At 41.7% G+C, this 462,500-nt stretch overlaps 15 protein-coding genes across 29 annotated transcripts in view; 7 read left to right on the top strand and 8 right to left on the bottom strand.

Annotated features, from left to right (window-relative positions):
- Positions 1-64,981, top strand: part of col6a4a (collagen, type VI, alpha 4a) — a 74,914-nt gene extending 9,933 nt beyond the window's left edge. The window contains exons 4-45 of the mRNA XM_073485512.1: positions 7,307-7,352; positions 22,634-22,738; positions 24,840-25,448; positions 27,384-27,971; positions 30,876-31,445; positions 32,588-33,208; positions 33,363-33,914; positions 35,750-36,307; positions 37,968-38,546; positions 39,703-40,281; positions 40,381-40,733; positions 40,920-40,998; positions 41,187-41,332; positions 42,645-42,737; positions 43,492-43,545; positions 43,687-43,758; positions 43,875-43,901; positions 44,078-44,122; positions 45,582-45,635; positions 46,297-46,359; positions 46,912-46,977; positions 47,301-47,354; positions 47,732-47,767; positions 47,910-47,972; positions 48,142-48,204; positions 51,321-51,383; positions 52,031-52,093; positions 52,193-52,243; positions 52,326-52,361; positions 53,100-53,162; positions 53,250-53,312; positions 53,661-53,696; positions 53,784-53,820; positions 53,916-53,927; positions 56,127-56,620; positions 58,478-58,565; positions 59,674-60,327; positions 60,557-60,647; positions 61,188-61,354; positions 62,236-62,406; positions 62,747-62,791; positions 63,285-64,981. Of these exons, the coding sequence (XP_073341613.1) occupies positions 22,663-22,738; positions 24,840-25,448; positions 27,384-27,971; positions 30,876-31,445; positions 32,588-33,208; positions 33,363-33,914; positions 35,750-36,307; positions 37,968-38,546; positions 39,703-40,281; positions 40,381-40,733; positions 40,920-40,998; positions 41,187-41,332; positions 42,645-42,737; positions 43,492-43,545; positions 43,687-43,758; positions 43,875-43,901; positions 44,078-44,122; positions 45,582-45,635; positions 46,297-46,359; positions 46,912-46,977; positions 47,301-47,354; positions 47,732-47,767; positions 47,910-47,972; positions 48,142-48,204; positions 51,321-51,383; positions 52,031-52,093; positions 52,193-52,243; positions 52,326-52,361; positions 53,100-53,162; positions 53,250-53,312; positions 53,661-53,696; positions 53,784-53,820; positions 53,916-53,927; positions 56,127-56,620; positions 58,478-58,565; positions 59,674-60,327; positions 60,557-60,647; positions 61,188-61,354; positions 62,236-62,406; positions 62,747-62,791; positions 63,285-63,460 (8,310 nt within the window). The 5' untranslated portion in view covers positions 7,307-7,352; positions 22,634-22,662 and the 3' untranslated portion in view covers positions 63,461-64,981. The remainder of the gene's footprint in view (positions 1-7,306; positions 7,353-22,633; positions 22,739-24,839; positions 25,449-27,383; positions 27,972-30,875; positions 31,446-32,587; positions 33,209-33,362; positions 33,915-35,749; positions 36,308-37,967; positions 38,547-39,702; positions 40,282-40,380; positions 40,734-40,919; positions 40,999-41,186; positions 41,333-42,644; positions 42,738-43,491; positions 43,546-43,686; positions 43,759-43,874; positions 43,902-44,077; positions 44,123-45,581; positions 45,636-46,296; positions 46,360-46,911; positions 46,978-47,300; positions 47,355-47,731; positions 47,768-47,909; positions 47,973-48,141; positions 48,205-51,320; positions 51,384-52,030; positions 52,094-52,192; positions 52,244-52,325; positions 52,362-53,099; positions 53,163-53,249; positions 53,313-53,660; positions 53,697-53,783; positions 53,821-53,915; positions 53,928-56,126; positions 56,621-58,477; positions 58,566-59,673; positions 60,328-60,556; positions 60,648-61,187; positions 61,355-62,235; positions 62,407-62,746; positions 62,792-63,284) is intronic.
- Positions 64,982-65,142: 161 nt separating this feature from the next.
- pik3r4 (phosphoinositide-3-kinase, regulatory subunit 4) lies at positions 65,143-88,103 on the bottom strand. The gene is made up of 21 exons (XM_073485362.1): positions 88,014-88,103; positions 85,815-86,552; positions 85,405-85,538; positions 84,953-85,163; positions 84,472-84,867; positions 84,120-84,254; positions 83,816-84,037; positions 83,448-83,621; positions 83,093-83,238; positions 82,780-82,983; positions 77,715-77,916; positions 73,484-73,575; positions 71,451-71,673; positions 71,013-71,178; positions 70,346-70,510; positions 70,055-70,266; positions 68,864-68,995; positions 68,614-68,714; positions 68,262-68,350; positions 66,974-67,094; positions 65,143-66,772 (listed from the first exon to the last, which is right to left on the bottom strand). Exons 2-21 carry the CDS (start codon positions 86,530-86,532, stop codon positions 66,602-66,604), a joined length of 4,014 nt encoding a protein of 1,337 aa, XP_073341463.1. The 5' UTR covers positions 86,533-86,552; positions 88,014-88,103; the 3' UTR covers positions 65,143-66,601.
- Positions 88,104-90,872: 2,769 nt separating this feature from the next.
- atp2c1 (ATPase secretory pathway Ca2+ transporting 1) lies at positions 90,873-143,129 on the top strand. Of its 2 annotated transcripts, none has more exons than XM_073485363.1 (27): positions 90,873-90,940; positions 115,347-115,451; positions 116,407-116,523; positions 123,279-123,368; positions 124,858-124,893; positions 125,141-125,202; positions 126,611-126,719; positions 128,115-128,270; positions 128,658-128,726; positions 129,032-129,107; positions 129,207-129,273; positions 130,207-130,331; positions 130,796-130,893; positions 132,837-132,932; positions 133,165-133,254; positions 135,702-135,806; positions 137,603-137,759; positions 137,883-138,053; positions 138,541-138,638; positions 139,349-139,399; positions 139,677-139,843; positions 139,922-139,990; positions 140,084-140,200; positions 140,394-140,541; positions 140,711-140,806; positions 141,274-141,415; positions 142,495-143,129. In XM_073485363.1, exons 1-27 carry the CDS (start codon positions 90,917-90,919, stop codon positions 142,614-142,616), a joined length of 2,763 nt encoding a protein of 920 aa, XP_073341464.1. In that variant the 5' UTR covers positions 90,873-90,916; the 3' UTR covers positions 142,617-143,129. The 2 variants fall into 2 exon arrangements, with proteins under 2 accessions (XP_073341464.1, XP_073341465.1); XM_073485364.1 differs by lacking the exon at positions 90,873-90,940 and adding an exon at positions 101,231-101,305 and having other exon boundaries at positions 142,495-142,698.
- Positions 143,130-149,713: 6,584 nt separating this feature from the next.
- Positions 149,714-155,485, bottom strand: aste1a (asteroid homolog 1a). Its single transcript, XM_073484574.1, has 6 exons — positions 155,312-155,485; positions 152,359-153,176; positions 151,784-152,083; positions 151,390-151,594; positions 151,155-151,290; positions 149,714-150,786 (listed from the first exon to the last, which is right to left on the bottom strand). The coding sequence occupies exons 1-6, from the start codon at positions 155,436-155,438 to the stop codon at positions 150,372-150,374; spliced, it is 2,001 nt and encodes a 666-aa protein (XP_073340675.1). The 5' UTR covers positions 155,439-155,485; the 3' UTR covers positions 149,714-150,371.
- A 2,890-nt stretch (positions 155,486-158,375) lies between these two features.
- aldh5a1 (aldehyde dehydrogenase 5 family, member A1 (succinate-semialdehyde dehydrogenase)) lies at positions 158,376-167,689 on the top strand. The gene is made up of 10 exons (XM_073484575.1): positions 158,376-158,715; positions 160,712-160,795; positions 161,481-161,651; positions 161,938-162,054; positions 162,139-162,282; positions 162,461-162,604; positions 162,686-162,844; positions 163,838-164,001; positions 164,447-164,505; positions 165,063-167,689. Exons 1-10 carry the CDS (start codon positions 158,431-158,433, stop codon positions 165,272-165,274), a joined length of 1,539 nt encoding a protein of 512 aa, XP_073340676.1. The 5' UTR covers positions 158,376-158,430; the 3' UTR covers positions 165,275-167,689.
- A 285-nt stretch (positions 167,690-167,974) lies between these two features.
- Positions 167,975-190,036, bottom strand: kiaa0319 (KIAA0319 ortholog). Its single transcript, XM_073484698.1, has 18 exons — positions 189,885-190,036; positions 189,744-189,783; positions 188,947-189,091; positions 188,649-188,696; positions 187,135-187,802; positions 186,314-186,464; positions 185,686-185,772; positions 184,673-184,828; positions 184,166-184,313; positions 183,923-184,071; positions 183,539-183,690; positions 177,017-177,155; positions 176,741-176,900; positions 176,061-176,197; positions 175,046-175,168; positions 174,648-174,738; positions 174,436-174,527; positions 167,975-168,634 (listed from the first exon to the last, which is right to left on the bottom strand). Exons 1-18 carry the CDS (start codon positions 190,034-190,036, stop codon positions 168,477-168,479), a joined length of 2,796 nt encoding a protein of 931 aa, XP_073340799.1. The 3' UTR covers positions 167,975-168,476.
- Positions 190,037-191,871: 1,835 nt separating this feature from the next.
- dennd4b (DENN/MADD domain containing 4B) lies at positions 191,872-233,477 on the bottom strand. 2 transcript variants are annotated; one of them, XM_073485312.1, is made up of 29 exons: positions 233,368-233,477; positions 214,752-215,114; positions 212,709-212,964; positions 212,008-212,077; positions 211,343-211,512; positions 211,011-211,252; positions 210,616-210,682; positions 208,969-209,027; positions 207,984-208,128; positions 207,711-207,886; positions 207,072-207,172; positions 206,704-206,919; positions 206,218-206,363; positions 205,665-205,798; positions 205,468-205,582; positions 203,492-203,698; positions 203,063-203,191; positions 202,014-202,158; positions 201,409-201,564; positions 200,532-200,763; positions 199,681-199,966; positions 198,762-198,866; positions 198,464-198,639; positions 197,989-198,145; positions 197,644-197,883; positions 197,377-197,473; positions 197,108-197,273; positions 195,864-195,922; positions 191,872-195,502 (listed from the first exon to the last, which is right to left on the bottom strand). In XM_073485312.1, the coding sequence occupies exons 2-29, from the start codon at positions 215,093-215,095 to the stop codon at positions 195,357-195,359; spliced, it is 4,542 nt and encodes a 1,513-aa protein (XP_073341413.1). In that variant the 5' UTR covers positions 215,096-215,114; positions 233,368-233,477; the 3' UTR covers positions 191,872-195,356. The 2 variants fall into 2 exon arrangements, with proteins under 2 accessions (XP_073341413.1, XP_073341412.1); XM_073485311.1 differs by lacking the exon at positions 233,368-233,477 and adding an exon at positions 233,243-233,356.
- Positions 233,478-236,041: 2,564 nt separating this feature from the next.
- LOC141011822 (CREB-regulated transcription coactivator 2) lies at positions 236,042-279,067 on the bottom strand. 2 transcript variants are annotated; one of them, XM_073485122.1, is made up of 16 exons: positions 278,858-279,067; positions 268,553-268,654; positions 266,816-266,932; positions 263,033-263,094; positions 259,684-259,752; positions 258,739-258,845; positions 257,286-257,312; positions 255,756-255,835; positions 255,031-255,080; positions 254,313-254,578; positions 250,974-251,443; positions 250,282-250,716; positions 249,957-250,142; positions 247,607-247,678; positions 245,194-245,398; positions 236,042-244,141 (listed from the first exon to the last, which is right to left on the bottom strand). In XM_073485122.1, the coding sequence occupies exons 1-16, from the start codon at positions 279,029-279,031 to the stop codon at positions 243,951-243,953; spliced, it is 2,613 nt and encodes an 870-aa protein (XP_073341223.1). In that variant the 5' UTR covers positions 279,032-279,067; the 3' UTR covers positions 236,042-243,950. The 2 variants fall into 2 exon arrangements, with proteins under 2 accessions (XP_073341223.1, XP_073341224.1); XM_073485123.1 differs by having other exon boundaries at positions 249,957-250,139.
- Positions 279,068-282,371: 3,304 nt separating this feature from the next.
- LOC141011425 (zinc transporter ZIP1-like) lies at positions 282,372-288,908 on the bottom strand. Its single transcript, XM_073484579.1, has 4 exons — positions 288,785-288,908; positions 287,497-287,787; positions 286,727-286,857; positions 282,372-283,995 (listed from the first exon to the last, which is right to left on the bottom strand). The coding sequence occupies exons 2-4, from the start codon at positions 287,696-287,698 to the stop codon at positions 283,267-283,269; spliced, it is 1,062 nt and encodes a 353-aa protein (XP_073340680.1). The 5' UTR covers positions 287,699-287,787; positions 288,785-288,908; the 3' UTR covers positions 282,372-283,266.
- A 3,385-nt stretch (positions 288,909-292,293) lies between these two features.
- LOC141012622 (cyclic AMP-responsive element-binding protein 3-like protein 4) lies at positions 292,294-301,379 on the top strand. Its single transcript, XM_073486147.1, has 10 exons — positions 292,294-292,503; positions 295,694-295,840; positions 295,917-296,190; positions 296,465-296,589; positions 296,680-296,769; positions 296,909-297,015; positions 297,263-297,331; positions 297,919-298,003; positions 298,466-298,562; positions 298,711-301,379. The coding sequence occupies exons 2-10, from the start codon at positions 295,697-295,699 to the stop codon at positions 299,064-299,066; spliced, it is 1,347 nt and encodes a 448-aa protein (XP_073342248.1). The 5' UTR covers positions 292,294-292,503; positions 295,694-295,696; the 3' UTR covers positions 299,067-301,379.
- A 7,486-nt stretch (positions 301,380-308,865) lies between these two features.
- On the top strand, positions 308,866-380,714 carry LOC141011619 (atrial natriuretic peptide receptor 1-like). Of its 3 annotated transcripts, XM_073484827.1 has the most exons (24): positions 308,866-309,130; positions 309,316-309,462; positions 311,769-312,581; positions 339,129-339,316; positions 343,086-343,199; positions 349,003-349,138; positions 364,250-364,344; positions 366,446-366,581; positions 366,778-366,862; positions 369,130-369,247; positions 369,421-369,495; positions 370,828-370,905; positions 371,591-371,695; positions 371,816-371,887; positions 372,056-372,218; positions 372,740-372,895; positions 374,169-374,337; positions 375,357-375,503; positions 376,725-376,848; positions 376,947-377,015; positions 377,291-377,465; positions 377,920-378,018; positions 378,417-378,666; positions 378,706-380,714. In XM_073484827.1, exons 3-23 carry the CDS (start codon positions 311,825-311,827, stop codon positions 378,560-378,562), a joined length of 3,207 nt encoding a protein of 1,068 aa, XP_073340928.1. In that variant the 5' UTR covers positions 308,866-309,130; positions 309,316-309,462; positions 311,769-311,824; the 3' UTR covers positions 378,563-378,666; positions 378,706-380,714. The 3 variants fall into 3 exon arrangements, with proteins under 3 accessions (XP_073340928.1, XP_073340930.1, XP_073340931.1); XM_073484829.1 differs by lacking the exon at positions 309,316-309,462; XM_073484830.1 differs by lacking the exons at positions 308,866-309,130; positions 309,316-309,462; positions 311,769-312,581 and adding an exon at positions 337,996-338,201.
- An 809-nt stretch (positions 380,715-381,523) lies between these two features.
- On the bottom strand, positions 381,524-412,049 carry LOC141011617 (NLR family CARD domain-containing protein 3-like). 10 transcript variants are annotated; one of them, XM_073484818.1, is made up of 14 exons: positions 411,975-412,049; positions 411,433-411,522; positions 411,090-411,215; positions 410,668-410,811; positions 409,961-410,092; positions 409,647-409,790; positions 408,376-408,421; positions 407,771-407,996; positions 387,714-389,496; positions 387,432-387,605; positions 386,379-386,552; positions 386,114-386,287; positions 385,979-386,025; positions 381,524-384,931 (listed from the first exon to the last, which is right to left on the bottom strand). In XM_073484818.1, the coding sequence occupies exons 3-14, from the start codon at positions 411,194-411,196 to the stop codon at positions 384,390-384,392; spliced, it is 3,693 nt and encodes a 1,230-aa protein (XP_073340919.1). In that variant the 5' UTR covers positions 411,197-411,215; positions 411,433-411,522; positions 411,975-412,049; the 3' UTR covers positions 381,524-384,389. The 10 variants fall into 10 exon arrangements, with proteins under 10 accessions (XP_073340919.1, XP_073340920.1, XP_073340921.1 ...); XM_073484819.1 differs by lacking the exons at positions 407,771-407,996; positions 408,376-408,421 and adding exons at positions 391,261-391,486; positions 391,852-391,897; XM_073484817.1 differs by lacking the exons at positions 381,524-384,931; positions 385,979-386,025; positions 386,114-386,287; ... (1 more) ...; positions 387,432-387,605; positions 387,714-389,496 and adding exons at positions 399,658-402,022; positions 403,042-403,088; positions 403,177-403,350; ... (1 more) ...; positions 404,452-404,625; positions 404,722-406,510.
- Positions 412,050-414,075: 2,026 nt separating this feature from the next.
- dek (DEK proto-oncogene) lies at positions 414,076-422,669 on the bottom strand. Its single transcript, XM_073484831.1, has 12 exons — positions 422,582-422,669; positions 421,118-421,279; positions 420,776-420,874; positions 420,562-420,671; positions 420,142-420,236; positions 418,698-418,827; positions 417,640-417,960; positions 417,117-417,278; positions 416,827-416,911; positions 415,959-416,101; positions 415,691-415,759; positions 414,076-414,591 (listed from the first exon to the last, which is right to left on the bottom strand). The coding sequence occupies exons 2-12, from the start codon at positions 421,239-421,241 to the stop codon at positions 414,580-414,582; spliced, it is 1,350 nt and encodes a 449-aa protein (XP_073340932.1). The 5' UTR covers positions 421,242-421,279; positions 422,582-422,669; the 3' UTR covers positions 414,076-414,579.
- On the top strand, positions 422,053-441,514 carry LOC141011532 (NACHT, LRR and PYD domains-containing protein 12-like). Its single transcript, XM_073484697.1, has 18 exons — positions 422,053-422,108; positions 427,801-427,927; positions 428,372-428,483; positions 430,004-431,804; positions 432,711-432,884; positions 434,052-434,225; positions 435,033-435,206; positions 436,258-436,359; positions 436,462-436,704; positions 437,010-437,204; positions 437,533-437,570; positions 437,732-437,787; positions 438,150-438,205; positions 438,466-438,680; positions 438,961-439,226; positions 439,589-439,705; positions 439,836-439,977; positions 441,144-441,514. Exons 1-18 carry the CDS (start codon positions 422,053-422,055, stop codon positions 441,512-441,514), a joined length of 4,419 nt encoding a protein of 1,472 aa, XP_073340798.1.
- A 6,348-nt stretch (positions 441,515-447,862) lies between these two features.
- On the top strand, positions 447,863-455,236 carry kcnv1 (potassium voltage-gated channel modifier subfamily V member 1). The gene is made up of 3 exons (XM_073485012.1): positions 447,863-448,158; positions 449,903-450,570; positions 453,066-455,236. Exons 1-3 carry the CDS (start codon positions 447,869-447,871, stop codon positions 453,581-453,583), a joined length of 1,476 nt encoding a protein of 491 aa, XP_073341113.1. The 5' UTR covers positions 447,863-447,868; the 3' UTR covers positions 453,584-455,236.
- The last annotated feature ends 7,264 nt before the right edge of the window (positions 455,237-462,500 follow it).

Raw genomic sequence — 462,500 nt, 5'->3', positions numbered from 1 at the left:
AGTCTGCCGTTACTAACGCAAGAAAATATACATTTAGGATCAAATTCATTCAAAGTCACTTCTAAATGCACATTTCAGCCTTTCCCTCTGTTATAATAATTTTTTTAAGGCTGAAAAATGTGTGAAAGTTAATGTTGTCATGCATGTATTATTTTAATTTGTCCAGGCTGTTGGTGCGGCTTTAATGATAATGTTGTCAGTTGTCATATTTCAAACATATTCATGCACATTTTAAGATCTTATGATATGTTTTGCATGTGAACTCTTGTGACAGAAGCCAACGGATTAAAAGTACTTAAGTGAAAGTTTGAAGTATGGACGGAAATCCTCAGCAAAGTACTCAAATCTGTAATTAAGTACAGTAAGTTAGTTTATTTTAATAAAATATATTTTTAGGCTTAAAAGAAGTGTAAATCTATGATTTTATTAACTTTTATGAACTTTTTCACATCCTGGTGATGTTTAACTATAAAAAGTCACTGACACTCTCTTTTGCTGTTTCACTTTGAATGAGCATCACTGAGACTAAACTGTGTCGGTGCGGCTGTTGGAGTTATTTAACGGCTCTCCTTTCAGTTTTTATCCGTCACCATAATGAAAGTCTGTCAAATGGTTTCTGTTACTGTACTGGAGCTTTAGGACCTGACCTGCTGTCTTTAAATGAGTAAAACTCTTGGTCAGGAACCATCTGAGCTAAAGGATCATTCTGCTCTTTTTCCAGAAGCCATTTCCATGTACGCCTGCAGCAGTTGATTATTTTTAGTATCGGTTAATCAAAGGTTAATTGTTTCATACAGAAAATGTCAAAAACAGTGAATAATGACCCTCACGACTTCCCCGAACTCAAGGTGAAATTTTTAATGTTTAGTTTTGTTCAACCAAAAGTTCCCAAAACTCAAATATATTCAGTTTACTGTCACAAATAAACGAGCAAAAGCAGGAAATCATCTCATTTGAGAAGCAGGACGCAGCACATTTTTGTCATTTTTGCTTAAAAAATTAACTTAATGATGAATTGATGATTAAAATAACTGCAGATTGATTTTGTTCATCATCTGAGATTCTGTCCTTTTTTCCAGATGGTACCATGGTAGTGTTTTAGTTGTTTTTGAGTATATTTTTCCTTTGCGCTTTACTTTGCTCCTTTAAACAGGAAACGGCAACAGTTTGATGTCCCTCGCCCTTTTGATTTGCAAATTCTCCGTTTTAAATCTGTCTCCTCTGTCTTCAGTGCACAGTAGGAGTCTTTCACATCAGGCTTCAGTACACGACCGTGAATGTGAAACACATGCAGACTCATCACGCATGTCAGACTCTTTTGAACAGTGCTGCTCTGAGCTGTGGCTCCTCTCCTCTTGTTTTACCTTAAAGCAGCCCCAGTTTTGTGTTGCATGATTAATGCTGCTGAGAAACATTTCCAGGAGTAAAGTCAGTGCCGGACTGTATGGAAGTTCATCCATGACAAAATGTTTCGCAAAACAATTTCAAGCTGTAATCTGAAGGTTCATGTTTGAGAGCTCGCAGGGACGATTCACAAGTTTACACCTGTAATGATTAAATAGATACATCAGTAATTAATTTGCCTCATATACATTTTCCATAAACACACTGTGTGATGTGTTTCTGATCATCGTCACGCACCTTTAAGTTCTGCTGGTCATTTTAATCTTGTGAAAACTCCCCGTTGTTTCGACTTTAGAAAGAAGATGCGTCAGAAAGAGATTCATTTTCCATCGAGTTTTCCCTCGTCTGAAAAAATCAGATGTTTCTGACAGAATTTAGTGAAATGTAAGAAATTTTAAAACGCACATGCACCACCTGTACAAAATGATGTTCTCACATGCAAAATGTCCGAAAAGTACATGTGCTTATTTATGAATTTATCACATGTGTAATCAGAGTGAACGTTAACTTTTTTTTTTTTTTTGATGGTCAACTTGATCGTTAACTACAGAATTGTGGCCATTTATAAAATATATATTTTACCTGTCTGAAAATGACTCGTGCCTACAGGTGAATTTTCAGCTTTGAAATTGTCTTAATGTGTGAAAGAATCACTTTTCTCTTGTGTGTGAGGTCGTGATCCTCCTGAATTAAGTTTGACAGTTTCTTCTGTTTTCTACATTAAAGCTTCTTACTGTCGATTATTTAACTTCTGCAAAATACGATTTATTATTTAATTTTTTTTGTCTATAAAATGCAAAAAAAAATGGCCAAAGTTACGTGCATCTACTGGTCCAAAACCCAAAGACGCTTCATTTACCGTCAGAAAGAAAAGCAGAAAATCCTCAAATTTAAGAAGCTGGGACCAGAAAATGTTTGACATTTGTGTTTGAAACGATTCTTTGATTGTCAAAATAGTTGTGATAAACTTTCATTTTAGGTCTCCTTCAAACCTGTTCTCAAAAAACGGCTTGAAATCTGGAAACCATGCATGAAAAATGTTGCGGATTCAAAATGTTGCTCCATATTTTGTCATGAATGAACTTCCGTACTTGAGGTGCTCTGTTCAGTGTAACTGAAAGATCTACTCCAGCCTTCAGGGACTCCAGAGACTGAATTCACTGTACACCCCCAGACCCCCAGACCTCCACCCCCAAACCACCCCAAACACCCCCTCCATGTGCAGCTCATCTGTTTCTTATTCAACTGTTTTAAACACCATCTGTGCTTCTCAGAAGTGAATTCATTTGAATTAGTATTTCACCAGAATAAATGACTGAGTGTCAGTGCTGCCTTCCAGGGAGGTCCAGGTTCATACAGTAAAAGAACAATCCAAACACTAATGAGTTCAAGTGAACACTGAGTTGATGAGTTCAGTTTGAACTTTGTCAGTTTATTACAATCTTATGTTTCCTCGTGCAGCGTTCCTCTTTTTATTAACTCCCCCAAGAAGATTATGATTTCACCTGTGGCTGTCGGTTGGTTGGTTGGTTGGTTGGTTGGTTGGTTGGTTGGTTGGTTGGATTGTTGGTTGGTTGGATTGTTGGTTGGTTGGATTGTTAGTTGGTTGGTTTGTCAGCAGAATTACACAAAAACTACTAAACAGACATCCACAGAACTTGGATGGAGGATGAGTCTTGGTGCAGAATAGACCCCATTAACTTTCAGTACAGTGATCCAGATAAAGAAACGGATCCAGGAAAGTTTCCTCACTGTCGTTAACATTGTGAGAGAGGGCGTTTTCAACATTTTGGTTTATTTGGCAGAGAATAATCCATGGATCTGGGGTATTTAGGTGGCTGGTGTCTATGAGTGAGTACAAAAGGGGAGTGTGGGGCCTTGGTGGAGGTATGCGCTCTACTGAGTGTCATTCTTGTTTTACTGTTTAATTGCTGCAAAGATCTCGCAGCCTCTGATGATAACTGGTGAGTCAACATTATACTCAGTACTATTCTATTGTTTCTGTCATCTTCACTGTGATATTCCTGTAATGTTGATCAGTTTCATCACACAGGTTATTAAAGCGTCTGTGGATCAGAACAGTGAGTCTGCAGCGATGTGGTGTTTGTTTCTCTGTACGTTGAGTCTTTATGTTTTTGTTCATTGAAGAATGCTGTTATGATGTATTGTTTTCTTCATCTGCACAACATCTGATGTCTGTAAAGAAACCTGCCAGAGCTCATTCAGCCTGTCACTGATACCTCTCTATCTCTACATCTGATCACTAGCTATTGTGTTAAAGGAGCAGTTCACCCAAAAATGAAAATGTAGTCATTATCTCCTCACCCCCAATTTAAAAAGACGTTAATTACACCCGTCGACGTTAAACTTAGCAGCTGCAGTGAAGATTTCAGCTTAATAAAGAGTGTAAATACATTTCGCCCCGGAATCAAATTTTTTTTTTTACAAAAATCTATATTGACGAGGTTAAACATTAAATATATGGTCTTTGTACAATAATAATGTTATATGAATGTATTCTTCATCAGTTTAATTTATATTATTATTTCTACATGTAGAAACACATCACAATCTGTCTTTTATCTTTACCTTCAGCTGTCGGCTCACAAAGATCAGCTCAGGTCAGAGGTCAACAGATGTGAACGTTCAGCTGCAGGCAGCGCATACCAAACATACATCAGCACAACGTATACACAATAAAGAGGGAGACGCACAAAAGCTCTTTATCTCTGATAATGTGAACACAGCTTAACTGACTTGGTTATTTCACGGCTTAAATTCCTCTTCATCAGATGTTTACATTATTATTCTCCTCTCTCTCTCTCTCTCTCTCTCTCTCTCTGTCTGTGTGTGTCTGTGTGTGTCTGTGTGTGTGTGTGTGTGTGTGTGTGTGAGAGAGAGAGAGAGACAGACGACAGGGAGAGAGAGGGAGAGAGAGAGAGAGAGTGAAGCCTTTTTTGGTCAGAGTTTATGTTTCTAAATGTACAATCATTAGCGAGGAGAGTCTGTGGAGGCCGGAGCCAATCAGAGGATCAGATTAGGATCTGGACTGTTTCAGGAAGTAGGTCACTCCCTCAGATACTTCTACACACTGTGAAGACTCTGTGTGTTGTCGTGTACTTCTTCACAACCTGCAGAGAAGGAACCCGTCACTGGTTTCTAAGTGTTGTATCAGATTTCAGGATCTTTGCGTCTCTTCAGATGTTCTTGATGTGACGTCACAGACTACCTGTTGGACCCAGGCCGCTCAGAGCTTGATGTCTTTTACAACAGGTGTGATGTCATCAGTAAGGATGACCTATGACCCAAATCCTGGAACAAGAAAGTGAACAAACGTGGCATGTAAGATTCCTCTATGGTTGAAGAGCGCTCTGAGCTCCTGTTGGTCACCAAACACGAAGTGGACTATGTCAGTTCGTAGAGAGAAGACAGAAAAGTTCTGACCCGCTCGTCTTTCTGTCAGAATGTCCTGAGGCGTCCAGATGAGATGTGATTCACCTCACAGGACAAATCCATCCATTGTTGCACCTGGTGGCCATTTTAGTTCCCAACACCATCCTGTGTCTGCAGGACAGGTTTCTTTTCATTCATTTCCAACTGACAGTAGTGCAGTTACAGTTTGTTCCAAGACATCAGACAAAGCAAAAGTTAGCAAATTAATAGTTTAAGATGAAATAAAATACCTTTCAGGACGACAACAAACGAAAGAAAATAGTTGATTGCAGATAATAAAGAAGATTTGTATCTGACTTAATGTAGAGCCACAGTGAACAGTCATGTCTTCGGCCCTGGTTTCAATGAGCTGACGGTCGTAGTAGACCTCAGGTGTTCAGGAAGCTTGTTACACAGCTGGAGAGCATAGACACTAAATGCTGCTATAGCTTCTATGCTAAAGTTTTTTTTTATGCAGGGCTTCATTTATCGTGTCTTTATCTTCGCCTTCTTCTTCGCCTTCTTCTTCTTCTTCTTCTTCATCTTCTTCGGCTTCTTTGTTGTCTTCTACTGGTTTTGTTGTTTAGTAGCAGTTAGAAAACAGCTTTTAGGACGTTAGCGCCTGGCAACAAGACAACAAATATGACATATTTGGAAATGACGCTCCTTCCATGTATCTGACAATCAATCAGACAGGAGAGCAGCTGAGCAGGTGTGATGGTGGGACTGTAAACTGAACAAACCAAATGTTGAGTCTGTTAAGAGAACGAATGTAAACAGGAGACCACACACACACACACACACACACACACACAGATGCTGGTCGGGGTCTCATCTGGCTGATAGCTGATGTATTATTTCCTGTTTATCTGGTCTCTGGGTGGAACGTGGTCTCAGATCAGGAAGTCACTTTGGTTCTGTATACACATCTCAAACTGATGAAGGGTAAAAAAAAACTCCAGAAAACTCAGAAACTGCCTTCAGAGTCGACAAAATATTCAGTTTAATTGTCTGTTGATCGTCAGTAATAGAAGAATCAGGAAAACAGATATTAGTGTGTGTACTAACACAAACACAAGAGGTATTAGTAGTGATAGCTGTAGTATCAGAAGTAGGAACAGTAATTGTCTTAATGAATGAAAGCTATACTTTAGTAGCTGTAGTAGAAGCAGCATTAGTCAAATATTAGACGTTTAAGTAGTAATGTTTGTACTGTAGCAGCAGCTGAAGTAGAGGTAAGAGTATTAGTAGCTGCAGTAGTAGTACTTGCAGTAGTATCAGTTATAGTAGTGGTTTTTGTAGTAGTAGTAGAAGTAGATGTCATGTAGTGGTTAGGGGTTAGGGTAAGTAGCAGTATTAATAGAAGTAACAGTAGTAGCAGTACCATGGTGACAGTACTAGTAATAACATTTGTAGTAGCAGAACTGGCTGAAGCAGCAATGGTAGTAATATTTCTACTAGTTGTAACAGCAGAATTTGTAGTACTGATGCAGTAGTAGTAGTTACAGTAGTAGTAAAAGCAGTACTGTTGGTAGTTGTAGAAGCAACAGTGGATGTAGCATTAATAGCTAATCAGAGTCTTTTATAAGGATTAGTAGCTGTAAGAGTAGAAGCACTGGTCAGCAGAGGTACAACACCAGGGTCACAAAACCAAACAGTTTAGTCTTTTATGTTACAGAACAGAAAAAAGAAACAGAATCTGTTTTCGACAAAGGAGTGATGAGTTCAGGAGTCTCACAGCCTGAGGAGCGAAGCTGCTCTGTAGCCTGAGGAGCGAAGCTGCTCTGTAGCCTGAGGAGCGAAGCTGCTCTGTAGTCTGAGGAGCGAAGCTGCTCTGTAGCCTGAGGAGCGAAGCTGCTCTGTAGCCTGAGGAGCGAAGCTGCTCTGTAGCCTGAGGAGCGAAGCTGCTCTGTAGTCTGCTGTTACAGCAGCAGATACTTCTGCACCTGTTGTCAGATGGCAGCAGGTGAACAGACTGTGGCTGGGTGGGTGTAGTCTTTTAGTATCTTTGGGCTCTGTGCAGACATCTCACTTCAAAGATCTCACTGATGCTCTGTAGATGGTACCAGTGATGTTCTGGTGGTTTGAATCACCTGCTGTAGAGCCGTCCTGTCCTGGGCCGTGATGAACCATGGCAGCTTGTGATGTTTCCAGTCAGGTTGCTTTGTGTTGCTCCTCTGTGAAAGCTGACCAGAATCTTTCTCCAGAATTTAGCCTTGTTCTCTGTGCACCACTCTGCATGATTGTTGATCTCCTCCTGGTATGAACTCTCATCATTAGTTGTAAAAGTACAAGTATGGTTAAGGAGGTGATGGTAGTATCAGTTACAGAAGGAGTAAAAGCAGCACAGTAGTTGTGTTAATAGCTCAGACACAGCAGGATTAATATTTACAGTACTGGTACAGTAGTGTTAGTGTGAGTGTGTTGAGCTCTCTGTGCTTCATGGCGTCGTTCTTCTTCTCTCCTCCAGGATCTTCAGACTGTCGGGGAGTCTTGCTGAAGTGAATCTGTGCCAGGTATCACATTATCGCCTCCGTCCATCACTAACACTCTGACACTCACAGCTGTGGGACACTCATTCACCGCTGAGGCCTGAACCCAGTGACAGATGTTTGGTTTCTCTCTCCACCTCTGGGGCTCAGTGCAGTTATTGCTTGGCAAATTCATCACCACAACAGGCTTTCACTGTATAACAAAACATGCATCCGACACTTGAAATCAGCCATAAAACCTCCTGTGTTTGATGAAAGTGTCACTTCAGGCACTTGGATATTACTTTTCTTGTTCTCCTGTGCTTTAATCTGTCCTGGGAGGATCGAACCTCCTCGTGTTACGGCCTCTCTGATGAGTTTTGTGGGTTTTTAACGCTTACCAGTGGAATCTAATTTGTAACTGAAGCTGATGTTGGTGGTCTCTCAACACAAAGTGAAGCTTTAGTCAGAGGTTTTTTCATGGAAAGTGTGTGGATTTGTGGTTCAGCAGAGAGCTGTTTGGTTCCAGCCGCGGCCGTAATTACAAAATTAGCTCTGACTTTCTCCAGGATGTTTCTGCTTTCTTGATCTGTTGAGGAAATCCTTGATGAGGAATTTCCTACAGATACAATCAGACTTAAGAGTCTCAATTCTTTTAAAAAAGTAGCCCCCCCAAAAAAATAAAGAAAATTCAGTAATTGTAGTAATTGTTTTAAAACGGAAAAACAACTGAAAAAACATCAAATGGCTCCACACAGCTCGCCCACACGAACCTGTGTCTACCCCATCAGAAGTGGGTGCACGAGCTCGACCCGCACGTAGAGGGTGTAAAAAACGTCTTTTCAAATCAGTTTGGGATCCGGGATCAGCTATTTCTCATCACTCTCTCGTAGGGAAACGTTTCTACATTTATCCTAAATTTTCCTCTCGTGTTAGCTCGGCAGCACTCCTGTTCTTCATTTTCTTCAGACTTGATCCAGAAATCACAGAACAGAAAAAAAAAGCTGCAGATCAACAACATACAGTCAGAATGGCACCAAATCAAATAAATGGCACGAAAAAAACCAATGTTTTGCACGTCAAGGACCACATTCCTGTTTTTATTATCAGGTTCACAGTGTTCAAACTGACTGAATCCAGACTAAACAAATCAAACAGAGCTTGAGGTTGATTCTGACAGAAGTTCACATTATCATCATGAGGAGGGATCAGAACATAACTGGTTCTTTGACCCACTTCATAGACATACTGTAGGATCACATGAGACCGTGAGCAGGACAAAACAGTTCAGGCCTACAGCACAACTTCTCTTTTGTATTATGCAGTTTCGCCCACTGGGAGCAAATGAAGTATTTCTGATTCTGATTAAGGCCTGAAGTGGTGAAAATTGCAGGAGGGTTTTCCACATTAAAAAAGGAGAACTGTGGAAAAATAAACATCATTTTGTGCAATGGAAAGATTTTTTTCTCCTAATCAACTTGTTGACCCCGCAGTTGTCTAGAGAGGCCACAGAGGATCAAATCTGAATATCAGTGTTCAGAGTGTGTAATCATTTAATCAGACTTTTTTTTATAAATGCAACCAGTGAAAAAGCAGACGGAGGTACTTCATGATGTCTTCTACAAAAGTGGCCTGAGCTGATTAAAACCCAGAAATCCAAAAAGTTTCCTGCAATTAGAATAAATGTTTTTCACAAGGCGTAGTTTCAGTTGATAATCCATAGTTTTATCACGTTGCAGCAGGTTTCAGTTTAATTTAGGGCTGCATGTCAGTTATTTTATAGTTCACAATTAATCTTAAAATGAATCTCCAACAGTCCAAAACTAAAGGACACTCAGCTCACTGTGAGGTGTGAATCTGCACTGCCTCATGATTTGATCCGATTACCATTCACCTGTCAACCATTCTTGATGTGTGTCATCCTCAGTCAGAACTCTTTTTATTTAGAAAGTCCTTTAAAAATCAGACTCCGACGCACAGTCATGACTCAGCTGCACACGTCTCTCGATGGTAGTGTTGACTGTGTGTCCTCCATTCATACCTGATTTCTTGGGCTCGCTGTATTTTTATTGCTGCAAACGTTCACTTCAGGTAAAACGGCTAACGTGGCACCTCAAACTTATTGTATTCTAAAAGTGTTTAATTTGCTTTATAGGCTGATTTTACACACATTGATGTCTTGTCCAGTTTGTGCTTTACAGCAGGTTCATAAAATCCGAAAAGGTCTGCTCTTAAAAGTCTGGGTGCTTTATTTCTTTTTCCCTCCACCACACCGCCCAATTAAAGTAATCTTGGCCTAATGTCCACCCACAGTTCAATGCAAGGGAGCAGCGCTGCAACGTGACTTTACAACATTATTGTACAGCCAAGACCAGAAAATCAACAATCAGCTTAGGCTGCAAACTCCTGGTCATGTTCCGTCTCTGCATCGACGCAGACTCTTCCACGTCGGCACCACGATGCATCTTTGAATCAAGACATTTCAACACCTCTAATAGGAAACAGAGAAAACAGCGAATAAGACACTGACGCCTCCACCGCATTTTGGATCAGGTCTCTTAAAGATGCATCTGCATTTAATGAATTGAACCACTGAGACCTGAAATGAGAGTCCTCAGACGTGTGACCTCCTGTTATTAAAACATTTAGTGTGTGTATGGAGAATGAGTTGTTGAATAGTGCTGATGTGTTTTTCTTCTAGTTGCTAACATTGTGCTGCTCTCTGAACTTGAATCATCTTTACCTTGGAAGCAAAATGAAACAGACTCTCAGTGTGATGGGAGTCTGGACCGAGCAGCGACACTTTTCTAAACAGATTCAGATATGTTGACACCCTGCTGGTGTTTCTGCCCCTCCTCTCTGCTCTTACTGTATCCAGAGGGTTTGTCCACCTTCAGCCTGCACTGCATTAACAGCAGACCATTAAATATTTCACTAGTTGTGTGTGGAGACGAACATTATTTTACTGAAACCCCGGAGGTGCTCGCTGCTAACTCTGAGAAACCACAAGTATTCTCAATCAGCGGAGCTCCGGTTTCTTCGTCTGCACGGCTGAATGAGCAGATAATGTTGCAGAGAGAACAAGCTAACGAGAGGTCGAACAGTCCACTGCTTCGTTTCACTCATTGAATCTGTTTAGAGGAGAGACTGTCAGGGGTTTGAGCAGATAATTGTTGTTCTGTGTAGTTTCTAGTCTTTTTAAAAACCGTCCCTGTTTCTTTTCACTCCATAAATATTCCTTCTCTGTTTTAAAACAGCTCAAGCGCAGTAAAGTTGAATTAATGTGGTTAGCCTCAGCATTTTAACAGGACAGAGCTGCCAGACACTTGAACTGGCTGGAGGTTGGATCTCTGATGGTTTTCATGTGCGCTGGCAGCCATGTTGGCAGTCGTGTGTGAACAGTTGTGAATTTGTGTCTCTGAACTAATCACCTCTCAGTCTCACTGTAATGACCGCTTGTCTATCTGGATGTCAACGTGTCGGCTAACTAATGCGTCAGCTCAGCTAACCCTCACCATCTGGCTGTGAGCGCACATGATCAGCACACCAGCTCACGTATCAAGTGGAATAATCTTAAATATCAGTGTATTTTCTAAATGATTTAAAGGATTAGATTCCTTCAGTGACTCTAACTCTCCCCCTGATTCCCGTCTGTTACCTGGCGTGTGCAACAATAACTCGAAGTATGTGTCGATATAAGTCGACTGATATTTACAAGGCCGATGCTGATTGGTAGAAATCGAGACAGAAAAATGATATTCATTTGCAGTAAAAATTAAAATCATTGTCCAAATTTATAAAAAAGTTATTTAAGTACAGTTTAGTATGATATGAAGTGCTGCTCTGTCTCTTCATACTTCCTCTCCACTGCATTTATTTTACAAAGCAACTAGTTACTTTGCAGATTCAGATTATTTAATTGTTTATAGACTATTAACTGTGACGTGTTACCAATCAGATCGTGTCGTTGGCGGGACGTTGTGTGAGAGGATGTTGCATCAGAGCCAAAGTTTTTTTTTTTTTTTTTATTAGTTTATTTTATCGGCAATTGGATGGAAAAGTCATCGATAGCGATCATCGTCCACCTCAGTAATAAGTTGCTTTCAGAGTCGACCTGTGTGGGCTGAGAGTCTAACACCAGCACACAGACGGAGCAGTATTTACAGACACATCATCCACAACGTAACGTATGTAATATAAACCATAGCAATAGGCCTAGCTAAACAAAAAACAGCTACACATATGAGCATCATACCTTGGTAGTAGTTATACATCTACACACTGAGAGGCGTCTGTGGCTCCGGCGCTGTGTCTGATGCAGAAACATTTAGTTTTTTAGCCGTGGCTGTTTTCTATCAGCGCTGCTCCAAACATGGACTCTATATGTAAAAATAACAAGTTCCTCTGTTTAGATTAACCCGAGCACAAACATCTGCCTTTCAAACAGTGCAATCACCAACTGTAAATCACGGGGGAGGGAAAAATATCCACAGCGCTGGTGTTTTGTAATGTAAGGCACCGGGGGCCTCATCCGGGGGCCCCGGGGGAGCCTGGGTGTCCTTGGTGTTTGACGTTGCAGCATACAGCTGAGATTTATGGACCTTCAAAAGCTGCAGAACCAACACATGTTAGTGTTTTCAGCTGAGTGCAGACTTACATCAGACTGATTATCACAGTTTCTGCACTCTGACCGACCTCCATGTTGCTGCTGTCAGATCAGTGAACCTTCACCTTGTCCTTCAAGTTAGGCAGCGACATACTGAAGAATAAGAAGAGACCACAGCTCCGTGTCACGCTGGAGAAACTTCTGGCTGCACCTATCCTCATTCTGGGATCGGGGGGAAAATGCTGTGGCTGGTCGTATGTCTGTAGACCAATAACAGTTAGCTTAGGTGGTGCTCCATCCAGGATACAGTGATCGTACCCCTGCAAGATGGTGTCAGGGTGAACTCGGTAGAGGTTTGATTGTAAGATGCATCGCGATGCAAACATGGAAGATTCTGCATCGCTGCAGAGACACAGCAGCACCGAGAGTCTGCAGCTTGTGTTGATAAGCTAAGTTACGTCTTTGTGGGTGTTGTGGGTGGACATTAGGTTAACGTTACTTATGTAGGAGGGATGTCGGAGGGAGGCAGAGATCATCTATGAGTGATTAAAAAGAAACTTGGGCACATGTTGGATTTTATGAACTTGCTGAGAAGCACGAACTGGACGAGACTTCTGCCTCACAACAATTATTAATCACGTCTGCAGCCATTTATAATAACTGTTACAGCAGCCCAGCTAATCAGCCAAGATCTGAGGAGGCGCTGTCAACTTTGCCGTCCAGCTCTGAGAGAGGTGTGAGCAGCAGAGTCAATAGATGTCTTATCTTAAAGCTGCCATGTGAAAACTATATTATTGTAGATTACAACAAACGTGTCAGACACTGCAGATGGATACGTGTTTTGTTTTTGTAATGTTCATGTATTGAAAAGATGCAGCTTTTATTTTGTAGACTGCTGTAGTCTGATTGTTGGAAGGACTTTTTGAATAAAAGGGGAATTTAAATGATGAAAAGTGGCCGTGTGTAGTGATATAGATCACTGAGGAAGCCGTACACTGAGGTTTTGCATTCGAATCGTTGGCGGCTGAATCGTAATCGAATCGTGAGACCAGTGAAGATTCACACCTCTAGAACTTGGTAGGCGAGCTGTGGCAAAGAAAAGGTACCAGCTGCCATCTTGTTTACATCCGTGCCGTACCTGGCTCGTGTCAGAGTTACTTACCAGTTTCAGTGTGTAAGCTGCCGGCTCGGAGGTCGACGTGTCGTTTCACGTAGCGATGGGGATTTTGAGAACAGTCCACGCAGTGTGACCCGTGTGGGCTGACGACGGTGTTTCAGTTGATCCAAAAGGTGGAGGGTGGGGTTGAGATCAGGACTCTGTGCAGCTCAGTCAAAGTATTCTACAGCAAACTGTGAAAAAGAAATCATAGCACGGGCACTGTCCTGTTGAGACAGGAAGGAGACGAACGTGAACGGTCGACACAGACTGAAGAAACAGGAACCGTCACATGTTCCTTATTGCAAATCCCCAATAGTTAAATACGTGGCTGTGGTCCCTCTGATGGGCTAGTGTTCGTCGCTTGGTTAGGTTTAGAGAGGGTTCGGGAGTCGGCGCCAATCTGAGACAGACTAGGAATACGAGTAAAATAAATTATGCAGGGAATCAGAACAATGACACGACATCAGACGAACACTTTCACTGGAACTGAGAGGTCCAAACCAGGAAAACCATTTGATCAGCATGTGGCTAACACTCCTGGAATATGTTGGTGTGAAACAGCTGAAGAGTTCAGCTCTTCAGATGAGGGATCAAGTGAAAAAACTGTTTCAGAATCAACTTTAATCACAATTTGTCTGAAGTCATGAGAGGAGCAACATGTTGACAGCAGTCTCCAAAGATTCAGCCTCTTCAGACACATGAATGCAATCAGAGGTGCTCAGATGTGCGAGCGTGAAGTCGAGACGAAACACACGACTGTTCAAACATGTGCTCACAAGATGTGAATCTAACAGTCGAGGTCGCAGTAATCTGGGCCTCGTCCAGGGTCGGGCCTAATTGCAGAGCCGGGGGCAGATCTGCCTTCTTGGTGGGTCCTTGAACAGATTACAGTGCCGACAGCTGATGAGAGCAGCTGTGAGCTCCGATTGTTATTGGCTCTTTTATAGGTTTTTTTGTTTGTGAAATTTTTGAACAGCATGATTGTTGTGGTCTTTTGGGGACCTCGCTCAGAGCTCATAGTAAAGCGTATCATTCCAGCTGTGAAGTTAATCCTGAAGCAGCGATCTGAAACTCCGAGCTCCTCCGCTGCTCCTCCTCTGCTCCTCCTCTGCTCCTCCGCTGCTCCTCCTCTGCTCCTCCTCTGGCCCGATCAGTCTTGATTGCTCACAGCTTTTGGAAGATTGATGCTATAAAACATATTTGGATGTGGGTGGTGGGTGGGTAGAGTATTTTGAAACCATAATAATTGGAGGACCTGATTTTAATTTTGTATCTTAGTCACATTTCAGTCATGCGATGGTTTAGTTTTATTCCAGTCAACAAAAACTTTGCAATAAATTTTAGTGTACTTTTCATCATTGTTGATTATTTGTATTTTTCTTCTAGCAGACGTGTGCAGACGTCTCTTTCTCTGATTCCCAGCCTTCATGGCTCCTGATCTCTGGATCTGTTTGTGATTCCTTGTCATGCATATGTCCACCGGCTACGACCAGTTTAATCAAAAACTGATCTCCTTGTTTCTTTGTCTCGTTTGAAGAATTTCACGAGAAAAATGCAAAGAGTAGAGGAAGGAAAAACAAAAACAGAAGTATGTTTGATATTATAAATGCTAAATGGCTAATACAGTCACCAGAATAAATGTTAGCTCAGTATCAAAATCACAGATAAAATGAAAACTGGACGTTTCTTTATATACTTTTGTTTAGGTTGAATTTTCTATTTCTCTCTTGTCACGACGCTGTTCTGATGCTCTGGTTTAAAATATGTCAAAGTGTTTCAGTGGAGATGGTCTGACGTCTCGTGTAAAACTGCTGGTTTTGGTCGCCACAAAAACAGTTGGTTGCCCTCAGTTTACCTTAAAAATATCAGTGGTGTGACTCTGCGGTCGGACGTCTGGCAGCCTTGTTATTCTTGGAATGAAGATTTGGACCGAGTAAAGTTTTTCTCTCATCTGAATCTAGTTTTTGAATCTTCATTGAATCCATTTGTTTTCAGCTTTCAACACTTGGATAAAGTACAAAATGACTAAAGCCCAAAGACTGAACGGAGCCCTGTAGTTTTTGTTGGATAGTAAACAAAGCTTTGGGTGGCAGCATCATTAATAAATGATCTTATAGTCAGTGTGTAGTCAGGACCTGGACGATCCTCCTGCACTTCCTGGCTGGTTCGGTAGTTTCTGAAACTGAGGAGGAAAATGCACTTAAGAACAGTTGAGTCACGACCCTGACAAACATGTTGAGTGAAGTCCCACAAATATGTAACGTCCTGTTTATGAGAGAGTAAAAACTTCACCTGCTGACCCGTCTAAAAGATCAAACAGACCCACTGATGCTCAGCTGGTTCGACAGACGAACAACACTGAGGATGAAGGAAGACGGAACAGAAAGAACAAGAAGGTGCATCTGGTCGGGGCAGCAACACGATGATGATGATAATTTGGTAAAGTTTGACATCTGGGAAACACTGTGACTGTGTGAGCCCCAAGCATCGATGTGATAAATACAGAGTCCACCTCTCCTCATCCAGCTGTCGTCCTGCTCTCTGCCGGCTCAGAACACGGTCCGATCCGAGATGTTGTGGTGGAGACGGGTCTCTGTGGGCACAACAGTCTCTGATAACACGTTGTTTTTCAGCCAGAGTCCCATTTCCCTTTTCCTGTGACCAGACATTAGCTGGGAGCAGCTTTAAACCGAGCTGGATTAGCTGGTTCTTATTCTGACTCTCTTCCTCCCTGGGGCGGTCCGAACGGTCAGGTTGGCTGGTTGAGAGTCCGTTGCTCTCAATCCAAAACAGCTGCTTCCTTCTCAAGTGAAGAAGACAGATGACAGTGACATGTTTCAGCAGAGCCCAAAAAATGATGGTCAAAACAGCCAAAAATGCGTTGCCATAGCAATTATCGAAGGGAAAACTGATTTTGTTAATCTCTGAATTCAGAGATCTGTCAGAACCAGGAGACGGGTTATCAAATGAATATGGACTGTTTACGTTCTGTTGGAGAGATGAGTCCCAGTTTATCTTCCAGCTCCTCATTCAAACTATTTACCAAACAAATAATTACTGCAGACACACAGAGAACTCTGACCTCACAGATCAGATCTCCTCTCAGAACAAGTTCTGACCCGAGGGATCCATCGTGTTAGAAAAGCTGCTGAACAAAGTGAAACATTCCTTTCAAAGGTGTTTGTCACACTGGTGGACGGCCAGGAAAATCGACTGCAGTGTTGTGATCCGGCTGGGCGTCCTCGGCGGCTCACACTGGATCGAAAATGCAGTGATTCATGTTTCATGAGTTGGACTTTTTATCGTGGGTCACCTGACTTCTGAAGGAAAACTTCTCCCAGAGCATCTTAAAGATCTGTCATGTCGGTGTCCTTGTGCATAGGTTTGAAAACAAATATACATATTTTAGGAAAACTAAGGCTGAGACGGTCACAGAGCTTTCTGAAGTGTGTCTTTCTACATCCTTCAAAATGTCTCCCATCCGGGTTAATTACCACGTTTTTCGGGAGTTCGCTCACCAGCTGCAACAGCTCATCAATAACTGCATGAAGTCAATGAGCTTCTGATTCCAGCTGGTCTGCATGAAGGAGAGTTTATCTCTTTGTGATCGCTGCATCAGTCAATTCATCACATGTAAGAATGTGAGACAGTAATGCCAGAGGCAGGAGTGTGAAGAATGTGGACAAACAGAGCTCTGCCCATCTTCACATCTGTCAGTCTCTCTTTCAGAGATCCTTTATTGATTTGTTTGTGAAGAGGGTTCACTCTGGACAGATTTGAGGAACTGAACTTTGTAACAAACTGAATTTCTCTCTTTGATGGTTAAAGTTGAATCACTGAAGGCTTCTGTTTTTTGTTGAACTCTGGAATCTTTATTTTTGGTGAATCTGTTTTGAACTTCCACCAGGACCAGTGAGTTACGGCCTCGATATGGTTGATGATCTATTTTTGACGGGTAGACAGCGTCAATCTGCACAGAGCAGATGAGTCGGACAGGAAGTAAGACAGCAGAGCAGTATAGTGCATCTGGTCAGTTTTCAAAATAAAACTCTGTGTGCTCTACAGCACAACAAAGTCAGAAATGTTAACAATAAACACACTTAAAACGGGCAAATAACGTAAAGGTTTAACTACGTAGCTACTCAGCCACAGTGGAAACACGACTTCAGGCAGGACGCTCTTCTTCTGAAACACTCCCAGTGGGATATGAAGTCGCGTTGAGGACGGCAACAGACACGTCATGGGTTACCTGCAGAAAGCCTCCAGGGTGAAGTCAAGCTGTTGTTGTAAAATAAAATTGTTTTAAAGAGTCTGTCAGGACATAAAACCGATGCTCTGTTGATCTTTACTGATCCAGATCTGATAGTCCAACAACAGCAGAACCGTCAGTGCAGGAAAATCATGTTAAAATCAAATCGTAGATTTATAAAATCATGGCACCCGTCGTCAGGATGGTCACTTTCATAAAGTTATCAACATTAGGTGATGCAGACCTCCAGAGAAGAGCTCCGTCCTGTAAGCCCGACTTCAGTTTGGACCGACGCTCTACAAAGAGGCCCCTCGTCGTTTAACGTCTAACACTTCATATACGGCTGAACCGGACGGAGCCGCTCAAACTCTGACCAAATAAATACACTTGTGGGGAAGTGCGGAGGTCCATGTAAATAGATCTGGATGAGTGAACGGTGCAGCGACCCTCCTCTCAATCAGCCCGTCACCGGAGCGCTCGGCTCTGATTACCTTCACATGCTTCACATTAAAGTGAAGCCCATTTCCCTCCGCTCGCTGGGCCTCAGCCATTTGGCAGGTGATTAAACACAGGCCTGAAACATGTTTGTGGGGGCGGGGTGGTCGTGCACACGCATTCATACATATACACACAGTGACACAGCTTTAAGGCCTCGTGCACACACACACACAAGTGCTGGTTAATGTCACTTTTACTGAGCTGCTTCCACACTCGGAGGCCTGAAGGGGAGACGGCGGTTTCGTTTTTCAAGAAATCCCCTCAAACAGAATCCCATGCACCTTAAAAAAGAATTATAGTTCTTTAGTAGTTGGTATGAAACCAGCAGAGACGTGCTGGAAGCTTAAAACTGGAAACATCTGCTTCCAAATCTGTTGTATTTCCATTCAGCCTGGCTGGAGGACGGCATTTCAACAGAGTCATGGTACATTATGAGAAATACTGAACATCAGCTTCAGTGAAGTGCAGAGAGGAGAAGGAGTGGGAGAGTTTCAGGAATGAAGAAGAAGAAAACAAACACTGAAGCATGGAGATGGAGAGTTTGTTCCAACACAAACAGAACAGTTCACCCAGAGGGAAGAGTTTACAGTAAAACTTAAGAATTAGATTTCTGGATTTTGACTTACAGCATGTGAATTTACCAACTGAATACATCAAAGATCACAGCACATGAATAGATACCTGTCGACAGCACGGTGGAGGCCGACAGTCCACTCCGGCCAGCGTTACTTCTGCGTTTTCTTCTCGGGTCTGGTGAATAGTCGGACTTAATCCATTTCCATCGCAACCAGATTGTCATTCAAGCAAGATCGACTTTCATTAGCATGAATACAAATAGCACGGATCTTAGCAGTGACGGTGATAGCAGTCACTCTAACGTGACTTCTTCTTGGGTATTGAGGAGCTACAGAGTTTGTTCGTGTCCAACTGTAACCTGAACTTCACGTTTACCGCCACTAGAAAACAGATATCGTATCAGCGTTTATGTTTCCGAAATCAGGGAGTAAATAATTCTGGTATTGATAAATCAGCTGATACATAAACATTGTTTTGCAGCGATCCTTCAGATGATGTTATCATTTAAAGGTCTAGTCACTGATCCCTCCATCCCCCAAATTCATGGGTGTACATCCCCATGACGACGACACCTGGGCTAGTTGCTGACCCAAAAATTACAACATGACAAACCAATACGGGCCTTTAGGTTCTGTGAAGCATTAAGACACTGAAATGACCCGCGAGCCGAGCATAAACGCAACAACCTCTGTCTGTCTTCAGCCCGTTCTGCTCTCCACCTTTGAAAAGCCCCGCTGATGTTGACGCGGGTCTACGCCCTCGCCTTCAGAACCACACAGCTCCTCCTCCCACCGTCTCATACATGAGCACGAACCAGTAGTGGACCACAAGAGGATATATGTCCAATTTGACCAAAAGTGTATTGGATTAGCATTAATGACTATACCTTTAACAAAAATATGTAACAGAGGCAGATATTTCACAGTTTAATGATAAACCTTATTGTCTAAAATGATATCAGTGAACTGAAACAGGAAACTTCCTTTGAAATTTGATAATTATAAATCACTGATACGTCATCATCAGATTTATGTCTTTAAGTGTTGGTATCTGCCTCATAAATCATTTTTCTCTGGACCCTCTAAATGACGTTAGTCTGCTGGTGAGCGTGCAACATCTGTGTCCCTGTGTTTAGTTGAAGGCAGATGTTTTTCTCACACACCAATATATGAAATGGTAATTTGTCTTTGAATGTAATTCCCCGGCTCTTCTTCATCCCTCTGTGATTATCTGAGTCCAGGAAGGGAGTGAGCGAGCGACAGGTGGTAACAAGCACGGTGAAGCTCGTGCGTCCGAACATCAGAGAGACGACACGGCGAGCAGCAGCATCAGTGAACTCGCATGATGTTTAAAATACTTTGTCATTCTTCCAACCTGTGATGTGGTCAGACTGTCTGCTGCCCACGGATGGCAGGAAATGGCACTATTAGGCGGTAAGCAGAGCCAGCTGGTGTGGATGGGACGGCTTTGGTTCCTCTGGCTGTTGTTCTGCTGAAATGGTTTGAATTGATTTGGTTCCTGGAGCGGTCGGGTTCTCTGGAACTGCAGATGAAGCCAGGAAGGGACGAGAGGGAACGTTAGCACATTGAATGAGTTATGAAGTTTGGCACAGATGCAGAAAGGATTTGTTTCCAATCAGTCGTCTCTGAACAGACCAGTCCAGGACACATGACGGAGTGTGAGGAGTCTGCGGGAGGAATCTCCCCTTTTACATCTGCAAATCTCCCTTTTATTAGTTTGTTTTACATATATGAGAATGAACCAGATAAACAGGAAGTGGCAGCTGCACTGCTGCGTGAAAACACTATGAAGTGACCGGGAAGAAAACATCTTTTTCTCTTTGAAAAATTCAAAGTCAGCACATTTCTTTTGACAGATTCTCATTTTATTTGAATGTTTCTGTGGTGAATCAGGACTCCAGACTGACTTTATCACTGAAGTTCACCAAATAAAACATTTTTATTTATTTTTGAACACATTAAGTACAACATTTTTTTATTCATTTTTTTATTAGAGATGCTAAATTTCAGGAGCGCCGGAGCGACAAATGAAAATAGCCGGAAAAGCAGTCGCACCCTGGAGCTGGATTAAGAGTATAATCACACTTAAAGAGCTGTGTTTGAGTCTTCATTCAAACCTTTATTTAAAGGAGCAGTCTGTAGTTTTGTTGAAGAAATGTTAATGAGCAGAGAAAGATCCTCATTGGCTGATTTTTTTTTTCTGCCTAAACAAACTAAATAAAAAACTCTCTTTGTTTTCATGAATAAACTGAACAAACAAACTGACCTTAAAGGACAACACACTTTATACTGTTTTACTTTGTTTATATGTGGCGGACCCTGCCACCTCTCTAGCTTCCAGCAGTGTTCTGGGACCTTATTTTCCTCTGAGAACAGCTTGTTCATTCACTGATAGAAAAAAATTGTGTCATTACTTCATTAATATTGTGAATATTAAAATTCTGAGCTACATAATGCTCCTTTAAAGGTAGAATCAGTAGTATTTGTCCTACTAGATAGTTAATTGTTTGAAGTCTCATTTTGGGTTGGTAAAGCAATACCTACAAATCTACTTGAGTACAGTAAGTATTGTACTTAGTTACTTCCCACCTCTGTGTTTGAGACTTAGTATGATTTTTATCACTTGTTTTCACAGCCCGTCTACCCCAATGTTTAATATCTCCTCTTATCTGACTGACCCCCTCGATACCTCCCAAATTGTTGTAATAGAATAACAAGTTTTTATTTTCCTGTCAATGACGCACACACACACACACACACACACACACACAGTCAGGATTGGCAGCCTCACACCGTTGACATGATGATTTATTCAGTTCGATCCCTCTGCTGCAGTTATGGTCTCCTGTCGCTGTGAGGAAACAAACTCATGGCAGCGTCACATCATTTCAGTAATGACACTGACATTACAGAGAACGCACACGTTACACACTCCTCATTCATCAGATGTGACACAGCTGCCAGATCGTGACTGTCAGCTTTGGAAATCACCGGGCGGGTCCGATTTTTGTCAGAGTAAGTTTATTTACATCCATGTCAACTTGAGACCATCCCTTCAGTTTAAGAATTTATTGATTCAAAGTTTGGTTTTCATAATGCGTGATCGATTTTAAGAGGTTTGTACGAGGGGTCAACGGCTTTTTCAGGGCCGATACCGATTAGAAGAAATCAAGGAGACTGAAAACTGACAGTGGAACCGATATTCATTTACAGTAAAAGTCGAAAACCTTAACGTCGGCTTTACTCGATCTCTGGTTGTTCTAAATTCAAAGTATAATTTACTCAAGTAGAAAGAAGGAAGCACTTTACTTGAGTATTTTCTTTTTTTCTGCTACATTTAGATGATTAAATGAGTTTATTTTAAACTACAATCTGATAATTGGAAAAAAGCTGAATATTGGCCCCGATAATCGACCAGGCTGATAATCGATATATCCCCGATGTTGTTCCCCTTTAAAAACTCTTAATATATTATATTCCATTCAAGTATTGATTCAATAGAGGATGAGTTCTGACCTTCATGGAAAAAATCAGATTAGGAGATATCTGTAATGTGCTCTTAGATGCAGAAAGCCTATTAAAAAACACAAAAATACAAAGAAAGTGATAAACATTGTGTTATACATTCATTTGCAGCTGGAAATATTTTTAAATTATTTGTCTAAAAGTTTGAATTAATGTGTAAATTAAGGGGAAAGACGTGTCTCTTAAAATCTACTATAATTTATGATCCATGAAATGAAGATGTTATGAGGGGTCAGGACTCCTGAATTACTGACATTGACATTACTGTCATGGTCTCAGATGAAGAGTCGATACTGTTGTTGTCGACAGGTTTTTTCTAAAAGATTAAAAAATGTGTGAATTGAGCAGAACTTTCCACTGTAATGGAGTATTTTCTAGACTGAGGCGTTACAGTAACTCCTCTCCCTCCACATGCTGTGGTGTATCTCCATTAGCCAGACATGCTAATGTTAAGCTAATGCTTTGGTAAACACATGAAAGTTTTTGGTAAATTTCTCTAATCCAGTCACATTCCCCAAAACGTCAGCGTGGTTTGCTGGTTGTTTTTATTCTTGGGAAGAACCAAACGTGTTGAAGCTAAAAGCTGCAGAGTCGCGGCTGCCGTCCTGTTTTTCTGTCTGTAATGTTGCAGAGACTGTTGGTGCCGTCCTGATGGGAAACAGATTTAATTTATGGCCGTTCTTTGTGTTGTAGGAAGAGAGAAACCCGAGAGCCAGTCCAGCATGGAGGGGAGGCGGGGTCTTCTCCTCAGCCTCATCATGGCAGCCTGTTTCTATGGCAGCGCCGCTCAGAAGACAGGTGGGTATGATTACACCGACCATGACTTAACTTCCTGCATACCAGCACATAAAGGATCACGGCAAACGTGCCTCTACTTCAACATTACATCAACTCTAACATCTGTAAAACCAATTTATACAATCTGTGCATGTATAGATACACACACACACACACACACACACAGTGTACATGCCAACATACACACACACACGATACAGAGCAGATGTGTTTTGCAGTATTGTTCATTATCATCACATAAAGAGCGCTGTTACTAACCCTGCACACGAATGTGTTTGCTGCTGAGCATGTGGATACGATGCACTCATTAGTTCACAACAGCACAGAATCACAGGCTACACTGCTTTGATCACCAGAAAACATCTGTATGATCTGTATTTTCCAACCCTGCTGCCAGACTGAACGCTGATGTTGATGATGATTCTGCAAAAAAATCTGGATTATGTCCAACATGTTTTTAAATGTATCTACGTGAAGGCTCAGGAGAGGAGGAGATTGTGAAACGGTGACGGATCAAAGGGGAGACGCCGCAGGTGGAAACAAGGCTCAATGACATTTTATGTTTAAAGGTGTAATATGTAAGAATTGGACACCTGTTGAATTCATACTCCAAACAATTAGAGGGCTGCACATCACCAGAGTAACCGCTAGCTGCTGCTAACTGTAGCTGCTCTTAGCTGTTAGCTCAGTTAACCACGCAGCTAGCAGTTGTGTTAGCTGTCTCTGCCCGGACAGGGGAGCTCGCAGCATCAGGCTGGAGAGTTGTTTGTTTTTCACCTCTTGAGGTACAAACTGGCTACATGCTAGCTCATTACCATGTTAACTTTAAAGAATAGCTCTTCAACACGATACAAAGACATCAGAAGTGTTATTTCTTCATCTTCTGTTGATCATATTGCACCTTTAAATATGCTAATTATACATCAACTAACTAAACTTTGCTATTTTTAAAACATTTCCAGGACAGAAATCACAAGTTTTCTGATGTTTTATGTTTTCTAATATGCTAATGAGGCTATCTCTATAGCCGCTATTCTGCTAATTTAAATATCAAGAACAGAAATCTGAACCAAAATAAACACCTAAATGTGGATGTTTTCTAGGAAGCAGACATGTTGTGGAAGCAAAATCCTCAAATCTCAAAGTTTTACCAGCTAATAAACGTTGGTTTTCACCTGAAGTGTCTCCCCCAGCAAATAAATTATGGTTAAGATTCGTCAAAAGAAACAAACGCTTGGTCAAGGAAATTAATTGAAGGTCTGTCATGGGATGGAAAATCTCTTCTCTTGCATGAAAGCAGAACATTTTCACTGGAGACCCTGAATCTCTGTTGAAAATATATTCCATAACAGTAGGAACTAGGGATGCAACGGTAGAGTTTTCCCACAGTTTGGTACGCATCACGGTTTTTGGGCCACGGTAACGGTACGGTTTCGATATCTTAATATAAAACTACTCACACTAGCAAAGGCAATATTGCATGTAAAAATAATTAAGATAGTCAAACCACAAACCTTATTATAAAAATTTAACACTTATCTTAATTGCCTACCATAAAAAACATATGCAGTATCCAATCAAGTTAAACAGCAAACATTATTGTAGTATTGTATTTTACTGTATTGTATTGTATTGTTTGCCTTTGTGTATTGAACCTAACAGGGCGTATTGAACGGTTCGATAAAATATTGAATATTGTTGCATCCCTAGTAGGAACCCAGATCTGAATCTGTTAAAAACACATGAATGTAAAGGTTTAAATCTGGTAGTGAACTGATGTTGAACACTTGATGTTGATCAGCAGCTGTAAGCCACAAAGCTTTGTTTCACTTTCCTCACGTTTGCATCCACCTGAAGGTAAGTGCTGTCAGAGCGCTTCTGTCCAGAAACTGTCCACAACCTGGCAACAAGCTGCTCATTTCATTTTCTTCTGGCTTGCACCCAACACAAGCTACCCACCACTTCTTTCTGTAAATCATCACGCTGCCACTTTCCACCTCTGGCTGGCTCGCTCTCTGAGACCCGAGAACTGCTCGAGTAGTAAGAGCTTTCCTCGCAGCACCCTGTGACCTCCCCATGACTTCACAACCTTCCTCCTCAGTCTGCACTCAAGAGGCTGTCGCAGACATCGTCTTCCTGGTCGACGGGTCGTGGAGCATCGGCAATGAGAACTTCGAGCAGATCCGTCGGTTTCTGTACACGCTGGTCAACAGCTTCGACGTCGGGCCCGATCATGTCCGCATCGGGCTGGTCCAGTACAGCACCACTCCACGCACCGAGTTCCTGCTCAGCACCCATCAGAACAAGAAGGACATCCTCCAGTACATCAACAGATTGCCTTACATGGGGGGCGGCACCCACACGGGCCAAGGCTTGGACTTCATGCTGAACGAGCACTTTGTGGAGAAGGCGGGAAGCCGGGCTCGCCAGAATGTGCCGCAGATCGCTGTGGTGATCACCGATGGAAAATCTCAAGACAACGTGGAGTCCCACGCCCAGGATCTGAAGAGGAAGGGAATTGTTCTGTATGCAATCGGTATCAAAGATGCAGATGAAGCGGAGCTGAAAGAGATTGCAAATGCGCCGCACACTCAGCACGTCTACAGTGTGTCTAACTTCGCAGCGCTGCAAGGAATTTCTCAGAGCATCGTCCAGACGCTTTGCACAACTGTAGAGGAAGTCAAACGGCAACTCCTGCAGTTGTCTCAAGGTAATGTGGGTCATACCACCCACCACACAGTCAGTGGTGATTTAGTGATCTGACTTCAGTATTACTTATATTCAAGTAATGATAGAGCCAGTTTTTTTGTTTTCCAGAAATTTAACTATCCATCAGATTTCTCTCTGATGTTGTCTGACTGTCTGAAAAATCTCTTTCTTTACTCATTCTTGAGAATTTAGAAACGGTGCACAAAATAAATGTACGACACAATCTGACCTCTGTTTAAATCATATCAAATAAAGCGTGCCCAGTTTCATCGTATTGCAACTCAAATTTCCATTTTCCTGAACACTTTATGGATACGTTGTCTTTGTTGGCTTCGGAGTTCCCATGAAACAGCTAGTGGAGAGCTATTTCCTTCAGCATAGTTACGTGTTTCCTGTAAAAATGGGCAGCTGGGGAGGGACTTGTTGCAGATATTGATTGGCATTTACAGAAACCAATATTGTTGAATGTGCTGTAGACTCACCACCATAGAGCACCTGGAGCTGACAGGAAATACACTCGAGGAGGTTTACTTGCCAGGTTTGGCTCCTGGCAGCCTGAGGATGAATCAGCAGATTAGGGATGACGTATTTTGTTTAGGCCAACCTGAAAGTCAGCATCGCCCTGGTTCCCTCCACTAAGAGCCTATGGGATTATTGAATTGGATTTTGGAATATCGTTGAGTCTCCGTGTTCGCTGTGAGGACGTTTAATGTCTCCGACAACCTCTGTAGTCTCATTTAGACACTTGTTAGCAAGTATAATTAAACTGTGGACATTTAATGATGGAGTTTATGTTGGAGAACAAAACGTGTAAATAAGTTCAGCCTGTGGTAACCACACACCTTATTGCACACATTTAACTGAAACACATTCAACACACTCAGACTTTGAGATGAGGGAACAGGACGTGCTAACATGCTAACATGCTAACTGATGGGGTTTAGGACTGCAGATTACACCTCTCTATTGGGACACTTATATTAATTGAGCCGACAAATTGAGCCAATAATATGAAACAAATTATTTTCATTGACGAACAAGTCAAGGGTAACACGTGCAGCATCTACACACTTGGATACAGTAGGTGGCAGTATTCCCCCATGAAGTTGGTTTGCAATCCGTCAATAAACACAGAAGAAGAAGTGCAGCAGGCTCATGATGTCAAACAGCTACACCTGTCTGTGTGGACGACTGTGACAGTTTCACAGAAAAACAACTTGATTGCAATTTGTGCCGCAAGTGTCAAATATCAAAGCATTCGTTTTGGCCTTTCTTACGCTTAAGTGTGCAAAAACTACAGATTAGGAACTTTTTAACACATTTTAAAATGTGAAATTATCAGTTTCTTATTGTTCGCTGTATTGCCTGAAAACTTTCATATCGTGCATCAGTAATTTTGACTTCATGGGAACTTAAAAGATGAGCAGCAAAGTTAGTTTGTGAAATTGGAAACAGCAGCAACAGTTTCCAATCTGAACTCAAGTTCTGTATTTTTCAGTGAAGAACAACTTGTAAAGCTTTAATTTGTCAGTGAGGTGTTACTTCAGCTCGTTCAGCGCTTTCAGTCTAACCGTCTCAAGTGTTCCTGTTATTTTGTCCACCATGCGCATACAAGCCCACATGCACCTGGTACAAACTGATCCAGTTCCACACATTCACACTAAAGGTGACCATTTAAACCACAGTCCTCTGTTGGCAGCAGCTCTGCAGACGCTGGTAGGTGCCCGTTGACTTTACTATTACTGCGACTCTGATGCTCAAAGGTGTTTTGAAAAAGTTCATGTCACTCCTGTTATTGTTCTTTGGGTCATACTTATGCTCTAAATACTATGTTTTTTTTAGCCTGTATTTGTTGGCTCCATTAAAAGTTGTCTTTATTTATTAGGTTCCTCAGCTTGTTGCTCCACACACTCACTTTTGTCTCCCTCCTGTCCAGAATGTGCCAAAGCCACGGTGGCCGACATCGTCTTCCTGGTCGACGGCTCCTCCAGCATCGGCATCAGTAACTTTCAGTCGGCCCGGGACTTTCTCAAAAGCGTCGTCACAGGCCTCGACATCGGCTCCGACAAAGTTCGGATCGGCTTGGCTCAGTACAGCGATGAACCTCACCAGGAGTTCCTGCTGAAGGATCACATGGACAAGAATTCCCTGCTGACTGCGTTGGATGAATTTCCCTACCGAACAGGGAACACAGCTACGGGCAAGGCCATGGACTTCCTTGTGACGCGGTACTTCACCGAAGAGGCAGGTAGCCGAGCCAAGGAGCGTGTGCCTCAGATCGCCGTGGTCATCACAGATGGAGACTCTGGTGATGATGTTGTAGCACCTGCCAAGCACCTGAGGCAACACGGAGTCATAGTGTTTGGCATCGGGGTAGGACAAGCCAACCTGACAGAGCTCAAGGCCATCGCCAACCCGCCATCAGAGCGCTTCCTCTTAACCATCGATAGCTACCAGGCTCTGCAGAGGCTGACGGAGGGTCTGCTGCAAACTGTGTGCATCTCTGTGGAGGATCAGAGGCAAGGTGAGGCAAAGGACTTCAGGACACATCCATATACAGTGATTTATCTTTTCATTGAATATAAGAACCAGAGGAAAGCGAGGAAACAAACATCTATTTGTTGAAATGTACTAAAAACTAACCTAAAGATCACCTCAACTCCAGCTCAAAGTCTTGACTTACTTGCTGTTGTGCTCCAGTTCAACGACTTCCCAGGGTGTTGTCACTGCACCATAACAGGTGTGATTACAGGTTTAACAGACGCACTGCATCAGTATTGATTCTGTGTCACCAGAGCTGCAAAACACTTAGTACCAGAAGATTGAGATGAGCGAGTACTATCTGTATCCGACCAACCAACTAAATGATCTGTATCCGTATCCGTATGTGCCATGGACGGGACTTAAAACTCACCGGAGGTTTTGGATTTAAGACAGAAATTGGTATGTTTTGATCAGAGGTTGCTGTATTTATTATTTATTTCAGAACCTCAGAATTGAGCTTCAGATCGATGTTGTTGATCACAAGAGTAAGGACCCGGTCACACAGAGACCCGGCGCTACAGGCATGGTCACTTAAAATACACCTCAGAAAGCTTGTAAGCAAGTTATTTGATGAGGTGGGAATGAGCGGGCTGGCGGAGGTTACTACAGGTAAAAGGGCCTGATGTAGCTTTAACATACGGACATGGAGGACTTAGTTTCTAAGAAGAACGCTAGCTCACGAGTTTGTCAATAATATAACTGTGGATATAGCTCAAGCCTACAAGATGATTCCACCTGTTCAGCTGTCGGTACTTGTGTGCTAAATGAAAAAAAAAACAGGAAATCTATAAAAACTGGAACCAAAGAGCTTCAGTTACTCTTTGAAGTGGGAACTCCAGAAATGTAGAAGAGGCTGAGAAACGGCGAGCCACAGAAAACATGCTGTTTTTACAGGCTGAGTTCTCCACATGGCTGACTATCAGCAATTGTTGAGTATTTAAAAAAAATGTTCCATTTCCTTCATCAGCATATCTTAAGCTGTGTGACATCTCAAGTGCTTTGAGCCTGCAGACACAACACAGGGAGTCTCTGTACTGATTAATGCAACACGCCCTGGTTCCAGTGATGTTTGAGGTCAGCCAGCAGCAATGAAGTGTCGGCCAAAGCATGCAACATTAAGAGCAAGAAGTTGTTGTGAAACGGGATAAACAGGGTGAACTGAACTTGCTGTCGTGACAGTTCAGCGTGGGAACTTTAGTTTTCCACAGAAATGCTTCATTTGCCAGGCTGAGATCTCGCTGCAGCCTCCTTTGAACTGTCGACTTTAAAAAAGTTCAGTCGTCGACTTTAAAAAAGTTCAGTCGTAGGCATCCACATAAGGATTAGTCTGGATTACTGTTTGCTTTTGGCATGATGCTTGTTCATTTTTTATTATTCGTGTCATTGAGTCTTTTGCTGTCCAAAACAAAAGTTGGTTAATTGGACATTTACCAGCCTTTGCAGCCTGAAAGAAAACAAAATATATTTGACCTACTGATAACTGCAGAAGTCCACTCCTGCAAAGACAGAAAAGCATGTGAGAGCTAGAGGTTGTAAATCAAAAATAACAGGTGTAACAGACGCACTGCACCAGTATGACTCTCACCAGAGCTGCAAAACACAAAAAGATTGAGATGAGCCAGTTCACCACTATCTGGATCTGACCAACCAACGAGATTATCTGCATCCATATGTGCCGTGGGACTTAAACCAGAAGTGGGTGGCGCTTAAACTCACTGGAAATTTATGATTTAAGCCAGAAATTGATGTTCTGATCAGAGGTTGCTGTATTTATTATTTATGTCAGAACTGAGCTTGAAGAAGAGTTTGAAAATGTGATGACAGGACATAAGACCAATGATCTGTTGATCTTTACCAATCCAGATGTGACAGTCCATAAATGGCAGAGCCGTCAGTGCTGAAAAAAAAAAGTTTAAATTGAAAATTTAAACAAATCTGAGATTTGGAGAATCATGACTGCTCTATTATTTAGTAAAAAAATAAGAAACTTAAACTTATAAAAATTCTCTATAACTGAGACAGATCAGAGACTTAAATTAAAGACGACCACTGATGGAGCCTTGAGGAACTCCAGATGTCATGTTTCTCTGCATGGATGCATAGTTGTGACAAAATGGCTCCTGTCCTGGAGATGAGACTTGGACCATGTTAGGACTGTGTCTGAGACTCCAACCCAGTTGTCTAGTATGTTTTAGTCACATTTATAATAGCTATACCGTAGTTGTCACGATTTTGATTCTAAATCTAAAATCTATTGAACTCAGCTTTCAGTTTCGATCATTGAAATCAAAAACAGGATCAGCAAGTTTCCCAATATTTTTTTCCTTTTTCAACCCGTAACTAAAAAAAACCCTTCAAGGACGACACAGTTAGCTTAGTGTGAGCCTGCGGCTATCTTAGTGTTAGCCTGCAGCTAGCTTAGCGTTAGCCTGCAGCATCACTTCTAGACTCTTCTCTGGTGTGATGAAAACGATCAGCTGACTGGTACCAGAGGAAACTCTGACAGCGTAGGACTTGTTGGTTTATTGTCTTTTTCAGAGATCCTTTATTGATTTGTTTGTGAAGAGGGTTCACTCTGGACAGATTAGGGAAACTGAACTTTGTAACTAACTGAATTTCTCTCATTGTTGAATCACTGAAGGCTGCTGTTTGTTGTCAAGTCGAGCTGTTGTTGTAAAATAATAATAATTATCTTTTTAAAGAAAAGAGATTGAAATGTAAAGGACAGTTGTCAGGTCACCTGTGATCTGTTGATCTTTACTAATCCAGATGTGACAGTCTAACAATGTCAAGCTTCATCATTTCTGATGGCTTTTTTGTTTTGAAGTGGTTCAACCATCACAGTAGCTTTTTTCACTGTTCTTTTTGGTTTGTTTTCTTTCAGCCTTGGAAGAGAAGTTTGCAGACATTGTCTTCCTGGTGGACAGTGGTGTGAGTACACAAGAGTTCCTGCAGATCAGGACCCTCCTCACCCGACTCGTCAATCAAATGAAGTTTGGAGCGTCTGCCTACCGTCTGGGTTTGGCCCAGTATGGTCGAGATGTCAAGGCAGAATTTCTCCTTAAAACTCACCAAACCAAAGAGGACTACGGGAGAGCCATCAAGTCCTTTCGCCAGCGCAGACTGCAACCCAACGAGCCTCGTAACCTGGGCAGTGCGTTGGAGTACGTCTATGCTAACTTTTTCACCAGTGAGGCAGGAAGCCGGGCAGACCAAGGCTACCAACAGCATCTGGTTGTTGTGTCTGGGAAAGATTCAGATGATCTTGTGTATAGGGCGTCACGTCTCCTCAAATCATCAGGAATAAATGTGGTGGCGATGAGTGCTGGTGCTTCAGTGCATGAATTGCGTATCATAGCTAATCCACTCTACATATTCACAAATATCATCACCACTGTTCCCACACTGAAGGCTATTTTCGAAGCAGAGGAAGTTGAGACGACTCAAACTGGAGGTAAGACTCTTATTGGTATTTATCACTTGGTGTGTATCTTAAAAATGTATTCAATAACTGTTTATTCACAGTCACCTCTCTAAAGTTTACTGTTGAGTAAAGTCTCAGATGTTGATATATGTGAGTTGCTTCTTACCGACAGATGAGTAAAGCACTTTGAATGCCGTGTTGGCTTCAGCTGTAGCTCGATCATCTTCCATGGACGCTTCATAAGTGAACACAGGCGCCGGAGCGGACGAGACAACAAGACTTTCTGTCTCTCCACTTTCAGGTGTTAGGGTACAAAGTGGGGATGTCTAAACCAGGTATTACGGTCATTGTACGTTGGCGATAACGTCTAATCTTGTGCTGTCTAACATGCATTTAGTTACACTGGCTGAGCCTGCCTTTAAAGAGAGAATTTCAGTATTTTTAAACCCGGGTCTATACTTACCAAAAGTTCTGGAATCGGTCTAGTAGATCACCTCAGCTGGCTGCAATGTAATTCTTTGGGGCAACCGTGACCGTCAAAGTAACGTCCACTAAAGGTGTTGTTCTAAGAGTCTCGCAACATTACAGAAACTATTCCTACAGAGCGAGAACTTTTTGTTAAATAATTACATGCTTTATATAACAAGAAACACGTCTCATTAAAGGAGACATCGTGGGTGAGGTGAGCAGTTACAGTTGTTGCCTCAGTTTGTCAAAATCAGTCCAATATTCAGACTTCCGTCATCCTGCAACAACTCACCTCCCATGAGATTACAGACCAGACCTCGCCTCGAACCAGACTTGTGTTTCTGGTGTGCGGCATCTTCCAGCATTCTTCATGGCAGAGTTGTTCGCGTTGAGCTGAATTAATTTACAATAGCCCCATGAGTCATCCAACTGGCTTCATTCAAATGACTGAGGGGGCTGTGTTTGTGTGAGTTACAAATATGAGGGATGATGGTTGAGTTCATGGCCGAAGTCAACTTTGAACTAGACGTAGAATTTATCAATCATCCCTCGTACACTCATCTGTCGGCAAGAAATTGTTTACAAAGCAGTTTACAGATTGTATGAAGAAAGGGGTATTCCTCATCTCAGTCTGTCCGTCAACTTGAAAAGTATCTGAATGGTTAAGTAGCTCACATGACTTTCTGATAATACTCCTTTCACAGACTGCAAAGCAGCCAACGTGGCCGACATTGTGTTCATCGTTGACGAGTCAGGAAGCATTGGAACGTCCAATTTCCAGATGGTGCGCACTTTCCTGCGCTCGATTGTGAGCAGCCTAGAGGTCAGTCGGGCCAAAGTCCGAGTGGGCATCGTGATGTACAACGATGGGCCCTCAGCACAGGTCTACCTCGACAGCTTCAACGACGAGAGTGAATTGCTGAATTTCATCAAAATCCTGCCTTATCGTGGAGGTGGTACGAACACTGGAGCTGCCCTTAACTATGCCAGGGAGAGTGTTTTCATCAAGGCAAGAGGAAGCAGGAAAGATCAGGGTGTCCAGCAGGTGGCGGTGGTGATCACAGATGGTGAATCCCAGGATGATGTGAGCACACCAGCAGCTGATCTCCGTCGGGCTGGTGTCATCGTTTACGCTGTAGGAGTCAAAGACGCCAACAAGGAACAGCTACACCAGATGGCGTCCTATCCCAACAATAAGCATGTGTTTGATGTGGACAACTTTGAAAAGCTGAAAGGGTTGGAGCTGAGCCTGCAGAAGAGTCTGTGCCAAAACATCATTCGGCAGGCGATTTCAGTCAGTACAAGAAGATCTGGCATCAAAGAAGGTCTGGTCTAGTTTTATTTACATACTTTGCTTTGTTTGCCTGAATATCAACCTTATACATCAATGAATATACGTTTTAAATCAAAGTTTAAAGAGTAGAACAATGAATTAATGTAAAGGGAGAAAACAAGACAATTTTGCTTTTCATTTTCCAGGCTGCGTCCAAACAGAGGAAGCAGACATCTTCTTCCTGATTGATCACTCGGGAAGCATCTACCCCGCCGACTTCCAGGACATGAAGAAGTTCATCATTGAGTTTATACATACCTTCCATATTAGTCCACAGCATGTCCGCATTGGGGTCGTAAAATACGCAGATTCACCACAGTTAGAATTTAATCTGGCACAATATTCAGATACCAAGTCACTGGAGAAAGCCATAGAGGATATTAAACAAATAGGAGGAGGGACGGAGACAGGAAGGGCACTGGAATACATGGGCCCGCTCTTTGATAGAACTCCTGATCACAAAGTCCCGGAGTACCTGGTGGTCATCACTGATGGGAAGTCCTCTGACCAGGTCAAGGTTCCTGCAGAAAAACTGAGGGCACGAGGAATCATTGTCTATGCCATCGGGGTGAAGAGTGCAGATCGACAAGAACTGGAAGAGATTTCCGGCAACCCCAAGAGGACTTTCTTAGTCAATAATTTTGACGCTCTGAGGCCCATCAAGGATGACATCATCACAGACATCTGTTCTCAAGATAGTAAGGAAAAGAAAATGCACATCTCTTATATCCTGTATGTGACAGTGAAGGGCAACACACACCAGCAACACAGCTGATAGTCGAGAGGTGAATGTGAGAGAGTTGGGGAACGACCTGCAACAAAGTCTAGTCAGTTTTATCTAAATAGTGCAGAAACACAGCAAAAGTTTCCCTTTTCAATTAGAGCAGGTTGAGACTCTTAAATTCAAGGAGACCCAACGAAGCACTTGGCAACAGTGGTAAGAAAAAACTGTGATCTGGGGACGTTCGTGGTTTGTTTGTGGTTCATGGTCCATGTCTTAAAGCCTTCAGGCAGTTTTTTGTCCCGTCTAACGGTCGACGTTCTCTCTGAAACAGAGAATGGAGGCATGGTTAATAGTCATACATAGCTATTACCATCTCAACCACACTGCCGCTCTCAAAGGATCAACATCACTAGCTTAGATGGTGTTAGCATGGATAAACAATAGCATGAATATTAGCATGGATAGTGATAGTTGTCACTACAACAGCAGTTCTTCTTGTGAATCGAGGAGCTACAGAGTTTATAAATGGTCAGACTGTGACCTGACCTTTACATTTACTGCTAAACTTTCCTCTCTGCTCCGACCGTTAACACCGTTCTGCTCCAAGTGCAGCTACCGTCGCTCTCTCACCTCGCTCTACCCAAGGACGTTACATTAAATCTGGGCACAGAGTTGGAGACGGAGCCCCGTTGATTCCAATGAAAGCTGCTCAGTGGCATTTTGAAGCCAAAAAGCTCGACTTCCCGGGTATGAAAATATTTGGATCTTCCGGTTCTGCCGCCCATAAAGCGTCCGACGAGAGACTTCCGCTGACCGAGCCGGTTAACTTGAATAGAGGCAAAATAATTTAATCGTGCGGCTATACTAGACTTTCCAAATTTTATTGGACCTAATGGATCAAATTCTGACAGTCAGACAAGTCATTTTGTTGGGTTGTGACGCTCAAAATAAGTTATCCTCCGTTTTACACACAATTTAAGCTTATGGGAGAAAGTCTTTTGGGCCCCAGTGTGTCACTCATGCCTTACATACTGTCCTATTTGGACAGTATGTAAGGCATGAGTAAGCCGAGCTTGGAGCATCACGTGTGACTCCCAGATTCCACGATAGTAATTCGTCATTACTCCTTTTTAGAACCAGTTTAAGATTTTTAAACTTTGAGCAAAAAATTAAGTTATTTGTCAAAAAGATAATGGCGAAATGTGTGGCTTAACTGTGTAGGCCCCCTCCCATTGTTTTCTACGTTAGGGCCCAGACACACCAAACCCACATCAAAGAACTAGGAGCAGTGTAGGTTGACTGTGTCTTGGCCAAAAAGCAACTAGCTTGTATCTTCTGTGCCTGCGTAAGAGGAAATAACTCTCCATACCACCAGGTGGCAGTAGTCTATAATTGTTATGATCCTAGCCCACGGGTGACGATTGGCCTGGTGTGTCAGGGCTGCCAGACCTCACACTGATTGCGTATTGACCAGGTCATCACAGGCATGTTAGTGCATCAGAATACATCATTGTCCTATTTCCCAGCATCATCAGAGATCCAGAAAAACAGCTTTTATTGTATATGTTTGGCATCACAGCTACCATACATCAGCTATCCGCATTTAGTGTGTGTTACATCAATTAATAATGAATTGTTCAATGCGAGTCTCCATATTGTCGTCGGTGTGTGTTGCCCTTTACTTACAACTGAAAGGATTTTGCTGTTATGGATACATTTTGTTTTGAAAATGGCAAGAAAAGAGCGACAAGGTAAGAAAGCCGGAAAAACAGGAACCACACTGACATGTTTGTGTTGTTGTGTCCACAGTTTGCAAAGACATACCAGGCGACCTCCTCTTCTTAGTTGACAGCTCTGGGAGTATCTTCCCCAAAGACTACACGACGATGAAGGACTTCATTAAATCTGTGATCAGCAGGTCCATGATCGCGCAGGACGACGTGCACGTTGGTGTCATGCAGTTCAGCGACAAGCAGCAACTCGAGTTTGCGTTAAACCGCTACTACAGCAAAGATGAAATGTCGAGAGCCATCGATGACATGACACAGTTTGGTGGAGGCACACTGACAGGCGCAGCCATCACAGAGGTGTCACGGTATTTTGATGCAGGCGAAGGAGGACGTCCTGGCTTGAGGCAGAGGCTGGTTGTGATAACAGATGGCGAAGCCCAAGACGAGGTCAGGGGTCCTGCTGCAGCTCTCAGGGCAAAGGGAGTGTTGGTCTACGCCATCGGAGTGATGGAGGCCAACACCACCCAGCTGCTGGAGATCAGCGGCTCACCAGAACGGATGTATAATGAGAGGGACTTTGATGCTCTGAAGGATTTGGAGAGTCGTGTGGCCATGGAGCTCTGTGATCCAGAGAGAGGTAAGGGCAGAATGGACCTATCAGAAAGTAGAACTCAGTAGAGCGCATACCTCCGGCAAGGCACAACAGTCCCCTTTAATCCAATCAAGCCTTATCCTGTATCAAATTATGGAGCATTCAGACCAAACGCAGTCTAGTTACTCATGCATCGAGATTACAGCAGTAGCCCCGATCGATCCGAACTCCACTCAGGAAACAAACATTTTAACAGTCGCTTGCTTGTCGTCTGGCCAAAAGACCTGGTGAAGCATGAGTTCAGGCTTTCTACAAGGCGGCATTATGATCCATTTATTGCGTCAGATCACAGAGAAGTCTCTTTGTTTTGGGTTCATACCGATGTGGTAAAACAGATTAATTCAGTTTACGTCTACTTGCTGGTCACAGTTACTATTATTGAACACCTATTGAGAAACTGCCGCTCAGCAGAGACAGACGGACATCGAATAACACCAATAAAAGCCATTAAACCTGTGATCAAACTCACGTGTGTAACGTGAGGTGAATATTCTCTTCACGTTTGGTCTAAACGCACCATTAGACATATTTAAATCTGCTAGATCCAGACGTTATTTGGATCCACATCAATTTTTACTCACTCATAGATTCTCATAGGCTTAAGAACCATTCCCCCAGAAATTAACAACAATGTTGAAAAAATTTCACAATGTTACAGAAAGTGTGACGAAATTCCTGCATCCGTCCCTAAATCTGGATCCACGCCAAAAGTTAGACCTAAGGGGTCTACTCTTGGCCGTGACACGGCCTCGATCCGAGTTCGGTGGAAAACCGTTCTGTAGTGTTTGTGAAATACTGCCGACCAACCAACCAACCAACCAGCAAAAGGACAAAGCATAACTGTAATTCTCAGATTTCCTTTAATTTTTCTAGAACTCTGACTCACATTTAGCAGCAAAAAAAAAAGTCGTCTTTTTCAGAATAGATATTATATTGTTATTTTAGGAATCAAAATCACTTTGAAGAATTGCATTGGAAAAATAAATAATTGTTGCTAATATTTGCAACACCAATAATATCGCTGGACAATATTATTCATCAAAAACTCGATTTATAGAAACAGAATCCCAAAACATAAAGTTAAATTGTAACATGCTGCATTAAAATGTCTAAAAAAGACGATCTTTGCTATATATTTGTAGTTATATATTTGTAAGTTGTGTACATACATACATTTTTGTTCAAACCAGAGAAATCCTCCAGTGTCCTCGAGGTAACGGTGAGTTTCATCTGGTTGTCTGTTGCTGTAACTTCAGGAGTGAGTCAGAGAGGAAGGAAGTCTGAGAACGAGACCAAACATAATGAGAAGTAAACTTTAACACAGTTCGTCTGTCAACAGACGATGAAGACAACAACTCCCATGATCCCACGCTACTTATGTCTTTTATGTTTGTAACGTCTTTACTCTCAACAAAACCCAGCTGGTTCTTGGATGGATCGGTTAGTAGTGTGTTGACTGACAATATTAACATAATATAATACAGCTTTGAAGTTTTTAGAAGGTGAGTTTGGTATCGAACGAACATGATAAATGTTGAGGTGCTCCCTTTCGTTAGTGATTCATTATAATGTCATTGGTTCTTGAACTTTCCTGCCACTCTTCCCTCTGACCCCTTTTCTTCCCCGTCTTTTTATTTCCAACCAGACTGTAAGAAGACAGAAAAAGCTGACTTCATCTTCCTGGTGGACGGCTCCACAAGTATCACGCTGGAAAAGTTCAGAAGCATGCAGAAGTTTATGAAGTCAGTGGTGAACGAAACCACAGTCGGCAAGGAACTGACCCGCTTTGGGGTCATCCTCTACTCCACCAACCCCAAATCTATTTTTACTCTGAAACAGTATGACTCCAAACGAGAAGTTCTCAAAGCGATAGACGCACTGAAGTCGCCGTTCGGAGACACCTACACTGGCAGGGCTCTGGCCTACACTTTAGACTTCTTTAATCAGGATAATGGAGGTCGGGCGGCTCTCAAGGTGCCACAGATTCTCATGGTGATCACAGATGGCGACGCGACCGACCGCAACAGTCTGGTTGCTCCATCTGTGGCACTGCGGGAAAATGGGATCAACGTCTTCAGTATTGGAGTCGAAGGAGCCAACAAGACACAGCTGGAGATCATGGCTGGTGGCGACAAATCCAAAGTTTTCTATGTAGACAATTTCGAGGCCCTGGAAACTCTGTACAAGGATATATCTCATGTTCTCTGCAAATCCACCAAGCCAGGTAAGAGGCTCCATCTTGACGGACGATATGTAACAATTTATAGCGTCTTAAATCTAACTTACTTCTTCTGGATTCAGGTTTTGTTCGATGATTTAGAGAGTCGGTTTACCCAAGCCAGGAAAAAATGTAGTCATTTGAGCCGGGGGGGGGGTATGTTGCCATGTAGACATTTCTACCAGTAGAATTTAACTTGTGTATAACCTTTATTTAACTAGGAACTACATTGAGATTAACATCTCTTGTAAAAGTGAGACTTAGCAAAGACAGGACATGACAAGACAACAACATCAAATCAAATCATGATAGCAGCAGTGAGTATAAAAATACTTTTCATTATACATCATTTGTAGTGCTCAAAGAATTGGAAAAATTAAAAAAAGGAAACAGCAACAGCAGCGTGTCTTTCCAGCCTTTCTTTCTCGTCACACTAGACGAGAGGTGCCCAAAACTTAACTTAATGGTGCACTGATCGAATCCCAAATTCGCTTAATTGATACCGAATTGCCTCAATATTATCTCCTATTGAAAAATTTCACATCATTTGATACCGAATTTCAATACCTGAGGAGTTAATTTCGTCAGTGTTAGAGAGCCAGTAAGCAGCCTACCAAAGTCAGTGCAGAGCCTGAAGTTTGAGATAACTGAATATTTAGGGCAGTAAAATGATTGGAGGGTTAAACTCTGACATTGCATGAAACATTCACATGCTACAGTTTCTTCAGCAAGGGATAGAAATGTTGCACCAGTTAGAAAGACTTAATAATCTAGTTAAGTAATTTGATTTAATAATTTAGAATAATTTAGGATGTCGTCTGGGTCCGGACTGCCTTCCCCCTGTTAGTGACCTCAGGGGGGATGGAGAGGGATGGCAGGTTAACGAGGGCGATGACGTCCCTCCCCGTCCCTCAAATCTCCTGCTGACAAGACTGATATACCTGTGACGAGCAAATATCAGCATGTAGTGTCATCACCGCAGGATATCCATTTGTATGGGAGTGTATTATTTACTGAAGTGATACTTTCAGATGGTGATCCAGTGGCGTTATCAATCATGTTCTGGAGAAGCCTCCACCCACAGAAAACTAGAGGGTTGAAAACTATCACTAAGTAAATGGCACATGTTTATTATTAATGTGGATCCTTTTAACTTCTGCAGTTTGTGAAAAACAGCAGGCTGACCTGGTCTTCCTCATGGATCAGTCCAGTAGCATCGCACGGGGGGACTACGCCACCATGAAGAATTTTACAACCAACCTAATAAAATCCTTCGAAGTCGGCAAAGATTTAGTGCGTGTGGGAGTCGCCCAGTTCAGCACCACGTTTCAGAACGAGTTTCACCTCAACAAGTTCTTCACAGAGCAAGAAGTCAGCAAGTACATCATGGGTATGCGGCAGCTCGGTGGAGACACCTACATCGGATTGGCCCTGAAGCACATCAAGGATTATTTTGAGGCGTCGCAGGGCGGCCGCAGATCTGAAGGGATCTCCCAGAATCTGGTGCTGATCACAGACGGCGAGTCGCACGATGAAGTAGAGGAAGCGGGGGACAGTCTCAGGAGTCTGGGGATCGAGGTGTTTGCCATCGGCATCGGAGACGTCCACGATCTCCAGCTCTTGCAGATCACTGGCACCCCGGAGAGGCTGTTTAATGTGCAGAACTTTGACAGCTTGGGAAAGATCAAGCAGAAGGTGGTTGATACAATTTGCAAATCCAAGCCAGTGGGGATTCAGGCAGGTGAGTTGATAAGTGTGACTCTGTTGTATCCCCTCTCTTCCCCAATATTCCTCTGTGTCCTTTACTTCCAGACGTAAAGAATGATTCCCTTTGCTACAGGCTGCAGCATCGATGTCGCCATTGGATTCGATATAACTCAAAGATCTGGTGTTTCTGGTGAGACTCTGGTCAGCGGCCACAACCAGCTCCGGACTTTACTGCCAGAGATCGCCCATTATGTTTCCTCCAAACCGGGCCTGTGCTGCGTCGTCCCCGCGCTAATCAAGACCAACATCGGCTTCCGAGTGGTGAGTCGGGATGGACGTTCCCTGTACGACACAAACTTCGAGGGCTACAGCGACAGCGTGGTGAGGAAAGTCACCACGTTGAATTTGCCACAGCCCACTTACTTCAACAGCGCCCTGCTGAAGTCCTTCGGGGAGAAGTTGAAGGCGTCCGGAGCCGGTGTCAAGGTGAGTCTGAGACGCAGCATACTGACACAAAAACAAACCTTTTCTCAGTTGAAGACACTTTGTGGTACTGTTCTCCATCAGCATGGAGGGAGGAGATGATGACTTTTCATCTGTGAGTGAACTTATCGTTTAAGAACTTTAACAGTAAAAGCAGCAGGAGTTAATGTGACCGACCTCGTCCACCAGGTGCTGGTGATCTTCTCAGACGGACTCGATGAAGACGTGATGACACTGGAGCAAGAATCCGAGCTGCTGCGACAGTCTGGTAAGACCTGAGAGAGGCAGAGGAAATCAGACCTCAGTTTGTAATTTTGTGGTTTTAAATGCATGATTATATTTAAATGATCAGGTAGATGATGTGAATCCAACATGTCAGTGTTTGAGGTGCAGTATGGTGGCAGTCAATGCAGCCGTTTGTAGAGAAATGTCTTTTTTTGTGTGTTTTCTCTGCAGGTGTCAGCGCTCTGCTGACTGTGGCTCTGGAGGGAGTGCATGACCCGGCCCAGCTGCAGATGGTGGAGTTTGGACGAGGATTCGGATACAAGCTTCCTCTCAGCATCGGCATGCCGAGTGTTGGCAGCACCCTCCTCAAACAAATTGTAAGTCAGTCATGTCACTAAACAGAAACAAAACTGGAAAACACTTCATCGCTCAACAAAAGAGTCTGTCGGTTGTTGAGTGATAAACTTCTTTTTTACATTTAAGTTAAATTCAGAAAGAAAGATGAGATGAGAAGATGAGTTATGTTTTCTTTATTTTTGTTTCACATTTAATGGCGCTAGGCTAGCAGGTTCCCCCTGCTTGCAGTCTTTGTGCTAAGCTAAGCTAAACACATCCTCTGCAATGGACAGAGATGAAACGGAGACCGATCTTCTCGTCTGACTCTAACAACCAAAATGTGTTTTTTCCATGCTTTTATTCTGGATGTTCGTCAGTTACTGGTCTTGCAGGTGACTGTAACACTGAGATGTTCAGGATCCGTTTTAATGCCAGTTACTGTGGAGACACCACACTGCAGCTGATGCAGTCACAAGAATCTTAACAAGACCGACAATAAACATGTTTGTGTGTAAGAACAGATCTGTTACTTTCCCTTGAAATAGAAAATATTTTTGCAGTTTTTTTCTGATTTATCACTTTATTGTCAGTTTAGCAAAATTAAGAATAAAGTGACTTAGAGACGCATTTCTCAGTGTGATGAGAATTTCCGAAGCTCATCTGTTCAGAAATGTTTTCCTGTCCTGGCGCGTCCGTTTGCAGGAATGGAAAAAGAAAAAGCCTCGGTGCTGGTTGAAGGAAATATGTAAATTACTCACCATGTTAAGGAAAAGCCATTAGCAAAGAAAAAACCAAGAATCCTGTAAACATTAGTGGGTTTAGTGGAATGCTCGTTCCAGCCTTTGATAACAGATCTGTCCCTGGAGGAGAGTGTGACTTTTCTTTTAACTAACGTCAAAAAATAAAAACATGCTTTTTTGTTTAAACTCAACTTGTTACTTGAAAAACAATCTGTTTACTTATTTTAATGATTAGGATCTTATTGAAAGTTTGAACAAGGGAATGAAGAGAACAAAAAAACGTGTCACTTAACAAGAGACTCATCAGACAGTACATACATTTACAAAAGACAAAGAACAAACTACACACACACACACAGACACACACACACACACTGGCTTTAGTGTCTCAGCAGTATTTTATTAAACCTTCATTGAAGTGAAAGTCAAATATCAACCCAGCATGAAACAGACCTCTACAGGAGACTCCAGAGGTAAATGTGTATCTGATCGGTTTAAGTCAGCAGAAATCTTTTAACTGTAAAACGTTTCTGATTCTTCAGGCCGAAAACTGTTTTTATAAATAAAGTTAATCAAAATTAAATTCTTGTTGTTGCTGTTGTTTTCTCTGCAGGACGCCGTGTCGGACAGGGAGTGCTGTAACGTCATGTGCAAATGTTCGGGGCACGAAGGCGTCCGTGGCTCTCGGGGCCCCTCGGGGTCAAAGGTGACTGGAAACACACACCTTTAACTTTAAACACGATTTTGAGAATGTTTGGGAAACGAGCGAGCAGACGCAGGCAGGTCATCGAGGCAGCGACAGGCCTGCTTCAACACTTCGTGCTTCAGGTCCTGTTCTGTACACAGTCCACGGTCAATGTGAAGTGCACACTGATACAGAGGAGAACAGGAAACACCTCGTTTTCTCAGGGCTGACAGGAACAAGTCCTCACTCAGCCGAGGAGCAAGTACTCTGTTATTTACTTCTGTAAAAGTATCAGTAAAGAAATGAAAAAATACTTCATTATCAGTAAACATCCTGCATTCAAAACCCTGCTTAAAGAGAAAAATGTAGTTACTGCAAGTGTCAACGGTAAAAGTACTGTAGTACTGTCAGCTTCATGTAGAGAAGTACTGTAGTACAGTCAGCTTCATGCAGTAAAAGTACTGTAGTAATGTCAGCTTCATGTAGTAAAAGTACTGTAGTACTGTCAGCTTCATGCAGTAAAAGTACTGTAGTACTGTCAGCCTCATGTAGTAAAAGTACTGTAGTACTGTCAGCCTCATGTAGTATATTTAAATATAACAGGAAGTTAATTTATTCTCAGGAGTTGTTTGCAGTATAAAATGCAGGATTTTTGTTTGTTGCCAAACGTTATCAATTTTTGACCTTTTTAATATTTCAGTATATTAATCAATATTTCATCTGTGTGTGTGTGTGTGTGTGTGTGTGTGTGTGTGTGTGTGTGTGTTATAAACAGGGTGGGTCTGGACAGAAGGGTTACCCAGGATTCCCCGGAGAGGAGGGCGTTGCTGTAAGTGCCTCTTCATCCACTTGAACTTTTTCTCCTCTGTCATCTTGAAGCGTGAAGTGTCTGGCAGCTTGTTCCACAGTAGCGTCCCGTCACCGGACTCCTCTGCTCTCCGTCACGCCTCGCTGTGTTTGTGTGTTGCAGGGGGATCGGGGGTATCCTGGACCCAGTGGACCTCAGGGTTTACAGGGTTGTTCTGGGCCCAGAGGACCGAAGGTAAAGCGTTCCTGATCACTACTTATTCTACCAGTGCTGAGTAATTTTGATGGAAGCAGCTGTGATTCACCAGATGTTGATGATGTGCGTCCGACTCCTGCTGTTTGTGTCCGCAGGGCTACCGAGGCCTCCGGGGAAACAGGGTGAGTGACTCAGAGCTGCTGGAATGTAATAAAGGCAGTTTAGACGAGGAGGTCATGTGACGAGCTGAATGTACTGAGGAATGTTTGGACAAACATTCGAGTGGAGATGGAGTCTAATGACCCGAGAAGAAGAAACCTGCGTCTCTGTAACACTCGGTTCTCTTTCAACGTTGCAGGGCGAAGACGGAGAAGACGGGCTGGACGGAGTTAACGGAGAACAGGTACGAACTTCAGCGGCTGTTGTCTCTCCTGTGTTGTGTGGTGAATGAGGCACAAACGTCAATTTTTGGCTTCAACCGGTTGTTTCTTCTGTTGAGAATAGATTGATATCAGGTCTCTCACAGCTTATTTTGTAGTTACACAGAGAGAACAAATTCTGCTGTCGGTGAGCAAGTTACACCACAGAGGTTTCAACATGTCAGTAAACGACTCTGAAACAAACCTCATCATCAGAAAAGTGTTTTATATTGAATTCAGAAGCCCTCAGGAATAACACCAACAAAACAAACTGATTAAAGTTTCTAAGCAGAGCTTTTTACAAAACAAAATGGCTGCTGCTCACACAACGTTAGCACACTGTCAGGAAGTGGCCACTACAACTACCTGGTTAGGAAAAGCTCCTGGTTCTGTCACCACTAACGGAGCCTGAAAATGTCCCAACGTCTCGTTATAAATATCCACTGGTTTCATGCTAACAAGTTCTGAAACGGCGTCTCTAACAGTCGTCTCTGGTTTGGCGGCCGTCTCGTCCTCAAACACAAGTTTCTGATCCGTCCAGGTTCTGTTCATCCAGATAATCTCCACAGATGAACTCCACTCTGATGTTTGAAGGTAAATTAAATGTGTAGCAGTAAAAAGCTAATGCTAGGCTACAAACAGACGACATCACGGTCACGTGACTTAAACGTCTCCACCACTGAGCGTCTTACTGCACAATTACTATCCAGGTTTTCTATAAACTGATCAATGTACGAGTTGTAAAGTCAGAGTCAGAACAGTGTGTAACTAAAGTGGCCTGTAAAGACGGACTAGTGAGCAGATGAGTCTCCGTGTTCGCTGTGAGGACGTTTAATGTCCCCGACAACCTCTGTAGTCTCATTCAGACACTTGTTAGCAACCACTAACAGTTTTTAACACATGAAGAGCTTTATAATTAAACTGTGGACATTTAATGATGAGTTTATGTTGGAGAACAAGATAAATGTGTTCAGCCTGTAACACACCTTATTACACTCATTTAACTGAAAACACATTCAACACTCAGACTTTGAGACAAGGGGACAGGAAGTGCTAACATGCTAACATGCTAACTGATCTCTGGGTTTTAGGACTACAGACTGCACCACTTTATGGAAACTGTAGTTCTTAATCTAAGAGCATGATTTTATATAACTATGACGTCACATTGAGATTAAAGAAGACGAGGTCAGAATCGCAGAATCAAGGACAAAACAACATCACATTTTTTGTTATTGAGACGATAATTCAACACGTCCATGTTTTATATTTGTAATAAAGTCCCAGCAGAAGATCAGATGATGCTGCTTGTTGAAGCTGAGACAGTAAATCTGTTTGTTTGTTCTCATCATGGAGGAAATGAGTGGGCGTGTTCATGAAAACAGCTGATGGGAGGATTTTCGGGCTCTGTGTGATGAAGCTGTTTGTGGTTTTGCTTTTCAGGGACTGACGGGACAAGATGGAGGTCGAGGAGAGAGAGGACACTCAGGAAACCCAGTAAAACAAAAACTCTTGTCTTCTCTCGCAGTGTGACCGTCCTGTCTGTCTGTGTATTCATCACATCTGTTCACTCTCGTCAGCATCACAGCCAGTCTCTTAATTAAAACATCAAATCAGCAGAAAAAGATTTTTTATTAATTATATTTAATTTAATGACTAAATTAGAGACTTTGTAGTTTGACTGTGGTAATTAATATTAATTATTGTTGTCTATTTTTTTTAAATGGATCTTTTAAAATATTTTTAAAACTACACCATCAAAGGTCATTTCAATTAACTCAGTGATGAAGATTTATGAATCATTTACTAATTACATTGTGTGTTGTTATTAGTAGTGCTGCCTTCTATAAATACTTAATAATCACATTTTATTCATTTACATTCACTTATTGATTTGATCTTATTCATGATGCTAAAAGAGATTTACGATATCGCTCATGATGCCAGTATATTTATATCACGTCGACCATTCACACTTTTCACTGTTATTTTTGTAATTATTTGTCAGTAATTTATTTTATTGAGTGTTTTTAAGTGTCGCTGCAGTTTAGTGTAATTTAACCGTCACGACCATCAGATGATGACAGAGTGAAGCCCGGGGGGGCGTTGACCTCTGACCTCTGGCTGGTTGACTGACAGGTTGAACTTTCGTCCTCAGGGTATCCCGGGTATCAGAGGGGAGGCGGGGCTTAAAGGACAGCGAGGACTGAGAGGAGATCCGGTAAGTGCCAACATTTTCTCTCTCTCTCTCTCTCTCTCTCTCTCTCTCTCTCTCTCTCTGGATTGGTGGATTATAAATCTAAATCACAAATATTTGTAAAATAATCGCACAGATGTTCTGTGCAATGACCTGTTTTCCATTTTATGTCTCACAAAAGACCGAAGTCAGAACAAACTGGTAACTGAACGGTGTAAAAGATTTAATGCTGCTCTACAGTACGAAACTATAGTTTCAGTCAAAACATACAAACGCTGAACTTTTAAATGTCTGTTTTTTGAGGTTTGCTCTATTTGAGAGGAAAGTGATGTGAAAATTGCAGTAACTAAATAATCCAACCATATATGCAGTAAATGTAGCTGCTGCAGTTACAGTTATCACAGCGCCACACAAGGTTGTTAGTAAATGGGAAAATATGAGCTCTGTGTGTTGTCAGAAAGCGATACAGCCAAACACAGCTGTTCAACATCTGGAAGCTCCACTTAAGAAAAGTAAACAGTGTGCAGAGTTTATCCTTCAGGACTGACGGAGTGTCCTTTGTGTTTGGATTGACAGGGTGAACCAGGCGCTGATAACACCGCCCCAGGAGCCAAAGGAGACCCCGGGAACCCAGGTTTACCGGTAAGAGACATCACACACTGGACTTGGGTTGAGTTGAAGAGCAGCTAAAGGTTAAATCAGGTAATCAGGTAAAAGTCCTGATGTTGTCAGGTGAAGTTGGATCATTGGAGTTGATGTTGGAGTTTGTAGACGTTGGAGAGATTTGACTCAGTTTACTTGAGGATCGGATCAGAAACACTGGTGCTGATGTGTCTGGTTACAAGCGTTTTTACACAATTTGCTTTTTCTTTAGAATTTCAGTCCGAATGTAGAAAGAGTCCTGAATCTTATTTTGTCACAGTTATGAATCACTTTGCTGAGATGTGATGTGTTTAAATCCACAGGGTGCACCTGGACCTGACGGGCAACCCGGTGAGAGCGGGATCGAAGGAAACCCGGTGAGATTTTGTATCTTTTCTCATCTGTATGCAGTGATGACGCCTCTGTACCACACGTCACTTTATCCATCACTTCAGTTTCACTGTACAACCCTGACGCTGTCAATCCTTTTCCACCTGTAATCGATGGATAACGGTACAAAGATGCTTGATGCTGAAACTGATAATAATTATAATATATGTGTATATTTTCTTCCTCTGTGTTCAATGGCTGCAACACTGTGACAGCAGCATGTTCACACGTCTGCTTTGTCTGAATGTGACTCTGTCAAAACGTCTTTTATATAAAAAATGAATAGTCTGATACTGACATCATGCTGACGAACACGTGAATCATTAAACGTCTCTAAATGTTTGTTTGTGTTCCTGCTGTTCAGGGTCCAGATGGAAGAAGAGGACCGCTCGGTGAGAAGGTAGGAGAGGAGCTCAGAGCTCATTAGTCCTGGTTCATACACCAGTCAACACTCAGACACCCTGTTTAAACTGTGTGTGTGTGTGTGTGTGTGTGTGTGTGTGTGTGTGTGTGTGTGTGTGTGTGTGTGTGTGTTCGTGCAGGGTGCATCTGGAGAGCTAGGAGGTCCAGGACTCTCAGGCAGCCCAGGTGCTTCAGGTCCACAGGTGAGAGATCAGCAGGACAACAGATGATAAACATTGTGGACATTCTGTAGAATCGTCACCACAGATACATGAGGACCGTTTAGAGACCAGATGAAAGACGGATCCCTCCAGTCCAAAGTTCTGTCCCCATACTGGACTCACTGCATTTGAATCCATGTTGTCCCTGCAGGGTCCCAGAGGGGTCAGAGGTCAACCAGGATCAAGAGGAATCCCTGGACTTCCTGGACCTCAGGTCAGTACATTTATATACAGTGCAGTCTGATATATGTTGTTAATGTGGGTCGTAGAGAGACACTGACAACAATAAGACCAGTATTAGCAAAAACACTGGGCCGCTGTGGGACCCCGACCCCGGGAACCCACTGGTCCTCACTTCTGGAGCAACAGAATTTTCTTCAGGGTGAATAAAGTCTTTTCTTTTCTTTTCTTTTTAAGAGTCAATAAAAACAGGAACATGATCTTGTTACACAAGAGGCGACAAGATTCAGAGGATTATAAGTAGATAAAATTCTCAGCTGGATGAAAGAAAACAGATTTTACAGGTTCGTTAATGCAAAACAATTTGTTTTAGTTTCCTGAGAGTGGGAGAAATTAGGAGGTAGTGTTCTGTTAGTGCACTGAATTAATCCAAGCAAACAAACCGAACAGCGTCGACAGACAAGTGAACAATTCAACATTCGTGTACGATATGAAGAATTAATATTTACTCGGCTTTTGAAAGAAATTCTTTTGAGGAAATGGAAATAAAAAACAGTTTTAACCGCCTCAGAACTTTGTCCATGTTCCCCTTTAATTCAAACCAAATGACAAAGTTCAGTGAAGGAAACTTTAGAGAGTAAGTCATTAAAATAAATCAGAGATTCTCCATAATTACCATTTTTCTACAGAATGAATAAAGCATTTTTTGTTAAACCCAGTATGTCCACATAGTCCTGAAGTTTTACTGACATTTCCTGTTTGTGCAGCTTCATTTGCAACATGCAGTATTAAACATTTACACAGACAGAACTGAATTATATCTCAGATATGAAAATGTACAGACGTCGAGTCCTTCATCTGAAAACTTTAGTAAATATTGATGCATAGTTCTGGTGTCTGGACTCCTGAGAACCAGCAGGACGTCTCCTCTCTTCTTATCTCATCGTACATGTTATCTTGTTGGATGCTATTTGGCCAAAAGTATGCGGACAGCGCTCCTGCAGATCCCTGCAGACTGCTTCTTAAATCTGATGGGAAGCGTGAAACCGAGGAGTCGAGGCTGTTTCTTGTTTCTCCAAAACCTTCTCTTCTGTCTCTCGTGAGGCTCTCAGTGCTCTGAATGTTCTACAACAACAGTCTGTACTTAACGAGCGCAGGAAGTGTTCTTCATTTTGGGGTTGTCGTATTTGACACTTTAATCACTGTGAGTCACAAATCCTGACGACTCTGACAGATGATGTCGCCTGGGACTCATCTGGTCTCTGGTTCCAGTTAGGAGGCAAGAAGTCGGCCATGTTCCTTCAGTTATTGTTCTTTAAACAATCTGATCAGTGGAACAAAGATAAATCATTTCTGTTCGATTGTTATTGAGAATATTTGTAGTATTGTGTCTTTATGGATCTGACCCGCCTCACATTATCTGTATGTATGAGCCTGCATGACGAACGTCAAACTGATCAGGAACAGTATTTATCGCCGCCTCAGTATGAAGGTGTTGCACTGAGCAAACAACGTCCTGGTGATTTATCCTGGTGTTGAACCCTGTAGTGTCCGAATGACTTTAAATCAGAGGACGTGAGCGGAGTGGAGCGCTGAGAATCTCCACTCACGTTATTTTCACCCTTTTTTTAACTTAAAAATCCTGAACTCGACTGCACGTCGAGGGTGTAAACTTCTCCTCAGATCAGGTTGATCTCTGTGATCACAGCAGACGAGCTGCGTGGAGACACCTGATGTTTAAATCATCTCCAGCTGCTTCAGCTGTTCAGCAGAATGCTGCAACTCTGTTTCACTGTGAAGCTCCAGAAATGTTCTGTGGACTACGAGACTTCACCTGACTTTATATCATCAGGAGGAGATGATGGCTGAGCCTGACTTTATATCATCAGGAGGAGATGATGGCTGAGCCTGACTTTATATCATCAGGAGGAGATGATGGCTGAGCCTGACTTTATATCATCAGGAGGAGATGATGGCTGAGCCTGACTTTATATCATCAGGAGGAGATGATGGCTGGATTTTACTTTTTGGGTGAACTGCTCCTTTAAAATCTAAAGCTTTATGTTGTCGGGTGCAGAGAGTTCATGTTATCAGCTCTGTGGTTGTTGAGATATTTCTGCTTTGAAGTGACGGAGTGAACAAACATCTTTAAGCTGTTAAAGTGAAGAAATGCTTCATTAACAGTACCAGTAATCACACGGGTCGTCCAGAGCTCAGCTGGGAAGGAAACAAGTTATATTTCCACATTTAGTTTTGTGCTCGCAGTCAACTTTTTGTTTCTGTCTTTAAAATGACTTCTGCTTGTTGTTTCTACAGTTGTGTTCTTTGGTTCTGATCTCATGTTGGATCAGTGCTGCTGTTCTGTTCTGTTCTGGTCCACTGATGATTGCAGTGAGGCGGTTTCAAACTCTACAGTTTTATTTGTGAGAACACGCTGAGATTAAATCAGTTTGTGATGAGTCCAGTTTGTTCAGGAAGCTTCCAGAGCGACTCGGTTACAAGTTCAAACATCTGTTTTACAGTCTGCCATCAAAGAATAATGAACTCTAGATGAAGATTAATGAGCTGGTTTGATATATTTTATCCACCACAGTTAATATTTAGTCACCTTTACAGATTTTTCTTTCTCAAAGCTTCATTAGAGAAGCAGTGATTTTATATTGGCTCCTCGTAAACACCCAGAGAGCAGCTGCTCCTGTGGGATGTTTTTAATGATATTTGCCTCCAATAAATGTCAAGTTTATAGATCAACACAGAGTTCAGATTTATCACGCAGCTGATTTAAAGCTCCCGGCTGCTGTTTCACTGTCAGTTTCCTTCAGACGTGAAACGAACCAAGACAGCCACGAGGAGGACGGATGCACCGACACTCGTCCAGAGTCTGAACTGAAGAACTGAAAACTGAACTGTTTGAAGTAGCTCAGTCGTTCATTACATCATCTAGAAATACTGTTTAACATAAACTAGAAACCTTTTACGGTTTTAATGTTTCATAACTTTATTTCTTTTAACACAAACATGAAACTGAAAATGGCTCCGACAGTCAGTGTCCTTTTTCAAACCATTTTTTTTAAGTGATGCATTCAAGGTCACCCGTACGTTAGAGAACAGTCATCTCTTCCTGCTCTGACTCTGTTGGTGTTCCTGCAGGGTGGACCGGGACCAGCCGGAAACCCGGGAGTAGCCGGACGCCGCGGAGCGAACGGACAGAAGGTGTGTGACATCAGTTCATCTCATCGCCTCCTCTGTGATCCAGCGAACACGTCACCTTTGCAGCACTAGACACAATCTGAGCAGGTTCACAGGAAGTTGGTTATTCAGACCAAAGACTCCAGCTGCTTAAAGTCTTCTTCTATTTTCTTCTTCTGCTTCTGTTCAAGTTATTTGAGATGTTGCATATGAATGATATTATCAAGTATAACAAAGTACAAACAAAGTTATAATGTGTAGTTTTACAGTGATTAAGTCGATTTATTGATTAGTGGATCATCAGAAAATTAATCTGCAACTTTTTAAATCGAATTGTTTTTGTAATTTTTCAAGCAGAAATGATTTTGTTCCCACTGTGTGTGAGGATTTTCTTTATCTATCTGCTTTACATCTTTCAAACTGAGTATCTTTGTGTTTTGAACCGTTGGTCGGACAGAACGAGACGTCACCTCCGACTCTGATGGACTACGATGTGCATTATTTGGCTTTTTTTTTTATTGACAAAAATGAAACAATTCACTGAGAAAATAATCTGCAGATTATTCAGTGATGATCATTATTGTATTTTTTGATTTTTGATAAATTGCAGTCTGTCGGGAGACAAATGTTCTGCATGACGGTGAAATAAAAACAAACTGTTGTTGTTGAAGGGCCAACCAGGAGATCCAGGTGATAAAGGTGTTCCAGGATCACTGGGACCCAGAGGAATGCCGGTAAGGAGCTGAAATAAGCTTTGCATTATTACTGTTTAATATGAAATTAGGTATCTTATGTATTTCTGGGTGTGTGTGTGTGTGTGTGCTGCGTTTCAGGGTCAGGATGGCCGAGACGGTTACGGACCTGCAGGACCCAACGGTGCCAAGGTAGAGGAGAAGTCAAACATACTGAATACAGTTCATGTTTATATGACTAGAAACATGAATTCTCATCTTCTTCTTGTTACAGGGAGATCCTGGTTTCCCTGGTTACCCCGGTCTACTGGTGAGTACATATTAAACAGAGGACATCGTCAGGGGCCCCATCAGTCTGGACGGTGACCCAGTTTGAGACTGTGAGCTGAATCACAGCTCATCATGTTTCACAAACTGTTAGATGTGAACATTCACTGATGAGCGAAGAAATCTAAAATATGACACTTTTTAAAGGACTTTCTGTACGATCCAGACTCCATTCAAAGCCGTCTCTTTATAGATGCCTGTGCCTGATCAGCCCACGTACAGTGTGTCAGCAGATTAGACGCTTCATGTCTAAAGCGTGTAAACACACATCATATCACCACTGTCTTCCTGTGAACGGTGAAGTTTGAATCTCTAATCAGAATAATTTCGATCAGGTTAAAGAAATATCGTCCGTGTGACCGCAGCTCGTGATTCACGTCTTCACGGACTCTTGTTTAAGGTCGAGGAGCTGCGTCACATGTTTGTACAGTACGAGGAGTTGTCACTGACACACTGAATTTATGTTGTGTATGCTGGCGTTGGTCCAAATGGTTCTGGAGCCCCTGAGACGAGCGACTGTACTAAACAACATATTTTTATTAATTCTTTCAGTGATTCATGAGTCGGGGGAAACACTGAGGGATAAAGTGACTGTTTGTCGTCAGGATAAATGTGTTTGGATATTCAAAGAGAATCCAGAGTCTAAATATGAGAAACAGGAAGCAGCAGGCTGAAGTCCAAACACTTGTGAGTTGAGTGTGTGTGTGTTTGTTGTGTTCAGGGTGAGGACGGCCTGCAGGGAACCAAAGGACATCCAGGACCTAAAGGGAACCGAGGTCGAGCTGTGAGTGTTCACAAAACTCTGGTTTCAGTTTTTCTCTCAGAGTTTTTGCTCCATCGCTGACTTTTGTTTCTGATCTGAATCATCCAGGGAAGCTCGGGCAGGCCCGGAGAATCAGGCTTGAGTGGAGATCCAGGATACCCAGGACACAATGTGAGTGTTATCATCATCATCATCATCATCATCATCATCATCATCATCATCATCATCATCATCATCATCCTCATCCTTAAAAAGCCAGTGACTCCTGACCACACTGACTCTACGTACCATCCTTAACTGTGACAGTCCACTGCACTTTCATTGTGAAGATCAGCAGAGAGGAAGGAAGTCTGAGAACGAGACGAAACATAACGTGAAGAAACGTTAAAACGTCACCTCGTCTGAGTCGCAGAGACATTTTCATCAGCAGTGGCGGTTGTTAAACGGCGCCTCCTCTGGAGGATGTTTGGGCTGGAAACAGAGAAAGGGTTAATAATGTTCCTCTTCTTCTCCTCTCAGGGTCCCAGAGGTCCTCCTGGAGTCAAAAGCATGACTGTAAGTCCACCTGAAAATTCACGTATACAATTACACAATATGAAACCTTTTTCTGTGTTTAAATATAATTTGTTCTGTTTTTTGTAGGAGTGTCAGCTGATCACCTACGTCAGAGACAACTGTGGTAAGTGTCAGAAACGTCTCAGGCTTTCTCACAGACTTTATTCACGTATCCGTAACTGCAGTTCACCTCTAATGATCTTCTCCTTCCTCCACCAGCTTGTTCCATCGGTACGTATCTCCATGTTAATGATGTCATCAGCACGGTGAGTACAGGACTGAACCTGCTGTAGAGTGACATCATCACCGAGCACAACCTTCATTTCAACCTCTTCAGGTTGTTTGGTATCATCGCTTGTTGATGCTGGATGAAGGTCGGCAGTTACATGATGTTCTCCCACAGTTTATATGTTTCTATACAAGTGGCATGACTCAATGAACTGTCTGTCTGTCTGTCTGTCTGTGTGTGTGTGTGTCTGTCTGTCTGTGTCTGTCTGTGTGTCTGTCTGTGTGTCTGTCTGTCTGTCTGTGTGTGTGTGTGTCTGTCTGTCTGTCTGTCTGTCTGTCTGTGTGTGTGTCTGTCTGTCTGTCTGTCTGTCTGTCTGTGTGTGTGTCTGTCTGTCTGTCTGTCTGTCTGTCTGTCTGTCTGTGTGTGTGTGTGTCTGTGTGTCTGTCTGTCTGTCTGTCTGTCTGTCTGTCTGTGTGTGTGTGTGTGTGTCTGTGTGTGTGTCTGTCTGTCTGTGTCTGTCTGTGTGTCTGTCTGTGTGTGTGTCTGTGTGTCTGTGTGTGTGTCTGTCTGTCTGTCTGTCTGTCTGTCTGTGTGTGTGTGTGTCTGTCTGTCTGTCTGTCTGTCTGTCTGTCTGTGTGTGTGTGTGTCTGTCTGTCTGTCTGTCTGTCTGTCTGTGTGTGTGTGTGTGTGTGTGTCTGTGTGTGTGTCTGTCTGTCTGTGTCTGTCTGTGTGTCTGTCTGTGTGTCTGTCTGTGTGTCTGTCTGTCTGTCTGTGTGTGTGTGTGTGTGTGTCTGTCTGTCTGTGTCTGTGTGTCTGTCTGTGTGTGTGTCTGTCTGTCTGTCTGTCTGTCTGTCTGTCTGTCTGTGTGTGTGTGTGTCTGTCTGTCTGTCTGTCTGTCTGTCTGTCTGTCTGTGTGTGTGTGTGTGTGTGTGTGTGTGTGTCTGTCTGTCTGTCTGTCTGTCTGTCTGTGTGTGTGTCTGTCTGTCTGCGTACTGATAATCAGCTGATGTTAGCATGCTAGGTGCGGAGCCTCGGGCTGAGAAAGCGTTCACACTGGCACATTCCATAGTGGACTGACCCGACTTCCGCCGTGGGCTCGTTGGCTTCTTTCTGGTTATCTCCAGAAAATCAGCTAAGCTCGGGGCTGAGACTGTGACATGGGGTTAAAGATGAAAGGAGTCGGGGCTCGTGTCCACACAGCATTTTTTTTCCTGAGCACAAGTGGAGTGGGTGTCTGCGAGCGCTCCATCTTTGATATTCCCACATGGACGTTTCGGGCAAGACGCCTTTCTTCAGCATGTGTTCAGGCAAATTCACAATCAATCTACAACCCAGCGGATTGTGTAGATTGATTGTGAATTTGCAAAGATGTTGTAATACCGCCGAAGGACGGTTCAACACAGCTGACAGGAGAGCTTCAGCACTTTGTACTCTACAGTCATCACTGTGAAGAGAGTTTGGACTCGACAGCATGAACTAACATGTCAGCTAACATGACCCTGACTGAAGCCACTCAACACTCATCCATCAGCGTGGCTCGTTTAAAGAAACACAAACAAGCCTGAGTGTTTTTTCCTCTACCAGAATAATAAACTGGTGCAGCCGGACGTTTCTCCAGCGCTGTGCAGACAGATAGGTCTGAGCATGTTGGACTGACGGAGGTGCTGATCATGGCAGTGACAAGTATTGAAGATACGTCTGCAAACACTAAGCTCAGTGATTTTAAAGACCGATGTGTCTGACCCTCGTTAATAAAATCAGTTTTCTTCTCTTTGTTGAATGGTGTGACCCGGCTCTCTGAAGATGCTCAGACAGCCGTCTCAAATCCATTTTTTGACATTTCCAGATTTAATGAAGTCTGGACTGCAAGAAAAACCAAAACACACATGGAATACCAACTTTGTAAATTGGATCCAAACCACATGTAGAGGTGGGTTTTACAGCTGATCTCCGTCCAGATGTTCTGGCAGCTCATCCTGGTGTTGGAAAACCCGTCACCAGAGAACGGAGTTACTGACGCCTACGTTGTTACCATAGCAACCCTTGCAGATCGGTCGGTTGTGGTCTGGATGCAAAAATCTGATCTGATCGCTTGTTCATAACAGTGTGGACGGTCTGTGTGAGAGATCCGATTTATCTGCAGTCTGAACAAGTTTAGTTCTACTTTCTACTCACATGAACTCTTCTTCGTTGGTTTCCAGGTCACTCAGAGTGCCCGGCCTTCCCCACCGAGCTGGTGTTCGGTCTGGACATGTCCGAGGACGTGACTCCGGCAGCCTTCGAAAGGCAGCGCTCCGCCCTCCTCTCCCTGCTGGAGGACCTCGCCATCACTGAGAGCAACTGTCCGACGGGCGCTCGCGTCGCCGTGGTGGGATACAGCGGCTACACCAAGTATCTGATCCGCTTCCAGGACTACCGCCGCAAGAGTCAGCTGATCGACCTCGTGAAGAACATCGCCCTGGAGAGGACGGCCAGCCGGCGCCAGCTGGGGGCTGCCATGCGCTTTGTGGGTCAGAACGTCTTCAAGCGTGTCCGAGCAGGGGTGATGATGAGGAAGGTGGCCGTCTTCCTGTCCAACGGGCCTTCACAGGATGTTAGTGACATTGTCACCGCCATGATGGAGTACCGAGGCCTCAACATCGTCCCAGCAGTCATCGCTCTGAAGAACGCTCCTGCTCTTGCTCGAGCAATGGAGGTAAGTCTGATCTGTCAGCTCATCAGCTGGAAGCCTTTTTAGTTATTTAGGAGAATCTAAAGCCGACACGTCGCTTCAGTTCTTCACAGCGATCGATCACTTCAGACTAAGAGGACGACCGTCAGTCAGTAGATCAGGTGTCAGTTACCTGCAGGTTGCAACAGGTTGGGACGTTCCTTTGGAGGACATGAGTCTGTCGAACCTCAGACAGGCTGAAGGGATTCATGGAGATCCTACCAGAGGTCAAGATCCTTCTTCAGACCTGGTATTACCATCCGTCCTCAGTGATCTAATCTCATGTGGACCGCTCTAAGTACAGGTGTGAATGAGACACAGTGAGGACACATTTGAGTTCTGATCACTCACACACGTCCAGTAAACACATATAAATGACATGTTTGTGCTCTGTTAACCTGCCAGTGTGAGCAGCAGATGTTTGTGAGCACACTGTCTGTTTCAACTGATCCAACCGCTGAACCAGTAACCACAACATCACCAGACTCCCTTAACAAATGTTCTGATTTTAAGAGTTGTTCCATGACCAGAAACTTAACAAACGTAGTGAAACTCCGTCTCTGACAGATTCTGAATCATTGTCTCCTTCTTGTAAATTCAGCATTAAATGAAAACAGTAAGTTGTGTGTTTCCTTGTAGAAAGTGTCAGTTTGTGGCAGCATGGCTGCACCAGCCTGTCTGCTTCTGTGTCTAAAGTGCTAAAGTCTGACCTGCCAACATTTAGCAGCTGTTTGAACACACTGTTTACACTGATTTCACCATTTACACTCAATTTATGAAAGAAGAAACATTTTATTGATCTAAACATGTCACATTTTACAGATACACTAAACAGTAACCAGTATAGGCGACTTCTTTGTCCCCAGACTCCCTTAACAAATGTGTCAGTTTAGTGAGTTGTTGAGTTGGAGACACTTTATAAACTGTGTGAAACTCTGTCTCTGACTGATTCTGACTTATTTGTTCCTTCTTGTAAATTCAGCAAATGTTCTACATGAACTTCTTTCTGTCTTTGAGTAGAAACATGGAGTCTGTTTGTCCCAGTGATGGACGGGTTTGTTTCATATCATCATGACATCAGATCAGGACACATGTTAATGTCAGCTGACGGACTGAGAGCTGAACTCTGGGATCAGATCACTCACTGCTCAAACTTTACGACAATATTTAATCTTTCCACCTGGACTTGAACCAACCTACCTCAGATACCTCAGACACCAGCTGAGTGAAGGGAGGCGGATGATCGTACCTCACAGCTTCATCTCCGTTTGATTCAATCAGTTCAAGTAATAAACTCACTGCATGCTTGAACTCTCTGACACCGAAGGTCAATCTGCTGCTGCGATCATCATTTATTTCGAGTGAGATTCGACTGCGATGATCTAAATCTGTGAGACGGTGAAACTAAGCGCTGCTCTTCAGGCCTCCTCTCTGACTGACAAACAGACGAGGAGCAGATTATCATTAAAGCTTCAACGCTGCAAACAATCCCAGTGTTTGTTCATCCAGCGAGCGGGACACAATGAACATCTGAGCTACTCGTGTTGCTGCCAACGAGGAGGTTTTCTTGTTTGGCTCTGAAACGCGTGGCTTCGTTCCAGCTCCCTTTGCACATCGTCTCCCTTTTGGTTAAGATAACATTCACTCCTGCTGCCAGAAATTTGTCTGCAGCGTTTAGAAACTGCAGCTGTGCCTGAAAAGTGATACTGAAGCTCTCAGACACGTCACCGCAGTTTCATTAGAAGATAGACGGCGATTAATGAGATCTATTTGTAGTTTTCTTTAATCTTGTGGTTCACTCACAGTTCTCAGATCTGTGATTAACAACATGTTTCTTCTCAGGCCGACGACTCAGGAAAATCCATCTTCACAGTGCTGAGCAGAGACATGGCTGAGCTGAGGAAGGTCAAGAACTGTGCCGTCTGTTACGGTAAGCTGATCGTTCTCATCAGGCCGTAATACTTGTTTTGTAACTTGTGCTGACAAAGTTTAAAATCAGGGATTTATTCACTCAATAAAAATCACAAGTTAAATGTAATTATATCATCTTTCAAAATATTCTGATGAGTTAGGTGTTTGTTGGTTAGAAGTGACGGCGTGCTGACCGTCCAGCTGAAGAAGGAAAGGATGAAACCTTCAGTCTGTTTATTCACTGTAACATTAGTTCATGAGAACCACATTAGCTTCAAACTCAGCGTTCAAACTTCTCAGAGCGACTCGGAGAGTTTCATCCTAACGAGGAGGTTTACCTTGTTTCTCGGTGTGACACATTCTTTTAAAAGCTGTGATTGGTTGATTTAAAAAAAAAAAAGGAAATAAAAATGCACTTTTGATAATAACGGACAGGACATGGATGCTGAAACTGACCGGCTTCATCGCAACATTTTGCTCTCTATGAAGACATGATGTAATAATCAGACACATCAGAAATCCACAGCTGTGTAGAGCCACGCAACGTAGACCAGAGCCACATATGTCGTCACGTGTGTGCACGTCTTTTTTACGAAAACACAACACGAGGGAAGATGTCTGATCACAGCAGGAATAGCAAATAAAACATCTTTGCTCGCTACATTGTAGCCTTTCTTACACTCACTAATTATTGGTTATCGTATCGGCTGAAAAATCCATTTTGTGCATCCTCAGTTTACAGCGGTCGTATACGATTGAATATTTAGACACTGAAAAGCTTAAACCACAAACCAGCTCACGTTTCATGCACAACTCAGAGCTTCTGGCGTCGCTGCGTGACATGAGCACTCTCTCTTCCTCTTTTTAAAATCAGATTTAAAATGCAAAAATTGTGAAATAAAAGAAGGACAGGACAGATAACATTAAACATTATACAACATTTATTTGATAGTGATGAAGAAGGTGCAGGATCCTGTCAGATCGGTGCCGGTGAGGTAATGATGAATGTTGTTTTGTGTAACAGTTTGACAGGAGCTCAGCAGGGAGGAGTGTTGTATAAGACGAGGATACACTCAGATCAGACTGATGACAGGGTTCAGGATGATAACTGCTTCTTGTTTCTTCAGACCCCTGTAGGCCTTTGGAGGAGTGCGCCTCCATCCAGGAGGTCCCGCAGCCTCAGGAGGTGGACATGGACCTGGTCTTGGTGCTGGACAGCTCCAGGGAGGTGCAGGCTGATGAGTATGCTGGCGTCCAGCAGCTGTTGGGCTCTGTGGTGGAACAGCTGGCTGTGAGCTCGCAGCCCAACAGGGCCGGGAACCAGGCCCGAGTGGCTGTAGTCCAGCAGAGCGGTACCCACATCACCAAGCCGGAGTTTGGCCTGCAGGCCTACCAGAACCACGACCTGATGAAGACCCACCTGATCCAGACCATGAGGCAGCAGGGCGGCTCCTCGGCGCTGGGACACACGCTGGAGTTCACCCTGAAGGAGGTGCTGCTGAAGGCCAGCCAGCCCCGGAGGAGGAGGGCGATGCTGACGGTGGTGGGCACCCAGACGGCTTACGAGGACCGAGCCCGGCTGCACTACTTCTCCCAGAAGGCCAAGTGTGAGGGGGTGGCGATGTTTGTGGTGACGGTCGGCCAGCGCTTCAACCAGACGCAGGTGGAGGAGCTGGCCAGTCTGCCTGTCGGGCAGCACCTGATCCACGTCAGCAGACTGAAGGCCGACGAGCAGGGCTACGCCCAGCGCTTCTTCAGAGTCTTCCTCTCCGCCCTCAACAGTAAGAACCAGACTGAGACACACGGCAGAGACTTCAGATCAGATTAGACTTCAGCTTCACTGTTATTCAGAAGGAATGATTGAACTTTAAACGTTTGATAGGTCCAGTTACGACTGTTAAAGCTGAAGTCAGCCTGAACACCAGGATCGCTTCACTAGTAGTGAAGTATTTTTACTCTGTAGCTTTACTGAGTTCAGTCTCTGATGTTTCTGTGCTGTTTTCATTTCAGAGGGAATGAACTCGTATCCTCCTCCTTCTTTGAGACAGACATGTGACCGGCTGAGGGAGTCTGGAGGACAAGGACCAGTTATTTTTAACGGGTAACTCACACTGCCTGCAGAAGTAAATACTGCCATGACTATAGGGACCGACGAGTTAATTCATCGCTCAGGGGCCACGTAGTGTTGTTTTCTGAGCACTGTGTCAGCAGCAGGCGCCTACAGAACAACAAACAGATAGTCAGCCACAGAGGGACGGTGTCCACACAGCGCTCCTGACGCTGTGTGGACACCGTCGACCGACAGAAACATTATTGGCAGCGTTCTTTAAGCTTCCATGTGAATATTTGCTGTTTTCTCTGAGAGCACATTTTAAATCTGTGGGTCTGAGGCTGTTGACGTCACTGTCAGCTCTGGGAAACTGGCAGGAATATTACTGTGTTTTCCAACATTTTTATGAGCAGAGAGGTAATTACGGATTTATTATGAGTTGCAGCCCTGGACTCAGTTTTAGCAGACTCAGACACTGCTGGCTGCTCTGAGGACAGAACAGCTGAGCGGAAATACTCAAACAGGACTGTGACTAATCTGATATAATATAAGTGATGGTAAATCTGTGGACTTTGGTTGCTGTGTGTCCAGTCAGGGGCCGGTGGTGCTGGTGGAGGAGGAGCCCGAGGAGGAGGAGGAGGTGGAGGAGGTTTTTGATGAGCTGACGGGAGGACAGACTCAGACCGGCCAGCTGGACGTCATCGAGACTCTGATCAGAGGAGACGGCCAGAAATTTGTCTCGGGAACAAAATTCAACGGTAGACCACACACACACACACACACACACTCACACACACACAAACACTTGTACTTCTATACTTATGAGTACCCTCATTGGCGTAATGCTTTTGCAGACCTGAACCCTGAACCTTTTATACTGACCTGAACATTAACAGCCAAAAGGTCCTCACTTTGAAAAATGGTCCTCAGTCTGTGGGTGAAACTCAAGGTCCTCACTATGTAGAAAGACTAGGATTCACAGGCACACACACACGTGTACTTGCATAGTTATGAGGACACAGGATGACGTAATGTGTTCCCCAAACTGAACCTGAGTCTAGTCCAAGTCTTAATCTTTCAACAGCCTGTTGAAAGTTGTGACAACCAGCAAAAATGTCCTCACTTTGAAAAAAGGTCCCCACTCTGTGGTTCAAACTCACGGTCCTCACTATTTCTCTCACACACACACACACACCGTTGTATTTCTGTAGACCATATTCACACAGCGGCCATCGTCCTCTGACGTGGAGCTCAGGGTGGAGTCCTGATGCTGTTACCTGCAGCTCGTCGTCTCACTGAGCGTCAGCTGAACGCATGCTGTTTATTTCTGTCTGTTTTCTGTCGTTTGTCACCTTTTTATTTTATTAACACTTGGCGGGACACACACACACTCTGATGACCTGGGATCTGTTTGTCTGGAATGATTCATACGTCTTCATTTAGTTCCAGTTGTTTCTCATCAGACTGCATGTTGTCCTCCAGGAGCCGCGGCTCTCAGCTCTCAAATGAATACGAAACATTTTTAAAGATGCTGATTGACGTTACGAGCAGACGATGCGGTGTGAGCTGGAGCTGAAGAGCCGCTGCCCTGCAGGACGGTTGTCGGTGTTTGTAGTAAATGTGTGTGTTCTGCTTTCAGCCCAGTGTCAGCTCAGGGCTGATGCTGGTATCCAGTGTGCCGACTATGTCCAAGCGTGGTTCTTTGACAAAGACATCGGTGCATGCTCTCCCTTCTGGTACGGTGGTTGCGCCGGTAACGCCAACCGCTTTAACACAGAGAATGAATGTTTCCGGACATGTGGCAGCCACAGTAAGTCCTGACTGTACATCAGACCACAAACCAGCCGAGTCGCTGTCCACTAACACCAGAGTTCATCTCTTTTAACCGAGTCACGTCTCTTATTAACGTCTCGTCTTCTTTATGTTGTCTTCTAACTTTTTATGTTCGTCTCTCTGTCTCTGTCTGTCTTCATCGTATCATCAGTGACGATGGAAACAAAAACAACGCTGGACGTTAGAAAGTCGATTCTTTAACCTCAGAATTTAAACTTTTTTAAGAAACGTGTTTTTAAAGCACAAACAGCAGCTCAGCATGAACACAGTCAGTCTGTAGTGATGCTGCTTCGGTCTGACTCTGTCGTCTCTCACAGATCCGGACATCCTGCCGAGGCCGGAGCTCGCCAGCTTCTCCAGAGGTGAAACCCACAACAACCTGATCACGTCTCACTCTGCTGCTTCTACCTGTTTATCTCACAGTGTTTGTGACAATCCTGCTGAGTTCATTATAACTCATGAATTGGACAATATGTACAAACGGTTTTGTTGAATACACTCAGAAATGATCTGAAATGATCAACACAACAGTTTTGATGTAATGAGGTGTATGTGTTGTATTGCAGGGTAGCTACTGATGTTAGCATGCTTACCAGCTAGCCAAGAACCACTAGATGCGCAAGTAACTAGCTAACAGCAGCTACAGTTAGCGGTTGTGATACGCTGTTTGTTTTGAGTAGGAGTTCAACAGATTTTTACATATTGCACCTTTACAGACGTGTTGTAGTGACGCAGCTGGTTGAAAATGTTCAAACTTTCCTTTAATCAGCTGGAAATCATCAGTAACTGAGTGTCTTTCAGATCTGAGTGATATTTACTATAAAACTGTCGTCTCTCTGTCCCGTCTCCTTCCAGACGCCTGCTTCCTCAGCCAGGACCAGGGCGGCTGCCAGAACTACACCATGGTGTGGTTCTATGACACCAAACAGAACGAGTGTTCTCGCTTCTGGTACGGCGGCTGCGGCGGCAACGAAAACCGCTTCACAACGCAGGAAGAGTGTGAGCACCTGTGTGTGACGAAGAGCCGATGAGGAGGAGGAGGAGAGAATCACCGCTGTACACCGAACACGTATCAGCAGAACCTTCAAAAACACGCATCTTCAAGGAAAAATACAAGATTTCTGTGTGATTTAAATCCTTTATCGACAGCTGAGTCTGTTCTGGGACGGTTCAACTGTTCACGAGTTTTTACTAAAACGCCTTCAGGGAAACTGAAACTGTTCCAGAACTCAGCAGCTGCTGGTTAAAGGCATTTTGTCTGTTTCTTTCTTGAACATGCGTGTTTAGTTTCCTCACAGCGCCTTCGTTCTGCGAGTCCCTTTTTAAACAAACCTTCAACATTTCACAATAAAAACTCTGAGCTGCTGGACGTGGATCAAACTCGACAACAGAGAAGCTGTTCAGCACCTTCAGGTTCATATCAGGTGCGACTCTGAAGCCGGTGGGAGCTGAATGAATGAATGAATGAATGTTTGAAGGATTCACATCAGAACAAAAAGTGTGTTCATGTAGACGAGCTTTTTTTTTATTTGACTCACATTCAGCAAACAGTGACAGCCTGAAGGTTTCAGGTAGAGATCGTTCTTAAATTTAGGATTTCAGTTTTTTTCCCTGTTTTCCAAAGATAGTGATATAATTATAAAGTTCTCTGATCATCTGCTCCAGTATTCACCGATAACTTGTTTGTCCCTCAGACGCTCTTTAGACGACACAGCTTCAGGACATCCCAACACACACAAGTCAAAATATCTGAGTCTTTCTTTCAGAGCTTTGGTCCTAAATCTGTCATGAGGATGTTTCAATGTATGTTTCACAAAAGGTTTCGGTCTTCTCCACGGAAACCAGATGTTACGACGCAGTCACATTTTATCTGCAACTTAACAGGATTCTTCAGGTGACATGAAGGGAAAGAAAACTTCTGTCGAGTGAAGATTAGTGTCCGACACTTTCTCTAACTTTTCACGCAAACAACCCTCATTTTTAACAGTCGTGGTTCTCCTGTCTCTTTGTGCTCTTTGGTCAAATAAAGACAAAAATAATCAAAAATATTTTCATAAAAAGTTTTTGCAAGTTTTTTTTAAATTGTTGGATATAAACTGTAAAACTTCCTGAATTCCTCAAACAAACACTGAAGATCTGAACTCAGAGTCTCTTGTTTATCTGCAGAAAGAAGCAAATCAATAAAATGTCATTTTGTTTATTTCACCTGACGGACCAAACTTTGAAAATAAGACTCAGAAGCTCTTTTGTAATAATCGTGTTAAAGGATCAAACTGAAGCGGAGCTGCTGCTGTCACACGGAGGCTCCTGACGCCGGCTCCTGTTGGACTCGTTCCACAGATGTAAACACATTCCTGACGTGTTGAACTGCAGCTCCAGACTCACTTTGAGCCTTAAAAGGTCTGAAACGTGTCTCTCTGCACTGAGCGACCAGGTTTCAGCCTGTGTCACCGTCCGTCCGTCTGTCTGGACGTGGAAATCTGTGGTTTATCAAACTGACCAATGGTGCTTCGTGTAAAAATAAAACAATAAAGAATAAAGAAAACTTTGGAGTTCTTGTTCAGTTTGTTGATTTGAAGGAGGCGAACAGTTTGTGTGTGTCTGTGTGATCGTTCAGAGATGAAACCTGCAGGAAACTTCAACACATCAACTTACGTCTTACTGTTCATCATCTGACTGAATCAGATCAATAACACGAACACGAGGAGTCGACTTCTGATCAAACAACAGATTTTATTAACACTGAAAGCTCACACGGTTCATCTGCAGATTGTTACATTTGATATTTTGTACAAGTTTCAAATCAAACTTTATATTACTCAGATTTAAAATAACGTATGTACAAAGAAGAAAGAAAAACAGTATTTCTGTGTTCGTGTGTTCAAACATTCAGGAAAATCTGAATCAAGTCCAGGATCAGGTCCTCGTTCGTTTATCGTCTACAGAAGGAGGTGATGACCTCATGTGGACACCAGGTGACTCAGTGTAAACACATGATGACACTGAATTAAGTTTTAACATGGTGCTTTTTTAATTTCAGGGTTTTTGGTCTCTGACAAACCAGAAAAAGGACACAAGTGTGTTTCTGTTGAAATGAGTAAATGTGAAGCTGCTGCTGTGATAATGAAAATATAGACTGTGTGTAAATCATGTTCTGAAGTGAAAAGTCCAATAAACAACCGGGTTCTCGTCACAATAAGGAGTTTAAAGGAAAAGTTCACAGAAAAAATGTAAATGCAGTCATCAACTGAAGCAGCTGGAGGCATCAGAGCTCCGAACAGCTCGTCAGCTGCAGACGGCCGTCAACACACAGAACGATATAAACACCTATAAATAGATTACTTAATTGATAAACTCAAGAGTCCACAGCATGACAGTGATCACCTTCAGAGTGATTTAATGAACTATAGAAACACCGACAGCCAATCAGAACACAGCTGAAATCACAGGCTCGTCAGTCAGTTTGATAATATATAATGAATATAATGTTGGTTTGTAACTGCAGCCGACCTCTTTATGTGAACGAACTGATGGCGCCAACAAATCAGTCAGATATTTATACTATGAGGCTGAAAATTACACAGAAGAAAACTCCTGACGGAGAGCTGGAGGCTCTGAGCTCTTCATCTTTGGAGGATTTTGTGAAGCCAAATCTTTCTGGCTGATTAACAGTTCATTAAAACACATTTTGCTGAGCTGCCGACCCAGCTGGAGCGAGCAGTACGTGCTCAGCGCTGCTGTTTACAGAACGTTATCGTTCATCAGTGTGGACGCTCGCCTCGTTATCATTATAGTGATCGTTGTTGGTGTGGACGGCTCTTAATCAAAGTCTCTGGACGCTCCAAGAGAAATCATTGATTTGAAAAAAATGTATTTCTTCAGACAGCGAGACAGCGAGGCTGAAGGGTGATCAGGACTGAATTTACATTTTTGGATGAACTGTTCCTTTAAGGATCTGATCTGATGACACCTGTGGGACTGCTGGGTAACAGGAAGTCATGTGACTGTAACAAGTATGTGGAGGAGGCTGCTCACTTCCTGTGTCAAACCATCAGGACATGAACGTGTGTGACAAACACAAAGAAGGAGCTCCATGAACACATCGTGTGTGTGTGTGTGTGTGTGTGTGTGTGTGTGTGTGTGTGTGTGTGAGATGTCGGCGCCGCTCGTCCTCACTTCCACACTTTGACGATGCCGTCCCTGGACGAGGTGACGATGAAGCCCTGTGTGGTCTGAAAGGTGGCGATGTCAGTGATGATGTCATGGTGTCCCACAGGGAGGGATTCTGGGCCGCGGCGAGGAGAGTCCTCCACCACGCCGCTCTTCTGTTTACTGTGGATCTCCTGCAGAGACACCAGACCGCTTTAACCTCACTGACACTGACAGAGAGGCATGATGGGAAATAACACGCCGACCAAAACATCAACACGGCTTCACTGTGACAAATTCATATTAATAATGTAAACTGATGATCACATCTGGAGCTCCAGTGTGAAAACCAGGTGTGTGTGTGTGTGTGTGTGTGTGTGTGTGTGTGTTCCCACCTGTACGACTTCCGTCCCCTCGATGATCTTCCTGCTGTACAGAACAGACGGGCAGTGCAGCGAGTCGTTGGCTCCTCCCGCCACAATGTACGACCTCTCAGGATACGCCAAGTCCCAGAACCTGAACGCAACAACCAATCATCAATCAGTTTGATCTAAACATGTGATCCATGTTCTCAGTCAGCCTGAGAGGGAGGAAACTGGAGGCCAAACTGTGTAACTCCATCGTCACGTGACGCACTGCGGCCCAAAAAGACTTTTTCTCAGCGTCTGTAAAACTGTGGATCGTTTATTTTTGCTTCAAAACCCGAGAAAGTCGTCTGTCAGAATTTGAGCCATTCGGTCCGATAACATTTGCAAAGTCTGGAAGAACCACGCGACTGAATTATTTATTTCTATTCAAGTTAGCCGACTCGGTGGAGGTCATAGAGTGAACGGGGCTCCGCCTCCAACGCTGCGTCCAGGTTTAATGTAACATCGTTGCCGTGACGTCACAGTTTCCACAGGATGTGCGGACAGATCGCACAGCGACAGTCGGGTGGCGTTTTCAAAAGATTACACTCTGGAACCGGGTCTGTAAAGTTTGTGTTTTCAGGCTGTTTTCTGTTGACAGTGTTTCAGTGTGAACAGCCTCTGAGTTCTTAATCTGAACAGTAACACACTCAGATTAAATGAATAATATCCGGCTGTACTTCCTATAAATACAAACTAACCAGGACAATGTTCTGTTTTTACAATCATCTGTACACATGTGGACTCTCGTGTTTTTATTTGTGTGTTGAGGAGAATTTCTCCTGAATGTCTCTGAGCAGCAGATGTCCTCAGACATCTTCTCTGGTCCGTCACGTACTGTCTCAGACTTCAGGCGGCTGTTTTCACTCAAAGCAGCCGTGATGTTTGTTTACTGTCCGTTTGTCTGACGGTGCAGAACACAGAACCTCAAAGACTGTGCTCACACATGACCACTGACTGTTTACTGGTGTGTCTCATGAACCACACACAGGTTTGAATATAAAACTAAAGATCTGACACTGAAACGTTCAGCAGCTTCATCAGCGCCTGCTGCCCACAAACAGGAAGTCCGTCAGTCTCCAACCAGACCCAGTTCAAATTTTAACATATTTCCAGAGAAGACAACGGGAGATGTTTCCATGACTGTTCTTCATTCATGTTCTCCGTGTGTGTGAAAGCAGGTGGACGTGAACACAGTGAGTAACACACTGATGGTTGTGTGTTGCTGTGAGGTTTGTGTGCAGGTTGTGTGTCGTCGTGTTTGTGTGTTTCAGACCTGATCCTCATGTCAGAACCGGCCGTCAGCAGCAGAGGGTTCCCGTCAGCAGGACTGCAGTAGATCCCATGAACACTATGAGGAGACGGCTGCACGCACACACGTACACGCACACGCACACACACACACACACACAATGTAATAAGTACATTTACTCAAGTACAGTTCTTAAAGTACGATGTTGAGCTACTTGTATTTGCTTCAGTTTGCAGGTTACATGCTGCATCAGAGCCACAGTGGAGGATGACAACAACTCTTATCAATGAAAATGATGTGATTTTTATGTGAGGGAGGAGATGACTGGATTTACAGTTTTGGGTGAACTGTTCCTTTAAATGTGCAGGACTCCTACCTGCATCTCAGAGAGTGGAGGTGCAGAGCTCGCCCACAGGGTGAACTTACGATCTCCGGTCTCCATGTCCCACATAGACACTTCATTATTGCCCTGGACAGCTGCACACACACACACGCGCACACACACACACACACACACACACACACACACAGATGATCAGTTTGATCCGTCCAGCTGTCTCATCCTGATTTGTCGGTTGCTTCTGAACATATTAAATATGCAGATGATTCAGCTCTCGTCCTCTCACCTGCGATCACAGACGATTGGTAGAGCGGATGCATCAGCAGCCGCCTGATTCGTGCTCGGGCTGGGTGGGAGTGGTTTGAGATGGGGAGCTGGAACCGCATATCCCAGCATGCCATGGTGCCGCTGCTCGTACCTACAGGCCGTGTTGTACAGAGTACAGCAAGATATCGTGTTAAAATATCACTTTGGTAAAAGCGAGAGTTTCCTTCATAAATGTGTAAAAGTACTTCAGTACATTTTCTATGAGATAGAAAGATGATGATGGTGAAACAAAGTAAAGTTTGTTTTAGTGTTGAACCATCAGACTACAGAGCAGCTCCTGTCCTCAAGTCATCCTCAGAACTCCAACATAAAAAATAGTTTAAAAAGAGGTTTAATGACGGATCCGACCCGGATAATTCAGAACCTGACCCGGTGACGGACCCTCAGAATTCATATCAGAACTATTTAAAAAGCCAACTTCTCTCCAATTGTCTCACTTGAGTCTGTTGGTCATTTAGAGACGTCAAAATCTTAGTAAATTATACAAATATTTACATGTATGAATGTTTATATATTTTTTTTATTATCAAAATCACTGTTTTTTATCTGATTGATGATAAAATAATTTAAAAAATAAATACTCTACTGTGGCTCTGAAGCAGCATGTAATCTGTAATCTGTAAAGTAACTACCAACTAAAGTTATCAAATAAATGTAGTGGAGCACAAAGTACAATACTCAAGTAAAGTACAGTAGTAATAATGTAAAACGTCTCATCACCTCTAAACTGGAATAAAGTCAAATCTAATAAGTCATGTGACGTAATAAATCATATAAACATCAATAAACAGTCAAATGTTTAAACTTCTCAGCTCTGAAACTCTTTGTCTCAGTTTAACCTAAAAGTAACATCATTTTTATAAATATGAGTAGCTGTGTTTATGTTACAGGCAGATTTTGTATCTTTTCCATCTAATTTTTAAATATTTGTGTGTTTTCAGAATAAATATAAAATCTCACGTTTAAAACAATAAACACGAACTTCACTGTGTTGTTTCTGCGGTTACAGCATGAAGATTTTTATAAACTGAACGATTATAAACACATTTTCTCTTCTCGTGATGATCCTCACGGTCACACACACACACACACACACACACACACACACACACACACACACACACACACACACACACACACACACACACACCGAGGCAGAGCCAGCACTGGTGCATGTCGACAGTGAAGGAGGTGATGAGTCCGAGGCGGAGGTCGTGGCGGAGCGTCCAGGCGTTGGAGTTGGAGCGAAGGTCCCAGCCGACCAGCGAGCCGTTGACGGTGGCGTACGCCAACACCGACTGGGCTCCCGAGTTAAAATGGTGGATGTCGACCGCACAGCCGTCTTCCTGCAGGTCCAGACACCTGAGAGGACGGACACATAGGATGGATGAGACACGTCCTCCATCGGGACAGAGTTTACCTGTGGGTGTGTCCCTGGTACCTCGTCTGGAACGGCTGAACTTTGGGGGATTTTGGTGGTTTGTTCGCTTCGACCGCCAGCAGCTGGATGGATCCGTTATCTGAGGCCACCGCCAAGTAATGTGAGCCCTGACAGAAGGTCAACGTCTTCACATGACCGCCGATACGAGAATACGTCAGCACCGACCTGCGGGGACACAGTGCAGACGCATCAGTGCTGTTAATGTAGAGTCGCTGCTGAGATGTTTCCACAGATCTCAGCCTGGAGCAGCAAGATGAGACGTTAAACCACCAGAGGTCAGCAAAGACAAGATTCACAGGAAGTCTTCAGTTACTGGAGCGTTAGCGTTCACAGACTCAGCACAAACCTCTGAACTCAAACACATGACAAAATGTTGACCTAACATACGGCCCTGTTCAGACCTGGTATCAACATCTGTCCTGAGGGACTGGATCACAGGTGGACAGCCTGAAGTACAGGTGTGAATGAGACACATTGAGATCGGATCACTCAGAACACATTCAGAGAAGGAGAAGGACACACACTGTCTGTTTCAACTGATCCAACCACTGAACTAGTAACCACACTATCACCAGACTCCTTTAACAAATGTAGTGATTTTTAGAGTTGTTGAGTCGTTCCAGGTCTCTGGAGGTCTCCGGTCTCGTTGGTGGTTTTAAAGACTCACCTGGTGGTCGTGGTCTTTCCCTCCATCTTCTGACTGTCCCAGACTTTAACGGTGCCGTCATTGGACGCCGTAGCAAAGATGGAGTGTTCGTCTGAGACTCGGATGCGGTTCACAGCAGCTTTGTGTTCGTGGAGGTGGGCGACCAGCAGCCCTTTAGGGTGCCACCCTGAAAACACAGCAACAGCCTGAATGAGACAAAACTGATGTATTGAACAGTTTCTGGGGGAAACTTCTGCTGCTTCAGTCGCTGTGGAGTAAAACTGAAACATCTTTCAATCTGGGAACAGAACAGATTCAGATAAAGGGACGAGGCCAGAAATGTTTTGAGCGATGGGAAGTTTGTTTGACAGTTTCGTTTCCTGCTGCGGCGATCACCGACATGAAGACGTTATAACTCAGATTAAAGAGACTGTGTGTGTGTGTGTGTGTGTGTGTTACCAGGTGGAGGAGGTCGACTCTCCCACTCGGCGCTCTCCATCATCTGTTTGGCCATGCGCTCGGCGCTGCACTGCTCCCTCTTCTGCTGCACCAGCTGCTGGAGCTCCGCCTTGCAGGTGTTGATGCGGCGCTGGTAGGCGGGGCCGCTCGCCACCGACTGCAGCACGGGCAACGCCGGCGTCACGGTGCTCTTCCTGATCTGAGTCGTCGGCCCGTCTGCAGCCTGTAGACACATCACTTCCTTATTGTGCTGACAGGTCACGTCATTAAAGGGCAACTTCACCAGTTTACACATTAAAGTGTTTCCAGGTGTTTAAAGCCTTTTGTGGCTCCAGAGGAAGCTGCATGTAATCTGATAGGCTGCTTTCTGTGATGTCACTCTGTGGCTGAGTTGCATTGTGGGTAATGTAGGCGGCAGGCTTTACTCTCTAAGACCTCTAAACACACTTTAATGTATAAAATTAGTGGAGTTACCCTTTAACATCATTTCCTCAGAGCGAAGTGACGCTGTGATGGATGAAAGTCAGACGGAGTTCATCAGCAGCTCATCGTTTATCAGACGTGATTTGGTTTGAAACATCTAAAATCCAATTCAGAGCTCTGGTTCTTTAAAAGTTTCCTGTTTATTAATATTTATATTATTATTACCACTGGCCGACCCGCTTCAATCTGTTTCATCTAAACAGACGTTCACACTGAAAGATCGATCTACACGTTCAGCTTAGAAACATGAACCCTAAATTATATTTGTTTTAAAATGTGACAGCGATACCGTGAATGATACTTCAGATCAGATGTTATAAGTGCAAAAACTCTTGAAATGAAGCCAATAAAGACGAAACAGATCATGTTTAAACTTTCAGATCTGACTGTGAGCCAAACTGAACAATGATGTAATAAAACTGAACTCATAATGAGGCTCGAGTCCATATAAAAGCAGATCTTGGCGCACTCAGAGCCACAGTGTGGAAACCTGCCAGGATTCAGAGTACAGTTCGGTCTTTGACGTGTCTGATGGCGAGTAAAAGCTGCAGAGTGTGGCAGGAAATAACATCCACATGTTTCTGTTTCTGAGCTCTCGGCCAAAGAGATAAAACCCTGTTTAATGACGAGGGGTCGCAAACAAGAGCCAAACTCACACTGCTGCCCAAAAACAGATCCCATTAATGATAAAGAACATAAACAGCGGTGCCGTGTTACTAAGTGCATGTAATCAGAGAAGTTCTGTGCTGAAAGGTCCAGTGTGGAGGATTTAGTGACACCTAGTGGTGATGTTTCAGACTGAACCCCTCCTCGTCTCATCCTCCTCTACAGTGGCCAGTGACAACGAGACAAATGTCCCCTTCTAGAGTGTTTGGTTTGTCCCTTCTGGGCTACTGTAGAAAAGTGGCTGACTCTGTGGACGAGGAGCGAAACTTTCCCTCCTCTCCACATCTGTGACTTTCACACAGACGGCGAGGCCAAGTATCGGCGCCTGATTCCCGCATTGAAAGGGCCGAACCAGAGGTGACTGTGGAGACAAACCAACACAGTTCTGGTGCCTGTGACTCAGTTTGTGTCCAGTTTGAATGAAGCGTGTTTGACGATGAAGCTCGTCTGAGTTCAGTCACAGAGACAAACTTGAGTTCAGACGGTGGACGGTTGTATTTTTCTGTTAATCGTTGGAATCAGTTTAAAGCAAATCTGCCAAAAATCTCTCGTTTCTGCTTCTACCACGTGAGGACTTATTAGTTTTATATAATTGTAGCGTTCTGGGCTGTTGGATAAAGTTCAAACTACAAAGACATCACCTGGTTTTTTATAGAAGAAAATCTAAAATGATTTATGGTTCAACAGTTTATTATATCACCTGGATAACCAGGATTTGTCTTTGAGCATGTGCCTTAAAAACACCTATTAACACGTTCAGAGTAATAAACTGTATTGTTGGTGTGAATGAGCCTCTGGCTGTGCAGCACCAGACCCAGACATACCTGCATACAGTGAACATCAATAAAGCCCAACAGGAAGCAGAGCTACAGTGGAGGTGTTACCGTGGCGGTCTGGGCGGAGGGCGGCTCCTGAGATCCAAACATGCTCTTCCACTCCTCGTTCATCGTCGAGTCCTGCTTCGTGTGCTTCCTCGCTGCAGGAGAAAAAAACAACAGGTTCACAAACAGGAAGTCAGACATTTCTCAGGCCACAATTAACTAACGAGTCTATAAATATTTAGCTGAATGTCTTCGAGGACTCCACCACGCGCTCCACAGATGTTGTCACTTTCACGACTGGTTATATGTATACACTGCAAAATATGTTTATCTGGAGGAGAAAATAATCTCGTTTCCAATTAAAAAACTCTGAGAGTCGTGATGTGTTTATTTAGAGGAAGAGAGAAATAATAAACGAGCACCAACATCTGTTCAACATGTTCAAACCAAAGGATTTCACTTAAAATCACCTCATTCTAACATTTGAACAAAAGTACAGTTTCAGGAGCGACGGCCTCCAGTCAGATGGACATGTTTTGCAGTGAGACTCTGAGGACTGACAGAGTGATTAATGTGAGAGATTAGCAAGGGGAGTTTCCTTGAGACTCTTTCACTTTCAGATGTTTGGCTGCAGACGGCAGTAATTAACTGAGAGAAAAACATCTGGAGCAGAGTTGATCTGACCGTGGAGGCTCTGCTGCAGCCGCAGGTTCGTGTCTTGGCTGTTGTCTTTATACAGTCTGTCCAGTGCGTCGCTTCAGTTCCTGCTGGACGGTGTTTGTTTCAGTGCACCTGGCTCGTCCTCTCTCTCACTCTGTCGTTGCACCGCATGATTTCTTTTGTTTGGTTTCTGTAGTTACTTACTTGATTTATTTTACACCATACAACACTAAAATTTAATTCGTCCACTCACTAAGGGCCCTGACACACCAAAATATGGCCGGCCAAGTTTGGGCCGACAGTGAACATCTGTGTTCTAGTTTTTGGCACCAGTCGGCTCTCGTCAGCAGAGGAGGCAACAGTCCACATATTGTTTCCTCCAGTAGAAGTTCAGAAACTTGTGTACAAACAGACTCTGGTAAAAGTAGAAGTACTGATTCAGCTTCTTTACTCCAGTAAAAGTAACAGAGTACAGGCTCTGACATGTACTCAGAGTATCAGAGTAAAAAGTCTCCCTCTGAAGGACATTTGTGGTCAAAGCTAACTGAAGCTCACGTCATATTAATATAATTCAAAGACTATTAAAGTTAAAGGTAGAGTCAGTAGGATTTGTCCCAGCTGTTCCTGAACGCACCACAAAGATAGTTGATAGTTGAGTCTCATTCCCAGGACGTCAAACAGCCACATGTTGGGTTGGTAAAGCGTCCCGAGCAGCAACAAAGTGAGAAAATAAGAAACTCTCTGCAGATACGAGACACTAACACGCCTTTTCTCCCCATTCCAGCCTCCCTCTCTGTCTGTTCACGTCTTCTTACGTCTTTGTTTCGTCTCGCTGCGTCTGCCATGCGTGATGTGCTCTGATAGGTCGACATCAGTCTGGTGATGTTGGGAAATAACAATAATCCATAATTCACCTCAAACGCATCAAACTAAAGTAACGAGGCTGTTTTGAAGCTGTGAGGAGGAGAAAGTTCAGATGTTTGTGTTCAGATGTAGAGAGGGAAAGTCTCAGAGATACTCAGGTACAGTACAGACACCTGAAACATGTACTGGTAATGAAGTATTTGTACTTTGATACTTCTCGACTCTGCTTGTCTGCAGCTTTTCTGCCAACTGAGCAAATCAACTGATCGGCTGTTGAGCTCAGTGATTCAGTGTTTGAGAGGAGACGCAGAAAAAGAAGGAAAAGCCTCTTGAAGCGATCGTATCCATGATTTCAACAACCAAGACACAAACTGACAATCGACTGACGACAGCAGGGACATTTACAGACATGTCCTCTGTTAGAAGTGACTGTTTATCAATGAGAGTGGTGTCAAAAATCTCCTCTTTATCGTATTTAATTGTATTTATATCTGCAGTCTCGAGTCTTCAGGTTTCCCTTTTTGAATGTCAAATTTAGACCACCGCCACCTGCTAGTCAGGAGAGTTATTTCCTCTCTCGCTGCAGTCCCTGGTGTTTGCGATGTGTTCAAGTGCAGCTTTTTGCCAACGTGAGGTGACGCAGGTCAAACAGTAAGATAAAGTTAGAGGTTCAGAAAATAGCTCACACCATCAGGATGCAGCTGTTAGCACTTTGATTAAGTTGACGCTGGTATTTGTAGTTTGTTAGACTTTAAAAAGGTCCCATGAAACAAGTCTGAGGTCAGAACTTTCTCTTTAGTTTGAAGCTCGATGAATATAAAACCGACTGGATGAGACTTTTTTTTAAATGAACTCAAGATAATAATATAATAATAATCAAAGAAGAATAGATTTGATTTAAAAAAGATTAGATTTGTAATTTGCTGACAGGATTTGGGCACAAGATAAATCAGCAGATCAGGAAACGGGAACATGAGGTTACAACGTGGAAGACGTATTTTTAATTTCGTGGGACCTTCAACAGTTTGTTATTTTAACAGCACGCATGCGTATCACTTCACACTGAAGCACAGAAACAAAAGTACCAGATGTTGCAGCGATGGACTCTGTGAAATGAATAAAAACAACATTTAACATGAAACAGATGAAGCAGATCGACGAGACGAACGCAGCAGATTCTGCTTCAACTCAACGTTTAAATGTTTGGTTTTATAATATACATGAAGGTTAATCTACAAAATATCTTTAAATAACTTATTTAATCAAATCTTTTTCTCTGAGCAACAAAATAACAATAAGGTTAAAAGGGATTTTTGTTATTTTATTGATTACCAGATACATTCTGGGATTAATTATCAAACTGAATTCAAAATCAAAGTATGACGGAAGGAAACACTGTCAACAAACAATGAATCATCATCAACAATAAATCAAAATAAATCTGAGTTTACTTTATTGTTTCAAACCCTGTAAAACATTTAATATAAATTAAATTGAATCTGGTGAGTTTTGAGTATATTAGAAGCAAGAAAAACTGAACTTTATCTTCTCGTATTGTAACGAACAGTCAGTTTATGATGCTCATGTGATGTCAGTCTAATATTACAGGTGTCTTTCTACAGACAATGAGGTGAGATTTTAATGACTCTACCACATCAGGATGAACATGAAACCAAACAGTTTATCTTCCTTTAAAAAACTGAAATATTGTTTCCCAAAAACAACACATGAACTTTGTTTTTTACTTTTCAGTCTGAAGCGTTTGTGCTCAGTGATGTGTTCAATGACCCTGATGGTCGATTTTAAAACGGTTCTTCGCTGCTCACTAACATCCTTCTTACAGACGTTCAGTTTCTCTCCGCAGTGAAGCTTCAGAATTAGAATCTAAATCAAAGTAACAAAAATGTCTTTTTAATGACTTTATTTACGAATCAAGAGGTTGAGTCTAATTAACTCACTTTAAACTGCGGTTATATAAAGTTGAACATTTGTGCAGGATGTTAGTGGACCAGCAGGTTCTGCGTGACCCGAGCAGCAGTCTGACTTCCTGTTTCCAGATATCGTGTCTCAGGATGAGATTAATCCTGTGGAAAAGATCCTTCAGATCTCTGAACTCTTTAAAACCGTGAACTCAAACCTGTTAGTCGTTTATCTTTTGGCCTCATTCTTATTTTCTGCTTGAAGATTTTTTCACTGAGTTTGTTGTGTAGATCAAAGAGAGAAAAACTCAAGAAGCACAAATGTGTTTTTAATGTTAATAATCTGTTTAACTGGGACGTTTCTTTAAATCCTGTCTGATGGTTTGTCTGTTCAGACGGCTCAGCCAGGAGCTGAAGACAATCATTAAAAATAATCAAGGGTGCAATTAACTTTTATTTTTCTTCTCCGCTCGTTCGTCAAATCACAGAAAACGTTTGTTCTCAGATTCCTTCAGTGCTGTTTGTCCAGGCAGATAGTTTTGGTTTCATTTGTCCAGGTTTCCAGACAATGGAGGAGAGACGACTTTAGTTTGTCTCTTTCTAGCAGCAGTGTCCTGGTTAGTCTTGATAATCCACAAACACTGTAAAGAGCTTTTATTACTTTCTACTGAAGAAAAAGCCCATAAAACGTTTTTAAGAGAAAACACTCGATGTGAAGAGGGAAGATGTATTTTGGTAAAGTTAAATGAACCTTGTAAAAAACCCTCTGATCGCCTCAGAAATCATGACAACACACAGAGGCGTCATTGTTCTAACAGTTTGTGTAAATGCTGCGTCAGAGCGTCGATTACCTCTCTTGTCCTCTGCCTCAGCTTTGGGTTTCACCAGGTCCACCTGACGGCCGGTGATGCCGAGCGTGGCCAGGTCGATGACGCCGGTCTGGACCGCCTCTCCCAGGTGACTCTGCTCGCCCATGTTGGCTTTGGCCTTGTTGGATTTCAGCATGAAGTCTTTGAGCGCCAGCAGCTTGTCCTCCTCTGCCTCGGTCATCCCCTGAGAGGACACCAAACAGGACAGAGTGGACACAGAGGCCGGAGACGACACGTTTTCATACACAGATGACAGCTGAGTCCATCAACGCTGTAACCAACACGGTTTATATCGTCAAAGTTAAAAGTTGTGACAATATGAGCTGAACATTTCTTCTTGTCAGTGTTAAACAAATCCCATGTGAGACAGTGAACGTGTCTCCTAACAAGTATTGTATCATGTGTGTATCATAATTACAGGAAGGAGACAATGATTCAGAATCTGTCAGAGACAGAGTTTCACTACGTTATAAAGTTTGTTTTAACTCAGCAACTAAAATCACTACATCTGTTAAAGGAGTCTGGTGATGTCGTGGTTTCTGGTTCAGTGGTTGGATCAGTTAAAACAGACAGTGTGGCTCATGGTTGGCACAAGACTGAAGATGAGGTGATCGGTGTCGAGGCAAAGTTCTGAAAAGGTTGTAATATTTAGGCTTTTAACCTCCGGTCGTGATCAGAGGAGAAAATCTAGTGTTTGGATGTTGTAACAAATATGAAGAGTGAATCTTCACTGCTGGCCTCTTTCTCATTTCCTGCGTCTGCCTTCCTGTTCTCCATCAGTGGAAGAGCTTTTCTTTGATGCTGTTAACAAATATCGATGTCAAACTTTGAATCCAGGATTATATGTAAAGCCAAGAAGTCAGAGAGCGAGAGTTTACAGCTGTTTCCCTCAGACACAGTTGTGCTTTGTTTTGTGTGTTGGCCTGATGACAGGTGGGGACTGAAGAGTAAGACCGAAACAGATCCAGGATGAAGTAAGATGAGAGACACTGACCTTCTCACACTGTGTGTCACGATTAAAGTGTTTAAATCAGTATCTATAAATGAACACAATGTGGGCTTCATGTGAGTAACGCTGTTTCCTCACAGAGGAGGTCTGTGAAAGCAGTTTGTGTGAAATGTGGGATTTCCCCAGAACATTAAGACAAAAACCACTGTGTGTGTGTGTGTGTGTGTGTGTGTGTGTGTGTGTGTGTGTGTGTGAGAGAGAGCTGCTCTGGTTGCCAGATGGAGCGTTTATAAAAACCGTTGCCTCGCTCTCACAGCTCTGCCTCAGTGTGACCGACTGTGTTTTATCTGGACTCAGTGTGTGTTTATGAAATATTACAGTTCATCCTCCTGCAGGACTCAGAAGTTTTGTGGACGTGTCTTCAGAGCCTCTGAATGTTTTTGCAGAAGTTCTTCAGAAACTCTGATTCAGTTCTGAAGAAGCCTCTGGAAACATTAAATATAAGTGATGCTGAGGAAACGTGTGGGAGTCTGAGCCGGTGTGTGTGTTTTTAACACAGAGTTTAACTTTGTGGTCTGATGATCGGGATCATCTGCTCTCCCTTCTCCTTCTCTTCTGTCTCTTTGTTGGGAAACATCAGCAGGATTCAGATTAACTGACCCTCAGAGGTGCTAACGGTCGACACCATATAACCATATTAACAAATCTTGAGGCCTGATGCATAAAACATGGGGATTAAAGTCCAACACCTGACTTGAATGAAACTAACAAATCAGTCGGAGCTGAAGTGTTTCCACAGTCAGACTAATTCAACACAGGTTCAACTGTGTGAGCGCGATGTTCAGCCCGAGAGGTCGGACACAGATCAGACCGATCCAACAGGGCAAAAAGCATTATTAAAGAGCGAGCAGCAGTTACTTCAGAGAAAAAGGAAGGATTTACACATCTAATCACAACAAAGGTAACACAGCCACGTGAATACAATCAGAGAGAAAGTCAGTAGCAGCTCCGGTCTGTTCTTCGGTCGGTCGATCAACCTGTTCTGTGGTCAGCTGCTCTTTCTGTTTTTCGGTTGGTGTGACTGCATCAGTCGGTGTGTATTTCAGTGGGTCGGGCTGTTTTTCAGGCATCTTCATATTATTAATCAGATATTTAAGTCAATATCATTTAATTTATTACTGTATACTTTATTTTTTTATTACTTAAGTAAAATGTCTATAAACTTCAAATCATCACTTTTCTGTAGATTCAGCTTTGTGTTGAAAATAACACCCTCAAACAGAATAAAAGTTATAATCTAGGAAAGCGTTTAGACAAAGTTCGGTCCGGCCCGGCGTCGTCTCTGTTCTGTTCTCAGCAGCTCCGACAGCGAGCAGCATCTCGCAGCATCTCCCTGCCTCTCTGATCTCTCTGCAACATCTCTCAACGGTCTGTCTTTGTCTCTGCGGTCCTGAAGACGCACTTTCTCCTCAGAGACATTAATGTTGTTGCACCTGAAAGCTCACCTACTTTCACACCTCCACAAACCCGACCAATCAGCATAAAGTGGGCAAAACTTCAGAGAATCTGAGCTCGACCTGCAGCTCGTGACTTTTCTGGACTGAAACATTTTCTGTCACATCCATTAAAAAACTGGTCAAATGAGCAATTTTAAAATGTTCTATTCATACAAACCCAAATTAATTCAGTCAAATATATTAAAATCAACATCTAATTCCAGTTTTGCATGTTGGACTACAGACGCTTAATAATACTCTTCATCAAACACAATAACTGTAAACCTGACTCATGTTTCTTTATCACAAGTTTCCATCATTAATCTCGTACCAGAAACCACAAGCAGGACAGAAACATGAATAACTAATAGATAAAGTTCTCCCTGTTGCAGACTCCCACTCCTCACATTCCTGCCTTCATGTTTTCTCTGGCTGCAGCTTTTGATCGACAAACTTCTGCAACTAAATGTTTCTTGCAAAGAGCTCTCACGTCTGTTTCTGATCTTATTTATTGTGTACGTTTTGTTTTGCTAGAAGTACCAATAATGCCACAGATTTCCTCAGAACTTGAGTTTTAAACTTCAAACAGAATCTGGGAATAATCTGAGGATTACAGGGAATTATCCTCAATTACGTACAGAGCAAATAAAATGAACGAGACGTTCAGACCGGATGCTTTCTGTTGCTCTGAGGTTTGTTCTTACAGCGCTGTCGCCTGATGACAAACAGATGAACCAAAACGACATGGACATGGACACACACACACACACACACACACACACACACACACACACCAAGACAGACACCCCCCACCGACAGACAGACTTTCATCAGGCCATGTGGAGTCATCTCAGGTGACTCAAGACAAGTTCAAAGCAGAATGTGGGAGATCTGTGGCACAGACTCACTGAAGTGTGTGTGAGAGAGTGAATATGTTGATGTCTGTTTTAACTTTGATCTACAGGCTAACGCAGTGTTTCACTGCCCCCTCTGGTCAAAATGATAGAGTTTGCTTATATGTAAGTTACAGTTTATATCATTTTGTACTCTAATAACCTTTTATTGGCCTGCTTACTGTCTCTGTCTCATCCAAGGTCGCTTCATCCTGTATCTTGTGTTCTGAGGAGGTGGGGGCTGCGCACCCACTTGCGAAACAGTTTTTAAGAACTCAACCACAGAGAAGCAAAGCACCTGTTGTCTGTGTTTTGATCCTTGTATGGTGTTATGTTTTACACTCACATTTTGTTATCACTTTGATGCACACAGCTGTTAACCGTCAGGAAGCAATTCCCATGTAACTAAGAAACACCCATGCTTTAATAAAAAGAGAGGAGGCGAACAAGTGTGCTCAGAGCGGTGTGGAGATTTGTAACTGTGCACATCTCTGTCCGTTCTCCTCGCGAGTAAGAAATTGAACGCCTTGTCTGACTCTCTTTGTGTGTGTTTCTAATAATGTTTCAGGTGATTAAACCTGACACAAAACACCCCGAGTGCACACTCAGGTCACTCAGGTCACTCTGGAGACACTCAGGAGACACTCAGGTCACTCAGGACACTCTGGAGACACTCAGGACACTCTGGAGACACTCAGGAGACACTCAGGACACTCTGGAGACACTCAGGACACTCAGGACACTCAGGAGACACTCAGGTCACACTGGAGACACTGGAGACACTCTAAACTGTGCTGTAGAGCCTGAGTTGAACTGGTTGTTTTATTTTGAAAATTAACTGGCTGCACTATGCTGCTCTGGCTTCCTGTCTGGCTCGTTCTGCTGAGGATCAAACAAAGAGCTGCACCACACGGTGATGTGAGGCCTCCATGTTGGCTTTAGTCCAACTGAAACTTAATTTGAAAGTCAGATCAGGAAAGAGATCTGTCATCAGTTGAGCTCAGACGTTAAAACTTCTGAACGTGATTTTTGGATTTAGTTTCTGAACCCTGCCACATTTTTCTGTTTATGTTCTCTGACAGGCTCGTTTCATATTCTCATTCTTCTCTTTGCTGCTGATTAACATCAATGAAACCTGATTAAATTAATATAATTACTGTTTGTGCTGATCTGTGTCTGTCAGCAGATTTCCTGTGATGCTGGAACAATAACTGTTGTTATGACCTGAACAGCATCCGTCACTTGACTGATTACAGGATGACAACATTCAAACAATCGACTTCAGTGAGCTAAAAATAACCAAAACCGTCTGACAGAACGTAAATAAAATGGGGAAACACTCTTTAAGGGAGAATTCACACTTTTCCGTGACTTAAACATCCGTAAGGAGCCGCGTCCACATGACTTTATTGTCGGGCAGAACAGCGCTGGCTGTGGATGTTTGTTTTCTATTTTTATTCTTATCACGAGCTTGCCCTCATACTTTGAGCTCAGTAACGCTGATGTCCCTGCTGTCACGGCTCCAGCTATCAGCTACAGAGAGAGGAGGACGTGGGTTCATGACGCGATCCGACAAAATTACATAAAATATGAATGCCTGGTTCGGGAGATGCAAGAGAAAAAAGACGCTGGTGCTCAGAACAAAAACTCTACATGGACACGAGCCCCAACATGTCATAAATAACCTGAGTGAGCGATGTTGTTCTGACCTGTGACAGCAGCTTCTTGAGGAGCTGTGCGATGGCCGGGTCTTCGGGAGTGGGGCATTCTGGGATAGATCCTGCGCGCTTCTTCTGTCGAAGCAGCAGGTGGCGGAAGAGGCTGGCGATGTCTTTGGAGCGCAGGGCGTAGTCGAAGATGGAGCGACTGACCGGCTCCTTCAGCACGCTGAGCAGCACCAGCTCCTTATCGATCTGAGGACGGGACATAGAGGGATGAAGAGGACGGCGTGCAGTGATGATGATGATGATGATGATGATGATGATGATGAGGAGGAGGAGGAGGAGGAGGAGGAGGACTCACCTGGATGATGGGCTGGGTGATGAAGGGGTTGAGGTGAGGCATCAGTTTGCAGTACACGTCGGCCACGTTCAGGTGCTGTGCGATGACGGTGATGAAGCCCACCGCCCCGTAACGGATCCACAGGTTGGGGTGACACAAGAACGGAGCTACAGCAAGCCAGAGAGGACAAAATATACAGGCCAGTTTACTGAAGGAACACACTAATTTACACGATATCAGTTTTTACTGGTGCTCTGAACTCTGAAATCTAGGATATGAGGATATCAGCGCCGACAGGACGTCACGGTGTGTGGCTGCATTCTGAGGCTGGTTCAGTAGATGCAATATGATCCAGTGTTTCACTCTCTGAGCTCACCGATGTCACTGACGAACTCGTAGATATGAGGTTTCTGCAGCAGACCCAGCTGACACATACAGGTGAGAGCGTTGAGAGCTTTATAGATGACGAACTCCTCGGTGTCGCTCAGACCCTGCTGCAGGAGAGGCTTCAGGATGGAGGAGCTCTGCCAGCCGACATACGCCGCCACGCCTTCGATACGACAGGAGAGGGAGGGAAAACACACAAACCGTTGTTTACCAGTGAATTTATTTTATTATCTGCAGTGAAATAAAATCATTGTTTAGCTAGAAGTTATTTTTCTTCCACAGAACACATCAGAGAAACTTCCACATGCAGCTTCTTTCTAAAACCACCTGAATTTTCCTCATTTTGTGGTTTCATACCGACGATGCTGTCGAAGAAGGCTCCTCGCAGGTGCCAGTCGTTCTTGTCGTTGAGGAAGGTGATCATGTGGGACAGCAGCACGTCGTTGGCTTTCTGCCGGCCGAAGAAGACGCAGAGGCGCGTGATGCCGTTCTCCATCAGCGACTGCTTGACGATGTTCTCCGAGTCGCTGAGCAGCGTCACCACCTTCTGCTGCACCATCTCGTGCAGCGCCTGCAGCTCTGAACGTCAAACATGCGGCACGTTTGTCAGACACATCAACTCCTCTGACAGCGTGTCCGCTCTGTGTTTGTGTTTCTGTACCTGAGTCGTAGTTCTCGTTGGGGTGGAGAGTTTCCTCCGTGTCCTCTCCGCTCAGGTCCTGCTCTGTGTTCACGTTGTTTTCCTGAACCAGCTCCAGGAAACGCAGCGCGCTCTCTGCCAGGTGAGCTATGTTCTCTGAACATCAGCAGAGAGGAATAAAGACAAGGAACTAAATGTGTTACAGTCCGACTGATGCTGAATTTTAAAGGCAGATAAAAACGTCTGTGGTTATAATCTGATAACGACAATGATAACCTATAATAATAGGATCTGTTTGATGTATTGAAATCTTCACCAGAACCTGAAAAACATGTATTTAGTGTGAGCAGTTCAAACCCTCAAAGCCTCTGACCTGCGTACGCCAGCCTGACGATGGTGGCGTCGTCCTGGGCGAGGTGTGCGATGCCCGGCAGGATGTACTCTGGGTAGATGTTGACGTCGTTCCTCGGCACCTCCTTCACCAGAGCCAGCACTTTGGCCAGAGTGCGCACGGCCTGAGCGCGCACTCGAGGCACGGGGTCGTTGCAGAAGTGCAGCAGGTACGGCGTGATGCGGTCGAGCAGGATGTCGACGCCGAGCCGCGGGGCCAGGTGCAGGATGAGCTCCAGCGCTGCCAGCTTGGAGTCGCAGGAGTGCAGCGTCTGCAGGCAGGAAGTGATGACAGACACCAGCACGATGAGGCCCTGCTCCTCCCTGGAGCTCAGCACGACATCGCTGCCGTCCTGAGACGAAGACGAGGAAGAGGAGCCTGGAGAGGAAACAGATTGCAAACAGTGAGGAGCAGTTTTAGGTGTGTAACCATCAGAACGTCTGACAGCTCAGATCCCTCTCACCTCCTCGCAGGTTGTGCAGGATGTTGTCGAGGTCTTTGCGGATGACGAGGACTCGCTCGTCGGCGGACTGGAAGGTCTCTTTGGCAAACTGAGCCATGTACGGCTGCAGGAAGGTGTAGAAGATGTCGGGGAAGGCTTTCCCTCTCTGCTGCTTCAGATACTCTTCAGCTGTCAGACGCTTCTCCGGCTCCCTCTGCACCATCTGAGCCACCTGACGGAGAAAATCAACACAGAACGAGTTAAATAAAGTCAAAGAGGAAGATGTGTAACTACAAACTAACTACAGCTCGTCTATCACTCATACACAGTGTGCAACTGCAGACGTTTCAAATGGCCACTCTTACAGATCTATCTGAATATAAAAGGGGAACCTCAGCAGTATAAAGCAGTGAAGCCCTTTTCGACAAACTGACTTGACTTCTAAGAACCAATCAGGCGACAGCGATCATTACCAGCTCCCGGATGCTCCGGTCCTCGATCTTCAGGAGGACCTGCTCAGTCTGGAAGTGTCCTTTACGATACGCCAGCAGCTGGGACAGATCAAAGAGAGGGACGCCCTCCGTGAAGAGCTCGGCTATCACACAGCCTGAAGACACAGCGACAAAAAGAAAATCTGAATTCTTTGATTTCTGTTTCTTTCCTCTTCTGCGACAGTAAACTGAATGTCTTCAGGTTGTGGACAAAACAAGATGATTCACGATTTTCTGACATTTTATGAACCAAACAACTAATCGATTAATCAAGAAAATAACCAACAGTGACAATAATCGTTAGTTGCAGCCCAGATTATCTATTTGCATCATCTGAAATCTGATACTTTGGAAAACATTGAATTATTTGTGCTGTGTTTTCAGTTTTCTACCTGCAGAGAAGATGTCCATGGCCTGTTTGAGCTCCCCTCGGCTCCTCTGGTTGTTATTGGTCAGGTCCACCAGCGGCGTGTTCTGGTCGCTCTCTGTGGTGAACATGCTGCCGTCCACGAACCTCTCTGGAGCGATGTAGCACGTCCTCCGCCTGGACGTGTCAAAGAAGTAGTTGAAGTCGGCGGGGTTGTCCTCCGGCAGGTACGTGGGCTTGAAGCTGGCGAAGTCGGTGAGCAGCACCCAGTTCCAGCTGGTCACCATCACGTTCTCCGTCTTGATGTCGCCGTGGCGGACGCCGGCTTTGTGCGCCTGATCCACGGCGTTGAGGATCTGGAAAGCCAACCAGCGCTTCTCCACGTTGTTGAGGAAGGGCCGGGTGCTGATGCGGTCGTACAGGTTGTCCCGGACGTACTGACGGAACAAGATGGCGGCTTTCTCCGTCAGGGACGTTTTCTGGAAGGGCAGGCAGTTCTGGCAGGAGTGCAGTCGGATCTTCAGCTCCTCCAGCTCCTGTTTGTAGCTGGTCAGAGGCAGCGATGGGTCCTGGATGGCGAAGACTTTGACCACCACCAGGCCCTCCCGGTGTTTAGCCCGGGCCACCTTGAAGAAGCGGGTGCTGCCCAGACTCTTATCATACTCATGGTCATGGATGTCTGAGAAGTAGCTGTCCACAGACAGGATCTGTGAGGGGGCGATCCCCGCCAGCTGGTTCCCCATCACGCCTCAAAACACCTCGTCTGTGGGAACGTTACAGGACAGATCGGTTTAAGGTCACAGAGCAGAGTTTCAAACCAACATATAGATGATTATTTAACTTTTTCACTACAGGAACTCAACAACATGTCGTCCATAGTCTCTGGTTCTGTTTTTGTTTCCGCTGTTCTCCACCTCGGCTCTGCTCAGGAGATGAAACTTAATGTTCCAGGTACTTTTAGGATCACCAGCAGTGTTCAACAAACACAAAACAGTCGCCATGATTTTACCACTGCATCTGTCACATCTAGAACCAAACAACAACAGAAGAACCACACGGAGCGCTCGTTCTAACCAACATGTCCAGGACAGTCGGTGAGTCGGCAACACCAATATCCAATATCCACTACCTCACTCACCAACCAAACAAACAGACCAAAAAAATCACAGTTGCAGTTCGATGACAAAGAACAGCTGGTCATATTCTTCTGTATCCTTTTTAGTGAACCATATTTCAAAAGTCTTGGTTTGTAAAATACACTGAAAACAAGAAGAAAAACCTTCAACCAAAGTCTCAAATACTTTAAAACAAAGGAACCAGGTTCCAGGTTGGATCAGTTACTTTGTGTAATCTATTACCTTGAGCTGGAGGAACTTCTGGTACCTTAAGTGTCCGTTTATCCTGTTTTAACAAAGATGGAAGACGACCGCTGTCTGAAATATAAGTATTAATATTCCTGCTTCAAAAACAGACACACACCAAAAGTACACACCAGTATGTTCCCAGGTCTGTCCGCTTACTTTTGGCCATGTAGTTTAAAGGAGCATTCTGTAGTTTGGGTGAAGAAATGTTAATGATCCTCAGTGGCTGATTTTTTTCTGCCTAAATAAACTAAATGAACAAACTCTCTTTGTTTTCACGACTGAATAAACTGAATAAACAAACTGACCTTAAAGGACAACACACTTTATACTGTTTCACTTTGTTTATATGTGGCGGACCCTGCCACCTTTCTAGCTTCAAACAGTGTTCTGGGACCTTATTTTCCAACTATTATTATTACCTCATTAATATTGTGAATATTAAAATTCTGAGTTTGTATTTCTTCTTTAAAACTACAGAGTGTTCCTTTAAAACATGTGACTACACGAAGCAACAGGAGCAGGTTTAGCTCCTCTGGTTTTCTGCTTCACAGCAATGACTTAACTTTCATTTCTCTGTAATGTCCTTTAATGTGGCCAAACATCTGGACTTCACAGCTGGATAACCTTCATTACACTGAACAAATAAAGCAGCTGCGGAGCAAACATGGACGAACTACAGCCTCAACCCTGCAGCTCAGTTAACGCCGCTGCAGGAGGAGCAGTCATGTGATGCAGCTACACAGTTAGCATGCTAGCTAACTGTTATTAGCTTCCTTAAGTAAAACCATTCATATTAGCATCACCCGAAACATTAATGTCCGTGTCAAGACACTTAAACGAAGCTGCGTGTTTCTGGTTACCGGAGGTTCGTGTGGTCTCTGCTGCTGTTGACAGGACCGCTGCTGCTGCTGCTGTTGTTGTTGTTGTTGTTGTTGTTGTTGTTGTTTATGTGTGTGTGCTTTAGCAGGCGAGCAGTAACCGACGTCCCTCCGCTTCCAGTGACGCTGCCAGCGGTACAAACTTCAGCCTGAACGCAGAGTAACCGTCTTCATGTCGTCTCTCGGTGGGTTAGCTACGATAGCAGCCCCGCCAGCGTCCCGCCCTGCCGCCGCTGACACGTCCCGCGGCGGTAAACGGACCGGAACCGTAAATAATAAACACAAGTAGCCGCCTGAGTCACTTAGCTAGCTCACTAGCTGGTTAGCTGCTTCAAGCTGTTGTTGTGAATCCGGGTCGGAGCGGAAACGGGAAACTCGCGAGCGCCCCTATTGGTCAGGTTCACTTAATGCAAAGATGGTATATGAAAAGGAGGAACCACTACCACACACAAAAATTGTGACATTTCTGTTCAGAATTTACCTGTAGAGTGATCTTCACTCACAGGTGTGCTTATACTGGAGCGTGTGTTTCACATTGCATGTTTCACCAAACTGGAACTGTATATTAAATCTTTTTAGAAATAAGTCTTTACTTTTCATGAATATTTGACCAGTAGCTACTGATATCTTTCTCCAGACCACAGTGTTGCTCAGACAGACAGAAAGATCAATTTTGACACGTTGTATGTAGAAAGACATTAAAGGATCATTTCCACATATGTTTACAAGGATTTTGCTGAAAGACACTGAAGAAAGAATCTTATTCCTGCCTGCCTGAGGACCTGCAGAGCGTCTGATCTACTGTACCTGAGGACCTGCAGAGCGTCTGATCTACTGTACCTGAGGAGCTGCAGAGCGTCTGATCTACTGTACCTGAGGACCTGCAGAGCTTCTGATCTACTGTACCTGAGGACCTGCAGAGCGTCTGATCTACTGTACCTGAGGACCTGCAGAGCGTCTGATCTGCTGTACCTGAGGAGCTGCAGAGCATCTGATCTACTGTACCTGAGGACCTGCAGAGCGTCTGATCTACTGTACCTGAGGAGCTGCAGAGCGTCTGATCTACTGTACCTGAGGAGCTGCAGAGCGTCTGATCTACTGTACCTGAGGAGCTGCAGAGCGTCTGATCTACTGTACCTGAGGAGCTGCAGAGCGTCTGATCTACTGTACCTGAGGACCTGCAGAGCGTCTGATCTACCGTACCTGAGGAGCTGCAGCAGTATGCAGCACTCTGGCACCAAAGAGAATCATCTTATTTTTCAAGAGAGACATATTTGATATTCGGTGAGAATGAAATGAAAACCAGATCAGAATTCTTTCCCCGAAAATCCATTAAAAAATGTATTTATCTTACATTTAGAAATTCAATACATAAAATAATCAAATATGATGATAATGTTCCATTAAAAGCTTAATTGATTAAAAAAAGAAAAGTTAAAATTTATACATTTGTTAATTGAGGACTGAAAAATCAGTATTAGTCTGGCTGACTGCTGACTGGACGTGGTCACTTCTTCCTCATCGAGTGAGTCATCTTGTTTTGTGACACGATCTTTTCTTGGAGAAAAGGAAGTTTCTGGCATCGAGCCGCGGTCCGTCTGTCAAGTTGTCCGGAAGACAACAGGAAGCTGGAAGGTTTGGGTTTCAAATTAAAAGCGTAGAATTTGTGATTTAAAACGTGATCGTTTTCGTCACCGGCCCAGAAAATCGTCGTTTTTAAACAATCCCGACTCAAACTCCACTTATTCTCCACTTAATCAGAGATTTCCGTCATCAAGCTGGTAAATTACCCTTTTAGTTGGGATTGTTATCTTTGTCATTGAAAAATGTGTCGACTGGATGCAATTTGATGTTGTCGTTCGATTACAATTTCTAAATTGATTTATTTATTCCATTTTTTTCACAAGCCACGATTTATTGATTTTACACTTGAACCTAAGATTTTACATTTATGATTTTAAGTTTTATTTACCTTGGGCTCAGGGATCACATTAGATTTCTGTTGAAATTAAAACAGTTGTTGATTTCAACAGTAACTGTAGCTGCAGTTTGACTGATTGAAATGTTTATTTTGAATGGAGAGTTCAAAAACAAATAACAAAAAAAGACAACCTGAAGCAGAGTGGACAGACAGAAGACTTACTGACGATGAAAAACTTAAAGCAAAAGAAATGATCAAACACTGGAGGACTTTGTTTATGTGTTGAAAAGGAGCCAGCAGAAGTATAAACTTATTTAATCCTCCTCTTCTCCATAAATCACTGAATGATAATAAACCAGCTTCCTTATTGGTCGAAACCTTTACTCTGAATAATTTTCCTAAACTTGTCTAAATATACTATTGATCACTTTTTATCTTTGTCCAAAATATAAATTCATTATTTTCATATTTTTTCATTCATATTTATCTCAATCATATCGCCCAGTTATGAGTATATGGATTATATATAATATACAGTTTATATGTAATATAAGGTACAATATCTGATTATGCAAATAAAATGCAATTAATACTATACATTATGATGTTTTCATCTTATTTTTATACACATAGAATAGAATAAATATAAGAAGGAAAAAATAAGAATAAAAATGAAGGAACCAAATAAATAAATAAACAGTCAGAGTTGAAGAGATCACTCAATGAAATCCAGCCAAACAAATACAACTAAGCTACTTCTTCTACAAGTGCTAGTTATTAGTATCACTATAAAATATGTACAATTATAAAAGAAAAACAATAAAAGATGTTACAGAGCGGATTATTTCCGGCACACCCCGGTTTACGCTGCCTTTATTTTGAAAGCGTCCCCGGACGCGCCGCGCTGGCTGCCGTCAGCGGGTTGACGCGGCGGACTGCGCTCCGCGGTGGGATTTCACGGAAGATGCTGAAGAAACGGGAGCTGCTGGTAAGTTTCACATTTACTCACTTTTCCCGGAGAATTACGAGTCGCTATCGGACAGAAACCGCCTCGCTGCTCGTGAAACAAACACATGTTAAACAGCGGAGCCTCCGGAGCGAGGCAGCCCGCCGCGGTGCGAGGCAGGCGGCGGGTTTGTGCGGTTAGTTCGCCTCCCGGAGCGGAGCTCCGCGAGCCGCCGCTAGCCCGCTGCTGTCACCGGGGGACGCTAACGTTAGCTCGCGGGTGACATTGCTGCGTGTTGACACGGTGCTGGGCGGGTGCGGGGCAGCGGGCTCTGGTGCTGTTGGCCGGGTTCAGATGTTCACTGCCGGCCACTTCGCTGCCCGTCCTCGTTGTGTCGTACCGAACCTGGTAGCAGGCAGCTAACCGCCGGCGCTGCTAGCTAGCAGGCTAACCGAGGCTAACGTGAACATAACCGTCCCATGAGTGTGTGTGTGTGTGTGTGTGTGTGTGTGTGTGTGTGTGTGTGTGTGTGTGTGTGATGCTGCAGGTGGACCCGTGTGGTTCTGGTGGACCCGTGTGGTTCTGGTGGACCCGTGTGGTTCTGGTGGACCCGGTGTGTGACACTGAAGGTTATTATCAGTTCAAATCACTTCACTGAATGCAGGTGAATTTAAAGAGCTTATAGTCACAAATATCGCGATATCTTTAGTCCATGTCACGATATACGATATATACCTCATTCATTTTGAACCCCCTCTTTTAAAGCTCCTCATAAGCGTTCGGACCGAGTTAACAAAATGAAAACATCACTATATTTTATAATGTAGATGCTGTGAGAACATTACGGGGACGAGATTATTGATAAATAATCAAAGTTGTTTGGATATAATGAGTAAGTATGAGGAGAAATGAAATAGTTTGATTGGTTCAGAAAATTACACTTTACTGCAGCAATAAAAGCAAAATATATATAACTTATGTCGCGATAATAATATAAAATGTTCCCCGGCTCTAATCAGCGATAATATTTCTTTACAATGCTATCAAAGGTTTACGATACAGTTTTGCTACAGTGTGTTTAAAATGAAACAATATCTGTAGTGCCGAAGGTTTTAAAAGATTTACAATCAGATTTTCAGCCTTCTAACTGTTCACATTATTCTGAATGTGTTGGTTTGTGTCCGCTGACTCTCGCTGTACGTTTTCCTCAGACTTTCTGTCATTAAACCGATCGCAGACGTCTGTGGAGGTTTAACGTTTAACACAGGATGCAGCAGAATATTAGACTTGTTCGAGATCAGTCAGTTCTGTGCAGAACCGATTTGCGTCCGACTTGATCCCGACTTGCGCTGACGTCATGAACACGTGTGCTGCTGTAATCTGACGGGATCCAGTTGTTCTCCACTGACCTGATCTAACAGCTGATCGGTTTAGATGTTGACTCAACTTTCTAACATTTTGTAGAAACTTTTTATTTTTGCTGAAATGGAGAGATTTTGATCTGATTCGTCTGATTCTGCAGGTTCGGGCTCTTCTGTGAGCAGATCTGCTGTGTGGAGACTAAAGATTTCACATTCATATTATAAACTGCACACAATAAATAATTGTTGTCTTTATTTACAAGTCAGCCTGTAAAAGTATTTAAACGACAGTAAAACTTGTGGTCAGTGGGATGTGAGGCATGAAAACCTATCGCATCAATAATGAAAACTATTGTCTTGTATTTCTTTCCTTTGTGTTTGACTTTTAATGTATTGAATTTATGAATGAGCCTGAGAGGGGCAGATCTGCTCAGATGATTTATAAACAGCAGCAAACTAATGTCAAACTGATTTACATGAGAATTCATGTGAAATGGAGGCTGATCCATGAACAGAAGTCACAGATGTGTGTTGAGTTTTAATAGACTGTGGTGTCTTAATTAATAACAACTGAAGACTGTACAGACTGATCAATGAGTCCGATCACATTTAAATCAATCAGAATCAGATCTGACAGGATGTGAGTGTTGCTGTGACTTCCTGCACAGACTGAAGGCTGCTGCTGAACCCGGGCAATAAAATCTCTGCTAAAAGTGAAGTCAGCAGCAGCGAGCTGGTTGCACTTGTACCGCTGGCGAGCGGGTTGGTGTGAGTGACTTCCAGTTTCAGTGTGTCGGCTGCTTGTAGCTTGTAGGCTGTTGTTGTTTCATGTAGTGAAGTGATGGAGGTTTTGAAATCAGTACAGGAGGTAACAGACGACAGGTGAGCAGTCTCCATCCTGTCAGTCAGACTACGTTCAGGTTCATTCGTACATGCAGGAGTTCAAACTGAAAGTCGGTCATCAGATAATGAATCGATTAAAATGTGTTATAAATAAATTACAATTATAAATGTTAAATGTATTTGTTTATCAGGTAATAATTGAAAAAGTATTTCAGCTGCTCTGATGTGAACGTTTCACTTCTGTGTGTTTGATTTGACTGTTACACTTTCACACATCACTTTGATTTGATGGCTTCCAATGAGCGTTTGTTATTATTCTGACATATTAAATACTAAATAATGCACGACGTCATCGAGCAGCAGATAAAAACAGCACTCAGCCTCAGCGTGGAGGTCAGAGCCGTTAGCAGAAGTCTGATAGTGGAGAGTAATGAGCAGCGTGTTGACTAATGATAGTGAGAGCACTGCAGCTGAAGATGATTATTGTTTTATAACTGAGCTGTACGCTGGAAAACACTGTAAAAGTCCAGTATGCAGCAGATAATTATAGCTTTTATTGTGTGTGTGTTTGTGTGTGTGTACTGGCTCTGTCGCCGTGCTAACATGTTGTGTATTCCTGATGCGTGGGACACAAAGACACCTATAAGCAGCTTATCCTGAATAATAAGACCATAACCAGGATGTGAGGCGGCGTTCAGGATATGAATCACATAAAAAAATGGTGTCATTTAATCCTGAGACGGAGCGCCGGGCCCAGCGTGGTGTGTTTGCTCTTGTTGTGTACCTGCCAAAGAGAGGAAGAGGAGGGGGAGGAGTGTGAGGACAGATGTGTGTCGGAGCGGTGTGAAGGTGCTGGAGTTAAACACACTCCTCATGATAACCTATTTGTGGGAGCAGCATCCTCTCAGCTTCTCGTTCACACTCTGCTGCTTCCCTCCGCTGAAGTCTGGTCGGGTCACGGTGAAGAACGGCCTCCACAGCAGCCTGTTGGTCTGTTGGCAGCGGCTGACGTCTGCCAACATCGTCTCACTGCTTCCCTGCAATCCTGCCGGACCTTCCTCTGAACCGTTCACTGTAAACAAGAGCGACGGGTCGCTGCTCAGCAGGGCTGTGGACGGATTACTCATCAACAAGTTTGATCATTAGCTCATCTTTTGACTCATTAATAAAGCAAAAAGACCAAACATGCTCTGTTTTCCACCAGGGGTGCAACTAATGATTATTTTCATGATTAATTAATTAATTGTTAAATCTATTGAATTGTAGAACAGAGCCAAAACCCAAAGACTTCATTTACTGCCTTAAATGACAAATACCACTTTTACAGGCACCATTAGTGTGTATGCGCAGGTTTTTTTAACGCGCTAATAAAACTCCTTCACATCTCCAGTGGACGAGTTTGCCAACTCTCCCAAAATCCAGAACTTTCCCAGTTCATGTCACAGATTTTCTTAAAAACTAAATTTATGTTGATCGTGCGTGCAAAGGAGCGTAAATTAGCGGTTCACCCGGGTGTTGTGTTGAAGAAAACACCATGTGGAGAGTTTGTGTCTTAGTGATTGTTGAAGCGGTCAGTATGGACTGTGTTGTTTTATGACCGACTTTGCCTCAGTCTGGTTTTTCACTCTAGCCTTCGTTAAATCAGAGGAGTGAGTTAGAGATCATCGACCTCATGAACGTTTGGACCAGAGCTCAGCTGATATCCACGTCGTATCTGCTAATAAACGAGGCACTCATGACCTTCCTGCTGGTCGCTTTGGAGGAGAAATGGACACCAGCAGGGAGCCGAGCGTGTCTTTAACAGCCGTTGTGGCAGGAGGCCAACCGTTATCTTGAGTTTAACTTAATTCTATAGATCTCGTTGCCTCTGAAAGGTTGAAACTGGAGCTGTGCCGCTCTGATGGCCCACGGTACCGTACAGAACAGAACAGAACAGTCACTGCTGTGGTTTCTACACATGATGTGCATCAAGGCTGCGCTTCACTTGAACTACTTTGTTAGAATAAGATGTGAGCTTCCCATAAATAAATACATAAAAACTAATATATGACCTGCTTACAAGAGCCCGAAAAATATATCAGTTTGCCCGTATTATTGTCTGATATTGGCCCGTCACAGATATATTGGTATCAGCGTATATGTTGTCCGACATGCACCATAGAAAAAACTTCTTCTGGAGTTTATAATGCAGAAAAAGATGATTTAAGTAATTTATGATAATTAAATTCCCAGAGAAGTTTACTGTCTCAATGCATTAATGTCACTTTAAACAATAAAGTTTATTGTTAAACTGTAAAATATTATATACACACACACATATACACATATAACATGATTCCCTGAGTAACTGACAAAGATGTGGAATAATACTCCGGATCCGTCCCTTTATCTGGATCCTCACCTGTTCTGGGCGGAGACGCATCAACTGTCCAGTTGTTGTGGAAATGTGTTGAGGAGTTTTTGTGTAATCGTGCTGATGAACAACCAGCAGACACGGGTGGAAACAACCTCCCTGGCAGAGGTAATAATCATGACTTCAAACTGTATTGATTCATCATTTATTCAACAGCTACTGTATAAACTCCTTTCAGGCGCTGACGGCTCTGTGCTGTAGCTAACGTCAGCTTCACCTGCCGGCAGCTTCAGTCGGTGAACTCAGCTTTGTTTAAACATGATAAGATAAATGAGGCTTACAGCGCTGTGGTTTGAGAAGCTGGACTCAAATCTCAGCTTTGATTAGAGGACGTTTTAAAGCTCGTTTCTGTGTATGAACGTGTTTCTTTACTGTGTGTGTGTGTGTGTGTGTGTGTGTGTGTGTGTGTGTGTGTGTGTGTGTGTGTGTGTGTATGTGGCAGGAAGTTCCTTACATAGAAGTTGGCATGCAGTCCAGCAGGTCAGGAGCTGAAGGCGTGGTGAAGCCTCGGGCTCACTGTTTATGTTTACCTGGTTCGTCCAGTCAGCTGACAGTCTCACAGACTGACTGCTGAGTCAGCTCTTAGTTTGGGCGCCATGATGTATGAAGGATGTGGTTCTGTCTGTAGCTTGCAAAAAACAAAAAAAGCCACCTGCACTGTAGATTTTAATCAGACAGCGTTAAAATGAAGTAGTTGAAGTAGTGTGGTGCTGCAGAGATGCTCTGACCTACAAATCCTGTTCACACCTGCCAACATCAGGCTGTGAGAACGAGGCCGAGTCCACACGTTTAGGGTATTTCTTCAAACAAAGCTTTTTCTATGCATTTTGGCCCATACACACTTAACATCATTACAGGCCACTGAAAACAGAAGTCCTTCCAGGGTGAAGACACTCAGAAACTGTGTTTTCAGTTTTTACGTCTGGACGGACAGAAACTGAGAGTTCTGGAAACGATGATGCAGACACACACGTCTATCAGTGTTTGTAGCATCGTTGGCTAATGTGAACTCAGAGTGTTATTATATTGGAGTATTAGAGATTGTATGTTGATGGAGTGGAAATTTTATTATTTAATTTTCTATTTAGGAAGACAAACAGATGGAAAAAACATGGATAATACAATGATGGGAAAAAACGGCTGCTTGCAATATGTTGATGAAGGTTCATCCAGGTCATGGTACGATGTAGCACTCATGCTCCTTGCTGAGAAGTTATTACAGTCGCGCGCGTTGACGAGATCTGTGTTTTCAGGTGTGTGGACGCCGATTATTTCTGAAACAGCGCTGAAACGTTCGTGTGGACGGAGATATTTCTTTTCTAAAACCCTGTTTCCAAAACCACCCACAGCTGATGATTAAGAGAACAAATAAATGTGTGTGACGGTTGAATGACTTCTTGTTAGTCTTAAGTCCATAGCTTCCAGTAAAATAAATAAAAAAAATGAACAAAACAAACAATATCCTAAAGTGCAAATATTGTAAGAGAGGGTGTGTTGAGGAGCCATCATTGCCAGGAGGAAGGACGTAGTGATAGAGGACTGCAGTCTGCAGAGAGAGGACAAGAGAACGGTCCACGGAAAATCTTTTGACTGAAACCTGGACGTGTATTTCTTCTTTTTTGGAGCCATTTCATCCATTTTCAGCTGCAAACTGAGCGCAGCGAGCGCAGTAAAGAGACGCACATCAAGCCGGGTTGTTTGGTTCCGCTCACCGCTGCCTTTGGGTCGGGTTTCCAGCAGGGCTGCACAATATATCGTTTCAGCATCAACAGCACAATGTGCACAGTAGTCACATCGCAGGATGAGCAACGTGAGGTAGGACAAATAAACTCCGCTCTGTCACATTTTATGTGATTTTTTATTATTTTTTTTTTTTTGTATTTTCGTGGGATTCAAGCTGAACATTAACGTTGCAGCACCACGTTCAGTACGAAGCAATGTCGTCTCTCTGCCACTCAGTGGTTGTAACCAAGGTGACTACCGCCAATGGCATCGTGTACATAGGCTCCATGGAGTTATTCATGTTATCTGGTGATAACAATCATTTTTCCATATTTTTTAAATGTATATCGCAGAAAACCAAATGTCAGTTTTTTTCCAGCGTCATGCAGCCCTAGTTGAGATAACATGACACGTATCCCACACGAAACTGAGACACTCCTGAGAAACTGCCAATCAGGAGAAAGTGTTAAAAATAGGGAGACTCTCATGAAAGTGGGAAGTGTTGGCAGGTTTGATCTTATTCTCCAGATGTAAGAAAATATGTTTGTTTGATTCAAATCCCAACAAATTTTCACGTTATCAGGATTTTAATAGTTTGTTCACTAAAAATTAAATCATTCTAACTAATCATGAACCAGAATATATATAAAAAACAATCACAATATGATTATTTTACCACATCCTGCAGCACGATTAGCATCTCAAAATGAACTTAATGCAAAAGCTTCACACATATTGGCTCCAGCTGTCAAAGTATTGATACTGTTTTTTCAACACTTTGTTGAGCCCTAAAACAGATTTACAGTCAGATTTCAATCAATTTATTGCTTAAGTCATTTTTCAATCCATGATACCAAACATTGTGTTTCCAGCTTCTACAGTGTGAGAGATTTGGTGCCTTTCTCTGTTTTACACCACAGTAAACTGAATATCTGAAGGTTTCAGACCAACAACACATTTGAAGACGACACTTTTGGGTCTGGTAAATTGCGTTGGACTGTTTTATAATATTAAATAGACCAAACAGAATTAATTGATTAATTACACTGAACCACAAATTGTCTCTTTTGAATATGATTTAGTAAAAAATTTAAGTTGTTTTTGTTTAAAAACTGTCACATTCATGTAATGTTATTTACTTCAAAGTGAGCTGACGGATCACAGTGTGCATGCTGGAGTGCCTGAAGCTAACATTAGCATGTCAAACTCTACGTGTGTCTTGCACAAACACTTCACCTCTGAGGAGTCCACGGAGCCATAAAGTCACGGTCGCTGCTCGTTGTCTGGATCCGGGAGATAAAGCCGTTACTCTGTGTCCATGTTTAAAGTTCACGTCCTGTCTGCTGCTGCTCACCTCTCACTCTCATGCTTTATAGCACTGATGTGTTTGAGTGCAGCACTCGAGGACAAACGAGCGTCTCTGCAGGGATCTGGCACTCGGCCCACACTGACTCTCGGCCCGTTAATAGAGTTTGACCTGGATCTAATTGGAACTGCTGGGAAATGATGATAAAGGCTGCAGATTGTAATGAGGACAGGTTGAAGAGACCTGTCCAAGGACTCAATTTGTTTTTTCCGTCTGTTTGTTTCTCTCTGTTTTGCATGACGTCCGCAGTCAAATGAGGCTGCAGTGTGTCTGGACCATCAGCCAGTCACCTGTAAACACCTGCTCAGTTCTAGAGTCAGAGTTATTCTCGTCTCTCAGTACAAGTCGGCAGTGGAGCGCGAACGATACTCGATTTTTGGTGTCAGGACCAAAACCGATATGAGGGAGTAAAAAAACCCGGCTGATAAACACACATTTTTGCCATGAACACTTGTAACAGAGATATTTAACAGAGGCAGCATGTTTTACAGGTTAACAATAAACTTTATCATCTAGAATGACCTGAGTGCACTGAAGCAGTCAACTTCGCTGGGAATTTAATAATTATGAATCGCTCAAAGCTTCCAGCTTTTTATTCAGCTAACAGTCTGATGGTGATCTGTGCAGCGGCAGACGGTGTTGGACAGCTGTTTCAATGAAAACAAAACAACGACTTCCACAAAGTTATCGCTGACCTCTCTGCCATATCGCTACACTGAATTAGCTCACTACGCATGCACACTGACACAACTGTAGGTTTACCTTCAGCAGCCACCTGCTGAGCAGCAGGACACAAACACACACAGAGCTAATTATATTTTATTTTTGTGGTGACAAAAAGGAAAAGACAGCAATTCTTTCCACTAATGGATTACTTTTACGAAAAACTAACTCTGTCTGTCTGTCGGTCACTCCATTTTGATCCAGACTGAAATATCTCAACATGTACATGATGGATCAGCCATCATCAAGTCAACATTTTAATGTGTCCAATACTTTAATTTAATTAAATACCTGCAGATCTGATGACCTTCACATCAACACCGGCATGTGACAGACTTTATTAGATTAGGACCCGTCAGAGGGTCGATACATAAATCTGCTAAATGATTAACAGAAAAGACGAAACAATCATTTACAATCTAAATTTGACTTTTGGATTCAACAGGACAATAAGTATCTTCTGCTCTTGAGGACAATAAATCAGTGTGGTGTGTATTTGTTGGGTGGATGACGCTGTCGGCTCAACGTTAGCTTGCCCTGATGCTGAACTTTGTTTTAACAGGCGCTGGGTGACAGAAAGCTCCTGTGATATTCAGTTCAACACTGAGCTCTTCTTTCTGACATATTGCAGTCAGTTGTTGTTGTCTGGTTTGTTTGTCTCGCTCGTACGCTCAGACAAGACGTCTACATCATGAAGGAATTTACTAATTATCAAGAAAACAACTGCTGTAAAAACAAGTCAGAAGGGTTTCTTCCGGGAAGTGATCAGCCGTGTGATCAGCTGTTCATGTTTACTTCACCTTTTACAACCTACAAACGACGCGATGCTCTAATTAAAAACCACAAAGGAAACGTACGATGTGACCAAACGGTCTCTGTCATTTCCTGAACAGACTGACACATCAGATCACATGATCAGTTTAATTACTATATGACTGTCATATAGTGTATATCTGACATAAACAATCACAGTATAGATTAATTTGTTAATTATTAATCAACTGATAAATTCAGCATTCATCTAAACCTTTGCCTCATTTGTTAAAAACAGGGTCTTTACTTCTGCTTTATTCTTCATGAAGGTTGATTTAGTGAATAAAAGTGTTGTAGTTCTGCTGATGTTTGCAGACGACGGCCTCGTGTGTTAATGTGAAGGGAAGCTCGTAGAAACTGGATCTGATTCATGTCAAGTTCTGTGACAGTCTTAAACTCTGAGATTACAGTAAAGATTACTAATAATAATTATCAGTATCAACCCTGAAAATACACAAAACAAATAATCACTTAACAGCAGGAACTGAGGGATGTTTAATACAAGAACAATGAGCAAAACAATATTCAGTTACCTTTTTAATTTACTAATAATTTCATCTTAAACACAGTTTGGCTACATGAAGGATTTAAAATCTACAAATTTTTGATTTTTGTCTCAAGTGATTCTCAACCCACAAATATTGTTTTTATGATCTGGAGACTTGAAACATCAGATTTGTATTTTTGTCAGTCTGTTTGTTGTAACTGACGTCATCAGTTGTGTTTGCTGGTTAAACTTCCATCCAGTGTTGAACTGTTTGACTGCAGCCGTCCTCCCGTCCTGCAGGGGGCGCAGCAGGTGTCAGTCGATCCTCCTTTGACCTCCAGTCAATCTTAATCAGAAACAATCCTCTCAGCCTCTCATCTCACCTCACCAGGCTGCATCACTGCTCACTGCTCTCCAGGAAGCTTTATAAATCTGAGGACGGACGTTTGCTCAAAGGCACCGAGGCAGCAGAGGACATAGATGCTGCTTTTGTTTTTATTTGGTTAACAAAAGTTTATCCGATGTGCACAGATGGGAGTAGTTCCTGGATTCTACCTGTGTTTCAGCTAATGCTAACTGAGTCTGGCTAATGCTTGGCTGGATTATTGTCTTGTAATGGAGGCGAAGAGAGCTGAGGGGAGGGGGGAAGAAGCCACATGACACGTCGCCCCGACCACAGGTGACCCACATAAAAATATGTGTGTGTGTATGTATGTGTATGTATGTGTGTATATATATATATATATATATATATATATATATATATATATATATATATATATATATATAAATTAAATAATAATATGAAACCTGTGGGAAAAGTTGGTCAAAAGAAATATGTTTTTCTCTACAACATGTGTTTGTTAGTTGTGTTTCTGCACTCTGCCGTTAGCTCCTGGCTAATTTAATTTAGCAGAGCAAAGTTTGGGTCAAACACAGATTGTTGTTTGATCCAGCACCAGTAAGATGTTTTTGGATGTTTTTGGATGTTATTCCCAGTTTTGGTCATGATGAGATTTTAGTTGTCAGTTAGATTGCTGCCATCTGGAGACGACAACCACACAGTCAGACTGAAACTATATTTTCTTGAGTCAGCTGTGATGTGGTCCTGAGTGAACTCATGTGGGTCTGACGAGGGCAGGGTCCAGGTGGAAAACGGTGATGTCATGTTCTTTATTAATTAATTTAGCAATATTTGAACCACAATGTGGAGACAGTTGTGGGGTTTGGTCCTGTTACCAGGTTTTTTTCAGGTTTACTCGACGGTTGTTGCATATTTAATCAGTCATAAATTGTCCATAATAAATTTAATCTTAATATAGTCTGTAATTTCACTTCATGTTGGGCCGTTATTATTATCATATCTGTGTACAAAACATTTGACAGCTCGAGCTCATGATAAATGAACAACAACCAAAAAGCTCAGAGACAAAAACTGTCTAAAGGAGTCATTGAGTAGCTTTGATACTCTCTACACTGATTTTACATTCACTCAGCTGAGGTGCTGCCCAAAACTGCTCCGGTGCTGAACCTAAGGCTCATAATGGAAGAGAAAACTGAGATTAATTACTAAATAAGAAGCGTTTTCAGCCGTCTGAACTTCTTTGATCAGTTCTCGGCTCGTCTTCAGAGATGAGACGACGTTTGTTCTCCCACTGAACTCGTTTTCTACACACTAATGTTGTTTTCTCTGCCGCAGTTTGCAGTTTTATTTTTAAGGGGAAATCCGTCTTGATAGTTGACAGTTTAAGCTGTGAAAACAGTTTTAGGTTTGCACCTGCAGTCAGGTTGTGTCTGTTCAGGTGTTGTGTGGCAGCAGCATGAACCTGCAGGCCGGAGCAGCTCAGGTTATCATATTAACGCCGTGACATCTGTCATTACCGTCACTGCTGACCTCTTTCCTTTGCTGCTGATTCACTCTGTTTGTTTATCACATTTAGCTGCTGCGTGTCTCCTAAAATCCACCAGATGAAAACTCGTCAGTTTCACAGTTTCTCCTCTTCAGACTCGGACTGTAAAAACATTGAAAGTAGATGAGAAATACCTGAAATTCACTCACCTCTGTAGCTACAGGACAGATACAGGTTCGTTCTCACACTGCTCACATGGAGATTTATTCGCTGAGTCCAGGGATCAAAACATCTGATGATCTGAAGCCCACCCTCAGACATCCTGCTGTTCGATAAAAGATTCGGTCTTTGTGTCTCAAAGAGAAATACTTGTTGAGCTGCAGAGGAAGGAGAAACATCCTGGCAGGTAGATTTTTATCGTCGTCACCCAACAATGAGGACTGAACAGGTCACGATATTTTAAAATGTACCAAAGAGTCATTTGAGTTTAGCTCAGAGCTGTTACACTGAGTAACAGTTCAGTTTGGAGAGCGTTATGAGGAAAATGTGATGTGCGATAACACTGATCGATGTTGAGACGACGATATGACCTGTGATAAGTCAACACGTACTGAAGTGTGCATATCAGCTGAACAGCTCACGTGGTTCTGCCTCAGGTACGCTGCTAACACAGAGCCTGAACACTGTCGAATCACCGCTGCAGTGACTCTGTGGACCCCCTGCAGAAGACCTTCAACCAAACACAGGTTGAGTTTAGGTAGTTTGTTTGCTGTTGGTGTTTTAGAGTCAGCTTTTCCTGAGACGCTTGAGAAAACAAAGCTTAAAACACACGTTTCCAAATTTGTAAAGAATTTGATTTGTTGAAGTCGCGGTTTGATTTTATTTGACGTGAGGTCCTAACAAGCTGTCGCAGCTGCTCAGCGGTTTGTTTTCTGTGGGAAAAGGACAGCAATGGTTGAACTGTGCAAACTTTCTTTTCAGACAAAATTAGACCAACTTTAAAAGATGTTCGGATCGGTTGAATTTGCAGTAATTCCTGAAATTGTGAGACGACACAGACTCACAGCAGTTGGGAGTGAAATCACAGTTTTGTAAGATGGAGGAAGAGGGAGCTGTGATAAGAGTGTGATGAAGTAAACTCACTGTAATGTTTTTAAATAACTCTTCATAGTGACGTGAAACATGAGCTGACAAAGTAGTGAAAGTTTTTTCCTCTTCATCGAGAGGAAAAGTGAAAAGCGTCTTTGTTCTGTGTCTGAACCCTGAGGGGTTTTTGACGGCGCTGCGGTCCTTTTGTTTCCTGCTGTCTTTAAACGCTGCCAGGATGCCGTCAGCTTCCTCTGCCTCCTCTTCCTCTCTGGACCTAAAGTCTTTGGTCTTCTTCTTCTTCTTCTGCCCGCTGGAAGGAAATAATCATCTTCATTTATGACAATAAGCATCTCAAATCTGCCAGTGTACCAGTGTTCAGTTCAGGTTTGAAGATGTTTGACGGCACCACAGACCGTAAATGAAAACGCTCACAGCAACTTCAGCAGTGACTGAATAGTAGTGTTCTCACTATACAATAATACAATCGAGTAGATATTCAATCACATGGGGAGAAATTGACAATAAGGGAAAGAAAATTTTAGATTTTTTATTAGAAGATAAATATAACATGACTTTAACAGCAACGAGATACATCTTCTGTTCTTGGCAAGTAGCAGAGAAACAGAGCAGCAGTAATAGTAATCATTCAATTTCACACTTTTTAAGAAATATTCAATTTATTCTCTTTTGATTGGGCTTTTAAAAATAATGTGTGTCGGTCAACTCGCTGTCAGAAAGAAGAGAGGGCGAGAACGTCCAGCCAGTATTGGTGTATTGATGTGATAGAAAGTTAGGATTTAAATGGTTTCATATTCAAAATCGATTAGATCAATTTGTTTCGGTGTATATGTTGTCCAATACACTCAAATACTTTTTTTAGATGATAATGCAGAAAAAGATGCTTCGGATCATTTAGAATTATTAAATTCCCAGTAAGTTGACTCTTTCAGTGCACTGATGTCATTTTAGACATTAAGTTTATTGTTAAACTGTAAAATATCCTGCTTCTGTTATTTATCTTTCCACGTTTGAGGAATCATTGCAAAAAAAATGTTATTTTGGTGGATATCGATATCCCAAATCTTACTTTCTAATAAAATCGATTATCAGCCTCTAAACGCGATCAAGAAATCAATATTTTTGACATCACTTGTCCCAGTCAGGTATTTTTCTCTTGAAACCGACATGATGCGATCAGCTAGACAAAAGATGTCTCACTCTGTTGGAGATGTTGGGACCAGAAAAACACTCGGGTGCTTCTTTTACTCATAAACAATCTTTGGCAGATTACAGAGCAGAGCACTCAAAGCCGACAACAGCCAAGTCTTATTTTGGCCTCCCATCAGTTTACTCACTCACTGCTGCCACCGTTTGTCTTGTCAATCTGTGAAAGTGACGAGCAGCGCCGGTTAAACATGAGAAGCTTCTTCCTGAATGTTGTCTTTACTGAGAGAGAGAGGGGGAGAGAGGGGGGGGGGGGAGAGAGAGAGAGAGAGAGAGAGGGGGGGGGGAGAGAGAATAACCAGACACGAGTCCAATCAATAATTTCTCACATTAACACTCTCCCTCTCAGTGAGTGAGATGTTTCTGCTGTGGCTTCAGTGAAGAAAGGATCAGATTTATTTTCGCTGATTCGATCCATTAAATTGTGTCCAGATCAGCTCTGATGCGGAGCCTCAGGTTCGGCTCGGGACGTCTCCGCTGTGAACTCCCTGCTCTCCCGGCTCAAGATGTGGATTCTTTGAATATTTCTCAGTTTATTAACGTCACTTAACGCAGTTGACCTACAGCCGCATGGATGAATCGATTACCTGTCAGCTTAAATTAATTGCCAACCATTTTGATAATCGATAATCAGTTTGAGTCGATTTTATATGAAAGAAAAAGTCAGAATTTTCTGATTGCAGCTTCTTAAATGGGAATAATTTCTGGTTTCACACTTAAGAAGCTGCAATCAGAGAATTTTGACTTTAAAACCGATTCATTGATCATCAAGTAGTTGACAACTTATTGATAAACTGTAGCTCTCCAGCTGTGGCACAGGAAACACAGGCAGGTCCACAGCAGAACTCTTGTACTGAACCAACACGTGAAATACCTGAAATATTTCCTGTTCTTTCCCAGCAGCGATCAGTCTGAAGTAATTAGACTCTCTTAATCTGAAGGTGGGCTCAGTGGCTGCTGTTGTAAAGCCCTGTTTGTGGGGATTGCTGTGTTATGTTTTACTGTGATAATTCTGCAGGCAGAGGTGGATTATGTTGTTTAATTTTGACTTGTGTTATTAACAGCGTTCAGTCACAGAAGTCCGTATAAAGTTCACTTGGTGCTGAATCAGTCGAGGCTGCAGGCCGGCAGCTGTGAGCTGTGAACCAGGAGTGACCGATGAGAAGAGATCACACCACGAGAGAACCCAGCTCTTTATTATCTGTTGGTCTTTTGAGCGACATTAAGGCCGGCGTTGTCACCTCGTTGAGGACGTTATGATTTGTTGGTATGTTTGTTTGTCGGCAGTGTAGGAGCCATTTTTTATGTTGTGCAGGTATTTGTTTTTCCACTAGGGGAAGTATATTTCAGTTACTTTCTTTTACCCCAAACCTTGCCCCAGCTGTTGTTGATCAGAAGTGTTGATTAGTTTGAGTGGAGTGGTGGTGGAAGACACACACAGTTTTTACACGGCAGCCAGAGAAACAGTAGAATCTCTTTTTGTTCTGTCAATTTACCTTATCCTTTTTGTTCAAATAAACGGGAACCTCACCCAAAGATATTACTTTTACAAACTTTTCTTTTTTATTCGCTCTGGAGTCGAGTCAAGAACGAACCATCCCAAACCACCACAGGTGACAAGTTTTGTTTTTTGAATAGTCACCACACAAGTAAAAACTGTTTGCCCTGGATGGAGGACAAGTAAAGAGCTTTGCCCTGGATGAAGGAAACAGCATTGTTGGAAAGAGGCTGCTGCTGCTTGGATCAAGAGGAGGCCATGGAGCTTGCAACCCCTCCCTCCTGTTCATCAGACAGAGCCAGAGGAGAAAGGTAAAGGACGCAGCAGACAATAAAACTGCATGATTGAAGAAACTGAGCCTGTTTGAGTGATTTAATGGAACTGGACAGTCTTGATGCATTGGATTGTGGAACTGGATGTCATGGATGTTGATGAAATGAAAGTTAATTGGAAAAAGGAGGAAATAATCAGCACCTGTGAATGACTGCAATTGTTCTGCTGCTGACGTCACAAGTTGACATATTTACAGTGTGGAAATGGATGAAAATGCTGATGTTGAAAATGTTCTTGAGGAGCGTGTTGCAAAAAGTGATGTTCCAACTGCTAAAGGTGATGTTGCAAAAATTGAGGAGCGTGCTGTAAAAAGTGATGTTGAAAAAAGAGAAAGAAAATTAACTGCAAAAGGTGTTTCACTGCTAATTGAAAACCTGCAAAGGAACCGGAAGTTAACCTTGAATCAAGCATCCAAAATCAAGTTGCAGATCAATAATCTGTTATGTGACAAAATAACAAGTGATACTTTGTGCAGTGTTGAAACCCTTTTAAATGAGTTTAACAAACTGTGTGAAGCTGCTGCTGAAACTCATGGTGCATTGATGGAAATGCCACTGCCTGAAGAAGAATACAAAAGGCAGCAAACATGGTTTGAACAGAAGTTTAAAGCAAATGAGAAATTCATGTGTGATGTGTATAAATGGTTGAAGGATGCACCAGAACATTGTGACAAACAGTCTGTAATACAGGAGGATGAGATTCAATTAAATGCTGACCAGGAGGATGAGATTCAACCCAATGACAGTATTTCAAATGTTCTCCCCCCTGGAAAAACACGGGTCTCATCTAAGTCTAAATCTTCATCCAAATCTTCCATCACAAGTTCTGCATGCTTACGAGCAAAGGCTGAAAAGGCAGCATTGATCCAACACATGGCTGCTTTGGAGAAAAAACATGCACTGGAGGCTCAGGAGGAGAAACTGCATGCAGAACAGGAACGATTAAAAAGACAAAAGGAACAACTGGAAATGGAAACCCAACTAGCTGCTGCTACAGCTAAAATAGCCATACTGGAAAGCAGTATGGTGGGAAGTGGCTCTACACCATCTGATGGAATGAATTCATATTTCGATAAAGCCACAAAATCAAAAATGGAAATGTCACAGAGGTCAAAGTTTGAAACAGTGCAACAACCACTCTCACAGCAACCACCTTCACACCTTCAGGATGCACGCCCTAAAGAAAGAAAGTATGTACAAACACAGCCTACAGAAACCTTCACTTCAATACAACCTATGCAATTCCTACCAAGAGCACCAGGAGGCAACACAACTGTCTTCAACTCACTGCAAGGTCACAGGTCAAGCAATGTTTGTACCACGCCACAAATGAACACAAATGAAAATAAAATACAGGACATTGGCAACATTATGCAGCGACAAACAGAAATCACTGCTCAGCTGGTTCAACAACAACACTCAGCATCTCTTCCACCTCGAGCAATACCCATATTTGATGGTGACCCTCTACAGTATGGATCTTTTATCATGGCATTTGAACAGGGAGTTGAAAGAAAAGTCAATAATCTCCAGGACTGCTTGTACTACCTGGAACAACACACCAGGGGGCAACCTAGAGAATTGATCAGAAGCTGCTATCACATGTCAAATGATCAAGGCTATCACAGAGCCAAATACTTGTTAAAGGAACACTTTGGCAATGAAATGAAGATTGGGGCTGCTTACATGGAAAAGGCTTTAAGTTGGCCACCAATAAAAGCTGAAGATGTTGGTTCTCTTCAAACATACATGTTGTTTTTGAGAGGATGTTGTAACATGATGGAAAGTCTACAGTATATGGCAGAAATGAATGTACCATCAAACCTGAAACAGCTTGTGATGAAACTGCCCTACAAATTAAGAGAAAGATGGAGAGCAGCTGTTTGTGACCTACAGGAGAGACGTGGAAGTAGAGTTTTGTTCTCTGATTTGGTCAACTTTCTGGAACATCAGATCAAAATTCTCTCTGATCCTGTCTTTGGTAACTTGCAAGACACACAAACTGCTACATTTAAAGGAAAAGCTCCCACAAGATTTTCACCCAGGAATAAAAATCCAGCAACTGTGGCAGCTGTAAGCACTTCAGCAGGTATAAAGTCTGCACAAACACCGCTCATCCATGCCTTGTCTCTATCAAAAAGCAAGACCACATCATGTTGCATATGTAAAGAGGATCACGCAATAGAAGATTGTGTACATCTTAAGAACAAAGTGCATCGTGAGAAACTTGATCTTTTAAGGCAAAGTGGTGTTTGTTTTGGTTGTCTAAAACCAGGTCATATCAGCAAAAGCTGCAAGAAACGTCTAACGTGTGATGTATGTAACTTCAGACATCCCACAATGCTTCACAACCCAGCTAAATTCAGAGCATTTGAGCAATCAAGCAACACGGTTGTCCCTCAGCAGACCTGTGCTCGCACTGGGGCCGGTACGCAGAAATGTGTTCTCTCAATTGTACCTGTACAAGTAAAGGCTAAGAATGGAGACCAAATTTTGACCACTTACGCTTTTCTTGACCCAGGAAGCTCAGCTACCTTTTGTACAGAACGCCTGATGAGACAGCTGAACATGGACAGCATCCAAACACACATCTTCCTGCGAACAATGGGACAAGCACATACTGTAAAGACTCATGTTCTGACTGGACTGGAAGTAGCTGGTTATGATGAGAACAGGTTTCTAGACCTACCTGAGGTTTACACTCAGCAAACCATGCCGGTTACAAGACACAATATTGTAACAGAAAAGGATCTGAGAAAATGGCCTTACCTGGAAAAGATTAAAGTTCCCGAGCTTGAAGTTGGAGTGGATTTGTTGATTGGCACAAATGCCTCAAAGCTTTTGGAACCGTGGGAAATTATTAACAGCTGTAATGACGGACCCTATGCTGTTCGGACCCTATTGGGGTGGGTGGTGAACGGCCCACTTAAAGGAAGTGGAAGTGATGCAGGGAAGAATGGCTGCCCTACTGTCACTGTCAATAAGATCTCCATTGATAAAGTGGAACAGTTGTTAATCACGCAATACAACCAGGACTTCAATGAAAGGTCATGTGATGACGCTTTAATATCAAGAGAAGACATGAGATTTCTTCACATAATGGAAAAAACAATTCGCCTTGAAAACAACCACTATTGTGTTGATTTACCCTTTAAAGTTGATAATGTCATAATGCCAAACAATCGATGCATTGCTGAACAGCGAGTCATGAGTTTGAAAAGAAAGTTTCAGAGGAACACAGAATATCATCAGGAGTATGTGCACTTCCTAAATGATGTCATCAAAAATGGTTATGCGGAGCAGGTGCCTCAACAGCAACTGAATGGAACTGAAGGTAAAATCTGGTACATACCACATCATGGGGTTTATCATCCCAAAAAGAAAACATTGAGAGTTGTATTTGACTGTGGAGCAAGTTTCAAGGGCACATCTTTGAACAGCCAGCTGTTGCAAGGTCCTGATCTCACAAATTCCCTTTTTGGCGTTCTTCTCAGATTTAGACACGAAGCAGTTGCCATCATGACCGATGTGCAGGCTATGTTTCACCAGGTTCATGTGTCTCAGAAACACGTTGATTTCCTTCGATTTTTGTGGTGGCATAATGGAGATGTGACACAACCTGTGGTGGACTTCAGAATGAAGGTTCATATTTTTGGAGCAACTTCATCACCGAGCTGCGCCAATTATGCCTTGAAAAGAGTTGCTGATGACAACACGGCTCAGTACAGTGACGAAGTATTAAAGACCATCAAGCAAAACTTTTACGTGGACGATTGTTTAAAGTCTGTGTCATCAGAAGAGGAAGCTTTGCAAATGGTACAAGATCTCACTGCTGCATGTGCCAAAGGAGGCTTTCGGCTCTCAAAGTGGATGAGCAACAGTCGAGCAGTTATTGCAAGCATCCCTGAAGAAAATCGTTCCAAAGCAACCAAAGAACTCAATTTGGATAAAGACAATTTACCTGTTGAAAGAGCTCTTGGATTGCACTGGTGTGCGGAATCAGACATGTTCATGTTCAAGATTGCACTGGAAAGTCGTCCATGTACCCGCCGTGGAATCTTGTCAGTGGTTAATTCTATCTATGACCCTCTTGGTTTCTTGTCACCGTTCACACTGCCTCCCAAGCTGATGCTGCAAGAGCTGTGCAAAAGAAAAATTGGTTGGGATGACACAATACCACCAACCTTTCTGCAGAAGTGGACACAGTGGCTGATAAATCTGCACAAATTGTCACTGTTAAAGGTGGAACGGTGCATCAAGCCAAAGAACTTTGGAAAGGTAAGCAATGCACAGCTGCATCACTTCTCAGATGCTAGTGAACACGGATATGGCGCTGTTTCTTATCTGAGATTGAAAGGCATCTCTGATGAAGTTAACATTGCTTTCATGATTGGAAAATCCAGAGTCACTCCCATGAAACAAACCACAATACCAAGGCTTGAACTCACTGCTGCTGTATTAGCTGTCAGACTGGATAAGATGATTACAAAGGAGCTGCAACTGGAATTGGACCAGTCAGTGTTCTGGACCGATAGCACGACTGTGCTTAATTACATTTCAAGTGAAACAAAGAGATTCCACACATTTGTGGCGAACAGAGTGGCTGTCATAAGAGAAGCCACAGAGGTGGCCCAGTGGAGGTACATTGGCTCTAAGCAGAACCCCGCTGATGAGGCTTCAAGAGGACTGTCAGCTGATGATTTTCTGAAATGTGAACGATGGCTCAAAGGACCAGAGTTTCTGCTGACTGAGGAAAGAACATGGCCAAAACAGGAGGTAAACAAACCTGCCGTCACCTTGGATGACCCTGAGGTTAAACAAGACCTCACAGTTAATGCTTGTGTTGTTGATGATGCATCCAATACCATGAACAAGCTTCTGACCTACTTTTCAGACTGGGAAAAACTCAAAACTTCAGTCGCCTGGTTTTTGAAGTTTAAAGATCTGCTTCAACAGCTAAGGAAAAACGGTAAAGCATGCAATAAAGGACATCAGCAACACAAAGCAAATATGAATGTTCAATCATTGACACGGGATGACTTACATACTGCAGAACTGGAAATTGCACGCCTCTGCCAACAGCAAAGATTTCACAGGGAAATCTCTCTCTTGGAGAAAGGCGCATCATCTGTGCCAACCAACAGTGACATCTACAGGTTGGATCCCATACTCCAAGATGGGCTGTTGAGAGTAGGAGGTCGTCTGAGAAAAGCATCCATGCCTGAGACAGTAAAACATCCAATAATTCTGTCTAAAGATCAACACATATCCAAACTTATCTTACAACACATTCACAAGCAAGTGGGTCACGCTGGACGCAATCACATGATATCTACACTTCGAAAAACCTACTGGATAACAAATGCAAACTCAGCCTGCAGAAAAATCATTGCTGATTGTGTTACCTGTCGTCGTCTTCAAGGCAGAGTTGGAGAACAAAAAATGTCTGACCTTCCAGCTGAAAGACTCCTGCCAGATTTACCACCATTTACTAATGCAGGTGTGGATTATTTCGGCCCTATTGACATCAAAAGAGGTCGCAGCATGGTCAAAAAGTATGGTGTAATCTTCACATGCATGACTAGTCGGGCAGTACACCTTGAAGCAGCCCACTCACTAACAACAGATTCATGCATAAATGCCATCCGACGGTTCATGTGTCGACGTGGGCAAGTCTACAACCTCAGGTCAGACAACGGCACCAATTTTGTTGGAGCTGAAAGAGAGTTAAGGGAAGCTCTTAAAGCCCTGGATCACAACAAAATTCAAAGTGCTTTGGCAAAAAGAGGAATAGCATGGACATTCAACCCTCCTGCTGCATCTCACTATGGCGGAACATGGGAGCGGATTATTCGCCTCATAAGAAAGGTGCTGTATTCCATTGTCAAACAGCAAACTATGGATGATGAAAGCTTTTGCACTATCCTTTGTGAAATTGAAGCCATTCTCAACAGTCGCCCAATAACCAAACTATCCGATGACCCTAATGACCTGGAAACACTTACACCCAACCACATTCTTCTGCTGAAGGCCAAACCTCTTCTTCCTCCTGGACTGTTTGATGATAGTGATGTATACATCAAACGAAGATGGAGACAGGTACAGTACCTGTCAGACTTATTTTGGAAGCGGTGGGTAAGAGAGTACCTTCCACTGCTCCAAGAAAGACAAAAGTGGACAAAGCCACGAAGGAATTTTTCTGTGGACGACATTGTTATTATCATGGACCCTTCTGCTCCAAGAAGTTCATGGCTAATGGGTAAAGTGACCAAAACCTTTCCAGACAGGAGAGGTGTTGTCCGGTCAGTTCAGCTGAAGACCAAGACAGGCTTTCTGGAGAGACCTGTCACAAAACTCTGCATGCTGTTGGAGACATAAAGATTGTTATTAAAGACTGAAATATGGATTGACTTCTAAAGAAAGAAGATTTGATTTATGGACATTTACTTCTAAAGAAAGAAGAAGAAGATTTGCACACACATACACATCCTTTTTGGCTCCTTTTTGAAATATGTTTATATAATTGTAAGTGCACACCAACACAATTATGGGGCCGGTGTGTAGGAGCCATTTTTTATGTTGTGCAGGTATTTGTTTTTCCACTAGGGGAAGTATATTTCAGTTACTTTCTTTTACCCCAAACCTTGCCCCAGCTGTTGTTGATCAGAAGTGTTGATTAGTTTGAGTGGAGTGGTGGTGGAAGACACACACAGTTTTTACACGGCAGCCAGAGAAACAGTAGAATCTCTTTTTGTTCTGTCAATTTACCTTATCCTTTTTGTTCAAATAAACGGGAACCTCACCCAAAGATATTACTTTTACAAACTTTTCTTTTTTATTCGCTCTGGAGTCGAGTCAAGAACGAACCATCCCAAACCACCACAGGTGACAAGTTTTGTTTTTTGAATAGTCACCACAGGCAGGATTACACAAAAAACTACTGAACAGATTTCCACCAAACTTGGATGGAGGATGAGTCTCAGCCCAGAAGAGACCACACTAACTTTTAGGTTTGGGACGGATCCAGGAATTATTTTTTCACTTTGTTAACGTTGAGAGATAGACCGTATTTTGGTATTTTCGTTAATTTCTCGGGGAATAATGTTTGGATCTTGGATCAGGCATATTTAGGTGGTATTTATGAGTGAGTATAAAAGGAGACTGTTGGGCATTGGTGGAGGTATGCGCTCTACTGTGTGCCATTCTAGTGTTCATAATGGATCTTCAAACAAACTAGCAGCCTGAATCTATGAATGAATGTCTTTTAATCGACTAAGATATCTCAACAACTATGTGATGGGTTGCTGTGAAATTCTGTACAGACATTCATGATCCACAGAGGATGAATCCTGTCAACTTTGAAATTTTACTCTAGCGCCACCACGAGGTGAACATTTGTAGTTTTTGAGTGAAATATCGCAATGCTATTGGAGAATTAGTATAAAATTCCTGACGTTCGTGTTCCCCTCAGGATGAATTTTAGTAACCTTGGTGATCAGCGCCATCCTCAGGTCAACATTTTAACATGTCCAGTACTTTGGTTTTGGGCTGCAACTAGCGAGAACTTTCAATATCAATTAATCCGGCAATTATTTGATTATCATTGAGTCTAAAATGTGAAAAAAATTTGAAAAGTGTCCAAAACCTCAAGACTCTTCATACACGACAAAGACAAGCAACAAATTCTCACATTTAAGAAGCTGGAACCAGAAATTGTTTGATATTTTTTGCCTAAAAAATGATCTTTTATCAAAATGTTGGTGATTAATTTCCTTCCGATTGATTGCAGCTCTGCTTTGGTTTAAATTTAAATACCTGCAGAACTAATGTCATTCCCATCAGCCTAAGTTTTGCTTTGTGTTTACTGCTTTCTAGCTAATTTTAGCATGCTAACACACTCAAGTGAGATTGTAAACATGTTAAACATTATACCTGCTAAACATCAGCATGTTGACATCGTCACTAGGAGCATGTTAGCATGCTGACATTAGCATTTAGCCCAAAGCACCGCTGTGAGCTGCTAGCATGGCTGTAGACGTTTTTGCATTGATGAGATAAAGTGATCTGTCAGGTGTCTCATGCTGGATTCATTTTTATCAATAAATAGTTTAACATTTGATTCCCTCTGATAAGTGTACCGTATGCTGATACATATCTTTATTCTGATTATAAAATTACAATGAAGGAGAAAGAATCTCACTGTCGCTTTGCTGTAAACCAAATCTACACATCCTCACTCATGAGGCTGATTTTGAATCTACCTTTTGTTGGTTTTCTGGTACAACTGTGTGTACTTTGATTTATAAAACATATCTGCCAGTAAATAATTACATAAACTGATTCTGGATCAGAATCATCTTTTCTCACACGACTGAAGTTGCTGTGTTTTCTGTTGCATTTCATTTTTCTCAACCTCTTTGAGGCGTAAAGCCGTCAGTTTGAACCCTTGGACTTTTAATGAAAACAAGTTGTTGTTGTTGTTGTTGTGCTGCTGAGCTCCAGGCTGCTGTCTCCAGTATCAGACTGTGCTTGGCTCATCTCGACTGTAAATGTGTGGAAGTGAACGCAGGTCAGCTGAAAGAGTTCAGCTAATGTTCCCTGAATGTCGAGACTGACTCGTCCAGTTCCTCCAACCTCCCCCACAGATAAATGTCCTGGAGCTCAGTGAAGAAGAATCTCTTCCTTCTTGTGTGAAGTTAAGTTTTTCTCTCTATCTTTGTGTTGCAGCTTTCCGAGAGACAACCCTCCAGTGAAGATGAGACCATGGTCCCGGTACTAACCTCCAGAAAAGCCAGCGAACTCCCCGTCAACGAAGTAGCGTGTGTCCTGCAGGTACGGTGTCGTCAGACCGGGATACACAGCTGTACCTTAACTGTTCTTCAGTCTGGAGCATTTTTACAGCATAATGCCTCATTGTGCAGATGATTTATTATTGTTTAGTAACTTTAAAGCTGCAACATGGCAGCCTTTTGATTTCATGCTCTAAACAAATAGGTGGAGCATATCTCCAGAGTAACTGCAAATTGCTGCGTAACTGTAGCTGCTGTTAGTTAGTTAGCTCAATTAGCCTTGCAAGGACTGGGGGAGTGATGGCACTCAAACTGCTAGCATAGTTGTTTGGACCGGGATGGGGCAGAGCTAGCTGGCTAACTAATACACAGACATCATAATGACTGTTACTGTTATTTCTTCACATCCTGTGGATAATTTTTGTCATTTTTTTTGTTTTCAACAAAAATTCTTACATATTGCACCTTTTAAGTTATGTTGCATTGAGACAACAATTTTGATTTTGTTCATAGCACTTTACACCAGTCCTAAGTCCAAAGTGATCATTTTGACCAAATTATAATTAAAAATAGTCTTGAAAGTAAAGAACCGTCACTGTTTTGTTTAAACGCTCTGAGCGATAAAATGCAAAACAACTTCTTTTGTCGTTCATGTTGCAACATTACACACATGAACACACCGAAGTTGGTACATCGACTTCCCAACTCGGGAAGTGAGACAATCTAAGAAGTACATGAACTCACTGTTGGGTGACTCACACACACACACACACACACACACACACACACAGCTGTGTGGAAATGAGGTGTTATATTTGGTGTCAGGAAAAAAAATCAATATCCTCATTCATCATTGATCCCTACATTGGCATTGAACTGCCTCCTGTTTATTCAGTAAAGGGTGCTCTACAGTAAATCTGTGGCAGGGCCAGTTAACACCTGCAAGGCCAGCTTGTGTCGGAGACTTGGCAGTGAAGTTGTTGTGTTGCTGCTGACAGGCCGACCTGCAGTTGGGTCTGACCCAGGAGGAGGTGAGCAGGAGGCGAGCCTACCACGGCTGGAACGAGTTCGACATCAATGAAGAGGAGCCGCTATGGAAGAAATACATCTCACAGGTAACGGATCACATTTATAAGATCCTGTTAATGTGTGCAGACAAAATAAAACAAGGCTGGAACTGATCACAAGGAGGAAAACTGTGAAAAAAGTCATATAAAGCCTTGTGACGCTCCAGAGGAAGCTGCATGTAATCTGATAAATTGTCTCCAGTGATGTCACTCAGTGACTCAGTTGCATGGTGGGTAATGTAGGCTCCAGGTTTTGAAAAAGAAAGAGAATGTGTAGAGTAAATAAGGTGATATCTCTGGCTCTTCTAAATCGGTTTTGATCATTCGTTTATCACAGTGTTAAAGGAGTGAGATGCTTTTCAAAACTTGGTGCCTACATTACCCACAATGCAACTTCACCAGATCACTGGAGGCACTTTATCGATTGAGTTACCCTTCAAATGTGACCGGTGGCCCAAAAGATTTCACAGTTATCGATTATTTGTTTTTCACACCGCATGAAGCCGACGGTCTGACAGCGAGCTGTGTGGTCTCACTGCTGTCGGGACTGGAAACGAGTACTGGTTTACAAAGTGTCCAGTCCGTCACAGTCGTTGCCTTCAGGCTTATCAATTCCTTTAATCGAGGTATGTTTTTCTGACAGTGATGCAATGATGTCAAACTCATGTCTCTACACTGCTGGAAACTTGCAAACAGAAGGAGTCATGGCTTCGTTTGAGGAAAAAACATTTAATGTCTGTAAAATGATAATTACAAGTCAGAGTGGAAGCAGCAGCAAAATGCTAAAACGTCTCTCTTTTTTCAACAAGAAGGAGCTACGAGAGAGGAGAGGAAGCAAAGCTCCAAAACATGACTTCATTTCTAAAAAGATGACAACAGAACTAGTTGTAACGTCTGTAAAGCAGACAGCAGCAATATGCTGAAACATCTTTCTACACATCACGGCCTTAACTATCAGGAATATTTGACTTTCTACGCACCAGTGCTGCTGTTTCCCAGCCGATCAGCACGACCGTTACTGAGAGTAAATATCCTGTATTATTAGAGCGTCAGAGCCCTGCAGGCAGCCTGAGCCGGTTTCTGCTTTGACTAAGAAACCTAAACTAAATTTGTGCAAATATTTTCTCTACACATTTAACATATTGAGAACCGGTTTAACAGTTTGCACACAGTCACAGACATGTCTTTTCTTTTCTTTTTTATCCGTTTCTTCAGAAATAGGTGTCTTTAACACTGGGGACGCTGAGGACATGTCCCCAACACTTTTTGAAATGGCTGATTTTGTCCCCATCACTTTTAAAGGCATAATTTAAAAAAAAAAATGTCCTGGAAAAAAGCATCTCTTGCACCAAGAAATCTTAACTAACACATGAGAATACATGAATTTTGAATGTGTTATTATGTACACATTGAAGACTGTTTAAAACACTTTTTTTTTTACATCTAAGCTCTTAAACATGGCATTGATACTAAAAACCTGTATAGGCCTAAATTTTATTTCCCCACGAAAACCCAATTATAAATCAGTAAGAGAATCAAAACTATAAATCAGATTCAGTAACATATCGACTCCAGTTTGTCTTCACACTCTAATCTGACAGTTTTCACGTTGCTGCTGATTAAACAGACGAGTCTCAGGAAGCTTTGACACATCCAGCAGCAGCAGCAGCAGCTCCAGGATGAAGCTAACATACTATTTTTATCTTGAGCCTGATAACTTGTCTGCAGGCTCGTCATGCTCCACAGTGTCATTGTTTGCTCATGGAAACACAATGTCAACTCACTCAGTGTTCAGAGGAAACTGTAAGTGTAATTACCAGAGCGGTTCTGTCTGTTTTATATAGTGCATCATGTTCATATCTCATACGTTTTTATATTTAATATGAATAAGTGAGTGATACGTTTTGTGTGTGTCAGCTCAAATGTATGTAGACTACACATTAAGACAACAACATGAAGCTGCCAGTGCGACATGTGTTTTATTGAAAATTGGGTGAATTGAGGGAAATATACACAACAGTTACAGAAGATTAAACACATTTTTAACCCACTCACACTGATTTTTGCAGAGTGCCTTAACTTTTACCTCTTCGTGTGTGATTTCCTTGAAATTAAATATGAATCACCTCCTAAATTTGAAGGTTAGAATATGAAAGTACTAAACGGTATCAGGCTCCTCAAGGGCCCTTTAAAGTCGAGCTCAAATGAAAAATGCCTTTAACCATCTAAGATCACGATTTAACATAAATGCCTGAAAATCTACCAAAAAATTTATCCATTTGTACTTTTCATTTTCATTTAGTCGTCCTTTTATCTGCCATCAGAAATGCAGAAGTAAATCACACTCTGCTTTGTTTTCGTAGTCCACAAATCATTTCTGGAGCTTCACAGTAAAACAGAGTTGCAGCATTCTGCTAAACAACTGAAGCAGCTGGAGATGATTTAAAACAGAGAAACAACCAGAAATAACAGATCATGGTATGAAAGACAGTATGTTGCAAAACTTATTTTGGTTGCTGTATCTTTTGGCTCACTAAACTTCAACATCGTGTTTCCTTATGTAATGACTAAAGACGTAGACACATTCAATCAGATTTAATAAGTATGTAACAGTGCAGAAAAACAGGACGAAGCAGACGAGAGGGAGACGTGGCCGATGTTTTCTCTCACATGTGTTCATGTTTGTATTACACCTCTGTAATGATAGCAGTAGTAGTTGTCATCATCACAATAATAATAATGGTAATAGTTAAAACCAGAGTTACAAGGTGCTGTACAAAGAAAACATGGACAGAAAAACTGAGTGAAAGCACGCAGATGGTTTTATTCATTAGGAAGAATGACTAGTGGAAACGTTATACCAGGAGAGGTGAACGTTATACCAGGAGAGGTGAACGTTATACCAGGAGAGACGAACGTTATACCAGGAGAGGTGAACGTTATACCAGGAGAGGTGAACGTTATACCAGGAGAGGTGAACGTTATACCAGGAGAGGTGAACGTTATACCAGGAGAGGTGAACGTTATACCAGGAGAGGTGAACGTTATACCAGGAGAGGTGAACGTTATACCAGGAGCGATGAACGTTATACCAGGAGAGGTGAACATGGACTCAGTCAGACTGGAGCAGTGAAATAATGGAAGCAGCCGGAGGGAAGTTTTTTGTTGCTGGTCTGTTTTGTCCACATGAACTCTGACAAGGACAGAAACTGCTGCTGTTGAGCCGAGCAGCCGGAGGAGGGGAGGGGAGGAGAGGAGAGGAGAGGAGAGGAGAGGAGAGGAGAGGAGAGGAGAGGAGAGGAGAGGAGAAGAGAGGAGGGGATGAGGGAGGGAGGAGAGGAGGAGGAGGGGGGAGAGGTAGGAGAGGGGAGGAGGAGGAGAGGCGAGGCCGCTGTGAGCAGCAACAACTCAGAGGTTAAATATAGAAAGGCAGCAGGAGAGGAGGAGGGAAAGGAAGAATACGGAGGACACAAGGAAAGGAAGTGAGGATGAGACTGAAGGTTTGTTTCTTGTCACCATCAGCTACAATCTGTCAGGTTTCCATGTAGAAACCGTTCACACTTGACCTGACAGGCCTGAGAGCGACTTGTTTTCACTCGTGTCTGTCTGTTTGTTTGTTTGTCAGCAGGATTAAACAAAAACTACAGAACGGATTTCCAGGAAACGAGGATGAAACTCAGGCCAGAATAAACACCATGAACTTTGGTGCTGGTCCTGGTAAAGGGACAGGTCCACACATATTTTTTCACTTTCTTTAACATTGCGAGAGAGCGTCTTTTTTTCACATTACATTTGTGTTCATGTCTCAGTGAGTAACACATGGATCATAATGAAAAATACCAGATATATTAAGATGGCCGCTATCTATGAGTTTACTGCAGATCCTGGACCTGGTCCGATAGTGTTGTGGCCGGGACATTGAGCCAGACCACAGAGCGGTGTTGACAGACAGAATATACATCAGAGCTAAAGTGGCACATTTTTAAATTCATTTATTTTGTCAGCGATTGGACTCAAAAAACACTGATGCAGGTAACTGATGCACTGTACATCATTAATCTACTCACTAAGACTGTTTGTTTTTATTGACACACCAACATTTACAAAAGGAGACACCTTTTTAATATTTTGAGGTTTTCGAGTATTTATGCACAAATTTCAAAAGGCTCAGAAAGTGGATTGACTCTGGCAGCTGTGAAGGAGGCAGTAATGAGTCTGAGCTCAGAGGAGTCTCTTATAACAGTTTGATTCGTAGAGCTGCTTCTTTATTAAACATTAAACAGACCAGATTAGAGGAATTCGTTGTCACGTGTCATAAAATCTTGTTGCGTGTCTCCACTTCTATGAAACATCTTTGTAGCTGCACGGACCTGCGACCCTGTAACTTGGTTTAAAGTTGGTCTCTGTCACATCACGTTGAGATGGATGAATCCTGCTCTCTGTGGATTAAACGGTGAAGAGTTAAACTTTTTTGCTGCTGCTGCGTTCAGTCGTGTCGTTGACGTGGAAACCGGGTCATTTGGATGCTGGAGCTGAAAATAGAGCTGGGACTGTTGGCCCGCTTCACTCAACGATCTCCGCCTTTTCGCTACGGATGACTGACACTTGTTTCAGCCGGTCCATACATCATAGCAAACACACACGCATGTATATCTGTCTTTGTGAGGACATAACTCGTACTCGAGACCCCTGATAGAAATATGATACTGAAACTAAACATCCCAGTAAGTTTCAAAATGTCCTCACTGGGAAAGTGTTCCCACTTTCTAAACCTGTCCTCCCTTCATGCCCTCATCTCCCAAAGGAATTACAGAATTTCCCAAACTGTCTTCTCTTTCCTCAAATCCCAGAATGAGCTCAGTGTCGAGCAGTAAAACTCAAATCAGTCCTCACAGACGTCCTCGCCGGCTGCCCAAAGTAAGGTTCAGTTTGGATCATTTTTAATGTCATTTTAATTATGAATATTTTTGAGCACGACGGGCGAGTGACACTGGAGGTCAGACTCTTCAATCTTCAACTGCTCACAACTACAAAATACACTGTGCTCAAAACTACTATTTCTCTCTATATCATTGTTTCTCTGCTCCCCTCCCCCTGCGAGACTTATCCTCCTGTTACACAGGGTTCCCGCGGGGTCTTAAAAAGTCTTAAAAGCATTGAATTTATGAATTTGGAAATAATACCTTTAAAAGACTTGAAAAAGTCTTGAATTTTGATATCTGGGTCTTAAATTTTGTGCTGTATGCATGGATTAAAGTTCTCCGTCGCTACGACGGATTTCCGTCATTCAAACTTAACAGAGGCGACTTATGAGATCAATGTAGATCGGAGGAGAACTGTTGGCTGATTTTTATTGACAGATTGTCACACTCTACAGCCAATGGTGTCGTTAACAGCGTGTGCGCGCCTGACCAATGACAGTGTAGTGACCCACACAGGGCGGGATCTCAACACGGAGCGGCGCTAAAGTTTAGCTGCTTAGCTAGCAAGGACTCGTCGCGCTGCTACGTTATCAACTGAGTTTAGTCAGCACGTGAGAACTCGTCTGACACGGAGAGTCTCCTGTTGTGTGCTACATGTGTGAAATAACAACTATAGTCTGGACTTTGTCTGCAGTGTATCTGTGTAAACGGCTTCATTCAGCTTCTCTCCCTCCCCTCTGGCACCGTGAGTTACCATGGTTACAGGAACGCCCTGAAACTTTATAATGATGATCAATAAGAAGTTTTTGGTTAGTTTGGCTGAACAATATCATGAATGTTGCCTGATTGTAGCTCAATGCTGAAATCTTGTATTATAACATATAGAACAAAGCCTCAGAGCTTCTTTGACTATTAACAGTGTGTTAGTGATGACAGAAAGGTGATAACTCGCCATCAGACTGACAAGGCTGCAAAAGTTGCTGTTTGTATGATGTATTTTTCTATTAAACGATAAGAGGCTCCCTTTACACAATATTATTAATAATAATAATTAATGATGAGATGATGAGAAGAAGTAGAAAAATAGCTTACTGAAAAGTTCTATAGATGGTTGATTATTTGAAAGAGTAAAACTTGGCGACAGCTAATGGGGGGCAAGGTGACACCACCTCATCCCTTACATACCCACAGATTTCTGTATTTCTTTATTTATTTTATTTAACCAGTAAATCACATTAAGACATGTCTTTTGAGTACTGTGGACGTCTTTTGTTTGTTGAATAAATGAACACTCTGAAATTCAAGGATTTCATTCTTCTTTGCCGGTAGGGCCATGAAATAGGCAGAGAAATAGGTATTAATTTTTGATATGAATGGTCTTAAAAAGGTCTTAAATTTAACTTGAAGAAACCTGTAGGAACCCTGGTTACAGTCACTTGACTGCTGCTCTTACTCTAATAGTTTTAGTTTAGATTGATTCAAACAGGATCATGTGATCAACAATCTCCCATCGCCGCCTGCAGGAGGTCTGTTTTCAAAGGTTTAAGGGAACTTTGGATCCAAGAACCTTTTTGCACCTTAACAATACAATACAATACAATACAATATGTCCATTTGGTTTGTTTTTGCCCTACAAGGGAAAAAGTCACCTGATTCTAACCTAACCCTCAAAACTAAGTCTTAACTGTCAAACAGCCCTATGAAGACGTGAGGACACAGACAGGATGTCCTCACTTTGTTGGATAAAAACCTCACTATATAGTAAATACAAGTGTATACACACACACACACACACGCACAGTTGTCAGAATACAGGTCGTTGTAGTTTATTTGCCTCTAACCCAGTTCACTGATGTCTCACCTCTCTCTCTCTCTCTGCAGTTCAAAGATCCTCTCATCCTGCTGCTGTTGGCGTCGGCCGTCATCAGCATTCTCATGCACCAGTTTGATGACGCCATCAGCATCACTGTGGTACGTTACTCCTCACACTACAGCCGCACACTCCAGTCGTTCATCGCTTCTGTTTTCTTCCCCCGAGAGCTTTTTGTACAGTTTTGAGTAGAAGCAGCAGTTTATGGCAGCATCGTCAGTGGAGGAGATGAAGATCCATGCTGGAAAATCTCAGTTGGAGCCTGTTAGATGTTAGAATATAACACGGGGAGTGTTGTTGCAGCAGTTCATCATAACATTGATAATGTGAAGGATAAGAGAAGCACAGAGGAAAACATTAAAGTTGCACAGTAGTAGCTGCTTTAAGAAGATAAGAGGAATATATAAGTTGAACTACACTGTGTGCGTTACAAAGACATCTCCCTGCGTGACATCGCAGGCTGAATGATCCTTTCAAAATAAAAGCACCGGCCATAGAAAACAACTATTAGCATTACAAATTAGCATGCGAGACAAAAGAAGACTTGTAGGCTGCAGAGATGATAAAAATGAAGCTGTGATATCTTCAGAGAGACTTGCATCATTATACTGTTTGTATATGAGTTGTGTGCATGAAGATTGTTGTAGATGGTTTTTTGTTTAAGAGTCGTTTAAACCATTTCATCTGTTTAATTAAAACCTGTTGTAGTCTTGCGATCTGTCACTTTGAGAAACTATTGCAACAACTATACATTGTGGCTTCTCTCTGTTCTTAATATGGAGTCAGTCGTGGCTTTTATTGTTCAGGTCTTGGTTGGTTTTTAGCACCTTCTTGCCTCTTTCACATACACTGCCAAGAAAAACACCACTGTCCTTGAAGTTTTCATGTTTTATTGTTTAACAACAGTGATTCAAAGTAGATTTAATGTGAATTTAATGTGTCGATCACACGAAAAGGCCCTTTAAGGTAGGTAAAAACAGATCTCTACTGACAGGATTTGGAAGAAAGTTGTCATAGTTGTAAAGACAAAATATTATAAAAGAAAAGGAGAATAAAGATGAAATATTATGAGGAAAAATACGTTTTCTCAGAAACAAATATTCGTATCTCATTAATAAAATCAATATATTATTAGAAAAGCAAAAAAGTCATTATTTTGATGAAAGAAATTTAAGAAAAAGTATTTATATTTAGTTTGGGCGGAAAGTTGTATTTTTTGAGAAAAAGGTACAATAAGAAAGTCAAAGTATTTTCAGATACAATTTTTAACATGTCATTAATAAAATGAAAATATGAGAAAAGTCTCAATATTTTGAGAATGAAGTAAAATATAATATCATAAAAGTTTTTTGTATATTAAAAAATCACAACTTTATGTTAATAAAGTCAAAATATTACCAGAACAATGTTGAGGATTAACAGAATATGAAGCAGCAGGTGAATCTGTCAGTGCTCAGATTTCAAACCAGATGTTTCTCAGCAGCAGAAGATTCAGTCAGCTTCAGGTGCTCTGCTGGTGTCGGTGGTGATGTTGAAGTTTAACCAGCTGCTTCTCTGTTTCTCCTCTGTCTGTCTTTGTTTCGTTCTCAGGCCATTATTATAGTCGTGACAGTTGCTTTTGTGCAGGTGAGACCATGATGATAAATGTTTCTGATAAATGTGAAAGACTTCATGAGACGACAAACAGTGAACAGATGCTTGCTGTGTGTGTGTGTGTGTGTGTGTGTGTGTGTGTGTGTGTGTGTGTGTGTGTGTGTGTGTGTGTGTGTGTGTGTGTGTGGGATATCTTTCTATGTGTACATTCATGAATTTTGCACGGCTCCAGCTGTTTGTTTGTCTGTCTAACTCTGCGTTGTGTGTCGTCTGTGTGTAGGAGTACCGCTCAGAGAAGTCCTTAGAAGAACTGGGGAAGCTGGTGCCTCCAGAATGTCACTGGTGAGAGCTGAATCCATCCTCCTCCTCCTCTTCTTCTTCTGCGGTTACAGCACGTTAATCTGGTTGAGCTTCAGTTCCTAAAAGAAATATAATACATGCTTAAGAAGAAAAAGAAAAAAGCAGCAGATCTTTGGAAAATGTTCTTTTTGTTTCACAGATGACATAAACATAAAAATTACCAGATTCATTTACGTTGCTCTACATACAAACAGGCTGCGACCATTTCTGAAGACAAAACTGGTCAGGAGCTCCTGCGCGACCAGCAATTAATTCCCCCTGTAACTTTGTTTTTTAACCCTGTGAGCTCTGAATACAAATGGTCCACCAGTGCCGACATCGATATCTTTATATCTTATCTTATATCGATCTTCTTTATTTCTTGGAATATCTTAAAATGCTTCACATCCCTGAAATCTGTACAACCTGAGCTTAAAGGTCATGTAAGTCAATAAATAATAATTAACGATAAAAGTATTGACATTATGTCATAAATTAAAAAGTTATAAAATTCTGTCCTTTTTTCAGGATTCTACTAAATAAAAACACAAAACATATTGATCCAAAATATTTCTTAATGTAGAAACATGAACAAAATGTTTCTGAACACTCTTCAACTTATTTGAACTATATAATTATTTTAGTTTTTGAGATATGTTAATTTTTATGAGCAGAGTACGAAGACGTTTTGATAGTTTCGTCTACAACAGAAAAACAGTGCTTACATGTGTATTATTTTCTGAAACATATCTCCTTCTTCATCACAATAAGACTTTAATAAGACTCATCGTCTGTGTCCATAAAATACAACAAAATAAAATGACACTTGAGTTTTCTTAGACATCCGCCTGAACGTTGACGTTTGTCTTCAAACTAACTCCTCGATTTACACTTCAAATAACAGCTGGCAGAAGGAACAGCTGCTCCTTCACCTGGCAGAGCACACACACACACACACACACACACACACACACACACACACACACACACACACACACACACACAGATCAAACTGAGCTGAACCTGTGACAGCAGGCCTGTAAGCTGAGAAGATCTCGTGGTTGAACAATCAGCAGCAGATCAGCCTTGTTTGTTTTTCTTCACATCCTCCCTCCATCTCTCTCTCTGTCTCTCTCTCTCTCTCTCTCTCTCTCTCTTTCTTTCTTTAAGTAGCTTTAAAGGTATTTTATGACCTTCCTCTCATCAATAATATCAATATATCAATAAATATAGAGCTCAGTTACAACAAATAAACCTCTTATCGTCTCCTGTTGTTGGTCGTGTGTTTGGAAAGTTTCTCTCCTGTTTCTTGGGTTTTGATTTACTTTGAATTGTTGTGAAATGTGAGTTCATTTTGTTTTTCTGGTGGATGCTGGTTTGATAAAAGAAAAATTAAATGTGTGTCTCTCAGTGTCAGGGAGGGGAACCTGGAGCACCTGCTGGCCAGAGAGCTGGTTCCTGGAGACACCGTCTGTCTGTCGGTGGGAGAGAGAGTCCCGGCAGACCTCCGCCTCTTCGAGGTACACAGTAACACACACACACACACAGTAACACACACACACACACACACACACACAGTAACACACACACATGTAAGGCACACCAGTGTTTAAACATCAGCCCTCTGGCGGTTGTTGTGATGGTTTTTCCACTGGGTTTCCTTTATTCATGAAGTCCAGATTTATTGAGCATGAATATACATTTTTCCAGGAACACACCGTTTACACACGTTCTGTCACCTGAAGGCTGCTCAGCACAACCACGGTACTGAGCTTTAATTCACAGCTTCCACTTCCTATAACTGTCCAGAAAGGAACTGATCTGAGAGTGAAATACTAAAGCAAGAAAAAAAACTGCCCGTAATAGATAATGAGTTGATACAGTTTAGTCCTGTTCAGCTGATGAACTTCTGGTTAATTAATTCCAACTAGTATAACCTCGGCCTTGTTCAGACCTGGTGATTCGATCACAGGGGGACAGCTCTGAGTCGAGGCGTGAATGAGACGCCACATTCAGAGGTTGTCTGGACCACATTGAAGGACCACCTACTCAACTGACGTCCTCTGTGGAGGAAGAAGAAAAAAGAGCCACAGCAACTGACACACTGTCTGATCTGCTTCACTGTGATGTAGATGACATGTTTGTGCTCTCTAACCTGCCAGTGTGAGCAGCAGATGTTGTCTGTTTCAACTGATCCAACCACTGAACCAGTAACCACAACATCACCAGACTCCCTTAACAAATGTAGTGATTTAAGAGTTGTTGAGTTAAAACAAACTTTATAACGTAGTGAAACTCTGTCTCTGACAGATTCTGAATCATTGTCTCCTTCTTGTAAATTCAGCATTAAATGAAAACAGTAAGTTGTGTGTTTCCTTGTAAAAAGTGTCAGTTTGTGGCAGCATGGCTGCACCAGCCTGTCTGCTTCTGTGTCTAAAGTGCTAAAGTCTGACCTGCCAACATTTAGCAGCTGTTTGAACACACTGTTTACACTGATTTCACCATTTACACTCAATTTATGAAAGAAGAAACATTTTATTGATGCTAAACATGTCACATTTTACAGATACACTAAACAGTAACCAGTATAGGCTACTTCTTTGTCCCCAGACTCCCTTAACAAATGTGTCAGTTTAGTGAGTTGTTGAGTTGGAGACACTTTATAAACTTTGTGAAACTCTGTCTCTGACTAATTCTTCATTATTTGTTCCTTCTTGTAAATTCAGCAACTGAATTTACAAGAAGATCTGATCACAAGTGTTAATACCAGGTCTGCTCAATGTGCAGAACTGTTGAAAAATGAACTCAACAATAACTACCAGCCTGAAGCAGAAGGACATATCTGAATATAAAGACTCAGTGAAGTCCTTCTTTCTGTGTTTATTGACCTGAGTGTCTCTCCTCCACCCTCTCAGTCCACCGACTTGTCTGTGGATGAGTCCAGTCTGACGGGGGAGACCACCCCCTGCTCCAAGTACACCTACCACCAGCTACCCTCCACCAACGGAGACATCGCCTCCCGCAGCAACATCGCCTTCATGGGGACGCTGGTGCGCTGCGGCAAAGCCAAGGTACCAGCTGGATTATTATTAAATATCCTTTCTTTAAAGTATATTTCTAGTTTATATTTGGTTCCTTGTTTAATATTTCCAGTTTGTGGTAATTTCAGGTTTTAATCATCTTCTATCAGACTCTCTGAAAGATACAAATCAAAAGACAGAAGGAAACAGAAGTTCATGTTAAGAGTTTCAGAGTTTTTGAGAACTTAAGTGTCCTGTTTACTTGTTCTTGGTTTGGTTTTATTCTTTTATAAATGCACACAAATATTCACAAATTTTCCCCAAACAAAAAAAGACACAGATTCAACATTGGTCCTGGAGATGCAGAATTAAACAGTATAAAAATAAAATAAGATTAATATCACGTGACACAAACATGGTGCTGTGCTTGTTCCTCAGGGCATCGTCATCGGAACCGGAGAGAACTCAGAGTTCGGGGAGGTCTTCAAGATGATGCAAGCAGAAGAGGTACGTTCTCCTGCAGGTTATCTGAATGTACATTTACCTTTGACTCCATGACTTACAGTTGCTCAGACCAAAATGTTTAAACCACTGAATGAATATGATAAAAAGAGGTAAAGAAAGTTCAAAGCACCGCAGTTAAAAACAGACAGAAAACAAAATTTCCAATTATATATTTCAAGCAGATGTGTTTCAGGCTGTGTTTCTCTGGCTCCTGGCTCAGACCGCAGTCAGTCAGTGATCGATGTAATTATCACATCCACTCATGAAAACGTTTGATTCAACAATCCGTCTCCTGTTCGTGTCGTCAGGCTCCTAAAACACCGTTACAGAAGAGCATGGACCTGCTGGGGAAGCAACTCTCGCTCTACTCCTTCGGCATCATAGGTTTGTTGCTTTGATTTCACTCATCCGTCGTCTATCAGCCTTCATCCTCATCGTCTCCACATCATGTGTTCACTCTGTGTTTCCTGTGCTGTGTCTCAGGAGTCATCATGCTGGTGGGCTGGCTGCAGGGGAAGAGGATCCTGGACATGTTCACCATCGGTGTCAGGTAGCCCGAAATCCACTCGACTGATGTTTTCTCATGTGTGTTTGGTAAATGATTAAACTCAGGTCGCCTCTCTTATCAGATTATAACTGACTGACCTTTGTCATGGCGGACATTTTGACCCTTCACATGTAGGTGTTTTTTTTTAAATGCTGCATTTCCTTCAGGTGTCGCAGACGTAGGGACCTGGTTTATTTTTTCAGGAAGCTGCACTGACTGTCGTTTCCTCTGAAACACAAACGTGTTTTTGCATTTCTGTTTGTGTACGGATGGAAAAACTTTCCCTCTGCTTCTAGTCTTGATGTTAAGTTAAGCTAAGTTAATCAAGTCCTGATACCAGCTATTATTTACCACCCACATGAGAATAAAATCCATCTGAACATCTCACTCTCAGAAGACTACGAAACTTCACCTGATTTTCCATCAGCATGAGGGCGGAGATGATGACTAGATTTTACTTTCTGGGTGAATTGTTGCTTTAATACTGTCTCTGTGTGACTCATTGATTCCTACTGAAGATATAAACCTTTAAAAACTCCCCACAAACAGAGTTTAATCTGTAAAAAGGTTCAGTATCATCAAACGGTTCAGAAATATAAAAACACAGTTTGTGGTTTCGGAGGAAACAACAGTGCAGCTTCCTGAAGTCTGTCATCAGGTTTGGCACCATCGTGCCAGTAAATACAGCTACTTAACGGGGCTCGAGATATAAAATATATAAATGCAGACCGTGCAGTTGAAATAAACAAACAACACTGACAACTTCAATTAGTAATCCTACGTATCATTATTTACTTTTGATGTGGACCCAGTTGTGACGGATCTCATATTAATCTAATAAAACAATATGATGTCTCAACTTAACTTGTGTGCCTGCAGTGATGTGTGAACAGTTGTATTGATAACTGATCACCGATCACCTCTCCTCTCCTTCAGCCTGGCAGTAGCCGCCATCCCAGAGGGTTTACCCATCGTGGTGACGGTGACGCTGGCGCTCGGCGTGATGCGCATGGTGCAGAAACGAGCCATCGTCAAGAAGCTTCCCATCGTAGAAACTCTGGGTGGGTTCATCACAAAACACTGTTTTACATCACAAATACAACACAGCAGATTCAATTTAATGTGTGACTGATGGACATGATCACAGCTGGATGTTATTGCCACCACAAGAGCAGGTTTCTGACTCATGAAGAGCATTTAAAGATTCAGTTTTTAACAGAAATGAAGTGAGAGAACTCACTCACGAACCTGAAAACTACTGTTTATTTGGCTCCTCAGTCAGTAAATATTCCTAAAACAACACAACAGATGAAAGTCAACAGATTATACAAGCAGATATGCTTCAGTCAGTTTCATCAGATGCTTCTTTTCTTCTAGTTGTTGATGTTTAGTCCAAGTTGTGTGTGTGTCTGTGTGTGTGTCTGTGTGTGTGTCCGTGTGTGTGTGTGTCTGTGTGTGTGTCCGTGTGTGTGTGTGAATGTGAGTGACTTCCTGTTAACATTCCTGCTGTGCTTTGCTCCGTCAGGCTGCTGTAACGTGATCTGTTCAGACAAGACGGGAACTCTGACCAAGAACGAGATGACCGTCACTCAGCTGTTCACGTCAGACGGACTCCACGCTGAGGTCTGAACCCCCCTTCATCATCATCATCATCATCATCACTCATCATCATCATCGTCATTCAATCAGCACTGGAGTTTAGATTTGAACCAGTTCTAAGTTTAATTTCTAAACTAGAGCCTCCACCAAGGCACAACAGTCCCCTTTGATTCAATCAAGAATAATCCAACATTGAATAAAACATTGAAATCCACTAGACCTGGGTTTACGATCCATACTCACTTATAGATACCAGCCACATGAATACACCTGATTTTTTTTCATCAAGATCCATGAATTACTGTCAAAAAACATCCTATATCACAATGTTTAAGAAAGCGGGAAAACATTCCTGGATCCACACCAAAAGTTAATGTGGTCTGTTCTGGGCTCTTATGGAAATCCCTCCCGTAGTTGTGGTGTGATCCTGCTGTCAAACAAACAAACAAACAAACAAACAAACAAACAAACACAACCTCCTGGACGGAAGTAAAAATGTGACAGTTAATATGATACAACGCAGAGGTTACATGTGTTTCTTGATCATTTTAATCACCTGTAACTGCAAATCTTTCCCATTTTAATTTCCATACGTTTAACAATCGCAGTTCTAGTCGAGGCAAGTTTATTTATGTTGTCTCATTCAGACAGAAGTTAATTCAAAGTGCTTAAGGAGCCTAGAAAAAGATGAAAATAAGACATTAAGAAAATCTTTAAAAAAAAAATGTTAAAGGCTGTTTAAAACAAAGAAAACATTAGCAAAGAAACTGTTAAAGAAATTTCAGATTTTTCATAGACTAAACAGGCCAACGACCAGCTGTCTGTATGAGGGAAATGTTCTGGTGACACAGAACATGTGAGTCTGACGCATCAGAGGTAATAACTGTTTGTGGTGTTAAAGTCAGTTTGATGTTGGCGCTGTGGGAGAAGAAGTTAGTTCTGGATCAGAGATGTAACGATCCGGGTTTTAGGATTATAATGCACTAATTTATGTTGTTATGTTTTGTTGCATTTTGTCCACACAACATTTCTGTGTTGGCTTTTGCTTCAAACAGTTTAAATGATACAAAACAAAATCATAAATAAAAATAAACAAGACGTCAAGTTAAAGTTTAGTTTTTAGAAAAAAGTAAAGAAATAAATTCAGAGCATCTCTTGAGGGGATTTTATGTCATAATTGATAAATGATGTAATGTTTCCTTTCCTGTTTTGTTTCCGCTGGTTGACTTTGTACTGAGAGCCTCTTAACTCGCCACCACCATGTTCTGAGAGTGGGAACAGAAACACTCGGTGTTGATGAGCCTTTATGGTGACAAAGCTTTGACTTTAATCTGTTAATCACTGAACCTCTGAAGTGTTTCTGTCTCTTAGATTCCTCATCTTTCTTACACATGCTCAGATTAACAGAAAGCTCTCTGCAGCTTGGAGAACGTACCAAATGTTTAAAAAATTTAGGATTATATTTGATCCTTTTTGCTAGATGTGAGTAATTACTAACATTAATAGCTGTGGCTCGATATGGAGACACTCTGAGAAATGAGATTGCTGCTGTACTGTGGCGTCTGTACCTTCAGAGACCGGACCGACCCACTTCCTTCCTCCCAGAATCCCAGCTGCCATACTGGAAAACTGGGTCAGGTGACTGAGGACCAGGAGACATGCCTGGTTTTAATTTGATGGCTCCTTAATGACACAATAATGTGACCTGTTAGATCAGTGTTTTATGACCGACGTGGTGCTGCACAAAGGCTGTGTAATAAATTAAACACTAATGTGCATCAAAGTAGAAGAAGATGGCGATTAACACACCTGTCACCTGGTTCTGTCTTTCATGTGAAGAGGAACATAAACCAGCTTTTAAAATCTGCAGTGGTTCAGATGATTTTGTTATTAGCAGACAGATTCATTAGAAGATAAGTTTTACCGACTTGCTCATTTACTCGTTTACCTGTGATGTCGTGTTACAGGTGACGGGTGTCGGCTACAACGGAGCGGGAGAGGTTTTACTGGACGGAGAGATCGTCCACGGCTTCTCCTGCCCTTCAGTCAGTAAGATCGTGGAGGTGAGTGAACAAACATCTGAAATAATTGATGTTTAAAAAAATTCCTTACAGGGTCAGAATCCACCACGACAGTATTTCATGTTCCATCACACTGAACAGGTGATTAGAAACACAAAATAACAGAGGAAATATATTGATTAATTGTGTGTGTGTGTGTGTGTGTGTGTGTGTGTGTGTGTGTGTGTGTGTGTGTGTGTGTGTGTGTGTGTGTGTGTGTGTGTGTGTGTGTTAGGTTGGCTGTGTGTGTAACGACTCAGTCATCAGGAATCACGCTCTGCTGGGACGACCGACGGAGGGAGCGCTCATCGCCCTCGCCATGAAGGTAAAGACTCAGCTTTAACTTTATTTTGTGTTGCGCTGGTCTTTTTGTGTAATACTGCTTGTATAACATCAACCTTGTAATGCACAATCAAGGTATATACATAATAATAAACATAATAATTAAATGGCCATATCAAATCTGTTCAATCGCCCAGAGCACTATAATTGTCATTTCATTGTTTATGGTTGGATAGAGAATTTATTAACCTTAATAAAACATCGTTCTCACTTTAGATCCAGAAGCTGCTAATAAAAACATCGTAAAATATGTATTAATTTTAATAAAGTAACAAAAATAGTTGAGTAAGATGACATCACAGGTTTGCAATGCTGTTATAAACAATTCCAAGAAACTCAGAGGGCCTTTATTTACCTTTTTTTTAAGCCGTCTGCTGTAAACAAGTTTCCTGTACGTGCTTCTAAAAGTTTGAAAGCGTTTCTGAAAACTTGTGTGTGGACTCTCTCCAGCCAGCTGGCACCTTGTTAAGGTTTCTGTAGTAAAAGGAGGCAGTCATGAAGAGATAACTTCTGTCTAAACTTCCTGAATCAACCGTTCCTCGTCCGTCCGTGCAGCACTTTCAACACAACCGACAGGAGTAAATAGAAACAGGCCTGTAGACATGCTGGCTGCACAGCACTGCCTCAGAAACACAGTCGACGCAAATATCTAACACCTGGCCCAGCTGACACAAACACCTGTCCCCAGCATGTACTTAATGTGCACTCTAACACACAGGTGCAGGTAACAAACATCCGTCCTCAAAGGGACAATAAAGATCCAATCAGAACGTTTCCATGACTGCAGCAGCAAACTAACATGGAGTCTGTGAGGGACGAGAATAAGAAATGGACAAGGAGAGAAGAGACGAGCAGAGCGGCCGCAGGCTGCAGCGCTCAGACTGCAGCTCACACTTGTGCTGCTGTACTATTTCCAGGTGACACAGTCCAGAACGCAACAATGCGTGAAATGGATCTTGTGTAGCTTGAAGCGTCTCCATCACAATCGTGTTTGCGTGCTTGCATGTACCACATTTCTGCCCAGAGGTTATTCCAGTGAAACTCACTGCAATCGAGCTGATTTTGTTACTGACGGTTGCGATCAATGTGCTCAGTTCAGACACGGTGCAGCATTTCCTGCAGCAGGTGTGAGAGTGCGGCTCTTTGATGTCTTCTCTCATTATGTTGTGGTCAGATTGGATGTTCAACAGGAAGGAAAGAGACTCATTCAACTCAGAGCCTGGAAATGTTCAGATGTTTCTTTACCTGTATATTCATGTAGTCAAGAAAAACCTCATCAGAAAAACTTGATCATTATGATGAATTATTTTGCTGCTGTGTTTTTGTTTTTTATTCGATACCCACTGGCTTGTTGCAGAGCCCTTAACTAGTTTGGTTCGTTTTCCTCGTTAAATTCAGTCGTGCGACAGAAGTGTTTAAGTATTTTTGCCTTTAGTAAACAGGAACTAGTCAAGTCTTCATGAAACAAAGATCCCCCAGTGGATTCAGACCAGTTTCATCCGAACAGAAACAGTCTGGAGTCAAGAAAGAAAGTAGTTCAGCTACAGAAAGCAAAGTTTTCTATCTACTTTTTAAAACTTCACATCAGGAGGGTGACTGCGGTCTCACATACACACACACACACACACTTCCTTCCATGTGAAAATCTTGTTAGCGGGTCAAAGAGAACAGTGTCCACCATGTTGCATCATCTCATTCTGAAGATTAATCTGAGTCTGAAGGATGAAGAAGACTCGAACAGACATCATCTTCATCCTCTTCTTCTTCTCGTTTCTTAGCGCCCGAGGCAGAGCGCCCGTCCTCCGCCTGCCCTTTACTGGTGTAACTGGGGAGATGAGTCAGACAGCTTTATGTATGACCATGAATAAATGAGCTCAGCACACATTAAAGCACGCTGAGCTTTAATTTTTAATTTAATATTTTAAGTTTTGATTGCTGCGGATGGATCAGTGCACTCAGGGGACGAACGATCTCTTCTGTGCATCACATTTTCATATTTTAACGTCTCAAACTGGTTTTACTTTAATGTGAAGTGATTGTCGGGAGCTCAGTGAGTCGTCCACCGAGGACCAGGCGGCACTGAGTCACTGAGAAATTACACAGTACAGAAGAAAGTACTGTTTGTTCCTCATCAGTGTTTGGCTTCAAGCTGCAGTTATTTACTGGAGGTGCACCGATCGATCAGGCCATGACCGGTGATCAGTCAGTGTCAGATTACTAAAAGAAAGAAAGAGAATATTTCATGTCGTTAACCTGCGTAATGTCACATCTGTGTTAACCTTCTTTGACTGACAGGATCATTAATGCACATGTGCAGAACGGATCGGGTACTGACGAGCCTGTTAGCATGCTGATGTTAGCATTTAGCTGAAAGCACAGTTGTGTCTGATCCAGCTGTGCGTCTGATCCAGCTGTGCTCGTGTCTTCCAGATGGGGCTGGAGAGCCTCCAGCAGGAGTACGTCCGCCTGGAGGAGCATCCGTTCACCTCGGAGCAGAAGTGGATGGCTGTTCGATGTGTTCACCGAACGCTGCAGGTCAGCATGTTCTCCACCTGTCATCACTAACGCAGAGAGAGACTAATGTTTGTTCTTAGATAAACTCCAAACTCAGACGGACAGTGAACACTGATATTCAAATCCTCTGAAACTTTCTTTCTCTCGGCCAGCTTCGATCTGATTCAACGCTGTTTTGAAGAGTCATTTCTCCCTTTGGAGGAAAATTGTAAACAAATTTATGACTTGATTCAACCAAAAAACCATTTGTGTAATTGGTCCAGTAGTTTTATTCCTTCACTGACGAATCAATCAAGACGTTACAAAACCACAGAGTATTTTTACATTAGTGATGAGAAGTCAGAGATGTTTCCAGTAATGACTAATTACTAATAGCTCTGATAATGACCATAAAAAATAAAACTTAAAACCAATTAGTTGACTAATGGCCTGAGAGGAAGCAGCTCCACCAGAGGTCACAGCTAATAAATAAATGATCTGCAAGTGAAATTGTTTTTGTTTTGTTTTCAGTTTGTACGTACGTCCTGTTCTTATGAACGTGATTTCTCAAGAACGACTTGAGGGAATTTCTTCAAATTTGGAACAAACGTCCACAAGGACTCAAGGATCAGCTGCTAAATATGATAATTAAGACGACATTTCACACAGACGTCTAGGATACATAAAACATAATGACATGATGACATGGTCAACTTTACTGTGACATTATAAAGTTCTACAAAAAAACACTTATGTAGCCATAATTCAGGTACAGAACGACAGATTGTGACCAGATATTGAATCTGTGTTCACCTTCAAACTGTGCTGATTGTGGAGTTTTACATTGTGTAGCTTTTACAAACGAACAAAATAAATCTCAGAGTAAAAATTACCAGTAAAAAGTAAAAAGTTGTTACTTTCTAATTAAACTCAAAGATGGAGAGCTTCATGTGACACTTGGGAATATCAGTGAAATACATAAAGAAGTTAAGGAACTTTTTTTTTTGTTATTTTTAATTTTTTTGGATTCTTGTGTCTTTAACTTTAACATGTTTGCAACTGAATGAAGCTAAACCGCAGTAAGCAATTTAAATGATTTTAATTTTTTTACCCCATTATCATCTCCCTCCCTGGATTTAAATAGTTTAATTCTGTCTTTTTTCCACAGCTATCCCTTTAAAATGATGAGAGAGAAACTATGAATCAGTTAAATTCCTGTTTTGTTGTTTTGGTTTGTTTTTATTGTGAAGGTTTTAGTTTTAACAGCAGCTCTCGGGGTGTCACGAATTCAAATCAATTGAAACGAGCAATAAATTTCGACAATCGAACTCAAATGTAGTATTGACGATGTGATCAGCTGTCAGGGCATAAAAGTGAGTCTAATAATAGTTTAGCTGTCGGTGCTGAAACTCTTTCAATCGAATCAAATCGAGACATTAAAACTGAAAATCAAATTTGGAGAATCGTGACCTGGTTAGAAAAGAAGAGACGTAACAGACACACAAACAACAGCAGTGCCGCTCGCACAGCGTTATAAACAGAATAAATAAATAAATGATTGTTTAAGGGAGAGCGGCAGTGATGCATGAGACTAAGAGGCAGACAACACGGAAATAACAGTTCACCTGAAAGAAGGAATGAATCAATCTGAACGAAAATCAAGCTGAGAGACAATTTTTGGTACAAAACTTAATTATTTCCTTCTTGTCTCTGAAAACGTTCCTTTGTTTCCCTCATTTCACTGCCAGCTGATGTAATAATGTGTTTCAAGATAAGATTTGTATCGTCTCATTACGTCCTCTGCTCCGTTCTTCACGTCTCTGTCGTCTCTCCGTCAGGACAAACCTGGAGTTTACTTCATGAAGGGAGCGTACGAGCAGGTGATCCGACTCTGCAGCTCCTACAACAGCAGAGGAAGCACACTGTCACTCAACCACCAGCAGAGGGAGCTCTACCAGCAGCAGATCAGCTACATGGGCAGCGCCGGTCTCAGAGGTAAACACCCGTCTGCACACAGGAGGGAGGCTGATGTGCTTCTTTCAGCTCATGAACACACTGAACACACTGAAACACACTGAAACACACTGAAACACACTGAGACGCCGTCTCTCTCTCTAGTTCTGGCGTTTGCGTCCGGTGCTGAGATGGGGAACTTGACCTTCCTGGGTCTGGTGGGCATCATCGACCCGCCCAGGTCCGGGGTCAAAGAAGCCGTGGGGACGCTCATCAGCTCCGGGGTCGCCATCAAGATGATCACTGGAGACTCGCAGGAGACCGCCGTGTCTATAGGTACACACAGACACACACAGACACACACACAAACATCACACAGATATCACACAGACACACACAGATATCACACAGACATCACACAGACACACACAGACACACACAGACATCACACAGACACACAGACACACAGACACACACAGACACACACAGACATCACACAGACACACAAACATCACACAGACACACACAGATATCACACAGACACACACAGACATCACAAAGACGCCACACAGACACACACAGACACACACATACACACACAGACATTAATACGTCTTTAATTTTAACCATTGGGCTGAATTGTGTCTGAAACTGGAGTCCAGGAAGCAGAAAGTCGACATTCAAGGAGAAACTCGTCTCCTCAAAACTCTCGACTCTTTTAATCATTTGTTTCCAGGAGGAGACAGAAATGTTGCAGTTTGATTTGTCTTCATTAAAATAAATCTCAGTGTTTTAATGATATGAAATGTTTCTCTGTCTGCAGCCAGTCGTCTGGGTCTCTACTCTAAAGGCTGTCAGTGTTTGTCCGGAGACGAGGTGGATCGTCTCGACCTGCAGCAGCTTTCAAACATCGTCTCCAGGGTGAGAAACACACACACACACACACACACACACACACGCACACTCATGAAATGTTCCTCTGATCAGACTAAAACTTTCTCAGATGAGACGCTCGGTGTGAGCAGAGAAATGTAAAGACAGATTCAGTTTTTCTTCCGGCTCAGAAATCGTCCCGTGTTTAAAAATGGCAGAAAATGAACAGAGTTTGGTGCTGAAAATAAACTGCAGGTGAGATTCTGTCAGCGTCTCACCTGAACCAGATCGCCCGGCGTTTAAATGAGGCTCTGCACAGAGTTACTGGTCCATCTTGCTGTCAGTCAACACTATCCGTGATGCTTTAATGACCTTTTTTCATTCTAGTCGTTGACACGTGACCTCATGAAGTCAGACTGGGTGGTGACATATTTGTAAATCTTTGCTGTTTGACTTTAGCTTTGATCTCCTGTTGTTCATCAGTTATGAGGCTGTTGTGAGCTCATAGTTGTGTTTCTGTTCTGTCATCAGAAATCACATCTGACACCTGCACAATTCTAGTTCAATGCATTTTAATCCTGCGTGTTTATATAATCCATCCATCTTGAATTCAGCTCTTGTCTGCATGTCTGTTTTTTGAAGCTAATCAGAATCTGTGAGTGGCTGATGACTGGGAGAAGTAAAGTAACAGAAGTTACGTTTTCAGTTCTTTATAGTTTCAGTCTTTGTCGTGATCGCTGTTTCTTCTGTCTCCACAGATAGCCGTGTTTTATCGAGCCAGTCCCAGACACAAGCTGAAGATCGTCAAGGTGAGCAGGAGGAACAAAACTGACTGTAGAGCAGTTTATTGAATATAATATCACTTTATTTATTACAGCAGGTCTTATGAAGTCTGGTGACCTCACACAGTGAAACCTCAGTTTTTTCTCATCATTTGTTTAAATGTTTCAGTTAACAGGTCAGAGAGGAAAATGTTTCCGATCATTTTGTTTTATTTTTATTTTTGCCCTGTGTTGTTACTGTTGGTGCCGCTGTCCCAGAGACAGCGTGAGCAACATGGCTACCACTAAATGATTCTCTCTGCAGTCCCTCCAGAACATCGGCGCCGTCGTCGCCATGACGGGCGACGGGGTGAACGACGCCGTGGCTCTGAAGGCCGCAGACATCGGCGTGGCGATGGGCCAGACGGGCACCGACGTCTGCAAGGAGGCGGCCGACATGATCCTGGTGGACGACGACTTCCAGACCATCATGTGAGCGGACGACAGGAAACATTCGACCTGCGGGAAACGTTTGAAACTGCAGAACTGAACTTTGTTCTCTGCTTCCAGGTCGGCCATCGAGGAAGGAAAAGGAATTTACAACAACATTAAAAACTTTGTCCGCTTCCAGCTGAGCACGTGAGTGAAACCTGCTCGTGTTCTTCTGCCATTGTTCTTTTCATGTAAGAAGTTACTAACAGTGTCGGCGTGTCCGTCACCGCTGCTCTGCAGGAGCATCGCCGCTCTGACGCTCATCTCCCTGGCAACGCTCATGAACTTCCCCAACCCGCTGAATGCCATGCAGATCCTGTGGATCAACATCATCATGGACGGACCGCCTGCTCAGAGGTACAGGGGCAGTGTGTACTTGTTGTGTATCAGCAGTGTGTTGTTGTCGTTGTTGTTGTGTATCAGGAGTGTGTTGTTGTTGTTGTTGTTGTTGTTGTGTATCAGGAGTGTGTTGTTGTTGTTGTTGTGTATCAGGAGTGTGTTGTTGTTGTTGTTGTGTATCAGGAGTGTGTTGTTGTTGTGTTGTTGTCAGTTTGGGGGTGGAGCCTGTGGACCGTGACGTGATCCGGCAGCCTCCTCGTAACGTCAGAGACAGCATCATCACTCGCAGTCTGCTCATCAAAGTTCTGGTGTCGGCGCTCGTCATCGTGTGCGGGACGCTGTTCGTCTTCTGGAGGGAGGTGAGCAGAGTCCGAGCTTCTGTCTCCTCTGGTGATAAATAATAAAATAACCCGTCTGTCACGTCAGGTTAACACAAAAATACAAGATCAATACAAACGACCGTGTTTGCAGTCGGCTGACGTTGAGGTCGTCCAGCAGATTATTCACTGTTTGTCTTTTTGTTTTCAGTTGCAGGACAACGTGATCACTCCTCGAGACACCACCATGACCTTCACCTGCTTCGTCTTCTTCGACATGTTCAACGCTCTGAGCTCTCGTTCACAGGTAACTGCAGAAACACCTGAGAGAGCCGAGCTCAGTGAAAAGTCTCCACTCAGCGTGTTTTACTTTCCTGATGAATCGTTTCCTGCAGAGAAAATTACCTGCTCTGGTTTTTAAACGGAGTCGACTGAAAGGTTTCTGCTTTCAGCTTCTTAAATGTGAAGATTTGCTGCTTTTCTTCATCATTTCTGACAGTAAACGAAGAGTCTTCCTCTCTTTTTGACATTTTGTAGACAAAAGGATGAATCAATTAATCTTAAGATTATTAGATAATGAAACTAATAGTCGGCTGCAGGTGTCTGTGACATGTGTCTTCATAGTTTAAACAGAGTTGGACTGATGTATATTTGAATGCTGTTTGATCCTGATGCTCTTCTGACATGAACGACTTTAACACTGAATGAAAAGCAGCGAGATGATGATAATAATAATAATAATAACGTGAACGCTCTGATGTGCCTGCTCCTCAGACCCGTATGGTCCACGAGATGGGTCTGTGCAGCAACAGGACGTTCTGTTACGCCGTCCTGGCCTCCATCATGGGTCAGCTCCTCGTCATCTACTTCCCTCCTCTGCAGAACGTCTTCCAGACGGAGAGCCTCAGCATCTTCGGTAGGATTCACCTCAAACATCTGATGAAGCATGAAACCAGAAGCTCTCAGACTTATTAATCAAAGATCTGCATCTGATTTGAAGTCCAGCTCAGTCTGGACGGATTGTGACAACAAAACAACACTGAATCAGTTAAATAACGTCTGCAGTATTTAATTATTAAAAAAGCTTCAGTACAACAACTTAAACAGTCGGAGATCAGCTGTTTATCAAAGAATGTTTGAGTTTGCTGATAACAATTTTATAACATTATTTTGATAGATTGTATTAAAATCTGCCGATGCAGAAACAAAACAGATGTTGTTATAATTTAGCCTCTTTTTATTAAAAGTGCTGTAAGTTAAAGAACAAGAAAGTGATGACAGATGAGGGTCGAAAGAAGGAAAAAATAGAAGCTTTCATGTTTTAACAACTTTTGTGGCCATTCAAGTAAAGATTTCCGAGTTTACGAGGTGAACTTGAACGCAACATGACGTCCAAAATACTGTCACGATGTTTGGTGTTGTCAATATTACAATTTATTTAGATTTGTATAAGACTAGACGAAGGGAAAAAAGTTTAAATTAGGCTTTTTTGGTTATCACATTTTTACATTCATTTTGTCAAACGAGTGTAAAATGTGATTTGTTGTCAGTTTTTATTTTTAAGTGATTTGGTTTTAATGTTGGCGTTCACTCTGCTCACGCTCCGTTACAGGACGGATACTTTGTGAAACGTTTCCACTCGAGCGTCGACACCAAAACATTTTATTTATTTATTTTTATTCCTTAATTTGAGAAGAGTAAAATCTTACTGGCAGGTCTGTTATTCAAAAAGTCCAAAAAGGAAAATATTCATATAATGAATTTCATTTTTTTATTTAAATTTTGTCAGACGTTTGTTTTCAGTTTGTTAAATCTTGTTTCGTTTCAGTGATTTGATTTGAATGTTGGCCGTCTCAGGCTTCCGTACTCAGCGACTGGTCACCGGTCACGTGTTGATCAGAGAGTCAGTAGACAGCAGCAGCTGTTGACGGACTGAGGTCCGGACTTTGAGGTTCTGTTCAGTGAGTTAACTTTGTATTTCTGATCCTCCTGCAGACCTGCTGCTCCTGGTGACGCTCACCTCCTCGGTGTGTGTGGTGTCTGAAGCCATCAAGATGATGGAGAGGTGGAGGGGCGTGGAGAAGAGCCCGCCCGCCGACTGCTTCCACGAGGTATGACCTCCCCCGACCGACCACAGACTCTGAGGTTTGGAGGAAGACGAGGAGGACGAGTGCGATGGGTTTATTATCTCACAACCGATGGCACTGACTAATTAAGACTGCAAGGACTTATGGGATTTTCCTGTGAGCTCCTCAGGAGGGAGGAGAAACTCTGGTCTGCGACTGGAGGAAGCTCCCGGTCTCGGGGGGGACGGAGGGAGACGACTGGACTCTGATTATACTGGGAGGACAAGATGGCTGCTGGGAGATCCGACCCTGTCCGAGGGCCGAACCGCAGCAGCAGAAGCTTCGGTGAAAGCGGCTCCAGTCTGCTCCTCGTTGTTTAGGACGTCCTCTGAGAAAACCCTCTGAAGAGTAGAGACGTGTAGAGTCTTTTTAATCTGTCGTGTAGAAGGTGTTGACCACTGCTCAGCTTGCTTTTCATGGTTGGATGCGGTAACTTGTTTTGATTCCTTGTGGATGGTGGAGGTGTAACGGTACAAAAGTGTTGGTTTGTTATAAACACGAGTTTAAAGCACAGCGGGGAAACTAAATGTTTGATTTCTTCAATTAAAGTAAACGGTTAACGAGGCTCACAGGTCCTAACGTCTGCTGCAGACACGAAGAACTGAAACGTTTACATGAAGTCAGTCATTTAAAGAAACTGAGGCGATACGTGTCGGCGTGGCTTCATGACTTTACACTTTACTGAAGCATTTAGAGAATATAAAGCTTTAATCTTTTCTACTACGGGAGTCTGTGGCTGCCAATATTACAGTCAAATCATTTAATCAAATAAAAAATTTCCATTTGTGAATGTTAAAGTTTCTTTTTCATGCTCAGTTTCATCAAAATGGACAGATGTCACAAAGAGTATTCTGACGGCGCTTTAATCAAAAACACCGTTAGAACATTTAATCTGAAGGTTTGAGGACTGAAATACAAACCAGGGTGTAATTCATATTAAAGGTGCACATGTAAGAACTAACAGGGGGGCAGCATATCGCTAGAGTGACCGCCAACTGCTGCAAACTGTAGCTGTGTTAGCTAGCTAGCTCAGTTAGCCGTGCAGCTAGCAGACTGGACTGAGAGTTTGGAGAAACATCTTTGACGTGACATGAAAATTGTTGTTTCTTTATAATCTGTTGATTCTAATTGATTCTTACATAAAGTAGCTTTAAAGTTTGATTTCAAAAGTTCAGTTTGCATTTTAACTTTTTTAGTTCAGTTGAACTGAAAACGTTGATTTCACATTAAATTTCAGCGTTCTTGTTTTCAGTTTTGGGTCGAAGGAAAGTCTCGTGTTTGGTTTCAGTGTCGGCAGCAACAGACTTCTGTACTCGACGCCTGCGACCGACCGGATCTTGTGTTAAACTTTTTCCACATGAGTGTCGAAACCAAAACACTTTGTCTGATTCTTAACTTCAAGAAAAATAAACTTTACTTTTACTTTTTACCTTTAATTAAATCAGGAACCATCTGATCAGAGGTCATTAATCTGACAGCAGGCTCTTCCTGCTCTGCCTTTTTATTTCTGTTTAATAAACCGGTGACGCTAACGTTAGCCTTTAGCTGTGCTACCCTGACTAGCACGATTTAACTCACACAGTGAAACTGGCAGTTTTTGTTTGGTAGCTTTCAGTTCAGGTGACCTGTTGTTTTCTCCTGACATCATTTGTAACATTATAATTATCATTATTTGAAAACTTTATTGATCTCCAGACGTTCAGTTTGAGCACAAAACGGACCTAAAAGGAAACGATGGATCTTTTTCTTTATTCTGGACCAACTGAACCAAACCACCAAACCACAGGTGTGAAAGTTACTGAAACATTTGATCCGAATTGAAACGAGTCCCGTTTTGATTTGAGCAGTTCAGGAGGAATAAATGTGCCGTTACACCTCCACTGTCCGGGCGTGTTCCTGTGCTCCATGTGTTAGTTTCATGCTTCTTCCTACAAACACTGGTTTATTTAAATTAAAAGGAACTTTTGATTTGTACAGCTGATGACATCATATTTAAGCTCCTTCACATTCGCCACCTTGTACAGAAAAACACGTCTTCGGTGGCGAGTGGGAAATAAACCCCGCCCACCACCGAGTCGCACGTCCCGATGCTGAACGTGGAATTAGGCCTCAGAAACCACCGACGTTAACACAACAGTGCCGACAGACGCGGTCGCTTCAGGGTAACGACGCAGAAACTTTAGTGACGACGCTTTTCATCCTGTGCCTTAGAGAAGTCATGGATATTTAGATTTTCTCCACCTCAGTGGACAGAAGCCCTTTACTGGCGGACGGCTCTTCTGTTGAGCAGCTTCAGCACTTAAACCATTTGAATATTAACGTCATTGTTTCTGTTGATTTTCTCGCCCTCATTTAATCATTGAACAGACGTCATGGTGCTTTCTGGGAAACGTAGTTGATTTGGTGATCTCGTTGTTGAAAGTTTATTTGTAGATGTTGTTTTTCTTCTTTCCCAAAAGGATCCGTCTCTCACAGGAAGAGGAAGAGACTCTGTTCTCTCTGCTGTCCTGTTTCCTCAAAGTCAATATTTTTTACTTCATATTGTGACCGAGAACATAACGTTTGATCTCAATATGAAATAAAAGACGATTGATCTCGTGGAAAAACAGCAGCGAGTTCATGGTTTCTTTGATTTGTCAGTGGCAGTCTGTGCTGATGTCAGCAAAAAGCTTTAACGGTGAAACAGTCGGATTTTATTTCTGAATGAGCGAAACGACAAGAAAAGTTATTAAAGGAGATTTTCTGTTTGTACAACCTGAGTCTTATTTCTGTAGATTTTCCATCATTTCCTGTTCTGATTCTGACATCTGGGGTCATTTCACCTCAGACTCGCACACAGAATCGTGTCTCATTGAATTTGTCCAAACTCAGCAAATAAAGACAAATATTTAACACTAACGTTTTAAATGAGACGAGATTCATTAAAAACTAGAAGTGTGAGGAAGCAGCCTGAGCAGTCAGTCACTGATCGAGCTGATCGGGCTGATCGAAGGTTCATCAGGTAACAAAACTCGAACAGGATTTTTAGAAATCAGATATTTCTCTAAAGCCTGAAAGAAAAACGGACTGAGAGCTGTTCTCTCTTTGTCCTCACCTTGTTTACAGGTGAAGAGCATTCTGGGATCTTATTGGTCAACGTCACAGATCAGTGTGAACAGACTAAAATCATTGATCTGACGTAGAGACGATGACGAGTGTGAGGATGAGTTGAAATCAGTGAACTGCTGCTGGTTGTGTTAAAACTACAAACTTCATCAAGACTTTATTTTTGTTCTTCAGGAGTAAAAAGTAACTTCACAATATTTTTCAGTCTGGACTCCAAAGGACCAGAGATTCACCGGGTTCAAATAAAAACTGCAGACGAGAAACAAATCAAACTGAAACTACAGTTTAAAAACTGAAGCAGACGACTGAAACTGCCAAAATCAAATCAAATAAAATACATAAATGTCTCAGTAAAGAAGTAAACATGTCATTTAATGCAGCAGTAAAAGTAATAATACCAAAAATACATTTATATTAATTTAACTGTTAATTTATAGAATGTGACTTAAACTGATTTATGATTTAATTTGCTTCTTTATTTATTTCTTTGTTTTATTCCGCCTGTTTTTCGTGTCCTGCTGTTTTAAATTTCTCATCTTTATTGTTTAATCATAAATATTAAAATCATCTGTTTTTATGTGAAGCACTTTGTGAATGAATTGTGCGATATAAATAAAGTTTGTTATTATTATTATTATGTAGTTTCTTTTCCCATTTGTTTTATTTATTCATTTTTAAGGTTTTTTCTGTCTATTTATATATTATCTATATTTATACATTTAAAAATAAATAAACATAAATCCTAAATGTGAAATCAAAAAATTAATATATAGAATGGAAAATTAACTGGGAAAGTAAAAAATAAGGGAACTAATACAAAGATAAATAAACATAGAAGTGATTTATGACGATTGTAGAAATTAATTAATGCCTCCATTTATTTTTAATATAATTTTTTTACCATTTAGCTCCATTTCATTTTCATTTATTTATTACATTTATTTATTTTGTATTTAGTTCTGTATTCTTTTCCCCTTTAGCAAGATAATACATAAATAAATATTAAATACATTTTAAAAAATGAATAAATTATTCAATTAAAGAATAAAACAAATGGGAAAGTTAAATTAGTTAAATTAAAAATTTATTTATTTAAGGGGAAATTAATACTGAAGCAATTTAAAAAAGAAATATAAATGTGTTTAAATTATATTTGTTCAGTTTATTTAATTAATCATATTTTTGGTGCATTAAATGATATTTACTGATTTATTGAGACATTTATTTAATTATTTGTTTGTTTTTGATTGTGTCAGTTTCAGTCCTCCGTAGTTTTACAGTCGATTAGATGATGAGAACAAAATCTTTTAGTTTAACTTAAATAAAAATGTTTTAAATATGATTACTGAACATGTTTTTTCTGTCCGGCTGCTCCTGTTTTGATTTCTTTGACTCCAGATCAGAGTTTAGATTCAGAAGTTGTTAAACTCAGGTTGTAGAAAACAGCTGATGTTTGATTCTGGATCACATGACGTCCACGTTGTCCTGCGTCCCCCGTCTGTCCCCCCGCCTGCAGCCAGATGTGCTTCACACCGAGCTGCCGTCCTGTCGTCAGCCATCACCCTGCTGTCTGTCTGTCTGTCTGTCTGTCTGTCTCTCTGCCTGTCTGTCTGTCTGTCTGTCTCTCTGTCTGTCTGTCTGTCTGTCTGTCTGTCTCTCTGCCTGTCTGTCTGTCTGCCTGTCTGTCTGCCTGTCTGTCTGTCTGTCTGTCTGTCTGTCTGCCTGTCTGTGTGGACTTGTACATTTTACACTGTAAAAAACAATAAGTGAGTTTTTCTCTGGTCTTAACAACATTCATTCGCTCTTGTTGTATAAATTGTGCTTTCAGTGTCTCTGCTGTGTGTCGGTGGTCGTCAGCTGTTCGTCTCCGTCCGACTCCTTAAAACTCTGGTTCAGACGTCTGATTCCCAGAAGTTGAGCTGAAACAATCAGTGGATCAACAGGAAGTTAATGAGAAACGTTTTCACAAAAACAAAATGTGAAGAAAATGTTCTCAGTTTTGGGAGTAAAGTTACATTTCTGGACTTTTTATTGGAACAAACAAATTATTTATTAAGAAAATATCGTCAGATTAACGAGTGATGAAGCTCTGCTCTAAACTAAAGCTGTTACATTAAAACACAACTTGGTAAAGTTTTATTTTATTTGAATTGGATCAACAGAAAATAATCAGTTATTTTCTCCGGAGAAACCAGAAATTAAAAAAAGAGAAGAAGAATTCAAAACTAAAACCAGAAAGTTTTATTACAGGAAACATTTTCATACATCTTTAAAATAAAGTGAATTTAATGTCTGTGGGAGAAAAAACCTGAACTGGAATATTAAATAAATAAATATTTTTCATCAGAGACTTCAGCTCTTTGTCAAATCCTGTTTTTAAAGCTTCTGTCTCGACGTCTGAAAACTAAAATCATGTGAGCGAACGAGCTGCTGCACCGTCACACCACCGACTCTCTCTCCTCTGTTTATTTATGGTGTGTGTGTGTGTGTGTGTGTGTGTGTGTGGATGAGAATAAAATGTATATTAAAATTTTCTAAATCTTTTAAAGAGTTTCACTTTGTTTTCATTCCTACTGGAGTTTATTCACACGTCCTTAAAACAGATTTAAAGAGATTTCCTGTTTTTATCTTCCTGAGATCAAATACATTTAAGAATCAAACTGGTGAATATTTTTTATTTGATATGAGACAAAAATAACAGGAAATATAAACTTAAAGCCATCAGTTAGTGACTAAACATTGGTTCATCTGTTAATAAATCATCAGACCAGCAGAGGAGCAAAATCAAATGTCGGCACATCAGAGAACGAACATTCAATCCAACATTTTTACACTGAATTTCACTGATTTTCATCCAGAATGAAGCAGAAACAGTTTCTGTTGATTCACAGCTGCTAAACTTTGACTTTGAATCTTCATGAGATATAAAATATGGAAAAGAAAACTTGTGTCGCTCCAGTTTCAGCGGCCGAGGAAGAAATATTCAGAAACTTTCACACATTAAAAGTAGAAAAACAAAAATGTCAGATTATGAAATCTTTAACTAAAACTGAATGTGACAGTTTATTATCAGTGAATTAAACATGAAGAAGAAGAAGGCAGCTCACTGTGATCATTTATCATAACTTTATAAACTGTTCAGTAGTTTAAACTATAAAGAGTTATTATCTTTGATAAACTGAATCTGTTGTGTGTAAACGCAGTGTTTCCCGGTTCACGTCCATGTCCAGGACACTTCATGTCAAAACGTCTTCAACTAAAGAGACATTATGTAGAAATCTGTGTTATCTGTGAGATGTGGCGCCCCCCACTGTTTGAGTGCAACACCACTCTTTGTAAATACAAATCTAACGCCGTTCTTCCGTCACGTGTTGGCCCGGCCCGACTCGGTTTGACTCGACGCTGCAGGGGTTTACATTTCCATCAGAACTGGACTTCCTGCTTGAAGGACACTCTCGTCTCGATCCCCACGGTACCATCGAAGTAACTGAACAAACAGTCAACAGTCGAGCCGAACAAAGACGACTGTCTGAGGAGAAGTTAATACAAGAAGGTGCTGTAAATAAGAACATTTCTACAGATGTGCAATATTTCCGTATTCTCCGATTATTAATCATTAACTGGTTCTGGTTGCTCGGCCGTCTGATGCAGTCGCTCCTTCTCGAAAAGAAATATCAAATTATAGAGATTATAAGAAGATATAAATAGAGAACGATAATAAATAAGAGTAAGTAAGAATAAAATATCTGAAGTACTTAAATGTGAAAAGAATATTTGCATTAAAACGCAGATATAAACATCTCCTTTAATATCATCGATGCACAGATGGTTCTGCCTCTTATTACTGTTGGTTCTGACTTCACTTCAGTAAAACAAGATCCTCGATCCGATTCTGATGAGGAACCAGCACCACAGTTATCACAGAGTCTGCTCTGAAGTTTAACCGTCCTGACGTCATCGACAATCATTTTTATCCACACAGGTTTTATCAGCACAACAAAGTTTATTACTCACACACCCTTCATATAAAACAACCGATGAATAACATTTGTTTCACAATAAAACAAATTCACAGAGATTTAAAGTTTCCTAACTCGTTTTCCTCGATTCTTACATTCCTTGAACAAAACACACGAAATTCATTGCAAGAGTTAATTTTTTTTTTACACAGATAAATAAATACAAAGTTGGTAAAAAGTTCTGAGAGATTTATAAAAACATGAAAACCAGACGAGAGTTGGTTCAGATGTTCAAACATCATCAGACCAACAGGAAGACAATTAAAATGTCACCACAGATCAGAGGACAAACTTTTTTAACTGAATTTCACTTTTTCACTCCAGATTGAAGCACAAACAGTTTCTACAGCAGGAAGTTGATTCACACTCAGCAGTTGGTGGAGACCAAAACAGAGCTAAAAGAGGCTGAATGTTGAGTTTAAAAACGCGTTAGCAAACAGCTGTAAACTGTATCAGCTGCTGTGTTTACAGCCTGTTTCACTGCCCTCTAGTGGCCAAAAATCAATCAGCACAACTTTAAAGGGATTCATTGAGGAAGTAATGAAAATATAAACACATGTGGACTGGAGTCAGAACTGAGGGTCATTGTCCATAAATCGAGCCCTGAGCTGGACGGCTCGGCTCACAGGATGTCCCCCCCCCTGCGCTCCTTCTTCAGGACCAGGTCCGGGTTCTTGCCGGAGTGGACTCTCTCTCTGGCTCTGTAACGAGTCCTCACCGACAGCAGGTCGTCCAGATTTTGGTCCTGCAGCGCTCTGACCACGCTGTAGGCTTCGGTCACGGCCTCCTCGTCGTCCTCGTACCGGAGGAACAGCTGATGCAGGCTGGCGGTCAGGTCGTCCACCTGCTGCCGGCGTGGAGACGGCGGTGTCGTCTGAGTGACTGGAGGTTTTGTTGCCTCCCGACTAAGAGACTGGTGGACGACGGACAGCATGGCTCTGTACTGTTTCACACTCGAGGGGTTGTACTTCAGGCGCTTCATTTTTCTTGTCCTCATCAGGTGGACAAGGTTGTGGACCAACGTCCCCTCATAGAACCTGGACAACAACAGAAGGACAAGATCAGGGACAAGGACGTCACCTGGATGAGTCAATATTTCATCATTTTGTGAGGAATGAAGCATAAAGCCCTGTGGACAACAGCAGTATGAGCACCACCATCTCCAGTCATAAAGATCTTGATCTGGCCAGCAGCTGCGTTTTTTGTGAAAGCGACTGAAGGAAAGTTTCTCTCACTTTCTTAAAAACACAGCGATACGGTGATTTATCTGTGTGACCATGTCAGATTAAGTACAAGTAAAGCGAAATGTGCTTTTAGTATGAAAAGTGAAAGGACTGTAAACTGTTTCCTGTCCGTGTTTTCACATCATATCTGATGTTTCTGGATTAATATTGCTGTCGCTCACCTGGCGATCTGTGGTTCAGGTAAGGGGAAGCCGAGCAGCTGGTTCAGGTGGATGCTGTCCTTCATGCACGCCTGCCATTGGCTGAAGGCGTGAGCCACGCCCACATCTGGCTTATGCTGATTCTGAATCTGCAGATCTGCCACACACACACACACACACACACACGCACGTCAGTGATTGATCAGATAAGGTGATGACAGGAAGTAACCAGGTATCAGTCACCTGTGAGTTTTACCTGCTCTGCCTCTCAGCGCGTCCCCGTTGGTGGCTCCCAGCAGCAGCGCCTTCAGCAGCGCGTCGCCCGGAGGAGGCTGAGCTCTCTGCATCCAGTAGCAGGTGACGGCCACCAGGAGGCGCAGCGGAGGCGGCAGGCGGCTCAGAGACGCCTCCGTCACCCCCAGAGCCTCCAGCAGCACCTGCAGGCGCTGAGCGGGCTCCGCCTGGCGACACACGGAGGATCAGGGTCAATGTGGAGCTCAATGCAACTTTATTTACACTCAATATGACAGACAGCACAGTGACGTCACAACAACAAGTATTCAGCTCATAAGAATTAAAGATGAAACTGTTGCAGCGCCTGTCACCTGTCAAACAGGTTTCATGACGCACTTCCTGTCAGAAAGCTTCACCTTGTCCAGGGAGCTGAGCAGCAGCTGCCTGGCGACCCCCCTGGAGGCCGGCTGGACCGGGATGAACGTCAGCTGGAGTCCGTCTCTGTCTCTCTCCAGAACCGGCCTCCCTCTGCCCAGCAGCAGCCCGTACATCACCTGGCGGACCGGCCGGGACGTCAGGTACGCGCTGGGCCTGTCGGCGCGGGCCACGGGGCAGCCGAGGTTCATCCTCTGCAGCCGCAGCACGTCCAGGATGTCTGAGGGCAGCCGGTCCTGCGTGAACGGCAGCCGGATCCAGTCCGGGACGAGACCCGCCGCCTGCAGGAGACAGAGCAGAACCAGTGAGCTTCAGACACATCTTCACCAGAGGCTCACTCAGCTAACCGATTCTTCATGTGTTGATTAAATGTCTTTGACCTCCCTGCAGACAGACCCGGTCCAGTGGACCCGGTCCTGCGGCCTCTCTGCAGGTGCTGGTTCGTTTCAACTATGTACTGAATGAAGATGCACAGGTGAGCTGAACTCTCTGGTGAAACTGGGCCTCAACTAAATAAAATGTTCCCCTAAAACTTTAAAGTAACGGATGTTGTCACCTCGTCCTCCGCTGGGAGTGGCGGTGCCGTCCCGTGGAGGAAGAACCTCTGCAGGGAGCAGGCGGGGAGCCGGTACTCCTCCATGCCCAGGTACAGGCCCTGCAGAACCTCCGCCTTCCTCTTCTCGCTCAGCGGCCCGATCAGCTCCAGCGCCGCCTCGAAGGCCTCCTGCGGCTCCCGGAAGCTCCTCAGCCAGCAGAGCAGCCCCTCCAGGCGGCTCGGTTTCCCGGAACCAGCGGGGCAGAACTGGGACCAGCGGATGTATTCCGTCCTCTGCAGCTTCACGTAGTCGTTCCCAGCCAAGGCGGCGAATGCGGGCAGGAGCGGCGGCTCGATGCCGAAGCGGACGCAGATGTTGGAGGTCTTGTAGTTCCGGCAGGGGACGCAGCTCCGCTCCGCCGCCGCCCAGCGGAAGTGAGCGAGCGGCAGCAGCCCCGCGGACAGCGCGAAGATGTAGAAGTCGCTGTCGCTGGACAGAACCGGACAGTCCCACGCGTTGGCGAGAGCAGCGATCTCCTGGTCGGCCTCCCCGTAGCACTTCGCCGACGGGACCTCCAGCCGGGCCAGCGTCTGTCTGAACACCACCTTGACCAGCGACGGCACGATGTTCTCCCGGCTGCCGTCCGACGCCGCTCGGTGGGCTCTCAGGATCCGGTCCTCGGCTCTTTGCGTCACCGTCTCGAGCTTCTTGTCGCTGGGATCCGTGCCTCCGTCCAGAACCACGTACGGTTGGATCTCACAGGCTCGGAGGGCTGCGACGAACCTCTCCACCAGCGCCTCAAACGCAGCATACTCCCCGCCGTGGTTCTGGTCCAGACCTGACGGATCCAAAGCAAAGGAACCAGAACAAACAGTTACTAACAAACATCTGATTTCAGCTTGTTACCGAACCATGACTTCATGACTGAGCAGAGGCGCTGCACGAGCAGACTGACCGGAACCTGGGTCAGGACTTGTTATTGTGGGTTTGCTTCACCAACAAATGTGAATGTTTTTTTTTTTTAAAGAATCTTGATCAGATGAGTCCAAAGAAAATATCACAATAAACAGAATCATAATTATTATAATGGCAACATGTGTTCTTGTTATTCTGATCAGTTTAATTATAAAGCTCTTCATGTGTTAAAAACAGTTAGCGGTTGCTAACAAGTGTCTGAATGAGACTAGTCCGTCTTTACAGGCCACTTTAGTTACACACTGTTCTGACTCTGACTTTACAACTCGTACATTGATCAGTTTATAGAAAACCTGGAGAGTAATTGTGCAGTAAGACCCGGTGGTGACGTTTAAGTTTAGCATTAGCTTGTTACTGCTACACATTTAATTTACGCTTCAAACATCAGAGTGGAGTTCATCTGTGGAGATTATCTGGATGAACAGAACCTGGACGGATCAGAACCTTCAGATTAGTTTCTGTAATAATCCAGAATCCAGTTCAATAATCCTACAGATTTTTCGCAGACACCGGAAGGCGCCGCTCAGTGTGACTTCCGGTCCGGCCTGGTGGCCACTCGCGGTGTTGCAACTAAAAAGTCCCCCGCAGCCCAGAAATCATTTCCCCTCAGACCGCCATTATGAAAGAGACGTCTGTGAAACTCTTATTACTATTATTATTATTATTATTATTAATAATAAAACTTTCAATAAACTGTGAAAAGCGATTTTAAAATCCGTGACGTCATCACAACGCGTCTACGAGCATATTCAATGGGCCGCATAACCAGGAAGTAAACGCAGAAGATGGGAAACAGAAGCGACCACGCCCCCTTTGAAAACAAACGCTAGTGTTGGCGCGGGACTGAGAACAGCTCGTAGCGACATGTTTTAGAGCCAAAGAACAATAAATCCAGAAGCTTATGATCGTATTTACTTCTTCAAAGACCGAAGGACAGTGAGAGAACAGACCTGTGGCTCCAGGTCGTCCCGTGAGACCCGACCGGTCACATACGTCCGTCTGTGTCAAACACCTCGTCACAGGTGAGTTAATGAAATCACTGAGTGAATGACATGTGTGCCGATTGTGTCTGTAGATCGTAGTGAATCAAAAAAGAGCCTTTGTAAAGTTGTAACTGCAGTTTTTACCGTGAAAAAATAAGGCCCGACCTTAAAACTCCTGCTTTTACAATGGAGTTTGGTTGCGTAGCCTCTCCACCCGAAAGACCGCCAGGAGAGGAGCAGAGGCTGCTTTAATGTTAACAACACACAAACTGAGTAACGCAACAAGTGGAGCTAAACCCACCGGTTTTATTAAAACAGAGACAGCGTCATTACAGCGATGTGAAGACAGAAAAGATGATGGATGGACGTAATAAAGTAGTTGCGTGTGTCAGATGCGGACCGAACCTCATCCACTGTTTCTTTATTTTATTTATATATAATGACGCCGAACGTAGATCAACTACAATACAACACGATTGTTTGCCTCTGGCCATCAGATCTGGGCTCTTAAAAGCTAAAAATTCACACGAGAATCTTATTTTATGCCAGTAAATTGGCAGAGACCCAAAATCTACATTTAGCGCCAGTCGGACTGTTGACACTTAAAGGGGGCGGGGCTTGACACAGGGACAAAGTACCCGGATGTCACCAGTGTTGATGCGATGCACTGATAAACACACTGGAGGTTCACAGCTGTTTATTACATGTACATATTCAGCTTATATCATTCACTTCTGTGTTCAAGGCACCAACGATCAGCTTATAAAATATGATGCACTGTTACTGATTAAACTTCCCAACACTTTTATAAAGTAGATCAAATGAACTACAACACCTCACAAAAAATACCTGATAATCAAATTAGAGTTTAAATTAATTAAGCTATTTAAACAATGAATCTGCAGACCAGCTGTCAGATAAGAGTAATCAAAGTAAAAGTTAATATATCTGACCTGGAGTACCTGTGGAGGACCTGTGGAGTACAGCACCACAGTCACAATACTTTCTGTCCTACCTGAGTCAAAGTACAGCAAGTGGAGCAGGTTGCAGCCGTCGATCACCAGCCGGCTCATCCGGAACCGGACGTCCCGGTAGATCTGCTGGTGACTCTCTAAGAATGTGGTCAGGCCCTGAACACCCATCCTCTCTGATTCTGTCCTGGAAGTTTCATCTCTGCTGCTCTTATACCAGAGTCTGAGACTTTCCTTAAGTTTCACTTTCCTGACATCATCACTGTTTATTACATCAGATTACAAAACATAACACAGTCAACATCAAAGTCAACATCATCAACAGAGGGGAGGAGGACACAGAGTCTTTATATAGTCTTTATTGGGACACTTCATAAACAGTTTCACAGTAAAGAACAGAAATAATACACCCAGGTTACTGTGCAGATATAACAAGAGACTTTTCACATTATATCAATATAAATATTACACTGTTCTAACAAGAACTGTTTCTTGTTATAATGTGATGAGTTTGCGTGTCGTGATAACGTGAACATATTTTGATATAATGTGAGAATTTTCTTGTTGCATTTTCCTTGCGAGCAATTACTGTCACAGTAAAATATCAGCAGTACACAAAGTATTCTTCGCTTCATGTACTTCATTTAACCCATAAATACATTTTACTAACCATATGTTTACTTTTGCTTACATAATATTTAATAGATCAAAAGTAAAAGTACTCCTGCAAACTGGACCCATTTTATTATTCAGATATTATTGGAATATATCAGTGATGCAATAAGATGCCAGAAGCATTTCACTCGTCAAGTTTGAGTTTATTTTACATCCTCAGACACTGTCAGGTTCCTCTCTGTGACAATGCATCATGTTTTATAATGTAATTAGATGATATTAAGTATAAACTAATGTTTTTATAAGTAAAATATTAACCTGAAAAGTAACTAGTAACTAAAAACGTTAAAGAAGTACAAAATGTGTCCCTCAGAAATGTAGCAGAGCAGAACAGTACTTGATTAAATGCACTTCCTCCACAGCACCAGAATAACATCATATAAACAGTAACAGGAGCTCAGAAGCAGCTCGACTGGCAGCTGAACTGGTTTGAGTTTGGAAAGGGAAAATAAAACCTTCAGCAGCACCAGAGGAGGAGGAGGAGCAACTACAGCTCTGAACACAGCGACAACATTTACAACACAGTCAGCTGAGAAACAGAAACCAGCTGCACAGACCAGCTCTGTTTCACTTCAGGAGAAACACAACTCAACATGACGAACCCATTACTACCTATTACTACCACACCCATTATACAAACCATCAGTCATAACCTCTCATAGTCATGACTACAGCCAGAATAAACAATGCAAATGTTAAAATGTTTTACAAGCTAACCCTCACAATTATTAAAGATATCATAGCTTGACTGTATTTTCTTAAAATGTGAGATATGAGAAACTCATACTGAGCAAAAGTTAAGATGTGGTGATTCACACACCTGCATAATACTTGAGTAAAAGTTTTAAAGTATGTGATATTAAATGTACTTAAGTATCAAAAGTGCAATTAAAAAGTACATTTTACATAACTTGATATCATGTAACTGTAAATTGACCCCAATATTCAGCATTTTTCTGATTATTGTTACTGTTTTTATCAATAAAATGAATTCATTTAAAAATGTGATACTGTGGCTCTGATGCTGATGTGATCTGAAAAGTAACTAGTAACTAAAGTTATCAGATAAATGTAGTGGAGTGGAAGAATACAGTAGCAGAAAATGGAAATACTCAAGTAAAGTACAAGTAGCTCAAAATTGTACTTAAGTACAGAACATGAGGAATCATGAGTGCATCCTGTGTCACACAAGCACCAGAACAACATCATATAAACAGTAACAGGCTGAACTGGTCTGAGTTTGGAAAGGGAAAATAAACTGGAGCCCCAGAGGAGGACGGAGCAACTGCAGCTCTGAACACAGCCGACAGTGAATGAACTTCCCCATTCAGCATTTTTCTGATTTTTGGGATTATTTTTTTTTCCCCAATAAAATGAATTAATTTAAAAATGTTATATTTTGGCTCTGATGCAGCGTGTAATCTGTAAAGTAACTAGTAACTATATACAGTAAATAAGACAATATTTTCCTCTAAAGTGCAGTGGAGTGGAAGTGTGAAGTAACAGGAAATGGAAATACTCAAGTAAAGTACAAGTACTCTACTTAAGTACAGTACTTGAGTAGATGTTCTGAGTTACATTCCATCACTGCTTTCTTAACTCCAACATGTGATCAAGATTTTTTTAATATGCTAAATCAAATCTGTGAGATAAAAACTTAATGTTTTACTTACTAAATCAAAATTAAGAAATTACACAAGTGCAACAAAGTACATTTACACAAGTACAATCTTGAAGTACTTGTACCTCAAGTATTTCCGTTTTCTGTTACTTTATACTTCCACTTAACTACACTTTGGAACCAAATATTGTACTTTTTACTCCATTACATTTATTGATGAATCTAGTTACTTTACAGATTACATACTGCATCAGAGCCGAAGTAGCACATTTTTAAATTAATGTATTTTATTGACAAAACCAGTTCTCCCAGTATACAGAGACATGCTGACCGGGTTCATCATCAGTCACACTACAGTGAATACATATGTAAATATATGCAAAATGTACTTTTTACCTGTACTTTTGATACTTAAGTACATTTTGTATCAGATGGTGAAAGTATTGTTCATATTCAGGTGCCATATCATACCATATATTTCTAAGTGACATTTTAACATGATATCTTTACTCAAGTGTAACTGTTGAGTACAACACTGATATTATGTCATAATTTTTAATCTAGTACCTCATAATTTAGACTTTTTATTTATTTATTTTTGTACATTTGTGATGACTTAATGTGGCTTTTGTCGTGGTGGAAACTGGCTGTTGTCTGTTGGACATTGAACGCATCAGTGCTGTGGAGCAGAAGAGGACCCTGAAGGCCTCTCCGGTTGTGTTTGTGCGCTGTCACGTGACGCACGCGGTCTCCTCAGGACCGGCTGAAACCGACAGAAAGCTGCTGCAGGTCTGACTGAGCTGCAGACACACACACACACACACACACACACACACACACACACACACACTCACACTCGGCCCCGGTATGTCCGCTCTCTGTGTGCTGAGGACCCGCTGCTTCCCCCGGCAGGTCTCCGGCCTGCCCGCCGCCATGCAGAGACACTACAGCCTGGACGTCTCCGCCCCGCTGCTGCGGACGCAGGGCTACATAGACGGCCGCTGGGTCTCCGCAGCCTCGGTGTTCCCGGTGCTGGACCCGGCCACAGGGAAGGAGATAACCCGGGTGTCAGACTTTGGCCCGGCTGAGGCCAAGCAGGCTGTGGACGCTGCGTACAAGGCGTTTCACTCCTGGAAGCAGTGCACTGCTAAGGTACGTCTTCCGCTCTCAACCAAACTCCATTTAAAAATGTGTCAATTTAAGGCAAATGTTGCACATTTGCCTTAAAAACACGAGAAAACACTGCAACACTTTGTATTTTGTCAACTAAAAGGATCCAGACTTCAATTCGGCTTGCTCACAATTCACCAGAAAACACAGTGTTTTGATAAAATCTCATGTTTCATTTTAGAGTCTCGTTGCCTGCTGCCGCCCTCGTTTTTGCAGGAAGATACATGAACCAAAAAATAACGAACGACCTGCAGAGGTTTACATGTCAGAGAGAAGAGAGTCTCTCAATGGTTATGAATGCATATATAAAAACATAAACATTCGCCAATTAACATTTACATTAAATTGCGAAATTTCTGAATGGAGTTCTGCATGAGGACATTGTGGCAGGTGTAATTGTGCAGCTCATAAACGAACTGAGGCTTATTGTGTGAGTGAAGAGGTTTATGAGTGTTTAAACATTGACTGATTATCTGTGATTTATCAAACATTTATTAGTCCACATCATAAACGAGGCTGGTTTCTAATAGTTGTAAAACAATGCAAAGTCTAATAACAGCAGCAGGGGAGGAAGAAGTACTCAGATCTTTGAAGTCAGTAAAAGTATTAGCATTAAAAAGTAAAAGTACTTATTATGCAGAGTGGTCCATGTCAGAGTAACTCACATGGATTATAAATACTGATGCATAAAGTAAAATGTTCATGTTGCAGCTGGTAAAGACTCGGCTGCTTTCAGCTGATCACTGAGCAGTTTAGAGTACAAGTTAAGTGTAATTACATCCAAATTATACTACAGTACTTGAGTACATGTACTTAGTTACATTCCAGCACTGAACAGCAGTAAGACCAAACAACGCTGCAGAGTAAACGGCTTGTTTCTGTGTTTGGGAGACGGGAAGAACGTTAACTTCACATGCAGAGATGAAGTCTGTGCTGGTCATTTCAACCTTGACCTGATCCCAGTGTCACAGCAGAAGAAGGACAAAGTCCAACGTGTGTGTCGTTGGTAACACAACATACCTTCTTATTAAAAACCACAAACTCAATTCAAACATTTTAATGTCCACGTCTTTCATACATCATGAGATTATTCAAATGTTCAGTCTCATTCGTACCAATAATTCTTTCTCATTTCTCAGCTACTTCACTCCTGCAGCGTCGTCATGCAGATTCAGGCTGACGTATACAGTTACACTATATTATATTTTATCTACTCATTCAGACTTTTTGTCAAACTCAATTCAAACATCGTGGCACACATTTAAAAAAAAAAATCTCTTCTTGGCTTTATTGAAATAACAGGTGAAGAGTGACAGGAAACAGGGAGATAGAGAGAAGGAGTGGCCACGGGTCGGACCAGAACCCCGGGCCGGTGCAGCGAGGACACAGCCTCTGCACACGGGGCACGCTCCGCCAACTGAGCCACCAGAATGTTCCTCATTTTTTATACACCGAAATGCCAGTTTAGCTTCCAGTTTATAGTATATTTTCCACTTTTCAACTGTTCATATATTCAGCTGCGTCTTTATACAAATTAAAGACAGCAGTTCATCAATACTTTTGGAGAACAGGTTTAAAATCCTGTTTAGTCATTGTGGGATACTGAGTATAAGACTTCAGCAGAGTCAAATGTGAAAAAGGTGAATGGGTCTGAATATTTGTGTGGAGCTGTTTCAAGATGCACTAGAAGAAATGTGAACCTATTCTTTAATAGCAGCTGCTCATAAAGACCCGACAGAACAGTGTGTTCAGCTGTTGTTACACTTTGCACTCTGTTTAATATTAATCCAACTCATTCACACTTCACTATCAGTGAGGAAACATAATGGTCTCATGAAGCTGCTGTTATCTTTGCCAAGTTTTTTAAAATATTAACTTGAATAAAAACATGATGGTGAAACAACAAGTATCTGCGGAGACGATGGCGGCAGTGAGTCCGAACGTCACTCCTGATGTGATCTGATTGGTTGTCCTGCAGGAGAGGAGCATCCTGCTGAGGAAGTGGTTCGACCTGCTGACGCTGCACAAAGAAGACTTGGCCAAACTGGTCACATTCGAGAGTGTGAGTATCGTGGAGATAATTACACACAGCCGTCGTGTAATGTGCGTCAGTATCATCATGTTGAGACAAACAACAGCCGTAACGCAACATGAATATGAGTGGATGGAAAAGAACACAACATTGATTTGATGCAAACATTTATATTAATTTCTTCCAGGATTTTCCCTGATTTTTATTTTTTCATTGAATACTGAACAGTTTGACCTCCTCAAGCTTCTGATGAGGAGAAAATGTGATGTTTCAGCTGGAGACTAGTTTGATTTATAACCACATCATAATTTATAACTCTTCATATGTTCGTGTGTTTTGTAAAGTAACTAGTAACGAAAGCTGTCTGATAAATGTAGTGAAGTAAAAGGTACAATATTTCCCTCCGAGATGTCGTCGAGTAGAAGTTAAAAAGTGTCATGAATGGAAAATACTGAAGCAACATTATCAAGTAAACCTCTGACACACTCACTGTAAATAATCCACAGAGAAACCGTCACAACAGATTTCACCCGAACTACTTTCTGATGAAGAAATAGTCCCAGTGTTGACACTGAGGTCTGTGGATTATTTACACTGACAGGTACACCAGGCTGAAAACATGTGTAACATTAGTCTGTGTGTGTGTGTGTGTGTGTGTCTGTGTCTGTGTGTGTGTGTCTGTGTGTGTGTGTCTGTGTGTGTGTGTGTGTTGCAGGGGAAGCCCATGCGGGAGGCTCTCGGGGAGATCACGTACGCCGCCTCCTTCCTGGAGTGGTTTTCGGAGGAGGCCCGGCGAGTGTACGGCGACATCGTCCCGTCACCCGCCAAAGACCGAAAGATCCTCCTCCTCAAGCAGCCTGTGGGCGTCGCCTCCATCATCACACCGGTGAGCAGCCAATGAGAAAGGTTTTCAGTAGAGCCCAACTGATACTGTCCAATCACAAACACGTATATCAGTATCGGTGTTTATGTTGTCGATATTTTTAGGCATTACGATGCAGAAGAAGATGCCTGAGGTGATTTAGAAATATTAAATTCACAGTGAAGTTGCTGTTTCAGTGCAATGAAGATGTTATTTCCACCCTCGACGTGCACTCACTTCAGACGGAGTGCACGCTAATGCTCTTAGCTTAGCGCTTGAGCAGTTTTGTAACTGTTGTGTTGCTCCACAGTGGAACTTCCCGAGCGCGATGATCACCAGGAAGGTCGGAGCCGCTCTGGCAGCCGGCTGCACCGTGGTGGTCAAACCAGCCGAGGACACGCCGCTGTCGGCGCTCGCTCTGGCTGAGGTCGGCACTCTGAACATTTAACGCTCTACGTTAGTCAGTTTTCTGTTTCTTCTCTAAATGACATGATTCTGTGGTGTGTTGCAGCTGGCAGAGCAGGCCGGGATCCCTGCGGGGGTGTTTAACGTGGTTCCTTGTTCCAGAGAGAAGACTCCTTCCGTCGGGGAGGTTCTCTGCACCGACCCTCTGGTGGCCAAAATCTCCTTCACTGGCTCCACCGCCACCGGCAAGGTCAGACCGTCAGACTGCTGCCTGCAGTTATTACAGATAATGTTTGTCACCATGTTGGATAAGTCATAAAATTAAAATTATTTTAACGACTGAGTGCTGAGAATGAAGTGAGCTACAGGAGACATTCTTCATTCTTCAACGAAGTAAAACAGTAAAACATTTGAAATCATTGTTTCAGGTGCTGCTGAAAATGGCTGCCGACACAGTGAAGAAGGCGTCCATGGAGCTGGGAGGCCACGCCCCCTTCATCGTGTTCGACAGCGCTGATGTCGACAAGGCGGTGGCCGGAGCCATGGGCTCCAAATTCAGGAACTCTGGACAGGTATGAAGTGACCGTGCTGTGTGTCAGCGCGATGTCAGCTGCTGTGGTTTAATGTTTTCTGTCCTCTTCCTCTTCCCGTAGACGTGCGTGTGCTCCAACCGCTTCCTGGTGCAGAGCGGCATCCACGACCGCTTCATGGAGAAACTGGGCCAAGCGATGGACTCCGAGCTCCGCGTGGGTCACGGCTCAGAGCCCGAAACTACCCAGGGGCCGCTCATCAACGCCAGAGCTGCAGAGAAGGTAAACGTGAAGCTAAAGCCTGTTCGAGGGCAAAAACAAGCTACAGCGAGGAGATACTATATATATATATATATATACATACATATATAAAAATTATACTTATACTGTATGACGACTTTTTAAAGTGGAAACTCTTCAACTCTTTATACACAAGAATACACGACATGTAATGAGCAGACTTTAGAGGAGGAGTGGTGAGTAAAATGAAATATAAAATATTAATATCAATAAAGATAAAATGACAACATGCAACACTTTTTGTAAGTAGTTTGTTAAAATAACCGACATTTGGAGAGTTAAGAGAACAAAAAGTTCATGTTGGAAAAATGAAGTGTATTTATATTTAAATGTTTAAAATTGATTTCTGATTTATTTTCTTGCTTTAAAGTTCCAATTTATAAGAAAGTAAATTTTTTAAGCTTGTTTTTTTTTTTGGATGGCGGCCGACCCGACCTTCAAACCCAAAGCGTCGAATGAGACTTAAAAAATTAACTTTAACTACAAATCTATTGATATTTGAGTGTCATGTAGTGCTGCAGCTAACAATTGTCTTCATTGTTGATTAATCTGTTGATTATTTTTAAGATTAATCGATTAGTTGATTGGTCATAAAATGGTGAAAATGGTCGATCAGTGTTTCGTTCTCAAATCAGAGTTATTCAGTTAAATTCAGTTAACGGTCACAGGAGGAAAGACAACGAGCCGGTACACTGACTGAAGTTTGGCATCAAAAATAAAAGAAAGTTTAGCGCAGAAACATCTGTGTTAAAGTTACATTGATAAATAAAACACATTAAAAATTATTCGTATAAAATCTTGTCACTGAAAAAATTGACACATTTTTAAAAACTGATTTTATTTTGGAGCCACAGTTCACCGCCACTGTTCTGACTCCACAGAGAGAAACCAGAAATATTCACATTTAAGAAGCTGAAACTATATTTTTTAAGGGATCTATGTCAGAACTGTTCTCGTCTTCCCGTCTGTCTGCAGGTGGCCCACCAGGTGTCAGACGCAGTGTCCAGAGGAGCGAAGGTGTTGAAGGGCGGGAAGCGTCTGGACGGGTCCTTCATGGAGCCCACGCTGCTCGCCAACGTCTCCACAGAGATGCTCTGCATGAAGGAGGAAACGTTCGGCCCGCTGCTGCCCGTCATCAGGTCCGTACGCCGCTCACGCCGAGCGGTTTGTACTGAGTGAACGAGTGTGTTCACATCTGGAGTTCATGTGTTTTTCTGACTCACATCTCGCTGATCACACACGTTTAAAGTAACTTCAGAATATAAACTTTACACCAGTTTCAACGTGAATGTGAAAAATATTGAAACTGTTTTAGTTTTAAAAATAATTTGGTCAAACTGATGTTTCAGAAACACGACATCAGCTTCGTTGGAATAAAACTGGAGACATTTGATTTCTTTGTTTATGATAAAAGTTGTCAGTAATGTTCGTCTTTCTGTGCACGTCCACGCTGACTGTGGAGGAAATACGACATGTTGAACTGGAGGAACAGGCGGTTCTGCATGAAAAGCTGCTGTCAGCGTGGTGTGTTCAGGTGCTGCAGATGTTTGTCGACCAATCAGAAGATTTGTTTCTGATTTGCAGGTTCGACACGGAGGAGGAGGCTCTGGCTATCGCTAACGCATCTAATGTTGGGCTGGCAAGTGAGTTCATCCCTCTGCGTGTTAACAACTGTGTGTGAAATCACAAGTTTGAGTGTTTGTGTGAAGTCTGAGGTGTTTAGATCCATCGAGTGTTAATCAGAGCTGCTGAACCGCTGAACTGCTGCTGTTTACTTTGAGTAAGTGCTGCAGCCGCCCTTATAAAGTACAAACTGATGCATTCAGTATGTTTAACTGCTTCGTCATGAAGTACAAAGAACGTAGGACTCACCACAAAGACTGACGGCACATTCAGTCGTTCTCATTCTGTCCAGTGTTTGTGCTCTCAGCTTTGTTTCTATTTATACATCTGTGAAAACGCAAATAATTTGGATTTTTTTTCATGCGTGAAACCGAGTGGAAAAGAAAAGTTCCAGGAGAATTTTCTTTTTCAGGAGGAAAAAAAAAAGTTTTTGTGAAACAGACTTTTTTTGCGGTCGAGTTTGTGCACGCACTCCAGACGTGGTGCACGCTAACACAGTTAGCTGAGCAGCTACAGTGAGAGGGCTGTCAATCTCTGCTGGTTTTAAACTCTGACCTGCTCTCACGTTCGTCCTCAGGTTACTGCTACTCGCAGGATGTGAGTCAGATCTGGCGGGTGGCGGAGGCGTTGGAGGCGGGGATCGTCGGAATCAACGAGGGGCTCCTGTCCACCCCGGAGGCGTCGTTCGGCGGCGTCAAACAGTCCGGTCTGGGCTGCGAAGGCTCCAAGCACGGCATCAAAGAGTATCTGGAGGTCAAGTACGTGTGCTTCGGAGGGCTAAAACCCTGAAACAGGGCGGAGCGACAGCGCCGCTCCGGTGGTACGACACACTTATACATGCAGGAATCATTAAAGTGGTCATAACTGAACAGATCTGAGGTTTTAATTGATTTAATTTAACTGGAACAACACAAATACATTATAGTCGCGGCTGACCAACCTTAAACTGAAGACACAGTTTGGAGTCAGAGGTCTTGTAGGAAAGTAGTTGAGTAACTTTTCACAAAATATGAAATATTTTTATTGACCCACCGGACGTCCTCAGTAAACTGACTCAGTCCTCTTATTTCTCCTCTGTTGCCTTTTGTCAGACAAAAACTGTTGGTGTTTAGAAAAAGACAAAAATCTTTCAGCAATAAATAATAATTATCTTTTATGTTTGACGACATCAGTTCGGACTTTAATCTTTGTGTTTATTAACATCCAAGTTAAATACTCGCTTCTGATTGGCCAGTTACAGCATCGCCACCAATCAAATTAAAGAGTCACTGTTGCTGCAATAACTCAGAAGATTTAACATCAAAATTGTATTTTTAAAAACAATATAGATCCTGATAGAAGACGGACGTGGACGACGGCAGCTTTTTATTTTTAACTAGAAAATTTTCAGATTTAACAACTGTTGCTGTAGGAGTTGATCAGAAACTGTCTTAAAGAAACAGTTCACCCAAAAATGATAATTCAGTCGGTGCTTGATCAGTGTCTGGTCTGACCAATCAGAGCTCTCCAAGTTTATTAATTACAATAACCCAGATATGACGTGAACGCAGCATTATATTGATTTCATTCTCCAGCAGCACAAAGAGTTTGGTTTCAAAGTAAGAAGGGAGATTTACTGTGATTAAACATTAAAAAGCACAAAGATAATCTTTTTTTGTAGAATCATGTTTGTATTAAACCTCCTGTAGAACGTCGTCAGTGTGAAAACTGTATTTTTTTATTATTAAAATACTTCTATATGCCGACGTTTGAACCAATAAGGACACGTGCACATGTTTCAAGCATCACAATTTAATTTTGAATAATTTAAGGCAGGTGCCATTTATACAAAACCTAACAGGGAATCTGTCGTCGAGTCTTTACACACATTTCAATAATATCTGTTCGAGCTCAGCGTCGCTAAAACGTGTTCATAAATACATAAATCAATGTTGGCCCGATGCATGCAGCGGAGTCTAAATGTTATCAACAGATTTCTGTATGAAGATAAAAGAATAAACCCTTAAAAGATTCATTAATTATTGTCGTGAAGTCGTTTTTTTATTGTGTAGATTTTAATCCGACAGAAGCTGAAACACACAAAGCTTTTTTCTTACCTGAAAGTAAAGTGCCATAAAATCTTACAGTGTTGAACAACAGTGTTATTACATTAAAACACCCTGAAGACCTTGGTTGGTTTAACTTCTCACCTGTGTGCAGTGACATCACTGAGGGGGCGTGGTCACAGGTGCAGCAGAGTCTTTTCTGACTGGTCATCAGTGCTTCATTCGTCCGTTAGCTTGATTTGACTCATCAGACATGAGCCGGGATTTAAGGTTTTAAAGCTGGTTTAAAATGAGCGGTGGTTATCCTGAATATTATAACGATGACGTAATTAACAGTACAACGATAAAAATCTTGTACTTAACGTTCCCATGAAGCAGCTCGTGGAGCGCTGCCTGCTTCTCCTCGGTGCTGCATCCGGGGTCCGTCGTTCTCAAAAGCAGTAGTTAGCGGTAACTTTAGCAACAAGTAAAGCTAACTGTCCAGAGCTGAGGCTTAAAATATGATCCAGTTTCACCACATCAGTGAATAAAGTTGTGTTTTGTACAGTAACCTGTGAGGCCCCGCCCCCAGAAACATAACAATAAAGAAAGTGTGTGGATGCAGAATCAGTTTCCACGCCTCGAGTGCAGGACGACTCATCAACAGGATACAAAACCACCTTTTGCCATTGTTGGGCCTGAAACTTGAGTACAGGTGAAATACAGAGCACGACGTGTGATAATCAAACACTTTCACATCAGTTATGACTTCATGGGGACTTTAAGAGAAAATGTATCCTGTTCAGATATTTTAAACCAGCTTCATAAAACTGAAAAATACTTCGTGCTTTTATCCAGTTAACTCCCAAATCAAGCTAACTGTGTTGTGTACGTATGAAGACCATGAGTCATTTCTCCTCCTGCAGCAGCCTGATGAAACAGAAGTTTCTATATTTGAGCCAATACAAATAAATAGTGAAGTAATCGATTACTACCGTCCACTGTTGTTGAGTACTGAGAGTTTCTGTTGAGTTTGTACAGCAGATTGTTTCTGATGTAAAGTGAAATTTGTCTTAATTGTAATATAATGTTGTCGTCATAGTTAATGTAAAGAAATATACATTTTGTATTCCTGACTGTAGATGCTAATGAAAAATAAAGAGGAAGTTGTAATATTAAATCTTGTGACGAGTTTTTTTTTTTGTTCACACAAGAAAATAACTTTGGTGTTCAGGATATTAAAAATGTCTTTTGGGTATTAAGGAGTTCTGGAGTTTTACTAAACCATCACAGAAGATGATGATGAATCAGATTTACATGTTGTATCCCCGTTAGTTCACAGTCAAGTGACTTTTGTTGACAAGTAGCTTCACTGCTAACTGCTGCTAAAACCAGAATGTCTCCTTTCAAAATTTCTATTGTTAAATAAGCACAATATAACATGCTAATCCGACTGCTAACAAGATACAGCATGTAAATCAGACAGACTTGGAGTTTTTGGAAGGTGGATTTTTGTTTTCTTTTGTTGGGCCGAGGCTAGCAGTTTCCCTTTGCTTCAAGTCTTTGTGCTAAGCTAAGCTAATCCCATCCTGGATCGTTGTCTGTACTAGACGCACAGTGATGCTTTGTCCATCTTCTCATCCGGCTGTGGGGAAGATGATTTCCCAAAATGTCTGATGCTTTAAATCCTTTCTTAGACGTCTGTATTCAGTCCTGAATCTGCCATCTCAGGTCCTCCAGGTTGTCCTGATGTCCCAACATTATCCTGTGTAAGGAGTCGCAGATTTGTGAGGGTTTTAAATCCTTCGAGGGAGTTTGACCCTGAAATGGGGCACTGGTTCATTTACTGACCTAACATCACAGGATTTCTGGGTAATGAAGTCCTTTAAAGAAGTTAATCTCTCGCTGCCATAGAGCAAACGTCCCGGATGAGTCCCGTCTTTGTCGGCAGGAGGCGAGGTGTCCAATCATCCGAAGGCGTTTCCGTTGCGGACGGCCTGGGTGCTGAGCCGGTTCCTGCTGCGGACGGGTCGGTCCCGACTGAAGATGGTGTCCTGGTCGCTGTCCAGCTCGGACTCTGACATCATCAGGCTGGAGTTGTGCTCCGTGCTGCGGTGTTTGATACCTGCAGAGAGGAAAGTGTTTGAGTGTGAGCTTCCTTTATATCTGCTGCCATTTCCTACACTCTCATTTTAAATAATGTTACAAACATTTGATTTTTCTCGCTGTGATTTTATTTTTTCATGTTTCACAGAAGAAACATAGAAAGATTTTCCCTCAGAGCTGTGGTCATGACCTGAGAGGCGAGTTTCTTTTTCATGTGTGAAACTGATTTTTACCTTCTTTTTTTTTTAAATCAAGTGTAAAACCCAATGGAAAACAATCAGGAGAATTTCTTTAGTCATGTGTGACACTGAGTTTTGGCAGGAGATGCTAAATAAAGTAACTAACCTGCTAACACACAACAGATGTATCTTGTGTTCAGTGTGCAGAGAAATTAAAACTCTGAGAGAAATCATGACGCTTTCAGTTCTGTTACAACATGAGGTGGTGGAGCACTTCAGCCTCTGGTGGTCAAAATGAGTATTACAGAAACAAACACTCAAAATTGAGCTTTACAAAAAATGTGTAGACATTTTTCCCCTCTCGATTTCACACATGACAAAAAACTCTTTCACGTATGGAAAGAGCTCAATCTTTTTCATGTGTGAAACCCAGAGGGGGAAAATAGTAGTTTTCTTTTCCTGAGTAAAACTGAGAGGAGGGTTTTTTTCCTGTAATACTCATTTTGACCACCAGAGGCTGAAGTGCTCCACCACCTCATGTTGTAAATAGACTAAAACTTTCACATGAAAAAACACTTTTTTTTGTTTTCCTCTGCACATTTTCACAGATGGGAAAAAATATTTATATAAAATATAAATAAATTTAGGAAATGTTTTCCGGGCGAAACTTTTTTCACCAGTTCTCACGTCATAAACAGTTTTGCTGTGATAATCTTTCTTCGTTTCTTCTGTGAAACACGCGAGAAAAAAAAAGGATAAAATAGTCCCGGCGAGAAAAAACAATGTTAACATCATTTAGCACTTAGAAAGATGAGCCGTACAGAAAAACATTCTTCTGGAAAAAAAAAAATTCACTTGGAAAAATGAGAGAAATCACTCAGTTCACACAGGATTTTTTCTTTTCACTCAGTTTCACAAATGAAAAAAAAAAGTCTTGTCCTGTTTTTCACAGATTGGAGAAGATAAATTAAGGAACTCAAAGATTATCCGGGCAAAACTTTTTTTGTGTCATAAACACAGTTTTGCTGTGATAATATTTCAGAGTTTCTGCTGTGAAAATGTGAAAAAAAAAAAAAAAAAAAATCCAGGTGGAAAAAAAAAGTTCATGTGTGAAACTGAGAACAAAACTTTTTTTCTGAGCTTTTGCAGAAGATTTTTGTTGAAACAGTGAAAAAACATTTTATTTGTGAGACTCCTCATGAAGTGAAGTGATGACAGTTTATATCCAAAAGTTCAAAGGTCAATCTATGGAAGCCCTGAGGGGCCAGTGAGGATTTTTTTTTCTTGTGATCTATTTTCTAATTCTGATCTAAATTATTTTCTCTTCTGTGTTTATGGCTTGAGAACTGCTGGAAAAAAGGTTTTGCAGTAAAATCTTCTAATCTTTCTATTTAAGGTCCTTCATTTTTCTAATTTGTGAAAACACATGAAAAAAAGAATTCAGGAGAATATTACAATTTTTTACATTTTCCCCAAAATGTAAGGAGAAAAAAAATGCATGTGTGAAACCAAGTGAAAAGGAAAAAAATCCTGCAAGAAAGGAAAAAAAAGTTTGTCATGTTTGAAACATTGACAGGAAAACAGCAAACAAATTCAAATATTCTTTTTTTTTTAAATAGATTTTCTTTTCATGTGTGAAACTGGTACTGAGTGGGAAAAAAATCTGGAAGAAAAATTATTCTGATTTTTTTTTTCTAGGAGGAAAAAAAACAAAACATTTTTTGCCTTAAAATTCAGATTTGTTCTTGTTCTAGCCTGAGTAGCTCAGTGTGTAGAGACGCTGCCTCCAGGATCTGAGCTCACGGGATTGATCCCTGATTCGATCTGGTTCAGGAAGCTGATCTGGTTTGAATTTTAAGGCTGATGTCCGGAAGAAAGAGTGAAAAGCTCTGAGAGACAGAGTTCAGCAGTCTGATCAGACAGCTCAGGCTGATAGACGGCTGCTCTGAACTTCTGAGGTCGACGGTTCAATTCTTATGAGACTCAGTGAATTTTAAAGTCCAACACCCAAAGTGAGAGTGAAAAGCGCCCAGAGAAGAGCTCACAGAGTGAAGAGGACTTGGTGGCGCAGTGGGTTTGTTCTCTGGTAGTAACCAGAGGACCTTGCGCCGGTTCGAGTCCAGCAGACTGCTGGTACGAAGATCCTCAGTTGTGGGAGATGGTGATTTCTCAGAGATGGAAGCAGGGAGGTTTGGGACGTGTAAGCAGCTGTTTGAAACACAACATTAAAGAAATGTTTTTATATTTCCAGCAGCAGTGAAATGTTGCCATGTTAATGTGTGAAGACCTGGTCAAATGTCTGAGCTGAAAGTTAAAGTAGCACGACTTGATATGGGAAACTCAGGACAACATCTCTGTCTCATAGTCCACTGCTTCCATCTATGAGAAACCACAGGAGGGGGACACCTGACAACTGAGGCTCCAGGTGCCAGCAGGCAGCAGGATTCGAACCTGCGTTACTACCATTCTGGTTACTACCAGCCAAGAACTAACCCACCATGCCACCAAGTCCTCTTCACACTGTGAGCTCTTCTCTGGGCGCTTTTCACTCTCACTTTGGGTGTTGGACTTTAAAATTCACTGAGTCTCCTAAGAATTGAACCGTCGACCACAGAAGTTCAGAGCAGTCATCTATCAGCCTGAGCTGTCTGATCAGACTGCTGAACTCTGTCTCTCAGAGCTTTTCACTCTTTCTTCCGGACATCAGCCTTCAAAATTCAACACAGATCAGCTTCCTGAACCGGCGCGACTCAAGGATCAAACCCACGACCTCAAATCTTGGAGGCAGCGTCTCTACACACTGAGCTACGCAGTCAGAGACATCTACAGGTTGTTTCTTGGAGGTTTTGACTCAGATTTTTTATTTATGGGAGGGAAAAAATCTGGAAGAAAATGGAGAAGAGAGAGGAGAAATTGTCTTTTTTCAAAATTTCAGGGGGATTTTTTTTTCTCAAAAATTTCAGGTTCGGGTTTTTTTTTTCTTTTTTTAAATGTTGGGGGGGATTTTTTCACCAAAATGTAAGGAGAACCCCCCCCCCCCCCCCCCCCCCCAAAGAAAATCCCATAAAACCAAGTGAGGTGAAATTTCCTGCAAGAAAGAAAAGTTTTTCACATTTGAAACTGGGTGAAAAGGAATTTTCTTTTTTCCTGAAATATCAGGAGAAAGAAAAAGGTTTTTACAGAGCCCCTTAAAAGACAAAAAAATAAAAACTTGAAAGTTTCTTGTGAAATATCAGGAAAAATGTTTGATTTTTTTTTACAAGTTTTAGGGGGAAATTATTTTTCTGAAATTTCAAGGGGAATTTTTCCCCCAAACATGTCGGATTTTTTTTGTTTTTCCAAAATGTTGTTTGTTTTTTTCTAAATTTAATTTGCTTTAATTTGCTTCCCAAAAAAAAACGGACAATTTTTCAAAAGAAAAGTCGGGGGTTTTCTTTTGAAAAATTGTCCGTTTTTTTTTTTTGTCCGTTTCTTTTCCTTTTTTCCAAAATTTCAGGTTTTCTTTGGTTATTTTTTTTTTTACGAAAATTTTAGTTTTTGTTTGTTTTTGTCAAAAATGTCTGTTCTTTTTTTCCCCTTTTTTTGAGAGACGTTCATTTTTTTTCTTTTTCCGAAAAAGGAGGCATCTTTTTTTCCAAAAAAAACCATCAAAAATTTCAGGTGGGGATTTTTTTTTTTTCAAATATTTCAGGGTTTTTTAACTTTTATTTCGGGAAACATTTATTTTGCTTGTTTTATCCAAAAATGTTGTTTGTTTGTTTTTCAGGGGGATTTTTGTTTTTTACAAAAATTTCAGTTTTAGGTTTTTTCTCTAATTTTGGGAGACATTTTTCCCCCAAAAAAATGTCCAGGGGGATTTGTTTTTTTACAAGTTTTAGGGGGAAATTATTTTTCTGAAATTTCAAGGGGACTGACAAAAATGTCTTTTTTTTTTGTTATACGAAAATTGAAGTTTTTGTTTGTCTTTGTCAAAAGTTTTGGGGGAGTTTTTGTTTTTCTAATTTTGGGAAATGTTTTTTTCCCCATAAAAAAGTCAGAATTTCTTCCCCAAAAAAATTTCATTTCAAAAATTCATTTGTCAAAAATTTCGTGTTTTTTTAAATTTTTTTTTTTTTTACCTTTTTATTTTGAGATACATTTCTTTTTTCCCCCAAAAAAAGTTTGTTCTTGTCAAAAAAAATTTTTATTTTCTTTTGGGAGCCATTTTCTTTTGCCCAACGTTTTTTCAAAAAATGTCTTCTTTTTTTTGTTTTTTTCCCCTAAAATTTCAGTGGGGATTTATTTATTTTTTCAAGCATTTCTGTTTTTAAAAATGTCAGTTTTTCCCAAAAATTTCCATGGGGACTTTTTTTTCCCCACATGAATGTGTGAAAACAAGTGAAAAAAGGGTGAAAAGAGGAAAATCAGTAAATATCGGGAGAAATTTTATTTTTTCAGAATTTCAGGGGGATTTTTTGTTCCAAATTTGAGGAGACTTTTTTTCCCCAGAAATTTCAGTTTGTTTTCTTTTAAAAAAAAAAAAATCAGGTTCTTTTTTTTTTTTTTAATTGTCAGGGGGGATTTTCCCCCAAAAAATGTCAGGAGGAAAAAAACAACCCAAAAAATCATGTGTAAAACCTGTTTCGGGGGATTCTTTTTCCAGAATTTTAGGAGACTTTTTAAAAAAATTTTTTATGAGTTTTAGGGAATTTTTTTTCCGCCCGAAATCTTAGAAGAAATGTTTTCTTTCAGGGGGATTTTTTTTCTAAAATTTAAGGGAAAAAAATCACGTGTGAAACCAGGTAAAAAAAAACATTTCCTGCAAGAAAGAAAACAAACGTTTTTTTTTTGAGTGTATCTCCTGGAGAAATGTTCTTATTTCACAAATGTTTCAGAATTTTAGGAGACATTCTTTTCCAAAATTTCATGGGAATTTTTTATTTTTTTTATTTTAGGAGAAATGTTTTTTTCAAACTTTCAGGGGGATTCTCTTTTCTAAAATTTAAGGTGAAACCCGGTGAAAAAAGAAAATTAGGATTTGTTTTTCTCCTGAAATATCAGGAGAAATTTTCTTATTTCAAACTTGAAATTGTATTTATTATATTATTATTATTAATTTATATATTAGGAGAAACTTTTTTCAGGATCCCCTGAAATCCTGAAAAAAGTTTTTTTTCCCCCAAATTTTAGTAGAATTATTTTTTTTGTCTGTTTGTTCTTCAAATTTCTTAAAAAATGTCAGGGGGGACTCTTTTCCCCAAAATGTAAAGAAAAAAAAGGTGTGAAACCAAGTGAGAAAAAAAATTGATTTTTCAGGAGAAACGTGATTTTCAGACTTTCAGGGGGAATTTTTTTTTACACGTGTTTTCACAGATGAAAAAGATGAAGGAACTTTGAAAGATTATCCTGGCAAAAATATTTTTTTCTACCAGTTCTCAAGTCATAAACACTTTTCAAGTCATCTCAAACGTCTTCACTGGCCCCTCAGGGCTTCCGTAGTTGACCTTTGAACTTTTGGATATAAAATGTCATCACTTCACTTCATGATGAGCCAAAAAAAAAAAAGAAGTTCTTTCACTGTTTCAACAAAATTCTCCTGCCAAAGCCCAGAAAAAAGTGTTGTCCTCAGTTTCACACATGAACATGATTTAAAGTGACTCACTGAATTTGGGCCGGAGCTCCACCCTCTCCTGTTCATCCATGTTGTCCAGGATGGTGTACTTGGTTTTCTTCCTCACCTTCGTCTGTCTCCTCCTGAACACAGTCAAACGAACAGATTCATATATATGTTCAGGTTCACAGTAACACTGTCGGCTTCATCACAGTTTGAAGTGAAGTCTGGGATCGGTGTATCGCCTGGAGACGTGTGTTCACCTCTTGCAGCAGCAGATGACGGTCCAGCTGACGGACAGGATGAAGACCATGAGCATGAAGCTGGTCAGGATGACGTACAGCACCCTCCACTCTGAAACATCAAACCAGCTGCACTTAATAAAACTATATATGAACAAAAACGAGTCACTTGTGTTGTTGAAAACTTTTACTGACAGAACAGATTAATTTAGTGAAATATCAAATGACATTACAAAGTTTGTATTTTTAATAGTGAAGTCAATTTATTGACGACATATTTTGTGTTTTCATCAGACAGTTTTTAGCGTTTAAGTAATTCTGACACTGATTTCAAGATTTCTTCAGAAAACAAATGGAAGTTATCAGCTTTGTTATTGTAACTGTGCCCAGTAGGACCAATAATTAGAGCTCCTAATTACCACAGTTGCTCTCTCCGTCGCCAAGGTAACGACGAATCAGGTTCTCCGTCCAGAAGGGGTCGCAGGTGCACTCCTTGCTGATTGGATCACACTGGCCACGCCCCGAACAGCGGAGCAGGCACACTGAAAGAAGACATGGAAACAAAATATGATGACGAGAGTTGATCGTTATAAAATGAGAAGAATAAAGTAATTGATTCACTTTAAATATTTTCTACACACCAAGATCGACGGCTAGCATTACTGTTAGCTTAGCATACATCTGCTTCTCATGTGTTCACATTCAGAATTAAAATGCTTAATATCTTTACATAAATGTGGAAATAAACTTTGTTTTTGATTGGTGTTTTGCTCTTCAGTGTCTAAATTACTTTATATATTGTGAGAAAGAAAATAAAACCATTATTTTTTGTGTGTGTTTTTTTTTTTTTACGAGGTTTGAAACATCCATAGCTTCTTCTTTTCTATTAAAACCATTTTAGGCCAAAGTGATAAAATTATAACTTGCTGTAAACGATAAATGTCACGTGGGTTTTGAGAATGATAAATTAAAGACAGCAGACATCAACACAACCCAAATGATTCACAGTGTGACGTTCATCAAATCAGTCGACAATTTATCACTAATTTTCATTTCATAAACATTTTATCACTTTCATTATTCATATTTAAGCATTTTCATCACTTTCTGTCAGCTACTTTTTTGTTTCTCACCCTTGCAACTTTCTTCAATGATAATTTAAGGATTAAGGATTTAATAATGTATTTTTTAATGATCAGACCAGCAAACAGTTTACAGTGAAATCTCCAGGTGAAATGATGAGGAGACTTAAATAATATTAAAAATTAAACCGACAGTAAACTATTGTTTGTTTGGGTTGTTTCAGGCTATCTGAGCCCCACGCCACCAGTTCAAAGTTCAACAATGATTAAAACGTATAAAACAGAACCAGACGAACTCGCAGCTTCATGAATCTGATGAAAACAAAGCATCTGATTGGCTGTTTGAACTCACAGACAGTGTCGACTCTCAGGACTCTGAACAGCAGGTAGTCGCTCTTCTCTCTGAGCAGCTGGTTTCTCAGCAGACCCACCAGCCTGGAGCCGAAAACCGGCCCCGAGGGGCCTCGCACCGAGAACCGCAACACTGTGCTACACACACACAAATAAAACACAAGCAGAAAAAACTATTCAGGCACATGATTTCACCATCTTAATGATGTTAAAACACAGATTTCCTGTGTTCAAATCAGATTTCTCTCATTGTTTTTGTGTTTGAGGAACCATGCGGCTGCTTTAGTTAAAGGGACACTGTGTAGTTTTGGAGAAAAAATTCAAACTTGGAATTTTAATATTTACAATATTAATTAAGTATTTTTTCCATCAGTGAATAAACAAGCTGTTCTCAGAGAAAAATAAGGTTCCAGAACACTGTTTGAAGCTAGAAAGGTGGCAGGGTCCGCCACATATAAACAAAGTAAAACAGTATAAACTGTGTTGTCCTTTAAGGTCAGTTTGTTTATTCAGTTTATTCAGTCATGAAAACAAAGAGAGATTGTTTATTTAGTTTGTTTAGGCAGAAAATAATCAGCCAATGAGGATCTTTCTCCGCTCATTAACATTTCTTCAATAAAACTACAGGCTGCTCCTTTAAAGTGTAGTTTATATATAAATGATAATAACTACACCTGGTACCTGAGGTGCGAGTGGCCCTGCAGTGCTCGGACCTGGATGTCGCTGTCGAGGACGTGGAGCAGAGCGGCGAGCTGTCGGACCACCGTGTCCCTCTGAGCCACACTGACCTGAGACACCGACACCAACATCTCCAGCTCCACCTCCTCTCCACCACCAGGCTCTACGGAGACACAACAGGGACAAACTTCACTGCTCTCACAACAAGTAACACAGACTGAAAGAAGTCACATTTTGATAAGAAGGATCCTTCGGCCCACAGCATCGTTGCTGTCCTACCTGGTCGGACCTCCACGGTGGCCGTGGCGCTGCTAGAGCGGCCCTGAGCGTCGGTCACCCGCAGCTGGAACAGGTAGGTGCCCTCAACCAGGTTGGCCAGGTACAGAGAGGCCTGAGTGTCTGAGCCGTACAGCACGTCCTGCAAACAGGAAGTAATCACATGATCAATGAAAATTTCTGGTTATTGTGACAGACATGTTACATTAACAAATTTGCAAATTCATAAATTTTGTTCAAAAATTAAAAAAAAAAATTTAATGACGCGAAAAGTTCAGGGGGGGCGGGGGGGTTAAAAAAAAATTTAAATGAAATTTCAATTTTTGTTTGTTTTCGTTAAGAATTTCAGGGCAGTTTTTGTTTTAATTTTAGGAGACCGTTTTAAAATCCAGGAGGATTTTTTTTCTCAAAAATTTCAGGGGGGGGGGGGGCAGGTTAAAAAATGTCTGTTTTTTTTTTCCAAAATTTCATTTGTTTTTCAGGGTTTTTACTTTCCAGGGCTTTTTTTTTTTTTATCAAGAATTTCAGTTTTTTATTTTTTTTTAAATTTCATTTCTTGTTTCTTGTTTCTTGTTTCAAAAAAAGGTTAATTCCCCCCGCCCCCCAAAAAAAGTCGGCATTTTTCCTTTTTCAAAAATTCCTGTGGGGAAAAAAAACAAATGTTTTAAATGAAATTTCAGTTTTTGTTTGTTTTCATTAAGAATTTCAGGGGAATTGTTGTTTTAATTTTAGGAGACAGTTTTTCCCCAAAAAATTCAGGGAGGACTTTTTTTCTAAAAAAAAAAGTTTATTTTTTTTCTAAAAAAGTTTTTTTTTTTTTCCTCAAAATTTTTTTTTTTTTCTCAATTTTTTTTTTATTTTTTTCTCAAAAAAGTTTTTTTGGCAAAAAAAATTTTTTTTTCTCAGAATTTTTCCCCTCAAAATTTTTTTCCCCTGAGAATTTTTTTCCTCAGAAAAGTTTCTTTTTTTTTCTAAAAAAAAAACAAGTTTCTTTTTTTTCAAAAAAGATTTTTTTATTATTATTATTTTAGGAGACAGTTCCTCTCCCCCCCCAGAAATGCAGGGAGAAAAAGTCAAGGAAGTCAGCACTTTTTTCCTCCCCCAAAGAAATCACCTTTTTTCCTCTAAAAAAAATCACTTTTTTCTCAAACAAGTGTGTACTTTTTTCTCAAACAAGTGTGTACTTTTTCTCAAACAAGTGTGTACTTTTTTCTCAAATAAGTGTGTACTTTTTTCTCTCAAACTAGTAAATAATAACAACTATATTTACCATACTTTTTTCTCAAAGTTTGCGCTTTTTTTCTCAAAGGTTTGCACTTTTTTTCTCAAAAAAGTTTGCACTTTTTTCCTCAAATAAGTATTTTTTTCTCGCCTACTTCTTTCTGACAGAGGACATTTTGAGTAGTAAATAATAACAACTATATTTACCATACTTTTTTCTCAAAGTTGGCACTTTTTTTCGAGAAAGTGTGCACTTTTTTCCCCAAAAAATCACATTATTCCTAAAAACATATTTTTTTTCCTTCTAAAAAATTCATTTTTTTCCTCAAAAAAAGTGTGTACTTCTTTCTCTCCAAAAAGTTTGCACTTTTTTTCTCGAGAAAGTTGTACTTTTTTTCCCAAGAAAGTTTGCACTTTTTTTCTCGAGAAAGTTTGCACTTTTTTCCTCCTAAAAAAATCACTTTTTTTCTCAAAAAGTGTTTATTTTTTTCCTCGCCTACTCCTTTCTGACAGAGGACATTTTGACTAGTAAATAATAACAACTATATTTTCCATACTTTTTTCTCTAAGTTTGCACTTTTTTTCAAAAAAGTTGGCACTTTTTTTTTCAAAAAAGTTGGCACTTTTTTTTCTCAAAAAAAGTTGGCACTTTTTTTTCCCCGAGAAAGTGTGCACTTTTTCCCAAAAAAAAAACATTTTTCCTCCTAAACTTTTTTTTTCCTTCTAAAAAATTAATTTTTTTCCTCAAAAAAAAGTGTGTACTTCTTTCTCTCAAAAAAGTTTGCACTTTTATCCTTCTAAAAAAACACCTTTTTCCTCCTAATAAATCACTTTTTTTCTCAAAAAAGTGTGTACTTTTTTCTCAAAAAAGTGTGTACTTTTTTTCTCAAAAAAGTGTGTACTTTTTTTTCTCAAACACGTGTTTTTATTTTTTTCTTGCCTACTCCTTTCATTTTGACTAGTAAATAATAACAACTATATTTAACTTTACTTTTTTCTCGAAGTTTGCACTTTTTTTCTCAAAAAAGTTTGCACTTTTTTTCCTCAAAAATCCATTTTTTCCTCCTAAAAAAATCCTTTTTTCTCAAAAAAGTTTGCACTTTTTTCTCGAGAAAGTCTGCACTTTTTTTCCCAAGAAAGTTTGCACTTTTATCCTCCTAAAAAAATCACCTTTTAAGTTTGCACTTTTTTTTGAGAAAAAGTTGGCACTTTTTTTTCAAAAAAAAATTTGCACTTTTCTCGAGAAAGTTTGCATTTTTTTCCTCCTAAAAAATCACTTTTTTTCTCAAAAAGTGTTTATTTTTTTCCTCGCCTACTCCTTTCTGACAGAGGACATTTTGACTAGTAAATAATAACAACTATATTTCCCATACTTTTTTCTCTAAGTTTGCACTTTTTGAGAAAAAGTTGGCACTTTTTTTTCTCAAAAAAGTTGGCACTTTTTTTTCCCGAGAAAGTGTGCACTTTTTCCCAAAAAAAAACATTTTTCCTCCTAAACTTTTTTTTTCCTTCTAAAAAATTATTTTTTTCCTCAAAAAAAAGTGTGTACTTCTTTCTCTCAAAAAAGTTTGCACTTTTATCCTTCTAAAAAAACACCTTTTTCCTCCTAATAAATCACTTTTTTTCTCAAAAAAGTGTGTACTTTTTTTCTCAAAAAAGTGTGTACTTTTTTTCTCAAAAAAGTGTGTACTTTTTTTCTCAAAAAAGTGTGTACTTTTTTTTCTCAAACACGTGTTTTTATTTTTTTCTTGCCTACTCCTTTCATTTTGACTAGTAAATAATAACAACTATATTTAACTTTACTTTTTTCTCGAAGTTTGTACTTTTTTTCTCAAAAAAGTTTGCACTTTTTTTTCCTCAAAAATCCATTTTTTCCTCCTAAAAAAATCCTTTTTTCTCAAAAAAGTTTGCACTTTTTTCTCAAGAAAGTCTGCACTTTTTTTCTCAATAAAGAGAAAAAAAATAATAACTATATTTAACTTTACTTTTTACTTGAGAAAGTTTGCACTTTTTTCCTAAAAAAATGAATTTTTTCCTCCTAAAAAATGCATTTTTTCCTCCTAAAAAATGCATTTTTTTCCCAAAAAAGTTTGCTTTTTTTTTTTCTCAAAAAAAGTTTGCTCCTTTTTTTTCTCAAAAAAGTTTGCTCCTTTTTTTTTCTCAAAAAAGTTGTACTTTTTTTCCCCGAGAAAGTTGGAGAGGCACCTGGCTGCAGGCCTCCACTGTGAAGTCGCTTCCGGTGCAGGCTCCACTGTCAGGACACCTCCACTGTCAGGACGGGAAGTGACGACATTTAAATCTGGATTTCACCTGCATTTTCATTCGAGAGAGACCAGCGAGTGAGCATGTGTTCCGAGTAGCGGTGAGTTGCTGATTTTTATTATCCACAGAAAGTAAATGCATGGTTTCTTGTGTTCTTCATCAATATAGATGCCGTAAAATAATAACGTTATAGAAGTCATTAATGATGCAAATTAGTTAGATAACGTCAAAGTTAACTTTCACCAATGGCGGTAAGCATCAACACCGTAAATTATCAGGGATTATTAACTGTATAGTGCATAAGGTAAAGTAACTGTTCGCATTTGTTTGTATGTAACGTTATAAAACATTTTTGTAAACTCTCCTTGCATTAGCTGGGCATCGTCACAAAGTTGAAAACGTGTCTTTCTGAACTCACAGACGTGATATGTGAGACAGCCAAGCTGCCAACACGATGCAACACACCACGATGTTTTGCCAGAGGTCGACTAGCTAATTAGTGATATCACCTGTTTAAGTGCACTAGTGGAATCAAAATGTGGCAGTCCTGGTTGAGGCCAACAGACAACTGTTGTCTGCCAAAGTGGACCTGCCTGATGTTCTGTGCTTGGGGAGGAGAAACAGGCTGAGGCTGCTCTGCAATATGGGAGGGTGTGGAAAGAAGAGGTGGATGAGCATGAAAAGGAAACAATCCTGGAGCCCTTCAAGTTCACGTTTTACAATACTGAGGACATGTGGAAATTCTGCAAAGAAATAATGGACAGAAGAAATTATTTGGCCTATTGTGAATGTCACACAGATGAGTGAGTTTGTGTTAGAATAAAGAATAAAGGGCTACAGAACATTTATTCATGTTGTGACTTGGTGTGTTTTTTGTTTTTCTCATGGATCACTTAATAATTCACTTGGATTTCACTGTAGAGATCAAGAGTAAGGGTAGTATTTAGTGGTAGCTACTTGGGTGTTCCAGCAGAACAAGAACATAATTAGCATAGACATAGAACCAAACATGAAATTTATGGTGGTAAAGAATAAAAATACAGAATAATACAACAGTAAAAAAAAAATTGAAAAAATATATAGAAAAAGAGCAGTGCAATAAAGTCAAAGTTAAATGATAAAAAGTCAGTTAAGTACTGTATAGTGCACAATAAAATGTATAGGCCAATGACATCTTATGAGATGTTGGCTTATGAATATGAGTAATAACCTAAAAGACAATTTGTGCACTGAGCAATTTTATTCCTGCCCTCCATTGTTTTCATTTATCAACTATTTGACCTTCTCTTTTCAAGATCCTCAGCTTTGTAGTAGGCTGCAAATAGACTATTGAGCCCCGAGTCATATCACCACCGTTTGTTTTTCGTAATGACTAAGTTGTAAAATTACGCAGTGCAGTGTATATTAGTCGGGCTTTTTGTCCTAGATTTGGACAGAATAAATCAAAATGCCCACGTTGGGGCTCATGCGCAACATAAAAGGAAAACACGGACCAAAAACGACAAACAAAAAATTTTACTGTATAAATACGATATAACGATTTATACTATAGGCAAGGAATTAATAGATTTTACGTCATATTGTTTACTAATTAATGCATTTGTGAGGAAAACGATTCAACCGGAAGTGCATTCGCGATTTTATTTTGAAATGTATCCCGTGCATTTCCTGTCCTGACAGTGGAGGCGGCCTGAGAGTGGAGCATGCGGCGGTAGCGACCTCACAGTGGAGGTCTGCAGCCAGGACCTCTTGGAGAAAGTTTGCACTATTTTCCTCTTAAAAAAATCACCTTTTTCCTCCTAAAAAAACCCCACTTTTTTTCGAGAAAGTTTGCACTTTTTCCCCCCCAAAAAATCTTTTTTTCCTCCTAAAAAAATCCATTTTTAAGTGTGTACTTTCTCGCAAAAAAGTTTGCACTTTTTTCCTCCTAAAATATCACCTTTTTCCTCTTTAATAAAAATAACTTTTTCTCAAAAAAGAGTGTACTTTTTTCTCAAGAAAGTTTGCACTTTTTTCCTCAAAAAAGTTTGCACTTATTTTTCCTAAAAAAAGTTTGCACTTTTTTCCTCAAATAAGTGTTTATTTTTTTCCTCGCCTACTCCTTTCTGACAGAGGACATTTTGACTAGTAAATAATAACAACTATATTTAACTTTACTTTTTTCTCGAAGTTTGCACTTTTTTCTCAATAAAGTTTGCACTTTTTTTCTCAAGAAAGTTTGCACTTTTTTTCCTAAAAAAATTCATCTTTTCCTCCTAAAAAAATCCATTTTTTTTTCTCAAAAAAGTTTGTTTTTCTCCCTCAAAAAAAGTTTGCACTTTTTTCTCAAAAAAGTTTGCACTTTTTTCTCAAAAAAGTTTGCACTTTTTTTCTTGAGAAAGTTTGCACTTTTTCTCAAAAAAGTTTGCACTTTTTTTCTTGAGAAAGTTTGCACTTTTTCCCTAAAAAAATCACTTTTTTCTTCCTAAAAAAAGTTTGCACTTTTTTTCTCAATAAAGTTTTCACTTCAAAAATTTCAAGGGGGTAAAAAAAAAAAAAATCTGTTTTGGGGTTTTTTTTCCCTCAAAAAAGTCAGTTTTCTGTCTGGTATTTTTCCCCAAAATTTCATTTGCTTTTCAGGGTTTTTTCTTTTTTCCAAAATTGTCAGATTTTTTTAATCACAAATTTCTGTTTCTTGTTTTTAAAAAAATTCAGTTTTTTATTTTTCAAAAATTAAAAACCAAAAAAATTCTCCAAAATGTAAAATCAGGATTTTTGTTTTTCATGTTGTTTTTTCACAATTTCAGGGGGATTTTTCCTCAACATTTTAGGAGATTTTTTTTCACAGGATTTTTTTTTTTTTAATTTTAGGAGAATTAGTATTTTCCAAAATCTTAGGAGAAATGTTTTTTCAGACTTTCAGGGGAATTATTTTTCCCCTTCTGTGTTTTCACAGATGAAAAAAATAAAGGTTGTTTTATTGTTATGATTTTCCTCCCTGATCTAACCATAAAATAATCTTAAGTTCAGACCAGACTTCCTGTATCAGTGCTGTGTACCGACCCCAGCAGCAGGACTCTGGCTGTCTCTGACCCACAGGTAGTGGACCTCCGCCTGGTCTCCGTCCGTCACGGAGCCTCGGAGGACCAGAGAGTTGTTGGGCAGAGCGAGAGTGTGGCTGCCGCTGGCGTGAGCGACGGGAGGAAGACTTCTGGCTGCAGGAGGAAGGACGACAGAACGACATTTGTATTAACACAATCGTGACTAGGTCTCTGAATTATAAATAGTGTGACTGGAGTTTAGTTTTGGACTGAATTTCAGGTTCTTTAAGGTTGTAAATAAACAATATTTCATTATTGATTGATTGGTTTGTCTACAGAAAGTCATAACATAGTAAAGAGTGTTTTGTGGAGGTGCAGAAGAGCTGATGAAATGACGCCGCCTCACCTTCCTGGACCCGGACAGTCAGTGCAGCGCTGTCAGTCGCCCCCTCCTGGTCACACACAGTCAGTCTGAAGGTGTAGCGTCCAACCCGAAGACCTGTCGCCGTGGCTACTTCCTGGTCGCCTCCCTCCAGCTTTAACCCCGGAGGACCGCTGGAAAAACAAGTCAGAGAACACACAGGTGAGTCTGAGCTGTGAAGAGCCGAGGATATTTAATTTGAAAATGATCTTCAGGAGCTGTTTGTACCTGACGGCATCCCAGTGATAGCTGACGATGCCGTGGTCATCGGTGCTTCCGCTGCCGTTGAGCAACAAGCTGCTTACAGGGAGAGACAACTTCCTGTCAGGACCCACGACGGCCAGCGGGCCACGGTTTGACCCCCTGACCTCTGATACTGAACGAAGGGAGGGCAGAGACGGAAGAAAAGGACAGTAAAGGTTTCATCTGGTTTAGTTTATTGAACGTTTTTCATATTTTGTCAGATTTGTCTCATAATTCTTTGTTAGTTTATTAAACAGGGACAATCAGGGGAGAAGCAATGCAACAGAGGAAATCCTTCCAGTGTAAGAAAAACTGTATTAACCTAACCTATCCCTATCTAGCACCCCCTGCTGGTCAGAGTGAAACAGTGAAAATTCATTTTACCTTTAAAATAATAAAAATATTTCTGTTCTGTTTAACTGCAGAAAATGTGACATTTATCACATCATATAAACACACGTCAGTTTTTCCCTGTTGTGTTTCTATATTTACCAGACTCTGCAGCGGTCGTAGTGGAGGGCTGGGTGGTTGTTGGAGGGTCGGTGCTGGGAGCTGAGGTGGTGGTGGGGTCAGAGGTCACAGCTCTGGCTGGAGGGTGGCTGGACGTGGGTGGAGCTCCGACTGCTGACTGGAACATCTTCAACATGTCTGTGGAGCATCGAGAGAACACAAATAATGGGGGGAGTCACAACAATCAACTGGCCTCCCAGTGAAGACGTGTGGACAGCAGACTGGGACTGAACTCAGACTCTGAGAGAGACGGAGGTCAGTGTGAAGACAGAGGACACAGTACAGAGGTGATTTACAGCGGCTCTGACCAGGACTTTGACTCTGAGGACGAGAAGACACGGCAGGTGAGGACAGGAGAGGACAGAGAGAGAGAGCCAGAATATTATGAACTGAGGGTTTATCTGGACCGAACCAGACTGTGGAGACAAAGCAACACTGTTCTGGTGACTGTGACTCAGTTTGAATGAAGTGTGTTTGATGAGTTAACGAGGCGATGAAGCTCGTCTGAGTTCAGTCACAGAGACAAACTTGAGTTCAGACGGTGGACGGTTGTATTTTTCTGTTTAGAAGGAAAATATTTCCTTTCTTCACCTTTAGTGAGTTTATTTTGTTGACTTGTTGGACTCAGTAGTGAACTGGCTGCTTTTACATCTCCAGCTGAAGCTACAGGCTGTCAGACTGTCACCTCTGAGCTACACAGTGCTGTTAGGAGGCTAGCTGGTTAGCATGCTAACTTCAGAAGACATCTCTGTAACACAGAACAGAGACGTGTTTGACATCAACACTGTTGTTGCTTCACTCTGTTATGATGTTCGTTTACTTTTTGAATGTTTTAAACTAAAATTCTGCCCTATCCTATATACTACACCTTTAAAAAGAGTCAAATGAATTATAAAATAAGATGCAATTGAATTAAACTGATTTAAAAAAAACAAATAATTGAACAAAGACACTGTGTGTGTGTGTGTGTGTGTCTGTGTGTGTGTGTGCAGTACCAGTTGTAGGTTCAGGAGAAACTGAAGGTTTAACTGTGGGTAGCGTCGGCTCTGCAGGGTTTCCAAGGGACACCGTCAGGGGTCGATCTGCAGGTGAAGGAAGGAAGTGAGCTTCTGTTTTATCAAATCTAGTTTGAATCTTTGGTAGAAAAATATAAATGATTCCATCGTCATACACATTATTTAGATACACAATTTCAGATTGTTTGTAGAAAAAAGTCTTTAAAAAAATTGTGCCGTCTGTTTTGCTTTGTTTTGCTTGTACACTTAATTAATGTCTCGACGATTTTCTGGCTTCATATTAATAAATACACAGTTTTAAAGGTGGTAATTAAAACGACTGCTGTGTAGTTTTTTTTTTAAGAAATTCAAACTCAGAGGGAAAATCAGGTCCCAGAACACTGTTTGAAGCTAAGAAAGGTGGCAGGGTCCACCACATATAAACAAAGTAAAACAGTATAAATTGTGTTGTCCTTTAAGGTCAGTTTGTTTGTTCAGTCATGAAAACAAAGAAAGTTTTATTATTTAGTTTGTTTCAGCCAATGAGGATCTTTCTCTGCTCATTAACATTTCTTCAACAAAACTACAGACTGCTCCTTTAATCATGACATCATACTCTCAGGTCTACCTGGCTGTATCGACGTGCTGATGGGCTGATGAGGCGTGGCAGATGTGGGAAGTAACATCCTTATATGGTTGCGTTGGGTGGAGTCAGTTGTTGGTTTCTGTGGTAGTAACAGTGTCGCTGATGTCGGATCAGCGCTGCTCTCTGTTTCAGTCTGTAAGAAGAATAAAAATACATTTTTGCTGTTAGTTCTCTTGTCAGTGCAGCTCCCTGAAGTGAGATACTGGGCGGATGGATACACTGTTGTTTGTCAAGAAATAGTTCCAGCACATAACTCACCCTAAAACCACCACAGCTAGTGTTCACATCTCTGTTTTTGTATGGGTTAACAAAGAAGCAGTAACTACTTGATCAGCGAGCTTTACAGCTGATGGTTGGTGTATTTCTGAACTGAAAATAGATAGAGCCACGTTAGCCGTTTCCTCCTGCCTCCAGTCTTTATGTTACGCTCGGCTAACCATGTCCTGTACTGAACACACAGACGTGATACTGATCCATCTGACGTTAGAGAGAATAAACACCTGGAGTCTCATCAGCTTCTGATCAGGAGACGTTCACCGACGGGAGGAGAGCTCAGAGATTACTTCTGAACTTGTGGGATTAAAAAGTGGATTTATCTTCACTCCTGTTTATCAACCTGACTGCAGCAGTGATCTGGAGGTGACCTCCACTGTCAACAAACCACTCAGCTCACTTACAACATACAGAACATAGTTGAGTCATTTTTAGACATTTTCATGCAGAAACTGACGTATTATATCGTTGAGGTTTCGCCTCAGTCGCCCTCGCTGTGATCCGTCTTCACTGTATTACTCATCACTCACTGTTTTCTCTGCAGCAGGCGGTTCTGCCGTCGGTCTCCTGGTTTTGTCCTCGTCTCCCTGACTGATGTTCCCCCCAGAGGAGCCTCTATTCTGGGCCATGCTGCTTTCCCTCTCTGGACCGACCTCTGCCTCTGATTGGTTGAACCCGTCTCCTCCTTTCAAGGACGGCTGCTCTGTCGCTTCCACCTCTGAGCCGGGCCCTCCCCTCTCCTCCTGGCTTCCCTCTGAGTACTCCACATCCAGCATGCCTGGGTCAGAGAAGTCCTGCCGGGGCCCGTTGAACAGGGCGAGGTCCTTCAGGGCCTCCAGGTCCCCGGGGGCCTCAGAGGACCTCGAGAGGGGCCTCCAGCGACCACTGTAGGGCTCCCCTCTCACCAGAGACTGCAGTACCAGCGTCTGTGGTGACGCTCTACGCAGGAAGGCGAGGACAGAGTCGGACCCGGGTCGCTCTCGGGGCCGGCAGTTCTCCCTCTGCTGGCAGTTCAGGATGTAGCAGCGGCCCTCGAACAGCCAGGCCAGATCGTAACCCGGCAGGTCGCAGCACGCCGCCACGCACTGCGGCAGAGACGCCACTCCCGGTACCCGCAGGATACCGCTGCTCTCCACCGCCGGAGACACCACCGCCTCGGAGAAGGTCGCCCCCTGCCAGCACTGAGACGCCACTACAGCTGCAACACAACACAATCCTTCAGTTTATTTTGTTTTTGTGAATATTTTATTCTATTTAAGGTTGTTTTTGTGGAGTTTTTCCTTCATTTTATGGAGAAACTAAGAAATATGATTGTTGGATGTCGTAGAGATTAAAAAACAACTGATGTAAAGATTTTAAAAAATAAAAAGATTTATTATTTTGGGCTGCAAATAATCAAACATAGTGATGTTTTTTTTTTTTCCAGTAGCAGCTGATGATAATGTTGAATGTGATCAGGGAATGAAAAAGTTATGCATGTTTGTTGATATTTTATTTTGCATTGTTATTTCTATTATTATTTAGTTCATTTTTTTCTGTATTTTAAGTTTAATTATTAAATTATTTAACTTCTATTAAAAGTTTTACTTTTATTGACTTTTTTTCTGACGTTTCCTTTTTTAAAAGTGCAAATAAATAAAAATAAAACTGAAAAGTCAAACTAGACTGGTAAAAATACACCAAATACTTATTTAGTATGGTCCTACATGTAAACAGCTACATATTTTAAATATTTTATTTTGTTAAAAAAAAAAGGAAGTAAATATTAAAAAAATAATGATAAAAAGTATTTAAATAAAGAAATTACATACATATTAATTAACATTAAATAAATAATAGTAAATGTATATAAAATATATGTAATCACATTTGAAATATTCAAAGTAGACACGTATAATTCTTTCTTTTTTAATAACTTTACTCTCAAAATGAACTTTAAACTTAATGAATCTGTTTCTGACGTCACATTTTTATGTTCACCAAAGAAAATTCAGACACAAAACCTTCAATCTTTAAGTCAAACCAACAGTTTGTAACGTCGCACCTTCAACACTGTGAAGCAGCAGCAGAAACATTTTCTCCCACATGTTTACTCAGTCTGAGGATCTGCAGCCTGAAACAAACAAACAAACAAACAAACATGATGATCTCATAGAATATCATCCAGAAACATGACAGGAAACAGTTTACTGCACTACTTTTACTTTTCCTACTTTAAGTACATTCTGCTGATAAAACATACGTGTACTTAAATGAGGGTTTGAATGCAGGACTGTTAGTTGTAATGGAGTATTTTCACAGTGTGGTATTAGTATTTTTACTTGAGTAAAGGACCTGAATACTTCCTCCAGCACCGTCTCTGCAGCTGAACCCGGACAGTTTCAGCACCACGCGGCCGGACAGCGCCGCCGGAGCCCCGCCCAGCAGCAGAGAGACAACACGCTGCTCGGTGACAGAAAACAAACGCACCTTCCTCCCGCAGATAATCTGATTTATCACAATAACCTCAAATTACAGAGTTTAACTTTACTTCGGTAAAAACAACACGTGACCTTCGTCACGGCTGGTGTACGTCTGTCCACATGATGCGCAGGTCGCTCTCCTAAATACACCGTCATTCCAAACTCCGTTGAAAAATGTATTATTTTAAAGAAATCCTTTCTTATGGAAAAATACATATGATTAATATTATTTTGATAAATACAGGATCTGTATCTATATTCACCACTTTCAAATTCGGCATCAATTCCTTAAACTAATTAGCACGTTTTCCAATAAAACTTCAACTTTTTATGCAGATGTGTTGATGATAACCGGCTGGAGGACCCCACCGATAAACATCAGCAGTGTACGGTGGTTTGAAACGTGGGATTTTGTTGAAATCACCTCCAGCCACGACGAAGAGACGTGTAATAATTCAAATCTCTAAAAAGTGTCCACTATTTCACGGTGGAAACCTTTTTTAAAACGATTTCTGTGTTGCGCATCTTGACTTGGAAGACAACGTAATATTAGAGGATTTTTGAACGGAGTCTGGTGTAAGTGACTCAGGCTAACAGCGGGTGGGAATGTTAAGCTAACACCGACATGTTGTTAATATTGTCCATCATGAGGTCAGAAGGCGACATCACGTCCGAACCTCCGAACCTCCGTCATCCTCCGGGTCGCCGCTGTCGGTTCTAACACCTGAACACCTGCACACCTGAACACCTGCACTGAGCGCCGCGGTCACCCACCTGGTCGAGGCCCGCCGCCTCCGGTCCTCCCAGCGGCTCCTCACTGGCTCTCCATGCTGAGCCCAGTCAGCCCAGTCAGCCCAGTCAGCCACAGGTCACACGCTGGTTCGTCACTGGGGCTCATTGGTTCCACGCTGGTTCTGGATCTGTTCAGAGAAAACACGAGCAGTGTCGAGTCAGCGGAAATACACGACATCCGGCCAGAAATCTTCACAATAAAACTCTGATTTTTTTCTCATAAAAATCTCATAAAATAAAAAAATTATTTAGAAAATAATAATAAAAATAAGATTTTTTCTCATACATATATATATATATATATTATTATTATTATTATTATTATTATTATTATTATTTTCAAAATTATTTAAAAAAAAATTATAATAATAAAAATAAGATTTTTTCTCATATATATATATGAGAAAAAATTTTATTTTTATTATAATCTAATAAATATAATATAATAATATAATAATTATTAAAATCTTATAAAAATAAAAATAAGATTTTTTCTCATGAGAAAAAAATCTTATTTTTATAATTATAAGATTTTTTTAAATAATATTTTTTTAAATAATATTTTTTCTCATATATATATATGAGAAAAAATCTTATTTTTATAATTATTTTCTAAATTATTTTTTACTTGTTCAGGTCAGTGGGTGGGGTGTTAGGATGGGGTGGTTTGTTTCTCTGTTCTGTTACACACCTCAAATAGGGAGTGGGAACATATATTTGTACTGTGTTTTTGACATTTGAAAAAGAAAATTGTTGGTACATGTATTTGTACTTTTTTGTATTTTACATTTTTGCAATACTGGTTTCCAGTAAAAGAAAAAAAAACAAAAAAAAAAACAAAACAGGATAAAACTCAGACCGTGACAGTTTGAGGACTGCAGGATGTCATCAGGGTATTTATTCCTCTTTAGGTGAAGAAAAAATACATTTAGACAAGCTCGTTTTCCTTTTTCATTATTGAAATGAATTTTGAATCATTCTGATTTTTTGTTTTAAAAAGTGTGCAAGTCTGAAACAGTTTCTGAAGCTTGAAAATGTCTGAAATGTACTTATATAAGATTGATGCCTTTAAAATTCTGTAGGATTATAATTAAGATAAATTACATGAAAAAAGACAATATTTGGACATATTGTATGTTTTTAAAAAAAACTCATTTACAATAAATTGTGTTTTGGTGGAAATCAAATCAGGTTAAATGTGTCCACCGGAAGGGGCGTGGCTTCGGGGCTCCATAGAGTCCGGTAGGCCTGTGGCCTGTAAAGACGGACTAGTGAGCAGATGAGTCTCCGTGTTCGCTGTGAGGACGTTTAATGTCCCCGACAACCTCTGTAGTCTCATTCAGACACTTGTTAGCAACCGCTAACTGTTTTTAACACATGAAGAGCTTTATAATTAAACTGTGGACATTTAATGATGAGTTTATGTTGGAGAACAAAATAAATATGTTCAGCCTGTAACACACCTTATTACACACATTTAACTGAAAACTCATTCACCAGCCTTTGGACGGAACCGGAAGTGCTGACATGCTAACATGCTAACTGATTTCCGGATTTTAGGACTACAGACTGCACCTCTGTATGTAAACTGTATTTCTATCGATGTTATATGATGCAAAAAATAAAAATAGAAATAAATTATTTATAAACATGTAAATGATTCCTGTGTAACATCTCACCTGTGTTTTTACCTGCCTGAACTCTCATACAATAAAATATACAGTTAATACAACACACTGGAGAATATAACGACTGAAAATATGTCAAGAACTCTACTTTTATTTTGTAGGCATACTCGTGTGGTTTCCGGTTTAGACTGCACTAACTCTGTGGAGCTTCACAGCCCTGACACTGCAGGATGATGGTGACGTAAACTTACTGGAAACCTGCTCATTATAATAATTACACATAAACTAATAACTCATTTAGTAGTTTGTGTATAATTATTATAATTGGCAGATGATAAATAACATTTATTTTCAGTCCAAAGAAATAAAAAGAAGAAGAAGATCAGACATTTCGGGCTCATCCCTCATTTATTTTTGTGTTTTCTTAAAAAAACAAACATTTACAACTGAAATCACAGCCATATATAAATTACAACAGCAAACACAATTATCTATTTTAAATACGCTCCTCTGCTCGGCGCCGACTCATCATTCAACCAATAAAACGACCTGCAGTCCGGTGCATTCAAATATACAGTGTGGTGTTTCTCTGTGACGCTGAGGGGAAAAGAAACAGCTTCGTCCTCACTCACACAGTCTCCACTCGTCAGCAGACAAAAACTAAACAGTCACGTTAAAAAACAGAAAATCTTTCCAACAGTAAACTTCAGAGTTTGAGTCGATCATTTCACACAAAATCAGTTCACAGATTCAGTATTTTGTTGCTCCAGGGCACCGGACGGCAGCACAGGACGAACCCTGTTATCATAATCGTTTGGTTTCATCAGTGAACCATATGATGATATACAACACACTGATTACCGCTGAAAAACATCCGACACCTCCAGTTTTAATAAGCTTATTGATGAGATGAAATGTGTTCTGATCAGGCATCCACTTCTCTGATTAAACCTGAACTGATTGATCAGTTTGAGGAAGATTTCTCCGATCTATTCTGCACACAGAGAAATAAAAGTGAGACGGTAAATGAGTTATTAAAGAAAAAACTTTTGTTATAACTGTTTGAATTATTTTATCTTGTTTTATATTTTGGATTTTATTTGCTTGAATTATTCGTCTTCGCTGTAAAGTAAAAAGTACTCAGTAACTTTATTTTGAAAGGTGCACGTTTGATTTAGGAAATTGTTTGTATGTCTGGTGGATTTTGAAGCCCTGCTGCTGCCGAGATGCCCTGGAGAGGCAGTTAGTTAGTGGAGCTGCTGCTCAGTGATGGACAGCAGGAGGCTGAACTGGTCAGTGGACATACTGGACGTCTCCCAGTCAGACGCACAGACAGGAAGTGAACGTGCATCAGATCAGGTCAGACTCAACACAAACTGAGAGCATGCTCCACAGGACGCTCAAACACGACGAGTCGCTCTCTGCTGAGCGTCTGGTTCAGGACAACGAGCGAGATTTGTTTAGGAAACCAAACATCCAATAAAAATACTACTAAAAATACTAACCCTATGTTATCAGCCAGTCAGAGCTTCAGGTGAGTTTATTCCAGCAGCCTGATGCATTAAATCAACATATTGACGTTGTTGTGGAGTGAAATTGTTGTAAACTGTTTCCTCCTGATGTTCTGATTGAAGATGAGAGGAAGTGTTTCACGTCATAACATCTGAAGTATCATCAGCCAATAATTTATTGTGCAGCGTTAGTTTTTTATACACAACAAAAAGCAAAGTAAAATACAGTTCTGTATTTGAGCACTGATCACGGTTGACTGTGTACTTTGAAGCACTATTTCTGCTTTTTCACTTCCCTTCAGTTCTCAGAAATCCACATCTGTTAAATTTGAGATTCAAAGACGTTTTTTAGTTTGAATAATACTGAACAGTTTGGTAGCTGAGCGGTCTGAGCGCTGCACAGACACGAGCGCTGCATGTCACACTCCTGTCCATCTCTGTCCTCATCCAGTAAATATAAAATATTCTAAAAATAATCTTTAATTAACATTATTTAACAGATTGACTGGATTAGTTGTTTGGTTTCAACACCTGAAATCCACCAAAGATCTTAACTTTGATGTTTTTGTGATTTTTCTTTTTGTTTTCATGCTCGGATCGATTCCTGCGACCTCCTTTAATCTTAGAAAATAAATCAGTGTATTCATCAAAACTCTGGGCCTGAACCAGACACTTCAGCTGAAAACAACATGCGGTTTTAAAGAGTCAGTACACACATTAATGTCCACTAATCCCTCATTAAGTTCCTTCTCATATTTTCATTTTCTAACTCCCTTCAAATCAAAAACATAAAACTTTTATAAGATGAGCCATAATCTGCGTCCGTTCAGCAGCTGAGAACAACAAACTGCTGCTTGATGTAAAAACCTGCTGATGAAAGAAGGAATCACATTATTACACAAACTGTCGGCTTAATTAAGTCATAAATAACTTTATCTACACTGTTTATAATACAGATTTTACAATATTAGAAAGATGTTATAATTACCAGCAGTAAATGCAATAATGTGACGTTTTTAAACCTTCTTACATTTTAAATTTGAAAAAGGAAATTTCGAAGAGTTGTTACATCAATCAGCAGTTTTAACGTCTCCAGCCGCTAAAAGTCTTTTTACAGTCTGATATCGTTGATTTCTTTCCTCCGTCTGTCTGTTAATCAGCCCTGAAGCCCCTCAACGACTTCCGGTCCAAAACAAGCCAAGATAGCGGCGCCCTTCAAATCCAGACATCGAAAACGAAGATAAAACTCAAATCGGTTCTGTTTGAGATTTTGAGACTTTCGTGAGAGTTCTGGACAAAACAAAACACTGATGAGCTTCTTGTTTGGTTGTTTTTCCTGATCTGAAGGACGACGGCTGCGTCCAAAACGCTAGCTTAAAACATGTCCTAGCTTCTGATTAAACCTGGAAGACGAACAGATGATCTGAAGTTTCAGGGAGTGTAAACGTCTCCGCTTCTTGTCTGGTCTTTCCTCGAGATTCTCAAACTTTGAATGAAAGATGGACTTCCTAAAAAACTGCTTCTTTACTTATGTTTGAGGAGATCTTTGCATTGATCTGCAGGAACACTGTCGGCCTTCGACACGATTCCCAGCAAACAGAGATGATCAGAAGTTTGAGCTTCTCCCTCGACTACCTGCTTTCTGACCTTACTTTCCTTTCAGAAACTGAACCACGCCGCCTCATCATATTTACACCCAGACAAACACACAGACAGACGGAGACATGATCAGAAGTTTCCTGGAGTTTTGGGGCGTGTTCGGAGCGTTTCATGGAGGCTCTGCTCTTCCTTTTTAATCCTCATTTGATGTTTTTCCTCGTTAAATCCTAAAGGGCTTCCTTGGTCACACTGGTAAAAAGGTAAATCTGACGTCCTACAGTTCTCTGGGTAAAACGTTCACACTTTGAGAAGATTTCCAGCTAGTGGAGACGACAAGCTCTTCAGGTCGTGTATTTCAAAAAACAGGGAAAAAACAAAAGTGCACACCGACACAGCTGATCCCTCTGGACATGCACAACCGCGAGTTTTCTTGCCTTCAGATGACGCAGGAATCCACGTTAGACTGATGCATAGACGTCTCTCAGCATGTTTCTCTACGACTCTTCAGAGCAGCTCAGCTCGGCCTTCAGGATCTTTAATGGAGACAAGGAGCTGCTGGATTCACATCGACGAGGCAAACGGAGCTACAGAGGACAGGGAGGAGCGCGTCACTCCGACATCCACCAGGAGGCAGCAGAGAGGTGAAGAATACAAGCAGGTGAAGGCAGCAGGGATCCTGGGTGAACCGTTTCTCCTCTTCGCCCTCAGAGGGACGAACACTGGACGCAGCAGCCGTCAGGGACGCTTGCTTCCTGGATCATCAGCATTCGAGCGGCGGGTGGAAGCTGCGTCTGCAGTCGATGGCTTTGGGGCTGGGAGGCTGAGCTCGCTTCTTCCGGAGCTCCTCACGACCCAGAGTGCTGCTGAGCCGAGAGTACGCCGCCTTGTACTTTTTATCGAACGCAGCTGCAGAGAGAGAAGAGAAGGAAGGGTTATCAAGCAGTTTACATCCTTCTCTACACAATCAAGTTGTTCCTGTATCTGTCCTGCACACGTTTCACTTCTGCATTGATTGATTTGTTAAAAAAGGACGTTTTGATCTCAGAGAAATAACCAACAAAGTGACATAAACTAGAGTGAACCAAGTGAGCAGTGAGCCTGTGCCAGGCAAGACACAGGGGAGTTTTTGTTTTAATTCTTCAGTTCTCGTCCAGATTAAAACGAGACACAGCAGGTTCATCAGTGAGCTTTAGAGCTGCTGGTTAAACAGGTGGGCAAGAATTCTGTGTGTTAAAACAAACGTGTTGCATCCTGAACTCGTTCTTACCGACGTGATCTTTGCCCATAGCTGCCAGCGTGAGGAAGAGGAACTCTCTGTACAAACTCCTGTCAAACACAAAACACACACAACATTCACTGTGAAGGAAATTAAACAAACAGAGGAAAGTTAATCTAACTTGATTAGTATATTCACTGACGCATACAAGTCCAAAGATGACAAACATCTAGTATCACGAATAGATTGAATAGATTATATATTACAAAACTCCAGAAATCATTCTCCTGCTCACGTGAAGCAGAAATGGGAATCAGGCCAGGAGATATCAGAGGATCAGAGGATGACTGGAATTATTCTAGGGGAATCAGGTTGAAACTACAAACGCTGGAGGGAGTCCTGCTGACTCCAAACTTTAGATTTCTACAGCAGAGTCCTCAGGGTCAGGATAAATGTTGGAGGTAAATCAATGACAGACCACTTTCATATATTTTGGGACTTGCTCTCTAATCCAGAGAAATGAGTGAACAGTTCTGGAATAGAAGTTGATCTGGCCTTGTGCTGGCTGTGCGCTCAGGACGATGAGATGAAACGCTGCATGTGCGTCTCTACGACAACAATATGTTGACAGCCGCCGCTGTATGATGGACACTGATCCTCTGAGGTTTACTATCCGTTTGTTTTTTATTTGACATCAGGACATCAGGACATCAGGACATCAGGACAGCGAGAGCCACGGTGACGTCAGCAGCGCCTTTCTGACAAGTCGAGAGATTTTCAACTGGAAGCGTTCGGAGCGGCGCTCTTTTCTGCTGCAGACACTCACTCCTCATTGGGAACAACTGAAAAAAGACGCTGACACTCAGAAACACACTTTGTGGAGACGGGCCATTATACCTGGGCAGAATCCCAAACATTCTCACGGCGAAGATAAATATCTTCCAGAGTCCTTTTGGTTGTGAGCAAGAAATACTTTTTTCCTGAAGTATCTGAAATTCTGTAAAAAAATTGACTTTATACTCTCTGGAACTTAAAACCACTGTGTGTGTTTCTGGACTGAACTGAGGCCAGTATCAACCCACATTTTCTATTTTTTTCTTCTTTTGTTTGAACCTGAAAACACCAATAAAAAAAAAACATTCACTGTGATTTAAAATCACTTATATAAACTTTGAATTATACGTCACACTTGACTCATTTACACTCTGGTAACTTTTTACAATCATCATGATCACACATGCTTTCTGCTCTCTGCAGCCTACAAACAGAAACGTGTATATGAGCAGCGCCCACACCTCTGCGTCCAGGCGGAGCCCGGCTGTTTGGCCAGCGTGTCCAGGAAGAGGGTGACGGCTTTGTGCACCTCGTTCATGCCGACCCACCGCAGCACCTCCTCCAGGAAGGACAGGGTGAACGGGTGGTTGTGTCTCCGCCAGCTGTAGCTTCTCATCGGGACGCCACCTGGTAGAGGAACAGCCACAGAGGATGTGAGTGTGCATGGGCGGACTCTCGTTACAAACAGTTGAGCTTCTTGTTCCAGTTTCTCAGTGTGTCTCTGTCTTACTGTGGATCCTCCAGAGGATGTAGAGGGGGGGCCACTGGTCTGTGTCGGGGGTCAGGGTGTCCCAGAGGAGCCTCACCCTCACTGCAGTGTTCTCCGACTGGGAAACACACAAGACGAGAGACAGAGAAAGACTATCGTCAGACCTGCTGTCAATGTCCGTCACTCAAGCTGTTAAGACTTAACTGAACTTTCTGAATTTATCTAAACTGCCCGCCAAAGTAAGTAAATGTTCAAATGTTCGAAAGTCCATTCAGTCCGTGTGTTTACCTGTGTGAACTGGCTGACCAGTGGCGAGGCTCGGACCAGCTGCAGCAGGTTACTGGGCAGGCCGAGGCGCTGGAAGTACCACACCAGGTTCCAGTAGATGATGGAGTGGTTCTCCAGGAACTGAGGCTGAGCCAGGACCGCCTCGCCCTCGTTCTCCAGCAGACTCTCCAGCTCCTTCCTCAGAACCAGCGGGCTCAGGTAGGCCACCGTCACCTGGGGAGCTCCGCCCACTGAGGAGCCCTGAGGAGGAGGAGGAGGAGGAGGAGGAGGAGGAGGAGGGGAGTGTCAGCGAGGACGACAGGAAACAACACAAACTATGAATGAACCGTAACAAATGTGTGTTACTGTGGTCGTCCTGCTGTTCTCGGAGTAGCTGCTCGTCTCAGAGCTCGAGTCTTCACTCAGTCCGTTACACTGGTGTCGCTGGGACGCCTCCTGACCACTGGGGGGCCTCACTGCGCTCTCCACCTCGTCCTCGATGTTCCAGTTGCTGCGCTCGCCACTGAGAGAAAAAGATGGAGAGGAAGAGAAAAACACTTCTGTCACCTTTTCTCCAGTTTCACTCAGCTGAAGTCTGATTTTATTTATTATTTTGATGTTAAACTTTAGAAAAAGAAGAAGAAGAAGTCATGGGCTCTCGTTTTGTCTGGTGCGACATCGTCTTATTTCAAAACAGAAAGTTTCTAACTCAGTCCGACCCGATCGAATACTGATCCTGACGTCTTAACGATGGCCGCAGCTTCAAATTATTCCAGAATTGAAAGGGGACGTCACAGCCGGAGGTGTTACAGCAGATCTGGTCTCTGATGAAAGTCTGTACCTGCTGATGGGTCCGAGGTCACAGATCTCAGCGTTCAGGAAGGGCACGAAGGAGGCGAGGCAGAACGGGCAGGACGAGTTCAGGTTGGAGTCGTCTGACGTCCAGCCGGCCATGATCTCCTCGTCATAGACCAGCGAGTTACAGCTGCGACACAGAGAGCAGCTGGACATCAACACCTGGACACAGACAGGAGGGAGGGGTCAGAGTCAACACCCAGGGGAGGGGGGTGGTAACGTTAAGACAGACCGATGAAACCATGCTCGCTGCTGCAGTTACTTCCTGTTGATGTTCTGTTTACCTCGAGTCCCGTCCCCTCCTGATTGGCGTCCCAGGACCGGCGCAGAGGATAGGCTGGACTGGGCGTGTCCGTCAAATCGAGGTCGCTACCTACAGACAACGAACTCTGAGGACAGACAACATGGAAACAGATCAGAAGAAAGACGACGACATGATCCTGATTTACAAACATCAGGGATCACAGAAGAATCACAACTTCGTTCGGAATTCCTCAAATGATTTCAGAAACAGATGCAACCTGTTCGTTCTGTGCAACAACAGGAAACTTTTGTTTTTATTGACGTTTTTAACTGGGCTGCTGTTTTCTCTCAGTTACTGACATTTGCTTTTCACACATTTCTGAATATTACTATTTTTCAAACAATTTAATTTAACCACTTTATTTTGTGACCTTCATCAAGAGCAACTAGCTTAAAGGAGCAGTTCATCCAACAACTAAAACTCAGTCATCATCTCCTCCCTCCATGCTGATGGAAAGCCAGGTGAAGTTTCGTAGTCACCTTGAGGATTTCTCTTGTTTGAACACTTCTGGAAACATTGTATTTATTGTATTTAGACCTTCATCAGGTCAGATAACCTGATGGTTCCTTAGACCTAACCTGGTCTAAGTACCGAAACGTTGTTGTCATTAAACTTAATTGCCAGTGAAGTGGGCGGAGTGTGCGGCAGTTTTGTTTCCTGAGTTTGTCGGCCCTTGGTCTCCTCCTACGCACCTGTTGATCTTAAGTTGTGCGAAAGCTGCACTCTGTGACAGCAGAAATGTTACATATTATATGTTTAACTGTTCAGTGGATGCAAGTAGATGGTTTGGTAAACACTGCTGTGAAGAGACTAAAAAGAGAGGCACTGAAACTTCTATCCTTTTAAATAAAAATCTCTAAGAGTTGAGGTTCTGACAAATGAGAGTAAAACAGTCAAACCTCTGAGGTAGCGCTGACCAGCCTGTCCTTGGCTTTCAGCAGAGTTTCAGCCACTTGGGCTTTCCTGGACTGCCTCTGTTCAGAAACCCTCCGTCCTATCCCTCCTCCTCCTCCTGGACGCCGGTCGTCCACGCTGGCGGCTCGTCGTACGGACACTCGGTGTCTGGTCGGAGTCAGAAGCTGCTGGAGTTTCCCTGCCAGCCCTCCTCTGCTCGGGGAGGAGACGTTGTTGTAGTTCTCGTCTACGACTTTATTTCTGCCGGCTGAGTCCCGCGTTGCTGCAGGTCTGAGGGTCAAAGGTCAGGGGTCAGGGGTCAGGGGTCAGATCGTACAGTGCCTAAGTGTTAAATGAATCGGCAACCATTTTGATAATCGATTAATCTGAGTAAGTTTTGAAGAAAAAAAGTCAAAATTCTCTCATTTCAGGCCGTCATCTGACATCTTTCAGCATTTTCTGACATTTTAAAGAACAACTGATCAATTAATTAAGAAAATAATTGACCGATTAGATAACTATAATAACGTCTTTATTCCTGCTTGGAAATTAAAACACAAGCTTTAACACGAGTCTTGTGACGTTTCTCGAGCAGACATTTTCTTTCATTTGAGGTTTGAATCACACAGTGTGTTCAGCCCATTGTCCTCCTTCAGCTGAGGCAACTTTCTTTTTGAAGTGTTTCAGCATTTTTAAATATGCTACAGCTTTCAAAGCAAAACCAAAGCAGATTACAAAAGATGAAAGATAAAACAACTTAAAACATCTAAGATTGACATCGAAGAATGAAAAGAGATGCAATCCAGGTCGAGTTATTAAAGAGTGTTGATGTGATTGTTCTGTGTCGGTGTCTGACCTGCCGTCTCTCTCTGCCGGCTGGCAGCTGCAGTCCGGCTCCGAGTCGGCCGACTCTGCATACTCTTTGTAGAAGGTGGAGAGGCAGACCTGACTCCGGCGAACCAGAACACCACCGGGGGGCGCTGGAGGCGGCGTGGAGGTGTCTCTGCGTCCCATCGGAGGTTTGCGGGAGACGGCGTCACCGTTGGTACCGGCGTTATGGAGGATGGTCTTCTTACAGAGCTTCACCTCTGTGGACGGAACGAGACACAATACAAACTCACGAGAGGAAACAAACTGGTGAAATAACAAATATATAAAGAAAACAAGACGAAGAGCAACAAAATCTTCCTCATTTAAAATGTATCCTCGGCCCTGTTCAGACCCGGTATTAACATCGGTCCTGGGTGACTATTTTTTGATGGGATCTCACTTTTTCACTCTATGTGCAAATAAACACGTCCATCTCTGCACACAAAGAGAGAAAGAAGTTCATGTAGAACATTTGCTGAATTTACAAGAAACTCACTAAACTGAGTGATTTTTTAAGGGAGTCTGGGGACTGACTTAAAACTAGAATCACCACCAGGTTTCTGTTCCTGAGCTGTGGGTTTGAAAACTTTGAAAACATTTGCAGAATATTATGACGCCACAGTGCATTTAACCATAAAAAGCTCCAGAAATGTTTTGTGGACTACGAGACTTCAGCTGACTTTATATCATCAGGAGGAGGAGATGATGACTGAGTTTTCAGTTTTGGGTGAACTGTTCCTTTAGGTTAAGAGTCCCTGACGTCCATTGACTGGTCGTATCAACAAAAGACACTTTGACAGACGGATAGAAAATGCGAGAGTGTCAGATGAAGGTGAGGAAGAGGAGGCAGCTTCGTCTCTTACTGTCAGTCGGCGTCTTCATGCTGTTCAGACTGTTGCTCTTCACCAGCGGACCCGTCAGAGACTCGTGACTGGAGCTCTCAGACAGACCGCTCCAACTGGACTGACGAATCAGATTGGAGTGGGGGCGGGGCCTCTGATCAGGGTCCACCATCGCTTCTTATAAAGAAAACAAAACAGAAAAACGCACATTTTTTTTATCTGAGATATCTGAGTTACAGCCTGTTTTCAGCTGTGTGATGATGCGTTTTCCAGCTGATCCAAGATGTTTTGTTTTGTTTGAGAGTTTCATCCTTCATTCACCAGTTTGTCACAAACATTAAACACAACACATCTGGAGATTGAGGGTTTTCACTGGGCACTGAAAGTAACTAGTAACTAAAGCTGTCAGACAAATGTGGTCCCTCTCAGATGTTGTGGAAAGGAATTATAAAGAAGCATAAGATGGAAAAACTCAAGTACAAGTACCTAGAATTTGTACTTAAGTACAGTACTTGAGTAAATGTACTTGGCAACATTCCACAACTTGAATGATCTCCTTTCTACCATGTTTGTTATGAACTCCTGACAGACGTCCTGTTAGAAATATTAACTGAATACTTTCTGACCTCCTCGTGACCCCACTGAGCCGCTCTTCTGACGTCGTTTGATTGGCTGTCTGAACTGGGCCACAGCCAATAGGACGTTCCTCAGCTTGGCCCAGCGGAGACGTCCTCCCTGACTGGTGGACGGCCACTTGCTCTCGAGCACGGCCTGAGGACAGAAGACAGAGGACATCACGTTCAACCACATGAATTTATGAAGTCAGTGTTTTTTACACTAAAACTCTGATCAGGCTCGGAGCCCCAAAACTGTCAAAAAGCAATAAAAGATTAAAAGGAAAAAAATACAACTAAACTCATCAATAAATGATCAGTTGAATAATTAATGGATGGAGCGTAAAAGAAAGAAAATCCTCATATTTTCTCTGCTCGTTAAATGAATTTTTAATTAAAGTCTCGATGATGAACCTCTATTATCTTTATTCCATTCATGATGTGAGTTTTAGGCTTTTGATCTCTTTTTTCTACACTGTGAGTTATTAATCTAAAAATAATTAAAAGTCTTTCTGCTTTCACATCCTTGTATTTAGACGACTAATCCGTGTTGCAGGGTGAGAAGAGGGAAGATAACTAGAGATTTACTGGAGATGTTCCGATACCATTTTTTCCCTCCCGATACCGATACTTATGCTGTGGGTATCGGCCGATACCGAGTAACGATACCGATACCAGTGTGTTATGAAAAAAAAAAAAAATCATACTACGCCTGCACGACTGTGATATGATTATCATTGTGGTAAGGCCTGGCTCAGGTTAAACCCTTTGTAAATCATGAATGAATACAGCAAATGAAAGACATTTATTTTTAAATACAACAGTATAAAATAGTAGTGCAACTTAACTAAATAAATCTAGGAATAATTATTTTTTTAAAAATTAAAGTGCAGCCACAATCAGCTCCTTGTCTGCAGGTGTCAGGTGATCAATTCTTCTTCACACCTCTAAAACAGCAGCTGGTATCGGAATCGGAACAATTCTACCATTTACCATTTTTTCTGTGTGTGTGTGTGTGTGTGTGTGTGTGTGTGTGTGTGTGTGTGTGTGTGTGTGTGGACCTTGTTGTAGTATCCGTAGGTGATGGTGTTGGGTGTGATTCCGGCCTTCTTCATCTCCAGCAGGACTCGAACGGCGAGGACGGGCTGACCGTACTGACCGCACAGCTGCATCAGGATCCTGTAACACACCTGAAACACAAACACACAGACACACACACACACACACACACACACACACACACACACACACGCACGCACACACACACACACTTCAGACACAGAGTAACATGGATCCACTTGTTCTCTCGTGTTGTGTGTCTTGTTTCCTTCCTGTGAACTTTTCTCTAAATTCTGCTTCTGCTTTTTTCTGAAAAAAAATGACAAACTGCTAAAACTCAGTCCAATAATTCAGCTATTTATGAGTCATGTCACTTCAAAACTCTAAACCCAGATCACCCAGAACAGCCTTCGACCTGGTCGGTGTCTCACCTCATCCGGCAGCACCACCTTGCGGTTCTCCATGTGTTTGAGGACGTCGTACGCCGTGTGCAGCGCGCGCACCTTGGCGCTCTCCGCCCGAACAAAGGTGGGCAGATAGATGAACCAGAGGCCGTAACAGTGACCCAGCAGGCACTTGGACCACATGTCCGGCACCGCTGCGTACTTCTGAGCTCGCTTCTGGGCCAACTTGATCTCCTAGGACATGAAAGACGAAATAAAGGTGCAACACGTAAGATTTGGCCACCTGTTGAATTCATTCTCTCAACAAAATAAATATTACAGTATAAAAACAGATACACATAATCGCTGTACAACAACTTCAACAACAGGATTTCAGAACATTAAAACATGACGACAATAACAACCAGAGTTCATGAGATTTAATGTTTGTGTTCATGTGTGATGAGAACATGAATGAGCTGATTTTAGTCATGATTTCATCTTAGACTTAAAATCAGTGAAGCTGCATCACTCCCTGATGTTCAGGGATGTTTCCCCCTTTTATTTTACATGATATGTTTTTAGCTAATTGACATTAATTTGTAGAAATCTGTTTTCATTTTGACATTAAAGAGGTTTTTTTTTGTGAGTTCTTGTCAAAAAAGCTGAATTATATTGACCATGATTCCATTTATAAAAGCAATAAAAGGGGACCGAGCTCCAGAAACCGGTCGCTCTAACTGTACGTACTGAACCTTTAAATAATCTGGTCAAACTGGTCTAATGGACGTCTTTATCGTCAGTTTCACAAATCTGAAAATAACTTCTATAGTCGTCGTCTTTGCCCCGAACACAGCCTGTGACTTCTGAATATTGGATGAGCAGTGAAATATTGATAATGAGCAGTGAGACTGAACGAGGATCCTCCTCAGCTCTTTGTTCAGGAGGAAACTGGGTCAGAATATAAAACCAGAGTCCGATCAGACTCCTCCTGATTCAGACGTTATTCTATTTTATACTTTGTTTTATTCATATTCATCTATTTTATTCACTCTACAGCATGTTTATCCTCTATTATTAGAAATAAAACATTATTGTTTTTGTTGTTAACTGTTGTAAATGGTGTGACCTCCTCAGTGGTTTTTAAGGATTCATTAGTTCTGGTCATCTCGATGCTCATCAACATCAGCCCTGTCTGGACCTGAGGGTCTGAATGTATTGATCAAGTCCAGGAGCTCTGTGTTGCGTCAGGTTTGATGCAGCTGATACCCGCCTATCAAAGAAAGTGCCTCATCAGCCCTGACGCTGCACCGACTCTCTGCCCAGCTGTCCACTGTCATCACGTTTCCCCGAGACAAAGAGAGACTGACTTCAGGTCTGTTGATGTCGGTGATAATACAGCTGACACTGCAGACCGGGCCGGGTTCAGGCTGATGTTAATCCATCACAAAGGCCTGAAACTGCTTCAATTCAATTTAAAAGTCAAACTTAACTGAGTCAACTGTCGAAAGAGGAGTTATTATCCAAAGCACGAGATCATTCAGTATGACCCACTTTATCACTTTAAAGGATCAGTTCACCTGTTTACATGTAGTTGTATTTATCCATACAGATGGTTCTGGTGTGAGTTGCAGAGTTAACGGCCGTAGAGGAAGTATTTTCTTTCTGTGTCAGCGTGAGGAAGGAGGCGTTCATCTGCTCTGCAACTCACACCAAAACAATCTAGATGGCTAAATAACACTACAGGTAAGAGGAAGGATGTGTGCTTTCGGGCGCTGTGGCTAAATGTGACATTAAGGCATTTCATTCAGGCTCCTCCCTGATGGACCGCGGCCCCCTGGGAACCTCTCTCTCTCTCGTGGCTCCTGCTGCCTCACAGATTGATGGATCTGGATCATCACACCCTGGGCTCCCACGGATCATTGATCCGTTTTACTATCTTCTTATATCTGTAGTCTGTTCATTGTTTTTTTCTTGTATGGCCTGTCCTCTTCAGGGTCACCACATGCAGTTTGTTGTCATACCTGTTTGGTGCGTCGAGGGGCGGGGCTACTGGGGGCGCTGCCCTTAGTCGGGACCCTCAGCTGGTCCTGGGGCCGGTCGAAGAGCTCCGGCCTCAGTGTGGGGAAGGTTTCGTAACTGGACACATGAAAGTAAAACTCTCATCAGCTCAGATGATCTTAAACGGACACTCAGTTTAAGAAGCTCAGTGACTCAGTACCTGTAGAGGGCGGGACATTCGGACCCGTCCGGTTCCTGAGGCTCTTCAGGAGGCATGATGAAGACTGTGTGTTCTCCACTGTGAGTCTCATCCAGGTCGATCAGCCTCACCTCCTCCGGCTTCTCCACGTCCACCTGATGACAAACAATTAACACGCTCATTATACATTTATTCATCGTGTTAAACATTATTCAGATTTTCTTTTTGTCATTTTTTATTTGATTTTCTTTATTCACCACAAAATTCTCGACCTTGGAAACTTTAGTTTGATGAAATTATCTCAATAAGATCAAACAGCTTTTCCAGGAGTTTCAACCACATCCAGCGACCTTCACTGGCAGAGAGAGTTTTGCTGATGAAGGCAGTGAGATGCAGCAGAAAGCTCCACAAAATAAAAAAAAGAAAAACGAAATCCAAGCCAGATGTTTTTCGACCACTGATGACGATTTGAACCGAGTCTCATCCAGACACAGTAAAACACATTTTGGCTTTTACTTTGAAAAACCCTGCAGGAAGATGTGAGCAAGAATCAGTGAGATGATGATGTTCTGACCTTTTGGACGCACTCGTCGAAGAACTCGAGGCAGGCGTGCCGGTCGCTGACGAAGGAACACTCCTCGATGAACTGAGTGAACATCTGAGTCCTCGTCAGCTGATTGTAGAACTTCTGCTGCGTTCGGTCGCGAGACTTCAGGAAACCTGCAGGAAGAAGACGAGGAGGAGGAGTTCATCGATCGAAGTCACAGTCAGGGTTTGTGATTCATCTTCCACTGTACTAAACTTAATACATAATGAAATGACTGACTGATTGTCCTGTTCCTGTAAACAGATCTGTCTCCAGAGCACAAAGGGTTTTTTACTCTTCTGATCTGTTTTTGATTTTAAACACCCTCTGATTTGACTATTTTTGCTTTAACTTTCTCCCACAAACTCACTGTGCACAGGGTTAGGGTTACAGCTGCTTGAAAATCATTAATTATTGCGGGGTCATGATTATAGACCAGTTGATTTTTGGTCGTCTTGGTGCGTCACAGCTCACCCTGCAGGTTGAACAGGGAGCTGCAGTCGGTGGTGGTGTCTGACGGCGCCTGGGTGATGGGCAGCAGGAAGGTCCGGTATCCTCGCAGCAGGCAGCTCATGAAGCGGAGGAACGCCTCCTGGATCTCCAGCTCCAGCTGCTTCTGGCTCCTGTAGATCTGATCGTAGTCCGTCAACAGGAACTCCAACGTCGCCTCCTCCTGACCGGGAGTACAAACTGCAGCGACAAGAAGGACGGTGAGCAAAGTGTCGCCTTGATTTTTAATCATGAGATCTAGAAACAGCCGGTCTTTATTTAATTCATAAAAAGGCTGTTGATGTGTTTTATTTTCTTTCACTGTTGCCTCTGTGTTCGGAGCGGTCACTCACTCTGCTCCAGGGTCTTGTGGAGGTTGGTGAGGGTGTTGAACAAAGTCTTGCCGTGCTTTCTGGGTAACGATCGCCATGACAACGGCTTCTTGTCCTCTGACCTGAGAAATCAGAGATCAGTTTTAGGGACTGATGGTTTGTTGCAGATGACGATGAACTTGTTTCACTTCACTTCAGGTTTGTCGTTTTTGATTCTGATTCAGCAAAAATATCAAATATAAAAGGAACAAAACCCTAAAACGACAGGTTCTGTTTATACATGTGGTTCAGCCCAATAAAACAGATCATCTATGGAGCAAGAAGTTGGTTTAGTTCAGGATATTTCTGTTACAATACCAACACTGCTTTGATATGAAAGAGATTCTGACAGAACTAATACTGTAAATCGTACGAGAAACCCTCTAAAATAATAAAGTTTACATTAGTTGAATCAAAAGTACATTATATCCTATATTTTTTGTTTATATTTTAGTATCTTATTATTAAAACTGCTCCAGTGAAGATGATATATATATATTATATATATATATATACACCCAGTTTTGGCGCTTCAGACGCAGACAAGCATCCACAGGAAAAAGCGTATATTCAAAGATCAATATCGGATCATTGAAATGGAGGTCGAGATGATGGACTCACTGAAAGATGGTGTTGGTGTCCAGGTCGACACACACCACGTCGGTGGGGGGGTCGTACAGGTCGAAGTAGCTGGAGTGGACGCCCACGATGAACGGCATCGGAGCCAGCAGCACGTCGGCCATCTGCAGCGGACACAGAGGGATGTAGGGGCAGAGCCACCGCAGCGGGAAGCTCATCTGATGGACACACAGACAGAGTGTATCATTATACAGACCATAATAATACTGTCAGTGTGTGTGTGTGTGTGTGTGTGTGTGTGTGTTGTAGTCTCACAGAGACGAGGGCCTCGCTGACGGAGGTGAGGACGTCGGGGCGGAGCGAGTGCAGCAGCAGTTTGTGTTCAGTGAGGACGGCGAGCAGCAGCGTGCAGGCGTTCTCTGGACCCAGGTTCTGCAGCAGCTTCAGGAAGCTCGCACCGCTGTCACACACACACACACACACACACACACACACACACACACACACACACACACACACACACACACACACACACGGAAACTATTTAACTGAGTGAATTAGACCATTGTGGACAATGTTCCTGATCAATGAGCCGGACTGATTATGAGTTTCCAAGTAATATGATCAAATACTTTGATTTGTCAGATATTTTATTTTCTTGATCAGCCTCGTGATAAATGTTTGAAACAACCAAAATGTGATAATTTCCTGAAAACGTAATGACATTTGCCCTCAACTTGATTGAAAATTGCAAATTTTATGACATTTTCAGGAAATTATCATTATATGTCATTATCAGGTAACAGTGTTTGATCAATTTCATGCAAAACCATATCTCTCAAACTTAAAATAAAATAAAAACATAATAATAATAATAATAATGACGACTTTTAAAAAAGTCAATTGAGAAAATTGACACTGAGAAGTGCCAAAAAAGATGAAAAAACACAAAATATTAAACATAATAAATATTTACTATAATAAAATTATTATTTTGATGATTATTTCATTATTAATAATTATTAATAGAAATAAATAAAACAAGAGATTATAATTTGCACGAGCTCTCTCATCAGCTTTTTCCTCTCGATGAATTTGTTTACCTTATGGATATTTGGACGTCATATTTTGTCTTCCATATGTCAAGAAATACAAAATCAAAAAAAGCAGCAGACAAATCAAAAAGTCTGTCTCAGTTCTGAGCCGACCCGTCTGGACCTTGTTCAGTTAACTTATTCTGAGTGATTCTAAACAACCTGATTGTTTAACGATCGCGTTCAAACTGCAGCAGCCGACTGACCTGAGTGGGAGCGGAGAGGAGACCGGCTGGCAGAGCAGCAGGTTGTCATACGGAGAGAGCTGCAAGAAACAACCAGCGTTAGACAAATACACACAGACACAGACACACACAGACACACACAGACACACAGACACACACAGACACAAGGATGATTCTGGCTTTGGTGCGTGAAGTAATTTATGATGTAATTAACAACACAGAACTTGTTTTCATTGTTTGACTATCGTTCGTTCAGTCGTGGGAACATTTTACTCGCCAACTTTACTCCTGGAAGATGAAAATGAAACAAAGAAGTGACCAGTCAGACAGGTTTGAAACAGTTTATCTGAACCGCTGATCAGGTACGAAAACAGAAAGTAAACTCAGATGTTTGTTATCTGGAAGACCTTCAGGACAGTTAAGGTTTAACTGCTACTTTGTGAGATCTGTTCACCCGTAGTTTCACTGTCTCAACAACTGATTTGATACCTGAATGAAAGTGAATTTGAAATCTTTCACTGTTTCACTGATGGATCCAGCTGTTGTAAAGCTGAAGTTGGTGAGTAAAAAGTTGCTGTAACTGACCTGAACGATGACCAGACGTAAAAATTCAGATTTTATTGGCTCCAACTGACAGTTTCATTCTAAAAACACTTAGAGGAAATATTCACACAAGAAACCCACAAAATGATCAACAATTGTCGCCCCTGTTGTGACCACATCATCAATGCAGTCGAGTTAAATCACATCTGAACACGATCGATCATCAGGGAATTATTTCTCATTGAAAGAAAGAAGTTTGCTCGCTAATTATAAAGAGAGAGATTTATAGAGTGACTGCTTGTGATCGGGCTCAGTTACCCAGTCGAGGCTGTGAGCAGATCACCACCTACATCCTGTCGAAGGAGGAAGTGAAGCATTAAAGTCAGAAGTAATGAATTTCTTTTCTGTCGTAATATATATTTCTTTTTTTCTGTGTTAAGCTGGAGGGGAACTGATAAAAGCTGAGATACATCTGTGATTAGCAACTATAGATCTGCACAGAACATTTCCTGTAAAGGCAGTTAAATAAAAAAAGTTGTTTTCAAAAACTAAGAAACCTTTTGACCTAAAAGTCTGATTGACAATATTCCAGAAACTGAAAGGTTTTAGTCTTAAAGTTTATGAAAACATCAGTGTCAGTTAGAGGGGAAGTTTAAAGTTTTCTATTTTCTTATTTCTAAGTAAAAGTGGTGTCACAATTCTCCAAATCCTCAATTCAAGCTGATTTTAAGGTCACGGTTCTTTTGATTTAAACATTTTTTCCATCAGTGTCAGCTCTACCATCGATTGTTTATCACATCTGGATTAGTAAAGATCAACAGATCTTTGGTTTTAGGTCCTTTACATTTTCAAACTTTTCTTTAAAAAGATATTTTACAACAACAACAGCCTGACTTTATTCTGCCGTCTTTTGCAGGTTAGGTTTTAGACAAGTTCAAATAGTAACCTCCTCACTGGAGCTTACACATAATGTTGTAATGAATCTCAGTCTCAGTCTCAATCTTCAGAGTATACTGAGTGGGGCTGAGTGATATCAGTCTCTACTTTTGTGTGGATTTGGACTCTGTCATGAGCTGCACCTGTAGGTTTACCTGGTGAAGACGAGACATCACAAACGGTTTTTACCTGAACGAGGATGCGAGGCCGCTGTGGAGAGGGGAACGGGACGTTGTGCATGAAGCTGGAGACGTGTCTGCAAACAGAGAACACATCGATTAATACCAATAAAATCAAGGATCAATCATATTTGACAATTATTCAGTGTTTTATAACAGAATTTATTATTTATGAGGACGGAATAAATTCTTAATATGATTTTATGACGTCTGGAGATGCAGAAAGCCTCCACTCAAAGACGCTGCCACTGATGAAAACTTCTAAACATTCAATCAAAATGTCTCATTCGAGAAACTTCATGTTTCTTTATGCAATAAATATTCTAGCAGCAGATCTGAGTTAGTCTGAAACACTGACACTGAAGATAAAAATGAAATGAACATGATCCAGAATCGTGCACTGACTTTTCGAGCGGCAGGACGTGGGGTCCGGAGATCGAGTATCTGTAGACGAAGGTGAGGAACTTCTGGAAGACGGTGAAGAAGGGCCAGTGGGAGAGCACGCAGATGCTCTTCTTCACCTGCAGGCTGCGGTTGGTGATCGGCCGCCGGTCGACCACGCTGAGCAGCCCGAGCCTCACGCTCTGCCGCTCCGACAGCAGCTCCCTGGAGAACGACTCGTAGAACTGGATGGCTGCTCCGTAAACCTGCAGGGAGAACAAGGAGTTACGGTGTTGAAACAGAAGGAACCTTCTACAGCAGCAGAAATGTATGTGTGCATGGTGTTGCTCTCTGACCTTGTCCCCGGAGGCGGAGGTGAGGACGAAGGTGGAGAAGACGGGCAGCTGGTATTTGGTGTTTAGAGGCCAGCTCTCCACGGTGACGCCCATCGGCAGACAGAAGACCGGCACCGACTCCGGCAGAGGAAACGCCTCCTGGTCCTCTGCTGGGTACCGACTGAGCAGGCCTGCAGCACAAAACAATCAGGCTGATTACGCTTTCCTGATTTTTATACATTTAACATCCGGGACAACGTCAAGCCTTTAACATAACTCGCTTGGGAACATTTCGTGGAGAGCTATCTGACTTTAAATGAACAGTTGACCCCAAAGTGAATCCAGTCATCATCTCAGATAATGACTGAGTTCACATTTTTAGGTGAACTGTCTTTTAAGTCCACTATAAAAAGTGAGGAGCAACCAAAAGTTACAGAAACAAAGACGTCCTTCTCAATTTTAAGACACTTAAACATATTATCTAGTTTCATTGGATACAATTTTACTAACCCAAACAGTTTGCCAAAATATTCACTTAAAATTAATTTCTCTTCAGGAATATTCCTGTATTTTCTATCTAGTTATAATAATAATGTTGTACTCTTCATCTCTGTTGACATTTTTCTGTATCTCTTCGCTGCAGGAGCTCTGATAACATGAAGTGCAGCAGAGTGACAGATACTCACCGGCTTTGTAGACGAGGGCGTTGGCTTTGGCCACAGCTCTCTTGTAGCACACATACAGAGCTGGACCCCACTGGAGACACACACACACACACACACACACACACACACACACACACACACACACACACACACAACAGTTATAAACTGATCTAATCTTTTAAAGAAAGTTATTACATTAAAGTATGTTTCACTATAACAAACAGTGGTCCTAATATTTTAATAATTCAGAGGAGAAAATGCCAAAGCCTTTATTTGAGACGGGCTACTATTTTTGTTATTTTTCTTTATTTGAAAGCACAACACACAATAATCAACATTTCAGTAAATGTACCAGTTTTAGCCAACCTGCTAATTTTCCCCTGCAGCCTTTTGATGATAATATTTGAATTCATATATTAGTATTTCCCTTTTTGTAATTTGAATGTGCTGTTTGAATCCCGTTATTCTGCTGAAAGACTTTTATTGTGAAACATCTGGGAGGAAGTGAGTTGAGTCTGATCCACAGCAGCTTCAAAAACAGCAGAAATGTCCGGTACAGAATTGAGTCTAAATGTTGTAAATGGTTAATAACGCTCAACCATTAAAGTACAAGTGTTTAAAATGTTCTCACCACTTCCTCTCACGCATTTACTCTTTGAGACTTTATCATTAATTTCACAACAACAACAAATCCCCGACTGAAACACCCCCTTGGCGCTCACCATGCCGGTGTTGAGGTTCTTGTCCACGCGGCTGAAGGTGTGCGGGGCGACCTCTCCTTTGCTGGGCAGCAGCAGGGCGATGTCGGTGACGCCCAGCGTGTGGAGGCCCTGCGAGTCCAGCGCCCGCCGGTACGTCAGGAACACCCGGTGAGCCGTCGGAGCGCCGCCGGCGCTGAGGCTGGCTGAGCGACTGTAGGGCGTCGTCTCGATGACGTACCAGCCCTGCTTCAGCTGCTCCTTCCCCTCATACAGAACCCTGCAGGAAGTTTAACACGTCAGACTCAGTGATGCGTTCACGTGTTTGGATGCTTGAAGCTGAAAGTCAAAAAACATTTTGGTGTTTCTATGAGTTGAATTTTCTTTTGCTTATATGATTTATTTGTCTATATATTTATTTAAGATGATTGTATACCTGTTTTAAACTTAATGAGTGTGGGGTTTTACCATTTTGTTTCCTTTTTCTTTTTTTGAAGGAACAGTTGACACAAACAGGAAAACCCCCACATGGATGGAAAGTCAGGTGAAGTTTCGTAGTCAAGGGGGTCAGTAGAAGTGAAAGTGAAATAAATCTGAATCTGATGATGAGATTTTTGCTGCGGTCTGAACCCACGAGCGTCTTTCCTTACATCCGGAGAACGCACCGATATGATATGATTGATAAACTGTGCAGCCCTTTCTGCCTCACATCTCCTCCAGTGACTCATCAAATCCTTTCATGGCCCTGAGAGATGAACTGACTCCCCCCAGGATCAGACCTCATCCGGTGAGCTCGAGGTTCCCAGTCTGAGAAACATTCAGACGTCCTGTCACACTGCCCTGAGACACTGACTGGTTTCCTACCTGCTCACCGTCAGCTACTCTCTTACAGTGTCAGAGAAAAGATGTAATCTGAGGTGTAAAATAAGAGGATTTGCCTCGTTATCCCTCTAACACGAGTGTAATCCAGAGCAATTAAACTGTTGAACAGGAAAGAAACAATAGACGAGAGTGTGATGCTGATGAGAGTCCAGAACACGACACAGTCTGCCCACCACTGCATTACATAATCCTGTCTTACATAAGCTTCAGCTTTAATATGCATTACATGAACTAAATGCACAAGACCTGATTTCTGTATGAGAGTGGTGCTTTTATTCTTTGTTAATTAGAACAGCAGAATAATTTACAGCACAACATGCAGACCATGTGTTTATTACTGATTATATCAACCTGATAATCCTTCAGAGCAGCTACACGCAGACAGAGGAGGGAAAATGATCACACGGGGATAAAAGAAATCACAGAAAGACGCAGTTCATCCCTCATTTCACTGAGGACAAAGTCATGACATCTGCAGCCAACGACGGGCAGATTATTCTGATGTTTTCACATCACAGATGACGAAGATAAACAATTATTAAAACGTGAGACTGCAGGTAAAACCCTCCTGTAGGCTGGTAAAGGAGTTTAGTGTGGTGCAGAACTGAAAAAGACGAATAGTTCAATCTTTTTATTTATCAGCCAAATCTTTAAATATCTTTCGACAGGTCCAGCCCCGTAACATCATCCTGATACATCTGCTTTCAAAATTCAAATAAACTAAATAGTGGTTTATTTCTACGTTGTCGGAACGGCAAAGCATCCTCTGTCATCATCGACATGAGCAAACACAGAATCAGAGCCGATTATTCTGGACAGTTAGTTTATTCACCGAGTTCATAGCTCTGATTGTTGAAATGAAATCTGTGTCGAGGATTAGTCCCGCTGCAGCAGAGAGTCACGATTACTGAGACCATGTACACAGATTTTTTTTTACCCTTCTGACAGTGAGATTTCTTTTATTATTATTTCAACACAGATTTCTCGATCACAATACAGAATTATCCGGGGAAACATTGGTGCGTCCTCTGGACACACCGATAGCGAGTTTCCTAGCATGACGCAGGACACGTACCTATCACCATCACTGCAGCATCTTGTTTTATAGATAATTTTTACCTCCTAAACTGCACAAAAACAATCAGATTGACACAAACAGCTTCTGGAAGCGTTAACAGATCTCACCCCAGGTCCAGGATGGGCGGTTTGTCTCGTCCTCGGCGGTAACACAGGTACAGGTGCGGGTTGTTGATGAGGCCGGCGCTCAGCTCGGCCGAGTGTCCGCCCAGCGTCCTCTCGATGCAGGTGAAGCCCTCCGGCACCTCCTCCCCGAGCCCCCGGGCGATCACCGCCAGGTCCGTCACCGACTCCACCGCTCGGCCCGACGAAGACGATGAAGAGGAGGAGGGCGTCGAGGAGGAGTTGGTGGAGGTCTTCCCATCCTCGTCCAGGGGCCTCCAGGGCCCCGCAGGGTCGAGACCTGCCACTACAAAGTAGTCCACCAGCTGGGGACATTTCTCCTCTGTCATGCCGCCTGTCTGCCCTCCACTGCAGAGAGAGAGGAGAGAGTGTGGGTTCATTATCTAAAGGTCACATGATGGAGAAGTAACATTTTTCACAGATTTATGCATTCGTGAGTTATTTTTCTTCTGTCCAGCGAAAATCTGAAATCGTGACAGCCCTAGTTTTAAGAATATTTTGATTATTATCGGGAAAATATCGTGAATCACAAACATGTTGGACAGGATGATGGTTACATATCGTCCGATGTGGATTTGTCAGTATTGTTGAAAAACTTTCATGGCAAAAAAGTTCAGAGAAGTGAAACTGAAGAGTAACACACTGGAGGATCAGAGGAGCTGCACTAAAGAGAGATGACACACACAGACACACCATGACTCAGTACCCTGGAGGTCAGGCAGTGAGGCAAAGCCCAAAATCTCATCAGCCAATCAGAGACTCCAACTCGTTTTTATTACTATGCTGTGCAAATCTTTTTCCATCCTGTTTTTCATTAAAATTTCTAAATTATTGCTGTAAACCTTTAAAAACCTGCCTCGACAGTTCTGTCTCACTTCATCGTGTCAATAAAGTCAATTTGAATTTGAAAGAGAAATCACAGCGATCAATCACAGACGGGGAGAGACCCGGTCACTGGTGTTTTATTACAAAATCAATACGTGATCAAACTGACCTGCAGAGGACATGCTGCTGTGTGTGTGTGTGTGTGTGTGTGTGTGTGTGTGTGTGTGTGTTGCAGTGCGTTATAAAAATAGGATGTGCAGCGATGCTGTGAGATGCTGAGAGCTCTTATGTAACTGTAAATGTCCCTCGCCCTCTCTCACCCTGCAGCCTCTCTGCTCTGCCTGTAAACAGAGACTGAAGGAAACTGAGGTGACTGGATGAGTCACGAGAACATGAACCTGCGGCCATCTCTCAAGTTTAACTGAAAAGTCCATCAAATGTTGAGCAGAAATGCCAGAATTCAGAACCACAGTCTCCCGTATGTTACGTATCTATTTCAGGAATGTTGAAAACTTTATACAAAACACCAAGTCCTCCAAATTAAATGAAGAAATGCAAAGTTTGCAACAGAATCATCTCCTGCTCTGATGTCGACGGCTGCAGGAGGGACTCAGAAGTCACAATTCCTGCAGCCGTCACTTGAATGTAAATGTGTTGTTTTGAGTGTTCGCTGAAACTGCCTGTTTATTTTTCATTTTACAAAAGAAGCCAAAAAATGTCCAAGGCTAAAACACGAGCAACGGTACAACTTTGTCTGAATGAAATCATCGAAATGATGACATTTAAATCACAAAACTCTCACAAAGACAACAGATCTGACCTGACATTTGATGCCATCTGTTGTGTCTCTGTTTTGTTTGGTATACACACACTTATGTTTCAGACTACAACGCTAAAAATCAGACATACTGGGAGCGATGCAACTGTGATGGCTCTGTCTGGTCTGCAGCTCATTCAGACGTTAGCTGGAGGGCTAACTGCTCTTTATATCACAGCGTAGGACTCCTTAGAGATCCCTGACAGGACAGTGAGGACGTGTACAGGAAGCTTTACATGGACGTCCTCCTTGTATTAAGAAATGCATTTACATCCATCTTTCATCCACTAATCTCTACACTTCCAGTTCAGAGTCTGCTGTCTCAGATTATGGCTGTGTGATGGTAAATCCCTGCAGCTCAAACGCGTTCAGCAGGCAGGAAAATAAATTATAACCAGAGAGGTTCTGCTTGATTTACATAAAACTGAGACAGCGACAATGAATATGTCGATGTTTGATGACTCCAGAACCGCTCTGACGATCCAGAGCTAAAATCAAGACGAGGTTTCTGTTGAGTCCTCAGGTTGTTTCTGTTCTGACTCATCACAAAAGGTCAAAGGTCAAAGTAAAGAGTCACGATCGTCTCATAATGAAGAGATGAAGTTTACACTCGTGGATTGAACATTTGATTTCCTTCCCTTTCCTTTATTTCTTCCTGCGAGGCGGTGGCCCTCTCATCGCTGTCAACACGGAGGTGAAAGTGAGAGAGCGACGCTAAAAAGGACAGAGCGGAGGAAGTGGAACGAACGCGGGGGTGAAAGGTCAGCTGGCAAACAGGAAGAAGGCTGGCAGCCTGTTTCCTGTTCACCGATGACTTCCTGGTGACACAACAACACATGTGACAACACCGCGGCTCCCCGAGGTCATAAAACACACCGTTAACTGTTTAACAACGGCATTGTGGAATATTCCTGAAAAAGTAATATACATGCTGTTCACCACGACACCAGACACTGAATAAATAGTTAAGGTACAGCAGCTGGGATGTGAATAAAATGGAGGAAAATGTCGCTGCTAAAATTGCTGATTTTGTGGAGCGATGACGAGCAGCGACTCTGGGAATACAAGACTGTGGTGTCTCCTGATGAGTGGACACGGGTGAAGATGTTTTGTGAAGGAAACTAGTCGGAAAATGGACAACGGTGAGATTCAAAGTTTGTTTTCATACTGTTTACATTTTCGATACATTTCTCTAACAAAATATGATCTGCACATTGCTCCAGTGAAACATTGACATCTTCCAGAGCTCATTTATGATTAGAAATATTGATGGATTAATGCAGAAGTTCTCAACCTTTTCGAGTCCAATGAGAACTCGTGCACACTTTCACAAACACACTCAATAAAATCTCTTTTAAGGGAAATGATATCACCGGTACAGAAAACCTATAAAGTAGCAGAAAATAGAAAATACTCAAGTACATACGAGTACCTCAAAATAGTTCTTAAAGCTGCAACAAGGAACGTTTGTTTTTGTTCATTCTGGCGCCCCCTGTGGACAAAAGCTGTATGAGCACCACCGCCTCCTGTCCTAAAGTTGATCTCCTACCATGTGCAATTGTTTTGGAAGTGAATGAGAAGAAGATGCAACATATTTAAACCTTTTTTCTTTTTATACTGTTTGCAGGATGCATGGTGATGAGTTAATATATATATTTGTGTCAATGTAAACTTGTTTTAGTGCCGCACCACCAGACTACAGAGCAGCTTCTTTCTTCAATTCATCCTCAGCAGTCCGACATAAAAAATAGTTTACATTTTATGAATTATCCAACCAGGCATTAAAAATAACTAGAAATAGCTACATAGAAAAAAATCCAGTCTTCTCCCTGATAGTCTCGTTTCCATATGTAGGTCATACATGCTGTTTTTCCAACACATCTGCCAGCAACAATGACGCTATTGAAGAATCACCGCTAATTCAGTTTAAACACGTTTCATTTCCTATAACTTCTTCACAGTGAAAGCCCCCCGTTATTTGGTGATGTAAAAGCTTTCATTATGAAGCAGCATCACAGGAAACGTTGTGATTCAGCAGCAGTAACTAAACATGAACCAGCTGAAAGTGAACACGATGAAAAACACAGCAGATGCTTGAAAGAACAAACAGGACGAGAGAAACTAAAGAGATCCAGTTAGAAGCTGCAGACGAACCGAGAGCTGAACACACTGACTTTAAAAAACCTCTTTCTCTCAGGTTTCCTGCGCAGACATGAGTCGAGTATCGATTTTAGGGGGAGACGGGTGCAGTTGCGAGACGTCACCACTGCCAGCGTGGAGGTGCGGCTTGGCTCAAGTTGGTGCAGTAAAACTGGTGATGGAAAAGCGAATTGTCGCGGCTCAGTTTGACTCAAAAGTGCTAAGAATCAAACTGAGACTGTTGACTGTCATGACCAGTTAAAAAGTCCTTGATGTGTGTTTAAGTGCAGTACTTGAGTAAATGTTACTTTAAAAAGTTACTTACTACTTGTACAGATATTGACTATCAGTCTTGTTCGTATTGAAATGCTCTTTTCCAACATAGATTAAAAAAAAAAAACAGGTCAAACACCAGGAAAGAAAAGTCAGTTCCTTCGTCACCAAAGACTGAAAATAAGAAGGCGAGAGGTCAGTGAGTTCACTGTGGGAAATAAAGCTTCAGCTCTCCTCTCAAACACAACAGTGAAGAACCAATAACAACAGGTCATCCTGTCTCTTACAGTCAGTTAACCTCCATCCTCTCCTCTAAATCATCTTAACTTCATCTATCGATCGTAATAAACGTCACTAACATTCACTTCATGTTCTCACAGAGGGAGGCATCTGCTCAAACACTAAAGTAGCAACAGAAATTTTTAGCTGAAACAGCTGATTTCATCACAATCACTTCCCTTTTTAAAAGCCCATGTGCAACAGTGGAAACCTCACACACGTACACACACACGTACGCAAACGTACACACACACACACTTCTACATAAATCCTGTAACGCCCAAAGAAATGCACCAGATTTCCTCACTGACAGAGTTCACTACAGTACATCAGTTTACGTTGTGTCAGTACAAACACTCACTTAAAATGCGTTCAAAGTGGTGTCGGAAATATGGGAAAATTTAGTTCTAAACTAAACTTATTTGACGACAACACAAGTCAGAAAAACTCGCTGACTTTGACATCGAGCGCAGAAACATGGCGGATCAAATTAAATGATTGGTTGAAATATGAGAAATTAACAGAAAAATCTCCCTGATCTGTCCCTTTATCTGGATCCCCCGCCAAAAGTAAATGGGGTCTGTTCTGGGCCGAGACCCATCCTCCATCAGATTGTTCTGATTTTTTCATCAGATCCGGTCTTAATCCCCTGAGAAAAATGTATGAAAATGTTGGAAAAACGCCCGATCGCACAATCATAAAGAAAGGGTCGAACAAAATCCTGGATCCGAACCAGAAGTTAATGTGGCACAGTTCTGGACTGAGACCCGTCCTGCATCCAAGTTGGGTGGAAATGCATTCAGTAGTTTTTGTGTAATCCTGCTGACAAACCGACAGACAGACAGACAGACAGACAGACAGACAATAACAGCTTCCTGAACATTAATGCTCCTCAGCAGAGTTCATTATGGCCCTTTTCCACTGAGTCACCGCGTCACGTTTCAGCCCCTCAGCTAACGATGACATTACGTTTCTGAGTTGGAGCGACGTCAAAACATGATGTCGGCCCTCAGCTCAGCTGCTGTAACGTTAGAGTCTCTGTGGTTTGCAGCGATACACGTCCTGCTCTTCACTCCGGTCTTTGCGGTGTGTTCGAGTGCAGCTTTCAGCAGAAGACACGAGGCGACAGAGCTCTGCTGCGTCAGGGGCCTAAAATACAATATGAGAAAACTAGATTCTGCACATAGAATAAAACTAAAGTCATGACTTCACCTCACACACAACCACACCGACAAACATTAAAATAAAACACTGGGCACAACTGCACAAGTGTTTAAATAAGGCACGGGCTTCTAAAATGTTTTTTATGGATGGTGAAGTCGGTCTGTTGGTTGTTCAGTTCACCACTTTGGTCCAAAGTTAAATATCTTAACAACTATTCAATAAATTGTCATGAAATGTTGTTGGATTATTACTGTTTTTGGTAACACAGTTCTGGTAATTACACATCAACATATTTGAAATTTCTTTGAAACTACCTCAATAATTACCTCAAAATGTATTGAAAATTACCTCAATATTATGTATTAGTAATATTCTGCTATTATCCAGCAGCAGTATATAAAAAGGTGCTAATTTCTTTTAACGTTCACAGGAAACTTCCAACGAGTTGTTGCAGCTTCATTTCTTACTTCTGCAGGTCAGTAATCTGAAGAACATTCAGTCCAACTTTGGAACAATTTTCTAAACTTCTCTGACTTGATTCTTGATTATGAAGCTGCATTTGTTGGTAATCAGCATTTATAGTGACTAACTATAAAAACAAATGTAGGAAATTTGTTCCAAAGTCTGACTGACCTGCTGGATTATAGAGATTGGTGAAAATATAAATGGTTAAATAAATGTGATAACTCATTTAAAGTCAGGAAGTCAGACGGAAACTAGAAAGTAGCTTTAAATATGTTACGACCTACTGAACCTGATACTGAACCTGTACAACAAAGTGTTTTTCCTGTGTTCATGGTTTTCACTGTTAATTGTTCTCATTGTCTTTACTGGTGAGACATTTTCTGTCAATAAAGTTCTATTGTTTTTAAAATACTTTTGTTCCGTTCAGACACTGAGAAATATATAATTTACATGCACACCAACATCATGTACATTTCCACGTTAGCAGCTGCATTAATACCTATTTTCCGACAGGAAGTCGAGTGAGATGGCAGGTAGCTCGGTTTATTTAAATGACACCTACGGCCGAAGCAGAAGTACTGAAACAGTTCATCTCTTTATTCGGGGTTGGAGTAAAGAGGAAGTGAGAGGCCGGAGGGGAAGTGTCGCTCACAACACTAACAAATGAAGCTGTTATTAATACTGAAAACAGCTGCTGAAACTGCACCATTCATGCACTATCAGCTGCGTTTCCCTAAAACCTGAACCTTCACTCTCATCACTGTCAACTTTCTGACAAGCAGAGAGGCCGATTCATAAAAACACAACATGTCTCTCTGGACGTGGAGGCTTTGTATTGAAAAATGATATTATTGCTAACAGAGGAGATGTGAGTGTTAACACTGGGTGTGACTGTACCGTGCAGTTACATGTGGAAATGGGGCCACAGACTGTCCAGGTGCAACCTAATTAAAACTAACTGTGGCCACTTCCTGAGCAGCTGACCAGAAAACCATCATGTCGTCTGACAGAAACACACAACAAATATAGTGATCTGACAGAAAGAGCTGCTCGAACATAGCAAAGATTATTTTGATTAATATTGAGATTATGATTATTTAAAACCATTACTCACTGACTTTAGACACATCATGCATCTATTGAAGTAAAACAAATAACTAGACGACCACATCTAACTACACATTCAACACCCATCTTTATATTTCTCACAGATTCTCACACAGTGTCTGATACTTGAAAAGCAAACCTTCACTTCAATGTTTTAAAAAACGGCCCTTCTGGTGTTTTAGCAGCGGTCCTATGTTTGTTTTTTTGAGTGCAGTCCTAACTGAGAAGCTGTCAGAGTCTTTAGGTTTTGACAGTTAGTTTGAAAAGCTGCCACAGGAAGTCAGCGGTGCTGCGAGGGAGAAACAACGAGCCTTCAATTACTCAGGGAGTGAAAAGTGCAGCTGAGAACGAGGCAGCAGAGGAAGAAGGGAGGTGTGAAAATAAAGAGGGTTTTTATGAAGGTGACATCTCCAAAAACACACCAGTGATGTGTGTGTGTGTGTGTGTGTGTGTGTGTGTGTGTGTGTGTGTGTGTGTGTGTGTGTGTGTGTGTGTGTGTGTGTGTGTGTGTGTGTGTGTGTGTGTACGGGGTCGTGGATCACAACGACTCTTTGTCAACACATCAGCGTCTCATACAGCAGCGACATCGTCTCTCAACACGTTCAATGAGCACATTATAAATGACATCAGCGTCGGCAGAGTCACATGATCGATCACACTGCAGAGGAGTGGACGTAAAAACAGAAACGCCTGCACAAGACGCACAATGATTGAACACAGCAGCTCTGAAATAAATGTTAACTACGTGGAAACTACGGTACTGGAGACTGAAGACACAATGTGGACATTAACTGATGATGATACACTGATTTCAAGTATCTAAGTGAAGATAAGTAAAGTAAAAAGCACAGTATGTGAAGTAAAAAGTAAAGCAAGTAAATAGTAAAAGTACAGTTAGTAGAGTAATTTAATTGAAGTAACAACAGTTTGCAAAAAGCAAAGTATGCAAAGTAAAGCAAAAGTATGTAAAATAAGAAAGTAACGCAAGTAAAATAAAATGTAAAGTAAGTACAGAGTAAAAAGTACAGTAAGTGAAGTAACTTAACCAATGTAAGTACAGTATGTAAAGTATAAAAGTAAAGCAAAAGTATGTAAAGTAAAATGTAAAACAGTTAAGTAAAGTGAGTACAGGGAGTAAAGTAAAGAATAAAATAAGGACAGTAAGTATTAAAGTTAATTAACTGCAAATGTGAAGTATAAATGTAAAGTAAGTAAAGTAAAATGTGTGTCAGTGTAACAAAGGCTCAACAGGACCTTTGTTTCCACACTGTGCATTATGTGAGCCACACACAACATGAACACACACACACACACACACACACACACACACACACACACACACACACACACACACACACACACACACAGACACCATCGTTTCTAATATCAGAAAGTTAAATCCTTTTTTAGTCGTCTCTATTTTCAAACCGTCCTGATGTCAGACAGAAGCAGCTGTGCATGTTTATAAAAATATATTTATAATATAAAACAAGAACAGGACAAGACGCATCGAGAGCAGTGGAGACCGACCACACAACAGCCTGACCTACAAACCTAAAAAAATGTTTCTGTAATGCAAATAATAGTCACAGCTCAGTTCCTGGTTTTACTGCCGAAGCTCTGTTTGTGTTAAAGTCAACAGCAGAAACATCAACGTCTCTCAGAAAAATAAAAAAACTTCTGTTCGGCTTTATGAAGCGACACAGTTACTGTTGAGAGTTAAGAGCAACACAGGAGGATCCATAAAGTCATAAATTACTCTGGAAGAACAGTGAACAATGAGCAACATCACTTGTGTAGCTGTTGGTGGAAACGACAGGTGAGGACACGCTGAGCGCTGCTGACTTCATCACCACCGTCACTTCAAAACCTTCCTTTATGTAACAACAAGCTCGGTTTCGGTTTCTCTCGGCGCTCTTGTTGTCCGGCGAAGTGTTACTTTGACTGCAGAAAACAGCGGGAGTGTGAAACTAGTTTCATTATAACTGGAGACTCTTTATGGGGAATTCCAGCCGTGGATCCAGTCCAACTACAAACACTGATGTATTCATTCACACTGCGTGAAGAACAAGAAGCACGTTAAACTGTCAGCGTTTCACCTCCTGCTGCTTCAGCTCAGACTCGTGGTGGGAATCTTTCCTAAAAGCGACCTCAGTTTATTCCTTTTATTTCCTTTTTCAATACTGTTTGTTATTGTATGATTTGAATAATAATGGTTATATAGAATTAATCTAAAATAACAATATATAATAATAATAATATGAGTATTTTAGCATCTTACCTGCTACACGTGCACATACACAATCATAAATCACATCATATTTAACAGATTACCCCTGAAACATTCAGTGAGAACACATTAACATCACTGTAACTGGATGATAATATTTCACAGTATTTATTATGACAACACTTTCATCTTTGCCTGTTTTGTTAAACGTACAGTCTGTAATTTAGGCCGCTAACGGTCTGTCATGCAACACAAACATAGTGTGGTATCATGGGAGTTGTTGTCGTCATTGTTAAACAGATATAAGATGGTATGAATTTTTCATGGTACGACAACCATCTTAGAAAATATCACAGTTTCATGCCATCAGTGAGCGATCGTAGTTAGTTCAATAAGTTAAGTGAGTAAAGTATTTTAATAAAAATGCTAAATTACATTTTGGAGCAAACTATCGCAAATTCACGTCGCTGCTGGTGTGAATAAATTGGATGTTCTTAATTTTTGAAGATTTTAATTTTTACTGCAAATGAATTCGGCTCCAAATATCAGTTATCAGTCTTCTTGATTTCTGATAATCAGTATCGGCCCTATCTTCACTGATAAGTTTCAAAGGTTCATTACAGAATATAAATACTGTGTCATGCTGTCTTCAGTTCTGCAGCCTGCGGTGACCTTATTTCCGGCTCGGCCGTCCTGAGCTGAGTTAACTGTACTCAGACGGGTCTGGAGGTCCGGGGGTGTCTCAGAGAAGCTAAAATCGTGTTCAGCTATTTAAAGCCTGCACAGTGAAGTCAGACCTCTGAGACAGTGTGTGAAGCTCTGTGCTGATCTCTGAACTCACTGAGCTCCTAACAGCAGCAACACTTGAGCGTCTCTGCAGTAAACAGTAATTATCATCCAGCTGGATTATTAAAGACACAGAGAGGCAGCAGAGCTGAAAGTGGAGGAGCTGAGACGACTGCAGACTCCTGAAGGAGATTTAAATATGTGGAGTCTATATTTAGTCCGTCCACAGAGCGCCGGCTCACTTTATGTGCAGCAGCATCAGGAGACTGAGAGGACACGCAGCCGCCTTCCAAAATTAATTCACATGTGAGGATGATGCCACGCACATGACGACAACAACAACCAGAGGAATAAACAGACAGACAGAGAGACAGACAGAGACAGAGAGACAGAGACAGACAGACAGACAGGAAGCTGAGAAACAGATCCACTCTGTCGTATTTATAGATTTAACACATGTAAAGAGCCGTTTAACAGACGTTTACATGTTCCACTGCTGTAACTGCCAGTTTATGATTAAACTATTCTCCGTCTGTCGTCCACACGAGAGGAAATATAACAACATCCATAACAAACAGGATTATCACAACGTCAGGACTCAAAAACTGCTTAGATAATGCTTTTTGTTTTTTTGGCTCTTCCTGCACATTTTCCTGTTGAGTTGTTTTTATCTTTCTAATCATTATGTACTGTATGTTTCTATTTACAGATCTATTGTGTTTTTTTCTTATGTGCATCGAAACATGAGAGGTTATTAAAAGCGAAGGCAGGTATTTAAATAACATTTAGAGATTATTATTATTAAAGACTTATAATTCAGTAGTTGTACTTCAGTTGTATTTAAGACACAGCAGTGTTTTGAGCTAAATGCTAACTTCAGCATGCTAACATTCTCACAATGACAATGCTAATGTGCTGATGTTTAGCAGGTTTAATGTTTGCCATATTCACCATCTTATATTAGCATGCTAGCATGCTAACATTTGCTAATTGTCAGTAACCACAGAGTGCAGTCGAGGCTGATGTGATGTCATCAGTTCTGCAGATATTTGGTCGTAAACCAAAGTGCTGAACACATTTAAATGTTGAGCTGATGACCTCGATGATCAGTGAAGTTATTACAGTTCATCCTGAGGGGAACATGAATATCTGAACCACATTTCATCACAGAGTTGTTGACTCATGTAACTCAAAACCATAAATGTGAACGAGCTGTTCACAGACTAGTGGATGAAGTAGGATCTTATATTTAGTTTTAACTTCTAGTTCGGGCTGAAAAAGAAAATCTAAATATTATAGAAATTATAGAAACCAATATGTCGATATTACGGATATATCAGTATCGACGTATTGTTGTTTGAAATGTGCTGTTTTTATACATTATAATGCAGAAAAATATGCTTGGGTTATTTATAAACTTTAACTTCCCAGTGAAGTTTACTGTTTCAGTGCACTGATGTCATTTTAGACAATAAAGTTTATGGCTCAATTGTTAAATATCCTGCCTTTTTTACTTACCTCTGTCACATTTTCATAGATAACCCCCCAAAAATAAGGTATCTGTCGGGCTCAGATCGAAATCGCAATATAGCTAAGTTTATTATCCAAATCATCAGAGCTGCAATTTTCGATTAAATTAAATTTCACAACATACCATTATAAACTACAATAGCACTCAGTAGAGTGTATACCTCTGCCTCGGCCAAACAGTTACCTTTATCAACATCAAGTTGTACTCACTCATAGATACCAGCCACCTAAATACACCCGCTTTTGTCATCAAGATCAAAATTGTAGAAAAACGTCCCATCTGACAATGTTAAGGGAAGTGAGAAAGAAGTCCTGGATCCGTGCCTTCATCCAGAACTGCACCAGAAGTTAATGGGCTCTATTCTGGGCTGAGACTCATCCTCCATCTGAGTTTGGTGGAAATCTGTTCTGTAGTTTTTGTGTAATCCTGCCGACAAACCAACAAACCAACACTGACGATGAGAAACCCTGACCAGAAAAATTACAACAGATCTGTTTCTGTATTTATATCTCTGTTTCTCTGAGCTGCACTGCACGTTAACAGGAGATCTAAAGAGTAATAGATTACTTTACATGTACTGTATCATAAAGAGATGGAGGACAGAGGACAGACGGGTGTCACACTGTGCTGACTGCTGCAGAGGGAGTTCAATGGACATCCTGAAACTGGATCTCAGCACGTAAACCCTGTGTGTGTGTGTGTGTGTGTGTGTGTGTGTGTGGACGCAGGTCAAGGTGGCTTGTGTGTTTTTGCAAGATCAGCAACAAGCTGGAGGGCAGAGATGGAGGAAGTACTCAGATCCTATACCTCAGTAAAAGTACTCAAACCAGGCTGTTAAAATACTCTGTCACAAGTACAAGTCCTGCACTGAAAGTGTTATTAAAGTATAAGTATAAGTATAATCAGGAAAAGTACTATATTGTACCAATATCTTCACACATGCATGATATATTTCTGTACTACGTGATATCTGTTCTGTCTGTGAGCGAGTTTGGCAGCACAGGAAGAAAATACTGAGCAACACTCTGTCACAGATGGTGGCTGAGGACGGAGGCCGGCTGCTGGCCAACATGACCGAGGGCTACTGAACACACACACACACACACACACACACACACGCACACACACGCACACACACACTTTCAAGTCATTTTTGCAGATGATCTCATCTAAAGTACAACAAGTTCGTCAACAGAGTCGGTTTAAACTCAACACAACAAACGGACAGTAAACAGGTCAGAGGTCACGTGACCAAGACGAAGATGACAACAACAACAAGAAGCTCTGCTCCCACAAACTGTCAAACAAATGATTTTCTCAAACAAAAGAGTCTTTCATCAGTCTCACAGCTCACAAATATCACAATATGTTTGACCAAATACCTCGATATCGATCAATATGTCGGGATGACTACTGGTATTTTGACAAAATACGAACACAATGAGATTTTTGATCAATAATCATCAATAAAGGTAAAGACAAGAAATAGAACAAGTAGAACAATAGGCCTGCAATTAACGATACATTTACCCAATTACTGTATGTACAATTTTGAGGTACTTGTAGAGTATTTTCAATTTCCTGCCACTTTATACTTTCAGGAGCTGTAATCCGTCTGTAAATCTACAGTGAGCAGCTGTTTTAAGAAATGACTGAACTTTCTTTACAGATTTATATTTGTTATTTTGTCTTTAGGGATTGGAGCTGAGAGCGACAGACAGGAAGTCAGACAGTATTAAGAGACGGACTCACATGTTGTTCTGATCTGTTGATTGACACCTGATATGTCCTGTAAATTAGATTATTTCTTAAAGAGAAATAAAAACAAAAAGAGCTCTCACTCCTAACGCTGAGATGAAAGCTGTTTCTTTTCTTTGTGTGCACACCCATCAGCAAATATTCATGACATATAAACCCAGAAATTCATAAAAGGGTGTGTTGATGTCCTCTGGGAGTTATAAACTATGAGGAGCCCCCGTTTGTCCACATGGATAACAGTGTTCGTGAGTCCGTCGAGGATGTTGCATAATCTCCTGAAAACAAGAGTCAGTGAACGCAGCGCAGGAGGAATGTCGAGGAGCGAGTCTGTTGATTTAACAGTAGATTTTATAGTTTGTGTTTCCTCCCACAGAGCAGAGACAGGCAGGGGAGCTGAACTGGAAATGTGTTTGTCTGTCTCCCAGTGCATGCTGGGACATGCTGCAGCCCCCTGAACAAACTGATCTGCTGATGACAGTGGAAGGATGATGGATGTGTTGGGTTGCATCACGTTGCTGTTCCTTACCAGTGTGAATCAGTGTCGAACCGAAGGACTGTTTTTAATGGAGATTAATCTGATTTTTATATTTTCAGAAAACGTCTGAAGATTCATAAACTGGAGCCATCGAACCAGCAGCTGAATAAAGACACTCTGTCAAAGTCCTAAACCAGATCCTTTGATTTAGTGAAAGTACTAATACCACAACACTCAGTAAAACCTTACTCATGTAAAAGAATCTAAGTATTATCAACTAAATGTACTTAAAGAACCAAAAGCAAAAATACTAATAATCATGCAATAAAATGTACGAACTAAACAATCATCACCTAAAGACGCCTGATTTTGTTTTTAATCAAGATCTGTTCATTACTTCCTGAGACCCATCCTGCACCCACGTCTGGTGGAAATCTGTTCAGGAGTGTTTGTGTAATCCTGCAAACAAAGCAACCAGTCAACCAACAAAGCAACCAACCAACCAACCAACCAACCAACCAACCAAGCAACCAGTCAACCAACCAACCAACCAACCAACCAACAAAGCAACCAGTCAACCAACCAACCAACCAACAAAGCAACCAGTCAACCAATCAAGCAACCAGTCAACCAATCAAGCAACCAGTCAACCAATCAATCAACCAGTCAACCAACAAAGCAACCAACCAACCAACCAACCAACCAACCAACCAAGCAACCAGTCAACCAACCAACCAACCAACCAACCAACAAAGCAACCAGTCAACCAACCAACCAACCAACAAAGCAACCAGTCAACCAATCAAGCAACCAGTCAACCAATCAAGCAACCAGTCAACCAATCAATCAACCAGTCAACCAATCAATCAACCAACCAACCAATCAATCAATCAACCAACCAACAAAGCAACCAGTCAACCAATCAATCAACCAGTCAACCAACAAAGCAACCAGTCAACCAACCAACCAACCAGTCAACCAACCAACCAACCAACCAACAAAGTAACCAGTCAACCAATCAACCAACCAACAAAGCAACAAAGCAACCAGTCAACCAACAAAGCAACCAGTCAACCAGTCAACCAACAAAGCAACCAGTCAACCAACAAAGCAACCAGTCAACCAGTCAACCAATCAACCAACAAAGCAACCAGTCAACCAACCAACCAACCAACAAAGCAACCACTCAACCAACAAACAAACCAATCAACAAACCAACCGCAAACCAACAAACTAACACAGAAAACAAGCAACCAAACAAAGCAACCAGTCAACCAATCAATCAACCAGTCAACCAACAAAGCAACCAGTCAACCAACCAACCAACCAGTCAACCAACCAACCAACCAACCAACAAAGTAACCAGTCAACCAATCAACCAACCAACAAAGCAACAAAGCAACCAGTCAACCAACAAAGCAACCAGTCAACCAGTCAACCAACAAACAAACCAATCAACAAACCAACCGCAAACCAACAAACTAACACAGAAAACAAGCAACCAAACAAAGCAACCAACCAATGAACAATCCAACAAAGCAACCAACCAACAAACCGACCAAACTAAACAAACACATGTGAAAACATACCCTCCTTGGCGGAGGTAACACTGACTGTTAGCTGACTGACTCTTAGCTGACTGACTCTTAGCTGACTGACTGTTAGCTGACTGACTCTTAGCTGACTGACTGCTAGCTGCAGTCCGGCCTCCAGCCTTCTGTCTGATCCCTCATTTTAAATGTCATTCCAGCTGATTACTGAACACTGAACACAGGTGATCACAGATTCATGATCACAGATTCATGATTCAGTTTGACCTCGTCTTCGTTCAACAGAGCTATAAATATTGATCACCTGGTCGTATTTCTGAGTCACAATCTAACTGATCAAATCAATTTTGTTCTCCAGCAACAGAAGCAAGAGACCAGGATATGTTTACATGTGTAAAACAGAACCAGGATACTTCCGACGCCTGCTAAAGCTACACAGACCAACTAAAGTGAGTTCAGCTGTGTAACACCAGCACAGGCGATCACAGCGAGCGTGTTATAGGTGCTTATGATGTAAAAGGTCTTGAAAGTTAAAACACCCAAAGTCAATATCAGTGAGAGCTCCTCCTAAACGCCTCGTCAGTCGTCATGACGTCGCCGATTGCATATTTGATGTCTATATTCACATTAGAAATGAAGCGAACAGGAAGCTGAAAACACGACAGAGCCGACCAGAGACACAGGGAGAAGTGCTGACTCGTGCGTGTGTGAGCTGACCAATCAGAGCAGAGAGGGGCCTTAAAGAGACAGCAGCTAAAACAGAAGACAGAGGGGGAAGTACAGCTGCTGCTGCTGCTGCTGCATGAGACAACTGATGAGCACTGAACATGTAAAGCTGCTCGAGTAGTAACACAAAATAAAATCAGGAACCTGAAAATGACGTCTCCTTTAAAACCAAACAGACTCTCAGTGTGACTCTAAACGTATCGTCTCCTCAGGGACCCTGAAGGGTCCTCCAGGATCAGCCTTCACTCTGCAGCGACAAATTCTTTACAAGAGGCGACACGTCCTGACGGCCTTATCTCAGGTATCTGCTGTCTGAAAACACACACACACACACACACACACACACACACACAGTTCAGTGTGTGTTTGACGTCCTGTTCTCACACCGCGTCTCCCAACAAACTCACAGCTGCTTTAACTTTGGGCTCAACTTTCTTCAACTTAAGATTCAAACTGAGTAAACTGGAGCCTGTGAATTCATCTTATATTCATATGCTGATAATATATTTAAAGATTTCTGCAACAGACACACATGTTGTTGCTGTTGTTGTTGTTGTTGTTGACGATGATGATGATGATGATGATGATGATGATGATGACGATGATGTCTGATGTGTTGAAGGCTGCGAGTGAAGCGGTCGACTCCTGCTGCTGTTAAAAGGCCTCCGGAGGATAATAAAACGCCTGTTTCTGCAGACAGACGTCCCATAATTCATAGAGGCAACGCACTGCCGAACATTCTCGCTATCACCCACTGATTTCTCATAATTTTTCACATTTTCTCCCCTTTCAGTCGTCATAACTTGCTTCTGGTGCCGTTCAGCTCGTGGTCGGCTGCACTGCTCAGTTCCTCAGCGAGAGACGGACAGGACGGAGAAATCATTTCACTCCCTGGAGAGAATTTCTGTTTCTCATGTAAATTTTTTGAAGGAAAGTGACGAAAATCTGCCACGTTGATTTTTCCGTCAGTCACGAGGGAGGCGTCGTGTCAGAGAGGCTGACAGAGCAGCGGCGTGCTCAGACTCTCAAAAGGTCAAACACATGACAGAATGAATGAAAAGCGACAAATATTTAATATATATATATTTATACACAAAGTTTTTGGCGCTAGTACCCAACAGAACACGCTTTGGTTCTGAAGTTCTCTCTAATTTTGAGGTCTCAGGCTTGGCAAGTATGAAGAAGCATCTTTTTCTGCATTATAACCTCTCAAAAAGTTTTTATATCAGATGTCATACATGCTGATATATCTGTGATCAGCTGATGATATCAACCCCCGTCACTTTTCACGTGACAACCGGGCGAAACAACACGAGGAGAAAAACAAGCATCGCAGAGAGAAAGAGATGCTCCAAGCTAGAAGATGTTTATGTATATATCATATTTTATAAACTTGTGTGTGCATTTAAGTCCAAACTCTGTTGAACCCCACAAAGGAAATGTTTGAAATTTAAATATTTAAATATTTTAACCCTAAAATAAACCTGCTGTCTGCCTCAGTCACTTCATGTGATGGAGGTGTTTGTCAGGAAATCAGTGGTCACTGTCTGCAAGACGGACAGACAGACAGTTGGACAGACAGACACACAGACAGACAGACAGACAGACAGACAGACAGGCAGACAGACAGGTCCTCTGTGCCTCCCTCCTCTCTCAGCCCTCAGTGAGCTGATGATGAGCTGCACTGCAACAAACAGGCCCGAGCAGCTGCTGGAGCTTTAACACCGGAGCCCCCCTTTAACTCGGCGGGTTCCATTATCGGACACGGCTCTGCTCCATTTAATCTCATTTATTTCCAGAAGTGGTTTCTGACTTTAAATCACCCGGAAATAAAACCCCGGTGTGAAAGCAGCCGGAGCGGCTCCGTGTTACCGGCTCCGTGCGTGTTCACCGGGCGGACGATGGTCGCGGCCGCTGCGACGCGGAGGAGCCCCCCGGAGTCACGCAGAGCCCTGGTTCCAATATCGGACGCAGCCTGAACCCCGCTGACACCTCGTTTCTGGTCCGGGTTTGTGAATGTTGCGATGGACGCGACTCGAACCAGAACCAGAACCAGAACCAGTCCCACACCGGGACGACCTGTTCCCGTCCCGCGCCCGCACGGTTCAAAACTGAAACCAACGCAGCAGAAACGTATTTAAAATGAACCAAACGCGCGAGCGTGTGGCTCGCTAACGTGACCGACACGCTCACACGCACGCAGTAAAAATACACACACAAACACATCGAGTTTATCGGATTTTAGCGCCGCTGTTTTCATTTGGCAGCAAAAAACCCAAAGCAGCGGTTCGGCTGGAGGCTGGAGGCGTGTCCGATAATGGGCGCATCGAGGTTCCCGTGAAACGACTTGCCTTTTAACGTCCGTTAGCTCCCGTGTTAGCTTGCTAACAGGCGGCCGGTACCGGTTCGTCACGGCGAGCGGGTCCGTCAGTCCGGTGGGGAAAACCCGGTGAATGTGTCACGAAGCCGCTCGTACCTGGTTGTGTCTGCTGGTTTGTCCCACAGGTGACGGGAAGGATCATGTTTCGGTCGCTGTCTCACATGTGACGTCCATGTTTGCTGCTGCCGAGCGGAGCCGCGGCCTGTCGAGCCGCGCGCAGCACCACGCGCTGCTTCCGGCCACAGCCTTCAAAATAAAGGTCTGATCGAGAGCGTTCTTAAAGAAAGCGTCAGCGGTGCAGGAAGTACTCGGATACTCAGATACTCAGATACTCAGATACTCAGATACTTCGTCATACTCGAGTACAAGTAAAGATTAAAATATTACTTTGGTAAGAGTGAAAGTTACCCATACAAAAAGTACTTGAAGTTTCTGATATTAACTGTAAAAATACAAGTAAATTATACATATATTTATATGTATTTATACTGTATACTATGAGTACACAGTATATATACATATATTTATATGTATTTATACTGTGTACTATGAGTTTACAGTATACAGGGGATCAGCGTTTTATTTTTTTTTATCTGATTGCGATTAAAATAAATTCATTTAAATTTAATCTGCAAAGTAACTAGTAACTAAAAGTACAATATTTGCCTCCAAAATGTAGTGGAGTGAAAGTATAAGGTAGCAGAGAATGGAAATTTTCATGTAAAGGTATTTGAGTAAATGTACTTAGTTACATTTAGTCACTGTCCTTATTTGAGTAAATGCACTAGTTGCACACTCGATTAATGAAATAATTCACTAGTTATTTTAGTCGTACTTTTACATTTTCATGTTTTATGTGCAAATATCTTTGTGAAGTAAATAAGTAAAGCTGGCAGATGAATGTAGTGGAGTTTAATGCTATGATGGAAACAGTTCACGTAATTTAAACTTTGTATAAATATTCAGAAACACTTGTGAGAAAGTGACCTCGGCTCAGCTGAAGGAGAATGTCACTGATCAATACGTTTGATTGATTCTGCTGTGTCAGCAGAGTCCAGGATCAATTAGTATTCAGAGCTGAAACACAGAGGCAGCGTGAGACCAGGAGAGTCTCCAGGAAAACACCTGAACCAGGAAACTCTTTGATTTACTTCATTAGTTTTTTATCTTTCATGAAGTTTTTATTAAAAATATCTCAAATTCAACAATGAAATCACACAAACACAAATAAAGACAATAATAATAGCGGACTTGGTGTTTAAGAAGCAAAACAACATTAACAAACTGAACTCGGATCTTTCTTCAGTCATTTTTAGAAATGTGACAGACTTTATGCTTTTATTCTGAAGCCACGGCTCCTGTGTTTCCGGTGTTGTTGTGTGTGTTGACGCAGCTGTCAGAGAGAAACTGAGCAGCTGATGAATTATTGTGTTTCTGATGTTTAAACACACAAAGCATCACAACAACAACAACAACAACAACAACAAGAGTTCAGCTCAGTTTCCTCTCAGCGTGAACATCTAACATGTGGCTGTATTAAGTTTCCTGTTCAGACTTTATATTTCACTTGATTATAATTTATACTGACGACTCAGACCAGCCTGGTTTCTCTGCAGTGACACTGTGTGTGTGTGTGTGTGTGTGTGTGTGTGTGTGTGTGTGTGTGTGTGTGTGTGTGTGTGTGTGTAGTTTCCTGTCGTGAAGCTGACACAAGCAGTAATACTGACATTTTTCACAATAAAGTACCAAACATCAGCGTTGTAAACATAACCCAAAAGTCATACTTGAGTAAAAGTAAAGATAATGTGTATAAAAAATGTTACTCTGGTTAAAGTGAAAGTGACTCGTGTGAATAATACTCGAGTAAAAGTCTTAAAGTATCTGATATTAAATGTACTGAAGTATCGACCCTGTCACCAGAATAAATGCTGCTAACATACATTTCTTCCATCCACAGATCAGTTTTATGTTGTGACACTTCTTATGGTCTGATTAAGTTGAGGCACACAAACACTTAGTTTTTGTCAGAAGAGATGTTCTGGGTTAAAACAGCTGCTTCTGTCTCCACAAACAGCTGTTTTTATTTGTAATTATCATCATTAATAACAGTCTGGAGAGGACGATCCTGCTGAAGGTTAATTTAAGGAGTCCTGCACGTTCACCAGCGGTGGAATATAACTAAGTACATTTAAACAATTACTCAAGCCACTTTCTATATTTACTCCACTACATTTATCTGACAGATTTAGTTACATTACAAATTAAGATATTTAAAAACAAAACATAAAGTTTATAAATGTTTTTGTTCTCTATATATTTTTAAAATGTGTTCTTGTTTTTTGAAGTTGTTTAATGCACTTTGCAAACGTCACATTATTATTATTATTATTATTGTTATTATTATTATTATTATTATTAGTCTTGGAGGGGACGATCCGGCTGAAGGTCAATATGATATATGAATAAATAAGTCTGTAATAAAAATATAATATAATAATAAAATCCATAAATGAGTCAAAATCATCTAATGACCTCAGCTACAACAGTTCAACAGTCACAGGAAACATTTTACTACATTAAGTACTTTTACTTTGAATACTTTAAGTACATTTTCCTGATTATACTTTTCTAACATATTTTCAATGCAGTACTTTTACTTGTAATAGAGTATTTCTACAGTGTGGTATTAAAGGGTCAGAATACTTCCTCCAGTTTACTCGTATAAATATGTGACCACAGTAAAAGTACATAAAGACAAACAGAGCAGCTGTTCCAGGTTTCATTTGTTTATTTTCTGTAAAATAATGTGAAGGTACAGTCTCTTTAAAAATCTCTCCTGTTAGCTTCAGAAGCACCTCTGGTTTGAAAACATGTTCATATGTACAACAACACACTCAACGTTCCCTGGTTATTGATTTATTTATGACAAGGTTCAAATAAAAATCTGAATGGAACAAAAAAAAGTCAATTTATTATTCAAATACAAAGCGAAACGACGCAGAGCGCTCGGTTTATCCTCCGCTGCCTCGACACACGACGACTGACAATAACGTTAATAATACGAGAAATTAATATCATACATCAATAAAAAATATGAAAAAATATGAAATATGGCCTTTAACTGATCCCTAGTCTGCACGCACGCACGCACGCACACACACACACACACACTACCTCGCTGGTCAACAGCTCCCCCTACTGGCAGAGTCTGGAACTGCATGTTAACTCACAACAGGTTTATTGCATAACAACAACGGCAAGATGCTTCACACACACACACACACACACACACACACACACACACAGACACACACACACACACACACACACACACACACACACACACACACACACACACACACAGAAACACACACACACACACACACACACACACACACACACACAGGTGGAGAGGACGACGTCAGTGTAACAAACACAGATGGGAGAATTATGGGATGATTTCTTTTTTGTTTGACCTTTGACCTTCCTGTTCGACCAAGAGCGTCAAAATAAAACGATGACGGTGCTTTACAATGAAAATCTCTTTAATCCAAAAGGAAAAAATATCTCTTAAAAATAATTTTATTTACTGTTAAAATACAATTAGAAAATAAAGATGTCTCTGTCAGACGGATTTGTTCCTTGTTGCTGATTTTTCTTTCTTTAACCTTCATTTGGATTTTTGAATCATCATTTCTCTTCTAATAACTCGTATAAAGATGAACCAACGTTAAGTGAAGACATCTGGGAGAGGTTAAAGAAGCCTTTTAGTCTGAGGTTTTATTTGTAAAATAGGTTAAAAATGCAGCTCCATGTTCGTATGCGAGTCAACCTGACGTCTGTTCGTTCCTACAGGAACATCAGACACTTGGTGCTTCGCCACCGGACAGAACCAAACTCTAAAACCAGCTGAAACAACAAATGGATCAAGTTAACTTTAGCGCAGTAACATTTTCATCCAACATGGCTGCACGAAGCGACTTCCCCCGCCCCCTTTTATCACCTCCTGGTTCCCCAAAAACAACAAACCAAACACGATCGACAGAAAAACGTAGTTTTTGACGTCCGTCCTGAAGTTTTAATCTCTGACTGAAACCTGGTCGGCGGCCTGCGCTGACCGGACTGACCTGAGCTTTCTTCTTCAGGTGAGGAAAACAATGGAGGACTGAAAGTGACAAATAAAAGGAATAAATAAATGGCTCAACACATCATCATCATTGTCGTGATGTCATTTTCTGACTGTTGTAAGTCAGTCGCTTGTTTCTTAATGTTTTCTGTTAATTTTAAGTTGTTGTTTTATTGTTTCATGTGGAGCTTTTCAAGATTAAATAAAAAATATTTTAAAAAAGTAAATTTGCCATTTAATGCACCAAAAACGATACTTAAAATAAATGTAGGCATTAATCGATTCATAAACGTGACATAAATTGTTATTTGTTTTAAATGTGCATTTATTTACCTCTGTATTAATTTCTGTATTTATTTACTCTTGCATTTGCTTTACCGTTTTATTTTTCATTTTAAAATTAATTTAGTTACATATTTATTTATTGATTATTTTTCCTGCATGCAAAAAGGATACATAAATAAATACCAAATTATTGAACATTAAACAGGATAGTAAATAAGGGATCTAATACAGAAGTGATATAAATTAATAAATGGCTACATTTATTTTAAATATTATTTTTGATTAATTCAAAAAGGGATACGATTTGTTTATTGAGCCACTTCTTTATTTACTTTTCATTTTGGCAGCTTCAGGCCTCCGTATGATCCGACAGTGCAGCACAGAAACAAGGATCCAGAGACGCTGAAGCTCAGAGACGACACAGACGTCAGAACGACGACGACTCCAAGAAACATTCAGACCAAATCCGCCCGACTGACCGACCGACCGACTCTACAGAAGCCCGGAGAGGACACGCACACACATCGTCATAGCAACGACCTGCAGCAGCCTGGACTGACCTGCAGGGGGCAGCAGTGAGACCGGATGCTGCTCAACAGTTTGTTTTCAAACTTCAGGCACATTCATTATATTTTCAGTCTTTAATTACGAGCTCAGAAAACGACCTTTACTGTTTTTATTTGCTGGATTTCCTCACTCTCTCTCTGAATCCAAACATTTTACAACCTGGAAACTCAAACCCATTTCAATAACTTTCCAGACCTGCAATAACCCCAAGAACTGCATTTAAAAAAACACAACAAGAAAAAAACATTTATCGTTTTTTTGCTTTAAAAATGAAATTTAAATAAACGTTAAACGCTGAAAATAGGCGACCTTAATTCATCTTATCGATATATCAGCTGATATAAACACGGCCCTTAAATGTCGTCATCAAACACTTGTGGCAGAGTTTTGTAACTAAACTTCATAATTATAAATTACATCAGGCATCTTTGTCTGAATTATAATATTTAAACTAAATAAGTTTTTATCTGGGACATTATGTCTGTAACAGGCTAATAACGAGCGATGTCGTCAGTTGGACTCTACTTTATATTTAATTTTCTGCTCTTATGTTATTTCTGCTTTTCAAACAATAACACAGCTGTTTAAAAGTCATTAACAAATCAAAAATCAAAACAAACATCTGTTTTTTTTTACACATCTGTATCCTGTGAGTCATCTCGCGACCCTGATCCGGGGTCCCGCCCCTCTCAGTCGACCAATGACATCAGAGGAAAAAACAAACGACTCTGATTTTGTTCTTTGACGATAAATAAAAATGATTCTCTTGGAAAGTTGACTTCAGTTTTGCAGTTTTCGATTGTTTCGATTGTTAAATATTAAATGTAAAACTAAAGAGATATTTGAACTCTCCAAACGTGTAACGACCGCGGGAACTGCAGCGACATCAGTCAGAACATTTATCATTTCAACAAATAATTGGGTTTTTGTTTCTTAATCAATGAAAACAGAAAACAGGCGACCTGATTTCAGCCTTCTACAATTACATTCCTTGTTTTGTCGAATCAACAGAAGATTTTCGGTGCCTCACATTAAAGTTTTTTCTCCTTTTTCTCCCAAATTTGCTTCAATTTCAGACAATAAATATGATAATTTGATATTAGTTTTTAATATAAAGACAGATCTCTGACTCAGGCCGTCATTAACATCAAACTAATCACTGGTTTCATTTCTGTTTTATCTGAATAATTTTTAAATTACATCTGATAATAATGTTTAAATCTTGTCCAGTAACCCTGGCGACCCTGGACAGGGGTCCCGCCCCCCAGGTTGGGAAACACTGCTGTAATTGGACGGCTGTGTTTGAGGTCCCTCTCAGTCGACCAATGACTTCAGAGGACAAACAAACGACTCTGATTTTCTTCTTGACGATAAATAAAAATGATTCTCCTGGAAAGTTGACTTTAGTTTTCTATTATTTATGATGTTAAATGTAGAATTAAAGGGACAGTTACACCACGATTAAAAGCTGAACTCTTCCTTTAAACGTTCCTTTCAGCCGCTGGTCGAAACAAACAGACTCTGATCTCAGTAACTCACAGAAACAGCTGACAGACACACGGACACGACTGACGACAGTATTTCACACAGACACATGCAGCTGTTGTTCAAAGACTCTCCGACCGACCTCAAACTTCTACGAGCAGTTTGTTTTTCTTCTCTCGTCTTAAATATTCTGTTTGTTTTTCTTTTTAAAGATATTATCTGAGAAATTATGTACATACAGATTCAGACCACTTTGGATTAAAAAATAAAACTTCTTTATAGTCAGAATAATATTAATAATAAGATTTGTTTTAACCTTTGTTACATAAAAATACGTCCCTGCGCTCCGGCCCGCGGCGGCGGTGGGCTCGAAGCACAGGTGCAGCAAGTGCAGGCAGAGAGGGCGGGGCTAAGGGCTGCCAATCACAGTGACTGAGGTTAAAGGGCAATCCCACCCAAAAACTGCATTTGTGTTGATGTTGCATAAAGCTCACAGACAAACGTTATTTTCTTCGGTTCCTGGAGATTTTTATGGTTAAATCTGAAATTACACAAGTGGAAATGTCTCACCACAAAACAGGACTGAACTGAACTGCAGGACATTGTGACATCACTGTTGGGTGGGTGTGGTTACTGATCATTATTAATCAATCTGCAGATTATTTTCTGCATTATTACGAAACGTTTGGTCTATAAACTGTCTGAAAACATTGAAATACGTCCCAATTCCTAAAAAGTCTCCAAAATGTTCTAACAACAATCATTCAGTTTATATTGATCCAAAAATCCTCAAAACTGAGACGCTGGAGGCAAAACAACTTTTTTTAATGCACTGGTCAATTTTCTTTCAGACGAGTGGAAAGAAAACGTCCAAAATACACATTTAGATGTTTGTTTTAGGTCAGAAATTTCTGGCCATTAAAGACAATCAGTGCATTTCTAATTAGACAGCCTCATTTTCATATAGAAATATAAAATATCAAAAATATGATACAAAAAATAATTATCTTAATGTGAGAAATCATCCTGTGAGAAAGTTTAATTGAACAGCACAATATGCAGATGAATTTTCTGTCGATTTACTGATCCTCATCTGGAATCAAGCTTAGATCCTGAGCTGAAACTAAATTCATCTACCACTGTGTTATTAGTTCGTGTTTCAAGCAAAAATTCTTCAACCCGAGTTTCTCAAACACGGGGATTTTGTGGGTTCAGACAAAACAAGACGTTGTTGGCATCAGGAAACTTCTCTGGAAGCTATTTTCTGACATCTTTTTTAGAGCAGACATGTCAAACTCATTTATCGACCCATAGAGTCCAGTTTGATCTCAAGTGAACCTGACCAGGGAAACTTCTCAGAGGAAATAAATTATAGTACGTGATTGTGCCCAAGACATTAGCTGCAAGTTATCAGCGGTTTTAATCGATTAGTTTTCAACTTATAAATAAATATCAAACTATTTTGATAATTCATTAATCAATTTGAGTCGTCTTTTAAGAAAAAAAGGTCAAAACTCTCTGGTGTCAGCTTGTTAAATGTGAATAGTTCCTGGTTTCTTTCCTCCTCTGTGATAGTAAACTGAATATCTTTGGGAGACTTGTGATGACGAAACACTGATCGACATGTTTCACCATTTTCTAACACTTTACAGACCAAACGACTGATCAATTAATCAAGAAAATGATCAACATATTAATCTAAAAAATGAAAATAATTGTTAAGTCTGTTCAGGTACAACATCAACATCAACATTGGTGGAACTGCCCTTTAAAAACTTGACCTGAAAGGGCGATAAAGCTCGAGCCTGAGGGGCGACTGTACAAACGCTTCAGAGGGGAGAAGATGCAGATTTGTGACGTCAGAGTTTCTCCGCACATTCAAACATCCAGCAACACGTCACTGAGAGAAGCCTCCATGTTGTTTCCGTCTCTCTGAGGTGGAAAGAAACCCTGCGTCCCATCTGCACTGCTCAGTCTCCCCATCGCTACACCACACATTCAACTCACTGAAATGCATAATTTGATTAATAAATGCAGCCGATCCAGACGTGACTACGGGCGAGTGCAGCTCATTCTGTCTGTTGGAGGGAATGTGACGACACTGACGTCCAACAGACGGCAGCGAGCGCACGAGGCTGAAACGTGACGCTGCAGACGATCACGTGGTGGAAATTTGGGGAAATTCAGGAGCCACAGAGATGAAACTGATTTCCATTTAAAAGAAGATTCACTCTCAGCCGTTTGAATCCAAACATATTCTGGGATGTTTCCCCGGCTACACTGTGTCCGCACGTTGGCAGACGGCAGCGTGTTTCAGGCCGCGGCTCGTTAGAATAAACTCGTCTTGCTGGCAGTGATGTAGAAACTACAAGATGAACTGATTATCTGTGATCAGATAGGACGCTCATTTCCTCATTTCTCATGAAGTTTAATATCGTAAACTGAAAGAAAACGAGCCCGACTGTGGAGGTTCTCGTTGCAAACTGTAGATCAGCGAAGAAAAGCTGCTTCAAAACATGATCTGAAAAGGGGTCACAAGTTTGTGTGACAGGGATGTTTTTTCTTTCTTGTTCATTCAATAAATCTCGACCCCAAACACTTCAAAGTTTTTATGTCCTGAACGGCGGATTAACTGACTTCTAAACTAACAAATAAGCGTGAACGTTTTGAAGAAAGTCGAGCTTGTAACTGAACTACCGGCCAAGTATAGAAAAATGTCTTTGATACCTTCGGCCTCGTGTCCACATGGTTTTTTTTCCTGAGCGTTCCGACTGTTTGTGCAGCCGCTCCGAGCGCTTTGAGTTGAAAATCTCAACACTTCAGAAAGGCTCTGGTGACGTCACCGTGGCTCTTTTTCTGTTTCCTGGTCTCGGCAATAATATTCACCGTATTTTTGTCTCATGTCATCACCCACATCCTCCTTGAGAGGATCAGTGTCCATCATACAGCGCGGCTGTCAACATATTGTTGTCACAGAGACAACAATATCTTCTGTCAGCGCACAAACGCTTCATCTCAGCACTCAAAAAAACCCACTTGTGGACACGGGGCCTATTAACCTCATCAGCGTCAGTGAGCCAATAAGCATGCAGCGTGCTCTTTGTGCTGGTGATTGGTCGTTTCGAGGCACACAGGGAAAACACAGGTCGTGCCCAGAGACGGGGCTGATTAAATTTATATTTCTGGTGTTATGAAACTGATTTGAGAGCTATGCAGCCGCGTATCGTTCAGAACGGTTCCGGCCCAAGAAGAAAGCGTCCGATCTGATCACAGGATAATTTAAAGGGTTAAAGCTTTATAACTATAAGGTCATGGGGCAACATCATGATTGTTTTCATAAGTCAGAAGACTTGAAGAGAAGCAGCATTTTGGGGGTTTTCAGCACTGTACGCACTCCTGAGAGGGCTTCGTCCCAAATCTTTAACCTGCTTCTCTTTAACTTATTTCTGTTGATTTAAACAGACCGGTTCGGTCCGAGGAGAATCTCACAACCTCAATCTCAGGCTGTTAATTTGACATCTGTGACTGTCTGAGCAGGAAAAGCTTCTTTTAGAAAAATATATAGACCTTCTAAGTCATGGCTAAGCTCCTGTCAAAGTGGCTGATGAAGCAGAGGGAACCAAACGTCAGCAGTATCGGCCGACTGACCGTTTGGGGTAAAACAATCCAAACAGATCACACGTCGTCTTTCCTGCGGAGCGATGGCCGACAGAACAGTCAGGGAGGGTCCACACGTATCAGGATGCATAATGCTTTTCTTCCAAGCGTTGCTGGTTTGTACAGACGGTTTCTTACATAAAGCCGACGTCACGTGAGCGCTTTATTCCTGCGTGTTTGCATTTACGCGAGTGCATTTTTCATTAACATGCAGATAAGACTCGTACAAGCTAATGCCTAAAAAGAGAAGCATCTTGGTTTTTCTGGACTTCAAGCATTGCAAGAGCGTTTTCAGTTAAGTGCCTTTCGACGGAGAACTCCCCCTCCTTCAGTTACGTTCCGACCTCCGACAGAAATCTCAGGTCCCTCGTCGCCAACAAGGAGACTCCTGGAGATTCCCGAGTTACTTCCAAACCTCGCTCTGCAGACCGTCTGGTTGGGGGAGTGGTGAGTGGGCGGCGGAGCGGAGCGGCGCTGGTCCCGGTCCTCTCCACTTCCGCCCGGGTGGCCGTCTCTTCGCCGAGTCCCACCGAGCTCCTGGAGCAGAGGAGGTCCGGGGTCACTTCAGCCGGTCAGATCGGAAGGAGTCCTCCACAGCCGGGTCGGCGAGCATCAGGTCGCCTTCCAGCATGTCCAGAGCCAGCGGGTCCATCCTGAGCGGGTCGTCCAGGGAGAAGGGATCCATCTCGAAGCCGGGGACGTGAGACAGAGCGCTGGCGATCTCTTTAGAGAGACCCGGCGGTGAGTCGCCTGCAGGGAGGGAAGGAGGGCGGAGAGATTCAGAAGATCATCAGAAACACAGAACAACAGCAGACGTCTTGATCAGGAGGGAAATCTGATGTGAGGCATTTTAATCATCAACCAATCTGCAGTTTAGTTTTTTGATGAATTGATTACATATTTCATACATAAAATGTCAGAATATATTTAAAAATAACCATCAAAAGGTCCAAGAGCCCATAATGACATCTTTTACCTCTTTCACACTGGAACAAAAAGACCCAATAAAGGCTCACTCGAGCTTCGATACCTGTAAGGATGGAGCCATCTTTGTGTTCATAAAGTGTATTTGTGGTCATTTTCTGAAAGCTTACAGATGCTGATGAAAGGGAGCAGTACCACCTGAAGTCATGGGGAGGCAGTGCCGATAACAGCTGGTCCATCATCAGCTCCAGAAGAAAACGATGTGTGTCTAGCTTTTATTGATTTATTGATCAAATCTAAACCTCATTTGGATCTCATGTGCAGACACAAGCCAACTACATGTGAGTCCAGACGTACATCTTTAAAAATATAAACTTTCATGTTTTGTTTCATGTAGTTTTCATCAAACAAACAGGAGGAAACAGTGCATCTGTTGGGGACTGTTTTCATCAGCAGATTAATCCACATTTGGTGCTCTAGTGACATCAGCTCATTACGCTGTATGATCTGTATAAACCTGTACTTTTATTTAAAAGTTCAAAAGAGGAACTCTGTTGAATTATTGCGAATGTTATTTTCTAAAGAATTCACAGATCCACTTCTGTTGAACTGCAGAGTCGTCCGGTCTTCACTTCCACAAACATCCAGTTCAATTCTCAGGAACATTTAAAGGAACCAATGAAATCACGTCCTCTTTCAGTTCTTATGAAAGATACAGATGATCAGAAGTTTTCGTCCTGTGTTTTTAATGGCGTCATGTTACCTGCTTACATCCTTTTTTAAACACATTGTTGACATTGACTTATATTGTTAATGTAGAGGCCATGATGAAGAGCTCAGCTACAGTATCGTCACATTAAACTCCAGCTGATACCCACCGGTGAGGATGATGTTGGGCACGTTGTGTCGTCCGTCCCCGCCGCTGTAGTTCTGGTTCTGGTTGTTGAGGAGCTGCTGGTCCCCGGGGTCCTGCATGTCCAGGGGCCCCTGGGTGTTGCAGGGGAACTGGTTCTTGTCGGTGCTGCTGCAGCTCAGACCGCTGTGGTTCAGAGACAGACAGTCCCCCTGGCTGTCCGCTGTGAACTGAAGCAGAAGAGAACAGACGCAAATTTAAGTTAGGAAATACACACATGGTACAATACTGATGCTTTTAACCAAATATCATTTACTACAAAAGTTCTTGCAATGCTACACTGGTTACTGTTTAGTGTCTTTGTAAAATGTGACATGTTTAGCATCAATAAAATGTTTCTTCTTTCATAAATTGAGTGTAAATGGTGAAATCAGTGTAAACAGTGTGTTCAGACAGCTGCAGACTTTAGTACTTTAGACACAGAAGCGTTAAATGTCTGGAAAACTATTGGGTTGGATTTATTTCATCATCAGTGACACAAAATACACACAAGTTGAACTGCACGTGGTGAAAAAAACAAGTGGTTCATTTTGGGGATTTGTGCTCAAATTCTGCGACGTCCTCGGGCTTATTTGAGATTCAGGAAAACAAATTCATAAGACAGGGCGAAGAAGACAAAGGCTCTAATATTGAGCTGTGCAGATCTGTATCTGGGATCTGGGATGAAATAGAAATAACTGTCCAAATAACTCAGCTAAACCAAAATAAACCCTGACTGAGCCACCTCAAACTCTACAAGGAGCCATTAGAGCTCCTGTTGAGCCCAGACTCGCTCTCTGAGTCGTCTGATGCCAGAACTTTTGATAGGGCCGACAGAAAGGCTCACGGTCTCCTCGAAGTCCTTCTACATCCGAGTCAGCGTGTCTGGTGAAGCATTGTTGTAAGTAAACAGTGAGAAATCTGTGAGTTTTAAAGGTTTTGTAGCTTTGACCGGCATCACGTCTGAGTTTCAAACAGTCAGAGCTGCTTCTCCTGCCGTGCTCAGACAAAAGTATGAGAGAAGAAACTTCATCCAGGAGTTTTTGTTCTACAGTCGATGTTTTCTTGAGAGGCGAGCCTGATTTGATCCGATTGGGGTTTATTGATTTAAATTCTAATTTTACATTTTTCATTTATGATTTCAATTATCAAAATATAAAGCAGGTTGAGCGATTCTCCCAGTGGATTTTATAACACTTGACACCACATAGGTTATCTTCTTGAAGAATATGAAAATGTAAATGACAGTTGTCAGTAACGATTATTTCACTGTCAGTTATTCTGTTGATTATTTCCTAGATGAATCGATTAAAATGTTTCCTTAAGTCCAAGATGACGATGAGAAGAACGCGCTGATGCACTCGCCTGCAGTCACGTCTGGAGTGGCTGCATTTTTAATCAGTGACGTGTTACTGAACACAGATGTGAATGTTTGAATGTGTGGAGAAACTCTGACGTCACAAATCTGCAGCTTTTCCCCTCTGAAGCGTTTGTACAGTCGCCCCTCAGGCTCGAGCTTTATCGTCCTTTCAGGTCAAGTTTTTAAAGGGCAGTTCCACCAATGTTGGTGTTGATGTTGTATCTAATCAGACTTAACGTTTATTTTTTTTTATTTTTGATAATATGTTGATTATTATCTCCATTAATCTATTACTTGTTTGGTCTGTAAAGTGTTAGAAAAGGGTGAAAAATGTCGATCACATGTCTGGTTTTGTCCACAACCCAAAGATATTCAGTTTACTGTCACAGAGGAGGAAAGAAACCAGAAAATATTCACATCTAAACAGCTGCAATCAGATAATTCTGACTTTTCTTTCTTAAAAATAATGACTCAAACTGATTATCAATCATCTATGTAGTTGGTGATTAATTTAATAGTTGACTTATAACTAAGATGGCCAACGTCACAGCTCAGCCGAGGAGGATGGACGGCATTAATGTTTACATCCATGTTAACGTCCCGCACTCTCACGATCACGAGTCGATGCACGCTTCCTTCTGCGTGGTGATATGGTCGTTGCTCACAACAATCTGTGGATTATCTTGAGTTACCGGGTCATGATTTTTGGAAAGAGTCATCGCTGTTGAGCTTTTCAAATTTATGTGTTTGGGTGAACTGTCCCTTTAAAAGTAGTTTTCTTTGTGTGTTTATGTGTGAGCAGAAAGTGGAGAGATGACAGGAAACGAGGGCGGAGACACATGAGGAAAAAAAGACTTTTTAAAACTACAAAAGAAGAGAAAATGATCGTGATATTGTCGGTTCAGTCCTGTTGGCAGTAAACACAACCTGCTGGGTTTGAAATGGTGAGCTGAGACACCGGCGGGTGACATCACACCCCCTTCAGCCAGTGTTATTTACAGTTTATGATGACATGTGTCATGTGAGAGTGCTCTGTTACCTGCTGGTTGGATTTGCCTGTGAGCTGCAGGCTCAGATAGGGGTCGTCCAGTAGAGAGCTGAACAAGGCATCCTGGAAAAACATTAAAATAAGTCTTCGTTACTCATCATGACACTGAAAAATAATTTTTTCTTTCTGTCCTTTGGTTTTAATTTGTATTTTCTCTGTTCTGTTATCCTTTAAATTATTAAATTCATAGTCTGCAGGTGAACACGTAACATATGCGGACTGTTTCACTGACTACGCCTGCAGTGCACATACAGCGCAGGCTCGCAGGCACAACAACACAGTGAGCTTAAGTTTTTGGGATTGTGTCTTCAGTACCGAGCACAGCGCTGTGAAACTTTAACTTCACCAGGATTGTGTAATATGGTTCAGTGAACATCTACAGACCACAGTAAGGTAAGGTGAAGTTACTAAGCAACCACCAGCTGTAAGTTAAATGTCCACAAGATGATCAAGACCCCAAAAGCCAGCTAAAGTCTTCTACCACATACAGCTAGCTTAGGCTGTTTACACAATGATGTTTTTTGTATAAAACAGTAAACTTTCGTTGCGTTTTGGCTTTTCATCCACACGACAACGGCACTTTTGAGGCCTGGAAATGCAAACTTGTGAAACCCAGCTCCAAGGAAGAAGACGAAGAATGAAATGGAAAAGGAGCAGAGGAAGAGGAAGATATAGAGAGGAATAAAACTGGAAAGTCTGGTGTTTTTATTTTTTTATGTTAAAATATGCAAATGAGGTCATCTAATTAAATATGCACTCTTTTGCGTTAATGTCCAGAACAGAAATCTGAACTAAAATAAAAACCTGAATGTGTATTTTTGACATTTTCTTCCCACTACGGTCTGAAGACGACATGTTCTGGAAGCAATCAGTCTAATCTCTGTGTTTAAAAGTGTGTAATCAGATAAATCCCAGAGGAGGCTACATTGGACCCAGGATGCCTCCTGGTGTCACTGTCTCTCTGTCACAATGACTTTTACTCAGCAAACATCCAGAAATAGCATCAGGTGCTTTTCCTCCTTTATCTCACCTCAGCATTACATCACACAGGGAACATGATACCTCTGGTCCTGAGAGATGAGGTCAGACACCAGCTAACTCTCATCTCTGTTCCTGTTATTCATTGTAGTTCTTCTGTAATCTTAAATATGAATGAAAACATTTTATTTTGTTGTTATTTTGATGGCAGCTGTGAAATTTAGCCAAAGAGAACGTAGTCATGCGACTAAGTGGTACCTTCAAAGACATGATGGTGTAAGTACTGGTCTAAACGTGTGTGTGACATCTACCACATCATAAACACTTTTGGAAATGATCCTGTTCAGACCTGCTGTCAACACCCATCCTGAGTGGTCCGATCTCAGGTGGACGGCTCTAAGTACATAAAATGATTTCATCCTTCAGCTCTTCTAGACTTTCCAAATTTTACTGGACTGAGGGGTTGTGACGCTCAAAAAAAAGGAGAAGGAGCAGGAGAAGAAGAAGAGGGTGGTGGTGGAGGTGGTGGAGGTGGAGGAGGAGAAAAAGAAGAACATGAAGAAGAAGGAGGAGAGGACAGGAGGAGAAGAAGATGGAGAAAAAGGAGGAGAGGAGAGGAGAGGAGAGGAGAGGAGAGGAGAGGAGAGGAGAGGAGAGGAGAGGAGAGGAGAGGAGAGGAGAGGAGAGGAGAGGAGAGGAGGAGAAGAAGAAGGAGTAGTAGAAGAAGAAGAAGAAGAAGAAGAAGACTAGGAGCAGGAGAAGAAGAACATAGAAGAGGGACGAGAGGAGGAAGACAACTATTAGGAGAAGAAGAAGAAGAACTGATGCTATAGCAGTAGCTCCTCACGGGACACTGGTTGTTCAAAACCACAGTGTTTTCAGCCACAAATCCATCCATCATGACAATGTACCTCAAGCAATAACTACCAGCTGGCTCTGAAATTTAAAGTCAATTTTTATCTTATAGCGCTGAATCACAAACAACATTTCCTCCGGGGGCCTTACAGTCGTCCTCCTCACGAGGAAAAGATGGAAGAAACCTCAGAAAGAGCCAGGGATCATTCTCTCCATCCCTCCGTTTGCTGTGGATATTCATGTTGCAGCCGAGGACGAATCATCTTGATCTTTCCTACAACGTCTCTATCAGGTCCAAACTTACATCACTTAAAATATCAAAATCTAATAATCTAATAAGTCAAAGAATAAATAAATCATCAGTATGTCGTCTGTCACTGTTGGACAGACACCGTCATGCTGTGGCTGTAATACACACTACAGCCTGTAGGGGACACTAGCAGGACTTGAGAGGTTGCCATTGTTTCAGTGCAGCTGGGATGTTTCTGACAGTGTTTGAGTTACTCACGTTGTAGATGTCGGTGGCCAGGTTGTGGCTGATCTGTTGGAGCTGAGGCAGCTGCTGCTCTGCTTCCTGTTTGACGTGACACTGAGAGGACGTGGAGCTCTGGACGCAGTGATCCATCGGCCTCTCGTTCTTTATCAGCTGCTGTGCGTTCGCCGTGTTCACCTGCTGCCCCATCGACCTCTGCTGCTGCACAGAAACACACCATCATCACCGTGTAATCTGAACCGCACAGGTGAGTGTTCGTATTGTATGTTGTCTTTATCTAATCCGTGTAATCTACTAATCTGGACAATCTCATCTCCTCCAATTTGACCCAGCGGCCTACCGTTCCAAAGTGCTGCATGTGCTGGTTGTGTGTGTTGCGGAGGTTCTGCAGGTGGAGCTGCTGCATGGACTGCGACTGCTGCATGGACTGCTGCTGCTGCTGCTGCATGGACTGCTGCTGCTGCTGCTGCATGGACTGCTGCTGCTGCTGCTGCATGGACTGCTGCTGCTGCTGCTGCATGGACTGCTGCTGCTGCTGCTGCTGCTGCTGCTGCTGCTGCTGCTGCTGCTGCTGAGTGTTCGGCCGCGGCTGCTGGAGGCGGTGCAGCTGTTGGTGGTGGTGCTGGCCCATCTGAGAAGGCTGCTGGCCGGGCTGGGAGCCCTGCAGACCGGGGAGAGGCTGGTGGGAGCCTGGCTGGTGCTGGTGGGACTGGCTGAGTGGATACGGAGGAAGCCTCTGGTCCAGAGGCAGTTTGCTGGTGTCCAGAGGGACGCCCTGTGGGGAGGTAGGGTGAGGTGGGATGTTAGAGACATTTCTCAGATATATAATAATGTTGTTTTAGCACTAGACAGCAACTAGAAATAAGTTTTAATGTCTTCTGGATGCAGTTTGATGTGGTTTATGATACATGTTCATCACATGTGTGTGAGACATACGTGGACATAGACACGGACATGGACATTATAAGTATTAACGTATTTGGTCACGTATCAGATTTCAGTATTTGGTGTGTGAAGAGGTGTAGCTGTTACCTGTGTGATGGAGGACAGGGTGGGGGAGATGGTGGGGGAGAACTGTTTGGAGTGATGCCTCCGTGACTCCCCTCCCATGGGCAGGATGAGCGGGGAGAGCTGAGCTCGTCTCCGCGGCGACGTGCTGAGCGACGGCTGGCCCTGCCCGCTGAGCAGCGGCGAGTAGGAGGAGGAGCAGGAGCTGGAGCCGCCCACTCCGCTGCTGTAGCTGGGGTTACTGCTGGACACCGACTGGAGGGAGGAGTTACTGAGGGAGGAGTGCAGCGATTGGCTGCTGAGGGAGGACGGCAGGGAGGGGGAGGAGCTGAGGGACGACTGCAGCGAGGGGTTGCTGAGCGACGAGTGCAGGGAGGCGGAGCTCAAGGAGTTGGAGAAGGAGTGGCTGCTGAGCGATGACTGGATGTTGGGGTTGCTTAGTGATGACTGCAGGGAGGGGTTACTGAGCGTGCTCTGTAGAGACGCCAGGAGACCTGAGGAGGCGAAACACAACACTATGAACACAAACGTACTCGAAACATCCACAGAGACCCGTGACAGGAAGGTCTCAAGGGTCAAGAGATCCAGAGCAGGGAAACGACAACAGCGTCACACTAAAATAAAACAAGAATTATTTCTATTAAGTTTCTTAAATCATGCTGTCGTTTCTTGGAGAATGAAGAGACATCATAAAATAATCAGTGATGAGTACATTTAATCAAAAGTACATTTACTCAAGAGCTCCGGTACAATTTTGAGGTACTTCTATTTTGCTTTGAGTATTTTCATTTTCTGCTACTTTTTGGAGGTAAATATTGTACTTTTAACCCCAGTACATTTATTTAGTAACTTTAGCTCTGGTTAATTTTGCAGATTACATGCTGCATCAGAGCCATAGTCACACATTTTTACATTGATTTATTCTATCAGCAATTGAAAAGAAATGCTGAATATTTGATCTGATAATCAGTCAGGTCAATAGTGCCAGAGTATACAATATATACATACATGTAAATATACTCATAATTTCCTTTTATTTGCTCCTCTGATACTTAAGTACATTTAATATCAGATTCTTTAACACTTAAGTACAATCGGTATAGATGACTTTCACTTTTACAAAAGTAACATGTTAACATGATATTGTTACTTTTACTCAAGTGTGACTTTTGGGAACTTTTTACAACACTGGAAATATGATGCTGCACATCTCAACCAAATGTAACCGTAAAGTTAAAACAGCTAAATAATCAGGTGAGCGACCAGATCAACCTGATTTCCCTGCAGAACGACCTCCAGTCACCTTCATAGTCACGACAATTGTCCACGATTCATTTTAATGTAAAAATAAACCTGTGATTTGTTCTCCAGAGGCAGCTCAGTGACAAAATCACCTGTTCAACAATAACAGGTTCACTAAAGTCATCCATTAGCCACCTTTAATCATGCTACACTGCAATTACCGTGACTACACTGTAAAATACTGTATCCCTGGAGAAAAGCAAATACAGCCATATCATTAAAAAAAAAAACACACACACAAATAAAGTACATTATCATGGAACAAAACTCTTCACATGGATTCACTGAGTGAAGAGCTCTACAGGAGTCTTTTCTTTCTGTGTCTTCAGTTTAAAATATCCCATCTGTTGAGGGAATCAGCTCCTCCCAGGTGATCTCTGCAGGTGTAAACATCAGCTCTGTCCCCAAACACACACTCCCACGTTCACTCACTTCACCTCTTTTTGCAAGCTGCCTTACCTTATGTTACCCCTCTCCCCCCTTCCTCCCTCCACTACGTCTTTTTATAAACACTCAGTAGGTCAGGTTCATCCACAATCTGCATTTCATTGCTACTTTCTGACCTGGTTCAGGACTCTAACCAGGAACGAGACACAGGACCAAACAACTTCATGTCGATTGTATCTGTGTCATTAGCAACACTTGGAACAAACTGAAGATCGACTCCTTATGTTTTAATACAAAAATGTGAGACAATGACTTGATTCTGTACATTAAAAACACTGAAAACAGGTCTACATCTTCTGCGCTTAGGGATGCATTTATTAACTGTATCTATAGTGATTGATTGTGTTGCCATTTTGACTATGATCCTCCTTATTTCTCACATATAGCGCTGTCGTGGGCAGGGGAAAATTAAATGACTGAATCAATAAATAACCATGGAAACACTGTGTATACCTGAACAAAGTTTGTCAGGGTATCACCAAAGTCATGAGGACAGCGTCGGTGCTGCTCACATCTGGGGTGAATTTTGGGTAAGACTGTGATGATGCAAGAGGATCACTAAAAGTCTGACTGAACAGCCGAGTGCAATATTCAACTTGCAGGAGCTGCATCATTTCATCATCATTTTTACATTTTTCTCAGTGAAAATGAAAAGCAAAACTCACCATTCCCGTGTTTTTCCACATCGTTCAGCTCTATGTCAAAGTGTAAATTCTACCATACATGAAAAGTTAGAAAGGCAACATAAACGAGACAATTTTCTCCTCTCGAGATCATTAATATCCACGGCTGACTTCACGTCAACATGGCCAAGAATTGCTCCAGACCAGAGCGCTAAACTCATGGACTCATGGTAAGGTTTTAGTTTTGTCATGTTAGACCACCCGTTAACTTCTGTGGCTGTGTGGCTGTTGATAAAAGTGTTTGTAAAACCAAAACTGAAAATTTAAACTGAATTCACACATTACTCAGAACTGTGAAAAGGTGACAGCATGTTTGTCTCTGGTCTAACAAACCCGTGAAGACGACATGATGATCCAGACTCAGGTTTGGAGAGGCTGCAGCCCGACATCGAGCTGACAGCAGTTTCCTGTCTGTGGTCGTTACAGTCACCTCGCAAACGGTAAAACACATTTTCCGACTCCCTTTCTCTCTCTGAGGCTCTAAATTTAGAGCGCTGCCCCGTCGTACATCCCCCTTCGTTTCATCTCAGTCGATGTCACCCACAGACTTCCTCTGCTAACCTTCACATGAGTCACTCAGCTGAGACTTTGATCCAGAAAGATTTAAGTCAACTGAGCAGGCGGCCGGCTCGGTGTCTTGCCAAAGGACGCTTCAGCAGGATCTACATGAACTTCAAGGATAACCCTGGCTCATTACAGCTTATTTTTGTAGTTTTGTTTCATCATTTATCAAGTTTTACCAAGATGAGACCTTTTTGAGAGCATTATTGTTAAAGACCAGATACGAGTAGTAATAAACCAGAACTGTCCTGTAAGACCAGTTACTCAGAGAAGAAGTAAGAATCTGGTTTTCACAAAAACAAAAAATTATTAATTAAAGCAGCCTTGGACATCAAAAATGTTCCTTTTATCTGCTGCAGCCTGTACGTACCTTGTGTGTGGTGGAAGCTGCCGTTGCCTCCCTGTGCATTGGCGGCGTTGATTCCCAGCTGAGTGAGGGTGGAGGCCAGGTTCCCCGTGCTGCTGCCCCCGCTCAGAGAGGAGGATCCTGGGTAGCCTGGCTCATCCTGGTCGAGCGGTGTGGGCAGTGGGGAGGGGAAGTGGAGACTTGAGAGGTCGGGCAGCGAGCCGCCGGTGTTGAGGGCCGATGGGACGCCGTGAGCCGGCGTGGACGGCTGCTCCGGGGACGTAAAGATACTGAGAAAACAGAGGAGGGTCGGATACATTTAGTTTCAGCATCAATATCAGAGGGCAGTCAAACAGGATTCATTGCTCTAAACATTAATATCTGACAGCGGCGCTCCAAAAACACTTTTGTCTTCATAATTAAACTTCTGTTTCACTTTGTGCCTCAAAGTATTCTCTGTACTCGGATTGTTTTCGGTTAACGGCTGAAGGGAACATCTGATATTTGACGCTGTTTGGTTTTCTGGTGGCTTTCGAGTTAAAGAAGGGGAACACAAAAGCAACAGAAGGAACAGGGGAACCGATTACAGCCTGAAGGGCATTAAAAGTAAAAGAAGACCGTCTTTGACACGACTCTGGAATCAAATTTCAGGCCAGACCACAGAAATGTCCAAAGGTGGTTACGACATGATGCAGTATGTGTGTGTGAGATGTGTGTGTGTTTTTAGTGGCATAAGACTCACTTGATACCGGGGACTTCACAGGACTTGGGTCGGGACGACAACAGAGGCAACTGGAGAGAGAGAAAAAAGAAAATATGAAAAAATCTACATGAGTTTGTTCAAACAAACATCAGTGTGAAGAATACAGCTGAAATGTGGTTTTCTAAATGACAGAAGTCCCGTTACTCTCTTTTAGTTTTAGAAGATAGTGAATTTAGAAATGAAGGTAAAAGATAACATTTGATGAACATACACAGGTATTATATTTAGATTTTTTCATTTTTAGGGTAGAAGGTTGAACTAAAGTTTTAACACCTGCTTAAAAAAATGAAATGACTTATGGAAAACTGTTCAGCAGTAGCTGTTTAAAAATGCTTTCTGAAACCTGAACCATTCACAACGAGTGGTTTCCCCGGGTCAGGGTCACACACTGGACCCAGTTTAAGAAAATAAAGAGTATTAAATAGTAGTGAAATATACAAAATATCATGTGTTTAAGGAGTTAAATGTAAAACCAGTGCATAATACAATAAAAATAGAAATGAGCTAAGCACAAGGGTAAACAAAAAAAGCAGTGTTGGCAGTGACGCTGAAAGTAAAATTGGCAGTGAGTAAAAAAGAAGTAATATCGTGTCTGAAGAACTGATGTAAAAACACAATTAAAGAAATAAAATAAAACTTTGCTGAGGAATAATAAAACAGGAAAATACAACAAGAATGACATATTTGTTTCATGTCTTCTTTACCTTCTTGGTGTCCCAGGGTTTGAGCAGTTTCCCTTCATCCAACACGTTCTCTTCAATCGGGGGAACAGGGTACGGAAACACTGAGGGACAAAACAAGTCAAGTTACTCTGTGTTACGTCACATACATATAAGCTCAAATATGTTTCACACCGTTTTAGAGCTTGTAAAATAATAATAATATTCAGAAATCATTCTAAATGTTTGAGGGGTCGTGTTAGTCGCAGTGGTAACGATGTACAACATCTACTCAGATCAAACGTCTCAGCAGCGCATGATTCTGTTTCACAAAAACGATTTGACAGCTTCACTTTTACACACATACAAATAAAAGGTACAGTCACGTGTTTTTACACAAATTATAGTTCCCCAAATTCTAGAAAAGGTGATGAGTGGGTTCACTTGGGTTGTGTTGATTTGTAAAAAGTGTCAAAATGAGCAAGAGGGGAAATGGTCTCATGTTGCAGATCAAAGGTTTGCAAGTTGCAAGTTTGGTGAAATGAGCTCCAGGGACCTTTGTTGTACGCCAAATAAAATGTAGCGCACATATTCATATTGCTGTTAACCTCAGTGTGTGTGTGTGTGTGCGCGCATGTTTAACTTCAATGTCACACACAACGTAGGACGTTTTCTGCTTTTACTTTAGTTTGATGCATCTGAGGTGAATTATGGATTATTGTTATTTGGCGTCATCGCACGCCGCCTTCCCAACATCACGAGACTGATGTCGACCTATCAGAGCACATCACGCACGGCAGACGCAGCTAGACGACGCAAAGACGTTTTTCTCACTTTGTTGCTGCTCGGGATGCTTTACCAACCCAACATGTGGCTATTTGACGTCCTGGGAATGAGACTCAACAATCAACTATCTTTGTGGTGCGTTCAGGAACAGCTGGAACAAATCCTACTGATTCTACCTTTAACTTTAATAGTCTTTGAATTATATTAATATGACGTGAGCTTCAGTTAGCTTTGACCACAAATGTCCTTCAGAGGGAGACTTTTTACTCTGATCACATATCAGAGCATGTACTCTATTACTTTTACTGGAGTAAAGAAGCTGAGTCAGTACTTCTACTTTTACCAGAGTCTGTTTTTACACAAGTATCTGAACTTCTACTGGAGGAGAGGATGTGTGGACTGTTGCACCCTCTGAGCACTGATGTATACTTTGTGCACACATTTTATTAATTATTTTATTTATTTACATTTTCTCTACAACATTAAAAATCTTTCTACACATCACAAACTTGAATATCTCAGGCAGAGGTTGCTCACAGGTTTATGAAGGGTGAGACAACCAGAGGGCTGTTATTTCTGAACATAATTTCAGAAGCTCAAGATGTTCAATTTATCCCCAACATGTTCTTTAAAAACTCAAAAGGTTAAAAAAAGATATCACCAAAAATGTTCAGGTGATTCTGTTGAGCTTCAGTTCTGACAATGTGACAAAGTGAAACTGCCCTGACACAGATGTTTGTGTTTGTGTGTGTGTGTGTGTGTGAAAGTGTTTGTTTGTTTATAACTCACTTCTTCTGCCCTCTCCATCACTCTGACCTGCAGGATCACACAGACAGAGACAGAGTCAGAGTCAGAGTCAGAGTCAGACACAACAGGTTTGTCTGAGTTGGCTTCAGTTTATATTCAGAACATCCTGATTCTGCTGGCAGCCAGAGGAAAACCTGTTTAGACTGAGATCTTTATCCTGAGGAAACGTTTGAGCCGGTCAGTCCGGCCAGAAAAGTCAGTTTAACAATGAACAGGTCACCACATCACATCCAAAAGCAAGAGAAAAAAAAAACGGATCACTGAGGGGCCCTCGCCTGACAGAGACCATGTTCACTTCACCTCATTGTGGTTTAACAAGGTCACATATGAGTCAGCTCGAGGCAGATGAGCCGTTCCTTCATCCGATTGGATGAACGAGGCACATGCTGGCTTTTTATTGGTCTTTGCTTCTGATTTTCAAACTACAAAAACACGGCAGCTGTTCTGGAAAGGTTGCGACATTTCTCTTAAACTATCCACCAAATTTAGTTTCTAAATTTTAAGAAATTAGGGCTGGGTCTGTTCGAATCGATCTTTATTTAAAAAACAGTCGCTCTTTTTCAGGCAATCAATCACATATTAGATCAAGCAGGACTCGTCACCTGTTGCCCTGCTGACCCAGAAAACGGAGGGGAGACTTGTTCTGGCTGTGCCTGTCCATCCTGAACTTTATCAGATGGAAACTCTCGTAACAGAGACAGAAGAGTTGGGAAATGGCTTTAAGTCCTCATTTTCACACTGACGAGACACACATTTCTCTTTATTCAAAGGCTGATTACTCCTTCCAGCTTTTAAAACTGGAAATGTTGGATGATGCTCATTGGTCCAGCCAGACAACATATTAAGACCAAGTGTCAAGACAAAGTACTCTCATTAATCGCACAATTCCTCAGAGCCATACAGTCAAGAATTAGGGAATCATTTTTAATCCCTTTATTTCCTCTGAGCTGCAGGATGTTACCAAATCTGCCCATTTCAATTGACCGGAATTAATTAATTGACTGTGATGCACTTTTATGTGGTCTGTGTATGACGACATACAGTTTTCATTCAGTCCAAAACACAGCATCCAAATCACTGAATGGATCAAAGAAACTAGATCACATTACGTCTTATTATATTATATACTCCATTATACATCCTTTATGCTCTCCTCATGCTGGTTATTCCACTGTTCCTAGAATTAACTAAACATTTTTGAGGTTAAATCTTTGCTCATAAACTTCCCTTCTTTGGAATAAACTCACACTGCAAGTTTGGGCGTTTTTCATATTTCTATAAACTAAAGATGAAGTTGGGCATCAGTGGGGACTAACGAGTCCTTCTAGCTGTTAAAATTACACAACTCAAGATTCATTTCCTGGACTGTTTCTCTTGCTTGTTTGTTTTATTGTGACTCAGCTGTGAGTGTTGTTGTTTAGGAGAGCTGCCTCACCGGTGCGTCTGCTGCTCTGGGGGGTGAGGGTGTGTCCTCCTGTGGTGAAGGGGTCTCCTGTGGGAGGGTTCATTACGCTGGTGTGGAGGGCCGAGTCGGAGTTGGTCCTGAGGGGTGAGAGACACACAGTGTTATGGGAGGTAGGGAGAGAGAAAAGAGCTGTCGAAGAAGCTGAATGTCAGGTGAGTCTTCATTCTCCAACACGGTGTGATATCGGCGTAAAACACAACCTCACAACTGACAATACCAACTGGATTAAGGTCAAGACACTCTGAAGCAATTTATTATTGTCTAATCTAACAATCAGTCTGTAAAATGTCAAAATAATTGACCAAAGTGATGTCTTCAAATTGCTTATGTCCAACCAAAAGTCCAAAACTGAAAGACTCTTCGTTTCCTGTCATAAATACTAAAGAAAAGCAGCAAATCTTCACATTTAAGAAGCTGGAACCGGACAATGTTTGACATTTTTGCTTGAAAAAATGCTAAAACCAAAGAAAATCAGTTGACAAAATAGTTGGCATTTAATTTTCTTTGGATTGAATAATCGATTAATCAATAATTGTTGCAGCTCCAAACTTATATTCACATTTTTCACCTGCTCAGCTCAGGTAATGCAGATAAGAGACTGGACCAAACAGAGGCTAATGGAGAGAGCTTGAGAATGATGAAAGTAAAACGGAGAGACATGGAAGGATAAAAACAGAAAAGGAAGGAAGAGAAAAAGTCAGAGGATTTGTGATGGTTTAAAAATCCACAAAGCTTCAAACTCAGAATCAGGTCAGCAAAAAAAAAGAAAGTAAAGTTTGACACATTTGCATTTTCACCCACAGTATTTAAAGACCAGCTTCCACTCTCGAGGTAGGAGCTGGAAGATGTCCAGCTGAAGGAAGAAAGGAAGGAAGTAAAGGGAGGAAGAGGAAGAAGAGGATGAGGACGATTCACCTGTTGAGTGCAGTGGTGGGAAGACGAAACAACTGGCTTTTATCCCCGGGGAAGTTTCCGGACCAATTCCTTTTCATGATCGACAAGAACAAAAAGTTATTTTCCTCCACCGAGCAAGAACATCGAAAAAGGAGGGGGAAAAAAATTAGGAAAAAGAAGAGCTCGAAAAGCAAACTCAAGCGAAGGAGAGAGGAAGATGGAGGCAGCGAGCGAAGGACAGAGGGAGGCTGGCGTGTCGCCTAACACGGCAGACAAAGTTTCTTTGTGTGAGTGTCTGATGAAAGACGATCGATATCTGCTCCTCCTTTGTGTTAGTTTATGATAATATGCAACATCATGACTGTCCAAAGAAAACTAACAATCTTATTGGTCTCAAGTGTATTATTATAATATGATTCAGTGTTCAACAGGGATCAGTACTGGGTCCTCTCTTGTTCTGCGTATATCCTGCCCTTGGGTCACATTTTCAAAAAACATAATGTACCACTGCTACGCTGATGACACACAAATATATCTTCCTGTAGCAGCCAATGATTCCTCCAGCTGGTTAAACTAGAGTCATGTTCGTCAGAAGTCCATCACTGTGAATGCTTACAAGACTGAAATGTTGCTTGTTGGTGCAGACAGATTCTGCTCACTCTTTACACATGAACATTGACCTTTCTCAGACCCATCCAGTCTCTTTCATTCAAACCACACATGAAGCATATAACACAAACAGCCTTCTTCCACTTCTGTAAAATGGTCCAAAAACGCCCCAATCAATTTTTGTTTATTCTATAAAAAACAGTCAAAAAGTTCCACAAAGTCTAATTTGATGTCTTCAAATGTTGTGTTCTGTCTGATCAACGGTCCAAAACCCGAAGATATTCAGTTAATTGCGAGATAAAAGAGAAAGCTAAAAAAAATTCTTCACAGTGCAGAAGTCACAGCTGTCGCTGGAGTCTAGTGAGATTTTCACCTCATGATAACCATCTCAGAAAATATCGTGGCATCACTGTACACAAATATCATTATTATTCATATTTTCAGTTAAAATAACCCATAAAGGAATGAAAACAAAACGCTTATATGGCAGAATTCAATAATGCAGATAAGTAAATGTACAAGGCATAATAACCATCAGTTTTCATACCACAGATTGAGCATGTACATCTTAAAAACGGTAATCTGCTGCAACCCTATTTGAGCGTGATGGTAGCAGAGATGGAAGAACTGATCTCCACAACACAGAACGAATTGAACCTGATTTTACTGTAATTAAAAGGACAGAAGTCTCACTGTGCTGTGATCAGTGACACAGCTGAAAATAACTTCTCCTGCACGGGTCACATTTAGCCAATCAATGTGTAAAAACAGTTTGAGAAGCCTACATAATCTTAATTAGCTCTACTGTAAATCCCTATAGTGGGACCTTTGTTGACTCCCACCACAAAGAGCTTCAGCCTTTTATTTGACAGGCTGTTTGTAATAATTCCCTTTGTTTTATGACGATATCTGATCAATCTTTATTCGTTTTAATTCTTCTTTAATTTGCTGTTAATGCTCAACACATCCTCCACGTTTACCAGGTGTATTGGTCAATGTAAGAAAGTGTTGAGAGATGCAACTAATCAAACCATCACAAGCTTTAACTTGCAAATTTCCAGAAACCCAATGAAAAACACACTCAGCAGGTATCAGACTGATAGTGAAAGTGAAAATTTTGAAAATGACAGATTCTTCGTTCTGGTAAAAAATGACTTCCTGTTATTAATTTGATTACTGTAAACTATTTAAATGATTACATGTTGCCAAGTTCACTTAGTGTCTCTGTGATGTTCAGGACAAATTTCAACTCAATCCAGTGAAAAATAAGCGCTTGGTGAGGTTCAGAATAAACATACAGAGTATCACTGAAACGCTGAAATTTAGCTCGGAGGGCCAAACTTCAGAAATTCATAACTTAAAAAGTATTTGGAGTAAAGCTGTAGGATTTTGCAAGGTCCCATTAATTTAATAGAAGTTTAAACAGTGAGTTGGAATATAAATAAAGTATTATAAAATAATATGGAATAACTCCAGACTTCTATCCTTTAGCTGGCATGAGCACCACAGAAGAAGAACACAGGCTGCTCAGCTGCAGCTACAAGAACTGGACTCAAGTTTTGTTTTGACCAAAACCTCCAACCTGGCAGGACGAGCGGTGACCAGATTTCTGTTGAATAAACACTCTCCTTCTGGCTTTTTGTCTACAAACTCTGCGTCTCCTGAAAGTAGGCAGTCTGAGCCTAAACGAGCCAAAACATGACAAATAATTGAGTTTCTCCTCTCAGGCGGCTGAAGACAAAGCGCAGGTGGGATCAGTCTGGAACAACTACGACTGTTTCACAAGAAAACTTCATGTTTAGAAAGACTCCAATCGCTGGAGGAGTTTGAACCTAAACAGTCTTTTCTTGTCAGACTTCAGGACGGGGCTGGAGGTCATTTGCCAGTCTAATGCGCAGTTGTGTGTGTGAGTGTTTCAGTGTGTGCTGTGATGTGCAGTGGACCTTCTGTGACTGTGGACCGAGGCCAGTCTCTCTCTGAAGGGTAATTGTTGTCTTGTTAGAAGAGAACCAGAAAGAACGCAGGCAGGCGGGCAAAATTAAACGACCGGAAAGCTGCAGAAAACAGAAGAAAAAGCCAAAAAGAATAGAAAAAAAAGCAGATTCCCAGAAGAAGGAAAGGCAAAAAGAAAGAACTGAGAGCTCTTCAAAACCGACTCAGTTGGAGAGACGCCGGCTAAAATCAACTCTGTTTCCTGTTAGTTGTCTAGAGGTTAGTGTTAGTGCTGCAGAGGGAAATGAACCGAAGCTGCAGCCTCAGTCGGATCCATGAAAACCTTTGTGAAGCTTCAGCTTCACCTCGTGTGATTCTAATTTTCAGTCAGATGTCAGAGAGTGAGAGCAGCCCTGAGGTGGGGGTTCAATGGTTTGCTCAAGGACACTTCAGCAGGAGGGGGAGGGGGGATGAACTAAAGGCTGCACACACGTTTTTTTTTGTTGTTGTTGTTTTTGACATTTTACAAGTCCCCTGATATTTAAGAGGACCTGCAGATACCACTGAAATGTTTCTGTCATCGTTTTTTCACACTTCTGTCCTGTACTTATAAATCCCTGTTTCTACTTTTGTGCCACTTTCACCTTCTGAACCATCTGATGTGTGATAAAGCTTCAGAAAGATTTCAGAGCAGTGGAAGCAGAAAAGACTCGACAAGATGCTTCAGAAATAACAAACAGCCATCTCCGCTGACAGCCACGTCTCCATGGAGACAGACAGACAGACAGACAGACAGACAGACAGGAAGGAGGGAGGGGGGAAACAGTACCTTCTCCAGCTGGGGTCAGGAGGCGGGGACAGATAGGCGGAGTTATATGGCGAGCTGTCCACCTGAGGAGACGACTGGTTAAGGAAACAACACGAACTACAGATGATCTTTTGCACTTTGTTTCTATTACTTTCATTATGATTCAAACTTCCTATTTTTTTATTTTTACACATTTTCACTTTCTTCACTGAATTCTAGTGAAAAATCCGAGAACTTCTCCGTCTGGCCATCAGATGACAAACTTATAAAAAAGGAAAAAAATGAAACCACCCTGACCGAGAACAGTTTTCAGCACTGACTGCACAGTTTCACACTCAGCTCCACACATTCACACTTTCTACTCAACAGACTGGGTGTTTGATGCACAAGGATGATTTCAGGCTTTCACTTCCTTTATATGTTGACTTTGCATAGATGCATGCATCAAGACTACTGATGTCTGTAAGTCACACTCACAGAGCCTCCTGAACCCCTTTTCCACGGCAGCACCTTATAACCTGTAAATATGTAGGTCTCCCTTTATAATTAGATTTTTTTTTTTTAAATCTAGTGAGGCTTTTTAGACGGGGTTCTTGCATGCGTTTCCACAGCATTTTGGCGATAGAGCTAAAATCTAATTTCCAATTCAAGTCTTCTTGGTGTCATTTATGTGCACCTGAAGGCACCTTATAAACTTAAATCTATACTCGATTGGCCATAATGGTTGTTTAAAACAGGATAGTTTCTGTTTTATATATTTTTTTTACACTTAGATTTTCTTGAATCTTTTTAGTGCACAAAAAACAACAACATCATCAGGTCAGTCCAACAAAATCAATACCAGGCACTATGACACCCACCACTTCCAGCTGGGAAACATTTTGTATCCTGGTTTATCCTGGTCTATCCACTTTGAATAGTGAGGGTGAGGAGGGAAGAGCCACCAACCACCATTCTTTATTTAAACAGATAGTTTATCCATTTTTTTCTATCGTGCAATGAAAACGAGACAGTTTCTATTTTTTCCTTATTTTAATTTGGACACAGAGGAGGCCAGATAAGCGTCAAACTAAAACTATGAATGGCCTTCCAGCTAGATTTTACACAGCGGTCCAATTCATGCCAAGACCACAAAAATCTGATAATTAGGCAGGACCCATCTCACAATGTCAGCTGACCCACAAAATTCAATTGCGTCAGCACAAACCAGCTGACAGGAAGTAAACCTGGACTAAAAAGCTTCCAGCTCATCAAACAGCTTCACAGCTGCAGCATTGTAATCATTTATCCATCTTTTGATTTGGACTCAGCTCCCTCTGAATGTCTGAACACTGATGAAACCTGGATGTGTTGGGCTGTCCAACAGTTGTTCCCCGCTCTTCGTTTTGAGGGATTAGTTGTCCCGCTCCATACAGATGCAGCAGTTAAATGGTGGTTTTTGTGGTTGTGTTTGTTGGAGTTGTTCAATCACACACTGCTCCCAACCCCTGAAAAGTACACTGATATCACCTCGTGTGCAGAGCTCAAATTTTGTTTCAGGCAGCCTTTCCTCAAAGTATGTTGGGAACATTTATTTCTAGGCAGCAGAGAAAGAAGCGCACACTCAAAATGTATCTGTAAATAAAGTAGAGCCCAACCGACATATCGATTGGCTGATACTGGCCTGTAACAGAAACATCGATGTCTGTGTTTATGTTTGTCAATATGCACCAATATTAATAATTTACATTTTTTTTAGAGATCATAGTGCAGATTAAGGAGCTTGAGGTAATCTTTAATTATTACACTCTCCATGAAGTTTATTATTTTAGCGCACTGATGTCATTTTAGACAATAGGATATTTTACTCCTGCCTCCATTACATATATTTACATTAGGGTTACCACGGTAACCGCTGTGTTGATTTACAATTAATGCAAACTGATCGCTGCAGCTTCACATCAAAAGTATTTAGCTGAAGAAACACAAGTTGACTTTTATTATGAAGTAGGCTAGTCACAGGAAATGCAATGCGTTCAGTGAGACTAGCATCATTCACCGCTGTCGTTCATCAAAAACACGTCTACGGAGCAAAACAACAGTGATTTTCTATATTTGTTGACAGCGGATCAGTTTGCTTTTTTTTGCTTTTCACTTTGAAAAACAAATCCTCCAATCATCTCGTCAGTCAACTCTCCTTACTCTTGTCACTTAATAAAATGCGACTCCTGCTACTCTGCTGCTGGCGCTGCTGCTGCACGGAGAAAATGTAGGATCCGTCGTCCGACTAGGGGCGATGAGCAAAAAAATGTGTGTACATCAGCCAATTTATCGTTAGCGGAATTTTTTTATTCCCTAATACTGGCATCAAGCCCAAAAAAAAGTACCAGTTGGGCTCCAACATAAACGACAATTACTGTAATCAGTGAATGTAACAACCATGTTTGACACATCAGAAATCAAACACTGGACCACAAACTTTCATGATTTACTGTTTCCTATTAACAAACTGGTTTAAAATCTACTTCTGCTCATATTGAAATGGAGGAAATGTGCTGCGTTTACGTAATCACGACCCTAATTTATTCTTCCTAAATTGCAGATGAAACTCTCTGAAATCTAAAGGAAGCTAAGTTTCACAGAGTAAAACTTTTGCACACCTGTGGATCGACAGGTGCGTAGGAAAAGACCAAGGGCCAACAAAATCAGGACAAAACTCCTGCACACTGTGCATCTCACTTGCAATCAGCAATGAGTTTAAATAACAATGTTTTGGTACAAGGACCTTCATCAGGTTATCGTCTAAAATGTTGATATCAAAGCTAAGTTCTCTACAACTGCAGGTGTACAGGTCTTTGACTAACCGGTAATAATTCGACAGTTTCAGAAAACTGACTGAAAAACAACTTAAAGAAAAAGAAATCAACAGAAACAACAACTTTCAATTTCAGTTCCTTAAATGCATGAAAACCCTTCCAGTCAGTGATAAACATCACTGACTGGGCTGCTGCCTCCTCACTGTTTTAAGACAGGAAATAAGTCAAGATTGATGTTCAGCCTGCAGAGGATCTTTTGAATAAAAGCGAGCTGTGTTGCTGCCGTGACCTAAAAGCTGATAACTGACGAGATGACATAAAGCAAACCTCACGTGAGATCACATAATGTTTCTGTATGAAGCTTGACGGCAGTGAATTGTTCGCCAGCAGGGGAATTCACAGACTGAAGCACAACTTACACTCAAGCTGTTGAGCTGTTAAAGCTCCAGTTGTTTGAGGTGGAAATCTATTTCCAATCAAAGTTTATTGATCTTAAATAAAGGATCTGTTTAATGCTACTCAATAGTTTTCTTCTTCTTCTCTACAAACTCACACACAGACTCAAACCAACAGTGAATGCATTGTGTGCATCACAGCCTGATACAACTTCTTCCTCTGTGAGCTCCAATAAAAACACATCAATGAGCCACACTGTTGTTCCTTCATCGCCATGAACACACACATTATTTTGACTCAATCCCACACACCATCCTGCTGCCACAAATACTCACTGGAGCACCAAATGTGGATTAATCCGCCGCTGGAAATAGTCCCAGACAAACGCACTAAAACTACAGTGAGCAGCTGTTTTAGGAAATTACTGATATAATATTTGTGAGGTGTCAGAAGGAACCAGTGGGCAACAAACAGGAAGTCAGTCAGTCCTGAGAGACAGACTATCATGTTGTTTGTTTGGGTCTTTTTGTGAGATTTCTTGGCAAAAATAAAAACATAACTTAAACTTTAGTCTCATCCTTTAACAGCCTGTAGATTTAAACTTGAAGGATACTTGTCGGTTGCGGTATGGTCGGACCGGCGAGATGAAACGGCGGTCCCTCTGGACTCGCTCCACCAGACCGTGATGCCGAGTAGACCGGTTGGACTCCAGAGTGGATGGAAAGGAGCCCTAAAAGAGAGAGGAGAGAGGAACAGAGACCGAAGAAGGTTTATTATGTACATTTATTAAACAAATCCAAAACAGGAAACACCAAAAGAGAAGAGAATTTCAATTAACAACTTTCTTATCGTTTCATAAATACCTCCTGTTGGTTACATAACAAGCTTTTTACTGTGGCTGACTTTTATTCAACATTTTCAAAATAATGACATGGTTTGTTTAAGGTGTTTTCACAAATTGGTATAATTGGCAGCTATTTGAATTCTTGGGTGTTCGGAGAAGTAATAAAACAGACCTGCTGCTTGTGAGGTTTAGGTTTCATCCCTGAAAGCAGCTCTTATTTCAGACGCGAGCTGCTGAGCGGACGTCACACCAGGTTTAATTTTGAGTGTTACGGCCTTCTCATCGACCGGAGAGCTGTTTTTACTGAATGTCCCTTTTTCGGTTAAAATTCGGCAGAAGCAGTCCATCGATCAGGACCTCCAATTTCTACTTGTTCTTGTTTCTACAAGGTTGCTTCACAAACTAATGTGAATACCTGGAAGAAATGCGATTTACATCAAAACTAGAGCTGCAACAATTCATTGATTAGTTGTCAAGTGTTAAATGATTCGCCAACTATTAAAATAATCGATTAAGCGGTTTGAGTAACTTCTTTTAAAGTAAAAATTCTCTGATTCCTTAAATGTTTCTGGTTTCTATGACAGTAAACTGAATATCTTCGGGTTGTGGACACAACAAGACAGTTGAGGATGTCTGAGATGAGATGAGATGAGATGAGATGAGATGAGATGAGATGAGATGAGATGAGATGTTAACCAACAATGAATATCATCATTAGTTGCAGCCCTAGTTATAGCAACTTCAACTTCCCAAATTCCTCCGAATTCCCAGTGAAGCCAAGAACCACAAGCATCACAAGCATCACGCTACCTGCAGCCAAATGAATTTAGTCGTGGTCTGACCGCAGACAGAGGGGGAGGAGGAGGAGGAGGAAGGCTACAAATCAAGGGTGAGATTCAGCGGAGGAGCAGAAGGGAAACACGATGATATTGATGAGAAACTTCCATTACTGAATGAGTTTGACTCTGCAGAGCTGATGACTCAGAGGTGAGGAGCTGAAGGCCGCAGGTTGTGGTGACACAGCAGAAAGTGTCCTGAAAACACTACAGGAGCACCACATGTTCAAATCACTGCTTCTGTCCTCTGAAAGCATCTTCATTTATTTGTATTGTTCTCCTTCTTGAAGTGGAGGGAATATTTGTCATATAGCTGTCGTAGAAACAGCAGATTTTGGGAGTGGTGGGTAATGACGGTAACACAAATAGCAGTAGGTGTAGCAGCACAAATAACAGAAGTAGTTTTAGAAGTATGAGAACAGCTTTTTAGACCTTTTCAAGATATTTAAGTTAAGTTTTACGATGCTTATTAGAGTGAGTTAGGTTAATCTACATTTTACCAACAGGTTCGTCTCAGCATAAAATAAAAAAAGAGGTAAGTTTAAAGAAACGTAGGCTTTGAGGCAAAAGAGCTCGACTTATTTTGACAACAACAAATTAAAAGAAGAAATGCAGAACGAGAGACGATGGCAGTGACATGAGAAGTGAGAGCACGGTGGTCGTCAGTCACCTGGAAGTCCTGAGGGTTCCTGCCGATCTGGTTGACGTTGGGCAGCGAGCCGCTGTAGTACGGACCCTGACTCCTCGCAAGGCGGAGCTTCTGGGCCTGAAGCTGAAAAAGGACAAAGAGAAAAAGAAACACATCATCAATCAGCTCATGATCAGGATGAAGAACAGAAGCTGAGGCGTGCACGATATTGTTCCTGTGTGACGCAGGACTACTAATCCCTGACCACCATAACATTGTGATCTAAAAGGCTCCTCACCAGAGAGCACAGTTAAGTGGCGTGTCCCCTCAGAGTTGCCGTAGGGAGAGAGTTGTTGTTGTTTGTCATATGTGGGGAGAAGAAATGAAAAGAAGCATATTGCTGCTCAGTGCATTAACATAATGTCTCCATGTCCCGTGGCAGCAGTGTTTCTTTTCCCGTGGGCCGCCGTTTCTCTCAGTCACGCCATTTTTATACACAGTTTTCTTAGCTTAGCTTTCTTGGATATTCGACCAATGTTGTTTTATGCATATGAGGCTGAACAAAGCTAAGTATGGACATGTGGGGCGGAGATGAGCGCACTTTTAAACTTGGCACAGGGATGTATGTCGATGGTAACGGGAGATAGTTTGAGTTAGTTAATGAGTTAATATGCAGCTGCTGCCTTACAACAACACAGAGGGGACACGCTGCCTCAAATTCATAAACAACGACGTCATCGTCCATCACGATGTTTCACTGACGACATCGCTCGACCCTACTAGACAGGTTGTCTCCTTTTCACTGTAAAGTCCATTTTCAGTGTTTGTGTAATGGAGGCTTCAGGATCCCACATCACACTTGTGTGAACTTGAACTTGAGCAATGAAAACAACCTTTTAGTGTCAAACTCTGCACAGACATCGTTCCACACAGTGAGGATCAAATATTCAACAGGAGGAACAAGAAGAAAAACACAGGTAAGACTGGAATTTAACATCCTGAAGACATCAAACAAACAAACATCTAAATCTGGAGAACAAGATTTGTAGGTCAGCACATCTCTGCGGCTCTACAGGACTTTATCTTGATTGAGACACTGCACTCTATGCTGGTATCAGTCAGAGCTCGGCCCACCGACTCCAACTGGTGCAGAGCGCCGTCTCAGACACACGAACACATTACTTCCTACTGTGTAAGCCGACTCTCACTGGCGGCCCGTTTAATTCCCTATTGATTTTAACATTTTATTGACCACTTTTAAAGTGTTAAATGGCAGAGCTCCAAATGATATAAAGGATTTATTGGATTCCTACGGGCCCAGGCCTTCTGCATCAGTGGATGCAGCTTTACTGGTTGGATCCCAGCTTGTGGCTGAAGGTGAGTGAGTCTTTGCTGTTCAAACTCCAGACTGTGAAACACTCACAGACTACATCATTAGCATCGTTTCAATCCCTTCTAAAAACTTTCCTTTACAGAAACATGTTTATGAATATTCAATACTTTGCTGGACTTTATCTTCCAGCTCTTTACACGTTACAATTCTAACTTTATTTCATTCCCCTGTGTTCGACCCTTCTCATGTTTTTGTTTTTCCATCTCATTTGTTTCACAAATAAAGTTTTTTATTATTTGCTTTTTAACACGAACGCACACTGCTATCAGCCGACAACACAGTCACAGATTTGCCAACATATATAATGACTCTGTGATAAACTAGAACCAGCTGTATCGACGGATCACTCAGGCACCCCAAACACTTCCTGTCTTGGTTTTACTTTACACGAGAGAGGACACCAAAACCTGATGGTCTCTGAACACTGCGTCCACTGGAAGGCGAGTTGTCCTGACCTCGCTGTTTGGCCTGCCTCGTCCTTGATGGAAAAAAAATCCCAGCATGCACCTCTGTCACCTCTGGCATAGCTGCATGTAAAATGATTCTTTGGCAATCATTCACTTTTCTCAGTCTCAGCTGTTAGATCAGCAGCTTCAGTTCACAAGTCACCAACATCATAACAGCTGACAGGGCTCAAGACCGCGACCACTTCTGAAGACGGCGTGACTGAAGCCGAAGTCGAGCCCCTTCTAGTGGACCCCACGGGACCGTATTTTAGAAAAACTTTGTATAATAGTGAATGGAGAGAGAGAGAACTAACATATAAACAAAGTAAAACAGTATAAACTGAGTTGTCCTTTAAGGTCAGTTTGATTATTTAGTTTGTTCAGTCAGTGAAGATCTTTCTCTTCTCATTAACATTTCTTCACCGAAACTACAGACTGCTCCTTTAATGCTCTACTTCCCTTTTTGACTTGTTCTTTTAAAATAAAACAAAAATATTGTTAATTCAGTAAATTGTCTATTCATTAGCTAAGGATCAGTAAATTGGTTAAACTGGAAAAATGATGTGTTGATTTAAGCGATGCTCCTAAAATCGTCGGTCGGGTGCAACAATGCTACGAGTGTAAAAAAGTTAGTCTGGAGTCCTGACGGGCAAAATACAACGTGAGGGGAAATGTTGAGGTTTGCAAACCCATAAATATAAGTATATATTTACAACACACACACACACACACACACACACACACACACACACACACACAGAGAGAGAGAGAGAGAGAGGCCCTGGCCCAGTTTCTTGGAAAGTGAGATGAACTCATTTAATCTCCACTCTCTCCTGTCCTTGTCCTCTTTCTCTTTATGTCCTTGGGTCTTCGCACAACACTTCTGCGAGTTAAAAGCACTGGCGGCGTTACTAAATCTTTACACACTCAATAAATTCTGATTAACAGCTTTGTGTCGCAGCCGTTTCAGTGCCAATGTTAATGTAGCACCTATCATAACAGCCTCAGTGAGTCTGAGTCGAAAAATGCTGCAGTGGACTAATTATTGTCCAGAGAGGAGAGTTATTCTGGTGGATGAGTGATGAGCTTCAGACGGAGACAGGTTGAGGTTTTAATCATTCGCTCACTGTAGAGTTTCTCTGCAGAGCTCACAAAGTGCCGACTCAGAGCTTCGACGTGACAGAGGACGGTGACAAATCACAGGAGCCGAGTCATTTACCGAACAGCTCTGTCATCATCGTCACTAACGGCTGCTCTTGTTCACACTGTAATGAACAACATTTAACAGCTGATGGAGCTTAAAGGAGCAGTGCACCCAAAAATGAAATAAAAATGTATTCATTATCTACTCGGGTGAAGTTTCGTAGTCCACAAAACATTTCTGGGGCTTCACAACAAAACAGCGTTACAGCATTCTGCTAAACAACTGAAGCAGCTGGAGACTTAAAATGGCTCCGTACGGCTCATCTGATGTAATCCACGTCTCAAGATCAGATCCTAAAAAAAATCTTGCCGAAATCTTGCACCCTGTCTGATGTGGATCCATGAGCTCGTGTATGGTTTAAATAACGTCTATTAAAAATTGGTTTGGGATCTCGGGGCTTCTGAAGACTTGGATTACAACAGACAAGCTGTATGGAGCAACTTTATGTTTATTATCTGGCTGTTTTTCCTCAGATACTTCAGCTGTTTAGCAAAATGCTGCAACTCTGTTTTACTGTGAAGCTCCAGAAATGACTACGAGACTTCACCTGACTTTACATCAGCATGGAGGGGGAGTTTACATTTACATTTTGGGTGAACTGTTTCTTTAAAAAGGAGAAAGAACGTACTAGTTTTATTTTCACTACTCACTCATAATCTAATTAAAGATGTTTAACAAAGATCTGTACTTGTTTGAGTGATACTTGAAGAAGCTTTAGAGAAACTCTGACACTGAGAGGAAAGACGGTTCAATCAACTTCTAAGAATATCTTATCTGAAAAACAGAAAACAAGACTTCTCATGACTCAGACAAACGCTCAGCTCACGGTCAACATGAACAATAACCACTGTTTGCAGGCTGCACGGCACCTGTAATACAGCAACACAACACTTACAAAGTGACAAACAGCAAATGACTGATTATTCCTGCACAAACGAGCAGCAGCAGCCTCTGAATGTCTGGACCAGTTTAGAGATATTAAAGATATTATGAAAATTAAAAACTGTAAACACAGATTTACTACTCATCAGTCTTTCACATCACGGTTTGATCACGGCTAATATCGATGCAATTGCTAATCCATGCTGGTGATGTTTGTTTGACGCCACGTCCCGATTCTCTGCCTGAGAAAGGACGTTGACCAGTAAAGAAAAAACTGACCAGCGGAGGGCTTTAGATGTTTAAAACTAAAAGTCTGGACATGTCTAATAAAATAAAGCTTTCACAGACACAAATTAAATCATGGTTAACCAAACCAGCGAAGCCTCAGAAAGTCCCCGTTTCTCCCGGAGGCTCAAGAAGTTTGTATTCTGCCCCGTAGCTCCAATTATCACGGTGCTGTGACGAGAAAACAGTCGTTTTATTCACCGATTCTACGAGTTCAAGAATCTTCAAGTCATCTGAAAACTTCACCAAAGAAAAATGTTTAAAACCACGGAGAGCTTGCACATCAGCTAAAGCTTTTGAGTTTTCTGAATGAAGTTTCAGATCTGACATCATTTATCACCCTTTAAAATTTCATTATACAACATCACAATTTTTGTTATTGCGGTTGTAGTTTATGGAGCTGTTAGACTGCTGAGCAAGTAATTCTAGAGGACGTACGTAAAATGACATTTTATTATATTCATAGATGTTATTACGACACACTGACGCCGTGTTGTTAACAGTCGTGAAAGGTAACTAAGGACATTTACTCAAGTACTTAACTATTATTTTGTGTGAACTTTATAACTCTAATACACTACATATCAGAGGAAATATCAAATTAATACCTTACGTTACTGGTTACCTTGTAGATTCAAATGAACTCATACATGATTATAGATTACGATAATACTTCATTGATCCTGGGGGTAAATTCACAAACGCAGTATATAAAGTAATTAAAATGAGCTCCACATTTACCAGGTGCAACATTTATGTGATCAACACATTAATAAATCAATAATCAATCCAACAATATGATATTTATTATACTGAAATGGGCCGTTCTGCATGATGCGTAGTTTCACTAAAGATATTTGGATGCTAATATTTTTGTACTTTTTCTTGAGTAGGATTCTGAATGAAGAACTTTTACATGTAACAGAGTATTTCTACATTGTGGTACTGCTGCTTTTACTTCAGTAAAAGACGTGAAGACTTCACTGATCTCTGGGTTTAGAGGCTGAACTGTGCGTCTCTGATTTGTGTTTCTGCCGAGTAGAAAGTAAAAGCGATCGGGGACGTTTCAGTCGGAGACACGCAGCATATCAATACCGAACAGCTTCGACACGGAGAAACTGCTGCGACCAACACACACACCCTGATGCTATTAGCTGATTGGACCACCCACACACTCCTGCTGCAGTGTGTGTGTGTGTGTGTGTGTGTGTAAAGGACAGGGGTAAAAGGAATTCCCAGAAGAGACAGGACCCAAAGGGGAGGTATTGTGTTGTCAGTAAATGGAGGAGGCGGAGGAGGAGGAGGTGTTGTGTTTGTCTGAAAGCCCTTTCACACGTGGAATCTGCGACTAATTAATTATCATTCTCATTGTTGATTAACCAAACCATTATTTCTACGATTCATTGATCAATTAGTTGGTCTATTAATCTGCAAAGACACAGTGAAAAGCTGCAGGACAAACAAGCAGAAACGCTGATGCCAGCGGCTGACAGTTCAGAGCCGCGTCTAATAAATAAATTGATAATGAGGCGTCAGATTTTATCGATCGTGTTGTCACTTTGTGGTAATTAATCAGCGCGTTGCAGCATTTTTCTGATTGATTACAAGTGAAACAAGTGGAGGCAGCTCTGTGTGATCATACCATACCAACACTTTGGGGCAGTACTCGGGAATGAGCCTCAACAATCAAACAAAACATCTTTCTCCAGATTTACACTCCACACCTTTAACTTACGTTCACTTTACCCTCATTCAGCGGGGAAGAGCGAGTCAGAGACCGTTATCTTTGAAGTGGAAAGTCTGGACCCACTTTGGGGACAAATAAACCCGATAAAGACTGCTGGATATGCAAGAACTGTCCAGTGAAAGTAAAGTAACACACAGGAGTAACACAATGAACACAGAGCCACCTGAATCATCCTCACCCTCCTGATCGGGTCAGGGAGGCTGGTTAGTTAGAAAAGCACTGAAACTGAAACTGTCCAGGTTCATAAAACAAGTCGTTTATGTTCGTTAAGCACTGAAACTTAATTATTTTAGAGCCTGAGGTAGGGATGTTAAAGATTAATCGAGTAATCGCTGTAAAGAATTTAACTGATTAAAAATGTATTAACCCATCAGAGATTGAAAAAACTTACAAAATGACCTGCTTCTCAAATATGTCAAAATTAAATACAAAATACTTTTTAGTTATTTTGAATATAAAAAAATGCAAAATTATATTTAATATTAAATTATATTTAAGCAATTTAGTAGCCTCAATATGTTGGATTTTGTTGGGAGTGTTGTTAAATAGCGAGACTTCCGCAATTAAAATGACGTCATTATTTTGTGTATTTAATTTATCATTCAAGTAACGAACAAAGAGCACGTCAGTGGTTCAAACAGTCAATTAAAGAAACTGCTTCGAATTTGCATCCGAAGCCGGACCAGGAGTTGGTTTTGGGGCTGATGTAATCACTGTATCGTGACATTATCATGATCATGAGTTACTCTGATTCCCACCTGCTGCACACAACAAATTGTTACACTAATTTCTTCATTAATGTTTCTTCTTACCTTTATTTTATTATGTGCATACAGTTTCTGTGACAGTCTGTTATTCGGCCCAGTACATAACATTATATCGCTTTAATTTAATTGATATTAAGATTGCAGCGTGCACAGTTGACCGAGTCGTGGCGATCTCATTTCACTGCTGTTGAAAAATAAACGCATGTGACAAATAAATCTCTTGAACTTTGAAAGGATATAAAAAATACCCACTATAACTTCCCACAGCCAAAATTAGTGTATTAATTTCTTTGTGTAGTGTGTTAATTTTTATATTGTTTATTTTTTACTATTATATTGTTTATTGTTATATTGATCTGTCCTTTGGCTGCTGCTTTGTCTACAAATTTTGCAGGACCAATAAAGGAATTTCTGATTCTGATTCTGACGTCGTCATCTTGGATTTTGGGAATCATTTACCAACATTTTTGTGACATTTTAAAGACCAGACAACTAATCGTTTAATCAAGAGAAGAGTTGTTAGCTGCAGCCTACTGCCAATTGTCAGGGAATAGTGGAAAACACCTCCAGAGATCATATAAAAGTTCGATACAGCCACAAAGCAGTCCTGATTATTGATTTACAGCATCGCACATAATGATCCAATACACCGAGAGATATTAAAATGAGAGAAAGCACCTTGAACAGTTGTCCCACAGTCTGTATCCTGTCATATCATCAACATTAATGTCTTACAAGATAAATATAAAAAATAAAAATACTCTAAACAAGAATTCAGCCTCATGTCTGCTGTCTCCATGAAACGCTCCCACCTGAGGCCAGGTGTTTGTGTTGGGAGGCACACGGCAGTTAATCACAGCGAGCTAAAAGTAAACACAGGCTGTGATTGGCCAGACAGCTCACCTGTCAACACGCAGCGCCGGACTGGAAGCACCAGAGAAAAACAAAGCAACAATAACACACCTGATCACGTCTGGGGATTATTTTGTGATGCATTAAGCAGCCGTGTTCAGAAATGAATGATTTTATGAATAAAGACTCCAACAGTGAAGCACCAGCTGCATCACCACAGCTGCATGGGAACGATGTGAGGATCTCATTTTAACGATGTTAGACTCAGTTGAAGCTGGAATTAAATACCCGTCATTCAACTTTTTTGTCCAGATGTTTACTCTTTAAAATGTCAAACATAATAAGCAAATTTCTATCACAGCTGACACAGTAACATACACTAAAAAAACAAAACCAATCAATCCATATCCACTGAAACTCTTGAGAAGGTCTAACATGAAAAAATGTTGTTTTTTTACTTGATAAATTAATAAATTCAATCATCAACATTATGTTAAAACAACCAAACTTCACACTGAGGTTCAGAAAGAAAGAAAGAAAGAGTCCAGATCGATAAATATTAGAGAATCTGATCGAGGTTTAGTCCGAGGTGAAATCATGTGAGGAGTTGTGCTGTTCGTCCGACCTTCACCTTTTATCAGACATATTATCATGTGCTTAAAGGAGCAGTCTGTAGTTTTGTTGAAGAAATGTTAATGAGCGGAGAAAGATCCTCATTGGCTGATTTTTTTCTGCCTAAACAAACTAAATAAACAAACAACCACCATAAACAACAAACAAACTGACCTTAAAGGACAACACAATTTATACTGTTTTACTTTGTTTATATGTGGCGGACCCTGCCACCTTTCTCGCTTTAAACAGTGTTGTGGGACCTTATTTCCCTCTGAGAACAGCTTGTGAACAGCTGATGGAAAAGATAAATATTTATGATTTCGTATTATTACCTCATTAATATTGTAAATATTAAAATTCCGAGTTTGACTTTCTTCTCCAAAACTACGTAATGCCTCTTTAAATGCCTAAAATGCATTTAAATTAAAGGTGTAATATGTAAGAACTGACCACCTGAATTTATACTCTGAGACAACACGGGGCAGCATAACCAGAGAAACCACTAACTGTGGGCGATAGATTATCGAACTGATAATGGGAATTTCATAATATTATTTATTGATCGGATTGTGAAATGATAGACGATAAATAGTCCAATAAAAACAGGGCGCAGTTGTCGCGCTCATGACGTCACACTGCTGCTCCTGTGTATCAACGGCACAAATCTTACATCTCATCTGAAAAGTCGTCATCGCGTATGGAGGGAATACGCATCGTTAGCCTATCCAACAGCAGGAAGTTTACTAGAGACGGTCAGTGCATTTTATTTATTGTGAATTTATATGCAGAACACTTGATACGCTTTGTTATGTGAAAGACAAAGTACAGAAAAAACATACTCACTCAAAATAAATGAAGATTTGACGTCAGAACCTTTGAGCCAGAATAGTGAATATTAAAACATTCATCTTTGCTCACTACATCTTATCCTTTATCACCCTCATGGGTGCATAAACTACAGGTTATGAAATAATTTTTAAAATACAAAAAAGTGAAATCATTATCAGTATCGGCTGTAAGAAGCAGGTAATTATCGGTTATCAGTATCGGCTAAAAAAAAACATATTGTGCATCCCTAATTTATAATTAATTTTTTGAATGCTTTAGACTAAAAATCTTAAATTTAGCACCTTTAAGCAAATCAACACATAAATGTGTTAATATGCTGCAGTGAGTGTAGTTTTGCTGAGAGCCACAGGTGGACCAGACTCACACCAACACATCCTGTTGTAGCTAACTTAGCTAATAACTTAGCATCAGTGTCCATGTAAAGTCAGTGTGAACATCAGCTGAATACTGACTGTTTAACCTGTTTACTGGCTGCCTGATGTGATGTCACAGACTTAAAAAAAAAACGAAAATCAAGTTAACTGATCAAGAGCCCCGATAACCATGTCCAGGCTTGCACGTACGCTCTGTCACGTCAAATTCCCTTGAAAAAACGGCAATAAAAAGTGAGAGCTCTCGTTAAAGATGTACACCAGATAAGTCACCGCTTTAAAGTCCGTAAAACAAGTCGTTTAGTCCCATTATTCAAAACGGCAAAGCTCAAATTCACAAAAAATACTTTTAAAGCATATACTTTTAAATAACGTGTAACGTGTCTGTTAGCTAACCCCGGGAGAGGCGTGATACAGTTACAGAAACTCAGCTATGGTTGTCACGAAATTAACTGCTATTATGTGTCCCACTTGATGCCGAATTGACCAGAAGACCAACATAATTCACGAAACACCTCAGTTTATGTTGCTCACGTTCAATATATACGTGACGATCAGCAACGCCGCACTGAACAGCCAGATTTTTGAGTGGAGTTCAGCGGGATGTTCTCGTGTCGGGGCGAGCGGGGTGACAGCGACGTTCACGTAACATAGTAAACAAGCCAAGTTAGCCCTGGTAGCTAATGCTGGCTAACTACGCTAACGACGTATCGGAAATGGGCAACAAGAGGCAACAACGTTTTCTGCCAACTCTACATTTCACATAAAAACCACACATGTTGTTGTGCTCCGTCGTTACTCGCTGTGAGCGCGGCGGTTAGAGACAGAGCGCCGTGTACGGGCAGCGTATAACGTTATCTCGGAGCCTGACGAGCCCGGGCAAGGCCTCTCTTCCTCCGGGCAGCTCTGCTCCTCCTGCCGCCGTCTCAGACTCACCCTGGTCGAGGTGATGTCCATCATAACCTCCTGGAAGGCGGCTGTCTCCTCGGCCTGTCGCTGGGTGTGCAGCGCTATCTTCTCGCTAAACTTTCGGGGGTTGGAAGCCCCGGACCCGGAGCCCGAGGTGGGTCCGGGTCCGGGTCCGCAGCCGCCTGAACCCGTCGCAGACATCTTCACCGAGCGGACGGGACGACTTGACGTAGTGGAACGATTTTCAGCAGAGAGGCGCGGGAAAGCGAAGAGCGCTCACTCTGCAGCTATTTCTGGGGACCTTAAATGTCAGCATGTGCGTGCTGTCGCTCGATGAGTTCATGTTAGAAGTTCAAGCTGAAAACGAAAAGTTATTGTTTTTAAAATGCTGCTGATGCTGGAGACGCAACACTGATGTCTTTAACTTTATATTAGCCAAACAAAACAAGGGAAGGAGAAACTGGACGTCCCTTTTTAACATGTCACATGTGTTCATTTAATGGCTTTAATCATTTTCTAAACAAATTGTGTTCCCAACATTATGTTGTGTTCAAACACATTTTTTAAAAACAAACTATTTTTTTTACAATATTGTGATTTCATTTTTTTTTTTTAATTAAGAAACTAAACATGTAAAGAACAGAAAAATAAAATAAATAAATAATGAACCCTTTAAAGCTTCTACATCACCCACAACGCTTGAGAGAAATAAGTCATATTTTCCAAGCTATTAATAAAGTTTTCTTATTTTAAACGAGCTGTGGTCACCTGGACGTGACGTCAGTCAGCGCACACCTTGTAGCACTTCCTGTTAGTTGGCCAAAAAATGAAAAAAGCTAATTTTCCTGCTATAAGAATGTGATCAATATTAACATAATGATTTAATTTATATACTTCACATCGATCCAAACCACCAAAACACTGTTCCAGAGACATAAACTTTGAGATCTGAGTAGATTGGTCTCCATGGTAACAGCTTGTGTGAGTGTGTGTGTGTGTGTGTGTGTGTGTGTGTGTGTGTGTGTGTGTGTGTGTGTGTGTGTGTGTGTTGGTGGGGGGGGTTAGATGAGAACACGGTGCACGGGCGAGGTGTGAACGCCCACTCTCAGAAACAGAGGGTGGATCTGCATATTAATTCAACCCACCGAGTGAGTCATCCTGTCAAACACAGACAAGCTTTGATGTTTAGGCGAAAGCAGCATTGCGCCCCCTGGTGGCCGAGCTCAGCTGCTGCAGGCTGAAGAGTTCATCATAGTGTCGTGATTAAAAACGTGTCTTCACCTGGACTTCACCTGCACCTGCACCTGCACCTGCACCTGCACCTGCACCTGCACCTGCAGAGGAGGGTCAGAGGTCAAAGGTCACGGAGCTGACAGGGACTTCCACCACAGACATGTTGATTAATAGCAAAAGACAGAAATCTTCTGACTCAGAAAAAAGATCCAGAAAAATGCAAATGATCTGACAGGAAACCAAATAATCAGAAGTCCGAGCGTGAAATGAAATTGCTCTTTAACACACAGACAGAACTGACAGAGGCCTTAAAATCTCTTTAGTTTAAATATGTACCCGTTTGTTTGTTTTTAATGTGTTTCACTGAACAGAGAGTTAAAAACGAGATGACAGGAAACTCAACTTCTTTACTTTTCTTTCTAAAATTTTAAAACTAATAATTATAACCAGTGATGGAATGTAACTAAATACATTTACTCAAGAACAATTTTAAGGTACCTGACTTGACTATTTCCATTTTCTGCTGCTTCATACTTCAACGCTTTCCAGTCAAAAATTGTACTTTGTACTCCACTTTATTTGATAACTTTAGTTACTAGTTACTTTGCAGATTACATCCTGAAGAGCTAAAGTGGAGCATTTATAAATAAATAAATAAATGTAATTTTTATTTTTAAGTAAATTTACTCGATTACTCTGGGCCTAGAATACTGAGGTACTTGTATTTGAATATTTTCATTTTCTGCTCCTTCATACTTCCACTCCACAACGTTTATTTAGTAACTAGTTACTTTGCAAATGAAGACTTTAGGAACTATAATGAGCATACAGTGTAACATGTAACACATTGTTATACAGTAAATTAAACCACCCAACAGTGTAAGCGAATGTTACTAAGTACATTTACTCAAGTACTGTCCTTGATACTTTGCGAACCAACTTTACTTGAGTATTTCCATTTAATGCTACTTTAGACTTTCACTACCTTCAGAGGGAAATATTGTAGCCTACTTTTTACTCTATTACATTTATCAGTTACCTGTAGTTACTTTGCAGGCTGAGGTTTAAAAAACACTTTTTACTCAACTACATTTTGATAAATTCAGTAACTAGTTACATTGCAGATTACATGCTGCATCAGAGCCAAAGTGAAGCATTTATAAATAAATACATTTTATTTTTATATTAAAGTATATTTACTCGATTACTCCAGGCCTACCATTTTGAGGTACTTGTACTTTAATATTTAACATGTTCTGCTTTCTGCTTCCACTCCACTACATTTACTTGATAACTTTAGTTACTAGTTACTTTACATGCTGCAACCTCCTTCACTGGAGAAGACAGCAGCTGTTTGGACTCAAACCATCGCGGCCACAGCAACATCACCAGACTCCCTTACAGATCGTCTGATTTTAAGAGTTGTTGCATTGTGAGGAGAAACTGAACCAGCTTTGTGAAACGTCTTCAGCGAATTTTAACTCATCGGAGACGTCTTGTAAATTCGGCATCGAGTACAAAACATTAAGATGTTTCTTTCCTTGTAAAAAGTGTCAGTTTGTCGCGGCATCGCTGTAAAAGTCTGCTAGCTTTTCGTGTTTAAGGTGGATTCCTGTGAATTATAATTTATGGTTTTAATTTTGAAATTGTAACTAGTAATAATCATTATAAATAATCATTAGTTTACTGAAGACTGTAATCTGGTTTAAAAGAATAAAGTAAAGTGAGTATTTTAACATTTATAGTTATGATAACAAACAATATTAAAATATGTGTCTGGAGCTAAAAACAGAGAAGAAAGTGTTTTACTGCACAGAAAGACAATAAAAAAGGAATAATAAAACTATAATAAAAATAATAACTGTAAACCAGCAGTTAGCATTTGTTTCACTTCTCTGGTTATTGGAGTATTTTTACACTTTTTATAAGCAGTTTCTACATAACTGAATATTCTGTCACCACGGTGACACTAAAGTCTGGAAATTCATGATTATTTCCCCTTTTTATTTTTAAATGACAAAAAATACAACATTACATTTCCTGTCTGTATCTCAGTTGCACTTCTTGCTACAGTTTCATGAAAATAATATATAAATAAATATGAAATTATAGTTTTTTTGTCAGCGTACATTCCAGCTGGTTATTTTTTAACTTATGAAGAAATTACATCTAATATTATTTCACTTACAGATAAAAACACCAGGCGGCTGTTTTCTGAATAATTTCTGGCCTCAGGATTTAATAAAACCTGAAAAATAAACCCTCAAAACTTTTCATCCCAGCAACAAATAAAGAATCTGAGTCAGTGTTTGATCTGGAAAACTAATCTGTGTTTAATTCGATCTTTCACGTTTCATCACAATATAAAATATAACACAGACTTCACACATTCAGCACGATGATTAAAATACCGCAGAGACTTTAGTGTTAATTACAAAAATACATTTCTACAACACGTCATTCTCAAGAGGACACGTCTTTCTGCTCCAGTTAAAACAAGTTGAATGAAGTCAAAAATAAATCAAAGCTGGTCTTTAAAAGGCGATACGAGGTTTCCCCCCCACCACGCTGACATTTCAGTGTCGGTTGTGTAGTAAATTCCCTCCGACTGAACAACAACAGCCGCCTCATTGTGTTTGCTCAGCGCAGCGTCTCCCTGCAGAGACTCGGCTCCATAAAAGACTTCTGTTCAGTGAAAGGAGGAAAAATCTGGAGTTTGTCCCGTTGAACTGAACACAAAGTGTTTTCTGTTTCTGCCAGAAGGAGAAAAAAAAGACATCACATCTTCTCACGTCAGGACACAATCACACAATCACACAGCTACACAATCACACAATCACACAATCACACTGCTATACAATCACACAATAACACAGCTACACAATCACACAATCACACAGCTACACAATCACAAAATCACACAATCACACAGCTACACAATCACACATGACACGTTTTTGTTTTCTGTTGCAAATGTTTTTTGGAATTAACTTAAAAATCTGATGTTGTGTTGATGGACAGGTGGTCACGTGTCACATGTGGGGGGGGGGGGGGAAGAAGAAGAAGAAGAAGAAGAAGAAGAAGAAGCAGAAGAAGAAGAAGCAGTAACCAGATAAATATGACAGAGCGACTCTCTCGTTACCATGAACTCTTAATGTGTGACCTCTGATCCACGCTGGCTATAAACATGTGAACTTTTGGTTTCATGACAGACTTTCTCCCCAAATGTCTGTTTCCATGGTTACAGTTTGATGAAGAGCACGGCGGGTGACGACAGCGAAGCCGACCAGCAGCATGACCACCTTGGGGATGCGGTTCCTGGTGGAGCGGAGCTCGTGCGGCAGGATCTCCATGAAGGTGATGTAGATGAAGGTTCCTGTGGCCAGCCCCTCCAGCGTGCAGCGGGCCAGCTGGTGCTGAGGGGACGCCTTGGTCTCCGTGAGGCCCATCCCCACGCCGATGCCCAGTGGGGACATGACAGCGAAGAGCAGCAGGCAGCCGACCACCACCGACCGCCGCAGCCGGCCCTGGGACAGCTTGAACGCCAGGCTGAAGGAAATGATGCTCTTGTGCATCATCAGCGCCAGGCAGATCTCCAGCACCTGCTTCCCCTCCTCCAGGAGCCCCACCGCCAAACCCTCAAACACCGAGTGCAGCGACAGCGAGAAGACCAGGATGAAGGCGCGCAGGGCGGACTGCGAGCCAAAGTCCACGTGGAAGTGGCTGCCGTTGGACTCCTCTGACTCGCGTCGGCGATGGGAGTGATGCCGACCGTTCCTGTCGTTGGCCTGGACGCTGGAGTCCACCAGCAGAGCCCGGCGCTCCTCCACGTGAGGGGGGGACTGGTCTTTGAAGGCCAGGACGACCTGCTCCAGGACCAGGACCAGGAAGAAGCCCATGGCCATGATGAACTCAGGCAGAGGGAACTGGAGCTGCGAGGAGGGAAGAAGAAGAAACCGTTCAGGTGCAGAAAATAAAATCATTATAAATGATTTTACAAGTGCTTAAAGACAAACAACTCAAACAGACTGAAAGGAGTTGTGCATTGACCCCAAAACGACAGAGATGTTCTTCACTACTGGAACGTGACACACTCTTATTCAGGCTCTCTGGAAATATGACACACTTTGGTTTTAATTTCTGACTGAGTCAAAGATCGATCTGCTGTCAACATCTCGATGAACACAGGACGACAAAGTGCTGAAGGGTGGAAACCAGCGGATGTGGAGAAGATTGAAATCAGAGATAAAGACGAAGAAAAAAACCCTCACAGAGCGACTCAGAGTCAGAGTGACGCGTCGACTTGGTTCTTCAAATATGAAGATGAGGAGCGACATGCTAAAGGACACGTTAGCAGGCGGATGCTATCGCCTTGTTAGCTAACGAAATGTTTGGTCGTTACGTGAGCGATGAAACTACAAAGCACAGAACCTCCGTCCGTCTGTCTGTTACTCTCATATCTCAAGAACCGTTGGTCCGATCTGCTTCACACTTGGCAGGTTTGCCGCTGAGGACTAAAGGATGTGCAGTGTCGAATTTGACACCTGAAATATGAATAACATTGAACTGGAGTTGAGATTTTGAGTTTCTGTCAACATCACTATGCTAACTAACGTTAGCCTCAAGGGCTACTATGTAGCATTGCTTGGCAGCACCGTCAGCTGCTCCAGGACGCCTCTCTCATTGGTTGTTGTGGTCCGGCTCAGAAGGTACTGATGTAATCATGCAGATATTAAATCATGAAAATGAAACAGTTTAGTTTCACTTTGTTAAAGTGAGAGAAAAATCATGATTTAGGTTAAATGGTAAAAATCTAAATGTAATCTTTAGGATTTGTGTACATGGGCACAACATTTTCCATTTTAAAGTCGAGCTGAGTGTCACGACAAAAACAAATAATTGGTAACAGTCGTGATCAGAACTGTGATTCAGCGCATTTGCAACATTTGTCTCAGTTGAAGTTTTACCACAAGCGTGCGACACAAAACCTCTTCCTGTTGATGGTCAGCGCGGCACGCTGCCAACAGCTTGTCAGGCTGGTGTAGAGATGCACTGACTGAATAAAAAAGCCACATCGCTGGTGTGAAAGTGAAACACACCTGCTGCTAAACATCATGAAAAGCTTTGATATCAACCGATATGCACAAAGATCACAACGCCAGCATTTTGTAGAAGGTGGGTGAACGAATGAAAGGTGTTAACACGGCCGCACGCAAACAGGAATATTCAATTTTATTTTTCTATTTTGTCTTTTTTCTGAATGAGAGATGAATATTTTGGTCACCAGGACTGAACCAACAACACAGGACAACGTGCCACAAAACCAAAACTACAAGAAGCTAAAAGAACCGTGCGGCACCACGAACACGTTTCTCTACGTGGATCATTAACACGTCGTCCAATAATCAGCCAGAAAACTTCTCATGCTGTTTCCTGTTAAAAGCATTTTAATGTCTCAGCGCCAGAAAACAACGAGAGCTGGGAGGCAGCAAACCACACAACAAACTGCGTGTGTGTGTGTGTAGTGCGAGAGGCAGGAAGTGTGGGAAGAAAGAGGAGAGCCAGGGTCACACACACACACACACACACACACACACACACACACACACACACACACACAGTGTTACCACGGTATTTGTGTTGAGGTTAATTCAACCGTATGTGTGACGGAGGAGAGCGATTCCTGTTAAACACCCCCTTCACACACACACACACACACACACACACACACTAGGTTTCCCAGCAGTGTCTTTGACCTTCAGCTGCCCTCCTCCTCCTCCTCCTCTGACACAATCTGACAGTTTGAAGCTGTTTAAAAACACAAACTTCACATTAGCGGAGCTCCACTTTTCCTCCAGCGCCACCAGCAGATAAGACAGAATCACAGCAGCTCAGAGATCAATCTGAGGTGTTTCCAGGCGAGACAGGCAGAAAAGTCCTGCTCCTGCTACAGAAACAGTCACAGCATCCTGCTGAACAACTGACGGAGCCGGAGACGCGATTTAAAACGGAAAAACAACCAAAACTCCATTAAAACTTTGCAGAATCAGCTGTTAGCACTTCCTGTTAGCAGTGAACCTGTGGATGTACAGACAACTGTCACTGGATCACTGTGATACTGAAGGAAACTTAAAAACATGATTTTAATTAGAAGTTATTCAAATAAAACAAAGAAAAAGAAACAATCTGATGAGTGGCTAATGTTAATAAATAAAGATTAGAGCTGCGGTGATTAGTCGATTATTCAATTCCTCTTCAATTATTAGATTAATCACCAGCTATTCTGATAATCGATTAATTGTTTTGAGTCCGTTTTGAGTCCAGATCTTCTGATTTCAGCCTCTCATGTGAATATTTTCTGGTTTCTTTGCTGCTCTTTGACAGTAAACTTAACACCTCTGAAGACGTCAGTGATCAGCACTTTTCTGGTCCAAACAACTGATCAGTTAATTGAGAAAATGATCTGCACATTAATCAATAATGAAAATAAGTGTAAGTTACAGCTCGTGTAAAGACGTGAGTGTTTATGAATCAGACGTTTTGTTTGTAGTTCCTTCTGTCAGCTCAGCGTTGCGTCGGTTTACGACAGTCTGACATGTGACTGACGGCCCGCGAGCTCATGATGCTGTGTGTAGTCCAAAGTCTGGACTTGTGGGATCTTACTGTGACTCCTGCGTTGCTGAAGGCCTCGTTGATGCCCTGCAGGTAGTCCGGCAGCAGGCCCAGCAGACAGGTGGCCAAGAAAACTCCTCCAGAAAAACAGCTGATCAAACTCAGCAGCCGGCGCCGCGACTCTGCAAGAACAACGACAGATCAACGAGACTGGAGCGCTGCACAGGAAGTGACCGTGGGCCTCACAGGAAAGTGTCCTCATGTCCTGACGTGAAGTTCAGAAACTCGTCCTGTCATGTCTGTGTGTGGGATGTACAGCAGACTGCCTGTATCCATGACAACGGCCGTCTCACTTTACTTGTCACCAGCGAGCATCTGTTTTTAACTTTAATCATGTTGGTGGAGTTTATACCCATGAAGACACAAGCCGGGAAATGTAAAGCCAACATGCTAACATCAGTGTGAGCTTCTCTAACAGAGTAACACCAATGAACCCATCTCCATCTTCAAACAGACCTGACAACATTTAGTGGCAGTTATTTTGAATTTATATTTGTTTATTTTATATATTTCTATTTTAGCACAGGGTCTAACTCCTCTAACTCCTTATATGTGTTTCCTCATTTATGAAAACTCTGTAATATCTTGACTTGTATCCTGAGATAAGATGAGCAGAAATGTTTCTGTAACACCAAAAATGCTGAACATCATCCTGAACTGAACCAGACTGGACTCCAGACTGAGGATGTTTCTGTACGGAGGCCCCAGAGGCACAAATACAGTTCGTCCGGACCTGGTCCTGACTGCACCTGGGTTCTTACCTGGGTCAGCACAGCAGGACCCCGCTCCCCGGACGATGCAGAGCGGAGCGAGTCCAAACAGCAGTGTGATGGACAGCAGGACCACCAGCGCTCCCAGTTTGATCTCCAGGGCGGGAACGTCGGCCGGGTTGACCCGCAGCTCTGCCGCTTCCCTCCCAGGAGACATGAGGACGGAGGAGGAGACTCTCCCCCCGACGAACATCTTGAATGTGGATTATCTTCACCTCCTGATCAGGTAGCAAAGAAGAGGAGCTCTCAAACAGCCGCCATGGATCCTCACAGGAGCCGAGTCTGTCACACAGATCACACAGTCAGGTTTAATCACGCTGACCTCCGGGTCAGGACCACATCATGAAGTCGATGGTTAACTGAGGCTAATGAAAAAAAAGGTCATTATACATGAAACCTGTTGACAAAAATGTTTAATTTAATATTAATATAAAATATGACGAGGACTTAAAATCCAAAAATAAAGAGGTCTGTCTCATTCAACCAGACAGGAGGACAATTCAGCATTGATTTTGAGTCGATGGGTCACATGACCTGGAAGCTGCTGAAAAAAATGCAGATTTTTAATTTAAAATATTCACAGAAAACAAGAGAAGCACTAAAATACAATATAAACAGGTGTGTCCTAATCATCTACATTATTAATACAATTCGGCATTGGTTCGGAGTCACTGGGTCACATGACCTGGAAGCTGCTGAAGGAAGTGTAATTATTTTCTATTATTTCTGTAGAGTCTATTAAACTATTTAATTTTTAACCATCATTCTCAGTAAAAGTAAAACTTCAGTCATCTGTTAATGGACCGTCAGTGAAGCCCAGCTGGTTCAGAGGTGAGTTAATAAAGCAGCCTGACACCAGCTGCTGTTACAGCTGCTAATAACCATGATAATAACAACAACAACAACAACAACAACAATAACAATAATAACAATAATAATAATAATAATAATAATAATAATAAGACAAACAGGTCAGAAATCAGCTTTAACTCTTTCCTCAGCCTTTAATCATGTTCTGCTTCTACAGAGAGAAACTAAGCAGAGTTTTAATTGTAACTTCTGACTGGATGAAGTGACCCTAACAGAACCCATCAGAACCAGGACCACTGAGCACAAGCAGCAGGTAAACAGCAGGTAAACAGCAGGTAAACAGCAGGTAAACACAGTGACCCGCCTCTGGAGCAGCAGCTGGAACAAACAGCTCGTGTGATGGAAACTTTGACGGAACTTGAGACCATCTGTGTTTTTATTTCCGCTCGGTAATAAATCTGAGTCGTACCTGAATCCGGGTCCAGCAGCAGCTCTCTCGGAACCTCTCAGCAGAAACGGACTGAATAAAAGTCCAGTCTGGAGTTTTCTCAGCTCGGTGTGGTTCCGTTAATGTACCATGCTGTCCGGGAAGTGGTGAGTCAGTTCCCATCAGCTGATCCCGCTTCATGACGGAGCTGCCAGGCACAGCGCAGCACTTCCTGTTTTCAAAATAAAAGCCGGTTGAGAAGAGGCTGAGGGTTGCGCTCACCTGCTACTAGTACTTAGTTACATTACACCTTTTGTTGGCAGTATGTGAGGACAGTGTTCCCAAACAAGGGGTTATATTTATATATTTATTTATTTATTTTTCAAAAAACTTGGAAACTACTGGATCATTTGACTTCTTTAGGCCTCTAAAATACTTCAAATTAAACAATCTAAAGCAACAGTGAGGAGAAGAGTCTATATTTGATTACATGCCCATAACTCATGTCCACAAAGGTCCTAACCTGTGATGAGAGTTCATGAGTAAAATACAGCTTCACTGAGGGACACGGTGCTTATTTACTGTCAACAAAATGACAATCCATGCTTTTATTTTGATGGTAGAGTCTCTTGTCTTCCGGTGGTATTGTGTCTGACTTCACATCTGCAGCTGGGAGGAGGATCCATCCAGCTGCTGAACAGACTGTGACTGTTTCATCACTTATTACTGTAATAACAAAGAGTCAGAGGTCAACATGAGGCCGATGAATGGATGAGTGTTAGAAACCGTCAGTTTCAGGCTGAACACTGGTTTTCTGCTCATGTTTTTTATGTTATTGGCAGATTTTTAGGGACTGAAAAACAACCTGTGACCCTGAAACCAAACTGAAACGATTAATTTTACACCTCAGATTACGACACAGTGTCGAGCAATTCAACATGTTCAAACACGAAGTTGCACAAATCATTCAAACACCAGTTAAAGAACCTGATCTTCAAGTTTCAGCGGCCAAAGGTCAAAGTCAACACAAACATAAACGTTCGGTCTCTCTCAGCGCTGAGTTTTACAGCGAATGTTAAATTTTGCAATCCTTTATTCAGATGTTGACCTCTGGAAACAACGTGAGAACTCTTCTTAAAATCCTTTCAGGTCAATAACAGATCACAACTCTCTCTAAACTCTTCCCAAAGACGTCTCAAAGCCCCTCAAGAACCCAAAGCGTCCCTCACTTTTTGAATCCCGTCAACAAACTGCAGATGAACCACAACAGAGTTGTTTGGAGTCCTTTGAGAACATCTTCAGCCAAGTCAAGAACCTTGAAACCCGTCCTTCAATTACATTTGAAATCAAACCATAAAAAGCCTTGAGAACGACCGAGAAGACCCTTGAGAATATGTGACGAACACTTGAGAGTTCGTAGTGGACCCTTAAATACCTAACCCTCAAGAACAGCTCAAGCTCAATCAGGAACCCTGAAACCCTGTTCTTTGTCTGTCCGTGACGAACACCTCAGAGTCCATGGTAGGCTTTTAAATCAAGAACAGCTCAAGCTCAATCAGGAACCATGAAACACTTATCTTTGAATACAATGGAACTCAAACAACCACTAATCTCCTTTAAGAGCCACCAAGAAGACCCTCCAGGATCTGTGACGAACGCTCAAGAGTTCATAGGCTCTTAAATACCGTAGGAACCCTTCAGGAACACCTTCAACCCGATCAAGAACCCTGAGACCCTGTCCTGGTGGTCCTTCAATGACCCAGCTAGTAAAAGTAAAAGAACCCCTGACATCTCCCAGAACTCCTCAAAACCCCCCAAACACTCTGTCTGAACCCAGAAACCCAATGAAGAAGCCCCGAAACATTTCCAAGGAACCACAAAATCTTCCACGAATCCCTAAAGTTGCAAAAGACCATTAACCTTAGGATCCTTCCCAACCTGGTTCAGGATCTTCTGATCTTCATTAATGTAATGAGTCATAGAGAAGGCTGAAAGTACCAAATGTTCAAACACGATCACATTAAAGACACTGAAATCATATAATTAACTAAAAACTGGTGAATGGATATTTTGAATTTAAGGAAATCTGTCTGGATAATCTTTGTATTTGGTGGTGAAGCAGTAATAAAACCAGAATCAGTGAACAGACACTGTGAACGAACAAGGCATCATGTGAGATCATTAACTGTGAAGCTTTATCTTCAAAACCTGCAATAAAAACTTTATTAGAAGAGAAACTGCTCAGTGGCAGCTGTGTCACATGCAGAGGATAAAACAGAGTTCATGTGCTGGTTTGGTGAATAAACATGCAGCTGATATTCACTTCTGAGGTTTGTTATAAATAATAAAATCTGTCTGTTTCACTCTATTTACTCCACGACCCTCCGAGTTTTCATTTACAGGCAAAATGCTTCACATTTAAAGCAAAGACTTAAAAGCCTGAGACCCTCGACAAGAACAGTTACAGACACCAGGAACTCCCTGAAGAGCCCGACAGCAACACCTGCACCTGATTTAGTAGATGAATCAGATCACACACATAAATAACAATCGGAGACATTTTCTTATTTATGACAGATTTAACATTAATCTTATCAGAATCACGTCACTGACCTAGTCGTGCAAATCCCAGGGATGCTTCATGATTGACAGGTGCCCCGCCCCTTTCTGTGACATCATCCTATTAAAAAAGTGCTGTTGACTACATTTTGTTAGAAAAGATAATAAAACTTGAGCGTGTTCAGTCCCACGTGTACAATTAAGTGTCCCAGATTACCCGAATTCACCATGTGCAGCGCGACAGATATGATGTTTTTTACACAAATAAATAAATATATTCATGTATAACATTTGCCGGATGAACAAGAAAGCCCAAATAATTAAGAATGTGTTGTAGACAGCGTTTCACAGAGTTTATACAGCTCCTGCTTACGCAACAAGTCTCTAAACTGAGCGTTTTGTAACGGAGTCTGGTGACTGTCTTCACTTTTCTTTCTGTTTACTGGATTTGTAAACTTTGAATTGTATTTTGATTCATTTGAAAGGTGTTAAATAAATAAAGTTTGTTGATTGATTGAAGTGCTTTACAAGTGAAAAAAAGGTATGAAAACAGATTTAGAGACTAATGCACAGCAATTACAATGAAATGAATAGTTAAAATAATAAAAGATAAAAAATAGAAGATAAAAACAAGCAAAACAAATAATGATAGAAATAAGATAAAAATACTTCATGTAAAATTTTATTTAAAATGTTTATAAAATATGATATAAGAATAAGAACAATAAGAACAACAGTGAAATGTAAATACAAATATATATAAACATAAATAATAACCAAAATAATCTGTAAAGAAATAAAGTCCTAATCATTTTTATCGATCATTCTTGACCGCGCTACTGCTTCAGTACAGCAGGGGGCGGTGTTGAGCTCCACCTGTGATGTCAGACAGCAGCAGAAGAAGAAGACGCAGCTGAGAACGAGGAAAGAGAAGAAGAAGAAGTGGAGGCGGAAGCTGAGTCGCTGGTGCTGGACGCGGAGCTGCCAGCTGGACTTTTTATTGACTGGACCGACGGAAGGCAGCGTGCGGTGCCTGTCAGTGTCCCCGGTGCCGCTGCAGCCGCGGACGGGCCGCTCGGTGATGAAGAACCGGAGGGCCTGAACCCGGAAGAAGAAGAAGAAGAAGAAGAAGCAGAAGAAGAAGAAGAAGAAGAAGAAGAAGAAGAAGAAGAAGAAGAAGAAGAAGAAGAAGAATCAGCTCAGTGAGTGTTCACATTAATCTGCTGTTGCTCCTGTTGATCCGGCTGAACCAGGATCAGGCCTGAGCCCTGACACAGCTAACAACTGACATTAACTAGCGTTAACTAACACTAACTCACACTAACTAACATCAACTCACACTAACTAACATTAACTCACATTAACTATCATTAACTCACATTAGCTCACACTAACTAACACTAACATCAACTATCATTAACTATCATTAACTCATACTAACTATCATTAACTCACATTAACTAACATTAACTTAACTAACTCACACTAACTAACATCAACTCACATTAACTCACACTAACTAACATCAACTATCATTAACTATCATTAACTCACACTAACTAACATCAACTATCATTAACTATCATTAACTCATACTAACTATCATTAACTAACATTAACTGACATTAACTATCATTAACTCATACTAACTATCATTAACTAACATTAACTCATACTTACTATCATTAACTCACATTAACTGCAGTTGTTGTGAAGTATTTGACTCGAGTTTTAATGTCTTTATACTTTCTCTGCCTTCCAGAGGAACCATTACTGTACTTTTTACTCGATTACGTTTATGTTACCTGTAGTTACTTTATAGATAAGAGATAAAAAATGTAAAAAACATAACATATAATATAAGACTTTGTTTTACAGGAAATTAAACCACCCAACAGTAAAAGCAGTGATGGAGTATAATTAAGTACATCTACTCAATTACTCTACTTTATTAGACCTACAATTTTGAGGCACCTTTGATTTCTGGTCCTTAATACTCCCACTCCACTACATTTTGGAGACTAATATTGTACTTTTTACTCGTCTATATTGATGTGTTAACTTTAGTTACTAGTTACTAAAGTTACTAGTTACTAGTCAGGCTGATAATCGCAAAAAAGAAGGATATATGGCACAAAAGAAGCTCGTCTGCCAGCATTGTGCAACCAAAACAGGAAGAGGCATTGTTTTCCCCGGTCACTATCCTCAGGTAACAGCGAACACCTGGAATAACCGTGGAAACTTTACACTGCAAAGGTAAAAAGGAGCCGGTGGAGTGAAGGAGAGTGATAGAAACTGAAGTTTAACAAGAGTGAACGGACGGCGTTCACTGGATGGAGACGCTCCGGTGTCGTGTCAAAACCTGCCGACTGATTAATACAACCGGCTGCATTAATCTGACTTTTCGCAGCACTCAGATCAGCCAACAGTAATTTTCGCTTTAAGCACAATTAATATCAGTTACTTTCACTTTTACCAAAGGTTTATTTTAACACGATGTCTTTAACCCAAGTCTGACTTTTAGGTACTTTTTACAACGCCACGTGTGGGGATGAATAAAATGAGCCAGCAATGATATTATCATGTTACCAGGATCATATTTCTTTCTTTGTTTTTTAATATATGAAAATACACAAATAAAAGTTTTGGTAGGTGAATTCTTTTCAGTCTGAGAGAAATATAATTCACCTACCAAAACTTTTCTCCTCGATCTTTTTCACATTTATTTATTTTTTAAAGGGACATAAGAACATAATAATGCTGTGAACACCGTAAAGTACGGAAGCCCTGAGAGGCAAGTGAGAAAATAATTGTGGTCATCCGTCTTCTGATTTAATTTGTGTTTATGACATATACCTTTTCTTTCACCTGTTCCTTTGAGTCATGAACACGGGAGAGAAAACAGTTTAGATCAGACCGCGAAAATGGACCTCAGGGCTTCCGTACATTTCTGTTACTGATCGGTAATATATATTTGATAAGAGAATATTAGCTGATGTATCAGTCGGGCTCTTTGTGTTTCTCCATGTAAAATCTTTATAACGTTCTGATGGAGTGTGAACTATTATTACATTTTATTATATTATCAGGATTTTTAAGTCTTTGATGGGACATTTTGTAACGCAGGAGATTAATGAAGAGACACAGAAGAAGAAGATTTGTGATTGTGACTGTCGAGTCGAGTTTGAAGTTTGTCGGCCTCGTTTAACTGAAGTCGTTGAAAACTTCAGTGTTCCTTTATTATTCAGTCCCTGTGAAGCCAGAGAAACGGAGGTGAAGGTGGAGCAAGATGGAAACACGTTTTAGCAGCTTATCAGGTTTCTATTCAGTCAGACAGGCCAAGTGTGTGTGTGTGTGTGTGGGTGTGTGTGTTTGTGGGGTGTGTGTCTACCAGGATATCCTCCTCCAGTGTTGTGTCACCTGCTTTATCAGGATCTCCACGCTCTCTTTGTTCTGCTCTTTACTTTCTCAAGCTTCACTTTCACGCGTCACACGTGCAGCTGATGATTGTTTTCGTTCTGGATTCACCAGCTGATTATTGTCTCCATGAATCCACCGACTGTTTGGTGAAAATAGTGAGAAATGTGGCGACAGTGAGCCCAAAGTGACACCTTCACAATGTTCGTTCCCTTATTGGGAAATTAATATTATTGGTTATACGTCAGAATCTGTTAAAATTCTAGCTGATAAATGGACCTTTAGGATCTTTCAATGACGTAACAAGCCCGACATCAATACATTCGGATACAGGAGGCAGCAACGTGTTTCTATAGAAGTGAGTTGCATTTTGTCAATAAAATATGGAAGAAGAAGAAGGAGAAGGAAAAGGAGGAGGAGGAGAAGAAGAAGGAGAAGGAGGAAAAGGAGGAGAAGGAGGAGGAGGAGAGAACCAAACAATATTAAATAATCTGTTTTTGCTCACTATAGCTGAGCCTTGCTCAAAGGCTTCAAGTCAGGAACTTTATTTTGAAATACAAGAATATGAAATGATCAGTTATCTCATCGATGTCGGCCATGAGATGCAGGTGATTATCAGGATTAAAACAACTGTTTTGTTTGTCCCTAATTCAAATGATTTAAAGAAAAAGCAGCAAATCTTCACATCTGTGAAGCTGCAACCATCAAATATTGTTGCCGGAAAAATGTCTGAAAAAACATTAAAATAGTTCAAACAATCGACCGATTGATTTATTGACTGATCGTTTCAGCTGAACTTGCACAAACAGTTTGATTTATAACAAACATCAGAGTTTATAAACTGAACTAAATGTAGTGAAGTAAAACGTACAGTATTTCCCTCTGAGATGTAACAGAGTAGAAGTACCTCACATTTATCCTTCAGTGCAGTACTTGAGTAAATGTACTTCCTCCGTCTGTGTGAATGTGTTTCAGGCGATGGACGCAGAGAGCGGCGAGCTGTTTCTGGGCGGCGGCGTGGCGGCGGACAGCTGGCAGCTCGACGCTCCGCTGTCCTGCTCTGACCTCGTCTTCTGCGGCTCAGAGAAACCCCTGCAGGACTGGGCGCTGGACCCCGGCTGTGTGAGTGTACCTGACTGTATGTGGTACAGGTGAGGTCACCTGATGCAGTGAGTCTGACCCTGTGACTGTGTCTCAGACGCTGAACGACAGCGAGCCCGAGGACGTCCTCCACGGCGTCGACCCGAACGAGGTGTTTCCCAACGGGCCGCCTGCCGACCTCTCGTCCGAGAGCGACAGCGGCATCTCTGAGGATCCTGTGGTGGAGAGTCCCGTCACCATGGTGACAGCTGTGACCATGGCGACCACCCAGCCGACCCCGGCGACCATCTACCAGGTGGTTTATGACATCAGCGGCCTGAGCGGCGTGAAGACTGAACCTGGACAAGAGAACGTGATCTCCATAGAGCTTGGTGAGTGTTGGTGATGGTTTCTGTCGTCAACGTTGATTTAAGGTTTCACAAAGTTTGTTGAGTTTCTCCTCATGAAACAACTCTTAAAATCACAACATTTGTTAAGGGAGTCTGGTGATGCTGTGGTCACTAGTTCAATGGTTCACAACCAGGAGAAGTAGAGAGGAAACAACCCTGACTTCGCTCAGCTGGATTCATTCATCATTGATTTTTATTCCAAACGTGGACAGCTTGATCGTAACCTTTCCATGATGTCATTTCCTGTCCTGTCCAGATGATTGGAGCTCTCAGATGTTGTTTTCAGACTCGTGCGTCGTCAACGAGCTGCCCGTGCTTCCTGCCGCTCGCCTCGACGGCAGCTCTACCCTCTTCAACCCTCCGAGTCCTGACGATGATCCGGTGAGAGTTTTGTTTTCTTACTCTACTTCCTGCTGACGGTCGAGAGTTGAGGTTTGACCTGGAGGACTCACTCTTCTTCTACTGTTGCAGCTGTACTCAGACCTCCAGCTGACCGAGGAGGAGCAGAAGCTGCTGAATCAGGAAGGAGTTTCTCTGCCCAACAACCTTCCTCTCACCAAGGTCAGACTGCTGAAACTCTGAAACACCTCAGATCTGTTTGCTGTCCCTGTAGATCTCACAGTATAAAAAATGTCACCTGGACATGAGGGGGTGAACACAGTAGAGACTGATGTCGATCATAATGAAACTTTATCTGCAGGCTGAAGAAAGAATCCTGAAGAGAGTTCGGAGAAAAATCCGCAACAAGCAGTCGGCTCAGGACAGCCGGCGGAGGAGGAAGGAGTACATCGACGGGCTGGAGGGCAGGTACACAAACGGACCGACCGATGGTTCTGGTTTCTTTAATTTTCAGACTTTCTCAATCTGCTGTGGTTGTATATAGAATATCAGCTTCTTACAATTCTTTAAGTCATCTTGGACTTGCGAGGGGCATTTTTTCACTATTTTATCACGTCGACAATGAATCGATTAATCAGGAAAATGATTGGCAAATAAATTAATAATGAAAAGTGTGTGTGTGTGTGTGTGTGTGTGTGTGTGTGTGTGTGAACAGGGCAGCAGCCTGCTCGGCTCAGAACAAGGAGCTGCAGAGGACGGTGGAGCAGCTGGAGAAACGCAACATGTACGACCACTTTTATTATTATTATTATTCTCAGTTATTGGCTGTTTACTGATCGGATAAAGACGACTGGATTCACAGGAGGAAGTGATGAGTCACAGTTATTGAACAGCTTTGGTTAGTGTTCATAGAAAAGTCTTCAGGTACGTCAGTAAAATCATAAACACTGCTCAGAGATCGATCCAGTGTTTCCAGCAGCAGAGGGCGCTGTTGTCGTCTTCTTCTTCATGTTGCCGTCTTCTTTCTGTAGTCTTCCTCAGACACCATTTCAAACCTCCCCCTTGTAGTCCATAATGATGACGATGAATTTATTTTACTACCAGACTTCCAGAATTAACATCTCAGCAGCATCAGCTCAGAATGATCCTGACTGCTGACTGTTGTTCTGTTCTTCTGATTTGTTGAGATTAGCTCAGATTTTAAACATTATTCCGTACTGGGCTTTTTGTGATGTAAATACAAACTGGAGAAACTTGAAGATCCCGAGGCGACTCTGTTAGTTTCACTGTGAAGACGCAGAGCTCCATGTTTTCTTTGACATTTTCTGAGGTCAGATTTCTGTTAAAAGTCGATGTGTCGATGTCGTTCAGGTCTCTGCTGGCTCAGCTGCGACAGCTTCAGTCTCTGATCAAGCAGACGGTCAGTAAAGGAGCCCAGACCAGCACCTGCTTACTGGTACGAAACATACACTGTGTGTGTGTGTGTGTGTGTGTGTGTGTGTGTGTGTGTGTGTCATTAACATGTATTTAATTCTGTTCCAAGTTTTCATGTTTTGGTAAAAATAGTAAAATTAGTAAAAATATGAGCAGGGTTTGGTTCATGATGTCTGTTTTTAGCTCCCAGCAGCTGATTCTGAGGCGTTATTTGCGTTACCACGCTCCCGTTTCAATTGATTGATTAGTTGTCAGCTATTAAATGAATCAACAACTATTTTAATAATTCACTCGAGGATTTTTTACAAAACAAAAGTCAAAATTCTCAGATTCCAGTGAAAATGTGGATATTTAGCTGTTTTGTCTGAACTCAGATGTTCAGTTGAAGGTGATGTTGATGTCATTCATTGTGAAATACACAACCTGAGTTTGCGTCAGACGTCATGAACACGCAGACAGAGATGAACTGTGTCTGTGTCCTCAGATCATCCTGGTCTCTCTGGGTCTGATCATCATGCCGAGTTTCAGTCCGTTCAGCCGCCGCTCGTCTGCAGACGACGACGACTACAGACCAACAGGAGGTCAGTCGCTCTGACATCACTTCCTGTTTTTCCAGTTGCATTTAATCCAGCGATGTTAGCGTCACATCAGCTGGTGGTGAATTTAATATGTTGTGGTTGATTCGATGATACAGAAGCAGAGTAAAAATCTCTTCTTCTATCATTCTAGTTATTTCCAGAAACATCCTGACAGACCCCTCCTCCTCCCGGCCCGCAGCAGATGATGCCGACAGTCCGCCGGTCCAGTCCGACTCCTCGTCACCGCCGTCTGAACTCACTAAATCTGAACTCAGCCAATCAGGACCTGGCCAATCAGGACCTGCTGATGGCACTGACATCCTCCAGGAACCAATAGAAACCCCTGAAAACACAGGCTTCGATGGGACGGCCTCAGAGGGGAGCCAATCGGGGAACAGCTCAGCTGTTGTTGCCGGGCAGGATGAGCAGCTGCCGCTGGGTCTGAGGTCAACGGCGGGGACAGGAAGCCACGATCCTGCTAAACCCGCCCACGCTGACGAGATGTAGGCCGACCGTTTCCTCGGTCGTTTCGGGACACGTGATTGGTTGCTGAGTTGGTCTCGGTGATGAGCTGTCGATGTGACCGGCAGTGGACGCTCTGATCGATCGCTGCTGATCAGAATCAGCTTTGGTTTGTCATGGATTAATTGATCGGTGGTGGTTTTAAAGACATTGGCCATGATTTTATTTTAAAGGAATAGTTTGACATTTTTTAGATGACAAATTTAAAACCACTCTTACGTCTGTATGATCGTTAGCTTGGTTTCATTTTTTGGAAACAGGAAACAGCTCGCCTGCCTCTGTCCGCCGACCAACCAAGTTATCTCTTGTTCGGTTAAACTAGTGTAAAAATGACACGTTGTAGTTTTTCTTGGCCATGCTAACAGTTTCTCTTTGTTTGCAGTCTTTGTGCTAAGCTATGCTAACTGTCTCTTGTTTGCCGTTCACAAACATGAGAGTGAAAACCATCTTTTCATCCAAAGCTCATGAAAATGAAAATAGATTTGTCTGTTTCAAACGTTAGCACCGATGTCAAGCAATACAACCACTAGAGGGCGCCGCTCAGAGTCAAAACAGTCCACACGGCCCTCCACTTTTCCCTCGCCACTGTCCAATCTCCTCCCAGCTCTTCTGTAGTATCTGTCTGTTTAAAACTCGTATAACCTCTCCTCAAAAAGTTACAGCATTTTTAAATGTCCTGTGGTCCTGACTCGCTTCAACTACATCGCTACACTGCCCCCCCACGACTCATGGAGGTACTGCTCCATTGGTCCGTATCTGTAAGCTTTCAGAAAACGTGCAGAAATACAGATGAAGTGAACGGACGGAAGACTTCATCCGTATCTAACATTGAGCATAAACGAGCCTTAACGGGCATTTCTGCATTACCACGCTCGTGTTTCCACCCGCTGCGACACGGTGCGTCTCAGAAGAGGCGGAGAAAACACGCCAAGTTTATTTTTGACGGAAGCAGACAGAAGCTGCACAGAGCAGATCGAGTCTGACAGGAAGTCAGACAGCACAATGGCAAAGTGCATTTTCAAAATAAAACACCCTGTGCAGCACAACAAAGTCAGAAATTACAACTATAAACACTAAAAGAAGAAACCATTTTACTACGTTTCCTTCTCAACCACAGGAGAGGCACAAAAATGACAAATAGACACAATCTGAGCACCTCGACAGTATCAGGCAGGCACGAACACTCCCGGTGGGATATGAACACAGAAACACTCCTGGATTAGCTGCTGTAGATTAATTGTATATTGATCTAAGACTCAGCTGATCACACAGGAGGAGAGTATACCTCCACATGGACTCCACTGTTAGCATGCTACAAGCTAACAAAGCTATCAGAGAATTTATTTGTTCTTTGCTTTCTAAGATTAAAAAAAGGCTTTGTTTTACGGTTTATTCAGAGTTTTGTAGACCCACATCTAAATTAAACTGATTCCTGTGAGGCCGGTGGATCCAGTTAGTGTAACCGACCCTTCAGAGGTTCGATCCTGTAGAACAGAGAATCCGATCACCTGAGATGGATCCATAATTTGGGATATTGTAGGATTTGTTAGTTTTCTTTTACCCTCACAGAGATCTTATCTGTTCTGACTTGAGTTAACCAAAAAATGGTCATGAAATCCCTCCGGCTCTTTGACATTTCATTGATAAAATGGGGGAAATAGTTGTTGTTGTTGTGTTTTTGTCTTATTTTTACGCTGATGCGTTAATTTTTCACTTTTTTCAGCCGTTAATTTTAAAGGCCCAGTTCACGCTGGTGTAACGTTGTGCGATCACCCAACACCACCTGCTGACCTCTGACCTCTGACCTTAAATCTGCTTCTCAGCCTGTGAGGCCTTTTTCATCCCTTATAGTTAAAGGAACAGTTCACCCAAAAATGAAAACTCAATCATAACCTCCTCCTGATGATATAAAGTCAGGTGAAGTCTCGTAGTCCACAGAACATTTCTGGAGCTTCACAGTAAAACAGAGTCGCAGCGTTCTGCTGAACAACTGAAGCAGCTGCAGACATTTTCTTTTTCTTTCGATCGACTCATTGATTAATGGACTAATTGTTGCAGCTCTAATCAGCAGGCCTGTTTCTTGCTATATGCAGACTATGCGGTTGTAACGGACCCCTGGAGCCAACAGGGGGCGCCCATAAACTGTCGTAGTGATGATCTGTTTTATGTGTTACATTTATTGTTTTTTTGAGGGGAAAGGGATATTTTCTATTTTTATTTTACTCTGCTTTTCTTTTCTTTTTTTTTAAAAAAAAAAAAATCCTAATATTTAAAATAAACATTTTAAGGAAAATGTTGCATCTGTGTCTTTTCTGCATATTTCATTTTTATAATGCAATTTGTTAAATGTTAGTTTCACTGAAGTAAAGTTGTGAATGCAGGACTTTTAATTGTAGTGGAGTATTAACACCGAGTGTTACTTAAATAAAGGATGAGTCTGGAAAATAATTCATAATGTTGAAATATAACAAATATTAATACCAACAACATCAGCAGTAATAATACAAAGAGTGAGCGACCGATGGGAGGAGGGAGGTGAGCTGCAGACTGGAAGGATGACATCAAACAGCTGTGATGACTACTAACACCCACCGCTCATTACCAGTAACCACACACACACACACACACACACACACACACACACACACACACACACACACACACATACACACACGTCAGCTGCTCAATGTCAGCTAATAAAACAGCTTCAGCAGAGAAAAACATGTTTAACCTCTCTGACCCACCAGAGATCGATCACACAGAACACAAACAACCGTCTTCAAACGCTGATCTTCATCATCATTACATCATCATCATCTTCATCATCATCGTCGCCATCATCACAGCCTCTGAAGGTTGGACTGTAGTCGAGCACATACTGTACAAAAAATCATGAGATTTATTACATTTATAAAATGTGACATAAATTAATGTTTAAATGTTTCATTTCTATTGTATGAATTAATTTTGTCATTTTCTAAATTTCCTTTTTTAATTTATTTCAGAAGCAAACTAAGTAATTTCATTTTATGTTTCAGTTTATAAGACATTTCTACATTTATTTTTAATGTTGGTTTTAGTGCATTTAATGACATATTCATTCAGTTGATGAGACATTTTGTATTTTTGATTTTGGCAGTCTGTGTGCACTGTATATATATATAAATATACATATATATATATATTAACATGTATTACAAATGGGTGTAAATACCCATCTTGGTCATAATCTGTATGTTAAAGGTGAATATAGTCTTTATAATCTTTATTTCATTTTTGTGTCATTATGTTTTTGTCATCACCTTTTCGCTCTGCTCATGACTATTGAACTGATGTAACAAGTGAATTTGTCTCGTCTTGTTTCTCAGACGTCCATCAGGCACCGAGTCGCTCTGAATTCTCATTTTTGTCTAAGTTAACTTCTGACATCAGCGTCGGCTCTGCAGCGTCTTCTGAAGGTGTTGAAGAGACTTAATGACTCACATCAAAACATTTAAACTCCTGTTGGTCTGTTGGTAATGAATGTTGTTGAGCAGCAAAAATAGTAAATAAAAAATGACAATAACACATTTTGTCTCTGCTTTTTCAAGAGACCAAACCTCTGCTGACATTTAAATGAGTTTTGTAGAAAACAACATGTTGAACCAGCACACAGACCTGATTTACAGACCTCTCCTCCAGTTCAGGAGATATCTGAACCGGGATCCTCTGGAGAAAAATGTAAATGCGACCTGCTGAGCTTTCACTTATAAAAACAGAGTTAATCAGTCAGAGCGAGCGGCCTGTTCCTCTGCACATGGTGAGCAAACCCACAGCTTTTTGAATATTTAGATCCTTTTCTGATGAATAATTGACAACAAGAGCCTGAAGGGGGCCACTTCCACTTCCTGTTGAAATGGCACCGATCCACAGAGGAGCAAAATACAGCAAACACAGTTCTTCTGCTGATTAAAGATGGATGGATGATGGAGGGACAGACTGCTGTCGATCACAGAGGACAGAGAGGCTTAATTATCCTTCATCAGTTCCCTTTAATTACATCTAATCTGCAGCCTGGTCTCACAGCAACATTATGACTGCACAAAACTAAATGACATGGTTTAGTCTGACGTAGCTGTTGGATCAGAAATATACGTTTATACAGACATTCACAGGAAAAATTAACCTTCAAGGAGCAGTTTATCTAAAACTGTAAACCCAGTCATCATCTCCTCCCTCCATGATGATATAAAGTCAGGCTCAGTCATCATCTCCTCCTGATGATATAAAGTCAGGCTCAGCCATCATCTCCTCCTGATGATATAAAGTCAGGCTCAGCCATCATCTCCTCCTGATGATATAAAGTCAGGCTCAGTCATCATCTCCTCCTGATGATATAAAGTCAGGCTCAGCCATCATCTCCTCCTGATGATATAAAGTCAGGCTCAGCCATCATCTCCTCCTGATGATATAAAGTCAGGTGAAGTCTCGTAGTCCACAGAACATTTCTGGAGCTTCACAGTAAAACAGAGTTGCAGCATTCTGCTAAACACCTGAAGTAGCTGGAGACTTGATTAAAACGGAGAAACAACCAAAAAAACATTAAAATGTCTCCATGTCTGCTGTAATCACAGTCTGCAGAAGCCCCGAGATCCCAAATTTGCACCCTCAATACATGCCAGAGGTCGACAGTATCATTTAAAAAGAAAAAGAAAAAGAAAAAAAAGTCATGTCTTTATTGTTTACTGCTTTTGGCAGTTTAAGTCCTCCACACGTTATGATACCCTTAAAAATACCCTTATTTAATTCTTAATTAACTTTAATTCAAGGCAGCCAGAGAGATCTTCATCGTCTTCTTAACGCTTTAACTTAATGCCTAAGAAGCACCTTCATTTTACAAACTGCTCAATCAGTAAACTCAATGAGACGTGTGTGACTTTGCCCTTTAATTCCCGCATTAATTTGACATTTTTGGTAAATGGATTATTTTCCTGGTATGACTCACTTCATTAATAATCTGTTATATGGGAAATAGTTTCCAGTTAAAACAAAGAAAGCGACGGATGTTTACAGTAAATCCTGTCGTGTTTCCATCATGTTTCCAGCCGCCTGGAACCAAATCCATTATTGATGTTTGTCTTCCACTCTGCAGTTTTCCAGCCGGTCCTGCGTCGACGCTTTACTGCTGTTGAGATCTCCCCTGAGTGACACATCATGTCCCAACACCATGAAGTCATCCAGCAGTTTATACGCTTTAAATTTTCATGTTTGGTTCCCGGTGAAGATATTTTAATAATGCTACATTTAGGAAGATGTTTACAGCCATAAACAGCACACGTGAAATCCCTGTTTTCACATGTAAAATGCACCTGAGACAAACACTTTCATCATATTTAGGACACACACAGTGAGAGCTGTGTGTTGTCTTACATCACCAGGACTCACTGTTCTCTCCGAGGACAGGAAATAACACAGAAAATGAACCAATTACATCAGTTTCTGTATGTATATTAAACCACAGACAACTCAATCTCCCTCCCTCCAGTCTCTCTAACATCACTTCAGTTTGTCTCATCTGTTGAAATAAATGTCTCAAAAGTATCTTCTGAATAATAAACATTCATATTTTTTTTTACCCAGCAACTGTATATGTAACACATTTATGATCCTAATGGGTAAAAGCTAGTTTGGTTTTCCTGGAGCGCACTTCAGAGAAGAGTGGAAATCATCGCTGACGGGTAACAGCACATGAGTGCACGTGGAGGGTTTACATGACGGATACATAGGAGACGCTGACTCCCACTCTTAGTTAAGCTAATGGCTTTCCTCTGCATCCCAACGCCTACAGGATCACTGCTCCTGACGGGAGGCTGTCAGGACGCAGAGCGCTGCTGTCGCCTCCGTTAGATCTGGATTAAATCCCGTCGAACCTTTTCTCAGTCACGGTTTGAATAGTTTGCCTGAAGCTGACACTTCACTCAGAAATGTGTTTTTTTAATGAGACTGACTCTCCAGCTTCACTCTCAGAAATAGATCTTCCTCTCCAGCACTTTCTACCTGATGTATCTTCTTCCTCTGAGCCACACTGCTGTTCCTTCATCACCATGAACACACACCGCCCTGCTGCCACAGACACTCACTAAAGAGCTCCCAATGTGGATTCATCCACCGCTGAAAATAGTCCCCAACAAGTGCACTATTTCTGTTTGTTTGATTGTTAACAGCGAGCAGCTGTTTAAAGACAAAACGATACATTTGTGAGGTGTTTTTTAAGATCTTCAGGAGGAACATTTGGGCTTGTTGCTGCAGACAGGAAGACAGTCTCATCCTGTGGTTCCCCACTCGTCCACCAGATGCCCTCAGAGGTTTCTGCCCTTCACCTGCTGCTGCTCTTCACTGCACACCTGTCCCAGATTCCCTCATTGAGCCCCAGATTGTTGATGCTGCTGCTGCATGCTAATGTGCTTCAGCAGCTCCTGCCCGTCGCTCCTGTTCCTGTCCCTGCTCTGCCTGTTAACACTGGTGTTGACCTGCTGCCAGTTAGACAGTCTCTGTTCAGACAAGGTCCCTGTAATTCAACCGCTGAGGAGGTTTTTGGACATTCTTCAGTAGTTTAGGTGCTTCTAGTTGTCACTGAGGAGGTTCTGATGGTCCTTTAGTGGTCAGTGGAGAGGTTCAAGTGGTCACTGAGAAGCTTCTTCAAGACCTATATGGGTTTGGTGGTCATTGAGGAGGATCTGGGGGTCTTTAAGGATGTTCTTTGGTATTTAAGGTGCTTCTAGTGGTCCCGATGAGGTTCTTGTGGTCACTAAGAAGCTTCTTGAAGTCCTTAATGAATTTAGTGCGCTGAGGAGGATCTGGGGGTCTTTTAAGTGATTGTAGTTGTCCTTCTGTTGGTTCTAGTTATCACTGATAGGGTTCTAGAGGTCTAATGGTTGGTTCATGTGGTGCTTTTGTATGTTCTAGTGGTCTTCACAGAGGTTCTTAGAAAGATCTTGTGATCATTGAGGAGGTTCTGATGCTTTAGATGGTCTATAGGAGTCACTGAAAAGGTTATAGGAGCCCTCTAGTTGTTCTTGTGGTTTGGAGAAGGTCCTTTGGTACTTTAAGTGTTTCTAGTGGTCATTGGAGAGGTTCAAGTGGTCATTGAGAACCTTCTTTAAGACCATTATGTGTTTGGTGGTCATCAAGGAGGTTCCTGGGGTCATTCTGGACCTTCTTTGGTAGAGGTCCATCTGTCCATGGTTCTGGAAGTCACTGAGAATAGTCTACTGAGGAGTGTCTCTGAGTTATTAAAAGAATAATTCCACATTTTAAAGTATCCCTTGTGTTCCTGCTAAGGGTCAGATGAGAAGATAGATATCACTGTCTGCAGTAAAAACGAAGATGCAGCCTGTAGATTATTGACTTTAGCTGTCCTGATAAGTCAACATGTCACCAGAGTGTTTTGAAACATCTCTCGTGAGTCAAACCATAAAAATTCCTCACAAATGCATCACGTATTAAAACCAGCTGGTGGACAACACAGTGTTGTTATAAGCTCCACTGTTATATATGTTGTTATATATGTCCTTCCTGTCGTCCCTCCACTTTAACTGTGTGTTGGCATTTGTTTTTATTGGTCTGTGAAAAGCTTGTAAAGGGAACAGCATGGGGACGAGATGATCCTCAACCTGCACCGATGGAAGATAACACGGCTGTAAAATGTAATGGCAGGGAGACGTAACGGGGGCAAAGGGTCTGAGCAGGACTCAGACGCTGCAGCTGCAGAGACTCATGTGTGTTACAAACTGTTATTCTCTGTAAAAAACGGTAAGGACAAAGGAGATTTGTCCACCGGAAGACATTTATACATTCAGAGTGATTATTGTAACTACCTTTGTTTTCTTATTTTAGACCATTATCAGTTTTACTGCTAATATGTGTTGCAGGGCTGTTTTACTGTGTGATATTACTGAACCCCTGAGGGCCGAGTGGAGAAATGTTTTGTTCCTCGTGATCCATTTGATCTAAATTGTCTTCTCTCCTGAGTTTATGAGTTGAGAACTGGTGGAAAAAAACGTTTTACCAGGAAAATCTTTCTAAGTTGCTACATTTTTTGTGAAAAACATGTCAAAAAAAAAATTGAATTTTTTTAAATGTGTGAAACCGGATCTGTGAAACACGTCAATTTTTTATATTCTGAGAAAATTATTTTGTTCATCTGTGAAATCAAATGAAAAAACTTTTTTAATTAAAAGGAGAAAAAAGGTGGATTTCACCTTCAGGAGAATATTTTTCTTTCATAAACCAAGTGATTTTAAAAAAACAAACAAAAAAAATTTAAGTGAAAGAGATGGAAACAAAATTAAGGATCAGATTTAATTCTTCCCGTCAAGACTTCTGTAATATACAGTACGTCATGATTTGGGTTAACTGTTCCTTTAAGCTTTGATCATAAATTAATCCATCAATCCATCTATCGTTAGTTAATCATCACTATTAGTCTCCTTACTTATCTCCTCTCCTTCTTTCTCTCCTTTCCTCCTGCTTCCTTCCTACTCCTTCCTTCCTTCCTTCCTCACCTCCTCTCCTTCTTTCTCTCCTTTCCCCCCTGCTTCCTTCCTTCCTTCCTTCCTTCCTTCCTCATCTCCTCTCCTCTTTTTCTCCTTTCCCCTGTGCTTCCTTCCTCACCTCCTCTCCTTCTTTCTCTCCTTTCCCCCCTGCTTCCTTCCTTCCTCACCTCCTCTCCTTCTTCCTCTCCTTTCCCCTGTGCTTCCTTCCTTCCTCACCTCCTCTCCTTCTTTCTCTCCTTTCCCCCCTGCTTCCTTCCTTCCTTCCTTCCTTCCTCACCTCCTCTCCTTCTTTCTCTCCTTCCCCCCCGCTTCCTTCCTTCCTTCCTCACCTCCTCTCCTTCTTTCTCTCCTTTCCCCCTGCTTCCTTCCTTCCTTCCTTCCTTCCTCACCTCCTCTCCTTCTTTCTCTCCTTTCCCCCCTGCTTCCTTCCTTCCTTCCTTCCTTCCTCACCTCCTCTCCTTCTTTCTCTCCTTTCCCCCCTGCTTCCTTCCTTCCTTCCTTCCTTCCTCACCTCCTCTCCTTCTTTCTTTCCTTTCCCCCCTGCTTCCTTCCTTCCTTCCTTCCTCACCTCCTCTCCTTCTTTCTCTCCTTCTTTCTCTCCTTTCCCCCCTGCTTCCTTCCTTCCTTCCTTCCTTCCTTCCTCATCTCCTCTCCTTCTTCCTCTCCTTTCCCCTGTGCTTCCTTCCTCATCTCCTCTCCTTCTTTCTCTCCTTTCCCCCCTGCTTCCTTCCTTCCTTCCTTCCTTCCTTCCTCACCTCCTCTCCTTCTTTCTCTCCTTTCCCCCCCCGCTTCCTTCCTTCCTTCCTTCCTCACCTCCTCTCCTTCTTTCTCTCCTTTCCCCCCCGCTTCCTTCCTTCCTTCCTTCCTTCCTCACCTCCTCTCCTTCTTTCTCTCCTTTCCCCCCCGCTTCCTTCCTTCCTTCCTTCCTTCCTCATCTCCTCTCCTTCTTTCTCTCCTTTCCCCTGTGCTTCCTACTCTTTCCTTCATCATCTCATCTCTATGAATTGTTCCTCTGTTTTCCTTCCCCCTCCTCGCTCTCCTTTCCATCTCACTTGACTTCCTTCCTCCCTCCTCCTCCCCTCCTCCTCCCCTCCTTCCTCCTCCTCCCCTCCTTCCTCCCCTCCTCCCTCCTCCTCCCCTCCTTCCTCCCCCCCTCCCTCCTCCTCCCCTCCTCCTCCCCTCTCCCAGCAGCTCTCCGCCCTCACAGACCTCAGCCAGTCCGTCCTGTCTCTCGGTCCAGCAGCAGCGGATTGAACAGCACCACTCAGACAACCACACATGATTGAAGCGGCGGACTGGACCGGACCGGACCCGGCCGCCTCCCGGATGAGCGGACACCAGGCGGCTGTGAAGTCCGTGTGACCGGAGCTCACCTGCCGGTCCATCCAGCTTCACCTCCGCCGGGTTCACGGACCTGCTCTCTCACTGTGGATTATGTGGATTATTACCATTTCAACAGCCACCTGAGGGGCTGACAGGACACCTGTCTGACAGGTGAACACGTGAAGTTTGACAGTAAGTGACGTGATCGCGGGATTAATTGGACTTAATTTTTAAACTTTTAAACTCGACTTTCCACTTTGTCACCTTGTCACCGGTATAAAAGACTCGTATATCAACTGAGACTCTTTAAAAATCGTTATCAGACAGAAATAAAGTGAAGTTCCGACATATTTTTGTTCATCTTCTTCCACCCGGAGGACTTTACCGGGGGCACTGGACGGGCGCTGCCCGGGGGAGGAGGGCACGCGCCGGGCATGTTTTGGCGGGCATGGACGGTTAGCTAGCTCCCGGCTAACATCCCCAAACTACCGACAACATGGAGAGAGGAGCCGGCAGCCGCTGAGGTACTGACACACAGTCACTCTGAGACGTGATATCATGTTTAGAGGATGTATTGATTCACATTTGAGAGGATAATTGACGTCGGGACGCTGCTGGTTCTGTCCCGGGGGGAGTTGATGCTTTTAAGCGGCGCGGATCCATTACACGGACCGGTGCTAATGTACGGAAGCCCACCAGGGCCAGCGGAGGCCTGCTGTGAAGCACAAATGTGAATATAAATCACAAAATTATGATTTAGTGTTAAATTAAAGAAGCACTTTATTTATAATAACAAGTTTTAATTCAGCGGTTTTGATTAAAAGGTTGTAGAGCGCTGTAGTAATGAGTCAGTTAGCATGTTAGCATGTTAGCACATCCGGTTCCCTCCTGTCAAAGTGTGAGTTTTTTAAATTGGTTTTCAGTTAAATGTCTGAAATAAATAAATAACAAGTTCTGTTCTACAATATAAAATGCATTAGTTAATGTCCCACAGTTTAAAGTAATAATCTCAAAGATTTTCATGTAAATAAATATCTGTTAAGTCACTATCGAAGCGCTCGCATTTGCTGTAATACCACAGATGGACACTGGGGGTCCTGGCAACTTTCCCTCATCATTCCCTTTTCGCTTTCATGTGATGAGATTGCCAATTTAATTATAAAACTCTTCTGTGTGTTAAAAAAGGTTAGCGGTTGCTAACACGTGTCTAAATGAGACTACAGAGGTTGGAAGAATCATAAACTTGTGTCTGACACACAGATTATTTTCTGTAATAATCCAAAATCCCATCCCGTCGCCTTTTTGTCGAGGGAACCAGGGAGATGCTAACTTCAGGTTAGCCTACAAAAATACGTCATCGCTACACCTCTCTATAGAGAGCCGAAGTCACGCCGCCTTATTCTGGAAAAAAATTGTACAGTAGTCAATAGAGAGAAAAAAAAACAACTTTTTACCTTTTTTTTTTTAACTTTTATTTATTTACCCCGTTTAAATTGTGCCATGAATCACACACATGATGTTTGTTAGGTAAAAAAGATAATTTTTCAAGTCAATAAAGTTGCTGTTTGTCATAAAGCTCAGTGATCTTCTCGCTCATCAACTCCAACATGGCCTTTTCCTGGTTTTAAAGGCTGCATTACAGTAAAGTGATGGAAATATCTGAATAATGAGATATATAGCATGTATTGCGATATAGCCTACAAATATTGTGATATTATTTTAAGGCAATATTGCTCAGCCCTTCTCTGTTGAGATAGCAAGATAACAAGATATTAACAAAATGTAATATATTTGTCAGTAGCCTCAAAAATCCATTGGTCGGACTCCGCCAAAGACTCCTCTATAATAGATTATTTAATGTTGCAGCAGGTTGAGGCTCATCAGTTGCAACGCCTCATGTTTTATGAGCTTGTCATAGTAATGTTTGTACAATCTTTATCTGCAGAGAAGCTTTCAACCATAGTTATGGAATAAAACATGCGATATTTGCTCAAATCTAAAGCAGTGAATTAGCACTTGTGTAATGTGATGACAGTGATTAGACTGATATTCATATCAAACTTTCATTGTGATTGAACAGACATTCAGGGCCAGTTTATTTTCCACTTCATGAAACGTGCTTCAAATGTAATACGAGCTGACACATTCAAGTGCCTGCAGCTGAAATACAGTCTCTGCATGCACACCTCTCTCCAGATACCCAGTTTTACACCTCTGTGTGTCAGTGGAAACCAAAATGACCTTTTCTCAATACAAGCTCTTGTATGGCACCAAGACAGAGGTATATAATTAGGTGTTCGCTATGTCAGCATTAGTTATGAAATATTTCACGGTTGAATTGTTTTCAAAAGAGGAAAAAAACCTGACACCAGTCAGGTAACAGCTGAATCTGTTATGAGAGCGTCACTAAATCTGTCTAGCTGGATATTAGGTTTTATTACAGGATGACAATGTGTTTCCCTCAGTTTGAGGTGTTCATGACACTGGACTTGAGAAAACACTCATCACTTTTAGTGTAAAACGCTCACTCTGTTTTGTATGAGGTGGGCAGGACTGGCAGGAAAGTTGTCCTCTAATTTCCCAGCATCGGGGAGTTTTCCTCCCACGACTCAACGTGGCCCCAAACTCAGAAAGGCCACTCAGGACTGACTCGCACAAAATTATTACAGTGACTTCAACCGTGACCGAGCAAAACAGGTCTCATTGTCCTGACTGTTATTAGATTTTAGTTTTAGGAGGAAGTACGTATCATCCTTTAAGCTTAATCAACAGGACAGGACTTCATTTATGTTGCATGTTTTGTTAATGTTTCCCTTGTATGTATCCACAGTTAACGGGGATAAATTATTCAGCTGTGGTGGAAGTGGACTTCCTGCTGGGGAGAGGATGGCCTTTTGGAAGGAGGGCACCACTCTCCTGCTGGTTCTGCTGGTTCTGCTCGACCTACAGCCGGTCGCTGGCCGATCGTCTCATCACCGCAGCTTGAGACGTCAAACTCGAGGGCACCATGAACACCGGGCGCAGCAGAACATCACGCTGGCCGTCATTTTACCTCAGAGCAACACAGATTACCCCTGGGCTTGGCCTCGCATCGGTCCAGCCCTAGAACGGGCCGTCAGAACCGTCAATGCTGACCCCACCTTGCTCCCTGACCACCACCTCACTTACGCTTTCAAGAACAGTGAAGACAAGGACGGCATCTGCTCCGAGTCCGTCGCCCCACTCATGGCTGTGGACCTTAAACTTGCGTACGACCCGTGGGCATTCATCGGGCCGGGCTGCTCCTACACCGCCTCCCCTGTTGGCCTCTTCACCACCCACTGGGATGTTCCCATGGTTACAGCAGGCGCCCCGGCCGTGGCTTTTTACGGAGGAGTATACCCGTCCATCACCAACACCGGCCCCACCCACAAGAAGCTTGGGAAGTTTGCCCTGCGGATCTGTGAGCACTTTGGGTGGCGGGAGCACGTGATGCTCATGTTCAATGACAACAAGGTGGATGATCGGCCATGTTACTTTGCCGTGGAGGGTTTGTTCTTGGAGCTGAAGATCATCAACATTACACTCGCTGACAGAGTCTTCGAAGAGAACAAGCCAGTCAACTACTCCCAGATCCTCTCAGACGTTCGCAACGATGGCCGTGGTGAGTCGCCAAACAGATAAATGTGGTTGTTAGTCAACTCAAAGCTTTTGACTGCTGCACTAAAAGATTATGAAATGTACAGTAAGAGTAAGTACAGAACTTGATGCTTTCCCAGGTCCACTCAGTTCCTATTAATAAAACCTCATCTGGGACCTGAGTCAGGTCAGGTTAAAAAAAAGCTGCGTTTTCACCCAAAGCACCCAGAACTTCTAGTCCCTGGAGCTGCTTTTCAGGGAACTTAAAGGTTTTCTTCATCGTTGTCTGGCTTTCCGCCGTGGTCTAAAGACCTGTGAAGATCAGGGAAAGTGACCCTCCTACAGCACATGCTAAGAAGAAATTACGATAACCTCAATTGTTTAAAAAAGTTTCAAAGTGCTTGACAAACCTCAAATATTATTGGGGTAATATAACACCAATAACTGATGTAAAAGTTACAATCTAACCTAAAGAAAAATATGTTTATCGGCTTATATTTGTTCAAAGGCAACTGTCATACAACATACATTATTTAATCTGGCCTGCTGTATATGAGGGGCACCGGTGGACTCAATGAAAATGTTTAGTCTCACTGGACTCTGGTCCCTGCAGTGGACACAAATCTGAGCTCCTCAACAGGTCCATGGTCTCTGGGCAAAGTAACTATGATGGAAACACGGCTACATATTCAATCATTTCAGGTCTGACAAGGTTTTTGCTGTATCGCTGCAGGTCTCAGGTCTGCGTGTGTCCTTTCCACCAGCAGGCATTTTCACTTGTTATAGCAGGAAAAGCACAGGTAGAATTAATTTCCATCAGTGTCCCAGTAAGCTAGTGACAGCAGAGGTTGATGGGAAACATGGGGTGAGATGAGATGCCACAAAGATCCCAAAATGAAACTGGGATGTTGTGGTTCGTGTGAATGGTTTCTTAATCACTCAGCTACCAAGCTGACTTGTGTTGCTGCTCGTTTCAACCGCAGCTGCTGGTTAATTGACGGAGCGTCCTGCTGCTGCTGCCAGCGCTGCTGTTCTCTCTCTGTTTGCGTCTGTTCATCCATGTTTTGGCTCAGGTCTAATTATCCTCAGGTCAGTTTGCGCCATGTCTGACTCTTCTCAGGTCTCTTATGAATCAGGTGCAGTAATTTTTTTGAAAACGATATGTGCTCGCTGGGTTCAGTTGGGCTTCAGTGTGTCCAGACAGGTCCAAAATTTTATTTGTGTCAAGCTCTCTAACATGTTGTGTGAGTGTGATGTTTGTGGGGCTGCGACTAGCTTTTGTTTTTATTATTGATTGATCCGTATAACGTCAGCAAAACAGTTAATAAAGCTGCATGGATGATGCATCAACGAGCCAGTGATACAGAGACAGCTGATCAGTGCTCTGATTGATCAAAGAAAAGCTTCTTCATATAAAGTTCTTGTTTGAGTTTAGTGCTTCTTCATATGATTTCCTAATATGACCAGTTTAAAGCTCTTTTATAACGACGTGAGAAGACAAGCTATTTCCCCCTTCAGTTTTACCTGTTTTATCCAGGTCCAGGTGAGAACTCTTCACTGTGCTTGTTTCCAGGATGTTTGTGGTCCTTATTTATTGAAGAGTCCTGTCTTCAGCTTGTTATTGACGTGTGTGTGTGTGTGTGTTTGTGCCTATAAATGAAATCAATTTGTTCCTCTCATCTCAGCTTTTCAAGGTTTAGTAATTCAACACCGGAGGGAAAATATTTCTTTAGGTAGGAGAGTAAAAAGCAGGACAGCGTCCTCTGACTGCCCTTTCTTCTTGAATTGATCAAACTAACAACTAAAAAAAAGTTTTGGTTTATAATTATATATCATGTATTACGTGTTTGGCTACAAATCAAATTTCAGTTTCTCTTCAGTTCTTCCCTGCAGAGTCAAGGCTGCAGGAACTATTCTCAGCTCAGGAAATGGAAATGACACATATAACATATAAGACATGTAAGAACACAGAGCGAACTGCAGAGTGACAGAACGGGAGCTCTGCAGGAGACGAGTGGTCAAAGTGCAGCAGCGCTGTGCGTCTAATAAACTCTCATAATTACAGCTTGTGATGCTTATCACGGATGAACACGCTGATATGAAAGACAGAAAGCACGCTCGGTCCCACAAATTAACATGTTGCACTTTGGAAAGGGCTTCGTCTTCAGTGTAGCTTCCCATAATGTAAATACTTTATATTTTTTTCAAAGCAATAACCACCTAAACTTTGAATTTCAACTTAAATTTTACAACTTGGCACCCATGAAGTTCCTTATGCATCATAAAAGCTTATAACTGATGTTGTTGTTTTTTTATTAACTGATGTAAAAAGCTTCCTCTGGGTGTCACCTGTGAATACTTAAAAAAACAAACCTGTTACTTTAGTTAAGTTACTTTAATTTATGCATTCAAGCTATAGAGACCGAATAACCATGACAACCGCCGCTGCTCATTAATGTGACTGACAAGTGTCACTTTATTAATGTCACCATGACGACAGTCACTGTTCATTAATGTCTCCATGACAGGTGTCATTTAATTAATGTCACCATATTATATCACTGGATATTAAAAAATGATATGTAAAAATCGTCATACTTCTGAACAGTTTAGATAAAAAGGCCAGTAACATCATTATTGGACCGGTACCTTCACCTTGTCCTTTCTCTTCATGGAGACCAGATAAGGCAGGTAAGACTGCAGGGACTTGACTCGGGTTAACTATGGACTCGACTTCACTTGACTTCACTTGATTTCCCCAAGCAAAGACGACTTGGACCAAATGACCTGAGTCACATGTCTGATATTTCTGGAAAGCAGTGGACAAACACATGATCGTCACAGTAAAAAAAGTTGACGTTTACGAGATTTAAAGTTCTCACTGGTCCAATACAGCTCAGATCACACAGCCGGGCACTCTTTATCTCATCTTACTGCATCCATATATTGTCATAAATGTACCAGCTTCTTATCTTGTCTTTTGCACATTATAATCTCTCTCTCTCTCTCTCTCTCTCTCACACACACACACACACACACACACACACACACACACACACACACACACACACACACAATAATCCAGTCATGACTGTAAGCAAAGCGCAGCAGTGTGTGTTGACTGTTTTCTTGTTGATTCAGCTGCAGACTGAAGCTGCAGATACTCTGAGCTTGTGTGAACACAGTTATACAAACTGTCTGCTCGTCATGGTTTCTGCCTATCGCTCGGCCATCTCTCCCGTGTGATTTGTGCCTCGTTCGCCCTGCGAGCGAGCCGGGCAGCACAGCTAGTTAACCCCGACATTAGCTCCTGATCTTTGCCTCAGGGCGTCATCACTGCAGCAGCAGCAGCCAGAAATATGAGCTGAATCGATGCGTCCACAGGCCAGACATCAGCTCGGTGCTGTAAATGGCTCTGCCCTGAGGACACAGTGGAAAGTCTGCATCAGTGAGTGATGCAGCAGATTTCCAGAATGGTGAAGGTGCTCAGGAGCAACGTGCACGGGTGATGGTGTTTTAATTTCATTAAGAGACAAAAACACAACGCAAAAAACAAAGGGCAGCAACAGCTTTCTCTCACAAACAGACACAAAATCAAACCTTTCAACATTAATGTACAGAGAGGTGAGACAAGGCTCTACTTAAGGAAACTCAACAGGATTTAATTCCTGTGACTTTTACAGAGGAGCAATCGAAAGCATCCTGACTGGAAACATCATAAAAGTCTTAAGTTCATTTCCTCAGACTCGGCTAGGCCGGCTCGGCATCTTTATTCATGCCACAGAGCATGTTTGGATGTTGAAACTGAATATCTATTGAGTGATGATATTTACTGGCCTCACCTTTGGCTTCAGGAAAATATTTTCACTTTTTAAAAAGATATTTTACAGACCAACAATTAATCGATGGAATGATAAAAGCATCGCAGATGAGCTGATAATGAAAGTAATCATAATTTTGCAGCCCTAAAGATGTTCAAAACTTTATCTTGAATCGTTTCTTGATGGTTGATCAGGGGTCGGGTCACGATGGCAGCTGGCTAAGCAGGGTATTCCAGACATCCCTCTCTCCAGCTACTTCCAGCTCCTCCTGGGGGATCCCGAGGTGTTCCCAGGCCAGAGGAGATATGTAAAGCCTCCAGCTAGGTCTGCCCCGGGCTTTTTTCCTAGCTGGAAAACCAACGAAGAGGTGCTCAAGCTGAGGCCAGTCACCCTACGGCCGAAACTCATTTCGGCTTCATGTGTCCGTGATCTCATTCTTTTCGTCACTACCCAAAGCTCATGACCGAAGGTGAGTGTTGGAACGTAGATCGACTGGTAAATCGAAAGCTTCACTTCCAGCTCAGCTCCTTCGTTCCCTCGATGGTCCGGCGTTACCAGCAGTCCATCTCACACACTTTACCTGAACCTTCCTACTGAAATCACTCCAAACTGAAAATGTAGATAAAATCTAGCTGTAGTAAAGGAAAAAAAAAACGATGTTGGATCACAATTTGTGGAATTCAAAATAATGTGCTTTGTAGCGTGTGATGAGTTGATATTTAACCAAAGGAAATCAGAGGAATTCAAACAAGGTTAAAGCATGTGAGAAATTATTTATTAAGGGCCATTTGACTTTGAGAAAAAGCAAAGCAGCGCCTTGCTGCTTCCAGCTCTCCTGGACGGAGGTTTAGTAATGAAATGAATGTTGTGAGTGTGCTGATGTTCTGTTCTGGTCATAAATCCAGCACACAGGCCGCTGCTTCCTCTATCAGCGGAGGTGTATCAAAGTGTAAACCGGCCGAGAGCACAAACAAACACAGCAAAGAGTTTCTCTCTCTGGTTCCCACAGAGGCATTAATCCTCCCGACAGGGCATTCATTAACAGAGGTCAGGAACCTGCCGCCTTATATGGAAACTACAGGGGGCCTATCAGATCCGTAGGTATTTCCTGCCAAACACACTCAGGCTAATTTTACCTTGTGTCTCTGCCTTTTGTCTCCTTAATCAAACATGTAGTGACTCTCAAAGCTGCTTAGACAGAGAACAACAGTAGATTAAGACTGTTTCTGTTTTGGAAAAATCAATAAGTAAAAAGATGAGGAGGTTTGTGCTAATAGATCCGATTAAAGCTGCATCTGAGATCACTCTCATTTACTCATTCACTATATCATAGACTCCCAGTAGTTCTGCTCCAGAAGCAGTGAGCAGAAAATAATAACGATAATGGAAAATTTACGTTATCGGTTATCAGCAGATAACGAAATTACAGCCGATAAATCAAACTGATAATACAAAGCCAAATTGCTTTAGTTGACTTAAGAAGTGCAGCATTTACACACAGTATGTGGCGGTATGCACCTTTTAAAGTTACCAGCAGCCAATAAACACAGAAGAAGAACAATGCGGTTGTTGCGTTCATGGCGTAGAGCTGCTGCACCCGTGTAGAGCCACGCAATGTAGACAAGAGCCACACATGGAGTGTGCCTTGTTTTTAAAGTTGAGGAGAAGACAACGCAATTATAACTTGCAATACGTGTTCAGCAAGTGTTCGCCATCTTTCCCTGCTACATCTGAGCCTTTTTACCCTCAGGGATGCATAAACTACAGGTTATAAACTTATTTTAAAATACAAAAATGTGAAATTATTATCGGTATTGGCTGTGAGAAGCAATTATCGGTTGAAAAAATCCATATCGTGCATCCCTAATATGAATCATGTAGCATGACTATAAGCTGTGACACATTACAAAGTATGAACAAAGGGTGAGGGTTGTGGACAATTTTTGAATATAATTAATTTTACATTTTTAAGGGCAATATGGGCGTCACGATATTGTTTCTAGGTTGAAAATCAATTAATTTGAGCTTTTAATTTTGATCATGCAAATCTTCCTGCTAACTTGTGCACAGGGTATTTGACAACAACAGCGTGACTTTTTTAGGCTAGTTCAGAAAATATTCACTCGCATATTCATTTCTGAGTTCAATAAAAAATACCTCAAAGTTACAAAGTTCAGTTTCTCACATGTATCCAGAGTAAACCCTTTTCCCAAAGAAATCAATAAATGGATAGAAATTAAAGAAGAAAATAAACCCAACATCTGACGCTCCTTTCCTCCGGCACCAGTCAGCTGATCGTCTTTGTGCAGAGTAACTAAAAAATGGTGTATAACTATTCTGTGTGCTACTTATTAACTCTGGGTTAATGTCTCCTCTGATCAGATGTAGACTGACTGTTTCTCATTTCAAGACATGAATATAAAAGCATCTGCACTGCGGTAGTGTAGTATTTTTACAGCTACTTCCTTGTTAAACTTTGACCCACCGTTGTCTCTGTACGTCTGTAGTTGTGGAGACAATGCAGTACAATTTGAAACCAGGGTTTTTCCTGCTATTATCAGTTTAGGTGCAATGGTTGTAGTTAGTCATCAGTGGACTTCTTTAGCAAGTTTTATCATTAAGCTTTTCCAGGTGTTTTCTGGAAACAGATACGATTTCTCAGTAATCTTCCAACACTGAAACTGGTCAAATAAACGTCATCTTAATCGTCTGACAGTGTTGATCTACCAGGTCCCCAGAGGACAAATCCTACTGACTTTTCTTTAGCGCCACCATCAAGTTTAAAATTTAAATTGTCTAACAATTATACCAAATACTTTGTACTTTGTGTGTGTTGCTTATTGTTAGCATAACACATAAAGTAGCCTGTATCTGCAAATCTTAGCTTGCTAATATGCTACACTTCGATGGTGAACATTATCCGAGTGTGAGAGTTGTTAATCTTTAATATATAAATAAATTCTCGTAAAAACGTATGTGGATTTGCCAAGACTTTTATTTTGAAGGGTAGACTTTTAAACATTTCTGGTGTTACGTGGGGCTGCACCATATCGGAAAAACCGGCATTGGGATATTTAGGTTTTCTTGTGACATATACTGCGATATGAAAAAATCCAGGAATCTTTATCAGATAGCTTGAATAGCTCTATTTGGAAAGATTGAATCTATCTGACGTGACTCAGACACAAACGTTCACAGACGAGGTAATGTTTGTAAGTTTTCCACACGTTATGTTTCGTCTCGTTCTCCGACTTCCTTCCTCTGACTCTCTCCTGGAAGTTATAGCGACAGGCGACCAGATACAACTCACCGTTACCTTGAGGAAACAGACATTTTGAATGAGAACTGTTACATGTTATATATTTAACAGCAGGGGCCGACAGAATTGAAAAGTCCTGGAGTTGTTTTTTCCAGCCCGACAGACTCCCTGATCCATATTCAGACCGCTTTGTGTCTCATTAATGCAAAGCCATATGTTCCAGACACACTGAGAACAGACTGGAGGAAAAACATGCAAACACACACACAAACACACACACACACACACACACACACACAAACACACACACACACACACACACCTTCTCAGCATTATATGCAGAAGGGTGAATGCTGACAACATTTCTCCCTTTATTTAATTTTCTTCATAAATAACTGGAGGGAATCAACCAACAACAGATGTTCATTATTTTGCAAAAACAAGATGTTTTATTATAAAACTAAACAAATATTTCAGTGAGTGTGTTTTCAGCCTCATCATTGTCAGCTGTATCTAATACTGAGTGTGTCAGTTTCCTCAACACGAATATTGAGTGATTCCAGAAAGCACATGTTATATATGTGAAGCAGTTAAAATAAGGTTAAGTAAACACTCTGTGGGACATTAGTCTCCTCTAATGGCCTCCACAGTGAGCCAGCAGGTTTGGATTCAGTCCGTTCATGTTTTCAGTGCTCTGCCTGCTGCATCGAAGGAGATGTCCTGTAAAGAAATAGTTTCACATATACCACTGATTAAAAACATGTTTTTTATGGAAGATGATTTGGACCAAATCTGAAAAATGTATTTGAGTTCTGAGTATGAAGTTAGAATTCTGATTTTAAAGTTGGAAATCAAATCTAGTAATACCTGTAATAATTATCAGCTTCTGTATGTTTAAGTGGAGCTTGTGTGCTGGACCTGTAAAACAACAGCGTTGTGTGGTGATTACGTGCAGCTTTTTGAAGTGAGGTTGCCAGTTCTGGTACCATTTTGGCTATAGAGAGAAATCTGAGCTCACAGACTGAATCTGGCAACCCGCGCTGTAGCTGGAGACCGTTAATTGTGTAACTGCGTGTTGCATAAAACTTAGAGGCAGTAATTCAAACTTCCTGTTGAGTGGAGGAATCAGAGCCCACTCTCTGTGATTGAACAGCCCTCCAGGTGATTGAGAACTCTGGCCTGTCACCTCCCACCGCCTCTCGCGGTAAATAACAGCCCGGCCAATTACGACAAGAGGGCGAGAGAGACATCGTGACCGTTCGGCGGTTGATTGCTCTCGTGGAAAGAGAGACGACCACGTGTTGAGAGAGCAAGTATTCGCTCTGAACCTCAACAAGAGAAAGTAATTAGAGATGCCAGAGCGCTCGTGTTCCTCCGGAGACTGGAAGTGGTTAATCTTTCACTGGACTGCTTCCCCTCTGCTCTGCTTCTCAAACTAATCAGCTCTGCCCTCATTAGCTGAAGCCAAGTTGCAGTTAAGTTAGCTTTTCACAGCTAACAGGCGCTAATTAAGAGTGAGCGGATAGCTGAATGAGTATGTAACAGCTCACTGGAGACCACGAGGGCACTGAAGCATTTTTAGCGAAAGTTAACTGCTGGTTCTCATTTAGTGCGACTGAATGTAATGAATGCTTTCATTTAGCAGCAAGCGACCAGCTGACAGGATGTGTGACGAGGCCGACATGTCAGGCATAACAAGTTAAATAGTTTATAACACCACTGTGCGTCTCTCAGCATATTTTAAAGGTCTTCTGCCCCTAGTGGCCAAGGAAGAACTCTCTAAAATATAAAAAAATAACTAAAACAATCCTCATCATAAGTTACTAAAGATCAAAGTGATGACGTTAAATGTTTTATTGATTATTCTGACAGTGATATTGAACAAAACAGCAGCAAATACTCTCCAGATCTTCTTCAGATTATTTATTTTGTCCAACCAACAGTCCAAAACACAAACTCTTCATTAACTGTCATTAATGATATAAAAGCTGCAAATTCTCACATTTAAATGGTCGAACCAGCTGATGTTTGACGCTGACACACCGGCCCGGCCTGTCTGCTAACAGCACTGTGTATCTCAGAGGTGATAGTCTGACAGCCCCGTAGTTTCAACTGGGAGACGTAAAAGCAGTCAGTCAACAAAATAAACTCACAAAATGTCAAGAAAGGAAATATTTTGACACCTGTTTTCCTTAGCGTACAGTGTATGAATTCAATTTTTTCTCTCTTTTACTGGACTAAGAGGAGCTTAATCGCCTCATTAACTCATTGTAAAACACACTTAATTCAAACTGATGTTTGTTTCTGAGAAAACAGTCAGAATTCTGACTTTAAACTCAGAATTATGAGAAATAAAGTTGGAGGAATTCTGAGAAAAAGTAAAAAATCTCAGAAAAAAGTTTGAATAATTCTGAGAAAACAGTCAAGTTTTTCGATTTTAAGCTCAGAGTTGTGATACTGAAGTCATTGGACACAAACTGAATCACAGTCACCAGAACAGTGTTGGTTTGTCTCCACAGTCACCTCTGGTTCGGTCCAAATAAATCCTCAGTTCACAGAGTAACGTGAAAATATTCTGTCTCTCTCTGTCCTCGCCTGCCGTGTCTTCTCATCCCCGGAGTCATAGTCCTGGTCAGAGCCGCTGTAAATCACCTCTGTACTGTGTCCCCTGTCTTCACACTGACCTCCGTCGCTCTCAGAGGCTGAGTTCAGTCTCAGTCTGGTGGTGATCTGAGAATGAGACTCAAAAATCAACCTTCTTTCTGAAGAATCGCTTTAAGGGTTTGCCTAGAAAGTCCAGCAGACGATAAAATGGATAAAATGGAATATAAAAAGTTTGGCTCGTCTTGACTCCCATGTTTAACCAGTCCAGCTATTCTCCCGACGATGCTCCTGCAATACAACATGAACAGGAAAAACATAAAGACAAAGCTTCACCACAGTTACTTGACATTAGTGTCTACACACCTCAGAAGCTGTCGCGTCTACAGCAAAGACAAACTGAGCTCTGAAAACAAAGACACTGTGACTTTAATGTTAAAAATATCCTCCATGATTATTTGTTGTAAAGAGTTGGATGCTTGTTTACGAGGCTGTTTACTTCCTGCCTCATTAACACTCGATGTGTTGCTGTCTCATGTTTTCAGTGTTTATTTGTTGAGTTAGAAGAAGAAAAGTGAGAAACATGTAAGTTTTACTTCTACCACCTCCTGTTACTTCTGGTTTGTTTGTTTTTTATTATGTTGTTTTAATTTTTGGGTTGAAATAGTCATTCATTCATTCATACTCCCGCATTATGTCAGTCCGCTCTCTGCCATATGTCAGCTTTCCTATCACACTGAATCTAACACAAATAGACCCAAAGCCAGCAGCTTGGCAGCCTCTCCGGGTTTATCTGCTGCTGCTAAAACGCTGCATAATGTGTTGGCCTCAGTGCAGCCGAAAATCTATCCATCACTGTCCCGGTGCTGGCGCTCGGCTCTCTGTCCTAATAGGCCACGTTGGTTCGGATCCAGGCGGTTTCAGGAACATCTGATGCAGCTCCAGTAACGTGGATGAGTGTATTTCAGTGAGTTTCCTGGCATCAGTGTGTGTTAACAGAAAGGTTTCAGGATGCGTTTTTTGACCCTTGATCACCAAACAATCAACCTGGAAGAGAGTAGACTATTGATCACAATCTGTAGCTCAGAGAAAAGCTTCTCTTTGTGTCCTCAGTAATCGTTGAGCAGCCAGAAGATTTAGAGCCTAAACTTATTTTACAATCGAAAAGGTCAGAAGCTGTTGTTTTCATTGCTGTTTTCACACAGTACATGTATCAGTTTCCATGCGTTTAGCTTGGATTGCAGTCATTTATAACTCATGATCAGGAAGATGAAAGCTGTTTTTAGTTCGTGAGCTTGCTAAAAAAAGCCAACTTTGATCACTTCAGGTACTTTGGCGTTGTAATTTAATTCTTCCAGTCTCAGCCCTGTCTCCTAATCAAATAATAATGATGAGAAAAACATGAGGAAATGTTTATATCGAGAGCTGAAGTGAAATTAAAACGTTCTCGTCTCGTTAACATTTGTAATTATTCTCCATGTGAGTCCTCTGATTCCTCCTCCACAGACACTTTTATAAAACAGAGATTGCAGCTAAAAATGTGGACAGAAATGAGTGGATATCTTTTCAGTCTGAACCTTTTCTCAGCTCCTTCAAGGGTTTGTCTTCACACTAGGTGCTTTTTTCAGGAGGCCACTTTGATGCCAGCCATGACTCATTTCAGCCACCATGCGTCCCTGTGAGTGATGTCATGCAGATTCAGTTTCCAGCCCTGAAACTGTTTTTTCAAACAAGTTCGTTATCCAGCAACCTGCTGTTGATAGCACAGACACTGGGAGCTCTGGTTTTACTCTGGACAGGTGTCTCTCTATGTGATAGGATCATTTTATCATGAAAATATGTTTGTGTAAAAAGGAACCTGTTGAAACAAGCAAGCTTTTAGTCCACATAAACATTTCTGGAGCTTCACAGCATTTTCCTAAACAACTGAAGTAGCTGGAGACCTTGTCCAGTGTAATCCAAGTCTCCAGAAGCCCCAATATCCCAGATTTATTTGAAAAGACGTCATTTACACCCTTCACACGCTGTCGAGCTTGTTCACCAACTTTAGATGGGGTGAACGCTTTTAGCTTAGCAGCTACAGTAAAGATTTCTGCTTTAATCGTATGAAAACAGACCTTCCAGCTTCCTAGTGGGAGATTATTGTTTTCTTCCTGTTTAAATCGATTTAAAATAAAAATATATATTCATATATATAAATCTAAAGCTAAGACTTTCATCTTCTTTTTATGTTTTCTATTTATTTATGACATTATTTCAATACTTTTATAATTCTTATTTGTTTATTTTATTATTATATTTATGGTATGAGCTGTGCTCTTCATTTATTTCGTACTTCCTTGAGATGTGTATGTCTTTTTTATTGTCCTACTGGTTGTTGTCTTATATGTAAGGTGACACTCCCTGGAGGATTAATGTAGTATTTCGTATCATATCGTATCGTATCGTATCGTATCGTATCGTGTCGTGTCGTATCGTAATGTAACGTATCATATTGGCTTACTTAATCTTTTATCTTAGGTTGTACAGATTTCACGGATATGAAGTATTTGAAGACAAATTACATCATAATAAGCAAAAATACCAATGGAGGCACTGGTGGAAAGAGTTGAATAGAGTGTAAATAACATCTTTTCAAATCAGTTCAGGGTCAGGAGGCTTTTACAACCTATATATGCCATTTTATAATTTAAATCAAGTCTCCAGCTGCTTCAGTTGTTTGGCAGAACGCTGCAACTCTGTTTTGCTGTGAAGCTCCAGAAATGTTCTGTGGACTACGAGACTTCACCTGACTTTATATCATCAGGAGGAGATGATGGCTGAGCCTGACTTTATATCATCAGGAGGAGATGATGGCTGAGCCTGACTTTATATCATCAGGAGGAGATGATGGCTGAGCCTGACTTTATATCATCAGGAGGAGATGATGACTGGATTTAGATATTTTGGTGAACTGTCCCTTTAATATTTTCAACCGTAGGGGGATGACCACAGCCCTCATTTATTTTTAACGTCTAAATGAACAGTTGCACAGATGTTGTAGTTGGACTGAATATATTAACTCCCACTGTTGTCATCGTTACGTGTTTACTCTCCTCAGAAGCTGTAATCTGTGATGATCATGGCAGCACATTAAGAATAATAATGATCACTGATAAAGACACTTTTGTTGATGCACTGATGGAGGCATTAAGTCACGGCAGGAACAAAGAGAACGGGCGACGCCTCTCGACTAATCATCAGACAGAATTGTAAATTTATCAAATCATCACAGTGCGTTTTTTTTTTGGTCCTTTCAGCCCTGAAGGAAAAATATCTTGATTACATCACATGCCGTCAACGAGCTGACAAAGAGATCATTAAGATAAAGTGACAGCCTTCATATTAAAACACACTGTGAGATCTCAGACGCACACTGAGCTGAGACGCACAGCAGCCAGTCTGTAAATTACAGCATAATCAAGTAATGAAAGGAAAATTATTTTAACCTTTACTGATGAAAAGTGGAAAATGGATTTCTTGTTTTATACAAAGATCCAAGTGTTATTCTCTGGGATTTAATATTTTAATTTCTCAGAGGATCAAATGCTGAAAGACATTAGGAAATCTGTTTTAAAGGCAAACAGTCTTAATCACGATGTTGTTTACTTTCACAACACAAGTATTTTATTTATGATACGACATCGATTCCAGTGTGTGTCCCCTTTTCTGTGGGAGCCTTTTAGCCGTAGAAGGTCTAAACCACGGCTGCGGACAGAGTAATAATAATAATAATAATACTAACATATTTATTTGTAGAGCACTCTGGGTCTATAAAAACGTTTCTGGGGTTGAATCATGACGTCACAACAAGATATTTTGATACTAAAGTCTGCACAGATTCAGGACAGGCTTGAAGTTCAGCCCCATGAAGATCAAACTGACAGGAAGTGTACCGACCTGTTGGCTGAATAAACACTCAAACACTAAAAAACACTTCAGCTCTTAGATCTGTGACCTCCGTACCTCTACACTCCTGGCGGCGGGCCTGGCGGTGTCGTTTCCAAAATCATTTGGTGTAAATTGAGTTTTGAGAAACATCTGCTGACATCACACTCTGCGGCTCCTGGCTCCCTGCACGGGGGAACCGTGTGATGTCACCGCCTCATCTCCTGTCGTCGTGGCGGCGAAGCGGGCAGTCAATCATCCTGAACAAATCTACCCACAAGGCCGTGCTTCAGCCCTCTTTCCCTCTTCCTCGCCTCTGTTCCTGTCCATCTGGCAGTAGTTAAAGATTAATATGCTGGAATCTCGGAGCCGAGGAGCCGGGAGAAGACGGCTGGTTTCATCGGGCGCAGAGACACGAGGGCTGCAGTGGGAACGGAGATATCAAACTGGGCCGAGAGCTGAAAACAGCAGCACAACAGTTCAGTGGGTGCAGACTGGACGGTCTGTGTTCACCCACGGACGATGACTTCATAAGTCCTGATCAGTGTTGTTCCTCTGTCAGGGCGGTCTGTGTTTTAGAGAAGACCTAAACACTTATGAGTAATTAAGAATAAATAACTGTAAAGAAATTGTGAATTTAACTGTATTTACATTCACAAATAGATTTGCTGTCAGCAGTATTGTAAAAAGTACCCAAAAGTCATATTTAAGTAAAAGATATTGTGTTAAAATATTAGTTTTAACCCATCTGATATCATATGTAATATTGATAACTTAAGTATCAAAAGTAATCTGTAGTTCACTGTGTAAAAGTAATTTGATACACATATTTGCATGTATATATTGTAACTGTGGGTTGTATAATTATCAGTATTCATCGATATTCAGCATATTTTTTAATTATCTGAATCAATGTTTTTTCAAACATAGCTAATAAAATAAATCATTAAAAAAAAGGTGTCAATAAAAAATGTGCTACTTTGGCTCTGATCAAGAATGTAATCCACAAAGTAACAAGTAACTTAAGTTATCAAATAAATCTAGTGGAGTAAAAATACAGTTTGAGCCTCCAAAATGAAGTAAAGTGGAAATATATAAAATATACAGTATATATATAAAATTGTACTAAATTACAGTACTTGAGTAAATGTACTTAGTTACATTGCATCACTGATATAATCTACATTGTAGTGAGTAGTGTATTACTAGCCACATATCTTACATCTCTATATCAAGTACAATTTTGAGGTACTTTGCTCGAGTATTTCCTTTTTCTTCTACTTAATACTTCCACTTTACTACATGTGGAGGCAAATATTGTACTTTTTACTCACCACATTAAATCAATAACTTTAGTTACTAGTTACTTTTCAGATTACATGCAGCAAATATATGTATCATTTGATTTTACCTTTGATATTTAAGTACATTTAATATCAGATATTTAAAGACTTGTACTTAACACTGGATGATATTGACTAATACTGCAGTATGTAATAGTTAATAGTATAAATAATGCTACAAACGACAGTAGATGTAGTTCGTTCTGTCCCGTTCTGTAAAAGCAAAGAGAGGCACGTTGGACTGAAGCCGATCAGATGTGAATGTATTGAGTAAGAAAGCTGTTGCTGAGGCCTGCGGGCTGCAGATACACACCAGCACGCCTGGAGTCAGTCTGATAAACTGTCAGGCTGCTGCTTCACCACGCTGCACTTATGGATTTACACTTATCTCACACTGGCAGGTACTACGGTCCAAAACTAGCCTGTGTTCTGGTTTATTAGATATTAGCCATTTAGCATCAGCATTCATCATTTAAACACTAAAAGTGCAGTTTGGAGTATTTTCTTCAACCTGAAACTTCCTGACTGATTTACATTAAGTTGTTTTGCACCAAACCAAATGTTAAAGGAAGCAGATCAGACTCATTTTGTAATATTCATATTTAACAGCACTGGAAGTCTCTGACAAACATCCTCCTCGATAAATACGTATCCGATCAGAAAGTGCTCATATCGAAAAGATCTACATTCTACAATTTGTGCCGTAGTCTGATACAAAAACCTTTGAGGACTAAGTCAATTTGTAAATGTGATTCCTGTTTGGTCTCCGTGTGGCTCGGCCGGACTGATCGTGTGTGATCTGAAGTAGAAATGAGGCCGGAGGTGGAGCTGTGGAGGCTGCAGAGCTGTTGTTCTGGTGGGTCATGCTCCACCTCAGCAGGAGGGCCCTGTGGGACTCTGAAGGGAGCGTTCAGCAGATGACAACACGCTGTTGTGTCAGAGCGACTTCATTTTCTGTCCCCTGCAGCTTAAGCCTCAGCCAATTACGTCCTCCGACAAGAAACCTCTGTCCCCCCGGGCGAGGAGCCAAATGGACTCGGTGACGGACTTCTGATCAACCTGCATTATAAAGTCCTCCAAACCTCATCTGCTTCTCTTTAACTGCAGCTCAGCCCTCTGGGCCCTGACAGCATCCTGAACACTGACAGGAGGTTTCTATAACAACCATATGATTAAATATACTGCGACTGATCTCTGTAGACCTGAACAATGTATTGGTGGCAACTTCTAATTCTCTTTATAGACATTTACAGTTCAGAAGTTTGAAAACACCTGAAGGAAAACTTCACCCAAAAACTCATTTTCTATAGTCCACAAAACATTTCTGGATCAAAACAGCGTTGCAGGATTCTCCTAAATAACTGAAGTAGCTGTGAAAAACAACTAAAAAAACATAACATGTCTCCATACAGCTCGTCTGGTGTAATTCAAGTCTGCACAAGCCTCGAGATCACAGACTGATCCGAAGAGATGTTATTTACACCCTTTTTCAAGATGAAATCTTCACTGTAGCTGCTGAGCTAAAAGCGTTAGCGTGCACCTCGGCTGTAAAACAACAGCTAAATTAAAACTGAACGTTTCTTTATGTTGCAACTTTACGTTCGTTACGTTTCTCTCTCATCACAATGCTGTGCTGATGCTCTGGTTGGGTTAAGGCACAAAAACCGCTTGGTTAGGGTTTGAAAAACATCTGGTTTGGATTAAAATACATGTTGTGGTCGCCATGATCATGGATGGAGACGGTCTGGCTTTGGTTGCCACAGAAAAAAGATGGAAATGTCTGCAGGTCTCATCAAAATAACACCTGCTTTTCAAGCTACAGAAACATCTGGAACAATCCCCAGGTGTCTTCAAAAATATCCACTGCTGTGACTTGACCTGCTGTCAGCCTTGTTGGCTTGTAAAAACACCACCACTGTACCCTCCACCTCCGATGGTTAGTCAGCTAATAAGCACACAATGCAAACATGTTATGAGACGTTTGGTGCAAATGTCGACTGTGGACGTATCTGTGGTTCGCTCAGATGTTAACTGCTGACATTTTATCCTGGAGCCTGGGCTGGTTACGTACATGAAATAAGTTTAGTTAAAAAAAACTCACCTTTGACTTTTGAACTCTCCCTGAATAAATAAATAAAGTAATTACTGAAGCAACATGCCTGTTAATTCCAGGTTGTTATAGATTATTTGTGCACTTGACAGGAACCTAGAAGTCTCTTAGCTTCCAGTTTCTTTCCCCACCGACTGGAGACGGCATCAAAAGAAACCTTTCATAGAAAATAACGTCTATTAGTGAAACATCAAAGACCATCCAGAAATACAGAGCTGTCCTCTCAGCCGTCTGACTGCGGGAGTGTCAGGTGTTTGTGGCAGGTGAACTTTCGCACATTTAATGAACATGACTGCAGAGTTCAGGCTGCTGCTTCGACGTTTCATAACATGACCAAATAAAGAAAAGGAATGAACGCTGCTGTGTTGAATCTCCAGAGAAAACTTTTAATGAACTAAAACTCAACAACTCTGCTGAACAAATGTGTCTATATTAGGTAGTTTTCTGTGTCTTAACACACGATGTGTATGAACTACAGCCGCATACTGTGATGACCAGTGACTCACCGTGACAGTAGAGGACATCAAACACAGTCAAAGTCAGAATATAGCTGGTTCAGACTCCAAGAGGAAGCAGCTCTGTCCAACAGTCCACCTGAGACAGTATCACAACATCACACTTTGTTTCTGAGACAGAAGATAGTGGGAGGAAAAAATCACAACTATCAGCTCTTTTAAGATAAGATGAGATGAGATAAGACTTTATTGATTCCTCACCAGGGAAATTCACGTGTTATAGCAGCTTACAGATTGAGTGAAAGATAAGAAAATTTAAACAAGATGAAAGCAAATCAAATACACAGTAGAATAATAGAAATATAGAATAAAATACTACTGTTAATACAAATAAAAATGAAGACTATGTACGCTCTATTCTTAGAGACTTTAAGGACCGACAGCAGAAAATCCTGAGTAGACGCAGGAATTTCCTTTAGTTTGTTGTAGTAATGTGATTTTCTTGCTGGAACTGTGTTAATGGTGTTGATGGTCATCGTGTGTTTTTCAAGCTCTGAGTGGGTGGAAGGAGAATCAGCTGAGAGGAAACCAAACATGGAGGTAAAAGGGAAACTCTCTTCCTGCTGTAATTGTAGAAACAGCAGCTCGTTGAGCAGGAGGTGAAGCTTCCTGAAGGTGAGATCATGAAGGGCGTGAACCTCCTGAGGTGAGACTGTTGAGAGAGCTGAAGAGGTTGTTTCTGCCTCACTAGCTCTCAGCCGGGTGTTGGTCTGTCTGCCGTCAGCTCGCCACACTTGTTGTAACACCGGCGTCCTCCTGAAGTAGAAATAAAGTAGTAGTTTTTACCTCCATCAAGGAGGTTTTGTTTTCTCCTGCGTCTGTTTGTTGGTTTGTCAGCAGGATTACACAAAAACTACTGAATGAATTTCCACTCATTTGTCAGAGAATACTGCAGAGATGTTGATAAAAAATAATCAGGCTAATAGAGTGCTGAAGTAAAGAGTCCTAAAACCCAGTCATCACCTCCGGTTCCCTCAGAGTCAATGTTTTTTTTAAATTTTTAATTGGTTTTCAGTTAAATGTGTGAAATAAGGTGTGTGGTTACCACAGGCTGAACATATTTACACATTTTGTTCTCCGACATAAACTCCATCATTAAATGTCCACAGTTTAATTATAAAGCTCTTCATGTGTTAAAAACGGTTAGCGGTTGCTAACAAGTGTCTAAACTCACTAGTCCGTCTTTACAGGCCACTTTAGTTACACACTGTTCTGACTCTGACTTTACAACTCGTACATTGATCAGTTTATAGAAAACCTGGATAGTAATTGTGCAGTAAGACGCTCAGTGGTGGAGACGTTTAAGTCATGTGACCGTGATGTCGTCTGTTTGTAGCCGAGAATTAGCTTTTTACTGCTACACATTTAATTTACGCTTCAAACATCAGAGTGGAGTTCATCTGTGGAGATTATCTGGATGAAGTATCTTCAATTTGTGTTTGACACACAGATTATTTTCTGTAATAATCCAAAATTTCAATTCAAAAATCTCTGTGGGAACCAGAGTGACACTAACTTCAGGGTCAGCTACAAAAATATGTCATCCACACACGACTCTATTGAGGTTGCTGGCATCTGTGAGTGAGAACACTTTGATCCAAAAAAAAAAAAAAATCTCAATCTAGGAGATTTTAAGGTTTTTTTATTTGATTGGATTAAGCTTGATTGAACTAAAATATATATATATATATATATATATATATATAAAACAAATATCTATACAGTACACAGAGACAAGCCGTTCCTCCCTGCTTTAATGATGAGCTACAGTCTGATCATGATATTGAGCTGGTGGTGACGGACGCGGCGCTGCGTTCCAGCTCAGTGGGCCGTCTCTTCGCTGTCGACTCTGTTCTCCTCTGATTAGGCCGAGTGAAGGAAGAGCAAGACGAGGAGCGAATGAAAGAAAGTCTAATTGAAAGGCTCAACACTTAATAAAGAAGCTGACAGCCTTTCTCTTCCTCTCACACATGGATCTATTTAAAGAGCCCGAGAAAGAACCGGCACAGGAGATGCAGATTTCACTGACGACAGCAATCAGAACCAATTAGCTGTGTCAGGCATGTATGGAGAGCCATAATGATGACACGCACAAACAATCAGCCCTTTTAAAGACATTATTTCCTCTGTTACAACAACGTTAAGACTTCTTATGAGAAAGAGAAAAGTGACTTTTAAAGAGTTTACATCCAGCTGGAAGCAAAACTTTAACCGTATGAAAACAGACCTTCAAAAAATAGATGTTCAAACGATTCTGTTTAAATCGTTCTGCAATAAAACCATCAATCATTCTTTTTGCAACAGGAAGCTGAGACTTCTGAGACCTAATCTTGTTTAACGTGTGTGGTCACGTCATCGCACAATGTAAGTACGGTGGAAAAACAAGCAGTGGCACCAGAGGATTGCCCCAAAATGCTCACAGGAAACGTTGCCCAAAATAAAATCTGTAATAGCTAGAGAATTCATTCTCTGTACAGCAGGAAGCTGAGACTGTTGTCTTTCACCTAATCATGTTATACGTGTTGTACGTGTACAAAATTTACATTATTACATCGTTCAATTAAGTTGTGAAGTGCTGAGAAATATTTTGTTCATTGTTTCTACATGTAAAAATCTTTCAGATCAATAAGCTTTATGTTTTTATTAAGTAAATTTAGTACATTTACATGATCTGTTAGCTCAGGTTTTTACAGGGAAATGAAGCATTTGAATTAATTCCAAGAAATTACATCATAATAAGCACAAATACTGTTGCAGAGTTCAAAGAGTTAAACTCAAATCTCCCTGAAAACATCAGACGTGGTTATTTCCAAATGTCCCACAGCTCCGTCAGCCGGTCAGTCAGTGATTTAATGTCTCAGTGGATCTCTCTGTTGCACTGGTGTTATATGTATACATCTGTATCTGAGGTCTGTGCTCTGGCCTGACCTCTAATGGCTTCGATCCAGCTGTGTCAGCAGGGGAGCGTCATCGCCACTTCCTGTTTTGTAAACAGCCCATTATCGAGCGTGTCCGTTCTATAGAAGTTCCTGCCGACACAATGACCTGACGCAGGTCCAAAGCTCTCAGACGCGTGTCTCCTCCAGAGGTGGAGTCGAGCTTCTCGCTGCGATAGAAAATGATCAGGCTTGAATGAGGTGATGGTCAGTTTGAGCGTCCACGTGGAGAAATATATTTTCACACCTGATTATTTATCCACAGCAGGTTATTTCTGCACATGTATCTTTCGTACATAGATCGTTTGCTCTTGTCGTCTCTTTTTAAATCGTACTTTATGTCAGAGTACAAAGCAAATGTTCATGTAAACTGTGCGACTCTGCAGTTCTTCTCTTGGCTGAGACAAGTCTTTAAAACCGATGATGACCTGCTCAGCGGTAGCAAACAGGGAGAGGAGGATACTTAATGTTTGATTGACATCTGGTCCAACGACCAAAAGTGTCAATAATATTATTAAAGATCAACATTGAGCGTTCAATCTGTGATTGAAGGCTACCTGCTGAATCAACAACATGTCAACGTCAGGCGCTGTCTGTCAGAAAACTAATTAGATAATTAGGTTCCAAGATGGCTGCCGAGTGGCGAGACTCGCCTGAAAAGACTCTGATTACATCTCGTCTTATATTTCATGTCCGACTCGTCGTCTCAGCTGCAGCTTTCTCTAGAAAGACCTGTGCTCGCCTGGTCTGACGTGTGTGTGAGGTACGCACATTTTCACCACACACTCTGCCTTTAATGTGTAGAACAAAGACATGCACATGATTTATACATCTGGCCGCGGGTCTTCCCTCCTGCTGCACTCTTGTTTCTGTACACTGTTGAACTGTAGTTCGAGATAAGTGCATATTTCTTTGCTCTGCTCTCACTTTGCCTCAGTTCAACAACTAGAACATCTGCACACATCTGTTCACGTCTCTCCACTGACTTTTAATGCTCGGCTCAGCTTCAGATTTGTCCGTTTTGTCAAACTTTTCCCAGCTCAGCCTCCCGTCTGCTGCTGTCTGCCTGCACCGTCATGTGGTTTGTGGTGGAGGGAAGGGTTCCTCATTCATAGTGTGTGTGTGTGTGTGTGTGTGTGTGTGTGTGTGTGTGTGTGAACCTGCTGACAGAGATTTTGAATCAATACTTCTCAGACGGAAGCATTTGACATTTCACTGTGCGGCTTTAATAACACTGGACTTTTATTTTCCCTCCTTCAAATCAATGCAAAGAGCAGAGTGCTGTATGCTTCCGACACTAAAGCAGAGGAGAGATGTACAGTGAGCCAGGAAAGATCACAGCATCTCGTTAGAGCTTAAGTCTTTAGTCTTAAAGTAATTTCTATCAACAACACACGAGTAGAAGAGCGTAGAAGGTTAGAGGCAGCGATTTCTCCTGACCTTTACTTTGGAGAGACGATGCATCGAGTGTTTCCTCCGCCTGCGGTCACAGTGTGACGTCTGGAGTCTTCAAACCTCAAAGTTCATATGAGCAGGACTTCTGTGAGATAAAAACACTTTTTAAACGATTCTGATTTGCATTGGATTTTGTTTAAAGGGTCACAGCATCATCGATTTAATTTAATTTCTATAAACATTTTATATTTTTTTAAAAACGCTCCTCACAGTCCTGTTTCCTTTATGAATTATGTTTGTTTATGTTGGACCAGAAACACTTTTAACATCTTGAGTATTTTCCACCTTAAGCACAGTGTTAAGTCTTCAGACGGCAGAGTGAAGAGGAACATGGCACAAAAAGGAGATTAAGAAGATAATTACTTTTCCTCACATCCTATTTCCTGTCCGACCTTTGCTTTTCTTCTCCTTCACCCCTAAAGTGTGAAAGCTGGAAGCTGCGTGACGGCTTAATTCTTTGATATTTTTTAAATGACAAAGTGGATACGAAGACGTCAGATCTCAGGATTATTGAGAGAAACTGCAGTCGAAGACTAACTTGAGACGTTATTCTTTAAGTTTTTAAGCTTTTCCTGCGCTCTGTGGATGATATTAAAAGTGATGTTCGGGCTCCAGGTGTTTCTGTCGCTCCATCCTGTGCAGCTCTGAACGAAATCCTTTCATCTTCATGGCTGTCATACTGTAGGTGGGAAGTGGAAGCTGGTCTGCTTTCATCTCAACACATCTGCAGCGGACAGGAAGTGTCCCGGCGTCAGAGGTCAGGGCCGGTCCGCTGTGATCCGGGCTCCTCCTGCAGGACTTTGCTCTTCCTGGTTTGAGGGTCGTGTCTGCACTCTGACCTTTGGTACTGAGTCAACCTGACGCAGCAGCAACCTCATGTCTCATCCTGTTACATCATCACAGCATATTTATCAGTTTATCAGCTGTGACGACAAATAACGAGAGGAGAAACAAACTGCTACAAACCAGGGATTTTAATGATTCATCGATTAATCGCTGTTAAGAATTTAACAGATTAAAAGTGTCTTAGCCGACAATCAGAGACGGGCATGAATACATCAAAAAGTATTTAACAACAACAGATTACAGATGCTTTCTTTTCAAATATATCCAAATAAAACACAACATACTGATGTGAGACTGATATCACATTTTAGCCATTAAGGCACTTCAGTGTTTTGTTGATTGGATTTTGTTGCCAGTTGTTGAACAGTGACAGACAGAAGCTCTGTCATTAAAATGAAGTCATTATTTTGTGTTATTTCGGTTAAAATTCCAAAACTTTGTTTCTACTTTATCTGTTCTTTTAACTCCTAATGTGGCCGACGCTGAAAACAATTTGCTAAAGGAAAAATGTTCAACATATTTCAATAGTTAAAGCAAGTAATAAAGGTATAAAAGGGAATAGGTAGAAACAGCAGGAATAAGGTATACACACACACACACACACACACACACACACGATTCAGTTTCAGCAGACTCGTCTCGGCGGCGGCAGCGAGGGATTCTTGAGCCCCGTATCAATCGGAAGAAAGCTTTTAGCCCCGCGAGGTTTCTGTGGTTTCACCGTTCACTTCCTGCTCAGAGGTTATTAAACCTGAAACAATAGAGGCGCAGGGACAGGAACGGCCGGCCGGAGGAAAGTCATCACGCCTCCAGAGACTTCCTGAGACTCCTGACAGAAGAGTCAGGAAGAAACTCTGGACTCTCAGCGTCCCAGGAACCAGCGAGCAGAGAGTCTGTCAGTTAATTAAATGTCTGTAAAACAGAGCTGGGAGATTTGCTTCATTCACCAGCCAAAAAAATCCCCAATGAGTTTATAAAAGTTAGTTTTGCAGCCTGAAATAAACAAAAACAAAGACGACGTGTTTCAGTTGCAGCAGAACAGCTGCTGTGGAACCAGAGATGAATGAAGTGTCGCGTCCTGTTTTTACCGATAAACTCCATCGATTGATTTTGTCTGAAGAATCTTCACTCAGAGGCTTCATGGATTTTTTCTCAGTGTAACTGCAGACCTGTTAGAGAGGCCATTCACAACACACACACACACACACACACACACACACACACACACACACACACACACACACACACTGGTCTGTGATGATCCCATTGATGTTCCCTCTAACAGATGAGTCAGTCAGTGATCAGCGGCGGTGGCGGTGGCGGCTCGTCTTGCCTCCAGCTGTCTGAGTCACAGTGGGCGGCCCTCGGCTGCTCGCTGTCGTCTTATTGATTACGGATTTGTTTTCTTGCTGTACTCCAGATCAACAACATCTGTTCTCAAACACACTGAGGAGAACAAACAGGAAATTAAAGCAGCGACAGCGACGTTTGCTCCTAATTGGATCTTTATTTTTAAGTCCGATTGAAGAGGTGACATGCTGATAACCTCGTCCTGCTGCTCCGAGTCGCAGTGTGGGTCCAGAGTTTGCACTGCTGGAAGACTCTCCATCTGCTTTAAAGGGTTCAACAAAGGAAACTTCTGAGAAGTTGAATTTCTTTTCAACTCAGATTTGCAAAGATCTCTTTTTTAAGGTCTTTTGTATAAACGTTCGTACTCAGCGGTTTATTTTAGCTCAGTTTGATTGACATGAGGTTTAAAATGATATTGATATTGGTGCTCAGAGGATGGTTAAATAATACATGTACAGACCTTGTAGAAAGATGCAGAATAAAAGTCTCTCTTTTCCTTAAAAACATTATTATGATCGTGAATTATTCATTTAAAAGGTTATATTGTTTACATCGGACAGTTTTTATATTGATCGGTTTATGAAAAGCTTTAAACTACGGCTTTAAAAAACTTTGTAGTTTGGTCCTGTTTAACCTGATTAAGATGTTTGAATTCAGAGTTTTTATTCAGTTTGGGCTTTTAAACTGATTATAATCTGAATATTAGGCTCCATGTAAAGGCAGCAAATGCAGAAGCAGTGGCAGCGGGGTTCATATCTGTGATTCAACAGACTATAAGAACAGCTTCACCTCCTCACAAAGCACATGGGATCCTTGAATCGAGACAAAATCAGAGGCACAAACATTATTCACAAACAAAAATGTAAAAATTAAGATGAAGAAATTAACATTTGTTGTGAATAACGTAGGATTTCTTATCTTCTAATTGAAATAAACGATAAAAAAACAGCTTCCTAGTCTCAGCACACCTTTCACTCAAACATCCAGTCAAATGGGAACTCAAACTTCAACAAAAAATCCACCCAATCACAGTGTTTTAAACTTTCCCACCTTTCTGTCTGACCTATCAATTAAACTGAATCGATAACTGAAAGTTTATTGGTTCATACTGAAAACTACCTGATGCCCCGCCCCCAACATTTGGTTGAAACAGGAAGTGATGACACCACTTCACTGAACCTGAGCTGAGACCTCAGATAAGTGGATGATCAGCTGTGTGAGTGTTTGTTGAGCAGGTGTGTCGTCATGTGTTCCTGTTTTAGCTCAACAAGTGTTGATGCCCACAGAGCAGTTTGTCATGAAGCTGAAACGTCAGAATTAATCAATATGAGAAATAAAAAAAAAAACAATAAAAATCCACCATGAGGGGAAGAGGAATCTGTTTGTGAGGAGCCACCTGGTAGAGAAACAGGAGAGGACATTAGGAAGATGTCCGGAGTAGATGTGTGTGTGGAAACCATCAACTAAAGACGTTAACCTTCGGTAAGCTGCATCAGTACCAACACCGGGACATGAATCAATGAAAATGTTGTTAAAAAAGTCTGAAGCAGCAACAGAATGAACTGTGTTGTGTGTCAAAATACTCTTTTGTTGTTGAAAAGCTTTGATAAGAACATGAAGTGGAAACTTGTTCTCGTTGGTTTGTTTTGGGGCTAAATTATTAATATTTCACCAAGTCATTAATCTGAACCTCTCAAACATGGAGGAGGTGGTTTGCTGTGAGCGTGAAAGGCTGCGAGTGGATTAATCTCACTTTCTTTTGAATCTATTTCTTTGTGATATTGAGTTTATACACGTTACTGAATATCTGGATCAAAATTAATGTCTTCTGCTACAAGATATCCAGTTTTATCTTGGTTAAATTCAGTGGTTTTATTTCATCAGTAGATGTTTGTACTGTGTTAACATCAAGGTTTTCTATCTGTCTGTTCTTCATTTGGGTTGTGAAGGTTTTCAGGTTAAAGCTTGTAATGGTTTGGTTTGTTGCAGACTAGATGATGTCATCTTGCTCTGTTTGCCAGGACATAATATTTGTCTTAGTTCCTTAAATTAGAGCACATATATCTCATTTCACAATGTCAAACTCTCTAATTTCTCTTTGAGGAGAAATGTCTGAAATTCCCACAGTGTTCATGTGATGTTATCGTGCACACCCTCAAATTAAAGCAGCAGCATTTTAATAGTCCTGAAATCAGGAACACAACACGGCACCAGCTGCACTCTGCCGCCTGATGTTAATGTCAGGCCACGTGTGTAAAAAGTTATTGCAGATCACAAAACACTGTATTAGAATAAAATATAAATTATTGTATTAAAACATTTAAATGACTTCATCACTAACCACGAAATGTGCTGCAGAAGCTGCTTGAACCTCCACTGACGTCACTTCCTGTCTCTTCTGTTTCACAGTGATGTTTGTCTGCTGCTCGCCCGACATCTTCAGGAAGTTGATGGTTCAGTTTCGGCGGGAGGATCTTCCTCACGAGCAGTTCGTCTTCTTCTACATCGACGTGTTCGGAGACAGTCTCAACTCCAGACACGGGCAGCCGTGGGCGCGTGGGGACGAGGACGACGCCTACGCCAAGGAGGCCTTCCAGGTACCTGAGCATCGTCATCCCCTGCACGAATCCCACTCCAGCTCCTCTAAAACAGCGGTTCTGGTCCAGACCTCCCCAGAAAATCAAGTTAACCCCCGTCATGAAACCTGAAACCTTTTCAGATTTTGCCTCTTCCTTTTGACAATGAGAAAGAACATCGCCTTGTATTTCAATTCAGACTTTTGTATTTTAAAACAAAAATACTCCGTTTTCATTCTTTGATAATGGTTTCTAAAAAGAAAGTTGAATGACTGAATGAATAGACCCGAGACTAAACCTCCCGCAGGGTCAGTGTGTGTCTGTGTGTGACGCTGTGTGTTGCTTTTGTTCGACTTTTCCAGATCTTTGTCTTGACGTGACAGACGTCCCATTAAATGTCCCTGCCTTCTTTTCATTACTTAAAAATTCAGATTATTTCTTTTTTTGTTCTGGATTTCTGATTGTTGCATAAGAGCAGCATTTTTTTCCTCTGCACTGAAATCAGGAACACGATGACTCATCCATCCATCACACACAACACAATGTGCGCTGATTGAATCTGATCGAAGCCATGGGGAACGATGCGTCCCACCATTGTTCTCCATCTGATTCACAATCACTCCGAGTGTTGAATTAACAGACATTTACATCCGAGGACTATTAAGGTAGAAGAATGAATGAATGAATGAACTCTCGTTTGACTGACGCAGCAGGAGGGTCAGAGGAGCAGACACACTCACACTTGGTGTTTTGTTAAAGTGAACTTCAGTCCGGTGGGTGAGGAGTTAAACTCCGACCTGCTGCCCCGATCGGCTCGAGAGAAGAATCTCTGCTCAGTGTTTGACGTCAGCCAGTCGCACAACCTGATTTCCCAGGCTACTCTGAAGTGTCTCCTCTCTCATCTCCATCTCCATCTTAATCTCTTTTGTCCTCTGAAATGGGCTTTATTCTCTACTGACCATCCTCTACACACACATATGCCGTGTTTGCTCCCCAGAGCAATTACTGTCTGCCTCTGTTGTGTCTGTCTGCGGTGTTTCTTTGTGAGGCATTTTCATTTTCCTCCTGCAGCTCCACAGAAAGTTACGTGTTTCCTGTAAAAACAGGCTTCGGCCAATAGCGTGTAATGTAGGTCACATCCCGCCCCCTCACCAGTGCTGCCTCCTCAGACGGTCAGCGTCCATTGAACACGGTCAGATGTCTCTGAGAAGATGGAGGCCTGTTTGATGACAGGAAATACAGCACCGAGGTTGTTTTCTTGCCAGGTTTGTCTCCTGGCATCGCGGGGCTGAGTCAGCGAATAGGATTGCTTTCTGAGCAAACTAATTAACAGCAGCTAACCAGGCAATTATTTTCCCAATAAAATGTGACCCAGTTTCACCCGAATCGCTGAACAAAGTTGTGTTTTTGTACGTTTATCGGTGAGGTCCAGTCTCTGACAACACACTTTTTGGTTTTCATACATCCATGGCAGCGTCATAAAATTAAGAAAAGCATTTATAGGATAAAAAAAATGAATAAACGCCCCTGAGTGCAGGATGAGTCTTCAACATTTTTAACGATTCTCCAGAAGGTTACAAACTCTAAAATACCCTCATACTGTTGGGTCTGATACAGGTGTATAGGTGAGATATGGGGGCAAGACGTATGTGTACATGTAAAAGGCTTTAGTTGATATAAAGACTACAAAACAAAGAAGCTCAAATCTCAGACAGCAGTGAGAGCGTCACAATCACCAGGGCTTTCAAAGCCAGGGTTGGCAGTTCTGTCGATACAAACAGGGTTGGAAATTGTCCCGCGGTCTCTTTCAAAAACACCTGGTTTTGTTGCCACAATCACTGCTGGACATGTCATGAGATCTCATCAAAAACACCTGGTGTTCTTGCCCAAAACAGGGCTGGACATGTCCCGAGGTTTTGTGAAAAACATCCAGTTTTGTCGCCACAAATGGGGCTGGAAATCGTTCAGAGGTCTCGTTAAAAACTGCCGGTTTTGTTGCCAAAAGCAGGACTGGATATGTCCCAAGGTCTCATCAAAAACATCTGGATTTGTCACCACAAAAGGGGCTGGACACGTCCCGAGGTCTTGTTGAAAAAGCCTGGTTTTGACATTTTTGCCAATTTCTCACAGAATAACGCACGTGTGAATAGAATTTGATGCAGATCCAAAGACGAACATCTGGATCTAGCAGATTTAAGTATGCTTTAATTGATATCTGATCAGGCTTGATTGAATTAAAGGAGACTGTTGGGCCTTGGTGGAGGTATGTGCTCTACTGAGGGCCATTCTAGTTTGTTTTTTATGTTTTAAACTTCATTCTAGCCTCATCTTTTTTCTGTCAACAATATTGCGTGTTGATAAAGTCACAGTGCTTGATGACGTCTCGTGAGAAGAAACGTCAGTGACAAACAAAGTACACGTCACAGTTGTTAATGAAATGAACACTGCTGAGCTGTTAACGGGCGGAGGTGAGAGAGGGTGAGTCGGTGTGGACCGGGGTGAAACACCGCCCGTCTTGGTAAATAGAGATTAAATAAGATGAAGGATGAGCCGGGCTGTGATGTGGATGACTGGCCATCAAGACAAAAGACAACAGAGGAGCTGCACTCAAATAACATCTGTGTGTTTAGAGAGACAACAGGTTGACAGAGTGAAGCAACATTCAGCCCGTTTCTCACAGGAAAGGAATTCACTCAGGTTGATAAAGACGTACAGAACAAAACAAGACAAAAAGACTTCTTGACTGATTTATTCCAGAGAAACTCACTGAGGAGAAACGGATTAATTTAATATCTTCAGAAAATATTTCAAATCACCTCAAAGACAGAAAAGAAGTCGACTTTCTTCATAGCAACAGTTCACTGACTGACTGACCACTGAATTAAAATGAATCAATTAAAAAAATAACCTTTGGGTTTTGGGACTTTTCAGAAAGTAGTTCGATTTAAGTTATTTCAGCTTTTTTGCCTCCATGCTGGTGGTAGCCTCGCAAAAGGCATTAAGTTTTCAGGTTGTCTGTCCGTCCTATTCTTGTAAACGCACAACACAAGTTCACGGCGTCGAAACGTCAGTCAATGATTAAGAGTTTGTTGTCCGTGTGCGTATCGACCGTCATGGTATGGTAGCAGTTTGGTTAGGAAAGAGGAATACTTCAGGAAAACATCTTAGGTATGATTTGGGTTCAAATCACACCTAAGTAACTTCACTATGTTAGTTAGCATTGACTTCTAGTTTCACTCTGGACATGAACAGCAGTCTTGTGAATGAAACTTAATCCGTCCTCCTGCCTATGTGGACTCAGGACTGGCTATAATAACCTCCAGCTTCTCACCTCACACCTCACACCTCACACCTCACCTGTGGGCATCACACCAAATGTGAAAATTGCCACGCTGTGATTTGACAGTGTGAACTCTGACACCTCTCTGGGTCAAGTCCTGACAACACTTGATGCCATCATGATGCCTTTAATGTTGTATACACTCTATGAAGTCTACATTTAAAATGTAAAACCAAACTGAGCACCAGGTTTGACCTCGACGGCTGCAGACGGATCACATGTCTTCTTGTTCACGCCTCCCTCAGTGTTCTGACACATTTCATCTTAAATAATGTGACGTGCTGAGATCGAGTGTAAACGCAGAAGCAGCCTGAACTCGTCTTCCTGTTTCTGTTCCAATCAAAGAACGTGAGAAAACGTCTTACAACTGTTAGAGCAACGTTAACGTGTTGATCAGTCGGTGTTCACCAGCAGACGGTTATTTTAAGATCCTTCTCTTCCTGTTTTCAGAGTGTGAAGATCCTGACGTACCGAGAGCCTCAGAACCACGAGTACAGAGAGTTCGTCGACAACCTGAAGACCGACGCCAGAAAAATGTTCAACTACACCATCGAGGACTCGCTGGTGAGTTACTGAACCTGAAACAGAAGAAATAGCAGCATGTTCTCACTCCCAACTCGTCAAATACAGCAGCTCTACTGGGAGTTTTGGATGTGAGGGCTCTGTGGTCAAGTTATCACTAATACGTAATGTAAAACATCTGGTTAGACTTTCAAAATAAAACTTGTTGAAAAACTGATATTAACACAGTCAAATGGTCGCAGTGTGGTTAGGTTAGGTGTGGTTTTGAGGGTTAAAATATACATGTTCAGTCTTGTAACTTCACTCACATCACGTAACATAAGTGTTGATAATGATAGTAATCTTTATTTGTATGGCACTTTTCAAAACATGGTTACAAAGTGCTGTACAGGACAAATAAGAAGGACACACACAGCTCTAAACCACAAGAACAACACATCATTAAACAATGATAAAACAAAGATAAAACCTTGTAAAGCTCAAGTAAGATGAGACAGATAAAGGTCAGACCAGCAGCAGAATAACTATAACAAGCCTTCATATAAAAGTAGATTTTGAGGAGCTATTTTAAAAGAGTTTCTCGGGCAGGCTGTTTCAAAGATGTGGAGAAAATGTCCGGTCTCCTTCAGGGAGCAGGCAGCGGCTCGGCTCAGAGGGTGCAAGTAAATCTATAATGTGAATAGGAGCAAGGCCACGTAGAGCTTTAAAAGTAATTAGTAAAAGTTTAAAATCAATTCTGTATTGAACGGTTAGCCAGTGGAGCGGTGCAAGGATGAGAGTTATATCCTCATGTTGCCTTGAATCTGTTAAAACTCTGGCGGCTGAGTTTTGGATATGCCGGAGACGAGAACTGTGGCTGAGTCCTGAATACAGGAAGTTACAATAGTCCAGACCTGATGAAATGAAAGCTTGGATGACTTTCTCAAAGAGCGCTCGGGACACAACATTCGTCAAAGGTCTGAGTCAAAGATCACTTCCAAATTGCAAATTGCAAAAATATTTATTTTTGATTTGGGACAAAACATCAAGTGAGAAAATGTGTCCATGTTGTTACCAGTGGAACATAAAGCTGCATGTCGTCTGCATATAAATGGAAATTAATGTAACACTTAAGGATCTGCTGGCCTAAAGGAAGCATAGAGGTTAAAAGTAGCAGCCCAAGAATTGACCCCTGGGAAACTCATCTTGTAACTACGTTACTTGCGTAATAAGCGCACGGTTGAAATTCGCGAGAGTTTCAGCTGATTTTGTCGACTTCTAGTGAGAGTGGAAGAGGAGGATATGACGGTGATGCACAGGATTAGCAAGAAATGTGAAGTTATTCAAACATTAGAATTTACACTCGTATTTGCTGAAGAGCTTGTTTTTTTAAAAGTTGGTGTTGTGAAACAGAAGTATAACCCGTTGGGGGAAAAAAAGCATTTAAACCTTATTTTGGTGCAAAGTCACTGAACTTTTTGAGCTTTTTTAAATCAGATTTGTCTGATAGATAGATGCAGTTTTTTTTATGTCAGAGTGACAATTGAAAGTGAAGTTCTGGTTCAAGACTTACCTTCAAGGACTTTGCTTAAAGTATGAAAAGTAAAAGTAGTGCATTAAACGGTTTCCTGTCAGCGTTTTATTATCATATCTGATGTCTGTGGATTAATATTCCTGCTGCGATCTATAAGATCATCGTGTTTGTAGCGTGGCCGTCCTGTGACAATGCATTTTCCAGCTGATCCAAGATGGTCTTATTGAGCTGAAGAAGAAGAAGAAGGAGAATTTTCTAAACATCCTTCAGTTTATCCCAAACAGTTTATTACGAGGCAGGAAGGGGAAGAAAAAACTGTAATCTGAACAGTAACTAGTAACTAAAGCAGTCAGTCAGACAGATCTGTCTGTTCAATATTTGTTAAATACTTCAATTTATACTGTATTTATAGTCAGTGTACTTCAGGGTTCATCCTCTGGAAACCATGAATGACGACAGGAAGTGTTGGACGCCCTCAGGCTTCAGTGCTGGTGGGTAAATATGATCTGATAAAAATAGAGGAAATTAGGTTATTTGGCAAACGGAGCTGACAAGTTCGACCCTGAAGACAATGAAACTATACATTATTATGCAAATGTGTAATTAGCGTCGTTAGCAGCTGGATGACTGAACCAATTCAGTTTAGGGCAGCTAATTTAGACTGCTGATCGTATCACACACACACACACACACACACACACACACACACACACACACACACACACACACACACACACACACACACACACACAGAAGCAGCGATGGCGCTCACACTTGAAATCCCAGATCAGCTCATGAGCACAACATGCTGCTAACTGCTGCCTCCACAGCAACAATGATGCTGCAGAGAGGAGACAGCTTGTTTTCTGTGTGTTCTCCCTTTTCTTAGGTTGTGCACGTTTTACTGTGTTATTCCAAATGTGTCTTGATTTATATTCACAAGCAGACAGATAAAAATTAAGAACAATAAATAGATGTAAAGTGAGTATTTTGTCCTGACGGCTCCGGGGGTCACCAAAATATATTTGGATCATCCTGTGGGAACCAGGAATGTATAAAGCAGATTCAAGTTTTGGAGATTTTCTTCCTTCCACATTATTTAAAGCAAAAAGCTATATTATATATTACAGTTACTGTCAACAAGTCCCATTAAAGGCCAAAACCAATAACATGTTAGTGCGTCTCTCAATAAAATGATGTAGTGATGATGTATTTTTGTTGGCTAACCCTGAAGTTAGCATCGACCTGGTTCCCTCGACAAAAAAATCTGTGTCAAACACAAGTTTATGATCCGTCCAGGTTCTGTTCATCCAGATAATCTCCACAGATGAACTCCACTTTGTGACGTTTGAAGCGTAAATTAAATGTGTAGCAGTAAAAAGCTAATGTTAGGCTACAAACAGACGACATCACGGTCACATGACTTAAACGTCACCACCTCTGTAGTCTCATTAAGTAACTTGTTGATTTGCTGTCAAGAAGAAAAATCTACGTATCCTTGAGATGAGAACAATAAACACAATACCCAGAGATCTCTGCTGCAGAGATTTCAAAAGTGGAGTAATAATAGTGTGCCCTCTTCACTGTGATTTTGTCCATAAAAGCAGGAAACTGAAATTAAACCACACAAACTCACAACCATCAGCCTGCAACACAAACACTTGCAGTGAGAGCAGCGAGGACATTTTCTCCATGTTAAACAAACAAATCAGCCAATGAGAGAAATGAAATTGTGCCAGTTTTACAGTTTGCATGTTGATAACAGCAGCTGCTCAGTGATGGCGGGCTGTGTGTGTCAAGTGCGTCCGGTTCACTCCTCCGTGTCGCTAAAAGCAGAGAGCAGATTTTTCATTCGTAAACACAAAGCGAGAGGCGAGAGGAGTTAATGACACAGATACGCAGAGTTTAAAAGGGTCACGTTCACCGACAGATATGACAAAAAAACTAATCAGGTGTTGTTTTGTAAGAGACAGCAGGTCCTTAAGGTCACAAATGTCTCAGATTTTGAAGACATAAACAGCAACGGTGTGCTCGTGTTTGTGTTTGTGTGAAATGTCGAACACGTTAATGACAGTTTGGAAGTTAAAGTTTGAAACAACACATGTTTCTAAATACAGATGTTGAGACTGTGCAGCTCACATGCTTTTATAAAGTGATGCCAGATGTTATGATAATGTGGACATGAATAATAAGGTGATTCATGTAATCAAATATTCTGATAGTTAAAAAATGCCACAACTTAGTCTGCGATGAATTTCTAAATAATGAGTTTGACATTTTGGGAAATATGTTTATTCACTTCCTGCTAAATATGGTTAGCAGGTTAGCTTGAAGACTGGAAACAGCTAGCCTAGCTTAGCCATAACTAAACCCGCCTGCCAGCTCCTCTGCAGCGTATTAGTTTACATTTTATGTCTCTTTTTCAATCCGTACAAAACCAAAGTTTGTAAGGAGATTTCTGTTTGCTGAAGAGTTCTGTGTCGGATGGTTTCTTGGCTCTGAGCAGGTGAACGGTGACGTGAGACTCGAGAATGTTTCTGCTCCCAGCCAAGAAACAGTTCAGTGCACAGACCTTCTGTAAAGACGGCGAACATACATTTTAAATCTGAAGAGAACAGTGTGTACACATATCTGTGTCTCTGAGCTTCGTGCTTCTGGCTCCAGTTGGCTCCGACACCTGAGGAAGCTCTTGGAAAGCAGTTTGGATTCTGTGTCTGTTCAGGACAGTTTGTGTTTGTGCAGCCTGATATCAGAGTTGTGCAACTTCTTTACGTTTGACTTTTTTTTTAGGCTTTTAGTGAATTTTAATCCAGGCAGCAATTGTTTGTCGAAACTAAATATTGATTTATAAACAAATCCATTAAAAGGAAAAGCCTTTACACACAGAGTCTCGTGTGTATCTCGTTAAAAATTCAGCTTTTTTAATGAGACCTTGGGACAATTTCAAACCCTTACCAAGTGTTAATCTTGGCAGCTAGTTCAGATTTAGTCTTTGTTTTCATAAAAAGATGCTCATTAGTCACATTTTTATCCATCATAGTTTTAGTCAACGAACACTCCCCTCGTTTTCATCACCTTTTAGTCAGTGTTTTTTCTTTTACGATAATGAACCTCTGCATAATCAGCGGCTCCATTTCTGCAGATTTCCTTTCCAAACATGCATCAGACAGTTTGATCAGGTTGTGATTTACGTTGTACTTCTACAATCCAGACGTTAGCTAACACATAAACGCAGCTACCATCAGCCTGAATCCTGATTATTTTAAGCTCGTCTTCGATGCGTCTTCGTCCTGAAAAAAAAAGGTTGTTGATTTTTTTCCTCATATTTTTCGTTAATGAAAGTAGCACCGCCCTCACCGAGTGTTTTCTGTGCCTGAACCTAACGCCACCATACGACAGTGTTATGACAGGATACAATTAAATGCAAAGAAACCTAAAGTTGCAACACATCCGTGGTTTTGCAGAAATGTTCATTACCAACATCTCTTCTGGTGACTGGGTTGTAAATACAGTTTGCTCAGCAATTACTTTAATGATGTTATCTGCTCAAATGTATGATGAGACTCTGTTTTGTCCCTCATCAGGCACCATATGTGAGAGAGCGAAAGTAGGCAGATTGTCTGGCAGTTAATCAGGAGCAGACAGACAGCTGAGGGACGCTAATGTAGTTATCACACACACACACACACACACACACACACACAGATATAATAAGACGACACTTCAGCGATCCCTGTGGAGAAACAGGATACATCAAAGGAAACAAGAACCAAACAGATGGCAGTGAACACAATGTATAACGACCGTCCGATGCTTTTCAAGTGCTCTAGTGATTATTTTTTACATTAAAAGACACATTTTGTCGTCATGTTTTCTGATGTGTTTCCGTCTCCAGCTGATCTCGGCCTGCACGCTGCAGCACCTCGTTATATTTAAGCAGCGGTGACACAAGCAGCCGTTCTGTAATTTCATGCCTTTCATTTTTTGATCATTAACATGGGTTTCATGCTGTTTTCTCACTGCTCCGGGTCAATAAAGGTTGATTTAAATACTACGTTTAGCCAGTGTCATCAGACAGTCATTTTAATTTCAGGCCCATCACTCGGAGCAGGTCACAGGGTCAGATTTACCCTCAGGCTGATGAGAGCGATGTTGATGGTTTGTGGGAATATCTGCTAAAAAAAACAACCAGAAGAACATGAAATGGCTCCACACAGCTCGTCTGCTGTAATCCAAAATGAATATTCACAGGGAAAGTAGAAACATGAACAGGCTGAAGTGATCCATACCGACCGACTGAAGAAGTGATCTGTTCTGTTGTTTCGTCTGCAGATGAACATCATAGCTGGAGGATTTTACGACGGGTTGATGCTCTACACTCACGCTCTGAACGAGACCATGTCGATGTCGGCCGGGCGGCCTCCAGGAAAAGTCGTCACCAAGAGGATGTGGAATCGAACCTTCCACGGTCAGTTCATCACAGTGGTTTGTCCTTATTTGATCACAGGAGGGGAAACTTAACTTCTTCTTCTTCTTCTTCTTCTTCTTCTCCTCCCTCTCTCCTCTTCCTGGATTCACCAATCTAGGTTGAATTTGATGTTAAAATCCTCTGTTTCTGCTGTAGTTTTCATCATACATTTTATTTTCAATTGTATGTTTTTCTTGTTGTTGGTTTGCACATCTACAAGTGACACAAATTAATATACACATGAGCATAAAAGACGAGATGTAGAGGTGTTAAAAACCCTGAGAGGGACTTCATCTGGGCAAAGACTACTTTAATCCATGAACAAAATATAAAGATAAAAATGCTCTCGATGATGCATTAGATGGTTTGACACTGCAAACATGTCAGATTTCCATTTTGAACTCAACTCTTTGTTCCCCCAGTTTTTGACACTTTAAAGAGGACTGTTGACTGAATCTCAATCAGTGTTTATTCATTCCATTATTATGAATTTATATTTGATAGTAAACGCTGCTGTGACTGAGCTGTCAGGTAATCCACCTGACAGCTCAGTCACAGTTTGTTTGCAGGGAAATCAACCTGTCAAATCAAATTACATTGAATTTCTGAAGGTTTTGGTTCCATCCTGTCCGACGATAATATAAATATTTTGCCTGTTTGTCATCTGCTGTGCTCTGTGCTGTCAGAGTTGTGAGTAAAAATGCATACGTGTTATAGATGATAGTGGTGTTATCCCATCAGCTGTGACATTGTTGGTTTTGAGGCAGAAGATTTGAGCAGCTGGAGTTTGAATGGCAGCTGGTCCGGTCCGGTCCGGTCCGGTCCGCCTGACCACATGTGTTCTTTACTGATTCAGTGGGAGGTGTAATTTAGTTTCAGTTACACTCGGAGCTGAACGTTGTAACATGAAATCTGTAAACAGTGAAGGAGCCGCTCTGAAGAGCTTCACTCTGAAATGAATCCTCGTCAGCTGAGAATTGTGACACCCACTCGAGTGAAATGACGGCTGACACCGAGGTCAGACTCATTATAAACAGTGTTGAGGTTATTAAACGTGAAGACTGATGCTGTCTGTGCGTTCAGCTCCTGTAGGACTGAAGAAAATAATGCATTCGATATTTAAACATTTTTATTGTCCTATTCTGTTTGAAAATTCAGCCCCAGTTTATGTCGAACTTCACTTCAGCTTGTGTTCTCTGATTAATCTGAACCTCAGATCGACTCTCTCTCTTCTCGTTGGCTTCTGTTGGTCTCATTGTGTTGCATTTCCCTCTTTGGAGAGCTTATCTGGGAGCTCGTATCTGTATCACCCTCAGCTAATGCCAGTTTTCTATGCAACCTTTCAAGAATGTACAGTATGTTCTGCTCTGATATCAGCCCGGCAGGAAATAAAAGCTCATTAATCTGCAGCTGTTGGAGACGGAGGAGGTCCGAGGAGTCCCGAACTTAAACACTGATTATGTGATTTGAAAAGTGAAGTGTAATGTTCAAGTCAACTCAAGATTCTGTTCAATAGGAGATGAAGGTCTCACGATTTGATCATAAAACAAATTAACAGAAATGATCAACAGAATGTGAAGAAATAAGAGTTTTGGTGTTTTATTAAAGACAGTGATGTAATGTGTTGCAGATATTTACTGAGATTAGCAGCTAACCAGCTAGCCACAGCCCATTCCTTTTTGAAAATACCAGTCTGAGCTGGACTGCTAGCTGCATGGCTAACTGAGCTAACAAGCTAAAAGCAGCTACAGTTAGCAGTTACTCTGGTGATATGCTGAATTTGAGGTGGCCAATTCTTAGATGTTGGACCCCAGTTTAATTATAAAGCTCTTCATGTGTTAAAAACGGTTAGCGGTTGCTAACAAGTGTCTGAATGAGACTACAGAGGTTGTCGGGGACATTAAACGTCCTCACAGCGAACACGGAGACTCATCTGCTCACTAGTCCGTCTTTACAGGCCACTTTAGTTACACACTGTTCTGACTCTGACTTTACAACTCGTACATTGATCAGTTTATAGAAAACCTGGATAGTAATTGTGCAGTAAGACGCTCAGTGGTGGAGACGTTTAAGTCATGTGACCGTGATGTCGTCTGTTTGTAGCCTAGCATTAGCTTTTACTGCTACACATTTAATTTACGCTTCAAACATCAGAGTGGAGTTCATCTGTGGAGATTATCTGGATGAACAGAACCTGGATGGATCAGAAATTTGTTTGACACAAAGATTATTTTCTGTAATAATCCAGAATCCAGTTCAATAATCCCACAGAGGAACCAGAGAGATGCTAACATCAGGGTTAGCTACGAAAATACATCATCCCTACAGCTCTCTATGTTCCTGACAGCAACCAATAAATCAAATGCTCTGACACATAAAAGAAAAATATCCAGTCTGTGGCTGCAGGCCTCTGATAAACCCGTCCAATCGTTCCTCACAGCTCATACATGCAGTTAGCGATGACAATGATGCTCTGCGTTCATGATGACGTTAGCACAAAGGGTACACCTGCAGCAGTGAGTGGTCACTGTAGGCTGTAGCCTCTTCGAAGGGTCTGAGGTTCCTTTTTTGTGCTTGTGTTTATATGACTGTGGGAGATTTTACAGATCAAACGTATCAGGACTTACTTCTGTTTAGGCGAGAGACAATTTTAACTTTTATCTTAAATTCGTACAAGGTCAGTAAAAAAAATAAGAATCTCAGGATATCTCACTGAAGCTCTGCTGGTTTTCTGCAGCAGTGAGGTTTTAAACATCTTTCATCATTGCTGAATCATTTTGAGAGGTCTGCGTCTTGTTACAGTAAAGACCTCTGCAGAGATTCACGCATCGTTTGTACCTCAGAAAGGATCCGTTTTATCTTTGCAGCTCTGCCCTTTGACCTCTGCTGTAAGAGGAAATACTGACGTGGTAGAGAAGAAAGATGAGCTGGATTAAAGATTCATCCATCACCGTTTGATTCATAAAACACAAACCAGATGATTTCAGCAGTTTCACCAAAAAGAAAGTGAATCTGTGCAGCTTTTGAAAAGCCGCCTTGTTACATCACTGCTCTGCTCTGTGTCGCTGTTCAAAAAATGATTTACTTCAATTAGTTTGACCTTTTAATGCACCAGTTTATAAAAGCGATACATGAGGTCAGAGAGGTGGAGGAGAGAGGAAAAGTTTCCTCCCTCTCTCCCTGGATATTCTCCTCCATCTTTTCACAGTGTCATCCGTCTGCTGTCAGGCTGCTGTGACCTTTGAACTTCCTCAATGCTGAGTCAGTAACAAAGGCCTTAAAGGAAGTGTTCTTTGCAGTTGAAGTTTCTCAACTAAATGTTTTAAAATGTTGAAATGTGAAACACAAACGGACCCAGACTGAACCTGATTCAGGCTGCTGGTTCTTACAGAACGTCCTCGGCACAGCAGAGTCAGAACGAGGTGCTATGATTCACTGCAGAAATGAGAATATCTGTGTTTTACATGTTAAGAATAGACTCGGAGGCCTCATCTGGCTTTAACTGGGCTCATATTTTAGATTTAAGCAGGTTTTTGGACGGTTCTGCTGGAAACGAGTCGGTCTCAGTCCTTCTGTCCGTTCATCTGTCAGCCACATATTTCTTCTCTCGTGGATCAGATTCAGCTGAACCATTCAAGATTAATAAAAATGACCCTGAATGGCACCAAAAGTTTGTTTCTAATTTATGTAGCAGTTTCTAAAAACAGCCTTACAGTTAGGATACAGCGGTCGATACTCAAGAGAGGACATGAAATACAGTAACACAGTACAGTTGTGTGTTAACTTTTTTTCACTACAAGTGCTTCACACCTCTGCGTCCTTGGTCAACAAGAAAGCGAGCTGGTAACTTACAGTGTGTTCGCTGAAGTGTCTTGTGTGTCAGATCAACTCTCACATCCTCACGCCCGGTTTAAAAGGGTCTTCATCTCGGCATCACATGTTCGTACCTGAGCCCACCTGTGATCAGATCTCACTTCCCTGTTCTATATCCACACAAACACGTCCGTCACCGGAACAAACCAGTACTTCGATTTTTACACAAAGAAAGAGATGTTCATGTATAATGTTTGCTGAATTTACAAGAAGCAACAAATAATGAAGAATCAGTCAGAGACAGAGTTTCACACAGTTTATAAAGTGTCTCCAACTCAACAACTCACTAAACTGACACATTTGTTAAGGGAGTCTGGTGACTTTCTCCACGGGGACAAAGAAGTCGCCTATACTGGTTACTGTTTAGTGTATTTGTAAAATGTGACATGTTTAGCATCAATAAAATGTTTCTTCTCTCATAAATTGAGTGTAAATGGTGAAATCAGTGTAAACAGTGTGTTCAAACAGCTGCTAAATGTTGGCAGGTCAGACTTTAGCACTGTAGACACAGAAGCAGACAGGCTGGTGCAGCCATGCTGCCACAAACTGACACTTTTTACAAGGAAACAAACAACTTACTGTTTTCATTTAATGCTGAATTTACAAGAAGGAGACAATGATTCAGAATCTGTTGTAGCCGTTTCACAGAGTATGTTAAGTTACTCCTCGTGAAACAACTCTTAAAATCACTACATTTGTTAAGGGAGTCTGGTGATGTTGTGGTTACTGGTTCAATGGTTGGATCAGTTGAAACTGACAGTGTGTTCACAAACATCTGCTGCTCACATTGAAAGGTTAAGAGAGCCCAAACATGTCAGTTACATTACTGTCAGCTTCTTCTTCTTCACATCACTGAGACTGGAAATCAAGACCCATCAGCTTCTTTTGGCTTCTGAGGGGAAAAGCAGATGTTTCCCATCTGCTTCTCTTCAGGATGCTGGAGAGGAAGCAGACAGGGAAGGAAAATGCCAGCGCTCGGGCTGCTCGTCTCGTCCCCGCTGGCAGCAGAAACCACACATCGGTTCAGCTCTCTGCCTCGGGCTCCCCTGGAAGCACATTTCCGTTTGCTACAGGAGGAGATGTCACAGGGATTGTTTCCACTTTGTCCTGATGCCGCGCTGCGTTCAAGAGTCTATTAATAAGATGCAGGTGGGAGGCACGTGGCTTTGTTTGAGGACAGGAAGCTCCTCCTCCTGCTGCTCGGAGTGTGTTCAGTTTTATTCAGACTGTTAAAGCTGTCTGAGCTGAGTTTGTTGTGGATTTTGTAAAACTAGAAGTACTGGAGAGGTTTTGGACGTACGGAGACATAAAATCAGTTTAAACCGATCTGCTCCTTTTAACAAAATACCTGGTATTTGTATAAATGTATAAATGTTTGTAATGCACGTTTCAATCCATGGATATGTCGACACTTACCTTGATGTCTCCTTAAAAACATGCAGTGGTGTCTGGCTTCAGTGGTGTCTGGCTTCAGTGGTGTCTGGCTTCAGTGGTGTCTGGCTTCAGTGGTGTCTGGCTTCAGTGGTGTCTGGCTTCAGTGGTGTCTGGCTTCAGTGGTCTCTGGCTTGGCAGCCGCCTCGCGTTGCTGTAATTCCACCATCCCGACATCAGAGTTGTATTCAGACCATTGATGCTGTCAGAGGTGTGTTTGTTGTGGATTTTGTATCTCAGCCAACCAGAACTGAGAACTGGAGGTTTCCTGGTGGAGACACTACAGGACGGCCGTCTTTAGACAGGACGACGGCTGATTGGAGTCTTGTTTGTCTAATAAATCCTGTATCTCTGATGAAGTTGCCGTGATGTGACGATGAGAACGCCCCTCTTTTTCTTAGAGGAACAATTTGTCTTCTAAATCCTTTGTTTACTTTCTGAATCCTCAAACTTTCAGATTATTTCCAGGTTTACGTGACAGTTTTAGAGATTTGTTCTGGCTTCAGACTTGTGAAAGGTCAAACCACACCAGTTTAATTCTTTAGTGTTAAATCTCCTCCCCCGGGAAAGTCATAAATGTGAAGTTTTCTGTCCTGTTCTCTTGATCAGAGCTGATATCGGTTGTTTTTGTGGGTATGAAGGGAGGTTTCTGTGCGTCAGAGGTGAGTTCAGCCTGCAGATCCTGTTGATGAATGACGAGAAACTCCACCAACTTCCTCTGTTGTAAGCTCTCCAAAACACACAAACCACACAGCTGATGGACGAGACAAGCTCACACACACACAAAAAAGACCACACAAACCCGCAGATTCTCCGTCCTCCCTCTCTCCTCGGTCGTCCTCTGTCAGGTCAGACCCGTTTACCTGCGCACACACTCGTCATCTCGGCCAATGACGAGCTGTCGTCACCTGAGCCGAGGAGCAGCAGCTCTGATCGATCTGTCTGAGCGTTCCTGTCTCTTGTTTCTGGATCTCGCTGTTCTGGTTGTTCTGTTTGCTTGGCTGAGCTGGAGAGGTGACATGGTGTTTTATTTTGAAGGGTCACAGGGTCAGAGGTCATCGGGGGGCGTCAGTGTGGACGGGGAAAGTGGCGACTGACAGCGAGAGAGTTGATGTCATTGAATGTGAGCTTCAGGACACATCCAGGATGATGATTGATGGGTTTCTGGTCATTTGTGACGTTTTTCATCAGTTATAAATCAGTTTGTGTCGTGCAGGGAGACGAGTGTTACTGGCCTCGTTTCACATCTATGAATCACATCCAAGCTCTTTTTTTCTTTTGAGCAATAAAAATACATCTGGTGTTCAGCTCATGAGGTTTCCGTCCAAATGTGGTGCAAAGTTTAACACATTTTCTCAAAAATCTGAGAATAGAATGCAAATGAATGCACCTTCATGTCTCCTGTGAGTTAGTTGATGTTGATAAACGGTGGTAATGTCGTTGAAATGGTCATGAAGACCTTCTTTCAATGAGCAAGACGAGACGCTGACGAGCCAAAAATCGATCTTTGATAATAAAAACTATGATGAAAGATTCCACACACTGGACCTTTAAGAAAGCTTGTATGTAGCATTTCTGTCATTGACTGCACTTATGTATTTTTTTCTTAATAAGATAAATAAGAAATATATAAAGTATTTGAATACAAATGATGAGAAGTGAGTGTAGTGATGTGCTGCACACACAGTAAAAAGCCTGGTCCAAGGTCCATGCAGGTAGATGAAGACATAAAACTGAACATGTTGGACGATTAAAACTAGTTTTGCCTCTCGTCCGCTCATCGTCATGGAAACACTGGAGGTGAGCGCAGGGTCAGCTGGTGAACGCAGCTTATTTGTCCTGCTCTTCATTTTATACCTGTCCCTCTTCAGACCTCTTTGTTTTTCTCTCCAACCGTCCTCCATTAGTGTCTCAGCTGTCGTCGCTGTGTTTGACCTCTGCTTAAATAATCCACCGTCAGAAGTGGAGAGAAACACTTCAGTTTGCTTAATAAATCCTTGATGCAGCGTTAATGAACAAGTCTGTAGTTTTCAGATCTTATCCCTGCAGTCCATGACGAGCTATCTTAAAAACTGTTCCTGAGGTCTGTTATATTTGCTGTTTCATTCATGGTCATAGAGGATTCGCTGAAGAGGAGGATTTATTTTATAGATCTAACAGAAGTCGTAGTTTCCAGAGTATTTCACTGTTGGATAGATGCCCCTGTATTAAACTGGGCTGTCTCTGCAGCAGAAAGACACAAATACTAAATTAAACTGTTGTTTCACGAGCAGAGAAAACAGAGAAAAAGAGCTGAGATATTAGCTTTTACTCAAAAGGTAGAAAACCTACAACAACCAGAATGCACTGCGCCACACCGAACCAATAAACACTCCCGCTGATGGGTGATGGTGTTGGTGTCGGCTCAGAGTCCGTTTTGAAACAGGAAACAGTAAAGCAGCCAGCTGGTAACAAACAATATGCTATGACAGCACAGAAACGGTAACTAAAATATGTTTGTGAAAATATTTTAGGAGAGGAACTGATGGTGAACAGGATCCTGGTTCAGATTGAGCTCCGTTTTCACAGGACAGAAACAAAATGGCGGCCACCTCCAGTTCACAGTCTTTCTCTCTCGAAGCTAAACAGAACAACAACAACAACAAACAGACTCTGGTAAAAGTAGAAGTACTGATCCAGCTTCTTTACTCCAGTAAAAGTAATCGAGTACAGGCTCTGACATGTACTCAGAGTATCAGAGTAAAAAGTCTCCCTCTGAAGGACATTTGTGGTCAAAGCTAACTGAAGCTCACGTCATATTAATATAATTCAAAGACTATTAAAGTTAAAGGTAGAGTCAGTAGGATTTGTCCCAGCTGCTCCTGAACGCACCACAAAGATAGTGGATTGTTGAGTCTCATTCCCAGGACGTCAAACAGCCACATGTTGGGTTGGTAAACGACCCGAGCAGCATGAAGATACAACGTAAAGAAATATAAATATGAAGAAAAATAAGCCAAAGCCCTTAACTACAATGTGTTTAATTAGGTTAATTAGATTTTGTGTGAGTGAATTCATTTAACTTGTCAGAGTTTCCTTTACTTTGTCATCGACGGTCTGAATCTTATCGGAGAGCAGATCAACTGTCTGCCAGCCCTTCAGTTATCGTCCTTCGTGTTCGGTCTCCATCATCTCTTCTCTCGCCGTCTTATTTCTGTCAGTCACTCACACCAACGTCCTCCTCTACTCGTTTTTTTAATTTATTGTCTCCTCTCATCTGTCTCCTCTTGTTATTGAAGGAGACCCGACCTCTCCTCTCTCGTTGTCAGAAGACGGAGGGGAGAGGAGACCCCCAAAAATAGCCCTGGAAATCTAATCTTGTGAAACCAGAGCCTCCTGCCTCGTCCTTGTTTTTGCTCCACCGTGCTCCCCTCTGCTCCTCTGCCCATCTCTCTTTTCTCTGCTGTGGATATCCATCACTGTGTGGCCTTTAAATCAGCATCACTGCAGCCTCACCGTGTCATCAGGCCTCTGCTGTGGGCTGATACAGTCACTTCAGTTTTATACAGTTTATTGTAAATGTTTCATGAGCTAAAAAACACAAATATGGCTCCAACTACTTATTATTTCATGGATTATTACAGAAAACAATCTGTGTGTCAAACACAAGTTCATGATACTTCCAGGTTTTGTTCATGCAGATAATCTCCACAGATGAACTCCACTTTGTGATGTTTGAAGGTAAATTAAATCTCTAGCAGTAAAAAGCTAACGTGAGGCTATAAACACCACTCTATAATATTATTAAAGTATATAAGTTCACAGCTCAACAAAATATAAACAAAGGTCTGGCTGTTTTAGACATTTTATATATTTTTTCTTTAAAATCCTCCCTCAGCTGAGCCTCTGCTGGCTGTTTCCAGAATCACTAAAACACATTTTAAAAACATTTTCCGTGTCTCCCTGAAAGCAGCTCGCGCTTCAGAAATGATTTTGTCATTCGGCTGAAATGAAAGAAGCATTTCTGTGTTCGGACACCTGGAGGGCGAGAGGGCTGCCAGACTGTCAGTTATACACTGTACTTTATGTCTCCTGCTGGCTGCCGTAGATTAGCCCCGCCGCTCTTATTATCACACGCACACACTGAAGGTTAGTGACATGTCGTGCGTGTGTTCATGCTGTTGCTCTGTCGCTGTGTGATGAACCTGTTTACCTGCTCTGTGTGTGATGAAAGAGCACAGACGTTATAATGAGATTTGTCAGCCTTTTCTAATCTCTGATTTATAAGCAGCGGGCAGGATGAGGTGATTCTGGTAACTAGGCAACAGGATTTGGCTTAAGGACCAAAACAGGCTCCTCAAAACAGACCTGAAGCAGAAAGTGAAGCAAATCCTAGTAAACCGACCCAGCAGGGTTCAAACTGAGAGAGGACGACCCGAAAAACTCTAGTTTTGTCCTCGAAAGAGACATGAAATGAGATTTCCTACATTAATGAATATTTTAAAGGGTTTCTGTGGAGTTTTGGACCAAAGGTGGTGCTGTAGTTGTCTTAAAGGGACAGTTTACCCAAAAATTATCTCGTAATCTAACAACCAAACACAGGAGAATAAAGAGAAACCTCGGCCTGCAGATCACAAGTCTACTGCCGTTTATCTTCATTGTTGGGGAAGAAGCAACGTCCTGCTTGTCCAGCAACACGTAAAAGGCTTTACGTTATAAAATCATCAGGTTATTTTAAAGGTCAGCTCTATTTCTGATTAGAAAAAGTGCAGCAGAGGAGCAGAACTGACCAGAAATGTGCTTCTGTAGCCAGAATACCTTTTATTAAAAGTGTTACGGTGGAAGGACAAGAAAGTAATGACAGATGCAGTCTTCTGTATTTCAAACAAAGGAAAGCAAGAAAAAATCTAAACTTTAATGTTTTAAAAAACCTTTGTGGCGATTCGAGTATCGATTTTCTGAGTAACGAGGGGCACTTGAATGCACCATTCTCATGCGCTGGGCCTCCAGATCTCCAGCTACTCCGTGTGTTCAACCTCACTTACAATTTATTGATCAATAGGAAACTTATTTCAAAATAGAATAACACGAGGTGTTGGCTGGGTCCGGACTGACCGCCGTTCAGTCATCACATTAATGCACAGAAATAAATCGTCAATCCATCGGCGCAGTGCTCAACACTGACCATCAAATTTAATTTTTTCAATACCACAATTTTAATATTAACAATACTAATGAGGTCATAATACTCAGAAATATGTATTTTTCCATTAGTGAATAAACAAGCTGTTCTCAGAGGAAAATAAGGTCCGTTTAAGATACGAAAAAAAAATCAGCCAATGAAGATCTTTCTCTTTCTTTAACATTTCTTCCCTAAAACTACAAAGTGCACTTCAAGATGTTCACATGTACTGTGAAAGTACGCTGAGCACTAATCACACTAATCATCATTCATGCATATTAATTATAATAGAGGTTAATAGGCTTCAGTCCTCTACAAAATTATATATAAGGAGGGAGAGTGTGTGTGTGTGTGTGTGTGTGTGTGTGTGTGATTGAAATAGAAAGAAAATGTGAGACTGGGAGAGAGACGGGGCGGCAGGAGGGAGAGCAATAAGATTTCATCTGAGATAATATCCCTGACAAATAGGACTCGGAGGAAGGAGGCAGGCTGACTGTAGGAACCATGAATAGGAGCGAGAGGGAGATCAGATTACATCTTCCTCTCTCTGCTGTTTCCGCTCCATTAACTAATGGACAGCCACTTCTCACCATGTTTGATGGATCAGGAATATTACAGCAGATCTGTTGTTGAATTCATCAGGTTCAGTGCTGCTCACGTTTTGCTCTTGAGAGAAAAACTGACAGGTGTTTAAATCAAATTACGTTTGAATGTATCTGCGAACTGTGACAGCTGGACACGTGAGTTATGATTGTTGACGTTCAGAAGCAAAAGGAGGAAGTAGCCTGATGACATCACAGCTGCTTTAGAGACGAAGCACAGTTTAGTCTCCTGGGCCTCCTCGTCTCCCTGTTCTCCTGTCTGTGACCTGGAAATGGATTACAGCATCATCTTCAGTTCTGGTGCTGCTTGACCGGAGTGAGGCTTTCATAGTGTGGACCACCAGATTCATTTAGATACATTTAGTCTGTCCGGCATTGTTTTAAATAGTTTTTACTCATATGTTTGTGGAGGACCGTTACTTATTAACTTGTACATGCTGCCTCTGGACAGCGTCGTCAGGAGGCGCGGCGTCTCAGCTCTGCCGATGACACTCAGCTCTACGTGGCCATGTCTCCTGACGACACAGGGCCGATTGACTTCACTTTTTAACTGTATTTTGGATATTAAGGCCTGGATGTCACAAACCTTTAGTACTGAGGATATTAATACGTCATGCTGTGGTGTTTGGCTGACTGACAGAAGGACCAGCACTGATATCCAAAGCAAAAATCCTTTTTTAAAAGGGTTTTTTAAATAATATTAATGAACCCTGCACAGAAAGAGTCGTGAATCCATCGGCTCAGTGCTTCTGTTCACAGGCTGGTCTGAGCTGAACTCTTACTATTTTGTGGTTTTGATTAAATTACATTCGATGATCAAAGGGACACTGTGTAGTTCTGGAGAAGAAATGCAAACTCAGAATTTTTATATTTACAATATTAGTGAGGTAATAATACAAAATCAGAAATATGTCATTTTTAAAAGTGAATAAACAAGCTGTTCTCAGAGGAAAATAAGGTCCCTGAACACTGTTTGAAGCTAGAAAGGTGGCAGGGTCCGCCACATATAAACAAAGTAAAATAGTATGAAATTGGTCAGTTTGTTTATTCAGTTTAAGATCTTTCTTTTCGGGTGAAAATGTTTTTTTCGATCACTTGTAAAGCACCTCGGATTGCGTTTTATTTGAAAGGTGCTATATGAATAAAGTTTGATTGATCTTGAAGGGTGTGTGGACCATCAGCAGGCTGGAGGATGATTGTATATTTGTGAACTGACTGCCTGCAATTTATTTACAAATGACTCATTTAACCCTTTATGAACCTTCACGCTGTCACCACCTGACTGAGTCATTCACCTGGAGCCATCACACTGAACCCACCAACATTTTCTGATGAGAGAACTTCTACTCGTGATAAAGTGCAATTAGAGAACCCATTATCATGTATTATCCGTGATTTGTTCCTTCAGCGCAGCCAGAAGCCAATTTTCATCACGGCTTCTTGTGTTCTCGCAGCTGCTTCGATTGTTCCGTCTCCCTCGCTGAGATCCGTCTGTGTGAACCAGCCCGCCATGACAGCACAGCTTCTGCTCACTGCTGCTCTCAACGAGCGGCTCTGACACGAGGCTTGATTCTGTCCAATTATCTGTAGAAGTCAAAAAGACCTCAGGGAGCACAAATCTGAGTGGTTATCAATCAGTCGTGTTAGACTTGTAAATATTTTAGAGGACGGGGAGTAAAGTCAGTGTTTTCAGATGAATCGAATCAGCAGCGGCTCAAAGATCAGTTCAGAGAGTAAAGGATAGGCTCGTGATTGTTCAAGTGTCTTCAAACAATAGTCAGGTGCAAAGTTAGTCTGTTCACAGGACGTGATAACTGCAGCAGGAGACAGAAACTCAAAACCACCGTGTTGGATTTTTCTGTAGCTGCACACACAGCTGTCCGCCACAGTGTTTTTTGATACTACCACCAAAGTCAGCGTCATTTTAACCTTGTACACATTCAGCTTGTTCTCACCGGCTGTGCCATCAGTTTATTACCACCCATATTTACAACCTCTAGGAATCCAGGTGAGGGAGTATAAAGAGCAACACAGTCCGTGTATAGAGCAGGTGGGCTGAACGGATGGTTCAGATCACTGTTCACGTCCTCTGAAACACACCGTTACTTCAAGGAAACTACCTTACATCAGCTATGTAACGTAAAGCGGAAACATCTCCAAACAGTCGGCCACCAAAAAGCTTCAAGCTCCTACAGTCACATCTTTTTAAAAACAGCATGTTTTGTGTGGCGCAGGTGACTGAATGTCAGAGTTGTTACTTCCTGCTTTGTTCACCGGTGAAAGCAGTAGTCAACGATTCAGATGAATGATTTATTTTATTCTGATGTTTTAAATGCTAACCTTTACTCGTCACACACACACACACACACACACACACACACACACACACACACACACACACACACACACACACACAGAAAACCAAACAAACACCCTCATCCTTGGAAAGCAATGCGACACTTAGCAGGCACACTAAAACTCCCACAATCAACAGTAACATCTGTGTGTGTGTGTGTGTGTGTGTGTGTGTGTGTGTGTGTGTGTGTGTGTGTGTGTGTGTGTGTGTGTGTGTGTGTGTGTGTGTGTGTGTGTGTGTGTGTGTGTGTGTGTGTGTGTATTTATGACTTCAATAAGCTCTCACAGCTCTGACATTTCAGCGCGTCCTCGTCCAGCGAGCTCGTCTCTAAATGTCATCCTCTGACACAAAGACACCTGACCGCCGCTTGCCGCCTCTTTATCGTGACACTCTGACCCCGCCCCCTCCTGACATCACCATTTACATCATCAGAACAAAACCAGCTGTCAATGTGCATTTTATTCATTCATATACCTGTATAGCTGACTATCTGTCCATCTTTGCCTCTGTTGTTTTCTTCATGTGTGACCTGTCTGACCAATCACTGCCGGCTCTCTGTTGATGCCTAATTACCTTGTTGTTTCCATGGCGATGAGTCATCTGTATCTAAGACACACACACACACAGACACACTTACACACGCAAACCATCTAAGTGCTAATTGGCTGTAATTAACCTCTGATGGCTATTTTCATCTTTTACATCCACAAATCAGCGGGTGAAGTCGACCCCCCTCAACAGATCCTTCAGCTCCTTTACCTCAGTAAAAGTACTAAAACCACTCAGTACAAATACTCTGTTACAAGTAAACGTTCTGCATATAAAAGTCTTTTAGAGAAAGAACATCATCCCAAATGTTTCCAACAACCTTCAAACCAGAGAAAGTTTACTCAACATCACGGTGTGTTTCAGTAGGTCGCCGCAGCTACTTCGGGGACAGGAAGTCGGCAAGCAAGACTAAATTTAAGTTGAATAAAACTTAAAAACATTAGCTCATCTGTGAACATTTTAACCTGAGTCACATCAGATAGATTTTCAGCAGCAGCAGCAGCGGTGGTTGTTTAAAGGTGTTTACATCAACATGAAGTGAGTTCGACGGCAGGAACGTTTGTGTTTATCTGCCCCAAACAGCCAGATTACTTTACTGTACACTGGTCAAAAGCTAACGTTAGCGAGCAACGACCCCCTAGCAGCAGACGTTACATATTATATGTTTAAAGATGTCTAAACTGGTAAAAAAAAAAAAAATGTGTGTTTGATTGTAACCAGACAGCGAGTAAAATAATGAAGAGTCTTGAGGATAATATCAAAAGAAATCTTTATTTTAATCCATTTGTAAATCATGTTAATTATGGTCTAATTTCAAAATATAGGTCTAAACTATACTGCTTATAACTTTAACTTTAACCACGAAAAATGTATTTTCTAATTATACTCGCAAACACTGACCACTAGGGGGTTCAGTGAGCCCCTTAAACCCAAGTACAGATTGTGGATTCCCTCGGCTACTTTGAAAAATAGAAATAAACCCAAATATTTGTAAAGAAAAGAAGTTCTGAATGATGAATGGTTAAAGTAATGTTGACCAAACCCACTGAGAAGGAGAATTACTCGAGCTCAGTTTTTAAATCACTGTACCTGTCTGTGACCGACGGCTTCAACTCTGTGTCTCTGTTCATGTTGCTCAGGTGTAACAGGGACGGTCCACCTGGACGAGAACGGAGACAGAGAGACGGACTTCGCTCTGTGGGACATGATCGACACCAACACCAGCGCCTTCCAGGTCAGCGCGCACACACACACACACACCATAGACATTTATTCACACAGTGACTGTCAAGCTGCCAAAATCCAGAGGAGAGAAGCGAGGTTGGTACAAATGTCAGTATTTAGTAAAAATGTTTTAGCCCTGGGTTTTGCCTCTCAGGCTACATTGAGGTTCTGCCCTTTGATTGGTGGAAGTTGTACCTGCAGCCTGACAGAACGACCTGCAGACATTACTCAGGGCTGTTTAAAGATGCAAACTCCTTCATATTTTGGGTAAAAACATTATTTAATGTATTATTCTCCTATAAAAGGATGTTGGACATCAATGAAAGATGAGGCAGTAAACACAGAGCTCTTTGTAGTAAAGATAATATATTTATATCAACAAGTATCAGGTCACATTTAAAAGAAATTGTAAATAAGTTAATTAAAAAGACTGTTAATTTTGAAAGCCCAATAACTAATTACATTATAATGTGTCATTTGGTAGATTGATATAATTCTATAAATGCAGGAAATATCACAATATTCACATATTACTGTACATGAGTAGATGTCTCAGGTGTCTGTACTTTACTTTTTTGATGAGTTGAGTTTGATGCATTTGAGGTGAATTACGGATTATTTTTATTTGCCGTCATCACACGGCGCCTTCCCAACATCACGAGACTGATGTCGACCTATCAGAGCACATCACGCACGGCAGACGCAGCGAGACGAAACAAAGACGTTAAAGACGTAAGAAGACGTAAACAGACAGAGAGGGAGGCTGGAATGGGGAGAAAAGGCGTGTTAGTGTCTCGTATCTGCAGAGAGTTCCTTATTTTCTCACTTTGTTGCTGCTCGGGACGCTTTACCAACCCAACATGTGGCTGTTTGACGTCCTGGGAATGAGACTCAACTATCAACTATCTTTGTGGTGCGTTCAGGAACAGCTGGGACAAATCCTACTGATTCTACCTTTAACTTTAATAGTCTTTGAATTATATTAATATGACGTGAGCTTCAGTTAGCTTTGACCACAAATGTCCTTCAGAGGGAGACTTTTTACTCTGATACTCTGAGTACATTTCAGAGCCTGTACTCAATTACTTTTACCTGAGTAAAGAAGCTGAATCAGTACTTCTACTTTTACCAGAATCCTTTTTTTTACACAAGAACCTCTACTGGAGGAGAGGACGTGTTTGTGACCTGTCTGTAAGTCTGACGGCTTAAAGGTGGTCCAGAACGACAAGTTCAATTACTGAGAAGCAGAACAGACGTTGGATCATTAATCTCGTCTGAGCTGGGTGTTTGGGTTTGTGTTGGTGTGGAAGAAATCCTGAAAGGAAAAAATTCAATCAAAATATTTATGAAATGGTGAAACTTCAAAACAGCATCAGGATTCAATCAAGAGGTAAGAGGCAGCCAGAGAGGTGAGATCTAGTTTGACCTTCACACATTTATTTGAGGGTTTTTTTCCTCCTTTTTCTTCGGGTTTAATTTATCTCCTGCCTCGTCTCGCTCTGTTCCACCATCACACCTATCTGTCGGTTCATCTGCCTCGCTCACACGTCCGGATAGTTTCTGTCATTCTCAGGGTCTCGGTCTGAAGGTTGGATCGGTCCTGTCGTCTCTCTGTAGTCCTGTGAATCCTCTGGGAACTGTCCAACCATCTGAAGTGGTGGTGCCGGTTAAAGTCATAATGACGTCATATTACTCTTTGACTCTGTGTCTGATAGCTTGAAATAGAGTTATAATAGATTTTATAGCTGACAGTAACTTTTTAAAAAGGTAGTGGTGTGTTCGAGGACTCTTTATATCAGCAAACTCAAGAAAAACACAGGTGCTGTTGATGAAAAGTGTCAGCACACGAGAGGAGAAAACAAACTTCAGGTAACAAAAATACTTGAATTAATTAAAAAAGCCTTTTATTCAAAACACCAACTGGTTTCCACCTTGAGGGTCTTCATCAAGGTACAAAATGGTGAACGAAGATAATCACTGCTCTGCATCACCGTCCTGCTCACGCTGTTTGACTTGAAGGTGATATTCTGCAGAAACAAGGAATCTCGTGTTAAAAACCAAGTCTTTTCTGTGTATATATCATCTTTAATGTGTTTGTGGATTTATTCCAGATAGTTTTGGTGTACAACAGTTCAGAGGAGCAGCTGACCGCCATACCTGGAACCACACTGCACTGGCTGGGCGGAGTTCGTCCTCCTGATGTTCCCGTCTGTGGCTTCAAGAACGACAACCCCATCTGCCTCGCAAGTCAGTCCACACAACCAGATCAGTTTACTTGAGTCTCACACACGCTGTGTTAAGATTTGTTCATTGACACTTTCTGGATCAGTTGTTTTCTGTGAACCTGTCATGAACTCATGGTTGGTACTTTATTCATGTTGTGTCAAATTCAGTTCAAAGAATTTGGATGCAGAGGTTAATAAACATCTTCTCTCTCTGACAGAGACGATCACCATCCACCAGATGGTCTCTATCGTGCTATTCTTCATCTTCACGATGACGCTCACCGTCACCGTCTTCATCTACAGGTGAGAGCTGCAGCTGTGTGCTCTGATTAAACTCTCTTAAGCCCAATAGACTGGTGTAGGGATGACGTATTTTTGTAGACTTACCCTGAAGTTAGCATCGCCCTGGTTTCCTCTACAAAAAGCCTTTGGGAGTTTTGAATTGGATTTTGGATTATTACTGAAAATAATCTGTCAAACACGAGTTTATGACACTTACACGTTTTGTTCATCAAGATAATCTTCACAGATGAACACCACTTTGTGATGTTTGAGGGGTAAATGAAAAACTCCAGTCTCATTCACTCACTCTGCTCCCTGGTACACTCCTGAACTCCGTCAAATGAAATCCTGCAAACGTCAGCTTGAAAGACTTGCAAAGAAGACTGGTTTAACTGTCCATCTCCAAGCATTTACAGACTATCTGCAGCAATACAAGGATGCTCTCACCTCAACCTGCTCCATCTACTACTCCCACCTCATTCACTCTGGCTCCACCAACCCCAAAGCTCTCTTCTCCTGCTTTAACAAACTTCTCAAACCCACTGACAACACCTCCAACTCCTTCCTTTCATTTTTCCAAACAAAGATCGACAATATCTACAGCAACCTGTCCACCTCTCCTGCCTCTCCCCGTCCACTCCTTCACCACCTCTCAGCCCCTGTCTCAGTTCTCTCCTGTGTCTCCAAGGGACCTGTCCACCATCATGGCAGAAATGAAAAGCCCACCTGTGCCCTGGATCCCGTCCCATCACACCTGGCCAAGAACCGTCTTCCAGCCATCTCCTCCCTCATCACAAAAATAATCATCTCCTCCCTCGGCTCTGGTTCAGTCCCTCAGTCACTGAAACTGGCTGCTGTCACCCCCATTCTCAAAGAACCTGGAGATAACCCAGATTATGACAAATTTCCAGCCCATCTCCAACCTCCCTTTCTTATCAAAAATACTAGAACACACTGTTGCCACTCAACTTAAAACCCACCTCATCTCCACTGACCTGTTCAAACCTTTTCAATCCGGCTTCCGTTCTCAACACAGCACAGAAACAGTCCTCCTTAAAGTCACTAACGACCTCCTCCTCTCTGCAGACTCCGGCAACCTCAGCATCCTCATCCTCCTGGACCTCACTGCAGCTTTTGCCACCATCAACCACTCCGTTCTTCTCTCCCACCTTGAATCCTCCCTCAACATCACCGGCACTGCCTTCTCCTGGTTAAAATCATATCTCACAAACAGACAACACTTCATCCATATCAACAACTGCACCTCCTCCACTGCTCCTCTGTTCCAAGGCGTCCCCCAGGGTTCAGTGCTTGGTCCACTCCTCTTCATCCTCTACACGCTTCCCCTTGGCAACATCATACACCGTCATGGTCTCCGTGTCCACTGTTACGCTGACGACGACCAACTCTACATCTCCACCAAATCCATCACCACTGCCGCTCACTCCACACTCACCAACTGCCTCACTGAAATAAAATCCTGGATGCAGTCTAACTTCCTCCAACTGAACTGTGACAAATCGGACATGGTCATCATCGGCCTCGAATCCCTCATCAAAACCACTCACAACTTTTGCCTCGCCCTGGACAACTCCACCCTCTCTCCCTCCCCACACAGTCGCAACCTCAGAGTCATCTTTGACAATAACCTCTCCTTTCAACAACACATTATTAAATCACCAGAACTGCCCTTTTCACCTCAAAAACATAGCCCATCTCAACCCATCACTCTCCTTCTCTGCTGCAGAAACCCTGATCCACACCTTCATCACGTCCAGAATTGATTATCACAACAGCATCCTCTAGGGCACACTATCCAAACCATCCAAACTCTTAAATAAACTCCAATACATCCAGAACTCTGCTGCTTGCCTGCTCACTCACACCCGTGACCACATCACCCCCGTCCTCCAGAAACTCTGCTGGCTCCCTGTCCCACAACGGATCCAATTCAAAATCCTCCTCCTCACTCACAAAGCCCTCCACAACCAGCCCCCCCCACCTCACCGACCTGCTCCACCACCACACCCCGTCCCGTAGCCTCCGCTCCTCCGATGCAAACCTCCTCTTCTCAGTAGCTGCCCCCTCCCCTCCCTCTGGGACTCCCACCCCAAACACATCACAGACTGTACAGACCTCACAATTAAATAAAAACAACCTCCAGTGTCACCCGGACAGGGAGGGTGTAATGAGAGACACTGCCCAGCTGAATTATGGGAAATGAATTAAACGTTTTTGGTGGTCAGGATATCTCGGCCTGCTGCTTTTATTGTGACATCTCTCTGCAGGAGGATGAAGCTGGAGAAGGAGCTGGTGGCTCAGCTGTGGAGGATCTGCTGGGACGACATCCAGATGGGCAACCTGGACAAAGTGCTGCGCAGCGGCAGCAGGATCACACTGTCGCTGGTGAGTGCACACACACACACACACACACACACACACACACACACACACACACACACACACACACACACACACACACACACACACATACACACACACACACACACACACACACACACACACACACACACACACACACACACACACACACACTCTGATGCTGTGTGTGTCTCCAGAGAGGCTCTAACTACGGCTCCCTGATGACCGGAGATGGAAACCTGCAGGTTTTTGCAAAGACTGGATACTACAAGGTCAGTGTTTTGTTTTCTTCTTTGTGCTGATGATCAGTCTGACTGAATGTGAAGTACTGGAGGTGTAATTACACACATTTTCATGTAAATTACTGCCTGTTCTCTGCTCTCACGCAGCTGTAATCAGATTACATCCAGCCCTTGAAAGCCTCTAGTTTTCATGAGTTGTTCAAAAACAGTCACGCTGTCGAAAAGCTCTTTCCTGTGACACAAGAAGTGATGCCTTTAAAATCTCCATGCCCAAACACTAATGAGTTTTTCCTGTGTTTAGTTGGGGGAACTACATGTTTTCTTTTTTGATTATTTAGACTGTTGATCTGTTGACTAAGTGCTCCAACTCTGATGTGTTGTCTTTTAACTTCCTGTCTGCACAGGAAGTGGGTTGTGTTGATTGACGTCTGCTGCTTGTGAACAGTTTGGGCCTCCAGTTTTATCAAATATCTGATCGGTTTTATAATCTAACGCACAGCTGAAGGACCGACGGAGCTGGAAGAACATGAGACTTTCTTCTGACAAACATAATATCATAACAGATGTTGTCTGGGTGGTTGTTTTTAAAACGTGTGAGAGCAATATTTCTTTATCACAGTCGCTGCGGAGTCTCAGGTGGTTGAAACTGTTTTCCATCACATGGACTTATTATTTTTTAAATCAGATTTCAGACCAAAGAAAAAATCAGCAGGTTTAGTGAAAAACACAAATACTGTTAGTAGCTTCACAACCTGCATCATTGTGCTGATTAGTTTTAATCTGTCCTCTGTGGTGATGACGGGTTTATATCAGGCTGAGTGAACCAATCCGGACCCACACTTCTGACTTGTATTTACTCTAACCAGCGATAACAACCAGAGACTAAAAGACGTGTTAATCATGACTGAAGAACAGAGAAGAAGAAGGTTGAACTGGATCATTTTTTAATAAAACAACATGTATTCTGTCAGCACTGAAGAGCTCTCATGAGGCTTATCTGACTTTAGTCATCACTGACTGGACCTGCAGCTGTCAGGTGCTAAAATAATAAAAAGAGTCGCTCTTCAGTAAATATCTGTCTATGCACTGATATTGTGCTGCAGATGTTGGCTGGTAACGTGGAGCAGGAATCAGATCTTTATTTTTGAGCAAATATAAAATCACTGCAAACAATAAAAGCTAACGTCTGTCCACAAAAAGATCTCTGATGTTTTATGCGATGCTAAGCTGTTTGTTAAGAGAGCTGCCAGCTAACGTCTCCAGGTTCAGGGTTTATAATTTAAAATTAAGATGAGGACCAGGATCATGTTTTGGATTTGGTATTAAAGGTTTTAATCTGATCTTCTCTTTGTGTTCTCTCAGGGAAACATCGTGGCTATAAAATACACCAACAGCAAACGCATCGAGCTGAACAGGATGGTCCTGTTTGAACTCAAACATGTGAGTGTCTGACGGTTCACTTTTTTACACTCAGATCAGCTCAGACGAGAGACGAGGGATGTTTTAGGTCAGAGCTGCTGATTATAAAAAGGGTCATGGCAGAAATTATGAGAAATGTTAAAAAGCTGGACACACGAAAACTAAAAGGGACCCACAGCTCATCAGGGTAAACTTTACATATTTAGCTTAAAGAAGCAATAAATCATCCAGTTGTTCTGTCCAACACTTACATAGTAAGACCCTGGCAGTGTTTCAGACTGACTGACATTAATACATTTTCATATATGTTGTTACGGCCGCAACAAAACACTCAGTCAGCTCGACTTTGTGACATATTAAAAAAGAACACAGTGCCCAAGAACAAGTTTGCAAAAAGAGATGATTTTTATTCACCAACCAAAACCAAAATTAACCAAAACTACAAGAGTCAGAATGAACAAGAGAACAAACAGGACTAGCAGACCTCCATCTTCAGAAGAACACGGATCCTGAAGGAGACCTTTCTCCTCCAAACTCTCTTAAATATGGGGCAGGGCCGAATCATCTGATCAGGAGCACCGGAGAGGAGAGGAGAGGAGAGGAGAGGAGAGGAGAGGAGAGGAGAGGAGAGGAGAGGAGAGGAGAGGAGAGGAGAGGAGAGGAGAGGCACATAAAAACATATATTAATGTATTTGTGTTTGTACAGATGAGAGACGTACAGAACGAACATCTGACGAGGTTCATCGGAGCGTGCGTCGACCATCCAAACATCTGTATTATCACAGAGTACTGTCCCAGAGGAAGTCTGCAGGTACACACACCTGTCTACCTGTCTGTCTACAGTCTGTGTGTCTGCCTGCCTGTCCCATCTGCCTGTCTGTCTGTCTGTCTGCTCGGTTGTTTGTTGATGGTCTGTGCTTTGTGTCTTCAGGACATCTTGGAGAACGACAGCATCACTCTGGACTGGATGTTCAAATATTCTCTCATCAACGACATCGTCAAGGTCAGTTTCTTTATTCATCTGTTCTCTCTTCTTCTACACTGTTTATTAGTACAAACGTGTTGTTATTATCCAGTTATTAGTTATTATAATAGTATGTCCAATCAATGTCATGCACCTGATAGTTTGCAGTGAGTGTTTGTCTTTGAATACTTCTCTCTCTCTCTGCAGGGCATGGTGTTCCTCCACAACAGCGTCATCCTCTCTCACGGTAAACTCAAGTCCTCCAACTGTGTCGTCGACAACCGCTTCGTCCTGAAGATCACCGACTACGGTTTGTCCAGCTTTCGACCTGACGGCGACTCAGGAAAAGACGCTCACGCCTACTACGCCCGTGAGTTTTAGCCCTTTATCGATTTTACTACAGTTAACTTCTGCTGCTCGTAACATTTGTGCTCTAGCAGCTCGTTCCTTTCCACACAGGAAGTCAAGATTCATAGAATTAAGTCAGTTTCAGCACTCACATGTAGGACTGTGTATAGATACTAAGATAAGACTTTCTTTTATACTTATTTCTTTCTAAATTCAACAAAAGAATCCAAAGTTCAAGAATATAAAATGTAAGAAGAAGCAGAAGAACTTTGCCTTCATGAAATACTGTCTGAATTCTGATTTAAATCACTAATGTGACCAAATATTAAACAGCAAAAAGTATTCCACCAACACGTAATCCAGTCATCATTTGACTCTGATTAAAGTATAAATGCATCAAAATCAATAAGTATATATCAATAAAGTATAAGAAGATTTTCTCCAGAAGCTGTAAAAGAACCAAAAAACTTCTAAAACTTGACATCATCTTACAAAACCTGCTGTTTCCACTCTGTGTACCTGGTGTCTGTCCTGCGCCTGCAGAGAGGTTGTGGATGGCTCCAGAGCTGCTCCGGATGGAGTCTCCTCCTCCTCAGGGAACTCAGAAAGGAGACGTCTACAGCTTCGGCATCATCCTCCAGGAGGTGGCGCTGCGCAGAGGAGCCTTTTACCTGGAGGGGGACCCGCTCAGCCCTAAAGGTAGGATGCAGTACACACCCAGCACCTGTCCTGTTGGATCTGATGCTTAATATTAGCCGTGTGAACACTGTCCTCACCACCAGAGGAGCCTGTTTCCTGTATTTTGAGCCGTCCTCAAGTAAATAGTCTAAATGTGGCCAAAGTTTTAATGCGATAATAATGACGACAAGTACAAGAAAGTATCGCAGAGCTGTTTGTCCTCCATCATTAATTAGATGTCTTTCATCAGTGAATGAACCCAGTTCTTTGGGTCTGTCCGTCTCCTGAATGTGTTATTGACCTGATGGAAGCTGCTGCTGTGTTCAGTCGTCGATGAGGAGAGCAGCGAACAAAGCCGAGGTCGGCGGATGGATGGATTGAGGGATTTGAGCTGATTTAGTCCGAGTCGTGACGACGGCTGAATGAGGTGAATTAGAGACGGAGCATGACACGACTGAAAACCAGCAATTAAACCCGAACAGAGGAGGAGGAGGGAAATCAGAGCAAAGACTGAACCACAGACTGGCTGAGAGAGAAAAGAGGTTCACTGTGGGATTTCTTTCTTTTTCTCTGACCTGTTGGCAGCGGCGATGATCAGCCAGCTGGACGGCGCTTCGATAAATCTTTCTTCCTTTCCAGCTTTATTTCCACAAACACTTTCCAGGAACTGAACCGCTGAAACTGAAGAGTCAAACAGCTTCAGAGCTGTCGGCCTGCAGTCTGTCAAAGGCCTCGTTTCTTTCAAAGTGAATTTTCCATTGTAGTGTGTTTATATACATTTTAAATGACACAATCCTTTAAAGTTGACATGAAAACTATTCTTTAAGAAATATCCAAATATAAATAAATAATTCTTCAGTGGACTTCAAGGCTTTAAGATATTAATTGAAGTTTGTTTTTATGCACAAACATCTCCGGAGAACATTTCACAAGATAACTAGCTCATTATTTCTGTCCACATTCAGACTCGTCGATACATTTTTTTTTTCTTTAAGTTTCTCTGCTTCAGTCCAGTTTTGCTGCATTTCTTCTCATTGTCACTGCAGTTTTAATAACCATCCGTCTATTTTTAGTCGCTTATTTGCTAGTTATGATCTTCCCCAAAGACTTTTTTTTTATCATGTGAAACCATCTCTATTCCCTGAGGATGACCATGATATGTGGTTGAACGCTAAGACAGGATTGATTGTGTGTCAACATGGTGTAGATAAGAGAACAGACAGGTTTTAAACTGTAACCTGTGAGGACTTTTCACGTCTCTTGATATTTTCCTGATGCTCCTCTCCCTCTGCAGAGATCGTGGACCGGGTGGTTCTGGGCGAGTGGCCCTGCCTCAGACCGACCATCGACCCCCAGAGTCACAGTCCTGAGCTGGGTCAGCTGATGCAGCGCTGCTGGGCCGAGGAGCCGACAGAACGGCCGGAGTTCAACCACATCCACCTGCTGCTGCGCAAACAGAACAAGTGAGGGTTTCAACAACAAGAGGAGGGTTGGCTGAATGACGAGGAGTCATATGTGGCTTCTGACAGCTCTGCTATCTGACTTCCTGTTTGTGGCTCATAGCTCCGAGCCCACTGGACCTTTAAAAACAGCTGACAAATATATAGTTTCATGTTTAAAAAGGTTCAGTCATTTCAAATATCAGACACATAACTTTCTGTGTGGTTAATTGGGCGAACAGACGGGAGGGGAGGGACAGACACCGGTAATTTGGATTAACAGGCGACTGTTCGCTGCACAGTTTTTTTTTTTGTTGTTTTTTTTTTTTTTTTTTTTAAGTTTTAGGATTAAAATGAGGATTTTAAAGCTTGAGTACTTTTTTTAAGATAGCGAGCAGCAACAGGCACCGAGGGGGTCTGTGTCTGGGTAAAGTTTAGCCTCTGATCAAAGTCAGCACTCACCAGATACTCGGTTTCTTTCTGTTATCCTGAAGCATCTTTTGTGTTTCCATCTCCTCCCTGTACATGTATTAAAGTGATGGTTTGAGTCTTTTGATGTGGGGTTGTCTGAGGTACTTACCATAAGTCCGTGTGTTACCTGCAGTAGATGACAGTCAGAGTATTGTACTGCGCTAACTGTACCAGCAGCAAGAGGTATTTGAGCCATCTAAAATATATATATATCTGTTGAAGTGGTTTTCCTTTGGCGCTACAGCTTGTGTGTAGGAATATGGACGTTGTATGGTTGAGGGAATGTAATACTAAAAATGTTAAAAACATATCGTACACTTAAACAGATATTTAAATTAAGGTGGGACTAAAATACGTTTTGCTGCTGGTACAGTTTCAGCCGGCGCTGCTTCTCCCCACAGAGCTGACGGTCTAATGACGAGTACCTCGTACAGCCCCACATCAAAAGACCCCAACTGTCCCTTTAATGCATGTACAGAGAGGCTGAGACAGAAAAGACAGAAAGAAACAGACAATCAACAATCAACCACTCATGATAATAACAGTCATCATTATCCTGTGTGTGTGTTCAGGGAGTCGAGGACCAACATCCTGGACAACCTGCTGTCCCGTATGGAGCAGTACGCCAACAACCTGGAGGAGCTGGTGGAGGAACGAACACAAGCTTATCATGAGGAGAAACGCAAGGCTGAAGCTCTGCTGTACCAGATACTGCCACAGTGAGTACTTATACTACCAGATACTGCCACAGTGAGTACTAATACTACCAGATACTGCCACAGTGAGTACTTATACTACCAGATACTGCCACAGTGAGTACTAATACTACCAGATACTGCCACAGTGAGTACTGATACTACTGTACCAGATACTGCCACAGTGAGTACTATTACTACCAGATACTGCCACAGTGAGTACTTATACTACCAGATACTGCCACAGTGAGTACTAATACTACCAGATACTACCACAGTGAGTACTGATACTACTGTACCAGATACTGCCACAGTGAGTACTGATACTACCAGAAACTAATACTCTCCACCTCTCTCTCCCTCGCTTGCGCTCTCTCTCTCCCTCTCTCTCCCTCTCTCTCTCGCTTGCTCTCTCTCTCTCCCTCTCTCTCCCTCGCTTGCTCTCTCGCTTGCTCTCTCTCTCTCCCTCTCTCTCCTTCGCTTGCTCTCTCTCCCTCTCTCTCCCTCTCTCGCTCTCTCCCTCTCTCTCCCTCGCTCGCTCTCTCTCTCTCCCTCTCTCTCTCTCTCTCTCTCTCCCTCGCTCTCTCGCTCTCCCTCGCTCTCTCTCCCTCTCTCTCCCTCGCTCTCTCCCTCTCTCTCCCTCGCTCGCTCTCTCTCTCTCCCTCTCGCTCCCTCTCTCTCTCTCGCTCTCTCTCCCTCTCTCTCCCTCTCTCGCTCTCTCTCCCTCGCTCGCTCTCTCTCCCTCGCTCCCTCTCTCTCCCTCTCTCTCCCTCGCTCTCTCTCCCTCTCTCTCCCTCGCTCTCTCTCCCTCTCTCTCCCTCGCTCTCTCTCCCTCTCTCTCCCTCGCTCTCTCTCCCTCTCTCTCCCTCTCGCTCGCTCGCTCTCTCTCCCTCCCTCTCTCTCCCGCTCTCGCTCTCTCTCTCCCCCTCGCTCTCTCTCCCGCTCTCGCTCTCTCTCCCTCTCTCCCCCTCGCTCTCTCTCCCGCTCTCGCTCTCCTCTCCCCCTCTCTCCCTCTCGCTTGCTCTCTCTCCCTCTCTCGCTCTCTCTCCCTCGCTCTCTCTCCCTCGCTCGCTCTCTCTCTCGCTCTCCCTCGCTCTCTCTCCCGCTCTCCCCTCGCTCTCTCTCCCGCTCTCGCTCCTCTCTCTCCCCCTCTCGCCCTCTCTCTCCCTCGCTCTCTCCCTCGCTCTCTCTCCCTCCCTCTCTCTCTCGCTACGCTCGCTCTCTCTCTCTCTCTCTCGTCCTCAGCTCAGTGGCGGAGCAGTTGAAGCGAGGTGAGACGGTTCAGGCCGAAGCCTTCGACTCCGTCACCATCTACTTCAGTGACATCGTGGGTTTCACGGCCATCTCAGCGGAGAGCACGCCGATGGAGGTGAGCGGAGCCGCACCTGCTTCCTGTTCTTATATGACGTACAGACTCAAGTCTTGGTGCTGTGGATCAAACAGACTTCTGTGATTCTGACTCTGCAGGTGGTGACTCTGCTGAACGACCTCTACACCTGTTTCGATGCCATCATCGACAACTTCGATGTTTACAAGGTGACAACAAACTGCTTTAATTTGTTGTTATCTACAATAAGAAGGTCTGAACTGGCTTCGATTAAACAGAAGACTCAAAAATAAATCTGCATTTTAAGACTTCATCTTCCTCAGAACACAAACTACCTAAACAACCAAACACATTAAAATGTAAAAAGATGTGTGAATTCATGCAGAGTGGAGCTGAGATAAAACCACAAATACAGATTTCCTCACAGCCAGCAGACTTCCTCTCTGACACTAACCTGTTGTTTGTGGTCGTGTGGCGCCCCCAGGTGGAGACCATCGGCGACGCCTACATGGTGGTGTCGGGGCTGCCGGTGAGGAACGGGAATCTTCACGGCAGAGAGATCGCCCGTATGGCCCTCGCCCTGCTGGACGCCGTCCGAACTTTCAAGATCCGCCACCGATCAGAACAGCAGCTGAAACTGAGGATCGGGATCCACAGCGGTGAGGAGGAGGGTTAATATGTACAATACACATCATCAGTTCGTATTTATCTGACAGGAAAATAACATGTTTCACTCCATTTTCATCAAATCTGTCTCTAATTTTACTGAATGAAATAAAATGTTTGAAGATGAAGAATGAACCCTTCACATCACTTCTATTATCGGGGTCTTTCTAACAGTCTGTCGTTGCCAGGATCGAACACCTCGTCTGTGATTTATAGTCTGATGTTGGACTGACGTGTGTGTGTTGACGAGTGTTTTCTCTGCAGGTTGTTTCTAACAGAATAAAAAATATAAATCGGTGCATAACAGAAGGAAGAGCTGCAGTAAAAGTGAAAATAAAATAAGTGAAGTCTCTAATCAGGAGAAAGGAGATGAAGGAACAGGAGCTGTCTGCGCTCCGCCTCATTTACCTCAGGACAGGTGTATAAACCTCCCTTTGTGTGCTGCAGGTCCGGTGTGTGCAGGTGTTGTGGGTCTGAAGATGCCACGTTACTGTCTGTTCGGTGACACCGTCAACACGTCGTCACGGATGGAGTCCAGCGGAGAAGGTCAGAACTGCAGACACACAAACATGGGAGTATGTGACGACAACCACGTGAACATGTTCACAAATATTCAGCTTCAAAAGCATTTAATGAAATCCATTATTACATCTAAAGTTCAGCTCTGAACACCTCACTCCTCATCAACTACAGGAGTTACACCAACCACAACTGATCCTGCTTCACTTAATATTTGCTTTGAGCTCCACAAGCTGAGTGACATCTAGTCCTGTTATATTCAGACGTCTCTACAGCCGATATCTCTGAAACTCGGGGTGAACTGTCCCTTTAATCTGCTGCCCATGTTTCTAGTCCATCCAGAAACCAGATTAAATAACAGATGTGTTCATGAGTTGACTAATAATCCCCGGTGTGTGTGTGTGTACCTTCATGTGTTTGTGCAGCGCTGAAGATCCACGTGTCGGCGACGACTCGCGACGTCCTGCTGGAGTTCAACTGCTTCCAGTTGGAGCTGAGAGGAGAGATCGACGTCAAGGGAAAAGGGAAGATGACCACCTATTGGCTACTGGGAGAGAGCGACAGCCAATGACAAAACACCTCAGACAGGAGGGCGATGGAGGACAGAGAGGAGGGGACGGAGGAGAGGAAACGAGGGAGCAGGGGAGAGGACGGAGGAGAGGAAGCAGAAGAAAGGTGTGAGGAAGGACAGTAGAGAAAGTCTGCAGAAGAAAGGTGTGAGGAAGGACAGTAGAGAAAGTCTCAGGTTCCTCGTCGCCCTGCAGCAGATCTGTCAGACGACCTGCACCTCCTGGTTGTTTTCTTTTTTCTGAACTAAAGAGACGTGACCACACGTGAAGGAGAAACTGCAAAAACTAAAGGAGCAGGGTGGAAGTGAACAACAGAAAGACAGAGAGCCGAAGAGTGACGGCGTTCTGTGACGATGACGGAGGAAAACATGGTCAGAGAGCTGCAAGGACAAACTGTTCACAGGAAGGAGCTGAAGAGACTCTTTATATTGGCTGTGTCTCAATTCAGGGGCTGCATCCTTCGAAGGGCGCATTTGAAGGCCAATTACATCACAACGCCTTTGCGTGCCCGAAAAAGAGGAAAGAAAAACAGATAATGGCGACATCAAGTGGTGTAGATCGTCACTTTCGCAGGCCTGGGTGGCAGAAATCGTGATGTAAGGGTAAGGGCCCTAGACCGTCCCATTTAACAACGGTGGAAGCGGCTTTCGAAGGTACCTCCGAAGGACTCGCCTTCGGAAGCCGAAAAGGCCGCGTCCTTCGAAGGATGCAGACCCTGAATTGGGACACAGCTATTCTGTGTTCCAGATGTTGCACCTGTGACACTGTCATCGAGTCTGACAGAAAAACTCTTCTCAGACTCAAAGACTGAACGATAAAAGTCTTTTTTCTTTCTTTCGTGTGAAATATGTCAACAGCCCAGAATCAGCTGGTATTTACTGTGTCAGAAGAATCTGTGCTGCTCTTTAACAGAGCTGAGGGAGTTAAAGGAACAGTTCACCCAATAAAGAAAGTCCAGTCATCATCTCCTCCCTCCATGTTGATAAAAGTCAGCCGAGCCAGACTACGAAACTTCACCTGACTTTCATCAGCATGGAGGGAGGAGATGAAGAGTGAGTTTTACATTTTTGGCTGAACTGTTCCTTTAAGATACATTTGCCAAAACAACCAGTTAGTCTTCATCCCTTTCTTTTCCTTTTCTCTCATAAACAATAAAAATAAAGTTTAAAAGACATTTCAGAAGGAATATAAATCTTTGTATGTTTTGTCATCTGTGTCTTCTTCACTTTGCTGTAATGAGCTCTTTGCTGCCCCCCTGAGGCTGGAGGGCTAAAAACACCCGCTGCTCCCCGACAGTAAGGACAATGGGTGTTTTTCTTCCAACTGCCACGAGGGGCAACAATGAGCTCGTTCCACACTTAATAACAAACATACAAAGACAACTATGAGATTTATGGTTCAATGAAAATGTGTTTAAACTGTAGTTCTACAGGAGGAAAGAGTTAAGGGACGAAGACTAGCTGAGCGGATGAGTCGGCCTCGATTAAATTAGCAGTATTAGTTAACAACACTGAAACGTGACGTCTGGCTTTGCAAAATTACAGAATCCAAAGAAAAGTGTGCAGCTCCTCCTCGGCTCTGAAATACCTGGAAGCTGTCTATAAATATACAAATGTCTCTTGAATAAAAAGTTACATTAAGTTTTGTTTTCTTCACACCGAGTTCCTTTTCTGTACAATTAAATCTCATAAAGTTCAGTGACGCCGCGCTGCAGGGAGCTAACAGCGCGTCTGCAGGGGATCGGACCTGTGACGTCGGACACCGTCTGGACCTCCATTAACCAGGAGGAGGACTGAAACTAAACAACTGTTTTCTTGTGGATTCATGAACTGAAAAAGCCTCAAAAATGTAAACGTGTCTTAATGTTAAAAAAAAAAAACTGATATTTTTGTAAAGTGACATCACATGTGTGTTTCATGTGGAGGAGCAGTTTCAGAATATACGTCTAGTTTTTGAAAAATGATCTTTAACTGAAGCTCATCGTGTCTGAAGAGATTCTAGTCCTTCACAGGTCGACTCGGTCGTTCTGTGCTGTCATTCTGCATTAGGCTGAAGTTTAGCTTCAGTTCAGGCGATGAGCCATTTGTTGTTACTGGAGATCGAAGCAGCAGTGTGTTTGTTTGTACTGACCTGAATAAAGTGCTGTTTGTTGCAGTCTTCTGGCGTCGTTACTGTTTAAAGAGGAAGAGATAAACATTTATAACATGGTGACAGAATATACAGCGTTGTATTCTGTAGTCCTAAAGCCCAGAGATCAGTTAGCATGTTAGCACTTGCTGTCCCCTCGTCTCAAAGTCTGAGTGTGTTGAATGTGTTTTCAGTTAAATGAGTGAAATAAGGTGTGTGGTTCCCACAGGCTGAACATATTTACTAACATTAGCTTTTTACTGCTACACATTTAATTTACACTTCAAACATCACAGAGTGGAGTTCATCTGTGAAGATTATCTTGTATTACTGTCAGATAACTTTACATCACGTCCACACTGAATCAGTTAAATATACGTTCTGTTACATCATGTCAACAAACCTCGTACCTGTCAGCTGTGTGCTGGAGATCAGATTTGAGACTGTTGGGAATTGATGGGCAATAAAACTGGTTTAAAATGGCCTCACACGGGGCACCATTGTTGGAAGTTGATGGTAGGGCAGGTGTTGTTATTAGAAATTCAGGGACCAGTAAACAGACCAAAAATAGTCTCAAAGAAGGGTTCACTTTAAATGTAAATATTTGTAAAATATTTACAATTAAAGGAATGGTGAAGGAAATGAATCTGAGCACTGACCATCACAACCAGTAAATACCACAAGCAGGGCCGGCCCGTGCATACCTGCCGCTCTAGGCGAAAAACTGAAGAAAAAGTAAATAAAAGTAAAACTAAATAAAAAATAACCTTAAAAAATAGAAAGACATTAAATTCAACTTCTGTTAAATTGTGCACAAACTAAAGTCGAGTCAATGATAAATTCACTTTACCTTTATTTAAAATATAAAATCTGAATCAAGAGATTAAAGATGACGGGTTAATAAGTTCACAGGATCGTTGCACAGATAAAAAAAAACAGAGTTGGACTGTTTAACATGAACCGATATTTCTGTTACTGGAAATAAAATAACTGCTGGTCACACAGAAAGTAAAACACATGAATTCTGAGTAGAATATGGACATTGTTGCGCTGCTGCCACCTGGTGGCACCATCAACGCTTCACTGTTCACACACTGATCCTGTGTAATTACTAAACTGTCATTCTTAAATCCATTGGCATCATTTCATTACAAGTAAAAACATACACAGAAATATATTATTTTAAAAAAATATAGTCCAATATATGTATTTGTTTCTATATATATACATACATACATACATACATACGTTATAAGACATAAATGCATAAAAACAGGTAGCAGTTAGCTCACTATCAGAGAGGAGGCACTTTTCTCTTGATAATCTCGCCGAGTCCTGCGGTGAGTTTTGCTAAAGGTTCATTTATGCTCAGAGTTAGATGCAGATACAGACGAGCCTTCTGTTTGTATTTCTGCACGTTTTCTGAAAGCTTACGAATACGGACCAACGGAGCAGAACCTCCAGGAGTCATAGGGGGGCAGTTTAGCTAAAAGTTCAAGAGAGACACGACCACAGGACACGAGGAAGAAGTTCTAAAAATGCTGGAACTTCTTGAGGAGAAGTTTCGTGAGCTGGTGAGAAGTTTGAAACATCTGGATGATGTTACTTCACAGAGACAAACAGTCACTCCAGAACAGCTGGGAGGAGACTGGATGGAGGTGAAGGAAAAGTGAAGGTCTGTGCAACACCACTTTGACTCTGAGCGGCGCCCTCTAGTCGCCTGGAGGTACGTGGGCAGTGATGTTTTGTTGTTTGAAACAGACGGATCTATTTTCGTATGTAAATAGAGCATAAATGAGCCTGAAGGCCATCAACAGCTAACGGAGCTAAACGCACAGCAGGACTGAGTTTGTGTTCAGAGGAGAATGAAGTTTTTACAGTAAACTGCAGTTTAAAGTCTACTTAAAGTAGGGTCTTAAAGTACAGTCTGGAAGGGAAAAGTACTTTGAATGGTAAAACTTCCCTACCAACTAAAGTCAAGGAACAATATTTTGATTTTCAGACAGTTAGAAACTGTTTTTCTGGGCAGTGGAGTGGTGAAAAAAGTTAGGGCCCAGGTCCACACTGTGGCTTTGCTCTCAGGAGCGCTGAGATTGTCTCTACAACAACAATATGTTGACAGCCACACTGATCCTCTGAGGTTCTCCTCTAAGATCTGTTTGTTTTTTATTTGACATCGGGACATCAGAGTGAGGAGGATGTGGGTGATGACATGCGACAAAAATCCGGTGAATATCATCGCCGAGGCCAGGAATGACGTCTGCAGAGCCTTTCTGAAAAGTTGAGATTTTCAACTGGAGGCACTCGATGCTCGCTCTTCATTGGGAACAATTGAAAAAAGACGCTTTGTGGACACGGGGCCTCAGTCTGGAGTCCTGATGTGAGAACATTTTTGGTTGCGATCAAGAGCAGAACATCCTCATCTTCTTTATCATCACAAACGCTCTGAAGATCACACGCTCAGAAACAACACGTATGGAGCTCAGCAAAATGTGACAACTACACTATACTACAATATCTACAGTGGCATCACTGACGATCACCTTCTTTCATCTGGTACATCCTGGTTGACTTGACATGTGGCAACGATACATCACTGATACAGTCATCAAATCAAACTCCATAGCAACCATCCCAAAAACACCTTACGATGCCCTCGACAACCATTACAACCACATGGAAACGTACTAGCAACCATCTTGAACAGCATCCACAAAGGAAAACTCCCTCACATGAAGAAAAGTTCACCTGCTCGTCACCTCAGCAACTGACCGGCTCAGCACTGAGCAACCAGCCAGTTTTCTTACCACTTATCACTTTAAAACAATTTCAAAAAACAAACTTGCTACTTCTCTTTAAAATATATACAAAATAAAATAAAGTGGAGCTGGAAACACTAGATTTCTGGTTTTCTGATATAGATAACATCTGATATTCATACATGTTTTGCTAAATGCGGTTATCAAACACGTGTAATGGACGGCATATAACATGAGCTTGAATGTCTAAAAGGACATCAGTACAATGAAACAAGAAACTTAACTGGGAATTTAATTATCATAAATGACCTCCAGACTAACTGCTAGTTTTGGGTCAACTCCAGCTGAATGAGGTCTCCTATCTACCGCCAGTGAAAGTGTTGTTATTAATAAGAAAGGACAGCGTCAAACGTGCATCTAGACGTATACACTGAAATAACATCATGGAGAAAGACAGTTAAACTGTACAGAGGCTAATGCGTGATGTGGGGGTTTTCTACCTGGAGGTTAGTGTGAACAAACATTGTGACCATGAAAATGTTCCTCCAGTCCAAAGAGCCTAATGATTATTATTGGTTGTTTAAATTGTGTCTTTATCGAACTGTTTTCTGCATCTGACACAGTTGAAACTGGCTCTTTAAACTTGTGTGTTTAACTAACGTCCAGTTTCTACTTGGACCTTCTCAGCCGTGTTACAGTTGCTGGAGCTGATCATGGCCGTTCTAGACAACGCTTGTGTTTTCACCGGCGTGCTCACACGGCCGCTAAACAAGTGATTAATACATGAAAATTGCTACATAGACCCCTTTAAATACAAATATACTGACTTAATATTGTCAGTGAGAGAGCAACATGCCTACAACTTATTGCAACAGTTTACTTTGTGACTAATCATCAATCGTTTAATTGCATGGATCCTTGATTCAGTCCTTTCTTTGCCAAGTTATTCCAGCTGACACAGCCTCACTGAGGAGCCCTTTCCCCACACCCTGAATATTGGGTAGAGAGGCTGAGTGAACGTGGTGACGAAGGTGTGCAGGTGTGTGAGCGACCTTCCAGAAGAAACTCTGTAGAAGGACAGGATGCCGGCCTGCCAGTCCAGATACACTGCCAGTCCACAAGAATCACCCAGAGGGACCGGGAGGACGATGCTCTCGAAGTTGTGATACGCACGGTAGCCATTCCCAGAGCAGTGCAGACTCCAAGATACTCCATTGTATCCCATCACACAGTCGTTTTCTGGCCCTTTGCGACCGATGCTGTTGTAGGTCACTCCGATCCCGGCCCATTTTCCTTCCCACTCCACCTCCCAGTAACAGCGGCCCTGCAGGCCCTGCTGGGACAGGACTTGGGCCCAGTAGTCAAACCTGTCATCGTGATCGGGGTACGGCTGCTCTTCAACGCCCTGGAGAACTTTCTGTTGGTCGTCGGAGAGGATGAGGAGTTTGTGAGCAGTGTTAGGATCCATTCTTAGCTCACATGCATCTGGTTTAAGGAAGAAACCAAAGGAGTTAGACATCTTTAACGACAATTTATACAACTCAGCCATAGATTATACCTGCTCCTATATGGCTGGTGGGTGTCCTTATCTCAGGAAAACTCAAACTAGATCAGGTTAACAGTAGCTGCGTTTACATGGACCCCAATACTCCACTAATAATCAGGATAGAAATGCCTCATGTAACCACTTCACTCAGAGCATAGCGATCAGTATGAATTTTAAATCAGATGAGAAGGGTGGTGTAAACCTTTAGATGTGCATTATGTAAGAATTTTATACAAAATTACTCAAAAAAGAATTGAAATTATCATTATAATGTGAAGAAGCAACAGTTTTGACATTATGACGCACGTGCATTGCGTTGCACAGATAGCCACTTAAGTCCGGCCAGGTCCAAATCTCCTGTGCTTCCTGTACACTGGTTCGGTTCGCCAAAACTACGCCTCTGATACTGCCTCCGGAGGCGCATCAGAGGCGCATCAGAGGCGCAGCGAACTTTCACCCCTCGCAAAGACAAGGCCACAACCCCCACGACATCAACGCAGAGTCAGACATCGATCTCAGACACACTGTATAATACGACTCCTTATCCTTAAAATTCGGACAGGCACAACAAAATAACAGCTGCCATTGGATACTTTTTAGCTAAAGATATACACCCTATCGTTTGTCTTATTTTATTTTCTAAGTATATTTATTTTATTCATTAAATATTTTATAGAAATTGCAGAACAGTTGGATACATATTTGTACATTATTTTCGATTTGAACATTTCATGTATTTTTTTGATAGAAATGCTGAATAAATGCATCATGTTTCCAAACTCAAAAATATTCGTTTAAATAATCGTGATTTCAATATTGACCAAAATAATCGTGATTATGATTTTTTCCATAATCGAGCAGCCCTAGTTCACTGTATGAAAAATGTCTACAACCACAATCACAAAGTTCATTTTCAGTTTCCAAACATCATCAGAAAGGTTTCTACTCATCAATGACTGACTTTTACACAAAAATTCACAACTTACGTCGTCGTAGTCCTGGTTTAAACCAGTGTTCTGCATTGTGGTCGACTCTGTGGGGCAGATAGAAACACATCAGCCTGGATAATGTCCCAGCAGCAAAGACACAAAACAAAAACAACATTAGACTGTGTTCTTTACCTGAGTTTAGTTAATTCACATCGTCCTTCCTCCAGAGCTTCAGAGATGAGCTTCACTCCTGACTCTCCGAGGTGATTGTAGCTCAGGTCCAGCTCGCTCAGGTACGATGGGTTGGACTTCACCGCCGAGGCCAAAGAGACACAACCTTTCTCTGTGATGTTACAGAAGGACAACCTGTGACAGAGTGACAGAATTCATCCTTAACTGGCGGTTGATACGCTTAAAAAATACTAAACAAGGATTAATAGTCTTCTCTGAGTGATACCTCAGAGTTTCCAGTTTACAGCACACATTTCCCAGTCCAGTGGAGAGCAGCTGCACTCCTGAGTCCTCAATGTCGTTGTCACTCAAGTCCAGCTCTCCAAGATGTGATGTGGGACAGCTCAGGACTGAAGCCAGTTTCTCACAGCCTCTCTGGGTGAGTCCGCATCGGTTCAGCCTGAAAGGACAAACAGCATAATAATAATAAATGAAATATAACGTTCAGTAGAGCCTGGTGCCTCAGTATCATTTAGTTATATCTTATTGATCACAAAGCAAAGCACAAGCCTAACCTCCGTCTTTTGGTTTCATCAGACATGCTACCAAAAATACCACAAAGCTAAGTCACACCTAAAAAAATATGATTAGAAACTTGTTGGCTGCGCTGAATTTGCAGGCTTTTGTATGTGATTGTATTATATTGCTTGGTCTTAATAAATTAGTAGTGAAACACAGTTTGAAAAACGTGATAATACTGTGGGGTCTAAAAGTCCAAGACCGCACTAAAATCTTGAATATTGTCAGTAAGCCTGGCAAAAAAAATCAGAAAGGCCTTTGTCAGCGTTAAATCACATCTAGACTAAAGGTTTCTAAGGGGGCAGTGCAGGAACTCTAAAACACTTTACAGAAACTGGATCAGTTGTACCCAAAGTGTCACCAAACCATACAAACTTTGCTAAATACACAACACGAGACTCCAATCAGCAGTCATCCTGTCAAAAGGCTTTCTTGTAGTGTAGTGTAGGATGAGGAGCAGTTTCTAAACCACTTCTCAGGAGGAAAACAAGGACAAACACTTGAGGTGGGCTAAGACATACCAGAGTTTCACAGTGGATGATGAAAAAAGTCTATTTACTGATGAATCCAAGCTATAGATTAGTGTCAGTAACAGAGGGATGTATATGAGGAGACGAACAGGAGAGAGAATGATACCACAGTGTTTCAAACCAACAGTGAAACATGGTGGTGGGAAGATTCAAGGGCTGAGCCTTAGACGTGGGGCTGTTTCCAGATGTTTTGTTAAGTCACATTATCGTCAGCTTCAGCATCGACTCACCTCAATGTCTTCAGTCTGCAGTTTGGGCTCTGGAGTCCGGGGCAGAGATGCTCGATTCCTGAGTCTTGTAAGCTGTTGTCACTCAAGTTTAAATGAGTCAGCTCATTAGAGCTCGAGCTGAGAGTGGAGGCCAGCACCTCAGAGCAGTCTGCAGTGAGATTACAATCATTCAACCTGATAAACAGAAAGACAAAGTTAACTTGTAGTTAAAAATCTGTGGTGGACAGGTTCAAGTGATAATTCTTAAAAATGAATAATTAGAAAATGATGTGAGACACTTGCTTTGCTGATCTGGATGCTTTGATGGCTGGTAGGAGCCTGAGAAGGCCTTCCTTTGTTCTGGAGTATTTCTTGAGGTGGATCTCCTCTGGTTTCTCCGTTGAGGTCAGCAAAACAAAGACCAGAGCTGCCCACTGAGCTGCAGAGCGGTCGTCCATCACCAAGTCTCGGTCTGAGTCCAAGTCACTCTGGATCTCCTCCACCAGAGAGTGGTCGTTCAACTCGTTCAGACAGTGAAAGAGATTGATGTACTTCTCTGGATGTTGAGACTGATTTACTTCCTTCTTGATGTGCTCGATGGTTTCCCAGTGACTTTGTGTGTTGCTGGTTTCTACCTGAATCTTCAGGCCTCTGAGCAGATCCTGACTGGACTCCAGAGAGAGTCCGAGGAGGAAACGCAGGAAGAGATCCAGGTGGCCATTTTCACTTTGTAAGGCTCTGTCCACTGCAGCTTTGTGCAAGTCAAATACAGACTTGGTTTGGACCATCTGTTTAGGTTCCTCCATCAACAGGTTCACACCTTTGACCGTGTACATCACATGGACGTACAAAGCTGCGAGAAACTCTTGGACAGACAGATGCACAAAGCAGAAGACTTTATGCTGCATACAGCACTCTTCCCTAAAGACTTCAGTGCACACTCCTGAGTAGACAGACGCTTGTTTGACATCAATACCACAGTCTTTAAGATCTTCCTCGTAGAAGATCAAGTTGCCTTTCTCCAGCTGCTTGAAGGCCAACTTCCCAAGTGACATAATCACCTCGTTATTCTCCTGGGAGTCCAGTTGTTGATCTTCACAGTACTTGACTTGCTTCTGAGCGGTCTGATGTGACAGAAAGTGGATGTACATCTGAGTCAAAGTCTTTGGCATTTTTCCTCCTGCTGCTTTGGCACACATTTCTCCCAGGACGATAGAGGAAATCCAGCAAAACACTGGTACATGGCACATGATGTAGAGACTTCTTGCAGACTTTATGTTTGCGATTACTCTCTTGGCTAAAGTTGCATCCTCAATTTTCTTGTTGAAGTACTCCTCCTTCTGTAGCTTGTTGAAGCCTCGTATCTCGGTCGTCCGATCCACATACTGTCGAGGGATGCAGCTAGCTGCAGCAGGTCGGGTAGTTATCCACAGTTTTGCCTCTGGTAACAAGTTTCCTGCAATGAGGTTTGTCAGCAGCACGTCCACTGAGGCGGACTGTGTAGCATCACAGCATCTCTCATTTCCCTTGAAATCCAGAGGGAGTCTGCACTCATCGAAACCGTCCAGTACAAACAGGACTTTGCACATCTTCAGTTCTATTAGAGATTCTTTCAGGCCTGGAGAGAAGTCGTACAGGAGCTCCATCAAACTTCTTCTTTCATTTTTGATCAAATTCAGCTCCCTAAAAGGAAGTGAAAACAGGAGCTGGATGTCTTGATTGGTCTTCTCCTCTGACCAGTCCAGCATGAACTTCTGTACTGACACAGTTTTGCCGATGCCTGCTATCCCCTTGGTGAGCACCGTTCTGATTGGTTTGCCTTGTTGATTGGGTAAGGGCTTGATGATGTCCTCACACTTGATCTGAGTTTCCGAAGACTTGCGTCTATTGAACTCTGTCTCAATTTGTCTCACTTCATGTTCTCTGTTGACCTCTCCGCTGTCCCCATCAGTCAGGTAGAGCTTAGTATAAATCTTTTCAAGAGGCACAGGCCACTGCTGTGTAGTTCCTTCCGATATTAATTCATTCTTTCTCTTCAGTGAAGATCTTAGTTTCTTCTGGTACATGAAAATTGCTCCATAATGACCTAACAGGACAGAAATGTGTAACATCAACAACAAGAACAATTTGTCATGTGCTTATCCCTCTTGGTATCCTTGCTATCAGTTCTGATGTGGTTGAAATGCTCATTACATTGCTAAACTTGACTTAACTTTCACTCTATGATATGTTTTTACACTTGCCTCAACATTCATCTACTTGAGATGCATTTTATCCGCCAGATAACAGGAGATTTTAATTATTATTTATTATTCCCCCAATATAACTGGTGGCACTGTCGCTTAAAAGTCTGTTTGCTATCCACCACTAACACAAAGAAGACAAGGAAGAGAGGGGGTAGGGGGAGTAGAATGACAATAAGTACAGCACGCTAGCGATTCAAAGAAAATGTCGCCCATATGGACATTTTTCAGAGGAAGACAATACGATTGCAATTTGCAATACATGTTCTGCAAGAGTTCAGGGACGAGCGATAAAGTCAACAAATCTTAAAAGGTTGTAATTGCCATGAAAGTCTATTAAAGAAACAAGGAGCAGCAGCAACCAGCTTTGCCACACTAAAAAAGATGAGTGCTCCACTGCCTACAGAAGTGCCTATTCAACAGGCGTTTGAAAACTGCAGGAAGTTTTCTAAAGATAACCCAAAGGCCAAACCATAACAGACATGAGCACAGATTTTTTTTGCACTTCACGAGCAGCCCTTTTCCCAAATTCCATTTTATTTTTTCCCAAATTCCATTTTTTCCGTTTAAATTTTTGGGAATCCGTTTTTTTTTTTTACCTTTTACTCTTATTTTACTACCAAAAACAGTGTGTTTTTAATGTAAATGACTAAAATGTAAACAAATTAAATAGAAATTAACTTAAATTTATTGAGGTGACAACAACACATTCGTATAATACTGTACCGTACAGTACATTAAAGTCCATCAAAAACAAGCAGCAAGTAATGAAACTTTAGTTGACTTGTCATAAAACAACAACCAAACATTTTAAACTTCTTCAAAATTAACTTAAACAAGTTATTTAAGCTGTAGGACTAGGTAGTCCTTGTGAGCTACTCTCTCTTCAAGTTTCCCACCTATCGCACAAAGGCGTGGGCAGCCGCTTAGCGGCCAATTCCGCGTTTCAGTCCGCGATTCCATGATAGCGGAAATCATAGGGCCTTACTACCTGCCCTGTATGATGTGGTTGCTTTATTTAATATAACTGACGGGTCTCATTTGATTATGTCAACGCACTTATTTTAAAAGAATAAAGTGCTAAATAAAAACTAAAGTATGTGTGACGTTTTTCAATGTATTTTACTAGAGAAAATAAATGAATATTTGAAGAGTCAGAACTGTTCTTTGGTTTTGTGGGTTGTAGTGACATCATATAGATGTTAGAGCTCAACTCTTAACTAAAACTCTTAGATCTTAACTCACTACAGCTTAGCATTTTTTACCTGAGTTCACCTGAGGTACCTAAGGTACACATAAACTATATTTTTGGAACTTTTTAAAACACAAATATGTAAACGAACAATTACCGTCTTGTATCAGTTATTGGTTGCAATCAGCTATTAATAATTATCAGCTATGGTATTCGGTTGAAAAAAATCTATATCGTGCATCCCTAATGCTAATGTCAAAATTTCACCTTATCAATCAATCAATCTTTATTGACACCTCAGAAATTGTCAAATTGGTAAGAAACTTGACGTGTAACATTCACTGAATATCATTAGTCAGACTTCGTTACCTCTCCTAACAAACACAAACTCATAAAGTAACATGCAGTCTCTTACTTCGCTCAAGAGTGTGAGCATGTTCATCCTCCTTCATGGACCTCAAGATGTGGAGGGCAATCTTCAGAGCTGCTTCTTTAGTTTCTTCATCAGTCTCCACCAGTTGATCATCGAGTACGTCCACCTGCTTGTCTTCTTCAAACAATTCTTTGTGTTTTGCAGAAAGGACCTTCTTATGGGTTCTCAGAGCTTTCTTTAATAAAGTGACGGCTTTAGATTCAAAGTCCTGACAAAAATCATGAAAATGTTTAATCAAAATATCAGCATCCTATTCCCTCAGGTGTAGGTCTACATCATACAGTATTAGCTGTTATATTTTCTATAATTTCAATTTTACTGTAATGACACTATAATCATTGTGCAAAAACACTAAAGAGCTAGCGAGATGTCTGTACTGAGTCAATATCTGCTTTACTATGTCATGTATTCATGGTATTAAATGGATCAACAAATCTGCACATAATTTCCTACTTTTAATTATTTGTGTGACCCTTTCACTACTTTATGAACATCTGTGACTTGCAGAAACAGTCATGATGAACAAAAAATAGTCAATTATGAAGATAAGTGGATGTTTAAATCACTGCCTACCTTCAGGGTGTCCTGGTTCTGCTGCATGCTTTCTGCATTCTGGTCACTGAAAAAGTAAGCATCCATATCTTAGTCCATATTTTAGTACAAGCAGTATCCAAAAATGAGTTTTTGTTGTCCCTTTCGATTTAAATATTCTACCTATTGCATCCAGAAAACTTAAATCCAATGGAAGCCCATTTCTGCACATGATTTTTAAGATTTAGCTTTTTCTATCTCTTATCCAACTTCAATTTATTTATAAATTCATGTAATTTTTGGATCTTGATTTATGAGATCATAGATTTGATTTAACATGTATTTATATCATGTTTGTTTGATGTTCTGACATTGTTTTTCATGTACTTTTTACTGATCATCTAATTGCATTGGATCTTATTTCCCTTGACAGTTTGGATGATTAACCACACCTGCCACCATAGAGCTTGTTATGTCACAATGTGCATGATGAGTAAATATGGTTGTGGTTTTCAAACAGTCTGACCCAATGAAGATCCAAACGGGATTTAAACCTTGTCCTTATTAACCCACTGTGGCACAAAGCAAGTTTGTAATTTCTGAATGTAGCCCAGTCTAAAAATGATTTTTTCTACTTTTGCACTATTAAAACACAACATTGCATTGTTTTTAGGATGTCATCCATGAAGAGTCAGGTGAAGTCATCCATCCAATCAGCAGTTCTAGTAAGATACATTGCTCTTTTGGCTTGTTCACATAGCATGTATCGGCTTGTCAATGAAACTATTTGAAGTTTGGAAACAAAAATGAAAAGGACCCTATGAGAGGAATCCACGATTTGCCTGAAAAGTAGATTCTGGAGGCCTTTAAGATCAATTCCAATCTACAACCGCCAGATTGTCCATCTTTAAAAACAACCTGTTCTTTAAATTAATTAAATTTAATTTGTATCCATCTGACCACATCATCTACATCAAGTAAATCTCATGAATATTGTTTATTTTACTTGTAGAGCCTTTACCTAATATAATGCAGTCATCGATTAAAATCGATGACTTCATGATACTTTTCATCATATCAATCCATACGCTGATGACAATCTGCTTTCTTTGTAAGATGGGCTTTTGCCCCCAAATGTACCAAATAACAAAATAAGCACACTGAAATTATTTGGGAGGGGATGTTCCCATCTTCCACTTGATGTGGTAGTTAGCATCAACATGCCTGATACTGGTATCACAAATTATGTGATATACAGCAGGCTGTGATTAAATGAGGATAAAAATACAGCTATCAGTTTCATTCAATTAGGCAGTAAAGCTCTTACCTTGTTTGTGAAAGTTTGGGTTCACTGCTGAAGACTGGAGGAAATTCTTTGGAGCGGTCACTCTCTGCAGACTTTAAGCTGATTGTTGAAGATGCTGAACCTCTCTCAGATCCACATTCACTCATCTTCAGGTCTTCAGCGAGACTACAAAAAAGGTCAGTGATGGGGCTTATTACAAAAAAGACAGTATTTTGACTGAGCTACATGGCAAATAAAAAATAATAGATTTTCCATCTCTAAAAACAACCTGTTTTTTAATTGCTTTTTGTACGTCTGCAGACCACATCATCTACATCGAGTTAATCTCATGAATATTGTTTATCTAACTTGCAGAGTCATTAGCGAATATAATGCAGTCATCGATTAAAATCTATGACTTCATGATACTTTTCATCATATCAACCCATACGCTGATGACAATCTATCTTCAAAAGGTGGGCTTTTGCCCCCAAATATACCAAATAACAAAATAAGCACACTGAAATTATTTGGGAGGGGATGTTCCCATCTTCCGCTTGATGTTGTAGTTAGCATCAACATGCCTGATACTGGTATCACAAATTATGTGATATACAGCAGGCTGTGATTAAATGAGTCAAAAAAAACAGCGATCAGTTTCATTCAGTCAGGGAGTAAAGCTCTTACCTTGTTTGTGAACGTTTGGGTTCACTACTGAAGACTGGAGGAAATTCTTTGGAGCGGTCACTCTCTGCAGACTTGAAGCTGATTGTTGAGGACGCTGATCCTCTCTCAGATCCACATCCACTCATCTTCAGGTCTTCAGCGAGACTACAAAAAAGGTCAGTGACAGGGCTTATTACAAAAAAGACAATATTTTGACTGAGCTACATGGCAAATTAAAATTAATATTCCACTAATATTCCCATTAAAATGCCTGGCAAATATAACTGTTGGCTGGTTTGTTTACAACGCACAGGCTGTGTGTCACAAACTGTTGTAAAAACCTCAATCGGGGCACTTATTCTTAAATCGTCTTTTAACTTCTTTCAAATTAAGAAAAAGAAATGCAAGTTTTAAGACTCCTCCAATGTCCTCCTTATTGTATGATTTGATTTTAAACAACATCTCTCACCTTGTTTGTGCACATGGAGGATTAGTTTCAAAGACTGGTGGATCGTCTTTGGAGCTGTCGGCCTTCGCAGACTTAAAGCCGTCAGTCGAAGATGCTGATCCACTCATCTTCAAGCCCTCAGTAAATCTATGAGATAGAGACCAAGGACACTTCAGACTACACCGAGCTTTACTACGATCTAAAAAAAGCATAAAGGTTTCGTATCACTGTCAATGAATCACAACCTTCATTATAAACTGGTCATATCATACACTTATTCATAACTTCAAAATGATAAAGATACAGATGTTTATGAACTCTCCATAGAGTAGTGTAGAGGGGGGAATATTGGACTCACGTTTACCAGAATAATATGTTGTTAATGTTGTTTGCTGTTTGTTGTGGTGATGTGGAAGACATCATTTGTTCAGAAACACTTCAGTCAGAATGGTCCCCGCTGCAGAGCTGCTCCTATTTCAACAAACAGCAAACAGTTAAACTTACATCTGACTTCTCTAAACTTTATTCAGCAGCGATTTTTAGACCTTAAGTGCTCCTTGGCTTCGGTTGTCTTTTCATATACATATATACATACATATACATAAATACATATACATACATAAATATATATTATACATATATACATATAGAGTACATATATACGTACATATACAGTACATATATACATATACATTTATATACACACATATAAACATATAGATATATATATATACACACACATATCATTCATGCTTTCATCTTTTCCAGATTAGACTACTGCAACTCCCTTCTCTCCGGTATTGATCAAAAATCACTCTCTCGCCTCCAACTGGTACAGAATTCAGCAGCGAGGCTTCTAACTGGTTTTAACAGATGACATCACATTACCCCAGTCCTAGCTTCCCTTCATTGGCTCCCTGTCCATTTAAAATTGATTTTAAAATTTTACTGATCACTTTTAAAGCACTCGTGGGCCTGGCTCCGACCTATATAACAGACATTTTAATTCCCTATGAGCCAGCTCGCAGCCTTAGATCCTCGGGCGGGGCCCTTCTAACCGCTCCAAAGTCGAGGTTAAAAACCAAAGGTGATCGTGCCTTCGCCATCAGGGCCCCTCGACTTTGGACCGCCCTGCCTGAGGAGATAAGGCTCGCAGGACCGGTAACTTCTTTTAAAGCACTTCTTAAAACACATTTTTATAGACTTGTGATTTTGCGATGTCGTCCTTTTGCTTTTGCTCCTACCGTTTGAGTTTACTATATTAATTTATTTGTTTTGTTTATTTTACCCATTTTTGATTCATTTCCATTTCTCTATTTTGTTTATATTTTAATTTTTTTTTATAAATATATATATATATTTTTTCTCATTACCTCTGTTCTTCATTTATTTGTTTCAAATTGCTTAACTTTAAATGCCATCTACTTCGTTTGTCCACTACAATTTTGCTTTGTTTTGTCAAAAGCACTTTGTTAACTGTGTTTTTAAAAGTGCTATATAAATAAAGTTTATTATTATTATTATTATTATATATACATATATATACACATACACACACGTATAAATATATACATATACAAAATATATACACATATATACGTATACACATAGATATAAGTCTAACTCTGCGACAAACTCGCAATTATTGTGGCTTTGATGACAAGGTTTGGCTCTGACATCATGTGATCTGATAAAGAGCTTTTTTTTCTATAGAATTCATAAAGTTTGTTTTTAAGAGACTTTGAAATAATAATAAGACTTTGCACCTTCAAATAACAGACATTAAATTTGTACTCCACTCAGTACTTCTTCAATATGGCCACTAGATGGCAGTGCATACCTGAATGATGTCCTCAGATATTTGCAGTTGTTGACTGAAGATAAGATCTCTGGTCGGGCCTGCCTGTGGTTTCAGGCGTCACCACAGTAACTTGAAAATACATGAAAACATATGTTAATATAACAAAAAGACAGAACAGCTGTCGTCTAGGTGTCACGTGCAACACTAAGCATTTGTCAACAAAAAGCATTTTGAAAAAAATTGGAGGGAAAATCGATTCAACAATAAAACATGTTACACAAAAGTGCAAATTATGCAGAAGAACTGCAAAGAAATACGTCGATGTTAGCGCCTGAATATCATTTATAAAGCTTTAAATAAATATTAAGAAGAAGGAAATATCAAATAAACCTCTTCACTGCAGAAACCACCTAGAAGTTAATTCCTGTTAATGTCAGATCTTTGTGTCTGTCGAGTCTCTCCGGATCTAAACTGTTTCGCTGAACATCTGAATCACCTGAGCTCAGATCTGTTTTTATTCTACGTGTACTGTTAAAATAATCTTCTATTAGTGAAGTCAGTAAACTTACCTGTCAGCTGGACTCCAGTGGGAAAAACTGGCGCAGATATAAGAAACAGGAGGTTGATGGTGGTAAACAACTTCTTTACTTTCACTTTCGCTCTTTGTTGCCAGGTCGGGTTGTTTTGAAAGTTTCCAGTCCCATAATTGCTCAAAATCCCCCCAAATTGATGACACACAAATATTTTCTATAATAAACGACACATATGAATTCATCACAGTTGTTAAATATGCCATTAATTAAATAACAAAAGAAGTGCAGTGTTGTAAAAAGAACCTTAAGTAATACTTGAGTAAAAGTTAAGACATTGTGTTCAAATATTACTTAAAGTGAAAGTACTTGAGTAAAGGTCTTAAAGTATCTGACATTGAATGTGTAAGTTAATGTAAATTTTACATGTATTATATGATTGAATACTTTGTGTGGGTCTGGCCAATTGTCAGATCTGATATTGTCTTTTTAAAAAGATAATCTGATTGTTGATAGAAAATGTTAAACTAAAAATGCACTCATTCGGCTCTGATGTAAAGTAAAGTTATCAAATTAATGTTGTGAGTAAAAAGTTAAATATTTGTCTCCAAGATGTAGTGAAGTGGACAATTCAATAAGATCTGTCTGTCCCTCATCTGTTAATGGACACTCTTCATGTAGCTGACGGTCCATCATCACTTTCATCTTTTGGTTTCATTATTTTCCTTCTCAGCCTTTTTATTTGATGCTACGCTCTGAGCAGACGGGTGTGTGTGTGTGTGTGTGTGTGCGTGCGTGTGCGAAGCCCAACTCCATTTTATTTTGCACAATGTGACCTGGCAACACATTGTCCTCTTCCACAAGAGGATGTGGGTGTGGTTGAACTCCTGTGTGTGTGTGTGTGTGTGTGTGTGTGTGTGTGTGTGTGTGTGTGTGTGTGTGTGTGAGATAAGCTGTACTCTTGCATGCACAGTCAAACTCAGCAACGACTCTTGGTGCAATAGATCATGTTATGTAACGGTTGTGTATCACAGTGAAACAACACTCTGTAAAGCTGCACTCGGTTTGTTTTGTGACCTGATACTTCAGATGTTTTCGTACTCGAGTCTAAAATAAATTAGCAAAGTTGTCTTACTGCCATTCGTTTGTCTGAAGTCCAGTTCTTCTCTTTTCATTCTTTCAAGAATATCACTGACTTCTTACCCTATAAACTTTGCTCAGGTCCAGATTTTTCCTTCAGTCCTGAATACTGTCTGCACACTCTCCGGCTCGACTGAGTTCAACATTCATGTGGGACGACCTGAGAGGTGAAATCCAGGGCGAAAAAGACAATAAATCATCATCATCAGGATTGTGACATTTTTATCCTCCCATCTGTATTTAACAGCAGTATTTCACACAGTCAACATCAGGACTGGTAATATGGATAAAATCTTCTCCACTGGAACAAAACTTCTGTCCCCTTTAAGAGATAAAACAGGTGAAAATACTGATTATTTTCATTCTATATATTTATATCAGTTTACTGATTATTCTCTCAATTAATCATTTGATCTATAATGATCCACATCACAGGTTCCCAGAGCCCAACGGGTCACATTCAGATGTCTCTTCAAGAAGAATATGGTTCTCTGAAAATCTTCAAAGATGAAGAGTTGCTTTTTCTTTTGTAGACAGATTTTATTCATATTTTGTTTGAGCCAACATCAATTATCCTTAAAGGACATCAAGACAAACCTCAGAGACCCGATCAGCAACAAAGACTGTCGGCAGTATGTCTCAGTATTTAGTATTTTGCAAGCTCACGTACGTTACATCAGCGTTTAATATGTTGTATAAATATCTAAGACTGAGTTCTTAGATTAAACCATCTAAAAAGTGTTTCCTGAATGTCTTCAGTTAGCTGACATAAAAGAGGTCGGCTACAGTTAGAAACCAACATCATAATCACTCCTGCAACATTATTTCATAGGAAAACGTGATTTTGGTGTATTCTGATTGGCTGTCAGTGTTTCTGTCATCATCTAATTACTCTGAACGTGATCTGAACGATATCGTTCCTCACTACGGCTGCTGTTTTTTTAAACGTTCTATATATAGTTATTGTTATAGTTCTCGTTCTTGGTGTTGAGCAGCCCTTTGGTCTTTGTTAGGATATGCACGCTCTACTGTGAACAAGAACATGGCTGAATATGTTTACGGATTACCATAAAACTGTACAAGAGGCAGAGAGAATGTTTGCACAGCATCAGGTGTTGCACAGATATCAGGTCAGAGGTGGAAATGAGGCTATGCAGCTCTACTAACTTGTGGTTTGGGGTCTTAAAATATCCACTCTGCTAAACAAGCAAAGCCACCAGGGTGTAGGCCGTGGTGGAACATTTGGTCAAAGGGTGTCTATCAACAAGTGAGTTTCCAGCCGTCACTGTCCGCGTTGTCTCTTGACAGAATGTGGATGCAGTGGTGAGTCCACCTTCTTAAGCATCAGCAGATTAAATGGTGATCTGTAAGAAAATAAGCGACTCTGTAGAGGTCTCCTTTATTCAGATAACATCTACTAACTCCACCCCTCAGTCTACATGTCTGTTTATGTTCTCTGCCCTTCTGTTGTGACTTCCTCTTTCCTGTTCACTTTGTGTGTTACTTCCTTAGTGTGCAACAGGGGAATGAGGCGACCTCTGCTGGGGAACAGCAGGATGTGCATATTTTTCTCAATCACAGTGTTGGCTGCAGATTTCAGTATGTTTTTATACGAGTATCCAGTAATTCTTTGAGTTTTAAATGTCCAGTGAAATCACAGTATCAAGGATTGGCAGACAATTAGATTTTTTGTGACTATTTTCAGGGTCAAGGGTCGTGCAGGTAGAGGAGACAGCAACTAACCATCATTTTCTTTGTGTCACTGCAAGCAACTAATAATTTCATCTACAAAACATAAAAAAGAAAAAAAGTTCTTCACAGTTTCCCAAAGAGTACAAATATTTATGTTGTTTATTGTTGGTGATGATGTGGCACCTTCAGGGTCAATGTGTATATTTGACTGTAACTGTTGTATTGTTTTCTTTTACAGTCACAAAAATAATTTCCCAAAAGAATAATAAACTAAACTAAACTAAAGTGAGGTGTTCAAAAGATATTCAGTTTATTTTGATGTAACAAGAGAAAAGCAGCAGATACAGAAAGAAGTAAATATGGACGTAAGCAATGCTGAATGAAATAGAGTTCTCTAAACATAACTTTAAGTAAAATCTGTATTTTACATGCAACTAACAATTGTTTTGATTATCAATTAATCTGCTGATTATTTTCTCTATTAATTGCTTGATCTCTACAATGTCAGAAAGTGCTTGAGAGAAAATCTTCCCCTCAGTTTTTGAGCCCAAGTCAATTCTTTCAGACTCTTGTTTTGTCTGACCGACAGCCCAAAACTCAAAAATATAGTCAAATATGTGTATGTTTATCTATATATGTGTTAAACCTACATTATGTAACATGTAACATATAAATGCATACAAACCAGAAGCAGTTAGCTCACTATCAGAGAGGAGGCACTTTTCTCTTGATAATCTAGTCCCTGCGGTGAGTTTGGATAAAAATTAATTTATCCTCAGAGCTAGAAACAGATACAGACGAGCCTTCTGTCCGTGTTTCTGCACGTTTTCTGAAGTTTACGGATATGGACCAACGGAGCAGAACCTCCAGGAGTCATAGGGGGCAGTTTAGCTAAAAGTTCAAGAGAGACACGACCAGAGGACACGAGGAAGAAGTTTCTAAAAGTTGTTACATATTATATATTACATTCATACATATGAACATAATATAAACAATATAAATGTGGTTTTCAAACACGTGTAATGGACGGCATATAACAATGAGCTTGAATGTCTTTAAGGACATCAGTACAATGAAACAGGAAACTTTACTGGGAATTTAATTGTCATAAATGACTCAGAGCCAAACTAACTGCTAGTTTTGGGTCAACTCGAGCGCCTTCTTTAACAGCTGAATGAGATCTCCTATCTAACTTCAGTGAAAGTGTTGTTATTAATAAGGTAGGACTGTGTCAAACGGACGCAGAGACGAGCCCAGTGGAGTCAAGGGGGTAACGTCAGTGGAGCAGTGAGACGAGGCACTTGAGAACGTAAATAACGTCACATCCTTTGGACGGTCGATCAAAATCTGACCCGAGTCCTTCACAAAGAAATCCAACAGTCCAGCAAAATTAAACCACTTCAACAAATCATCCACAGGCTCGTATAGACAGAGACGGGGAAGGTCTCATTTCATGTCCCGTTACAATCTGCTCACACGGCCGCTAAAAAAGTGATTAATACATGAAAACAGCTACATAGACCCCTTTAAATACAAATATACTGACTTTATATTGTCAGTGAGAGATAAACATACCTACAAGTTATTGCAACAGTTTACTTTGTTACGAATCATCACTCGATAAATTGCATGGATCCTTGATTCAGTGCTTTCTTTGCCAAGTTATTCCAACTGACACAGCCTCACAACGCTCGTGTTTTCACCAGCTGTGCCTCGACACATTTCAGCGGCTTCCCAGAAGCGGCTCTTCAAAATAAAATCTCGATGCCGACCTGGGATCTACAGCACGACAAGGTCAGAAATACTAACAATAAACACACTTAAAAGAGACAGACGAAAGAAATTGACTATGTACACAATCTAAGCAACTCAACAATTTCGAAATACGACCCGAGTCCTTCACAAAGAAATCCAACAGTCCAACAAAATTAAACCACTTCAACAAATCATCCACAGGCTCCTATAGACAAGGACAGAGAAGGTCTCATTTCATGTCCCGTTACAATCTGCTCACACGGCCACTAAAAAAGTGATTAATACATGAAAATTGCTACATAGAGCCCTTTAAATACAAATATATATCCTTGATTCAGTCCTTTTTTTGCCAAGTTATTCCAGCTGACACAGCTTCAATGAGGAGTCCTTTCCCCACACCCTGAATATTGGGTAGAGAGCCTCAGTGAACGTGGTGACAAAGGTGTGCAGGTGTGTGAGCGACCTTCCAGAAGAAACTCTGTAGAAGGACAGGATGCCGGCCTGCCAGTCCAGATACACCGCCAGTCTACGAGAATCACCCGGAGTGACACTGATGATGATGCTCTCGAAGTTGTGATACGCGCGGTAGCCATTCCCAGAGCAGTGCAGACTCCAAGATACTCCATTGTATCCCATCACACAGTCGTTTTCTGGCCCTTTGCGTCTGATGCTGGCGTAGGTCACTCCGATCCCGACCCATTTTCCTTCCCACTCCATCTCCCAGTAACAGCGGCCCTGCAGGCCCTGCTGGGACAGGACTTGGGGCCAGTAGTCAAACCTTTCAGGGAGATCAGGGTACGGCTGCTCCTCAGCACCCTGGAGAACTTTCTGTTGGTCATCGGAAAGGGTGAGGAGTTTGTGAGCAGTGTTAGGATCCATTGTTAGCTCACATGCATCTGGTTTAAGGAAGAAGTCAAGGAGTTAGACATCTTTAACGACAATTTATACAACTCAGCCATAGATTATAGCTGCTCCTTTATGGCTGGTGGGTGTCCTTATCTCAGGAAACCTCAAACTAGATCAGGTTAACAGTAGCTGCGTTTACATGGACCCTAATACTCCACTAATAATCAGGATAAAAATGCCTCATGTAACCACTTCACTCAGAACAGAGTGATCAGTTTGAATTTTAAGTCAGATCGAGAGGGCTGGTGTAAACCTTTTAAGGTGCAGTATGTGAGAATGTTACATGAAAGTATTCAAAGATGAACTAAAATTACCATTATAATGTGAAAAAGTAACAGTTTTGACATTGCGTTGCAGAGATAGCCACTTAAGTTAGCTGGCTAACCAGCTAGCCTCGTCTGGCCAGGTCCAAATCTCCTGTGCAGTGTGAACACTGGTCCTTCCTCTGTGCTCCAAGCTCACAGTTCAGACCACAAGCTGCACAGCTTATTAAGCTAACTAGCTGATGACTCTGGTGATATGCAGCCCCATGTCAATAGAAAAATATTTGCTCCTAATAACCCTGTAAACACTTAATCTGCTTCTTTCTGGTTGAAATAAATGTATTCTTTATGCGCATGTTTGCTCCATGGTGAGCTAACATCAGGGGATGTTGGTTCAGGTTTTGCAATCACAAAACAGAACTGGTCTGCAGCTGATAAAACTCCTTTTGTTGGACATCTCAAAGATTAACGTCTCGATGGTCAAAAGGCTCGAATCAAAGAGTTAAACAAAGAAGTGTTTGAAAAGATGAACGAATAATGCAAAATGAGATGTCTGATATATAAAAATCTCGGTTTTAGAAAAAGAAGCTGCACGTTGTGTTGTGCTGTTCTTCACCTTGACATCTGCTTGTGCAGTTCAAAATGTCTACAACCACAATCAGAAAGTTCATTTTCAGTTTCCAAACATCATCAGAAAGGTTTCTACTCATCAATGACTGACTTTTGCACAAAAATTCACAACTTACGTCGTCGTAGTCCTGGTTTAAACCAGTGTTCTGCATTGTGGTCGACTCTGTGGGGCAGATAGAAACACATCAACCTGGATAATGTCCCAGCAGTAAAGACACAAAACAAAAACAACATTAGACTGTGTTCTTTACCTAAGTTTAGTTAATTCACATCGTCCTTCCTCCAGAGCTTCAGAGATGAGCTTCACTCCTGACTCTCGGAGGTGATTGTAACTCAGGTCCAGCTCGCTCAGGTACGATGGGTTGGACTTCACCGCTGAGGCCAAAGAGACACAACCTTTCTCTGTGATGTTACAGAAGGACAACCTGTGACAGAGTGACAGCATTAATCTTTAACTGTCAGTTGATACGCTTAAAAAATACTAAACAAGGATTAATAATCTTCTCTGAGTGATACCTCAGAGTTTCCAGTTTACAGCACACATTTCCCAGTCCAGTGGAGAGCAGCTGCACTCCTGAGTCCTCAATGTCGTTGTCACTCAAGTCCAGCTCCCTAAGATGTGATGTGGAACAGCTCAGGACTGAAGCCAGTTTCTCACAGCCTCTCTGGGTGAGTCCGCATCGGTTCAGCCTGAAAGGACAAACAGCATAATAATAATAATAATAATAAATGAAATATAACGTTCAGTAGAGTCTGGTGCCTCGGTATCTTTTGGTTATATCTTATTGATCACAAAGCAAAGCACAAGCCTAACCTCCGTCTTTTTGTTTCATCAGACATACTACTAGAAATACCACAAAGCTAATTCACACCTCAAAAATATGATAAGGAACTTGTTGGCTGCACTGAATTTGCAGGCTTTTTTTTATGATTGTATTATATTGTCTGGTCTTTTAAGTAGTGATACACAGTGACACAGTGGCGTTTGAAAAAATGTGATAATGCTGTGGGGTCTGAAAGTCCAAGACCACACTGAAATCTTGAATATTGTCGCTAAACCTGGAAAAAAAATCTAAAATTTTGAGGATTCAGGAAGTAAATCAAAGTCTCAGTTCCCTAGAGATAGAAGCACAGATGCAAACTTTGCTAAATAAACAACACGAGACTCCAATCAGCAGTCATCCTGTCAAAAGGCTTTCTAGTAGTGTAATGTAGGATGAGGAGCAGTTTCTAAACCACTTCTCAGGAGGAAAACAAGGACAAACACTTGAGGTGGGCTGAGACATACCAGAATTTCACAGTGGATGATGAAAAAGTCTGTTTACTGATGAATCCAAGCTTGACATTAGTGTCAGTAACAGAGGGGTGTATATGAGGAGACGAACAGGAGAGAGAATGATACCACAGTGTTTCAAACCAACAGTGAAACATGGTGGTGGGAAGATTCAAGGGCTGAGCCTTAGACATGGGGCTGTTTCCAGATGTTTTGTTTAGTCACATTATCATCAGCTTCAGTATCGTCTCACCTCAATGTCTTCAGTCTGCAGTTTGGGCTCTGGAGTCCGAGGCAGAGACGCTCGATTCCTGAGTCTTGTAAGCTGTTGTCACTTAAGTTTAAATGAGTCAGCTCATTAGAGCTCGAGCTGAGAGTGGAGGCCAGCACCTCACCGCAGTCTTCAGTGAGATTACAATCATTCAACCTGATAAACAGAAAGACAAAGTTAACTTGTAATTAAAAATCTGTGGTGGACAGGTTCAACTGATAATTCTTAATGAAAATGATCTGAGACACTTGCTTTGCTGATCTGGATGCTTTGATGGCTGGTAGGAGCCTGAGAAGGCCTTCCTTTGTTCTGGAGTATTTCTTGAGGTGGATCTCCTCTGGTTTCTCCGGTGAGGTCAGCAAAACAAAGACCAGAGCTGCCCACTGAGCTGCAGAGCGGTCGTCCATCACCAAGTCTCGGTCTGAGTCCAAGTCACTATGGATCTCCTCCAACAGAGAGTGGTCGTTCAACTCGTTCAGACAGTGAAAGAGATTGATGTACTTCTCTGGATGTTGAGACTGATTTACTACCTTCTTGATGTACTCGATGGTTTCCAAGTGACTTTGTGTGTTGCCGGTTTCTACCTGAATCTTCAGGCCTCTGAGCAGATCCTGACTGGACTCCAGAGAGAGTCCGAGGAGGAAACGCAGGAAGAGATCCAGGTGGCCGTTTTCACTTTGTAAGGCTCTGTCCACTGCAGCTTTGTGCAAGTCAAATACAGACTTAGTTTGGACCATCTGTTTAGGTTCCTCCATCAACAGGTTCACACCTTTGACCGTGTACATCACATGGACGTACAAAGCTGCAAGAAACTCTTGGACGGACAGATGCACAAAGCAGAAGACTTTATGCTGCATACAGCACTCTTCCCTAAAGACTTGCGTGAACACTCCTGAGTAGACAGACGCTTGTTTGACATCAATTTCACAGTCTCTAAGATCTTCCTCGTAAAAGATCAGGTTGCCTTTCTCCAGCTGTTGGAAGGCCAACTTCCCAAGTGACATAATCACCTTGTAATTCTCCTGGGAGTCCAGTTGTTGATCTTCACAGTACTTGGCTTTCTTCCGAGCGGTCTGATGTGACAGAAAGTGGATGTACATCTGAGTCAAAGTCTTTGGCATTTTTCCTCCTGCTGCTTTGGCACACATTTCTCCCAGGACGATAGAGGAAATCCAGCAAAACACTGGTACATGGCACATGATGTAGAGACTTCTTGCAGACTTTATGTTTGCGATTACTCTCTTGGCTAAGGTTTCATCCTCAATTTTCTTGTTGAAGTACTCCTCCTTCTGTAGCTTGTTGAAGCCTCGTATCTCGGTCATCCGATCCACATACTGTCGAGGGATGCAGCTGGCTGCAGCAGGTCGGGTAGTTATCCACAGTTTTGCTTCTGGTAACAAGTTTCCTGCAATGAGGTTTGTCAGCAGCATGTCCACTGAGGCCGACTGTGTAGCATCACAGCAGCTCTCGTTTCCCTTGAAATCCAGAGGGAGTCTGCACTCATCGAGACCGTCCAGTACAAACAGGACTTTGCACTTCTTCAGTTCTATGATTTGAGATTCTTTCAGGCCTGGAGAGAAGTCGTACAGGAGCTCCATCAAACTTCTTCTTTCATTTTTGATCAAATTCAGCTCCCTAAAAGGAAGTGAAAACAGGAGCTGAATGTCTTGATTGGTCTTCTCCTCTGACCAGTCCAGCATGAACTTCTGTACCGACACAGTTTTGCCGATGCCTGCTATCCCCTTGGTGAGCACCGTTCTGATTGGTTTGCCTTGTTGGTTGGGTAAGGGCTTGAAGATGTCCTCACACTTTACCATCTGAGTTACCGAAGACTTGCGTCTATTGAACGCTGTCTCAATTTGTCTCACTTCATGTTCTCTGTTGACCTCTCCACTGTCCCCATCAATCAGGTAGAGCTTTGTATAAATCTTTTTAAGAGGCACAGGCCACTGCTGTGTAGTTACTTCAAATATGCATTCATTTTTACTCTTCAGGAAAGATCTTAGTTTCTTCTGGTACATGAAAATTTCTCCATAGTGACCTAACAGGACAGAAATGTGTAACATCAACAAATACAATTTGTCATGTGCTTATCCCTCTTGGTATCCTTCCCATAAATTCTGATGAGGTTGAAATGCTCATTACATTGCGAGACTTGACTTGAATTTAACTCTATGTTTTTTTGCACTTGCCTCAACATTGATCTGCTTGAGCTACAAGTTGGCTCACTTGAGCTTCTTGCATGCTAACGTGCTAATAAGGGATGCACGACAATTTATCCGCCAGATAACAGGAGATTGTAATTATAATTCATTATTATTATTCCCCCAATATAGCAGGGTGGCACTTTGCCTTTTAAAAGTTGGTTTGCTATCCACCACTAACACAGAGAAGACAAGAAGAGCTACAGCACGCTAGCGACTCAAGGAAGTTGTTGCCCATATGGATTTTTTTTTAAGTTTCAGAGGAAGACAACACACACTAAAAAAAACAAAAATACTAAAAAAGATGAGTGCTCCACTGCCTACACGAGTGCCTATTCAACAGGTGTTTGAAAACTGCAGGAAGTTTTCTAAAGATAACCCAAAGGCCAAAGCAATTACATACAAAAGCAAAGAATTTATTGCAGTTGAAGACCAAGAATTTCACCAGTTAATAGTAAATTTGGAGCCCAGGCATTCTCTCCCGAGCCGCTGCTGCTTTGTGTCGTGTCCCTACCTGCCCGGTATGATGTGGCTGCTTTAATTAATATTATTGACGGGTCTCATTTGATTATGTCAAAGCACTTATTTTAAAAGAATAAAGTGCTATATAAAAGCAAAAGTATGTTTGACGTTTTTCAATGTATTTTACTAGAGAAAATAAATGAATATTTGAAGAGTCAGAACAGTTCTTTGGTTTTGTGGGTTGTAGTGACGTCACATAGATGTTAGAGCTCAACTCTTAACTAAAACTCTTAGATCTTAACTCACTACAGCTTTTTTACCTGAGGTACACATACTATATTTTTTACTTTTTAACACACAAATACATAAACGAACAATAAACGTTTTTTATCAGTTATTGGTTACAATCAGTTATTGCTAATTATTGGCTATGGTATTTGGTTGAAAATAATCTATATCGTGCATCCCTAATGCTAATGTCAAAATTTCACCTAATCAATTAATCTTCATTGACCCCTAAGAAATTGTCAAATTGGTAAGAAACTTGACGTGTAACATTCACTGAATATATGTAGTCAGACTTAGTTACGTCTCCTAACACACACAAACTCATAAAGTAACATGCAGTCTCTTACTTTGCTCAAGAGTATGAGCATGTTCATCCTCATTCATGGACGTCAAGATATGGAGGGCAATCTTCAGAGCTGCTTCTTTAGTTTTTTCATCAATCTCCACCAGTTGATCATCGAGTACGTCCTCCTGCTTGTCTTCTTCAAGCAATTCTTTGTGTTTTGCAGAAAGGACCTTCTTATGGGTTTTCAGAGCTTTCTTAACTAAAGCCATGGCTTTGGATTCAAACTCCTGACAAAAATCATGAAAATGTTTAATCAAAATATCAGCATCCTATTCCCTCAGGTGTAGGTCTACATCATACAGTATTAGCTGTTATATTTTGTACAATTTCAATTTTACTGTAATGACACTATAATTATTATGCAAAACCACTAAAGAGTTAGTGAGATGTCTGTACTGAGTCAAAATCTGCTTTACAATGTCATGTATACCTGTACCATTGTGCTATCGTTTAAAATGGATCAATAAATCTGCTCATAGTTTCCTACTTTTAACTATTTGTGTGACCTTTTCACTACTTTGTGAACCTCTGTGACTTGCAGAAACTGTCATGATGAACAAAATTTGTCATTTATGAAGATAAGTGGATTTTTAAATCACTGCCTACCTTCAGGGTGTCCTGGTTCTGCTGCATGCTTGATGTATTCTGGTCACTGAAAAAGTAAGTATCCATATCTTAGTCCATATTTTAGTACAAGCAGTATCCAAAAATGAGTTTTTGTTGTCCCTTTCGATTTAAATATTCTACCTATTGCATCCAGAAAACTTTTTAATCCAATGGAAGCCCATTTCTGCACATGATTTTAAGATTTCTACTCTCTCTCGCTTATCCAACTTCAATTTATCTGTAAATTCATGTAATTTTTGGATCTTGATTTATGAGATCATGGATTTGATTTAATTTAACATTTATTTATATCATGTTTGTTTGATGTTCCGATATATTGTTCTTCATGTACTTTTTACTGATCATCTAATTGCATTAGATCTTATTACCCTTGACAGTTTGGATGATTAACCACACCTGCCATCATAGAGCTTGCTATGTCACAATGTGCATGATGAGTAAATATGGTTGTGGTTTTCAAACAGTCTGACCCAATGAAGATCCAGATGGGATTTAAACCCTGTCCTTATTAACCCACTGTGGCATGGAGCAAGTTTGTAATTTCTAAATGTAGCCCAGACTTAAAAATGATTTTCTGCTTTTGCACTATTAAAACACAACATTGCATTGTTTTTAGGATGTCATCCAGGAGCCAGGTGAAGTCACCCATCCAATCAGCAGATCTAGTTGGATACATCGCTCTTTTGGCTTGTTCACATAGCATGGATTGGCTTGTCAATGCGATTATTTGAAGTTTGGAAAAAAATGAAAAGGACCCTATGAGAGGAATCCATGATTCGCCTGAAAAGTAGATTCTGGAGGCCTTTAAGATCGATTCCAATCTACAACCGCCAGATTGTCCATCTCTGAAATCAACCTGTTCTTTAATTGCTTTTTGTGCATCTGCTGATCACATCATCTACATCAAGAAAATGTCATGAATGTTTCTAATTCACGTTAGTTATTAGCGAATATAATGCAGTCATCGATTAAAATCTATGACTTCCTGATACTTTTCATCATATCAACCCATACGCTGATGACAATCTGCTTTCTTTGAAAGGTGGGCTTTTGCCCCAAAAGTACCAAATAACAAAATAAGCACACTGAAATTATTTGGGAGGGGATGTTCCCATCTTCCGCTTGATGTGGTAGTTAGCATCATCATGCCTGATACTGGTATAACAAATTATGTAATATACAGCAGGTTGAGATTAAATGAGTCAAACAAACATCTATCAGCCTCATTCATCAGGGAGTAAAGCTCTTACCTTGTTCGTGAACGTTTGGGTTCACTGCTGAAGACTGGAGGAAATTCTTTGGAGCGGTCACTCTTTGCAGACTTGAAGCTGATTGTTGAAGACGCTGATCCTCTCTCAGATCCACATTCACTCATCTTCAGGTCTTCAAAGAGTCTATGAAAAAGGTCAGTGACTGAGTGGGCTACGTTTACATGCACACAATATTTTGGTTTTTTCCCTTATTACAAAAAAGACAATGTTTCTACTGAGCTGTTTACATGGCGAATGAAAATTAATATTCCACTAAGTTTAAGAATACAAACAGACAATAATGGTAATCTAACCTTTTTCTTGTGGATTTGGGTTTATTTCCAAAGACAGAAGGATGGTCACTCTTTGCAGACTTGAAGCTGATTGTTGAAGATGCTGATCCTCTCTCAGATCCACATTCACTCATCTTCAGATCTTCATCGAGTCTACAAAAAAGGTCAGTGACAGGGCTGAATGTTGTGAAAAACAACATTATTTTGACAGATATTGCGATATGATTCACAATTTATTTTCACAGGCAGAAAAAAATACTTCTAATAATAAAAATGATGGAGAAGTGATTTTTCTAGGATTAGTCCCAAACAAGCTTACACCAGGAAAATATGATTTATGGGCCGGGCATCTTGGAAACACCACAATGCTCCGTTTATAATTACAAGTTGTGACACATTTGACCGTCATCAATAAATTGTAGCTCCTGTAATTTCAATATTGCACTCGGCCATATTGTGCTTTAGAGTATATTTTGATGAAATGCTCAGTTCTACTCAGATATTAGGTTGAATTCAACTATCTCCTGCTGGGTTTGTAGTGACCAAAACATGTATTTAAAGCCAACAAAACATGTTTTCCAAAGCCTAACCAAGTTGTTTTATGCTGAAACCTAATAATTGCCTGATACTGGTATCACAAATTATGTGATATACAGCAGGTTGAGATTAAATGAGTCAAAAAAAAAAACAGCGATCAGTTTCATTCAGTCAGGGAGTAAAGCTCTTACCTTGTTTGTAAAAGTTTGGGTTCACTGCTGAAGAATGGGACATGGCCTTTGGAGCGGTCACTCTTTGCAGACTTGAAGCTGATTGTTGAAGACGCTGATCCTCTCTCAGATCCACATCCACTCATCTTCAGATCTTCAGCAAGTCTACAAAAAAGGTCAGTGACAGGGCTTAGGCTACATGGCAAATTAAAATTAATATTCCACTAATATTCCCATTAAAATGCCTGGCAAATATAACTGTTGGCTGGTTTGTTTACAACGCACAGGCTGTGTGTCACAAACTGTTGTGAAAACCTCAACCAGGGCACTTATTCTTAAATCATCTTTTAACTTCTTTTAAATTAAGAAAAAGAAATGCAAGTTTTAAGACTCCTCCAATGTCCTCCTTATTGTATGATTTGATTTTAAACAACATCTCTCACCTTGTTTGTGCACATGGAGGATTAGTTTCAAAGACTGGTGGATCGTCTTTGGAGCCGTCGGCCTTCGCAGACTTAAAGCCGTCAGTCGAAGATGCTGATCCACTCATCTTCAAGCCCTCAGTAAATCTATGAGATAGAGACCAAGGACACTTCAGACTACACCGAGCTTTACTACGATTTAAAAAATGCAGAAAGTTTTCATATCACTGTCAATGAATGACAACCTTCATTATAAACTGGTCATATCAAATATAAAATGTTTGAACTGTCAAATTACACAGACATTAAATTTGGACTCCACCCATGTACTTCTTTAATATGGCCGCCAGATGGCGGTGTATACCTGAATGATGTCCTCAGATATTTGCAGTTGTTGACTGAAGATAAGATCTCTGGTCGGGCCTGTCTGTGGTTTCACACTTCACCACAGTAACTTGAAAATATACGAAAACATATGTTAATATAACAAAAAGACAGAACAGCTGTCGTCTAGGTGTCACGTGCAATATTAAGCATTTGTCAACAAAAAGCTTTTTGAAAAAAGTTGGAGGGAAAATCGATTCAACAACAAAACATGTTACACAAAAGTGCAAATTATGCAGAAGAACTGCAAAGAAATACATTGATGTTAGCGTCTGAATATCATTTATAAAGCTTTAAATAAATATTAAGAAGAAGTGAATATGAAATAAACCTCTTTACTGCAGAAACCACCTACAACTTATTTCTTGTTACAGTCAAATCTTTGTGTCTGTCGAGTCTCCCTCCGGATCTAAACTGTTTCCCTGAACATATGAAAGACCTGAACTCAGATCTGGTTTTATTCTACATGTTCTGTTAAAATAATCTTCTATTAGTCTCTTAAAGTGAAGTCCGTTAACTTACCCATCAGCTGGACTCGAGCCTGCAACACTGACGCATGAGCAACAGGTGCCTGATGTTGGTAAACAACGTTTTTACTTTCACTTTCACTCTTTGTTGCCAGGTCGGGTTGATGTTCTGAGGGTTTCCAGTCCCATAATTGCTCAAAATCCCCCCAAATTGATGACACACAAATATTTTCTATAATAAACAACACATATGAATTCATACACAGCAGCAACAGTACTGTGGTTCATCACATTTGGTAAATATGACATAATAATTAAATAACAGAAGAAGTGCAGTGTTGTAAAAAGTACTCTAAAGTAATACTTGAGTAAAAGTTAAGATATTGTGTTCAAATATTACTTTGACACACATTGAATGTGTGAGTTAAAGTAAATTTTACATGTATTATATGATTGAACACTTTGTGTGGGTCTGGCCAATTATCAGATCTGATATTGTCTTTTTTAAAAAGATAATCTGATTGTTGATAAAAAATGTTAAACTAAATATGCACTCATTCGGCTCTGATGTAAAGTTATCAAATTAATGTTGTGAGTAAAAAGTTAAATATTTGTCTCCAAGATGTAGTGAAGTGGACAATTCAATAAGATCTGTCTGTCCCTCGTCTGTTAATGGACGCTCTTCATGTAGCTGACGGTCCATCATCACTTTCATCTTTTGGTTTCATTATTTTCCTTCTCAGCCTTTTTATTTGATGCAACGCTCTGAGCAGACGTGTGTGTGTGTGTTCAAACAGTGTTCTGGGACCTTATTTTTCTCTGACAACAGCTGGTTTATTCACTGATGAAACATTTTGTATTATTAACTCATTAATATTGTAAATATTAAAAATTCTGAGTTTGAATTTCTTCTTCAAAACTACAGAGTGGCCTTTCAATAAAATATACCATACAGAAGGAGGTTGTGCTGAATTACTGGATGCGTTTACAAAACTAATAGATACAATTTATGAATACATCTTTAATTTATTTAGAAAAGCAGCCCAACCCCATTTTATTCTGCACAATGTGACCTAAAATCACCCAATCTGGCAACACAGCTCATCCTCTTCAGTTTGACCAACAGGGCGTGGCTGCACTCCTATCTATGTGTGTGTGTTTGTGTGTGTGAGATAAACTGTAATCTTGCATGCACAGTCAAACTCAGCAACGACTCTTGGTGCAATAGATCACGTTTTTTTACACTGTGTAAAGCTGCACTCAGTTTGTTTTGTGACCTGATACTTCAGATGTGTCGTACTTGAGTCTAAAATAAATTAGCAAAGTTGTCTTACTGCCATTCGTTTGTCTGAAGTCCAGTTCTTCTCTTTTCATTTTTTAAAGAATATCACTGTGACTTCTTACCTTATAAACTTTGCTCAGGTCCAGATGTTTCCTTCAGTCCTGAATACTGTCTGCACTCTCTCTGGCTCGACTGAGTTCAACATCCAGGTGGGACGACCTGAGAGGTGAAGTCCAGGGCAAAAAAGACCATTTCATGTTACTTTGACCCTGAAAAAAACCTAACTGGTGGTTTAATCTATATCAATGGATCATATCTTAGAAATAGATAACAGATCTTATTGAACATAACTGAAGTAAATAAGTGTAGAGTAAAATCTAGATTTACAAGTATTGAGGCATAAAATATGAATACTCAAGTACAAGTAGCTCGAAGTGCATTACTTACTTTCCACAACTGCTTTAGTTTAAACTTCACATTTCAATAACTGATATTTATATTAAAACATTTTCAAACGAGGTCTCAACTGAAAATCTGTCAAACTGAAAAAAATCACAAAGACAACAAATAAACTGATTTCAGAAGTGAAATGATAAAAGTCAAATAAGTTGTTTTCTTATTTCCAAAGAGAATTCAGGAGAAATGTTTCCTCACATTTCCACAGTCCCGTCTCAGAAAAGCAGCTGCAGCATCAAAAACTGCAGATACATGTTGAGTCCTTCGAGGCTTTCGCACGGTCATACAGGTCACAAATATTAAACATGAATATAATATTTAAGTAAAACAAAGCAAAAGGACATTTGATCGTGTGTTGAGAATTTCAACTTTCTTGTTGCAAATAAGCCGAGTAAATATTTCAAACGCATGAAGACAATTTTGTTCAAAAAGGTACAATTTTAATAAGTAAGTAAATTACTCAGCACAATTAATGTACATTAACGTTTGACAGAGCAAAACAAACAAACAAAAATCCAGAAAGACGAGTGGAAGTGTGTTAATCAAAAATGGCTTCATCTAATTACAACATGAGTCTGAATTTGACGCGAGTCACAAGCAAAGATCAGTTTTGGCGAGTTTTTTTTTTTGCTTCTTAAAACACGACGACTAAAAGTCGACTGACAAACTTCACACAGCCGAAAACAGAAATGTCTTTTTTCTCATTAATCTCAACTTTACCAGAGAACATTAAAAAAAGAGTTGATGATTAACACTGATCTGAAATCTATACACGGGTCACACATTCATAAAAAACAATAATGTATAAAACTGTTTTGTATGAAAACAAACTGATATGAAACTAATGAAAAAGGAGCTTTTCAGTCATTTCTACTGAAGTTTCCTCCTGTGACGTTCTGCAGCTTCATTCTTCTTCAGATCTTCATGTGATGAGCTGCAAGGAAACATTTAGAGAACATGAAGTAACGAACAAACAAACAGAGAAAACAGCACTGACAAACAAATTAATATTAATAACGACAGGAGCTACACGACGCACAACAATTTCAACAGTCAACATCAGGACTGGTAATATGGATAAAATCTTCTCCACTGGAACAAAACTTCTGTCCCCTTTAAGAGATAAAACAGGTGAAAATACTGATTATTTCATTCAATTTATATCAGTTTACTGATTATTCTCTCAATTAATCATTTGATCAGAGCCTGTTCACTTTGTGTGTTACTTCCTTAGTGTGCAACAGGGGAATGAGGCGACCTCTGCTGGGGAACAGCAGGATGTGCATGTTTTACTCAAGTCACAGTGTTGGCTGCAGATTTCAGTATGTTTTTATACAAGTATCCCATAATTATTTGTGTTTTAAATGTATAGTGAAATCACAGTATCAAGGATTAGCAGACAATTTGATTTTTTGTGACTATTTTCAGGGTCAAGGGTCGTGCAGGTAGAGGAGGCAGCAACTAACCATCATTTTCTTTGTGTGTATATTTGACTGTAACTGTTGTATTGTTTTCTTTTACAGTCACAAAAATAATTTCCCAAAAGGATAATAAACTAAACTAAAGTGAGGTGTTCAAAAGATATTCAGTTTATTTTGATGTAACAAGAGAAAAGCAGCAGATACGGAGAGAAACTGGAAACTCGAACCAAAAGAGGTGTGTCAGTACAGATCATAATGTTTTAGCATGTGGCCACCTGGTTTGAACCCTTTAAATCTAACAATGTCTCAGCAAACTGTTTCTAATCATATGGATGCTGTTGAAATGTGCTGTGATTGAGATCCTGGCCCGCGACGCATCGTGGAAAGTGACAAATAGAAGTTTTTTGGTCTAAATGACATCATATAATCACCATCAGTAAATAGCTTACGATCTCTGGTGGTGAACAAAAATGTCCCTCCGTTCTGCCTCTGTCACCTTCATACAGACGGTGAAGCAGAATAACAATGCAATATTCCCGCCTTGAAAAGGCAGTGTTAACGCAGCTAGAAACGCAGCGTTGACTTTGGGCTCACGTGTGTTTGTACACTCACAGATTTGACGGTCTGTTTGATGTAGTCCTTCTTGCCGGTCAGGTCGTGGTCTGGGTAAGTGTCAAACACCTAAAAACAAGCAGGACACAAGAAAACAAATATATTCTTACCAAGTTATTTATTTTAGGGTATACAACACAATATAATGCGACCACTCCACTCACAGAACGATATACAATGTGAATTTCATTGAAATCAAGGCATTAACATCTCCAGTGTTTAGTGTGAGTATCAGTCCTGCAGGTGTAAACAGGAGGAGGCTCGTTACCCTCTGACAGATCTGTTTCATGGTCATCTCCTCCAGGTTGGCCTCCTTCAGCAGACTCTTCACCGTCTCCTTCAGCTGCTCGTCAGTTGGCGCCTTCTTCACCATCTTGATGAGCGGCTCGTCGTCGTCTGAACTGTCCTCTGCTGCAGGTACAAACAGAAGAACAGAGAGAGAAGTGAACGATGCTGCAGTGAAACGACTTCACGAGTCATCCGTGTGAAAATGAACAAGAAAACATTTCACCACAACTGTTGTTCCTCTACATTAAAACACAACTTATAGTGACACGAGGAGATGAAGCACATTTTAAATGCAGCTTGTTCCACACAAACTGTACAGCAGTGAAAAAGCCAATGTTTTGGGATAGAAGTCAAGTTAAAATTCTAAAAAAAGACTTCAGGGCTTATTTAATGGATTTAAGGCTTTGCTTAGTGCCGGAGGTACCAACGTGAGCACACTAGAATCTACGGACTCTGTTTAATTAGACTTAAATTAAAAATCAGTTGAACATAAACATGATATTGTATAAAATGTACCATGAAGCCTGGATGCTCTCTGACCTGTAACCTTTAGAGCAGCAGTATCTCAGCTCTCACAATGTAAAAAAAAATATGACACCTTCAGACAGATTTTGCCTCTCGTGTGTAAATGAAAGACAATAATTTACTTTAAGGAACTAAAATACTGATAGAAGTATTTCCCATTCAAAGCTTTTCACTTGGTTTCATGATTACATCTGTCAGAAATGTTCTGAACTTTCATTTTCTAAGTTAAAATTCTTCACTAAACTGAACAGTTATCAATGAGGTTTCTATAAAATTCTCAGCATCTATGATCGTCTGTTCTGTGCTGATCAGCATGAACTCACCTGTGTTTGTGTTGTTTTTGCTGTTGCTGCTACTGTCAGCCTTCTTGGTTTTGGCGGCAGGTTTGGCTGATTTCTTTTTTTTGGGCTGTAAATCAACAAACAGACAAACATCAGCTCAACAACACACGAGACTGTAACTTTACCAAGCTTAAAAATAAGAGAGAGGAAGAACCTGCAGGAAAACGAGCATGTAAATAAGAATAAAGCTCATGTGTGAACAGGACTGGACATTACACAACCACCCAGGTTGCTTCAAAAACGTTATTTATCATATTAGACGTGATTTGTACCTTCTCATCATCACTGTCGGCGTCAGATTCTGACTCATCTGAAACTTCCTTCTTCGATCTCTTTTTAGGAGGACCCGTCTTCTTCGCTGGTGTCCTCTGTCTCTTCACTGGTGCCGATTTCTTGGAGGCCGACTTCCCTCTGCCTGACTTTGACTTGGGAGACTGACACAAAATGTTTGTGGATTAAAACCTGCAAACTGCCTGCTGGTAAATATGGACGTAAGCAATGCTGGATTAAATACAGTTTTCTAAACATAACTTTTGTTTTTTCAATAAAACTCCACAGGGTCCCTTTAACTCCATTAATTTCTTGATCTCTAAAATGTCAGAAAGTGCTTGAGAGAAAATCTTCCTCTGATTTTCTGTGAGCTCAAAATGAAATAAATAAAATAAAGTAACTCATATTTGACATTTTAGCTCAAGAATTACTGGATTGATGAATCAATTCATCAAAATAGTTTCTGATTAATTTCTATGTTGATTGACTGATCAGTTTATCAACTTATCGCCTGGACAAACTCACCTCATCATCTTCATCCTCCTCCTCTTCGTCTGCAGACTCCTCCGACTTGTCCGACTGGTCCTCCTCCTTCTCTGATGGTCTGTCTTCTGTATCTGATCCCTCAGCCTCAGCTGAAGCGCCCGCCTTCTCATCTTCCTCATCGTCATCCTCGTCGCTGCTGGAGTCCATGACGATGGCTTTGGATTTGCTTCCTGTTTTGGACTTCTTGGGACTGGACGACGAGCTCCTGGGTTTGGGTTTGCTCTTCTTCTTGGTCTTGGCATTTGAGTCGTCACCCGACAGTTTCTTCTTTGATTTCCTCTTTTTCTTCACGGGCAAACGCTGCCAAAGAAAAAAACAGCACTTTCAGTTTACACATTAAATGATGAGCTGCTTCCTGATCGAGAGGAAACTTCAAAGGTCTGAATTTCTTTCTTCAAAATGTACCTAGTGAGCAAAGAACGGAGTCTAATAATTCACTGTATATTGGATAAATTGTGAATGTTTTTCTTTAAAAAGGACAAACCAGTGATGCTAAAATCATTATTTTAAACCTTTTAAGCATTTATCAGGCGACTCACTCATACCAGTGTTTCCCACACATACATTTTACTTGGATGGTCCACCCAGGTATATCAACAGTCACCACAAGTTTATTTGGTGACACATTTTAGCATTTTATTCATCCTTATATTTTTCCAAAGGAACAACGCCACAACATATTTTGAATGACCTCAACATATTGTTCATTCATGACATTTTGTAGAATAACTCACAGGAAGTGTCCTCAGCTCTGTTTCTGTACCGCAGTCATCTACAATCAACCCTGAACCAACTCAAGAGAATCTTAAACTTAGAGTATTTTAGACTTTTATAGATAGAAGGAGCAAAAGTGAAGGAGCCAAAACTTCAATAAATGTGGGGCATGAACCCTCAAATTTTATTGTTTAACCTCAACTGCTTCTGTGGGGTCAGAGGGACAAAAGTATATCAAACTACAAACTGTTCTTGATTAAGAATATAACATAACTGGCGATCACATGATGAACTACAGCCACTGAGGCGAGCTCACTGCTCACCTTCCCGCTGTTCTTCGGTGCGACGAGGAAAGTCAGGATCCTGTCGACCAGATCTGTGTGGGTTCCTTTCTTCTCCAGATCCAAAACGCCACAGACGACCTTCAGTTTGGTGTTGGTGAAATTTGAATTCCTACATTCAAACACAAAACAAAGGACAGTGCTTACTGTATTAAAAACATAGTGCTGCCATCTTTTTGGACCCATCTATAAAACTGGAGATGTAGATGGCAAAAACTTTATGTCCACCGTACAATGAACAAACATTGAGAGTTGCAGAATATAAATACCTCGGAAAAACATTCAGAAATCATACAGACAGTCTTCTCTCCAAATGACGACAATGATCGTTTTGTTTTCTTTATAGAAATTGAGCCAACTTTCCAAAGGTTTGTAGGAAACGGGATGTAAAAGGTCTTTCTCTCTTATGGATTAGGGTGATGTGGTTTATATGCACGTATCTGCCTCCACACTGCCTTTGATCATTCTGCTCTAAGCTTTATTACGAGTGATGCTTGTCTGCGTTGTGTGGCTTTACACAGCTGCAGCAGTTTGACGTTATGAGCGTGACATCAGCGTGTTTGTTGTTCTTCTTCTGTTTTTATTGGCTGCTCACAAAACAAATTTAAAGGTGCAAACCACCACCTGCTGTGTGTAGATGCTGCACTTGTAAAGCCAGCAAAAGCTATATGACTTTGTATTATCGGCTCTAATTTCATTATCTGCCGATAACCGATAATGTCAATTTTCCATTATCGGGCCGATAATTTATCTGTTCCATATATATCCTGCATCCCTGGTCATGATTGTTGAATATCCAATAAATTAGGGTACGTCAAATAGTTCATGTGACTTTGGTCTTAAAAATAAATAAATAAATAAAAATAATATATATTTTCCATCGTTTATAACCTTGTTTTTTAATGCTTGTGCCGCTATATGCTACAGCACATACAAACAGCAGATCTTAGAATAATCGAACCGTTCCTAATGACTATTGAATACTTGTTGGTTTTTTGTTTTGATTTTGCTTTTTTTGCTTGAAATGAAAAATTTGATACCATTTGGAGAATTCAAATCCATGGTTATACACCATTTACTCTGTTGTGCTCAGCTCAACCACAACACATTATCACACAGAGGATAGTGGATATTCACACAGTATAAACAATATCACATGACGAGTTCCAGCACCTTCAGTCAAGTGCAAATCCACTTTCTCACATTAACTGATGCAGATGAAAAGAAAGAGGAATCTGTAGCATGATGAAGTCCAGTAAGTCTAATAAAAAGCTGTTTGAATCTTAAAACATCTTTAATTCATCTGACAAAATCATCTTAAAATCATCTTTTTCTTGATTAAAGAAAGTAAAACATCCTCCACTTCTTTCTCCCTGATTCCACCTGATGACTGAAGAGAAAAAGTGCGTCTGCCCCGGAAACTTACTTGAGGAGTTTTTCTCGTTTTTTGGTGTACTGTTCGCTGTCGGCGTCAAAAGGAAAGCCGTTAAACAGACGCAGGTTCTTCTTTATTGTTGCCATCTGATAAAAGAACAAACAATAATTTGACATAAATATAGTTATTCTTCACTGCAAATGTATTTTTTTTTGTATTTAGTAGTTTTGTTCACAGCACAGGCAACAACTGAACCTGAAAGGTGATAAAATAAAGACTTCAAGACAGAAACGACCTGTCAAGTTTTGAAAGGAACAATCGCTCCTCTCTGATGCCGTCTGCTCATGTTCAGTAATCTCAGCAAATCTCAGTAAAATGTATTAAGTCAATCATTAAACGTCCCTCCCACTGACTGAACTTTCAGTCTCCGTCTCTATGTTGGCTCATTTTAAGTCATCCAGATGTTGGTACCTTTCCTGGTCTGTCGAACAGGATGGCGTGCAGAGGTTTCAGGTCAGCCGGCTTCATCTTGGTGATCTGGTGGCCGGTGCGAGGAATGTCACCCAGTTTATCTCCGCTACCTGAAAATATGGAAAATTAAACAAGTGCCTCTTAGATAATCTATTCAGACATTGCTAAAACGAAACGAAAACCAAATATGCGTCTGTCAAAGTCAAATATTGACCATCTCCAATCTTGAGCTTCTCCATTTGCTTCGGCGCCTGGAAATCGAGCCTCTCAACGGTCTTCTTTGCCCGCTTGCCCTCAATGATATCACCTGCAGCTGCAATGACAGGGAAAAATAAACCAACATTACTGGCTGCTCTTATACCACGACTGAGGAGTGGCTGAACAGTAAAACATCCTGTTCTTGGACGTGTAATTAAATACAGGGGTAATTAATTAAATGTGTCAGAGTGGTGTTACATGTCTCACCACCAGAGACAGATTTCTTCAGTGTCAGGTGTGATTTTAGTTGCTGACTGGAAGACTGAACAGAGGGAGTAAACCGTCCTCTTTCCTTTACCAGATATTTTGGAGTTGCTCTTGTTCGGACTCGACTGGTCTTCCTGTGACGTCTCCTGCTGGTCCTCCACTTCTTCCTCTGACACGGCAGAGCTGTCCATCGCTTCCTCCGCCACCTCACTCATATCTGTGCAGCCTCTGTCCGTCCAGGTATCAGTTTATCCTAACAGAAGAAAGATGTTTATATCGCTGTAGTCCCCCCCCCGATGCCGGTCTGGTAATGAATGTGTTTCACATGCACAATCCTGAATACACAAAGTAATTCAAATGCTACAGCGAGAGAGTTTACAGAGCCTTGTGTCCAGTTACGAATTAAGAAACACAACACTGATCTCACTCACATGCAGAAATAAATAACTTCTGTTAAATGGTAGTTCCTACTCTTTACATTTAAGCATCTGTATTAAATTTGCTGAATAACTGAACACATTTCTCCTCACACAATGCCACAGTTAGCAAGATGCTGGAGTTTTTCACTTTTATTTAAGGACCTGTATTGTTTTAACCCGTGGGACTGTTGGATGCACATCTTGAGTGAGAGCATCAAGTAAAAGCTCCATTCAGAAATCAATCAATACCTGATTAGCGTTGCTTGACAAAATTAACTCAGCGTCCACTTAAAGCATTTCCCTGGAACCAGCATCAACAGATGTAAAATATGTCCTTTATTTAACGCAGTTTGGTGTATTAGACATATGCCGAACGCTAATGTGTCTCTTAATAATCAGTTCTGACTTATAATTAGGCATTGTGAATACGTGTTTTTCCAAATAGGAGCTTTTTACCATAAACTTGAGAGAATTATGAACGGTGTCTGGTGGCTTGGATAGAATTACCGTTAGTTCGCACTAATAGCAGACGTTCACTGCGGTCAATGGACTTCTACTGAGCAGAATCCACTCTTAGATTCAATTACAACTCATGTCTGTAGATGAAATGCGAGTCGCAGACCTGAGTCCGCCTCTCAGGAGACCGTCGGCTCACTACGTCCCGTACTCCACCTGCCCTCCGCGCTGTTTAGTGTCTCCAGTCCTTCACAATAAGCGTCCGTGCGGATTGGCGCGCTGTAACTTTGCATTACGCCGAACATTGTTAGCCGCTGCGCGTTCAGTTAGCCCCGCTACGATGCTCAGGGACAAACTACAACTTCCACAGTCCCGTCCGTGCCACCGCTCGCTGTCTGTCGGTTAGTTATCCGCTGTTAACTTTTTTTTCCCCCCAGCGGAGTTTAAAAAACAAACCGGGCGTAAACGTTTGCTAGCACACAGCTAGCCACCGCTTGCTAACACTGACGTTAGCTACCATAATGTTAGTGACGTTCGCTCACAGCGCGGTAATTAGGGAGAAATAACGGTGTGAGCCATTTACAACTTCATGAAGCGACGCAACTAACTGGAGCTGAATGTCAGCACACATCCGCACGGTCACTCGCTGACGTTAGCGGACCGGGCGCTAAAAGTTTTACCTTGTTGTGGAGCAGAACTGCGTCTCATCTGTCACTTTCTTGTTTTTAATTTCATGATGGCGGTTTCTCGGGGGGGCGGGGATTAGCGCGGCGGCCGCTCCACTGATTGGACGAGGGACTGATGACGTTGGCCTTCTTCGTGTTGTTAATGGTGGCTCGAACCCGTGAAGGCCGCACTACCGCCCCCTGGTGTTGCACTGTCGACATGGCGTTCAGGCGAAAATGAGCTGCACTATTTGGAGTTTGATAATAAAAATAATAACAACAACAACAACAATAATAATAATAATAATAATAATAATAATAATAATAATAGGAGGAAGAAGAAGAAGAAAATGATAAAATAATAATAATAAAATAATAATGATAATTAATAATGAGAAGAAAAATAAGAAATAATTTAATTTAATTTAGAAGAAATAAAAACAATAAAGTAATAATAATGATAACAATAAAAATAATAATAAGAAATAATAATACAAAATAATAATAGTAATAATAATAATAACAATAATAATAATAATGATAATGATAATAATAATAAGAAGAAGAGGAATAATTTTACCAGAGTGAACTCATGTTACTAGTTAGCTTATTTTATCTCAGACTGATGTTTGCACACACATTTTTTATTTGATGTGTTTTTATTGTTTCTCCTATGGGAGACAATAACTTTAAGCTTTACATTAACCTTAGAGGGGCAGAGGACTACAGAAATGTATTGGTAGATCAAACTGTGTGCAGTCACACATTGTGTTTGCCATTTGGAAAGATACACAGGAGCTCTTGGTGTGTGCAGGTGGGCAGAATTAAAACCATCTATTAAAAGTAATAAATGGACTGAAACACTCAACAGCCCCCCATGATAAATGTTTACAATGTCGTATAATTAAGTTATAAGTTACACAAATATAATATTGAGGAAATGCTGCAAAGTTGTATACACACACCAAACCTTATTGTCATGCATCACTGTATCACCAGAGGATTTTAGCTGTGAGCTGAAGCTTCATGTGTCATTGGTCACAACAGTGTCCATCAGCAGGACACTCAGAGACGGATCATTCTGAGTGCATGTGGCGTTTCTGAACATGTTTGGAGGAAGTGTGGATCATGTAACTGGGTCACAAAGTTTCTGTTTTAAACTAACTTTGTCACAACCGGACAACTTTTGCTTGTTAGTGTTCAGATTGTAAAACTGTGGCAGCAGTGTAACAACACAACAGTTAATTTACTCATCTTAAAGTAATATACAAGCTTCCACATTGATATTTCAATCATTTTTGATAAGATGAAGATTACAGACTGTGTCTCCTGCACACCTCTGATTATCAGACAGACTAATAATGTCCCAGCTGAACTGACCTGACCGGCTGAGGGATCATTATTCTGACGTACATGGATGAATAACGAGATGTGGGGCAGCAGTGATGTGCAGCAGGAACATCTGGATGACAGGCTGACGTCTGGATGCTGCTGTAATTGCTGCTGGAGATGTGCAGCGCTGCTCAGACGCCCTCAGTGGTCAACAGACTGGGTCTACTTCAGTGAAGGAGCTGAGCACCTGCAGTCCTGTATGAAGTGGGATTAATGCCACAGAGAGCAAATCAGAAAACTCATCATGCAATTTTTCACTTATGGAAAAAAACATTTCTGAGTTTGTATTTTTGTTTGTACTATTATTGTTAATTAAACTACACGGTGCCTTTTAATGTTCATTGGACAATAAAGCTGAAGGAGTAAGTCAGCTGGGGCTTTAGGAAATTATACTGGGCATATTTTTATTTTATTTTTCTGTTTTTTATTCATCAAATATCAAATGATTGATTGATAAAATAACATACAGGTTAATGAATGATGAACATAATGTGTAGTAGCAGCAGCAGCACGGATACACTCTGGTCTTTATTAATAAAATGATCCAAAAACCTCAGAAACACACACGAGACAGATGATTTGGACCTGAGGACTGTGAGCAACACAACAGGTGACAGGAGAGAGGAGAGGGGGGGTCACACAACATACTGAGCTAGTTTGTTGTCAGACTCCATTTTGAGCAGATCAGAGGGAGGAAGACAGGTGAGTGTTACAAATAACGATTAGTCTTACTATTGATTAATCTGCTGAGTCTGAATGATTAGGTGTTTTACCAGACGACAGAAAAATACACACTCAAGTTAAGTGAGAGTGTCGCAAAGCTGAAGTCTTCAGGACTACATTTGTTTCTGTTCCTGGTTTCTGAACCATCAAAGCTGCTGAACAAGTCACATAAATAAGAAGATACCGACTGAACAGGTCGAGTACTGACCTTATACTGTGTGTGTGTGTGTGTGTGTGTGTGTGCGTGTGTGTGTGTGTGTGTGTGTGTGTGTGTGCGTGCGTGCGTGTCCAGTGTCACATGTTCAGCTCTCAGACATAACGAGTAACACATGAATGAATTTCACTGGGAGTGTTCAGTGTCTGAGCCTGAGGCTGTTGTGTTTGTGTTTTTATGATGCTGCGGATAACGAAGGTCACGGCAATATCCCAGACTCCCTTACAAAATGACTGATTTTAAGAGTTGTTGCATCAGGAGGAGAAACTCAATCAACTCTGTGAACCGGCTATGACAGATTTTAACTCATTGATACCTCCTTGTGAATTCGGCATTGAGTACAACACATTAAGATGTTTCTTTCCTTGTAAAAAGTGTCAGTTTCTTCGCGGCATCGCTGTGAAAGCCTGTTACTTCTTCGCAGGACTCCCTTTAAAAAACGCTCAATTTTGAAACTTGTTGCGTTCGGAGAAACTTTATAACCGTGGTGAGACGCTGTCTACAACACAGGCTTAACTATGTTGGCCTACTTGTTCATTCGGCAGCTGTTTTACATGAGTTTATTTTTTTTTTCTTTGTGGAAAGAACGTATCCGTTTGTGCTAATTACGCAGGTGTAGCCCTATATGGTCATATAGGGGAGAGTGGGGTAATTTGTGCCAAGGGGCAAGTAGTGCCACCCCAGTTATCTAGAAAACCATAGAAGAAGTTGGTCATGTGACCACATATTTTTGAAGAGGTATCCATTTCACTCATCCTGCAAAGAAGGGAGACACATGGCTTGAGAGGGAAGCACATTTAAGTTCAAAAAACAATGTTTTGCCCTCCAAAGTAAAATTTCTATGACCAAGGTTTTTTGATTGCTGTGTTTGAACAATTAAAGACAACTTTGAAAACAGTTCACACATGTTTTAGTGCTTTAGTAAGCTACACCATGAGTCTATACAGTTAACATGATGCTAGCTCAAAACAGCTGGGGGATGCATTTTTTTTCAAAATGGTGGGCATGAGGTCATTTGTGCCAACTTATGCTTATTTACTATATATTACTTTATTGTATTTTACTGTTGTTGTACATTGCATTCTTACATTTGATCACTAAAACTATGTGACATTCTTAATTTTAGACCAAAATCCATCATGCCACGCATACAGGGTCAGGGTCATTGTGAAGTTTGCTGGCAAAAAATCAAAATCTTATAACTATGTTGGATTGGTGGAGATTGTTTAAGGTGATGAAATACGTGCAAGGTTTCTGAAGCAAAGCTGTAGGTCTGTTGATGGAAAGCCAATCTTCACATTTAGGGAGAATGATGAAGGAGTCATCCCGAGAGGTGATGTGCTCAACAAACTGCCCGCACCACAAAAACTTGGTGGTGCAGCCAGAAGGGAGCACAAATTCACATTCCCCTGCAGCCTTGACAAGTGGGATGTTCAGTAGTAGGCTGACTTGCAGATGATTAGGTTTCATTTTCATTTAGGAATTTAAATTTTGTTGAGTTAGTTTTGTTTTGAGTATGTGTTCATGTGGTTCTAGGCCTTGTTATAGAAAAGTGTCCTTTGATGTTATTGAAACTTTAAATAAACGTTAAATAAGTAATTTTGTCTTATTGAATTTGTCTTGCTTTTATATAGCATTATCGTTTGTGAGATCAAAATGATCTGTTTTACTTCAATTATCAATGGCACAATTTACCCCACTGTATTCTCTCCAATGGCACAACCTACCCCACACCGGGGGCAATTTGTGCCACAACACCACTTTTTTTTCTAAAGTTGTATTTCTAAAACAGTTTATTTAAGATCCAAAGTGATTGTTCCCAGGGATGAACAACATCCTAAACTCTATGCACATATTTTAGTTGGAGGCATTACTGTAATCCCCTTGCTTTAAAGGCACTTTAAGTAAAAATTGGCACTACTTACCCCACTCTCCCCTATGGTATGCGCCATTATCTTATTTATCTATTTCAGTCCTAACATTGGTTAGACTTACTTACCTTAGAGACCCACACAAAGCTCATATTATGACTTGAACTCTGGAGGGAACAGTGTCTGACAGTATGATGATGATGGATTTAACAAAAATAAAACAAAAAGTGTGATGATTTTTGTAAATCAACAGTTTCTTTTGACCTTTTGTCAGTCCTGTGAAAGTGTCTGTGTTGGGACAGAAAACCATCATATTTAGTTTGTAGGGGACAGAAAGAGAAATATGACCTGTATGTCCAGGTATTGTGCCTGTTGAGAAAGGTCACATATAAGTCTTTAAAATAATTTATCTGATGATTACAGTTTGATTTGAAGCGTCCTTACTGAGTGTTAACAGCTCACACATCAGTCAGCAGAATTGATATTGGGTGCTGGTTAACCCACTGTTATTTTAGCTCAGGTCATTGACCTGATTTTAACACTTTTGAGTGTAAACAAGTGTATAAACTGTGTGTTTATATGTAACTCATATAGGACTCATCACACAGTCATGGTGGTTCCACCTGCCACATGCATCACAGCCAATCTACGAATTTGAAATGCTCATTGAAGTTTAATATTGTTAACACTTAAATCATTTCTTAAATAATTTTCATTTTTCTGACATAGCTTTTGAGTCACTGTGGGCATTACTGCTATTATACTTCTCAAAAATGAACCTTGTATCCAGCTGGAGTAGCGTGCATGAGGAAAAACAGTTTCTCCAGCTGCTTCCAGGTCTTTGAACAGCTTCCTCTGTTGATGCAATGCTGGGCACATTTGTCATTTCAGAGAGAGTAAAGTTCCCAAAAAAGTTATCCTGTAAAACCAGTACCGAATTCCAGGGTTATTGATCCAGATGTGAAAGGTACCCAACCCTAGTCGTGCTGCTTCAAACATGCCAACAGAAATTTGTGTTCACCATCCTGACAAAGGTCTCCCGGCCTCATCGAAGGAAAAGAGCGCCAGGGAGTCCTTCTGACCTCCATCAACTTGGACCAGGACCAATTCCAGCTGAGCAAGACCAAAGTCTTCAAAGCACAATCAGGAAACATAGCTCAGGTAGTGGTTAATCCTAAAGTAAAGTTTCCTGTTAACAGCAACTGTTACCAGGGACACTGGATTCAGAGTTCCTGAACCAGAACCTCAGAAGAACCTCCTGATCATTTATCCAGACTGTTCAGGTCTATTTCAGATTTTTTCTCTCAGTTTTGGTCTTTGAAATGACTCCAAACACTACAGTCCTCATAACTCTCAGCATGCATTGATGTGGAAACAACTCTGTGACATCCCTGTTGCATTATTTTCAGAACCAAACTGCTCCTGATCCAATATCCAATAGTGAATTTATTCAACTTTCTAAATCCATCCCACGAGTACTGTTTCTGATACAGTGGCACTCTGGGTGTAGTTGTTCCCAGAAACCCTCAGTCCATCCAGCCTATCAGGGTCTGTCTCCATCTTGCCTTTATGTTTGTTGTCTCTGTGTTGTTCTCATCTCTGCAGCTCTTGTTGGAGGAGGCGAAGGAGACAAAGTATAACTATTGTGCTCAAGTCATCCAGAGAGCGATGCGTAAACACATCGCTGTCTGCAAGGTCGTCAAGATGAGTGCAGAAGGTAAGACTGTCAACCATAAGTGGGTTAAGGAAGCACCACATTTGGTTTGCTCAGCAACTACTAAAGGTTATGCTAAGATGCTAGCCTCTTCACATCCTGTAATACCTACAGGGTCCATGTGCCTTCGGTTGGTACAGAATGGTGGTTTCCGCTTCGGGTTTCCAGAGTAACAACTCCACGGGTCGGGCAGTGGTAATGGAGGCTTCAGGAGTGAATGAAGGGGTGCTACTTGGTAATTTGTTGGTGTCAACATCTTATGTGTGGATGCAAGGAGGAGAAATAATGGACCCTGTTGTTAATCTGGGTCATGCAGATGTGTGCAGGAAGTAGGGCCACAGGAAGTGGAAGCGTCAGAGTGCATGCAGGAAGCCACAGTGGAGCAGCAATCAGCAGGGGTCCATTTGACATTAACTGTCGTCATATAGATGAGCAGCAGCTAGCTTAGGTTAACAATTTGTTGAATGAGAATGCAGATGTGTCTGCAGGGAGTGATAGTGAGTTGGGCTGCACCGAAGTCATACACCATGAGATTCCCCTGTTAGACAACACCCCAGTTAAGCGGTGTCATCGTAGAATCCCTCCAAGTCGGGATGAGGAGGTTAAAACACATATAATGCTGCTTTTGCAGCAGGGAGTTATTAGGGGGAGCTGCAGCCTGTGCTCCTCACCTTTTGTGATTGTGTGGACCCCGAGGATGTCTGTGGATTATTGCCAGCCAAAAACATCTTCATCAGTATGACAACACATGTGCAACATTTAGGAAATGTACTGCAAATACACACAACACAGCCAAATATGCAGCAGTGGCCCAAAACACTCCCATTAGAAAAATGTGCAAATACAAAAACACACAAACCCCAAAAACATATGCAACAGAAAAAAATAGTGCATCTTGTCGAAGTCCTGGTGATGAGAGAGTGCTGCTACTGGTCGGGGGTATACTCAGAGACAGATGTATTGCTGAAAGTTTGAACGTTGCATTTTGATCAAGGCCACATTGCCAAAGGTTATCACAGAATGGGGGAGTCTGCTTGCATCTCGACCTCTGGAGTTGCTTGCCATGGATTTTATGATGGTGGAGCCTCCATGCGATGGACACAAGAATGTGCTGCTGTTCACGTATGTATTCTCAGCTCACAGTGGTAGGGCCTTGCTGAAGGAGTGGAATCATAAGGATTCCTCAAAGAATTCACACCAATGTTTTGAAGAAGAGATAAGATACAGAATCTGTGCAAGGTTATTGGAATGAACCGAAGCTTCACCACCCCGTTGTGTTTCTCAATGGAAATTATTCACTGGAAACATTTTAATATAGAGATAGCTTCCATTTAGCTAAAAAACAAATTTTATTCCTTCAAAATCTTTACAACATACATTATATGAGGCTAAACAGACTTGATTGTCAACTACAACTTGACTGTTGTACAGAGGCACACAAATGCACACAGGGTTTTTTGTATTGCTTGCTTTAATGTTGGTCATGAAATTATATCCTTCTCATTTTCTTTCTCTTCCAGCAGATAGTGGTCTGCAGGAGGTTTTAGATGAACATAAGATCAGTCTAAGGAGGAGATGTGAACGTGTGGCTGAAGGAACTGATGAAAAAGGAAGTGGAACCCTTCTCAACAGGATCTACACTGAGCTCTACATCACAGAGGGACAGAGTGAAGAGGTTAATACCCAACATGAGGTGAGGCAGCTTGAGACAGCTTCCAAGAAGACCTTCAATGAAACTCCAATCAAGTGCTGCGACATCTTTAAAGCCTTAACTGGCCAACAGAGACACATCAGAGTCGTTCTGACCAACGGCGTCGCTGGCGTTGGAAAAACCTTCTCGGTGCAGAAGTTCACTCTGGACTGGGCAGAGGGCTCCGAAAACCAAGATGTCAGTCTGCTGGTTCTGCTGTCGTTCAGGGAGCTGAACCTGATCAGAGATGAGCAGTACAGTCTTCTCAGGCTGCTCCATGTTTTCCATCCAACATTACAGAGGGTGACAGCAGAGAAGCTCGCTGTCTGTAAACTTCTGTTCATCTTTGACGGCCTGGATGAAAGCAGACTTTCACTGGATTTCAAGAACAATGAGGTTGTGTCTGATGTCACACAGGAGTCATCAGTCAGCGTGCTGCTGACAAACCTCATCGAGGGGGAGCTGCTTCCCTCGGCTCTCGTCTGGATAACTTCCAGACCTGCAGCAGCCAATCGGATCCCTCCTTCATGTGTCGACAGGGTAACAGAAGTACGAGGCTTCACTGACGCCCAGAAGGAGGAGTATTTCAGGAGGAGGTTCAGTGATGAAGATCTGTCCAGCAGAGTCATCTCACACATCAAGACCTCTGGGAGCCTCCGAATCATGTGTCTGATCCCAGTCTTCTGCTGGATCACTGCTACAGTTCTGGAGCACATGTTGACTACAGGCCAGAGAGGAGAGCTGCCCAAGACCCTGACTGACATGTACTCACACTTCCTGCTGGTTCAGACAAAGAGGAAGAAGCACAAGTACGATGAGGGACGTGAGACGAGTCCACAGGAGCTGACGGAGGCTGACAGGGAAGTTCTTCTGAAGCTGGGGAGGCTGGCGTTTGAACATCTGGAGACAGGAAACATCATGTTCTACCAAGAAGACCTTGAGCGGTGTGGTCTTAATGTCACAGAGGCCTCGGTGTACTCAGGAGTTTGTACAGAGATCTTCAGAAGAGAGAGTGTGATCTTCCAGAAAACAGTCTACTGCTTTGTTCATCTGAGCGTTCAGGAGTTTCTGGCTGCAGGCTACATGTTCCACTGTTACACTGACAGGAACACAAAGGTACTGAAGGACTTCCTGGGGAAAAAGTGGGGCCGTGTCCTTACTGATTATCCAGACTTGGATGACTTCTTGATGGGAGCCACAGAGAAATCCCTTGAAAGTAAAAATGGTCACCTGGACCTGTTTGTTCGCTTCCTTCATGGACTCTCTCTGGAGTCCAACCAGAGACTCTTAGGAGGTCTGCTGGGCCAGACAAACAACAGTCCAGAAATCATCCAGAGAGCCATCAACAACCTGAAGGAGAAGAGCATGTACGATATCTCTCCTGACAGAAGCATCAACATCTTCCACTGTCTGACGGAGATGAACGACCACTCAGTCCATCAGCGCATCCAAGAGTTCCTGAAGTCAGAGAACAGATCAGAGAAGAGACTCTCTGAGATCCACTGCTCAGCTCTGGCCTACATGCTGCAGATGTCAGAGGAGGTTCTGGAGGAGTTTGACCTGAAGAAGTACAACACATCAAGGGAGGGACGACAGAGACTGATTCCAGCTGTGAGGAACTGCAGAAAGGCTCTGTAAGTCCAGATATGAATGATTTTATGAACCAGTTTAGATTATTCATTTAGTTCTTAAACACAGTGGTCCAAAAATTTTGATTTTTCAGCTGTCAAGTAAATGAACACAGTTATTGTAGTTATTTCTGATAATTGTTACATTTTACAGGTGTTTTTTATTTTTCTTCGACATGCAAACAAAAGCAAAACAAATGAAGGACTTAACAGTTGTGGTTGAAGTTTAATCATAGCGGCATTTTATCACAACTTATTTTTGTTAATTTTTGTTACTTCTGCCCTGAAAAAACAAAGATCACACCTACTCAGCAAATCACTGATTTTCTTGCAAGTCCCACCCTTCTATGCCTCTAATTGGTTGCCTTCATTGGTCAAATTTAGGTATGACTATGACTCTCAGTTTACAGTTTGAATCAAGCATATTCTATATTTTGTCTACCACGGGTGTGTAGAAAAAAGTGGCAGCTCCAATACAAAGGTTTATGATCTCTAGTTTCCCTGTAAACACACCAACCTCTTCAGCATCCTGCCTGGCCTGCTGCAGCTTCACTCTGGGTTAATTTCTCTCACTGCTGGGTCCAGAGACTCAGCAGTGACAACTGAAGAGGTTGGTGTGTAAACTATAGCTCACAATCTGCTTATCAGCTCCGCCACTGAATGTTTCCTTTACCAACCAACAATAAGAAAGACATTGATACGATACATAACCACCAGACATCCGTATACAATTATGAAATAGCACGCTAGCTAATTATTGTCTCAAACAGTGAGATAAGGATAGTTGAAGTACTGATGTGACAAGCAAATGTTAATCATAACAGCATATGTCACACTGTTTTTTCATCAAATGTGTAAAGTAATTATCTGTTGTCATTCACATCGTCCTTTTAAAAAAATGTGTCATGACAGACTTTCTGACTCTGGACTCTCAGAGACTCATTTTGATGTCGTGGCCTCAGCTTTGAAGTCCAACCCCTCCCATCTGAGAGAGCTGGACCTGAGTCAAAACAACCTGATGGATTCAGGAGTGAAGCTGCTGTCTCGTGGACTGCAGAGTCCACACTGTAGACTGAAGACTCTGAGGTAAGTTCACAGACTCTAGCTTATGCAGTTGGGTTAGGAAGGAACCTTTTCACATTCATTATCTACATGAATAAGTGTGTGAATGTTGTGACATTTGGATGATGTCTGTAAAAGTTTAACATAGTAACCCTCTTCAGACAGAGATTCTGCATTATCACTGCAACGAAGGCTTGCCTTTACGCTACCTTTGTTAGTTCACACTGAACCAAGCAGTGCCGGCATAAAGCTGCTCCAATGTGTCATTTCATACAGCATGCTGGTGTTGTGGAACGAAAAGAGGTGTGACGGTACACATCATGATGTTGAGATCTGTATTTTTCCATGTTTCCACAGGTTTCCACCTGTTAATCTAAACATGTATCCACCGACTGTTTATAATCATATGGATGCAGTTATAATGTGTTGTGATTGAGATTCCGACACATCATGCATCGTGGAAAGTGACAAAGTCACGTTTTTTGCTTTAAATTACATAATTACATAATCACCATCTGTAAAAACGGATGCTGTTTTGCTCTCACTCGTGAGGTCGGATGCTGTTTTCTGCGGAAAGTTCACTGAAGTCCCAGTCAGGAGGGCTAACTGTTGCAGTGACTTTTTTTCTATATAAGTTGCCAGATACAGTAACTACAGCAACACAATAGTGGAAGGCGACAGACATGGTGAGTTACATTTTTTTGCTCTGAATGGCAACACATAATCACCGCCCTTCAACTGCAGGAGCCGCCTGGCTCTGCTGTCGGGGACGGCTGCTGTTTTACAGGCAGAAATGTGATGAAGAGTCAGTAGGACAGACAGGATGAGAGACACTTTTCCACATATGGATGTGGCATTATTTTCCACATATAAGATGCAGAAGACATGACCTGCTGATCAAGGTGTCAGAGGTTCAATCCCTGGCTCAAGCTGCATGTCAAAGTGTTGGATAGAGACTAAACCCAAAATACTGAGACCTGATGGCTGTTCCATCAGTTTGTCAGTGTGTGTGTGAATGGCTGAGCATAGAAATATCATGTATCACTTCTGATTAGCAGGTCGGCAGGATGCTACGTCCATAGACTGTAAAGTCCATTTACCATTAGGACATAGTAATGTTGAACTGCAAATTTATCACATCAACAGATACAATGAATGGATGTTTATCTACATCATTTTTTCTTTATTCAGACTGAAATACTGCAGGTTTTCAAAGATCAGCTGTGCTTCTCTGGCCTCAGCTCTGAAGTCCCACCCCTCCCATCTGAGAGAGCTGGACCTGAGTGGAAATCTGCTGCAAGATATAGGAGTGAAGCTGCTGTGTGATTATCTGCAGAGTCCACGCTGCAGACTGAAGACTCTGGGGTCAGACACCACTATTGACTTTTGTGCTAAAATTAAACTTGAGATATCTTAATGCTAAAGTCTATGAGGCTATGTTCAGTTTACCAGCCAAGATGTGTTTTGTGGCACATCCAGATTGTATCCAAATGCAAATTGCAAATGCAATTCAAATCACATTTGGAGGTGATTTGAAATTGGATTTCTGCAGATGCGTGATGCTGCATTCCATTGCAAGTCATAGTTGGTATTTCCGAGTCAGTATTCTTGACCTCCAATCTAAATGTGTCTCGGTGTGTTTGCCTGGGAAAACATAGATGCCCCCAGCAAATGGATGTTTGTATGGAAAGTATGTGATTTTCGCCACCAACCACAGCAACTGATTTAACAATTTAGGGCCCTTAGAGCTTCCAACTTGGAATTCTGACTTGGATAATTGTTGTGCAATGGAGGTGCAATGGAGTGCAGCAACAGTCTGGATACTCTGGACAGTCATTTTGGATTTCAAAGTGTGTTTTGCTTGTAGGCTAAAAAGCCGCTATGTTTGAAAGCCGTGTCATCAGCATACAGTGCTACTGACACATACATTGTTGCCACAGAAACCTTGCGGTGATATCTGGACACAAAAATCTGACCCGATCCTTTGCAAATGATAAGACAAACTCTCTCTCTTTCAGATCTGATTTGAGAAACAAATATATTTAAAACCTTCATTTAAGTAAAAGTAATGCTGGATAGGATAATTCACAATAAATACATTCATGATGTTCATCAAAACATCTGATTAGACTATAAATTGATTTTCATCTACACCATTTATCTTTTATTCAGATTGAGTCAGTGCAGTTTGTCAGAGATCAGCTGTGCTGTTCTGGCCTCAGCTCTGAAGTCCAACCCGTCCCACCTGAGAAAGCTCGAACTGAGTGGAAACAAGCTGCAGGATTCAGGAGTGAAGCAGCTGTGTGAATTTCTGCAGAGACCACAATGTAGACTGGAGACTCTGAGGTCAGACACCATTTTAACTTCAGTGCTGAGATGAGTATGATGTGAAAGTTGTGGTGTCACTAGGAGTGGGTGATTTGACCTAAAATTTTTAAGTGATACCAAACTGTTGAGTGGTAGTATAAATTCAAAACATGTTTAAAACATCTAAAACCTAACCAGATATAATAAATTGATTTCTTATCTACATAATTTATTCTTTATTCAGATTGAGCAGCTGCAGTTTGTCAGAGATCAGATAAAGATAAATTACATTTTTTTTGTTATGAGTGATGAATGTAAGACTTGGTTAATGATCGTACCATGACTGTTTTTTTTTTTTTTTAAATCAAATCAGAATTCAATTAATGAAATCACTTTAAAATGTATCAATCTATTTTTCAATTCACATTCATTTTTCATCACCTCCATTTTTAATCAATTGATTTTTTTCTTCTTCCACCTCTCATACAGGTCTACAGAATCCGTGTATCATTCGTTCATTCGTTTTTCAAAATAAAACCAAAAATAAGAAAACGAAAACGGGAAACGCTCGTTATCCGTTTTTTCCATTATTCATTTGAGCATAAAATCGAAAACTGAAAAAAACGAGTCGTTATCCGTTTTTTCATTTTAGTTTAGGAAACGAATACTGAGAAAAGGAATTGTTTTTTCGTTTTCTTATTTTTGGTTTTATTTTGAAAAACGAATGAACGAATGATACACGGATTCTACAGGTCAAACGATATGTCTCATTTCTGTTTGATAAATTAATTTTTCTACTTAGTGCATCATGCTAACTTTGTGGAGACAGACATGGGATCAGATCAGGCTGTGGGCATAGTGGAAGCCTAAATATTCTTCTCTCCCTTCAACTGCAAGTTTACAAAGAATAAAATTATTTGCAGGTTTTATTGATGTATGTCAAACAGTGAGATAAGGTTAGTTGAAGTACTGATGTGAGGAGCAAATGTTAATCAAAACAGCATATGTCTCACTGTTTTGTCATCAAATGCATGAAGTAATTATAATCTGTTTTCATTCACATCGTCATGTAATGCGTGTGTCATGACAGGCTTTCTACCTCTGGACTCTCAGAGACTCACTTTGATGTTGTGGCCTCAGCTCTGAAGTCCAACCCGTCACATCTGAGAACAGAAGCTCAGTCCTCCTCCAGGTCTCATCTATAATAATTCAGTCTGATCTGTTCTGGAACCGTCTTTAAAAACAGTCAATCACATGAAGCTGCTTATCAATCAATCAATTTGGTTTCCGTTAGTTTCAATGTGTTTTCCAAAAATAAAACGATGTATAATTTTTTTATCTACATCATTTATTGTTTATTTAGACTGAGTGACTGCAATTTGTCAGAGATCAGCTGTGCTTCTCTGGCCTCAGCTCTGAAGTCCAACCCCTCCCACCTGAGAGAGCTGGAGCTGAGTGGAAACAAGCTGCAGGATTCAGGAGTGAAGCTGCTGTGTGAATTTCTGCAGAGGCCACAATGTAGACTGGAGACTCTGAGGTCAGACACCATTTTAAATTCAGTGCTGAGATGAATATGATGTGAAAGTTGTGGTGTCACTAGAAATGGGTGAATTGACCTAAAATTTACAGTATATTACAGTTTTTCTTTTTTGTTTTTTTTGTGGTGACGATATTACATCACAGTAAGAATCAATCTTTAGCTTTTGCCAAATAATCCTTCATTTGCATCACTTGCAGACTTTTGTCATTTTAGTTGTCAGTTAGTGTGTATAATCTGTGTATAATCTGTATAATCATTTCTTCAATACACAATGTCATTCGCATCATTTATTCTTTACTCAGATTGAGTCGCTGCAGTTTGTCAGAGATCAGCTGTGCCTCTCTGGCCTCAGCTCTGAAGTCCAACCGTTCCTATCTGAGAGAGCTGGACCTGACCTACAACAAGCTGAAGGATTCAGGAGAGAAGCTGCTGTCTGATCTTGTGAAGAGTCCACACTGCAGACTGGAGACTCTCAAGTCAGTAGTGGGTTTAATTCAGTCCATGCTGCTTAAACAATATTATACTTAACACAGGCAGGCTAATGCAATACCCATGTTGGGGTATCCCTCCACTTCTACCTTCAAGCTGACTATGTGTGAAAGAGTGAAAATACAGATTTTCTTGGATCAGATTTTCTTGTTATGTTTTCTTGGATCTAGTTATCCACACTAATGGCTCAGAACATAAATGTTGCAGTCAATTGTGCTGAAGATATGATGTAATCCTAAGCATTTTATTAGTCAGCTTTTGTCAGGACTCAAAGAATGAACAATTATTCATCCCTAATATCATCCTTTACTTTTGGAATTGTTTTAATCCCTACAGGATCAACGACAAGGTGATCAAAGCTGAGAAATTATTTGGTAAGTATTGGAAAACTGTCCCCCATTAATCAAGCTATAGTATATTAAAATCTGATCATAAAGTGATCAGATTGATGTCACATTTGTTGGACAAATATTCAATCATTTTGGCTTTTAATGTTTATCAAGTTTTCATTATTGTTACTTCTTCTCTCCATCAGATGACTCTGCTGTCAAACTGGATGTGAAAGAAAACCTGCCAGAGGAAGGCAAAAAGGTGAAAAAGAAAAAAGAAAGCAATGAGAAATAATCTTTTTGAAATGCGAGGGAGATGAAACAGACAAAATAAAGGCTACACGAGGAGATATATAATCTTTCATTATAAATCATTAATGACTTAACATGGACATTTATTGAGGTTTCACCACTGTAAAAAATGTAATGTATCACAACTGCAAACACAAAGTACACTTTAAGTATTTTTCATTTGAATCATCGTCATGTACTGTTGTTTCAACTCTTTTTGACAACAAGTATGTTTTTACTCAAAGCAACAACGAAACAAAGCAGTTGTTGCAGGATAAGTACTTTGTTAAACACTGCAACAAACTAACTAACTTTGTGCATTTCTGATTCCAGGCTCCTTTATCCTTCTCACCTGAACATGTAACGTTCAATAATGAATCTGAATACAGGTAATCTCTACAATGACGAAACATGTCTCCAACTTCTTTCATTATTCATCATTTCAAGTCAAAATACTTACATTACAAATTATATCATCTTAACAATTGGAGAGAAAAGTTGAATCTTTAAAAAAACATAAACATACAGAACATTTCAGAATATCAGTGTATCTAGTTTGTCCCCCTTCTGCTTTAATGACAGCATGCACTCAAGCTTAGCCGATTGTCAGAATATATAAATTCGGCCCTGCCGTGTCCTTGTCCTTCAGGTTCAGGTGTCCTGGTCCAGGTGTGTTCCAGTGTTGTTTGACTGGACTGGTGTTTGACATGGCTCAGGAGGCGGAGCTGCTGTACAGGATTGTCCAATGGGATGAGGGTCTCCTTCAATCAGCTGGCAAGATGGCTGCAGGGCTGCTGTTCAATATCAAGTGCTCTGAGGACGCTCTCTGTCAGCTCCACCTCCCCCACTGTGAAACAAAGGATGGTAAAGATGTGGCTTTCAAAGATTTGTATTAATGCCATTTTTTGTTCCTAAAATAAGCTGCATAGGAGACATGCAAAAAAATGATAATGAAGTTTGTGCATCACATCCAGACAGCTCACATGTGTGACAGGAAAATAACAATACATTTAAAGTTATAATTAAAGAATTGAAGCCAACTGTCCGAGTTATTGACAATAGATATATTTTAACTCTCAGACGTCACGTGGTTAGAAAGGAATCAAGTGAAAATCAACCTGTTAATGGCTCTTTGCTTTCACAGCTTTGCTTGTTGATAACGGGTTGTCCGTCGTCCATATCGCTGATGGTGGGATGAGCATCTTGGAGCCACTGGAGATTACAGACACTCATGTGGTTGTGAAGGTCCCTCACTTATCTGACTTTGGTCTGGTCTGGAATGCTGTTAAAAGGTTCCTCAACATCACTCTGCCAGTAAACGGTCAAGTCCTGCTGTTCATCCGACCCCCAGAAACATGGCCTCGCGTGCTCTATGTATTTGTGCTGCAGGAAAACATCCCTGTGGATCAGGTAAACCTATTTCTCATTAATGCTTACCATCAGCATAAACCTATGATTTAAGCCACAGCTGTTTCCAGAAAGATGATTCAGGTCAGTCACACTTCGATCCTTTTTATTAAGGGTAATTTGTGATACTTCCACCTTAGTGATCAATATTATCTCAATACTTGTTTACCTCTTTACAAACTTCCTGATATGGATCACCCTGCTGAAAAGCTACATTTCTCTCGTTCCCTTTTTAATAACTGCAAAAATGTATTTAGGATGTTTTTGTGTACCACCTAATATCCAAGAGTCAAAACTCCTGGACAGGGTCTTGACTTGACTGTCTGATTATAACACACAATAATAAAAATGTCCCGTTGCTGAAGGTTGCTGCCCAACAAGGTGATGCTGAGTACATCAGGATCCCTGCCGAGTGTCATCTCTGCGTTGGTCAGAGTTACAGTGTCCACTGTGAACCTCAGGGCTTCACAATACAGCCTGAGGTGAATCAAGTCACTTTTACACTTACAATGGTTATAAACACTATTATAATGAATGATATTCTGGCTGCATGTTGAAAATATATTCACAGTTAGGGAAGTATTAAATGACACATTGCTACTGGTTTTTCAGAATGCACAATTTCGATCAAAGTATGGACCAAATTTCCATCCAACATTTGAAGTTATCTTGACTACGATCCCAGAGAAACTAACTTTGATGGTCCAGGACCAAGAGAGGACAGAAGTCTGGAAACGTGAGCTGTATCTGGCAGGTAAAGGCTTCCCCCTCTTACAGCAGCACTTCATCTGAATAGAAAAAAAGAGGATAAAACACATTTGCTCTGTCTCATATCATTCTTTATTTAGCTTACATGTTATTTGCAATCCACCACTGGGAATGTTGACACCTGATCAGTTTGCCTTGAGGATCAGTTGATGGATTTCTGGCTATCAGACATTTTGGTCAGCTGTGTATTAGTCTGAGCATTTCTAAGACAGTGAGCTTGTCTTTTATATCAAAATAGTTTGTTACATATTGTAGCTAAAATTGTGGTCTTTTCACTGTAGAAGCGACAGAGCCAGTTCTTCTTACTTTTCCCGTTCATAGTAGACTTGCACAAAGTAATGCTGTTACACCTGAGGGAAGAATGAAGAAGTGCCAGTCTTAGGGAACAAGAGATTTCCTGTGATATACTGTAGGGAACAAGGGGATGCTGGTGTTACACAGTAGGGAACAAGAGATTGCTATTGTTAATCAATAGAGAACAAGGGAGTGTTGATGTTACACTGTTGGGAACAAGAATGGGCTGATGTAACACTGTAGGGAACAAGAGATTGCTTGTGCTACCCAGTAGGGAACAATGGCGTGCGGGTGATAGCACTGTTGGGAATGAGGGATTGCCAGTGTAATACTATAAGGAGCAAGAGTTTGCTAGTGTTTGACTGTAGGGAACATGAGATTGCAGGTGTCATATCATAGGTAACAAGAGTTTGCTGGTGATTGACTGTAGGGAACAAAACATTGTTGGTGTTGCACCGTAGGGAACAAGAAATTGCTGGTGTTATACTGTAGGAAATGAAAGACAACGTAAACAAACTTGCGCTGTAGCCAACATTGGCAGAGAGCATTCATTTACCTTCATACAAGATTTGATTGGCCCCATCTACAAAATAAGTAACAGTATATGAACACATTAATACGAAGACAGCAGCTTCATCATAACACAAAACTATATAAAAATACACATTTCTCCATGTGGTTTCAGATTTTTTTCAAAGGAGAACACAGGACAAGAGGTTTACAGAGCAAATATGTCAGCTGCAGCAGACAAAAACATGACAGGTTAATTTTAGGTCAACTTTGAAGTTTAAAGTTAAGAGATATGTATTTGAAAGTGTTGGTTATTAAACTAAAGTCTTTTCCTCGGCTGTCCTTCAGGTCCAAGAAGGGAACGTCAACAGAGGAATGTCCCAGAAGAGGACAGCGTCCCAGCTGACGACAGTGTCCCAGCTGACGACAGTGTCCCAGCTGACGACAGCGTCCCAGCAGAGGACAGGCTGCTCTTGGTTCGGAGCGAGTTTGTCAAAAGAGTGTCTGAACCTGTTCTGAACCAGCTTCTGGATAAACTTCTGGAAGGTCACATCATAAATGATGAGGAAATGCAGTCGGCCACAACAAAAACCAAAGCAGTCAAAGCACGAGACGTGATTGACATTGCGCGAAGAAAGGGAACTGTAGCCAGCTCAGTTCTGATCGCTGCCCTCTGTGACGTGGATCCGTGCCTCTCCAGAGTGCTGAACTTACGCTGAAGCAAACACAAACAGAAGATGACAAAGTTCTGTTATTAAAGCCGGTGTTTTTAATGAGCGGACTCTCACTCCGACGAACAAAACTGGGACAACGCTGCTGGATGTTGAACAGGGAATCCATTCCATTTACAAACATGAACTAAAACAGATGCCGATGCTGTAATTCAATGCGACCTCACAGGAGACTCAGGAGACTCACAGGTCTCGCAAAATAGACCCCATTTACTTCTGGGGAAGATCCAAATAAATGGACGGATCCAGGAATTTTGGCCGGTATCTATGGGAGAGTACAGAAGGGGTCTCTTGGGCCTTGGTGGAGGTATGCACTCTACTGTATGCCATACCAGTTAAAAGTGTAGTCAAAGACCTTTTAAGCCAATGCAAAGAGGAACAAAGCAGATTCTGATCTTACAGTTCTTGACTTTTATCAGCTCACACAGATTATGTTTTCGCCTGTTTCCGTTTGATTGTTGGTTGGTTGGTTTGTTGGCACCATTACACAAAAATTTCTGGATGTATTTCCATGAAACTTGGATGGAGGACGGGCCCAAAAAAACCCTTTTACTTCAGGATAAAGGGACGGATCCAGGAATTTTTTCTTACTCTCGATAACATTGCAAGAAACTGTGTTTTTCAAAATGTTAAAACATTTTGATTTCTCAGGTAATAATGTTTAGATTTTGATGAAAAACATTGATATGCCCTCTGCTGTCTGCCATTCTAGTTAAATATGTGGTCAAAGGCCTTTTAAAGCCAATGCAAAGAAGAACCAAGCAGGTTCTGATCGTACAGTTCAGAAAGTTCACGCTCAGATGATGAAGATGTTTGGCTCATCAAACAGGTCCAGTCCTACAATCAGGACAGTTTTTGTGTTTAAACTTGTAAATAAAACGTAACGACAACAGTGGCTGTTCGTGTTTTACTGGTTCAAACCGGTTCCTCCTGATGCATTTTGTTCTCAAATCCTTTCAAGTATGCAGACAACTGATAGTTCCCCTCATATATCTGTCTAACATGTGATTGTGACACAGTGTTCATCGATGTGCTGCTGTAATGTGCATTATTAAGAGTTCAGTTTGATCTCAGACCAAAACAAAACCACCAACCAGCATCATCCAGCTGCTGAGGAGAAACACACAGGAAGCACAACCTGAAGGGGAGCCGGGTTCAACTAAGATCTGACAGAAGCATCTGCAAAACACATTTACACAAATTCATCATGCTTCATCTTTGTTTCAGCCACTAGATGGAGACATCTTCACAAAGATGATGCAGCTGCAGCATCAGGCAGAAAAACAAGAGGTTTCAGAGTGAAGATATAAAAATCAACTTCAGGTAATTAAGACGAGAATTTAACAATTAAGTTGACATTTCTCACAGTTTTCAGCATCTTTACAAACCAAATAATCAACAACACTTTGGTTATTAAAGGAGATAATCAGCAGGTTAGTCCTTAATAAAAAGGGTCATGAGTTGCAGTCTGATACAAAACACTTCAACATGAGCTTCAACTGTAAAATCCTGTTCTACATTAATGACTGAGTCTCGATCCTCTAATGAGATAATATACGTCACAGGGCATTTTACTGACCGCTCTACTTTTTACTTTTGATTCTTAAAGTATATTTTCATGATTATAGTTAAATACTTTCACCTAAGTTAGATTTTTAATGCAGGACTCTTACTTGAGTATTTTTATAGTATAGTATTGATACTTTTACTTGAAGGAAGACTATAGAACTTTGTCAGTTGATTACTTACATTAAGACAATTACTTTTCGTATTACAAGTTTTGTGAAATTTGATGTTACCGACTGAAGCCAAAGGCTACAAAATGACGGTAGAGACAATATATTCAAAGGTTCATGTACAGCTGGCTACACGCGGTCTGGACAATATAACTGACATGCACAACGCAAATGGGTTTGACTGTTACGCTAAAGTACTCTAACGCGTTACTTTTCTCAGTAGATAACGTAACGAGTTACTTTTAAAAGTATCGTTACCCGACACTGGTCGTATGCGTTTTTTGATGTAGACTAACGATGATGTTATGATGTAACTTTGTTCTCCACATTTAGACTTTTTTTCTTGAAGTGCATCATTAAAAAAAAACAAACCCCCCCCCCCCCCCCTTTTTTATTCTCACCCTGGTCCTCATACTCTTCCATAGATTTTCAGCTATAGTGTCTCCACTTGATTAAAGGGTAACTCCTCCACCACTGGACCCTCAGACTCCTCCTCCCCCGCCTCCTGTGTGTCGCTGATCACCTCTCATACCTCCACCACTCCATTTAAAACCTGCACCGCGAAGTGCAGCCAGCAGCAGCAGCAGCAGCAGCTGCAGCTGTGTCCTCCTCCTGCTGTCTCTCTGCACTGATGCCGACAGTTCCTCCTGTATTTTCAGGGCAAACGTGACTTTCTTCTCATCATGTGATCATTTCTAGAAAAAGTCAACTTGCTTTGTTCGAGGGATTCGTGAAAATGTGGAGTTATCATCAAATCAGGATGTTTAAGATCCTCTTCAGTTAGATCAGGTAAGATTCATCTTGTTTCATCAGCTGTTTGTTCTCATCTAAACTTTGGCTCAAGATGCAGCAAATGTTACATGTCTGATTATCAAGTCCAATAATATTCACTAGTGTTTAACTGTAAAAAAAAAAATCCTTCAAAACAGAATGTAACTAAGTACTTAACTCAAGTATTTCCATGTATTACAGCTGTATACTTCTACTCCACTACATGTCTCTGACAGGTTTAGTTACTTTTCAGTGTCCAGTGTTTTATCTCCAGATGTGTTGATGTTGAATGTTTGTGATGAACTGAAAGATGCTGAGAGAATCTTCCTCCTGAAGATAAAATAACTCTAAATCTCTAAAAAAACCCTCTCAGATCAGCTGGAGACTCATCGTCACAGAGCTGAAAACAAATCCAGGACAGCCACGACACAAACATATGATACATCTTACAGAAAATGATGCATCGCTGTCGATGAAACCAGCCAACAGTAGATAAAGGAGTTCAGATGAGCAGCAGTGATATTAATACAACAACATCAGATATAAGAGGACACGAGTGCTTCTTCATACTTTAATACATTTTGATTACAGTACTCACACATGCATGTTTTAATGCATGTAGTGGAGTATTTTCACAGTCTGGTATTTGTATTTTTACTTAAGTTAACCATCTGAGTTTGACACAAAACAAGACGAGCAAACAGCAGATCAAACATCTCTACAAAGATCTCAGCCTCCGAGTGATAATTTAAACATGAAATGGGATTTTTCTGTTTAGTCTTGAACCTTTCAGAAACATTCTTCATCTCTCATATAAGTTGAATCCATTTCAGTAACTTCAGTGATGCTGTTCGAGGTCATGAGTCCTTCGATTGCATGAAAAACATGTCACACAATTTCATAAAAACACAAACATGCACATTAATTAGTGACACATACACACAAACACACTTCCTCCAGCTCGCACCATATACACATCGTGCTGTATACAAGAAAACATTTACTTATTTCACATAATCGATCTTTTCTGGGTGACTGGATGTCTTCAGATCTTAAAATATGCACACACACACACACACACACACACACACACACACACACAGATCTGTTTAACTTCATGTAAAATGAGTCTGAACGGACGGAAAGGTTTTATATTCAGGTCCTTGTAATAAGTGTTAATAGATAATAAGGTCAGTGTTAGTCCTTACAAGATAAGAAACCCTGACTGCTGACCGTTTTTGTCATTGTCAAACCTTTTATTAAGCTGTTTTGTGCTTTATTACAATTACTTAATTATGCATTTATTAACACTTGACTTTGCTTTGTGCAGACACTGGATCTAAAGTGAGAACAGTCTCTTAAATCCTTTATTATACACTTATTAAATGGGAGAGAATAAACTTGACGTGTAAAAATACAATTTGGGTTTCTTACAGTCTGTGTGCTCGTATTTAGTGGTGTCACGAGTTTGATCCTAAATCGAATAATCGATTGAAGGGAACTCTCGATTTCAATTGTCGAAATCGAAAGCACTCGAGTGTGTCTGAGGACGGCACAGCTAGCGTAGCGTTAGCCTGCAGCTAGCGTAGCGTTAGCCTGCAGCTAGCTTAGCGTTAGCCTGCAGCTAGCGTAGCGTTAGCCTGCAGCGTCACTTCCAGACTCTTCTCCTGTGTGATAAAGACGATCAGCTGACTGGTACTGGAGGAAACTCTGACAGTGTCGGACATGTTGGTTTGTTTTCTTTTTCGGAGATCCTTTATTGATTTGTTTGTGAAGAGGGTTCACTCTGGACAGATTTGAGAAACTGAACTTTGTAACAAACTGAATTTCTATCTTTTGTTGTCTTTTGTTGGATCACTGAAAGCAGCTGTTTGTTGTTGACCTCAGGAACCTTTATTTTTGGTGAATATAATTTCTATTATAGAATATTATTATTTATTTATTTAATCTGATGCTCTTTACTGACCCAGATGTGACGGTCTAACAATGGCAGAGTTATGGAGCCGTTTAAAGTGATCAGTCTCACACCATGTTTATATTTTCACACGTCAGAATAAAACCACGGAGACGAGCTGCTGCTGCTGCTGCTGCTGCTGCTGCTGCATACTTCATACTTCTGCATACACTTCTGATGTAAATGATTCAAACGAACACGCAGGCTCCTGCTGTGGGCCCCTGACAACAAATCACATGTGGCCCTGAGACAATCAATCTCTGCAACACCTGCATGTTCCAGAACCGCTGAAGGACTCAGAGCCGCCCTGCAACCACAACAGCTGCACAAGGACCGACCCAGAACTCTGTCCGTCTGTCCGTCAGCCCACCTCAGTCTCTGCTCAAATGGCCTCATATAACATTCAGAGTGAGATGACAGTGTTGGACAGAGACACGTAGCAAAAGAGAATGAATGATCACAGGAGTAGTAGCATCAGATCTATCAATTAGCTAAACCAGCTAAAATATTTAAATATTGCAGCAGCCAGAGATCGGCGAGAAGTAGGACACCGCCAGAGGCTTCATCTTCTTCAGCTGCACATCTCTCTGTTTCTCATTTCGTAGATCCATCTTTGAGTTTTCTCTTTCCTTTTTTTTCTTTTGTCCTCCCGCGTTTTTTGTCTGTGATCCTCTTTGATTCATTCTTTCTGTGCCGAGGTTAAGTGAGGATATTCTTGAAAGAGCTCCTTTAAGCCGTCCCCGGATCTCTTACAACAGCGACAAAACCACAAGATATATGGAGAATAGAAACGGCGAATCATTCGGGGAACATTTAAAATACATTTCCTGTAGCTGTGGAATTATTACACAAAATGACAAAAAGAAACAACAACAACTTAAAAACGCCTGACAGATTTTTTGTTTTTTGAGATGTTCAGTTTGTCACATTTAGTTCGACTGATGCTCCTTTCATACCCAATCATGATACTGTCACCTGTTTTAGGAGCATTCAACAACTTTCCCAGTCTTTTGTTGCCACTGTCACAACTTGTGTGTCTGCTGGACAACCAGACAGAAGGAGGGAGGTCAGTGGGCCCCAATAAATGTACTGTTTTATCAGACCACAAATGACGTCTGGTGTTAATGTGTGTCTGTGTTTCACTTTTGGTTGTTTTCTAAAACAAAGAGCAGGCGAGCGAGCTGATACAGCAGATTGTGAGTTACCTGGTAAACACATCACAGAGTCTCTGGGCTCGTTAAGCAGCTGTGTACACCTGGTCTGCTGCACTCTCGCAGTGAAAAGAGCGGCTCTGGAGGATGAGTGACGCCAAGAGGAGCAGCAGAAGACCAGGAGGGAGGCTGAAGAGGTCGGTGTGTTTACTGGGGAAACTACGGCTATAAACCGCCGTATCAGAACAGACGTGAGCAGAGCTGCTGTCGGGCTGAGAGCGGAAGAAGGTGGACCCAGTGCAAGACTGGCAGATCAGTCTCAGAAGGTTTAATCAAAATAAACCACGTGAGCGGGCTCAGGAAAACACACCAGAACAGCAGGAACAGGAAAACACACCAGAACAGCAGGAACAGGAAAACAGACCAGATGACTGGACAAAGACTGAGCTAATCACTGGACCTCAACACAAACTAGACTAATGAGAGGACGGGGTGCAGGTGGAGTGAGGCAGAAGGAGCTGACTCTAATAGGATGATCATGTTGTGTTTAGCTGTTTGCTAACATGTTAGCCACATCATTTTTGTGAGTTACATCTTCAGTTCTTCTGCCCCCTCGTGGTAAAAGAACCAGAAAATACAGATTTAAGGTTCGAAGCTCTTCTCTTATTTGGGTTTGACATAAACCGGTCTTTCTGCTCTGACTCCTCTCACCCTTCAGGTTTCCTCCACCATGAGCTCTGTGGCGGAGCTCTGCAGCGGCAGCGCCTCCCCTGTGTCCCTGGACTCCAGTGTTTTCTTCAGCGAGATGACGGCGTCCTGCGTCAAAGACCCGCTCGACTTCATCATCATCAACGTTGGGGGAAGCCGCTACGTGCTGTCGCAGGAGCTGCTGGCGTCCTACCCGGAGACCCGGCTGGGGAAACTGGCCTGCTGCAGCCGAGACTCTGCGCTGGAGCTCTGCGACGACGCCGACTTCCTGGAGAACGAGTTCTTCTTTGACCGAAACTCACAGACCTTCCAGTAGGTGGAGCCTTTTTCTCTTCCTCCAGGCATATGTATGTGCACTAATCTGGCCACCATAGCTTCAAAATACAAGTGCAAAACCTTTAAAGTGTTAAAACCATTTGACACCAGTGCGATATGGAAATGAAGCGCAAAGAAAACCCTTCAAAAAGCTGCACAGATGTGTCAGCTGCCATCACAAACTGTGATTTATTTTTAGTTATGTGTGAGTCATCCAGCTATTTATAAACCAAAAAAGACTTTTACTTTCTCATTCCCCTCATGGATCAAACATATTGACAGAAAAATATAATGTTGCATATTAAAAAAACACATTTAATATATATGGAAGTACAATGAAATAAATGCCAATATATTGTCATTTCCCTTCAAGAATATAGTACATGTACATTTTGATAATACATTGGTGTTATACACTGACATGTATTTAAAAATCTATTACTTAAAATCTATTTAGCTCTTATTAATAAATAATATATTTTTTTATATGGTAATTTATTTTTTTACAATGTATGAAATATGCTATATTTCTCAATAGAGATTATATAATCTGATATATTGGGTAATACATTACAAGCCCATTATTAAATATATATTTCAATACATGTGAAGATGACACTTATTTCAAACATGAGCCTGTTAACTCTTTATATCAGTTTAATATTTAATTACAAGAAAATACTGTTTAAATGACACAGATAATGAACCCATGTGAATGTCGAGACGAGGTTATCGACCAGAGAAATGACAGCAACATCTAAAACAAACTACATTTTGCTGACGAGTCTCTCAAAGCAAAAGTGAAAGTATCTGACAGATGAAGCTGTCTGCGTCGTGTCCTACCAGCAGTCGCCTCTCGGCCTCTCGATCAGGCTGCCAGATTACAGATTACACACAAACCGTCACACTGAAATCCATCGTGTTGAGCAGCATGCAGCACTTTTAATGAAATAACTTCACCCTACATATAAAACACCATTTACGTAAACCTTTAATGTAGGTCAGTGGCTTTATGGTGTGTGAGCTTCAGGCTGAACATCTGAAAATAACACGACGCACCTGAACTGTGCTCACCTTGATGCTTCCATTGCGTTCCTGCCTCGAGTCAAACTGTAGTTTGAGTCACGGCAGCACCTGATGTTCAAACCGGAGGTCGTCGGCACAGGTGAGCTGTCAGCTCTCGTTACCTGGTGAAGCTCTGATGGACTGAACTCAACTGTGATGACTGATACAGATCATAAGTCAATAAAAGGCAGAGAAGAGCACAGCCATGAGAGGAAGTGTGTCTTTCTTTCTTTCTTTCTTTCTTTCTTTCTTTCTTTCTTTCTTTCTTTCTTTCTTTCTTTCTTTCTTTCTTTCTTTCTTTCTTTCTTTCTTTCTTTCTTTCTTTCTTTCTTTCTTTCTTTCTTTCTTTCTTTCTTTCTTACTCATCGTCCTGTGTTGCGTAGGAAGTTGGTGTGTCTGAGATCAGATCACAATGTGGGAAGACCGACAGCAGATGTAGTCTTTGCTGATCTGAACTGATAACGAATACGATGAATGTTAAAAAACGATAGAGTTCAGCTTCTTCTCGTAGGCTCATTGAGAGAAACCACCCCAGGCTTTGCAGAAAATCATGAAACAAAAGAGAGTACGCTGAGTGTCGGAGGGCTCTTTGTGTCCATTTTGTGTGTTAACTGTGAAGCTCTGGATTACCTCTGTAAACCTGTGCTGTGACACTGGTGTGTGTTTCTGCTGACAGGTATGTGATGAACTACTATCAGACGGGTCACCTTCACGTAAGGGAGGAGCTGTGTGAGATCTCCTTCCTGCAGGAGATCGAGTACTGGGGCATCGACGAGCTTCGCATCAACCCCTGCTGCCGCGAACGTTACTACCGCCGCAAGGAGCAGAAGGAGACCCTCGACGTGCAGCAAGACTTTGAGGCCGAGGACGACCTTGAGGACTTCGTGGGAGCCGCCTGCCCGGCTTTCCGCCGCCGCCTGTGGGACCTCCTGGAGAAACCTGACTCATCACGAGCCGCTCGCACCTTCGGCTCGCTCTCAATCTTCTTCGTGGTGGTGTCAGTCATCAACATGGTGCTCATCTCGCTGGACCTCGAGGAGGACTTGGGTGTGAGCGGCGTTGGCAACAGAGCGCCGCTGCTGTTCGACGCCCTGGAGTACGTGTGCGTGGTGTGGTTCACCGGTGAGCTGGCACTTCGGTTCCTCTGCGTGAGGGACAAGTGCCGCTTCAGTCGAAGTATCCCCAACGTGATCGACCTGCTGGCCATCCTGCCGTTCTACGTGACGCTGGCTGTGGAGAACCTCCACGGAGGAAGCACTGAGCTGGAGAACATGGGCCGCGTGGTGCAGGTCCTCCGACTCCTGAGGTCGCTCCGTATGTTGAAGCTGGGACGACACTCGACAGGTAAACACGTCTGAACAGCAGCTTTCCAGAGATCACACTGCTTCAGTAATTATGTAGCTTCACTTGTATCTTGTTAAGGAAATTCATGTATCGTATGTAAAAGGTCTGATTTAGGCGTCAGGTTTGATCGGACCAAAGTGTTTCAGTCTGGTTCTGTTGGACAGTGAGGAGGTAAATTCATTGTCGCCTCAAGTTCTTATTAATGCTGTTTTTATACGTACATGTTCTCCAGATGGTGATGTGCATTTAGCTTGAAGCCGTAACTGTGCCTCGTACAGCTGAGGTTTGAGGTTGGAGCGAGCCACGGTGACGTCACCCACGGGTTTCTGAAGAGCCAGAACGAAGCTCAGAGTGGGAGGTCGTCGCCATCTTGGTGGCGCCTGACTCCACCTGACTCCACCTGACTCCACCTGACTCCCGGCTGATCAAAGACGGGCAAAGAGGGGGAGCGTGGGCGGAGCTGGATGAAGATAACTTGTAATCTTGAACTTTATCAGATCTTCTAAAACAAAACAAAGTAGTGAGCTCTTTACCTCGCTGCCAACTCTTAACTTTCCCTGTCCACCGTTGAAAAATGGGCATAGAAGATGAGTATGCGATGAATTTGCTCAAGGGCACATGATCAGCAGCTGAAGGAGACTTTTTACCTCCGCACATGTTCTCAGCCTGTCAGGGGATTTCAAGTACACGACGCGAACATCCAGAGAGAGAAGAAGAAATCGAAATTCTCCTCGGTGAGAAGCTGCTGCTGCGAGATTACAGCCGGGAGGTTTTCTGAGGACGACAAAGAAGACGGGGGGAAAAAAATGGATTCATATTTTGGTAAATTCCTTCAGGAGACGGAGGGAAGAGAGGAGTGTGTGTGTTTGAGTGTGTCAGACTGGGACGTATGAGTGCTTTGATCTGAGCGATTCTGGGATGGATGATGATCCCTGGACTCAACTCATGAATAATAAAAGGGAACATGGAGGGAGGAGGAGGACGAGGAGGAGGAGGGGAGCGACAGAAAATGAAAAAGAGAGGAAGCTGTTCATACACGGAAGCTTCACCAGCCAAACAGCACCAACACGACACACTGGAGAGTTATTGATCGCTGTCATCAGTCGGCGATCACCACAAACCAACCAACCAACCGTCACTGTACACAAGAGTAGTACTGAATTTTATGATATTTTTAAGGCTTAAATCTGCAAGAATACAGTCATTAAATCTCTAAAGACCGAATCATGTTCACCCAGAAATGTAAATCCAGTCGTCATCTGTGACAATCTCAGGCTGATGAAAAGTCAGGTGAAGTTTCGTAGTCGTCTCAACAACTGAAGTATCTGGAGACTTGATTTAAAACAGAAAAACAACCAAAAAATAAATAAAATACTCCAAAACTTTATTAAAACTTTGCCAAATGAACTATCATCACTTCCTGTTTGCAGTGAACCTGCGTACTAAGTCCACATGTGTTCCCTCTTTCTTCTCCTGAGCAACTGAAGGAGCTGAGGACGTCCAAACTTAACCACACAGCTCGTCCAAGTCTCCTGAAGCCCTGAGACCCAAATGTCTCAGCTGTTCAGACAAAGTCAAAGTTCCTGTGAGCTCGGTTGAGATCTGAACAGATCCAGATCCAGAGGAGAAGATGTCTCCACAACATATTCTGCAGCTCTCATTCATTGACTTCATATTTATTTTAATCTCCTGTTTTGTATCTTTTTGCTCTCAGCGGGATCAGACGTGGAGCTTCACACAGACCCGACTGACCCACCTACTGTTCACATCCATGAAAGCAGTATTTACTTTTTAACGGCTTTCACACTTTGAACTCTGAATACAATGAAAGCAAACTGTCATATAGGCCAATTTGCTCAGATTCATTTTCTTAAATCTCTGCAGTAAAGAAGCAGCTTCACACAGCCGCACCGAAGAAAAACCTCTTTATGAGCTCGTTTCAAATCCTCCACACCAGAGCTCACTTCTTCGTCTCAGAGGAGAATAAGTCATTCTGGGGTGTGAACGTCGGCGCTGTCAGCGTTCACATGTGGCTGTATTTATAAATTTGCTGTTTCCTCTTTTCTGCCTCTTGTTATTTTCTCCTCGCAGTCGTTCCTGAGAGTGAAATGAAGAGATGATCACAGCTGTCAGCTCGGTCACTAAGACGTTTTTTTTGCTGCTGTGAGAGAGAAACACTGTTGGTCAGCTACGACCAGAAGGAACGAGTCATTGTAGACTTCCACATATCAACTAATTCTGGTTTACAGAGGGAAAATAGTGAATTTTAACATTTAATATTTGGATTTTACATATTTTTATTGTCGTTACATTACATTTTTTTTCAGGGAATGTAACTTTGACAAAGTTCATGATTGTGACTGTAAATCTGCTGAAACGTGAAAGTTCAAACCACTTTAATAGACGATGTTTGGAGCTGAATGTGGGAACATGTGCAGTTTCTGTGATGTGCTGCTGAGAAGCTAAAATATTCCTCTGTCCTCCTTCCTGTCCAGGCCTCAAGTCTCTGGGGATGACCATCGCTCAGTGCTACGAGGAGGTCGGCCTCCTTCTCCTCTTCCTCGGTGTCGGTATCTCCATCTTCGCCACGGTGGTCTTCACTCTGGAGCACGACATCCCCGCCACCACCTTCACCAGCGTACCGGCCGCTTGGTGGTGGGCGACCACGTCCATGACGACGGTGGGCTACGGAGACGTCCGCCCGGACACGGCTGTGGGGAAGGTGCTGGCCTTCCTCTGCATCCTGTCCGGCATCCTGATCCTGGCGCTCCCCATCGCCATCATCAACGAGCGCTTCTCCGCCTGCTACTTCACCATGAAGATGAAGGAGGCGGCGGTGCGGCAGGGCGAGATGCTGAAGAGGCTGGCCCGCGGCTCTGTGGGCGGGGCCAGCGTGGCGGGAAGCGTGAACCTGAGGGACGCCTACGCCCGGAGCGTCCTGGAGATGCTGAGGCTGCACGGGCGAGAGAGGGTGAGCACCCGGAGCAGCGGAGGAGAAGAACTGTGGTGGTAGAGCCAGAACCAGGAGACTGAGACCGGTCCGGACCTGATGGTTAAAGTCCCAAGAGTCAATGACCGAGGGGTTCGTGAGCAAGGCACTGACACCCTCGCTGCTGTCGGAGCGAGTCAGAGCCTCTCATGTTCCTGTCTGACCTCTGACCCCTCTGACCCCTGACCCCTCTGACGCTGCAGTGAAAGTCCTTTATACAGAGATTCATTCCAAACTGACGGAAAGACGGATTTTAACCTTTAAGAAAATTAATCAAATAATCACTTATCACAGAAAGACGTCCAACAGTTTCTGAGTTCAGCTTCTGAAACAAAAATATCATTTATATATAATTAAAACAAATAAATCATTAAAGCAAATAAGTCCTGACGAAGGCTTGATGCTCTGACACGTCAGGTTGTTTCTAATGTCCGACATTAACGGCACTTTGATAGTTTAAGAGCGAGAGTGTTTGTTCAAACTGTGGAGTTTGAACAAGATAAGAAATTTTAATAATGAAAACAAAAATCATCAGTTCAGAAAAAGCCGCTCAACACAAGTGAGTTTTTGAAGAGATTTAAAAGAGGAGAGCTCCACAGCTGAGCGGAAAAATAAGTTTTATACAACTGATTATCTTCAGGGTCAGTGGAGACGACAGGAAGTGAGGACAACAGGAAACAAGGGGAGGGAGAAGGATCCTTTCAGTTTCATTGTGTGTGTTTTCTGGGTTCTCGTTGTGTGTTTTCCCTCCAGTCTTCTGCTTTCCCTCCTCACCTGCACTTCATCTCCCTCCAGTGTTTTCCCAGCTCTTTGTCTGCGTCTGGAGTTTTTCCGTTCATTTCCCTCACCTGTGTCTCTCCGCCTCCCTCCACCTGCACCTCATCCCCTCGTTAGTTCAGTTTGTTTTTAGGTCCAGACTTTTGTTCAGTCTCTTTCTGTGTTTCTGAGGTCGTTTTGTTGTGTTTGACTGACGTTCCTCTGTGTTCGCCTGCTCCTGGCGCTGCAGAGATCCTTATTAAACCTCATCCATCACATTTCCTGCCTGCTGTCTCACGCAGCTTCTCTGCTGCAGCGTGACAGATATGACATGTGACACCAGCTGAAATCAAACCAGGGATTATGCAGTGATGTAATATGTGCTTCTCAAAAAACAGTCAAGACGTTAAAGGAAGATTGAATTCAATCGTCTCCTCCCTCCACACTGATGAAAGTCAGGTGAAAAGTTTCGTCGTCCACAAAACATTTCTGGAGCTTCACAGCGCTGCAGCAGAATAAACCACAGATATTATATGTTTCTGTTGGTGTGATCTATAAGCTGTGGTCAGAAACATCATGTTTTGCATTTAAATACCTGATTCTGTCGCCTCAAACACGACTGTAGGTGTCCTGACGTCGTGTTTCAGATATCCAGACTTCTAAATGTTGAAACGTGGACGTGATGTGACACGAAACAGGATCTGATGCCTCTGGATTCAGTGAAGAGAACATTTCTGTGTTTTCGTCGTACAAACAGGATCTGTGTGCACCACCTTCCCAGAGAGGTCACATGCATTAATACGTGTTGTGTAGAAGTCAGTTTTAAACCTTCAGGCTGTTTTTTCGGTCACAGTGCTTCTTGTGTAGTTTCTGTTACCACTCTGTGACTCAGTCGTGCAATAAAGGCTCCTCGTTCTCCTGCTGCTCAGAGTGCTCTTTTCAAATGTCACAGTGACGCCTGAAGGCCTGAATTAAAACACTGACCTGTGAGCGGCTGCCTCCGTGTTTTCTGCTTCCTCACGGTCGTGTTTGGAGATCAGCTGCTGTGTGTGGATTTGACTTCATTTAACACAAAATGTTGAAATGTTCCTTTATCACAGCTGATATTCAGAGAAGAACGAGAGCAGAGAAACATGTCGGTCAACTCTTGATCTGACTCTGACCCCAGAAGCGAGTTTTAACCCTAAAATGTTATATTAACATTGTACCCAAAGTCCTCCTGATCCCGGACCCCATGAGTGTTGGCAAGCCAATCTGAAAGTAATTTACATTTGCATTTTATTTTTAAGAGGATAAAAGGATTATTAAATCTTAATGAGGATGAGGAGAAAATGTTGGAGAAAACCCCATAATGCTGTGTATTAACTGACGACCAGGGCTCCTAGAGTCATCACAAGAGAGACAAAAAATAAATTAAAAAAAGTGATATTTCACGAGTAAAGCTGTAATTTTATAAGAGAAAGTGTTAAATGTCTTAATTTTACACTGAAATAATGTCAGAAATATAATATTTTATGACTAAAGTTGTAATTTCACCAAAGAAAAAAGTGTTTCAAGAGAAATCATAATATGAGAAAAAGTAATTATTTCGATAATAAAGTTTTAGTTTTTGCAAGAGAAAGTGTTGGAATGTAATAGTGGAAAAAACATTTCAGAAATAAAGTTGTGATTTTACAAAACAAAAAAAAATTAATTCATTTAATATGAAAAATAGATAATTCCCCATAAAATGTCCGTTTTGGCTGAAGTCACAATACTTAATGTAATAGTAATATAATATGATAATAACGTGGTGGTTTCATGAGAAAACTTTGTTTATTTAAAGTTTGAATATTTCACTAAAAAATCAGTTTGTACTGACGATCGAACTCCATCGTAATAATTCACATTTAACACAGTGGTGTAGTCTGTTAGCATGTTAGCATGTTAGCACCTCCAGTTCCCTCCAAAGTCTGTTGAATGTGTTTTCAGTTAAATGTGTGGAATAAGGTGTGTGGTTCCCACAGGCTGAACATATTTACACGTTTTGTTCTCCAATATAAACTCATCATTAAATGTCCACAGTTTCATTATAAAGCTCTTCATGTGTTAAAAACAGTTAGCGGTTGCTAACAAGTGTCTGAATGAGACTACAGAGGTTGTCGGGGACATTAAACGTCCTCACAGCGAACACGGAGACTCATCTGCTCACTAGTCCGTCTTTACAGGCCACTTTAGTTACACACTGTTCTGACTCTGACTTTACAACTCGTACATTGATCAGTTTATAGAAAACCTGGATAGTAATTGTGCAGTGAGACGCTCAGTGGTGGAGACGTTTAAGTCATGTGACCGTGATGTCGTCTGTTTGTAGCCTAGCATTAGCTTTTTACTGCTACACATTTAATTTACGCTTCAAACATCAGAGTGGAGTTCATCTGTGGAGATTATCTGGATGAACAGAACCTGGACGGATCAGAAACTTCAGATTATTTTCTGTAATAATCCAGAATCCAGTTCAATAATCCCACAGAGGAACCAGAGCGATGCTAACCTGTTAACTTCAGGGTTTGTTGTCCTGCATCGCTCTGCAGTGTCGTCACTTAAAAAACATTAAAACACCATCTGTTTATCGTGCGACCTCATGTGGGGTCCAGACCTCAAAGTCATCACACACACACACACACACACACACACACACACAGTGGAGGTGTGATGTCTCGTCTGTTTTCAGCCTCGTTAACTTCGATTCGTTTCACAGTTTGAACAGACGCCTCTCGTGTCGGCTTCAGGTGTCGTCTGATGAAGAAAAGGTTACAGAGAGTCATCGGTGACATCCAGCGGCTGTGTGTGTGTGTGTGTGTGTGTGTGTGTGTGTGTGTGTGTGTGTGATTATATAACACAACCTTTTTATCTTCTTTTTAGCAGCACGTTCTTCTTCTCCGCTTTGATTCACACTTTTATTTCAGGCTCTCAGCTGATGCTCTGGAGCCGACAACACGAGCGTCCACATCTGAGGTGTGAACCTGTCGTATCCTGATTCTCACTCTTCTTTCAGTCTTCTTCCCTCACTTCCTTTCTTCCGACTTCGCTGTGTTCGTGTGCGTCGAGTCAGAATTGGAGCAGCGCGGACGTTTAGTTTTGCTAAAACACCACGTTACCATCAACCCAGCGTTCACTTTCATCCGCTGTGTTTTCAGCGTTGACATCAACTTTCCAGTCAGAAACACGTATTTCTGATTATTCCAACACGTGAACACACAGACAGACTAACATCCAGTGAAGATGAGTTTTCCAGTGTAGCGAGGTCTTTGGATGCTAGTTGTCTGTTTATTTCTGGTTTTGTTTGTCATGAGATTAGTCTGACGTTCATGTTCCCCTCAGGATGAACTGAACTTTGAGTTTGCAGCTGCAGCGCCATCATCAGGTCAACTCGTCCAACACTTTCACGCAGCGAATCACAAACTTGTGGGGCCTGTTGTGTGCAGATAACAATATTTTCTGACTCTACGAGCTGTGCTGCGACACACTGAATCACACCCTCCTCTCCTCCGTCTGTATGTTTGTTTCTTGTTTCTTGCTGTGACCTCTGACCTCCTGACTATCGCTCACATCTGCTGTTGGTGATCGAGGAGTTGAAGTTTCTGCTGACGCCGTCCTCCCTGTGAGGTCTCTGTGGATAGAAACTCTTCTTTTACCTCCTTGCCGTTATGTTCCAGGTTGTTTTTTCCTGGCTGCAGCCGGAGGCATCAAACGGTGTAACCAGGTCAGCTGTGAAGGCAGGAAGTCCTCTGACGTCGCTGTGCTGGAGGTGCTGCCCGCACAATAAAGAAGTAAGACGGAGGGAGAGTTCATGCAGCCTGTTATCACTCAGTCATCCAGGTGTTTCAGTGTGAGAAGGGATGAAAAAGTCCAGATTGTGATACTGCAATGAAACCTCGAGGTGGACGACCTCCTGCCAGAGTACGACACCCGTCAGAACGCCAGAACACATTAAACTAAGTTATACACAAACCAAACATCACCCCAGAGGAGGAGGCTGATGAGGACGTGTTGTCGAGCCTTTAGTTTTTACACTTGCTGTATTTCCTCCTCGTGTCCACGCTGAGGTCCACCAATCACAGCGTCTTGTGCTTTGAGCTTCACAGGCGGCTCTGCTGTCCTACTTAACGCCGTCTCACTTCAGACAGGCTCGGTATCCCCTCAAGCCCGTTCAGGTTCCCCAGAGAACCTCATTTTTTCCACTAACTCCCCGCTCCGTCTCCTCGTGTCCTCTTTTTGTTTTACAGAAACAGTCGGAGGAGCTTTTAAAAGCCTCAGAGCTGCAGCGTAAACACACATCCGCCGACAGAAGCTCAAATCTTCATGTTCACCTGATGTGTGAAGCTCAGAGAAAAAACCACAGCAAGTCAGCAGAGAATGAGAACGTGTTACCTGGAGGCTTGAAGGTTAAATACAGGTTTGAAGAGAAGTGAAGTGATGATGACTCTGCTCGTTAATTAAACTAAGAAACAGGCTCCAGTCAAACGTGTTGCAGCTGGCTGGCTGCTTAGACTTTCAAAATAAAGGCACCAAACTTTGTGAACTTGTCCTTTAGCTTCACGCGGGATTCAAACCCTGGACTCCAGAGTTAAAGACCTTCGACCGAACCAACCGATAAACAAACACAAACTGTTCTTATAAATGACATCACATAAAGACGGCCGAGAACGAAATGATGAAATAACATCCGAACCAAAATCTGACCGAGCGAAAGAGAATCTGACTCGATGGAGTCGTCGTGTTTCGTAGTTTATTTTAAATTCATTAAAATAATCTGAGGACGTTAAAGTCCTGCAGGATGTAACACGAAGACACTTCAACACACTCGACGAGGCGACAAGAGTTTTTTCTTCGGCCTCATCAGAGTCTCTGCTTAGTCTCTGTCCTAACAGTTTATCTTCCACTTGTTTTAATTCCCTCCGGTGTTTCCTCCTCCTCCTTCTCCTCCTCTTTGTCCTCCTCCTCCTCCTCCTCCTTCTCCTCCCCGTCCTTGTCCTCCTCCCTGTCCTCGTCCTCCTCCTCCTCCTTCTCCTCCTCTTTGTCCTCCTCCTCCTCCTTCTCCTCCCCGTCCTTGTCCTCCTCCCTGTCCTCGTCCTCGTCCTCCTCCTCCTCCTCGTCTTCCTCCTCCTTGTCCTTCTCCTCCTCCTCCCCGTCCTCATCCTCGTCCTCCTCCTCCTCCTCGTCTTCCTTGTCCTTCTCCTCCTCCTCCCCGTCCTCATCCTCATCCTCGTCCTCCTCCTCCTTGTCGTCCTCGTCCTCCTCGTCCTCGTCGTCGTCCTCCTCCTCCTCCTCCTCGTCCTCCTCGTCCTCCTCCTCCTCGTCCTCCTCCTCCTCTTTCTCCTCCTCCTCCTCCTCCTCCTCCTCGTCCTCCTCCTCCTCGTCCTCCTCCTCCTCCTCCTCCTCGTCCTCCTCGTCCTCGTCCTCCTCCTCCTCCTCCTCCTCCTCCTCCTCTGCTCTGTCGCCGCCGCTCTGATGAAACTCTGCCGTAACAAAAGTCAGAAGCTGCAGCTGATTCTCACGTTTTTAATGATTTGATCTGAAACATGAATCATGTCTGAATGTCGGCCGTTCTCCAGCGGCGGTGACGTCTTCAGGTCTTTTACTCGTCCTGCTTTTAAAATCCAACTTAAGCAGAAGTTCATGAGCATCATCATCATTCAAATACTTAAACTGTGAGAAGTAAAAGTAGTTGTTCGACAGTAAAACGTCCCCTGTTGTCCTCTGGTCACTTTCTGTCCTCCTGGCTGAGTCGTCCCTGTTTGGTGACAGGTCTCCTGCCCGCCGGCGTGTCCCGACTCCGTCCTCTCCGCTGGGACGCGTCGTCTTTCTGCAAACAAGTTCCCTGAATACATTTCGCTCCAACGAGGACACAGAAGTTTTGTCTCGTCCTCATAAGACACGATGCTGGTTTCATCTGTTCATGTGAGGATTGACTCTGATCCTCGTGAACAGACTTTCATCTCTCCTCATGTTCCTTCTTCAGAAAACATGAGAGCTTTTTATTGAGGTCAGTTTAAAATGGACGGACAGAAGAAGAAGTCACATCCTCTCGACTGTAAAGACTTGTTGTCAAAGCGTGTGGACCAGAAAAAAGACACACATCTCAAAATTGTACTTGATTTAATGAATTTAGTGATTTAATCCAAACAGATGAAAGTCTGGATCAGCACTGAAACTAATGCGATTATTAATCCACAAGAATTTTGATTAGTTGTGGAGGATTTTCTACTTTTCTCTGTTTTATATCACAAAACGCTGAATGTTCTCTGGTTCTGGACTTTTGATCTGATAGAGAAAAGATATTTTATTGTAAAAAATGAAAATAAAGAATATCAGCTGCAGTTCAGATGCAGTAGTGTCTCAGTCACACGTCGGCTGCTCAGGATTAACGACCGCTCCAGAGAACGAGCCGACAGGGACGACGCATCGCTCGCTCTCCTCCGCCTGTTTCGGGTCATTCCCGCTTTCCCAGAATTCCCAGTCTGGGACTCCTCGTTAGCCCAGTTCTGTTCAGAGGGAAGACGATGGAGGCGGATGGAGATCGTTCCAAGGACGAAGCTGGCAGGTTATTCCCGCTGTGGCGGGAGGCGAGGGGAGAGGAAACCGTCCTCGTCTCCTCGGTCGGTCCTGTTTCAGTCCAAAGTGGGTCAGCTTCTGCACACCTGAGCTGAAAGTGCTAATTCGTCCCTATTGAACGACTTCATAACAACTCGCATCGTTAATCACAATCTCAGCAGTTTGTATTTATAGTAAACCAGTATAATCTGCAGTGAAGCTGCAGGCGTCCTCCTCCTCTGAGTTCACCAACACGTGTTGTGATGAGCACCAGCGTGAGAAGGTCTGTTTCCTCTCACGTGAAGTCATGAAGCGACGCAGCAGCAGAGCTTCAGCAGACGTCTGCTCGCTCTGTCCACCGTGTCAGACGGACAAACTGCAGACTGAGCTGAGGCGACGCTCGTTTGTGAGACGGCTGTTAAGGAGCTGTGGTGTCGTTAACAGCAGCTTCACTCCAGCGTGGTTGAGTTTAAACATGAGCAGATCACAGCTTCAGTGTTTCAGCTGGTTGGAGCCGTGTTGTTCTAGCTGGTTTTGTACCAGCTGAAGTTTATTCACTCTGTAGTTATGTTGATTATTTGGAGCTTTGATCACATTTCTTAGCTGTGTTGTTCTGTGTGCACCATCTACTGCATACAACACTCATCTTTAAGAGGAAACGTGTGAGTCCAGAGCCACAGCTGCGACCGCTGTGCTGTTCGACCTGCAGGAATAAAGAGCGTCGGTCATCAGAGACGTCCCTGTCATCTGTGTTTAATCTTTTCACATTTGAGAGAATAAAAAGTTCCACTGATGTTAGAAGGGAAATGTTTTTTATTGGAGCGGCCCTGACAGAAAAACCACACGATGGGCTCAAGACATCCTCCTCACACACATCCAGCAGGTGAAATATCACAGTTTTATTTCATGTACTTGGAAAGAAATGCAACTGAATCATGTAAACCTGTTTTTTTTTCCATTATCGCGTCACTAAAGTGTCCAAACACGTCAAATCAGAATATTATCATAACCTGATTATTCCCAGTATGTAAACGGTCGCCACAAAACACAACTGAATCATTTCTGTTTTCCTCACAGCGACAACCGACAACACAGTTTCTTCTTCCACGTCTCAGGAGACAAAGACCATGTGGTTTCTCAGGACGCTCACACTGGATTTATATCCACTGAAGTTTACAGAGGTGTCCTCCTCTGCCTGCACCTCCTCACGATGGAGGCTTCGTGTTGTGATGATATAACTGTGTGTAACTCTGGCAGCACTTGTGCTCCTGCTGCCTCTCAGCGTGCAGCAGAAAGCAGCAGCTGTCTGTGCAATCAGATAAACGGCTGCACGGCCTGGAAACATCAACCGACAGACTGATGACGACCAGCCAGGCCTCAGCCCGGAAACACAGCCGGCGCTCAGAGGATGAATGAGACGGAAAAAACAACAGTCAAGATCAGACGATGAAAGATTCATTATATTATATATCAAAGATTAATATTTGATGCTGTTTGTCTTTTAGTTGGATGATGATGATGGTGAAGAGCTCGTGGATCTTTCTTTCTTTCTTTCTTTCTTTCTTTCTTTCTTTCTTTCTTTCTTCCTCTTTGTCCAGGGAAAAGAGGG

This window comes from Pagrus major, chromosome 17 (assembly GCF_040436345.1).
Source record: "Pagrus major chromosome 17, Pma_NU_1.0".
NCBI classification, from domain to species: domain Eukaryota; kingdom Metazoa; phylum Chordata; class Actinopteri; order Spariformes; family Sparidae; genus Pagrus; species Pagrus major.
This window is presented reverse-complemented; position numbering and strand designations above follow the sequence as displayed.

Excerpts from the sequence above, each read along its gene's own strand:
- pik3r4 (XM_073485362.1), bottom strand. The coding sequence starts at position 86,532 with ATGGGGAACCAGCTGGCGGGGATCGCCCCCTCACAGATCCTGTCTGTG. Across the intron at positions 73,576-77,714 it reads TGAGGCAGAGGACAAGAGAG|CGAGGAAGCACACGAAGCAG; the intron begins GTAATCGACGCT and ends TTTCTCCTGCAG. Across the intron at positions 67,095-68,261 it reads GGTTCTGACATGAGGATCAG|GTTCTGGGACTTGGCGTATC; the intron begins GTCTGAAACACA and ends TGTTGCGTTCAG.
- atp2c1 (XM_073485363.1), top strand. The coding sequence starts at position 90,917 with ATGCTGAAGAAACGGGAGCTGCTG. Across the intron at positions 124,894-125,140 it reads TGACAGTTGCTTTTGTGCAG|GAGTACCGCTCAGAGAAGTC; the intron begins GTGAGACCATGA and ends GTCTGTGTGTAG. Across the intron at positions 129,108-129,206 it reads CTACTCCTTCGGCATCATAG|GAGTCATCATGCTGGTGGGC; the intron begins GTTTGTTGCTTT and ends GCTGTGTCTCAG.
- aste1a (XM_073484574.1), bottom strand. The coding sequence starts at position 155,438 with ATGGGTGTTCAGGGCCTGACCACATTCTTAGAGAGTCACCAGCAGATC. Across the intron at positions 152,084-152,358 it reads CACTCCCAGCGGAGGACGAG|GCGGCGGGTCTCGTCCCGGA; the intron begins GTGACAACATCC and ends TGTCTCCTGCAG. Across the intron at positions 150,787-151,154 it reads CCTGAACCACAGATCGCCAG|GTTCTATGAGGGGACGTTGG; the intron begins GTGAGCGACAGC and ends GTTGTTGTCCAG.
- aldh5a1 (XM_073484575.1), top strand. The coding sequence starts at position 158,431 with ATGTCCGCTCTCTGTGTGCTGAGGACCCGCTGCTTCCCCCGGCAGGTC. Across the intron at positions 158,716-160,711 it reads GGAAGCAGTGCACTGCTAAG|GAGAGGAGCATCCTGCTGAG; the intron begins GTACGTCTTCCG and ends GTTGTCCTGCAG. Across the intron at positions 162,283-162,460 it reads GCTCCACCGCCACCGGCAAG|GTGCTGCTGAAAATGGCTGC; the intron begins GTCAGACCGTCA and ends TCATTGTTTCAG.
- kiaa0319 (XM_073484698.1), bottom strand. The coding sequence starts at position 190,036 with ATGTCGTGTATTTCCGCTGACTCGACACTGCTCGTGTTTTCTCTGAAC. Across the intron at positions 188,697-188,946 it reads CAGAGACGGTGCTGGAGGAA|TAAACATGTGGGAGAAAATG; the intron begins GTATTCAGGTCC and ends CCTCAGACTGAG. Across the intron at positions 184,072-184,165 it reads TATCACTGGGATGCCGTCAG|CGGTCCTCCGGGGTTAAAGC; the intron begins GTACAAACAGCT and ends TTGTTTTTCCAG.
- dennd4b (XM_073485312.1), bottom strand. The coding sequence starts at position 215,095 with ATGACAGAGGAGAAATGTCCCCAGCTGGTGGACTACTTTGTAGTGGCA. Across the intron at positions 201,565-202,013 it reads CTCAGTGGGGTCACGAGGAG|AAGCGATGGTGGACCCTGAT; the intron begins GTCAGAAAGTAT and ends TTTCTTTATAAG. Across the intron at positions 198,640-198,761 it reads AGGAGGGGACGGGACTCGAG|GTGTTGATGTCCAGCTGCTC; the intron begins GTAAACAGAACA and ends GTCTGTGTCCAG.
- LOC141011822 (XM_073485122.1), bottom strand. The coding sequence starts at position 279,031 with ATGTCTGCGACGGGTTCAGGCGGCTGCGGACCCGGACCCGGACCCACC. Across the intron at positions 259,753-263,032 it reads CCTGACCCCAGCTGGAGAAG|GAATTGGTCCGGAAACTTCC; the intron begins GTACTGTTTCCC and ends GATCATGAAAAG. Across the intron at positions 250,143-250,281 it reads ACATGCAGCACTTTGGAACG|CAGCAGAGGTCGATGGGGCA; the intron begins GTAGGCCGCTGG and ends GTTTCTGTGCAG.
- LOC141011425 (XM_073484579.1), bottom strand. The coding sequence starts at position 287,698 with ATGTTCGTCGGGGGGAGAGTCTCCTCCTCCGTCCTCATGTCTCCTGGG. Across the intron at positions 286,858-287,496 it reads GTCCTGCTGTGCTGACCCAG|AGTCGCGGCGCCGGCTGCTG; the intron begins GTAAGAACCCAG and ends TTGTTCTTGCAG. Across the intron at positions 283,996-286,726 it reads TCAGCAACGCAGGAGTCACA|CTCCAGTTCCCTCTGCCTGA; the intron begins GTAAGATCCCAC and ends CCCTCCTCGCAG.
- LOC141012622 (XM_073486147.1), top strand. The coding sequence starts at position 295,697 with ATGGACGCAGAGAGCGGCGAGCTGTTTCTGGGCGGCGGCGTGGCGGCG. Across the intron at positions 296,770-296,908 it reads ACAACCTTCCTCTCACCAAG|GCTGAAGAAAGAATCCTGAA; the intron begins GTCAGACTGCTG and ends CTTTATCTGCAG. Across the intron at positions 297,332-297,918 it reads CAGCTGGAGAAACGCAACAT|GTCTCTGCTGGCTCAGCTGC; the intron begins GTACGACCACTT and ends GATGTCGTTCAG.
- LOC141011619 (XM_073484829.1), top strand. The coding sequence starts at position 311,825 with ATGGCCTTTTGGAAGGAGGGCACCACTCTCCTGCTGGTTCTGCTGGTT. Across the intron at positions 376,849-376,946 it reads CGGAGAGCACGCCGATGGAG|GTGGTGACTCTGCTGAACGA; the intron begins GTGAGCGGAGCC and ends CTGACTCTGCAG. Across the intron at positions 378,019-378,416 it reads GATGGAGTCCAGCGGAGAAG|CGCTGAAGATCCACGTGTCG; the intron begins GTCAGAACTGCA and ends GTGTTTGTGCAG.
- LOC141011617 (XM_073484817.1), bottom strand. The coding sequence starts at position 411,196 with ATGAGTGGATCAGCATCTTCGACTGACGGCTTTAAGTCTGCGAAGGCC. Across the intron at positions 404,626-404,721 it reads AAAGCATCCAGATCAGCAAA|GTTGAATGATTGTAATCTCA; the intron begins GCAAGTGTCTCA and ends TCTGTTTATCAG. Across the intron at positions 402,023-403,041 it reads TAAACCAGGACTACGACGAC|ATGCATGTGAGCTAACAATG; the intron begins GTAAGTTGTGAA and ends TCCTTAAACCAG.
- dek (XM_073484831.1), bottom strand. The coding sequence starts at position 421,241 with ATGAGTGAGGTGGCGGAGGAAGCGATGGACAGCTCTGCCGTGTCAGAG. Across the intron at positions 420,875-421,117 it reads GAGCAACTCCAAAATATCTG|CTGCAGGTGATATCATTGAG; the intron begins GTAAAGGAAAGA and ends CTGTCATTGCAG. Across the intron at positions 417,961-418,697 it reads CACCGAAGAACAGCGGGAAG|CGTTTGCCCGTGAAGAAAAA; the intron begins GTGAGCAGTGAG and ends TTTCTTTGGCAG.
- LOC141011532 (XM_073484697.1), top strand. The coding sequence starts at position 422,053 with ATGCGAGTCGCAGACCTGAGTCCGCCTCTCAGGAGACCGTCGGCTCAC. Across the intron at positions 431,805-432,710 it reads AGGAACTGCAGAAAGGCTCT|ACTTTCTGACTCTGGACTCT; the intron begins GTAAGTCCAGAT and ends GTGTCATGACAG. Across the intron at positions 437,571-437,731 it reads CAAAGCTGAGAAATTATTTG|ATGACTCTGCTGTCAAACTG; the intron begins GTAAGTATTGGA and ends TCTCTCCATCAG.
- kcnv1 (XM_073485012.1), top strand. The coding sequence starts at position 447,869 with ATGAGCTCTGTGGCGGAGCTCTGCAGCGGCAGCGCCTCCCCTGTGTCC. Across the intron at positions 448,159-449,902 it reads CGAAACTCACAGACCTTCCA|GTATGTGATGAACTACTATC; the intron begins GTAGGTGGAGCC and ends TTCTGCTGACAG. Across the intron at positions 450,571-453,065 it reads GCTGGGACGACACTCGACAG|GCCTCAAGTCTCTGGGGATG; the intron begins GTAAACACGTCT and ends CTTCCTGTCCAG.